This window comes from Podarcis muralis, chromosome 8 (assembly GCF_964188315.1).
Source record: "Podarcis muralis chromosome 8, rPodMur119.hap1.1, whole genome shotgun sequence".
Lineage (NCBI taxonomy): Eukaryota > Metazoa > Chordata > Lepidosauria > Squamata > Lacertidae > Podarcis > Podarcis muralis.
This window is the reverse complement of record NC_135662.1, coordinates 64,175,721-64,740,997: the sequence shown is the minus strand read 5'-3', so window position 1 is coordinate 64,740,997 and position 565,277 is coordinate 64,175,721. Positions and strand designations below refer to the sequence as shown.

General features: G+C 43.4%; 5 protein-coding genes and 2 long non-coding RNA genes across 17 annotated transcripts; 5 read left to right on the top strand and 2 right to left on the bottom strand.

The window, feature by feature from the left end:
• The first annotated feature begins 109,560 nt into the window (after positions 1-109,560).
• Positions 109,561-212,484, top strand: CDYL (chromodomain Y like). 3 transcript variants are annotated; one of them, XM_028737815.2, is made up of 8 exons: positions 109,561-110,243; positions 143,140-143,797; positions 187,634-187,678; positions 194,661-194,914; positions 196,562-196,734; positions 197,992-198,202; positions 206,775-206,918; positions 211,307-212,484. In XM_028737815.2, exons 1-8 carry the CDS (start codon positions 110,220-110,222, stop codon positions 211,463-211,465), a joined length of 1,668 nt encoding a protein of 555 aa, XP_028593648.1. In that variant the 5' UTR covers positions 109,561-110,219; the 3' UTR covers positions 211,466-212,484. The 3 variants fall into 3 exon arrangements, with proteins under 3 accessions (XP_028593648.1, XP_028593650.1, XP_028593649.1); XM_028737817.2 differs by lacking the exon at positions 187,634-187,678 and having other exon boundaries at positions 109,562-110,243; positions 143,140-143,791; XM_028737816.2 differs by lacking the exon at positions 187,634-187,678 and having other exon boundaries at positions 109,565-110,243.
• RPP40 (ribonuclease P/MRP subunit p40) lies at positions 203,096-238,534 on the bottom strand. 5 transcript variants are annotated; one of them, XR_013394020.1, is made up of 12 exons: positions 238,405-238,534; positions 235,094-235,238; positions 234,122-234,190; positions 233,406-233,501; positions 232,253-232,378; positions 230,872-231,070; positions 230,015-230,149; positions 229,312-229,533; positions 219,089-220,398; positions 213,547-213,651; positions 209,588-209,726; positions 203,096-206,451 (listed from the first exon to the last, which is right to left on the bottom strand). XR_013394020.1 is itself a non-coding variant. In XM_028737819.2 (8 exons), the coding sequence occupies exons 1-8, from the start codon at positions 238,528-238,530 to the stop codon at positions 229,338-229,340; spliced, it is 1,092 nt and encodes a 363-aa protein (XP_028593652.2). In that variant the 5' UTR covers positions 238,531-238,534; the 3' UTR covers positions 228,703-229,337. The 5 variants fall into 5 exon arrangements, 1 of the variants encoding a protein (XP_028593652.2); XR_013394019.1 differs by lacking the exon at positions 203,096-206,451 and having other exon boundaries at positions 208,587-209,726; positions 219,089-219,338; positions 220,323-220,398; XR_013394021.1 differs by lacking the exon at positions 203,096-206,451 and having other exon boundaries at positions 208,590-209,726; positions 219,089-219,196; positions 220,323-220,398.
• On the top strand, positions 238,494-253,532 carry LOC144328730 (uncharacterized). 2 transcript variants are annotated; one of them, XR_013394024.1, is made up of 4 exons: positions 238,494-238,626; positions 241,971-242,124; positions 243,023-243,110; positions 253,351-253,532. It is a non-coding gene; the product is annotated as an uncharacterized LOC144328730 (long non-coding RNA). The 2 variants fall into 2 exon arrangements; XR_013394023.1 differs by lacking the exon at positions 238,494-238,626 and having other exon boundaries at positions 241,719-242,124.
• Positions 246,756-248,948, top strand: PPP1R3G (protein phosphatase 1 regulatory subunit 3G). Its single transcript, XM_028737814.2, has one exon. It carries the CDS (start codon positions 247,094-247,096, stop codon positions 248,081-248,083), a length of 990 nt encoding a protein of 329 aa, XP_028593647.2. The 5' UTR covers positions 246,756-247,093; the 3' UTR covers positions 248,084-248,948.
• A 3,278-nt stretch (positions 253,533-256,810) lies between the features above and the next one.
• On the bottom strand, positions 256,811-313,462 carry LYRM4 (LYR motif containing 4). 2 transcript variants are annotated; one of them, XM_077933308.1, is made up of 4 exons: positions 313,329-313,462; positions 307,553-307,673; positions 301,514-301,635; positions 256,811-257,147 (listed from the first exon to the last, which is right to left on the bottom strand). In XM_077933308.1, exons 1-3 carry the CDS (start codon positions 313,412-313,414, stop codon positions 301,558-301,560), a joined length of 285 nt encoding a protein of 94 aa, XP_077789434.1. In that variant the 5' UTR covers positions 313,415-313,462; the 3' UTR covers positions 256,811-257,147; positions 301,514-301,557. The 2 variants fall into 2 exon arrangements, with proteins under 2 accessions (XP_077789434.1, XP_028593646.1); XM_028737813.2 differs by lacking the exon at positions 301,514-301,635.
• Positions 313,463-313,531: 69 nt separating this feature from the next.
• Positions 313,532-514,133, top strand: FARS2 (phenylalanyl-tRNA synthetase 2, mitochondrial). Of its 3 annotated transcripts, XM_077933305.1 has the most exons (9): positions 313,532-313,672; positions 319,085-319,136; positions 360,668-360,875; positions 361,500-362,123; positions 374,153-374,312; positions 378,635-378,766; positions 437,979-438,139; positions 453,856-454,007; positions 513,843-514,133. In XM_077933305.1, exons 3-9 carry the CDS (start codon positions 360,858-360,860, stop codon positions 513,979-513,981), a joined length of 1,386 nt encoding a protein of 461 aa, XP_077789431.1. In that variant the 5' UTR covers positions 313,532-313,672; positions 319,085-319,136; positions 360,668-360,857; the 3' UTR covers positions 513,982-514,133. The 3 variants fall into 3 exon arrangements, with proteins under 3 accessions (XP_077789431.1, XP_077789433.1, XP_077789432.1); XM_077933307.1 differs by lacking the exon at positions 361,500-362,123; XM_077933306.1 differs by lacking the exon at positions 319,085-319,136 and having other exon boundaries at positions 313,539-313,672.
• On the top strand, positions 455,573-462,518 carry LOC144328731 (uncharacterized). Its single transcript, XR_013394025.1, has 2 exons — positions 455,573-459,159; positions 461,869-462,518. It is a non-coding gene; the product is annotated as an uncharacterized LOC144328731 (long non-coding RNA).
• Positions 514,134-565,277: the final 51,144 nt, after the last annotated feature.

Sequence of the window (565,277 nt, the reverse complement as noted above, 5' to 3'; positions counted from 1 at the left end):
ATGATGATACACTTACACTTTTATTATATAGTAAGATAGTGCAGTTCCCATTCAACCGCCCCACTAAGAAAATGAGCAGGAAAAATAGGCCAAGACATGCTTAAGCTCCTCCAAATTAAGGGTCAAAAGTCTAGGTGAGTAAAAATGTTTCCTCTGGTTCCCAGAAACAGAAAATGCATGCATTGTTGGGGAGAGAGTTCAACTTGAAGAACTCAGCAAAAATTGCTAACCTTATTCATAGAAAAAATAAGGTACCTGGAGATGTATCCTTTTCGAGAAGGGATATGATTTTGTCGTTGTTTAGTCGTTTAGTTGTGTCCGACTCTTCATGACCCCATGGACCAGAGCACACCAGGCACTCCAGTCTTCCACTGCCTCCCGCAGTTTGGTCAAACTCATGTTGGTAGCTTCGAAGACACTATCCAACCATCTCGTCCTCTGTTGTCCCCTTATTCTTGTGCCCTCCATCTTTCCCAACATCAGGGTCTTTTCCAGGGAGTCTTCTCTTCTCATGAGGTGGCCAAAGTATTGGAGCCTCAGCTTCAGGATCTGTCCTTCCAGTGAGCACTCAGGGCTATCCTTAAGAATGGATAGGTTTGATCTTCTTGCAGTCCATGGGACTCTCAAGAGTCTCCTCCAGCACCATAATTCAAAAGCATCAATTCTTCGGTGATCAGCCTTCCTTATGGTCCAGCTCTCACTTCCATACATCACTACTGGGAAAACCATAGCTTTAACTATATGGACCTTTGTTGGCAAGGTGATGTCTCTGCTTACAGAGGCGTTTAAAAATAAAATGTGCATGGCGTAGAGAAAGTAGACAGGGGTACATTCTTCTCGCTCTTGTAATATTAGAACTCGGGGACATCCAATGTTGTGGAATGTTGAAATATTCAGGATAGACATAAACAAGTACTTTCCCACACAGCACATAGCTGAAGCATGGAACTCACACTCACAAGAGGTGGTTGACAGCTACCACCATGGGTGGTTTAAAAGGAGGATTAGACAAATTCATGGAAGAGAAGGCTATCAGTGGCTATAAGGTTCTACCAGCAAGCCCAGATGCAGTATGCCTCTGAATGCCAGTTGATGTGAATTACAGGTGGGCAGCTCAAAGTCACGCTCAGGTTTTGCTTCTGGGTTTCCTATAGTTACCTGGTGGTTCTTGCTAAGACTAGATGGACATTTGGCTTGATCCAGCAAGGTGCTACTTAGGCTCTTGTGAGATCCCTGGAGAGGAAAGACTCCTCTTCCTGGCTAGCAGCAGCACAGCTTGACTTTCCAGCTTTTTCCTGGCACAAAACACTGGCTGCTTTGCATGTGGAATATGGCAAGCACTGTCCATCACCTTAGTGTAGAAAAGAGCCCTGAAAACATCCTCCCCTCCCCTCTCTTTCCCTACCTACATGCCCACTCCAGTTTTGTAATTCACTGGTGACTTTCGGTAGAGTGCTCTGTTGTCAACTCTGTTGCTAAAGAGAAGTACGGACCTGAATGAAATGAAGTGCAGCTTTATAGCCGACAAAGATAACAGATGGCTCTTGAAATGGAGACAGACTGGAATGTGGCTTGTCTGTCTGGTTGGGAACTTCGGAACGGCCTTATTAGCTGCGCTGGTTCAAGCTGCTTCTTGCAGCTCACCTCCCAGAATGGCTGTTTTGGAATCTCTGGTTTCGATTTGGCTACCGTTATGCAGCCCAGTAGCATTTCTCCACGATGACAAAAACATTTGCAAACTGTTGCAAAGGGGCTATATCTAGCTCTGGAAATGACTGCTTTCGGAAGAATCATCCCGTTTGACAACAGATATACGGAGGACGTGACACGCTTTTGTGGGCCGTAACACTTTTTGCTGGCATTGTCTCTTGCAGACATCATTTACAAGCTGTTATGTACAACCTTAATTGCACCCAGACCCCAGGAGGCAATCCTCTCTCACATTCATTCTGTGCATTAGCTTGCAGAGCAGCGCAAGTCAGTAGCAAATAGTTATTAAATGAGGCTTGCACATGAATTGATCTTTGCAAATAGGCATCCCATTACAAAAGCAAATAATCAGAAGTCAAACAAAACTGAACCAGCCCCTTGTGGGAGCCCAGCGAGAGAGAAACTGCTGAGTGCTTGCCTGCTTTTTGTACACGGTACAAAAGTTTTGCAAAGACAAGTTCTGCGTTTAAATTGTTTCTCCTCCGGATGGGATCGCTCCCAACTGCTTTCTACAATTCAGACCCTCAATGTGAATTAGTTATCTCATGGTTTGGCAGAACAGCCTTTTGTCTCATTGCTTATTGTCTGAATTTCTCCGGCATTGTTCACTTTCCATATTAATTATTGTCATTCTGCCAAAAATCTATTTATTGTTTCAATGTTCTTCATAACTGCTCTGCCTGCCTAGACTTTCCTGATGCCATTGGCTGCTTCCAGTGATGTCACAGTAGCCAACATGGCGCCCTCCAGCTGTTTTGGACTACCATTCCCATCAGACTCAGCCAACACAGTCTGTGGTCAGGAATGATGGGGTTATAGTCCTAAATATTTAGAGAGAGCCATGTTGGCCACCCCGTAGTAGGTTTTTGCAAAAATGACCTCTCTAGTAATAACTGTTCGGTATTTTTTCAATGATTATTCTGTCTTTTTATGGTATTTTGCACTTGTAATGTTTGTTCTACACTGCCCTGATTTTTTTTTTTAATGAGAGGCAGTGTATAAACAGCTTTATAAATTAAACAATTGACTTAACTGCTCAGGCATCACTGTTGGTCTGAGCAGACTTGTTTTGACATCCAAGTGAGTGCTAAGAAGGACTGTGATGTCAGAGGCCCCTGTGACATCACAGATCATCCACTAGCTCTCAGACCAGGAAAGTTGTATTCAAAGGTTCGCAAACAACTTTTGCTAAATTAAATTGTCAGTGTTTGGTGGGCTTCTGACGGCCAGCCTATTGTTACAAATCAGTTCAGCGGTTTTGGATTCTTTCAACAGAGACAAATAAGACAGGCAACATTGCTGCTGACTGTATGTGATTAATAAGAGCTCCTTCCACAAGGTTGATTGTGTCAACTTAAACTGCATCATAAATAGATACTCCTGGGAAACATCCGTTTGAACAATCCATAACAACTTTGCCTGTCATTCTGGTTAACTCCATCAAAAACATACAAATTAGCCAGAATTTCCTGCACTGCGGAAGCATATTGAGTGCAGATGGAGTTTTCCATTAAACTTGATGGCTTTTTTCATTTAAAAAAAAGGAAAATACACTGTTATGTTCATACTTCTGAGGAAGGGAGCTTATGTTTGAAGCAGCTTGTTGATATTGATGTGATAGACAAGCCAGTCTTCATGTGTCATATTAATCACATAATTATAACGACGGAGGTCTGTTTTGTTTGCAATAACTGGAATAAAGATTTAGGGGGGGACTGATTTGAAGATGATTTAAATGTCTTTTTATTTATTAAGAATGTCCAACCTTGTATGTAATCTCTTAATTATGACTTGGCCTTGGTTTAATTATGGATTCAATTAAAAAAAACCCACCTTGATATAACAAATATATATATACAAAAAAGATTTGACTGCGGGATTTGAAAGAAAAACTAAGATAATTCCAAATGCTGCATTAAAAAGTGCACGTGCTACTAAAAGTTATCAACATGCATTAATATTTGTTCATAAAGTTAATCAGCATGTAAAGAGGAACGAAGGAGACACTCTAAGAAGAACAGGAGGAGAACTGCCTTCTATTGAGCTCATTCACAGGGCCTTCTTAAGCATATGCGGTGCCGGGGTGCAAAGATCCACCAGGCGCCCCTGGGTTGCCCACAGTTGTCAACATTTTTTGTGGGGGGACCCCAAAGTTGTTGGCTCTTTTTAAGGAAATAGTTGTTTACCTTTAGAACAGTTGTGGGACACATGGACTCACAGCGCCAAACAAAAGGGATGCCAGGGCCCCACGCACAGGGGCGTACAAAGGGGTGTGTGGGTTCCATGCTGGTGGGGGGGGGGGACAAAATGTCGGACAGCATGCACAGTTGCCGTGCTGTCCGCCCGCTGCTCCCCCCCCCCCCCGTGTGGCAATTAACTGTTTCGGCTGCACGGGCAGCACCCAGAGCGCCGTACAATGTTGTGGGCACTGTGTGACGCATTCTGTTGTGTGCGCCAAGCTGTGAGTGCCTTTGCTGGCTTTTCCACTGTTGGCGCACGCTCCCAGCGCTGTCCAACGTGGGATGCCAGTGCAGAACGATGGGGAATGCAAGCGGCATCAGAGGCAACATCTCCGGACAGGATCCGTGTGCTCCTATTCGTTGGGTTTTGTTGCTGCCTTCGGTGCTGTCAGTGCACGGCGGATCCCACCACAATGTTACACGGTGCGCTGGGCGCGGTGCCAAAACAGCTAGCTGCCATGCATCAGGGGCAAGAGCCAATAGCCGAGCAGAGCCGAGCTGAGCCTGTTGGAGCGCCACGGGCTCTTCTGCTGCTGTGGCTCGGCGTGAGTTTGGGGGTGAGCGTTGGAGTCCAGGGAAGAGTTGCCTGCAGCAGAAGAACCGGCAGAGCTCCGATGGGCTCTGCTCTGCTCGACTGTCGGCGGCTCTTCCCCAGACTCCAACACTCGGCCCCGGACTCTCAGCCTGGTGTCCCTGAGAGCCTGGAGCCCTGGTGCCATGCACCCCTAGTGCCAACGGTCAAGACGGCCCTGCTCCTGTATAGGATATAGCCTTGTCAATCCCAGCAGGTATGCCTTGATTTACCGTATTTTTCGCCCTATAGGACACACCGGCCCATAGGACGCACCTAATTTTTTTGGGTGGGGGGAATAAAGGGGAAAAAATTATTTTCCCCCCAGGCGCGGGGCTGGGACGGGGGAAGCCCGAGCTTCCCCCGACCCCAGCGCCCAGAACATGCAGCTCTCCGCAAGCCGTGGGAGCCCAGCGCTGGGCTCCCACGGCTGAAGTTAAGCCTGGGTGCGCTGCCCCTCCCCGCTGTCCCCCCAGCTTGCGGGGCTGGCAGGGAGCCAGCCTCCAAAGGACGTTGGGAGACAGCGGGATGGCGGCGTTCCGCCTCCCCGCTGTCCCCCGAGCTTGTGGGGCTGGCGGTGGGGCTCTCCTGAAGCCTGGAGAGCGAGAGGGGTTGGTGCGAAAGCCTGCATTCGCCCCATAGGACGGACACACATTTCCCCTTCATTTTTGGAGGGGGAAAAGTGTGTCCTATAGGACGAAAAATACGGTAATTCCCCGCCCCCAAAAAAATGCTTTTGCAGTTCATCAGAACTATCCAGCAATATCAAGTTATAGGAAAACTGGTGCTATTAACAGTAACCCTAGTTGGTTAATTGATTTGGTTAATTGATTTGATTCCCCGCCCCCAAGAGTTAAATGAGAATCAGGTGAGGGTCATATGCCTTGTCAATCCCAGCAGGTATATAACAGGAAGACCTGGCATGCCCAGGCTGATGGCCTGCCCAGGCTGCAATGGCGCAAAAACGTGGTAACAAAGCACGGATCCACATGGATTCTCAGGATTTTTGCATTGGGCTACCCCAAACTCACCGTCAAATCACATATCATGTCTGTGGCCACAGCATGAACCACAAAAATCATACATCCACTGTTTCATTCAGAATAATTTTTTTGTTGTCTTCCTCCTCTAAAAACTAGGTGCGTCTTATGGTCAGGTGCGTGAAAAATATGACATGTTAATGTTAGTTATCTATTTTGCTTTTGTTAGATTTTCTATGGCACAGGACAGCTGTCTACCATCTCCATCTGGTATGCCGGCTGAGACCCTACCTTTCCACAAACTGTCTCACCAGAGTGGTACATGCTCTGGTTATCTCCCACTTAGGCTACTGCAATGTGCTTTGCGTGGGACTACCTTTGAAGGTGACCCGGAAACTACAACTAATCCAGAATGTGACAGCTAGACTGTTGACTGGGAGTGGCTGCCTGAACCATATAACACCAGTGCTAAAGGATCTTTACTGGTTCCCAGTACATTTCCAAGCACAATTCAAAGTGTTGGTACTGATCTTTAAATCCCTAAATGGCCTCAGCCCACTAAACCTAAAGGAGCATCTCCACCCCCATCATTCAGCCCGGACACTGAGGTCCTCCTCCAAGAGTCTTCTGGTGGTTCCCTCACTGCAAGAAGTAAAGTTACGGGGAATCAGGCAGAGGGCCTTCTCAGTAGTGGTGCTCTCCCTATGAAATGCCCTCCCATCAGATCTCAAGGAGATAAAGAACTATACTACTTTTAGAAGACATCTGTAGGCAGCCCTGTATCAGGAAGTTTTTAATGTTTTATGTTTTATTATGTTTTTATATTTTGTTGGATGCCGCCCAGAGTGGCTGGGGAAACCCAGGCAGATGGGCAGAGTATTATTATTATTATTATTATTATTATTATTATTATTTGCATAACAACCATTTTTTAATAATGGATGGTGTTCTACTAAATCAAATCAAATACCTTTATTGGCATCACAGTAAAAGTCAATGGGATAATTAAAAGGACAAGGGTGAAGCTGTCGAAGGTCATAAGGTCACACTGTGATCGTGTGCACTTATATATTCTGCTTCATCCTCTCTGTTCCCTGAAGGTTTGTTAAGTATCCTTCCGGGTAAAATTGTGGCTAAAAAGAAAGCTACTGGAGCTGTGATATCTTTGTCCTGGTCTGCCGGGAGAAACCTCATTTGGCTTCTTCTTGGAGTTATAAGCCAAAGGTCCAACCTTTTGCTCAGCATCAATTGGCAAGGACTGCTTTGTAAAGAGCAGTCTAAGAGAATGTGGTCCATTGAATCAGGAACCCCTTGGTTGCAGGCACACAAACGGGCTTGATATGGAGTATGTGTGAATTTGCTTTTGGTCACTGCATAAGGGAAAGCATTTAATCTCGCGAGCGTAAAGGCTCTTCGATGGGAGGGGAGTAGTAGATCCTTTAGATATTTGGCACAGGTTCCATAGGGTGTTGTGATACCTAAGGCCTCCGGAGAACAAGATCTCGGAGTATGAGGTCACAAGTGCTGTGTTTTGTGGTCGTAGAGCCGCTGCTTGATTATTTGGAATATGTAACTTTTGTCACATGCTTCAAGGCTCTTGAGAGCAATGGTTCTACTAAGTCCTACTCAGAGTAGACCCAACCAACGTTTGTCATATCCATTAACATCAGTGGGTCTTCTCTAACCAGGAATAAAAAGGTAAAGGGACCCCTGACCATTAGGTCCAGTTGTGACTGACTCTGGGGTTGTGGCGCTCATCTCGCTTTATTGGCTGAGGGAGCCAGCGTACAGCTTCCGGGTCATGTGGCCAGCATGACTAAGCCACTTCTGGTGAACCAGAGCAGTGCACGGAAACACCGTTTACCTTCCTGCCGGAGCGGTACCTATTTCTCTACTTGCACTTTGACGTGCTTTCAAACTGCTAGGTTGGCAGAGCAGGGACCGAGCAACGGGAGCTCACCCTGTCGCGGGGATTCGAACTGCCGGCTTTCTGATCGGCAAGTCCTAAGCTCTGTGGTTTAACCCACAGCGCCACCCGGGTCCCTTCTAACCAGGAATACCAGTCAGTATAATATTATATTTACCTATTTTGTAGATAATCTTCCTAAATTTTTGTTAAAGTCTTAGATTACAAATCCAGTATTTGTAACATTCCACCTGAGGGTCTTTAGGATTTTACCTCCCATCCTTAGTTGAACAAACATAGGATACCCACTCAGCCCATGCATAATTTGAGTATAGGACTGCTCTATCCATCCCCCTAATTTCTGGATAAGGTTTATCTGCTTCATTAATTATCAACAGATCTTGCACCAAGAGAGAATGGAGCTATATTTTGATGAATACAAAGAAGCTTTCTCCATCCTCCATTTATCTTGATAATCTTCATTGCTGTGTAAACATTAATGCACATTATCATGATTCATGGAGAGGCAACTTTCAGCTAAATGCTGGCGCCAAAGCATTCCACCTATTGTTAGAGACTTCATTAGCAGTAGACAAATGCAAATGCTAACTGCCGAAGATCCTAATATAAAAATACAAATACTACAGGGTCAATTGTTTCTTGGTTGCCGAATGTCTGTGTATCTGAGGAGAGGGGAGCATAATAGTGAGGATTACATCCAACCACTATGATCCATATTTGGGGGAGCGCCATAGCTCAGTGGGGACACGGGTGGCGCTGTGGGTTAAACCACAGAGCCTAGGACTTGCTGATCAGAAGGTCGGTGGTTCAAATCCCCGCGACGGGGTGAGCTCCCGTTGCTCGGTCCCCGCTCCTGCCAACCTAGCAGTTCGAAAGCACGGCAAAAGTGCAAGTAGATAAATAGGTACCACTCCGACGGGAAGGTAAACGGCGTTTCCGTGCACTGCTCTGGTTCACCAGAAGCGGCTTAGTCATGCTGGCCACATGACCCGGAAGCTGTATGCCGGCTCCCTCCGCCAATAAAGCGAGATGAGCACCGCAACCCCAGAGTCGGTCATGACTGGACCTAACGGTCAGGGGTCCCTTTACCTTTACATAGCTCAGTGATGGATCATCAGATTTCAGACCCTCCAAGTGTCCCTATTTTCCAGGGACAGTCCCAGACTTACAGAAGCCGTCCAGGTTTCTGATTTGATCCCAGAATGTCCTGCTTTTCCTTAGGATGTCCCTATTTTCTCTGGAGAAATGTTGGAGGGTATGGAATTATTTGACTCCCGAGCTGTCTGCAAGCAATCCTGTATAGGGAATTTTTAAAAAAATGTTTTATTGTGTTTTTATATATACTGGAAGCTGCCCAGAGTGACTGGCGCAACCCAGCAAGATGTGTGGGGTATAAATAGTAAAATTATCATTACTGAATGGGACGTACCTATTTTCACTGGAGAAATGTTGGAGGGTATGTGATTTGCATGCAAAAGGTCTTAGGTTCAATCCCCAGCATCCCCAGGTTGGGCTGGGAATTGGCCAAAACCCCGGAGAGCCACTTCCTGTCAGTCCATACAATTCTGACCAAGTTAGAACAATCTAACTCAGTTTAAGTCAGATTCTTATCTTCCTACGAAAGTTTTCCTGAACTTCTGCCCTGTATATGCAAGGTTTTTCAATCCTTGGAAAAACCAGATTGGGGGAGCGGGGGGAAGAGAGAACATTTAAAATGGGTAAAGTCTTGGGCAACAATGCGACGGGAGTCCACATTTTGTTCCAGTGTGAACAAGTCCTAGACTGAAAGGTTTATTACAGAAGTGAAATAGCAATAAGCTCCCTCTGTTGGCAAAAGTCCACTCTGCCTAATTCTCTCCCTGGTGAAGATAAAATTCTAGAATATTCACACAATGAATATTTGTCAATTAAGCAAATGTGTTCTACAAATGTGAAATAAATATTAGTGATTTCAACAAGTTTCAGTTTATTTATTTAATTCAGATTCAGATGGTTTTAGATTCAGGTGGGTAGCCGTGTTGGTCTGACACAGTCGAAATACAGTGGTTCCTTGGGTTAAGAACTTAATTTGTTCTGGAGGTCTGTTCTTAACCTGAAACTGTTGTTAACCTGAGGTACCACTTTAGCTAATGGGGCCTCCTGCTGCCACCGTGCCGCCACCGCACGATTTCTGTTCTCATCCTGAAGCAAAGTTCTTAACCCGAGGTACTATTTCTGGGTTAGCGGCGTCTGTAACCTGAAATGTCTGTAACCTGAAGCGTCTGTAACCCGAGGTACCATTGTATATAAAAAAAAGTCCAGTAGCACCTTAGTGCTTGGTGTGCATGGGATCTGAAGAAGTGTGCATGCACACAAAAGCTTATACCCAGAACAAACTTAGTTGGTCTCTAAGGTGCTAGCTACTAGACTATTTATTTATTTATTTATTTGAATTTATGGTTTATCTTTCATAGTATCTTTGTATAAGGGGAGTTATATAACAGCAAGAACTGGGATGCCATCTTCCCAGATGCCATCTTCCTGGTTTTTTCTTGCGAGAGAACGGCAGCCATTTTGTTGTTGTTGTTATAATCTTTTTCATTGGGGTTTTGATAATTTGATACATATTTAACACAACCACATCAAACATTAAAACACAAGGTTCTTTTGAACCTTCGGACCTCCTTCCCTCCCTCCATGGGTTCCATGTTTAAGATTAAAGAACCATTTTGGCTGCCATGATCTTGCGTTATTTCGCAGCGCAATTTCCCCCTGAAAAAGTGCTTTTTCAGGCACGATGCCAAAACATGTGTGTTTTGGGGCACCAGGCAAGATAGTGGCCCTGAAAAATCGCTTTCTCCAGGGTGGGAGTGGGGGAGAGAATCGTGGCACAAAAGCGCGCAAGATCATAGCACCCAAAATGACCACCGTTCTCTTGCAAGAAATAATTGGATGTCCCGGTTTTTCTGGGACACTTCTGGGGTATGCAAGGGCATTGTGAGGAATTTTAAATGGTAGGTTGTAGCTGCTGTTATCAAGAAATCCTGCTGCAGGACCCCCTAGCAAGGCACATTCAGAGAAACCTAGGGACCACCTACATCAACTTTGCTGTTCTGATCAAAACTGAGATTGTTTCTTTAAAGTGAAAAGAAGTTTGGGAGATGTGACCACAGCATTTAGTTTTTACATCTCAGTATATTCTTTAAAAGGCTGCGGCTTCAGATAAAAGCACAGTTGAAATAGTGACAGTACAGATTTCTCACGGGATTCAGTGACAAAATGAGCATCTCTAAAAATTAATGGAACAAACTAAGCAAAATGACAGTTACTAAAGCCTGTACTGAGGTTAATTTAAACCATGCCGTGAGACCACAGAAGTTAATTTTTAGATTAATGGGAAGCTCAATGGCTGAATTCATTTTAAGAGTTAAGGATTTTCCTAGGCACCTCCATTGCCCCCAGAGTGTGGTGGATGTGTAGAAAACAGTGAAGACTTACAGTTAAATAGATCGGCTGTTGAGTTAGACAATTAGAGGAAGGAAAGAGCAGTTGATAGACTATAAGTGCTCAATGCAAGCTTGAAGGCATTTGAAAAAAACTTTTCATCACAGCTTTATCCCAGTGGAGTCACAGAGAAGAAATTCTCTAATTTCCCTCACAATGTGTGAATTTGCCTTTGGTCACTGCAAACGGGAAAGCATTTAATCTCGCAAGCATAAAGGCTCTTCGATGGGAGGGGAGTAGTAGATCCTTTAGATATTTGGCACAGGTTCCATAGGGTGTTGTGATACCTATGGGCGGATATCCGCGGGGCGGGTTCCCTTATAATATCGCAAATCAGTCACTGCTGGCTTTGTTAATTTGGCCCCTTTTAGGTCTGACAAGCAAATGACATGAGCTTCTCTTGAATTTCAAAACTAGGGTTACCGCTGATGAAAATTGTAATCTACCCTGTTGTCACCCACTTTGCAGGAAAATACATAGCCACAGAAGAGCGGAGGGTGTCTTATTTATGTATATTTACATCCTGACTCATCTCAAAGGGAACCAGGCAGAGGGCCTTCTCAGTAGTGGCACCCGCCCTGTGGAACACCCTCCCATCAGAAGTGAAGGAAATAAACAACAATCTGACTTTTAGAACACATCTGAAAGCAACCCTGTTTAGGGAAGTTTTTAATGTTTGTTGGGAGCTACCCAGAGTGGCTTGGGAAACCCAGCCAGATGGGCGGGGTATAAATAATGTATTATTATTATTATTATTATTATTATTATTATTATTATTACCAAAGGCTCAAGGTGGGAAATAAAGGAAAAATGTGTGAATCAGAACAAGATGCCCTATCCATGCCACCTGAAAGCCCAGGCCCAATGGTAGGTCTTACTCAGGGCTTCCGAACAGTACTTGGAATTTGGCAAGTCTGCAGGGGGTTAAAATCTTGTTATTTGGTTGTGTGCATGCACGACACTTGACAATAATTTCTCTCCTAATGCGGTTATTGACTGATCCTTATGAATGGATGGTACTATTGAGAAGATGGCAACAGTCGGTGGCAGAGGAAGGTGGCTGTGGTCTGCCCTGGGTGCCATCACTGAGGGGTGTGTGAGAGACAAAATGAGTTGTTGTTTTAAAAAAAAGGGCTCACGAAACTTTTTAGGAGTGACGTGGTGGCTTAGGCGCCAGCAGGTTCCGCGCTGCCTGAAACAGAAGCGTGGGACTTGCGTCTGCCTACTGCCTCTCCCTCAGCCGCCCTACAGCTGAGGGGGAGGTGGCGGAGAGGCTCCAAGCGTCCAAGAGACTCGCCCCGCCCCCATGGGCAGCTCCCCCCTCCCCTACGGGCGGATCGTCCAGCCCCCAGCTGCAGGACACGCCCCTGCCCCAGGCACCTGAGCAGCTAGCTATGCCACTGGCTACGGTGGATCTTAAAATCACAGTGGCACACCTTTGAGAAGTAATCATAAGAGAACATTTTGTCTCCTCTTGGCTTGGTAAACTGAATGCGCCAATGGCTGCTATGAGGTCTATAGGCCCCATTGTGGTGTAGTGCTTAGGGGTTGTGACTACAACTGGGGAGGCACAGGTTCAAACCCCTACTGAGCCCCTGGGGCTTTTCCTTGGGCACTTTGGTGCATGTTTGCCCACGCATGAGAGCCATAGCTGTCAATTTACAGATTTGAAAATAAGGGACCAGCAGCCTCGAAAATAAGGGATCAGCAGCCAAAATAAGGGAGTTTTTGGGAACAGGTATGTTCAACCTCTGAACCCCTCCAAGCCAAAGGTAGAAAGCCCAGCCAGCAGCCAAACAAAGCCTCAAGCGGTGGTTCCCACAACGCAGCAACCCGGCAAAGGGGATGCAGCAAGGAAAACCACACCATCACCTCTCCGCTGGGAAGCGCTGAGCAAAGGCAAGTCCCCAGGCAACACAGCCGATTTGATTGGCACAAGGCATGCAAGCTCCACCCCCCAGTCGTTCTTAGACTCCTTATTGGGTGAGCAACGCAGCCAAGCAACACAGTTGGAGCCTTCCTCCTCCCTGGCCGGCAGGGAGGGAGGTACAGGAGCTGCTTCCTTTGAAACCTGGGAAATTTAAGGGACATCATCAATAAGGGACAGCAGCGGGACGCGGGGCTGGGATAAGGGACTTTCCCGCCAAATAAGGGACGGTTGACAGCTATGATGAGAGCACTCAATTGAATTCTATGATCTCATTCACACTAGAGGGTGCTGCTTAATGAGATATATTTGCACGGTGTGTTGTTGTCTCCTGCCCTCAATTAGCGCATCCTCGGCCTCCCAGAGTTCGGAAAACCTAAGGTCCACTGTGGGCATGTGCTTGGGTATTTGTTTAACTCTGCACGCAGCCATTTAAAAAAATAAAGAGATAGGTGTGTGGCTGCTGCTGCTGCTGCTGCTGTTGTTAAAAATATATATAACAAAACATCAAATATAAATGCTAATATCGGTTATCGTAAAAAATTACAAACATAAGAACAATGACCCATACAAAAGATATAGATGGAAATCAATTTTTAAAATGTCAACTCAAAAGTAGTTGACTCTTTTTTAGGAGAATGTCAATTTTTGTCCCAGGACTGAGATACATTTTTTTCTGATACACCAGACTTGCAAAAAGAAAAAAAGAAAAAGCAGTTTTTTTAAAAAAATAGCTGATCTCCACAGCTGCTGTTTACCTGCAAATCCACATGTATGAATTTTCAGCTTCTGTATACAGAGAGAGAGAGAGAGAGAGAGAGAGAGAGAGAGAGAGAGAGAGCTGGATCACGCCTAGTGCTTTTTTGGAAGCAGCCCTAATCAATATGGTCTGTTTGTAATGATATCTTTAAATTTACCATCCTTTTGTGTGCGGTTTATCTACAACTGATGTAAGCTCAATTGATGCCAAGCACACTGAGATATTTATGTTCCCTAACACTTGTAAATTGACTCATTCATCAGATGTCTGGCTAACATTCAAATCCCACTCCATTCGTCATGTTCTACTGTGGCACAGCCGAGAAAGAATACTCAAAACACCACCAGTGTGTCCATTTATTTGGATATCCAATTATTTAAAAAGCAATATCATACAGAGCCTCTTATTTGTCACAGCTAGATAAGCTGAAGCTTTGTTTCTCATCCCAGAGGTTCAACGGAGTGTGGCCCTGTGTCAGAGGAGAGGGAGGGAGACAAAAACCAAATACTTGGTGTTATGTATTCAGTGGCTTGTGTTTGCCTGATCTTGAGTCTGGACTAAGGATTCTGAGCCCCTGTGTTCTGATTCAATATGTGATATCCAATCACAGAACATTTCAGGATTTGGGCCTCTGCCATTGGCCCTTAAACTCTGAGTTATGATTTGCAGCTTGGAAGTTTAGACAGCCAATCATGTTAGAAGTGGGAGTGGCCCAGGCTTTCAGGAATGTATATAAGCAGTTCCTTTGCCCCTGTTTCCCAGTTCTGTTAGTTCAATAAAGGTTCTTGCTGTTATTACTGTGTCTTGCCTCATGGGAATCCACCTACGCTTCATTTGGGACTAGTTTTCCCTCCCGCTCAAATTGGCCATTCACTAATCTGAAGTCGCTTTGCTCACACCAACTTGCAGGAGTGGTTTGGTGAGATATTTTTTTGATGTAGTAGTGATAGGCAAAAAAGAAGGAGGTGAGATATCTCACCAAGGAATACATTCCTTGAAATAATCAAGACCTAGAATTTCTCCAGATGAGATCATTTCTTCTCTATGAAAACCCAATATATATATGTAGGCAAGAGAGTAAGATGTGGAGGAACTCGAATTTCCTCAAGCCAGCGATCAGCAACAAAGCTAATTGGGCTATATTGTGTTTCTTGACCCACTTGCTGCTCTTTCGGTCCGCTCTACTTTGCAGGGTTGTTGTGAGACTATAGTGAGATAACTACAGTGGTACCTCGGGTTAAGTACTTAATTTGTTCTGGAGGTCCGTTCTTAACCTGAAACTGTTCTTAACTTGAAGCACCACTTTAGCTAATGGGGCCTCCTGCTGCCGCCGCGCTGCCAGAACACGATTTCTGTTCTCATCCTGAAGCAAAGTTCTTAACCTGAAGCACTATTTCTGGGTTAGCGGAGTCTGTAACCTGAAGCGTATGTAACCCGAGGTACCACTGTATAAGACTTGCGGTTGTTTTGTTTTTTTAAAAAAAATTCCCTATGTTTTTAGCTGTGCCTGTTTTATGTGTAAGCAACCTTGAGTCTCTGTCAGGGAAAAAGACAAGGTATGTATAAATATAAGTATAGAAGGAGGAGGAGGAGGAGAGAAGGAGAAGAAGGAGAAGGAGAAGGAGAAGGAGTCAGGGTTCAGCAGTGTGGCATCCTTAGACACCAGTACTCAGTTTCTCACCATATATGCCACTACCCTGAGCACCTCTGGTGGAAAGGTGGGATAGAAATCTAACAAGCAAATGAATAAAAAATACAAACTCTTCTTCTTGTTGTTGTCGATCCATTTATTCTGTATTTATTATACATTTGTGCACATACATGGGAATTATCTGTGCTATTTTCTAGACAAAGAGGTGCCAGAACTCACCATGAATATCTCCCTTGTTCTCTTGTAACGGCACTGGCGCCCACCTGAGAGGTGCCGGAACTGAGTCCCTGTGAGTTCTAGCTGAAAAAAATCTTTGGGAATTACCCTATTTTATCTTCAAAACAACCCTCTGATTTAAGCATAGGCTGAAAAAATGGCAACTGATCTAGGATCTGCAAGGTTTCAAGAAGAAGGCCTCTCCTGCAGTGTAAGTCCATCACTTCATCCACACATCAACACTGTCTCTGCAGAGCAATGTCTCTCGCACAGTGAGAATCTGATGAGAAAACCACAGTGACTGAAAGTTGGAAGCGGCTTTAAATAGTTCTTTGCAACAGGCCAGATCACAAGCAGAATCCCTTCCAAGCTCCATGACAGTCAGTGCCTTTAAATAATTATTAGTGGCAAAACCCACCTATCCAAGCAATATTGGGGGAGGGGGGCTCTGAACAGGAACTGGTGCTTACATACCAAAATAAATGGTCAGCACAGAGTGGGCTTAGGGGTCACTGTTCAAGGGCAGAACAGGAGAGGCTGGATTTCATCCCTGCTGCACCACACCAAACAGATGATTGGCACTGTCATAAAGCTAATCGTAGTGGCCATCTGGCAGGGAATGCGCGCACCCGGCACAGATGACTGCGCATGGAACCCCATGTGATAGCCATTAGACATGATCCAGCTGCATCAGAGCAGCAGGCAGAAGCAGTAAGTCCTGATTTGCGGCCATATTATTACGGCTATATGTATTATTTATTTAATTTTCTTCCTTTTAAGAACATTACAGCCTGATGTGTCTATGTGCTTGGGAAAGCCTCAAATTTAGTTTTTGAGATTGTTTGATAGCAAGGTGCACTGATTGCTGTAAAACCTAAACAAGTTGAGCTGCATCTCCATCATTTTTCGAATGGCCTGGCCAATGCATGTGAGTGATTATCAAGAGGAGGAGCTTCCATTATTGCCGCCTTTTGTTTTCTTGCTGGGAATCTACACTGATGTCATTCTAAAATGTCACAGGGCACACTTGTTAATTAAAAATGTTTTTTAACCTTGGCTTTTTTCATCAAATGTAAGTAATCCCCGGCCATACCATTTCCCAAAATGATGTTTCTTTCTCTGCTGCTGGTTGCTGGTTGCTCTGCTCCGCCCTCTGGTGTCAAATTTTAATTCTTCCTCCCTCCCTCCTTCCCGTTGGAGGGTGGGTCAGAGTTTGAATGCAGTATAAAAAGGTAAAACACTACATCACATATGAGCATCATAAAATGATTCAAAATTATGTGGTAAAAAGACAAGGTAATAATGCATTGGGACGTGGGTGGTGCTGTGGGTTAAACCACAGAGCCTAGGGCTTGAAGATCAGAAGGTCGGCGGTTCGAATCCCGTGACGGGGTGAGCTCCCGTTGCTCGGTCCCAGCTCCTGCCAACCTAGCAGTTTGAAAGCACGTCAAAGTGCAAGTAGATAAATAGGTACTGCTCCGGTGGGAAGGTAAACAGCGTTTCCGTGCGCTGCTCTGGTTCGCCAGAAGTGGCTTAGTCATGCTGGCCACATGACCCGGAAGCTGTATGCCGGCTCCCTAGGCCAATAAAGCGAAATGAGCGCCGCAACCCCAGTGTCGGCCACGACTGGACCTAATGGTCAGGGGTCCCTTTACCTTTGCTTAATAATGCATTATGAACATAAAAAATAGGATGTCATGTGTTCATCTACATTATCAAAACCATTCATTAACCCTTCATTAATGTAAAAAAACATGAGTGTAGATCTGCCCTTGGCTACATTGGTTGAGTGAAACACTTCTGAGAGTCTTCACAGGGAGGTTCAAAAAACTGTCTCAAGCAAGATTATGCAGGCAATATGCAAACAGAGCTGCCTAGCTATGGACAAAGAATTTCCCTAAACCTTGATGTACACAGATAGTGGAGGGCAATTCTAAACACAAATAATAATACCTTGAACAATATGTAATTGTGTTTGTGCAACAGTGTAGATTAAAGAAACATTCTGGTAAGAACTCAGCAAAGCCAAGGCAATATGCATGTAATTTAAAAAAAAATAATCTTTATTAAAGATTTCTTAGTTTACAAAAATTCATGCATTGCCCCTTTCTTCAAGGTGTGTTTTCTACAGATCAGTTTCATTTGTTGTGAGTCATTAGTGTTGCATGCAGTATCAAGTTGGGAAGAAAAGAGGGGGAAAGAGGGTCAGGGTGGGGTGGCAATGCTTCTATTCTTCAGCTTAGTGTATGTGTGGGGTATTGTGTCTATGCGTGCAATTTTTGTCCATGAAAAAAGTTTTTATAAACCAATTCCTTCCAAGCAATTGAGTTCTAGAGCAGCGTCAACTCATAAAGCTGAATTGCTTGCTCATTAGTGCTTAACAAATCAATAGCAGGGCTGGGCCCCAGAACCTGTTTTCATCGCAATGGAAGGTTCAGCCTTGACAATATATGAGTAATCATGAGCTGGATCCAGAATAAGCTAGTTGAACTTAACTCTCATTAAAGACAATAGGGTAAGCTAGTCCCTAACTGAAATCCCATTGTTTTCAATGGAAACAAACTCCAACTGAGATACAATAGATTCAACCTAATGTGTGTCCAGTCTGTGTGTGCGCATCTGAGATTAAGATCTAGGGCCAATAAAACAGAGAATATCATTCACAGTCAGGACCCAGCTGCAACTCTTGTCATGTTAGAAATTAGGCACTTATCGCAATTCCATGATGATGCTGATGAATTTATATACCACTTGCTTGTACCTAAAACCTCAAAGCGTTTTACAAAAAAGATAAAACAATACAATTATCACTAAAAAGATTACCACCATAATTTAAAACATACACATTGTCAACACACATATTATATAATGTAAAGGAATGAAAGGGATGCATTGGGAATAATGGGATGTCTGCCCATTGAGTTGGTTCATAAACTCCTTTTTCAAACATTACAAGTAAGCATAAAACGAGGAAGTGCAATTCGCTTGAACTTCCTATTTTAGCATTTGCCGGAATATCCAGGCAACTGAAGCATGTCATGTCGACCTATATTTTAGAAGCGTCTCCATGTTAACCACCAGGCAAAATGGGCTCGAGGTCAGGAAGGCTTATGTCACAGCTAATGAGTCAGTTTCCAAGGTGCTACAAGACTCTTGGCTGTTCCACCCAAAAACCACAATGTCTACCCCAAACGGTCTGGACTATTTAATTTTGTAATGTGAAAAAATGATATACAGTGGTACCTCAGGTTAAGAACTTAATTCGTTCTGGAGGTCCGTTCTTAACCTGAAACTGTTCTTAATTTGCAGTACCACTTTAGCTAATGGGGCCTCCCGCTGCCGCCGCGCCATTTCTGTTCTCATCCTGAAGCAAAGTTCTTAACAGGGCTGGATCTATGTTTGATGAGGCCTAAGCTACTGAAGGTAATGGGGCCCTTTATATGTCCAGCTGTCCTTTGTCAACAACGAATTGTTGCTGTTTTTTGTGTTGAATATATGCTATATGGTAATTTATGGACCTACAGTGGTGCCTCGCAAGACGAAATTAATTCGTTCCGCGAGTTTTGTCGTCTTGCGATTTTTTTCATCTTGCGAAGCACAGTGTCGGGAAAGTTTTGGAAAAGCTTCAAAAACCACCAAAGTCTTTAAAAACCTCAAAAAAGACTACCACACCGCGTTCTATGAGTTGCTCCTCGAAGTCAAGTCGCAACTGTATTAACGGTGTTAAGAAAAAGGAAACAAACTTGCAAGACGTTTCCGTCTTGCGAAGCAAACTCATAGGGAAAATCGTCTTGCGAAGCAACTCAAAAAACCAAAAACCCTTTCGTCTTGCAAGTTTTTTGTCTTGTGAGGCATTCGTCTTGCGAGGTACCACTGTAATAGGTATCTAAAGCCATTTGCACATGTTGCCATGCAACTAGTCCATGCAGAATGTAGGCACCCTATATATAGAAATGAGCAAACCGGTGATATTTTAGGGAGCAGGCTAGTGGGCGGGGCCCATTACTTATAGGAGCCTACGAAACACTGTTGCTGTATGTAGGTTTTATTTTGTTATCTTCCATTTTGGAAATGTACATCCAGGTTTTTCCCCCTTAAAAATTTTGGGGGGCCCCAAGAGAGTGGTGCCCTAAGCTATGGCTTGTTTAGCTTATACATAAATCTGGCACTGACTAGTAATAACTGACCCCTGTCAAAAACCCTTTAGAGTCACCGCTACACAATACTGAGCTACACCAGAGGTGGGGAATCATTTTCATTTCAAGGGCTGTAGTCGCGAATGGAGAAGTCACATGTCAGTCGGTGATGGGCAGGGACAAAGGGAAAAGTGAGGGGGTCCAGTGGAGCAATGGGTGCAACTCTTACCTTTGTACACTACAGTACAGAGGGCCAAACAGAGATCTGGAGGGGCCACATTCAGCCTGTGCCACACTCTCCAACATCTTGAATCCCAAAACTGGTACACTCATCTTCCTCCCTGTTCTCCTGTGCAAGGCATGTGACCCACAGTGGGTCTTGCTTCCGTGTGTAGGCTTGGATAGTAGCACTAGTGGATCACTTTGAGTGATTGGTGAATCAACCCCAATATTCGAAAACAGAGACCCTTGTGTACTTATTATATCACAGATGAGTGCCTGGCGGCAGACACAGAGTCTTACACATTGCTTAAGGCTTTCCTCTGCCTTCTATCTGTCACAATCATTTATTCTACAGCAGCTTCTGAAGCATATATATATATATATTCATCATATAGCCTGAGACTAAGCAGCCTTGGGGGGCCATAGAGGGCATTGGGAGAGGAGGTTTAACTCTTTCTCTCCCTGCCACAGTAATTAAAGTCCAAAATGTAATTTTATTCCCATTCATTGAAGATAGATGGTTTCAGAAACCTCATTTGCTGCTCGTTAGATAAAAGCACATTCCCGTATGTAATGATAAAATATTAATTTCCTAGTCCATTACCTAGCTGATCTTATAATTCCTACTTCGTTATTGAGAAAATCTTTCAAATCCAAGAGAATTTCATAGCATAGCCAACCACTCAACATCATCACGACTGATGGTGAAATATCTTCTCTTTTATTTTCCCTAAAGAAGCTCAAGAGCACAGGAATTAGGTCCTCAGCTGCTGATATTTCGAAACACTATGAGTTTGTATTGAATTGTACTAATTGTTTGATGAATTTTGTTTTATACTTTACTTATATGCTATTTCCTGGTGGCTGCTCCCAGACTTTGGAACTCCCTCCCTAAAGAAGTTAGACTGGCTCCCTCCTTGTTGTTCTTTTGCCAGCAGGTGAAAACTTTATTGTTCCAACTTTATTGTTCCAACTTTTGGAAACTGACAGCTTTTAATGAAATGATTGGTGCCATGTTGTTTTTGTTGTAATTATCTCTATGGTTATAAATAGTTTTAATTATATAAATGTTTAATTGTTTTGGTTTTTTTATTGTTTCCCTCACCCCTATGTTTTTAGCTATGTTTAATTGTTTTCCCCACTCCTATGTTCTTATTTTTATCTGAGTCCCTGTCAGGGAAAAAGGTGGGGTATAAATAAATATAATAAGAATAAGAACTGTGTTTTTTATTGTTATAATGATTGCAGTGCTTGCTAATGTTTAATGCTATGGTTATTGTGAGCCGCTATGAGCTTGACATTTGTTGTTTAAAAAGAGGGATACAAATATTAAATCCAATCAAAATTTTAAAAAGCACAGTATTATCAGTGACCTTTTTTTGAAAAAGCATTTTTGGTATTTTCTGGAAGCAACAATGAAAATCCTATGAGGTATTCTAAATATGAAAGAGCCATACTGGCTGTGGTGTTTTCTCTTGGGCGACTTGCAAACCCTACCCGCAATGCCAAGTTAGTAAGTAGAAATGATTCCCTGTCCCTCTGGCTTCTTGCCCCACAGAAAAGCAAATTTTCTCCTCAGGCCTTCTGAAGCAAAGGTGCTGCATTTTACTTCCATTCAATTCATTGATGTGTACCTAAACAACGACATTCACATGGTTAATGCAGCAGGCCTCCCTTTTCCAGAGCGCCTGTAACAGCTGCATTGCTGAAGAGGGCAAGAATGTCAACCAGCTATACAGGTTTTCTGCCTTTGGGCGGCTTGCTAACAGCTGACTCATGCCAGCTCCTGATAGAATGACATCAGTTGGTGCTTGTTTCATGAAAGGAGGGTGCAGTGACCACATGGAACCATTTCCAGAGATTAAAGAGCCACAGCCGAGCCGAGTGACAACTCTGTTGACAATCTAATCAGAGAAGAGAAGGGCTGGGCAGCATCTTTCAGCTTGTATTACCTCGTCCCTTACACAGGGGTGGTTCATACACGGATAACTTGCACATTTTATTTATTTTCTTTAGCCAAATGTATATACTGCTTACCGATAATAACAGGTCTGTATTCAAAGTAGCACAAAGGAGATTGTTCCATGGCGCAGGCAAATTTCTGCATGTCTGTCAGAACACAGTCCCCGATCCAACATGCTGTTCTGATTCTCCCAATCCTAAAGAGCAAATTTGAGGAGGAGGGAGGAGAGTCCCATTGCACTAGCGGGAATTGCTGTGTTTGCTTCCACTAGTGCAACGATTTAGTTGGCTGCGGCCCAATGTCTCTCAAATGGCGAATGTGAATGATCTGTCACAAATAAAATTTTCTAGCCCCTCAGAAGTTGTTGGGCTCAGGGCTGGTGCAAGACATTTTGGTACCTGAGGGAAATTATAAAATGGTGCCCCCTCCCCACTTGGGAAGAAGGGGGTGGCTGAAGATCAACGTCAGAAACAAGGGGGAGAGTAAATATCTGCACCACAATCTGCTTCCGCTGTGGATCCTGCCACCTGAGATGGTCAGCTCACTTTGCCTCATGGATGGGCCGACACTGGCTGGGCTCTCAAGTTTCATCAGGCCCAGTCAGTGGTCAGGAAGAAGGTGGACAGATGCAAAAGAGGACACGATCCCTGCACCTTCAGCAGTTATGTAGAAGAAGGAATTTTAACAGGTGCAGCTTGCATGATAGGATCACCTTGGACAGTTCTACAGAACCATCTGAAGTACCATAGCCCTGTCTGCTTTTGCATCCCTAGTCAGGAATGACAGGAGTCTGACAACATCTTGAGAGCCACAAGTTCCTCACCCAGTCCCAAGGTGTCCACCTTTTTTTCTGGCCCTACTTTTGTGCTTTTAAACACACAGGCCTAAGGTCAGAAAAAGCAGGAACAGCTACATAAATTCCATAGTACATAAACCACCCTGCTTATCAGTGGTGTTTACTGGGGTAGCAAACATGGTGCCCATCAGATGTTATTGGAAGTCAACTCCCATCTGCTCCAGCCAGCAAGGGCAATGGCCAGGCATGACTGGAGTTGCAGTCCAACACTGCTGGCGTTTACAGTTCATTAATGGCTGTGAAACATCAAATGCTGAATAATCTAGTGATAAAGTGATTTATGTGCACGCATACCATTAACCATTCTTCTGTTCAGCTACTTCATTTCTTAGTCTAACATTTCTAGCAAGGTTGCCAAATTACTGGGGGGAGGGGGAGTGACCTGGCTTGCAAATGGGCTTTCAAACAGCATCATGCTGCGCTCTGAAGCAATTCCCAGCAAGATTGAAGTCTCCACTCATCAGCTGATCAGTGGAGCCTTCCATCTTTCTCCCTGCAGGGGTCAGAGCAATATTGGGTTGCCTGCACCTGTTACCAGCAGGAGAACTGGCACACACAACTGGTCAGCAGGGGTTAAATCATGCTGCTTTGCTTGCACAGAGCCTCCCCTTGTGGAGAACCCCACCCATCAACTGACATCACACACCCATTGAAGTGAGGTCAGCTGGTTGTCGGATGGGTGCAGTTCGTGGAAAATATCCTTGGGGACCACATCAGACCCCTTGGTGGCCAATTCTTTTTTTCTTCTTCTTTGGCGATCACTCGTAGCCAAGTAAGATAGTCTTCCATAAACACAGTTTTAACCATGAGTCTGTAAGTGACTGTGGAGGCCAATTCTGGATTCACACGTCCTTCCACAGTGGGGACATTGGTTTCCAGGCGGGAGCTGATCATGGTGTGGATTTGCCAAGCATGCCTTTCTCTTAGCACGTTTCTCCCTTGTGTCCTGAGTTCAAGTGTCTTCAAAGCCCATGACATCTTTGGTAAAGGCTGTTCTCCAATTCAAGTGCTCGCAGGCAAGTGTTTCCCAATTGTTGGTGTTTATACTACATTTTCTTTAAAAATTGCCTTAAGACGGTCTTTAAACTTCTTTTGTTGACCACCAGCATTACGCTTTCCATTTTTAAGTTCGAAATAGAGTAGTTGTTTTGGAAGACGATAATCAGGCATCCGCACTACATGACCAGTCCAACGAGGTTGATGTTGAAGAATCATTGCCTCAACGCTGGTGATCTATTCTTCTTCCAGTACACTGGTATTAGTTCGCCTGTCTCCTCAAGTGATGTGTAAAAATTTTCAGAGACAGCGTCGGTGGAATCTTTCGAGGAGTTGGAGATGGCGTTTATAAATAGCCCATGTTTCACAAGCATACAGTAAGGTTGGTAGTACAATATTGGTGGGCCAACATTGACCTACAGGCTGAAGGCTCCCCACACATTTGCAGCTAGCCATTATTATTTTTCCAAGTTTTATATACTGCATGTTTATATATCTTAAATATATAATAAATTATGGCTGCCTGTGAATTACTGCAGATCATGGTGATGCAAACGGAACCCGTACATGTATGTACCTTGAATCATGGAAACTCCCTCCAACCCACCGCCCCACATGGTGAATACCAGTCTCCTCCACAGTTGCTCTGCTCCTACACAAATCCATTCAAATCTGAAGCAGCAGCTGACAGGCAGAACAAGGAGTAGCCAGAAGGCTGTTAACAAGGACTTCTGGTCTGTCGAGTTTAAAGTGTCCTTCCCTGTACAGCTCAAGGCTAGACATCAAGAAAGCGAACAGAGTGTTCAGAGCTCTGGCCAGAAGACGAAGAAGAATGGCAGTAGCAGAGTCAGCTAGAAGAAGTTGCTAGACTTCGCTTCCTCTAAATCTGCCCTTCTCAGGCATGGTGGAAACCAGATTCTGAAGCCATGGTTTCTGCAGGGGAGCAGTCTGAAATATGTCTGCTCAGTATGTGTGTATATAAAGGGTTGCAAGCTTTAAACTCTCTATTCAAATGTGGTCCTGAAATGTGTTTAATGACACAGTGGAATCTTTTGCGCTTTTATGTCACTTCCCATTATGCAGTGATTTCAATAATTTTGTATTATGACCTAAGGTCGTATAAAATGCAATAAATATGTAACAACCACTGCTGCTATTTATTTAAGCAAGTCTCTTTGTCGCTCTTCTGGATTATAGATAGCAAAAGTCAAAGCAGCACACTAAAACAACATTATAAACTAGGCAATCAGTATTTGTGCAATTTTTAAAAAACTCATTGAATACAAAACAAAGGCAGCAGATAGTACAGCCAACAACTGGTTTTTACTTTTTGAAATTGCCGTATTACTGTTGTGTACATACTATACAATAGCAGTGGGAATTATGTCGGCAGATACTGCGGAAGAAGACACACATGTTTTCATCCTTTGAAGCTGTGCTGGATGAACCTACAAGCATTTTCAACTTTAGTGACTGTGGTATTTCTATTAGTAACCCAGGAAGCTGGATATTTAAAGGAGCACTTTCTCCCACATAGACCTGCATGTGTGTTAAGATCTATGGAGGAGGCCCTCCTATTGGTGCTACAGTGATCTAATGCTCATGAAGTGGCAGCCCATGGGAGGGTCATCTGAGGATGTGGCATCCATAGCTGTCAAGTGTCCCTTATTTGAAGGGACAGTCCCTTATTCCAGCGCCATGTCCCGCTGCTGTCCCTTATTGATAGATGTCCCTTAAATGTCCCTTAAATTATGTCCCTTAAATTTCAAAGGAAGCAGCTCCTCTCCCTCCCTCCCTGCCGGCCAGGGAGGAGGGAGGCTCCAACTGTGCTGCTTGGCTGTGTTGCTCACCCAATAAGAATTCTAAGAACGACTGGGGGTGGAGCTTGCATGCCTTGTGTGTGGCTAGTTAATGCAAGCTGAGGAGGTTTTTGAATGCTGGACTCCATTTTGTTGCACGTGCTGCTGCAAACTTTGCAGTGCAAAGCCAGGCCGGGGAGCCATCTTAAGTTGAGGCTGCATAGGCCTTGTGGTGCATGTGATTCAGATTCTATTCAGTTGAACCTCTGGTTACAAGGTTGGTTGGACAGTGTTCTTGAAGCTACCCAGCATGAGTTTGACCAGACTGCAGGAGGACAGGAAGACTGGAGTGCCTGGAACAGATGAGGCCGCAGGTCCCTTATTTTGGCTGCTGGTCCCTTATTTTCAAGGCTGCTGGTCCCTTATTTTCAAATCTGTAAGTTGACAGCTATGGTGGCATCCCACCTACGGAAGCTTCTTTCTGCTGTATCAACAGAAGTATGGTGTCTAGCTCAAGGGAAGGAATAGTACCACTCTATTCTGCCTTAGACCACACTTGGAATACTGTGTCCAATTCTGGGCACCACAATTTAAGATGGATATTGACAAGCTGGGACGTCTGCAGAGGAGGGCAACCAAGATGATCAAGGGTCTGGAAACTAAGCCTTATGAGGAGCGTTTGAAGGAGCTGGGTATGTTTAGCCTGCAAAAGAGGAGACTGAGAGGAGATAGGATAGCCATCTTCAAATATCTATCTTAAGGGCTGTCACATGGAGGAAGGAGCATGCTTGTTTTCTCCTGCTCTGGAGGGTAGGACTCAAACCAATGGCTTCAAGCTGCAAGAAAGGAGTTTCTGACTAAACATTCGAAAAAACTTTCTGACGGTAAGAGCTCTCCTTCCTTGGAGGTTTTTTAACAGAGGTTGGATGGCCATCTGTCACGGATGCTTTTGCTGAGATTCCTCCATTGCCGGGGGTTGGACTAGATGACCCTTGGGGTCCCTTCCAATGATTCTAAGACCCCTTGTTTGCTCAGGCGCTCACTGAGCATCAACGCTGGAGCGTGTTGTGATTTACTGGTTTACTAGGTGTTGATATCGGCAAAAATATATTTTATTTTAGGTGTTACACTTTAAAATTATTATGTCTCCCTCACCATCGCTGGATTGTCTGTATAACATTTAAGAGCAGGTAACAAATATTTGTTTAAAGTAAAATTAAATGCTGTCTGTATTTAGATATAAAACTAGTCATCATTTATAGCATGCTATGAGTTGCTTTTGGTGGTTTTGGGGGGTGCAGTTATGATCTGGCAGAAAAACAGAGAAAATTGCACCCGCCTCCTGTGTTCTGAATGAGAGGAGTTTCCTGCAGAAGCACCTTATGAGTAAGATTCCCGAGAATGATCCCATTGTTTCCAACTGCATCTGTGGTGGGAATCAGAAGAACAGCCAGACATGTCACTCTGCACCTTCTTATGCTGTTTTAGACCTCACATATTTAATTACGGAGAAGATTCCTTTGCAGGTATATAAGCTTCTGAATGCATTTCAGCCTAAAGCTTTCTTTAAGCAGGGTAATGACTCCCTATTGAGAGACATTCTCATGCAACTGCTGGTTCTCCTTGGAAAGAAAATGGAAGTTCAGACTGCTGATTGCACAAGAGGAAACTGAATCCTGGCACTGGCTCCTTGTACTGGTATCACAATCATCTTGCTTGTTGGCTTGCTTGCTTGCTCAACAACTGAACCAAGATGCCAGTTTTCTGAAGCATTACTTGCCTCTTCAGTGAAGATGCACAGCTCCCATCTCGTATCCCAAGTTCCTTCTTGAAATTATGGTTTTCCTTTCTTCAGAAACACATGCAAACTTCCAAACTTCTTCCCCATAGTAGATAAACAAAACTTAAAAAAACCAAACCCTAATGCTACTGTGTTGTTGTTTAGTTGTTTAGTCGTGTCCAACTCTTCGTGACTCTTCGTGACCCCATGGACCAGAGCACCCCAGGCACTTCTGTCTTCCACTGCCTCCCGCAGTTTAGTCAAACTCATGCTGGTAGCTTCGAGAACACTATCCAACCATCTCGTCCTCTGTCGTCCCCTTCTCCTTGTGCCCTCCATCTTTCCCAACATCAGGGTCTTTTCCAGGGAGTCTTCTCTTCTTATGAGGTGGCCAAAGTATTGGAGCCTCAGCTTCAGGATCTGTCCTTCCAGTGAGCACTCAGGGCTGATTTCCTTCAGAATGGATAGGTTTGATCTTCTTGCAGTCCATGGGACTCTCAAGAGTCTCCTCCAGCACCATAATTCAAAAGCATCAATTCTTCGGCGATCAGCCTTCTTTATGGTCCAGCTCTCACTTCCGTACAATGTTATTGTACCTCAGACAAAATGTATTCCTTGGATTCTTGCAGCAAACCTCTCTGAATTGCTATCCTGTGTTCCTGCACTAATAATTTCTGGTCCTACTCCTCCCCCATTTAAATTTTCATCAGTGTTATAATCTTCACCGCAGCAGGGAGATATGTTCCAAACTTTACACTCCTCAGTTTCCTCCCACAACCAGTTTTAAAACAGTTCAGCCATTATATTTTTGTTATTTTTGTTTTCAGCACCAATGGTCTAGTTCCACCCTGGTTTGAGTGAAGCCCATCCCTTTTGTGCTCAATGGAGTTAAAAAGGTAAAGGGACCCCTGACCATTAGGTCCAGTCATGGCCGACTCTGGGGTTGCGGCGCTCATCTCGCTTTATTGGCCGAGGGAGCCGGCATACAGCTTCCGGATCATGTGGCCAGCATGACTAAGCCGCTTCTGGCGAACCAGAGCAGCGCACGGAAACGCCGTTTACCTTCCCGCCGGAGCGGTACCTATTTATTTACTTGCACTTTGATGTGCTTTCGAACTGCTAGGTTGGCAGGAGCAGCGACCGAGCAACGGAAGCTCACCCCGTCGCAGGGATTCGAACCGTCGACCTTCTGATTGGCAAGTCCTAGGCTCTGTGGTTTAACCCACAGCGCCACCTGCGCTGGAGTTATTGCATAGCAAATGAATGGAATGTCAGCTGGCCCAAGTTAAACTGAAGGCCTTGCTTTATATTTCTGACAGCCAATACTGTAGTTTATTGGTTATTATTGTTAATTTCTTTTTAAAGTGCCTTCAGGTGTAGTATTTTTTACCTTCAAACGTCTTATTTTCGAGTCTCTCATGATATCTTAATGTGATGATTTCCTGACCTTCCCTTTTAAAAAAAGAAAAGAGCATATTTTATTTACCCTTTTCCAGTCTTCTGAGACCTTGCTTGTCCTCCCTGTCTTCTAAATGATAAATATATTGGTGGTTCTGAGATTTCCTTTACCAGTCCCCATAGCACCCCAGGGGGCACTCCATCAGAGCCTGCTGACTTAACTTCAGCCACATGTAGATAGATGTACCAAGCATTTTCTGAAGTGCTCTTTCAATATTCTCACCTGCATCTCTCTTCCTGACTCATGTGAATTTTGCTGATCTGGTAGCAGTTCTCTTTGGGGGGGAGGTGAAAGGAGGAGCGACATAAGCCTTAAACCACACAAATCTGCCTGTGGTTGCATCTTTCATTAACTATTTGCCTTCCTTAAATGTTCTTACTTAATCCTATAAATTGCTTCTGTTCCTTTTTGTCTTCCGGATTTGCTACAACAAACCTCGGGCTTCAAATACCTTCTTAATAATCTCTCATTTCCATTTGTATCTACATTTCCCATCTTTAATATCAGGCTCACTGAATAGCCTTGTGTAGCCACTTTTTAAGAGTGCTTTTAAGCTAAACAATTAGAAAAAACAAATGGAAAATAAATTGTAACCCTTGTAAATATTTCTCCCTCACATGGGTGCAATCACATGTAGACACTGAAGTCCCAAATAGGGTTCCCATGATCTTAAATAGTAAGATCAGGAAGATGTTGTGACATTTACTTAGAGGCAACAAACCCATTCACACAAAGTTCAGCTTTCACATTATTAATGCAATCCCTGAAGAGAGCAAGTGCTTAAAAGCATCTCAGTGTGACACCACCCCCTCCGTATGTTCTAGAATACTTTGGCATGGGAACCCAACTACAAAATGTATTTTAAATTGGGGGTGTCCCACAGAGCAGCATCTTCTGTAAGCAAGCGAGAAACAATAATATTGCACAAAATTTATTTTTCCTCGTTTTCCATAATGTCTGAAATGACGGACTAGATTGAACATCTCAAGCATAGCTGGGTGTACCAGATCTTCCAAGTGTCCCTCTTTTCCAGGGTCAGTCCCCGATTTACAGAAGCCATCCTGGTTTCTGATTTGATTTTGGAATGTCCCGCTTTTCCTTAGGACATCCCTGTTTTCATCAGAGAAATGTTGGAGGGTATGAAGTTACGTGACCCCTGAGCCAAGGAGATAAGTACCGGTAACAATACAACCTTTAGAATACCCCTGCAGGCAGCCCTGTATAGTGAAGGTTTTTTTTAATGTTTATATAGAAGGAGAAGGAGAAGAAGGAGAAGAACTATTGTTGTTGATTGAATAAGACATCCCTATTTCCATCAGAGAAATGTTGGAGGGTATGGTATACTTGTGGTGCAGACAGCTCACACATCTTTCCATGGTACAGATGAATGAGCCCTCCCTCATTTCAGACATTACTGGAGATACCCAAAAACAGAACAGGCGAGGCAATCACACTTAATATTTACGGAAACAACTTTAGATGCAACCAGTTCCACAAATAATAAGCCTAAACACTTTGTGTGGTCTGCTTCTGAGATTCTCTAGCAATGTCTGGAATTGGGGCTCACTAATCTCCTCATGAAGAGCTCTTGAAAAACCAATCCAGCTGTCATGAGGAAAATCACCACATTCCAATAATCGCAACTCTTTCCTGTCTGGCTGAACTGCAGGTGTGAAATATTGGCAAGCATTACATTCTTCTGGAAATGTACTACTGTAAGAAAATGATGTAAGAGCACAACAGTCAACAATATGTTCTTGGGCATACACTATGGGCTAGGCAAAGTCTAGGTTCCCTTCATTAATTCTTTGACTGGTAATTTTGTGCTTGTGGAAGATTTCACATCTGTCTTTATAGTACATGATAAACGTTCTGGAGTACCTTTCTTGTTAAAGTCTCCCTTATGCTTCAGAACATCATCAATGAGTAGCGAAAGATTAAGATTAATGGGGAGATTGGCACTCTCAAGATTCAGATTCACATTCAGGCCTTTTTATTTCTAATTCTCTGCTATGTTAGACCATTTTTCTTTCTGTCCCTTTGCTTTAATGCCCCATTACTAATGTGGGCATAATAATTCTTTCCCGTTCCTTTTATTCTGGCTGCTAGTGAACATATAAAGCTGTTGCAAAGGAGGTAAAAATGGTATAGGACCCCTGGACGGTTAAGTCCAGTCAAAGGCAGCTATGGGGTTGTGGTACTCATCTTGCTTTCAGGCCTAGGGAGCCGGCGTTTGTCCACAGACAGCTTTTCAGGTCAAGTGGCCAGCAGGACTAAACTGCTACTGGTGCAACAGAACACAAATTGATCCCTAACTGACTGGAGGGATCAGATTTCATATTTGACTTCCTTTAGTAATGTTTCCTTGTGAAATGTTAAAGATTTTATTTTCCCGCTAATTTATTTATTTTTTTGCTGTGTTAAATGTGCATTCTGTAGTTTAGCTCCTCTCCAATGTTTATTCTGAAATCTTTAAGATAATCTTTAAGTTTTCTGTTAAAATAAAATACTTTTTTACTTTCTTCAATAATGTTTTATTCTGTATTGTTTTATTTGGTATGTTGGTGTGAGATTTTTCTGATATTTTTTTTCTTTGCGTGTTCAGACCCACCCAGAGACCTCCCCACTAAATAAACACACATTTGACTCAAATTTTAGTTTTGGTTTTTGGCAGAATTTAGGCCACAACTTTATTGATTACAGAAAGTGAGTGGTTGCATAGGCTCTGGTTCGACTAGCTCCCTGCACCCTTGCAGGAAGCGCTGACCCAGAGCTCTGTCATAGGTCAGCCAAGGGTGAATACCTAAGGTAGGTGGAAAGCCCCGGAACAGACTATGTCCACTCCCCAGATGCTCCCCTGGGATGTGCGCCTCGCCCCTATGGGCGGTGCACCCCCCCAGGACGCGTGCCGGCCCCCCACCTGCTCTCCGCCCCCCAGTGCTGGAGCATGAAGCTCCACCACTGCCCTTCACATAGGGATGACAAAATCGTTCTCCCATCCCTATCACCTGAACCAGTGCCTATCCGCAACCTTACAAGTTGTGGCGATTTGCTACGCGGCAGGCGAAACCCAAATGGCAACAGCCAATCAGCCAAGTGGGGAAAATTCCTGCTGTGCCCCTGTCCCAACGACAGATGACACATGACGGCATAGCAAGGTCAATTGCAAAATGCCCTAAATATAGGGAGAGGTGGGTGGGTGTTCTGATGCACAAGCCAAAAGAGGAAGCTCTGGGTCATGTGCATAGGTATATATAGGTCCCTTGGTCCGTTTAGACAGCTCCCCATCGGCCAGATTAAACCCAGCAACAAGGGACCTATCATTCAGGTGTTGTGGCTGTCCAATATACCCACCCACAACCAGGAGGTCAGTCTCCAGGTCTCACTGCAACACGTGCCCTCTTTTAGGGAGGACACGCTTTAAAACATAAAGCATTATAGAATAATAATAATAATAATAATAATAATAATAATAATAATAATAGTGCAACAAACCTGTGGACTATGGCATGTTAAGGGTTCTGAGAACTGTGAGGGGCAAGCTATAGTTCTTTGAAGGAAGCCATGGCTGTGAACGTGGTGTAATGTCCCTTTAAATGTCTATTGTGGATGTGATCATTCTGCATTTCTTTCTGCCACAGACTCTCCCAGCTCACTAAGCCCTGTTGCCTCTTCAGCTTCTGACACCTTCTCTTCCCAGTCTCTTCCCTCTGACTACTCATTGATGTCCCATCACCACTCCCTGGGCTCTGAGCCTTCTTCTCTTAGTTCCTTCCCCATCTGGTTCTTTCCACTGTTCCTCTGTGTTCGGCCAGTTCATGACAGCACATTTGATCTTTCTTTCTTTGCACTTTAAACATATAATGCCTCCATATATTTCAGTTGCTTCCTCTTGTTTTGTGTGAAGTTTAAACAGCTACTTTTACCCCTTTAGGCTGCAGTCCTATCACCCTCTTGCCTGCAAGTGATCCCCATGGAGCTCTGTGGGACTTGCTTCTCTGAGTAGACCTAGGATTGCATTGGCAAATCAAGGTATTGCCCTTTCTTCTAGATCTCCATTGTTTTCTTTCTGTTCTCCTCCTCGACCTCTCCATTCATCAAATACCAATCTCCCTATTAATCCTCTATTCCCTTGTAGCTATTTCTCATCTCTGTGCCTTCGCTCTCTCTCTCTCTCAAGTGTGGAACTCTTCCTGTCTGATTATTTGGCTGGCCTCCCATTTATCTCACTTTAGGAAATTATTAAAAACTCACATTTTCTCTCTTGCATTTCCCTCTTGATGTTCTATTTCCTTTTAATTTTAATTCCCAGGTTATTATCTTTCCTTTTTTACTCTCTGTCTGAGCTTTCAGACTTTTCTTCTTTCCCTCTCCCTCCAAGCTTTCAGACAGTCTTCTTGCCGTTCCCCTCCAATTCTTTTCTCCTATTGAAGGCCCATCTAGACTTGCCCAACAAAATCCACATTTTACGTAATTGATTTGTCCCCTGACAGTCCATACCTGAGCAGCTTGTAACTGGATGTGATTTTTAACCTGCAGTGTCTTTGTAAGTAATAACATTAGTAATATTAGTATCCTAAAAGGGGGACCTGCAGCAAAATATTGGAGTGCTTCCATTTAGGATTCCAGGAGCACTTTCAGACTGCTGTTTCTATTTAGGCAAAATTCAGTCACATAACAGAAAGCTCAGGCTGCACAGTTACAATGGATTGGGAGCTGTTCTACAATAAACCTGCTTCCCCAAAAGATTGGATTTTTTTGTGATAAGGAAAATGATGAGAAAATGCACTGGCAAGTGTGGGATGACACTTGCTTTGATTCAGCATCAACTGACTTCCCTGCAAACAAATCAAAACAAATTTTCCTTAAATAGCCAGCTTCATCTAATCTCCCTGCAAGCTGGGTGAATGTTCATAAAGCAGGTTGAATGGAAGCATCCCAGAACAGTTTGTGCAACTTCCTCTCTCCAGTTTTCCATTTTTGGCCAACAGTTGTTCACCGGTCTGTACCCAGTGGGCATGCTTAAGAAGAAGAAGAAGAGTTTGGATTTGATATCCTGCTTTATCACTACCCTAAGGAGTCTCAAAGCGGCTAACATTCTCCTTTCCCTTCCTCCCCCACAACAAACACTCTGTGAGGTGAGTGCGGCTGAGAGACTTCAAAGAAGTGTGACTAGCCCAAGGTCACCCAGCAGCTGCATGTGGAGGAGCGGGGAATCGAACCCAGTTCACCAGATTACGAGTCTACCGCTCTTAACCACTACACCACACTGGCTCTCTGTTGTAAGCCAGTAAACCTTGGGCTTCCCCCAAGGCTGCAGCTATATCTGTCTTGTGCATGCACGGTGCTGTTTTGGCTACATAAGGACTGCCACTTGGGTAAACTGAGATCACTATTAGTACAGACGATCATTGCAGAAAGGGTGCAAGTATATCTATTTATATATTGCATTTATTCACTGGCTTTCTGTCAAGGCAGTTTACAGTTCTCATTGACTTCTGAAATAAGAGGACAAAATGATGATACTTTTATAGAAGAATGGATGCCATTGGTGGACTACCTATGGAATTATCATTCTTATATGAAATCATGCGTAGGATTTGAGAAGAATGTAGAAAATGGATTTGGGGGGCTTAGAAAATAAATATGGATGTGTTTTAATGAAGCTATTAAGGGAGAATTTTAAAAAATCAAGGAAGGAGGCACAGGAAGCCAAGAAGAAAATATGTAACAAAAACCTTGATCTATATGATTGGAGATGTGTAAAAATTTGGAAGATTTAATAAAAAAAATTATTTTAAAAAAGTTCTAATTGACAATATCGACAGGGTTGAATCCCTCTGTCCATCTGCCAGCATAGATCACCCAGCAGAATGCCCTTATAGCTTTTGGTTTCATTTCCCCTTAGCTACTGGGTTCCTGGGCCAAACATTTGAACTGCCAGTGAACTCATAAACTCATTTTTTCCAGACCAGCTTGTTTAGAACAGCCTCCTGGTCAGAATAACAGCTTCTAAAATAGAAACCAACCAAGCATTTTGGAACAACTGAACAGTACACAATATGGCTGAACAGTTACATTCCTCCACAGGGCCACATCAGCATGTTTTTGTGTTTTCGAACGATCAGATCCTTTTCCTTTTGAGGTAGTGAGTGACACACTGGTCAGTGAAAATGTAACCCAATGACAAAGAGAAATTTCGGAACTTTGAGTTTGCCTTTGTGCTCAATTTTCTGGGTCATTGGTTTCAGTGGAAGGTTCTGCTCCTACTGTCCTACTGTTTGGCCACCATTAAGGTCATTCTTCCTCCACTTCTCCACACACAGGCAGGCTAATAGTTTAGACAAGCTAAATGGGACATTGGCGAATAATGTGCAAATTCCAGAACAGACATGCATTGCTCTAAAACTTGGTGATAATTTCAGATTTGGATATGTTGTTACAATAATGTATTTCTGTATGTTTGGTTAGAAACAACAACAGCCATTGGCTACGTTGATGGATGTACATATTAATCCTTCTGTTTATTCTTCTTTGTAAGCTGCTCCAGGTACTTATTGTAGAAGAACAGGTTATAAATACTAAACACTAAATAACAACGACAACACTTAGACTGTGTGCACACCATACCTTTGACCAACTTAAGTCTTATTTACTTCAATGGGAAGTTGGTATGGATACAACCCACAGATACAGGGATGCAGTGTCATGAAAGCAGGGACTCAATGGAATGGAACCAATCCGGATCTTTAAAAATGCCTGCTTCCAACCATATCACCTTTATTTCAGGTGCAAGTGATGTGTCCTATGGAGATGGTAGTTAGCCCTGAGAAGCAGGCAGCAGGCAGTAGGATTAAAATTGCAAGTGCACATAATTTTCTTATAAGTTTAAGTTGTTTCATCATTGTGATTTTATTGGGAACTAATTTGAGGGGCAAACTCTGTCCAAAGAACAAGAGGTACCACATGAGAGGCTCATGATTTCTGCCCAAACATCCCCCCCCCCCCCGCAAGCTAAAGGAGGAAAAAATGTTCTTTTCTGAACCCTGTGCAATTTAGGCCTCAAACACCAGCTCCAAATTGATTCTCATATATTATCTTTGTGAATGTGAACGCATGATGCTACAATCTTCCACAAACACATCTGTAATAGGGGAGCATCTTCACTACCAACAGCCACAAAATGCGTAATTTGTGGAGGTTGTTGGTTATATTCCAAACCACAGCTGGTGTTCATTTCCCCTTTATTTGTGTGGTGCAGTTTTCTGGAGTTGTTAATCCCTGTGTGGAAAAACAACAACCCTGAATGAGAAACATCTTAAATGCAGATAGCATTGATTTTTGTTTTCTTTTAATTTGCGTTCTGGATTCTAAGCACCATTAGCTCATACTGCAATCATGTCTCTGCAAGCATGATCGCTAGAAACTGATTTATTTATTTTAAAATAAAAGCTGAGAGCATTGGAATAATAAGGATCTTTTCATACTTGACACCATGATGTGTTGACAAATGCCCATGTTTCTGTATAAGTAGCAAAACAGGCACAGGTATGCCTTATCAGTTGTGATGGTGTGTATGTTTCCCCCCACATGAAATCCGTGTAGGGAATTTCAGGAGGTTAGGCATAGCTCTAAAAAGTGCCCCAAACCCACATCAATGTGCTTTGGAATGGGTTTGCTAAATGATTTTCGTTTCAGGGAATTCTAGGCTGTGTACAGGCTAATCCTCCTGTAGCAGAAAAGGGTATTTCTTCCTCAGTCTGGAATCGTTCATGGTTGTCCTCAACATGCTTCTTTCAATCTAGATCAATTCTATATCCTATTGTCCACAAGAGAAGGTGTAATTATTTGATACACATTTTAAAACTCTCCCCTTGGTTAGGTTATCAACACCTTTTTCTCCTTGCACATTCATAAATGAAGAACCAGAATAGGCCCCCGAAACGGACTTTTGACATGCCTGGTATACTGGAATAACACAACTGTTGGAAATATGCTGTGCAGATATTTTCCTGCTCTGATCACCATCTTCCTCTTGGCCATCTCACCAGTGTACACAATAGTACCATGAATGAATCATATTTTTATTTTTGTTTTGGAACTGGGTAATCAAGAATTCTGTGCAACGAGTCTTTCAATAAAGAGATATGCCCCCTCCCAGTGGACCAGAATGAAGAAGGAAGTGGTGTTTGTGATCATAGTATACTCACACCAACAACATCTTTGGGAGAGTTGTGGCTACACGTTCAGAACCCATTGCTGGGGTTGCCTATATCTTTTTTGAAATGGACACAATGAAGGGTAATGCAGAATCAATTTGCAATGAGCTTTTGTTTTCAGGAAGGAATCAGTTTCTCATGAAGCACCTTTCAGGGCCAAAAATATATATGTGACAGATGTAGATTGTGTGTGGACTATGTAGAAAATACGTAGCCCCCATTGTTTCTAGAATATATATTTTTGTGTGTGTAAGCAGCCTTCATCTGCACCTTCCAGGCTCATGTGTGGATTGGAACATAATTATCCCTCAAATTTTACACTTCTCCAAATCTTGCAATACAGTACTTGTGGTTCGAGGACCCGTACCCCATGCAGTGGAATGAAACACAAGGACACGTGATATAAGGTTAATGGGCAAGAAAAGGCCACAACTTTATTGATTACAGCAAGTGAAAAGGTATTGGCTTAGGCATTGGATTATGTCAGCTGACTCCACGCCCTCAGAGAGGGGTGAGTCAGAAACAAGGTGGGTTTATTCACCAGTAGGTGGAGCCTGTTGATGCTAATCCAACTATAGGCCAGTGTTTCCCAACTGGTGTTCCGCGGCACACTAGTGTGCCGCGAGACGTTGCCTGGTGTGCCGTGGGAGGGAGGTGGGCGAGTCGGGCGGCGAGAGGCGGGGCGGCGGCGGCGAGGATCCGCGTCGAGCCGGGGGCGGCTCCGCGGTGGTGGTGCCGAGGTTTCTCTCTCCATTCTCCCCTCACACACACACACAGGAAATAACACAGGATCAGCTGACAGGACCCGGCCAATGGGGCGGCGGCGGGGCAGCGCGCGCAAAAGGGAGGAGCGCGAGACAGCGGACGAGGAGGAGGCCGGCATGTCCGGGCAGCAGCAGCAACAACAGCAGCAGCAACTCCCGGCGACGGCTCCTCAAGCCCCGGGCAACCCTACTCCCTCACCGGCCTCGGCCGCCCTCCTGCTCCACCCGCCGCCGCCTCCCCCGCCGCCGCCGGCCACCTCTGCCCCGCCGCCGCCCCTCCTCCACCCGCTATCGCCGCCACCACCACAACAGCCGCCGCCGCCTCAGCTGGGCCCATGCCTGCCGGGAGCGGCGGCGGCAGCAGCAGCAGCAGCGCCCTGGCGCCCTTCCCTCCCGGCGTGACGCTGCGCGCTGACGTCACGGGGTGCCTCAAGATTTTTTTCATCAAACAAGTGTGCCTTTGCCCAAAAAAGGTTGGGAAACACTGCTATAGGCTCTCCCCTGATGTCACCGAGGGTCGTGCCATGGCCTCCCGCCAAGCAGGCATCGGACAGAATACACAACCGCCAGATTCCTTTAACGGAATACCCAAAAATTGAAGGCATAGGCAATGGCCACACCTAGCCCTTCGACACCACAACACATTATTCCAATGCCTAACCTACCCACCAATACCACGAAAGTTGTGACGATTGCTACGAGGTAGGCGGAAAAACCAAAAAGCCTAATGCCAAATGGAAAAATTCCTACCAGGCCCCCCGAACAACCAGGGCGACCAACCTAAGGTCCATAGCAAGGCCAAAAGAAAACTGGAACCCTGCTCTAAGGGAGTGGAGGGTGGGTGACTCGCGACGGGACAACGAAAAGTGAGGGCTGGAGGCTGGCGCCGCAGCAATTTAGGCTGCTGTACACGCCCCCCCTTGAAGGCACCTGGTTGGGTGCCTGGCCGAGGGCGTGGGCGCCAGCCAGGTGAGTGGGAGGCAGGAGGCAAAAGCCCCCTGCTTGAGGCGGAGTTCGGCTCCCGGCCACAACCACTCCCCTCTCTTGCAGGGAGGAGAGTCTTTAGCAAAAAAAAAAGAGTTAAACTGTGTATATTTTGGGTAAAAATTGTTTGAAAATGCATACATTGAGACAAAATAAGAATTTAACCCTATATTTAAATATGTATTTTATCACAAAATCCATATTTAAACACTTTGTTTAAAAAATGCAGATTTTGGGGAAATCAGATGCAACAGTCTTATGAATGAACACATGCAAAATGGACATTGACCAGAAACAGACCGATCCATTCATGCTTACTTTGGAGTTTATCAAAAGCTGCCTGTATGTAATATGCACAACATGCAATATGTATGTATTTATGCCTGTATGTAATATGCACACCACCCCCAATCTCCACAGCAGTGCGAGATTCCGGAGAGTTCCAGGCATGATTTACTCCAGGTCTGTGTTTCCTTTTGGACAATGCGGCACAGCGGAGACTGTGGTGTCTTTATTATATATGGCTTATTTACACATATATGGAACATGAGCCTATGATGGAGGGGCTCACAGCATTACACTCCCATTTCTGTAACCTTGGATTCCAGCTGTCAGCTCACATGGTGTTCTGGCCACAGCTTGCTGTGTTTAACAGACTGGCCTCTTTTTCCTAGGTCATATCACCACCCCTGCAATCCTAAAACAACTTCACTTCCTTTGTCCCAGCTAATGACCCCTCCTTAGAGGATCATTGCCAGGCTGGATCCTGGCTTGCATTTTAACATGCCAAATCCAGTGTTTGGCACCAAGGAATTAGAAGGGGAGACCAGGAACTCCACAAACTCATAACCAGGGCTTTATTTCAGCCAGAACTTGCCAGAACTCAGTTCTGGCCTCTCTCGGGTGACTAACATTACCATTCTAAGAGAACAAGGGAGGTGTTCATGGTGAGTTCCAGCACCTCTTTTTCTAGAAAGCATTGCTCATAACAACATCTTCACCTTGATGTTTAAAGTTTGTCATACCAGGCAGGGAAGTGTCAGTTTAAAGGTAAGCAAGTTTTAGTATTAAATCTTGCGTATATGGATAATATAAAGGGCCTGTTGGAATCATAAGAAAATGTCATCATTTGTCATCACCCTAGAATAGATCTTTTCCAACTGAACAGGAAAATTTGCTCATCCATAAATAGCTCGCTGAGTACAACACGACAGGAAGCCACATCTCCATTGTTTTTCATGCTCAAAATTGTATAGCTTGATAGTCCTAAAAAAAAAACCCCAACCACCTCATATTTCTTGGTGATCTCAGCTTTCTCGAAATCAACATTTTAATATTAGTTTTCCCCAACGTAGTTAATTAAACATTATTGCATCTTCCCAGCCTCCCTACCGAAACCTAAATCTTTTTTAACAAGGTGAGGAAAAGTATCAAGAAAAAGATTTCTCTTCCATTGCAACTGTGGAGCAAGCTTTGGAGCTAGGGGTGGGTGAACCAAACTTCTCCCTCATGGGGTCCTCTCAGTGCTGATGGGCCATTTAGTAAGAGGTTTGGAAAGCTAATATAGTGATGGCTGTTGACAAATAAAACCAATGGAGTTTCCAGAGATGAGGGAGGACCAGCCTTCTCTTGGTAAGACGTTACAAAGCTTTTGTAGTTTTAAAAGATTGATAGTAGCAGAAGGTCCAGAAATGAATGGGAGGCCAGTAACAACAACAACGTGACAAAACATCAAACATTAAAAACTTCCTTAACAGGGTTGCCTTCAGATGTCTTTTAAAAGTCAGATACAGTGGTGCCTCTGGTTTGCGGACGGGATCCGTTCCAGAGGTCCGGCCAGATCCCAAGGTTTTTGCAACCGGAGAGACCACTTCTGCGCGCACACACAAACACACAGCAAAAACCCAGAAATATACTTCCGGGTTTGCCGCTTACGTATCCCGAAGTTTATGTAACCAGAGGGATACGTAAGCGGAGGTACGGCTGTAGTTGTTTATTTCCTTGACATCTGATGGCAGGGCGTTCCACAGGGCGGGTACCACTACCAAGAAGGTCCTCTGCCTGGTTCCCTGTAGCTTCACTTCTCGCAGTGAGGGAACTGCCAGAAAGCCCTCGGAGGTGGACCTCAGTGTCTGGGTTGGATGATGGGGATGGAGATGACAAAGCCCTGGACCACACAGACCAGTCCTTCCCAAGTAACATCTTGTTACCCTATTCCAGACCATTTTCAAAGGCAGCCTGGCATCTAACACATTGTAGTGATCAAAAGGAAAAAGTACCAGAACATGGATCACTGTAGCAAGGCAATCTCTATTCAGACAGAGATTGGGGAATCAGCCTAAACCATCCAAGTACCTTCTCCACATCTTCAGGGCTCAATGTCTGAAAATCATCCAGTATAACTAGACCAGTTAATACTTGTTTTGTGCCAGTCATACCAGCCGGGAAGTCTCCCAGAGCCTTCCAGAATTCTTCAGAATTCATTAGCCTCTAGTGGCAGACCATTTCAATAGGCTGGTTGTGTAAATGGCTGCTGAAAGTCTAAATCTCCATAGGAAGTGATCCAACCAGAACAAGACATAGATGTTCAGTCTCCCACTTTCAGATCACCATGGTTCTGCCCAGTTGGGCTGATGACATGTTAGGATAGCTCCATGGTTATCAGAGAAGCCCCGAGGCCCTGAGTTGCCCCAGGTTCATTGGCCATGGCATGAGTTCTGCAATCCCTCAGAACAATCATCCACAGCACCAAATCAGAGACCATCTACACCACCTCAGATAGATGCTCTACCGTCACAGACTCTCCAATCTGTCACAGTTGTTGTTGTTGTTTAGTCGTTTAGTCATGTCCGACTCTTCATGACCCCATGGACCAGAGCACGCCAGGCACTCCTGTCTTCCACTGCCTCCCGCAGTTTGGTCAAACTCATGCTGGTAGCTTCGAGAACACTGTCCAACCATCTCGTCCTCTGTCATCCCCTTCTCCTTGTGTCCTCAATCTTTCCCAACATCAGGGTCTTTTCCAGGGAGTCTTCTCTTCTCATGAGGTGGCCAAAGTATTGGAGCCTCAGCTTCACAATCTGTCCTTCCAAGTGAGCACTCAGGGCTGATTTCCTTAAGAATGGATAGGTTTGATCTTCTTGCAGTCCATGGGACTCTCAAGAGTCTCTTCCAGCACCATAATTCAAAAGCATCAATTCTTCGGCAATCAGCCTTCTTTATGGTCCAGCTCTCACTTCCATACATCACTACTGGGAAAACCATAGCTTTAACTATACGGGCCTTTGTTGGCAAGGTGATGTCTCTGCTTTTTAAGATGCTGTCTAGGTTTGTCATTGCTTTTCTCCCAAGAAGCAGGCGTCCTTTAATTTCGTGACTAATACTCAAAACTGGCACTCAAATGGACAAGAAGCCTAAGGAGGGAGAATTCCTGAATACCACATTGAACCTCATTCCCTGATCCTTGAATTTATGTTGGTGTTGTGTTAAGTACCTGGCAGAGCATTGATGGAAGAGGCTAACTCCTCCCAGGTCTCCACCCAGGTCTTGGTAAAGCAGACCAGTTCAACTCCCTCGTCTATTGTCAAAGCATGGATGATCTGAGATTTAAGTTTATAATTTTCTTCAGAATTTTGGACTGAAACTATGCACCGAAATCGGCTAACTAAAAGATAGGAGGCTGTGAAAATGGAATGATAATGAAAACAGCCTGGGACCCAAGGGCATGGCATTTGCTACATAGCAAGTGCTCTTATTACATAAATATATTACATAAACACATGTATAATACATGAGTGTTGCCTGACTTTGAGAGTGAATGATGTCACCTCGAAGAATGATGAGGATCTCAGGTATTCCACAAAGCAGAGCAAGTGTGGCTTTCCGATGTTAACATTACATTACTGTTGGCATGATTTAGTCTGCTCTCAAGGCCATTAAATTAAGCAAAGCTGCTGTGGAAAGTGAAAGATGTCAGGCCATTTGAATCGCGACGGAATTTTGAGGAACGTTGGTGTCGGGGCAGCAGAAGAGGAAAAATGAGAAGGGGGGGAATCCATTCAGAGAAGGCAACTATTAGCAGCTCCCTTTTTAAAAGGGACATTTTAAATATTTGTGCAGTGCTATGCATGTTACTGGACATGCAAAACATGACTTGCTGTGCTGCGATTTTAAGAAATAAAACCCAGATGAAATATGGGCAGTTTTCCACATGTCAAAACATACCGTTCGGATAAAGACAGAAACCCTTCTCATCAAGGCTGGTGAACCCATCGAATCAGGCTATCACAGAGCAAGCTGGGGATAATGAATGAAGATAAATAGCTTCGTCTGCCAAAGGAGATTGCCTCCTCAAAGACAGTGAGGCCAAGCACTGTAGCAAAACAGACCTCACAGGTTTCTAGGACTCATTCTCACAAGGAAATTGACCCTTCTCAGACTTCTTACTGCCTTGGGAAGTGGGGAGCATGAAACGTAGTATTTTAAGGAATTTGGACTGTGGAAACAATGGCGTTTGTCATATTTTTGCGCACTCCCCTCTGCTGGCGAGATGTCATGGGGGAAGCAAAAAAGCAATATTGAACAACAATAACATTATTACCTACTTAGCCCACTCCCCCAAAGCACAGAGAGTGTTAAAAGAATATACAAGCATCTTCAAGGTGTTCCTAAGAAGACGCGGGTGGCGCTGTGGGTTAAACCACAGAGCCTAGGGCTTGCCGATCAAGGTCGGCGGTTCGAATCCCCGCGACGGGGTGAGCTCCCGTTGCTCGGTCCCTGCTCCTGCCAACCTAGCAGTTCGAAAGCACGTCAAAGTGCAAGTAGATAAATAGGTACCGCTCCAGCGGGAAGGTAAACGGTGTTTCCATGCACTGCTCTGGTTCGCCAGAAGTGGCTTAGTCATGCTGGCCACATGACCTGGAAGCTGTATGCCAGCTCCCTCGGCCAATAAAACGAGATGAGCGCCACAACCCCAGAGTCGGCCACGATTGGACCTAATGGTCAGGGGTCCCTTTACCTTTTAAGAAGACAAGAACTAATAAAAATAAACCTAAGCTATATCTTGAGCAGTGGTGATGTGGCTCAAGCAATGGGGAACAGGATCTGAGGCAATGTGAGGCAGGTCCCATAGGCAGGATGCCTGAGCATAACTGTCAACTTTTCCCTTTTCTTGCGAGGAATCCTATTCGGAATAAGGGAATTTCCCTTTAAAAAAGGGAAACGTTGACAGCTATGTGCCTGAGATAATTATTGTATCCCAAGCTAGGGAAAGAGATATGAATTGGAAGCCTCTCTTATTGGGTTCCTATAAGACAGAAATAATTAAAACTAAAACATTCTCATTTGCCGGCAGAGTGGAGAGAGAGAGAGAGAGAGAGAGAGAGAGAGAGAGAGAGAGAGAGAGAGAAACAAGAAACATGTCCATTCAGTCTTCAAGCAATGGTGTCTTTAGTTTAAGGAACAGGTAGGTAGCCATGTTGGTCTGCCGTAGTTGAAACAAAATTAAAAAAAAATCCTTCCAGTAGCACCTTAGAGACCAACTAAGTTTGTTATTGGTATAAGCTTTCGTGTGCATGCACACTTCTTCAGATACTTCTTCAGGTATCTGAAGAAGTGTGCATGCACATGAAAGTTCATACCAATAACAAACTTAGTTGGTCTCTAAGGTGCTACTGGAAGGAATTTTTGTTTGTTTGTTTAGCTTAAGGAAGTTTGTGAAAGGGCAGGCAGTTTGCGCAGGTCATCATGACAACCACCTGTTATGCATGAGAAATATACTTTTCTCCTAGGTGTGTTATTAAGGGGAACGCACCATGTGTTGTTCATTTCTGCTAAAAGCCCCATGTCAGCACACCATTCTCTCTCCACAAAATATGCAGTCGTACTCTCCACTAGTGGGATGTATTTGCAGACATGAAATTGTTGGTCTGGCGCCAGACGATGAATGTTGCCAAGGAAATACATACTGTATTTTCAGGGGTATCTGCCTGTTAAGTGAGATTTGCGCTGCCCACTCATCACAAAACACCAGAGAAGCCAACACAGGATGCAAAATGAAGTCTCCAGACACAGGAGGAAGGATTATACTTGAGAAAGGAAATGTGTGTGTGTGTGTGTGTGTGTGTGTGTGTGTGTATAAAACCATGTCACTCAGTTGAGAGCTGTGGAGGTTAAGAGGACAAGCTATAAGGCAGGAAGTCTCTGGTTAAAATATTGCCTCAGCTGTGGAATTGTTAGATGGTGTCTCCCTCCTTCCCTCTCTCTCTCTCTCTCTCTCTCTCTATCTGACTAAACCCTTCTCCTCACCGTATGCAATATGCAATGCTATAGTAGGACTGAGATAATGTATGTGATCCATTTTCCCCTTTCCTTATTTTTAGAAGCTCAGATCCACTCACCCCCACATAATAACCCTATTAGTAGGTTGGTCTGAGAGACAGTAAACAGTTTCATGACTGACTTGGACTCGGGTCTCATCTTGAACAATCTGAATGATGATGTGGGTGAGGATGGCAGAAAATGGGTGTTATTTTATTTTCAGGCACCGAAGGAGAAAATGAGTGGACGTCAGCAGTGGCTTGAAATATTATTAAGTAAGGGTAATGCGTGTCTAAGGTATTATAACAAAGCAAAAGCAATGGGTTAGGTCCAAGTAGATCCTACTCAGAGTAGACCCCTTGGAATTAACAGAACCAAGTCAGCCATGTCCTTTATATGATAATGATTGAATGTCCCTAAACTGAAATAATAAAAGTGGTCAAAAAGAATGTGGAGTGTGGAATTCTTATTAAAGTGTTAGGAAGACAATGTCAAAACCTGCTGCTTCTTGAAGATTCCACATCAATCTCTTCTTTATCTCTCCAAACAGAGAAAATGCAAGGTGGTGTGATTTCATTTCATTTTGTTTTCCAGCTTTCTGCATTTGTATTTGTGAGGGAGGGAAGTGGTGCCCTTCTAACCTCAGAAAGTACAGAAAGGAGAAACAGATGCTGAAATAAATAAATATAAGAGAAGAGCTACATTTTGTCCAGCTTAGACACTGCCACCCATTTGTGAGGCAGTACAGTGGTACCTCGGGTTAAGTACTTAATTCATTCCGGAGGTCCATACTTAACCTGAAACTGTTCTTAACCTGAAGTACGACTTTAGCTAATGGGGCCTCCCGCTGCTGCTGCACCGCTGGAGCACGATTTCTGTTCTCATCCTGAAACAAAGTTCTTTTAGCGGAGTCTGTAACCTGAAGCGTATGTAACCTGAAGCGTATGTAACCTGAGGTACCACTGTACTGCTATTAACACATGCCTTAGCTACATCAAGATTGGATTGCTGCAGTGTGTTCTGCACATGCTATTTTGAAGAGTCTTGGGAACCTGTAGTTGGTCCAGAATTGGACACACATTTGTAAGAACCTATGACATCTGTCCTCCAGCGCTTGTCTTGATTGCTAATTGGCTTTTGTACACAATTCAAAGTGTTGGTAACTAGCTTTAAAGCCCTGCATGATTTTGGTCCAGTAAACAAGAGGGAAACTGTAACAACCTTCCCAGAAGTAGAGGCACTTCTCTGAGTGCCATCTAGGGTAGAAATATAGCTGATAGCAACAAGAGTTAGAAGGGACTTTTCAATGGATGCAACATTGGGTTGCTTCAGACAACCTAGTTATTGAGCCATCATTCCACTTTGCTTGCACAAAGCTTACACGAAGGTTAGATTATGACTGGTCTTCACTGAATATTTGTTCTGATTTGCTTACAGGGAGGTTATACAATGATGAGCATTCATCCCATTTTGTTTGCAGGGTGTTTATACATCTTTCCATTCATCTTTTGTTCAGCCCACACTTGTCAATGAATTTCCCCTTCACTTTCCAAACTGCAAAAAGTCTTTTTCAAAGTGGATTTCTTATGCTAGAGCAACAGAGCGTTTTAATCCACTTTTAATTGCGCAGACCTAAACTTATTGGTAGGCACTTGAATCACTCCCAGAAAATATCTGACAGTCTGGAGGCGTCCATTGTGGAAGCCTTTTGCTGTTTGACAAAGACTTTTTTATTTTGACAGACGTGCCTGTTAAGCACAAACAGCTCAATCCTAACTATATCTATTTAGAAGTTAGTCCTATTAAATGGGGCTTACAGCCGGATAAATGAGTTAGGATTGCATCTTAATGTTTTATTGAAAGGCTGTGTTGCCCCTTTTTTTAATGTATTATTTTACAATGATGCTGCCTTTCAAGTGTCGCAACCTGTCCTGAGTTGTGCTCAGGCACAAGAAGAGCAGGAAGGACAATTCTATGTAAGCAAATAAATACATACCTTTTTGTTTCCTCGCTCAAGTTGCTATCAGATAACAACAACAACAATTTAGTATTTATATCCCACCCATCTGGCTGGGTTTCCCCAGCCACTCTGGGCAGCTCACAACAGAATTAATGATAATGATGATGATGATGATAATGTGATAAAACATCAGACATTAAAAACTTCCCTAAACAGGGCTGTCTTCAGATGTCTTCTAAAAGTCAGATAATTGTTTTTTTCCTTGACATCTGATGGGAGGGCATTCCACAGGGTGGGCGCCACTACCAAGAAGGCCCTCTGCCTGGTTCTGCTTCCGTCATAGGGAAGAAGAGTTTGGATTTGATATCCTGCTTTATCACTACCCGAAGGAGTCTCAAAGCGGCTAACATTCTCCTTTCCCTTCCTCCCCCACAACAAACTCTCTGTGAGGTGAGTGGGGCTGAGAGACTTCAGAGAAGTGTGACTAGCCCAAGGTCACCCAGCAGCTGCATGTGGAGGAGCGGGGAAGTGAACCCGGTTCACCAGATTATGAGACTACCGCTCTTAACCACTACACCACACTAGGGAAGCGAAGCAAGACAGGAAACAAGGCAGAGCTCCATGGCAAGTCGTTCCTTCAGCGCGAAGACTTTTGGCTGCACAGCAGAACTTCCCTTTCCTCTCTCTGTGCACCTCACCACGCACCCGTTAAATCTGTTCTGGGTTTTCCCTTCAACCCTCTAGAGCAGATTTTGGAAGGGGGGGGGCACAGGTAGAGGAGAGAAAGTGAAAGTTCTATTGCACAATTCCTGAGCAAACAGAACTATTTCACCGGATACCATCCCTAACAAAAGTGGTTTTAGGGTGGCAGGCCCAGTGGGGTTGCACTGGGTGCCTCACCGCAAGGGGTTGCAAAAACAATGCTGTAGAATGGAATGAGAGAGGTTGGTGGCACCAAATTTAGTGTCGCACAAGGCGCTGCTGAATTTGATAGCCCAAATTCCAACACTGCCCTTAGGGCTTATGAATTTGACAGGTATAGGCCTCAGGTTCTGTTTCCCTTTCTCCCTCCACCCCTTCAAAAAAAAAAAGGTGTCAAAGAAGATGGGATACACCTGTGGTGGTATTCTTAAAGGTAATGTAGTGTAATGGATCCAGTGTTGGCTGCCAAACCGGGAACACAGGGAACTTCATCCTGGATGAGCCAAGGTGCTCATTTGCTGACCCTACCTCTTGTGGTCCCTTCTGTCATTTTTGGCCACAATTCATAGGAAGGGATTGAATGATAGACTCATCCCATGGCATCTGACATGAGTCTGCTTCAGCAGGGATGGGGAAGCTGTGATCCTCCCAATGTTACTGAACTGCAACTCCCATCATCCCTGACTGGGCGCTGGGAGTGCACAAACATCTGGAAAGCCACAACCCCATCCCCATCCCTGCACTGCAGCAACTCTCATGCCACAAAGGCAACACCAAAAGGAGCCTGCAGGCATCTTGTGAGAGAAAAAGGCTTGTCCATTGTTGAGCGTTCTTTAGCTGTTAATCCACCTTTTCCCCATTCTGATTAGACCAGAGTTGAGTTTGTATATGAGGAGCGATTTGGGCCTTTTCCTTTCATAGCAATAGGCGTTCCCTTTTGTCTTTGTCCCTGCTTTTTAATTTGTTGATTCTGTTGTGTCAAGTAAGCGCAATCAGGGCATGCACACAGATAGTTGTTCATGAACCTAAAATCATCATCATCATGCCCCCAAAGTCAGGCAAAATGTTGAGGGTAAGTTCACATGAACTACATCAATTAAGGGGGAATGTAAATAGCTGCAGACGTACAGTAAATTCCCATACAGACAAATCCTAAAAGAAGAGAGGTGTGCAGAGACCAGAGGAAGAAAAGTGAATGCCATATAAGGGGGTCATTGGAGCACCCCACCTTGGTTCCCATAGGTTCAGGTCAGGGGTCACAAGCAAGAGACTTCAGCCAGGAGATAGAAGCAAAACAGCGGCCAGTAGGCCTGATCTTTATTGTTGCAACGAGACTTCCTACTACCACAACACCAAGATGAAGCAGCCAGAAGCCCCAAACAATGGTTACATCAGTATTTTTAAAGTCTCCCCAAATTTCCCACAATACATCTCAAGATGCATCATCAAATCATCATAGATAGGTCACAGAAAAGGTGTGGTCTCAATATAGTCTTTCACACTTACTTCCAATGACTCCCTTATACAATGAAGAGGTGCCTTCTTTGTCATCTTTTGAGCCTCCTGGGAAACTCACCAAACCTGTTGTAGCCCGGAACTGGGTGTATACGCTGTGGATGACTGGATGCTGCTGGAAGTGAGTAGCCTGAGAAGGATCCAGCAACCTTGGTGCCTGCTCAGAAAAGTAGAGTGAAAGACTAGAGTGATGTCAACAAGTTTCAGGAAACCTCTTCATTTGTGGGGTGTAGTTCTTTCTTTCTTTCTTTCTTTCTTTCTTTCTTTCTTTCTTTCTTTCTTTCTTTCTTTCATCTTTGCCCCTCACTTTCCCTCCTTTTTTCTGCATCACTTTATTTCTTTGTAATTGTTGCCCCCCCCAATAAAATATTTTTTTTTAAATAATAATAATTGTGGGGTGTTCTATGAGTTGTTTGGGGCTTAAGCGAGACCCAGGAAGCTGAGAGCTGTTGAATGGGGGAGGTGTGTCAGTGGGAGAAGGAATTGAAACCAGGATATTGTTTATTAATAATTTGTCTTAGTGTATTTTTGTAGCATTGGTTGTAATTGTTTTAGTTTTCTGTACACCACTTAGAGATAGTTTTATATATTAAGCAGTATAAAAACAGTTTAAATTAATCAATCAATCAAACAAACAAACCCCATGTATATTACCTTGAGATTCTCAGAGGGGTATGATACAAATAACTAAAATGTGAATATAATGTCCTTTACCAATAGCTCTTCTGTATGAGACTTCATACAAGTAGCTGCATCTGTGGCCAGAACACTTGCTTGTCTCACTCCAGTTTAGAGCTCTTCCCCCAGTTTCAATGTGTGCATCTGGAGGGGCGCAGAGTGAAATAAGAGAAATCAGTTTTCAAACGAGCATTTTGTGGCACCGAAATCATAGAAAGATCCCTTCCCCACCCTCCCCAAACTCCTCAACCTTAGCAAATATACATGATCTAACAGAGATACTTCTAGGCAGTCGGGGAATCTCAAAATAGCTTGAGGAGATCAATCACACTGGAGTCATAATTTAGCTGTAAAAGAAAATCACATTGCACATGCGGTACCAGGCAAGCTGCTTTGGAAAGACAACATGAGATTAGAGATGCCTGCTCCCAAGGAGAAGCTGCCAGCCGATGGATTGTCATTTTAATTTATGGCTGCAATAGCGCAGGCAGCCGGCATGGATTCTATATGATTCAATAACATTCGATTATTTCTGGGAGCTGAACAGCAAACTGCCACCAGTGGTCCCAGTGCTAAGTGCCTCTAAATATGGCAATCATTCCTTTTCTTCTTGAAAGAAATGATGATTTCAAATGTCATCTCTTTAGGCGGTACTTAACAATATCCCTGTCACTGTGCAGTCACAGTAAACCACAGTTATTAATTTGGGATTATATGACATTTGAAAGCAGATAATATTGAAGCTCGGATATAAAACGGGCTCCCTTATGCATTCGTGGGAACTGATCTCCTATTTTTATCAATTGCTTCATGTTTAAGTTAGATCGGGGGGACGGGGGACGACTTTCTCTCTATTCCTACACATAATTCCTCTCAGGACCTTCACACAACAATTGGAAAACTGTGTATAAAACTTATTTCCAAAATAAAATAGAGCTTTGTACCTCGGCCAGGTACCTCTCTTTCTTCAGAGAGAGCTATTTAATTACCCATTTAAAAATGGTGAGTTTGTTTCAGAAGTCAAGGCAAGTTTTACTTTTCCTGCCTTGTTGGGAAAGGCAAGTCACTCTAGGCAATCGCTCAGATTAGTTCAGACTGAGCAAAGGAAGGCCTAATCCAGTCATGCTGTCCACTAACCCCCCCGCCCCCACAGAGAACCAGTGGACCCCATTTGCCCCTTAGATGGAACATCTGATGCTGCTTTTCTGAGCCTGATATTATTATTATTATTATTATTAATAATAATAATAATAATAATAATAATAATAATAATAATAATAATATGAGGTGATGTTCAATTGGGTATTGTACATATGTGGTGGGTTGTTTGTTAATGAAATACCTGTTCTAAATTACTACATCCAGAATTGCATGTTGACGACAACCAGGAGTGAAATATATTGCGTGAAGGCACTGTGGAATATTTGAGGGCTCCACATCCTTTATCCCTCTCATATGAGGCAGCTAAGGAATAGAAAAGGGAGAACCATAGAACCATAGAGTCATCTAGCCCAACCCTCTGCAAATGCAGGGATCTTTTGCCCAATGCGGGGCTCAAACCCAGAACCCTAGATAAAGAGTTTCATGCTGTACCGACTGAGCTATCCCAGCAGTTTGAGTACAGTGTTGATGGGAGGGACAATGTACACTTACGTACACTTACGTCTCACAGTGTACCCCCATATCCCATTTACCCTGATGTGCCCCAGTTCCCCTACTGAGGGGCTGGGAGGGGTACACGCCCAAGGCCTAAGCCAAGGTCTTCCTACATTCGGAAGTTTAATAAAGTTGTGGCCTAATTTTTATTCCATAACACGTTGTCAGAGTCTTTATTCCTTTCTTATGACCCCTGGGGGCTGGGGGTGTCACCGCCTGGTCACGCAATGTCAGTGTATGGATTCTCAGTGGTGGGGATATGGGGGGAGGACGAACGGACCTACTACTGAGACAAACTGGGATCTGTACCTGCTGTTACTGATGGCTTATGATGGTCTGTTGAGGAAATACAAAGGTGGTGTTTGTCAATTTATTTTCTTTTTTAATATAGTGCCGTTTGCCTCAGGATACAGATTATAAGATTGGGTGTCTGCACTATATTACAGCTCCAAATGTACCTGTGAGGGCAACATGACAAAGATACCCCTTGCTCTCTTCTAAATTCCATATTAATTAATTGGAGATGGCATCACTCTCTCAAGGACGTATCTTGACTGCAATAGGAGCACTGGAAATGAGCGAACGAGTGAGAATACGAACATATGATAGACCGTTCCACCTATGGCCCTCTTCCCATCAATGAGATTCTGTTACCCTTTTTGCCCTTGAAGATTGCTATGGTCGTGATTCAGTTGTTTATTTTGGCTACACCCTGGGTGCATTTTCAGAGACTATGCTAAGAATAAAATGAGTCTATCAGCTATTAATCTGAGAGAAGGCACAAGGGTGAGTTGCGAAGCTTCCATCAGGCACTAACAGAGAGAGCCAGGCTGATGAAAATACAGCAAAGATCAAGAGTTAGTATCACGAGGGATAACAGGATTTTGGCCAGACAAATATAATGCATGATCTTAATAAATTACAGAAAAGTAGCCGTGTTAGTTGGGGATGGGAATAGAGCATCTTAAAGGCTACAGCACATTCAGTTCAGATATCTGTCTCTTGCAGAAGTCATGACTAACAAATTGACTAACCAATTTATTCAAGCATAAGCTCTCACAGGCAAGAGCCTATTTGATCTGATGAAATGGTTTTAACAGATGCAGACTCTGGGCATTGTTTCCTCACCCACTTTTGACCAAATACCTCTCCCATTTTCTGAGAGAACATGGGAATACAGGAACACTGCAATTTGCCTAATACGCAATCAGGCCAATGGTCCATTGACTGGCACCAGCTATGCAGAATTTCAGAAGGGGGTCTCCTCCAGCCCTACCTGAAGATGCTGAGGATTGGACCTTGGACCTTCTGCATACAATGTATGTGCTCTACCCACTGAGCCACAGTCCTTTCCTTGTAGGGACCGCAAGCTTAACATGAGTCAACCTGAGAGCGATGCAGCAGCAAAAAAATGCTAATGCTGTTTTCGGCTGCAGCAACAGAAAAGTGTCCAGATCAATGGAAGACAATAACACAATGAAATTCAAAACAGTAACAATTTATTGCATGTTTATTCAAAATCCATTAAAAACTATTTAGTTTAAGTAATGCAAGAAAATCAGTCAGCTTGATCCAGTGACACCAGAGAGAGCCATTTTCAAATAACTCAAGGGCTATCCCATGGAAGATGCAGCAAGCTTTCTTTCTCCTGCTCTGGACGGTAGGACTTGAACCAATGGCTTCAGGATACAACAAAGGAGATTCCGACTAAATATTGTTCAACAGAAGAATGGACTCCCCTGGAAGGTGATGGACTCTCCTTCCTTGCAGGTTTTAAAGCAGAGATTAGATGACCATCTGTCATGGATTCTTCCTTCCTTCCTTCCTTCGAGTTCTGCCCAATCTCAGTCCATATTTCATGGCTGGTTAAATCATCTGCCCCCTCCTGATTCTCGACGCCTCTTCTTCTGCCAGTCTTTGGCCAATTGGGAAGTCCAAATAGAGCCAGCAATTCCTTCAGGGAGGAAAATCATAAGTCTTCAATGATGAAGTCATCTGGATAGGAGAGAATGAAAAAGAGAGTCCTCTCCGCTTTTTGTAGCTGGAGTCAGTCTGGGTGCTGCCCTCCCAGGCCAGGTGGGAAAGGCCTGCCAGGCAGAGAGCAGGTCCTGCAGGACCCCCAGCAGAAAGACCTGGGGGGTGTCATGGGCAAACAAGGGTCAAGGGATTTCGCTGTCCCCAAGGTGTGGGGCTTACCTTCTTTCAGATTTTGCAGGAAGCAGGCCAGCTCTGGCCGAATTACTGTGTCCTGCAGAGGAAAGAAAAATCTGGGTCAGATAACACTACGAACCCCACCAAGGATGGGTACAAGAGAGCACAGAAGCAGCCCCATGCCAGGGGCCTCCCTATGGCTTGGGCCCAATCGCTTGCCCCAGAGGCATAGGCGCCGACTCCATGGGGCCTGAGGGGGCCCGAGCCCCCTCAAAAAAATTTTTGGGGGGGCTCTGCCCCCCCCCCAATAATTTAAGAAAATTATTGGGCGCGCGCAGCGGAAACGTCCTCCGCCGGTGACGTCACCCGGGCCTTGCGGAAAAGGCGCTGCGGGAGTCGCCGCCGCCGCGACAGGGCCGCTGCAGAAGGGTGAGTGGCGAGGGCGGGGCGGGGCCGCGCGCTCCTTTCCTCGGCTGCCCTCGTCGCGCGCCTTGGCTCCCGCGGCCGGCGAGGGGAGCCCGGGCCGCGCGTGGCTGCTGCTTCCGCCGCCGCCCCTCCTGGGGGCGCCGCCTCCCCGGGCGGGAACGCTGCAGGTGCGCGAGGGAGGAGGGCAGCCCCCGGGGGCTGGGAGAGCCAGGCTGCCGTGGCCGAGAGGGCTGCTCTGCCGGGCGCCGCTGACATTGGAACTTAGAAAACTTCCCGGGGCAGGACCCCGGTATGGGCCCCCCCAATATTTTTTATAAGTCGGTGCCCCTGCCCAGAGGACCTCCCTGGGCCCTGCAGCCTCCTGGGAAGAGGTGGAAGGACAACACCAGGAAAGGGGGCAGGAAAAGCCTCTGGCCTCATCATGGCACCCAGGGACACACACCGCATATTCTGCATTAAAAGTCACGGGGGGGGGGTGCTCTTGAGGGGATGGAAGTAACCAAAGAAATGAATACAAGAAGGCAAGATACTTACTCTGAGGTGGGGGAATCTTTGTGAAATGGCCAGCAGCAGAGAAATACTGCTGGCCGCTAATTTCCTTTCCACCTCACTGCCCCAAAGGGCGTAATATCGGCGGTCCTGCGGGAGGAAAGAGTGTCTCAGCGTCAGGAGCCAGTCTGGGCCAAAGTGGCCCTCTGCTGCCCCCATCACAGAGTCCCTGGCACTCCCGAACCATGAGGGTTGCCAGTTTTGGTCTTGGGCCAAATTGGGGGCCAAACGGGACAGGGGACTCCGTGTCCCAGAAATGGGACAGTCTGTTGGGTAAAGGACCGGGGGTGGTGTTTGCCCTCCTAGGTGGGTCATAAGGAAAGGGTTAAATGAGTGTGAAGTGATTGGCCAATGGGCACCCAAGGGGAGGAGTTAGAGTTGGAGTTGTGTGGAAGTCAGTTGGGAGTTGGAGAAGGAAGAGGGAGGATAAGTCTGTGGGTTGGTCGAGTTGTGTTGTGAGAGAGTGAGAGAAACTGATAGGAGGAGTCAGATAGACAGTTGGGATAACCAGTTAGCAGTTATTAGGAAAGGTAGAAGCCAGTATAGAAACTAAGATTAAGAAACTGACAAGAAAAATTATCTGAAACCATAAACTTGTTAAGGCTTATAAAATAAACTTGCTTATTTGATTTAATGTTAACAACTGTCTGGACTCTGTGTGTACCCGAGAGAAACGGGTTGGTGGCAGCGGGAAAGTGATCATAGTGGTGGCACAGGGATCAATAGACTGTCAAACGTCCGGGGACCCTGTGTGATCACCGCAGGGGGCAACCCTAAAACCACTCCTGATGCCATCAGGACACTTACAGTGAGCAGCTGGAGGTAAGTGCCAGCATTGGGGGCTTCCAGAAGGAGACCTGCCTCCTCAGTTCCCGCAGGAAAAGAGAGAAGAGAGGTTGAGTGTTGGGTTAAATCTTGCAAGGGTGTGAGAAGAAAGAGCTGTGCAAAGGGAAGTCAAAGCAGAGGACATGCCTCTTTGTCCTCCTCCTTTTCTGCACCCCCAAGAACAGCCTCCATTGTCCTATGCAGGATAGCACTGACCATATCGTAGCTGAAATATCTCCCATGAAGCTGGAGAGAGAAAGTGAAGGGGTTAGACGCTGCCTCCTCCCTTGCCCCCTTCTCCCTCCTGCCTGCTCTTGCCCACCCGAAGCTCCCCCTGGAGTTCTGTCCCCCATCTACCCCAAAGACCCCACTCACCTCAGCTGGAGGAGGGCCTCCAAGGCCAGGGCCAGGCTCAGGGGGTGATCCCTGAAGCACTCCAAGTGGGCAAAGATGTGTTGGAAGAGAGCAGAGGAGGAAAGTCAGCTCCTTCTGGGGGTCTCCGGCAGATGGCTCCAACCCTAAACGCCAGGCTTGTCTTCTTAGGACAGCCCTGTCCTTCCTGGAGAGGGAGGAGACCCCTAGGAGGGTCCTCCAAGCATCAAGGTGTCCCAGAAGAGGAGCAGAACATGAGGAAGGTGGTGGAGTCTTCCTTGGAGCCAGAGAGACCCCCAGGAAGGGGGAGAAGACCAATGTCGTAGGGCGGCTGGAGAAATGCAAAATGGAGCCAGGCAGAGGTGTAGTAGTTGGAGGGCTGGACTAGGAGGACATGGGAGAGCAGGGTTTGAATCCCCACAGCCATGAAGCTCCCTGGTGGACATTGGGCCAGCCTTGCTTCCTTTGCAGGGCTGCTGTGAAGATAACAATTGGTGGCAGGGAGAACCATGAAGGCCACCTTGAGCTCCTGGGAGGAAAGTGGGCTAGGAATGTCCTAGTAAATGTAAACAATGAGAGTAAATGAGTAAATGAGAGAGTAAATGTAAACAATGAGAAAAGGGGAAGGCGGGGAAAGAGTATGGAGGAACTGAGCTCTCTGGAGAAGACTGGCTGGGTCAATTTCGAGAGAGCCAAGGCTGTGCAGGGGACCCCAGGACTCACACCCCGCCCCCCAGGAGGCCAAAAGAAAGCAAAGGAATGCTACTTACGGTCTGCACATTTTGTTCATGAAAAATTCCCACCCTCCTCTCTAAACTAGCTAACTAGCTAAAATGCCCACCCAAGCCTAACTCGGACCCCAACCCCAGCCCTGAGCCTAAACCTAATCCCCGCCCTAACCCTACACTTACCCCTAACTACTCTATGCACAAAATATATACAAAATGTGCACAAATGTGCACAAAAGAAAAATGTAAAATAAAAAAATGTGAAAATAAAGAACAAAAAATAAAATAAAAGTGTTAAAATAAAAAGTGAAATGATAAATAAAATAAAAATAAATAAACTCAAATGAATCAAATAAAAGTAATAAAGCAAATAACAATAACAATAACAATCAAATGAACACCTCTCCTTATCGTCTCCAACCACCACCAACTCCTCTCTCTACTACTCCACTCGCCTCACTACTAACCCACAAAGGCCGCCTGCAAGTTGGTGGCTTTTAAGGGAGAAGCAAGAGATGTCACAAAGGCGGGCAGGTCCTTGTCACCGTGGCAACCCCCCACCTGGCCCTGGCCCCTCCTGAGAGGTGATGCTCCCCTGTCAGAACTTGGAGGCACCTGCTGTTCCGCCTGCAGTTGAGCTGTATCTTCTCTCGGCAGATTCACGCCGGCATTTCACATCCTTCTTCCTGCTGCCCCATTTCCAAAGGGAGACCATCCCCACATCCTTCAAGGCAGGCTAGGGATCTCCATAGCACAGGATTGGACCATCTGCTTTGCATGCAGGTCTTTTGTCCTGGGAGGCATCTCCAGGTAAGGGGGCTGGGAATGTCCCCCCCATCCAAAACCCTGGAGAGCTGCTGCCAGTCAGTGCAGGCTAGTTGAAGAAGGATATTGAGCAGCAGGAAGGTGACCAGAGGAGGGTGACCAGGATGATGAAGAGTCTGGAAACCAAGCCTGATGAGGAATGGTTGAGGCAGTTGGAAACCAAGTCTGATGAGGAATAGTTGAGGCAGCTAGGTATGTTTAGCCTGGAGAAGAGGAGACTGAGAGGAGAGAGGAGAGCATAGCTGTCAACTTTTCCCTTTTCTTGCGAGGAATCCTATTTGGAATAAGGGAATTTCCCTTTAAAAAAGGGAAACGTTGACAGCTATGGAGGAGAGCCATCTTCTAATATCTGAAGGCTACAAGAGGGAGCAAGCTTCTTTTCTGCTGCTCCAGAGGGGAGAGCAGGAGAGGAGATTTAGACTAAACATTAGGAAGAACTTTCTGATGGTAAGACTCTCTGGGACAGTGGTAGACTCTCCTTCCTTGGAGGCTTTTAAGCAGAGGTTGGGTGCCAATCTGCGAGGGATTCAGCTGCAATTTGGGGAGCGCATAGGGCCTACTTTACAGGGTTGCTGTAACCACACAGAGCTTCTGAGAATCTGAAAGTGCCTGGCAAATATTGGGCCTTCCATTTCATTGTGGGGAACAGCTAAAGTGCATCAGGAAGTGTCCCTCAACTTCCATTTCTTCTCTCTCCTGCAGCCAAAGGAGCCGGGCTGGATTACCAAATAGGCAGAGTAGGCACTGGCCTATGGACCCCATATTTTTTAGGGGTCTCACGACAATGGATCAAAATAATATTGATTTGATCTTGAAAGAAAACGACAATCAAGCTTTCTTGGTTCAATGTTATTCCAGCGTGCTCATGAGGTCTGCCCCCCACCCAGATTTTGACTGCCAAGGGGCCTCCGCAGGGTTTAATCCAGCACTGCCCCATGAACAGCCCAGTATACCTGAAGGAGCATCTCCACCCCCATCGTTCAGCTCCACCCCCACCCACTGAGGTCCAGCTCCGACAAGTGATCAGCTTGTTGCTGACTCATCTGAGTCTTACAATTAAAGATTCCTTCCTGGTAAAATCCTTTCTAATCCCTCTTTTAAAAAAAATAAACACAAGAATCTGATTAATGTTAATATAAAAGTAGTTTACTCACAGATTCATTCAGGTTCACCGACATATCCCTGAAGGCAGGCTTAGGTTGCATAACAACTAGAACTATTCCATAAAGAAGTTAGTTCCAAGTGACTGCAGCTAAGCAGTCACTTCTCCAAACACACAGCAACATACAAAATGGAGAACACACACTGATCAGAACATGGAGGCCATGTGCTCCTCCATGCTAGTACAGTGGTGCCTCGCAAGACGAAATTAATTCGTTCCGCGATTTTTTTCGTCTTGCGGTTTTTTTCGTCTTGCGAAGCACGGTTTCGGGAAAGTTTTGGAAAAGCTTCAAAAATCACCAAATCTTCAAAAACCTCAAAAAAGGCTACCACACCGCGTTCTATGAGTTGCTCCTCGAAGTCAAGTTGCAACTGTATTAACGGTGTTAAGAAAAAGGAAACAAACTTGCAAGACGTTTCCGTCTTGCGAAGCAAGCCCATAGCAGTGGCGTAGCGTGGGTTGTCAGCACCCGGGGCAAGGCAAGTATTTTGCGCCCCCTAACCCGTGGATTTGCGCCCCCTAACCTGTGGATTTGCGCCCCCTAACCCTAACCCCCAGATGTTGCGCCCGGTGCGGCCGGCCCCCCCTGCACCCTCCACGCTACACCACTGGCCCATAGGGAAAATCGTCTTGCGAAGCAACTCAAAAAACCAAAAACCCTTTCGTCTTGCGAGTTTTTTGTCTTGCGAGGCATTCGTCTTGCGAGGTACCACTGTACAACAGACCACACCCTCTTCAAGTCACATGTAGTGGAAGTCTGTCCCAACTCAGGAGTAAAGAGGAAGTCTTCTCCTGAGTGGTACAAAACATCCCCTAACATGTCCGCTGTAGGAATGTTGTACTTGACTGCAGTTTTATATCCCACAAAATGTACATTTCCTTATTTTGCCTCATCCTGGTATATTATAGGTTGCTTCCATATAGGTGTTTATTGTGGGATTGGCACTGCTCTCGCATACACCCCCATGACAGCATCAAAATGCTAGGCTATGTTTCCTTCCTTTTATATTCAGAGTCACAGTTTTCACAGAAAATCAGGTAAGTTAAAAAACAACAACAACCTGCTGCCAATGCCCCATTTGCAATTTCTGAATGGCCAGTTTGCAATATTAAGCCCCCAGCTGGAAGCACCCATAGAGATTTCAGTTGCCACACAAATGCGGTGGGGATAGGGCAGGATGCAATAATATTGTGCATTTCAAATGTTTTTACATAGCACTAGCAAAGGTGCAAGATCCTGCTGGTGGGTAAATATGTATTGGAAGGTATATGCTTGAGGGTTTCCTATGGGCATCTAGCTGGCCACTGTAAGAACAGGATTCTGTTCTAGATGGGATTCAGAAGGGGTCTTCTCAATGGCGCAGCTAGCTGCTTGGGTGCCAGGTGCGGCGCACACGTCCTTCAGCTGGGGGCAGAGCAAGCCGCCCATGGGGGCAGGGGGTGCTGCATGGAGCCTCTCTGCTGCACGCACACACCCAGCTGTAGGGCGGCTGAGGGAGAGGCGGAGGGCAGGTGCAAGTCCCCCACTGCCATTTCAGGCAGCCCAGAGCCTGCAGGTGCCCAATCCACCAGGAGAGAGGTGTGACTCGGGCATGCTGCAGGCCCTGTGGTAAGTGCCGTCCCCCGCAGTGTGGCACCCAGTGCCAGCCGCGTTTCGTTATGTTTGTTGACTGAACAAAAAAGTTCAGTGGTCCCTTTTTAAAAAACAAACAACCTCCTATTTTTGTCATTTTGTCAGCCCCCTCAGTGATGACACCTGAGGCAGCCCGCACCTTCTGCACCCCCTTCCTCTGCCACTGGCTCTTCTTGTTTTCTAGGTAAACTCTTAAGGCTACAGCTCATTCAATTCAATTTCATTCTGGCCACACGCTCCACACATTTTAAGGACATGATCCCATGCACACACCACCAAATCCTGGGAACAGTACCATCGTTTGTTAAGGATGCTGGGAGGTTTAGCTATGTGAGAGGTAAATGACAGTTCTCGGCATTTTTGGCAGGTGAGGGGGCAGTCATGTATGGTGCGACCTGTCTCAGTTTGCAGAAGCCACACCTTGCATTTACTGCACCACGAAACAGAGAGGCTGCAGCAGTGGTTCAGCTGGTAGGAAACAAACACAACCGACAAGTTTTATGGTTTCACTATGTCAGCTACTGCTGTACCAATGTCTTCTTTCTGGGTTACGCTATTACAGCATGTTGGGTAAATGAGGGCTGTTAAGCCAGTATATAGTGTTCCCTAATTTAGGGGAGGAAAAGCACCCTGGGCTATGCTAGAGAGCATGTGATGATGGAACACTCACCCCACAGTCCTGATAAAAATTACTACCCAAAGCTGCTATTCCCTCTTGAAAGCTGCCATTGGTGTTTCCCTACCCCACCCCCCAAATGCCACAGTCCTGATCCCTTGGCAGCTATTTAGCAAGGGGGGGGGAGCACACAATTGCTAATTATCTGCTTAGCATAACGTGTTGGTTTGGCTCAAAGAGATCCCAGTGCTTAGTCAGCAAGGACTCTTCAAAATTTGATCCTACAAACGTTACAGGGCTAGACATAAAAAATACTCCCAAAAGGAGGGTTCAAAACAACAACAACAACAACAACAACAACAACAACAACAACACCCTAGCAGACTGTAAAGAAGACGATCCAAGAAGGGCAAGGGAGAACTGAGAAAAAGAAGTCTAAGACAACAATTCCACAGACTGATTTGGGTGTGTGCACAAGGCTTCTTTCTCTTAGTATGTTTTTCTTTGATCCGGAGTAGCCAGTCAAACAACACCCAAGGCGAGTCTAGCAGGAACAAGGTGGAGTCATGTTTGCAGCTGGGCTCTTCCAGGCAAAGCAAAACCCTATATTGATACAATCCAGTCCAGTTTTTCCTAGTGCTAAGACTCAGAGTTGGCACCTGAATGCCAGCCAGACATCCTGACAATTCTTGTTTCAAGTGGTGGCTGAATAGACTCACCATCAGTATTTCCCAGTTATCCACATTTTTACAAGCTCTTTTCACACAGCGGAAAAAGGAGGTGTATGAAGTGCAACATAAAAAGAAGAGAAGCCCCAAGAAACAAGGCATATTTTAGTAAAGTGAATGCAAATCTACTTCATAAGATATACTATTGCTTTTCCATATATATTAAAGAACTGGGAGCTGCCACCCCTGCTTGCTCTTCTCACCAACCCACCAGCTCCACCCCACATCTTGGCCATCCTCTCCTTCTCCACATCTCTCCCTAAACCCCTACCCTCTTCCCTCACAGCTCACCCAAACACCTCTTCCTTCAGGAGCGGGTGCATGAGAGAGCAATTTGCCTATGATATGCTTCCCCCATCTTCCTTGTGATGCTACTCCAGTGATATTTAACAGAGGAGGGCACATCAGAGAGCAGTTTGCCCAACTGTTCTCCAAAGCACTTTCCATCCTTTAAATGGCACTCTTTCCTCAGCAGTTCACCTGGGATGCTTCCTTGCTCACCTGTCGGCTGTTCTATCACCACACTGTTTTTAGCATGAACGACAGTGTGATGCTTACAAAAATAGAGTATAGAGAGACAAATCACGATGGGAGAGGCTGAATATCCAAGTGGCTTCTTGTGAGACAGGGGAGGTGAATCCCCGAGTATGTACACATACAGCCGTAAAATGCATTCACTGCCTTTCTCAGATGCATTCCCCCCTCTCCAGTGTACACACCGAATATATTGTCTCCATATCGTTCGTTTAGCATTCTTTGAGTGTCTTGAAAGTGCCTTTTAGTAGAACAGTTATAAGCCGTTCTGTATTTTACCATGCATGTTTAAGCACCTCTTGGCCTTGTGTGGAAACTGAAAGTGCCTTCTCTGGGGAACCCCTTCTTGGGAAGGGTCTTGTGATGTTGTTGGGTTATACATGTGTAGCCACTGCCCGCCCCCTTGGAGATTCACTTGACAGATGCTGGAGCTATTTGGTGTTCCAGACTACCTTGAAGATAACTACACGTATATCAGTATACTGATACTCCAAGCATCGCCTGAGCTCTGCGAGTACAGCTCCCAACTGAAGTGCAGAGTGTTTGAAGACCGGGACATTCGCAGGGAAACCAAAATGCTTGTTTACAAAGCTATTGCACTACCAACCTTACTGTATGCTTGTGAAACATGGACCACTTATAAACGCCATCTCCAACTCCTTGAAAGATTCCATCACTTGGGAAGACAGGCAAACTTTTTTACACATCACTTGGGGAGACAGGCGAACTAATGCCAGTGTGCTGGAAGAAGCAAAGGTCACTAGTGTCGAAGCAATGATTCTTCAACATCAACTTCATTGGACCGGTCATGTTGTTTAGATGCCTGATTATTGTTTTCCAAAGCAACTACCGGTACTCTATTCTCAACTTAAAAATGGAAAGTGTAATGCTGGTGGTCAACAAAAGAGGTTTAAAGACTCTCTCAAGGCAAATCTAAAAAAATGTAATATAAGCACCAACAACTGGGAAACACTGGCCTGCAAGTGCTCCAACTGGAGAACAGCCTTTACCAAATGTGTCATGGGCTTTGAAGATGCTCATCTTCAAAGTGCAAGGGTGCAAGGGAGGAACATGCTAAGAGGAAGGCACACTTGGCAAATCCATACTGTGATCAACTCCCACCTGGAAACCAATGTCCCCACTGTGGAAGGGTGTGTGGATCCAGAATTGGCCTCCACAGTCACTTACGGACTCACTGTTAAAACTGTGTTCGTGGAAGACACTCGGCTACGAGTGATCGCCAAAGAAGAAGTCTTCAGTCTTTGGAGAGTCACATAGGTTTCACTAATGTTTTGCTCTCTAAAAGGATGGGCAAAAACAGCTCTTTAAAAAGGACAGGTAGAATCTCTTTCTCTTCTCTACATGAACACAATCAGAAAGGGGCCAGTTTCCACCACAGTATTTATTATTATTATTATTATTATTATTATTATTATTATTATTATTATTATTATTATTATTAAAGTTATGCTTCCAGCTTATCAAATCCCAGAAGCTTGGATCAACTTACTGCTTTAATCACTATAAACCTTTTCCACCAAGAACCATATTATCTGACTGCTTATGGTGGCAGTTTGACAGATTTGAGCTGCCCCCACCATCTCCTTTGCCCTTAACAAAACATAGTTGATGTTGCCCTTTAAGAAATCACAATGACTCCAGTAGAATTAATTGGTATAACAGGGAGCAGATAGATCAGAAGCCTAAAGTGCCCCCCTTTCCTCATTCAATAAACCAAAATTTGCGATATTCCCCGCCTGTCTGGTGTCAGGGCAGGGAAACTCTTGAGCATAACACACCATGAATGCCTTGCAATAAAACAGGCACCACAGTCATTAGCCATGCACCGCACCAGAACAGGGAGCCTCTGAGCATACTCAGAGTGCCCTGCCCAAAGAAAAAGATACGTAACCATGAAGTTGCCCACGTGGTAGAAGGGAAGGAAGCCTATGCATTTACAAAGAGGTTCATTCAGTGTTAGTTATACTCAGGGTAAAGCAATAGAAAGAAATAGATATGACTAACTTGAGTATTAATTTCAGTGAGTATCTTGTGGGCAGATGTTAGCTGAGGACAATCCAGAGTGTCTTGACTCCCACCCTACTCCCACCCCTGGGAAAAAATGTAGTAATGAAATTGCCTGCATGGTACAAGGGAAGGCAGCCTCAGGGCCTACACTGAATTAAATATAACTAACACTGTGTAGCCTCTGCTGCCAGGCTTCTGGTATCTCAATAAACTCACAGGGTTTTATCTTTAAAGGGGGTGTGGTGGGCATTAAGAACGGGGAGCAAATAAATAAATTAATGTGCCCTATCCACAGAGGACAAGCCCTCTGCATGTACTGATGGCAATGATTTAACAGCTATTCATGCAGGTACGGACACTTACAAAGCAACATTTACAAAAGCACTTTTATAAAACCCAAAACCACAGCACTTCAAAAGCTGAAGTGTGTACAGAGCCTTTGTCAATTCTGTGAGATGACTCAGATGCTTTGATATTATCCAACAAAAATATGCTTATGAACTGGCTGAGTTGAGAGGAACTGTTTTGTGATGGGCCCTATTTGAAGGGCAGGTTCCTGATGATGTTCTTCTCCTTGCCCTTTAAGGTTTTCAGAAAAACCACCTGCTTTCACATGATCTTCGTGGAACATAGGAAGCTGTCTTACACCAAGCTAGACCATTGGTCCATCAAACTCAGTTGTCTACCCTATTTCGCAATGGATCTCCAGGGTTTTAGACAGGATCACATTCCCAACTTTACCTTAAAATGGTAAGGATTGAACGATTGAACCTGAGACCTTTTGAATACAAAGCAGATACTCAACCACTGAGTTAAGGCCCTTCCCAATCCTGGTTGCCCATTGAGATCTTCAGAGAGGGTCTTCTCCAGGCCCTACTGAATTGTGGCTGGTGAGTCTGCTAATCAGGGCCTTTTCATTTGTGGCTCCCAGATTCTAGAAGTACCCGTTCCCACTTGAGAGGCCCATCTACCACCAACCCTTCTGAACCTTTTGGAGAATGCTGAAGACCATTTTGTATCATGGAGGCTTTAATGTCAGCTAATCTGCTCCCTCCGGTCAGCAGGTTTTTGTTTGACTCTGTGGTTTATTGTATTTTTTGCTGGTATCATTGCTGCTCAGATGGCTAATTACATTCATCGGTTTTGTTATAATTTAATGGAATTGTCAATCATTAATTTTAATATAAACAAATACAGTCCGAATCTGAGTTCGCTTTACTCTGCAGTAGAAAGTACTTCAAAATCAATGCCTTGAATAATCTGGGTCCTCTGGGATCCACTGAATTCTTGGATAAGATTTAAAGTTCTTGATCAGGGTCATAACCATGCCTATCAAGTGATACAAGAAACAGGGATGTCCTAATTTTTGCAAAGAGACTTCCGTTTCCCTAATTCTGAGGTACGTGGGCAAGAGAGGCTGGGTTTTGCCCTCTCAGAGGTCTATATCTGAAAATAGAGGTGACAGAATAGAATTGAAAAAAGGAAGACAGGTATATGATGTTTTTCATATTGATGGAAACTTGTCTTAGGGTGACAGTGCTGATATTCAGATTTGTTTTTGAGCCACTTTTTATTGGTAGATCTAGCTGCCATCACATAATTAAATCAGGAGATAGCACTCAGTTCAAGAATACGTTTAAAATACACTCTGTATTCAAACACCAATTAAAACGTATGGTGAGGTGTAGACAGCGTCTAGAAATCTATGCAAAGCAAATGTCTCAGAAAGAGGATTTCATAGCTTTGAACCTGAAATGAAATAGTCACAGGTTTAAAAATATATGGAAAACCTAAGCTCTGTCCAACAAACAAATATGTCTAGTAGTTGGGGGCTGCACATCCCCAGTCAGATACTTGTGGTAGACCCAATCAGCTGTTCCGTGTGGAAGGGAAGAGATAAAAAAACACCCCCAACCCCCGCTTGCTCCTCAACCTAAACAGATAGGTGATCATCATTGTTACTGCGAGCATACAACTGGGGCTAGATGCGCTTAGCCCTAGCTCAGGTGTGGACTTGCTCATTTAACACTAATTTGTACATGCATTCTCCTTATAAACTGCATCTGTATCCATATGCTCCTAGTCAGATTGGGGCAACGATGACTGTGTAAACTATTATTATATCAAGTTACATCATAACGGTGTTGCGCTGTGAAATCACATATACACACTGGCCCTCAAAACAACTAGTCTTTGCCAGTTCTGCTTCACATGTACGTTCCAACAGGGAACTTGCTTTATAAATATTACCGGTAATTCATCATCAACCAAGAATTCACTTGTGCTAAGAAAGCCTCTGACAAATGGGAAAGGTTCAGAGGAGATGAGCAAATATGTCAGGATTAAGACTGCAAAATAGAAGAAGAGAAACAAGAGGATGTACATTTGCTTTGGGGGGGGGGGGGAGAACAGAAATATACTCACTACCAATTTCTCTAGTTCAAGGAGGCTTTATGCTGGAGCTCTAAGGGAGATGTTGCTTCAGCAGTGAAGCAGCTCAGAGTGGTATCTTATACAGGAGCTGCTGGCTCGAACTTTTCCTGGCTTCCGGCCAGGCTCTGATCTGGGCTTACATAAACTCCCCACTTCTCCCCCCTCACTTCACATGCGCTGAGCATTTCACAGATGATCTTACTAGCCATCTTCTCTGCTACTATGACCCTAGAGGTGATGGGGTGCGGTCTAAAAGCTGGCCAGGGACTCAGGCAACTGGTGTACAGATCTCTGGTCCTGAACGTGGGCAACCATCTGGTGTGGCCCTGGACCAGAACGTCTAGGTCTGACAGCTCCTCAGAGTCGAAGGAGGAGGAACATGGAGATCTGGCTGCTGTGGGGCTCCACTCCCCTTGCTCCTCCTTCAAGGATACCCCCCCCCCTGCCCCTGGTTTCAGCTCTGGGCAAGCTAAACCCTGGTGGTTGCTGAACACTACTGCTGTAAAGTAGATGAAGATTTTTCTTTACCATTTAAGTCACTGATCTGCAGTATCTGAACAAGCCTCATTAGCTGGACCGGGGAAATGAGTGGGGCAAGGTGTCGGCGTTGGCAGCAGTGCCGGATTTACATATAAGCAAAACAAGCTATAGCTTAGGGCCCCACTCTCTTGGGGGCCCCAATAAAAATTAAAGGAAAAAACCACTGGATGTACATTTCCAAAATATTTGTTGTTCAGTTGTGTCCGACTCTTCGTGACCCTTTGGACCAGAGCACGCCAGGCACTCCTGTCTTCCACTGCCTCCCGCAGTTTGGTCAAACTCATGCTGGTAGCTTCGAGAACACTGTCCAACCATCTCGTCCTCTGTCGTCCCCTTCTCCTTGTGCCCTCCATCTTTCCCAACATCAGGGTCTTTTCCAGGGAGTCTTCTCTTCTCATGAGGTGGCCAAAGTTTTGGAGCCTCAGCTTCAGGATCTGTCCTTCCAGTGAGCACTCAGGGCTGATTTCCTTCAGAATGGATCCAAAATATAAGATAAAAAACAAATAAAATAAAACCTACATACAACAACAGTGTTTTGTGTTGTGTAGGCTCCTGTGATGTAAGTAATGGGCCCCCAATCATTTTAAGTTAGAGCTTAATAATTATTTCACTATTAATATACCGTATTTTTTGCACCATAACACTCACTTTTTTCCTCCTAGAAAGTAAGGGGAAATGTCTGTGTGTGTTATGGAGGGAATGCTTATGGATGGCGGGGGGATCTGCTGCAGTCGTGAGCAGAGGATCCATGGTTCCCCTTCCTTCCCTCCTCCATGGCTCGCTTTGAAACAGCAAAGCGGGAGAGGAGCCGCTTACATAGGTGTAAGCGGCTCCTGTCTGGTTGGCTGCTTTAAACCATGCTCTCTGTCCCTCTCTCCTCCCCACTCAGCTCGCTAAATAGCAGCAAAGCTTTTCAGCTCTCTAAGCCGGGGAGGAGAGAGAGAAGCAGAGCCTGCTTGTTTTAAAGGAGCAAAGCGGGAGAGGAAAGGAGCCTTCTCTCCTTATACCCCTCTTCTGCATTATTAGCAGCATCCTTCTCCACACACCCCTCTCGTGCTCCTTGTCCCTTGAGTGCTTTTCCTTCCCTCCCCACTTAAAACGTGGTTACAAAGCACGGATCCACATGGATCCTCAGGATTTTTGCATTGGGCTACCCCAAACTCACCGTCAGATCACATGTCTGTGGCCACAGCATGAACCACAAAAATCATACATCCACTGTTTCGTTTAGAATATTTTTTTTCTTGTTTTCCTCCTCTAAAAACTACGTGCGTGTTATGGTCAGGTGCGTGTTATAGAGCGAAAAATACGGGTACTTCTTCTTAATTGTATTTCACTATTAATATGCTTCTTAATAGTATTTCTGTTCAACAATTAATTTGATAAAACACATATTTTGTTATGTGCAAATGGCTTTAGATGCCTATTAGGTCCATAAATTACCATATAGCATATATTCAACACACTGGGTCCCATTACCTTCAGTAGCTTAGGGTCTCCCTGGTTGGCAAGGAGATCTGGGGAGCTCTGAGTTGATGGTCTTCCACCAGGAATATGCCACTGTCTTCCACTCACCCAACTCCCCTAAGCTGCCACCTGCTTTTCTCTAAGTTCGGTCTCATCCTTACCTTCCCTCATTTGCAATGCGGGAATAAAAATGTTTTGATGAAATTTTCAATAACTTTTTTAAAAAAAATTAAAAATGCTGAATCGGTCATGGGAGAAATTTCTGTGATAATGCGTTTGAAAGTGCTTTGAACTCTCTAAAGTGTGGTATAAATGCTGAGCAATGAATTGCAGTATTTAAACAAATAAAAAAGTTAAGTGATTTGTTACCAGTTTGTTAGGAGAAAATGAACCTCCCATTGCCATGGATACACTGTTCTATTTATGGGCCTCATGTGAGCCCAATAGGTGAGAGAATTTGACAGCCAGAAGCTGGGAAGATTTAAATCTCAGCTTTCCTCTAGCTAGTTTGAAAATAAATAATCATTCACTTAATTTTTTGGAAGACGTTTCTCTGTTTTTTTTACCACCTTCATTGCTGTCAGGTGTAATGCGAAATATTGCTTATCCCTATTTTAGCTCTAAATGGTTTAGACCAGGATTTGTTAAGGACCGCCTCCTCACATTTGATCATCCTACTCTTTGTCATCAGCCAGGCAGAGCCATGTGCGTGTTAATAGCCTGTGGAAAGCAGAACCTGAATGAAAACTGAGTTTAAACCCTCAGTGCCAACCTTGGGGAACTCATCCATTAGAAGACCTTTCCATTAATTTCTACTCCCTGCTTCCTAGTCCTTAACCAGTTACTGATCTGTATTCCAGCCTCTCCTCTTATTCATGACTGCTAAATGTACCCAGAAGTCTTTGGTGAGGTAGAAAAACATTTTATAGATTCACAAAGTTGACTATATCCAGTGCTTCAAAAGCTTTCTTCTGCCTGAACATCACAGTGACCGATGCCAACAGACATCGGCACACTTAGGGATCCGCAGAGTCTTCGCAGCTTGCATAACAGACCTCAGCAACTTAGCATTTTGGCTAATCTACTTTATTTACATATAAACACGGAGCACTGCAACGTGGCTCCCTCTCTCTCTCTAGCATCAGACAGCAAAGAGAAAAAACAAAGGACAATAGTCCCACTTCACGGAACACAGTAACACAAACATCCAGTCTCCGTCACTTCCCACTCTGTGGAGTCAAAACATGCACCGTCATGTGAAAGACAACAATTCCATGACTGCAATCATGGAGCAGGAATTCTAACAGGCTCGTCTTAGGGACAAGCTACATATTTTGTTAGAAGATCAGCAATTTCACATTGGAGTTCTTTAATAACTCCCAGGTGTGTGCCATCCGGATGTGGTGATTTGTCAGTTTTTCTCAGTAAGGCCTAGAACTTCCTATCTTTTCACCACTGTTTGCCACAGTTCCTCAGACTCCCTTTCTTGAGAAACTGAGTCCAGGCAGAGGGTATCTACCCTACATCTTTTCCTGAAATGCCAATAATGTATTCAGCTTCTTTGCAATCTGCAATCTCCTTTTCCTCCTTCAGCACACTTTTGACTCCTTTGTTATCCAAGGTCCAACCACATCCCTACCTGATCTCCTGTCTCTAATGTATTTAAAGATTTTTGGTGGTGGTGGTTTTTATGTTTTTAGTGATGTGCTCATTGTTTTTTGTTTTGTTTTTTTCTTGGTTCATTTTGCATTCCTTATTGTCTGCTTGCATTTCTTTTGCCAAAGTTTGTTCTCCTCCTTTGGACATGACTTCCATTTTCTGAAGAAATCCTTCTTTCCTCTTATAGCTTCCTTCTCTGCTCATTAATCACAGTGGCATCCTCTTGGCCCCGATAGTACCTTTCTTGATCTGCGGTTATACATTCTGTTATTGTGGTTTTGAACAACCCCCAAGCATTCTGGAGAGATCTGACCCTCTTCACTTTCTCTTTCCACCACCATTTGAGGGGAGCTTCATTTTTTTGAAGTCAAATGCGACTGACTTAGGTTTTTCTTGGCGATTATCTACCTACGCGTAAGTTAATTTTGACAACAATATGGTCACTGTTCCCAATCAGTTCTACAACACTTACATCTTCCACTTACATCCTTGTTGCCACTCAATATTAAGTCCTCTCTGATTAGTTCCATGGCCAGCTGTTCTAAGGCATGGCCATTTAAAACACCTGGAAATTTTTACCTCATTTTTGTGACTGGAACAAACATCTAATATATGTGATTGTACAGGCATGGCCATAGCTCTGTATCATCCGAATCTTTCTTTGCATGGCCCGCATCAACAACTGGCATCCTTGGGCAACTGCCAAGGCCCCAGCAGGGCCCAACACTGATGCCTGGTTCCTGAAGTGTAGGTGGGTTGCCATGAGGCAAGACACAGTGATAACAGCAAGAACCTTTATTGAGCTACATAACTGGGAAACAGGGGCAAAGCAACTGCTTATATACATTTGTGAAAGCCTGAGCTGCTCCCACTCCCAATGTGATTGGCTATCTAAACTCCCAAGCTGCAAATTACAACTCAAGAGTTCAAGGGCCAATGGCAGAGGCCCAAATCCTGAAATGTTCTGTGATTGGACATCATGTATCGAATCAGAACACAGGAGCTCAGAATCCTTAGTCCAGACTCAAGCTCAGGCAAACACAGCTGATTTGAGTTGATTTCGGTTTCAGACATAGGCTGAGTAAGTGACCACTGGTAAATTCCACTCTGGTTTATGTCAGAATTCTCTGACATCCTTAGCTTTGGGGCACTGTGAGAGATTAAAATGGTGCCTTAACCCAGACGCCCACTGCTAAACACTTTGCCCAGCTTCCCCACCCCCGCCCCATCCTGCTCAAACCTAGAGTCAGCCTTGATACTCTGTCCCCTCCTTTCCTAGCTCTTTGTACATTCGACATTGCACTTTAAGGTAAGGGTAAAGGACCCCTGGACGGTTAAGTCCAGTCAAAGGCGACTATGGGGTTGCGGCTCTCATCTCACTTTCAGGCCGAGGGAGCCGACGTTTGTCCACAGACAGCTTTGCAGTCATGGGGCCAGCATGACTAAAGTGCTTCTGGCGTTTGGGTCACCGTGATGAGTGTCAGAGCACACGGAAATGCCGTTTACCTTCCCGCCACAGCGGTACCTATTTATCTACTTGCGCTGGCATGCTTTCGAACTGCTAGGTGGTCAGGAGCTGGGACAGAGCAATGGGAGCTCACCCCATCGCAGGGATTCGAACCACCGACCTTCTGATTAGCAAGCCCAAAAGGCTCAGTGGTTTAGACCACAGCGCCACCTGCGTCCTATTTAACCTGCAGTGGTGACACAGAAGAGAAAACCAGAGGATGCTCATTATCTCAGATTCATTAATCCAGCATAAAAGGGTGCCATTTCCCCCAATGTTCTCTTTCTCATTGCTTCCCCAACATACAGCAGCAAAGCAGTTGAATCTTAGGAATGCCCTGGTACCTTACTGATGTCAGATGATTGCAAATCCATGCCTCACTCCCACTGGGAGCTACCAAGATAACTCTGCCCCACAAAATTGTACCTTGGAAAGCATGGAAGCCTCATTGGTCCTGTGGGAAGACACAAGGACATCATTGCGAATCAGAGATAAAATCGGGAAAGAACAAATTGGGGTGGGGGTGGGGGGGGAGAGACAACCAGCAGCATTAAAAATAACAACTGAAAAATTGTGCAAAAGAATGATAAATAAGCCAAAGCAGCCACAAAATCAATACGGAAAGCAAATCATTTCGAGTGTGTTGAACAGAAATAAATAAAAGGTGGCTTGCTATCAGCCTTCAATTATATTATTAAAAGGCAGGGTAATGATTGGTGCATTAGCCAGAAGATGTCACTTATCATCTCTTTCTTATATCCCATTATTCACACAATGTACTGAACAAAGTCACTGGGGAAAAGCTTCTCTGTCTTTCGGGGAGAGGGATTTGCTTTACCCTGATTAAGCTCCTCTCCTGCTCATTTGTGGCTTGAAGGCTTGATTATAATATTTCTTCATATGGGTTTGTGAAACCCCGTTGGAAGAGAAAGCTCTGAAATTAGTTGAAGTTGCTCAAGTCTAGCTTAATGATCAGGAGTCCTAAGGATGGAGATTAGCAAGAGCCTTGAAGCTGCCCCTCCATAGCTGCCATGATACCAGTCCCCTGCTCATGGTCTTCCCCCACTATAGTGAAATGTTTTCCCATTTAAATTATTTATAAGCTTGCTTCTATCCACATGTTAGCATATGCAAAGGTTAAGCAAATGTGTGCTCTTCTTGTTGTTATTCATCGTATGATGATGATGATGATGATGATGTTATTGTTGTTTGAGCTGTGTTTACTCTGTCTGGGCAATGTGTAAGTGGCCACCCTAATTTCAGGACTGTTTCACCATTTCCTGGTGAAAAGGCAAAGCCATGGTCCTACCAGTCCTCTGAAGGTAACATCACTCTAAGGCTGTTTCCTCTTACTAGCCAGCTGCAAAAAAACTAAGAATCTATGATGGTTTTCTCTGCCTTTGGTCAGAATAGAAGAGCTCTAGCCCTGTGGAAGGAAAGTTAAAAGGTAAAGGTAAAGGGACCCCTGATCATTAGGTCCATTCGCAGACGACTCTGGGGTTGCAGCACTCATCTCGCTTTATTGGCCGAGGGAGCTGGCGTACAGCTTCCGGGTCATGTGGCCAGCATGACTAAGCCACTTTGGGTGAACTAGAGCAGCGCACGGAAACGCCGTTTACCTTCCCACCGGAGCAGTACCTATTGATCTACTTGCACTTTGATGTGCTTTCGAACTGCTAGGTTGGCAGGAATAGGGACCGAGCAACGGGAGCTCACCCCGTGGCGGGGATTCGAACCGCCGACCTTCCGATCGGCAAGTCCTAGGCTCTGTGGTTTAGACCACAGCACCACCCACGTTCAAATCTCCACTCAGCCATGAAGCTCACTGGATGACCCTGGACCAATAACTGTCTCTCAGCCTAGAAATTAGAGGGTAAAGTGCGAGATTGGTTACACTATGCTCAGATTAAGGAGGTTTCAATATGGATAAAAAGATAGGATTCCAGGTGGAAAAATCGAAACTAGAAACAGAATTGTTAGAACCTAAGACTAAGGTACTTTCAAGAATGTATAATTTGCTGTTGAAATGGAACACACAAGATGAAACAGTTAAATCAGCTATGATAAAATGGGCACAGGACATTGGATATAATATCATGTTTGCTGACTGGGAAAGGTTATGGACCACCAGTGTGAAGTTTACGGCATGTAATGCTTTGAAAGAAAATATTATGAAAATGATATACAGGTGGTACATGACCCCAGTCAAGCTTGCAAAAATATATCACTTGCATGATAATAAATGTTGGAAATGTAAGGAGACTGAAGGAACGTTTTTTCACCTTTGGTGGACCTGCCCGAGAGTGAAGGCCTTCTGGGAAGTGATTTACAATGAGTTAAAAAAGGTATTTAAGTATACCTTCCCTAAGAAACCAGAGGCCTTCCTTTTGGGTATTGTCGACCAGAAGGTGTTAAAAAAAGACAGAACTTTTTTTATGTATGCAACAACAGCAGCAAGAATACTTATTGCAAAATATTGGAAGACACAAGATTTGCCCACACTGGAAGAATGGCAAACGCAACTGATAGACTACATGGAGCTGGCCGAGATGACTGGCAGAATTCGAGACCTGGGAAAAGAGGAGGTGGAAGAGGACTGGAAGAAGTTTAAAGACTACGGTATTTACAAAAATTATATAAATTGTATGAATGTTAAGAAGGTGCATGAAAGGAAAGATTATGGCATCAGCAGCCTAGATGAGATATGTATGAGAATAAGTTGAAATACAAAGATGAGATTTGAAGTAAAGTTATGCCTAAATTAAGCAGTTAAATATTTGATGGAAACATTTAAAACTAGAGGCATAACACATCAGAATTAGAACATAAGATCTGAAAAAAGGTAATAAATTGCTGAACATAACTTTTATATGGAGAATGCAGGAAAGGGAAATGTGAGGAAGTCCAGATGGTTATGGAAAGTATGTATGAAAAACTGTGATCTTTCCTTTTTTCTTTTTATATATAGTTGTTAGTTATGTCTTTTGTGTTTGATATATGTTTGGCTATTTTCTTTTCTCAAAAAAAATCCAAAAAAAAAATTTTTTTTTTTTAAAAAACTGTCTCTCAGCCTAACCTACATCACAACGTTGTTGGGAAGATGAAATGGGGAGGACCATGTACACCATCCTTGGAGCTCCTTGGAGGAAAAGGTGGTATATAAATTTAATAAATAAATGAAATAAGCCATTTGCCCTGTGCCACCACAGATACCCACAGCAGTAAAGATCCACAGCTGTGCAGAGCAATTGCCCAGCTGCATATGAAAGGCGGAGGCTTCGTATTAAATTGGTTGCAATGTCCTAACAGTCCTTCTGAGACCTTACAGGGCCATTGCCTGCCAGAGTATATAACATTGAGCTAACTGGACTCGAGGCAGGAAATGCTTAAAATGGCCATTGTTTTGCATGCACTACCTTTCTATTTAGTCCATTGGGTAATTGATGTTGCTGCCTTTCAGACTGGGCAACATCTGAGGGAGTCTTTTCTCTCTACCCAACCTGACTGGGAGAGAAGAGCGGTTGTTGTTGTTGTTGTTGTTGTTGTTGTTGTTGTTGTTGTTTGTTGTTGTTGTTGTTGTTGTTGTTGTTGTTGCACTGCAGTAAAATTAAATCACCAATTTATGAGACACGAAGCTTGCATTGTTTTTGCGGGTGTATTCTGTGACATGTCATTCATGCAATGATAGTGCATTAGTGGTGGATCTACAGTGGACCATCTGCACATCATTCTGCTTTATCAATTGTTCTGGAATGCTCCCCCAATGATACTGCATTACCACTGTCTGGAAGGGCAATCTGCCACTATAGCACAACAAAAGCGTTATGGAAAGCTACAGAATTTCAGCAGGAAGTTGCAGGACAAGCACCGATTGGGAATGAAGCAATATGACTGCCTTGAAATACTTGGAATTGCAAAATGTATTGAAAGCGGAATCATGCATAACTTTCCCGATTCCATTATGAGCACAAATAGTCGTGAATGCACAATAAAAGAAGACATCTGGTAGGGCCCAAAGTGATTTTTGAGCACATGCAGTTTGGCTTTTCCAAGCCAACAAACGGGTTTGTTTGTGGGCAGAAAGGTCTAAGTTAGAGCCAGATGCCTTGTGTAATCCAAAAAAGTAGGCCTGTTGTCACCTATGACCGAAGGATGATTGGGCAAAGTCATCTTTGCAAATGCCTGAATATTTGCTCATTCAGTTGGTAGCTCCTAAAGCGGCTACCACTGTTATGTATTCAGTAGTCTATGTTTGCCTAAGCTTGAGTCTGGACTAAGGATTCTGAGCCCGTGTGTTCTGATTCAATATGTGATATCCAGTCGCAGAACATTTCAGGATTTGGGCCTCTGCAATTGACCCTTAAACTCTGAGTTATGATTCGCAGCTTGGAAGTTTAGACAGCCAATCACGTTGGGAGTGGGAGTGGCCAAGGCCTTCAGGAATGTATATAAGCAATTGCTTTGCCCCTGTTGTCCAGTTCTGTTGGTTCAATAAAGGTTCTTGCTGCTATCGCTGTTTCTTGCCTCATGGGAACCCACCTACAATTCAACCACCATCTTGGTTTCCTCCAGATGATTTGGACGACAACTCCCATCAGCCTCAGTCAGCTTGGCTGATGAGAGTAGTAGCTCATAGCGCCACACTGGTACTTTCAATCAGTAGGTAGTGCGGTTCCACATTTTTCATTCTGGGCTTAGGTTCTGTTCCTTGGCTTCTTGTTCTGTCTGGGAAAGTTGTTGAAAAGTTCAAATCTGTGCTGGAGGCCTCTGTTGTTAGGAATGAACCTGCAGGTCATAAATAAAACTAGCATTACAGCAGAATGTGTAAAGTTTAACATTTTGTCATATCTCTCATATTATATGCCTACACAGTGAAATATGCGGTGGAAATCCCCACTGGAGTACAGTGGTACCTCGGGTTACATACGCTTCAGGTTACATACACTTCAGGTTACAGACTCCGCTAACCCAGAAATATTACCTCAGGTTAAGAACTTTGCTTCAGGATGGGAACAGAAATCATGCAGCGGCGGTGCCACGGCAGCAGGAGGCCCCATTAGCTAAAGCGGTGCTTCAGGTTAAGAACAGTTTCAGGTTAAGAACAGGCCTCCAGAACAAATTAAGTTCTTACCCCGAGGTACCACTGTAATTGCTTTGGAGAGGAAGGGAAGACTGTACTTCCCTTTATGCTCAAAGCAGACACCAGGGGGACACTGGAGGTTTAAGATGAAGTCTTGCCAAGATGTGGCCTGACAAATTTGTGGCCTGCTGGTTTATAGATCAGTTACTCCATGTAGCACGATTTGGCCATGATGGCACTGGAAGAACTTTCCAAGCAAGCCTTGAAGGACTTGCCAGCCATTGCCAGAGAAGGAGGCTAACTATTTGCTAAAGAGTGGGAGGCAGAGGATGAGATCCAAGTGGGTTTTGCCAAGAAGTAGTGGAAAGACTGGGAACAGAATTAGACATTGCAAGAGCTGCCACATATCTTGCTCGTTCTGTCTCCCTCATAACACCTAGGGATGAATGGAGAACATGACATCATTGTGTTGTCAGATTCCCTTCCTCTGCATGTGGCAGCCAATGAACGGGAGTAGAGGCGAGGCAAGTTGTAGTGTGAGGATCTCACATCATGTATTTGTTAGCAAAGTCACCTAAATATTGCGGACTCCAGAGAGAAAAGTCCTTGTAACACTTTACTGAGCAAAAAAATGGTATTGTTTGCGTGAAAAGCTGCAGAGGGTTGTTTTTAAATAAATAAATAAATAAATAAATAAATAAATAAATAAATAAATAAATAAATAAATAAATTCAGGCCTTGTACACAGTAGGGAGACTTGCAACTAACTAATACAGAGGAAAACTCAGAGCTACACAGCAAATCAGCTCACCTTTCCTGATCTCCCTAGCAATGGATTCTTACAACAAGATTTAGCTGAGGAGCAAACATCTAGACATTATGCCACTGTATTCTATTTCCAGATAGTCACTGTCAGGTACAGCAGGCTTGAACAAATGGTTGACCCTCTTTTCTGCCTCTTTTATACACTCAGAATAATTTTTCATAGATTGGTCAATCAATCAAGAGAGGTCTAGGTAAGAAACACGTCAGATAGGTGGGAAGAATTTTACACCTGTACTTTATTAAGCAATCCGTACCCTTCAAACGGGTTGAAGTTAAAATTGGCCACTTTCTTAGCCTGTTCCCATATCCCTGCTTGTGAAAATGGCAGACCCTGCCAAACATGTTTCCGCCCAGTTGCCATCTTCATGACATTGACAAATTAAACAATGCTTGTTTTAATCTTAGGCACGAATAGGCTGGTACAATGGAACACTGTGTTCAACACATGCCGTCACTATGGAAATAGTGGGTAGAGATTCTAGAAGCTGTTTTTGAATTGGGGAGGGGGGGATGATACATTGCGTTCAGGAGCACTTTTATCTGAGTATAAAACTATAGGCTTCACTATAGCGTTACCTGAACAGTGCAATGCCACTTAATTTGGCCACTTAAAAATAAATCTGTCCAGGAAGTAAAAAAATGCTTAATTGAAAGTTTAGACCATACCCTTTGGGGACGTGATATATAATGAAATTAAGAAAAAATTAAAAGTGACTTTTCCCAAGAGGCCATAATCCCTCCTGCTGGGGATACTAGACGGTATTTACCGTATTTTTTGCTCTATAAGACTCACTTTTTCCCTCCTAAAAAGTAAGGGGAAATGTGTGTGCGTCTTATGGAGCGAATGCAGGCTGCACAGCTATCACAGAAGCCAGAACAGCAAGAGGGATTGCTGCTTTCACTGTGCAGCGATCCCTCTTGCTGTTCTGGCTTCTGAGATTCAGAATTATTTTTTTTCTTGTTCTCCTGCTCCAAAAACTAGGTGCGTCTTGTGGTCTGGTGCGTCTTATAGAGCGAAAAATACGGTATGTATGTGACTACAGCAGCAAAGATTCTCTATGCTCAGAAATGGAAGGAGGGGAGAACACCCTCAAAGGAAGACTGGTTGATGAAAATCTCGGAATATGCAGAGATGGCAAAATTGACAAGCACTGCTAAAAGGTATGTACAAATTTAGAATCTTTTAAAGAAGACTGGAAACCATTTCTAGTCTACATTAAAGTTATTTCTTATATGCGAAGACCACAGCTGGGTTTTGAAGTGAAAGAAAACAGCAGAATATATTAAGAAACACGTTGGAGAGGATGAAATTAGATAAAACAGAAACTTAAAACACAATTGTATGTAATTTGGGTTATAAACATAGATGTTGGCTGAGTGGGAAGTCACTAGTTTTGTCGATTTGGAATATAATTCCAATGTAACAAATGCAATTGTCTATATGGAAAAAAGAATAAAATATTATTAATAAAAAGAAAAAAAGAAAGTTTAGGCCATACAGGTGGAGGGAACTGTCATATCATGGCAAATAAGCATAACATTTTCTATGATAAATGTCACCGATTTTAGAAATTGTTAGGCTAACTTTTATGCATACAACAGCCTAAGAAAAACTTCCTACCATTGTTTCTGATACTGTTTATCAGAACCCTTTACTTGCAGGTGGCTGAAGCTACACTTTTAGGAGGACAAACTTTTTACCTGTAAACCAGGTGTACAGCCCAGTTAAGGTGAAGTATTTGGATTGAAGCTGACTCATACCTGAGTGTTAAACCATTGCTCAGAAGCTAATCCCATTTCTTTGCCTGCCCTTTCAGGGAAATGTCCTTAGGAATGCTGCCTGCTGCCAATACATTCACCAGCCTTTCTCCCCTCTTGTTGATACTGGTTTCTAGAGATTGTGGTGCCTGCTGCTAAAAAAGTTACTGCTAACATGCCTTGAGTTAAGAAACCTAGCATGATCTTTTCAAGCCTATAGGATGTAGGCTTACAAATTTGGGATAGCAATTCGAATTTTCTTTTAAAGAATCAAATAAAATGTTTCCTATATTTGTTTTGTTTTGGGGGTTTTTAAGCATTCTTCTATAGGACCCAGCCCTGTAACAATTTTATCAGTGCCCACACTCAAATATCTCATCTTTGGCCCTGTTTCTTGTATCACTGTTAATATACAAAAGTCCAATCCAAAAATGTGCAAGTGAAGAGGGCTGAGCGGTGATTAAATCCAAACTTTCCCATCTCTAAACAGTTGATTATGGAGGCTGCAGCTTTCTTCTACTGGGGATTAGGTACACAATATACACACACTAATGTATAGACTAATAGCAAACTCTTTTGCCCAGTGTAGATCCTTCTGCAGTCATCCATGCACAAGAGAAAGGTATCACCAGGCTCAGGGAAACACCAACTTTTGCAGAAGTATAAACAATTAAGGGGCCTAAATATGCTCAATGGGCACATGACGCTGATTGTCTGTAGGGAGGGGAGGCAGGCAGACAGCAAACCAGGATACGGTCCATGTGGAATAGAGTATCCTGGAAAAAGGCATAGCTGGTCGGCGGAATCCTGAACTGGAGATCTCCACATTTTATTACAGGTCCCACTTCTAAAATATGGGTTGCAACAACCGCTTTTTAGTTCTTCATTTGTACAGGTTGCATTATCCGCCACCAACAGTACTAATTCTTCATGAGCATTTCACAGTGTGCTAAACTCAAATAATTTATGACTCAACTCTAAGCATGCTTAATTAGAAGCAAGTCCCATTGACTCTGCTGGAACTTCCTTCAAAATTAATGTGCGTGCGGATAGATAGGTTTCTAATCTGATATGTCAACACAGTTATATTAATCATCCAGACCTGCAACCTCCACACACACACACACACACACACACACACACACACACACACACACAAATAAAAATGAAATGAAATTTGACAAGGTTCTTATTTCCATAAAATCAATCCTTACCTTGCAGCCTTTCGTATTACGGCTAAAATGAATATGCACACTGAATGTCAAAGGATGCCAAATCAGAGCACAAACCAAGAGGAAGTTCACTGGAAGGCTGTTCAAGTGTTTGCGGACAAATGAGCAGCTAAGGTAGGAGGGGCAAAGCAGGAGCAGCTCTATATGTCTAATGAGTGACATGTTGCGCCAACCAACCAGAGCCAGCTTAAAGTCAGCAGGGCTAAGTGGGATCCTGTTGGCTTCCTGAGCCACTGCGGTATTATTTATTACATTTATTAGCTGCTCTTTTTTTGCCACAGCAACTCAAAGCAACTTACAATATTTTAAGCAAGCAAACAAACATGGTACAGCATATGGTGTGCCGAGGGTTTGAAAGCAGGGGTGCCAACTTGAATAAAATATTGTGGGGCCCCAGGTAAGCCCTGCCCCGCATAATTAATCACATGACACAGTGCGCACACACAAACACACTTCTTGTTGTTGTTTAGTGGTTTAGTTGCGTCTGACTCTTTGTGACCCCATGGACCAGAGCACGCCAGGCACTCCTGTCTTCCACTGCCTCCCGCAGTTTGGTCAGACTCATACTGGTAGCTTCGAGAACACTATCCAACCATCTCGTCCTCTGTCGTCCCCTTCTCCTTGTGCCCTCCATCTTTCCCAACATCAGGGTCTTTTCCAGGGAGTCTTCTCTTCTCATGAGGTGGCCAAAGTATTGGAGCCTCAGCTTCAGGATCTGTCCTTCCAGTGAGCACTCAGGGCTGATTTCCTTAAGAATGGATAGGTTTGATCTTCTTGCAGCCCATGGGACTCTCAAGAGTCTCCTCCAGCACCATAATTCAAAAGCATCAATTCTTCGGCGATCAGCCTTCTTTATGGTCCAGCTCTCACTTCCATACATCACTACTGGGAAAACCATAGCTTTAACTATACGGACATTTGTTAGCAAGCATCTTAAAAAGCACACACACACACACTATTTGTATGGGAATACCCATCAATTTTTCTTTTTGGGGGCTAAAGGCTACACAGCCCCTGGAGTTGGCTCCTATGCTTGAAGGAGGTAGACTGAAACTGTTGCTCCTCCTATGACTTATTAGGTGGGATTTATATTGGGTGTTTCAGCCCTCCACCAGTTCAGTTCTGTGTAGACTGGCCTCTGAGCTAGTCCTATTTATCCTATGTTTGATAAAGCAATTGTTCTGATGTTCTCTGGGAGTCTGGTGTGGTGCATGATTAACCGAAAAGTCAGAGACCCTCCAAGTGTCCCTATTTTCCAGCAACAGTCCCAGGTTTACAGAAGCCGTCCTGGTTTCTGATTTGATCCTCAAATGTCCTGCTTTTCCTTAGGACATCCCTGTTTTGATCAGAGAAATATTGGAGGGTATGGAGTTATCTGACCCCTGAGCCATCTGAAGGCAGCCCTGCATATGGAACTTTCATAATGTTTAATTGCATTTTTATATCTGTTGGAAGCCACCCAGAGTGGCTGGGGCAACGCAGTCAGATGAGTGGGGTAGAAACAGTAGTCTTCTTCTTTGGCGATCACTCGTAGCTGAGTAAGATTGTCTTCCATAAACACGGTTTTAACAATGAGTCTGTAAGTGACTGTGGAGGCCTATTCTGGATCCACACGTCCTTCCACAGTGGGGACATTAGTTTCCGCGTGGGAGTTGATCACGGTGTGGATTTGCCAAGCGTGCCTTCCTCTTAGCACTTTTCTCCCTTGCATCCTGAGTTCAAGTGTCTTCAAAGTCCATGACACCTTTGGTCAAGGCTGTTCTCCAATTGGAGCGCTCACAGGCCAGTGTTTCCCAATTGTTGGTGTTCATACTACTTTTTTTTTTATTTCTCTTGAGACAGTCTTTAAAACTCTTTTGTTGACCACCAGCATTACGCTTTCCATTTTTAAGTTTGGAATAGAGTAGTTGCTTTGGAAGACGATAAGCAGGCATCTGCACAACATGGCCAGTCCAACGAAGTTGATGTTGAAGAATCATTGCTTCAACAGCAGAAGCAGCAAGGAACCACTTAAGAATATTGCATGGTGTCCGAGTTGGGTCTTCACCTACAATCCAGCAGAGTGGTTATGGCACAAATAAGAGTCTCCAGGAAAGCTTCAAGGCAATGTAGCCAGAAGCTGTAGAAAGTGGAAGCAGGGTTTCAAAGTACCACCCTTTGGCCATCTGCCATGATGGCACTGTAGCTCCTTCTCTAACTTGATCCCATGGTGGTGCAGATAACGGAGCCCCAGAATCATACTGCTAAAGCCCCTCGACTGAGAACCCTGTGGCCTATCGAACTGGTGGGACCGTTCAACTGATGGGTCAGGACCTGCTACTGGGTCACAGCCTGATTAGCAGCACCACTACCATGCATGGTTAAACAAAATAAGAAAACAGGTCCTCTGGTCCATGTGTTGGTTAAAGATGGGTGTCAGGTCTGAAAATGTTGAAGATTACTAGCTTATACCAAGGAACTTGTGCAGAAGACTTTCCCTGTGGTTTGTGCCCTCAGATTTAAATACATATAAACATAATTAATTACTTTGATTTTCATTTGAAAAGCATTGTACATAATGGCTCTGCTTTAACGGCATCTTAATTGGCTACTGTGGTAGTTTTTTTGCATTCTTCTGACTAGCATTGCTATCTTACTAATTAGCCGATAATTGCACCATCCCATTTGGATCTTAATATTGGCATATAAGTTTCCCTATCTCTCCACTGGAACTTCTCCAGATTTTAGGATTTTAGCTCAATTAGCCAGTTTCCTTTAAAGCCATCTGATGTTAAGTTATTGCAGCCTGCAAATTTCATGTTTATTCATAGTTAAATATAGATATTTTAGAGGAACCGCTGCATCATATAATGGTATTAGATTATATTAGTGAATCATTCAGTTTCTTCGCAATTACAGGATGGAAGTAAGTAATAGTTATTAATGGTTCCAGTGTTTTTGAAACCCCACTAGATCTTTGTCCTTTGCCCCTCTAACCACAGATTTTTCACTGCCATATTTAGCTTCCTTTGTCTCTCTGCCTCCACCCCTCCTTTCTCCACCACATCTCATAATTTATGCAAATTCCCATCAGTTTATATAGCTATGGCACAAACAAAAAATGATTTTATTAGCTGATTTATTTAACTCCTATAATACTTTATTACTTTCCCCTTCCCGTCTGTTTCAAGTCTATTGCTGCATTTTTATTTGAAAATAAACCGAGAATGGTTTCAGAATATGAAAATAATTCTTTTTGCGTCCCTACCATCCACTGCCTGTACCAGTATTGTAAAATGTTTCTTATAATACCAGTTTAGTGTCATTGCACTGATGTAGCTGTTAATGCATCCAAACCGAACTGCTAGCATGATGGTTCAATAAATAAGATCTAGCCATTAGGTATGTAATTACACAATAATTTATTGGATGGTCTGTGTGTGTGTGTGTGTGTGTGTGTGTGTGTGTGTGTGTGAGAGAGAGAGAGAGAGAGAGAGAGAGAGAGAGAGAGAGAGAGAAATATCCATCGTTAAGCATACCCAAAGTAGGCCTATCGAAATCAATGAACTTCAGTAAATTAAACCCTTTGATTTGAATAAGTCTATTCCAAGTATGACTTTGCTGGATATTGTCCACATTATTTTTACTTGTTCTTTCATCTTAAATTCTGGATTTCTCCTTTAAACAGGAAATCGGAGCACGCCATTTTTTTATTATTAGGTTATCTGAAAAGTGATCAAAACCAATCCAAAATTTTTGGTTTGACCGCAAAAAGATATACACGTCATTGGTGTGTTGTGGGAAGTTTAACTGTGGTTAATCCTGTTTCCCCATGGTCTCTGTTTTGAAAAGCAGGATAAAATGGGGTCAGTGGTGGAGAGAGACTCGTATCATGCAGACACCTTTAGCCATATTTGTTCCAAGAAACGATGGACAAGGGACCCGCAATGCCAAAGCATATGTGGACAGCAGCAGCAGCTGGATGGATACAAGTTCTACTGTCTTCAAATCCAACATGTGGTTACACCAGCATCCCCCAACTTGGTTCCTTTGAGATGTTTTGAGCTGTAATTCGCATTGTTCATGACCGTTGACCTGCTGGGTGGGGATGATGGGAGTTGGACTCCAAACATCTGGGAAGCATCAGGTTGGGAAAGGCAGTGTTATACATTTACCTAGCAAGAGCTAGTGATAAAATTGAGCCAAGAACGTGCTTGTAGAATACAAGCATCGCTGAGACTTGAGTTTTGGTTTTTCCCTGGTTTCCTCTTTATCATATCCATGCTAAGGAACCAAAAGGTTAACATTTGGAGTCACCTTCATTATAGCATTTTAGACACTTGCTAGAAACTCCCCCCCCCCCCAACAAACACATCCAGATACAGTGGTACCTCAGGTTAAGTACTTAATTCGTTCCGGAGGTCCATACTTAACCTGAAACTGTTCTTAACCTGAAGCACCACTTTAGCTAATGGGGCCTCCTGCTGCCGCTGCACCGCCGGAGCACGATTCCAGTTCTCATCCTGAAGCAAAGTTCTTAACCTGAGGTACTATTTCTGGGTTATCGGAGTCTGTAACCTGAAGCGTATGTAACCTGAAGCGTATGTAACCTGAAGCGTATGTAACCCGAGGTACCACTGTATATAATTTAGTTTTCGTTTTTAAATGTTGGCTTTATCTGCACATTATTGATAATTACTTTATACAGTGGTACCTTGGGTTAAGTACTTAATTCGTTCTGGAGGTCTGTTCTTAACCTGAAACTGTTCTTAACCTGAAGCACCACTTTAGCTAATGGGGTCTCCTGCTGCGGCTGTGCCGCCGCAGCGCGATTACTTTTCTCATCCTGAAGCAAAGTTCTTAACCTGAAGCACTATTTCTGGGTTAGCAGAGTCTGTAACCTGAAGCGTATGTAACCTGAAGCGTATGTAACCTGAGGTACCACTGTACTGTTTTATGTACACCACTTAAAGGTGCTTTTAAAATTAAGAGGTTTGTAATTAATAAGGTGGCTTAATATACATTTCCCAAAAATCTGGCATGCTTCTACTGTCTTTTATAGGCATCACTCAAACACAATAGTACCAAAAAAGACAGTGCTACTCAGACAGATCCAGATTCATCCTTCTGAGTACTTAGATTTTAGTTCCCTTGATACCTTGATTGTGCTGGCCATTCAAATACATTATGTACTGTTGCAATGAGTTATAGCTAAAAATCAGTTTTCTTTTTCTTTCTTTCTTTTCTTTCTTTTCTTGAAAAATTATTGTAACACCAACAATCTCCTAGCAGAACTAGAATGATTCTTGTAAAATAAAAAGTATAGATAACAACTCCTTTTCTTGATCAGAACAAAGAAAATAAATGGTAATTTGAAACTGTGTGTAAAACAACCATAGGAACAACAATACAATGAGTCTAATCGGAAGTCAAATTTATTTATTCCCCCCTATTTTTTCCTTATTTTTATTCTTTCTCTCTTTTCCTCTCGTTTTTTTTCTTTTCTCTCTTACTTTTTCTTTCTTCTTTGTTATGTAAAACAGATAAGTTTAAAAAAATATATGGAATGTCGATCCAGTCGTTGTGATGTTTTGTAATGCTATGTATTATTAAGGATGGTAGAATGTAGTGAATAGTGAATTGTTGTGTTAGTTATTGTTATTGTTTAAATAAAGGCCTTTTAAAAATAAAACAAAAAATAAAACTCAGTTTTCATTTAGGAACCTAATTAAGAATACAAGCTTTTTCAGTATATAAGAAGAATGCAATATTCTTCTTGTGGGAACAATGTACCGTAAGTTTGGATGCACTGGTGCTGAAAACTGAGGCTACCCCAAACAACTGAATCACAGCATCAAAGTGAATCACAGCATCACAGCATCACCAGTCAGCCCTGACTGAATGGCGGCACGCCATTTCCAGAATATGACACATTGCCTCCTTATCATGTTAAAGGGAAGAAGCTAATGTGACCTCATCCAGCTGCACCTACACCTTTCTGGGCTATGTGATGGGTTTTGCACAAATTTCAGGCCAGTCTTGCCACTGTGGTTGATCCTGTTCATCACATCCTACAGCATGTTTGCACCATGTGTTAGAAAAGAAGCTCTTGTCTTCAAGAGGAATGGATAATAAATTATATAGGATGGTTTTATCTTTCTGGCTTACTTCATTTATCAGTATTCTATCAGGTTTGAAAGGGCTTAACACAAACAAAGACAGTATTACATTATACATATCTGAGCTGCTTATTCTTGTGTTTTCAGAGAGGATGTGACTAATTTCTCCCAGTAAAGTTAGCCTTGGTGTTTTTATAGTGTCCATTATTTCTTCTATGTTTTCTTGTAGATAACAACAACAACAGCTGTGTTCCAATATCCTTCGTGCTTTCTTGTTTTGAGAGATGTAACACCTATTCTTTTTTAAAGAGATTTTTATTGATACAGCAAGAAAAAAGAAAAAAACACAAATACCAAATTACACACAGGAATAACCACAGACACATAATTTTCTCAGCAAACAATAAAACATATATTGGTCTTAACACTAAAGACCCAACCTCCCGTCTATTCCATATTTCGATTTCATATTACTTATTGCCAATACACACTTTTATCATAATTAAACTTTTTCTTAATATTTCTAATTTCTTATATCTACCTTGCAACTATTACTGAAGTTCCTCGAATGCTGCAACAGAATCTAAACAACTATATTTATTTTTCAGATATTCTTTGAAAACCTCCAATTTTGAAACAAATTCCTGTTTTGATTTATTCTTTATTTTTTCGATGTAACACCTATTCTGAACAGCAACTGTGGTGGTGGTGTTGATGATGTGTGTTTGACTTGGATGTGGGGAACTTTGATGTAAAGCCTATACTATGATGCTCTCTGTAAAGTTTTGAGATGAGTCTCTTTCAGCCTTGCCACCCCAACAGAACTGTTGTGAGGATAAAATGCTTCTCAGATCTCATTGGAGGCTGGTAGTAGAAGGACCTGCTGAACTGGTCAAACAGTTTTCTTGTCAAGAGGATGGCCAGTTAAGTACCCACATCTTCATATCTGAAGGGCTGGCTATGTTGCCATAGCAACAACCAAGCTGTAGCTCCCAGGGCCCACAAGGTCTGTTCCAGAGGGCTTCCTCAACCCTTCAGAATAGATCTGCAGGGGATGTTTGGGGCTGCAGGAGAGAGGGGAAACTGGCAAGAACAAAATAGCTCAGTGGGGATACGAACTTTGGTTTCCCCCAGTTCTAGTCCAGCATTCTAACCAGTAGAACATAATTTTAAGTCAGGGATGGGGAATCAGAGGACCACATTACCTTTTAGGCAACTTTATGTGGGCCACACACCAGTGATGGGGAGGGCCAGAGAAAAAAGACGAGTGAAGCACTAAATACAAAGTTTACCTTTGTACAACACCTTTTTGTTGTGATCCACTTAGAGCTTTTGGGGCGGTGGGTGTGCTAAAAATCCAAGCAAAGAAGCAATAAATGAATTGTAATCTAGCTATTTCAATGCACCATTTAGGGGATATCTTCTAATTCCTTGGAGCCTCTTGTATGAAGAGCATCTAATTATTCTGACCTGGATTACTATAGTTGCCTGCAATCCACAAACCAGTCAGGCTGGAGCACTTTACTGAAACTACTTTACATGCTAATGCTATGTGTGTTTTCTGGCTCCTAGGCCTTCCATGACAGAGCAGCGTCAGTATAATGCCAATATAATGCCATGTTTTGTTTTGTGTTGTGTTGGCACCGTTGTTGGAAAACCACACTCCCAGTTTGGATATGTGCAGATTCAGCACATATGGACATACCTGTTCATTGAAAAGCAGAGGTACATTCAGACTCTTGGTTTGTACTTTCTCAGAAATATTCTCTAAGGCATGACAACTATCTGAAATATTATTTCACCCAGCTTTTCTTGCAACTACTCACAAAGGCACCTACACACAACTAGACAACCCTGCTTTCTCCTCATACAAAAAACAAAATAAAAATTCCTCTCACCATCTCATTCCCACACAACCATATTAATATATAAGCACTCCTTCTCAGGGAGGTTACTCAAATCCACAATTCACAGAATTTCAGACATGTAATTAGATAATTTTCTCTTCAGCACTGGTACATATGTACTACACAGTCTCCACTGCTTGTAGGTCTCTCCTCAGGAAAGAAACAAGACATAAATGTTAAGGAAGCTTTTTTTTCTACTAAAAAGCACAATTTAAAAATAAAACTTATTTGGTGGAATGGCATTTGTTCAAGTTGTAGCATGGGTGTGAGATTAAATTTAATGAACCTGTGTCATAAAGATAAAAAGGTAAAGGACCCCTAGATGGTTAAGTCCAGTCAAAGGCAACTATGGGGTTGCAGCTCTCATCTCGCTTTCAGGCTGAGGGAGCTGGCGTTTGTCCACAGACAGCTTTCTGGGTCATGTGGCCAGCATGACTAAACCGCTTCTGGCACAATGGAACACTGTGACGGAAACCAGAGCGCACGGAAACACTATTTACCTTCCCGCCACAGCCTTACCTATTTATCTACTTGCACTAGTGTGCTTTCGAACAGCTAGGTTGGCAGGAACTGGGACAGAGCAACAGGAGCTCACCCTGTCGCGGGGATTCGAACCGCCAACCTTCTGATCAGCAAGCCCAAGAGGCTCAGTGGTTTACACCAAACCGCCACCCACTCCTCTACCTGTGTCATATCACCAGAGACGTTTATGTACTTGAGCTGCTGTTCTGTCTGCTTGACATTGCCAGTGTGGTATACAGGCTGGAGCAGAGCTTTCCAAAATGTGTGTCGCGACACGTCAGTGTGTCGGTTGCAGTGTATAAGTGTGTTGCACGAACGCTTCCCGTGCTCCTTCTGGGGCTGGAAAGGGGTTAGTCTAACCTCCAGTTTGTAATGAAAAGTGAGTTACTGTGTTGCGAAATGATGCATGTCCAAAAAGTGTGTCACCAACATGAAAAGTCTGGAAAGCTCTGGGCTTGAGAGTTGGACTAAGACTGGGGAGACTCATGTTCAGATTTCCACTCTGCCATAAAGCTCAGCACCACATGGTTGTTGTAAGGATAAAAAAAGAGGGAACCTTGTTTTCCTTCTTAAGATCCCTGGAGGGATGGTGGAATACAAATGTAAGAAATAAATAGAAGCTTTTGTTTTGTTCTCATAAGTAACATGTGAGGCTGGAGACTGCCGGTAACTTTTTCAGAGTTGAAGGTGGTTTGAAAGAGGGGTTGATACTTGTGGTGTGTACTCTCATCCAACTTCTGCTTCTGGTAAACATGCTTTTGTCTTATTTCCCAAACCTACAAAATCTATTGAAACTAGAGATGACAGTGAGTTGTTGGGAAGTGGAACCACTCTCAAACTGCTTGCAGTTTCTTAAAAAATATACAGTGGTACCTCGGGTTAAGTACTTAATTCGTTCCAGAGGTCCGTACTTAACCTGAAACTGTTCTTAACCTGAAGCACCACTTTAGCTTATGGGGCCTCCTGCTGCTGCCGTGCCGCCGGAGCACGATTTCTGTTCTCATCCTGAAGCAAAGTTCTTAACCTGAAGCACTCTTTCTGGGTTAGCAGAGTCTGTAACCTGAAGTGTATGTAACCTGAAGCGTATGTAACCCGAGGTACCACTGTATTCTCCACAGCCTGGGATTCCAGAGCGATCCTATGCACACTTTCCTGGAAGTAAGTCTCAATGACACAATGTGACTTTACTGCTGTGTACACACGGAGGGTTGAGTCGCCAGTCCTGTTACACTTACACATTAAAATATTGAGGTAAGAAAAACAAGGAAGTTACTCAAAAAGTCTTACGAAATTGGTAAGGCACGCATTAGATTGTATGGGAAATGTATGCAAAGCTATTCTGCATATTATACAAATTAATTTTAAACTTATTTTAGATTCCTTGATCCTGTAATCCTAGGTAGCTTGATAGCAGGCTCTGATCTGAGATAATATTTCAAGCACGGTGCTATTTAAGAAAAGGCTAAGGAAGACTGTTCTCTCATGAAGCCGAGTAGCAATAATGGACTACAAGTGCTTTTGTGCAAGTACAGAGAACACAGAAAACATTTAAGAAGAGAGTGAGTGATGAAGATAATGAGTAATGACGATTACAAATAGATTGAATTGTTATTTAGTTAGCATGGGAAATTAGGAGGCAAGACGCTTAACACTGAAGTGCAGGACCAGCACTCAGACCAGGAATCATAGAATCGTGGAGTTGGAAGGGACCATGAGGGTCATCTAGTCCAACCCCCTGTTATCTTTTGCCCAATGTGGGGCTCAAACCCATGACCCCGATTGTTATGTACTGAAGTTCTCACCCTGGGCCAGCAGGAGGATACTGTAGATAGTTATGCAAATGAAGGATCGAAAGTGACGTTCAGTGATTGGATAGTTTGTATGCAAATGAAGGACTGAAAGTGACATTCAGTGATTGGATAGTTTTAGAAAGTTGCAACACTTACGCTGTTCTGGAGCTCTATATAAGCAGGCTGACTGAGCTCCTCAGTTCAGTTCTGTTCCAGCTTACAAATAAAGAGCTGCTTTGGAAGAATCGCTGTGTCGTCTGATATATTCGCCCACAACTTAACACCGATATTAAGAGTTTCATGCTCTACCACTATTTCTGTCCATGCAGCTGTGTCTGGAGGCTGGCTATAGCCTACCTTTTAATTTTTCACACTGCCTTGATCAAGCGTCACTCTTGGACATTGCGGGAAATTGAAAGCTGGCTAAACACCAACGTAATATAATAATTACATTATTATTACTTTATACCACGGCATTGCTTTCAACGCAAGCTCCATTAATTTCAACGCAAAGGAAATATAATGCAAACTGGGGCGGGCGGGAGGAGAGAGACATCAATTTCATATTGTTTGCGGATTAAAAACAACAACAGCATATGCTGGTTGTATTTTCTGGATTGATTTCTGTTCTGCGTAGGGAAAGAATGACTGAGCCCCAGCAATTTCTGCTCCTGTTTCCAGGTTCTAGTGTTTTGTGAAAAGAACGTCTTCCTGTCCACTTTCTCTATACCATGCATAACTTTAGATATCTATATCACATTCCTGCCGTTCTTTCCTTTTCTTCCAAACTAACAAGTGCCAAATGTTACGGCCTTTCCCCACAAAGGAATAATAGATTGTTGACCTCTTAAAAGTGGGGGGGGGGGCAGTCATGTTTCAATTGGCAGTCCATTAGGATTATTCTTTTACCATTGTACAGTGGTACCCCGGGTTAAGTACTTAATTCGTTCTGGAGGTCCGTTCTTAACCTGAAACTGTTCTTAACCTGAAGCACCACTTTAGCTAATGGGGCCTCCCACTGCCACCGCGCCGCCGGAGCACAATTTCTGTTCTCATCCTGAAGCAAAGTACTTAACCCAAGGTACTATTTCTGGGTTAGTAAAGTCTGTAACCTGAAGCGTATGTAACCCGAGGTACCACTGTACCTTGGAAATCAAATGGAATATGTTCCGGAAGTCCATTCGACTTTCAAAATGTTCAAAAACCAAAGCGAAGCTTCTGATTGGCTGCAGGAAGCTTCTGCAGCCAATCAGAAGCTGCAGAAGCCCAGTCGGACATTCAGGTTCCAAAAGAACTTTCACAAACCAGAACTATCACTTTGCGGTTTGCGGCATTCAGGAGCCAAAACATACGAGTTCCAGGGCGTTTGGGGTCCAAGGTACGACTGTATTTATTTTTCGTTAAAATAAAAGCACCAGCATTCTGAGTTCCTGAAGGTGTGTCTAATTCTCTTCCAACATGCAGACTGGTTGGACACAGAGGAATGGTAGGAGGAACCAAATGGTAGGGGAACCCTCAAGGTTAGAAGACTCAGAGCCAGGGATTGGTGATGGGATGAAGATGAGTGGTCAGAATGAGAAGGAGAAAAAAGAACGGAGGAGGTCTCAGAAGCTGAAGAAGCAACAGGGCTTAGTGAGTGGAGGGAGTCTGTGACAGAAGCTGAAGCAGGAGAGGAGGGAGGTACAGTGGTACCTCAGGTTAAGTACTTAATTCGTTCTGGAGGTCCGTTCTTAACCTGAAACTGTTCTTAACCTGAAGCACCACTTTAGCTGATGGGGCCTCCTGCTGCTGCTGCGCCGCTGGAGCACGATTTCTGTTCTTATCCTGAATCAAAGTTCTTAACCCGAGGTACTATTTCTGGGTTAGCGGAGTCTGTAACCTGAAGCGTATGTAACCCAAGGTACCACTGTAAAGATGAATCCGGCTGCTGAAAAGGCATGGGTGTCTCTCCCTCCTGCTGCAACGAGCTCCCCTCTCCCAGGTCTCCCAGAACCAGGAGAGGCATGAAGAGGGTGGAGAAGAAGTTAGCTTCATGTAGATGCCGTCTCAGATGGCTTGGGGGTAACCCTGGAGAGGAGGGGACTTAGGCAGTTGTGGGGAGGCAGGGACCTTCAGTCCCAGCAACTGTTTCATCGGGGCAAAACCTACCAGAGACGAGTTGCTGTGCTCATTAGGCCTGACACTCCTGTCCAGATCCTATCCTTGCTGATAAAGAGTTACCTCCAACTAACTTGGTGTGATTAACTGCTGGCTTGCTTCTGTCACACAATATTTCTGGATTTGGGGATCCAGCTAAAGAGTGATTAAATGTTTTATGTAACAGTTGCATTATTTGTTGGCACTTTTGTTGTTGTTGTTTAGTCGTTTAGTCGTGTCCGACTCTTCGTGACCCCATGGACCAGAGCACACCAGGCACTCCAGTCTTCCACTGCCTCCCGCAGTTTGGTCAGACTCATGTTTGTAGCTTCGAGAACACTGTCGAACCATCTCGTCCTCTGTCGTCCCCTTCTCCTTGTGCCCTCCATCTTTCCCAACATCAGGTCTTTTCCAGGGAGTCTTCTCTTCTCATGAGGTGGCCAAAGTATTGGAGCCTCAGCTTCAGGATCTGTCCTTCCAGTGAGCACTCAGGGCTGATTTCCTTAAGAATGGAGAGGTTTGATCTTCTTGCAGTCCATGGGACTCTCAAGAGTCTCCTCCAGCACCATAATTCAAAAGCATCAATTCTTCGGCGATCAGCCTTCTTTATGGTCCAGCTCTCACTTCCATACATCACTACTGGGAAAACCATGGCTTTAACTATTCGGACCTTTGTTGGCAAGGTGATGTCTCTGCTTTTTAAGATGCTGTCAAGGTTTGCCATTGCCTTTCTCCCAAGGAGCAGGCGTCTTTTAATTCCATGACTGCTGTCACCATCTGCAGTGATCATGGAGCCCAAGAAAGTAAAATCTCTCACTACCTCCATTTCTTCCCCTTCTATTTGCCAGGAGGTGATGGGCCCAGTGGCCATGATCTTCGTTTTTTTGATATTGACCATATTTTGCGCTCTCCTCTTTCACCCTCATTAAAAGGTTCTTTAATTCCTCCTCACTTTCTGCCATCAAGGTTGTGTCATCTGCATATCTGAGGTTGTTTGTTGGCACTTACAAAAAGATAATTGCAGTTAGTTAACTGCCTCCACCCAACCAAACCCAAGACTCCGAGGTTAAAGTACCAATAGTCAGCAAAGAAAGAGAATCAGGAATTCAGTCCAGCAAAATAAAACTCTAAATAAATGCCCGGGCTTCGTAGTTGGTTATAGCCAGACGTCATTTTGTATTTATTTGCTGCCAACCTGTGCATTATTCCATTCCACCATGGACAACATAAAGAGTAAGGGCAGAGCCAAAGGCGCAGCTGGATAATAAAGTACAAAGGTCTCAATCCTGCAACCACTTAACAGCTAATTCACCATAACTGAGCTGAATAATTCATTAAAGCTAATGGTGTGTATGCCATGAGTAATGATACAATTAAAAGGTATAGCAGAGGCCCAGACAACAGCAATTGCAGAAGTTGTACCTGCAATTTTATATATACAGATTGCTCAGAGGCTGCTATTTATTAACATTCAGTGGAAAGGTTATGATGGAGGATCATGGGTAGCTTGAACCCTGACAAGTATTGGTCAGGCCTGGGTGAAGTTTGTGAAGGGAGAAATAAAGTGCTGGCAAGCTGTGCATTCCTCTGGAGGCCTCCCAAAGCCCAGTGATAAAAATAGACATGAAAGGGGGACAAAAAGTCAAGAGAAATACCTGGGGAGAGGCAGTGCTCATGAGTAGAAGCTTGACTACCCAGAATTCTAGATTTGAAATACTCTTCTTAGTTTTCCTAAAACAAAGGAGTGGAAGTGTTATGTAGAATGCTAGCTGGGTTTTCATTTTTCTGCCACGAGTGATGAATCAAAGATATGTGAGGTTGCAAGAGTAGGCCTGCCATACATCCTCCAATTTGTCCTCCAAGAATAGCATCCGGTGGATTTTCTGGAAATCAATCGGCCAAAATTTCCAGGAAAACCCGACATGGGTTGCCATACGCCTGGAAGTGTAAGGGGTTTTTTTTTGGTGAATTTCCTTAAAAATACCTGAACAACTTTTTTTTCTCTTTAGATTTAGCAAAAAGAAAAGAAAAGAAAAAAGAGCCCAATAAATGTTGTGTCCGGATTTTCACTTTATGAAATATGGCAACCCTAGCAATGTGCATCTTTTGAGGGTAGGTTCCTAGTCTGAATGGGTATGGACATGTTTACCTGTGAGTTTCACAGTGTCCCTAGGGCTCTGGATTACTAGTTAATGGGTGTGCCCTGGTGATTTGGTTGCATTAGGAACAAAGCACAGATTAAGGCATATGCTCATTCCAGAGGTTCCAGGCCTGCTCCTATGATACATGTTAATGGAGTTCAGCCATGATACGTCTGCTGTTTTCTTGCCCTGAATGACTAAGCCTCAGCTGACTGTACCTTTCCTAGGCCAAGGTGCTTAGGTCAATACTTAAAATGGAGTGTATTGTCTTGGTAACAATGTGGTCCCCTTCTCTTAAAACAAGCATGTTTTACTAAAAGCAATGTCCTTACTCCCATTGGAGAAATGTTGGAGGGTATAGAGTTATGTGACCCCCGAGCCAAGGAGATAAGTAACTATACAACCCTTAGAAGACATCTGAAGGCATAGGGAAGTTTTTAAATGTTTAATATTTTATTATGTTTCCATGTAAGTTGCAAGCTGTCCAGAGTGGCTAGGGCAACCCAGTCAGATGGGCGAGGTACAAATAATAAAATCATTATCATCATGGAATAGGACATCCCTATTTTCATCAGAGAAATGTTGGAGGGTCTGAAGGTATGCACCACCATCTAGTTTCTGGTAAGGAGTCTGCTGCAATAAACTTTCTATAGTTCCTTGCAAATGATATTCATTGCAAATGATCGTTGCAAATGATAATTGCAGCAACATGTTTGAATCAATAACTGTATGAAAACATTTATTTCTCTCTCGTGCATCTTGTCCCTTCTGTATTTGAGAGCTAGGCAAGGACACAGCCCAACCTAGGTGATTAGATTAGCATGGGAGTGGAAGAAACCATAAAGAAGGGATAGGTTCCTGAATGACCCAGAAGTTCTTGTTAAAAGAAGAAACACTTAAGTGATAAGTTTCATCAAGGGTTCCTGGTATTTAATGGTGAGTTTTCTCAATTGCAAAAGATAAAGGTGAGTGGGAGACTTCTTTGGCTCTGCAAGAGTTGTGTGGGAGAATAGTACCGTACTTCTCTCCATTGCAGCTGTCTTAGGAGTGCTAAAACTCCAGATGTGGCTGCTAGCCCCTTTGTTGTCCATGAGGAGAGACTATGGGCTCACCAAACTTCCACTTGACCTTCTACTTTCCCATGGGAAAACCCACTGATTACTGCCCAGTCAGAGCAAACGTCAGTGGGGTTTGCTCCGGATTAACGTCTGCTCCAATTTAGCACTACAGAGTGGGTTTTCTGGGGGTAAGCTGGGGTGTGGGTGTGTGGCAAAGGCAAAAGTACTCAGACCCATATCTAGAAAGAATGAGACAAGCGGAAGTGTGAATGCTCACAGAAACTGACGTTTTGCTCCACTAGGATATCTTGAAAAAGTATCCTGGTATCTATGTAAGTCATTGCTGTGCGTGAAGAGAGACTTTCTAAAAAAAGATCTGCTTAATAAGTGTACATCTTTCATGGACAGCTTTAATTGCTGTCCATGAGGAGAGAATGAGATGCTCCCGGAAGTTATCATTTTGCTCCTCCAGAATATCCTGATTGGGATCCTATTATTTACGTAGCAGGGAGTTTGTTTTTCTGTCTTGTATTTCTAGTGTGAAAGGCTTACCATGGACTGACGAACCATTGTGTGTTCAACACTGTTAGGTAACAAAAGAACATTTGTGCACTTTCTGAGGCTCCAGTACCCACGGAGTGCTTGATGTTTGTTTTCACCATAAAAATGATATAATACTCAGGACCAGGAGACAGGGAATCCAAATTGTGGCATTTTACAAAGCAATGTTTTCAGGTTCCCAGTTGTTCTCTGTGCTCCATCATCAAGCCTCCAAAATAATTGTGACCTGGTATAGCCATGAATATCTGCAGTGCTTTGAAATGCCATAAAACTTGCAGCAAAGTGGGGGAGTAAGTAACCATCTGTTTCAGAAATTACCTGTATGGTTTGATTTCAATTTTAAGACATAGAATTGTAGAATTGTAGCGTTGGAAGTTTCCTAATCATCACAGATGAGCAGAACAAATGGCATCATTTGAAATGTTTTGGGAATGATACATTTCTGGCTACGTGGCTATTCTGCCCCTTGCCCCCGGCCGATATATTTTACAGCTAGGAATCTTCTTGTTGCCTTGCCATAATACCAGTGATGATGGTGGAACAACATCATGCTTCTCTAAATTAATGTAGCATTACCTGAAAGCAATGAAGCAGCTGAGTATGGCTGATTGAACACCCTCTCTGAGTTTATCATGGGAGAAAGTGCTTTTGAATGGCACAAAAATATTACCAGATTAAATACCCAGTTCACCATGAAGGTAATGAATAGAAAGACTGGTTAGGCAGGATTGCATCTTAGGTTTTTTCATGATTTATTCTTTAAATGGGGAAAATGGAGACTTAGAAAAAAGAGACACTTAGTCAGATGTTGACAAGCTTGACACAGGGATTACAAATCTAAGCACATCTCAGCTGCAAGTTTCCTGCATAAGGGTAAGCCCAGTGTGAATGGGACCATTAGCTATAAGGCACAAATGTCTGCTAGATGGGACTATGTTAAAATATATAAGATTTGTACATGATCTAGACATACAACAATCCAACTCAATAGTGTAATGTTGGGAAATGTCGATCACTGATGCCGAAATTCAACATCGCCTGAGCTCTGCGAGTGCAGCTTTCTCCCGAATGAAGTGCAGAGTGTTTGAGGGCCAGGACATTCGCAGGGAAACCAAAATGCTTGTTTACAAAGCTATGGTACTACTGACCTTACTGTATGCTTGTGAACGTGGACCACTTATAAACGCCATCTCCAACTCCTCGAAAGATTCCATCAACGGTGTTTCCGAAAAATTTTACACCTCACCTGGGAAGACAGGCAAACTAATGCCAGTGTACTGGAAGAAGCAAAGATGACCAGTGTCAAAGCAACAATTCCTCAAAATCAACTTCGTTGGACTGGTCATATTGTGTAGATTGTCTTCCAAAGCAACTACTCTATTCCCAACTTTAAAATAGTAAGTGTAATGCTGGTGGTCAACAAAAGAGTTTCAAAGACTCTCTCAAGGCAAATCTAAAAAAATGTAGTATAAACACCAACAACTGGGAAACACTGGCCTCCGAGTCCTCCAATTGGAGAACAGCCTTTACCTAAGGTGTCATGGGCTTTGAAGACGCTCGAACTCAGGATGAAAGGGAGAACGTGCTAAGAGGAAGGCACATTTGGCAAACCCTCACCATGATCAACTCCCTCCTGGAAACCTATGTCCCCACTGTGGAGGGAGGTGTGGATCCGGAATTGGCCTCCACAGTCACTTATGGACTCACTGTTAAGACTGTGTTCATGGAAGATAATCTTACTCACCTACGAGTGATTGCCAAAGAAGAAGAAAGAAGAAGAGACATACAACAGATTGTAGGGGCATATGAGATGGAAGCGGCCTGAAGCAGAAGAATACCAGACCAGGTGTGGAATTACCTATATCAATGTTACTTTACATTTTGGGACGGGGGGAGAGGGGCCTTGCAAGTAGAAAACTATTTCATTCATTCATACCCCCCCCCCTTTCTCCAAGGAGCTCAAGATGGCCTACATGGTTCTCCCCCACTTCATTAAATCCCCACAACAACCCTGTGATGTAGGTTAGACTGAGAGGCAGTGACTGACTGGCTCAAATTCATCCAGTGAGCTTCATTGCTGAGTGGGGATTTAAGTCCTGGTCTTCCACGTCCAAGTCTAACCACTCTGACCACTATCCTCAAACTAGGGCTTCTTCTTGTTGTTGTTGTTGTTTAGTGGTTTAGTTGCGTCTGACTCTTCGTGACCCCATGGACCAGAGCACGCCAGGCACTCCAGTCTTCCACTGCCTCTCACAGTTTGGTCAAACTCATGTTGGTAGCTTCGAGAACACTGTCCAACCATCTCGTCCTCTGTCGTCCCCTTCTCCTTGTGCCCTCAATCTTTCCCAACATCAGGGTCTTTTCTAGGGAGTCTTCTCTTCTCATGAAGTGGCCAAAGTATTGGAGCCTCAGCTTCACGATCTGTCCTTCCAGTGAGCACTCAGGGCTGATTTCCTTAAGAAGGGATAGGTTTGATCTTCTTGCAGTCCATGGGACTCTCAAGAGTCTCCTCCAGCCCCATAATTCAAAAGCATCAATTCTTCGGCGATCAGCCTTCTTTATGGTCCAGCTCTCACTTCCATACATCACTACTGGGAAAACCATATACGGAGCTTTGTTGGCAAGGTGATTCTCTGCTTTTTAAGATGCTGTCTAGGTTTGTCATTGCTTTTCTCCCAAGAAGCAGGCGTCTTTCTAATTCATGTGCTATGGTTGTTATTGTTATTTTTTAAAAGTACAGTAAGGGTTTTGTTGGAGGCAGCATTCAAAGGTAGACTCCTGCAACTGCATCTGAAGTAGGTCAGTCCATTGGACCACACATAGCTTATATCACCTCAACCTACTTCTTCTGCGTACCAGAGGGAGTTTAATCTCCTGATCTCCACTGCCGTATCTAAGCCAGCTTAGTCAGTTCCTTAGCTCTGAGGACATACCAATCAGGAAGCATGACAAGATCTTTCTTGCTTCTCCCAAACAAGATCTGAATAGCAATAGCAAAATCTTGGCTGCACACAGATGTAACTAGGTGTACTGAACACCCAGTGACTACAAAAAAGATACCTATCCTCAATTGCATACGTGTTTACAGTTGCAGTGGCCAGATGATGTTAAGTAAGATTGGGTGCCGAGTTTTAATGACTGAGGAGCTGTTTAATTATAATTAGAAGTAAATATAGGGTTGCTGATTCATCCTTGGCAAAACTTGATTCATTGGTAGTATTCATGCAGAGTGTTTTGTTTTATGTTACAAGATAGATTTTTAAAATAATAATAATAATAGGGATAGCTTTTCTAAAAATAGGGTTAAGAACTATGATTAAGGTTATTTCCTATGTCTAATGGAGCATCAGTAGATTTCATATTTTCATAGGATACTGCAATAGTTAAGGACTGGGTTTTCAAAGGAATCACATTCGTATTTTTTTAGCTATATTTCTATATTACTGTTATAAGATAAATTATAATGGATAATTTATTATGAGGTGCTTGTGTACATGTACAAATTAAAGGTATTATATGTGGCTCTGGGTTGTGTCTAGCTACGTCCTACTTTAAGCCGTTGTTGTTTAGTCGTTTAGTTGTGTCCAACTCTTCGTGACCCCATGGACCAGAGCACGCCAGGCACTCCTGTCTTCCACTGCCTCCCCATCCAAATAAATGAACATGAGTCAGTCATGATTAACAAGTTGATTAATTTCAATAGGTCTGCTCTGAGTATTACCTGGTTCAGTCAGCTGCTTGTATTTTTTCCTTCACTTGAGAAAGGAGTTGAGGGTTTACTCAATCGAGTAAACATGTTTACTCAATAAGCTCAATGGGGCTTACTCTGTAGTAAGTGTGCTTAGGGCTACACTGTCAGACTGCTTTTGTTAAAAAACAAAAGCACTAACACATAGGTAGGCAAACTAAGGCCCGGGGGCCAGATCCGACCCAGTTGCCTTCTGGATCCGGCCCGCAGATGGTCCGGGAATTGCCGCGTGGATCGGCATGGGGATTCTGATTGTTTGGGCTGCGCCATTCCCCACCCCCTCACACATACCATGGCGGCGCCTCCTCCCTCCCTCCTCCTGGCTTCTCCTCGCCCTGCCTAGAGAAGGAAGGGGGCTCTGCTGAGCTGAGCGCCCTTTTAAGCAGCCCCTCTTCAGAGCCAGCCTTTTCACGCTGCTCATCGTCCCACCACCACCAGCTCACAAGGCACAGGAGCTGAGCACCATTTAAAGCACAGCAGCCCCTCTCCAGAGCCAGCCCTTTCGCGCTGCTCATCACCCCTGCCACTCGCAAATCACAGGTAAGCAGCCACCGGGGAGAAGGGAGGGGAGAGTCGTGGGGGATTTCCCACCCAAAATATAGTCCAGCTCCCCACAAGGTCTGAGAGACAGTGGACCGGCCCCCTGTGGAAAAAGTTTGCTGACCCCTGCACTAACACATAACCATTGGGGGAAGAATCTTGCTCCATTGTCAAGAGTGGTTTGGCCTTAAATATGACATACCCAACACTTGAAGAAACTGTTCACTTCTGATGTGCAGTAAAATATGTCTAGAATTTATGGTTCTATCACTCAACCACTGGTCCACCTGATACTTGGACATTTCATATCAGCAACTTCAAAATCAATCAGCCTGCCAGAGAAACGCTTCTTGTCTCATGTAATGTTGTATTATTTCCCTCCTCCCAAATGCTTGTTGAAGGCTTGGCAGCTTTGCTTGAAGTTCCGTGCTGTGTTACCCAGAAAACTATTCCACAGCAGATAATGTTGGATGAATAGGTCAAATGGGTCTTGACATTTTCTTACAGGCATCTTAACATCTCTGGTATTATCCTACTGTTATTTTTATTTTCTCTGTGATCTCTGTACAGAAAGACTTTTACCGTATTGTACTGTACTGTATTGTATTATAACAAATTCTATACCACTCTTCATCCGAGCATCACGTGGCGGTTTACAAAATAAAAACAAAAAAATGCAAAGAGGTTTGCAAAACACACACACACACACACACAAAAAAAAACTACCAGCAAAACTACAAAAATATATATTTGTGCAGCAGGGAAGCCATTTAGCATGGAAAAATTTGATAAAATATTTCCTGGTTTTCCAAACACCCTTTGCTTTGCAATACGTTTAATTCCACCAGTTGGTTAGAAGATTGGGATTGGGGTGTGCAGCATCAGCTACGAATAATATTCACACAATGCATGGTACATAAAGGTAACGGTAAAGGGACCCCTGGCCGTTAAGTCCAGTCGCGAATGACTCTGGGGTTGAGGCGCTCATCTCGCTTTACAGGCCGAGGGAGCCGGCGTTTGTCCGCTCCGCAGACAGTATTTCCGGGTCATGTGGCCAGCATGACTAAGCCGCTTCTGGTGCAACAGAACACCAAAACCTGAGCAGCGCACGGAAACGCCATTTACCTTCCCGCTGGAGCGGTACCTATTAATCTACTTGCACTTTTGGCATGCTTTCGAACTGCTAGGTTGGCAGGAGCAGGGACCGAGCACAGGGGCTCACCCCGTCATGGGGATTTGAACCGCCGACCTTCTGATTGGCAAGCCCAAGGCTCAGTGGTTTAGACCACAGAGCCACCCGCGTCCCGGACATATGTGGTACAGTGGTACCTCTGGATGCGAATGGGATCCATTCCGGAACCCCGTTCGCATCCTGAAGCGGATGCAACCTGCGTCCGTGCGTCTGTGCGGGTCGCAATTTGCCACTTCCGCGCATGCACTTGACATCATTTTGAGCATCTGCACATGCGTGAGTGTCAAAACCCAGAAGTAACACACTCCGTTACTTCCGGGTCGCCACAGAGCGCAACCTGAAAATGCTTAACCTGAAGCGACTTCAACCTGAGGTATGACTGTACATTTGTGGTACATATCACGACACCATTGAGAAGTAGGAAAACAGTAGAGCCAGCAGGAAGGGTGGAGTGAGGTTGCAGCCCCACTATTCTCACATTAGGAAATCTAGAGCCCTGGTAGACTTGCAGCTAGTCTGGTGCCTGTGCATGCTTATTCAAACTTAAACCAAGTGCAGTGAAACTTGTTCCTTAGTATGCACAGGAGACCAGTATTAGCACCCGAAAAATAATAGGAATGTCAACCCATTAAATAATTTTAATTGGTTAAGATTAACCTTTTAACCAATTAATGCATTGAACTCTCTCTCTCTCTCTAGATAGATAGATAGATAGATAGATAGATAGATAGATAGATAGATAGACAGACAGAGATATAACACTAAAACGTTCAACACGGGTAACTTCTTAACATCTTAACATTCTGCCTGCCCCTCAGAACAGGGCTGGGCCTTGGCAGCCGCAGCTTCTCCTCTTCCTCACCTGTAGCAGCTACAAGCTGCCCAAGGGAAGAGGCTGGCAGTGGCGGCCATGGAAAGGCCATGAAGAGGCAACAGGATTATCCCTTGCAGCCGCCATCTTGGGGGAAGCACTGGCTCATCCTCCTCAATGAGCTCAGCGACAACACTGGTGGTGGAAATAGGGACATTCTGGGATCAAATCAGAAGCCAGGATGGCTTTCAGAATTCCGCAACTGTCTCTGGAAAATCGGGACACTTGGAGGGCATGAAATTAACAATTTGAGTTACAACAAATTAATAGTATTTAAAAACAATTTTTAAAAATTTCTAGAAGGGGCCATTTCAAGCCTTCCTAAATGTGATGCCCTTTTTTTCTGCTATGACTACTGAGATCCTAAAGCATGGGTAGGCAAACTAAGGCCCGGGGGCCAGATCCAGCCCAATCGCCTTCTAAATCCAGCTCGTGGACAGCCAGGAATCAGTGTGTTTTTACATGAGTAGAATGTGTGCTTTTATTTAAAATGCATCTCTGAGTTATTGGTGGGGCATAGGAATTCGTTCATTATTATTTTTTTCAAAATATAGTCCGGCCCCCCACAAGGTCTGAGGAACAGTGGACCGGCCCCCTGCTGAAAAAGTTTGCTGACCCCTGTCCTAAAGGTTTTGATACAGATTCTCCCATCTTCTGACTAGATTCTACATGGCCGTGTGCTATTTCTGTTGCTGCAGATTCTAGATACTGACATGGATAACATGACTTGTACAGCACCGAGTCAATGTCTTTATAGATAAACTGCTAAGCACAGCAGTGGCATTCAACAAGTACTGTAATGCATTTTTCCCCTGAATAAACTGATTTAGCTTCCAGCTGTTTAGTAGTTATTATTTGTTTGATAGATACGGAGCCATCAATGTAAATTCAGAGTAAGAACAAAAGCCTTGGTGAATAAGTTGTATCAAAAGCTTCACGTAAATGGTGGGCTTGCAGCATTTATTGATTAATTGACTTGATAATTTATTTTTTAAAATTGCCTTGATTAAAAAAAAAAAGGCTCTGGTTAATCAGGCAAGTCACTGAACCAACCTGCATTAATGAGGAGATTTGCTCTTTTCTTTGTGGCTAGCAGTTTGGCTGGCCTGCTCAGTAGTGGCAGACCAAACATGTTTTAGTGCCTCATTTGCTAAATAAATAAATGAATAAATGAATAACAGCTATTTTGGAATGTTTCCAGCTTAACCTACCGCATGAGAACCAGGTACCCAACAATCAACACTGAAAGTGAAAAATCTGTTCCAAAACAATCCTCACATAATCAGGCTTTAAACACAGATTGTGAAAAGCCAATATGTCCTATTAAAAAGCAGGAAATAAACTAGCAGGCTGGTATTATGGATAGTTACTAACTTGAAGCCTGTCAACACTATAGGCAATCTAAAATAGAAGAAAGTATTTCTGCCTGTGGCAATCTAGTCAGATATATATTAAGTAGAAGAAAAAAACAGAAAATATAGGTCTGAATTGATTATCGGACTCAAAACAGAAAACAAAAGATATGTTTCAGTGTCATTGGACAAATAAGCCGACCCATTATCTTGGCATAAGACTAACCTCAGAAACATAAGACTTATTTAAGAATAATGATGAGATTTTGTTTAAGGACTGCTTCTCCCTTCTATTAGAATGGCAGGAGTTCCCTTTATCTTTCTCGGGTAGAATTGCTACAGTAAAAATGATTGTATTATCAAATATTAACTTTTTATTTCAGCATCTATCGATCAAAATAACTTTCTCATTATTAAATAAATGGCAACAATTGATATTAAAATTTATTTGGCAAAAAAGGAGAAACTAAAGGCTAAGATTTTGTATGATGGGGGGTGGAAAGGAAAAATAGGAAGACTTCGTGTCCCAAACTTAAGCCTACTTTACATTTCTAATGTGATTAACTCGATAATGGATTGGACTATAAATCAGTATGAAGGCATATCAAAATTTGAACAAAATCTGATTAATCTTGCTACACAATTTATTATAGCGAGAACACAAAATTAGATCTCTTTTCCTCAAAGTCAAGTTTTTATTATCTGATTTAATGAATATTTGGGATCGCTTTAAAAGATTACTCAGTCCAAACCCCTCACCTTTAGAGTCAATCATAGGAGCAATCATAAAAGGAGCAAGAAACAGGTTTAAAATGTGGAAATCAAGCAACTTGTTCAGGATTCAGGAACCAGAAAAAGAGGGATGTATGATTTCATACTCAGAAATTAGAAGACAAATGCAGGAAAGTAATATTTGTAGTCTGAATATTTTCAAATCTGCACTAAGGTGCAATAATTTGTTAGAAGGCACAATAATAGGAGAGAAACACCTGAGTTTAAGAAGTGAGTGATAACAAAAGAAAAACACCAGATAATTGCAAAAATATACCATTTATTACCAAGATATTACACAGAGCAGGAACAAGTTAAGGATTACATGGTGAGATGCCTTCTGAATACATGTATTGGAGAAAATATATCTATGAATGTATGGGGGAAATTATGGTTGACAGAACGTAAGTTCTCCTTAAACTCAGAAATCAGAGAAGACATATGAAACTATGAAAAGGTGGTATATCACACCTGTAAAAATAAATAAGGTCAACAAGGGCTATCCTGACTTATGTTGGAAATACAAAAAAGAGAAACATTTCTTTCATATGTGGTGGAAATGCCCTTTGGCAAAAAAAGGGGGGAACAAATTTAGTCCCATTTGCAAAGAGCTTTGGGTTGTGAATTCCCAATATACCTGGCGGTATTTGTATTAAATTATTTAGAGGGTTCAGTAAGGTAAGAACATGCAGAATTAACTTCATATTTGCTGACAGCTGCAAGAGTTGTATATGCGGGAAAGCAGAGAACCACCATAGTGCCATTTGTCAAAGAACAGTATTATAAAATATGGGAATAGACATCAATGGCAAAACCAATGTATTAAATTAGATTTAAGGAGCAAAACTATAGATAATGGGTTGTTATTTTTTTATTGGTAGAGTAGGTAAGTCGATCATACAAGATATGGGGCAATTCCAGGTATACCATTGATTGATTGATTGATCTTTATTACGGCCATTGGCCCGTTACACGACAGTTTCCCATACCACATGGATTAACAACTTTCTGAAGCAATGTTGTTGGAATTGTGTTGCTCCTTTGTTATACTGCATCCTTTATTTTTATTCCCTGATTTGTATCTTATCGTGTGTTATTCAACAAGATGGATATTTGAAAACTTTAATAATAAAAAAGCTTGATATAAAATACAAGTCATGAACACAAAAGTAGAACTATTATGAAACAAATGGAGTATATGGAAGAGGATTTATGAGAAAACATAAAGACTTAAAAGCTGATGCTGTTAGTCTGACAGGTGTCATTCTAGTCAATCATGGTCACCTTGGGAGTAACTATTCCCTGAAAAGATAGCAACTTTAAGTTCTGCAGTGTAGCTCTAAGGAGATGGCAAGAATGCTGGGATATATAGTGAAGAATTGGAGGAGGTAGCGGAAGATTGGAAGGTATCTGTCAACCTTATGGTTTTAATTCCTGAGTGGCATGAAAGGCATTCTAGCCAAGTATTTTGCCGCTAAGTATTAATAAAGCATTTCTGAAGGCTAAGTTGACAAGCAACTTAGTAAGTATCACAAGATTCCTGATTGCTTCCAACAGAAATTCTCCTCACAGTAAAATGGAAAAACCTGGTCTGGGCGACAACAAACTGCAACAAGACATTATCACAAGGTGGCATTTGTACAACGCTAGATATTCTAAAAGTGAAATACATTGTTGAACAAATTTTGTGAAATCATACTTTCTTCATAGGAGTGGAGCAAGATGGAGAACGTGCTTGGAGTACGGCAGCCTTGTCTTGAAGTGTCAAGAGCTGCTTGAAGGTAAAAAATATGTTCTTCCGTGTTGTGGTTTCTATGTACTGTAGCTCATTTATCAAACAGCATGAAAAGTTCTAACCGTCATCCAGGATATATTAGCAGTGCTGATGGATGACTTGAGAGAAGATGAGCTTGGGAGATCTTTAAAAATATGAAGAAGCAACTGGTCTTGACCCAAGTATTAAGATACTGCGATGCTTCTAGAGGGCTTGTGGTTGCATCTCATGAACAACACAGATGCTCCAATGCAAGAGGCCAAGTTAGTCAATCAGACTGTTTTCCAGCAAAAAAAGAGAACTGTTTTTCTAGAACTGCAATTTCTGATCCAGAAGCAGACTACGAAGCTGCTGAAACTTCTACATTTTCCACACCTGATGCAGCAAATATTGCATTTGCATTGCTAAGTGAAATTCAAGAGTGTGCCATAGCAGGTCAGTAACTTTGCTGACCTCCTCGTCTGGTAGCAGACAAATTCACTGCTTGCAAGTATGGTGAGAAAAAGAAAATGTAATCAAACTATTTTAATGGCTTGAGAGAACATTCAGTGCAGCAGGAATCACTGTCAATAAGCTTTGCCCATCTATGAACTTGGACAATGTAAACAAACTACTTTGTTTGAAATCCTGGCTGCAGAAATGACAATTAGGTGTTGTAATCCTGTGCTATATTTTGTATTGCTTAATGTCCTAACGCTCAGCAAACCTAAATAACACCATTTTCTGCCTGTTTTATTTTCTGGTAAATATGCCAAGAGGTTAAAAAAAGTATTTTATTTCTTATAATCTTTATTTTGTTATGTGCAAATGTATGTGATGTATGTAAACTGAAATTCTATTCATTGAATTAATTTGGAGTTCAGCCCTAGCCTAAGCATCTCTTGATGTTGCTCTCTTTGCATATCTGGCTTTGTATCTGTCTATGTTTTTCCTTAATTGAGTGGAAGACAGGCTTTTAGTCAATCATTTTTAAGGCAATATTTAATCAATTTTTCTTCAGGAGGTGAAGAAATTTGCCAAGAAACCATTTATGAATTCTCCCACTGTTGTATGCAATTCCTCATATTCAAATGCTCCAGAAGTCTCCGCAAGCAGCCACAATAATGGTAAGCATAACCACAGACTTTTGAAGCTGTTGTAATATAATGTTTATATAAAATACTGAAGGTACTAAAAATGAGGCTGGAAACATGAAACTGTTACTGGAAATTAGGACAGAACTGGAAGATGCATATATGACAGCAAAACTGATATTGTTAATGGATAAAAAAAATGTATATAATAAATGAGAAGAGGCTTACAGTGTAGTCCTAACCATGTCTATTCATAATTAAGTCCTATTGAATTCAATGTGATGTACTTACTAGTAAGTGAGGTTAGGATTGCAGTCTCAGTGTGTTGATGGATGAGATATGAATGGAAAAATTTAAGAGATAAAACAAGATGGATAAGTACATCTGAACAGGTAAAAACCAAGGTGATGGGTGCAATAGATGGAGTGAATGGACAATGGAAGAGATTGAGATACTAATCAATAATAGTAGCTGAAAGCAATGTAGGTAAAATTGAGCAGAAATCTTAAAGAGAAATAAAATGAAAGCGATGAGTAGTAGATACACGTAAAGAGGACTGATTAAACAGAATGGTTAGAAAATGGATATGCAATAATTGGAAAGAATGGTGAGTTTGTAAGAAGAGAATGTAGAAATGCTGGTCTGATGAACAGATGGGAGATAATGGGATACATATAGAGGGTGGGTGAGAAAATGAGTTGGTAGTTTGTAGGTGGATGGGAATGGCAGTCTGAATGGACAAAAATATTTTATGAATGTAGAGCCTATGGATGGGTGGGGATGTTGGGAGATGAAGTGAGACAAATGTAGATGAGATGAGAAGGTGGAAAAGGCAATGGGCTAATGGTGCGATGATGTGGGCGGACCATGAAGTTGCATGGAAGTAAAACGTAAAAGGGACAGGCAAATGAGTAGATGGAAAGGATGATCATGTTAGGTGGCTAAACCAGATCACCACTGGAAGGGAAGGAGTCTGAAAGGACAGAAATAGATGAGAGGGGATGAAGGGTTGGCTAAGCAAAGATGGGAAGTCTGAAGGGAGACAGAACAGATGGAGGTGAAGCTGATGAATGGGTGGACCTGAAGGCTACATGGGCAAAGTGTGCTGGGGTTGAGCAGAGGAAGTGGTGAGGTGCTGGGTGCCTGCTTCCTTGAGGCTGGGGGCTTGAAGGGCAGCCTTGCCGTCCCCCCAACCCATCTCAGCACAGTCTGAGTGGTGGTGGCCTTTTTTAATGGGGAGGGGAGAGGTGGGGACCCCCAACCTCCTCAAAAAGTTGGGTCCAGCCCTCCCTCCATGGTTGCTCCCAGCACCAGCAGCGACGGAGCCCACGGCACACCAGCGCCCCCAACCCCAGACCACCCCCCACTTCCCGCTGCTGCTCCTCCTCCTCCTCCAATCCCCTCCCCTCCCGTCGCTCCTCCCCCTTCCTCCCGGCGGCCATTGGCCCAATCCCCGCCGCCCCCTCGCGCCGCCGCTCAGCTGAGGAGACAATGGGCGATCAAAGGAGGGGAGGGGGAGGAGGAGGAAGAAGAGGATGGCGCTAGGCGAGGCTGGAGCCCGGGCGTGTGGCACTCTCTCTGCGCTCGATTAGAGAGCCTAGTGGGAGGCTCGGCCAGGCGAGGCAGCCGACGGAGGGACGCCCGAGCGGCGGCGGCAGCAGCGGGTGAGGGGAGTCGCCGCTGCTGCAGCTGCCTCCTCCTCGCGCGCGCGGCGGCGGCGCCCCCCCGCCCCCTACACCCTCGTCGCCTTCTTCTTCTCCCGCGCCTCGCGAGCAAAGTGTGCGAGAGTGAGTGCGAGTGCGAGTGAGCGAGAGCCCCGTTGCGCAGCTTGCTCTGCGCACAGGCACCACCACCAGCGGAGGAGGAGGAGGAGGAGGGCGGCAGAGGCACCACCAACCACCACCAGCAGCACCACACGGGCATTGGGGGAGAGTGAGTGTGTGGGGTGGGGGGAGAGGAGCCAGACACGCGCACACTCACTCACACACACACACACAGAGAGAGAGAGAGAGGAGGAGGAAGAAGAAGAAGAAGAGGAGGGGAAAGGAGGAGAGAGGCCACGGCAGACACTCAACTGAGACAAAAGTATCTCCAAACCAGCACCCAACTCCACCTTGGGAGGCGGGCGCCTCAGCATGGCTTCCGAGGAACTCTACGAGGTAACACAGACCCCTTGTGCTTCCTTCCCCCCCCCCTAACTCCACAAGCCCCCCACCCTACCCCACCCCGTGGCCCCCGCCTTCCTCACTATCGCCCCCCCCTATTTTAAGTGCTAACGCTTAAAAAAAACACCACCCCAACACCCTTGCATTTCTTTCCTCTCTCTTTTTTCCTTGGCGGGGCCCTGTAGGCGCCCGCCCGCGTTCTCTCTCGCGCGCGCTCCCGCCGGCCCGCGTGCGCGTGTTTCCAAATTGCGAGCTTTTCGCCTCCCTGCCCTCCTCCTCCTCCTCCTCCTCCCCCAGTTTCGCTAGAGAAGAGGACGGAAATATGACTGAAAGGAGGAGACGGCAAAGTGTTTGCCATTGGCTTGCGCTTTCTCTTCTTCTACTCTCTTCTCGCCCGCCTTTCTCCACCTCTCCCCACCCCACCGCCCGGCCCCACAACCCCTCTCCCAACTCCACAACCGCCCCCTTGCCCTCTCCGGTCTCGCCACTCGGACTCCACGAGGGAGGGGGGAGGGGAAGGGTGGGTGGGTTCCGGACGGTGGGTTGCAAGAGCTGACAGCCACGACTTGCTCAGAAGCTCCTTGTGCACCCAAAGTGAGGTGGTTGTGTGCCCTCCCCCACCCCGTAGTGTGCAAAAATGCGTGCAAAAGCCATGCCACCTCTAGGGCGGGCACGAGGAAGGGTTTCTTTCTTTTCTGGGGTCGTCTTTTGAAACTGCATTGACATCTTAGCCTTGCAGCAAGCCAGCTGAGTTGATGCACAGCATGAAACATTCAAGAACGATATGCCTCCACGTTGTTGTTTTTTTGCAGGAAGGCAAGTTTTTCTTTTAGAAAAAAGAATATGGTGGGGGGTAGGTTCAGAGCTGGTGCTAAAGAGACGTCATCCTTTTTGCACTACTATGTGATCCTGTGGTTTAGATTGGAGTCTTTGGCTTTGCCAGCGAAGGGGGCAACTGCTTTAACTTTGAATTTCAAGTTTTCACATCTCTAATGTATGTGGATGCACACTGGAAATCCTCTTCGATGCAACTTCCTGGTTTTGATATTTACGAAGTGCTGTATTAGGGCTCTGCAACAATAATTATTTTGGAACCATTCGAACCCATTTGATAAATATCAGTTCACTGAAGAGACAATAGTTCTCTTGTCCTTTAGGTAAATACATATTTAGAATGTGTGTTGGTATTTTTAGATTGCTACTGTTTATCTGAATCTGCATTTTTTAGGGAGAACTGAAATATACTGGGGGGGAAAGTTATGAAACTTGGGTCTGCAATCCTAAACAGTAGTAGGGAGCAAGCCCTGCTGAACACATTGGAACTTTCTTCTGAGTAAACATGAATAGGATTGCGCAACTAATGCCTTGCCAGTGTACTAGAAGGAACTTCTTGTGAATGAGGGATAGATCCTATTCAGTCAATAGAAAAATAGCTTTACACATGTTTGTTTTGAGTGAGTTCGATGAATAAAGTTTCTGAACCACTAAACCAATAATAGGAAGGTTTGGTATCTCATAGTTAATGGTTGTGAAGATTTCACCCGTCTTCAGAGTTGAAGCCAAACTAAGCCTTGGATGAAATGTGGGAGAAAGAAAAAAAACTTTATGACGGAGTTCACTAAATTAGCCTTACTCAAACCTTTAATTGAATGCTGTGGTGATCAAGGCAGATGACTTCATGGAGTGGTTGCTTCTGGATCATCCAGCAGTTAATATGGACCTCAACCATTAAGGTGGTAATCATTGTATCATTCAGTCATGCTTATTAGCTATGGAAACTGATGTCTCTTAGTCGCACTAACTAAATGAGTTGGAAAGGTGATTAGGACATTAAGGCATAAAAATATACCAGATGCTGGATGCAAATACCATTTGGGACCTATCCAGTGCCTGGAATACTTCATTAAATGAAGTACGTTGGCCAGTCCCATGAGCAAGGTTGTTGATATGGAAACATTCTTTTCAAATATTTTGCCTTATTTTTTAGAGCACCATAGATCATGCATTGTGATTCTTTTTACAAGTAGACTCACTCTTGAAATATATGAACACAAATACATTGTTTAAAAATGCCAGAGTTGCTTGATGATTGTTGTCCTTCATGCCAAGTTTCAGGTAGAAGACAGCTGAGTCTGGCTATGCCTGTGAAGGGGTGAACAGATTATCCCATTTAAGTGGGATAGATGTCTTGGTCAGATACAGCTGTGATGCCGTCTGGTCCTGTATTGAATTCTGCAGTGATTTGTTGGGAATTGCTAATGTACGGTGCTAAATGAAAGGGGCAGGCCATGGTCTCTTTTTGGGGCATTGGGGTGTTTATCCTTCAGAGTTGGAATGCAGTGGCATTGCGTTTGGTCTAAATGATGAACATGATGTAAAGATTTACAACTGTCTTTGCCATTATATTTTTTGGAACTACAAACAAAAAAACTATCAAAGGGATATAAATTTTGATTACTGGATGTTTTAGAAATAAAAGAAACTCCTAGGAAATTCTATCTTTCCCATGAAATACTTTTCGGTTTATGGTTGAAAAATATGGAGTGTTGAGTTTTATAATTATATACATATATTTATAATATAGTTTTATAATTTTTATTTAGTGCTAAAGATAATATTCGAGAGAGTTCTCTGCAACTCAAAGAAAAGCAACTTGACAGACCAACATTTTGTTTTTTTTCTGGAAAATAACTTGGAGAAGCAACAGGTCAAATGTACTATTCTGACTGGATATAGTTCTCTTGGATTCATCTAATAGTTCAAAGCAGGATACAGAAGACCAGCTGAAGCGGATCAAAGTTTAGGAGTCTTGTACATCACAGTCATTTATCTAAAAGCATTCCTGAAGTTATAAGTCAAGCATTCATTCAAGGAGTTGGATAAAGTCATTGAATGTGACTTTCTTTCATCTTTTCACCTGAATTTATACACATGGAATTTTGCTCTTTATTAATGGCATCACAGTATTCTCATATTAGGATATTCTATGCACATTTTTTACTTGAAACTTAAGCAAAATCTATAGGTTGTTTGACTCTGAATTAAATATCTACCACTTATCTCTAGAAGCTTGAGGAACAGACAACTTGCTTTGCTAACTTACCCAACACATGACCGAAGCAACACTTCTTTTGAGGATTATTTCTCTTACTTGGATTTTGGAATTAATAATTTCACCAAATTATCTCAGATGGTGAATCTTAAACATCTTTTTTATGAAGATAATGGGATTTTAAGTGCAATGAACAGGTTTGTTTTTGGTTTGTTTGTTTTTTAGGATGGGTGCTCTATACACAATCGTCTTAATATGTTTGTACTGTATCAGTTTCAAAATATCAAAATTTTGGCCCTCCATTAAGTAGGCATGATCCAGAACTGTATGCTGTTGATTTGACAATACTCATAGTTTAAACAAAAATAAATCAAAATATTAATCCCATTAATTATGTTGAGGCTTTTTCAGATTGGTGACAGGGTAGTTGTTTGTGTTCTGCTTTTTGCATGTGTTGCAGTGGGGAAGAAAATGAGGACAACAGCAAATGAATAATACTCAAAGCCCATATGTACCCATATGAAATTGCCTGATTATTGTGATTTTCAGAGGCCCTTCTTTGGCTACCCATCTTTGAGATGAGATGGGTGGTAACTGGGGATAGGGCCTTCTTGGTGGTGGCACTGTTGATCTGGAATGTCCTCCCCAGATATGTTTGTCTACTTTTGTCTTCCCCTCTGGTTTTATTAGATGTGCAGTGGACAATTTGATTGCTTTAGCAGCTCTATTTTAAGTTCCTTTTGCTGTTTTCTATTCTGAAAGTGTGTACTATACTTGTAACTTTGGTAAGTTTATTATGATTGGTTTTCTCTTTGTATTTGGATGTTGCATTGCAAATTTTCTTGAAAGATTAAAACATGGGGGGGGGGGGAAACACCTTAAATAAAAAATAGGCTACTAATTGCCTGAACAACAAGCTAGCTAACTGGACAATCTGTAGTTGCTCTAATAAGTAACATCAATGACTGATGTTTCTTTATTCCTGACCTATACTGTCTTCTAGATTTGGGGCAGTTTGCATTCTGAAATGGTGTATACTAGATAACACACTATGTGTGTTAAAACATGTGCTTCAAATACTGGCCATCAAATGACAGCCCAAGTAAATAGTTTCAGCAGTTCCAAATTATGTTCAGATTTTGGTGATTGTCTAGGAAATGGGTAAACCAGACAGGCAGGCATGGCTAATTCTTCTCATTGTGTCCTTGCTGTTCAGATTTGACACATGTATGGAATAATTAGGATAATATCAACTGAACTGAGAATTATAATGGGAAGTAGGGTCTCAAGTACATAGGAAACAGGGAACTTCCAAATAGTATTGAGTTACTAGCAGTACGATGCTCAACTAAAATTTTATTTCAGCCTAGCTAGCTATATACAACATACAACATTGAAACAAACCAAACTGGACAAAAGCTGAGCTTTGTACATGTTGAAGATTCTTGAGGCTTCAAAGCTCCCTGTAGTATGGAAGACGGTGAACTAGAATGACTATGAAAATGGCTTTAAATGTGAATACGGAGAAGAGAAAAGCTGGCAGGAGCTAAAGTGGGACAGAGAGAGCTATAATGTAGTGGTCAATTTGCAGAATTGGCATTTCTAAAATATGTAGTACATCTCCAGTGTTTTGGGATGTGTGGTAGGTTTGCAGTAGGGAGCTTCAGCCAGTAGCAACTCCCTGATATATGTCCATTGTGAGCCCTGGAGACTCCCAGCTCTCCTTTACGTTTTATGTATCCTAGCATCAAAAACGTCAAGAGTGTTAACTGACCCTTAAGCATGGAGAATTTAGAAAGATATGGTTCCTGAGATGAAATGATGTGAGGAATGAAATAGAAAACTTCCCTGGTTGATTCAGAGTCTTTGTGTTTCTCAAACATGGGTCCCCAGCTGTGGTTGGACTACAACTCCCATCATCCCTAGCTAACAGGACCAGTGGTCAAGGATGATGGGAGTTGTAGTGCAACCACAGCTGGGGACCCAGGTTTGAGAAACACTGGTTGAGACCAAAGTTCATTGGGTCTAGCATTCTGTTGCCACAAGTGGCCAGCTAGATGCTTTGTTGGTGTTTGTTGGTAATGGCCATTCCCACACTGTTGCTTAATCAGAGATACAAGGAGTTTGAACATGGAGGTCCTGCTTGGTTATCATGACTAACAAATGTTGATACAATTGCCTCTATGAATTTGTCTAGTTCTTTCTTAAAGTTACCTATACCTAACCTGTAAAGGCTACCCATTGATAATGAGTTCCAAGATAATAATCTGCTTGATTGTAGTATAGTATTTGGAATGGGTTGATGCTTTCTGAAGATGAATTTATTACACATATATTATTTCTGTAAGAAATTGCATGTATCCAGCATATTTACCAAATATAGTAGCAGTGAATATATGTTGGTTTCACCATGTGTATACATGCTTGGGGATCTCTGGCTGCTGATTGTGTGAACATGAATACATGTGGTTTCCAAGTCTTAATTGGAAATATTTATCATACTCTACAGAGTGATATAATTTAGCATGTTTATTTGTATTGAGTAAACAAAGCTGAAAGCTTTGAAACTGCAGAGCTTGCCTAATATTGTATTTGTACTTGGCTTCCATTCATTGTTACCGATGAACTTACGAAATGGAAAATTTTCTGTAGAAAAATAAAACACTAGAAAAATTTCCATGAAGAATGCCCACCTGTCATTCTTGGCCCTGAGAAGAGATTATAGCTCCTGATCAAGAGTTCTTTGAGTACAGAATTCAGAATACCGGTTGTTCCTTTTTTAAAAAAACAACAACTAAAGAGCTAAGTATCCTTGATGCAAACATGATGGGTTGGATCTGGGTTGCTGTATTTTGAAGAGCAAAAAAGAGGATGCTGTGATTTTAAATATCCCTACTACAGAGTGAGTCTTTTAAAAGAGGCCCCATGGAACATGTGTGCTCTGTATCCATGGGACCTCTTTTAAAGGACTCACCCTGTATATCTAGGCTATAGAAGCTGTGATATATTGCTGAGGGGCGCAGGAGAAGAGAAGAGGAAAGCAAGTCTTCAACCACCAGTTATGTCTGTGTCTCATCCAGAAAGCATAGCCAGAGACATTTTGGCAAATTTACAAAATACACCCAGGCAGAAATTTTAACCCTGACAAAGAGGACGTGTCCTGGATAAAGAGGACACATGGCAACCCTAATTAGACTTAAGTCATGTTTAGAGTCGAGCTGTTGAAATCAGTGATGCTTGGGTTGGCCATGACTAACTTGTCCAATTGACTTCATTATGTTTACTTGGATCCAACCCATTGCATAGATATAGTAATGGTAAGTAGAGTGAGCTGTTGGTGGAAGGGTTGAAGGAAGAACACATGTCCTAGTTCATGCTTCTGAATGAGGACAAAGTGAAATGTAATTGTGTGTTGTTTCTGTATATTATTATGTTTAAAATGCTTAAATGTTTCAGACGCTTTGCATATTGTCCCATTGAGATATTGTGAAGTAGCAATATTTGGGGAGATAAGATGTAAATAAAGTTAGTGGTTTTTTTGAGAACATCATATGAGACGTAGCTTTAAACTAATTCCTCAGTATTACGAAGAACTATCTACTTATAGTAAAAATGCACATGAAATATGCAATATTAGTCTTGGGTATAAATACATCCTTGCTTTAGTTGGTTATGATGTTGCTCGTATGCAGTTTTTTGATGCCTCGTTATATTTAGACAGAACTACTCATTTGATGCTATATGGAAACTACTGCTAAGAACACTGGGTCTTTGCGTATAGATGTTTACAGCCCTGTTTTCAAAGTCAAAACAGTGTTTAAAAGACTAGGTTGTAAAAGCTGAAGTGGGTAGGCATTGTCTTGCACTTGTGGAGTAGTTTGAGGATAAACCTTTTACTGAGGATTGTGCTTGAGCTATTTATTATATACTTATTTTCTCTTTAAGGAGTGAGCTTCTAGTTTTCTCTTTGTTCTCTTTTGTACGGACACATCACTGCACAGATAAGTGAGTTCTCATGGCCACAGTTCTCAATTCTGTTTACACTATTTTTGCTAGGTGCTATTTCTAACCAGTGGTGTAGAAAATTGTGAATTAGGATAATTTGTGTAAGAAAATGTTCCGTTTCCACCAGAAAATTTTCTAATTCCCTAGAAAGTGAAATAATTTAGCATGTTTATTTTGCTTGTATTTAGTAAACAAATCTTAAAAAAAAAAACCTTGCCTAATATTCATTTGCAGTTGGCATTCACTAATTGTTACTAATGAGCTTATGAAACAGAAAATTTTCCCTGGGGGGAAAAACACTTGAGAAAAATTTTACCCAACACCACTGCTCCTAATGCTTAAATGTGTGCAAAACAACATGAGGATATTCTGAAAACATTTAAAACTTGTTTGTATTTTTGATGTCTACTAGTGAAGTAGACACCAGTTAGTGCAGTGTGTGGTAAGAGTAACATGTAAAATTTCCCCACAGCATCACAAAATTGCTAGCATATTAGTACAGTACCTATAATCTACCTTAAAGGAGTGGTGATGTGTCCACTTCCTTAAGAGGACCTCCCTGGACCCAAAGATGTTAAATAACTATTGTACAGTGGCAAATATCCCCTCTTGGGAAAAGGTGTTTGAGAAGGTGATATGGTCTAGTTTGAGGCCTGGCCATGGCACTGAAACAATCTTGGTTGCCCTGGCTGAGGACATTTGTGTTTTTGATAGTGTTGGTATCTTTTTGGAGCATCTCAGGGAAGTTGGGGGCATGGTGCTTCAGTAGTTCCACAGACTTTTTCAGAAAGAAGTTGTAGGAGGCTGCTGTTTGCTACCATAGGAGCTATCCTGTGAGGTTCAATGGAGTTGCATCTTCTTCCTCATGCTGTTTCAGATCCATATGGCAGTCACTGGGAGCTGTCATCAGGGCATTTGGAGTGAGGTGCTAATTTGCAGATAATGCCCAGCTTTATCTCTCAATTCCACCTGAGTTGGGAGAGTCAGTTGAGGGGTTAGACCTGCGCTTGGAGGTGGTGATGTGCTGGATGTGGGCCAATAAATTAAAGCTGAATCCTGAAAAGACAGAGGGGTGTTATTTGTCTCAAGTTGGGAAGATGTCCTGTTGTGGAAGTGGTTGCACTCCTCTGGAGGATATTGTAGGTATTCCTGGATTCAGCACTGTGCCTGGACTCAGGTGGCCTCTGTAGACAACTGTTTCTTTCTTTCAGCTCCAGCTGGTTCACCCATTGGACGGAAATGACTTGTAGTAATAGTACTGGGTGTTGTGAACTAGTGCTTGGGATCAGTAATGGACCGAAAGGGACATACTCAGCCTTCAGTCCCTATCTTGGAACTGAGTTGAGAAGCTGACCTCATGGCTACCACATCTAGTCTATCTCTTGTACCTTCATGGTTCCCACCACTACCACTTTCTTTGAGAACTCTTTGTGAGGGAAGATACTGGTAACTTGAAAAACTGTCATAATTTTGTGCCATTTTGGTTGGTCCTTACAGAGGTATAGCCTCTATAACTGATTTTGGTTCCCCCTCCCCCCATGAATCAACATGGCAAGCTTTGTTTTTTCCAATCTAGACAAGACAGAGATTCCACAAGCATCCACTAATAGTTCCACGAGAACCATCAATGTGTTGGTATTCAACCTCTGCTGGATGGGATTGCACTTGTCATACAGCACGAGGTTCACAGCATGGGGGTGCTTTTTAAAATATGGTATTTATTTATTTTATTATCATTAATTAATTAAATATACAACCCCTCATCGGAGGATCACAGGGCGGTTGCAGTATAAAAATCATTTGGTTGTGGATAACTGGGTGCCATCAAGCAGCCCTAAGCACCTTTTATTAACTAGTTTGTGTGCTGAGGCTCTAACTTTTATTTTTATTTTTTAAGTGTTGTTCTGTCTCAACATAGTTATCTACACTTTGGTTATCTCAAAATTAAACTGCTCTTAATTAGTTATAATTGGGACTGCCTTTGTGATAACCATTTGGGAAGTTCATCTGATTCAAAATGCTGCAGTTGGATTATGTATGGTGGCAGTGTAGAATTTATCACACGCTGTCCATTATTACTGTTTGGTAATCGCTTTTGCCTGTAAAGTCTACTGATGTATCTTCAAGACTTTCTGCTCTTCCATATTGTTAAAATAAGAATAGCCACATCTTAAGATCTTCCATTAGAACTCCTGTATTAGTTTTGGCCCAACCTTGCCAGATGTGATTTCCCCAGGTACATCTGGCATGTGTCTGCGCAGCCGACCTTTAGGGATGTATCAAAAACACTCAGGCCTTTGGAGCTTTGGGATGCCCTTGGTTTTTTATCTTGGAGATGGAATATGTAGGATTATTAATTATTTGATAGACGCTCTGTTCTTTTGCTTTTAGGTTGCTTGCCTTTTTGCTATCTCATTGTTAATGAGACTGCAAGCTGTATTGGAAATGTGCAAGTAATCAAAGAAAGAAGGAAAGATGAACAATTGGGGTGTTTTCTTTTGGGTAGCTTAATATAGTGATGGGGAACCTTTAGCTTTCCATATGGTATATGGATTACAGCCACTGGCCATGCTGCCTATGCTGATAGAATTAGAGTCCAACATTGCTTGGGGAGTTCCAGATTCGCTTTTGCTGGTTTACCCATCCCGGAATCTTAGAAGTCTAGAAGGTAAAGGTACCCCGACTGTTAGATCCAGTCACGGATGACTCTGGGGTTGCGCGCTCATCTTGCTCTATAGGCCGAGGGAGCTGGTGTTTGTCCACAGACAGCTTCCATGTGGCCAGCATGACTAAGCCACTTCTGGTGAACCTGAGCAGCGCATGGAAACGCCATTTACCTTCCCGCCGGAGCGGTACCTATTTATCTACGTGCACTTTGATGTGCTTTTGAACTGCTAGGTGGGCAGGAATTGGGACCAAACAATGGGAGCTCACCATGTCACAGGGATTCAAACCGTGACCTTCTGATCGGCAAGCCCTAAGGCTCTGTGGTTTAGACCACAGTGCCACCCGCGTCCCTTTAAGAAGTCTAGAACTGTAGCACAATTCCCCTGTAGATGTTGAGGTTTAGGGAGTTCACAGATGTTGCCTCAGGCAGTATTACATTATTGCAACTTGTTGATTGCAAACAGGCCTCTGTCCTCACTTTAGATGACTGCAGAGTCTTAACTACATATAAGTCATCAATAATTATTAGTTATCTTGTTACAGTGTGGATGACCATAGTATACTTGGTACTTGGGATTGTAGCAGATTTCAGGCTGTGGTACACATTTGTAGTACATTATGATCACATCTAGCACATGATTAACTCAAGTGATAGCAACGCCTCACTGTTGAAATGGCACAAATTAATTGCATGCAAAGCAGAGAGCTTGAAAGCTCCTTTTGCACCATGTTTTCCTGGTGCGAAAAGCTCTCCATTGTGCTTACCAGGCTCTGTGATGCTTTTGTGAGATCTTGTGGCAACATAGATGGCCCTATGAAATCTCACAAGAGCATCCCAAAGCCTAGTGAGAAATGCAGAGAGAGTTTTAAACAGGCTTCCTCAACCTCGTCCCTCCAGATGTTTTTGGCTACAACTCCCATGATCCCTAGCTAGCAGGACCAGTGGTCAGGGATGATGGGAATTGTAGTCTCAAAACATCTGGAGGGCCGAGGTTGAGGAAGCCTGACTTAAGAACTCTCCACCTTGCTTGCAGCAGGGTAATAAGGATGATCATGTGGGAGCAGTTTGAGTATATGTGTTTTTGTATATATGCTCCTTCCATGGAATACAATCCACGCAGAAGATAACATCATACAGTATGTTAATATCATGTTTGCCCTAGAGATTTCCTTGCTTACAAGCATCCTCTCCTTCCTAGACAAGTTCATATAACAAAGGAGTTTAAAGTGGGAGCCCAATTGCTACAGTTTCTAGCTGCTGGACTGACTGAAGATATAAGCCCAGCAGTGAGTTCTGAGTCCGGGAAGACATTCCAACCATTGTGCACACAGGAATTGGCCCTTGTTTCATTTTCCAACTAAGATTTTCTGCAAACTTTGAGTCCCCCATGTATTGAAGTCCATATCATGTTTGTGGATAGTCTTATTCCGCTGCCCCACTGACAGCAGACTTGGTCACTTAATTCCTATACCCTACCCTCTTTCTCTCTGTGTGTATTATATTATATAGCACATATTGTGTGGCGAATGAAACATTTTGGGATGTTCCCCCAAAGAAGTATCTTCTTAGCTACAGCAATTCCATTTCGCCCTTTTTATTAAAATAAAAAATAACTTATGCTTGCCTGCATGGTTGGTACGCTCCTCATGTAATTTCATAGATCCTAAATGCAATCACAGAATTGTAGAGTTGGAAGAGACCAAGGAGGTCATCTAGTCTGACCCCCTGCAGTGCAGGAACCTTTTGCCCAATGTGGGGTTTGAGCCCATGAGCCTAGTTATGCAAAGGATCTCAGATGAAAGGTAGTACCTAATTGTGAGCGAGGTAATATTTTATACAGCAGTTCTGTGTGTGGCATGTACTGTTGTGTTTGGTTAAGAGAACACTCTGAAATTCCTAGGGAAACAAGCAGTGAAGAAGTGCTGGGGAATTATACGGAATTGCACCTCTCTGGTATGTGCCTCTTTATGTTTGGAAATGCGAGCCTTTCTTTCATGCTTTTTATACATTCGCAACAGCAGACGTGGTTTCATGTGATGAACACAACTGCTTCACAATGTGGTGAAGCGGCAGTACATTTGCATCAACTTAAACGCTGCTTCATCTCTGAAAGCTGACTACTCAAGCACACAACATAAAGTTTTGGATTTGTACATTTTCAAATTATGCTTTTAAGGCATCAACTGGGACCAAATTCATCTCTGGGAGGGGGGCAATATTTAATCTCAGGCACATTATTCTTTTCCCATGCTTGTTATCCAGTATTTTCTGTGTTGACTCTCTCTTCTCTCTTAAGTAGGGTGTTTGTTTATAAATAAGGCCAGATTTATGTAAGTAAAGTGAACACTGTACTTCCACATTTTGCAAGATTAGGTTAGAAATACTAGGTTCCCTAGCTAATATTAGGCTCAGACAGTTATGTTTCATTCACTTACCTTTTTTGAGAAGGTTTAAGAAATATTTTGGATGAATAAAATGTTGGCCATGGTAATAAAACAGGCTTCTTTTTCAGAAATCAAATTGCTTTGTGGAGACAGACTTTTTTGAGCAGCCCTCATATATATGATTAGCTCACAAATAATTTTTTCCAGTGTTCACCTTCCAGTACCAAATTGTTGGTACCAGTGAAAGTTGGATCAAGTTCTTCCTGCTCATTAGTAGAATTGTTTCATCTGTACAAACGGATTTGAAGTGGGGGCCTGTTCTCAATTACAGAAATGTTTGATTATGGTATATGAGCTAGGGTCACTGTTTGATATTGCATTGTGCTGTCTTGATGTCCAAAAACGTCTCTAGTTTTAAAATCTTAGTATATCCATTTCATAAAATAACATGGTAAGCAAATGTATTTTCTATAATTAATGTGTGGAACAAATGAACTTTAGAGCTCACTAACTCACATCAAGCACTTAAGCCATGCTGTGCAAGATTTTCTATTACATGGGTGTTGCCTTGTGTCACGAAGGTTAAAGTTAGACATACTAAACTGCCTTGCTATTTTAGAAACTGTCTTGCAAATATATAAAAGCAGCAATTCTAAGTACACTTACTAGGGAGAAAGTGCTGTTAAACTCAGCAGAACTTACCTCTGTGTAAATCTGCTTAGATTTAGGCTTTAAGAAAATAAATGTGTTTGTAGAAATGAAGCCACAATTGTTGTTTTTTTTTAAAAAAAAATCTGCAATGCTGGCTGGGGGGTGGGACGGGACAGGAATCCTGGACTGTTTGTTCTGCTATTTGCAGTGCAGGTGACTGAAGATTTTTGATCTTGGCCTCTTAAGCATTGATGTTAGTGCCGTGGCATTTGAAATATTTTTTCATCCTTGAAATTGGCCATGCAAATGAGAAGATGTAATTGCAATGTGGCATAAAATGATCTCCGTTGCACATTTACCAAATGTATGTGATGGAAGCTGAAGGTTGTATCCAGCTAAGTTCTGTTGAGAGTAGTATATCCATTGAAGTGAATGGACCTAAGTTATGTCCTTATTTTCGATGAGTCTAATTGTGTAGAATTAACACTGGTTGCAACCCTGAAAATTTGGACCAAATACTCTTATTTTTTTCAAGAAATCTGATTAAATAGTGCAAAAGTGGAAGTGAGGGGATTTATTATTTTTATTTTGCGCTTTATTAATCAAGAGCGAGTCTCTAATTTTACCTCTAGCTGAGCTTCTAAGCTTAGCTGTAGCTCAGTATTCACTATACAGGACAAGCAAAGCAATGCTAAGTATTAGCAGAGTGGGTAGCCAAAGTGTTTTCATGGTAGCCTTTGCCAAACCTGTTCTTATGAGAGGTGTGTTGTACTTGTAGCTGAGATAGGGCAAATTTCAGGTTTATAGAAATTTGCTTTTCTGTATTACCAATATAGCTAATGTCATACTATGTCATGTCTATGTCTGCCAAAGAGATCTCCTTGCTTAGAAGCCCCTGCTTCTTCATAGACAGGTATATGGCCAAACAACTTAACATGGGAGTCCGGTTATTGCAGTTTTATCCCCTTATAGGCTAACTGAATGTATACACTCACAGCCAAGTCTATGGTAGCATTTTGCTTCACCTAGTTTAAAGTAAACCCAGCTTAAATATTTTACTAGCCTTTCTTCCTTTGCCAATCTTGTTAAAGGTGACTCAGACCCTTGAAGTTGAGTTGATGTATTTGATGTATTGACTTAATGTTTGCATACACAAGATGTGATCCTTCCATTTACAGCAGCGTTGAGGAACTTCCAGCCCATGGGTCTGATTAGGCCTGCCAATTTGGCCTGCCATGCGGTTTTGGCCAGATGTGAGACTGGTATAGTTACCACCTACTGCCGGAAGCAGGATTTCCAGCCACTGCCAATCAGCTGATTGCTGGTGCTTGCAGGGCACTGTGCCCTTGACCCATGTGGTTTGACTGCATGGGAAAGGAAAATGGCTCACCTGCTTTCATTGTGATATCAGGTGACGGATAAGTGGACTGGCTATGGAATACGGATGGCGGCGACAAAGAGGGATGTGTTATGCTCTGTGGTCCCTGTCTGTACCTACATGGGAAAACCTTGTGTCATTAGTATTTTAATGATATTTCTATGCTTCGCTTAAAAATGGAGCATACTTAAAATGGGAGGAGTGAATAGGTGGAATGTTTGTTTGTTTAATAGTGGGCTCATCAGAACTCTAAAGTACTGTAGTCCTTTAACACCTCTCTTTCTGAATGTGTGTTTTAGCACTAGGCCTGATGAACAATTTGTGCTGATCTGTGAAAAAATTGTGTTCCCAATATTTGTAAGATTGGCTACAGCCTGAATGGGAGGGAAACAGTAGAAGAACTATGGTGGATTATAGTGCACCATGCTATCCCATTTAAGATTTAAAACTGTTCGTTTCTTTTCGCTATAAAAGATGTTGAAAGTACATGTTCTTCCCCAGTTTCAAAATTCCATTTAAAAAACATTCACGCTTGCATTTGGATAGGAAAGGGGATATGTTTTTCTTTTTCATGCTAATTGTGTAGGTTTGAGCTCTGCAAACATTGCATAACAATAGGGCAGGGCATGATCTTTAGTCACTCCTCTCCCTGCTCTGCTCAGGGCTTGGTGACGCTGCTGCCCTCCTCCTGATTCAAGTGCAGAAGGGATATGTATGTGTGGCTTTCTGGGAGAGAGAAGGGTGTCATCCTAATTATTACATTGCATTACATCTTTGTGTATTTAAAACTGGCAGTCATTATTTCTTCCCTTTATTGTGAGGTATGTTGGATGCTAAACATGCAGGTAGGTCTGAGCAGTGTTAGAAACTCAGATATATAAGCTAGGTGCCAAATGCCTCCTTAAACCAGGGAATACAGTCGCCAAAATGGAATGCCTAGTTGTCATTTTGGGGCCAGACTATAGCTAGGCAAAAATGAAATCTGCTGATCTCCTCATTGCCACAAAGCAAACACTTAATAGTGGAAATGTATTATTTCCATGTTTCTTGTAGCAGTTGCATGAGTTAGAAATTGGCTAGGAAGAATGTCTTTCTTAGCAATTAACTTGAGAATGTAACTTACTTCAAAGGTAAATATTTTGATCAGAATAACAATTCTTTCAATAGAAGATGAGCTGCTGTGTTTAAATAGCTGTTTTTTACCTCTTTATGTAGATTGAGAATTGAAGAGTAATTGTGTATGTATGTGCACTTTAGTTAAAAGACGTTTAATGTTTTATGATAGTCTTAAGTGTTGTTGTTTATCTCTGTCCTTCTCTGTGTAAAACTACATGTGTAGATAATACAGCTATTCCATTCTACTTAATTTCAGCACTCATTCAATGTAGCACATAGGCTGAAATATTATCAAGGCACCTTGTTAATATTTCTGCGTTTTGAGACAATTGCTTATATTCTTGGCTATCTCGTTCCCCATATGCAGTGTGCCAGTCCACACATTCAGAAGGAATACTTTATATTTTAATTTTATTCAGTTTTCCTTTTTTAATTTATTTAAGAGAATTATAGGCCAGCTTTAAGGCCAAGCTCTGTCAGGACAGCTTCTATCATAAAATATTAAAATGCAACATAAATTTGATTGTTATTATCAGACACCAATAAAACCAGCAGCAGCAAAAAAAGCAAACACCATTCTGCCCAGGAACTAAAAAGCAATATATAACTATGTCCACAGACCCATCCATGTGTGGTAAGATGGTAGTCAAGTAATAAATCAGAGCACCTGTCAAGGATAACCATTTCTTAGAAGATCTGTATGATTGTGACCTGTAAGAAAAAAGCTAGTAGTGAGTTCCAAAGCTGTGCAGCTGGTTTTGATAATATTTTCAGGTTAACAGAATTTAAGCAAGAGTTGTGCTTTAGTGATCTTGGATAATTGATCTTTCCCCATAGTTGATGCAGTCTCCCTGACAGTTCAGCTCTATATCTAGGATTGAAAGACCCTGCATAGCACATTTAATCCCACTTCAGAGGGTCTTTCAGAAGTGGCTTTTCAGAGGATGCATGGAGTTGCATTGGACTTTCCCGACTCCTATCCCAATGTGTGCTTGGTGTTCAAGCATTTGTACCATTCATTTATTTCAAAATGGCGCCTGGCAGATGGCAAAGATATCTGCCACCCCCACCATAGGAACCCTCATAGTGAGTTTCACAACAATAGCTCAAGAGGTGGCCAAAAGGATACCAAAAAAACCAAGCAAAAGTCATGCCAAAGCAACTTTTTGGGCTGCCATATTGATTCAGAATGGCACCCAGCGCCCAAACACCAGTGAAAATCACCAGGCCAACCTTTGGGAATCCTTGTGCCGAGTTTAGAAATAATATCTGAAAAGGCATTTGGTTTCACAGAAAACAGTCAGACAGACAAGACAGCCTACTTTCCAAAATATGTAATAGATAGAAAAAGTAGTCTGCATTCTGAAGGCATGGTAAGCCTTAAACCATGGCTTTCCATGTGCTAATACACAACACTGGAATGCTTCCAGTGTGCTCCTCTTTAGTTTGAGCAGCAAACCATGATCAGTTAGTTTTTCTCAAGAAATGTAAAAACCAGAAAAACATCCAAAGTGAACCCCAAAACAAAACAGAATGTGTCTCAAGATGCTGAAAAGATATGGATTTTATTTTCAAAGCAGCCCAATTTTGGCCAATTACTGTTTAAAGTCCTCCTTCAGGGGCTGTATAAACAAAGACGATGCATTGCATGAATCATATATACTCCACATTTAAAAACAAACTAAATTGGTTGTATACAAATTGCATATAAGCTTATCTCTACTTACCTAAATTGAAAAACAGCCTGCCGAGATCTCAGCAAGAAATATATCCCATTCATATTAACTGGAGACTGGAATTATTGTCTGAAGGCAACCAGTTATATATCTTCTACAGAGTAATAGGCAGGTGTTGTTAATACATGATAAAAAAAATCAAGGATAATGATTTATGGTAAGAAAGCATATAAAATAGTGCATAATGCATTTGATTATACCAGTTGAGATTGTTATTGGTGTCAATAATACCTTGCCACCTGTATCCTTGCAGTGAAGGATCACAATGAAAGTAAAAGGTAATCACTGGAATGTAGATAAAATCTGCCAGCAGTCAGCTATGCAGGTGACTTTAGTTTGCTAACTAGAATGAGGGAAAGCTATACTGAAAGAAGGCACCCACAGACAGCTAGGACAAGTAAAAATCAACAAGGAAACTGAGTGTGTGTGTATTGCTTCTAAAAAGCCACAGCCACACTTTGGGTTCAGTTGAAGGCAACTTTTAACAACTTTGCACATTTCTACAATATTTTATAATATTAAAACCAGGATGGCATCAACTGAAATCACTAACTTTACCTTTGTAAAGCTGATTTGGAGAAATGAAAATCTACATCTAAACTTGACAATGAATCTTCATCATCTCTGCTGCATGATAAACAGAAGAAAAATAATAAATAAACAACTCAGGATGGTTACATAGGTAAGAAGAGCTTTCAAGTACTTAATGCCTTGCTATCTGAGTTCCAGATGTTCATAAATGGCAATTTTAGAACAAATCTCAACAATAGATTGAGACGGGGGAAATAATAGGATAGGAAAACTGAAAACGGAGCTGAACAGCAATGAAGACAATGGGGTGGACAGGTTGTAAGTTACTGGTACTTGAACTTGTTTCCCATTGACTTCAGTGGAACTTCACTTATTCATTACTAACTTGTACCATTGGTTTCAATGAGACTTACGTTCAACCAACTTAATCTGGATTTAACCCATTGAAGTGGAATCCCAACTATATGCATAGTAAAATGTCCATGGAAAACCAGGAAACTATGGTTTCAAAACAAAATGTGAAGAATCAGAAATCTTTGCTGAATAGCCAAAACAAACAAACATAAAGCAAAACATGGAATATTTTGTGCTGAACTAATTTTTGCAGGAGGGGAATTTGAGGAACTGGTACAGACAGTGGTGACGAGAAATGAAGTTTGAGGCCTAATAGGCAAAGACAAAAGTAAAAACCTGACAAATTGCCAAGTCCAGATGGCATCCACCCAAGAGTTGTCAAAGAACTCAAATGGGAAATTGCTGATCTTCTAACAAAAGATGCAACTTGTTCCTCAGATCAGTCTCCAGTGTAAAAGTGACCAATGTAACACTTTTTTTAAAAAAAGGAGGGGATCTGGGGGGATCTTGGAAATTATAGGCTGCTTAGCTTAACATCACTTCTGGGAAGACTGGTGGAAATTTTTTTGTTAAGGATAAAATAATCATATAGAAGAACAAACCCTGCTGAAACAGAACTAGCCCCCCAAATGCTTCCTTTTTCTATTGATGGCCGTGCTTTTCTGGTGGTAAAGGCTGTGGTGGTCTAATTTTAATATGAAACTAACTTAATTGTCAGTGGTTCGAGTTTTCTTACCTTTAGTCATAAAGAAATGTGGAGATAAACCTTACTTCTTGTTGACTGCCATCTTTACAGCTGCAAGGAAGTGTATTTATCTGTTGGAACTGATTTCCAAATCACAGCTGGAACTCAGCATAGTGCTAGGAGGTTGTTCTGCCAGTGCAAGTGTTCTGGGGGTTCTTCTGACCCTGCAGAGTGGATTTGGGGGAAACGCTGTGGGAGGAGGGTGTGTGGGAAAGTCCTATCGCGCCAGTGTGAATCCTTGCACTGCCTTCTTGCTAGTGGAATGGGGTAGTTGAATCCAACACCCTTATTGAAAACTATTGCATAGCATAGCAGCTCACACAACCAGCAGAAGCAAGCACTCAGAGCCTCTGATCTCACAATAACCTCAGTGTTCTCATGCTCCAGCAACCAGTTGGACAGAGAAGTTGGGGTGGGAAACAGGATGCTCATAAATAGCTTGTTAGGAGATATGGAGTACATGAGGTAATTTGTTTGCATTTGAAAGGTTTTGGAGCTCATGTTGACATGACACCAGCCTTGTGGAAGCTATAGGAAAGCATTTACTCATGTAGGCACTCCACGCAGCTGGCATAACATTTGAAAGCTCATTTGCCAGCCTGTACGCATACAGCATTTCCTACCACCTGTCTATGATATGTGAGGCAGCTGTGCTAGTGTGCAGATATTGCATCCATATGAACCAGCGTGGTTTGTTAGCCCACGCTGCACAGCACCCATGTGCATTTTCAGTGGCCTGTATGTGCTATTACATTTCAATAAGCTCTCGTGTTGAGTTCGCAGAGGGTAATGAGTAGAATGTTAAGGTGAACTCTTTATCTTGAAGAAAGCTCTTTATAGTTGCAAATAAATTAGACTTTAAAATGAAGAATTCAGCTAAGCTATACAAAAAATCTTTTGTGAAGCTTCCTTTTGTTGAATTGCAAGTGTTAATTGTATCAATGGAACAGATTCTAATCATTTTAGTGAAATGCTAACCTGTTATCTGCAGGGTGTAAACTTTCAGAACATCAATTTAACGGCCCATTAAAAAAAAATGCTAGCCATTCAGCCTGTAAGCTTCACAAGACCATATATGAATGAAGAGCCTTGTATACTGTACTACTAGTATAACATTTAGTTAAACTAAGTGACTGCTATAAAACTGGGAGGGGTTTCTAAAAAATAATAATGCTGCATTTGTTAATAATTCTATCCTAATTGCCTTTACCTCTACTCTCCAGAGACAATTGTTAACATAACCCTTTGTCTATATGTACATCCAAGAGAGACTTGAATTTGCAGTTTCCCATATAGGAATCAATGCGCCAGAATAGGGACAGTGAGCTGAGGTGTAGGAGACAATGAGTCAACTACGCAATTTTTTCTCCCCAGAGAATGACATAGTTCATAAGTTTATTTTTTTAGCCACTTGTAGCAATAGTATTAATAAATTAATACCGAACATCCATCCATAATATAAGCTGGCATCCATAATGTAAGAGAGAGAAGATACCAGAGACACCCAACAAACTTAAATCTATCTTGATTTCAGGTTAAATCTCTGAACCACCAAAACAACTTACAGCAGTTTTATCTACTTGCACTTTGACGTGCTTTCGAACTGCTAGGTTGGCAGGAGCTGGGACCGAGCAACGAGAGCTCATCTCGTCGCAGGGATTCAAACTGCCGACCTTCCTATTGGCAAGCCCTAGGCTCAGTGGTTTAGACCACAGTGCCACCCGCGTCCCTGAGTCTTGGAAAGTTAGGCAAGCAAATACGAAACCGAATCTGAAGGGAGAACATGTTACCATCATGCGGGTGGGAGGGGGCGTGAGTGTTTTTCTCTGAAATAGTCACTGTAGCTAGAGCTTCCATCTTCTCTACTGATGTGTGTGGTCTCAGCATTAAGTTCTCTTCAAACATCCATACAAAAGGCTATAATTGGGGGGGGGGAGCTGATTGCAATGTCCTTGGGTTCTCCCAAAGCCCCCCACGTAGAACAGGGGGATAGTGTAGTTAGTTTTTTCTTCTATATGTAGAAGTTCAGTTTCAAAGGGAAGGCGTTTCAGATGTAAAAAGGAAGTCAAAGGGCTTGACGGTGATAGGGTTTGGTTCACCCCACATTTGTGGGTGTTACGTGTAAACGTGTGGGGTCCAAATGGGAGTTGGGTGCACCGTTTGGGTGTAGAGTACAAACCTTGATGAGTGACATAACGCTTACTGTATTGTTCCTACATGGAAATTTGCAGTGTTTCCTGACAAAGTGCCTTTCACTACTTAGGGTCCTTTACAGGTGTTCTTGTGAGACTTCATCACCTTACAATGGTACTTTAGAAGTGCCACAACAGCTACCTTGCCCAAAGGGTTTTACTTTCTCGATTTAGGCTGCTAGTGGTCTTGATGGAAACTCTGCAGGTTGATAGATACCTTTACGAAGCGACATCCAAACAATATAGAGACTTTTCCAAGCTGAGTATCTGTGAGGACCCCACACATAATCAGTGGTGGCAGAACTGGTCCTTGGGGAATACAGTCTTATAAAAGGTTTTAAAATTTTACATCTTAGCTGAGATCTGTCCATATCACCTGTATCTATTGTCTATTATTTTGGCAAATGTTTGATGTATTTTGACGATTACGTTTAATAAATTCTTCATCTGCCACTCTGTTGCTTCATCAGTGAGAGAGACAGTATTTAACACTTTATGCTAATTGAATAGTGCTCATTAATATAGCCACGGCAGCTTTGCTTCATGTGCCAAATTACAATTCAGACAAGAATGTGTTTTTAGGAGGTGATATAACTTGGAGACTGTGGCCTGCAGTGATGGACAGTGCTTTTAAAATTCCATTTCATTGGGACATTGCTTCTTCTGCTGTAGCAGTCACCTACCTCCATGTTAGCAAAATAGGAATTCATGGGTTATCAGGTGTGCCCCTAGGGCCTAGTAAAATGTACTTTGTCCCAGGAAAAGGAACATACAATGGAATGAAAGAATCCAATAGATTTTCTGGCATTTTCTCTTCATAAACTCAAATTTACGAGTTTCCCCATGGGTTATTATGGTTTCTTTAGTAATTCATGAAAGAACTCTCTGCAGTTCTTTAAATATTAAGGGTATCCCTGTTTCTTATTTAGCCATAATGAAGCGGTGGTGATTTTGTGTCAAACGCGTTTGGTATGAGTGCCGTTATGTTTGAGATCGCAAGCTTGAAGTGTGAGTATCTAAAAGAAAAGAAAATTGTTCAGGGCGATGTAGAATACAGCTCCATACCATTGGAATCGATGTGCTTTCTTTTTCCTTCTCCCTATGTGACAGACATTTTTATAACTAAGTCTGCAGTTCTATTTTGCTTGAAGGAAGACTGTGGAAGCTGCTCTGCTGCATCCAAATTGCCGCTGGTTTCTTCCAGCCAGGGGAAGAGGTCCAGGGTGGGTTTCTCAAACTTGTCTTTTCCATTTTCCATCAACAACACCACCCCCTCCCCACCACCGCAATTGGGAAGGAAATTAACTTTGCAAGTTCTAGAACTGGTGTAGTTTTGAGCCTGCACTGTGGGCATGTCGGGGACTTGAGGACTAAGGTTGCCTCAGAAACCCCCTCAGAATGCTTTGTTTCAGGCCTTGCTACCTACCAGTGCGACAACCCCAGTGGTATATGTTCTCTGAGGGAGTTTTCCACTCACATACTGGGTGGTTTGTACTGGGAGTGTAAGTGCTGGCCCACAAGCACAGCTCCTCTCTGCTGGTGGAATGCAACTTCAAGCCACTTCCAGTGGTCCCTCAGCTGGCCTTTGGCCTCTTTGGGGTTTTTCTGTACATGAATTTGGAATATTATTGATGGGAAGGGTTGGGGTTAATCATGAATAATAATAATAATAATTTATTATTTATACCCTGCCCATCTGGCTGAGTTTCCCCATCCACTCTGGGCGGCTCCCAATCAAGTGTTAAAAACAGTACAGCATTAAATATTAAAAACTTCCCTGAACAGGGCTGCCTTCAGATGTCTTTTAAAGATAGGATAGCTGCTTATTTCATTCACATCTGAAGGGAGGGTGTTCCACAGGGTTGAACACCACTACTGAGAATGCCCTCTGTCTGGATCTGTGTCCGGGCTGAACAATGGGGGTGGAGACGCTCCTTCAGGTATATAGGACTGAGGCCGTTTATGATGATTAAGATAACAGTGCTAATAAAGTAACTGCTAGAAACTGAGGCTAAATTACTTGCCTAAATAATCCTTACAATCATTCTAATTTTAGCTTGAAATTAGCTTTTAACGATAAACATGATCTGCTGTGTTCATCTTTTTATTTAAATCTGTATTTAATGGAGATGCAGGAGGGAAATACTGAGATAAAAAAATAAGGTTTTCTGCTGGCTCCCTTAGTTTCAGGGAAAGGCTACTGTTATTGACTTTTCCGTTTCATCTACCAGCATTCTATGGCCTGAGAAAACATAAACATAATTTTATTATATAAAAGTAGAAATGTGGGGAGACATCAGAAAGTTTGGTTTGGTGATCTAAGGTATTAAAAGTTTGAGAAACATTTGGCTAATAGCAGTCTTTTCTTAACTGGGTGCACTCTAGATTTTAGGACTGTCATCCCATAATACCTGACAATTGAGCATGCTAATGGGCTGATGAGAATTGTAGTCTAAAACATTTGGAGGGCACCAGATTGGGGAAGGCTGGTCTAAGATGCATAATTCTTGTATTGTGCCTTGAAAGCTTTTCTAAATATATAAATAAAATAAGTTGTATGAATAGCAGTGCCTGAGTAAATCCAAATGACAGTAACCCAACCCAAGGAAAGTTATCTGGGCATAAAGTAGTGCAATATGAATTATCATATCTTTCTTGATATACCTCCCAATGACTTTTCAAAACTTCCAAATAGTGTTAATACTTTGATTCATAATGCAACAAAAAATGTTCACCACATTAGTACACATAACAGTGCAGAGCTCATGCTTAGTATTTGAGATGCTAAAGTGCTCCCTAAGTAGTGTTTTGACACAAATATACTTGGGTCACAGAACAGTTAATTGATTTTCAAATTATTTTAACATTATTTCAAAAGAGGCGTGGAAATTCAGGCTCAAAAACAGAAGTGTAAGCAATTTAGGGTTCAAATTGTTTTATAACTCTTGCTTACCCCATTCCTTTGTTACCAGATGTGCAAATGTTGCTACGCAATTCTCGCTCTGAAACAGAGGGCAATTCATGAGAAATTACTCACTTGTTAAATTATTCTTTAGACTAAGGGCTGTGTCCAGCACTGCTGTTCCTCCAGCACAGTACACTTCTGCTTGTCCATTTGACCTTTCCTTTCCTATCCTCTCCCTCCAGAGCAGATTTTGAGGGAGAGAAGAGGGGAAAGTCCAGTTTTGCAAATGGAACTCAATGCACAAGCACTGGCTACAATCCTCTAGAGTAGTGTTTCCCAAACTCCAGCTGTTGTCTCCAGCTGTTGTTGGACTACAACTCCCATTAACCCTAGCTAGCAGGACCAGTGGTCAGGGATGATGGGAGTTGTAGTTGAACAACAGCTGGAGACCCAAGTTTGGGAAACACTGCTCTAGAGCTAAAATTAAGCTCATGATTTTGAATCTTAATATTCCATTTAAAGAGATGTGCCTTATACATATGTAGCTGTCTGCAAGGGCGTATTTGCATAAGGTAGAGGCTTCGATTTTATGTGTGCTCATGCTTGGTGCCTACAATTCCCCCAGTGCTGCGCTATCCTTGGGGGTTTATGAAAAAATTCTCTTTGATAGCATTCACACAGTGAAAGGCCACACATAAGGAAGACCACAGGCTGCAAGTTGGCTTCCCAGAGCCCACATTGACATTTGACATGGTCAGGTACCTGGTGAAGTAAGTGGGTTGGCAGGGAATCTTCTCTGCCCAGAAATGTAATGTTAATGCATGTGCTTGATAGTTCACAAACATATACATACACATTCAGCCAACATGTTCACACTGGTATGCGCAACGCAAGGAGCTGTCAGAGTTAGGCGAGAGAAACCATGGCAAATAAAAGTGCAGACCTTTGGAGCACATATATTAGAAACACAAATATTTACCTGTTTCATATAGGAGGAAGAATGGGGACTTCTATCTTGGGGACTAGCGAGAGACCTGGGAGCTTGACACATGGACCCCATACCAAGGGTAGAGAAGTCACTTTTTAACAAGCTACTGTTGCGGGTTTTGCTTCCTCTTCAGAAACAAGCTGTGGACTGATTCTGTTCCCATGTAGACAAAGGCAATGGTGGGAACTGAAAATAGGCAAGCCTTTTTTAGTTCAAAGCAGAACAAGTTGTTGGGTACTTGAATTGTCCAATAGTGAGTGAAAGGAGTGGCAGTGTGAGTCTGTACATTCCCTTAGGTTTTTAGCTAGGCTGAAAATATCAAAGAAGCTAGGGAGTGCCAGGGGGAAGAAGATTGGAAAGAGTGCCAAGCTGAAAAGCATGACCAGAATTACACTTTGATGCCTATGCTAATATGCAACATCCCCTTCCACTGGGAGATGGGTTAGGCTGACCTACTGTAACCCAGAGGGAGTGCTAAGAGAGTAGTAACCCAGTAGCTAATAGAGAGATGATAGCCCTCACAATTCAAGGGAGCCTAGGGGGTACGCGGATGGACGACCACACACATCCTGGAGCCAGAAGTGAGCATGCCTTTTATGTTGCAGCCAAAATTACTTCCCTAAGTTTTCGATCTCGAAATGATTTCTAATGTTCCCTTAGTTTGTTAGAATTTACAAATTGGCACATTAGATCAGGTGACTCGTGCATCTGTAATAAATTGGCCATTACTGGATTCTTCAACCTCAGTCACTAAGATAAGTGTGAGAGTGTTACTTGTTCTACAGTTATATGTCCAAACTTTATAAGAGCCCTGATCTTAAAAAGTACACTGGGGTGCATAGAATATTATGGTGGCATTACTAGACTGCATGAATGTTTTCCTATTGTTTTATATGAAGCATCTTGGCTTTCATTTTGTACCGTCATTTCTAAAAGCTGATCCTGAGTCCCAACCTTGGGGTTGGTCCCTGATTTGCTCCGTAGTTGCATAGCAACCACAGCTGCTCTCTCCAGCTGCAAGGTTGCAAGTAAGGCTGGGGCATTCTTGGTTGCTGTATGGCTGTGGTCTCCACTGACCGTAGCTCAGCAGTGCAAGGCCAAACCAGCAATTTCCCCTTCCTTTCCTTGGAGTAAGGCAGGGGAGCAGATAATTTCCCCTTACCTTGCACAAAAGCGAGGTCACCTTTGTGTATTTGCAGTTTGACCCTTTTTTAAATGCATGGAGACAGTAATTGGGAAAGTATTCACCTGTGTGGTTGCTCTCCTGATCTCTTCCCCCAGCTCACAAGCAGGAGAAGGAAGAACTATGCTTTCAGTTGATGCACCCTTATAAATATGCCAAATCATTGTGATAATACATTGAGGCCCAACTCTGTGTCCTCCTGCAGTCTTGAGAAGTGGTGGGTGATCATGAAGGACAGGTTTCTTCTTGGTAGTTAAGACAAAAGTAATGCCCTTCCTAGGGACGCGGGTGGCGCTGTGGGTTAAACCACAGAGCCTAGGACTTGCCGATCAGAAGGTCGGTGGTTCAAATTCCCGCTACGGGGTGAGCTCCTGTTGCTCGGTCCCTGCTCCTGCCAACCTAGCAGTTCGAAAGCATGTCAAAGTGCAAGTAGATAAATAGGTACTGTTCTGGCAGGAAGGTAAACGGTGTTTCCGTGCGCTCCTCTGGTTCGCCAGAAGCGGCTTAGGCATGCTGGCCACATGACCCGGAAGCTGTACGCCGGCTCCCTCAGCCAATAAAGCAAGATGAGCGCTGCAACCCCAGAGTCGGTCACGGCTGGACCTAATGGTCAGGGGTCCCTTTACCTTTAATGCCCTTCCTAAAGGATTTAATCTGACCTCATACTTGCTTTCAGCAGATTGCTGCATTATCTGTTTGTAATTTCAAATTGTAGCTCTAATATACTTTTTATTGTGCTTTAACTGTTGTTAAATTCTATTATAATGTATCTGCTTTGAATACAAATGTTTTTAGAAAGATGTGGTTTAAATGTAATAAATATATAAATGACTGCTACTAAACTGAAATGTAGAGAAATTGGTTTGTAGCTTTTATTCAACCTAGATTTCTAAGGATGTGTATGCATATACTGAATTTTGCTGATTGGATTGGGAGCAGTTGTAAGGGGTTGAACTGGTTTCAAGAATTAATGCAGTTTCCCAGATGTATATGCAGAAGAACTAAGTCTTAAGACATTGTGTTCGTGTACAGGAGCTAAATATAGAGAAGTCCTTGATGGGAGGGACTCATTTGAAACTGGAGCTTGGAGTCCCTTGAGTACTTTTTCAAAATTATACACTGTATGGTAAAGTAAAAGTTTTATCTGCGACTTCTCTTGTCAAGTTCCCTTCATACTTATCAACAAAATTTCAGAAATAAAAAATGTTGATAAGTGTAGCCTTAAAATACAATACTGGAGTTTAGATATTCAATTTCTTGTTTGAAACCTCAACTGGAAATCAGGTGAATACCTAAACCTGGATGGAAGACCCTTTTCCCGTTTTGTTTTTAGCTTAAAAAATTAGTTCAAAGCATTTCCACAAACAGTTCTCACATAAAAAGGCTCTTGTCTTGCAGTGAGGCTTTTAGTATAAATAACTGTGTAGAAATGAGACTGCTTCAGAAATGGCTAACCACTTAAAATGAAAAACTAAGTATAATAATAGAGGCTTGTATGAAGTACATTTTGAAGCACAGGAATTACAATTTTATACTACCACATCTGAAAAAGAGATAAATTTCACACACACACACACACACACACACTTCCCTATTTATTTATTTATTTGCTTGACTTTACCAAATTGGTTGTTCAATATATTTTGTGTGCACGTTAGATTTTGATGGCCTTATACATTTTACCTATGAGCCAATACTGTAAGGAAACCTTTTGAATGCTGAAAAGTGTCACAAAGCAGGCAAAACATTTTTTTCTTTGTAAGCTCAGCTTTACAGTTAATAACTTGTCTGGTAGCCATTAGGACCAGAAATTCCATACAGGTGAGTGAGCAGGCTGGTGGAGAAGAGGTGAGTCTTGGCTACCTGCCTATGTGACTAGTTTTGAAATGTGGTGTGCCGGTGACGAGAAAGGGCTTTCCCTCCTTCATGGCCATCACTGAATCACAGGTACAGTGGTACCTCGGTTTAAGAACAGTCCGGTTTAAGAACAATTTGGTTTACAAGCTCCGCAAAACTGGAAATAGTGTCTTGGCTTGAGAACTTTACCTCGGCCTTAGAATGGAATCCGAATGGTGGAAGGGCACCGGCAGCAGGAGACCTCATTAGGGAAAGCATGCCTCGGTTTAAGAACGGTTTTGGTTTAAGAATGAACTTCCGGAACAGATTAAGTTCGTAAACCAAGGTACCACTGTACTTGCCTATTAGCAGCCAATATATTTTTTCAGGTTCTTCAAACAAACTGGTAAGAAGTTAATACTTTAGATGCAACCATGAAGAATTTCAGCACTAGTAACTGTTAAATGGGACTTGCCAGTAGAAAAGGCTATGGGTTCATGTAATGCAACTGTAGAAAGGCCTTCTTAACATATTAGCATTTACCTATATCTTAAGTAGGTGCAGTATATTTTGTATTTGTGCTTTGCTCTTCCTTTGCTCTTGTTAATTGCGCAACATACAGATGCAACACTACCTTTATCTGTGCAAAAAAGTATGTTCACTACACTGCACATATATATCAGTATCCTATTACCTAAGAGGTTACAACTGCTTCAATTTGTGTATTCTTATTCTTATTATTGTAGGACGCGGGTGGCGCTGTGGGTAAAAGCCTCAGCACCTAGGGCTTGCCGATCGAAAGGTCGGCGGTTCGAATCCCCACGGCGGGGTGCGCTCCCATTGTTCGGTCCCAGCGCCTGCCAACCTAGCAGTTCGAAAGCACCCCCGGGTGCAAGTAGATAAATAGGGACCGCTTACAAGCGGGAAGGTAAACGGCGTTTCCGTGTGTGGCTCTGGCTCGCCAGAGCAGCGATGTCACGCTGGCCACGTGACCCGGAAGTGTCTCCGGACAGCGCTGGCCCCCGGCCTCTTGAGTGAGATGGGCGCACAACCCTAGAGTCTGTCAAGACTGGCCCGTACGGGTAGGGGTACCTTTATTCTTATTATTATGTATTTCCTTCACTCTTCTCACATCTTGTAAATCCCACACTTTGGATATTCTCTGCATGTTAACCTATCTTTCACGATGCTCAGATGCTGAATTTCCTGATAGGCTGTACCAATGTATTTATTTCATTCTCTCTGACCAAAATGGATTCCCTTGGAAATGTGTGGGTTGTGAGGCTATTCTTTATAAACAGAGTGTAAAATATATACATTTTTGTTTTGTTCTTGGGGTTAAGATGTTCTATTCTACAACTTGAGATTGAGATGTTCTTAGAAATTTCTGCTGTAATTTAAAAAAACAAACCTGGGAGAACTTCCTTCCTGTTTGGATAAGATTTGTTTTTTTTTTATGTTTGATTCTTTTGTATAGGAAATATATGGTGGGTGTCTATGGAAGAAAAATGAGCAGTTGGCTGGTTGCAGTGTCTCATGAGTCATACAAAGGGATGACTTGCTTATACAAGTACAAATTGACATCTGGATTGCAACAGATTAGAGATTTTATAGCCCAATTTTGAAGAAGAAAAGTACTTTTGCTGTTTCTGTTGGGAGTCAGAAACCATTGAAGATCATCTTCTGATCTAGTAGTGCATTCTGATCTACTTTGGCTCGTGCCCAAACAAGAGGTCTTTTCTTCCCACTGCCAGCCTTCAGAAGGCTGTTCTGAAGGCTGGCGGTGGGAAGAAAAGCCCTTCTTCCCACCTCCCGCCCCGCAAGCTCCGGGGACAGGAGGGCTTTGCTGCCGACCGCCAGCATTTTAAAAGCCCCTGCTGTCCCGGGGCGATTTTAAAATGCTGGTGGGCGGGAGCGAAGTCTCCGCTGCCCCGAGGAGATTTTAAAATGCTGGGGGTCGGCAGCGAACGCTTCGCTCCCGCCCGCCAGCATTTTAAGATCGCCCGGGGCAGCGGAGAAGTCTCCGCTGTCCCGGGAAGGCAGGCGGGGGGAGCAAAGACTTTTGCCCCCGCCTGCCTTCAGAAGAGGTCCAGGACCTCGTTCCGATGCCCGGCGGCGGGGTGCGAGGTTCCCGCCCCACCGCCCGGCATCGGGGCATCGTTCCGATGCCGGGCGGCGGGGGGAGAGGTTCCCGCCCCACCGCCCGGCATCGGGGCATCGTTCCGATGCCGGGCGGCGGGGTGCGAGGTTCCCGCCCCCCCGCCCCGCTTTGGAGCAGCGTTCCGAAGCGGGGCGGCTGGGGCAGGTGTTCCCGCTCCCCCGCCCCGCTTCGGAGCACCGGGAGAAGCGATCTCCCTGCAGCCCCTTGCTTCAAAAGAGGTCCGGGGGCAGCGGGGAAGAAGCGCTGCGCTTCCCGCTGCCCCCGGACCTCTTTTGAAGCAAGGGGCTGCGGGGAGATCGCTTCTCCCCGCAAACCCTTGCTTCAAAAGAGGTCCGGGGGCAGCGCGAAGCGCTTCCCGCTGTCCCCGGACCTCTTTTGAAGCAAGGGGCGGTGGGGAGAAGCGATCTCGGGCGCCGCGGCGCGCAGGCGCACTGCTCGCTCCTCTTTCCGCGCAGGCGCCTTCTCTCGCTCTTTCGCCTCCTTTTCTTTCTCTCTCGATGGTCCGCCTACAAAGGAGCGAGGGAGGCGCCCGCCATGTTTGGATTTGCATCCAGCAGGAGATGCCGCCGCCGCGCCGCCTCTCCCGCCTCCCTCCCACGGCACACCAGGCAAGGTCTCACGGCACACTTGTGTGCCGCGGAACACCGGTTGGGAAACACTGCAGTAGACCCATTGGAATTATGAACATACCTAAATTAGGTTCATTAATTTCAATGGGTCTACTATGAGTAGAACGTAGTGGATACAATCCTTTACTCCTTTCGCCTCCATCTTTGGAAAATTGAGAGATATATGTTTGCTGTTTTGAATCCATTTAGAATTAACTGCTGCATTGTAATTTTTAGTTTTTGGAATCCAAAGCATATGCTGAGTAAACTAATGTCCCCTCTGTCTTTGTTTTCTTTCAGTATTCTATTATAGTATCCATTATGTTAGATCTCTCTCTCTTGACAATGCATTCTGGTTTTATTAAGATACACACAAATACATATTGTGAAAATATCTGTGCACATCCATTTCCATACAATATCTAAATTCTCCCCAGAGGCATATATATTTATACACAGACATGCGCAGATCTAGCCATTGCCCAAAATGAAACTTAGATTAGATGACACTCTCTCAACATGTTTTTATCTGGTGGAAATGATTTTGTTGCTGTGTTCTTTTGCAATGCAGAGTGACTATAGAAATAGGACTTTGGTCTTGAACGTTGCGAGAAATCTGTTTTGTTGAAGATGCTTTGGAAAACACATATGCTTGTTCCTTTATGGATGGGCTAATAGTACTTGTTCTTTGTGGTAATCCATTGGGAACATCTCTCGTAAGAGCTCCATTTCAGTGGGAATTGATTCAGGGCATGGTCCTGAAGATGAAGGACTACAGGGTGGGGAACCTGTGGCAACTCCATAACCCCAGGGGAAAGTGGTTGAGAGCCACCACATACTGCTGGTGAATTGAAACACCCCTTCTTTCTGCCATCCATATGCACCTGCTGATTCACAAACATTCCCCTGCACACAACCTGCAGGGCAGGGAGACATTTCTATGATTAAACAATCAATCAATCAATCAATCAATCAATCAATCAACACTTGATTATGGTAGTAGACCAGCATAAGGAGGGAGGGGTACAATAATTTAAAATCATTTAAAACCATTGTTTAATACAAACTGTGGCTTAGCATTGTTATTTTAGTTATTCATCAGACTTGTACACCACCCCTTCATCTGAGGACTACAGGGCGGTTTGCAATATAAAAACACAAAAATACATAACACGGTAACAAACAAAAACAATAACCCGTGCCACACTTTAAAAGTATTGTTATATAGTATGATGTTTGAACCAGGCCATCATACATTATATTCAAAGAATGCTCAGTGTGGTTTAAGACAAACGTAATTTATTGTAACATGCAAAGGAAGCCACTGTGTGTGAGGGAGAGAGAACATATTTGGCATTTGAATAATAAGTCAGTATAAACTTTTATTTTTTGCTACTAACTTCAATTTAAAATGGTTTGTATGATATAAGCCGTCATGTCTTTAGCCATAGGGTTTTCAAGTTAAAAATGAGAAATATTTTGTTTCCTGTAATACGTTGACACAATACTTAGAGTTAAATGCTATGGGGTTGCAGTCAGTGGAGGCTTTGCTCTGATAAAAAGCGTTTCTGCTCAATAAGATGAGGCAGCTAACTTTTGGAAGTCCTTTCGATCTACTGCAGTCCCCGGAAGCAGTTTTTGAGGCAGTGGAAGGGATTGTAGTTTGTAAAGGAAGAAGGATGTGTTAGCTTTCTCCTAGCACAATTCCACCCTATACATCCCTATATAAATTTTACCTCCTTTATCTTACAGAAGAAAGAGTCAGTGTATGGAGGGGGAGAGGAATGATGAAAGAATGTAAAGAACCCATATGAAGCCTTGAATTTCTCATTGTAATCTCATTTTCCCCTTTTTTTTTTTAACAGATTAGATAATGGGGATGTGACTTGGCCAAGGGTTTTCCAAAGCATGTTGTTGCCAAGGATAAAAGCTCTTGTCTTCTGCTAGTTGTTCTTTCCATCAAAAACCATGAGCTACCTCATTAAATGTCATGAATCATGGTTACTTTGTGTGACAGAGCAGTGTTCAATGGGTACAGTAATTTTCATTGTGTGACTGAAGCTCACGGAGCATAGCGGTGCACATGATAACAGATTAAACATGTGGCCATGGTACAATTTTTCTTTTACTCATCACCATGACAACAAGTTGTTCACTTTCAGTACATACAAAATAATTGGAGGATGTTTAAGTTTCAGGTTCTTTGATCTCATAGAGTAACAAGCAGAGGTATAGTTAATTGCCAGCATTTAAAGGGCACGATTCTACTGCATATGCAAACTAACAGCTGTTTTATTGAGTATATTACTGCAAGTAGTTCATCGTGTATTTCACATGTACATTTTTAAGCTTTCACAAGCAAGTCTTCATCGCCATCTGTAATCTTTCTTCCAACAGGTAGAGAAAATTGTTGATAAAAGGAAAAACAAGAAGGGGAAAACGGAATATTTAGTGCGGTGGAAAGGCTACGAGAGTGAAGATGACACGTGGGAGCCCGAACAGCACCTTGTGAATTGTGAGGAATATATACATGAATTCAACAGACATCACAACGAAAAGCAAAAAGAAAGCACATTAACAAGGACAAATAGGACATCTCCAAATAATGCAAGAAAGCAAATTTCTAGATCTACTAATAGTTCTTTTTCAAAGACCCCAAAGTCCTTAGTTATTGGAAAGGACCATGAATCGAAAAACAATCAGTTGTTTGCAGCGCAGAAGTTTCGGAAAAACAACACTCCTCTTTCCAGTAGAAAAAACATGGACCTTGCAAAGTCAGGTATCAAAATTCTTGTGCCCAAAAGTCCTATCAAGAGTCGGACAGCAGTGGATGGCTTTCAGAGTGAAAGCCCGGATAAGCTGGACCGCATTGAACAAGATCAGGAGGATTCTGTAGCACCGGAAGTGGCAGCAGAGAAACCCGTTGGAGCTTTATTAGGACCTGGAGAAGAACGGGCTAGGATGGGGAGCAGACCAAGAATACACCCATTAGTGCCACAATTACCTGTGCCAGTAACAGCCACCATTGCATCTGCATTAACAATTAATGGTAAAGGTAAGTGTGCATGCATATTTTGGCAACCTTGTACCTTAGCAAAAAGTTGTTCGGCTCGTTGCTTGCAGTAGTGTGCTTTTGTTTTGGCGTAACAGCTGTGCTACACACAAGGGGTGCATTGACATGTCAAGGTAAGCCGTGGCTTAATGGTTTACTGTGAGCAAGCAGGTGGTTCCTGCTTAGCTCCTCCCTGCTAGCCACAAACCATGATCCTTGGTTTAGCATTACATTTGAACTAGGAGTTGTGGTATGTCCATTCAAACCATAATTGGCATGCCAAGAACAAACCTTGGCTTCAGATCGTGATTGTTTGAAGACACGTTTACAGCAAGCCATTAACTCACAACTTACTGTGGCATGTGAATGAATGCACTCACTGTCTCAGTTGCTTTTTTCATTGATGAAAACTGCCAAAAACACTTAAGAGTTGGATTCAATTAAATAGTTGCGCTAGTGGAAATCAGTGCAATGAGTTCACTTATTCAAACGGGGCTTTGCCCTCCTCTCAACTCCCTGTGTCCTGGGTACCCCTAGCCAAGGAAGGCATACATCTAATAGTTAATTCTTTGACAAAAGCACGCCCTTACAGCAACTCCCATGGTGCTCTGGGTATGCCCATACACATCCTTCTAGCCTCTATGCGGATATCCCCAGATCTGTACCTTGTGGTGCAGTTGCGGTGGCAACAGGACCACACACCCCACCAGCTTATGTACCCTCATGAGACTTCTCCTACATGGAAGCCATTGCTTCCAGGTCCCATCCCATCTGGATCTAGGAGACGGGGTGTGTGGATTTGACTGGCCCATCCCTCGCCTGAATAGCTTTTTTCTCCAACATGTCCTGCGCACCCATCTTCATCTCTGACGCCTCTGGCCATTCTTCCTCCCCCCTGCCCCGGCTGTTGCCTCATGGCTGGCTCTAAACCCCATAAATCACTGGTCTCTTCTGGGTCAATCCCCTGGTATTCTGCCACTGCTACACATTTGTCAGAGCCCTGCCAGTTCCTGTTATCCTGTGTGTCCCATTACCCGCCCCAATCAACTTGGGGGGTTGGGATAACCCCCAGAACAGTGAACAGGGGGAGGGAAGTTTGTTCTGTTTTGACAAGCAGAAATTCTTGCACTGAGGAAACTATTTTATTAGTGTCCTGTTGAATTCCACCACCTTAAATATTTGCCAGTTTGAGTTTCCTGAGATAGTTGCAACTGGCATTTTCAGTAAGTTATATTTGTTGTCTTGTCATTAGGTTTACCATTCACTAACATTACACTATTGCTTTCTGTTGGCTTACGTATCTTGAAACTTGGCCAAACTAAGCAATGTTTCATTGATGTTAGGAATTAGTCATACAGCTCACGGACAATTTGATAGGAAACAAGTCATATTCTCACTTTTCATTTTCAGATTTATGCATTTGTTCTTTGAATCATTCCTTGAAATAATCCCACGGAAATTTTTAAAGTTTTAATAGCTCTTCAGCTGCCAATGCCTTTGTGAGTTTCATTTTATGCCATGCTGAGCTGATGATGGCTAGATGTATGGTATTAATTATTTCCCTGTTTTCCTTTATTCTGTAGTGGTTCTTAATGCATGTTTTTAGTTCTAAGATCATTGAGCAAGGATCTGTTTGCTTTTCTTTCTTTTTTAAAAATACATGGTGTTTTATGTGAAGACATTGAGTAGAAGTGGCTTGCCTGGTAGGGCAGAACCCCAATACTACCAATCTGGCAGGAATGGTCGCTACCACTTACGGATTTGAGGGGGAAGGGAACAAAGTGGCAAGGTGTTTAGTGCAGTATGGCCAGACCAGTAGGAACACCAGATTGACTTTTCTGGTGCACCCACACCATAATGACCTCCCCACATGTAGATGGGAAAGGCTTGCACTGCTCTTGAGCATTACCACCATGTGAACATTTGAGCTGAGGCTAAGGTTGCTATCCTGAATACATTTAATAGGGAGTAAGCCCTATTGAACCCAGTAAGGCTTCCTTCTGAGTAAACATGGGTAGTATCGTGCTTTGCCTTCTCAACTAGTAAATCACTTTGCAGAAAATAAAAGTTTTACCCTTTCAGAAGGGAATTCCATGTTGTGGTTAGTATTTTGCTATGTCTTTCATACCGTTTATACACAAGAAAGGTAAGATGATACATTTTTGTTCAACTGGTGCAACGACTTCACCTTGAGTGATGAACAGGGCAATTCTAGGCATGTTTAAATGCTGCTGTGTTCACTGGGATTACTCTTGGGTGGGGGTTCATACAATTTCACCCAAGTTTCAGATTTGTAGCCGCTACCCTGTGTGCACTTACTTACGAGTAAGCCCCACCAAACTCAGTTGGACATAATTTTGCATAGGATTGAACTTCATCTTTGTCACTGAGTTACTGGAACCTATTACAGCTGCAGCAAGGTTCTAATGTAGTATTAGAAAACATTTTGTTGCCTTAATAACAATATGTATTTGTTCTTAAGGTGAATCTTTGTTTCGTTTAATTATTTATTAAATTCTCAGTCTTAAACTATATTTTTAGACCTAGAAGAATTAAACTGGCCCAAAGTCTCTTGCTGGATTTTTCCCTGTAGAATATTCAGTCAAGGCTTGATGCCACAGATAAGAATTCCGCTTCGATATCCTAGAAAAAGATAAAACAATTTATCAGGATTTGCTATTAAATAGAATTCATTTCTGTTGGAAATTATGCAGAGTTGAACTAGGACGCTCTCTGGTTTAATTCTCCCAAGTTTTAAGTTTATAGGAGACCAAGATTATGAAGTAACAATTCCAGAACCATTATCATTTCCCAGAGACAGTAATTAAATTACAGTCCTAAAGGCAATTGTTGAAATCCTGCCTTTTTTATTCAGATAGGTGACAGGCAGCTAAGTAATTGACTAATCACTTAGGGAGGCGATGTTGATGATAATACTTAGCATTTATATAGTATTTTCAGGTAATCTCAATGCTTTCTTTATATATATCTTTCCTCCTGTTCTAACCACTTGACACCCCCCTAGGGTTTTCTCTCTGATTTTCAATATTGTTGTGGGTCTTCTTGACGTTCCCCTTCTTAGGGTTCCTCTCCCACAACAGATCTTTTTGTACTTGTGTATGGGGTTAACCCAAATCTGCAGTGATCTTTCTCCTGTGTGCCAGTGGTGCATTATGGTCTACATAAGAATGAGCACGAAAAGACTGGAAATGATATTGGTATTTGGTTGTTTACTTAATGCTTGCTTATTTATTTATTTATCATTTTCCTCCAAGGAGCTTGAGCCAACATACATTTATATCATCACAGCAACACCGTAAGATGATTTAGACTGAGAAATAATGGCTGGACCAACATCACCCGTTGAGCTTTGTAGCATTTGATTAATACTTTCGAGTGTTCAAAGCAGTGAACATGTACTGTGTGGCGCGAAAGGGCTGGTTCCAGAGAGGGGCTGCTTAAAATGGCGCTCAGCCAGCTCAACCCAACCCCCTTCCTCCTCTAGGCAGGGCGGGGAGAAGCCAGAAGGAGGGAGGAGGCGCCACTGTGGTGAGGGAGAGGGGGAGAATGGAATGGTGCCGGGGGTGGGAATGGTACAGCCCGAATGAACAGAATCCCCACGCCGATCCACGGACAGTCCTGAAAACAATTGGGCCTGATCCGGCCCGCGGGCCTTAGTTTGCCGACCCCTGGTATAAGGTGTGAGGAGTATTCTCATATTACAGGTGGAATATTGAGGCTGAGAGGATTAGAGAGCTTCTAAATACCTATAGACAATCATTGCTTAGAGTTGCTTGTGTGCTTCCATTAGAATTCTATCTGCTCAGTATTTTAGTTCCTAAAGCCTTCAGAGATAAAGCAATAGCCATAACTGGCTTGTTGATGTAGATATACTGTATTTCCTTAACTGTGGTTTGGCTTCTTGTCTGAATTGAGTCATGATGGCTCTCTTAAGGTTACCTAGTGACTTCATGAGGAAATGCTGGAAACTAGACATTTTCTGGCGCTCTGTTCACATTCTTAGCTGCTACGTTATACCGCTTTTAAAAACCTGAAACCAAATTCGGTTATTTTAATCCTGCCTTTATATAAACAGGCACGTGTTGCTAATTTACTTTATAAACCACTAGGAGCTTACAACTTACACACATTCTGTGGAATTGTTCTCATCTGCGAGACTTTCATGATATACTCTCTTGAAAAAATGATACTTTCTGTGCACTACTAGTATTTACAAAAGATCAAATTATTCTTTTAAAAAAATAAGCATGTACCATTGGCTATTTGATATCTTAGGTTGATTACTTTCTGCACCACATTTTTTTTATTTCCAGTTTTTAGGGTTTTGTTTTGCTTAATGACACTTTTGTAATCATTGGTATATTTTAAAATATTTGTGAATTTTTTATGTTGCTTCTTTCCAGCCTTAGCCAAGATTTTTCTAGTTTAATGAAGTTTCCCCTCTCACAAGAATGCTGAGAGAAGGGGAGTGGGGGATGGACAACAGTGGAATCTTTTGTTGGAGTCATTTATGCACAAGAGACCTCTCTTGCAAGCTAAAATAGTAAAAATCTCTGCACAAGTGGTTCATGAGATGATAGGTCTAATGCCCAAATGAACATTGCCTGAAGGTCTAGGAAGCCAGGTTTTTGGGGCTTTTTAGCAGCTTTATAGCTTCTACTTGTCCTTCCTATTAATAACTCGTTTTTTTAAAGGAGAGTGATAGCAGTGTTTGATTCACAGGATCCCCCTGCTCCTAATACTGCTTTGCAGTGTGATAAGTGAAGTAAGAATGTTTCGCTTCTCAATCTGGTACAAATAGCAGCATAGGTGAGATTCTGCTTCTCCATAACACAGAGACTAGAACCCTAAAATTGCCAATGAAACATAATTTTACAACTCCCCCTTAAAAAAAACAAAAACCTATTCCTGATTTCTGCTAATGGAAAGGAATTCCATCTCTGTTACGGAATTCTCTCTATTATGTACCATTTTCTGCTTCAGCTCCGCTTGAGCTCCGTCTTACAACTTTCCTGATGTGTTCAATTTATACTTCCCCCATTCAAGAGCACGAATTGTTGCATCTAATATGGTTACCTGTAGATGGCTCATTAGCCAGGGCCATCACATTATTAAAATACAAGTAAAGAAAACATTCGTATATAAAAATAGTCAGATAGCTAAAATAAAGTAAGTAGTGCATTTAGCTAGGGTGAACAGAAAACGAAAATGGGTAGACTAGACACGGTTTTCCAAGTAGTGATGTATGGAAGTGAGAGCTGGACCATAAAGAAGGCTGATTGCCGAAGAATTGGTGCTTTTGAATTATGGTGCTGGAGGAGACTCTTGAGAGTCTCATGGACTGCAGGAAGATCAAACCTATCTGTTTTGAAGGAAATCAGCCCTGAGTTCTCACTGGAAGGACAGATCCTGAAGCTGAGGCTCCAATACTTTGGCCACCTCATGAGAAGAAAAGACTCCCTGGAAAAGACCCTGATGTTGGGAAAGATTGAAGGCTCAAGGGGAGGGGGACGACAGAGGACGAGATGGTTGGACAGTGTTCTTGAAGCTACCAGCATTAGTTTGACCAAACTGCAGGAGGCAGTGGAAGACAGGAGTGCCTGGTGTGCTCTGGTCCATGGGGTCACAAAGAGTTGGACACTACTAAACAACAAGAAGACACTTGTTTGGGGAGGTGAATGGAACTCTGTTGCACCATATGGTAAAGTAGCATGCATAACACGAGTCAACTGATTTTCTTTTATGCTAAAACTGGTTGTGCATGCATGCGCCTGTTTCTTGCATGTGTTTGCAGACATAAGTAGAGCTACTGATATGATAGAACAGAACAGGAGAAAGCTTGTTTTCTTTCAGTACTTCTGCCAATGAGAGCCATTGTTTTCCAGGAAAGAGAGCAGAACATACAGTAGAGACGTCACTTATTTTTAGAAGGAATTAAATTAATATACATTATATACAGGCCACTAGACTGGGTGGAGGACCTGTCAGCTTCTCTCCCTTTCTTAACTTCCATGTTGTTACCTATGCCAAGGTGATCTTTCGGTTTAGCTTGGTATAAGGAAGCTTACAGTTTCGTCATTTCCATGTCTTCATGCAATGGGTTACTCTGAATTGATCTGTGGCGCTGTTGAAAATAGAAGAGGATTTGCATAGTGCGTACCAGTTATTCAGAGCATGAGGATAACAGCCAAACAGGTAAACATAAAGCTTTAAAATTGCCCCCTAGGTAGAGGTTGGTAAGGGAACTTTTTCTAGCTATGGAATCATAGAGTTTGAAGGAGCCCTGAGGGTGATCTTCTACTACCTCCTGCAGTTCAGGAATCCTGCCCACAGCTGTTCCTGAGTGGGCTCGAACCACCAACCTTCTGATTAACAGTCTTATGCACTGACCCATTATGCCACAGGAGGGCATCTGCTTTCTAAATGGATGAGGAAAATAAGAACGTATGCAAATACATTTTTACACATAGATGACTTGGTTCTTTAGTTACAGAAAAACTGTTAAATTCCATCCTGGCAGGCAATTGTCCTTTGTTATGTTTGGGCAGCTATTCACAGATGTATTTTACCCAGGAAAAGACTGGGTGTGGGCCTCTCTTCAACATGGGCAACATGAATAATGTTACAGGCTGTAAGGAGGAAGTAACCAGAATGGAATACGTAAAAAGTTTCATTTTTTGTGGAGGTGTGTTGATGACAGGAAGCTTTATTATCATTGTAAAAAGGTTTTTAAAAACCAAAAGAGGTGATGGGATTTTAATACATTTAGACAAATCTGGTATTCAACAGTTGGTTTTGTTAAAACTAAGAATGGGGATCACACGACAAAATTAGAAGAAATTGGGCAAGACTCCCTACTTTTCAGGAAATTTGAATAGGCAAGATACAACTGCGCTACAAGTATTTGCAAAGGTTCAAAATAGTCTTTTAAAAAAGTTTTTTTACAGCACCTACCTTCCGAAACAATTTTATAGTAGCTGTTAAGAGGAGAAGAGGATTGCAGGCATTACACCCGTCATTTGCAACCTTATAGTAGTTATTCACCCTTCACCAGAAGTTCCTAGGCATGTTTCAGCAACATAAATACAAGACTAAAAACAGTTTAAAACAATATAGGCCAGTATAACTTTTCAATATTGACTATTAAATTCTAGTATCATTTTGGCTTTGAAATTGAAAAGTTTTAAGTAAAAATCAGTTGTATTAATCTTGATCAAACTGGATTTATTCAGGGACAAATAAGACAGTTTAGTACATTTTTTGTTATTCTGGGAGAACAGAGAAATATATTGCTTAGGTGGAGAAATTATATATATTGGCTACTTTAGTATATATTGGCTGCTTTTTATTGTTTCTAAATATAGTTGCTATTTTTGTCTGATGAAAGTCCTTTTTGAGATTTAACAATCTAAATCAATGTTGAAAAAATCTACCCATTTCTATGAGTCCACTGAGAGTAAGACTTAGTTGGGTATCATACATAGGAGAAAATATAGAAATCGAAATTAAAGTCACTCAAAGGCCTGGAAGATATATATATATATGTGTGTATATATATGTGTGTGTGTGTGTGTGTGTGTGTGTGTGTGTGTGTGTGTGTGTATATATATGTGTGTGTGTATATATATATATATAGACACACACACACACACACACACACACACGTATATATATATATCAGCTGTTCTTCTAAAAAGGGCCAAGGGTACATATCTGATGGTACATATCCTTTGGGAGCAAATCTGTAAAACACAGAGCTACTGCTAAAGATGCAGGGTTTGTAGATGTTGCTTCTGTTGTTGACGAGACTCATAATAAGACATAATTACTCGATCACATTTATTGTAGAGGTTCATTTGGGCGAAGACAATCCCTAATCTGGACACAAGCCATTTAGTGTTTTAAAAGTCAAAAGCTGCATTTTAAATTTATTATGGAAATAGGTGTTCTCTGCATACAGCTCTAGACCAGTGTTTCCCAACCTTGGGCCTCCAGCTGTTTTTGAACTACAATTCCCATCATCCCTGACCACTGGTCTTGCTAGCTAGGGATGATGGGAGTTGTAGTCCAAAAACAGCTGGAGGACCAAGGTTGGGAAACACTGCTCTAGACAACAAACTAATTTGACACATTCTGGAGCTGCTGAAGTTTCCATTGTCTTCAAGAGCAGAACCTTATTATCCAGAAAAGGGCGTAGCTGGCATGCATGCTAGCTGAAATTAGTTAAAGGCATTCCTGGCCACAGCTATCACTGAAAATCCAGGAGCACAGCCAGATCCAGGAGGATACGAAAACTGAAAACCTTAGGACCCCACCTAAAATGGATAAATCCAGAATTTCCTGGGTTGCTCAGTTTCTCAGGAAGCACAATAAGATGAAATTTTATTTAGGTGGCATTTTAGTTTGTTCACCCTCGTTCAGCCCATTACTGTAGTAGCTATTTGCTCTTTGATTTGGTGTGAAGCTGGACTTTAGAAGCTGGATGGGTGGGAATAGGGAGGCATGAATTCTAGGGACAGGAGCCTGAAGGAATTCCATCTGGCAGCGAAGGGTTGAGCAATGATCAAATTACTTGGTGACCTGCTGTTGCCTGTTGTTTCACCTGTGAAGCTGCCACCATGCAAGAATATATTTTGCTGTCCTGCCCATGGGGACTGTAATGTGTGAAGCAAGCGTAAGATAAGAGACTTGAAGTGGCTGCCTGCAAGTTGGTTGTCCCAACCAGCCATCTGTGTTCCAGCTGTCTGCTGCACAATTATTTATCTGTGGCTTCTATTGTACTTGTATTTTCTTCCTACTGGTGAATATCCACACAAGGATTGCCAACTCCAGATGTTCAGCAGTCAGCTAATTTGATTTTAAAACATAGTTGTTTTTTCGGCTTCTGTCTTAAGGACATAATGATCCTCGCGAAGACATTGTTAATCATTTACCCTTCTCCATGTGGCCATTACACTTCCTTAAATTAATTACTATTGGTTTTATGAGTTCAAAATCAGAGCTATAGGGAACAGTTAATTTGTTGAGCTTCTCAGTATACCATGAGATCTTGTATGCCAGATTCTTCTTTAGTGCGCAAATCTCAGCGGAGAAAAGTAAATGTATAGCAGAGCTGTCTGATGTATGTGTTAATGACATGGGGAGAAGAGCGACCAGGGACATGGCAGAATCGGCAGATGAAACATTACTTATGATATTTAAACCTTAAGTAGGCTATGAGGAGGAACCCCAGAAGGATATTTTAGCACTGAAAAAATTGGCAGCAGAATGGCAGATAAAACTCAACATTAACTGCAAACTGTTGCTTATGGAGACTAAATCTCAAATATTTACTCATGCTTTGGTTCCGTGTGGTGACAGGTGCTGGTGCTGTTTTCACTTACATTTGTAGCCCCAAAATGAAGAAGGGATTTTATTCCCTAATCATCTTTCTACTGGTTTAAGTAGTGTGTTGCTGCTCATTTGATTACATTCTTATATGTCAGAATTGTTATCTCATTTTAATATTGAAGGGCCCTTGGCACAAAAGTGGGATACAAATAGTTTGATAAAGAAAATACAGAAACAGCCGGCTTGCAGCCAAAAAACCCCAACATTTTGTTCTTTCATAATTAATATTCAAGTGAATTTTTATTGCTAAAGTTGTAGGGCAGCTAGCAAACTTGTTCAGAACCATTTTGGGTATAAGAAAAGACCACTGTGTCATAGACATAGATCAGGATGGGAAGATTCCTATAGTTGACCATGGGGAGGTTGGAAGTTCATCTGAACTATGATCTTTTGATAAGAAGAGCAAAATTATAACCTTGCTTAATCCTGCAAGAAATGCAAACTAAATTGTATAGAGGACCAATAGAGGTACACTTTACCCTCAAATCAGTAGTTTATGATCAGTTTATGATACAGTTTTATCTGTGTAAGATTATCTCAGAGTTTTTGTCTAACAATAGTATTCTAAAACTGCTCTAAGGTTAACAAGCGCCAAGTAAAATGTAGCTTACTTGTATATCGTGCTCAAGGACAAGTCACTGATCAATAGTGGAATGGCCAGCCTCTGGAAACCAGATTGTTCTTCCACAAATGCATTACTTCCCAAGGTCTATTCCTATAGCTTGATTATTTGTAAAATGTATGCAAAAAAATAAAATAAATCTGTTGCTCAGACAAAGTAGTTGAAGGGCAAATTCCTTTCACTTTCACCCCCACAAGATGGGTACCATTATACTGACATTCCACACAGAAGGAATGCAGCTTGTTAACATTCAGTAAAATGTTGCATTAAACAAGGAAATCGGCTTCTTTAAAAATTGTAAGAACTGTTAACGATGACTAGGGTTTCTCCAAATAAAGACAATTCACCAAAATTTTAACCTTGGAACACTAGGGTCAGCCTACAGCTGTAAAACTAAGTGGTCTTAGGCAGTGGTCTTGGGCATCTACTAAGTAGTCCTAGGCCTTTGCTACTGGTTTACTGCATGTTTTCCTTGATCTTGGTTTAGTGATGCCTGCAATTATAGCAAGAAATGCTTGGCTATGCTTCTAGGCTAATACCAGATTGCTGTAGAGATAAAGGGCCCTTGTAAGCAAATGATGCCATAATGGGGAAAATTCAAAAGGTGAATTGCTGTGGCTCCATGATTGGAGGAGCCTCCCCTCCCCCTCCTTGAGAGGACAATTAGGGCAATGGGAGAGGTGAAATACCTCAGAAAATATAGGAGGAGGGGAAGATAAATTGGAATGTATGGGTATGGGAGGGGTTGGGACGGGGGTAAGGGATTAAATGGGATGCTTAATGGGCTAGATAAGTGTTATAAGACACGAGACCAGAAATTAAGAACTACATTCAACTCATGGATAATGAAATAAGGATTTCAACCTTCAACTTTAAAGGGCTGGGGTCAATTATGAAAAGGAGGAAGATAGAAACATTACTGAATAAAGATAAAGCAGATGTAATATTTATACAGGAAACACATCAGATGAAAGGGGGGGTTAATGAAATCAAACTGAGAGGTATAAATAATTATGAGAAAGCATATGGTACTTCACAATCAAGAGGGGTAGCAACTATAATTTCAAAGAGATGTGGGTTTAGTATACTAAAGATGAAGAAAGATCCTGAGAGAAGATGCATTAAAATCCAAGGAACAATGGCAGGGGAAGAAAACACTATGTTAATATTTGTGCTCCTATTGAAAATCAGATGGTTTTTTTTTGATAAAGTGTTTAAGGAAATGGAGGACATTCAAAAGGGCTACAAGATTATGGCAGGAGATTTCAGTATGGTATTAGATAAACGATTGGATACCAGTAAATTCCCCACTAACTATGGTGGTTGTGATGATAGAATATTTCCTAGTAAATTTTAAAAAGGAAATTGAAAAAGAAGAAAATACTTAAAATAAATAATGGGTGGAAAAAATGAGAAGCAAAGAACAAATAAGAGAAGCTCTAACAGGAAGTAAAATAACTTGTTTAACTGTATACAACTGAAGTAAGGGACAAAGAAGTGGTTAAGGAAAACAAGAAATGCAAAGAATATACAAAATTTGAAAAAAATGTTTATAAAAAGGGAAAATAAGAAAACATAGTTATAAAAAGGGGAAACCAGTGAAATTTATAAAATATTAGTAGAAATGGAGGATCAACAAGATCAGTTAAGAGGTGTGGGAAAAGGGACAAAAGGGCAGATAAATAGTCAAAGATGGAGGGAAATTTGGGAGAAACGCACTCTGAAAATGTCTATAAGGATAAAAGAAAATTACTACAAGTTAGTATAGAGATGGTACTTAACACCAATAAGATTAAAACAAATAAACAATGAATATTCAGTGTTATGTTGGGGGTAATGCCAGGAAACCGGGACTTATGTTCACATGTGGTGGGAGTGTAGATATGTACAAACTTTTTGGTAAAGGGTGTTTAAGGGGATAACAGAAATCATAGGGTTAAAGTTGACTGAAAGTCCAGAGGTAGAATTATTATCAATTTATGACGGAGTGGAAGGTTCGGAGGCTATGAAGGACTTGCTCACAAATTTATTGACAGCTGCACAAGTTGTTATAGCTAGGAAGTGGAAGGGGCAAGGTGAATGTAACATGGAAGAATGGTATAAAGAGATGTGGGATACAGCTGTTAATGGTAAATTAACATGTGCCATTAAGATAAGATGGGGAATATGCAGGAGAAATGATTTTGAGGAGATATGGAAGATATTTGTAGAATTTGCACTGTTAGAATGGAAAGGGGACAAGCCATCACAAGAGGTGTTGAAATTTTGGGAGTTTGGATAGTTATAATTATAATGGAATGGTCTCGAGGGTGGGGTGCACATTTTTATTCTTATTTATAATTATTACTTTGTTTTAAATAAAAAAATAAAAAGATGAATTGCTGCCTACTAGGGCTGGGCAATATCTGGTTTTAAACAATGTGATATACCATGATGTCTGAAATAAGGAGGGAACTATGTAGAGGCTTCACGGTTTTTCCTGCATTGTGATTTTTGCCAGCGCCTGCTTTTGTGATTCGCTGCCCCCTGCATGAGGCAGGGAGAGCTTAGCCGGCAGAGTACCAGGGGCTGCAGGAATCAAGAGAAACATTGGCTGGCTTTATGGTTTTCCCCACATTGTGATTTTTGCATAGCATGCACACATCATGATTCACCATATATTGCGAGGTCAAAAATTATGAAAGCGTGGCAGGTGACCAGCTGGCCAGTTTGTTGACAATGTTTCATCTATTGGTTGTACCGATACGCTAACCCTGTACCAAACCACCTTGTGGTTGTGCTTAAATCTAAACTCGAACTGTAAAAGTTCTTAAACTATAACTCGCAGAGCACTGGTCGATCAAGCCCAGTGTTGCATTTTATTATTCCTTTTTAACCAGCTAGCTTGAGAGTGGTAATTGCCCAGTAGTAAACAGCATAGTGGCACAGAGGCACTTACCTGACCTCCCAGCAAGTGAGTTTTTGCTGTGTACAGAGAGGAGGCGAGGTCAGCATAGTGCAACTGCTCCAATGGAGCCGATTCAGCACTCCTGCCAATGTTGTTGCACTGCGCTGGCCTTCCCACCAACTCACCCCTCTCTGTCTCAGAGAGCCACCTGCCAGGAGGTCAGGTAATTGTCTCTTCCCCACTATGCTTCCTGCTACTGTCACTGCCATACTGTTAATAGTAAATTGTTACTATAAGAACTTCAAAAATGATCCGGTGATGCCTTGAATCAAGAGGATAGGCTGCTGATGCCTTGAATCAAGTGGATAACGCTAGGAAAAGATACCTACTGAGTTAAAGGAAACACAGTTGTAATTTTGTAGTGCCTTAAGAACAAGATGTAAGTAAAGTCACCTCTTTTATCAAAAACATCTGTGTGCCATTAAGTAATTCACAAATTGATTTGAAAAGATTTTCCATGGGCTGGATATCTACAAAGTTAACTTACTCATTCTTAGTTGCAAAATAAAAATAAAACCTGTTCCTCACTGACTTGTCATAACTTCTATTTACTCTGCACAGGTATTAATGTCATTGGCTTTGCATACTTACTCTCAAATAGTTCTGTGGCAGAGTTCAATAGTGCTGGAATACAGGTATGAGAAATAATAATAAAATAGAAGCATCAGTTGCTCTTAATTAGCAGTAAGATGCACGTATGACAGACCTCAGTAGCATCTTTGTCCTGCTATGTGGACATACGATATCATACTCTTTAACTGTTCCACAAATTCCTTTCTTAGAATGTGTGAATTCCAGCGAGCTATGCTTTGAGATAAAATCATAAGTCTTCTCCAGAAACCAACAGGTTAGGTCAGGCATAGGCAACCTTCAGCCATCCAGATGTTTTGGACTACAATTCCCATCACCCCTGACCACCTGTCCTGTTAGCTAGGGATCATGGGAGCTGTAGGCCAAAACATCTGGAGGGCTGAAGGTTGCCTTTGCCTGGGTTAGGTAAATGCAGAGTCGACTGTTAACTTGCATAGCAGATGCTCTTCTTCCTTGTTCAAGCCAATGCAAAGCGCTTGTCAAATAATTGTTTACCCTTGAAGTTGTAATGTTCCATATGTGCAAACTTAGAAGATAAAGAGGAGGTGCCTTGGATGTGTCTTTCCTCCTATCTTGACAGGAGATGAAGTTGGAGCTAGCCAGATAACTTTGGAATATAGTAGTCCTTTCCTCTCTTAATAACCTCTTTTCTAATCTCTATGCTTAACCTGACTTGACCATGGAATGGGTTCCATAATAGTAGATATTTCTTGTCATAGCTTGATTTACTTGGTATGCTTCTTTATACTGAAATAACCAATATAGTCAAAGTAGAAAGGGAAATCTGTGTGTCCACTGTGTAGTTGCTTGACCTTAGTGAAACTAAAAAATATATATGCTGTGTTCACCTTTAATCTTGAGTAGGATGAAGAGGTATTATTTTTTAATTCATTCATTCAATCAATCTATATCCCACCCTTCCTCCCAAAGGAACCTAGGGAGGCAAACACATTAATAAAAATGCCATTAAAGCATTCTAAAAAAAAACATGCAATAACATTCTCACATTGTCTTAACTCTCTTGTCCTGTTCTAAAGTTCAAAATAAGGTCAGTGAAAGGGTAGGGAGGGAATTGTGGCAGTAGTGCAACTCCTGATTTGCACACTGTCAGGGAACTGCCATCGGAAGGACAGGAGGTGCAAAGGCTCCCTCAGGTTGAAAGAGACGGAGCAGCTGAAGAGGGAACCAGTAGGGGGCGAGCAGGAACTTCCAGGGAAAGTGAGTCGGAGGGGTGGCTCAGAGACGTTTCCAGCGAAAACAGTGGAGAGGTCTCAGGACCTCCTATAGGGACACCCACGCCTCGCCGGAAACTGTCACGCAGAGAGTCCAGAAGACGTGTTTCCGTGAAAGAGCTTTTATGTTGGAAACGTTTCCGAAAGCAACCACTTTCGGATTCTACTAGCGATTGACGCAGCCATGCCGGAGGGGCTCCGTCACAGGCAGAGGTTTGAAAACCTGATCAAACTCTGAGGGACTTGCATTTTACGCACAAGCAGCTCATCATCCCACCACAGCAATCCGAAAGTCCCTGAAAGCCAGCTTGTGCAAGCAGCGGCATCATGAGCGACCCAGCCGGAACCGGAGGAGCAGGAGCAGCTGGAGGAGGTCCAAGCCTGGAAGAAAGGTACAGGGCGTTGGAGATCCAGCTGGCCATGCAAACGGCGAGGCTTGAGGAGAGGAGGGCTCAGGATGCAGAAAAGGGAAAGGAGAAAACCACCTCGATAGCCAGAAAGGTGCCAGGATTGGTGCAGAAATTCGGGGGAGATCCCAGAAACTATCATGCCTTTAGAACTGAGATGCAATACGCTCTCAACCTGCAGTATGATGACTTCCCCGACGAGGAATCGCGAGTGGCTTTTGTAATTGGCCATCTCGAAGGGGGGGCGAAGGATTGGGTTCGACCCCTGATGGCAGTGAATAATGAGATACTAAAGGACACGAGGAAGTTTTTTCGTGCCATGGACCTGATGTTTTCCAGTGACATTGAGCAGGGGGTGGTACGAAGGCAGTTAATGGCTTGCAAACAGGGGAGCCGATCTGTCCGTGAGTACTGGACTGAGTTTACTATGCTGATTCATAAATTGGGGTGGGACCTATCGGCGGAACCCATCCAAATGCTTTTTGAAGAGGGGCTTTCTTCGGCCGTTAAAGATGAACTTTCCCGGGGGCCAAGGGCGGAGTCTATGGATCAGCTGACCAAATCCGCGCTGGCCATAGGAGCGCGCCAGGAAGCGAGAGCTTTGGAAAGGCGGGAAGGGAAAGGAGAACGTTGGAGGGAACTGCGCATTCCGGACATTCCAGAGCCACCTTTCCCGCCGGCAGAGCCGATGGAAGTTGGAACAGCGCGGGCGCGCGCAGTTTCAAATCCCAGTGAAGAGCGGAAGAAGGAGGGAAAGAGCGCCAAGAAATGTTATCTCTGCCAACAGCCAGGGCACTTTGCCAGAGTCTGCCCACAAAGAAAGGAATGGCAAGGGATGGCAGGAGCTGTGGGGGAAAGGGAGGAGGAAAACAAGGAGCAAGTAAAAGCCAACGCCTGGCTGCCACCGTCGGGGCACAGCAGCCAGGCCAAAGAGCAGTGAAAGTGCCCACGCCAGAACCACCCAGACCTGCTTTAGTGATAGAAGTGTCACTAGAGCTGCCAAATGGACACCCCCTACAGGTCAAGGCGCTTTTGGATTCAGGCAGCTCCTGTAATTTTATGAGTAAGGAGTTTGCAGCTGAGCACCAGATACAGACCATCCCTTTAAGTAATCCCTTGCAGGTGACCACGATTGATGGCAGAGAGCTGTTGGGAGGAGAAGTTAGCCAACAGACTGTCCCGATGATAATGAGGGTGGCAAGGCACACCGAACGGATAGCGTTTAATGTGGCCACCTTGGGAGGAGCTCCCATCATTTTGGGGATGAGCTGGCTGGCGCTACACGATCCGCTAGTGGGCTGGCATCAGAGGGTGGTCTCCTTTGGGTCAGCGCATTGCCTAGAACACTGCAAGCAGGGGAAGGTTCAGGGCGGAGACAGAGTCACCCTAGCCGGGATGGAAGTAATGGGCAGAGGGAAGGTGCCCCCGCAATACGCAGATCTGAGCAACGTATTCAGCGAAAGGGAAGCAGACAAGCTGCCGCCGCATAGACCCTTTGACTGTCAAATCAACCTACTCCCTGGGGCCCAACTCCCAGTGGGCAAGCTGTACGCCATGTCCGACAGGGAGATGCAGGAGCTGAGGGAGTTCATTGACAAAAACCTGAAGCGAGGTTTCATCAGAGAGTCCCGAGCGGTGGGGGGCAGCCCAGTGTTTTTTGTGGACAAAAAAAACACAGATAAGCCGAGACTTGTGTGTGACTTCAGGGCCTTGAATGCAGTGTCGGAACCCCTGGCTTTCCCTATGCCCCGAATTGATGACATTTTGACCAGGGTAAGGAAGGGAAAGATTTTTACAAAGCTGGACCTGCGGGGGGCGTACAATCTGATACGCATAAGGAAGGGAGATGAATGGAAGACCACCATGTTCACCCCTTTGGGAGCCTTTGAATACCTCGTTATGCCCTTCGGTCTACAAGGAGGCTCCGCGTGCTTTCAAGCGTTTATTAACCACGTTCTGGGGCCTTTGCTCTACAAGAACTGTGTGGCCTTTTTAGACGACGTGTTGGTGTATTCGGAGGATGAGGAGCAGCATGTGAGGGACGTTCGAGAAGTGTTGGGCAGGCTGCAAGCCAACCAGCTGTGGGTGAAACTGGAGAAGTGCCAGTTTCATACCAAGGAGGTGGAATTCCTGGGGTACCGCTTGTCAGACAAGGGATTGGCCATGGATCCAGGCAAGGTCCAAGCGGTACTGGAATGGAAGACACCGAAGACCAAGAAGGATGTGCAAAGATTCTTGGGGTTTGGGAACTTTTATCGGAAGTTCATCAAGAACTTTGCCCACTTGACGGCGCCCATCACCGACTGCCTCAGCAGCAAGAAGAAATTTGTTTGGACGGCGGAGGCGGAGCGAGCATTTGAAGAACTGAAAAGGGCTTTCGCCTCGGAAGAACAACTTCTGCATGTGGATTTACGAAAACCCATGAGAGTGGAAACCGATGCGTCCGACCGGGCGGTAGGGGCGGTACTTCTTCAACCGGGGAGGAGTATGTCAGAGTGGAGACCGTGTGCCTTCTTCTCGCGGAAGCTGAATAAATCCGAGAGGAACTACACGGTGTATGACAGGGAACTACTTGCCATTCACGAAGCGTTCCGGAGGTGGAGACATTTATTAATTGGGGCACAACACAAGGTGCAAGTGTGCACCGACCACAAGAATTTAGAGTATTGGAGAACAGCTCGAGTGCTCAACCAACGACAAGTGAGATGGGCACAGGAATTCTCTAAATTCAACTTTGAAATTTGTTATGTGCCAGGTCCAGAAAACGTCAGGGCGGACGCTCTCTCACGCAAACCAGAGTATTGGGAGGGGGAGGGGGCGATTGAAGAGAGACATGTCATCCCTGAGGACCGCTGGGTGTGTGGGGCGGCGCTGGTGGGGCAACGAGAACTGGTAGAGGAAACGGAAAATGATGAATATGCCCAGGATAAGCTCAGAGGACTCAGGGGGGAGGGCGAGAGCCCCGAAGGTTTTGAGGAAAGAAATGGGGCATTGTATTACAAAGGGGCACTGTATATACCCGAAGGTGAATTGAGGGGGAGAGTACTCAAGCAGTTGCACGATAGCCCCACGGCGGGACATTTTGGGCAACACAAGACCATGTGGTTGGTTACCAGGGAATTCTGGTGGCCCAAGGTGAGGGAAGATGTAAGGGAGTATGTAAGAGGGTGTGACCAATGTCAGCGAGCCAAAGGGGAAAGACGGGCGCCGGCAGGGTTATTAGAACCATTACCCACACCAGAACGGCCTTGGGAAGCGGTATCAATAGATTTTATGACGGATCTGCTGAAGTCCAAGGGGAAAACAGCCATCATGGTAGTAGTAGACCTGTTAACAAAGATGTGCCACTTTGTAGCATGCTCACATGCAGTCACAGCGGAAGAAACAGCGAAGTTGTTTGTAGAACACATCTTTAGGTTGCACGGGGCTCCCTTGAGGGTGATCTCAGACCGCGGCAAACAATTTACTTCCAGGTTCTGGAGGAAGCTCATGAGCTTGCTGCACGTGGAAGTCAATTTTTCAACGGCCCGGCACCCTGAAACCAACGGGCAGGCGGAAAGAGCAAATGGCATTCTTCAACAATATCTGAGGTGTTATGTCAATGACAGAGAGAACGATTGGGTCGAAAAGTTGGCGCTGGCAGAATTTGCCTACAATAATGCGGAGAATGTGTCCACAGGGATGAGCCCCTTTTTGGCTAATTACGGGTGTCACCCCAGGGCATTTCCAGGGGAGGGAGGGGAGAGATGGAGCGTTCCAGCGGCCGAACATTTTGTAGAAGAGATGGAAGCGATCCATCATCAGCTCCAGCTCAACTTAGAAAGGGCCAAGGCACAATATAAGAAGCAGGCAGACAAGAACAGAAGGGAAGGTGAAACCATAAGGGTGGGGGATCAAGTGTGGCTGTCAACCCAAGGGTTGCCGTTCAAAGGGGGTTGTAAGAAATTGAGGCCCAGAAGATTGGGACCCTTTGAGGTCATTCAGCAGGTCAACCCGGTGGCTTTCAAACTCCGGTTACCCAACCACATGAAATTGCACCCAGTGTTCCACAGGTCGTTACTGTCACCATACAGGGGGGGACGTGAAGGGGAGCACGTCAGGGGACCAGCCTTGGAAGAGAGGGAACGCAGCAACCATGTAGCGGAAATCCTCGATTCCAGGTGGAAGGGAAATCAGGTAGAGTATTTGGTGGCGTGGGAAGGGGAACCGGAGTCAGAAAACACCTGGGTGACTGCAGGGGAGGTCAATGACGAGGTTTTAACAGAAACGTTCCACCAAAGATTCCCTAGGAAACCACAGCCGGTAGAAAGGTTTAGGAGGGAGTACTTCGGCACCACCGACGAGGAACAGGAAATGGAAGGATTCACGGAGTCGGAGTTGGAAGAGGGAATAGACTCCGAAGACGAGGAGTATCGAGAGACGAGGGACAGTAGCAGGTGGAGGGAAGTGTTCGAAACTTCGGACGATGAGGAAGGTTCTTTCAGGGGTTTTACTTCCTCCCAGCCCGGAGGGGAGGAGACGGGAGGGGGTGAAGGGGGCCCTGGAGGGGAGGTGGATGTCAGGGAACTGCCATCGGAAGGACAGGAGGTGCAAAGGCTCCCTCAGGTTGAAAGAGACGGAGCAGCTGAAGAGGGAACCAGTAGGGGGCGAGCAGGAACTTCCAGGGAAAGTGAGTCGGAGGGGTGGCTCAGAGACGTTTCCAGCGAAAACAGTGGAGAGGTCTCAGGACCTCCTATAGGGACACCCACGCCTCGCCGGAAACTGTCACGCAGAGAGTCCAGAAGACGTGTTTCCGTGAAAGAGCTTTTATGTTGGAAACGTTTCCGAAAGCAACCACTTTCGGATTCTACTAGCGATTGACGCAGCCATGCCGGAGGGGCTCCGTCACAGGCAGAGGTTTGAAAACCTGATCAAACTCTGAGGGACTTGCATTTTACGCACAAGCAGCTCATCATCCCACCACACACACATTCTTTGAACATGATATGTACACATGCAGTGCTCTGTGACTGGGAATCCTGCCACATACACACCCCAAAAATCCTTTCAGTGATACTGGTTTTGATGAATGGCCAGGTCTTCTATACTGCTGGTACAGAAAGGGTGTTTCTGCTGTGGGCAAATGTTTGAAGGCAACTTCACAAGAGGTCAGCATTTTAAGTCTGATTTACCATTGATCATTCCCATCAAAGGAATATTTATCACCTACAGATTTATCACCAATGTCAGAGTCATGAAATCCACTGATTGGAAAGTTTGATTCTTCCTGATTTCCATCTTCAGTGATAAAGCGTTGCCTATCAAAAAACAAAGCTAGGAAAATAAATGTTTTTAGTGTCAGAGATGGTCTCCCACCTTGGGATATACATATAATGTCAATTTTAAACAATTTCATATCTCAACACAATATACTTGGAAACCACCAAAGCTTTGTTGATGATGGTGCTGTTTTTTTTTGTTTAAGCTACAGCGGTCAGGAGGGGAAGGTTGTAAAGAAGCTGTAAGACTAGTTGAGAGGATATTTCCGTTGAGAATATTTCCCACCAAACCCAAGGGCATCCTATATATTTACCCTTGTCCCACTTATTTCTGCTGCTGATTTGTTCAAGGGGCCTGTGCTAAATAGTGTTGACTTTCCTATGGTTGCTTAGTAGGAGTGTGAACCTCAATAAACAGGCAGTTCCAGGGGCAATGCAGAGGATTTCACTGTGATTCCTAGGCCTGGTAGCCGAACCACTGAAGGATGGGAGGCTTATCAGAATTCAGCATCTAGTTAACCAGAGAACAACTGCAGCTCAGTCAATTGTGTAATAACTAACAATCATATGCAAAGCTTCCCTAGCAACTGATCTGTTTGGGACTCTCGTGGAGCTTGGATAAGCTTAAATGAATGTATCTGTGTAATCCCTCTTAAAACAAAATGGGCACACTTCTCCATGCTACTGAATGGAAAACCCATGTTACAAAAGACACTTGTAATAATCACATCTATCACTGTCAAGCCATAATAGATAGAAATTCAACTCTCCTGACTCTATATGATTTCTTTCCAGTGGAGAAATATAAATGCCAGCTGAGCAAACATGATGGGAATTTTTAGCACTCTAAGGCCTTTTTATTTCCTTCGCACGTCTAGAAATGATCTTATGATGATCATGGCATGGTATTGTAAGCTCCTGGAGATCTGCATTGGCACAATATTGATCTCTCTGAAGCATATTTTACTTTTTTGATCAACTGCCCTCACAGAAGCTGTACTATTTGTTAGCATTCAAGTATATGAGAAAGTAATAAAGGTAGGTTGGGACGAAATGGTGGGGAAACTCATTTTAGGTTTAGGAATATGTTTTGTATCAATGCAGCAGAAATCATGAACTGCACCAGCTGCAGTTACTAGGTTAACTAAATAATTTGCTAGCCAAGAAGAATAAAGCCTACTTTGAAAGGGGCGTGTACACTGATAAATACATTTGAAATGAGCTTTTAACTTGTTGGTATGGAACTTGGCTTAGTGTAATACAATTAGAGAATTGTAGAGGTGGGAGAGACCCTACGGGTCATCTAGCAGGAATATGTAGCTGTCCCATATTGGGATCGAACCTGCAACCTTGGTGTTATCAGCACTACCGATAACAAAACTGAAGATATTCTGCCCTGGACACAGTTCATTCTCGAGCAGCAGAGAGGCATGCATGAATTAATTGCTGCCACCCACAGTGCAGTGAAAACATAGTGCTGATCTTCTATTAAATTTACCTCTGGTTATAGCCACAGCTAGTTTCATTCTGCAACAGTAAGTATATAATGAGAATACGGCAAAGAATACAGATTTTGCCTTCCATCACATTTCACTTGCTTACGTTCAAAAGAATTTTCAAATTCAGGGGGTTGGTCTAGATAACACTTGCGGGTCCCTTCAGACTCTATGAGGAAATAAAGTGGCTAACATGGAAAAGAAAGCAGGGAGGGAGGTTCTGAGCTCATCAGGAAACTTAAGTGCAGATTTTCAAACATTTCCCTGAAAATACATACAAGCATAGCTACATTTCTCAGTAGCAAGTCGTGCTTAAACACCAAACCATATTGACAAAGATGAAAACTAAATTTCAGATAATACATATTTTTAAGTTTGCTTCTTTGTTTAAATACATATGATAGCTATTTGCTTTGCTTTGCTTATGACCAGAAGCATGTTATCCATTGTATATGTTTGTCAACTGGAAGTTGCATAAGGCAAAACTTAATTTCGCTATGTATTTTAAAGAGGTTTCTATAACCACTAAGAGTGGAAATTGTATGAAAATTCTGTTTGGCGTGCATGGCACATTTTTTGTGTGGCTACTATAACCGGGGGTGGGGAATGTGGTGATATAACTTATTTTGTTAGCCGTATAATAATCAGTTGTAAAGATCGGCTAGGAACTTTGGTGGTTACTTTTCTCTTTGGACTAATATCAAATTGCAAATCCTTTTTGGAATCAGAGCTCCTGTGTCCTTAGCTGCTCTCCTTCCTGTACTTCGCTCCTGTTGGGATGCAGAAGTTCAGAGTTTTGTGCAGATTCTTATATTGGCTTGTGGCAACTGTGGGCCTGTTCTCCTGCAAAGTTTCTGCATGGGCTGTTTACGTTTATACAGGGGTGGAAGGAATGTAAGCATCCCATGCTTGAACTTGGTGTGCATTAGATAGCTGCAGCAGGCATAGCTTTCTCTTTACCAAACCAGTGCTAATTAGGGTGACTGTTTTAAAGGAGGCTGCGAAGACTTTGCTTCAGAGCCTGTTTTGAATGGCAACTCATCTCTCACCCACTAGAACAAAGTACACTTCCCTTGCCACTGGTGGTTTTCGGTAGACTTCAGGTTAAAAGGTGGAGGTCCCAGATAAGTGTGACACCTGGAGGAACCTCTGCCTTTCTGTAAACTAACAAATGCTAGCCTCAAGTTCCATCGAGGAAAAAGGTGGGGTATAAATAAATATATACTAATAATATTCTGATTTAGAAAGTAAGTAAACATAGAACGTAAAAAATAAATAAATGCATGCCTGCATTTTTATTTTTTACAAGGTTAGTTTAATCTTTTATAAGAACAAGTGTATTTTATTTTTAAAAAATGTTCTCCTGCCCTTATAAAGGACACAAGCTCAGCTCCCTTTATTTATTTATTTATTTATTTATTTATTTATTTATTTATTTATTTATTTATTTATTTATTTATTTATTTATTTATTTATTGGTTGCTTTGGCAAATACCAAATGTTGCTTTCTGTATCGGATTCCTTAAAAAGAAAAAAGTGTTTGTTAGGTATTCAGATACAAGTATGCAAACAACCAAAAGGAGGAAACAGTCCTTGCCTCCTCACCCCACCCCACATTCAGTAAGCTCTACAAATAAAAGTATTTTCCAGCAAGGATTCCTTGAACTTCACTGCTCAACTAGAAATAGCCATAGCCAAAATCTTACCAGTCGGTGGTAGAATATCCATGAGACCTTTTTCCTGGAGAAAACATGTTCCCCAACCGCTACCCAGTTTGGTTTCGGTCAACTGTATGCCTATCCTGTCATCTAACATTAATCCTCAGCCTTGCTAATATGAGGGCTGCCAGATTATCTGTTTCATCTACTCTCTGTCCTGTAAGAGATCTGATCAGTGCTAGATTAAGTCACGTCTGGCTTTTATGTTATATCAAGTCCCACCTAATAATGCATGCAAATGGTTGTGGGGGCCAACCCTGACCATTGGTGCACACAGCAGCCATGCCTCTCACTATCCAATGTTTTTGACCAGTGTGTGCACACAGAGCTCTCCCACACGAACAACCCTGTAAACCCCCCCCCCCCAAATATTCTTTCAATGTGTATTGATCTGAATCCTGTTGTTACACACTCCCCACTTCCCTGGGCGTTGAGAAAATCTAGATTCAGAACTTAGCAAGGTTTGACTTCCTTTTGGGGTTCCTCCATCTGATCCTCAAAAGTGTGATTTTTTGTAATAATTGTGTTTAGTTACAAAGAGAGTATAGTTGGAAGCAAAGAGGCTAGCACTCCTAGCATGAAGTAAACTCATTGCCCCACATCAGATTCCCAGAGGGGAGGTACTTGCACACCCTTAGGTGCCTTCTGCTGAAATTCTACCACTCCTTCTTTGCACCGCTTCCTAAAATAAAAGCTGTAGCTGCTGTTCACACACTGACCTCAGAGCAGCCCCACAGCTCTGCTACGTTTCCAGAGCCTCTCCCCTTGTGAAAATATCAGCGGCCCATCCTGAAAAAATCAGCCTTGATAAAGATATATTTCCCGAGGGCCGTGGGCCATCTATCAGGCAATTTGCGTGACAGAAGGCATGGCTAAGCCAGCATTCATAACAATATTTTCAAAGGGAGAAGCCATAGCTCTTGTGTAACTACTTGGGTCTCCTAAACCCTTAGTTTGCAAAGAGGTTTCTGAATTTCCAACCTAAGACTGTCATGTATTGCAGATGGGCTTCCCTCTTGATCTTTATTCACCCTTTTTTCTTTTTAATTTTCAACCTGAGAGAGAGTACTGTGAGATTCAAAGACTGGTTTATTATTGTGTGGCATTCCTATTAAAATATGGGTGCTGCTGCTTGGGGTCCCGTCCCCCCAAGGAAATGACACAGCTGCCTATTTGTCTCTTGTTTGTAAATGGAATGAAAATTTCATGAAACATAGTTTCCATCAAGTATTTAAGAAAGATTGAGAACAACATAGGAATTTTATTTGGTAAATAGCAGAATGCGCAAGGGCATGTAGCAAAACATTTCTTAGGAAATACAAGGAAATGTTTTCAAAATAGATGATGACTCCTGAGCAAGTCATAAAAATCAGTACCAAGTTTGGGGATCAAGGACTTCCAGAGAACAGAGCAAAATCTGCTACTGGTCTTTCTGTATCTAACATCACAGAAGGAAGAGTTTCGGTTTTCATTGAATATAATTTTCACTTGAAAGGGTTCTTGTTTTCTTGCCACTTCGTGTAGTATGTTCACCCTGGGTAAAAAATGTTTGTGAAGTGTAGAAGCCAGTTGGGTATTTCTAGGAAAGCCCCAACCATGTCCTTTTTATTGCACATTCATGATTATTTGTGCCTGCAAATGTTTTGGGGCGGTCATACCTCTTCATTTCCTGCTGAAATCCTGTAACTTCGTTCCACTTTTGGGGTGTGGGCTGTCTTCTTGGCAGCAATAATGTGGTAGCCTTGGAGAAGCATCTCAGGACAACTAATAAAGCAAAATAAACCCACCACTAATGCACTGCTGTGTCAAGTACATCTGCAATAAAACACCAGTCTGGGGAAGCCCGGAATCAGTTTGAAAGAGATCCAAGTATGCAAGTGAGAGAAGAGATTTTGTTCCCGATGTGTTTTCTGGTTTTATAACTCTTCTACAAATGGACATTGAGCTTGTTTGGAGGTTCTAGCAGGGCAGGGCAGGGCAGCTATTGTATACCCTTGACCGAAGAATGGTACACTCCTTCTATCTGGGATGGTCATCCTCTTCCACTGAGCTCGCAGCTTTGGGAAGGACGCATATGGAGCGGTGAGGGAGGAAGGGGACACCCGCCTAGCCAGCCAGAATCAGCCAAATCAACCCTGGCGATCAATGGGGTGACAGATGTCGCAGCCAGATTGCCCTCACATCCAGCCGTTATTCTAAAAGGTAAAGGACCACTAACAGTTAAGTCCAGTCACAAACGACTCTGGGGTTGCGGCACTCATGTCGCTTTACTGGCCAATGGAGTCAATGTTGGTCAACAGACAGTTTTTCCAGGTCATGTGGCCAACATGACTAAGTTGCTTCTGGTGAAATCAGAGCAGTGCACAGAAACGCCATTTACCTTCCTGCCGGAGTGGTACCTATTTATCTACATGCACTTTGATATGCTTTTGAACTGCTAGGTTGGCAGGAGGTGGGACAGAGCAACGGGAGCTCACCCCATGGCGGGGATTCAAATCGACAAGCTCAGTGGTTTAGACCACAGCGCCACCCGCGTCCCCAATCTTCTAGGGAGTTTTTAATTGAGAGGTGCTAGGACCCTGCCTGGAAATCAAGTGTTGGGAGCCATTGAGAAATGGCAACTGGTTGGGATTAGGACTCAAGAAGTAGAAGTAAAAACTTGGAGTTAGAGATTTCCAACTCCAAGGTGCACGTGGTGGGAAGAAAGGATAGTTGCATCCTGCAACCCATGTGCCAGGAACTGGTTGTTTAGATTTTTCACAACCTTGACTCTGCAATAAGCCCTCTGTAGTGGTGTGTTTGAGCACATTCTCAACTGTGTATTGTGCCTTTTCCGTTCATTTGTTTTTAATGAATTGGCTGCCTCTCTTATCTTCTGGCAACTCTGATTCTCAGCTTGTTGCCCTTTGGACCCTGAGCAATATATTTTGCATCTTCTGGAGGTGAGGGGAAAGGATGGGGGAAGGAACAGTGGGAGGTGTTTATCCTTACAGAGGCATGATAATGAAACAGAAAGCCACACTGGCAGAAGAGCTCTAAATTAGTTTGTTTGGGGCCAGTGCCATAAATCCAGTGCTTTCTCTTTATTCTATACTAATTGCAGAGAACCTAGAAGGACAGAAAGTGAAAGAACTAAGGCTTTGTGCCTCCTGGGTTTGCTGTATGTGCCATGGCTAGCTACTGCTCAAGACAGACCTTGTGGAACACTGGTTGTGGGCAGTGTTTTATGTGAAACACAGCAAAATTCCTCACCCAGTTGTTACAGAGGGAACCCACTTCCTGCTTTTCAGGATGAGGAGTTAACTGTCTTTCAATTGTTTAGGGAGGTGGGGTTGCAATTAAAGGAATGTTAAGTGTGACGAGAACTTTTATATTCCTTGTTTGCTGTGTTCAATATTTCAAGCTCTTGTTTCATGGCACCGTCATTTGAAGGTACCCACCTCCTGTTCGACAGCATGTGGCCATTGGGGCTTGTGTGCTGGATTATTTCCTTCAACTTGGGTATTTTTTAAAAGGAATTTTCAACTAGGTCTTGTGTATACATCTGCACATGGTCCCAGCTGTAATTGTAAGCACTTGGAGACCTTCAGCTTTAATTTGCTCAGGACTGCAATATCTGCTTCTGCTTCTCACCTCTCTTAGTCGTCTTAAGCAGGGCTTTTTTCAGCTGGAACTGAGTTCTGGCACCTCTTTGATGAGTTCTGGCACCTCTGTAGCATTGTGGCACAGTGGCATGTTACTCTGGGCTGCGGTCAGCACAAAGTTTTGTGTTGCATGGCAGAGGCGGCATGGTGATTAGTGTGGCGCGGCAGTGTGTGGCGGTGTAAGAAGAGAAGCTTTTTTTAGGGGGCAATTTGCCCTTCAAAAAGCTCAACATGTATCGGCTGGGTGCTCCCCCCTTTAAAAAGGTCATAACTTGTTTTTTCTTGTTGTTATTTTTTATTGGGTTTTATAAGCAAGAATAATGTTATACAAACAAGTATGCCAAGTTTTCTCATGTCATTTGTATATCACAAAAATAACATAATAAATGTGGGGAAATATCTGCAACATATGTTTTGTTATTAGTGGTCAATGTACAGGTTCTTGGTTCATGAATTGGTTTAAACAATTAAGAAGAAAACAACAAGTCTATTCTGTTAAGAAAGGGGAATGAGAATTCAGAGCTGTCAAAAGTAGATTATGCCTTAAAACTGGAAAAAAACATTGTAATATAAAAGATTAGAAATTACTTGAAAGAAACAAATAGGCCTAGGATTAAACTAAGTTATAATTAAATAAATGGGATTTAGAATATTAAGAAATGTGAATAAGATGGACTATAATTGGAAATTGTTTTAGTTCAGTAATGATATTGGAAAGCTGTTACTTTAAACTACAAGGAAACTCAGAAGGGAGGGATTTGAGGAAGTCAACCAAGATGTTTAAAAGGTTGGATTTGTAAAGAATTAAGTTTGTTGTTATTGTTTATCTGTTTCTTGTTCCTTTTCTTTCTTTCATTCATTGATGTATTTTTCTTTTTTCTTTTTTTCTTTTTCTGTTTTTGTGTGTTATTCTGCTTTGCGGTTTTTGTTATTATTGTGGAAAATCTAATTATTATTTTTTTAAAAAACACCCTGAAAAAACCAACAATAATCCTGAGATGGTTGTTCTGAAACGACCATGCAACAATCAAACTGTGGCAGAGTGGGGGAATAAGCCACAGTTGGGTATTCTGGAACAGACAGGTAACATTAAAAGCTGTTATCTGAGAAGCATCGTTTTTATATATTATTTAAAAATTATCTTTCGGCATGAAGTGTCCAAGCAAGTCAAAAATGCATTGATGCGGATTAATAGTATGTAACTTTCTGCTGCAGATTTTCCAGTCCCTAAAGGTTTAGAGATTCTTGCACCTGAGAAGGGAGCTATCCCACCTTTTAGGCAGCGCGAGTGCATTTCTTGAGCTTTGTGCACCCTTGGAAGGATCAGGAGAATTGTGCAGTATGCAAAGTATGAAGGACACAGATAGAAATGGGAGGAAGGAAGGAAGAAAAGGCACATAAAATAATGAGGTGGGGATGGCAAAGAGGAAAGTTCAGTCCAACAGGCAAGATAAGGAAGTAATGTGGAAAGGGAGAGAGAAGCAAAGGAAAAGCAAGGAAGTGTGCCAGTTGGCATCCCGTGACTGCGTATTAAATATCTGAACTGGAGAAGCAAAATAGATGGAAGTGGCAGCAGATTTCAGCTAACATCGTTTTAGGCTTTCTGGATTTTTAATTTTTTTTTTTTTTTTTTGTTATTTTGAATTGTATTATTCTGTCTTGCATGCTTTTTACTCTTCAAAATTAGAGCCTTGCAATCTTTAAGCAAAACAATGTTAATCCTTAAATCAAACAATAAAAGAGGGGGAGGTCAGGAAAACATATTATTACAAAGCAGACACAGAGCAGCTCCTTGCCTCCTTATTCTTACTTTCACGCAGTCTGCAAATTCTCTTCATTCCCTAGTTAGTTAGGAAAGGAACATAAATAATTACCCTATATTAAGGATTGCAGTTTCCCCCCAGCTGAGAATTGTACTGACGTTAGCTCAAGGATTTTGGCAATATAATATTCATAAGAGTTATTTTGTTTATTTAAATTTCTTTCCTGGCCCTTCCTAAGAACTCACGGCAGGTGTCAAAAAGTTTCAGGGGAGTGTGTGCGTGAGAAATGAACCGTCAATTAAAATTATTCCAGTTCTTGGCCCAGTTGTTAGAATTTAACACAAACAGGGAAGTGTTCTAGTGCTTCCAGAAGATATTTATCTAGAGTTATTTGGAGTTTGATTCTTCAGAACTCACACAATCCTGAGGCATCCACTGAGAACATTTCAATATGGATTTGAATATAGTAGAGCCAACAAGTTTCCTGTTGGTTGACTTTAAAAATCACCACAAAACAAAATATAACATCTTGAGGATGCTATCTCTTATCTGTGTAAAGGCCACACTGTTGGTGGCTTTATTGGCCAAAACCAAGGTTTTGTTGAATTGTGCTCGGAAATTACTGGGAAGCCAGTGCAGATATTATACTACCAATGTTTCAGGCTTTAAATCTTACTTTCTAGTGGATATTCTGCATCTGGTGGAGCATCCTGAGACTAGCCAGTGGCCATCGGCCATTTAAGTGGTTTTTAAATGAAAAAAAGTGTTATAATCTGAGGAGAATTCCAGCAAGTTTTGTTCTGAATTTTATTTTATTTTCCATTCTCCTAGCCCCATCTTTCCTTCGTTCCTTCTAGCCTTTTCCTTCCCCACAGAGCAGAATGGCTTTTTCTCTTTTGATCTCAGGTCAGCTGCAACTAGATGGGAGTTACCTAGCAGCGCTGTCTGTTTAATGGCCCCCATCCTTGCTGCGCCTCTGCCAGGAACTGCTGCTTCGAGGAGCTGGCATAGGCAATCTAGAAATCCATCTTTTGTCGCTTCTCTGAAGACTCAGAAGTCGCAAGCGGCAGAAAGGCTCTCTACAGCTGCTTGCCCCTCTTGTGGAAGTCACTTCCCATTTTAGAATAGCATTTGAAAGGTGTTTCTTGTCATGTCTTTTTTCAGTAGTTGCTGAAGTTTAAAGTGCAGAAAAGATTCGAGATTATCGTCTTCTTTTTTCGAGAAAGCCCTTTTCACCCGCAACATCCCAAGTTGTGTTTTTATATATCCCTTTTTAGTACTGCCTCCATCTGCAATGGACAAATTGGCTTCATTAGGGCTTAGTGTACAAGGTGGTTTTTGTGTCCAGAACTGCCAAGTAGGACTGAGAGTTTAAGTGGGTTGGTTTTATTCATGGGGGAGGGGCACACACATTTGTGCAACTAAAAAAGTTTCAGTTAATTGGGCATTACACACACACACACACACACACACACACACACACACACTTTTAATAGAAATACATATTAAACCCCAAAGTGCAAGCCCCATCTTAAAAGAGGCAGTAAACTTTTTCTCCCGCGTGGGAGGAAATGCCTCTTCTATGACAATAGCTGAAATATCATGTGTGGGCATAATCGACAAACAAACAAAAAGTTATTCTTGCTTCGAGATTATTGTTTTTACCCATATAAAATATATGCAGATTTAATCCGCATGTTTGTGACTAAAGCTGCAACCCCAATCACGTCTCCTTACAAGTGATTCCTTGCGGTTGTTCATACCTATCTCAGGAGAAATCATGGGAGTTGTAAGACAGAGGCTTTTTCTTGCACTGATAAACTGACCATAAAACTCATCAGATTTTTCTGATGGCAAAGGCCAGAACTGTTTAAACTTCAACAAAAGTGGGAGGATCTGGGAACTAAAACTTCATCCTATGCAGGATATTGTGATGGATATTCATTATTTCTGTATTTGATGTGTTAATTGAAATGTTTATGCAAGGGGTTACTAATTCATTTCAGCAGGGGTTTGCAGCCCTCACTTGAGGTACCATTCTTGTGATCAGAAACCTCCCACAGCTGCTGTTTGCACTGTGAGGTGGTAAAATACCTTATAATACCTTTTTCCATCAACACATTTAATTGAAGGTCTCCTGGGATTTCTACTTTATACACTGAAACCCTTTAGAATTTTAGCTTCTCCCTTTTTTTTTTAAACATGGAATTCATTTCAGTCCCTGCTCCACAACTAATATAGTGAGCCGAGATTCAAATTATTATTGAGAGATGATGAGAACGTCACAAACTAAATGGCTTTGTATTGATTTTCTAATCAGCTATGTTTAAGATTAAGAATGTGTCCTAGTTTGCGCCTTTATCTTGGTTCCCAAACTGGACTTTTTGACTTCAAAGTCTTTTTCTCAAAATATGCTTCCAAGAATGTGTTGATTACACTTTCAGTAATGGCTTTTATTGTAGTATTTCTTTTTACCTTCATAGCAGCAATATAGTTTCCAGAAAACCTGCTGAATATCAGTTGGTCTTGCAACTTCTACAACTTTTTTCCATTTGCCATAAAACCCCTTAGATTGCAGTATGGATTTGAGAATATTGTTCTGACTTCTTATATACAAAGCAATTGTGATGGGTATCTTTCCAGTATCCTCCACGGAGAAATGAAACAAAACTGATTTAATTAGTCTGTGTCAGTTCTCTCCTCCTTGAGCCTTTGTTTGGTTTTATTCCTTGGCAAGCAATTTCGTCCGATAATCTTGAAAATGTTCATGTTAGTCGTATTAGGTCTTTAGTGTATTGATCCATAGGTTGGAACTAGATATGACAATTAACATGGTGCCGAATCTGAAAATGATAACCATGTGTCATGTTCTCCCTCTTCCCTCTGTAACATGTATTTATGGAAGCGAATAACTTTGTGTCATGCGCATTTTCTTTGATAGCCAGTAATGTGAAGCAGGGGTTGGAAACTGGGAAATAGATGACGGAATGTCATTACAGTAGAGGAGTATTCAACATGGTTCTCTGCAGATAATGTTGGGCTACAACTCCCATCATCTGGGACCATTGACTATGCTGGCTGGGCCTATTAGGAGTTGAAGTCTAACAACATCTGCAGAGCACCATATTGGCTACCCCATGGCCTACTTGTTATTTATTTATTCTCATTATCTCTATGTAGGGGACGCGGGTGGCGCTGTGGGTAAAACCTCAGCGCCTAGGGCTTGCCAATCGCATGGTCGGCAGTTTGAATCCCTGCGGCGGGGTGAGCTCCCACCGTTCGGTCCCAGCTCCTGCCCACCTAGCAGTTCAAAAGCACCCCTAAGTGCAAGTAGATAAATAGGTACCACTTTATAGCGGGAAGGTAAACGGCGTTTCCATGTGCTGCGCTGGTGCAGGCTCACCAGAGCAGCTTCGTCACGCTGGCCACGTGACCCGGAAGTGTCTCCGGACAGCGCTGGCCCCCGGCCTCTTAAGTGAGATGGGCACACAACCCTAGAGTCGGACACGACTGGCCCGTACGGGCAGGGGTACCTTTACCTTTTATTATCTCTATAGAAATAGGTATAATTGTGTGGAATACGTTTCAACACGTATTTCAGACAACATGGGAAATCTATATGATGCTGTACTTACCTAGCCATTCAAGATTACTTCCTCTTCCACTGCATCAAATAAATTTGATTGAATTATGCTAATGCTGTTCCACTTGCATAATTCTGCTCACAGTGAGCATGCATAATAAGGTTTCCTGGGCTCTGGAATTGAGGGTTTTGATGAGTAAATCAAGAGATCTTCTTTACAGAGTATGTATGAAGTCCAGCAAGGCAAAAACTGGGTGTGTTGTTACGTTTTTTGGGGGGTGGGGGACTCCCTTAACCCTAGAAATTAATAAATGGTAAGATTTTGATTATTGAAGGGAAGATTGCAGGCCAGTTGGAAAATACAGGCTAAGCTTCCTTTCCAAGCATGAGCTTCACCTGGGATAGAGGTGTTAACATGACAAAAGGTGTTGATGGCCCATCTAAGAGGAATATTGGGCCTAGGCAGACAGAGGCTGCCAAGGTGATGGGGTGTGTATATGAGGTGACAGAAAAGAATGTCTTTAGCAAGGTGTGCTGGGAAGAAGAAGGAGAAGCAGAAGATTTTGGGCAGGTTGGCTGAAGGCAGGCTGGGAGAGATGCCTTGGACTCCAGTGCTGCACTGTTGTGGGGAAAAAGCCCCTCTTGAGATGACCATGCTGTAAGATCTGGGTTCCCTACATCCAAACTCGGGTGTAAATATATGAATAAACAATATCTGTAGACAAATTGACTGCTGGCTATTGTTAAAGAAGATTTAACAGGGTAGGTTAGAGGTCAGAAAATATGCTTTTCAGAATGTTGAGACACAGAATGGGGCAATGCCAGAAATGAAAGTTATAGTTATGGAATAGTAAAGTTACAGAATACATTTTTCAATTACTGCTTTTTAAACATTGTAATGAAAATGTATTCTTCCCTCTAGAATAAAGTTTTCCGTGCACATGTCCTTCTCAAGGTTCCTTGTAAAAATCTGCTTCAACAGTAAGTTAAAGCAAATATACCGTATTTTTCTCTCTATTACACGCAGATTTTTTCTCCTAAAAAGGAAGGGGAAATGTCTGTGCGTGTTATGGAGCGAATGTGGGGGGGGGGTCCCTGGAGCCGATTAGGGGAGCGCAGGAACAAAAATCAGCAAAAATCAATCCTGCGTTGTGTCCGAGAGGGAAACCTGAAAAGAGGAAGTGGTTGACTTCCGGCGGCGCGCGTCTCCGGTGCGAGAAGGGATTCGGCCAGGAGCGCGAACCCAGTCCGGTAAATAGGGGGAAAAGGGGGTGCTAGAGGGCGTGAGCACCCCAGAAACACGTCCGGAGGGTGTTCGGAGGTACAGGGAGCCAGCGGAGACCGGACGCGGCTCATCCCGCTGTCAGGTAACCTTTGTAAGGCGAGGAGAACAGCGGCGAAGAGCAGCAGGTCCTAGGCAGCCATTTCCTCCCCCCTAACAACGGACAGCCCAAATCTCGCCGGAGATTAGCGCTCCGCTTCCAAGAATAAGAACCCCGGGAACGGACTATATGTGGAGCTCTAATAATTCTGGAACAAAAACAAAACCCCGGGAGAGAAAAAGTGAAGTTTCAGGGGTTCAGTCGTTACCAGGGGTCGGCAGACTCGCAGAGAAACTGCAGAGTAGAGACAACTGTACTGAGTCACCATTAGCGATAACTTCGTTTCCCTGAAAGTATTTACACAAAAACCATCTGACCCCCTCGAAAAAAGGGGTACTTAAACAGGGAACAGAAGACGAAGTATTAAATCAGAACCATCTACTAAAACGAAGGGGACGCAGGCTAACGCTACTCTTACCGCGATACGCCCAGCGGAAAGCGGAAGAGAAGCGTCGGCGGCGCCATTTCTGAGAACAGAACGCACGAGAGAGCAAACTGTAACTCGGTAATACGGACTAACCTGGTCTGGAGTCCTTGTGGTGGTGTTCCGGTCTGTCCCCTGATACTGCGGTGGAGAGCTGGGTATATTTGCATCTTCCATTGCCTGTGGTTCGCCCAGCGATTGGGAAGTAACTTTTGCTGTGCGTTGCCGGTCTTTTCGGTCTTTTTGGTTTATTTTCCGTGAAGAGCCTGCCTCCAAAACCAAGCAGAGACAGAGAGAGCCATCTAGTGGGCAGTGCGGTAACGGCGCCTGGAAATCTCTATTTCGATCTTACTTTCTCCTCTATTTTGATCTTATTTTCTCCTCTCTATCCTACACCCTAGCAGTCTTGCAGCCCATTCCCCGGCCCCCCTCTCCCCCCTCCTCCCCCCCTCGCTCCTCTCCCCTATGGTCTCCCCTAGGTAAAACGGAGTGGGGTCTTTGATGGTGAGACCCGTTATTTACCATTTGCCAAACCAACTCCCCTAATACAACTTCCACAGGTCCCACTGTGTTGATTGAAAGTACACCTCTTATTGCGGACATAAGAACTCCTAAATCATTGAACTCTGAGACTTCAGGACCTTCTCTGATAACCCCAAGGAGCAACACGGAGAAAAGGAACAAACCGACCTTTGTTTAATTTAAAGACTGTTAAAAACTGTCAAAACTGAGGGCCGGGCCAAGTAGGGCAAATTGGAATCCGCCTTACAGTGTGATAAGTATACTATCTGTTGTCCTTAGTATTGGATAAAATTAAGAATGTCAAACACTGGGAAAAGACCCGAAGGGGGAACACCAGTGGAAAGAAAGGGATCAAAGCAGGAAGGGGATTTCAGAGCAGAGATCTTAAGAATGTTTGCAGAGATAAAAGAAAGTGAGAAAAATGTAGAACGTAAGTTAGAACAAGTAGAACATAGAATCGGGGAAGTAGATAAGAAGCTAGATGAAACAGTCAATGAATTGAAGAGCCAAATGAAAGAGGTATTTAGGAGGACACAGACAGTAGAGGAAGGCTTGAAAAAGACAAAAGTAGAATTGAAAGACGTAAGACGTGAGGAAGAAAGAATTAAAGCTGAAATACTGGACTTGAATAAAAGCCAAGAAGAAATGAAAGATTGGATTGCACTGAACGAACTAAGACAGAGGGAGGCTAACCTTAGGATGAGAGGCATACCTGAAGTCCAGGGAGAAAATATAAAAGAGAAATTAACAACAGAATTAGCCATCTGGTTAGAGATACCAATAGAAGAGGTAGGAAAGGCAGTGCAATCGGCTTTCAGACTAAAAGCTAAGCCTCCAAGGAACAAAAAATTCATAGGAGATTGCCTGATAATATTTAAAGACAGGGAAATAAGAAACAGGATTCTCCATAAAAATAGAGAGAAAAGGTTCAATATTGGAGGAAACAACATAATAATTTTTAAAGATATTCCAGTCAGGCTTTTAAAACGCAGGGACTCCTACAGAGAATTGGTACAGATACTCAAAAGAAACAACATCGAGTTCAAATGGGAGTTCCCTGAAGGTGTCTCCTTTACATATAGGAGCAAGAGACAAAAAGTGACAACTCCAGGGGAAACAGACAAATTCCTAAGGAAATATAAAGAATTAAAACCGGAAAAAGAAAAGGGCAAAGGTGAAGGAGTAGGACCAGAGGGAGATCCGGAGGGAGAGTCGGGGAGTTCGGGGGGGGAGGGGCAGGGGAGGAAGTGTAAAAGGAATTAACAGTAGATTTTTTCCTTTCCTCTAATTAAATCACAATGGTGTTAAAGGTATATAGCTGGAATGTTAATGGGATGAACGAAAAGGGAAAGAGGAACCAAACTGAGCATATCCTGAAGAACGAAAATTTGGATGTCATTTGTCTCCAAGAGACACACATAGCGAGGAAGCATAAAAGAATTCTGACTAATCAAAGACTGGGGAATGAGTTCATATCCTCAGACCGGAGTAAAAAGAGGGGGGTGGTTATCTATATAAACAAACAAATTGAAGCGAAACATCTATTCAAAGACGAAGAAGGTAGGATAGTAGCAGTACAAATAAATTGGCAGGGAGAAAAGATAACAATAGTGGGAATATACGCACCCAATGATAATAAGTCAGAGTTCTATAGGAGGTTGGAAGAAAAGCTACTTGACTATGCTGACCAGAAAATTATACTTTTGGGAGATATGAATGGAGTGGTGACGTTGGAATTGGATAGATTGAGGGATACAAAAGGTAAAGAAGGGAAGCTACCTAGAACCTTCTTCTCCCTGGTACAAAACTGTAATTTATTAGACATTTGGAGATACAAACACCCCCTGGAAAAGCAATATACTTTCCACTCAGAACCAAATGATTCATCATCAAGATTAGATCAGATGTGGATATCGAAAGAATTAGCCCTAAGATCTGTACGGGTGGAGATCCAGGTGAGAACAATCTCAGATCATAACCCAATAAAAATGGAACTGAAAGGGCAGGAAAGTAGATTAAATAGATGGAAATTGAAGGATTACCTACTAGATGACCAGGAGGTAGTAGGAAAGGCTCAAAACAGATTAAAAGAGTATTTTGAAGATAACTTAGGTAATAATACAAAATTAAAGGTGGTGTGGGATGCAGGTAAGGCGGTGATGCGGGGATTTTTTATTCAACAGAGTGCAATTAAGAATAAAAAAGGGGGAAAGGGAAAAAAGAAATTATACAACAATTAGCAGAGAATGAACAGAAACTAATTAAAAACCCAAAAAATAAGAAAATAAAAGAGAACATAAAAGTTTTACAATCCCAATACACAATGTTGATAAACAGAGAGATAGAATGGAAAATCAAAAGACTAAGACAGAGGAATTTCGAACACGCCAATAAAACGGGGAAGTTATTAGCTTGGCAACTGAAAAAAAGAAAGGAACAGAACACGATAAATAGGATAGTGGTGGAAGGAGAGGAGATAAACAAACCCAAGGAAATAAGGAGAGCTTTTTTGGATTTCTATGGAGAACTTTTTAAAAACACAGGAAAGAATAAGATGAGGAAAATAGAGAGATATTTGACATCTAAGAATATCAATAAGATCCCCACAGCAGAGAAAGAGAAATTAAACGCCCCTATTGAGATGGAGGAAATCAAAGCAATAATAACAGACCTAAAAAATGGGAAAGCCCCAGGCCCAGATGGGTTCACCAGCAGATATTATAAAGAAATGGCACCGGTCCTCTTGAATCCACTACAAGAAGTAATGAATAATATTCTTAAGGAAAGAGAAATACCGGAGACATGGAAGGAGGCATTGATCACACTAATCCCAAAGCAAGATTCAGATTTAGAGCAAATTAAAAATTACAGACCTATTTCCCTACTAAATATTGATTATAAGATCTTTGCGGGAGTCCTGGCAAGAAGATTAAAAGATATTCTAATAAAAAATATTCATAGAGACCAAGCCGGCTTCTTGCCGGGTAGGCAAATGAAGGACAATATAAGAAATATTATAAATATTATAGAATACTTATCAGAAAGGTGTGATAAACAAGGGTTACTGTTATTCGTGGACGCTGAGAAAGCGTTCGATAACGTAAATTGGGAATTCCTGCTGAGGCAATTGGAAACACTGGAAGTAGGCACTGAATTTTATAATGGGATAAAAGCAATTTACACGGAACAAAGAGCAAGACTGATGATAAATAATGTGGAGACGAAAGAAATAACAGTAACTAAAGGAACAAGACAGGGATGCCCACTGTCCCCACTGCTATTTATAATGATATTAGAGGTATTATTAAATTCCATCAGAGACAACAAAGAAATTAAAGGAATCAGGATTGGCCAACATGAACATAAAACCAAAGCCTTTGCAGACGACTTGGTCGTAACAATGGAAGAACCACTGGACTCAATAAAAGAGGTACTCAGAGAATTTGATCAATTTGGGGAAGTAGCGGGCTTTAAATTAAACAAAAGGAAAACCAAAATAATAGCTAAGAATATGCAAGCAGATAAAATCGAGGAACTACAAAGAGAAACAGGAATAGAAGTGACAAAGAAGGTGAAATACTTAGGGGTTTGGATAACACCAAAAAATATAGATCTTTTTAAAAATAACTATGAAACAGTATGGAAGGGGGTTAAGAGGGACATGGAGACGTGGGGTCGGCTTAAATTGTCATTCTGGGGTAGAATAGCCACAATCAAAATGTCGGTACTTCCAAGAACCCTATTTCTTTTTCAAAATATTCCGATTATCAAAGGTACAAAGATATTTAAAGCCTGGCATAGAGAGATTTCTAGATATATCTGGCAGGGAAGGAAGCCGAGAGTAAAATTCAAATTATTAACGGATACGAAAGAAAGAGGAGGCTTCGCCCTACCAGACTTGAAGATATACTACGAGGCATCTTGTTTATGCTGGGTCAAAACATGGATAAACTTGGAAGACAGGGAAGTGTTAGACCTAGAGGGCCACGACAACCGATTCGGGTGGCATGCCTACTTGTGGCATGGGCGGAAGAAAGGACACAAGGGATTTGGGAATCACATATTTAGAGGCCCTCTGATGGAGGTATGGGAAAGATACAAGGAGGTGCTAGAACCTAGAACACCCCAATGGCTGTCGCCACTAGAGGTTATGTCAGTTAAAAAGACCAACATGAGAGCCAATTGGGCAACCTACGAGCAACTGTTAATGAAGGAGGAGGGAAAGTGGAAAATGAGGCCGTTCGATCAGGTTAAATCCCAAGTATATGACTGGCTGCACTACCACCAGATAAATGATATGTTCAGGAAAGATGTCAAAGACAAAGGATATGCTGACAAAAAGTCCAGATTCCAAACAGAGATTTTGGAGAACAATATAAAAATCTTATCTAAAATGTATAAGCAATTATTAGATTGGAACTTAGCCGATGAGGAGGTCAAGGCGGTAATGACACACTGGGCGAGGGATTTTGGTCGTAATATTTATTTTGAAGAGTGGGAAAAACTCTGGAAGCAACATCTAAAATTCACTGCCTGTGTGTCACTCAAAGAGAACTTAATGAAAATGTTTTATCGCTGGTATCTGACCCCGGTAAAACTAGCTAGAATGTACGGATCCTGCAACAAATGTTGGAAATGTAAGGAAAGGGAGGGGACCTTCTACCATATGTGGTGGGAATGCCAAAAGATCAAAGATTTTTGGGAGAGTATATACAACGAAATGAAGAAAATGCTAAGATATACCTTTGTCAAAAGACCTGAGGCGTTCTTGCTAGGTCTGGTAGGAAGGGAGATAAAGAAGAAAGACCACAAATTGTTCCAATATGCAATAACGGCAGCAAGGGTCCTAATAGCAAAAAATTGGAAACAAGAGAGTTTGCCGACAATAGAGGAATGGAGATCCAAATTACTAGACTATGTGGAGATGGACAGGTTGACAGGAAAAATTAGATATATAAAAGATCAGAGGTTTATTAAAGATTGGGAAAGTTTTACGAAATATCTGGAAAGCTTAACAGATGATCAGATAACACTAGTGGGTTTTAAAGGTGCTCTGTAAGAAGTAAAGGGTAATGCCAAAGGAAAGCAGATGAAGGAGAATGACTTGCGGCATTACAGATAAAGAAATGCGAATTTATTATAATGTTTGTATGGACGATTCGTGGAACGGCAGAAGGAAGTCTTTTGTGTAATAAGAAGAGTATTGACACTATTTACTTTTGTATTATGATTTTGCTAACCAATAAAAATTATGCATGAAAAAAAAAATGAAAAGAGGAAGTGGTTGCTTTCCTGCATTCTGCCTCAGGGTCTTACTGCCCACCCTCCTCTGTTTCGTTGCTGTGTTTGCTCAAACGGAACAAAGAGCAGGCAAATCCCCTCCCCTCCAGGCAAGCAGAGGGGAAAGCAGAGGTCTTTCCTTCTAATTCCTCTCCGTGCTCCTCGCAGGCAGCCAGAAAACATGCAGGAGGAGAGAGAAAGCTGGCTTCGGTTTGTGGAAACTTTTGCCTTTCTTTCTTCCCTCCCGTAAAATCCCTCTCCTGCTTTCTTAGGCAGCTGCTTCTCTGCACACCGCTCTCTTGTCCCTTCTGTGTTTTTCCTTCACTCCCCACTTAAAATGTAGTTACAAAGCATGGATCCACATGGATCCTCAGGATCTTTGCATTGGGCCACCCCAAATTCACCATCAGATCACATAGCAGCCTGCCCCCCAAAAATCACACACCCACTGTTGCCTGGGGCTGCAATGGTGCAAAAATGTGGTTAAAAAGCATGGATCCACATGGATCCTCAGGATCTTTGCATTGGGCCACCCCAAATTCACCATCAGATCACATAGCAGCCTGCCCCCCAAAAATCACACACCCACTGTTGCCTGGGGCTGCAATGGTGCAAAAACGTGGTTAAAAAGCATGGATCCACATGGATCCTCAGGATCTTTGCATTGGGCCACCCCAAATTCACCATCAGATCACATAGCAGCCTGCCCCCCCAAAATCACACACCCACTGTTGCCTGGGGCTGCAACGGTGCAAAAACGTGGTTAAAAAGCATGGATCCACATGGATCCTCAGGATCTTTGCATTGGGCCACCCCAAATTCACCATCAGATCACATAACAGCCTGCCCCCCAAAAATCACACACCCACTGTTGCCTGGGGCTGCAATGGTGCAAAAATGTGGTTAAAAAGCATGGATCCACATGGATCCTCAGGATCTTTGCATTGAGCTACCCCAAATTCACCATCAGATCACATGTCTGTGGCCACAGCATGAAGCACAAAAATGATACATCCACTGTTTCATTCAGAATTTTTTTCCTTGTTTTCCTCCTCTAAAAACGATGTGCGTGTTATGGTCAGGTGCGTGTTATAGAGCGAAAAATACGGTATATTAGAAGTGATCGCAGGTGGAGGTTTAAACAAGCAGCCAGCAGGTTTCATATTTTTTTCAGAAACCGTCCCTTTAATTAAGCAAGTTGGCGAATATGAGAGTTAATATAAGAAAATTGACTGGGTATGCGATACCCCAAATTGAACTGGGTGGTGTTACTTAGGGCCAAAACACCATTGATGCTCAACTGAGTATAGTTTCTACCCATTCTTCCCCCTTTTATTAAATGCAAACGTGGAAGATGAACACTGAGGAGGGGCTTCTTCCCTTTCCAACAGCTTTTCTGTTTGAAAATTGCTTCTCCCTTCCTCCGCTCTCCATACCCAAGTGCTTTTATCTTGCAGGGGTACCTATATCTTTTCCCTCACAGCAGGGAAAAACAGCTGGGGGTTGATGATAGTTGAAAATATACAAGAGGGGGGAGGATCCTGTGTAGGATTTGTGCACAGATTAACAGCTTCCTTTGCAAGAGGTTAGTAAATCAGTGCTCACTCCTGCTCCATTTGTCTTCTTCAGTTACTGTCGCTGCAGAAGTGGTATTTCGAGGCTCCTTTGTGATACATTTCTGTCTAAATGCACGTGAGATTGTTATAATACTTTTCGTTCCGTGTTGTATTTCTCTGTATTATGCTAGTAAATAGCAACTGTCTTTCTAGGATCTAGACAATCCTTTATTCTTTAGTTGTGAAAGGAACAAAAGAGGAGAAAGCAAAATAGTGGCCTTGTCTGTCTTTCCACCCAAAGTTTTAGCTTGTAATAAAGCATCCTCAAGCCTCACCTCAGCAGTGTGCTATTAAGCATTCTTTTGCTGAAAGTGGCATCAGTGAGACCAAGCTGTTTATCATTATGCATAATACCCTGAGAAAAGAGAATGTACAATTTGCTGCTAAGATCTCTTTGTCTCAAACTTCAGCCCTTTTGCTACAATCCTGTGCTCCCTTTTTTGGGTGTAAGCTGCATTGAACTCAGCTGGACTTGCAGCTGAATAAAGTGCAGAGGCAGATTTTAGCCATGGCTAAATTGGGGGGGGGGATCTGTAGAAGAGTTTGTGGCTGCTCAGTTTTGAACCATTAAAAAAATAATAATGATTCAGCCCAAGTTTTCAGAAAACACACCCTAAGAGTGAGGCATAAAAAAAACATGCTGGGGTGTGTATTTTGATAATCCTTGTCTCTCACTCACCATTCTTGGGTCAAAGAGCATGAATATCTTCCTGACTTAACTTGAAATGTGTTATCGTGTTTTTATATGGAAGATATAAGATTGCAATACTTTTTGTCTCGATCAATGGGTTTTGTTGCGGTTTGTTCTTTTTACAGTAATAGCAGTCCTCAAGGGCAATTAAAGGCATGAACTAGTCAAACCCAGGCATATGTGGAGGTGTCTCATATGCCGCAATAAGGTGCTGTTATTTCCTCTGCCTCAACAGCAGTGTGCGTGCACAGGTGTACATACATGCAGGCAGTGCATGGTGGCACCATTGCAGGGAGAGAGGGGGTCCACCTGCATCTTCATATTCCTACCCAGTCTGCCCTCATTCCCGCTGGAATTTACGGTGACAGAGCTGTTTGAGGCTCAGATAAGAACTACTTCACACATTATGACTTTGTAAGACAGCTGGAGCTTCCCATTTTATACATGCATTCATCACGGGGGCTGGTGAACATAGTCTTTCCTCTAGGGCATCGTTCGAAATTCACCAGGAGCATTTTGCACCTGACTATCAATCACTTGCAATCAGTGCTTTTTTTCTTTTTAAATAATGTTTGGGCTACTCTCATTTTCCTACCGATATTGAAGTACTGCCCCTCAATGAGGCCAAACTTAGATTCACGAAATGTTTAGGGGGTATGCGTACCCCCCCCCCCCAGGAAAAAGCACTGTTTGCAACTAAGTGGAGGTGCCCAGGCGCCAGGATATCACCTGACATCTCCACCATCTGGAGGTGCATGCCTCAGGATCCTTGGATCTTGGCTGTTGTCTCATGCTAGCAACACACCCTGTAGAATTCCATTCACATTTTATGTGTGCAATCAGAAAAAAAAAATGGGAACCAAAAAGTCGTATTGGGAAAAAAGACTTTCGAGCCAAATGACCCCCCAAAAGGCATTCCGTTTTGGTGACACTAACCCTGGTTTAAGGAGGCATTTGGTGTCTAGCTTATATATCGTGAGTTTCTAACACTGCTTTAGGGAAATGATACCCATATAGGAGAACAGTGATTGGTGTGTGATGGTCAATGTATTGGGGGAGCTCATTTGCTACAGCATTCCAGTTTTTATCCTGTTCTGCAAAATGATACTCCATTTCTTCCTCATGTTTTTGTGCCTTAATTCCCCCTCCTCTTAATAGCACTGGAAATATTGTTTTTTTTAAAGCATCTGTAGCAATGTATATTTCAGAGGATTTGCTTTGCATTTCTAATACCCTTCTTTATCTGTTTTAGCATCTCCCTGTATTCTTCCCAGTGTTCTTTACTTCCTATTTTCTTGTAAGTATAGCGTATTCTTTCCCCCCCTCCCCTTGTTTCCTATTGACCTGTTTAAACACTTGGAGTTGTTTTGAACCTGCTCCTGACTTTTTGAAGAAAATATTTTAATTGCCATGTAAATCTAGCCTGGCATATATCTTTTTTTCTGACAGGCATTACCAGTGTTTGTTTGAGATTGTTATGTGTAATATGTTTTTCACATCCACAGTTATCACAAATCGTACAGTGCTCCTCCAGTAGTAATTAAAATTGATTTCCACATGACATTGTAGCTGCTCTAGTGTATTGTTCTGTTCCTAATTTATTTATTCTGTTTTTGTTCAGTAGTTGAAATCTCCTGTATACAGGTGGGTCCATGACATGTATCAGGAAGCACATTATTTCCTCTTTTTATTTGTCTGTTTCACCTAACTCATTCATAACATCTGCATCATACATACCACACCTAAAATCCATTTCAGTTAAAAGTGGACTGAGACATGTATATAATACCAATATGTGTGCATTACTTAATCCCTTCATTTTACTACTGAAGTTAAGAGTATCCAGTCATCTTAGCTTCTTGACTTCAGTACTGATTTTTAAAAAATTCATTCATCAGGAGCCTCAAAACATCTGGAGGGCTGAGGTTGAGGCTTCCTCAACCTCAGCCCTCCAGATGTCTTGACACTGCAATTCCCATCATCCTTGACCACTGGTCCTGCTAGCTAGAGTTGTAGGCCAACAACATCTGGAGGGCCGAGGTTGAGGAAGCCTGCTCTATTGTTACAAATGCATAGGTGCCATCTTCTAGTTTTATGCTGTTGTAGACTCTAGCCTGTGAATAGTTTATGTTCCCATGCAAGGCTGATGTGACAGTTCAGGTTTTTCCCTAAACACCTGGCTATAAGGGATAGTAGATAGTCCAGATAGTATATCTAAATATATTTTCAGGTGCATATGTGGTTATAAAATAATGACATGATAACATTTTTCCACTTAGTGCTCAAATAATTTGCCATCAGGGTGTTAAAAAAAAGTATTGTGGGAGTTCAAGAGCCTATTCAAACACAGTGGTATCTCCTTTGCATCTTTAACGTGTTGAGTGTGGCAGAATCAACTATGAACAGCAGCTCCTTAAAACCTGACATTGTGGTGAAAGGATGACACATTTCCCCTGTTAAACCATTTACTATACCACGTCAGTTACACTTCATTCCTGCAGTTGGGAACCATTCATGGAAATTTCCCGGTGTGCATTAGTGCAGGAAAGTCTACTTGAAAATCTTGATTTTTTTCCCCCAAGGGATGTCTGGTGTCTTTTTAAAAGGTGTCTGGGCCATTTTTCAAACTTAATATTTAGATGCTTAAACCATAATCCACCTCTCTCTGCTCCTTTCAGGAAGATGCTACTAAAAAAATGGGTCTTTAGAGCGGACACATGACCCTGAAAAACTATAGGAACTTCCTTCACATATGCAAGAAGTACCTGTGATTTTTTTCAGGGACATGTTTCCTTTCTTAAGACCCAAGTGTTCATTCATATTTCTGAAACAGTAGTAAATGCCAAAAGTTTTCATTGACGGATGCATATATCCTAAGCAACCCGCTCCTGCACTCAGAGAGTGGTTGTAGATTATGGAACATGCAGCCATCATGCAATTCACCTAAAAGCTGTTCAGGTCTTGCCAAATCTGCCTCCAGGCAAATTACCAAGCTCCAGTTTGACACGTAGCAGCTCATTCAAGACAAGTAGCTGAGTGGCAAATATTTGTTCACCTACATACCTACCTACTCACTGGTGGAACTTACCTTAGCTGCAAGAGAAAGTTGTCATAATATAGCATCATGCTTCTAGGGCTGGATCCAGTGATGTCCTTGAATATGTGGGAAATGCCCTTTGTCTATAAAAGGGTGCTCTATACATTTTGCTAGTGTTGTACCAGATAAGTGAAACTATATCCAAATGTGTTGTTCTGCTTCCACAGACTCTAGCAGTAGCAGAATCATGATTCGTTATTTCTTTATACAATTTATTTACCACGTAACTGCAACAGTCTTTAAGCTGTGCACAAAAAATAAAATAAAGTATAAAAATTTGTTTAAAACTGTAAAATCAGACTTCTAGGCCCTCCTTTAGGCTCGTTTATTTGCAGAACGGCACTATTTTCCTTCTGCTTGTGGTTTTCTGGGTCACTTTCTGCCCTTAAGTAGGGAACCCTAAAAACAAGCACATTTATGCTAGCAAGTTGGAAAACAGAACACTACTATGGTGGTTGCTTGTCTAGGCCGCCTGTTGTTGTAGGAGGGGAAGTTTTTTTTGAGAATGATAGAAGAGGGCAAGCAGACCAGGTAGTAGGCTAATCACTGACTGATGGTGATATGGCTGTCATACTGAAATAGATTGTGTGCAAGCTACATTCCTTGTTTGTGCCTTGTGGCCATGTTCTGACATAATGCTAATCCATGGTTTTGTACTATAAGAACAAACAGCCTCCTTCCACGTTTGCATGTTTCCCACCACACAAACACACATACACAGCAGGGTGGAGGCGTTCAAAAGAATTTGCTTTTAGTTAATCACAATTCATTGTTTTGTGCAAACCAGTAGCTGTGATTAATACTTACTGTGGCTAGTTTAAACAAGCCAGCTTCATAAATCACAGATTGAAGCTGGCTTGTTTTGAAACTAACCATAGTTAGTATTAAACCACAATTCCTAGTTCAGATGAAACGGCAAAAGCATCCAAACTATTCCAGCTTTCCGGTGAATTTAGTTGAGGAAGAGGTTAGTTCACATGGTGTCATTTTCCAAGCAGCAAAACCACTTTGGACTGATAGACACACAAGTCTATTAGTCCTGTTACAAGAAACCTTTTCTGTTGTCCAAAAACACAGGAAAAATATTGACACTGGGGCAGATTTCTCAGAGCTGCTAGAATGAATTGGCTCTTTGGCAGAGCCATGAGTGAACAACCTAACTACATTGCTTATAACTTACATGCATATATTTAGGGGCAGGGAACGGTTTGAGTGTGTGTTTGTGTGTGTGTGTGTTATATAATGTCAGGTTCTTGATCTAACATATTTTAATCCAAGGCTTCACTTACCCAAACCCCAAATGGACCAATTGGATTGCAGCAATTTTGTTTCTATCCTACCTGATTAATTTTTACAGCTTTGATCTCTCTGTTGCACAGTAGCAACACCTGAATGGTATTTTTTAAAAATACCTGTTTAATGTGGATTAACACCTTCATCTTCTTAAATATTTGTTGAAAACATTGTAGTGAGCGGATGAAGTCTTATTTTTTAGGCATTTGTACAAACTATACAATGCAGGTTTTCTTGCACCTCTTCCTGAGTATCTTCCTGTAGGAGAAAAGGGTAGCAACTGTTGGTCAACTACTACTCTTGGGATGGAGTTTGTTTTTATTTCTCAAACGGAATTATGAATGAAGGGGGGGGGGGACTTAACAGGAATTCCCACTATTAATGTTTTCAGATAGGATTTGCAAACAGTAGAAGAAATACGGAAAATTTGACATGGCATTTGTACCAGGCCCGTGCAAACATGCACACTCGCAGAGAGGAGATTCCTGGTCTTTTTTTTTTTACTCCTGTACTGCCCTGAGCTAAGCCAAAGTTTGGTTTAGTCAGTGTATTATCTTAATCCAAGTTCGTGGTTAGGCTCGCTCTTCACTGGCTGTGAGCTTTAGCAGAAATGGCACAATTTATAGTCCTCTTCAGACGTTACAAGCTAGACAATCATAAACAAATTCTCTATTAGCTGCTTCCCACCCCCATCCCATCATTATCGTCACCTTCAAACTCATGGAACACAAACTTCTGCACTTGGGAGCCTGTTACATCCATGGAGGCTCCCAGAATATTTGCTAACTTCGTTTTTCCCAGATTCTAAGTACTCACAGTTATGAAACACTTCTGCTACATAGATTTGCCTTTTGTGAATTGGATGTCAAGTAGGATGGTGACGGGATGGAATTAGCACACACATCCCAACTGCTTCCCAACCCTCCCAAAAGAGTGTTTTAGGTTAGCCTTATTTGTAACGGCTGAATAAGTATTTTACCAAAACGGGAATCATAGAGAAAATGGATAAATGGCTTTAATGTCCTTGAAGGAACACATGAGCTCAAGTGCGAATGATTAGGCTAAGAGCATTCAATGTTAATAAAATGTAGTGTAAAATGGAGGGAAATGATAAATGCAAATTAGAAACTGCCGAATTATAAAATATTGCATATATTATGTTATAGTTTCAGAATTACATTCTGGCGAAGCTGTGGGATGTTTGACACACACATCTTGTTGAAGAATTTTAGAAATACAATTAAACATAATGTATACACTTGCAATATTATTGGACAAACAAGTATTAACGTTTCCCCTCAAAAGATAATAGGTGTGAGCATAAAAAAAAGTATATTAGATTTTAACAGACTAATCCTAATCATGTTTTATTTGCTTAAGCAAATCTTACTGGAGTCATTGGGACTTGCTTCCTAGTGGATATGCTTCAGTTTGCAGCCTTAGATGCAAGAAAGTGAGTTAAAACGCTTTTCTCATCTGGAAGATTTTCATGATCTGTCATTAGATCATGGCAAGTATCTTTTCTGGCATCCATAAGCAGTTGGCTAAGGCATAAGTAGTTCTTTGCTTGAAATTATTGTTGTGGCAAAGAAAAAAAGCCTTCCATGACATCTAGTATCTTTTCTTACTTTGTGAAATTAAAAGCAGCAACTTTACTTCACTGCTAACTAGCACTGAAGAAAAATATGAGGACTCTTTTCTGCCTGCTGTACATAAGCAACCAAACACTTTTTGGACCCCCATCTATAAAGCAATTAACATTCGCAGATGAGTTTGTTTCTCTGTAATACCACCTTGGCACTCTCTTACCTATTTAAATAGTTCCAGACAAATGTAATAAAGCTGGAACCAGCTAAGTATAGGCATTGCTGCCTTATTGGTCCCAGATAATGAAGAATGCAAAGTAGGTGAGGTAAAAACCTTTATTAAACCAATTCCTCATAATGCAAAGGTACAAGATATTCTGGCATAGAATAGCTCTGCAGCAATTGAAACCTTCGTGTAATTTCAGATTTTATGTCCACCCCACCCTCTTAACTGCAATAAGGGTTTCTTGTCTTCCTGTGTTGAGGTTCCTGTAGAATTAGGATGTTTGAATGTTGCAGCATAAGTAGTGATCATTTACTTTTAGATAGCTGTAATGGAATTCATAGCATTGTTGGAACATGCGCAGCTCCATTCGGTAAGGATCTAAAGGCACAGTGAATGTAAAAGAGTCAAGTGATGCGATAAAATCTGGTTGTCTGATATAGTACTACTGTACTATACTGTCTACCCTTGTGCACCTCAAAATTAGCTAGGGCATTCTGTTACTCCCAGTAAAAATGTGCTATAATAATGTTTCGCTTTGTAATAATTATTTAGTAAAATAGTAGTAGATAAATTTTGTTCACCGCATCTGCTGCCTTTCTGGTAAAAAATAAAAGTACAAACTTGCTATGCACAGCAGTATAATCAGTAGAGTTGTCCTCTCTGCTTTATTGTAGCATAGTACCCCATGTAGTACTAGATAGGGGCTCACAGCAGTTCTTCTTCAGTTGTGCTGTGAACCTGCTCTCACAGCCAGTCTGACAAATGAGGACCCCAGCCTGCTAGTCTTGCCCACCCCCGCCCCCAGCCCCACTTGGACTTGTTAGTGTCTCTGCCTCCAACTGGAAAATGTTGACCCAGGTGCCCTGCAGCCGAGTGTCCAGACAGGAGAGGTTGTGTTACTTCTGTTACAGGCATTTGACTACAGAGTGCTTGGTTAACTGTTAAGAGGCAGGGGAAGAGGCAACACTAACAGGCTTCAACCAGTTTTCGTTTTGCTGCCTTTCTGCTCAGCTTCTGATTACAGTAGTACCTCAGGTTACAAACTTCGCTAACCCAGAAGTAGTTGCTCCTTGTTGCAAACTTTGCCCCAGGATGAGAACGGAAATTTTGCGGTGGCAGCGGGAAGCCCCATTAGCGAAAGCGCACCTCAGGTTAAGAACGGTTTCGAGTTAAGAAAGGACCTCTGGAACGAATTAAGTTTGTAACCCGAGGTACCACTGTAGCTGTGAAGGTGAGCTCATAGCGTGACTGAAGAATGTACTTTGAGACTCCCTTTTATTCTGTGTCCGGTCCAAAAACGCTATCCGAATTAAGGATAAGTATGCCGTATCCAGAAGCCAGGAAGCTGTTACATGGGAAAGCCGAGTTATTGTTTCAGGAAATTAAGTTGAGAAGAAACTTATTTCAAACAAGCACAAAAAATGAAATTATTCATTGAAAAAATATCATCTAACACAAAACCTATTAGGGTACATTGGACCTCATGATGTTAACAGAATGGAAAGCAAAACAACAAAATATTGGACTCTTACAGTAAATAATAGGAGGGGTCCATGTATCTCAGTAGTCTCACTGAGCCACGAAATATGAAAGGGTGAAAAGCTGCAAGGTAGCTTTCCATCTCAAGTGCATTTCAGTTGCACATGAATGAAAATTTCATTTAAATTTAGCTTGTTGTTTGGAGGCATGCAATGGAGAACAATACATGGTTATCTAGTAACAGGGTTATAGACATGAATGTGCTAAATGTGTTACACATCTGCTTCTTTTTCATACTTCATTGTAAATAAAACTAGAACAATGATGATTTGTCTTTTGATATCTAATCCCTCCCTTCCCCTCATGGGTTCAACATTATATACATATTTTCCCTACCATGTACTCCTAAGCAATCTCCTGCAGTTGTATTTCAGACACTGTTGCCTTTCCAGGTTTTCGTTATGGCATCCAAATTTCTGCTTTCGCTGTGGTTGCTTTAGGATTTTGCCATTTGCATATTTTCCATGGGTAAGCCATTTAGGTAAGCTAAACTAACAATGCCGATGTCAAACCATACCTCTGTTGAAACTTTTCACAGGTACATCTACCTTTATAGAAGCATTGTCCACAAACGGTACCAACATACAAGCATCAGTAACGGGAGTGACAGCCAGCAAACGAAGATTTATCGATGAAAGGAGGGACCAGCCTTTTGATAAAAGGCTACGCTTCAGTGTGAGGCAAACGGAGAGTGCTTACCGGTACAGAGACATTGTTGTCAGAAAACAGGATGGCTTCACACACATTTTGTTATCAACGAAATCATCAGAGAACAATTCATTGAATCCAGAGGTTAGAGTCATTTGTTGTTGTTTTTTATAAAAAGCACTCCGTTTCAAAGATAATGTACAGTGACTTGTAAGCAAAACGGACAGATCTCTCTCCACCACCCAGTTTGGAATCTAAATCTAAAGGTTGGATTTAGCGGAAGTGTGAGAGAGTGAGAGACCAGTGTAGCAAGGGATGAATGTGAATAAATGCAGTAATGCAAATATTTGGCAGTATCAATATGCTACTGTGGTTCAACAGCTCCTTCTTAAGTTATAGATGCAAATAAAGATTATGACTTTCAAATAACACAACTCACCTGGGAGTAAGCCCCATTTAATTCAGTATGACTCACTCTGAGTAGACATGTTTAGGGTTTTCCTGTTAGAAAATGATATGTAACTTCTTTAAGAAATGAAAAGGGATGGTGGTATGAAACTGAACTGGGCAACTGACTCTGTAATTGTTGAGAAGGATACAGAGTGGTCCAGTCACCGGAGTCCACAGTAGCTCTGGTAGCACAAAAAGGTTAAGTTTGGATACAGTTGGGAAATGACAATAAATTAGATGAAAGTTTTTGTGGAGGAAGTTGATGTAGATGAAAGTTTTTGTGTTTTTACATGAGTAGAATGTGTGCTTTTATTTAAAATGCATCTCTGGGTTATTTGTGGGGCATAGTAATTCATTCATTTTTATTTTTCAAAATATAGTCTGGCCCCCCACAAGGTCTGGCCCCCTGGTGAAAAAGTTTGCTGGCCTCTGAGCTAGAACAAGTCTGGGCAAAGCCTTGGGCTCCTGCACTCTGTCGTCGTCCTCCCTTCCTCTCACGTAGCAAGGATGAAGATTTTGCCAGTGTTTAGTTTCACTTTGGCAGAAGCTCGACACATCCTTGCATATATGAACCAGAGATTGTGTGCTACCACGAACAGTGGCCAGATCCAACACAAGCCAAATTCAAACCATGGGTTGCGAAGCTGGCTCATTTAATTAAAATGATCTGTGATAAGCCTTGTTCTCTGGTTCGTGTGCAAGAATCAAAGATCTGCTGGGAGTGAAATGCAAGCAATGGCAAAATACGCCAGATGAGGAAATGCAGTGTGTGTGTGAACTCAAGGCTGATTCTGGTTTGTGCACATAATAGCACTGTAGTATGGTTTAGCATTGCATACTTTTGTAGCCAAAGTAGAGCAATACTCTGTTTCAGTATTGCCAACTACTGTGTTAATTTTCAAAATGAAAAATTAATACAGTTAAACATTAGCCTTAATGGAGTAGAATTAATGTAACACAGGTGCCAGCTGGAACTTTAAATTATATTGTGATTCTGTTTTTGGGTCTTGCCATTTTTTGTTTTGAATTTTTACCTATTTTTAAGCTACTATGTTTGCTGAGACTTGCAATTTCTGGCTCTGATCTTAAGATAGTCAATGTTATTCTTAAAAAAATAAATAAACCCTGGTTTGTATTTGTAGTGTGTTACATTGTTGTTGTCTCCTTTAATAATGTGGAAAGGAGAACTTTGTAATGAACTTTGTCCTAAATTTAGATTTTGCTGAACTGGTTGCATATGCCACCTGCTGTTCAGATCACAGAAATGCTATGTGAATGCAAACTCTTAAGTTGCAATATTCTGCATCCTGTTTTCATACGTTTAATGTGTCTTACTTGCAGGTAATGAAAGAAGTCCAAAGTGCACTGAACACAGCAGCCGCTGATGACAGCAAGCTTGTCCTCCTCAGTGCCGTTGGCAGTGTTTTCTGCTGTGGCCTTGACTTCATTTATTTTATTCGACGCTTAACAGATGATAGAAAAAGGGAAAGTACTAAGATGGCAGATGCTATTAGGTTTGTGAAACTGTTTTTCCCATTGTGCATATCTGATTATGAGCTTAAAACATGCCACATATTTAAATGCTAGAGTGTGATATCAAAGGTACTGTACCTTCTCACAACTGGTGTTTCCCCCCATTCCCAGTAGCCATCAAACTCATAATAAATCAGACTGTCTATATGAACACATCATAAGGATGTTTACTTTCGATTTGTATATCTTCAAAGCGGTATTGTATGTTCAGAAGGATCGTGTTAGAATGATAGAACTCCCAGCTTTCCTTTAAAATCTCTTCCCAACCTTATTATTATAGGAAGCAATATTCCCAGTAGACAAGTTATATGTGTTGAATGTTTGGAAACTTCAAGTTGCATTGAAACATGTCTGGCTGCACCACCTGCTCCCATACATTCATTATTTCTCTAAATAATTTTTGAGTGGTTATTTTTCATCTTCCATGGTCCACATAAATAGCACCAAACCATGATTTGTTGCTGTGAAAACATGGTCATGTGCTCTCCCTGCCTTTCCTCTTTACTTCTCTCAGGGTTCAAACCATTTCTTGGGTTTTTTGGGGGGGCGGGTTCATATGAAAAGCCATAGTTAGTTAACAAAACAGGGTATCAAGCCAGTATTCTTCATAACTAAAACTCAGAATATTCTATAAGCCCACAATTTACACACATTTTTTTATCAATTTATTTATTAGATTAATATACCGCCCTTCATCATAAGATCTCATTGTGGTTCACAGAATTTAATTTGTGCACATTCACTTTTATGAACACAGCAATTAAAAAAAATTAAAAAGGGGGCAGAGAAAACACATATTCTCTGCATGTCTTCATTTAATCTTATTTGAAAAATTCTTCATTGTTTTCTATCCTGACTTTTTCTAAAGTAAACCCGCAACTTAGGCAGGTGTTACGTTCCGCGGATCATGCCTAAAGCCCAAATGGCATATATAATCAAAACCCATTGGATTCAGTGGTAGGAGGAATTGCCAATGTCATTTTTATCAGAGCCTTCCCCTAATGACAATTAATTGCTTAATTCCTAGTTGGGAATTTGTACTGAAGGACAATTGGCTTATTCCAAGTGTTGAATCTTCTAAAAGAAAATGCCTTCTAATTTAGATTATTGGCTATAATCTGGACACTGTATCTTCTTCACCTGATCCTTTCAATCACCTTCCACTTTTGCCCTACCTAGGTTAATAATTGACTGCTATCACAGCTAGGTATTCTAATTTGATATTTATTTCATTTCAGGAATTTTGTAAATACTTTCATTCAGTTTAAGAAGCCCATCATCGTAGCTGTAAATGGCCCGGCCATTGGACTTGGAGCATCTATATTACCTCTGTGTGATGTGGTTTGGGCTAATGAGAAGGCTTGGTTTCAGACTCCGTATACGACGTTTGGGCAAAGCCCTGATGGATGTTCATCCCTTACATTCCCAAGAATAATGGGCCTGGCATCTGTAAGTAATCTGTAAAAGAAGTATGTACTGTATTTAATAATATTTCTAGCTTTGGTGCTCCCATTTGCGTCTTGCATATCCAACATGACCTAAGCGTAACTCTAGTCTCACAATGACATGGCTTGCATGCAACAGTTAAGCTAATGCTTCGTGCAAACTGAGAAAGAAGATTGTGGCTGCTTTGGTCCTCCTCTCCTGCGGTGCTGTGAGATTAGCCATGATTTGGCACAACATGACACCTGAACCCAGGCTCACAGTTTGTCTCACTCCAGACAAACTGCGATGTGTAGCTAAGTTTGCTCTTGGTTTACGGCTTGTGGTTTGGAGGAGCAAAACTGCAAGCTTGGGTTCACACACACAGTCATCCTGCAAGTCTCACTGCTGGAAGTCTGGAAGAGGGACAAAGCAACCACAATCTTTTCTCCAGGAGTTCACATGCATATTTGCACTACGCCATGGTTTAGCTTAGCATTATGTGAGAACTGAGCCACAGTTTATTAAGCAGAGCACTAAAAAGGAAAAGTTTCACTGTCTTGCCTTATATATATTCCTCGAAATTAGTACACTTGAGCCAGTGCTCCTAAGGTCATTGTGTCTGCATTGAGGCTGTGTGCAATAAAACTACATTCCTTCTTTAAAAACAAAACAAAAAAAATGCAGCATTTCAGCTGCTCCAATGATAGGAAACCATTTTCTACAGTTCTGATATGTAAAACTTGAGTGCTTTCAGTTTGTTTTAGAATTTTGGCAGTGACTAACAATCTTTCAGTGTGCAAATATCTCTGGCTCTTGATCATTCATTGTCTGTTTGCTAACAGTGGCTGCAGTCCAGCATGCATTTTAGTGTGCTTAAATAGCATTGGTCCCAGCAGGACTTAAATTTTTGTGCCTGTTCTCCAGATTACTCCAGAATACAGCTCTCAAGTTTATAAAACTATAGCGTCCAGTCCAGGTGAAAATAAAAGTGGTTTTATTGGTGTTACATTTCTGAATCGCTTGCTGTTCTACATATTTTAATGATGCGTAAGGTAATATTTATAGGCAAACACATGCTCTTGACAGTATGCATGTCTTCACACCACATTTATACCTTTCAGGCATGCATTGTGCAGTGTGAGAGTGACATTTCATTCACATCTATAATTTTGTATCACAAGAAATGAACCCAATACTGAATTAACTATTAACCAGATAACTTTTCTTAGTAAACAATAGCTTTATGTTGTTTTCCTCCTATGTAAGTTTGAAAGTGGCCTAAAAATGGCAATTCCTTCCTTCCTTGTATTGTTTTTACTCGGCTATGGTACTTCTATTTCTGCCAAAGATACAATCCTCACTGAGTAATACTTAAATTGTAATTATAATTCCTTTGCTAAATGTTGGTATGCTTTTAAAGCATGTTAAGAAGAGTATCAAACATTCAAGAGAAAGGCAGTAACTCTTTCCTGGTGTTGGCAAGTTGCCTTTAAAGGAATGTAGTATGCCATCTGCTAAATAAAAGGATTTTTAATATATATATTTTTAAAATCTTACAAAAGATTAAATACATATAATTTACTTTTAAATAAACTTAAGAGTTTAGAAGACAAAGACAAATTTACCATAAAATTATCTGTAATATTGTTGACCACAGATCATTTTTGTACAAATCATATTATTATATGGAGGCATAATGCCCACTTTGAATTTCAGATTTCTGTCTGGGACTAGTTCTTGGACCACATGCTCCCACTTTGTCTCCTCCACCTGCTAGCTACCATATTTCAATCCCCTTCTGTCTAAACTATGGGTTTGTGTTATATCTGAAAAAGCATTAGTGGCTAAATGTCAGTTTGCTAATCAGGAGCAAACCAAGATGAAACAGTTTTTCAAGATTCTGGTTTGTAATGCCAGCATGCAAAGGAAAAAGGTCCTATGGGGTGTTGCACACATCATGGCCATAATATTAAGCTATCACCAAATCCTATTCAGTATTAGGCTATCACCAAATTTAAGAGACATTCCTGTTAGACAGGCATAGGCAAACTCGGCCCTCCAGATGTTTTGGGACTACAACTCCCATCATCCCTAGCTAACAGCACCAGTGGTCAGGGATGATGGGAGTTGTAGTCCCAAAACATCTGGAGGACCGAGTTTACCTATGCCTGCTATTAGCATTGTGGAAATGTCAATTATGTCCCACTGCATCTATTCAATCAATCAATCATTGTTTTCCATCTCTTCTTCTTCTGGACAACTTTTTCAGACTCATGACACACTTGTCACCCCCTTCTGGCAGCATGTGACCTGTAGAATCGTAGAATTGGAAGGGACCATGAGGGTCATCTAGTCCAATCCCCTGCAATGCAGGAATTTTTGCCCATCGTGGGGCTTTGAACCCACAATAAGAGTCTCATGCTTTACCGACTGAGTTATCCCATGGCAGGGTGCAGTAACCTAGGCTTTTGTTGGGTTTATGAATATAGAAGCATAGACCCACTTTTATTTGTTTTACTATATAGATCCATCTTTCACTCTCCTCCCCCTTCTCTCTCTCTCTCCTCTTCTCTTCTCTTAAGGTGATGGCTTATTTCTTTCTTTTTAAGACAACTAACTGGGGATGTTGCTATTGAAAACCGAGTTTGGGGTCCTGACCTACTAGTTGAAGGCCTGTGCCTTAGTTTATGGGCGTTCCTTTAACTCTTTGGCCTTACCTTTAGCTGGAAGGACCATTGCACCTTTGAAAGGGAAACATGGCCCTGTAAAATCCTCTAAAGATAAAAAAAAAGGTTTGTTCTTTGAAGTGTTAATAAAATTGAATAGGTGACTAAGTTGTTGTGTTTTGTAATAAAACTGGTTCAGTGATCCCAGGCTTCCATTTCAAAATAGCCTTTCAATTGTAGTGTATTTAACCAGAAACATCTTGGCCTGTAAGTATCTATCAGTAATGTCCTGGCAAATGAAACAGAATTAGGTAGAACTTGAGCACCATTAAGCAAATAGCAGCCAGGTGCCAGTTAGAAGTAACTTGCACCTTGTCCAAGCTTTTAAATCTTTCCACATTTAAAGCTGCTTGAAGGGAAATTATTTGCATGAAATGTTTCCTATTGAGTCAAACATATATATTCTGAGGTGCAGTACTTCCACCATATACCTGCCCAGGAGAAACATTCAGTACTCTGTAATTTAGCAGAGCAGCCTGGAGGAATACCCATATTACATAATTCAGACTTAACTAGGTCAGACCCAAAGGTTCCAATTCTCTAAAGGAGTCATTCCAGCGGAAGAGAGCCTTTGGATCCAACCCACTGCAATTAATGTTAAGTCTGGATACGTTCCTTAATGGTTCCGTTTCTGCAAGTGATGCTGAGATTGACTCTTCTGGACTAGACAAATAGCAGAAAAGCTTCTTATGCTAAATTCTCTGTCCTTTTGATTAACAGCCTTGAAAGTAATGGGTTATTTTCTTACTACTACAGTCATTGGCTATATTTATAGCAAACAGTAATGGGAAGAGTGGATACCCCTGACCCATGTACATGTACAATAGAAAACTTTCAGAGTAGAAGCCATCGGCCCTCAGATTAAAATAAGTGATCTAGTTTCTATGTCATAAAGAGATGCGAGATCAAAACTAAATATAATTAACAAAGGCTTCAGAAATGTAAAAAATTCTCATACTAATTAATCAAACGTTTTTTATCTATTTAGCTGTGTTGATTTTCTTTGTCTGAAATGTAATTTATGTATGTTAGCTTGTTTGTGAATAACTTAATTTGGTCAGGATGAATGTATACTTTCATTAAGGAGTATGTATCAGGATGGAAGTAAATGATGTACACATCCTGCAAATACAATACATGCAGCGTTCAAAATTTGCCAGGTGCATTTTGTACCTGGTCGTCGGCCACTTGCAACCAAGTGGATACACCCAGGTGCCAGGATGGCACCTGACGTCTCTACTATCTGGAGGTGCATGCCTGGGGATCCTTGGATCCTTATGGTTTTCACATACTAACAACACATCCTATTGAATTCTCTCTCTGATATTTTATCTGCACAATCAGAATGAATTTCAGGAACTAAAAGTTATATTTAAAAATATGACTTTTGAGGCGTCTGGCCCCAAAACGGCAACTAGGCATTCCGTTTTGGCAACTGTAACCCTGGTTTAAGGAGACATTTGGTGCCTAGCTTATATTAATCACAGCCTGGAGTCTTGGTAGTTGTGCCTCCCCCCCCAAGCTTTCATAGACCTTAACTTCCACTGTCAGAGAGAGTTTAAACTGTTATTGATACTCTCCTTGTCTAGAGATTCAGATGTATATATAATTTACAAAATTCTACAAGTTTTTGAATCACTTTAGCTAGATCACTTCCCCCTGAGCGTTATATATCTATGAAATTTAATGAATTAGTTATAGATCATTTTAGTAATGAATTGGACATGAGGGAATGCCTTCAAGATATTAATGTGGGATATCTTTATTAGGCAGCCCTTGTTTAAAAGTCCTTGGAGAATGAACACAGGATCTTGAAAAACTTACTAAATTGGAGAAAATGTATAAGCAACACCATAGATGCTATGCAGTAGAATTAGTATTCAGGAAGAAACTTGCCTACTCAGGCTCTAACAAGACGGAATAGACTCTGGATTATCTGATTCATTGTGAATGGAAAAGTGGAGCAAATTGTTCGTTGGAATATGGATATTGTCAAGTACAATATGGTCTGCATTTGTAGACAAATGGTCTTCATTTGTTGACATTACTTTATTGCTTATCCAAACATGCTTGTAATTTTATCGAGGAATGATCAGATTCGCCCAGTTGGTACCATTTCCATTATTAGATAAAGATAATAAAGCTTTGTGTATTATTTCTGCAATAAACAAAAATATATTCAGTCTTTGCATACATCAATCAATCAGTCATTTTATTTGTATGCCACCTTTCCAAAGTTTAAACCATGCTCAAGGCAGTGTACAACTTATGGAAAATTATGTAACTCCAAACATAACAAAAGTAGTCATAAACAGTAGATAAAACATCAAAAAGTACACAACCAAATTGAACAATATAAGAGGCAACATAAAGACACAAAAAATTAACAGCAACGACCCCCCCCCCCAAACAATACCCGAGCCAAGGATTCTGTTAGCAGCCTCAGCTTTTGTAGCTGGAGTCAGTCAGGGCCCCACCTTCCCAGGCCAGGTGGGAAAAGTCTAGCAAGGGAGGGAACAAGTCTTCCAATACTCAGAGCCAAGATGCATGCTTGTAAAGGGCAAAATAATCCATTGGCTGTGCATTGCTTCTCACTGATAGACCTACAGTGCAGTATTCACAGATATTTCAGACTTGCTTGAGGTAGGAATAGGCGATAACAAAAATGCCAATGTAATCGTTTCTCCCCTCCCCAGGATAGACAGAAATAATGATTAAGCAGCACTGAAATATTTGTCATGGGATTTGGCTTCCCAGGAAGCCATTACATGGCAGATCTGTGATCAGATTTCCCCTTTGTCAAAAAGGAACAGTATCATTTGTAATGATAAATGACATTTAATTGGTCTTGAATACCATTGTAAACACATGTGGCTGAACTGTTCATTTTTGTTAAAGTAACGTTTGCTTAAATTTAGTCTTCCTCTCTGCAAGCTCCTGCTGATAAAACTCTCATAGGTTTAGAAATGCATTTAATTACACAGGGTAAAATTGATGACATTTGAATAGAGCTTCTGTCTAATCAGTTGGCATCTTTAAAAGTTGACAGCTCAGTTTTTGCTCATATTTTCTCATGCACTGAAATGCTTATATCTGCATTCTGGCATGTTCAGATAACATAATAATAGGAAAACCTCTGATATCTAATCACAGCTTCTTGTTTGAAGCCTGGTGTTTTCATACACCTTTCCCCCTGCCTTTTTACATTTTCTTTCTTGAGATGTATAGGAATTGTCAAAGCTGCTGCTTCTTCCCCCCCCCCCCCTTTTTTTTTTTAAAAAAAGGAATTTCCAAACCTCCTGTGATTTTACAGCTGTAATCACATTTCCATAGATGCTCATGCAGAACGTTCTTTGGGCGTGTAAATACCTCCTTTGGGTAGTAATGGTCCTGTCAAGATTTGGATGTTAGTGACATCAGTGGAACTATTGCAGTTTAGCAAGCTTGTAAACTGAGCTGAATGGCATATGTAAATAGTAGCACTGATTTGATTTTGTGATAATGCTGGTGACATTTTGGGTGTCCTTTGTTGTGAGAAGTCCTTTGTGTGGCTACCTTGTTACAGTCTCCGTATTAATTATTCAAAGTTCTTCAACCCTCTAAAAAGTTTTAAAAAATGCTTTGATTTCAGGAAGTTGCAACAATGCTAGTTGAGTTTTGGACTCTTGGGTGAGGGTCTTCATCATGCTTTGAGTGTATGAATGTGTACATGCATATGGTATTTTGCATGACTTGTTTATATGATTCACAGCTTCCCCTTTCAACTTGTATAACACACTTTAAAAAGAAAAAAAGCTTTACATTTCCTGGCGTGGGGGATCTTTAACACATTAAAAACTTATATATAAAAATCTTTTTTATGGTATATTTGATAGTGACTGTACAGTTGGATATTAGATTACACATTTTGGTGAGACTATGGCTACAAATCAAAGGTTTGTGGGCTTTCTTGTGCAACACTAGCACTTTTCACCCCACAGCCATAAGAGAGGATTTTATATTCTTGAGCCTTAGCTTGCACATTTGTAAACTTGGGGACACCCATTTGCATGTCTGTGAGTCATTTTGTGATATGGCTCAAAGCCACTCCATTATTTAACCAAGTATTAGTCATGCTAAATATGTTCAGTCTGTCGGCTCTTTTCATGCATCATGTATAGTTCACAAATTAATTTGAATTCACTATCCATATTTCAGTTTTCACAATATCTGAAATTTTTATCACTGTTTAAATCCATTCAAGCCATTATTTTAAAGTCTGAAAAGCTAGTGTGTCCAAATTAAAATACATCTATAATATTTGCATGGTAACTTGTATAACAATTGGCATCCCCAGTATTTTGTATAAGAAGTAGCAGCTCAGTTGCATTGGAACCAGTGTTGCCACCCCTTCCCTTTAAAAAAGGAACAGTACCAGTTTGGCGGTACAGAGCCCTCTGTCCTGTTTGGCCCACAATTTGTCCCATTTTTGAAGTCATAAAAATTGGCATTTGTGTGCTCACCCAAACTTGCTTGTGTTGCGTGCAACCAAACTTGGCTTCCACTGAAAAAACAGTATGCCATAATCTGATGCACAAATAAGTTTGATACTCAAATGTATGTAAGTGGGTGTTTGGCTGAAACTTAAATGGGCAGCAGACTGTGATAGCACTGGATCATTTAAGCCAAAGTCCTGCTAGATGAAATGATTTCAAGTGGAAATTGTTCTCAGTTTTACCTGTACAAACTAGACTGCTTTCCAGATTAAACAAGAACAACAGAAATCAAAGTGCCTATTTTTACAAACTTTTGTTTCAAAGTTTGTGATCTGCCTGTAATAATTGCTTTGTCTCAGTCTAAAAAAAGAAGAGATGCTCTCATTGAATGGAGCGAGCTCTGTTTCAGGAACAAGTTAGGTATTTATTTATTTATTTATTTGGATGATTTATGCACTACTTGTCCCCATAGTCTCTTATTATAAATGGATATGTCACAATGCAGTATGTGTTTACTTACTTACTTTGGCACCAACAATTTTACCTACAAGATCCATTGATGTGAGGAATTTGGGTGTGCAATTCTCATCGGCATCCAAAATGAAAATATACCGAATTTTCATAATTAAAGATGAATAATACTGTCTAGATTCAAGCCAATTAAAAAATGTGAAACTCATTGCATTTGCAGGATCTTTCAAGTATGTAATATATTAACAGGATAAAAAAAAGTTTTTAAGAGCATTATTTATTTATTAAGCAAATTTTTGGCATCATCATTTAGTATCTGCTGCTTATGCAGAGTTTCTGTTTATCCCACCATGCCATTTGCTTTCATGCTTGTCTAGTGCTACAGGCTTTAATTGGCTGGTCAATCAACTAAGCCAGTCTGAATCAGTGAAGGTTGTAATTAAGGGCATACTTGCTTGTTTTGCTCATTTATTCAACAACGATAAGGACAGCGAAAGAAAATATATTTTAAAAAATACCTTTCTAAGAATGTTTGGGATTTTTCTTTCTTTCTTTAATGGTTGTTTCCCAATTCCTTCATTATCTGATGCAAAGATCTATACTGAGATTTTAGCAGAGTGCACATTTTAAAAGCAATTCAGTTGAGAGACCTAAATTGTATGCCATGCCAAACCCTTAGCACTGTAACTGTCACTTCTAGACAGGGCCTTGCACGCTAGCACTAAATATTTATTAGTGGTAGATTTAGTCTTTGATTTTGTTTCAGTCCATGGAAAAGGAAAAACAAAACAAGAAGAAATAGTCCAGGCCAGTAAATTGTCCCAACCTGTAGAGGCATTTCTAGAAACAGCAAGGTTTGTATTCAAAATGTTTTGATAACCTCGTCATATTTCATGTTACAAAAAACATTGCTATTTTCCTCAGGCAAATGAAATGTTATTCAGTGGAAGGAAACTGACTGCACAAGAAGCATGTGCCAAGGGACTGGTGTCGCAAGTTTTTTGGCCAGGAACATTCACACAAGAAGTCATGGTTCGAATTAAGGAACTTGTCACATGTAATTCAGTTGTAAGTTTCTTTTACCTTATTTCACTTAAGGCTGAATAAGTGATTTGTAGTTGTTATAGTGGCTAAGGAACACTTCGCATAGTGAATTTTCTCAGTGTTTGAGCAGGGCTGAGCCCTCCCGAGCCCTGAATACGCCCCAAAACATGGGGAAGCCAATTGGGTTGTGTGATGATGATGATGATGATGATGATGATAATAATAATAATAATAATAATAATAATAATAATAATAATAATAATAATAATAATAATATAAATAACAAACTTTTACAGTGGTGCCTCGCAAGACGAAATTAATTCGTTCCGCAAGTTTTTTCTTCTTGCGAGTTTTTCGTCTTGCGAAGCACGGTTTCCCATAGGAATGCATTGAAAATCAATTAATGCGTTCCTATGGAGACCGCCTTCAGACCAGGTCCAGGGACAGTCTGTCCCCAGACCTCTTCTGAAGGCTGGCGGGGGGAGAAGGACTTTTCTCCCCACCGCCAGCCTTCAGAACAGCCTTCTGAAGGCTGGCGGTGGGAAGAAAAGCCCTTCTCCCGCCGCCAGCCTTCAGAAGAGTTCCCGCAGGGCTGCCTAGGCTGCGGATAGCAGCCTGCTGCCCGGTGCGAGGCAGACACCTGCAGCTTGGGGAGCACTGCAGGAGTTCCCCGCAGGGCTCTCCAAGCTGCGGATAGCAGCCTGCTGCCCCGCACGAGGGGCGCTCTTAAGCAGAGCGCCCCTCGCGCGGGGCAGACATTCACAGCTTGGGGAGCCCTGCAGGACTTCCCCGCAGGGCTCTCCAAGCTGCGGATAGCAGCTTGCTGCCCCGCACGAGGGGCGCTCTTTAGCAGAGCGCCCCTCGCGCGGGGCAGACATTCACAGCTTGGGGAGCCCTGCAGGACTTCCCCGCAGGGCTCTCCAAGCTGCGGATAGCAGCCTGCTGCCCCTCGCGTGGGGCAGACATTCGCAGCTTGGGGAACCCTGCAGGACTTCCCCGCAGGGCTCTCCAAGCTGCGGATAGCAGCCTGCTGCCCCTCGCGTGGGGCAGACATTCACAGCTTGGGGAGCCCTGCAGGACTTCCCCGCAGGGCTCTGCAAGCTGCGGATAGGGGTAGCAGGCTGCTACCCGCAAGCTGCGGATAGAGGCAGCAGGCTGCTATCTGCAGCTTGGAGAGCCCTGCGGGGAAGTCCTGCAGGGCTCCCCAAGCTGCAAATGTCTGCCCCGCGCGAGGGGCGCTCTGCTTAAGAGTGCCCCTTGCACGGGGCAGCATGCTGCTATCCGCAGCCTAGGCAGCCCTCCGGGAACTCTTCTGAAGGCTGGCGGGGGAGAAGGGCTTTTCTTCCCACCGCCAGCCTTCAGAACAGCCTTCTGAATGTTGGCGGTAGGGAGGAAAACCTTCCTCCCACCGCAAGTCTTCAAAACAGGTCCGGGAACAGAGGAGAAGCGCTGCGCGCCTTCCCCTCTGTTCCCGGACCTGTCCTGAAGGCTTGCGGTGGGAGGAGGGCTTTCCTCCCCACCGCCAACATTCAGAAGGCTGTTCTGAATGTTGGCGGTGGGGAGGAAAAACCCTCCTCCCACCGCAAGCCCCGGGAACAGAGGAGAAGCGCTGCGCGCCTTCTCCTCTGTTCCCGGACGTCCCACCACAAGCCTTCAGGACAGGTCTGGGAACAGAGGAGAAGGTGTGCTGCGCTTCCCCGCTGTCCCAGGAGATTTCCCTATGGGCTTTCGTCCTGCGAAGCAAGCCCATAGGGAAATTCGTCTTGCGAAGCCTCTAAAAATCGGAAAACCCTTTCGTCTTGCTGGTTTTTCGTTTAGCGAGGCATTCGTCTTGCGGGGTACCACTGTATTTATATCCCGCCCTCCCCAGCCAAAGTTAGGCTCAAGGCAGCTAACATCAGATATATAACATTGGTATAAAATCAAACAATTAAATTAAATTTAAAAATATGCAGGTAGAAGCAATTTCCGTAATTATGCCAGCATTTTCCCCAGTGGCCATGAATGCAAGAATAGCTGTTGTATCTGCATAAAGTCTTGATCATACTTTAGTTACATGAAATATATGCCCAACTACATCATGGGAAAGCTTGTTTGGAGGGTCAAGTGAGTGTGAACTGATCCCATGGATATTTAACTATCCTAATATCCACCTGAAAGCTGTCCACACTTGTAATACAGGTTTTAAATAAGCTCTTTCACATGTTGTGGGAATTTTTATATAAATCTGGAAAGTGAACCTCGGCAGCTTTATAAAGTTAGTCTTACATTTTAGAGTAAGAATCACAGTTGTACTGAGGTAGCTAGCCAAAAATATCTTGTTCTAAACTGTAGATAGAAAGAGCTCCTTTTAACTGCTTTGATATTTGAACAGAGTGTCCATAGTGGTGTTCTGTTTCTGTTTATATTTGCTTGGATAAGACAGACCAAAAATAACCAACCCCCCACCACCCTACCATCACATCAAAGAAATATTTAGGGTTAAATCTACAGAGTTCCATCCTGCATAAGTCCTACTTACATAATAAAAAATAGTATTCAATGCAACCCTCTTGGCTACGCTATGCATAGGTTGAGCTTCTTATTAATGAACCAGAGTCAGAGATGCAACAAACATTATTTGGTTTTTTTCTGCGTTACATAATCATTACTGAAAATACTATTTTTCTGTCATAATTCTTAAACTCACACACCTGGGTTCCAGCACAGTTAAGGCATTTGGGGAGCAATTGTATGCACAGGAAGCCTGCATAAAGCAAGCTGGTGTAAGTTGTCAGCATAGAGTTACACCAGATCCAAATCCTGTTCAGCAGTGAGGCAGCTGCTGCTGTTCTGCGGAAGGAAAACAAGCCAAGTTGCTAGGTCACAATAATAATAATAATAATAATAATAATAATAATAATAATAATAATAATAATAGATAATTATTTATTATTTATTAATTATTTATACCCTGCCCATCTGGCTGGGTTTCCCCAGCCACTCTGGGTGGCTTCCAACAAAATATTAAAATACAATAGTCCATCAAACTTTAAAAACTTCCCTAAACAGAGCTGCCTTCAGATGTCTGAAGCCTACTTCTTAACCCTCTGGTTGCACTCCTTTTGAAGGGGCTTGCATTCAGCTTAGCTAGCTGGGCCAGGATAAGCAAGCTATGCCGGCTTATCTTCAGCTCAGCTGGCGTAGAGGACCTTACCACCAGCTTTGAGGTGTTTCCCTTCATCCATCTGACAGGTGCTCATGACTTGCTCATTTCTACACTCCATGTGGCAGACAAAGAGAGCAATGGCCTATTTAACTTGGAGGAAAAATTACATCTTTCTAGTTACCAAATATTATGATTGTGCGTAATGTCCCTGATTGTGCAGTGAACTGTAAACACATTTAGTTGAGCCTGCTCACAGTTCCCCTTCAGACCCTCCTGATCAGGTTGGGAAAGCTGAGGTGGAGGAGGCTGGGCTGTCCTTGGATAAAGGTAAAGGGACCCCTGACCATTAGGTCCAGTTGTGGCGGACTCTGGGGTTGCGGAGCTCATCTCACTTTATTTGGCCGAGGGAGCCGGCATACAGCTTCCAGGTCATGTGGCGAACCAGAGCAGCGCACGGAAACGCCGTTTACCTTCCCGCCGGAGCAGTACCTATTTATCTACTTGCACTTTGACATGCTTTCAAACTGCTAGGTTGGCAGGAGCAGGGACCAAGCAACAGGAGCTCACCCTGTCGCGGGGATTCGAATCACCAACCTTCTGATCGGCAAGTCCTAGGCTGAGTGGTTTAACCCACAGCGCCACCCGCGTCCCTGGATAAAGCTTAGGGACTCCTCAAGTCCCTCTCTGTCCATGTTAGCCAGCCATTTCCCAACATTCCATCCCACTCAAGCATGGCCGAGAAACAGAAAGCAGATCAGGTAAATGCAGAGAGGGGTTAACCCCCACTCGAAGACGGTGCATGCCTTGATTCCCTTCCCCCATGGAAACAAATGGTAGCCATTCACTTAACACAGGAGTGGGTAAAATTCAGTTCTCCCGTCCCTCAGTGATCTGTCTCCTCCCTGAGTGTGGCTATGTATTGTGTTTGGCGGGGTGCCTCTGTTCACAGTGCCTGTTATCTGCTCTCTTTCTCTTATAATTTAATTATTTATATAAGTATTGATATATTGGATGGTGGCCTCCATCAATATATACAGTGAAAACGTACAGCAGCCAAAATGATCATTAAAATTGTCATTTGCAACAGAATAGCTGCCATTGAGCTTCACCCTTCCTCTCAAATATTGCAAAGGGGGCAGTGTCCTCCACCCACGACATGAAGGCACCTGCCCTAACCAATGAGTGTGCAATGCTATGCCTAACCACGGCATATTTCCTGTTTCGTATAACCACATACTTATTGTATCTTCTTCATTTTATGTAGGTACTTGAAGAATCCAAAGGTTTAGTTCGTAGTATTATGAAGGTGGACTTGGAACAAGCAAATGACAAGGAGTGTGAAGTTCTAAAGAAAATTTGGGGTTCTGCTCAAGGAATGGACTCAATGTTGAAATATTTGCAGAGGAAGATTGATGAATTTTGAAGAGATGCTCATTGACACTGGAATTGTATTTACTTTGGGACATCTGGGTTTTATGGATGCTCTAAACGAATTTAAAAGTCCAACACTCAGAAAAGAGTGGGACTAAAGCTTGAGGAGAACTTCTTTTTATTGTCAAGGTTTTTTTAAAAAAAATTAAAGAAGTACTGTATGTTAAGCATTGAACAAATTTCCTTTCTCCATATATAGATTATAAATATATATATTATATTTCTTTATATACACAAACTAAAAAAAAAACTATAATGGAGTGCACTACCAAACTTTTGTCTTCTACTTTATCATTGGCTAGTACTGTATCGGAAGAAAAAGGTGGATAAAATGAGGTGTTGCATTATTTTGTATGTGGCAGGAAGGTCCTGAAGCAATGAGATATTTTTTCACTAGAGTACAGAATTGAAACGGGTATTGGCCAGCCCTTACTTTCACTGCCCAAAAAGAGTTAGTTGAGAAGAAGGCATTGCCTTGAATTCTGAGGAAGGTTCTAAATACCTCAAGTAATGATGCATTCAGAAAAAAACAAAATTATTTTTTAAAAGAAAACCCTGTAATTAAATGGTCTATTTTCTCTGTCTCTTCTCCCTGCCCCCCCCTAATCCCCACCTCCTTAAAAAAATGAGTGTGCTCAGGATTTATGCTATAAAAAACACTCAGCCCTTCTTGTTTGGGGGAGGATGCCCAATTCCTACCCAGAGAGCATAAAGAAGCCAGTCTGTCGTTGAAAAAGAAGCTTCATTTGCAGTATTAGTGAATCACTGAAATACCATATATACTATGGATAGCTTAGTCTTAGCGGGTTTTATTATTTTAACTACATAATTGCTTCTGTTGCTGGGTGAGAAAACAACTCTATATAAGTTTTTGTTGTTGTTTTTTGGTTCTTTGGTTTGCTCTTTTTGTTCTTCTGTTTGAATTACACCAAAAAATGTATTTTATTTTATTTAATAAGTTAAAATTTCTTTTGGCACACTATTAAATATTCCCTTTCTTTACAAAAAAAACCAAACAAACCTTACCTTATATTAGATGTTTAATATCTTTTGTTTTTAGTTTGAATTATACACTATGGCCCTGATCCAGAGATCTTTCCACGAAGCAGCAGCAGGCTGCATGCGTTCTGCAGTGGATGAGGATCTCCACTGCCAGACGATCAGCACTGTCAGCTGATTTCATGTCAGAGTGGGTTCTTGGAATCGGCTCCTCTGCCTTCAAGTTAGAAGAATCATCCATCTGTTTGGCAGTGCATACTTGATACAAGAGTACCACACTGCAACACCCAGATGCTGGATGCAATTTTCTCTTCCCTGCCCCCGCCCCCCCCCCCACAGTGCCCTTTTGTGCTCATGGGACTGCATCCAGAAAGGCACTATGCCCATGAAAGCTTGTTTTCCATGTGCAGATTGCCATTATTGGATCAGCATGCATAAAATATGCAGTATTGATGCACAAGAGTGACCTTTGTAAACAATACCTATTTTGCATTCCTTTCAGGGGTGTGTGATGATTCCTGACTCCAGATATCTATACTTGGGTATCTGTTTGCAATCTTACTGAATGTATGAAGAATGGGGGCGGGTGGGTGGGGGGAAGGAATCAAACATTATTTTTGTACAGTTTGGAACTTTATACTTGGAGCCTGACCACCTCATCCTAGTGGAGAGTTGTACAGTGTGTAAATCTGCTTTTACCTTGGATTGGTACAGTATTTTTGCATCTGTGGGACCTACTTTTTTGTTGTTCTAGTAGTTTGAACTATATATAAACTGTACAATCTGTAAAGTTTTTATAGAATAAATATTCAGCTGTGAACTGGTTAAAATAAAACTAATATTTCTTAACACCTCTTAAAATTGCTGCAGTGTGTAGCTCTCTTTCTCCTCCCTGCCTTCACTCCCCCAGGAAATACTTCATTCCAGCTTTACAAATCCTTTTAAAATTGCAGTTTTCCTGTAAACACTGCTAGTTATCCTGAGACTGTTCTACTTAATTTCCTCATTTGCAGACATAGCAAATTAAAACAGTTATAGAAAAGGTCAGGAGGTTAACACTTCAATCTGGTATACCTCTTAGATGATTCAGTGTAGATATAACAGGATTAGCTCTTTCCATCGGTGTCAAGTAGAAAGTTCAGTCTCAGCTACAAACTTCACTTGCATTGACTCTTAGGCCTTAGGCAAAAATAAAAGTACAGAAAAACACACATGATGATATTCTTCCAAATGACTGTTATCTTCACATACCAGAAGCAATTACGGAACTTTTTCTACATTTTAGAATCTAGGCCAATTTTTGGTTTTCCACCCAACCATCTCATTGTACCATATATATTTTTTATGAGTTTTAAGTTTCTATTCCTAGTTATTTTTAAAAAAGGAAGAGAGTCTTTTTGATGGTGTGAACCAGTATGATAAACCTTCAGTGTTGTTGTGTTTTTTAACTTTATTTTACCCAACAGTGAGTTGTACAGACTTCCAGTTTGTCTCAGTAAACTCTGCTAGGCTAGTGTTCCATTTAAAAAAATAAAAATCAGTTCCTCTTCTAAAAAGCGTATTCTGTAATCTGGGGACCAACCTGAAAGCAGCCATGTTAAGTATGTGGAGATTTTACTACATCGGCTTGTATCTCCCTGCTGCACATGAGAATAGACAGATCTGAAGAAAAACATGCAGAGTATTTTGGATAGTTATCCCTCGGGCCTTCTACTCACACCCTACCACACAAATCCATTTGCCTGTCCATAGGGCCTACCTGGCTGATTTGGATAATGAGCACCCCTGCCCATCATGTTCAGAATATTTTTTTAACGTTTAACGTTTTAACGTTTAACGTTTATTAACTGGGTGGCTCACAAATAATTAAAATGTACAATAATAAAAGCAATTAGAAAAGGTGTTTTTCTATTTTAAAAAAATCAGGATCAGGCCATAAGATGCAAGTTATTTGGGAGCTGCACCTAGCACAAAGAGGTGAATGGAACAGGAAGGTTGTTCCATAATGTGCTAGTACCAAAAAGGTGGCTCTCCACCTCACTTCATTTAGTGGGGGGAACTAAGAGCTGGGTCTCTAAAGATGATCTTAAGGTTCAAGTGAATGCATATAGGTAAAAGTGTCCTTTTAGGTACCCAAGCAATTCAGGTTTTTAAGGTTTAAAGCCAGCCCTTTAAATTGGGCCTTGAAACAGACTTGCAGCCAATACAGCTGACAAAGTACAGGTCTTTTAGGAGTGGGACCATCTAGAAGTTCAACCATTGCTCAATAATTTGAAACACTGAAATAGTTCAAATTAAACGAAAATAAACTTACCAATACATAACCTTGTATAGACAAAAACATATAGTGATTCCTGCCTCTAAGGAGCATGCCATCTAATTCTGGAAGAAAGACAGTGCCACAGCCTAAAGGGTCCTGTTCCTTGTCACCATCTGCCTTACTTTGGAATGCAGTTGCACCCAGTAGAAGGCTTTTGATGAGTTTTTGCTATTAATAACAATTTATGAATCACCTACATACATTTCAAGGTGATTTATTGACACACCATAACCCCCCCCCCCCAGCTAAAATCATTTTAAAGACTGCACAAAAACAACTGAAGATAGGGGTTAATTTTGTATTGTTCTTAAACCTAAGACAGAGGCTTTTTTATCCAGATGGAAATGCTCGTCAAAACAAAAACGTATTCAGTTATTTCTGGAAGGTACAGATTCTGGGTGCCTTTCATGTCTCTGCCACAATGCCATTCCACAGAACAGGGGAAGACATACTGAAAGCCATGCTCCAAGTTACTGTAGAGCAGACTTCTTGTATTTCTGGAATATTTTTTTGAGAAAATCCTGCAAATCATACTGAACTATATGTTCTCAATACACAGGCTGGTAAATGTGAGGAAAGGCATTCTTTCAGGAACTCAGGATTGCTGAGATGTTGGGGAAGTTTAAGCTTAATAATTTCGATTTTTCTTGCACCTGCTGACTGGCTAATATTCATTTTCTTCCCCTCCCTGTCCTCCCTGCATTTGTTGCTTTGTTTAGTTTCTTGGTGGGATTTGTTATCCTTTCATACTCTAGAGGCAATGACCCAAAGGACAGGAATGGAGCAGCTCTTTCTCCCATCTGCTGCTTCCAGAGTTCTCAGTCAGGGTCTCAAAGGGGATCTCTGAGATGTTACCTCTCTCAACAGTAAGAGATCATACCAAGAATCCCAACGTTCATTACTCCATGCACGTATTTTGCAACCTCTCATAGGCTCTCAGCCCACAGTTGTGTGGTAGACAATAAAGAATGATTGTCAGACTCTAATGACAAAATTTTAACAGCATTTTTTTTTTAGGGTGTTGCACATTCTGCTTTGTAGAAAGCAATGATGCAAGCAGAATGTGACATCACTGAATTACAGCGTGTTGCTCATTCAGAGATACTCTGTTAAACACTTGATCAGTAGTTTTATTCTTGTTATGAATAGCTTCATAGATGGCTGCAGCCATGGCCTCTGGATTACATCATTAAGCATTGGTTTCAATTATGAATCACTGAGTCACCCTGTTCTCCAGTCTCTAGTTGCATCCAGGAAGCAAAATTGTGCAACTCTACCAATGAGTCTGAAATTATCTCATGGACTGTCCATGGTTATAAGCAAGATGCATTCATCTGGGAACGTCTTGTGGTTGGACATTAAACATACCAATTATTTTAAAAGAATAATTAAGGTTAAGTTGGAACTTGAATCAAGTAGGAAGGTCTTGAAACCTGTTTCAAAAAACTACCTTGAAATGACACTTCAGATAAATGCATTTAACATTATTGTTGCCAATAGGAAGGGAAGAGGTTCCACAATCATAGGAACAGGTGCCTGGCTTGCTGTTCTGCCCACAAACACTTGGTTGAAACTAGCACTACCCAAGCCATATGGGAAACTCTGGCACACAGATTGTATATTAATATATTTTGCATTTTATGTATAAAGTTTCTATTCCACCCTTCCTCCCAAGGGAGCCCTTTCTGGTACTGACCCTGCAAATAGGAGCAGAGCCACAGTAAAATGGTGCCTCCAACTCCCCATCCCCAAGTCATTCCACAGGGACACCATGGTCAGTGGTGTCTAAAGTCACTGGGAGATCAAGGAACACCAACAAGGCTGCACTTCCTCTGAACTTGATGACGCAGCAATCCTCTCAAGAACTCCTATAGGCTTGAAAACACTGGCAGCATACTGCAAGGAGAGCAAACTAGAACTAAATTATCAGAAAATCAAGATCATGTGCTTTGCCAAAAGGCCCAAACCTTGCTCATGCCATAAGATTGCTCAGTGGCCATAAGACTGAGCAGCTCACCTGATGCAAATATTCGGGTATAACCCTTCACTCCTCGGAAAGTAGAAATGCCTACAAGGTTTATGTTGTAGGGAATGCCCAGAGAAGCGCAAATGCAATGCTCAGGTACCTCAGGACTAAAGGCGGACAATATATACCTGCAGCCCTCAAACTGTTTGAGGCCAAATCCATTGTGCAGCTTGTATATGGTGCCCAATTAGGTCCCCTTGCCAATTGTGCGCCATTAGTACTGGTACAATCTAAATTCTTAAGATCAGCCCTACAAGTGCCTAAACACATATCCAAATCTACCACACGTCTCGAAACTGGATTTGTAAGAATCGAGGCTAGAGGATGGTTCACCACACTAAATTACTGGCTAAGACTATCCTTTTTCCCATGTGGCCTTGCTCCCTTAACTTTTAAGGTCAATTTCCAAACGACATGGAAACGTGCAATGATAAACATAATAACAACTCTAGGCTTCACCCCGCAGATCCTATTCGACATGGGGTATGAACAAGCCAAAAAAAGCATCAAACGGCACGTGGAAGATACCAAACGCCAAGCAGATCTAGCCAGGTCCCCAAAAATTTTAATCAGTGAAACCAGAAGATACCTCACCTCCCAGATGCCATATACAGTGGTACCTCGAGGTAAGAACTTAATTCATTCTGGAGGTCCGTTCTTAACCTGAAACTGTTCTTAACCTGAGGTACCACTTTAGCTAATGGGGCCTCCTGCTGTCGCCACGCGATTTCTGTTCTCCTGAAGCAAAGTTCTTAACCCAAGGTACTATTTCTGGGTTAGTGGAGTCTGTAACCTGAAGCTTCTGTAACCCAAGGTACCACTGTATAACCAAACTTGAAATTCCAAAACAGCGAAGAGCTTTCACTCTGGCCTGTTGCCAGGCCCTCCCTTCAGCCATCCAGGAGGGCTGCTTTAGGAAGACACCATATGGGGAGAGGAAATGCCCGTGTGGCTCTGGGCAACTGGAAACAACCGAACATGTCTTTTTTCTCTGCCAATAATATACAGATATACGAGCTAGGTTCATCTTGCCTGTATTACATAAATTCCCAGGTCACACAGAACAACTTTATACCTCCCTGCTACTTCCAAGATGAAAACCCATGTTACATACTCAGTTGCTAGATTCTGCACTGCCCCGATGGATATTCATCCAAAGGATGGTTTGTGCCACAAACTAGGCCCAAAATGCAAGACCTGTGCTCCTTCACACTCCCTCCCTTATAGTCACTTTTAACTGTTTGTCTCTGTTTCTATGTTTTTACGTATGTATAATATAATCACCTTTTAATTACTAGTTTTTATTCCTTACCTGTTTTAAGTCTTGTGTGTTTTAAGTCGTATGTTTTATCTTATGCTAACCTGCCAACCTAGCAGTTCGAAAGCATGTCAAAGTGCAAGTAGATAAATAGGTACCGCTCCAGCGGGAAGATAAACGGCATTTCTGTGCGCTGCTCTGGTTCGCCAGAAGTGGCTTAGTCATGCTGGCCACATGACCCGGAAGCTGTACGCCGGCTCCCTTGGCCAATAAAGCAAGATGAGCGCCGCAACCCCAGATTTGGCCACGACTGGACCTAATGGTCAGGGGTCCCTTTACCTTTAACCTGTGACCAAAATAAAGTTTGATACCGATACTGACACTCTGTATCTTTCCTGATAAAGGTAATCAGTCAAGCTGAGCAAGGGTACTAAAACCAGGTCTGAAACCAGACTAAAATGGGTCTCAAATATCTGCTTCCTCCAGGCACAACTGCAGCTGACCAACTACCACCCTATTTATCCCATTTTTCAAACCATTATTTTCTTCCAAAGCAACTTGCTTCAATAAAGCAGAGGCAGGCACTGCCATCAGGCTTTCAAATATACTCAAGGGAAAGGAAGCAGGGTGAACAGGTAGAGAAGGAAGATCAATTCTTCAGTGCAAGTACAAAGTGGTGAGCTATAAATGAGCATTTGGGACTAGATGCTCTTCCCTTGCACCTGTTCTTGTCTGAATAGCAGGCAGGGACTCTTGTTCCTTTGGCCAAATGATAGGGCCTGAGTGCCCTTTCCCCTTGCAGGCACAGGGCAACTGGCAGATTAATGTAATATGCTAATTGGTCAAATTATTTTGTAACTTTTTGTGTCTTTCACCCACTCATGCAAAAGTGAACAACAAAAAATCACCACGTACTATATTTTCCCTCAATCTAAAGTGTAACACACACTGTATAGTACTGGTGTCATTTCTAGCTAACAGACCAAAGTGAGCAAGTTGGTTTATTTCTCACCTTGTAAATGTTTTGATTCCACTGGTCACCAGAGATTCTGGAATGAAGCCTGGCAGATTTGTTTAGGGCACACTTCTAGGTTTCACATTTGAATGTCAGATTGATTCCCTTGCCCATTTTCAAAGGAGAAAGGAAAATGTGAATTAATGAAATATGACCTCTCACTTGAAAACTGACATAGCAGAATGTCTCAAATGCTCTTTAAGATCTTGCTGTATGATTTGCTTTATGCAGCATTAGAGTTACAGCCCTGCAAAGATTACACACATGCCTTAGACTGACCTAATAAAGATACCTTTGGCCTGAGCTAATAATTTACAATGCCTATGGTTTTCACCGAGTGATGTATGAGCTATCTGCAAATGAGTTTGTATGAGCTTCATAGACACTTGTGTCTAAGACCACATATGACATTCGGCAATAAACAAGTTAATTTGAACTAAACCTTAATCCTGAACATGCAACATTGCTGCAAATCTGAATAAGGGCACTTTCACAATCAAAAGGGGTTAATTCAAAGCTATTTATGTTCTAGCTGTGAACTGGGACACAACAATAAGCCATTTGATTCTTTCTTTTTACAAAGAAGCCAAGAGTGTGGTTCATATTTTACCTTTTGAAGAGGTGTGACTTCTTCTCTTAGGAGCCCTCCATGGGCAAATGCAAGTACTCTGCTCTAAAAGCTCTGGTACTCATAGCAATGGGGGTAGCTTCTATTCACTCAAGGGTCATGATACATTATATGTAGAATGGAGATCCAACCAGCTTTAAAAACATCCAGACATAACATAGCTTGCTATTTTCTATGGACACAATCCTCCAAATACTGATGTTGCACAACCTCCATTTAAATGAACAGAGCTGCAGTAAAACTTGGAAGATTTACAGATCTTAATCCCCACCCAAAGTAGAATTTATAAGATTTTACTTAGTCTTTGTTCCACCGATTAAGGAGTAGAGGGACTGAATGATGTTGAATAAAGGAATGATACATGGCTCCCCCCTCTATCCTCACGCTGTTTTGAAGGGGAATGCTTCTGTTTTGTAATCTGCTGTATGTGCTACAACCACCATTTTTTTTGCTGGGGGTGGGGAGGGAAGACAGAAGAGAAATCAAGGCTCTAGTTGATATCCCCCCACCCCAGTCATCATGGATCACTAAAAGACAACCTGTCTTTGCACAACTAAAGTGATGACCAAGTACAGGTGAAGTGTTGCCACGGAAACAAAATACCTGGGGCTCCATGTAGAAGGGTGCATGTCTTTCTTCCCTCCTGCCGTGGCTGGAGATGTAATCAATGTTTCTGTGTCTGAAAGAGAACAAAAAAGATTGCCATTCTTGAAACTATGTCTGAAAGAGAAAGCTATGGCCCTAGAAACCTAGTGGGTGAGCAAGACGTGTTGGAAAGTTAATGAGGTGAAGCTGCTTTCATGTTCTGGCTATGTATACATGCAAACAAAGCTTGTATCACAGAAATGTGGACTGTGACCATGGGCATCTATGGGGCACGAGGGGTGTGTGGCAAGGGCTAACTTTTGGTGTTTTAATTTGCAGGGGAAATTCCTGGAGATGCCCATGCCAATGACCTCCATTCCAAGGAAGTGTAGTAACTCAAGGAAATTACTCAATTCAGCTGACTGGGCATCCAGTTGCCTCGCATATGTAACTCCCCAATTATATATGTAATATGCTGCCATGTGTTAACTTTGTGTGCTCTTCTGAATTAGCAGTTCTGATAATTTGCTCAGGAAATAATGAGAGAGGTTCCCTGGGCACAGAGCACTCATGGATCAGGGTGAATCAGTCTTTTGTTGTAGATACAGGGAGAAGAGTGAAATACATTGGGTGAAGGGCACGTGAGGATGTTTTTAAAATTTGGCTGTGCTCCTAAGCACATTTTACTCGGAAATAACATTAGTTGCTATTAAGTGTGTTTAAGAATACAGTGGTACCTCGGTTTACGAACTTAATCCGTTCCAGAAGTCCATTCTTAAACTAAAACCGTTCTTAAACCGAGGCAGCTTTCCCTAATAAGGCCTCCTGCCGCCGGTGCCCTTCCACCATTTGGATTCTGTTCTTAGACCGAGGTAAAGTTCTCAAACCAAGACACTATTTCCAGTTTTGCGGAGTTTGTAAACCAAATTGCTCTTAAACCAGACTGTTCTTAAACCAAGGTACCACTGTACACTGCCATTACAATACTATCTAAAACGCTATCATCAACAGGACAACATATGCTCCTCCTGATATCTTATTGACACAGAGGAAGACCTTCAGACCTCTGACAATAAAATAGAGGGCTTCTTGAAGGAACAGAAAATTAAGAACTGTTTCTGTATTTCCCGGGATAGCAGTAATTGCCGGTTCTAAGGCTTGTCTGGCTAGAAGCCCATGAGAACCAAAATCACTGCATCAACTCAACTGACAAGCAAGTTACAATATTTCACTTTGGGAGTTAGAAAGTGTTTTGAAGAAATCAACAGTCCATGGTCACTTTTGGAAACAGACATTTCACCAAGGGCTTCAGACTATTTTTCTCAAAAATAATTCAGTTTCGTTTCTTCGGGTTTTTACATGATGACAATTTCAGGAAATATATTTTAATTGCTGCAGTAGAATTAAGTTGCTTAAAGGGACCACAAGAAAAGCCTTCCTGCATCAGACCAAGCCATTCTGTTTCGTACCACAATGTCCTGAATGATGTTTAACTACATAGCTTGAGCATCCCCAATGTGGACTGCATATTTTTATAAGATAAAATATTGTGATCTAGCAGCCCCATACCTGCTATTGTTTGGGAATTCTAAGAACCCACTCCCCACCCCCCAAAAAATAAAAAAAATCAGTGGAGTTTTGAAATCAGTAGGGAAATCAGTGGTTTTGAAAGGTCTAGTTTGCCATATTGATTCAAAATGGTGTCCAACTGTATCCAAACAGAAGAAAGCCCACTCCTTGATCTCAGGAACCATCATGCAAAATTTGGTTAATGCACAGAGAGGAGGCAAACAACTTTCCAAAATATATAGTGAATTAAAATAACCAAAGAATTAAAACACCTCATATGAAAGGTCTTGTGTTCTTTCAGAAGATGCAAGACCCTAGCAAGCCATTGAGTTGTGGCAACTGATAATGTATTTATTTTAAGAGCTAAAATTGCCTGAAGACACACACTGTTCTTAGAATATCATGATGGCACTTAATGGCAACAATAAATTCTGGGCTGTGTGCAAGGTTGGCTTTAAAGCATGTCAAAAAACAGCAGTTCCCATTCTTTCTCTCTCTCTCCCTCCGCCCCCCCCCCCCGGGATCTCTAGTAAATCAGTGCCAACTTGTTGGTGTAATATGTACTCATCAGATCACCCTAGGGAAGGAGGTATCAATTCTATCAACAGTCTTCTAGATCAGCCCCATGAAGGTACATTACAAAGTAGATTCAGAAGAGTCATACAGTAGCAATTTAATGCCTTGGTGAATGCTAAGCCCAACTTTGTCACCCCTTTGCAGTTGCTAGAAAATTCGGGGTGGGGGGTGGACAGAAGGATTGATAAAGTTTGACAATATGTATGTCAGGAAGCTACAAATGACTGCTTCAGTGCACAACACAACGAAAATATCTTTTCAATTGGCTATTGTCACCTGATTTGAATTTACCTACAGCAGCCAGGACTTAAGCTTATGAAGATATGAAAAAGTGTTGCAGGATCCTAAACCAAGCAACTAAAACATATCTGTATTCATCATAATACCCAGTTACTCCCTAACACATCTCTACTGTCGCCTATACAAGGCTTGATCCTGGTGTAGCTTAACTTTGTTGTTTCCAATTGGACCCAAATGATGATGTCCATTATCACTGGCTGTATTAATCAAGCCCAGATGAATATCACAAAGTCCCTCTGCATCTGAATGAGAATTCTCATGAACTCTCCAAACAATGCTGCAAATTCTCTATTGCTAAATTGGAACAATAGTATACTAAGCATTATGTTACTAACTTGGCACAGTGCATTGGTTCATGCATTATTTCTCTAAAACACATTTTTTAAAGGTTTATGGTTGTTTCAGCAAAAATTGTTAGGTACATTTATTCTACATAAGAACAATGCACTGGAAAAATCTGGATGGCCTTTCCAGTTCAAAATGAAACAAATATGAACTTAAACTATTGGATTCTTCTGCTTTGGAGAATTGTAAATTCAACTTTCTACTTGGGAAAAAATGCATAGATATATGCAATTCATCTCCAAACTACCTGTACACAGTTGAGTGAGCTCCAGCCAACTCCATTTCATATCAAAGCCTATATTTTGACAGTGCTTCCATTTTTTATTTCAGAAGCTTCTTCCTTCGTTTAATTTAGTACTCACTATTCACTTCTGTTGACTCTTATTGCTTGTAGAAAGCCTTTTTGGCTCTTTTTTAATAGACCAAAATTGGGTTTCATCACCTGAAAATATTGTCTTATGTTGCTGGCAGTTAGTAGAAAAGGATCAATAGATGGAAAACTGCAAAAGAAAGAGTGTTGGATTTTGCCACCACAGCAGCCCAGGAGGGGGTGGAGAGGGGGAAGGAAGGAGAGAGAAGCCTTTGGCCAGAGTGTGTTACAAACCATTCCAGAAAAGCTAATTACAACAGCAGGTGCCAGATTCAGTGCACAGTTGGCACTGTGTTCAGAAGACATAAAGCAGTGTTTCAGACCATGATGAGGCTTTCAGAAGTATGATGTTATGTATCTAATCCATAATTTAAATCCCCCAAAATGCTTTCAGATCCACATGCCTTGAGCCTTTTTCAATTTAAGCCTCCCTTAGATTAAGCACTCAGTATCTCTTCTGTTTATTTACATGGTCGCTCACAGATCTGCTATAGATTCTATAAGGTTGTCTTACGGCTATTTTAAAACATAAATTGGTTGAGCTCACTAATTAAGGCTACTGCCACTATTAAGAGGTTTGAGCAATTTAAGCTAGCATCAGTTTTTCTTAAGTGAATGGTTTAATTTTCTAATGGCAATCCAAAAGAACGGCTAAGTGGACTTATATTGAGAAGTATACATCTTCTCAGTAAAAGCTGAGCTGCTTTAAAATGTTTACAGTAATCCTATTCTGTGTATTTCTTTTTGTCCTTTAGTTCTACCTCTCCTGTTTAAATAAAACTTTTTTAAAATGTGCAGTGGAATGATTTGGATTAAATCTCCATAAATATGAAGAAAAGGTGTAAACATTTACTTTGCTGGCATCTTTCTTAGTTTGGGGGGGGGGGATTTAATATTTTTTTATGGATGTGTGGTGTGTGTTTTCCCCCTCAAGAGAGACAGCAAACAGCTGTGAAGATTAAAATGGAGCAAATTCCAATCTTGTAGAGCTCCACTGCCTTCTGTGGAGCTCTGCCAGAAATGTGTTCAGCTCCACCTGTCTATGCTGTCTTCCTTCCTGAATATTTTTAGTGTGACTTATTTTGTATCACCACCCAGAAAAAAAGGCAAAAATAATTATGCAGCAATTCAAATGTGACATTGGGCACATAAAATAAATGAAACATGATCCATGCAGGGATACGCATAGACAGCATCACATCTGAAACAAATTGCTAGCATATAAATATGTAAGCATTAGCAAATCACGGATCTATGGTGTGGGGGTATGTCATGGTCATGTGTTAACACTGTACACTTAGGCAACCGGTTTTAAACATGATGATGTCATCCATGGTTTCTTGCATAGAGTACTGCAATGCAATTTATGTGGGGCTGTCTCGGAAGATGGTTCAAAACTTCAGATGGTGTAAAATTTGACAGCCAGGTTGCTCACTGGGGCAAGACGTGTTGCATCAATAACACTGATCCTGGCCCGACAACACTAGCTGCCAATGAGTTTCCAAGCCTAATTCAAAGTGCTGGTGCTGACCTATAAAGCCTTACATGGCTCAGGACCTAAATACCTTAAGGACCACCTCTCCCCATTCAAACTGAGCCGGACCCTGCGCTTGTCATCCAAGGCTCTTCTCTGCATTCCCGCTCCAAGAGGTTCAGAGGGTGACAACACTAGAACAGGCCTTTTCTGTGGTGGCACCGGAATGCTCTTCCCAGAAAGGCTCTCTTGGAGCCAATATTACATGTCTTTAGGCACCAGGGGAAAGCATTCCTCTTTACCTAGGCTTTTAGCCATCAAACTACCTATGGTTTTTTAAGTTTGTGTGGAGTGGCTGTTAATGATAATTTTTTTCTGTGACTGTTTTATTGTCTTGTATGATTACACTCGCCTGCCAACCTAGCCGTTCGAAAGCACCCCCGGGTGCAAGTAGATAAATAGGGACCGCTTACCAGCGGGAAGGTAAATGGCGTTCCGTGTGCTGCGCTGGCTCGCCAGATGCAGCTTGTCACGCTGGCCACGTGACCCGGAAGTGTCTGCGGACAGCGCTGGCTCCCGGCCTATAGAGTGAGATGAGCGCACAACCCTAGAGTCTGGCAAGACTGGCCTGTACGGGCAGGGGTACCTTTACCTTTATAATTACACTATGTAAATTATGAATGAATGAAACTTTATTTGCATCAGCCATCGGCCATAGCAACAAAAAATATTGCGATATATGTAAATTATGCTTTTAATATGGTATTCTGCCCTGGGATCTTCAGATAAAGGGCAGTATATAAATTAAATTAATAATAGTGAAAATTGAATTAATTATATATTTTTGTGTCTATTGTAACATTTCAACTGGACCTGATAGGCATACTTTTCTCTCATCAGTCACTATCTATTCTATATAATCCTGCTGTACAGGTAGGCAGAGACTAGAGAGATACACAAATGCTTTTTTTCTCATCAGATTGCTCCACGACAGTTCCAGGAATACCAAACGTCTAAGAACAGAACTGGAACTGCATTCATGGAAAGTCTGCACACCCTATCCTACCACAGCAAATGGGAAGGGTGTGTGTAAGAACGCCACCTCTTAAAGAAGTGCCTGTAATTGCATGTGTATATGGGCTTGTTCTGTAGTGTCAGCTTGGTGTAAACATGTAGTAAATCTTGGTGGGATAGAATACAGGCTGCATGTCCATGTCATGGACTCCACAGTACCCCATTTGATGCTCTATATCGGAATATTAATTTGAAAATTGCAAGCTTTTGTGAAAGCTGACTGGAATAAGAATTGGTTCCTAAATGCACTTTCTTGTTAGGACCACTTCACAAAAGACCATATCCTACACTGCTGTCATTTAAACTGACAGTACATTTTACCAAGAACACATTCTCACGTAGCTTTTTCACCACATGCGTCCTAGGAAAAAATCTGATGCATGAAGTGGCCCTAAATTCTAACTCAATCAATATGCCGTTAGAGAATATATAGTAATTAAGGCATTATAATCTAAAGGGGTAAATGAAAATTAATAACTGATTGTATCAGATGATAAATATTCTTTTTTAAAAAATGTTGTAAAGTGCATGCAAACAGTACTGGAGAGCGCAGAATGCTACAATTTGCTTCCTGCTTCCCAGGAGCACTGTGTTCAGCAGAACGCTTGCTATTGTTAAGATGGCCAGCTGTAGCTGGAGGCACTAGGAGTAAACAACTGTTTTTATTCTAAAATAAGAGCTCAGGTTATTTTATAAGACATTATTCCTACTCTAGGTGGAAGCTAGAGAACACCTCTGAATCCCTATTGCAATAATATTTAAGCCACCTAAGCACAGCCTTCTAAGTCACCACTCTTGATATTTAGCTGGGAGACGGAAAAGTATGGTTGTTTATCTGCTACCGATTACAGCTGAACTGATATGGTGACAAACTGTCTAGATTTGGAGTAGATAGGGCAGAGGACCATGCATATCCATAACGTAAGAATATGAGATTTTAAAATAAATAAAACTCTGGAGTTTTGGGGTTGTTGTTTTTTAATATGACCAAAAAAGTTGCTATAAGAAATTAATAGCATATTTTCATACATTTGTGAATAGCAAAACAAGCATGTTGGGTGCATGTAGTAAAAGGCCAGTTCACAGATATCTGTATGTGGAAGCAAATCTTCAGCAGATATATCCCACCTCTTCCCATTCATTGCATCTTTTCATGTTAACTCCATCTGCATTTGCACACAGACACTGTTCTCAATGCTCTTGCTAAGAAATAAAGGAGTGGACAAATGGCACAAGTGGGACTATCGCCTCTTCATCCAATAATGAACATGGGAAGAGGTTCTGATTCAAACTGAAGATTTTATATGTGACATGAGAGGCTGCATGCACCTGAATCTTATTGCTATATAATGTTACATGCTCAGCCTAGCTCAAAGCTGAAGCTCAGACTGTCTGAAAGGTCAATATTGCAAATAAAAAAATACTCTGGTTAATAATGTTTAAAACAAACAAAATAATGTCAAGCAAGGATTTCCAAAACATGCTCTGCCAAAAATAATAATACGAGTATTTACAGAGCAACGATACTCCTAGGGTTGCCTGTATATAGCATCATGAGCCCCCCCCCCCCGCAACTTTTTTTAACAATGCCAAGAGATGTTGTAATAATTTCTGGTCCTAATATTTTGCTTCTGTAATCTGTTGCAAAATGCAGAGTAAAATTATTTTTTGCTGAAATCATGTCTAACAAATTGGATAAGGTCACAATCTCCCTGGTCTCGATTTCCATTCTTGAAAGGTTTTCATTAAGTATATTACACCCACCACTTTCCACAACTGAGCTCACTTCCTTCCTGTCTGGCTTTGAACTTTACTGACAAGCAAGGACCAAGATCTCAGCACAGCAATTAGAGAAAAGGCTGTCTTTAAGGCAACTGCAGTTGCTTTGATCTTAACAGGCTCAACTTATTATGCTACAGTGAGTTTATCTACTATAGTTTGTTGCATTTGTCCTATTTATTTTACTTTATATGGTTGAAGTAATTTGCAAGTTGTCATGTCGAAGGTAAATCGCTTTCCAACTATTCAGTCTGCATGTTCTCTACCCAGTTCAGTATTTGCTTCTGAGTATGCTGTGAAATGCCATGGAAGTTGCCAGATTCTGACCTGTTGAGTCAAAGCTCAAGAACAGCAATGCATTATTCTGGGAGAACCCAACTCTACTGGTGCAGCATGCCACTGTTCGGAAGTTAATGTCTAGAATATCATGTTTTAAATGTATTTAACATTTTATGATCACCTTGTAAGAGCTACGATATAAAAGGAACCTGTAATTATTAAATTAAAGGACTCTAGTTCTGCTTCCTAACAGACAAGATGGCGCAAGATTGAATAGGGACTTGAGGCACCTGAAAATCTTGCCGTCCTGAAATTATTATAACAAGAGGCACTGGGAATAGGTCACAATTTGGTAAACCTAGAAAGTAAGAATCAGTTTTACCTTTCTACTCACAGGAGCTTACCGTCAGAGTGTCAGATGCCACCGTACAAGATCTTGTCCTAGCAACCATTTCCATTATAGTAGTAATGCTGTTTACCAGATCTCCACCCAACTATCACAGTTGCTGGTAAACTCCCAATTCTTCATCCAGTAAGTTCAGCTGTGTTTTATTGCAGTCATTTCATTGGATCACGGGAAATTATAAAAATGGTTCCCATGATACAAGCAGCAGACACGTTGCAAAGTAGCCTCCCATTATATAAATGTCATTTTATTCTTAGTAATTTCCAATGGTATTGTGTTGTAATTAGAATTCACACACACAGATTCACACACACAGAGCCCAATAAAAAAGACAGCACAGCTGTGCAGCACAAGGGGCTAGGAAAAGGAATTGATATGGGTGTCTCTGATAAGGCAAGGGTTCTAGTTGTACCGATATGCTGGCTCTAAAAACTGGTACAATCCTTCCTACTAGCTGCCACCTTGGTAAGAGCAAAGTCTAGTAATTGTTGCTTCTGCAACTTCTTACGTAAATTCAAAACATTTTTCTCCAAAAGGTAGAATAAATGTTTTTATTTACATATCATTATTTTTATACCAGGATTTTAAACCAACTTCAAACCAACATGTTCCACAACATCTTTTATGGCTGCAAATTTAAAGCTCAAACGTTAACTATATTTTTTTAACCCTTACAAACACACACACACTTAAATATACAACTAATTTTAAAAAGAAAATAATTAAGATGAAAATCATTTCACCTTTGTGTTTGATTTCAAGCCAGATAACCTACCCTTTTAAAGGGTACATTTTTTTATAATTTTACAAAAATGTCTATTTAATAATACAACACCTTTGAATGCCTTCAGTAGTCATTATTTAAGGACAATCATCATATGCTCCAACTGCCATTTGAAGCCAGTAGTCCAAGCTCCTAAAAATTACGAAGTTGTATAAATTCTCCCCGCCTTTTAGGAAACCATGTTCACTTTCTTTCCAGGAAACAGGGCTGTCAGCAAAGCCATGAACAATGAGAGATATCCAGTGAGCCAACTTTGGTTCTTCAAAATAGGAACTGTTGTGGGGAGGAAAAGAGAAGCAAAACTATAAATTATATTAAGCTTTGCAATAGAAGTTAGATCATAGCTGTTCAAGCAAACAGCTTGGTCCTATGGATATATACAGAGAAATAAGTCTTATTGATAAAGAGTATGTACATAAGATTGTTCAAATAAACACACAAGGAGGGATTCACTTAACCAGCACCATCAGTAGAAACCTTGCACAAGGACTTCTGCTTATGTAACAGGGCTTCCCCCTGCACCCCCCTCCCTGAAATTGGCTGTGAATCAAATGATTGGAAAAACACTGAAACAAATATAATACTCTGTTCAGTTTTGCATGAACACACATGCAGTGCAACCCAATGCATGTATATTCAGAAATCAGTTCAGTGGTATTTATGCTGTTGTAAGTGTGTTTAGGGCTCAATTTGATCAACTCCAGGTGTAGTTATAGCATGCTAAATAGGACAGATTGTATAGCTAACTGCTTACCATATTTGTTCAAACAAATGAATTATCTTCTCTGGAAGTATAAAGCCGGTTATTGTACACAACAAAGCTTGTTCTACTGTTGTGCTCGGTTGAGGACATGAATATGTTGATAAGAAACTAGAAGATGTATTTTCTCTGCAAAAAAGAAGATATGCAAGACTCTTTTAATATTTTAACATTCCAACTGCTAAATAATTGTTCTGCTTGTGCACCATACAGCTAAATCACCAAGAGCTGAATAATTTCCCCTTTCACTGGACAAAATCCATTTAGTAAATTCTCCTGTACAATTCCCATTGTGTCAGTAGATTGTGCCCTTTGAGATCTGTGGACAACAGCGATGTTCAGCAGAAAATTTCAGCTTACTTCTTAATAACCCAGATATGATAATAACTATCCAAATGACATTATGTACTACAGTGTCTAAACAACTTTAATTTATAAAAATATTTATATACCACCAAATCACTTAAAATATCAAGGCAGTGTACAACAATTTATACAAGCATAATAAAACACAAAAGACAATAATAACAATAGAAAATAATCATTAAAATGGCTGGGAAGTTTAAGCAGGGGCTTGGCTCTGTCGGCAGAAAAAGGACTTCAACAGATGCCTGAAAGTGGATGTCTTGTGTTGTGGATACTCCTCCTTTTGCTTGGCTGCTCCTTTCATTTTGAAAATATGATGGGTTTTGCCATTTTATAGTGATGTTTTTCCTACTATTTTTAATACTCGTGTGTGTGTGTGTGTGTGTGTGTGTGTGTGTGTGTATAATTTGATGTTAAGCCAATTGGGTTTCTTTTGAAGAAAAATAGTTGGATATATATACTTACAACAAGCAACAGATACTTACAAGTCAGTGTGAGTGAAAATGGCACCTAGCCATTCAAATAATTCCTGAGCACTGCATGCTGTTTCTGGCTCTCCTTCCAATTTATTGCTCTCCAGAACTGGACACTGCACATTTCTTAATGTGCTGAATGTTATTTTTGGCTGAAGGGCCTGTATTTGGTTTTTGGAAAAGTATGACATCAAACTTGATTCTTCTGATCCTTGAATGCAAACAACACACCCCAAAAGTTAAAAAAAAGAAACAGACTTTAAAAGGAACATTCCCCCCCCCCCCACACACACACTATTCAAACTCTTTTATGATTGTATGCAATTTGGAAAGATAGATTTAGTGAAATACAGTGTCAAAATTAAATCTACTGTTTATCTATGCCATGCCAGAGCCTAAGATTTCCAACCTCCTCCTCTCAATCCCACAAGTTGTCACATTCCTTTTAGGATAAAACGCACACTTTCAGATCCATTTAGCACTTAGGAGAGCAAACAGACTGTGCCACTTTGCTGGAATTTGCGTGATCAACATTATTAGAGGTTTAAACTGAAAAATGAAATTATTGGGAAAATGCAAGAATACAGGAAGTGCACAAATTAGGAAGTGCACAAGGTCATAATTCTAATACACTCCTTATCCCATCCACACAATCTTTAAGGATTATTTGTATAATAATGCTTATTATTATTATCTTGTACATTTTATATATATATATATATATATATATTTGCTTTCGTAGATTTTCACGGGTACAGGAATGCAGGTTTTGGTGTCCTCGGGTGTCTTCCCGTGTAAAAGTTGGGGTGTCTAGGCGACGTTTCGACGAGGTCTCACTCGTCATCTTCAGTAACAAGAAGCCGAAAACACCAGCCTGAAGATGACGAGTGAGACCTCGTCGAAACGTCGCCTAGACACCCCAACTTTTACACGGGAAGACACCCGAGGACACCAAAACCTGCATATATATATATATATATATATATATATATATATATATATATGTGTGTGTGTGTGTGTGTGTGTGTGTACTCCCTCATTTACTGATTTCTCAAAAACCAAAAAAACAATTGTTTTTGGTGTCTAATATGTACTATCATCTCCCACAAATTTAGTTCTACTTTTGATGCCTAAGCATTCCAGCCTATTACATAAAAGAAACCCCATTTCTTAGAAAAGACATGCACTTCCCAAACTAAGGTCTGCAGTCTTGCCAAACAAGGGGCTCTCATGACAGACAGATTACCCTTCCTATATTACATTTACATGCACCTTAAATGTGTATAGACACCTATAGGTCACATGTAAAAACACCTGAATCAGCCTTCAGAATAGAATGGTATTTATAATGTATGTCTTCCGCCATTCCCTTTTATGGTTAACGTGCTGTTACCTGTTTGGTGCCAAGCCATCAAGAAATCAAACTCTAGTGGCATTTTTTCCTTCAAGGCCCAGATCACTCTGTTGTATTTCTTACTATCAGGACTGAAGGTTGAATCAGTCAAGTCAACAGTAATAACTATTAAAAGAAGAAAGCATAAATTTTGATGTGAACATAGTATCAGTAGATCTTATGCTACCTGGATAACTAAGTAGGTACTCTTTCTAAAAAGAAGCTAAACATTGCGATAAAAAACATTAATGACTATACACCAGGAATTCATTATTTACAGTATTTATAGACCACCTTTCAACAGAAAACAAAAAAGATTCCATAAGAAAACATTCAGAATCTTCACTAATCCCCAAATGCCTGATGGAATGAAGGGATTTTCACCTGACTACAAAATGAGACCAGGAGACATGCAAACTTCCTCAGGAAGAGCATTCCACAGGAGCCACACACAAAAAGTCCTGCTCCTAGGAGAGAATAACATTACCTCCCTAGAGGAAGGGTTCTACAACAAGGCCTCACTAGCACATTTTGAGACTCTGAGGAGTTTGAATAGGAGCATGTGCCCTGTGATATATATTGATCTCAGATTGTACATGCCATTAAAGCACTGTGAAACAAGCTGGTAATGAATACTGACATCAACTCATCTCTAGTTCCACACGTTTATTGACCCAAGATGGGCATAAGTATCCTAGTCTGTATCAAAAGGCAGACTGAGCCATAGAATCATAGAACTGTAGAGTTGGAAGGGACCCCGAGGGTCATCTAGTCCAACACTCTGCAATGCAGCACACTCAATACGTGGTCTTCCATCCAACTTGAAACCCTACCGGATCCTGCTTAGCTTTGCAAATGAGCTAGCAATTTTATTGCTGCATCACTAGGAGGGCTGTCCAATGAGTTGAGTATTATGATATAAATAGGGATGCACATTGAAGTAGGCACATGCATCTGCACAAGTTACATGTGTTGAGAACTACTTATTTAAGTATTTCCCTTGCTTGATCAGGAAAATTGATCTGTAGGGGGCAAATCTGTTTATTCAAGCAGAATCCAATTCAAATTCCAAACCTCAAAAGCTGAGGGTGTGATGTCCTATATTCATAAGAAAGCCAAGAACTGAGGTGTTATCTAATAAATAGGTACTTACTGTATCTCATCGGCTTTTTACCAGAATACAGAGAAGGACGACCTTGCAGTCCAAGCTCTTCATAAGTATCCTTGTCTACTGATATAATTAATTTGCCTATAAACAAAAATAATTGCAAGTAACCATATTTTCTAACTTCTTAATACATACTACAAAGTAAAAACACAAACACAAAATGAACTAATAACGCTGAATTAAAATTGTGAACAGTTATTACCAGAAGATAACAGGGATTAACTACATTGATTCTCATTTTCTGCTCTATTTTGGAAAGCAGCTTGTTACGTATACACATTCTGTGGAGTGGTTCATACACTTACCTGGCTAAGGATTGCCTATGTGTACTGGCATACAATATGATGTGAAGGCTGTAGACATAGGTCTATATGCTTTGAGGCCTGAGTCTTACAACCCTTAATACTCAAAAAGAAAATAAAAGGCAACGCGAATCAAGACTAGGCCTGGAATACCTTAGTTGCACATTTTCTTATATGTGTGTTGAGAAGTACAAACATGCACACTAGATTTTCTACCTAAAAACATGATCTTTGGGCCAGGTGAGTATATGAAATACATCCCCCTCTCTCTTCTGTCGGCACACACACACATGCAGCTTCTATAGACCACTAACTAGTCTAACTGAACTGAAGGATACTTTTTAGTACTATAAAATTTGAGAAACGCTAAATCTATTTGTTTTCAGCATTATATCATACCTGTTGGTAGCAGAGCAGCTGTATTGTCTTGGTCAATCCTTGTTTTATACGTAAGAGCATAACATGAACCTAAAACACAGAAAGACTTCAGAGTTTAATTGTTTCTTTTTAAAAAGTTGTTATAATAAAAACAAACAAACAAAAACTAATATCATGTTCTTCAAAGAAACTGCAATAGTTAAACTAATCTGGGAATGCCACTTCTACTTGTTGTGATGTTACTTCTAGTAAAAATGTAAAGGTAAAGGGACATGGGTGGCGCTGTGGTCTAAACCACTGAGCCTCTTGGGCTTGCTGAATGGAAGGTCAGCAGTTTGAATCTGTGTGATGGGGTTGCTCGATCCCGTTGCTCTATCCCAGCTTCTGCAAACCTAGCAATTCGAAAGCACACCAGTGCAAGTAGATAGATCCTGCTGTGGCAGGAAGGTGAAGGGTGTTTCCGTGCACTCTGGCACTCGTCACCATGTCCCACTGCACCAGAAGCAGTTTAGTCATGCTGGCCACATGACCTGGAAAGCTGTCTGTTGGCCTGAAAGTGAGATGAGCGCCACACCCCATATTCACCTTTGATCAGACTTAACTGTCCAGGAGTCCTTTACCTTTTATCTTTACTTCTATTAACATCACAAGAAAATACTGCAATCAAGGACTACAGCACCTAGCTTTCAACATCTACTGCAGCAAAAAACCAAACAAACAAACAACTCCTGCAGCCAGAAGACAAGGCACCAGTGCACTCAAAACCCTCAGAACCATTATATTGGACACAATATTAGAGCCAAATTAATCCGAGGCTGTTACAACTGAATGAAATGCCAAAAAGCAAAAACAAACAATAACACCCAATTTTTCTAAGGTGCTTCTCTTCAAAAATCCTTCAGGAGCCAAAGATTTTCCTTAAATTAATTACATTCCACCTTTACGAAACAGAATTTCAGTCATGCTTGCTTATTTATTTCAATGGTTTCTTACCTTTCTTCACAAATGTGTTAATAAATTCCTGCGTAACTAACTCATGAAGTGACAAATTCTTCACCAAGTAGTACTGCCCAACATCTGCAACTGTATTTTTTAGTGCTTCTGGAACTGCTCCACAGTCAGGGATAAAAAAAGACACCTATTCAGAGAACATTTGGGATATAAATGAGGTAATATGATCATTAATAAACAGACTGCAAAATACCTTTTATACAGCTCCACAGATAAACACTAATACAATGCTGGCTGTTTTATATTAAATAATACCTCAAACAAAGTAGTGTTTTTAACCTATTATGAACAGTTAGTATCCAAATACTTGTGCATTTGTAACCAATTCTTCTACCAAGAAAGTCAAGATGACAAGGATTTATCCTGCTTTATTCTCCCAGCATTCCTGTGTTAGGTATGCTGTCTGTAGGCTTGTTCAGGCTTAACACAGTTACAAACTACCTCTACACATTTGCAAATGTTTGCAACAAAGTTTCTGGGACTGATGGAAGTCTGGAGTTCTCCAACATCTGTAGGGCCACAAGTATCCCCTCCTCCCAACGGAAAGCATGCAAGAGGAAAACTAGCTCTACAAGCAATATGGACTGGATACAAAAGGCCACATGTGATATGTCCACGTTACATGCCTAAATAATTGTTGTTGTTGTTGACATCCATCTGTCTCAAGAGACAATGGAGTGTGCCTCTGGGGGCGAAGCTAAACTGCTGGAGAAACACAGTGCCTGTTGGTTGCAGAGCCTGGTAACTTGTAACTGCTGCCTCCTCTGTTGTTTTCACTGTGTTACCAGCACTGAAGTGACCACTCTGGGGTGCAAACTTGGACAATGGGTATGGAAGTCCTAGGCTGCCCAAACTACATAATCCTGCTCCCCAGCCTGCTGATATTGTCCAAAGAAATGGAAAGCAATACATTTAGCACCAGCTTGGCTGCAGGAGTTGTCAGAAGGAGGCATACAAGATGCCATCCATCTATCTAAGGGACTCCACTCCTGAAAATATCCTGCAAGGCAGTGAGTACTAAATACATTATACTGTTGGTATTAAGCTTTAATTTAATCCATACTTTCCCTTTTCCCTTCATTGTCTCATAAGCCCTTTAGTGTTGTGCCTGTTAGACAGTTAAACCATTCTGTCAGGGAATATTTTATTCTTTGCACAACCCTCAGTAGAATTTTAAACTTGAAACCAGCAAAAAATTAAATAATACAGTAGCTTTGGAGTGATGTGCCAAGATACTTTTAGGTTTTAAAACTAAGGGCCAAGTTAGATATGATGTGATAGGCCGATTTGTTTAAACGTGGGTCAACCCCACTCATGTCTGATTTTTAGAACAAAAGGCTTATGTAAGGGTGGTGAGTGAAGCTATCTTTAAACTCATAGCCATGCAGCTGTGTGTCACATCTAGTTTGGCCCATATTCTGTTTTAAGTATGTGCTTACTGAAGCCATGATTTTGGATTGTGTTAGTGAATAGAATTGACACTGGTGGCTTTTAATCTGTTTTATGTTTTGTTCTTTTTAATTTCATTGGATGGCTGTGTTGGTGCTCTTCTTTAGTATAACATGCTGGTTGATTTTTAATTTTATATGTACCGTAAGTTGGTTAGAGACTGAATAAATAATACAGTCTTGAATGGGTTGAGTTTTTAAAATGCTGTTCTCATGAGATAGAAACGTTAAATAAATACCACATTCTTAAAGATAATGTCTGAAACTATTAATGTATTGCAGCAAAAGCAATACAGTCTTGCAAGTACCTTAAATAACTAACATATATATTGTGGCATAAGCACTTGTGGAGAATGGTACATTTCACCAAAGGCATAAAACACTATATTCAGTTGGCAGAGGTGTGTGTCCATGGGCACATATTTTGCAGCCAACTGGCATCATTTGATATTACAAAAACAAAAACCTCAGGCCAAATGTCAGTGATGTGGTGGAGCAAGAATGATGTATTGCTACTTACACAGCAGCAGAAACAATGTCATATCTAGAGAAGCTGTTAGTCAATCCTGTCTACATACCAGATACATATACATCTCAAAATCTACTAAATTAGCTGAGCAGAGGAACAGGTAAGTTACAGTTAAGGGGCAACACGGGGCGAAACTAGCCTTTATTTCACTCAGGTCAAAGACCCAGTTTGGCACACCCCCCCCCACATTTATGCACACACACAGGCTGGGTGCCTCAATGATGCCCCTGGGAAGCTTTACCTGGGGCAAAAAATGCAGGCCCCCCCCCCCGCATCTATGGCACTGGGTAATATGCTGTTTTATTTTGAAAATAATTGTTGTGACCGGGGGTGGGGGGTGGGTTTGAGCAGGAACTTGGGGAAACTGAATTCCCTTACCTTTTAAAAATTAAATATTTTTTATATTTGTCTGGGGGGAGGGGCTGGAACAGATATACGACTCAATGCCTGAGCCAAATATAGATTGCCTACACCCTGTAATCAATAAAGCTGTGGCTATTAATAATCCAGATCATTGTCTGCCTGTGTTTATTAATCACATCTTACGTTTAGCCACTTCTGTGGCGGTGGGAGCCCACAAAAAAACAAACTTTGTGGTGAATTCCCTCACCTTTTTCTCCAGAAAGAAAGAAAAGGAAAAAAATTAGGTAGGACCAATCAGAAAGCCACAAAATAGTAATTTTAAGAACTATGATTGGGAAAACCGTTAAAAGGACATGCAATGAAATTCAACCAAGGGGAAGCGAGGAAGTCACTTAATAATGTTAATAAGTGTAATTTTTAATAAGGTTATGATTTATGTTTGTTTGTTTTATGTGTTTGTTTGTTTGTAATGTTGTGAAAATCAATAAAAAACATTTTGAAAAAAGAAAGCCACAGAATAGTAAGCAAGGAACACTCTCCCCCCTTTATCAGGATGGATAAATCAATAGAGGGGGGAACTGCTTTGGTATTGAAGCCTTAATAGCTACATGGCCAAAATTTAAAACAAAACCCTGCCCTATATAGCCTTAGAAGGAGCAGGACACTAGGAGTTGCCACGCATTTCAATAATCCGCCCCTTTTATCACTACCACATGGCCATGAAACTCAGCAAGCACCGCCTAGGGGTTTCAATTTTACATAAAGGCTTTTAAGAAACGGCCATTCGCCACACCAGTAATCGCAGATACACCCGTGGAAGTCAGTGAGGCGGTGCAATCCTGAACCACCTCATCCTTCGGAAGCCACCAGCGAAGTTCGCACAGACTTGAGGCGCTCAGCTTTCTCCTCAGGGGGAACCGCTACCCGCACTCTCACCCCCCCCCCCCACTCACCTGGCAGTTGAAGGCGTGATCCCGCACGCGGGTCGCGTGGCGGGACCGCTCGTGCCGCACGTGGCTCCCCTCGCACACCAGCACGTGACGGGGCCCCTCGCGGAGCCACCTCAGCGGGGCGAACATGCCGCGCCGCGTTCCCTTTCCGAGCGGCCGCGCGCGCGCCGTGGAAGCTGGAACCGGCCAATAAAAGGAAGGCGGGGCATAAGACGTCACTCGTTCGTAAGGGAGGCGGTCTGTGGGTTGGGAACAAGGGGCGGAGGGGAGGAGGTACGCGCATGCGCGCTCGCCGTTAGGGAAGCGCTAGCGCCGTCGCTTTACAAAGGTTGCCTGCGCTTGCTTTGGGGTTGAGGGGCGGTTGAGAGAGGGGAGCGGCTGGGTGCTGAGGAAAGAATTAAAAGCCCTGCAGAGTGAATCATGGGACTCGTGAAAACACAAATTAATCAATTAATCAAAAATAGAATAGAATAGAATATAAAGAGTTCAGTGTGACTGTAGTTGACTCAGGGGAAGTCGCAGAGCGAAAAGAACACAACTGAAAATGAAACTTTTTCCCTCTAATGACCTCATAGTGATGATATAACTTTTCAAGGCATTTATTTGCACTTCGTCCTATGCACAATAAGGCTCAGTGTGTCTTGAGCTGAACAGAGTTACATTTGAATAAAAGGCTGAAAATTACAAGAGTGCGCTCATTAGTTTGTGGTGAAAAGGCCATTGAAAAGCACTTAGAATCTGGAAAGCTGACCATAAGGGAATTTTTCAGAGCTAATAAGAGTGCCCACATCTCTGAAACTTTTAGCTGGCTTGCATTGAAAGTTCATTATATGGCCAGTTTGTTGGAAGGGGTTACTGGTTTTGTTTTATTCTCTTATCCGCATGTATTTTGTGTTCTCATGTTGTATTTTTATGTTCTGAACCACCCTGTGATCTTCAGGTGAAGGGTGGCATATAAATTTAATTAATGATGATGATGAAACATAATAACAAAATAGTACACCATACCAATATTCTGTTGGGTTTCCCAATACACAGGTCAGTATTGCAACTACAAAAAGGCAGGTTTTCAGCTGGTCCCTTAGCTGGTTGATGCATTGATGGTAGCAGCCTTTCCTTTCTGGAGGCGGTTGCCAGGCAACAGCTCCTTCCCAGGTCCACGGAGGAAAGGGAGCAGGGATGAGCGGGTGGAACTTATCCAGCCCATGTTAGAACTTCAGCACGCAGCAGCTTTATAATATCCCTGCACGTGTTGATCTGGTGCCTATGGTTGCATTTCAAATTATTTCCATCCACCTACCTCATGTGCATCATGCCTAGGTGTGTGTATATCTTGGGCCTCTTATAACACAGATGGAAACACGGCTATTTCTGTTCAAATGTGACTTGGGGACCTTTCTTACTATACGTCTTCATCACTCCCTTCCCCTGTAAATTGTTGTCCAGCCTATTGAGACTTAGGTCACCTTAGGTCATATCTGTGGTATGATAAGGTCAAAGCACATAAAGCATTTAAAAACCATATTGTCAGGAAAGCACTGTTTAATGTCTGGACAAGATATAAGGATTTGCTCGAAAATAAAACCCCAAGGTGGTTGTCACTGATGGAAGCGAAGGCTCAGAAAAAACTCAATATGGAGGCCAAATGGCCGAAATATTGGGAAATTTTGGAACAAGTGGGATACAAACTGAAATTGCAGAGTTATGAGAAACTAAAAAACAAAGTGCAAGATTGGCTTCATTATTATCAAATAATGGAGGCATACAATTCGGATAAAAAAATTGGATTCCAGGTGGAAAAATCAAAATTGGAAACAGAACTGTTAGATCCCAAAACTAAGACTTTGTCAAGGATGTATAACTTGCTGCTGAAATGGAATACACAGGATGAAACGGTGAAATCTGCCATGATTAAGTGGGCTCAATATGTTGGACATAATATTATGATGGCTGACTGGGAACAGTTATGGACCACAGGTATGAAGTTTACGGCATGTAATGCCTTAAGAGAGAATATTATGAAAATGATATACAGGTGGTACATGACCCCAGTCAAGCTTGCAAAAATCTATCATCAGCCCGATAATAAGTGTTGGAAATGTAAAGAAATTGAAGGTACATTCTTTCAGCTTTGGTGGACGTGCCCAAGGATTAAGGCTTTCTGGGAGATGATATATAATGAAATGAAAAAGGTATTTAAATATACCTTCTTGAAGAAACCAGAGGCCTTTCTCCTGGGAATCGTGGGCCAATTGGTGCCAAAGAAGGATAGAACTTTCTTTATGTATGCCACGACAGCAGCAAGAATACTTATTGCAAAGTATTGAAGACACAAGATCTACCCACCCTGGAAGAATGGCAGATGAAGGTGATGGACTACATGGAACTGGCAGAAATGACTGGCAGAATCTGAGACCAGGGGGAAGAGTCAGTGGAAGAAGATTGGAAGAAATTTAAAGACTACCTACAGAAATATTGTAAAATTAATGAATGTTAGAATGATGTTGGATGGAAAGTTACGTGGTTCTTAGCTATAACGCTATAAGGAATATGAAAAAATGGATTATTAACAGGCAAAAATTTAATGTTACAATATTTTAAGATTAAAGACTAGGATAAACAAAGAGGGAAAGGATTTGCTGAACTAACAAATTGAACGGGAATACAAAAAGGGAGGTGAGAGGAGGTCCGGGAAACAAGCAAATGAAAGATAAGTGATGGAAAGATGGAATTGTTTTTTAACGATTTTTATTTTGTATTTTTCTTTTTTCTTTTTTCATTTTGTAAAATTCTAATAAATATCTTTTTCTTTTTCTTTTTTTAAAAAGAGACTTAGGTCACCTGCACAAGAAATGCACCACTCTGTTCCGTACATCACCTAGCATATTGTTTTACATGCACGTTAGACCAAAAGTAGTCTTGGCTAGCCGACCTAACTGGAAGAGTCCGTGACCAGAAGGAGGAGGAGTATCAGGAAGAGTGGGTTAAATTTAACGATTACTTAGTTAAATATGTTAAATTAACTGAAAACAGCTTGCAGATACTTACCGTAATTGGCTTAGGATTTTATTTATGTTAAGTGATGAATTAATATGTTTAATTTCATAATGTGAAGATCTAAGGATGTTAATGTTTAAGTTAAATTTTATAAGAACTGTGATTTGGAAAACCGCTAAAAGGATATGCAATGAAATTCAACCAAAGGGAAGCGAGGAAGTCACTTAACAATGTTAATAATTTTCAATAAGGCTATGATTTATGTTTGTTTGTCTTATGTGTTTGTTTGTTTGTTTGTTTGGTTGGTTGGTTGGTTATAATGTTGTGAAAACCAATACAAAAATTTGGGGTGGGGGGAAAGTAGTCTTGGCAATATGCAATTGCTGGATTCTGTTCAGTCATGAGTTTGCTAAGGGGAGAGAATGATACTGAGGAAAGACGGCCAACGGGCATAGGGCAACTGTCGAAACTGGATACAAGTTAAAACCCTATTCGTTAACCACTTTGGATCACATAAGCCTAACATGGGGCTGTTGGAGTAAAATAAGATTCTGCCACTCTGATCATTTTAGAAGACGCTGAAGGACAAGAACGTGACAAATCGATGATTTGCCAGCCTTCCAGTATTTACTCAGCTTTTTCTTCTGAAGTTACATCTCCAATCAATGTCTCTTTTACACGTGACTAAGACATGTTCTCTCAGGAGAGAAAAGCAAAGTGTTCCAGGTAATTGCATCTTAACAGCAGAAGAACATTATACTTAATGTTTGTGGATACTGGTTGAGGCAGGAGTTACCAAGTAACTGTTGCACATATTTTCATATGTGACAACAAAAGGGAATAATATTTTTCATGGAACATCTCAACAAAGGTTATAGGAAATATAAGGTAAAAATAAATAAGCTGTAACTATTGGCATTTATATAACACTTTGTGGGAGCAATTCTGTGCACAAGAATCTGGTGTAAAGCAAGCTGGTGTAAATTAAGCTAGCATAAAGTTACACCAGATCCAAATGCTATTCAGCAGTAGAGCTGCTGTTCTGCCTAAGCCTGGCAAAGGGAAAACAAGCCTTTAAAAATGTTGTGTGTTGGGTTGCTAGGTCACATGACCAAGCTGAGTGGGGAATCAGTCAGCTGAGCCAGAGATCTACTGCAGCCTAAGCTCCTCCTCCTGGTGGATCTTGCTTTAGGATTGTCCTCTATGCGTATGAAATGTGTTAGGATTTTTGTCTCATTTAGTCCCACAACAACCATGTGAAGTACCGGTAGTTTATGTTGGCTGTGAGATAGTTTGATAATTAGCCAAAAGGCACTCACTGAACTTTATAACAAAAGCTGCAACAGGAAATCCTGATTTGGATTGTATCCATGGTATAGCAGTATATTAGTAATAATAATGCCATGGTGTATGTATGTGTAAGCCTTTCCCCTGTGCTGTGGCCCCTGTCCAAATCAATATTGTCTGTTTCCTCCTCTGTGACTAACATCAGTTACAGTGGCCAATGTAGACTGGAGCCTCATCATAAGGGAAGGCTATTGCCTAAAATGATGATTTTCAAAGGATTCTATTTACTTACTAACATTGTTATATATGCCAAGTACTTCCTCTGTGTATTTTTCAGCCACGGGCACATTCTTACGGCTTTCTTACTGCTTGAATACTAAGAAGTATATCAGATTGCAGCACAGAGCAGAAAACTGAATTAAAGGGTAATGTAATTTTAATTTTCATGCATTCTGACTAATCTGTTGCAATTAAGGGCATAATTAAAATCTAATTATATAAAATTTATTCCTATACTTTAAATGCTTTATTTTCACTGTACCATTTTGGAGTGCCATATTAGTATTCCAAGCATTTGTGCTTCTAATTCTTTTCATACAATTACTTCGGTAAAATGAAACCTATGTGTTACATTCAAACAGTTGTTCATATAAAAGCCTGAAGTACATGGTGTAGTCTAGCAGCCATATTTTCCAGAAGTAATGAAGGTACATATATCTAAGTAATGACTCTTAATTTCAGGGTTGTGGGTTCAAGCCCCATGAAGGACAAAAGATTCCTACATTGCAGAGGGTTGGACTTGATTATCCTTTTCTTCCCTCCCAACTCTTCAATTCTATGATTCTATACTAGGAATTTCTATGATCTCTTTTAGTTTTAGCAATGCTAGAGCCTTAGAAACTCCAAGACCATTTACTAGTGTCATAAAAAGGTAAAGGTAAGGGGACCCTTGACCATTAGGTCCAGTCTGACTGACTCTGGGGTTGTGGCGCTCATCTCACTTTATTGGCCGAGGGAGCCGGCGTACAGCTTCCGGGTCATGTGGCCAGCATGACTAAGCCGCTTCTGGCGAACCAGAGCAGCGCACGGAAATGCCGTTTACCTTCCCGCCGTTTACCTACTTATCTACTTGCACTTTGACGTGCTTTTGAACTGCTAGTTGGCAGGAGCAGGGACCGAGCAACGGGAGCTCACCCCGTTGTGGGGATTCGAACCGCCGACCTTCTGATCGGCAAGTCCCGCGTTTGCTGTAATTTAGCAATGTCAATGCAGGCAGTGGGATCTGCCCTATATCTTCTGCTGTGAAGACAGATGCAAATCATTCATTTAGATTCTCTGCAATCTCTTTATCATCTTTTAGCACAGCTTTCACTCTCTTGCCATCCCATGGCAAGCAAAGTACCAGCCTCCAGCTGCTCCAGCCTCTTCATTTCCTTGGCATTTTTTAAAGGAACTGTAAGGGTGGGGGCAGTTGAAAGGGCACACACTAGGCAGCTGCCAAACTGGTTTCAGGGGCATATCTAACATGTAGGCTTTGTCTGATGTATGCTCATGGCTTCATATCTCTCAACTGCTACATATAGCAGTTATTTTCTATTGCTATTTTATTCCCCTCTGACCACCTATAATTAATTTCATTTGCTTTGTGTTAGCCCTCTCTTCTCAAAGCCGTGTTCTCATTTATTGATTTTGCGGGCCTATTATCTTTATAAAGAAAGACTACACAATGTAAAAGTGACAACATTAAGATTAGGGTGGTGGTTTTTTTTAATACCTACCTATGTATCTTGAACATGCAGTGGGTTATCAAGATAGAAGTGTAATTGTACATTTTTTTTCTTTGCCAACCATCCTTCCAAATTAGCTGACTTAAAAGTAAACTATATGCTGTAATTTGCTGGGAAGGAAATGAAATGGGTAGTCTGACTTTTCTTCCATTTAGTTTTGATTAAGCATGGCAATGTAGTCCCAGGTGATTGAAAAATAATTATCCAATTTCTGGCTGTACGCTCAGAGCAATACTCAGGTTTTCAGTGTTCATACTGGCAATTTAGTTGCCAAAGGATTTTGCCGTTTATGATTTAATTAAAGATCTCTAAGCTGTACTCTGTTCTCATTTATATTGGTACAAAACATCTGGGCAGTGGAAGTTCTCAGTGCATAAAGCGGCATCAGTAAAAGTGAACTAGAGCAAAAATTCAGAGAACTTAAAGCAGTATGTTTTGAATTATGGGGGCTGCATGATCTTGCACTGCAGCAAAGATGGCCTCCACTGTGCCGCTGCTTGTACCCGTGCAAGCTAGCTAGTACTTTGACAGCTCACCAGCCTAAGTCTGGGCTATAAAACAATTTGCATTCATGTTGCTACTCTTAACAGCAACAGTTAACAGACAGGTAAAGGCACTGAGCAGTTCTCAGGATGCTGATGACTTTTTTGAAGTATGGCATCCATTTCTAACTTTCTCAAATGAAAACAATATGGTCTGGCATCCACCACATACACATGGCTGGCTATTGAACAATGCACTCCATTGTTGAAACCATCTTGTCCTACTTGAGTGTGTGCAATTTGTTACTGTGTTGGAGGGATTTAATTTTGTAGCATGTATTTACTGAAACATCTTTAAAACTAACACCCCCCTACAGATTGGTGGATTGGGCTGGTCTCAAGTAACATACTCTGGAGTTCACTTCTGAACCAAATTCCATTTTGGAGGATGAGTAGTAGCCTATCACAGGATGTATCTGTGTGTAGTAAATGCTTTTTAAAGATTCTAGTTGCATGTGTTTTTTTAAGGAAAGGACTTCTTCACCTTTATTAGTTGTTCAAAGGAGGCAATTTCCCGCAGGTGTAGCATGTCCTCTATTTTGTCTGGCTTCTTGACACAAAATTCACATAAAGCCAAAGCACTGTGAGGCACACTTCCCTGGAGTAAGCCAGCTGCAAACTTAATAGAGTAAATGTGCATGCAATAATGCCTAGATAGACCTCAGATGGCTGTGATTTTGATTTAAGTTCTTTTTTCCCCTGCTCCAATATTGTTTGCAAATAATATGGAAATGCTAAACCTGTGCTATATTTCAGTTTAGTTTCACTATACCCCATTATTAGTTTCAAACACCAATGTGTGCCTATGATTACAGCCCTGATTCTAGATAACAGCATGAGGCTTAGTTTGGCATGTGGTTTAATTTGCGCCAGGGTTTAGCTCAGTGCTGTTTTTCAGAGACAAACTTTGGCCCGCATATGTGAAGTAAAAATACAGTGAGTCTGAGGATAACACACACTTCCACACTTCCTAACAGAGACTCAGAGTGGTAGAGTTGGAAGGGGCCATACAGTGCAACCTCCCGCAATGCAGGAATCTGAGTTAAAGTATATGGTCACCATTGAGGAACAATTCATTCAAGCATGTCTAGCCATATTAGGGCATGAACTCCAGCGATAGAATATCATTTACAAACTGGGTGGCCATGAAGACAATCTACAAATCCTGTGACTCTGAAAGATGCCCATCATTTAATCGCAATCGCATGCAGATCAACAAGCAGCCAAGTTGAGCTTCTCTGCTTGACCAGCTGCACCAAAAGGAAGGCAGGGGGGAGAAAACTTTATGGGCCTGAGATAATGACTTTTAGATACATTTGAGCTCAGCCCGTCTTCAACTCTATACAGTACTTAAGTTAGGATTGTAGTGGGACCGTTTCTAAGGCACTGACTGAAATAGTTGCAGCTTTCCCCTAGGCATTATCCATCGAAGTTGCCAAAAGCAGGAGAGGAAGGAAAAAGGGGGAGCTGCCTCAGGAACAGCTTCCTGTGGCGAAGAGAGGGCTGCCTCTGACATTTCTTTTCCTCCCTGCGCCAGGGAGCAGCCCAAACTGAGTCTTACTACTGCTCGGCAACGCCACTTTCAAGGAGGGGGGACTCCTGGTGGGCGTGGCGAGGCCAAGCCTCCTGCAGGCGAAAAGCTGCATCTAGGGCTCGTTCAAGCCCGGATTCGAAGGGGTGCTTCCCCCTTTTACTTCTCCCCCCCCCCCCACACGACATACACACCCCGAGGAAAGGGTTAGGCACGCGTCCCCGCCCGGGACTGCGAGAGAAACAGCTACGTGCTTTGTAGCCTGTGGCGAATGTCTTTCCTGACTGGTTCCTGTGGGAGGTCCCGCCCCGCCCCACACTTCCCGGGGGTGTGGAGGGAGCGCAGGAGGCAGGGAAAAGGGGGCGCGCCCCCTTCGCCCAGCGCGCCACGGGCTTTCGCGAGCAGCCTCGCAACTGCGACAAAACGACCCTGCTTGGAAAGCGGACCGGAGCCCCCGACGGCCGCCGCTCGGATGGAAACTTAAGCAGGGAGGGCGGAAGCCCCGGACTCGGCCGAGAGCGAGCGAGGCGACGCGTCGGCGTCATGCTATGGAGAGCAGGGGTCCCGCGGTGCTGGGCTTGCTAGCTTCCTTCGGCGAGCGCCCGCCGGCTGAGGAGGTCGCCTCGGCTGCGCCATGGCGAGCGCCGGGCAGCGCGGAGGCGGGAGGCGGCGGCGGCGCCGTCGAGCGGGACTGCGCGGGGGAGAAGAAGGAGCTTCCCGAGGAGGCGCTTCTGGAGTTGCGCCGCCGCCGCGGGCGCTCGCTCTCCCTGCCCGCCAGCCCGACGCTGGCGGCCGCGCGGCTCTTCCCGCGGGGCCGCCTCGAGGGGGACAGTGACGGCGACCAGGACGAGGACGGAGGGGGGGCGTCGGCGTCGGGGGGCGGCAGCGGCAACTGCTGCACCAAGTGCAAGAAGCGGGTGCAGTTCGCCGACTCGCTGGGCTTGTGCCTGGCCAGCGTGAAGCACTTCAGCGCCGCCGAGGAGCCGCAGGTGCCGCCCGCCGTCCTGTCCCGCCTGCAGAGCTTCCCCATGCGCCAGAAGGACTTCGAGGAGTTCAGCGCCGCCCTGGCGGGCCTGGGCGCTTGCGCCGCGCCGGCCTTGCGCCCGCTGCACTTGCCTCAGGCGCTCCAGTTGGCGCCGCCCGACGGGCCCGGGCGGCTGCAGGGCCAGCGCGTGTGCCTGGAGGAGGCGACGGGCACGGCTCTGGCCGGGGCCCCCACAGACGTGCGCGGCGTGGTGAGGGTGCTCAGCTGCCCGGGCCCCAAAGAAGTGACGGTGCGCTACACGTTCAACGAGTGGCTCTCCTTCTTGGACACCCCCGCGGCGCCGCTGCCCCCGCCGCCCGCGGAGCCCCCGGAGCCCTGCAGCCCCGTCGAGCGCTACCAGTTCTCCCTGTGCCTCCCGCCCGGTCTGCAAGAGGGCACGGCCGTGCATTTCGCCATCTGCTACCGCAGCCAGCAGGGCGAGTACTGGGATAACAACGGCGGGGCCAATTACACCCTTAGCAGCCCGGAAAAATCCGCGCCTCCCTTTTATTGACACCGACCAGGCGCCCGTCAGCTTGCCTTCCTCGGTTGCCAGAGAACCTCGGAGCAAGGAGCCAGCTGTGCTTTGCCTCGCACCGCGTGCTTTACAGCCTTCCGAGCCCCGCGACCTCCAGGAACTGCCATCACCTTGCCTTTGTGCCTTCCACCCCAATCCTTTGGAAAGCGGATCGGGTTGGCCAACCGTGCCTTTGCACTTACCTTAGCCTCGCTGCAGCCAGCCTAGTTCAAGTTGGAGCAAAGGAGAAGCCTTGTAGGGCATCAAGTGAGAAGGAAATGTGGAAATCAGGGCCTGACAACGGGAGAGAGAAGGACAAAGCAGCAACCTGAACGTTACCTGCTTTCTGCTCCAGGCAAACACTGATATGACCTGGTGTCTATAACTGGGGGAGTGACTGATGCTGTGAAACATCCCTTTTTGTGGGGGGAAGTATGCCCCTCTGGAGCTAGAGAGTGGAGTTTGCTGTTCTGGAAGCTTGCAAGAGGTGTGGTGGGGGGGGGGGACCATTTCTGACCTGTGCCTTCCGTTATTCTTGTACAGGAAATGACCTGTGAAAGCCAAGAAGGATGCAATTGAATTACAGAAGTCTCTCTGAGAACCAAGCAAACAGAGCTGTTCAAAATACACATGCACGGCTGAGTACTTCCCTGTTACAACTTGAATACCAAGCCTTTTTTTTACACTAATAAACTAGAGGCACTTTTTCTTCCACCAAAGGGATAATGTGCTCTTATTTCTGTAACACAGATGGGGAAGGACCTTTTGGCAGAAATCATAACAGATATTGGCCAAGGGCTTGATGAAGAGGAGGAGTTGTTGTTTTTTGGTCTGTTTTTGAAAAAGGGAACTTTTGTGGCTACTAGTTTGTTGTTTTTGTTTGCACTGGTGATTTTAGTCTTGGTTCCAGTCACATAGCATGTTAAGAAATTATCACTTAAAGCATATCATCACATGTGGGCTTTCAAGGTCTAAGAAGGTGTGAAATGTCTGTCTACTAGAAAACCCACACTGGGATGTAATAGCCCTTTAGGAAAGGTGTTTAGAGTTCTGTGACCAAATGGAAATGAACTTGCTGTAGCTGTGTAGAAGAGGGAATTTCGGCAGGTTTGGGTTTTCCTGCTGAAATTCATCCTTCTCCACAACTATTGGAAGTTCTGGAGCCCCGCCTTCCTTTGCATCCAATCCCGCTTATGTTTGCTCCCTGCTTCTGGCTGGATTGTAGCTGCTGCCAACACACAGAATTAAGCTTTTTTGCAAACTGTGGACACACACTTCAGGGTTTTGCAAAAGTTGATGCATGCATGTGGTAGCAGCAGCTGCATGTATCTAGCTGGTAGTGAGGAAGGCAAGCAGGATTAAATAATAATAATCCTTAGCTGGACTACTGCATAGCTGTTGTGTGGATCATCATCCTTGGTGTGTGCCGATTGACTACTAGATGCTTTAAAATGTAAACCCATTCAGTATTCCTGAAGCTTCTCTTGAGATGACATACCTGTGGCAAAACAAAAAAAATTCCTTCCAGTAGCACCTTAAAGACCAACTAAGTTAGTTCTTGGTATGAGCTTTTGTGTGCATGCACACTTCTTCAGATACACTGAAACAGAAGTTGCCAGATCCTTCTATATAGTGAGAAGGTGGGGAGGGGTATTACTCAGAAGGGTGGTGGGAATGGGTGATTGGCAGATAGCTGTGATGAGCCTGTTGACAACTCTTAACGACTGCAGTAGGTCTTACAGGAAAAAGCAAGGGGTGAGAAGGTGAAAAATGGCTTTGTCATGTATAATGAGATAAGAATCCAATGTCTTTGTTCAGGCCAGGTCTCTCCATGGTTTTAAGTTTGGTAATGAGTTGCAATTCAGCAGCTTCTCTTTCCAGTCTATATTCAGAATTCAGAAGCTGCTGCTCATCACAGCTATCTGCCAATCACCCATTCCCACCACCCTTCTGAGTAATACCCCTCCCCACCTTCTCACTATATAGAAGGATCTGGCAACTTCTGTTTCAGTGTATCTGAAGAAGTGTGCATGCACACGAAAGCTCATACCAAGAACTAACTTAGTTGGTCTTTAAGGTGCTACTGGAAGGAATTTTTTTTGTTTTGACTATGGCAGACCAACACGGCTACCCATCTGTAACTATACCTGTGGCAGTAGCTGCTGAGAGAGCAAGCAACTTTCTTGTGTGATCCACTTCCTCTGGATGTCCCATCTCTGTAACTTGGTTGAGTCCTTTGAAGGGATTCTTACTTTGAAACTTAATGCACTTTTACAACCCTAAATGGTTAAAAAAAACAACAACCCCACAAAAGCTAGCTGCAGCCTTGCTGCAACTCAGGCTGTGAAGTGTTTAGTAGGAGCAATCATTCTGGTAAATTAGCTGCTAAAACAGGAACAACTTGATGACCACTTAATTGGTGTCTTTGGGACTACTATTAAATAAAGTGGCCGCTGAATAGCACCTTTAGAAGCCTGTCTAGCAGTCAAATTGTATTAAGGTCTCCTCTCCAGTCATGATAAAATGGTCTAATGACCCAAAGTGACAATTAATTGAATTGCCTTTCAAGGGCAAACTCATTTCTTAGCATGCTCTTTCTTACAGTATTCACTTTCTAAAACTTGGAATGGTAGGCTCTTTCCTGCCTGGGATTTGGGGAAAATATTGCTGGCACCACTTCCGATTTTTGTACTTTTCTTCACCCTTCATAAGGGTGTCAACCTTAGCATTCTTTTCTCAAGTAAGGTGACTCAGTAGGTCAGTAGTATGAAACATCTGCCATGTTGAGGGATCCTGTATGGGTTTGTATGAATGCAATAGACTGGCATACCCTCCAAGGTGAAGGGAGATGTGAGCAGGGGTAAGCTTTGCAGAGCCATGTTTGGGTTTATATATGCCTCACTTTGTCCAGTTGTAGCACTGTGCAACCACAACTTATATAATGAAGCATCACCTTAAAGGTTGCTTTAGGAATGTATCTCTAGGAGATTAAGGGGCACTTAGCATTGTAATGAACGTGGGGTTCGTGGTGTGCACACATCAGTCTAAAAGTCTCGCCCAGGCATGGTTCCCAAGCGCCACACATGCAGCGTGTTTTCAGAAGCTTGTCCCTATTTACGTTATATTTCCACGACACTGCTCTTCCCTGTTGTGTATGTGGCAGTTGAGAATTCCTTAGCTCAGTGGTACGCAATTGGTGGCCTGTGGACCCCAAGAGGTCCACTTAACCCACCCAGGGTGTGGTTTGTGGCACCATTCACATAACAAAACCTATTGCAGAGGTATCAAAATTTTCAAAAGTAAGGGGTCCATGGCTTGGCTTTTGAAAAACAGGCGGTCCACAGTACTTAGTTGATTCAGAACCATTGCCATAACTGCTTCTTGGTGCACTAGCTATGCAGAACATAATCCTTCTGCGCTTAATATAACATTACAAAATAATAATTTGGATTCTTGTTTGGAAATTTTATGATGTGTTTATAAAGTGTTAAATGGCTGCTCTTCCCCCTTCATTTTTTAAACAGAGAAGCTGACTGTGACTCCTACTGTAACCTTGGACTCTGCAGTTGATAACTGTTGGGGACAAAAGTTAAAATGTAGTTGAAGCCTTGTTGCAGGGCAGTGGGACAGAAGTGTAGGGTGTCTCTGTGTACATGCCAAGAGCAACACTGCCTTTCAGTGTACTTCGAAAAATACTGTTTTCCTTCAGCTAGAGTAGCAGTTTTCTCAGCATTTTGGAAGAACTTGTTCTGGTCACTTTTTGGAAAAAAAAATACTATATTGCAGATGCAGAAAAACCCTGCGGGGTTTCTATTTTTCTTTTAAAACTAGTTTCCAAAATGTATTAAATTAAACGTAGCAATGAATAAGGAAGCACGAGTGCACAAATTCTCCTGAACACCACACGTTCCTTTTCCTTGGATAAAAAACTGATGCCATGCCAAAGAGCCCGCAGTGAGTCATAATGCGGTCAGCATAAACTTTGACGCTCCTACCACCTTAAGTGGTAAAGATGCTAGGTTGTGGGGGATGGGGGGAAATATATATTTCCCCATGGGATAATTTTTTTGTATACCTGAGAGCCAGTGGAAGACATAGGTGAGTGTTTTGGTTAGGACATGTGATACCTTTTTGGAAAAAACCCCACAGGGCTTGAATAAGCACTTTTAGAAATGTAAAATTAGGTAGCCTTTGACTTCTTGCCAGCTCAGGTGACTTAGGGTGCCTCTTCCTCTGCCCCCCCCCCCCCAGGTTTATTTCCATAAACTATTGGTGGAGGGGAGAGAAACTACCGGTAGTTCTTGCCTGAGATATTCAGAGGGAATGAACAGAGCTGTTAGCTGATATGTCAGAACTGCATACTGTCTTGAACAAGATCATTCTCAGCAAGCAAGGAGCAAATCTCTAGCATGCTATTCTGGCAAAAACTGGTAAGAACTGGTTTTGCACATTGTGGAGTTCCTCCTGTATTTGCTGTGAATAATCTTGTTGGAACAGCGTTCAGAGGAGACCGAGAGCCCGGAGATATCTGGAATTGTGCACAGTATTCTAAATATGGATTGCATTCTGCGTGTAAATGATCACCCTCTCCTTCCAGAGGAATGTCAAATATGCTTCTGTTTTTAGTGCCTTTAGAGGAATATGGGGAAGGGTGAGTTGGGTGGGTGAGTTTTTTTGTTTCTGTTAGACATGTTGGAGGAATTCTCTCGTTTGCTTTAATAAGCAAGAATTGTAAACCTTGATGAATAAAAATGCCTTTTCCTGTGAGTTAATGAGGTTGCTTGTCTGCTACATACGACTACATCAATTTTTGTCTTCAGTGTAATCTTTCTTGTGTGTATATCTATCCCATAACTGCTGTACAAACATAACCAGATTGTAGAGGAGGAGAGGAGATTTTCAACACCACAACCCTTTGTTCAATAAAGGCTTATTGGGTTGGCAGCCTTAGATGTTTCTTTTAAATGGGACTCAAATTAAGCAAAGGTTTTGCTTGCTTTCATTTGCTTTTACCCAAGATGGTTGGTTCTTATTTTCTTAAGTTAGGACTTCGGTGTTAACGGATGTTGAGACATAGAATGAAATAATGTGACCAATAAACTTCTGCCCCTTCTCTATGCCTGAGTTTGCCAAATTTCCCAAACATACTGTCTAGTTCCTAAAAGTACATCTCAAGCTCTTTGACTCTTCTGAAATTTGGAGATTTTAAAGAAGTTAACTCTTAAATGTTTAGACTCATTTAATGTTTTCCTCTTTTTTGGCAGGTACAGTTCCAGGTGTCTGCATTTTGAGTGCTAGCAGAGCTTACTCTCAACTTTGCTAGTGCGTACCAGGTCTGGAAACAATAAGAGGTTCTGCAGCCATCTGGATTAAAATAAGAAAGAAAAGGAAAATGTGTATTAAGCCAAAACAAATATTGTATATTAAAACTGGGTTCTAAAAGATACTGCAGCTGGTTAAAATTTTATTTGAAGTAAGAGGCACCATATAAGTATCTTGTCTTGCAGATGTCCTGAAGCTAAAAGTGCCTTCAGGGAAGTGCCTTCATTTATCAAAAACAAAAGAAAATTCAAAACTATAGAGACATGCCAGGCGTTTACCCAGAAACTATTAATGCTGTATTGACATTTTCTGTCATGGTATCATGTCTAAGTAGAGGTTAAGCTGAAAATGGTGATAGCAGTAGGCATGAAGAGGCAAGTGAAAAGCATTATAAATTAGCTTTAGTGTTCACCTTTAGATGCAGGGTTGCTTCTATTTTAAACAACTAGATTGTTTATTTTACAATGCTTAAGGTTGAGTGCAATTTGCCCATCAATTGTAATCTGATCTTGGCCATGTGTATGAAAGTGACAGGCAAAACTGCTGAATATAGTTAAGACTGTGTAAATCGACTTAGGGCTTTTTATGCGTTTCTGGTGTGGCTTTTTGTGCCGCTCGCCATTATCACAATGTCAGCAGCATATGGTAAGAAGGAAGAGAAAATGGATGCTAAACATCTTAGTTTGGGGTGGAACTTGGGATCTTCTGGCTTATATAGAATCTCCATCTGCCCAAGTAAGCACGTAGGAATGATGTTCAATTGAGTGAAACCATTGATTGCACTACTCGTACAAGCAAACTATTGGTGGTTGCATTTGGATATCAGCCTTCAGGGCCGTCTTGCCCATAGGTGCTAGGGGTGCGGGGCATCCGGGTGCTGGCCTCTCAGGGGTGCCAGGCCGAGAATCGAGTCCGAGAAAGAGCCCGCCCATCGGTCAGAGCGCTGTGGTGGGCGCTTCTGCTGTGGGTGGCTCTGTGCCACATGTTCGGGGGCCAGCAAGGTGCTGAGGCGGCCGGCTCCGCCCTCCTGCGTGCCTGGGACTGGGCAACCGGGGGGGGGGGGGCACCAGGCAGCACCCCGGCACCGCATATGCTTAAGACAGTCCTGCAGCCTTCAATGAAGGCTTCTAGGATACCATTAACTTGCAGAACATCACTTTCTTCAGGTAAATCCATTCTGTCTGATGAACGGTAGATGCTCACAATAATATAGAGAGCTGGTTTTGTCACTCTTCCCTAAGCTCCCCTACGTGTGCCTGCCTGGAAACTGCAATTACGCTTGTCTGGAGGGGGTTCTGCGATACCTGCTTTGTAGAGGAGTCATGTAACTTGTATGGTGGAACTGCTTAGGTGCAATAGTTAAGAAGCCTTTGTTTACTGTAATTCCTTTAGAAGCATGGCTAATTCTGTGTCATGAGATCTGTCCGGCTGAATGCTGGTAGCCACGCTGTAGGAACACAAGCCTCTGTAATTAGTATAGGTCTGTATGATATGAGATGAAACCTACTGAATGCAGCTTGGTGGCCATGAATGCACGCCAAGTGCAGTACACACCCAGGTTTACTTAGCCCTGGGTTTTGTGCCAAGCACGGTTGGTGGATCAGAAATTCTTTGGAACATTCCCATAAATCTAGCAATTGTGGACATGGCCTATGAGGTTTAACCTGCTTCCTTAAAGGCTCTCCATGCCTTTTTTTGATTGGACTCTCAAGTGCATGGGAGCAATCTGGTGTCTACAGATGTAGCAGATGGTTAATCATGTTTGCTAGTAAAAAGCCTGGATGTTTTTGTAAGTTTCAGAAAATTGTTGTGTTCTTTTGACCTTTGAATTAGCAAATAGCCTAATTTTGGTGCCTGACATTTCAGCAGAGATTCGGACTCGATAAGGAGGCTGATAGGATCAGCAATATGTTCGAAGCAACTCCTTCCCTTCTCCCATCCCCTCGCCACTACCTTTGTACAGTGCTTATCAATTGATGAACAAACTGGAACATTTCTTGTTGCTGTAAACAGGGGGCTGGGGGCGGGGAATCTCTTCCTTATATGTCTATAAAGAAACCAAATTTCTGGCGTCAACTAGTATGATGATCCAAGAGCTTGGGGAAGGAGGGGGAAGCATTGATTAAAAACAATGCACTTGAATGCTTCACTGAAGAATAAGGGCTGAATGCGGTGCTACAGTCAAACTTGCTTCTAGTGGTTGTTTCATAATCTTGTGCAGCTTCTAGATCCCCAGCTGAAGTGAGAGCGCTACTTATAATGCATAACACACATAATATATTTTCACAAGGTCCAATGGTGTCCGATATATATATATTTAAGACTATGGTCACGGAGTTCACAAGGTGACAACCAAATGGTTATTCTCACCATGCTTGTAACCTTCTCAGAAGCACTGGCTTAACTATTGGGAGGCATACTGTTAAGGCTAGATGTACCTTTAGGTTCGATTTTTTTAAAACACTAGGTAATATGTGGGCTGTATCCCATTGGCCAGGCCTCTGCCTCATCACTGTTTTCATGCTGGTGTCACTATTTTCTTTTGGCACTGTACATGTTCAGTTTTGTATGAGAATGCCACACAGCTGCCGTGGCAGGGATTGTGTGCATAGGACCCACCTGTCAATTAATCTGGCATCACCCTGATGTCGAGAGAAGTGTTTTCTTTTATGTGTGTGGTTTGCAATCAAACAGAACAAAGGCGTAGGAATTTGCAAGTATCAGTGATCAGCTGACTAGTGGTGCCTACAAACTACACTTTTGGCAGGTAGCTGTATGTTTACCTGCCCAATTGTTGACCTGGTGCAGCTTGGGAGGGGGAGCCTTGTGGGCCAAACTGCCCTTGCCACTGCTGTGATATGGCACACCAAGTGAATACCTGTATATTTGTAGCCTCTGGAAAACACAGCACTCCATTGCTCAGGTGCCGGAAAGCAATCCTTTTAAGTTGTAAATTTCATAGCTCGTCAGATAACATGTTTTAAGTAGATTAAGCCCCCATGAAATTTTGAAATGCTTAAGCAGTGTTCAACAAAACTATGGTTCCCTATACTTAGGGAAATTCGGTTTGTCCTGGAGTGGAAGCTAAAGTTCAAACTGCCTGCAGTGCATGAACTTAGTAAAAATTGATCTAGGACTGCAGTCTTAGAACAGGAGTAGGGAACCTTTGGCATTCTAGATGTTGCTGAAGGACAGCTGCCCTCAGCTCTGGCAAGCATGGCCAATGGCCTGAGATTTGGGGAGTTGTAGTTCAGCAACACGAGGAGGGTCTCAAGTTCCTACACCTGGTTTTGAGAGTGTCACAAATTCTACACTGAATTCCCCAAGTTGCAATAAATATTCATTTACCAGTTTCTGAGCTAGGTGAAAGACATTAACTTGAGTAGCAGAAGCAAGCAAACCTCAGTTTATGGAATTTTATTGGCAAGAAAACTTGATATAAGCAAATAGTGACACTCAGACATGGCAACACATTGTTATCATCTTACTGGCATATTGAAAGCACACTATGAAAAATTCTGAACAGCTTATGTTAAGACTTAGTGAACAAGGTGGAGAAACAAGACAGCTCAAATATACATAGAGAATACAATATGTTCAAGTAAAAATCTGTGCGTGTTCCAGAATACTGAGGCTAATCCGCCACTGCTACAGGCAAAGATGAGTTCATCCACTATCAGACGTTCTGTGGGCATTCGATAATTAACTTCTCCGTTGAATAAAGTTGACCAATGGTGACCTAAAAATAAAATAAAACAAGCGTTGTAACTTTTCCCACACAGTTTTTCTTACAAGAAGGGAATGATGGAAGCACAAAGTATAAGCACAAGATGATCATCTGTGTTGTGTTTAGTCTAAAACAGCCTAGCAAAAGCACAAATCATACTTAATGTTTACTGATGTGGAAGCTGCTTCCCTGTTGTGTTTTGGCATCACAACTCGGTAAAATAGGTTAGGCAGAAAAAGGGAGACTTCCTTGTATATATACTTCATCGTTGAGGGGCTTTTCTAGTAACAACACTCGTCACTATCACACCAGCTCAGCAGCAGCAGAGCAATTAATGTTGTGCATGTTTTACACATTAAGATGCAAACAGAGCCCCTGTTCACATGTTCAAAAGAATACAGGAGAGTTTAAACCGAAGATGGGGTGCTGTGCCTTCTGGCTCGTCTTCTCCATCCCCAACCATCCTGCATTGAGCAGAAATGTAGGAATGACGTGAATTTAGTGCATCCTGCCTTGTGCTTAGAACCCTGAAAATGCAAGGATTCTGCTAAACTTGTAAGCTCCCTTCATACCTTCCTGCTCATAGCTTAGCTCCCATGCTCAGGTCACACAGGTCAACGCTTCCCCTCCAGTTCAAAGCCCTTGCGCAAAATTTCGAATATCTAAATATGGCTGCAGAACTCCCCCCCCCCCCCCAAATAACACATTCAGGCAATCTTTGGTGTTAAAACACAAGGGGTGGGGTGGGCACGGTGCTAGCTTCGCCCCTTTGTCACATATCTATTACTTGCTTGGAATTCGGGGATGAACTTGTTAGGGGAGCCACCTGTACTGCTGGAGGTTCCGTGTGCTTTTGAACCCTGGAAAACTTGGGTTCTAAGAAATGCAGGGAGCCTTCATCTACAGGAGTCTCTTTCCTCCTTCAGGAGTTTAATCCTCCAACTTGCTGAGGTCAATGAGGATGGGGAGGGACAAGGACACAGAGTTGGCTCGCTCATCCCCACTGCTCATCCCTCCCTTGATGTCTCAGCGCTGAAGAAGAATGCCTGAAGAAGGCTACTAACAAATCAACCAAGAGCTAGTTTTCAAAGTCTAGTGGCTTTTATGAGGCATCTTTTCAACGGGGATGTCTCCTTGGGAATCCTATTTTTGCAGAGTGACTGACCTGGCCCAAGATGAACAATAGAACGATTGGGTTTTGGACTGGGCTATTCATCACGAGGGAAGAGTTACGGCCCATTGTTAAGGCAAGACTGGTTTTCTCTGCAAGGAAGCATTCTGCTCCTTTAGTCCCCAGAAATGTCAACAGCAGCCTATGAATTACACCAGCAGGCAAAAAAATAATGTTTGTTGCTAACATGCCTATACAGAAGTCATTTAGCTTCATAACGAGAAATTGATTGTCAAATCCTAGATACTTGTATTTAAATTGAATGCAGCATCTGTCAAACAATACCATAATAGCTAGTAATTATTTCTGCAGCGAAATTATTACACTCCACTAATGCACTGTATTTTTTAAAATAAATGTGACAAAGATTTGGATCTTTAAAAACACAGTAATTATTCAGAATGAGAGATCAAGGCCTGCAGCTCAGTGCTGATTCTTAAAGAAAAAGCACCTCCACTTGAATTATATTGTGAGTTCTTTAGCATCTATTTGTGCTTCTGCTGCATCCTTATCAAAGTCTCTCTTTTTTAGTCTCATGGCAGCAAGTGCCTCATACCATTTCAAATACAGCCATACCTTGGTTCTGAAACACCTTGCGAGCCTAACGTTTCGGCTCCCGAATGCCGCAAACCCAGAAGAGACTGTTCCGGTTTGTGAACGTTCTTTGGAACCCAAACATCTGACATGGCTTCCGATTGGCTGCAGGAGCTTCCTGCAGCCAATTGGAAGCTCCACCTTGTTTTCTGAACGTTTTGGAAGTGGAACAGACTTCCAGAACGGATTCCGTTTGACTTCTGAGGTACGACTGTACTGTTTAGCTGCATTGTTTAATTGTTCTCTTCACAAGGAGAATCAAAACTTCTCCTGTGCTGCATTTTCCCGCGGTTCCTTGCCACTTTCTCAATGACTTTAGTGCAGTGCTATTACTTAAAACAACTGCTATAGTTGTTCTTCTGACTGCAGTCGTCTGTATTGCTGAGAGGAGCAGTGGGACGAGGGTATTGAGACCTGAGGCCAGGGTACAAATCCCACCCCCCGCCATAAAGCTCATTGGGTGACCTTGGGCCGGCCAGTGTCTCTCAACCCAACCTACATCAGAATTGTGGGGGATTAATTGGGGAGGGAGAGAGCCATGTAGATCACCTGGAACTCCTTGGAGAAAAAAGTGGGATATAAATGCAAAAATAAACTTCACAAATCTCAAGCTATCTTAAAAAGGGGGGGGGGGTCAGAATTCTGAGTGCATATTTATCGTGAAGTGGCTGGATACTGAGAAGTGGTGGGAGGCACCAGCTGAACACCCAATGGAAAAAGGCTCAGAGCCCAGGGTTTGGTGGTGGGATGACAATGAGTGGTCAGAGGGAGAAGACTGGGAGGGGGAGAGGTCAGAAGTCAAAGCGGTAACAGGGTTTAGCGAGCAGGAAGAGTCTGTGGCAGAGAGCAGTCCAGAACCAGAGGCAGAAGAGGAGGCTGGAGAGGAGGTGGGCTAAGAGGCAGAGATGAGTCAGGCTGGTGAAGAAGCCAAGGGGTCTCCTCCTCCTCCTGCTGTGACCAGCTCCTCCCAACACAAAGAGGGTGGAGCAAAGAGAGGCAAGACAAAGGAGCCTCAGGTTCCTGTGGAAGGAGCCGGGGAAGGAGGAGTTTTAGAGCAGTGTTTCCCAACCTTTTTTGGGCAAAGGCACACTTGTTTCATGAAAAAAATCTCGAGGCACACCACCATGCCAGATGGGGAAAAGTCACTTTTTACTTATGTAAAAAAAAATAAAAAAATAGTAACAGCATAGAAGGTAATGGTTATCTCTTTGATGTCTGATGGGAGGGCATTCCACAGGGCGGGCGCCACTACCGAGAAGGCCCTCTGCCTGGTTCCCTGTAACCTCACTTTTCACAGTGAGGGAATTGCCAGAAGGCCCTTGGCACTGGATCTCAGTGTCTGGGCTGAACGATGGTGGCGGAGACGCTACTTCAGGTATACTGAACCGAAACCGCTTAGGGCTTTAAAGGTCAGCACCAACACTTTGAATTGTGCTCGGAAAGGTACTGGGAGCCAATGTAGGTCTTTCAAGACTGTCGTTACGTGGTCTCGGCGGCAGGTAGCAGCGCTCACAGCTTACGGACTGCACCGTGTAACAGGTGTCTGGCCCAGCAGCCTAAGGCGGACAAGCCACTGAAACAGGCATTCAGAATCCATTCATTTCATAAAACCTGCAGGGCTCAATCTCTGTGTTTGTGTATGTGTGTGTTTCTGTTTTGCCCAAGGGTCTGGGGGTGGGAGAGAGCTCTTTAGCATGATGCTTTTAAAACAATTAAATTATCAACAAACAAACCTGATGATACGAATAGCAACGTCAGGTGCTACGGGGGGGGGGGGGGGAGAAGGGGGCCTACTCAGAAGTAAATACTGCGTCCAGGCGCAATTAGCGCTGATTTAAGGTGCACCAAGACTGCCTAAAAACCTCACCAAAGATATGCAACAAAGCGCTTCGTTGCAGAGGGGAGAGTTTGTGCACCGTGGAGGCTGGAGGGCTTCTATTCTACATGCGGGGGTTGGGGGGGCGAGGAAAATGTGCTCCGTGGTGGGGCGGGGAAGGCAAAGTTGCAAAAGCGCCCTGCTCCTTCTTCCGCGGAGGGAAACGCTCCTGCGGAGGCGAGAGGCAGCGAGGAGGCGACGAGGTGAGGCTTTTGTGAGGTAGGGAGAGGAAAGACGGGGGAGGGAACCCAAGGAGGATTTGCACGAGAGGGAATGAAGGGGAAACGCGCCTCCCACGTGGAGCACTTTTCCCCGGGAAATGCACGGGGTGGGGTCGTGGCTGATCCGTGCTGCGCGCTCGCGTCGTGCGGCCCAAAGTGCTGCAGGATCGCCAATGCAAGACCCCCTTTTAAAACCTCCCCCTCCCCCAGCTCTGGAAAAAAAGGGGGAAGGGGATGCCGTCGGCGTCGGGGTGCGGAGGCTGCCCGTGCCCGGCCAGGCGCCGGTGGCGGTGTCAGCGCTGCTGCAGTGGCTGCTCCTCCTGCGAGCAGTGAGTGGAGCGCAGCCGCAGCGGCGGCGGGGGGCGCGCGCACTAGGGCGCAAGGCTGGCGGTGGCGGCGGGGAGCCCGGCGGAGGAAGGAACTTGTCCCTTCCCTCTGGACTCGCGCCCCCCGCAGATGTTGCGCCCGGTGCGACTGCCACCCCTGGCACCCCCCACGCTACGCCACTACTCCCACGGCACACTAGGCAACGTCCGGCGGCACACTAATGTGCCGCGGAACACCGGTTGGGAAACACTGTTTTAGAGAGTGGTGGGGACCTTCATTCCTCGCAACTGCCTCATTGGGGCAAGACCTGCTGGGATGAGTTGCTGTGTTCACTAGGCGTGGCCTCCTGAGCTGACCTTGCTTCCTTGAATAAAGAGTTAACTTCACTGACACCATGTGATTTATTACTGACCTGCTCCTGACATTATTCCTCTAAGTAGACTATGCCACTTTAGACTGCAGATAGTGCGGTATGAGAAAATGCTATCTTCCATGTACTTGACTTGTGAGGTTTCTTTTTTAAAAAGAGAGAAAACAGGCACACCACAGGTGATTATTCTAGCCACATCCTCTCTTAGGAGAGAGGGCTAGGGGAAGGATATGAAAGCCTGGTGGGCCAGAGGCTCTCCGCCACTGTTTCAAAGCACAAATAAAGCAAAACCAGCAGGGAACTTTCCCCACTGAGCAGCAGCAAAACACACAACTGCAGCCTGTTGTGCAGTGCATTACATTACCACATTCTGTGCATGTGGGAAGACCCTCACGCACAGAAGCGGAGCAAAAAGTAAGGCTCTCATAAACTGAGCTGACTGCTCACGAAAACACGGGCAAACACCTGAATCTGCTTCTCATCTAATATTTGCAGAGCATGATCTTTTGAACATAGCAATTAAGGCCAGCTGCATGTACATCTGCACTGGCAAGCCTCTAGAGGACCCAGAAAAAGTGGGGGCATTCACTACCTGTGCTTGTTAACCATTTTCTTTGTTTATGCTGGGGTTTTTGTGCGGCTAGCCAAAAACAGGAATGCTGGATTGCCCAACGTAGGCAAGGGAACACTACATTCTCTCCCAAGTGTACTGCCAGAATGGAGAGCCAATAGATCAGATGTTCAGGTAACTGTTGAATTTGTAAGAATAATAAACCAAATAAAACCCAGCTCAGCTGATCAGCTGTGTATTCAGCCAGGGAAGGGTATGACCAAATGTAATCATTCCTTTTGCTGACAGCTGTGGAGAGAGGATTTTCATCCAATGTCAGCCCAGCACCTTTTACCATTTACTTTACTACTAAGATTTCCAATGTAAACGTAGCAGAAAGCACTCTCAGTTCTCTCAATGGCATAAGTGATCATGCACATGGTGCGCCCAATTCATTTATTCAGCCTCATTCTGTTATTCAGAATAGTTTGTAATTTGTTGTCTTAAGATCTATGCAAGGTGCATACAAAAACACATTTCCCCCCAATGGGATGATGACTATGGAACTGTACATTCACACGCAATTCTTTTAGTAAATAAAAATGGTGAATAATAGTAAGCGAGCAAGTTTTGCACAAAAGATGGCTTTACACAGTTAACAGAATCAGATGGTAAAAGAGTTTTATACAGATGGACTGTAGAATTAGGAGCTATAGGTGGTGGATGGATGAATGATACCCAATATCCAAACAGGACAGAGTGTGTGGCCGGGGGGGGGGGGGAGGGGGAGGGAAGTCCTCCCTGCAAACAGAAAGCTAGCGTGTCAGATCTGCTTTCTCCATTGTCTGCTAGTTTTTGTCTCCTTGCATACAAACTGTGCCTGTATTTTAAGGTCTTTGGAGGGCACCTTTCCCACAGTTCAAGCAACGTCTGAAGTGTGACTGGCAGGGTCATTTGAGTGGCTTTGCTTGAGCTCTGGTACTCCCTTCCTAGGAGGGCCTATTTAGCCCCACTCTCTGATGGTCTTCTGGCAACAGATGGAGACCTTTTTATTTAGACAATTACATGGAACTGAACTCTTTTTGGTTTTGTTTTTTAACTTGTTTGCCCTATATACTGATTTGGATTTGTGTTGCATTCAATGCAGTTACCTGCCTTGAGCATGGAGACATGGAAAGGCAGGATATAAATTTAAACAATAAATATACAGTACAAGCATAGGGGAGCAATTTGCCCATTGCAACCTAACAGAACACGGTCCAGGAAAAGCTTTTACCACTGGATTCTGATGAGAGTTTAAATCGGCCCTAAGTGGCCTGCTTCCTTTAAAAGAGAAGAGTGATGGATTGCAGTTCCAGTTTTGGCAGGTCTCTTGTCTTTGTGTTCACAGCACTTTACTAATGGGGGGCGGGAATCCCCGCAGGCCTTTTGGACCCCAACTCTTGTAGGTGTTGTTGGCAAGGAGAATGGCAAATGCTAATTTCTGCTTGCCTAGCAAGAGGATGTTTTTTTGTATTTTTACAAGGGTTCCAACTTTACTTTTCCTGGCAGGACGTCTCTTCCGTCTCAGCGTTTCCATAGAAACAAATGGAAAAACCAAAAATGGGGGGAAAGTCTTCAAGATCATAGCCGCTGGAGAGCTGACTGCTGCTTCTCTAGGATCAGAGTGCTTAATGTATTTAGTTGCCCGAGTCCATCCCTCCTATATTTTTCGGTGTCAATTTTATGAACTCCCCTCCTCCATGCCGATTGAAATGAAAACACGATGAAAAGTTGTTCCAACATTTAACACTGGCAGAAGCTGGGACTTGGCAGATCCAAGCACAGCAACTGCTGAATTTCTGGTTTACTGATTTTGGCCTAATTAGAGCGAGCCAAACTTGATGCCTTTATCCTCCCTAAACTCCCTCTCCAGAATTCCTCTATCATCCTAATACCCCTCTCCAAAATCCTGCAAATTTTGTTATTTGCAAAATGAGGCTGTCGCTTCTAACTAATAACCCAAAACATTTATGCAGGCTTATGCAAACATGATTTGTGAGCATAATGGGATGCATAGCTAATTTTATTCCAAGAGAAGGGAGGTCCAAAATAATTCTGAAGTATAATCTGGACCATCTGATTGAATGAGCAGTTGTAAAAACAACAACAACCCCAGTTTCAGATTTGTTTTTATAAAATGTCCACGGGCATATAATGATACAGAAATGAGTTTGTTGCAGGTTTGTGCTTTGATTGCTATAGAGAACCAGGCAGTGCATGGTGGACCCTGAGCTTTGTTTGGATTGATGCCGTTTTAAAAAGTACAGAACTTCTCTTTGGCAACCATTCAAAGTCAGTCAATGGCTTTGTTTCTGTGCTACTCTTTTATTGGTTTTCACTCCCTTTGTCGCATTTCCTTGCAAGTTAATTGATGGCTTCTCTAGGGCCAGTTTTTGAATATTTGGGGTGTTTCTGGTTTCTCAATTACAATGTTAACAGCCATGGCGAAACGGAATCAGAGAGGAGGTGGCTCAAGGAACCAGCTGAGGTCCCTGATAAGGCTTGTCAAACTCCTGGATGGAATGTTTCAACCACTAATTCAATCAAGTGCCTTCAGGGTCTGAAGGTGGCGGTGTGGAACCAATCTGCAGTTGTGTAATGTTAGAAATATGGGCCTACAATTGTTGATACAGATCATTTATTCCTGTAGTGCTGTTTTGTGGCCCTTTGACCCAAATTAAGATATTCTACTGCCTGAAGTGGAGCCCAAATGCTCCCCCTGCCCTATCACTAGGGCTCACTCTGCAGCATTCAAACACTAAATTTCTGGCTTCATCTATTTGATCTCTCACTCCCAGCATGCTGAAACAGATCACCCTACCCTGTTGCCTCATAGAGTTGGCTCTGAAATATTTAGGCTGATTCACATATATATTGCTTATCAGTTGATGACTGCAACCTGGTTAAACATAGAATCATAGAATTCTGGAGTTGGAAGGGTCCCTGAGGATCATCTAGTTGAACCCTCTGCAATGCAGGAATATGCAGCTCTCCCATACTGGGATCGAACCTGCAATCTTGGCGTTATCAGCACCACGCTCCAACCAACTGAACTATCCAGTGCAGCACCACAGAGAGGAATAACGCAACAAAACAGTGCCACCTGTTACTACCTCAAACAAAACATTTGGCTCACACGTTCAGCCAACCCCTCATCAATTTCTATGCTATATTGCTGCATGGTTATCTGCAGAGATGTGCACAGTTACACTTCTTACCCACAGCATTTCTGTTTAACCTCAAATGGCAGCCATGTAAAAGCTATTCAGAAACCAGAAACCACCTGCATTCTCATCAGCTTATGACACCAGTCTTAAAATAAGCTAATGCTGTGTTTCATTGCAGTTCTTTTGCCACACAACTGTCTCTTCAATTTTTCAAATGACCTAATTTTACTTATGTTCTGATGTAGAAAAGACATTATGTTTTGGCAAGCTGGAATTAATTTTTTTTATGTTATTAAGGTAATTTGCACTCAAGGAAAGTCTTCCTAAGCCACACAAATAGTGTCTCCTCTAAGGAAAAATTGACTAGGAGGAAGCATGAAAGTAGGTGCTCTAAGTGGAAGTGATGGAGGTACGAACAGTTCCTGCCCATCAAAACGTAAAACCCCCCAGGGTGGAACAATTGCGTCCAAAATGGGCAGCGTGCATTGCAATTGCAAATTTGCTTTCACCCTTGTCACACCTTAAGTGCCCCAGTCTAGTTTAAGGGTCATTTTCAGGCAAAGACTTTGCTTCCAAATGGTTATTTTACGGGTTTACACCCAATGAGACCACAGAAAGTGAACAATAAATGCAAAAATAAAATAAAATAAAATTTAATTGTAAAGTGGGAAACCTAGCATATTTCAAGGTAGAACGAAATGTTTAGTTTGAAAGAAGCTTCTGTTTAATACTCAACGCTCGGCGTTGGAGAGCTTGTTTCAGCTCAAAATGCATAGGATTTTCTGCTTTTATGAATACTTTCCAAACTGTGCACCTATTCTCATTTTCTTCTGGTTCTGATGGAATGGGCGCTACCCTGTCACTGTGCTGCTGCTAGCAGTGGAGTAAGCAACCCACATGGCTCAAACCACCTTGAAACAAATCAGATGCTCAAAACGGACATTGGAAGTCTCCAGTTTGCAGGGAGAAACTGCCCACCACCCACCTGCCAGATGCACACACCAAATGCTTACAAGCAGCTGGCCTCCCCGGCGCTTCAATCCAAGCTGCTAAGTTTGCTATCAAATGCCTCTTCGAGGGAGAGGAAAACATGCTGTTGCTCTCAGAGTCTGTTTGCTCAATGGTGTTGCAAAGAGCAGTCAAAGGCTTGGGAGCATTGACCTCGAGAGCCCATGAACATCAGGTTCTTTTTCTGTACAGTCAGTCTTTGTCCTCCTCTCGCATTGCCAATTGCAGAGCAGGTTGCAGCTGAGGTTTCAGGGGGGCTCTCCACTTGTCCTTGGCAACTCAACTGACCCCAACAAACAGAACTGACAAATACAGCCGCTTCAGAATTTATTCTGCATTTCACGCCACGCCAGAGGTAAAAGGCTGGGTCATCCATTATCTAAAGTTGCACACGTTGTGGTCAAAATCATAAAGTAAGTGAGAAAGACTTGTGGAAACCATAGTTTCAATTTTTTGGTAATTAAATACAGATAGTTATTTGTCCTTATGGACGCAAAGGCGAAGCTAATCAACATGATAGAAAGATGTGTTGAAGCAAGAGATGACAAACCTGCCCATTGGCCATTCTGGCGGGGGATGATGGGAGATGGAGTCAAACAACATCTCAAGGGCCACAGCATCCCCATCCCTTTTCTAATGACTTAGGAACAAGTTTCTCTAATCTCATGGTTTCGAATGACATTTCATGAGTGTTGCAAAGCTTATCCCATGGTTGATCTGCCAATGGACCTGGCGATTTAAGAAAAGCAAGAATTGCAACTCCACCCCGCCAAAAACCCTCCACAACAAACTCCAATGAAGAGTTAGCAAATGACTTGCACATCACCTTCAGCAGAAGGAAGAGCAGGTTCTACTTGGATGTGAGTTGGTACCTCAGGTCCCAGGATTACTGGGTTGAAATTATCCTGCCCTTCTTGCCATCACTGAACTGGATGAAGACTCATGCCTGTTACAGTGAGACTTGGAGACTGCCAGAAAGCTGTGAGAAGTTTTACTAATTTCTGAGTGTCTCTGAGAAGGCTTTTCTTGTGGGCTTTTCTTGACCCTGTCCTCACTATGTTAGAAAATTCACTTGCCAGTGGCAAGCGAATGAGTGCTTTTGAGGACCGTTGGGTTTGAGCCATCGTGACTCTCAACAACGCCTTCTGGGGAGGTGGCAGCTGCAGGATCTGAATGCAATTGCAAGAAAATGATCCCTCTGCTCACTGGCACAGCATTTCCCACCAACTAGGTTCCAAGAAAATCTGTCCACTCCCCCCCCATCCCAGGTCAAATCTGAGAATCTCAAGTTTTAGCTGTTTAAAGGCAGGGAGAGTCAGCGTCAAAACCCAGCAAGAGGCCCAGCGGGTGGACACTGGCTTCTTTCCAAAGGTCAAGCTGTAGGGATCACTGCTCTGGGAGGATCTGCACAGATGGCAGTAAGCGGCGACAGCAACTCTGCCTGTTGTCCCCTTAGGAAACGAAGGACGACTACTAACATGGAACAACAACAGCTCCACATGATGACATAAAAAAGATCCCAAAGACAGTGAAAGTAAACAGGAACGTAATTCAGTGTAATAGCTGCCGTCTGCCTTTACCTCACCCCCCCCCCCCAATGAGGTCAAACTGTTGAGTAACTGGCTTCATATATGCTCACGTCATCAGATATCTGTATTTTTTGGGCGGGGGGGGGGGCGCGGCTAAGGAAGCTCTTCAGTCACTTAGCCTCTGGCAGAAATGCTCTTTAGAGGTCCCAGCCTCTGATTTCAGCTTGATGAATCCACAGATCCACTTTGAAGACCCGAGTTTATAACATCTTCCTTGCAGCTTACATTGGTGATTATGGTTCCTGACATCACTTTTAAAGCATAGCTGAAATGCGAGATTGCTAAGGCGAACTTTTGAGCGTTTGGGGCCTTTGGATTACTCAGATGAAGCAACCATTAGTCTACAGGATCACACAGTCCTAGCTGATGTGTTGCTATCAAAAGGAATACATACACAAACATAAAAATAGCTTGGCACATTCCCCAAGCAACAGGAAGTAAGAGTAAGGGAAAGAGCTGTCCACAGATGCTTCTTTAGTTTATATCCCAGTCTTAAACATTTTCATTGGGAAGGAAATGCAACTGAGTTCAATGAGACTTGCTTGGGGATGAATTTCATTTGTACCACTGGGGTTTATCAAGTAAACATGCATAGGACTGGGCGATAAAGAAGTGTTTGGAAGTTAGGATTGCCAACATTTTTTCTGGAGTTGCTCCTCTGTTTTGAACAAAAGTATGCTCTGCCTTGTTTTTTTTTTGTTTTTGTTTGTTTGTTTAGTCGTGTCCGACTCTTCGTAACCCCATGGACCAGAGCACGCCAGGCACCTCTGTCCTCCACTACCTCCCGCAGTTTGGTCAAACTCATGCTGGTAACCTCGAAAACACTATCCAACCATCTCGTCCTCTGTCGTCCCCTTCTCCTTGTGCCCTCCATCTTTCCCAGCATCAGTGTCTTCTCCAGGGAGTCTTCTCTTCTCATGAGGTGGCCAAAGTACTGGAGCCTCAGCTTCACAATCTGTCCTTCCAGTGAGCACTCAGGGCTGATTTCCTTAAGAATGGATGCGTTTGATCTTCTTGCAGTCCATGGGACTCTCAAAAGTCTTCTCCAGCACCATAATTCAAAAGCATCAATTCTTCGGCGATCAGCCTTCTTTATGGTCCAGCTCTCACTTCCATACATCACCACTGGGAAAACCATGGCTTTAACTATACAGACCTTTGTTGGCAAGGTGACGTCTCTACTTCTGCCTTGTTAGCAGGTGATAATGCCTATGCTCATACTACAAAAATTAATAATAATTGTGGATCAAGCTGATGTTAAAACACAGAGCAGCAGGCCAGGGCTTTGGGGTCAGCTGGCAACTCCTACTTGGAAGGAAGTCCTGCTTGCATTCAGCTGAATTCATTTCCATGGATATGGTGGGAGGTGTTTTTATTTTATTTTAAGGAATATGTTTAGGAATTTGCCAGCTCTTCCCCAGCAAATACAATTTCTTCACATTTTACTTTGTTTTCTGTATTATTGCTTTAAGATGAATGAATAACCCAGGCTTCTTCTTCAAAAAAAACCCCCACACCACATATTTATTCTCCATTTCACCACAAGTTATTTATGGATGCAATCCTTAAACTTAGCATTGGCTGCCTGTAAGCAAATGCATGAACAGGCGAGAAAAATGTGTTCAGAATTTGCCCTGATTCTTTTCAGAAGAGAAGCTTACTTTCATAAGTTGCAGTTTCGTTGTCGGAGAGAGCTGGGTTATTAAAAAAGCTGTTTCCACTGTTTTTCCAGACAGTGTATCGTGCGAGTAAATAGAAATGTCTGGACCTTCTGTGACCATTAACTTTTTATCTCGCTGACATTCGAAAGGTCGTGTGTATCCTGCAACCCCTTCCCTCTCATCGCCTCAGTTAAGAGCTGTGAATTCGGTGCTACATATACAAGTTCATATCAGCACCTCAGATCGGAAGTGGCTTCTCCACTCATGCACGGGAGTCATTTCTGCCAACTCGCTGAATCATATCCCAGAATCTATTATCCTTGAAGTCTGCATGAGTTCAGAGTTGACCAAGTTATTACAAGTCAACATACAGTGGTGCCTCGCAAGACGAAATTAATTCGTTCCGCAAGTCTCTTCGTCTTGCGGTTTTTTCGTCTTGCGATGCACGGTTTCCCATAGGAATGCATTGAAAATCAATTAATGCGTTCCTAGGGAAACCGCCTTCAGACCAGGTCCGGGGACAGTCTGTCCCCCGACCTCTTCTGAAGGCTGGGGGGGGGGGGACAAGGGCTTTTCTTCCCACCGCCAGCCTTCAGAACAGCCTTCTGAAGAACAGCCTTCTTCCCACCTCCCGCCCCGCAAGCTCCGGGGACAGGAGGGCTTTGCTGCCGACCGCCAGCATTTTAAAAGCCCCTGCTGTCCCGGGGCGATTTTAAAATGCTGGCGGGCGGGAGCGAAGTCTCCGCTGCCCCGAGGAGATTTTAAAATGCTGGGGGTCGGCAGCGAACGATTCGCTCCCGCCCGCCAGCATTTTAAGATCGCCCGGGGCAGCGGAGAAGTCTTCCCGCCCCCCCCGCCCCGCTTCGGAGCAGCGTTCCGAAGCCGGGCGGTGGGGGCAGGTGTTCCCCTTTTGAACCAAGGGGCGGCAACGCGGAGAAGCGATCTTCTCCCCTCCGCCCCTTGCTTCAAAAGAGGGGACAGAGGGGAAGGCACGCGCGCCTTCCCCTCTGTCCCCAGAGATTGTGGGGCAGGCAACGGGGAGAAGCAATCTTCTCCCCGCTGCCCCTTGCTTTAAAACAGGTCCGGGGACAGAGGGGAAGGCGCGCGGCGTTTCCCCTCTGTCCCCGACTGTCTCCTTAGGAACGCACTGATTGATTTTCAATGCATTCCTATGGGAAACCGTGCTTCGCAAGACGAAAAACTCGCAAGACGACAAAACTTGCGGAACGAATTAATTTCGTCTTGCGAGGCACCACTGTATTTTGAAATCTTTAAGGTAATATTTTAGTTTCCTGTTATTTATATTGCTCTGAATGTATACTAAATGTTTTGTTCTGGATTGTTTTATCTGATGCTTCAATATAGGTTGTAAACCGCTTTGAGATTATAAAGAAGTATAATAATAATAATAATAATAATAATAATAATAATAGGTAGTTATGTACTAATTTTTGATGTGTGTACATATACGTAAATGGTGGATCAATGCTACACTTCCTTGGGTATGTGGCTATAGGGGCTATCATGATGAGCTCCTGCCCTGAAAAATCGACCGTAACACTACTTTTCTATGGTAAGTTCCTGGATATTTGGAGCTTTTCTGTACCATAAAGGGAATGGCAGAACAATCTGCATTAGGACACCAGCCTTGTCCACAGCACAGATAACAAACTGATCCTGAACTGAAGTAACTTCATGCTTCATGGTTTCATTTGTTGTTAGGGTATGTTGAAAAATGAGGGGTGCTAAAAACTTGTAAAATGACTTGGGAATTCAAAAGATACTTTTGGTTAAATTAATAAAATTTAGTTTTGCTTGGCAAGTAAAATGTGTGTAGAAATCATTAAAAATGATCGCCAAGTACTTGCAGTTATATTATATATTAAATACTATTTCTTATTGTTATTTGGCATTACTGGACATTTTCAGAAGGTAGAAGTAAAAATCTTTTTCCAAGATCAGTTTATGTGCTTTTTAATCAAACATAGATTTACCAAATGATGTCTAATCCCAAAAATAATAACAGATTTTTAATTCCTCACCCAAAAACACATTTTTAAGCTTCCCTGAAGAAATGTGCAAAAGTTGTTTCCCTAAAATGACACGCCCTAATATGTTGTGTACATGGGATCCCCATCAGGTGTGTTTATCTGTTACATCTGATGAATATAGAATCTATGTACATAAACAGCTGAACTATACGCTTGTCCAGTAATTCACATGTAATGTTCAACGAGTGTACAGTCTGTGTATACAACAGCTGAGCTGTACAGATCAACACGTGTATACACTTTCAAACAAAAATTTATGCAAGTAAGGAGATAGCTTGTAACTGCGGTCAGTGTAATGCATAAAAAGGTAAAGGTAAAGGGACCCCTGACCATTAGGTCCAGTCGTGAACAACTCTGGGGTTGCGGCGCTCATCTCGCTTTATTGGCCGAGGGAGCCGGCGTTTGTCCGCAGACAGTTTCTGAGTCATGTGGCCAGCATGACTAAGCCGCTTCTGGTGAACCAGAGCAGCGCACGGAAACGCCGTTTACCTTCCCGCCGGAGCAGTACCTATTTATCTACTTGCACTTTGACGTGCTTTCAAACTGCTACGTTGGCAGGAGCAGGGACAGAACAATGGGAGCTCACCCTGTCACGGGGATTCGAACCGCCAACCTTCTGATTGGCAAGTCCTAGGCTCTGTGGTTTAACCCACAGCGCCACCCGCGTCCCAGTGTAATGCATGAACAACCCTAATTTTCCCTTCCTTATTCCTGTGGAACGCTTCCTGAGTCCATGCGTTTATAATCAATTCAAATAATTTTCATGAAGTCCAGATTTTTAAACTGGACCGTTAAATAATTCAGAAATAGGCTTCCATCTTTATGAACACCTTTTAATTTTGAGCGAATCTGTGTCTAACTTAAAAAAAGAAAAAGAAATATGTGTTAGCCGACAGATGGCAGTGTTGCACTGTCACAGCAATTGCAAATATCCTTCTTAGCATGAGAAAGCCTTTTAACAGATCTATTTCTCTGGCTACTGTTCATTATGGTACATATGCAGAAAGAACAAACAACACATCTAGTGAATATACACTTGTCACCCCAAGGCAATTCTGCTCTGGCTCCCAATTAACCCTCCATACAGGCTGCCTATTTAAAAAGATGGAGTTCGTTGGATAAATCACAAGTTGCAATTTCAATCAAGCTTGTAGCAACTACAAGAAAACTGACTGGTGTCTATGGTAGTTTTTGAAAAGCAATAACCACGTATTGTGCAGAAGACCCTTGATGTATTGACTCCCCAGGTGGGCAAGTGATATGCCTGCACTTCAGATAGTGTCAAACTTTTAAGATTTGCTTTGTAATTTCAGAATGTTGGCCACCTCTTTTAAAAATAACAACACAACAAGTGTTAAGCCTTCAAGACTCCTATGTTCACAGGAGCACTTGTTTAATCCAGCACACAATAAAAGATTGAATAAAGATAGACGTGAGTCTCTCTTTGCCCCATCCTGTCTCCAGAACATCCCTTTTTGAGGGCTTAAACTGGTGTAAGTTCTGCTGGGTGAGCCCTGGCAAAGCTGGGGAGATTGACTTGCACTGGTGTAGTCCAAGCTGAGCCCTGGCTCAATTGAGAAAGCCCCAAAACTGCCAAATCCAAACTTGCATCCTGGTGGATCATGGGTTTGGACTGTGCTGTTAAGCTGGTGCTCAGATTATCTGTGGAATATGGTAAAACCTGATTACCTAAATTTCTCTTTACTTGTGCAGTGTAGAACCTGCCTCTGAACTCAAACCAACGTATCAAGACCAGTCATCACCTAACCAAAAAGCCAACTGCATGACGCATTCTCCATTGACACCATCTACCATTTGTTTGAAAACATTTTTGTCCTTTCATGTGTTTCCGCTAGGCACAGGCAACTTGACTGCCTCACTTCCAGAAACTATTTTATAAATCTGAAAGCATTCCATTCTGTTACAAGTCCAGGGAGATGATTTCGACCCTGGTTCACTGTGTGAATTTATTTATTTTTGTGTGCTTATATGCAGTCATAGTGAATGCATCACTGTATCAGAAAAAGTGCCACCTTCAAAGTTAAGGCACCTGTCAATTTGGACCATCACCCACAAAATTCTTACTGGCAGTTCTATAAAGCTGACCATTTGGTTTTAATGAGCATCACAACAAGGCTCATTTTCCAGTTCCAAGAATATCTAAAAACATTGGAGGGCAAGCAGGTGGAAGAGGTACCTGTATCCAGCAATTATTTTTTAAAAGGGGAAAAAAACCTCAGAACCACATTTTTGAATGTGTAGGATCCAAAAGCATCATATTAAAGTCTATCAGCAAAGAGGAATAGGAAGTGCAATTAGAATGGCAGCCCACTCTAATCCCTTGATGCAAAAGGTGATACAGCAATGCCTAAAGTGATGTAATAAAAAAAAAATATTGACCAGTAGCACCTTATAGACCAACTAAGTTTGTTCTGGTATAAGCTTTCATGTGCATGCACACTTCTTCAGATACTGCATGCACACGAAAGCTTACACCAGAACAAACTTAGTTGGTTTATAAGGTGCTACTGGACAATTTTTTATTTATTTTCTTTTTATTTCAGACCAACATGGCTACCGACCTGAATCTAAAGTGGTGTAGTTTGTAAAATCAAGAGCAGATAGCTTGGTGCTAAGCATGAGGAATGTCACCTCCTTGCCACAGCCCTTGCCATCTACAAAGATCCCATCACATTTTATCAAAACGAGGCAACATTTTTATTTTTATTGAACATCCAAATACTGTCGCTCTTTGGAAAATTGAAAAGGAAGACAGCTAAAGATTGCATAGGGTGCTTCTCTAAATGAGAGGGCAACGCCTGCTTGGTACAATATTGGGAATTCTCATGATCTGAAGGGACATGAGGTGACCATTTAGTTCCCACTGAAATCCATGGGATATTCCCACTGATTTTCAATGGGAACTATGTGGTCGCCTTCTGTTGATGCAGCTCGGAATAGCATTAGCTAGAAGATGATTTAAATACTTGGAGCCGACAACTTTGCTTTATAAGCAGAACTGTGATAGGACTGAAAGCGTGACCCAGAGGTCACAGATTCTACACACAAAGAAAATGGAGCTCAGTGGCACCAATATTATCTTTGTGGTCCATTTCAAAGAACCCTTATATTTCAGATCATGTTCAGATGCTACACGCCTGCTGGGATTCCCCTGTGCTTTTGAACACTTAGAGCATTGTTCCATTGTTTTAACAAAGCGATATACTAGAACCAGATGTTCAGCGCGTTCTGCATAGGGTGACCCAAGGGCATATACTTCTTACTTGCCCCCAGGCAAGAACAGCTCCCAGTGTCTGCCTGGCTCTTTTTGTGAAGGTCAAGGGTCAAACGACGAAGTGCAGGACTTCCATGGCTAGAATTCTTGACCTCATTTTCAGTTACAAAAAGCAGACATGCAGGGAGAGCTGGGTTTGGAGCAGGGCAGGGGTTTGTATATAGCTCTCTGCTCCAGCACCCTCTAAATAACCTCTGAAGACGGTTCGGAAACTTCAGCGAGTGCAGAATTCAGCAGCCAGGTTGCTCACCAGAGCAAGATGGTTTGAGCATATTACACCGACCCTGGTCCGAATGCACTGGCTACCTTTATGGTTTTGACCCATAAAGCCTAAAATGGCTTAGGACCACAATGCCTCAAGGATTGCCTCTTTCCATATGAACCTACCCGGACCCTGAGATCATCTTCTGAGGCCCTCCTTCGTGTTTCTTCTCCTCGAGAGGCCCGGAGGGTGGCAACACGAGAACGGCACTTCTCTGCAGTGGCTCCCCTTCTGTAGAATGCTCTCCCTAGGGAAGTTTGCCTGGCGCCTTCATTATACACCTTTAAGCGCCAGGCAAAAATGTTCCTTTTTTAACCAGGCCTTTGGTTAATCTGATTGACATCCTATGCCCTTTTAAAATGTGGCTCTTTTTTTGGGGGGGGGGGAGGTGTTATTGGGCTATTGTGAACCGCCCTGAGACCTCTGAGTGTAGGGCGGTATATAAATTCAACAAACAAACAAACAAACAAACAAACAAACAAACAAACAAACTAAACCTCCCAAAGCTGCTAATAGCAGTGGAAGGAAGACCTACATTGGATATGGATTGGAGCTGTGTTACAGGGGCAAAAGATGACCCATCTTCCTCTGTAGTGCAGCCCCAGTTCAAATCAGCCTCCTCTATTTTTTTTTTTTTTGCATGCATGATTTTTATTGGTTTATACAAAAAACAAAATACAGATCAAAATGCAGATACAAATTTCAAATCAGCCTCCTCTAACATGACTATTTTGTGTGACTGAAACAGATATAGATAGCTTGTATTACTAGGTATTAGTGGAGTGGGGAGGGGGTTGGGGAGAAGATGTACGCTGATGGGCAGCTACAATGACCCCCTTTGAACTTTCACAGGTGTCATTTAACTGACATCATTATGCAGGACAGATGTGTGGTCCTGCCCACCTGTCAATGTTGGCGCATAGAAGGTAGAGGACTTGGCTGGCTGGATCCAGTTCCCCCACTGTTGATGCAAGGCTGCTGTATTCAATGGCAGGTATCTGTCTTAGCATCTAAATTTGGCCTATTATTCCACTTCTATTCAGCACATCAAAAGCTATAAATACGGAAACACTTCACACTCCTATTTTTTCCTTCGTATATTTGCCAGTTGTCTTATATGACGTTTGGGGGAAGCCTTTTTAGAAAAGAGGATTTGTGAACTATAAGTGTGGGCAAGAATTCATCCTGAGAGGAAGTAAATGAGAACCATTTTTGGGAAAAAGGAAGATATAAGGAGTAGATGGCATATTATGACATTAAAATTTGTAAATTAGCTGATATGCGGACTCAAAATGTTGGATATCAGTATTATTGCCTTTCCTTCAATGTATCATTCTTCCGGCATCATGAATGCTCTGATCATCAGTTTTAAAGAGCTATTTTCTACTTCTGCAATATCAGGGGCTCTTAAAATTCCTACCCCCAAGGTCCACTTGAGAGAGCTGAATTTAACAGAGCGCAAGGCCCACGAGTCACAAAATGGCAGCAGGTAGAGACTTGGACAGGCACCAAATAGCAGCTGTAGGGACATGCTCAAAAGGAGGAAGAAATATGTATTTTCATAATTGTAACAGATGAAACCCTATAGAGGCTTTATAATGATTTTATGCTTGGTTGTGGTGTATCGCCTAATCTCCCAAAAGCTAACTAGATGAAATATTGATTTCAATCCAAGCAAACCTGTAAGCCCCAGGAAACATGAAGCAGTGGGGGAAAGGTTTTATAGTGCTGTAATCAAAACAAAAAACAAAACATTATTCCTGTATGTTGGGCTTGAATGATGGAAGTCCACGTTCAACTCCCCACTTAGCTATAAAGCCAGGTGGATGGCCATGGTCATGTAATTATCTCTAGTCTATCCTTCCTCACAGAAATGTACAGGTGGGATATAAATATAGCATACATACATATAGCTGAGGCAAAAACACTTACAGTGTGAATTTAATAATCATGAGCCAAGAAGGCAACTGCAGGAGACATGCAAAATACCTGCTTGATTGTGCTATGGGCCTCTTCTTGAGTAAAGGGCCTTCTACTTCCGCCCCTGCCCCCTCCAGGCAGGCCTCCTGTGTGCTCCTAAATCTGTTCTGGAGGTTCCCCAACTCTCCTGAGAAGATTTTCTGGGTGGGTTGGTGGCTTCCATAGGAGAAGAGGAAGGGAAGCCCTGTCGTTCAAGTGGAATTCCACTTGAACAATATTGGATGTCATCCTGGGTGATGAGTGGCTTAGCTCTTAGCTAGCAATCCTTGGCACGCGATGACTTTGGTGGTCTCAGCGAAGTATACATATGCACACTCTTCACCTCTTCCTCAAGTCTGCCTTATTTTATTTGTTAAAGGGTTTTTAAAAATCCTTGTTGTTGTTTAGTCGCTTAGTCGTGTCCAACTCTTCGTGACCCCATGGACCAGAGAACGCCAGGCACTCCTGTCTTCCACTGCCTCCCGCAGTTTGGTCAAACTCATACTGGTAGCTGCGAGAAAACTCATGCTGGTAGCCTTATTTTATTTGTTAAAGTTTTTTTTTAATCCTACCTTATTCTAAACCTGACAGATGGAATTCACAACACAGTGAAATTTGGCCTATTAATTTCTCGTGGCCAGCAAGGTCTTTTGATCCTAATGCAAAATGAAACCAAATCCATTTGATCTATTAACCATGGTTGAGGTTGTTGAGGGAAAGACAGGGAGACTTTACATTAAAGGGTGAGATGTAGAGAGGCAGATACAGAGGTGAACAAGCATTACACTGATTTTGGGAGCATTACATTGAATTTTATGTTAGGGTAGCAGATGACACTGTTAAATGAACACTACACAGATTTTTAACCAGAGAGTTATTGGGTGGCATATTTGGCAAAAAACAAACAAACCCAAACATAATCTGTATCAGACCTCAATAGGACTTGCTATAAAAAGCAAAGTGCTTCTCTCACTTTCGTTTCTTTTCCCACCTCCAAATTAATGACAGAGGTATATCAATTTTAAAGGAAGGTCACACTTAATGTGTTTTTAAAAAGGCAAATAGATGGTTTTCATCAGAGCTTTCCAAACAGTCTCATTAGTATGCCAACCCCTTAAAGGACAAGCAAGGAAGCTCTTTTTATTACTGCGATTAACCTGTACGAGATGGGAATTAAAAGTATCCCCATAAGAAACATTCGTAGTTAATTCAAGTATTATAAAGAATAAGAAAGCACAGAGGATTTTCTTTTAAAATAAAAATGTATCTAATTTAAAATGCAGACTTCATTAAAGAGCTCATTTACATAAATGGCCTATCAAGGATAAATGTCACCAAACACTTGAAAGGAACTTTAATACACCAAAATAAAAGCTCAGTGAGTTATGCGGGCCATGGTGGCAGTATTATGGTCAACCCAGGAAGCTCCTTATCTTCCAGGGTCACCAGCTGCTTCAGCCAGTGTCTGCCAATGCCAACCAATGCCCTGCCAATGGCAAAACTGATGCCCGTAGACTCCAATACAGTGGTACCTCGGGTCTCTAACAATTCATTCCGGAGGTCTGTTATTAACCTGAAACTGTTCTCAACCTGAGGCACGCTTTCGCTAATGGGGCCTCCTGCTGCTGCTGCGCCACGAGCATGCGATTTCCGTTCTCACCCTGGGGCAAAGTTCCAGGTTAGCGGAGTTTGTAATCCGAAGTGTTTGTAACCCGAGGTACCACTGTACATCAGTTGATGCATAGTGGAAGACTACAGCTGCAACAATCAGCTGCTTAGATTGTTCTGTTTAAAAAGGTGCCCCTACTTAAATTAGGCAGCAGGTTTAAAAATAAACGTTTTAAAAAATGAAATGAAATACTAGCACTTTGGAAAAATGCAGTTAGGCTAGTGCAACCTCCAAAGACTTGGAAATGCCTCTTCTAAATCGGCATCTGCTGTAACACAAGTGTGAAGTACAAAATATGCTCTTTTTCTTCAGACATAAATGTTTTCGATATGCACATTTATGCATATTTAATGTATCAAGAATAAATTAAAATACAGATGATCAATCAGCTAAGGTTTCTTTATTTGGGTGACAGTGCGAAGTTATGGATCTATGAAAGTGTATGGAGTTGCTGCAGCCGAGAATGATTATTGCTTCTACTGACTGGCAGCATCTCTCCTGGGTCTCAGGCAAAGGGATGTTCTACCAGTGCAACTTAATACGCTTTCATTGGAGATGTCAGGATTGGACCATGGGCCTTATGCATGGAAGGCACAGGCTGTGGGAGCAATTCAAAGCACCCTCCATGGGATGGGGGGGGGGGGTCACAGAGAAGACCTCTCAGTGGCATTTAAATGAGGGCAGTCACATCTACAACACACCTTAGTCAGCAGATGATCTTAAAATGGCATTGATCGTTCGCTACAACAGAATCTACGGTTTGGTTTCAGCCATGAACCATTTCATGATGTCATGATTACACTGCATTGCACAGCAGGAGAACAAACCAGTCATTTAATACAGGCAGAAAGACAAGGGTATGTGTTTTTCCTCTCTCAGGAAACAGTCAGTGGCTTACTTGGAAGGACACTGATGCGAACTAGCATGAGTGCTATGTTTTTCATTTTACTTTGAATTTTAAGAGTGAAAGCAGATGTTTACAAAGAGGGTTGCAGTTTCAAATGCTAATCAGATTTCCCCCCTGTGGGAACAAAAAAGATGTCCACATTTAACAGTTAATTACCTTGAGATCAGGGATGCAGGTGGCGCTGTGGGTTAAACCACAGAGCCTAGGACTTGCCAATCAGAAGGTTGGTGGTTCTAATCCCCGCGACAGGGTGAGTTCCCGTTGCTCAGTCCCTGCTCCTGCTAACCTAGCAGTTCGAAAGCATGTCAAAGTGCAAGTAGATAAATAGGTACCGCTCTGGCGGGAAGGTAAACGGCGTTTCCGTGCACTGCTCTGGTTCGCCAGAAGCGGCTTAGTCATGCTGGCCACATGACCCGGAAGCTGTACGTCGGCTCCCTTGGCCAGTAAAGCAAGATGAGCGCTGCAACCCCAGAGTCGGTCACGACTGGACCTAATAGTCAGGGGTCCCTTTACCTTGAGATAAGATGTTGCATCTCTTGCTGCTTAAGAGTTTAAAGACAACTTGCAAATTCTTAAGAAGAGACAAGTTTACAACCCTTTTCAAATTCCAAGTTTGAGAAGGAGCACATCAGGTAATCAATTGAAAATCTTATGAATGAATCATCACAATGAATGTAATGTGCTAGCACAACATTATTAAATTATTTCAAAGCAGTCTGAAGGAACCATTCTCAGACAGTGTCCTTGTTAATACCCTCTTAGCAGTAGAGACTTTAAATCAGGAACAGGAAACCTGTGGCTTTTCAGATGGTGTCAGACATCAACTCCCACCAGACCAATCCAGCATCGCTAATGATCAGGGATGAGACCATTGTAGTTCAGCAACATCTGGTGGGCTAGAGGCTCCCCATTCCTGCTTTCAATTGACTAGGGCTCAAGAAGAACATCTGTGCCAGGGGTCAGCAACCTTTTTCAGCTGTGGGCCAGTCCACTGTCCCTTAGACAATGTGGTGGGCTGGACTATATTTTGAAGAAAACAGTGAACGAATTCCTATGCCCCACAAATAACCCAGAGATGCATTTTAAACAAAAGCACACATTCTACTCATGTAAAAACACCAGGCAGGTCCCACAAATAACCCAGAGATGAACTTTAAATAAAAGGACACATTCTACTCATGTAAAAACATGCTGATTTGTCCGCGGGCCGGATTGAGAAGGCAATTGGGCCGCATCCGGCCCATGGGCCTTAGGTTGCCTACCCCTGATCTGTGCAGAATCAGAAGTAGGAAAAGAGGGGCAGGCAGACTGGTGTCCAGCACAGGTGAAGACCTGGAGAGGACAGGCTCACAAGAAACAGCTCACAGAAAGCAACATAATCAAGAAGGTTCCAAAATGCATGTCCTGTTCTTGTTCCGTGGAGGACCCCATGGGGCAAGTTAGCAAGCAGAGGTCCTAGTGAGCACCTTTCTCTGAGAAGGATGTAACAAAACCTGAGGCCTTTTGAGTCTTGCCTCCAGTCCAGCTCTCCTACATTCTGTGTCTCTTTAGAGCAGCATAGTCTCTTTAATGGCCAGTCCTCCTGCCTAAAGACTGACAATTCTCCTGCACTCCGGGCCGGATTTAGAAAGCGACTAGGCCAGATCCGGGCCCCGGGCCTTAGTTTGCCTACCCATGTCTTAAGCACCTTGTTTCTGGGGGAGGGGGAAATGTTCGATTTTTCACCTTTCACGTTTTTAAGAGAGATATTTTTAGTCCTTATGAATGCAGTGCCCTGAAAGTTATGTTTTCTCTTGTGCCTTGTGCAGAAGCCATAGCGGCACATAGGCACCAGAGGTCTCTACTGTATGCCACTCTTGAAACTGACACCTGAATGGAGGTTCTGGTAACTGAAAGGAAGAGCCAGAGTGAAGGGTTATGTTTCATGCAAGGAGCAGGGGGACAAAGGTCACTTGGATGAAAGGATGAAGTGTGAAAAACCGGCTTCGAATGGACAGTGGCTGGGAGAAGGGGCAGGAAGAGATCAATGAGGGGCTGAATTAGTTGGTGCAGAAAGCAACTGGTCTCTTCATATAAGAGGAACAGTCTGTGAAGAGTCTGGAAGAGGCTAACACTTGTTGTTGTTATTATTTATTTGCAGAATTTATACCCTGCCCTGAAGCTCTCATATTGACTGACAGAAATCAGGTCTAAGATGGCCCCTGTCCTCAAGCTTTTTTAACAGCCCTGGAATTTTTAAAAAAGGAATATCCCTCCTGCCCCCACTCCAATGTCATCGCTGTTTTCAAAGCAGCTAAAGAGATTGTGATTTATGTGCATGTAAGGAGTTTCCTGCAGAGGTGGGCAGCTCCTGACTCCCAGTTCTTCCCTTGATGGCAGAATCCCCAGAGGAGGAGGGAGCTTGATGGAGTCGCCCTTCTCCTTTACCAATGCCAACGGGGGTGGGTTCTGGCTCTCTTGTCCATGCCAAAAGCATTCTTCTTCCCTTCCCCACCAGTTCAGTTCCACAGGTGACAACATCCAGGCCAGGGGGACAGGGCAGCTGCTGCCACAGGGCAGGAGAGCAACGAGGGGGAAGAAAGTCAAATTTCTCCTATTTGTTCCTGTTGCCCCCTTACCGGAAGCAGCAGTGACAGGGAGCATGGTGGGACTGGGCGAGCTTCTGAGGGAAGGGGGATTTGGGCAAGCCATTGGGAGCTGTATTTGGGGTGAACCCTGAGGGGATGGCTGTGAGGAGAGCTATGGGGGAGGTGTCCACATGTAACTGCAGGAGTTTGCAACGGGGTGGGGTTGAAGAGCAGTGGGAGCAAGGACGGTAAGGGACCCCTGACCGTTAGGTCCAGTCGCAGACGACTCTGGGGTTGCGGCGCTCATCTCGCTTTATTGGCCGAGGGAGCCGGCGTACAGCTTCCGGGTCATGTGGCCAGCATGACTAAGCCGCTTCTGGTGAACCAGAGCAGTGCACAGAAACGCCATTTACCTTCCCGCCGGAGCGGTACCTATTTATCTACTTGCACTTGATGTGCTTTCGAACTGCTAGGTTGGCAGGAGCAGGGACCGAGCAATGGGAGCTCACCCCATCGCGGGGATTCAAACCGCTGACCTTCTGATCATCAAGTCCTAGGCTCTGTGGTTTAACCCACAGCGCCACCCGTGTCCTCAAGGACGGTAGCTCCCCGTAAAACAAACCAGCACTGAGCATTAGCGGCTGATGGAACCTAAATAACAAGGCAAAGGAGGCCTGAAGTTAAAAGCAAAGCTTTTCCGGCCTGTTCCCTCCGGTTTCCACTTGCTGTGTTGTCATGGCTACTCTGTGTAGGTCCACTTTTACATGTGCAGCCGGAAGGCTGGGAGCCAATTCAGCACTGCGTGAGCGGACAAGACAGCAGCACACAGGCGGACAAGACAACCGTGCAGGAGGGAACCAGACAAATGGCGCCCCATCCACGCCATGCACTACTGACATGTGCCCTGCCTAGAGGCTTCAACGCTATGGTGGGACATACAGTTTCAAAAGTTAAATAATAAAGAAATAGCAGCGTCGCATTCATGTTCTGGGAGTGTGGGATCGCACTACGCTGAAGCCATTGTCTTGTTCCCAGCTACCGGCCCAGGTCCGTTCTGCAGGCGATGCAGAAGCAGCCCCAGGCAAACACAGTTTCTCGCGAATTCATCAAGCGCTGCATAGTTCCTTGCATGGCTGACTCAAGCTAGCTGGACTCGGGGAAGCAAGCAATTGGATTTGATATGGTTTAGCACAAGCAAGTCATCGTGCTGCGACTTCCGAAGGCAGGGCCACGCTGTGGCTGACAAGAGCTTTCCTTCTTTTATGAAGAGAGAACAGAGAGTCTCCCGTGTTATTAAATATTTATGGATCCCATCTGAAAGCATAAAGCAAAGGTCACATGGTGCTAATTACATCATCATGGGCTCTAGTGCAGCGAGAATGTACAGAAATGTTTAATCATTTTTACAAAGTGACCTTATTAGATTTTCCAAGGCAGACACGGCAGGCTTAAAACATTTTTCTCCCACTGATTTTCTGTTCCGGCGACTGCAGGCTTACCTTCCGATCTGACCCCTAAATTTACAAAAGGCAACAAGTCGGAGTAAGTTGGACCATTTTGTTCGTAAACTGAAACGTATCACTTATGTGCTTGTTTTGGCCACCGAACACAACTGCTTCAAACTGATACAAGGAAAAAAGGGGGAACACATAGTGTGAGCTCCATCATCGCAGAAGTAGGGGTCTACCTGCACACAGGATGACTTTTTCCGTTCTGCCACACTCCGCAAATCTGCTCTGCCAGAAGCCTCATTGCTGTTGTGCAAGCAGGCAGGCACCACTAGACATTGCCTCTTAAATGTTTCTGGTCCTAAACCAGTTATACACCCAGCATGTGCTTAAAAGTAAGGGCTGATTCATACATGTATGCTCATCACCTCTTAAAAGCCAATGGATGGTTTTCAAGGATGAATGAGAGCCCAGTGTGTTGCAGGACTTAAGAGAGGATCAGGCTAGGATCCAAGCGAGTCATGAAGCTTACAGAGTAACCGTGGGCCAATCACTCTTTTTCAGCCCAACCTGACTCACAGGGTCACTGAGATGATAACATGGGGAAGGGGGAGAGGGAGGAAAGAGAACCATGAACATCACCTTGGGCCCTCGAAGGAAACATTAAAAATAAAAATAAAATAAATTATAGATAAAATATCACAGAACTTCGACATCGTCTCAAAAAGCTGTGCATCATCAAGCACTAAAGTTATGAGAGACGTACAGGCAAAGTGTGAACTTGACCTTACGCACAACTGAACAAGGCACCAAACAATAATTTTTTTGCAGTGCCATCCAAATAACCTAGCGATGAAAATAAAGGCAGAGATGATTATTTAAACTAGCAACACGTCCCACGTTCCCAGTTCATCTTTGCACATTTGCGAGTGTATACACAAGGAACGTACATATATAATCAGGATTCTATTTTCAAATGTAAGTCTCCCCATGCTCCTGTTTGTGTAGCCAAAACTGAACCACCGACACAGAAGAGAAAAATACCAGTGGGTTCAGCATAACCCTGAAGTACACAACAAAACGAAGAATCTGCCAAAAACCCAGCCGCCACCACCACCAAACCTATGTGGGGAAGGGATTCCTAATACAAACACATAATAACTCAGCAGTCAGAAATGTGGAGAGTCTGAGAGGAGAAGAGGGCAAAGCCTGAAAACTGGGTTGGAGGGATCAGCCTTTGAAATTCGCCAAGCGCCAGAAACATTTTGTACCTAGCTCTCGGCCACTTGTGACTATGTGAAGATGTCCAGTCACCAGGATTGTGCCTGAAGTCTCACCATCTGGAGATGCATACCTGAGGATCCTTGGATCTTGCCTGCTTCCACACACTAACAACACATCCTATAGAATTCTATCCGCTATATTTTATCTGCACAACCAGAATGAATTTCAGGAACCAAAAAGTTGTACTGAAAAATAGGACTTTCAAGCCACCTGCCCTCCAAATAGCAACTAGACATTCTGTTTTGGCGACTGTAACCCTGGTTTAAGGAGGCATTTGGCACCTAGCTTATATATCTGAGTTTCTAACACTGGGAAGGAGTAAGAGAATGGCGTGGCGGAAACAGGAAGCCAGAGAAACATAGATACATGTAAGAGCAGGAAGAGCCAATTCATTGTCTGTATAGATTTATACATATGTTAAATCTAATCTTATTGAAGCCAATAGCAAAACTTTACCTGATCTAGCATGAATCTATTTTGCCACCACCTAGTCCTTTATTACAAGCATAAAACCAAGGCAGATCAGTCTTGTCCAGTTTAGCCTTTCGACTACTGTTACGTCAACTCATATGATTCCTTTGTATGAAAAGAACTTCTCCTGTCACCCGAAGGATGAAACAATAAAACAATAAAAAAATTAACATGTAGAAAAATAAAATTATGTGGAATTGTTTAAGCACTTTGTTTTCTCATAGCTGTCTGGCATTTGAATGGAGAGGAATGGAGAGGAATGCAAATGAAAATGCAAAACAAACCAGATTATATTCAAAATGTATGTATGTATGTATGTATGTATGTATGTAAAAGTGAAGGTAGTGAACTGTAGGTGAATCAATAAGAATGCTGTTCTTCAGAAGAACTAGTAATCAATAAGTGACCCTGACAAGGCTCTGCAAGAATTTAGTTGCCATTTGAAAGGACTAAGGTGACGGCTGGGCTGATGGACGGCTTCTCATTAGGTGACTGAATCACGCAGAACTATAGAGTCAGCCTTTTAAATTCTGCTGGTTAAGAAGATGAGCAGCCTTTGCATTTTATTACAGCAGTATCTTGGAAACCATTTTCAGAACCACATCACAGATTAATGAATGATTATTAGTTTATTTCAGCTCCATAAATTCAACATGAAATTACAGTTTTGCAACTAACGGGAGGTAGACGGCACTGCTAACAATCTACATACACTGATTTGTATTTTTAATTTTATTTGCAAGAAATTGCGCAACATGAAACACATTTTTAAAAATTTAATTGTCCATTTGGAACTTTTTTTTTTAAGTGTTCTGTTTGCAGAAGTGACATAAAATTCTTAAGCTCCTGTTGCATTTTGATGCACTTTGATGCGATGACAAACAATTTTTTGCTTCTGTTTTCACTAGTTGCAGTTGAGTTATTTATGATAATTTCAAACCTGGGTTTTATGAAGTTGGCTTGTTTCAATAATCCATGGTTCCGCTTATTAGGGTTCAGACACTGCCCTGGGATTTTCTGATAAAGGGTGGTATATAAATTGAATTAATACGGTGCAAGAATCCCTTTGCCACAGCCATGAAAAGCCACATGTGTAAGCGCATCAGAAGTCTGTTTAGCATTACAACGATGGGCTGAGATGATAGCATTTCTTACTCTTTATACTGTATACAACAAAACTGAAAATAAAAGGGTAAGCTGTTACTTGCATCTTCTTTATAGCTGATAAATACATTTCACAGAAAAATGTGTTTTTTAGTGGCCTCATTAAAAAACACAACAGGAAACACCCCCCCCAAAAAAAAATATCATCACGGTTTTAAATATAGTGAAGAAGCAGTTAAAGAGATCGTTATTTATGCACATGTAATGAGTTTTGTGCAGACATGTAACAAAACATTCTTGGCTGCCATTTTCAGCCATCTGGGCTGCCTCTTTCCTTCAGCAGGAGCCTGCCAAACCCATTATTAAATTTCCCTGAGCTTTATGTCATTACACGTCTGCTAATACAAAAATACCAATCAAACATATACCATTGGTGTTACAGACAATGATTCCTGGGTTTAGGTTGGCTGGGATCCAACTCTGTGGGTATTATGTATTCAGCATTACATACTTGTATGTCAAGTTTTATATCGCTTAACATAATAAAAATCTCTAAGCGGTTTACATAAAATGATAAAAATACAATACCCACAGTCAATGCAATTTCCTAGAGGCTGGAGAAAAATGAGATCAAAACAAAACACATTTGTACGTCACAAGTAAAACTGAGCAGTGTACAATAATAATAATTAAAATCTGGGAATCGGAGTCCAGGAAAGCTTAGGTAAACATATACTGCATGTTTTAAAGCAATGTTTAAAGGTCATTACTGTCTCTGCCTCACAAACCACCTGAGGAAGGGCACTATCCCCGAGAAGGCTTGCTTTGGTGTTGTCACCAAGTGATAACTGACTTGGTCTTCTCAGAAGATCATGAAAATCTGCTTGGTCTGTACCGGGGTTGGTGGTCTACCAAGTATCCTGTTTCCTAGTTGTTTAGAGCTTTAAATGTCACCAACAAAATCCTGATCTTGGTTTAGTAGATAATAAGCAACTGGTGCAGATTTTTCAACACAGGTGTAATATGTATAAAACTTGGTGTTCCGCTAAGCATCCTAGCAGCTGCATTTTGCACTAGCTACACCTTCCAAACCGGGCACAAGGGTAGCACCATATACAAGGCATTACAGTAGACCTGGGCGATGTATCGCTACATCGCCCAGGACCAGTATGAGGGCCAGACCATAATGGCTGCTTCACCTGGCGGTGTATCATGACTCAAGAGTAAAACCGCTGCTGCTCCCGAGTCCCTCTGCCATCAGCGCCCAGCGTGCTGAGGGAGAAACAAGCTGTAGCCGGGAGCTGGTGGCAGAGGGACTCAGGAGTGGCTGCGATTTCAACCGTGATACACCACTGGGTGAAACCACCACCATGTTCTGGTCCTCATACCACTGAGAGAGGAACAAGCTGAGTCGGCCGGGCTTGCTCCTCCCTCGGCTTCTCCTTTAAGCTTCTCCATTGAGGGGCGTGTGGCTGCCCGCCCCTCAGCAGAGAAGTGCTGGGTGGAAGGAGCAAGCTGTATTGAAACTGCCTCAGCTTCAAGCTGAGGTGGCTTCATCCCAGCGTCTTGCAGTGCCAAAAATGAGGCAACCTATTCCTCCCTTTCAACATTGCGATGTATTGCCAGATTGCGATGATTGGCTGGTGATGCATCACGATGTTGAAAACCTAACATCGCCCAGCCCTACATTACAGTCGTCTAATCATGAGGTTACCAATGTATGTCTACTGTGGCATGGCTATCCCTGACCCTTGGCCATGCTGGCTACGTCTGATGGGAGGTGGAGTCCAACACCAGGTTAGGCAAGTCTTACACAGACCATGTCCCCAACTTCCACTCACTTTGTAATTCAATCACCAGTCCTTGTTTGCGGTGACAAAAGGGGCTCTTTAGTTTCCTATGGAGCTGAAAATCTAATGGGGTATTGGGGGAGGGATGAAAAGGTGAAGTGTTGCTTGCTGTGTTCACACACACATGCACACACACCAAGTCTTAAAAGCATTTTCATTAAATTTAAGAGACAGCAGGATGCCCAATATACTTGCTGCCTGTTTTCTAACACAGACACTGCCAGTGGAACAGCACTTATTAGGAGTTTGTGTTGGAAAATAAATGGTAAAGGCACACTTTGCAGTACAATTTTACGTGGACTTGCAATAGAGGTAGCACAATTTACCGTATTTTTCCCTCTATAACACGCAGATTTTTTCTCCTAAAAAGGAAGGGGAAATGTCTGTGCGTGTTATAGAGCGAATGTGTGGTCCCTGGAGCCGAAAAATCAGGCAAAAATCAAATCGCGCTTCACGGAGAAGGGAAACCTGAAAAGAGGAAGTGGCTGCTTTCCTGCATTGTGCCTCAGGGTCTTACTGCCCACCCTCCTCTGTTTCGTTGCTGTGTTTGCTGAAACGGAACAAAGAGCAGGGAAGGCCCCTCCCCTCCAGGCAAGCAGAGGGGAAAGCAGAGTGTGTTCCTTCTAATTCCTCTCTGTGCTCCGGTGCTGCTGGGGGAGAGGGAGAGAGGGGGAGGGAGAGAGGGGGGGAGGGAGAGAGAGAGGGGGGGGAGGGAGAGAGGGGGGGAGGGAGGGAGGGAGGGAGAGAGAGAGAGAGAGAGAGATGGCTGGCTTGGGTGGGGGGAAACTTTTGCCTTTCTTTCCTCCCTCCCGTTAAATCCCTCTCCTGCATTCTTAGCCAGCTGCTTCTCTGCACACCCCTCTCATGTCCCTTCTTTGTTTTTCCTTCGCTCCCCACTTAAAATGTGGTTACAAAGCATAGATCCACATGGATCCTCAGGATCTTTGCATTGGGTCACCCCAAATTCACCATCAGATCATATAGCATGTCCATGGCTACAGCCTGCACCAAAAAAATCACGCACCCACTGTTGCCTGGGGCTGCAATGGTGTAAAAATGTGGTTACAAACCATGGATCCACATGGATCCTCAGGATCTTTGCATTGGGTCACCCCAAATTCACCATCAAATCACATAGCATGTCCATGGCTACAGCCCGCACCAAAAAAATCACGCACCCACTGTTGCCTGGGGCTGCAATGGTGCAAAAACGTGGTTACAAAGCATGGATCCACAGGAATTCTCAGGATTTTTGCATTGGGTCACCCCAAATTCACCATCAGATCACATGTCTGTGGCCACAGCATGAAGCACAAAAATGATACATCCACTGTTTCATTCAGAATGTTTTTTCCCTTGTTTTCCTCCTCTAAAAACGATGTGCGTGTTATGGTCAGGTGCGTGTTATAGAGCGAAAAATACGGTAACTTTCTTTTTGAAATTGAAAACACACCATATTTGACTACAGTCAACATTAAAAACACGACAGCTTCATGTTTCTGTGTAAAACAGTAGAGTCCACTGTCTTCCGAGTGTATGGGGCATGGCAATGTGGGTTTCATTAAGTTGGAACACAAATCTTGGGGAAAATGCTCCACTTTGATGGAACATGACAGTCTATTTTGGGTGGAATTTGGTTGCATGCAACCTGAAGGTTGATTTCGCAGAGGCACTGGAGTTCCATGCCCTCAGCTGCTGCCAAGTATCCTGGAGCTGGGTAATGTTATCCACCCACAACGACTGCGTTCGGATGTAACACTAAGTCACAAAGTATGATTTGTTTAAGCATACTGTGCATGAGCTGTGCGTTCAAAGTGCTTCCATCTCCTCCCTTAGTTGAGTGAGATAACGCACCAAGGAGTGCGGCTTAACATTATCAGTGTTATGTTTCCTGAACGGACTCTAGCTGCAGGTCATGGTTTGTTTGGAGATAAATGAACCACAACCACTGGTTCAGACATAGCACTAGGCCAGATATAACACTAGGTAGTTTGTTTCCCTGCGCAGCTATGGGAGGAGCTACATGGGAGATCTTCAGCTGTGTGCACCAATATGGAACTCATGCACAGTGTGGATAAGCAAGTCCTACTTCGTGGCTTGATATTTATTACATCCAAATGGGGCCAAAGTAGTACTTAAAACTGAATGTTAGGCTAAACCAGGGCAAATTTCTGATGCAGGGGAACCCATGAAGATACATAATGGGGGGGGGGGAGCCTTAATGAGATTAACACAGTAATATTTCAACTTGCAATGGGGGCTGTTTGAGGGCTCCTTCTGACAATAACTTAGTGGTATGGGATCTGCCACAGCAGGCATCCTTTAAACCACATTCCAGTAATGCTGGAAGCCACAGATCCAACATGGGTGAAGCCCATGGGCTGGGCCAATAGCTGACTGTTGGACACCATGCATTCTGTGCAGAAATTAATTCCTAACAACTTCATTTTAAAAAACCCAGAACACTTCAGGTAGAAGGGCTGGGGAAGACCTTTGTGTTAGATCTTATAGAGCCGCTGCCAGTTGGATTAGACAATACTGGACTAGAAAAGAGGTGGGTCCCGCAGTCTCACCCAACATGGACTTTGACATCCCCTCAGCATCACTTTGATCAAGGACCATGCAACACAGAAGGAAAAGCAAGCTGCCAGTGGAGAAACAAGAGGGCTCCAGACCTCCCATAGCAGCTCACTTCTCTTCCCTTGTATGCTAGGAAAGAGATTCTCCCCTCCCCCAAAAATGGAGCTAAGTATGAGAATGGAGGAAAGTGTGTAAACTGGTGGATGTAAGGAATGTATGAGAGTGTGGGTGGTAGAAGATGGGTGACAGTGACATGTAGATGTGTGAGAGAGTGGAGAGGAGTGAAAAAGGGGCATTCCTTTTTGTATGTGCTTGAGGCTATGTTGCTCTTTCCTAAGTTGGTGGATGACGTGAGAGAGATCAAGAGCATAGATGGAAGAATGATGGTTAATGGGTGAATGCAGGGCAGAAAGAAGGCATGCCCTACCCACTTCCGGCTTTGGCTACAACCATCATAGGTATGTGGTCCCTGAGCCCAAAAAGGCTTCCCACACCTAAACGAATTGGGCCAAAAGAACTGATAATCTGACTTGGTAAAAGATAGCTTCATATGCATATTAACGTGCAGCACCTTCCCAAGCCAGCGCAGCCCCAGCTCCTGGATGGAGCAATTATCAGCCAATACCAGTGTTGGCTCCTCATCTGTGACCTTCAGCATCCACTGTTAAAGTGGTCTAAGAGAGTCACACATTGCTGCAGCCCCAATACCACTAAGGTTCTGTCAAATGGGTATTCAAGTCATTGGAATTCTCAGCCTTAGCTCCAGTCAAATAACTGTTTCAGCAGTAAGCAAAATGTAAAACATCACTGGTGCTCTGTGTTTCTTCTGAGTTATGACTCTGGTGACCTGCTTTATAGGGCTGACATTCATATTTATGTCTCGGTAGGGCTCATACACAAATCATAGATATTTTTACAGAGATGTTAGTGAGCCATTTCCGTTTAAGGTTTTAGGTTATCAGAGACGTTTAACTCCCAATGACCCTTTCGGTGGTTTCCTCCCAGGATGATTTAGCTCTGCAATACTAAGCTAGTATGGGTGGTTTTTGGTGTAGTCCCTCGTTTGGACTGCACCAACCATAGCTGCCAGTCAGCAACTTGGAGCAGAAGCAATCACTGCCAGGATTGGCGGAATGGGGTGTCAAGCGTGCTGAAGAAACTCCTATGCCACTCAAAAACAAATGTCTGGAAGTACCCTCAGAAGTACCCAATGGAAGTCGGATGCACCAAGGAAAGGAGGAGGAGAGGATACAGGTCCAACTGTTGGAAACCAATCTCCGTCTGGATAGGCAGTTTCCTATGCAAGGGCAAGAAGGTTCCTGTAACAGCATGGATGGAGAAAGGTATGTGGGTGGGCGGAAGATTAGCATGAGGAAATTTTGGCCTAGCCGTACACACTTGCCCCACACTTGGCAGGTGTACAGCAGGTAAAGACGCAGGTAGGCCAAAGAGGGTTTGCAGGTATCACCAACCAGCTCATCGGTAGCACTTGCAAAGCCCCATGAATAGCAGTTTGCATGCACTGGCAACCACTTGATATTGAAAGTCATTTTGCATTAGATTTTAAATATTCTAATCTGGCTGGAAGCCACCGAGAAAAAGGTGTGGTAAAAACCGAACTCAGTAATATACATTTAAATCACATCTCCAGCAACCTTTGAATATGCTTGTTCTACATAAAGGAGAGATTTAGTGTATCCCCTTCTCTGCACACATCTTCCACTCTGCTTTGAACAGATATATTTAGTTGAACTAATAGATGGCATTTGTTTAACATATTATCACTTTCCAACTTCCTTCACACCCTACACGGAGCTGCAGAAATCACCATGCAGTGTAGTCAAGTGATAAATTACAGTTTAATCATTCAGGCCTATTAATCTCAGCAAGACCATGAACTGGGTCAAGATAGTCCTGATATCAAGTGCTGGAATCGTTAGTCACTGATAAGTTATTAGCAACACCCACGTAGTTGGGCCATTAAATCTGCTTGCGGATTGTCAAGCGATGGGCTCCATTTCAAGTTATTTAGTAGTCACTCAAGTGTAAGGAAGGGAGGAGGGAGAGGAAGGTCTAGAATTAAATTGTGAGGTTACTTAGGGATATGAGAGAAGCTACTGAAGAGACAGAGTTTCTGCTTGTACTTAGAGCCCCATTATTGATTTCAGTTTAGCCTTGCAATCACACCAGTCCATCAACCCTTTAATGCAGCGGTGTGAAAAATGCTTCAGAGAGAGCAAGTGTCACTGGAATATGTGTGTTTGTGTGTGTGTGCACACACACACGAGTTAGTCTGTGAGAAGGCAGCAGGTTAGGCAAAACAGGTGCACAACCTTAAACAGGGATAAAGCTTTCTGGCTGCGTTAGCTGGAAATGCTCTTGATGGATTCTAGGACAACTGCCTTCGTTTAAAACAGGTAACTGCTTTTTGAAGTAATAGAAACAAGCTTTGTTAAATGCTTAGTGTGCTTCAACACACACTATTTCTCTTAAACACACCCCACAAGAAGACCACATTGATCTGGTTCTGACATAGTGATCTTAATAATAATAATAATAATAATAATAATAATAATAATAATAATTTATTTATACCATGCCCATCTGGCTGGGCTTCCCCAGCCACTCTGGGCAGCTTCCAACAAAATATTAAAATACAGTAATGCATCAAACATTAAAAGCTTCCCTAAACAGGGCTGCCTTCAGATGTCTTCTAAAAGTCTGGTAGTTGTTGTTCTCTTTGACATAAACTATTATTTATTAGACAGAAAATGAGTGTTGTGCCCACAGCTCCCTTGTGCACTGTAATGGAACACTTCCAGGGCTTATTAAACCACAGTCGCTATTACATACAAACTGGGAAACTGTGGTCTGATCTCTCCTCAATAAACCACATCCAGTTTCCTAGTTCTGATGTGGTTTAGTGAAGCACCAAAGACAGGAGTACAGAGGGAGGAGAAGCAAAGATGGTATGAAAGGCTTGTTCTTGGTCTAACAAACTATGGTTTATCAGAGTGAGTTCATTATGTCTAAGGTGCGCCTTTGGGTCCTAAAAGACAACTTTGCACAGGACAGTGAAACATAGGGAATTGAACTGTGCTTCTTATTGCCATGTGTATGGCCTATAAAAGAAGATCTTACAGGGATAAGATGCACAGGCTGTTTGCTGAAGAACATTCATATATTTCACTGGAAACGCATTAAGATAAGAATCTGTAGCCAAGTGGGCATTGCCTCTTCCCCAGCGCCATGATTTTAGGGTAGGGATGGAAGAAGGAAATACGTGGGAGTTTTTATTTGAACCGCAAGGTATGTGGAAAGGGCTAAATATCGATACATCGCCCTACTTATAATCTTTAAAATTCAAACTTTATATGCATTTTAAAGCAAAAAGTAAATGTGTTGTGTTCATATATCAGCATACCAGGCATGGGGAGCCTCTGGCCCTCCAGATTATAACTACCACCATCCCTGACACTCAGCTCATGCTTCCACAGTAGTGATCAGAGGAGGAATGACTGCTGGGAGCAGTGCGCAGAGAAATGCCACAGTGCACCTGTAGTAGGAAAACCAGAAATCTTTATTATAACACATGCACTTCCCATATCGGTCTCTACAACCACAGCAGGCTCTGTAACTCTCCAACATCTTGACTGTCCAAAAGCACACTCTCCCATTGTCTCCTGAGACAAACTGATGCCAACAACACCCCTGACCGTTGCCATACTAGCTGAGGCTGATGAGAGTCCAACAACATCTGAACTGCCCCAAAATATAATTTATTACTTGAAATATTGTTATACATACAGCAGGTTCACAGAAATACGTTTGGCACTTGATGACTCAGCCATCAAGTGAGACTTGCATGTATATGCAGCTGAGTCATTACTGATTAAAAAAAAAACCAACCACTAGAAGCAAACACTTATATGATCTCACCTTACACCTCAAATGCAAGGTTGTTTGGCAGGGGCGCTTCATTTTGCCAAGCTATTGTTGAGTCAAGCAACATACAGGCATGTGTAAACCATTCTATGGTTTTCAACCAGTGCAGTATTCGCACTGGTGCCGATTCTCTTCAAAAGTGTATCAATGCACCTAAAATCTATCCATTTTTATGGGCCTTTGAGTACCACTAAGGTGGTATCACCCATTAGTCATGATTCAAAATAAACTTTTTACAAGTTAAAAAGAGCTTTAAAAAACCCACCTGAGTAATAATAAGCATAACCACAGTAAAAAAAATGTATGTGATAAGAGGTCTCAAAGTCAAATTGAATTTGGAACCATAGAAGACAGCCTAATATTCAGAGAGAGGAAAGCAGAACTTCAGTCATTCCACTATTATTATTTCTAGTGGTGCTTTCTGTTTCCTGTAGAAAGAGTGCATGGAAGCGCCACTGTCAAAAAACATGTACACGTTTTAAATGGGATAAAAGAGGCAGGGGGGAATGTGGTATTAAGGGCAGCAAGATTTTCAACATCAGGAGGACTGATGAGGCAAGGGCTGGCGAAAGAACGAAGGAAGCAAGGGTTGGAATAAGGAAGGGTGGCTGTGGAGAGAAATAAAAGCACAGCGGCTGCCAATTCTGTGCACTGGTATTACCAGCCTGCTGAGAGCAATTACAATAGCACAGACAGCTTGCTTTATTGCAACCTTATTGAATTAACTTTGAGGGGCAGGAGGAAGAGGGAAATAACCCGAGTGATTCAGCAGGGAATTTATTAGAAAATTTTAATGCCAACTTAAATTTGATCCTAAGGCCTCAATATTAAAGGTCATCTCCATTACTGTACTACTGGAAACCCTCTGCTCCCACGTTCCTCCCTTGCCTTCCCCTTGTTTTCCTTTATATAAAAAAGCCCCGCACACAATAAAATAGGTCAGAGCTCTTGCTTAAAGCTCCTTGGCATTTTTATCCGAGAGCAGCAAATATCTCCATCTTCGTCTGAAGACATTATAGACGGCCTTATCGCCTATAAGCTTCTAAATAGCTTCTTAAACAAAACAATCACAAACAAAATAGCAACATGCGCTACAAACAAATGGTTATTTCAAATAGTAAACAAAGCTTAGGAGAGCCACACAAAAAGTTAGGGAAAATTAACTAGACCATTACAGTGGTGCCTCGCAAGACGAAATTAATCCGTTCCGCGAGTCTCTTCGTCTTGCGGTTTTTTCGTCTTGCGAAGCACGGCTATTAGTGGCTTAGCGGCTATTAGCGGCTTAGCGGCTATTAATGGCTTAGCGGCTTTAAGAAAAAGGAAACAAACTCGCAAGAACTCGCAAGACGTTTCGTCTTACGAAGCAAGCCCATAGGGAAATTCGTCTTGCGGAACGACTCAAAAAACGGAAAACCCTTTCGTCTAGCGAGTTTTTCGTCTTGCGAGGCATTCGTCTTGCGGGGCACCACTGTACATACATTCTGTATTTCAGTAAGGAAACACCAGGGAAAGGGAATGAAAGTTATGGGATGTTTTAGTAGGATAAAAAGTGGAAGAAGAAACTCCCCCTTCCTAATGTGTGACAGGTGAGTAATCTTTATTTGTGCAGTGCCATCAATATGCACTATGCTTTATTCGTTTAAACATTTACAGAGTTTTCCAAGCAAAAAAAGAGAGGCCCCCAACCTCCAAACTATTATGATCAGCACCCCCTTTCTAAAAACCTATTATCTGGTCTTGCCAACCCTGTACATGTCACCTGCTCCACTGATGAATGTACAAATATCACTGCAAACAGTGTTAGAAACTGGGATGGGAAAGTTAGGAGCCAAATGGCTCCTGGGACCTGGGTTGTGGGCGCCAAAACAGAATGTCTGGTTGCCACGAGGGGGGGGGGCAGGGGTTTGCTAACACTTTCTATTTATTATTATGATAAGCATGAGCTAATAGGCAATTCACTTAAGAGACCCATTGTTAATATCACATTTTTAGCAGAAATTGTTGAAATCTGTTTAATTTGGTGTTTACAATAAAAATATTGGTACCATACTTTAGTTTTCAAAACATGCTACTCTTTATTGTTAAACTCCTTAACATATATACTTCAAGGCTTGAGTAATCCTTGAGCCAGGTACAAAAAAGGCACTCAATACTTTTTGAGGTGCTCGCAAATGGAGAATCTTTAGGTGCAAAATACGCCTGGTGCCCTGCTAATTTCGAACCCTGATTGCAAGCGAGACTGTGTACACACAGCCTGTGGCTGCATTCAAGCATCTGTTGACTGGGGTAGTAAGAAACATCTTATATTAGAAAGGAAATATAATAGGCATTTTTAAAATAAAGAAATGCAATTAATGCTGGATGGAGGGTGGAGTATGGCTCCCACTTTTAAAACTTCTAAACCATTATCTACCCACTGAAAAAGAAATGCAGTTGTGCCACAATTTACTTGCTAACATTGCAAGATCTTTTGAGGTGGTGCAGGGGCAGAAGTTTCCAGTTCAAAGAGATGGAGGCACAGCGCTCAGCATTCCTATTTAAAGGATCTTAATTTCAGTAGAAGGTAGTCCATCTCTTAGCAGCCTGATTTTTGTGTGTGTGTGTTTGTCACTAGTGAATACTTATTGATGGCTATTACTCTCTTTCTGCTTCTGTTGGTATTCCTCTGGGATGCTAAATCAATTTTGTGCTTTTAAAAATTGACATCAATAATGTGTTTACATTTGCCAATACTTCTTAATTGTCAAGCTATAACGGTGGAACTCCAATAATAAATCTTGTCAACAGATAACTTCAGATGCTAGAATTTTAAGTGTTTCCTCTTCTGAGCAATTTGATAGGTTGAGAATTGCTCCTGAGTGAACCACAGGGTAAAAAGAAGGAGAGACAGGGTGGAGGAGTAATTCTTGGTTGCATAAAATACAGAAGCAAGCCTAGGGCAGACATAACACTCCAGGTCTCCTAATCGTTTCCAACCTTCATCTGTGCTCTGGGTTAAGGTCCCTGTGCTTTCTATTTTCATTGGAAGGAAAGGCCTCATTCACATCGAATGGAAATTTCCAAATCAAGGGTTCCAAATCAGGACCACACTGGAAGGAAAGGGTGAAAAGTTCTCCAAAACACCATCAGGGTCTTGATTTAGTTTTGGCCCCCTGTGCCTGCTGGTTACTTAAAAACACACACAAAAAACCACCCTCATTCACAAACTGAATTTACAATTCCTGTCTAGTGAGTCCAGGTATGAACCCAAATATATAGGTTAATGTCACCTGCAAGGTCACATCTCTAGCAAGTCTGTAGCAAACAAGCTCAAGGATAGGGGAGGGGTATACCTCTCCTCGAGAGGAAATGAGTTAAGGTGCCTGGGCTGAGAGGGTAAAACAAGAACCCGCTTGAAATTCCAGGAAAGGGACTTGTGACAGGTAAGCAAAGGAAGAATAAGATGGGTCTGTATGCTGTTCATTGGACAAGCACCAATTTTGCAGGAAGGTTATCCTGATGCAAGTCCAGGAAGGAGCAGGGACCAACCATGAACAAGCAAAGCAGAGAAGGGAGAAAAGCTGATAAACTAAGCAACAAGCTCAAGATATTAACTGGGATAAGGTGGCTGAGTGGTTCCAGGGGTTGAAGAGTCCCAGTTTAGAGGCAGAAAAGTTCAGGCTTGAATCTGCTCTGTGTCACTTGTCTCGAAACTCACATGTCCATACCCAAAGCTTAATTATTCCCACTGAAAATACTTTATCACAAAACGTATGGTAGAGAATTCAAGTCAGAATCCCTATTTCGATCCCATATCCTAGTAAAGGTGTAATATTTAAGCAAATGTTGATCTTTAAGCCTTTCTTAGAAACCGATGTCTGCCAGAGCTCTGAATTGTTTGAGATTACCCCATTCATTTGTTTTGGAAATTTTTCTATTCCTTGTCTCCTGCACTAGAGATAGGTCACGATACTTTCCAAGTCGTTTTCAAGAGCACATTAGTCAATCTGAAATGTTACAAAGGCATAGATGAGAACAGTTAGATCTTTGTTGTCTAACAACAGGTGCAAGCACTCCTGGTCATAGCCATTGGCACTATAGTCCTGGATCCAGTAGAATCTCTGGACAACAAATCTCTTCCTAAGAGTCCATGCCAATCCCATCAACCACATATAAAGATGACCTCTCTCCATCAATAATAGCTGCATCTTGTTGGGATTCAGTTTCAACTGGTTCAGCCTCTACCGCTTAATACAGTCTTTCAGACACTGACTTAACACTAAGGCATCAGTTCCTAGCTACTTACTGAAATAAATATATAACTGGATGTCATCAGCATAGTGATATCCCCCAAAAGTCTAGATTTAAGAACATTCAGTTACAATTCAAGCAGATTTTAGCCATCAGGTTGGCATCTGTCAGTCATAATGGAACTGAAAAGGTGTGCATGCATAATGAATATTAGAGACCCAGGTGTATTTCCAATCAAACGGCACTTGTGCAAAGCTTTAAGTTTTAAAGAGAGTTAAGTAGGCAATATTGTTCTGAATGACCCAGTTACTGCCAAGTCTGCTTGGGAATTATACTTAATTAATTATACGTTCAGGTGAACGAGTAAAACAAAGTAAGAATAAAAAGCGTAAGGTGAAAGTAACTGCAATCCTTGTAGTCTTGCCGTGATGCAAAAAGGAAGTGTCCATGTATTGTACATGAAGAATTCTACACTCCTTTAAAACACCTATGATCAAACATCAAAGTGAAAAGCAAGTAGAACTTACTGTGCTGGGTGGTGATGCTAAAATTATTTGTGCTAAACACACAGACATTTCATTGTCTACGTACTGCCTCTATTTCAATGTTGTAGTGTTTTACTGACATTATGGGCTGCATTCAACTACGCCCTACTAAGTTAGTCTTGTCTATTCACTTCAACGAGTTTATCCTTAGACTAGCGTCAATTACCGCCCTATGAATTTAATCTATAATTTTAATGTTGCAGCCTGCCCTGTATATTGTGATTGCAACAGAAGGGTGATATGGAATTACTGAAAAAGAATAAAGGTTACAAGGAAAAACAATACAGAGAAACTCACTAAATGAGTGGATTAGTTTGCCTTAAAAAAACCCCACACACATCTGTTTCCCTAGCGGGGAAGCCAAAAGAAAGCGAACACCCTCATTAGCACCTTCAAGAATACCTGTACAAAATTATTCACAATACTGGGTAAATAAGGGTGGTAAGCACACCTCTTGAATGTGAAGGCTAGGCTTCCTCGCCTGCTATGCTGGGTTGTTGGGCATGCCTTTCCTAATTGCCATTATATAATAAAGCAGTGTTACATAACCTTGTAATTTGGATGCAAGAACAGAGGAACTCTGCCAGCCAGCACGGTTATGCTCAAATCGTAAAAGCAGATGCTTTTCCAACTAGAAGAGTTTGGAAAAATAATTTTCTGCAGCACAGACTGCTTAGGACCACATTTTCAAAACGGAAGTGTATAGCTAAATTATGGATTTTTGCTGTCACAAATATAGTTGTGGCTGCCCACCTCTAAAAGGGGCTTAGGCAAATCTGTGGTGTCTAAAGACTGTCAATGGCTATTGCCCATAATGGGCACATTCTACGTCTCCTGTTGCTTCTGAATACCAGTTGCAAGGAAAAGTGCTGTTGTGCTCGTGTTCTTCACATAGGCAGTTGGTGGTCTGTGAAAACAGGATCCTGGATTAGATGGGCCTTTGGTCTGATCCAGAATGTCCTTTTGATGTTCTTTCATTCTTGAGAATGAAGTGGACTTTCAAGCAAGCTTGTCTCCAGCACGTTTCAGTAGATATTTGACTGGGCCAGGAGGAACAGAACCATGGAAGGGATGTAGTAGACCACCCGGTTTAACCCACTGCTCAAGATTCAGTGTCTTATTAGTTTATCCCTTGCCATTCACCTGCTTTACATGGGTGGTCTCTGGTCCTGCAACTTGCTTTGTTAACAGACACAGCTGATAAACACTTAAGTGTTCCTCTGGTGGCTGCAAATTTGGCAGATATTATATTTTTTAATCTCAGAATATTTGAAGGATGGTTATAGTCTAACACATGAGAAGCCAATGTGCAGTGCTGGTGACACAAGCAAAACAGGCAGGGAGGGGGTTGTGCCATTCCTGCACAGGAGTAAGATGACCTGTGTGTGTCTGCCTACAACAAAAAGTCAGGCCGGCACCTCTTATGCTTTTGCTTGCTTCCAAGCTCAGTAGGTGAGAGCCAAAACCACGGCAAGGTACAGGGGGATGAATATGCACTCTAGCACATTGGTCTTCAACTGGTGTGTCAGGACCCACTAGAAAGTTACAGCCCAGTCCAAGCTGGCCTGCAACAGCAGCACTACCACCATGCAAATATATGGCTTTTAAAAAGATAAAGGTAAAGGGACCCCTGACCGTTAAGTCCAGTTGCGAACAACTCTGGAGTTGCGGCGCTCATCTCACTTTACTGGCAGAGGGAACCGGTGTTTGTCCTCAGACAGCTTCCAGGTCATGTGGCCAGCATGACTAAGCCGCTTCTGGTGATACAGAGCAACGCACGGAAATGCCAATTACTTTCCCGCTGGAGCGGTACCTATTTATCTACTTGCACTTTGATGTGCTTTCGAACTGCTAGGTTGGCAGGAGCAGGGACCGAACGGGAGCTCACCACCGTCGTGGGGATTCGAACCGCTGACCTTCTGATCAGCAAGCCCTAGGCTCTGTGGTTTAGACCACAGTGCCACCTGCATCCCAGCTTTTAGAGATACAGGCATTCAAATTCATGTTTGGGTTAAAGGTCTAAAAAGGTTTAAGACTACTGCTTTAGAGCACACTTGAGGTTTCACTGCCACACAATGAGCCATCAAGTCCTGTCAGAAGAAAGTGCTTACATCTTTTGTTTAAGTGCCATACTTCTCACAAGGAGAATACACGCACTGCTCTTACAACATTATATTATATGGCCTCATTCATACACACTGGAAAATCAAGTCTGGAAGATGCACAAAAGCTATCATTACTGATTCTCTAACCAGCTAGAACTTAAAAGCAATGCAAACTTTGTTCCAAGATCTGAAGGCTGGCGGGGGGGGGGGGGGGGAGAAGAAGCTTGCTTCTCCCCATCGCCAGCCCCATAAGCTCGGGGGATAGCAGGGAGGCGGAGCGGCGTCACCCCGCTATTCCCCAATCTGATCTGGAGGCTGGCGGGGGGGGGGGGGAGAAGCAAGCTTGCTTCTCCCCATCGCCAGCCCCATAAGCTTGGGGGACAGCGGGGCAAGCCGCTGCCCCACGGAGGCTAGAGAGGCTGTCCCTGAAGGCAGAAGAGGGAGACGGAGCGCTCCGTCTCCCTCTTCTAGCTTGGGGATGGCTGCGCAAACCTGGGGGGGAAATAATTCCCCCCCTTGATTCCCCCCCCCCAAAAGCTAGGTGCGTCTTATGGGCCGGTGCGTCCTATAGGGCGAAAAATACGGTAGATGTCTGCTAGAAGTTAAGAAAGTCGCTTGTTGGTCTGCAGAAGAATCTTTTGCCTAAAGCACAGTTCTCTCAAGTTTGGATTACTTGGAATGGAACAGAAAAGCTGCAATGTGCCTCAGAGCTCTTGTTTTTCTGAAGGGCACTTCAAAAGAAATATGTCGCTTTGAAAACTTCAGATAGGTGCTGTATACTTCAAATTGCCTGGGAAATCCAAAATAATACCTTTTTAAATGGCCAGTTAGACAACTAATTCTTGAGAGATTAAACCTAAGAGCTTGGCGTCTCAAAAGTGCTGCTCTTTGGTTCTCAGCTATGGATTCACCAAACTTCCTTCAAACAATGCATTGCCAGATTTTTCCATCAAAAGTTCTAACTCTATGCTTACATTCTGCACTATTGAAGACTATCCCAATCTTGATTTCAAATGAGAAGCGAACAAAGTCAAAATCTTGGTTGACAGTAACAAAGTCAAAATTTTGGTTGTAGCAGTTAGGCAGAAGAAGAGGAGTTTGGATCTGATATCCTGCTTTATCACTACCCAAAGGAATCTCAAAGCGGCTAACATTATCCTTTCCCTTCCTCCCCCACAACAAACACTCTGTGAGGTGAGTGGGGCTGAGAGACTTCAAAGAAGTGTGACTAGCCCCAGGTCACCCAGCAGCTGCATGTGGAGGAGCGGGGAATCGAACCTGGTTCACCAGATTATGAGTCTGCCGCTGTTAACCACTACACCACACTGGCATGTCAGATTAAGACCTGGGAGACCAGCGTTCGAATCCACACACTGCTAAGTTTGCTGGGTGATCCTGGATAAAGTGGAGGGAGGATCATATTTATCACCTGGAACCTTAGGTGTGATGCAAACGTAATAAGAACTAAAAATACACTGGCCACATTTTTAACCATAAAAAGCCCAACCACTCACATCTGCACGAGCACCAGGTGTATTTTGTACCTGGGTATCGGCCACTTGCAACCAAGTGAAGATGCCCAGGCGCCAGGACAGCGTCTGACATCTCCACCAGATGGAGGCGCATCTTGGCTCTTTTTACACACTAGCAACACATCCTGTAGAATTCCACCCATTATATTTTATCTGCACAATCAGAATGAATTTCAGGAACCAAAAACTTGTATTGGAAAATGCGAGTGTCAAGCTGTCTGGCCCCCAAATGACAACTAGGCATTCCGTTTTGAAGACTGCAACCCTGGTTTAAGGAGCCTTTTTGGTGCTTAGCTTATATATCTGAGTTTCTAACACTGGGCTGGGGATGGGAGTCACATGCCTGTGATGTACAGGGTCAGAGGCAAAATGAAATGTCAATTTTACTTTTGTAGGGTAGGTTTGCTTCTACACCCACACCCACCTCTCTATCTCTACCCAGGGAAGCTAGGAGCATTATCAGAATTCAATGAAGAAGAGGAGGAGGAGGAGGAGTTTAGATCTGATATCCCACTTTATCACTACCCTAAGGAGTCTCAAAGCAGCTAACAATCTCCTTTCCCTTCCTCCCCCACAACAAACACTCAGTGAGGTGAGCGAGGCTGAGAGACTTCAGAGAAGTGTGACTAGCCCAAGGTCGCCCAGCAGCTGCATGTGGAGGAGCAGGGAAGCGAACCTGGTTCACCAGATTACGAGTCCACCACTCTTAACCACTACACCACACTGGCTCTCCACTCCACTCAGGCAAAGCTGCCTAAGGAGGCTGTAAAGCATGGGTGGCAAGATGTGTGGTGCAGAAGGGTGTGTGAGCTAGCGAGAGTCTAGCCGGAGAGACCTGGGGAACTACATCTGGCCCCTGCCTGAGGTTCCCCATACCAGCATGAAGACTGTTGCCACATTGATGGTTCATGTAGCTCAGTAGTACTACATTCTCTCTGGCAGCAGCTCTTCAAGATCTCAGGCTGAGGTCTGGGATCTTGTTGCCCAGGATCCTTTCTAACTAGAGACTGCTCAACTTGTCCTGGAATCTTATGAATGCAAGACATGTGCTATAGCCTTTCACATGAATACTATGGATTTACCATTTGGGCCTAAATAAAACTTTAACTATGCTCTTGGGGAGAAACAGGCAGGAAACACCATTTTTAGGCTGTAACCCTGTGTACCCTTATCTCAGAGTAAGCCCCACTGAAGACAGTGGGACTGACTCCCGAGTAAACGTGCATAAACGTGCACAGGATTGGAATGTCAGTTACTTTTCTATAGAATATCTGCTCTGCTTTCATAGACATTTTCAAATAAAAACCAATAACCTGGAAAATATAAAAAAAAGACACCAGTAGACAAAAAGGCACTTTTATGCTTTTTAGTTATAGAAAGCTCCTCTTGTAAAATTCAGTCAAATCCCATGAATGTCATGGAACAAAATGACTATAATCCGTCACGTTTCCACAATCCCCTCCGGGCTGATTCAACTAGTTATTTATGAACCTGAGATGCCAATGGTCACTTTGATGACTAAACCATAAATTAGCATGTAAAGAGAATATAAATTTGATTTCACAGAAGCAACAAATTGCAAGGCAGCGAGGATATTATTTAATTTCTATCGACATGTCACGGGGAAAAAAAGTCAGCAAAAGGAGATGTGCTACATCTTAATAAACCTGCAAACTGCATAATACATCTAATATTTGATTTGCTCCACTGCCTTGGTTATAAAACTCTGCACATAATACGGGTCTTAGGTTTAAGATTTCAAAAAGCCCTAGTTCATGACAACACTTGTTCACTATTTGAATTATTTCTTTATAACACACATAAAAAATAAACATGACACTTGAAAAATAATGAGAATATTCTTATAATTGTTCCTCTGGAATATATAATTGCATGTAGAAAATAGAACAGTATCAATATAGGTTTAGACATGGTGAAAAAATCTATATTTATCCTTATTAACAAGTGTGCTTAGAGACAGTGAGAGCATTTTGCTTGCTTATTAGAAAATAAGTAAATGATGGTTATATAAAAACAGTTGTATAAGGTGATTTTTTATACCATCTAGACACTACTTCAAACATTTCTGACTCCATAAACTACTGTCACATTCAGGAATCATAGAACTGCAGAACAGGAAGGGACCCTGGGGATCATCTAGTCCAGGCTTCCTCAACCTCAGCCCTCCAGCTGTTTTTGGCCTACAACTCCCATGATCCCTAGCTAGCATGACCAGTGGTCAGGGATGATGGGAATTGTAACCTCAAAACATCTGGAGGGCCAAGGTTGAGGAAGCCTGATAATGCAGGAATATGTAGCTCTCCCATATGGGGATCAAACCTGTAACCCTGGTGTTATCAGCACCAATGTAGGCTGCAAAACAAGATACACTTACTACAGAGAACACAGTCCCGTTGAAAACAGTGGGACTTGCATGTATGTGTATTACATTTCCCCTGATATGAAATCCACCACAGCCAGACTGTGGTGGGGGAAATGTGGTTTCCTTGCAACAGAAAGATCTAAGGAAGATGCACAACAAATGAGTAATGTGTGCATCAATTGTGTTAAAAACATACTGTGTACACAGCCTCTTGCTAAAAGCGAACTGTTTCTCTGTATGTGTATCTAAACACATTAAGGCTTCAGTCTATAAATACTGATTTGGAAAATCCTGAATCAGTTGAGGCTGTACAATTCCATCTTTTGACTGACGTCCGATTGGATGTGGCCTCTCAGATGTTTCTGAACTTCAGCTCCCGCCATTCCCAGCCAGCATGGCTAATCATCAGGGAATATGGGAGTTGTCATCTTCCAACATGTGAAGGACTAGAAGTTAGCCACCCCTCTACTAAAGAAAAATAAAGATGCCACTGCTGGAATACGTGAAATTATTACAGAAGCAATGATGCTTTCTCCAGTGACCAGTGGGAAAACTGCTGAGTGGGAGACTGCAGGTCAGGTGGAGGAACCCAGGCTACCTCTAGTTAAAGAATCCAAGGTAGCAGAGCTGGGAGAAGCCTCCATCTAAGGAGTTCAAGGTGGCCAGAAGATGGTACCCAGTGGCATGCTGCCTTTGACACTGGAAGCAGAAATACCCTGGGGTGTAGCTTAGGCTGACATATGGTGACTGTCTCATGGGGCAGGTCACTCAGTGAGATGTATGACAGAGTGTGAAGATTTAAATCCAGGTCTCTTGGGTCCAAGTCGGACACCCTAAAGACTACACCACACTGCTTCTCACCTGGAGTAGACATTACTGGGCTTGGCTGTTGGTTTGATTTGGTATAAAGCACCTTCAGATAATCATTTCTTCAAAGGCATCAACGAAAGAAAAAACACCGCCTTGCATATGTACACACCGAGGAAGTCTAAAACAGGATATATTGCTCACCACGGCGAGACAGTTGGCGCATTATAACACCAATCCTGGCCTGACTGCACTGGGTGCCAATTAGTTTCTGGTCCCAATTCAAAGTGCTGATTTTAACATATAACACCCTAAATGGTTCAGGATTGCAAAACCTGGAATGCCCTGCCCCATATGAGCCAACCCAGACCCTGTGATCATCATCTGAAGCTCCTTCTTCGTGTGCACTCTCCACAAGAGGTCTGGAGGGTGGCAACACAACAGTGGGCTTTTTCTGTGGTGGCTCCCCATTTGTGGAATGATGCTCTCCTCAGGAAGACTCATTATATATGTTTAGGTCCCATGCAGAAACTCTCCTCTATAACCAGGCCTTTAACTATCTGTGGCCTCTTCAAAGTGCATGGGATGTTTTTAATGTATTTTCCCCTTCTTTTGGTTTTAATGTATCTATGTGGGGTTTTTGCTTTGTTTTGTTGGTTGGTTGTAAGCTGCCTTGGGCAAGATAAAGCAACTAACAAAATAAATAAATAAATAAAACTAATTATAATAATTTTCACCAACTGTTAATACATTCAGCAGAGCTGTGTAACAGTCCGGAATTACACATTTGGAAGGAGACAGCAACATTTTTGCAATTTAATTAAACTGGTAAGAAAAACATGCTTACCTGTCGGTGTATGATTTCCAGACTAGCTTTTGCTTTGTTCATTAGTGTTTCTATTTCTTCTGAATCCTTTATGTTTTTGTTTTCTCTGAAAGCATCCCTTATTCTTCTGATGGCATATGTCCTAAGCAAATGTTAGAGATGAAAAATGCGTGTCCACATGATTGTGAAAGACAAGTTGTAAAACAACTATTACAATGCAGAGGACCAAGAGTTTGAGGAATATAGAAATATGCTGAGTACTAACAATCATGCATTTATACAGTGCTTCGGAAGGACGCAGGTGGCGCTGTGGTCTAAACCACTGAGCTTCTTAGGCTTGCTGATTGGAAGGTCATCGGTTCGAATCCCTGAGATGGGGTAAGCTCCCATTGCTCTGTCCCAGCTCCTGCCAACCTAGCAGTTCGAAAGCATGCCAGTGCAAATAGATAAATAGGTACTGCTGCAGCAGGAAGGTAAACGGTGTTTCCGTGCACTCTGGCACTCCTCACGGTCCTCCGTGCACCAGAAGCGGTTTAGTCATGCTAGCCACATGACCCGGAAAAACTGTCTGCGGACAAACGCCAGCTCCCTCGGCCTGAAAGCGAGATTAAAGCCACAACCCCACAGTTGCCTTTGACTGGACTTAACCGTCCAGGGGTCCTTTACCTTTTACTGTGCTTCATATTTATTATTGTGCTTCATATATATTTAACACTTCAGAATGTTCAGAGCACATTGACCAGGTCTGAATGCAATGCTAATCCAAACCATGGATTAGCGCAACACTTTGGTTCCCAGAGATCACAGCCACTTTGTTCCTCTGGTTCTGCTTCTGTTGTGAGCAAAGCCACAGTTTAGTTTAGCATGTTACCCCAGACAAAGCATGAGCTGTAACCAAGGCCAGCTACTTAACTTGGGATTTTAAAAGGAATAATAAAATCAAACTTATTACATGGATTGTAACTTTATCATTCCCTTATAAAATCTTTTATTATCCAAAAAAAGAAAAGAAAAGAAGATGCACAAAACAAATCTGCAATGCTCAAGATGCTTGTCTGAGAACATAGTAGACTGCAGTCAAAGTTTGTGTTTTTATATCGTAAACTGCCCCATGATCCTCAGGTGAAGCATAGTAGAACAAACAACAAACAACAACAACAACAACAACAACAACAACACATATAAGGGATTTTGAGGCTAAGTCCCAGCCCTATGTGCTAGAAGTAAAAGATTTATAAGATAAGGTTGAGACCACATCCTGTCCTGGGTCATCATCCTGTCCACCATGGACAGTGTCTGCACATTGGGGCCACACTCTGAAGCACAAGTCATAAGCACTGAGCCAAGAGTTCTATCCAAGTTCTGGGTAGTGATGCAGGAGGTGCAGCCCACTGCCTTTGCGAACGCATATGGCGGAGTAAGGGAGCAGGCCTCCATGGAGCATTTGGAAATCTTTGGGGTTCAGATGTTGCACTCACAATGAACTGGATGGCGTCCCTGGTGATTAAGTGCAGCTTCAATGAACTGTTTTCTAATCTCAGTCCTAGTGGCATTTTATCTCTGCTAGAAGCCCTCACGCACATCTCTCGACTCTAGCCTCGTAGTCTTTGTTTTCAATTTGCACTTCAGCTGTTTTAACTTCCATTTTGGAATCTACTTTGTCTGCCGCCCGCTGCACCCAGGCACGAAAACCAATGGAGAAAAACAAAAAGCAATTCAAAACCTGAAGGGAGCACAATATCCGCCACAAGAGAGTAGTTAAGTGTTTTCATTAAGTTTCACAAACTCCAGCATAGAAGAGGCCCCAAGATTACTCTGTAGTTACAATGGCAGTGACAACGTTATTCAAACATTTGATTGAAAGAACAAGTTGCAGGAAAGCAAGTTGCGGCAGTACATCAAATACTTCTGATTTCCAGATCAAACCTAAGTGAATGAATTAAGCTGGTAAAATGCTTCTCTAAAAATAATGTGCCAGAAGGCTCATTGCAAGGAACATCACACTGGCTCCTACGAACAAAAATTAACAAGCATGTTGAAATCCCAAGCCATTCAATAACAATGCCAATTCCATTACAGCCGTGAAGATGCCTTGCATTTAACCAACACATTGGTCTACATAGCTCAGTGTATTGTCTTACACTGGCTGGCAGCAGCTTTCCAGGATTTCAAGCAGGAGTCCTTCCCAGCCATACTCAGAGATGCTGAGGATTGATCCTGGGACCTTTTGCATGCAAGGTAAAGGGACCCCTGACCATTAGGTCCAGTCACAGACGACTCTGGGGTTGCGGCGCTCATCTCGCTTTACTGGCTGAGGGAGCCGGCATACAGCTTCCGGGTCATGTGGCCAGCATGACTAAGCCGCTTGTGGCGAACCAGAGCAGCACACGGAAATGCCATTTACCTTCCCGCTGGAGTGGTACCTATTTATCTACTTGCACTTCGTGCTTTCGAACTGCTATGTTGACAGGAGCAGGGACCGAACAACGGGAGCTCACCCCGTCGCGGGGATTCGAACCGCTGACCTTTTGATCAGGAAGCCCTAGGCTTTGTGGTTTAGCAGATGCTTAACTACAGAGCCATGGCTACCCCCCACTAAAAATAATGGGAGCTACCAAGGAACATGGTGTTCATTTATTTCCATGTCGTGGACCTTCCCTTATCATGTAAGCAGGCCTAAAACCACTCTTCATGCATCTCCAGGTGGATTTTCATGGGGCTATGCTACTAAAAGCTAACACAGCATGTTGGCAGACCTTGCACTCGAAATAGATGCCATTATGCAGAAAGTTCCAGTGCATTAAAGAAGCCTTGGGAAGAAAACCCCCCATGTTCATTGTTGTTCTGGGTTTATGCTCTTCAGGCAAGAGCCACTGGCTGTGTAAACCCCATATGTTTAAAGCACATTTCTACCAAAACGAATCTCAGGAACTGTAGCTCTGTGAGGGGTGAACTACAGTTCCCAGGATTCTTGGGGTATATACAGTGGTACCTCAGGTTACATACGCTTCAGGTTACATATGCTTCAGGTTACAGACTCCGCTAACGCAGAAATAGTACCTCGGGTTAAGAACTTTGCTTCAGGATGAGAACAGAAATCGTGCTCCGGCGGCGCAGCGGCAACAGGAGGCCCCATTAGCTAAAGTGATGCTTCAGGTTAAGAACAGTTTCAGGTTAAGAACGGACCTCCAGAACGAATTAAGTTCTTAACCCGAGGTACCACTGTACGGTACTTAAAATATATGATGTGTATGCAACCAGGGTCTCCTGCCTGAAGAAAAGAAACCCAGAAGATCAATAAACGGGCGGCTTTCTGTCCCAAGATTTATTTAATGTATCCACTGAGTTTGGTTGGCAGAAGACAGGAGGCTCAGGCTACAATTGTGTATCCACTTACCTGGGAGTAAACCCTACTGAACTCCACTGGACTTCCTTCTGAGAAGACATGGTTAGGATTGTGCTGTTACTTTTGAGTAGTCTACTCTAGCTTTGTCAAAGTACTAGTGAATAAAAATGGCATATCCTCCTCCTACTTTAGTTGTGATTGTCCAACATTGCATGAGGCTGAACGAAATGACCCTTGGGTCCCTCTACAATTCTGGGTGATGTTACATTTAACTCATCATATGAGGGTTCTAAAATGGGTTGCAGAACAAGCCATTTTGATTTATGGGTACTGTAAATAGGTTTTATAAATAAATACTTGCACACTGCAGACGCTCCCATTGACACATGCTTCTACAGTATGTGCTGAGGATACCTTATCAATTTGCAGCTCTTATTCTAAAAATCTCCCTTTGAGGAATCTCTTATTACCATGTCTGCAAAAGTGAACTGAACCCTCTGTTTATTTTATTCCAACTTTAACAATGTGCTCCATAAAGCCATTGTTCTTTGTGGTTTGTCTTGTTTGCATGTTGTTTTTTGAAAACTCAAACATATCTTTAAAGAATCAATGCTCTCTTGCAATGTATGAACAGTTCAGACCCAAAGGTTGTAACGGTATGCATCCTTCCTTGACAATTTCTCATAGACCTGTATATACATAAGATAAGAGCATAAAAAGAGCCTGCTCTATCAGGCCCATGACTCTCACTGTGGCCAACCAAATGCCTTTGAGCTCAAAAGCAAACTTCCTACTTGCAATTTGCAGCAACTGGCATTGAGGGGCAGTCTGCCTCTGTTTGGATTGGGCTGTACCAACAATTTGATGGAAAAATCCATTGCAACCAGGGTCGAGCTGTCCTGAGAGTGGGGGTGAATGCCACACCTTAAAGTTTAAACTGTTCCTTTCTAATACATATGAAGGTTAGACATGCATTACCAGGCAACTAATTATGTGATTTTCCATGCCAGAGGAGCTCTCACTCATTGATTTTTTTATCCTGCCTTTCAAGGGCTGGGGTCAAGGTACACTTATGCAGCCCAACAAGCAATCCTATACTCAAGGAACTGGTGTAAAGTCACAGCAGATCCAAACCCACTCAGTAGCAGGGCTGCTGCTGGCTGCACTTACCTAAGCCTAACAGAGATAAAACAAACATTTAAAATACTGTTTGAGTTATATCACCCTTTGGGCTGGTGTAAGTGGAGTTGCCAGGTCACCTGACCTAGTGAATAGGCCTTTAGCTTCCACCCTTTCTGGTCCCTGCCATGTCATTACCCTTTTCATGGCTTAAACTAAGTTAAGATCTGCTGGTATCCGTAGCTGAGTGGAGGATGTGTTCTGGAGTTTCCTGGCTCAGCTGGAGACCTGCTGGATTCTAACCTGCTCAGCCCAGGGGATCTTGCTATAGAATTGCTCCCTAAGGCTGCACTTCAGTATGACATAATGGTTAGAGTGTTGGGAGGCAAGGGTTCAAATCCCAGCTCAGCCATGAATCCCACTGGGTAGCCTTGGGCCGGTCACCATCTCTCGGCCTAACCTACTTCACAGGGTTGTTGTGAAGATAAAATGGGGAGGAGAACCATGTGCACGCCCTTGAGCTCCTTTGGATAAAATTTGGCATGTAAATGTAATTAATAACAATAGCAACAACAGATTTACTAGGAAGTCCCAAATAACACAGGAACACTTCAGGAAAGAACATTAAGGTTTCCTTCTGAAATGCTAACTTTTGTATACGTACAAAGGTGTGTTGCTACAGTATTTCTTTTAAGTTTCTGTAAGAATCCCAATACTGTACACCAAACAGGAATTAATATCTTTCAGCTCTTGATCAAAGATACACAGTATATAAATGCAACAAACAATAACAATAGCAACAGATTTACTAGTAAGTCCCAAATAACACAAAAACATAGGTACACACGGCAGGAAGGAAGTACTGCAGTAAGGTTTTTTTTTGCAAAATGCTAACTTTGGTATACAAAGGCGTGTGGTTGTTTTTAAACTTCCCCTTAAGAACCCCAACATACTAAACAAGAATTAATATATTTTAGCTGCTTGTGAAAGATAAGGGTTCCTCCCCCTCTTTTTTGGGGGGGGGGCAGGGGAATCTCCAAATACGTGCGCAACAAAATATAGCACAAAAAAACCAAATAGCCCCCCGCCACCCTCCCAATCAAGTTTAGACGCCATCCGGACCCCAACCCAATTCGTTTCCAGCCTCGAGTTCAGTGGGGCTTCCTCCCAGGTCAATAGGGACATGTCAGCTTGCAGCCCCCCATTGGCTTGGAGAATAAAGGCTGCAGAACCTACTACGCACTTTTTATTTTCAGAGAGGGGGAAACCCCACCGCGCTCGAGGGAAAAGGGCCGCGAGGGGCCTTCAAGCCCAAGGCGGAGGAAGCCTTACCTGTATCCGTAGGCGCTGAAGCTCTGGCTCTCCCTCAGCAAAGCCCGGTAGAGCCGCAGCACCTGAGCCCGCCTGGACGCTGCCATGTTGAAAACACGCCGGGCCTGCCGAAGGCCCCTGCCTCTGAGGCGGCCTCCGCCGGGGCCTGACTCCGGAAGCGGCGGGGAAGCCGGCGCCGAGCTCCGCAGCGCGGTTCGCGCGGGAAGTGGAGCCAGCCGGGCTCTCCGAACGAAAGAGCCGCGCTCTCGGGGCCGAAGGCTCGGCTCGGGAAAAGGCCGCGGACGCGTCAGGCGCGGCCCGGGCAGCTTCGGCGACCGCCTGGAGAGGCTGCCGAGGAGAGGAAGGTGAGTCCCAGGGGCGGGCGGCGGAAGGAGGCGCGGGGCCGTCTCTTGCGGCGGGGACTCAGCCGCAGCCTGGGGCGGGAATAATGGTGCTCTCCCCTGGATCGTCGCCGCCGTCCCGTCCCCTGTTTTAAACCCGCAGGCCTGACTCTGCCCAGCAAATACCTTCCCGAGTCCAAAGCAACTCGAAAAGGAAACCAGTTGCTTAGTTGCTAGCTTCCTTTTTTTGCATATAATTTTTATTAAGTTTTCTCTTTTACAATTTGTACAATGACAATAAAGGTATTATTATTATTAATTTAAGATACTCATTTTTACATCCTTAAGATATCAGTGACTCCCCTTCTTCTCTTTCCATGGTTCCTTTTGCATGTATCATAAATCCTTGCATATCTCACTAAAAAAACTATATATACCATTCAGTATTCCATTATTGCATCCATCAAAACTTTCTCATACTGTGGAATTTATCTTAATGCTGCCAGCGTTTTCAGCCGCACACAAATTATTCCCCATATATTTAATAAGTGTTTTCCATTTGCTGGTCCTGACATGCCACCTCGCTTTCTCCAGCAATTGTCCCCTGCCCCTGGCCCATTGGTGTTTGCTCTTGTCCCTAGACTGGGGTGGTAAGACCCCACCATAGTGCAACATAGTGCAAACCGGTTGGAAACTCTTCAGTTAATTTTACACAGGGACAGTTCGCAACAGAAAAAAAACGCAAGTACAGTGGTACCTTGGTTTAAGAACAGCTTAGTTCGGGAGGGAATGAGCTCGGGAGGGAATCAGCTCCGCAGGATTGGGTCTTGCCAGTGGCGTAGCGTGGGTTGTCAGCACCCGGGGCAAGGCAAGTAATTTGCGCCCCCTAACTCGTGGATTTGCGCCCCCTAACCCATGGATTTGCGCCCCCTAACCTGTGGATTTGCCCTAACCCCAGATGTTGCGCCCGGTGCGGCCGGCCCCCCCTGCACCCCCCACGCTACGCCACTGGGTCTTGCCGCTGCGGCGATGCGGGGACCCTCAAAAATCACAGGCGGTGAAGCTTGTGAACCTGGTGACTCGGCGGGCACCATTTGCGCCCCCCTGACCTGCGAAGGAGCCTTTTTAAAGGCTTCTGAACGGGGGACGGGGTGAGTGGCGCGGTGCTGAGAGTCGACTGCTTCTCCTGCGGAGTGAAGCCGCGCTGCCATGGTCGGAGAGCGCTGACTTCTTCTTGTGAGCAATTGGACTTTAAAGTAACAACCCGTGAGTAGTACGGAAATTGGAACTGTAAAGCAAATTTTTCTTTTAAATTAGGCACGATCGGGGAAGGCGCAAACAGGAAGTCCGTCTCCCCGTCTTGTAAATAATCTAAAGCAAGGACCTGCTAACTAAGGTCGAGAGAACCCCTTCTTTTCTACTTGGTAAAAGATATTAATTTCACGATTTGGCAGTATAAGAAATCTTACTGGAGGATAAAGAGCTAATCTTGGGAGCTGAAGTGCCACCCCCCCGGACCCGGGAGAGAGCCTGTTGATGAGGTATTGAAGAGTTTGACAGCTGTCAAATTAGCTGTCAAGACGGAAAAAGAGAACTTTGTTTCGGTTGCCTCTGCTGGTTATATTTGTTACAATTTGGTTACAATTTGTTGAAAACAAGGAAGAACTGATATAAACTAACTTGATTTTTGGATTTGAACTGGAAGGAATATTAAGTAACCAAAATCCCTCTAGAGGGGGTTTTGGGACATTACAAGAATGGCTGGAGGAGGGAAAATTCAAGCTGAACTGGACAGAGTTTTTGTTCTCTTGGGAAAGTTACAAGGCCAAATTGATGTTTTGGCTACAAATGTTACAACTCTGGACTTAACAGTAAACAACATCACTGAATTTGATAAGGATTTGAATCAGGAAGTCCATGCAACTGGACAAAAAGAGAAACTTGAGAGCTTTGAGAGTGTGGAGAAGGAGATATATGTTGTTCCTGAAGAAAAGGAAGGAGGAGCTGTAATTTTGCAGAAGACAAAGGAGAGCCAGAGGCCTGACATGATGGCAACAAAAGAAAATAAGAACTTGATGTTGAAAATCTGGTCTGAATTGGAGATTGAAGAATGGAGAGATCTCCTCATGTGGAGATCTGAAGACCCAAGGATCACAAATTTGCTTAAGGTGGAAGTTGGAGCTTTGGGAACATTTGGACTTGAAAGGAGTAAGAAACAAGATTCGGGCTCCACTTTTAAGTATGGAGGTCTGGCTGGAAGAAACATGGATCCCGTCGGGCCAGAGCTTCTCCGAGATCTGGTGTTTAATATTAAGGACTATCAAAAAAACCGGCAGAGAGGAATTGAGAGAGAATTAAGAGCCTCGGACGTGTGATCTCCAGGCTGATAGTAGACTAAGACTGATGGACATTTGTTGGGGACTGAAACCGGGAAAGGGGGGGGGTGGAGTTTGGGAATCCAAAGGGTACATAATTACAATCTGTTTTGTTTTTACTTTGTTTTGTTATTTGTATGAAAATTGGGGAATTCGTGGAAGGGAATTTGGGTCGACTTTAGAAAAATGTTTTAAGAATGAGTACTGATGTATAAGTATTGATGTTTAAGTCTGGATAAGGCAAAATTGGTTTTTTAAAATGAACTAAATAGAAATAGGTCAAAAATTAGGCATAAGGACTTGCTGAACTAACAATTTGAATTGGAATATAAGAAGGGGAGGTGTGGGGAAGTCAAGGAAAGATGTTATAGAAAAATAAGGATTGTGAACTCTATGTGTTTTTAAACTTTTTTGTTTTTGATTCTTTTTTAATTTATTAAATTTGAAAATTTCAATAAATATCTTTAAAATAATAATAATAAAGAACGCTTTGTTTAAGAACGGACTTCCAGAACGGATTAAGTTCGTAAATCAAGGTACCACTATATCCATGTAGGATCTGTTCTTGCGCTCTCTAGTTTAGTAGAAGGGCCCCAGGTTAGTAAATACACAGTTTGTATGGGCATGTGCTCTTTCACAAGTTGCTTTGAAACACACACAGGTTTGATGATGACTCATCTCTGCATGTATTCATTGTAGCTATTAAGAGTCCTACCATATAACTGGTTTTTATGTTTGTTTTTTGCATTACCTGCTTACCTTCCCCACAACTGAGTCCCATCTGTCATGAAACTGACAAACTGATTCTCACCAGTTGCTCCCATTTCACTAAGTGAGAACTCCTTGCAACTAAAAAACTGCATAGCGCTGGGCAGATCGTATGCGTGTACACTTGGGAATAAGCCCCATTGAACCCAGCATAGCATCGGACTTTGCAAGCACAGGAAAATGCGACATGTACACTAGCTCAGAGATTCCCCACTTGTCGTTTGGCAAGCCCCATACTTGCTGTGTCTAGTTTCCAACTTTTGTCCTATGGGGTGTAGTGCAGTTTTTACCATATTCTCTAATGCTTTCTGAAAACTCAAGAGGCTAGTTGAGCTTTGCTGCCTTCCACCTGGCAATGTAAAATTTCTAGAAATTTTGAAGTTATGGGCAAGGGAGCAACACTCACCTTTTCTATTTCCTTTTCTTTTATTGGAAAAAGTAAGCAAAGCAAATGTTGGAAATAATAGAAGCGTATGCAAAACTCCTTTATATACAAAAATTACTAGTTTAAGAACATGAAGTTAATTGCATTCAACATTTAATTTATAAAGAGAACCCTAAGGGAAAAGGGCTTATCTCTGCAAACTATAATATCCAAGTGCAAGCTGTGATGGTTTCTTTGGAGGAATTAAAAATCTGCTGAGAACAAGACTGCTGAGAATCAATAGAAGATACTTATGGGAGGGAATTGGTGTAAAACACATTTTAGATCACTGTTTCCCAAACATGAGTCAGCTGTATTTGGACTACAACTCCCATCATCCCTAGCTAGCAGGACCAGTGGTCAGGGATGATGGGATTATGTCCAAAAACAGCTGGAGACTCAAGTTTGGGAAACACTGTTTTAGATCAACCTTGGCCAGAATTTGGGAAACTGCCTTGAAAGTTCTAAATCTGTTTTATATGCATCCTTTATTGTTTAGTAAAATAGCCAAGTCAAATAACCCACTCTTTGTGAAATTGTGATAGAATTGCCCGTTAGTGCAGCAATTTAGGGGCAAAGCCTTTCTCAAGGTAGGAGCAATTACAGGTCAATCTGTAACCCCCCAATCCAAAAATCACCCTGTCTTTGATCTGGAAGCTCAAAACCTATCTCAAAAAGATCTGATCATTATTTGGAGACAGCAGCTGAGCTTACTATAGCAAGATATTTGAGATCTCTAAAGACTGATTTGATGGAAGTTTGGACTCGGCAACTTTGGGTATTAGCAGCTATGGAAAAATTAATGAATGCAAGTCATGCAAGACGAAAAGGAAAACAATCTGATAACATTTATGCAGTTTGCTTTCAATTTATTGTTTACTGGATGGATATTCAGCTCACATTGGGATTTATGGAAGGACGCTTTTATTTAATGCTGTTGTTGTTGCAGTACTGCTCTTATTTCTTTATTTCAAAGAGTGTCTCTCTCTTCCTTGTTTCTTTATACACTTTTTTGTATCTCATTTGTTCAAACATTAATTGTAAGTTGATTAATTGCAAATATCCTATGATGAAGTTGGAGGCCGAAGTGCCTCTTCCAGAAATAAACAAATACAGTGGTACCTTGGGTTACATATGCTTCAGGTAACATACGCTTCAGGTTACAGACTCCACTAACCCAGAAATAGTACCTCGGGTTAATAACTTCAGGATGAGAACAGAAATCGTGCTCCAGCGGCGCGACAGCAGCAGGAGGCCCCATTAGCTAAAGTGGTGCTTCAGGTTAAGAACAGTTTCTGGTTAAGAACGGACCTCTGGAACAAATTAAGTACTTAACCCAAGGTACCACTGTAATTCATCTTAAAGGTAAAGGTAAAGGGACCCCTGACCATTAAGTCCAGTACCGGACGACTCTGGGGTTGCGGCGCTCATCTCGATTTACTTGCCGAGGGAGCCGGCGTTTGTCCGCAGACAGGTCATGTGGCCAGCATGACTAAGCCACTTCTGGTGAACCAGAGCAGCGCATGGAAATGCCTTAGTTTTTGCCAATTGGGAGACCAGGAATAAAATGAAAAGTTCAGGCTAGAACCACTACTAGTGTCGCAGCAAATAATTTAGGTTTGGAAATACAGTAATGGCCTGGGCCCAAAAAACTGGTCTCTGCAGCTTGCTCTGCACACCCAGTGTGAAGAAACCAAACAGAGTTTCTTAGAGCAGTCGCCAGCCCTTCCTTCACAGCAAACCTCTTTTCAGACTGAAGGCATTTAAAAAAGCAGCTTGTGATAGGTTCTGTGAACTATGAGTGTCCTCATTATAATGTGTTTTCCTGTTGTTGTTTCTCTCTCTGTCTGCCCTTTCCCTTTTTTACAGCTATCGTTTCAGCTGCTTATTACAGACTGATAAACTGCTGGGGCTCTTATAGGTAAGCCTAGAAACCATGCTTCTATTAATATGCTTTTTTTGGGTGGTGACAGTGGTGGCTTGGGAACATCTTATTTGGCACCTTAAGAAGAGCTCTGCTGGATCAGGCCACAAAGACCCATCTAGCCCAGCATCCTGTTCCCACAGAGGCCAACCAGATGTTCATTGGAAGTCCAAAAGCAGGACGTGAGGGCAATAGCATTCTCCCCATGTGTGATTCCCAGCAACTGGCATTCAGAGGCATAATACCTCCAACCAGGGAGGTAAAACATATCCATCATGTTTAGAAGCCATTGATAGCCTTGCCATAGAATCATATAGTTGTAGAGTTTGGAAGGGACCTCAAGGTCATCCAGTGCAACCCGCTGCAATGCAGGAATCTCAGCATTCAGTCTCCCATCCAATTTGAAACCATACCAGACCCTGTTTAGCTTTGCAAAATGCTAGCAGTTTTATTGTTGCACCCATGAATTTGTCTAATCCTCTTTTAAATCCATCCAAGTTGGTGGTTGTCACTGTCTTGTTTTCTACTGCTCCAGAGGCTAGGACCTGAACCAATTGATCTAAGTTACAAGAAAGGAGATTCTGACTAAACATTGGGAAGAACTTTCTGACAGTCAGAGCTGTTCGACAGTGGAACAGGCTCCCTTGAGAGGTTGTGGACTCTCCTTCTTTAGAGGGTTTTTTGTTTTTTTTAAAAAAATTATTTAGTTTTTAAAGTTTTACAGTCAATTATCAACAACCAACATAAAACAAGATTCCAAAGACTCTCCTGAACTTCCCTCCTCCCGTTTGTGGGTCTTTTTGTTAACCATTTCCTCCTGCATCTTTTATAATAATCCAAATCTTTTACATCTCCATTATATCCAAAATCCGACATTAAACTACAAGTGTCATTCCAATCCTACTAATGATTTTATCTGTTTACAATGGTTTTTAAGATAAATTATAAATTTCCCCCATTCCTTACCTTATTAAAATTTTGGTCTTCCTGATTTCTGATTCTTCTGGTCATTTTTGCCATTTTGGCATAATCCATCAACTTAATCTGCCATTCTTCTCTGTCTTCTTTCCATTTCTGGGTCATTAACATCCGAGCAGCTGTGGTCGCATTTATAAATATAGTGGTACCTCGGGATGCGAACGGGATCCGTTCCGGAGCCCTGTTCTCATCTTGAACAGAACATAAGACGCGACTGCGCATCTACATGTGCGCGGGCCGTGTTTTGCCACTTCCGTGCATGCATGTGACGTCATTTTGACTGTCTGCGCATGCGTGAGCGGTGAAACCCAGAAGTAATGCGCTCCGTTACTTCTGGGTCACCACGGAACGCAACCCGAAAATACTTATCCTGAAGCGTATTTATCCCGAGGTATGACTGTAGTCTTTTCTGCTCCATTGGGGTTTCAGCACCTAGAATTCCTAAAAGAAGGAGGTTTTGAAGCAGAGGTTGGATGGGCATCTGTCATGGATGCTTTAGCTGAGATTCCTGCATTGCAGGGGGTTGGACTTGATGACCCTTGGGGTCCCTTCCAATTCTATAATTCTATGATCATGCTTGCTGGGGTTGATCGGAATTGTATTTCACCAGTGGCCAGTGGGCTACTAGACCAGCTTTAGGGGCTTTAAACCATGTACATGTATGTTGGTATGAGTTGTGGTTCTGAACTGTTGTACCTGACTGTTGTAAAGCATGGGTCAGTTTCTACTGAGGACTGGTCGTGACCATGCATACTTCAAGTTACTCAGTGCAGTTATGGAGAATGGGAAAGAGCTTTTAGGTCCTTGAGCCTCTGGACTTCTGGTGACTCCAAGGGAAGAGTTAGCAGGACAGGAACCCAGTTTGGTCTTTTCCTTGCCTTCTATGTGAATTCAGGATAAATGAGCAATTTGAAGAGGATATAAAAACATTGCCATCTGGCATACTTAATAATAGTCTAAAGCTGTAGTAGCAGACTAATGAATTTGAACATAGTACCTGCAGAGATCATGGAACTGTGTGGATGGAGCAGCTGTTTCATTCTCTAGGGCATATTTGTAATATTGTCATACATTGCTTAAATTATTTTTTGCTATATGTCCTTTCAGTTTTATGACATAGCACTGTGCTTTTGGGGAGAGGGAGTGATAGCATGTGTTTCTCTGATATTCAGTTACTTGCAGTGATAGTTTTCATGCGTGCTTGAATAATCATCAACTTTCATGGCATTGTCGTTTATCTCCATTTAGTTATGCCTTTTTTTCAGCTTTTAAAAACAGAACAGAAAGTGTCAGCTTGTAGAAATATGTATGAAGATCAAAAGTAAACCCAGCATTCCAAGACAACAATGCCCAGTTACACCACAAAGAACTCATAACCCACCTACTTTCAGCAGCCAGAAACACCATAACCAGACACTGGAGAGACCTGTCAGGAGTAAGCATGGACCAATGGTACCAAATAGTATGGGAAACAGCCCTACTAGAAAAATTAACCAATAAAACTGAAACTGACACGGGGACAAACAGAAGAAGACACCTTCACCCCGGTATGGCTCCCCTTTATCACATACACAGCCCAACAGGACAATGACAATAATGTTAGAGAGGATAGGAGAGAACAGTAGGGCCAGGAACTACTCTGTATGAAGCAATCTTAACAAAGTACAGTTGTACCTTGAAGGCCAAATGCCTTGGCTCCCAAACAAATTAGCTCCCGAATGATCAAAACCCGGAAGTGAGTGTTCCGGTTTTCAAACAATTTTCGGAAGCTGAACGTCTGGCGCGGCTTCCACGGCTTTCGGTTGGCTGTAGGATGCTCCTGCAGCCAATCAGAAGCTGCGCTTTGATTTTTGAACGGTTCTGAGAATCGAACGGATTTCCCAGAACACATTCTGTTCAAAAACCAAGGTACCACTGTACACTTTTTCTATTAAGCTGGGAGTTGCTGAAACAAAGCTCACCTTTTGTTGCTTGTGTTTTTTTCCTAATGGGCATCATACTTTGCTAGCTATGTTAGACAATGTTCCTCAGGACTGGTCCAGAGTTCTTTGTAAAAATAACGTAGGTCAGTCTTATATACAGTGGTACCTCGGGTTACATACGCTTCAGGTTACATACACTTTAGGTTACAGACTCCACATACCCAGAAATAGTACCTCGGGTTAAGAACTTTGCTTCTGGATGAGAACAGGAATCTCACAGCGGCGGTGCAGAGGCAGCGGGAGGCCCCATTAGCTAAAGTGGTGTTTCAGGTTAAGAACAGTTTCAGGTTAAGAACGGACCTCCGGAACGAATTAAGTACGTAACCAGAGGTACCGCTGTATTACAATAAAAATACAAACAAATGCCACAACTACATAGGAGGCATATGTGTGTATAACTCTTAAGACACAATAGGAGAAGACAGCATGAAATTATGCATTTACAAATCCGACTATGGGAGATCAACAAACAATTCTTCACCCCATTCCTCCTCCCCCCCCCGAAAGCTTTTTGAAAAATATGTTTCCTAAAAGGTGTGAAACACACCTCATTGGGGAGGGAATTCCATGGGCACAAGACCACCAGGGTACACTGCTGGAAGCTTCTTGTAAGGAGTGTGGACCCAGTCACCATCAACATGGGAGGTGGGCAGTTGGGGTTGTGAAGTGCTAATTTGTCAGTTGCAACTTCCAGCCTTCTTGTTTTGTATTTTCATTCTTCGCATCAATACAGTGGTACCTCTGGTTACGTACTTAATTTGTTCCGGAGGTCCGTTCTTAACCTGAAACTGTTCTTAACCTGAAGCACCACTTTAGCTAATGGGGCCTCCCACTGCTGCCACGCTGCCAGAGCACAATTTCTGTTCTAATCCTGAAGCAAAGTTCTTAACCTGAGGTACTATTTCTGGGTTAGCGGAGTCTGTAACCTGAAGCGTATGTAACCTGAAGCGTATGTAACCCGAGGTACCACTGTAAGTTGTTGACCAAGTAGCTACATTTGATAATGCAAAATGGGTTTCTATTAAAAAAATGTGTCGGGCTGTGTTTTAAAACAAAACCTAACCAAGGGTTGAATAGCTTGAAGGAATAAAAGAAGTGGAAATGTGTATGTGTGTGAATTGGATATAAAATTTTAGAAGACATATTAATCTGGAATGTTATATCTAACATTGAGATGTCAAAATCAGATGAGTTCTCTGCAAAATAAAAAATGACTGAAACGAGCAATCTCTGTTAGTCAATAAATCATCCCTTCATAATAACAAAAAGAAGTATTTCAGTTTCCCCCTCATTAATTTCTCTGTAGGTGGTGGTTTGACATGACTGCATTGGAAGCAAGTTGAATGTAATAGAACTGAACACAAACAAGGCCTTAGTTCGGTCTGAATTTCTCACAGATCTGTGGTAATTCTGCCCCATAGCCTTGTCACGAGGCTTCAGTTTTCCACTTTCGCAAGGATCACTTCCAATTTTGTTCTTGAAAGGCACTGTTATGCTCACTCACCTTTATCTTATGGTATGTGCAAACGATAATACTGTTTTCCTAGATAAAAGTGGCTCTGTTGGGCGGATTTTCAGAAGTAGCTTCTTCAGTATAGGTTGGGCTAAAGGACCCTAAATATAAAGCTATTTTATTGCATGCCATATTGTTACCAGGGCACTTTAGTTCAAAGCTCTTATTGGAAAGGCTTAAATGTTCCTTGGTTCAGAATTTGCTTTGGATTGCGAACGGACATTTGTAGAAATGAGAGAACTTCAGCTCTGCAGGTTTGTACCTAAGAATATAAGAAGAATATTGAACTCAATGAGGCTTACTGCTGAGTAGACACATGCAGGTTAGCAGTGTTCGGAGAGTGTCTGATTGTTGTTGTTGGCACCCGTCTCTCTCTCAGGAGAGACAATGGAGTGCACCTCGTGGGGTGAAGTCAGACTACTGGAGAATCACAGCACCTGCTGCGGCTGTAGAGACCGGTAACTCATAACTGCTGCCTCCCGCATTGTTTTTGCTTTGTTAGCTGCACCAAAGTGACCTCCCTGAAGTGAAAGCCTGGGCAGTGTGTGTGGAGCTCCTGGGCTCCCCAGACGACAAGACCTCCCCTTGGCCTGGTTGATGTGGTCCCAAGGAAAGGAGAGCAATACGTTTGGCACCAGCTTGGGTGCAGGGGTTCCCGGAAGGAGGTGTACAAGGAGCCATCCAACCGTCTTAGGGTCTCCACTCTGACTTTGTGTAGGGTTTACTCCTTACTCTTTTCTTCTCCTGAAGATGTCCTGCAAGGCAGCAAGTAAATGTCTGATTGTATAACAGTGGTAAATCCGAGGAGAAGCCGGCTTTTTCATTGCTTGGATGGAAGACTCTTGGGAGCCCCTTGGCGCTTTCTGAAGGCAAAGTAGAATATAGTATGATAACACACACAGAGAAATACTCTGGAGGGGAGAGTACAGTGGTACCTTGGGTTACATACGCTTCAGGTTACATACGCTTCAGGTTACACACTCCGCTAACCCAGAAATAGTGCTTCAGGTTAAGAACTTTGCTTCAGGATAAGAACAGAAATCGGGCTCCGGCGGCGTGGCAGCAGCAGGAGGCCCCATTAGCTAAAGTGGTGCTTCAGGTTAAGAACAGTTTCAGGTTAAGAACGGACCTCCGGAACAAATTAAGTGCTTAACCCGAGGTACCACTGTATAGGTTAGAGAATTCTCTTTAATAGCCATTGTGGTTCCTGTCCAGATATTGCTGCTGGGCTCAAGGTTCGAAATTAGCAAGGCGCCGGGCACATTTTGCACCTAAAGAATTATCCATTTGCGAGCACCTCAAAAAGTCTGGGTGCCATTTTTTGCGCCTGGTTGGCACTCAAGGATTACTGAAATGTATGTGCTTTGAAGCCTTGAAGTATATGTTAAGGATAGACAATATGTTAAGGAGTCGAGTGTTTTGAAAACTGAACTATGGTACCAATAGTTTTATTGTAAACACCAAATTAAACATGTATTAACAATTTCTGCTTAAAATGTGGTATTAACAATGTGTCACATATGTGAATTGCGTATTAGTTCATGCTTATCAAAATAATAAATAAAAAGTGTTGCTGACGCACCCACCCCCCGTGGCGACCAGACATTCTGTTTTGACACCCACAACCCATCCCATTTCCTAACACTGGCTGGGCTACAATTCCCATCATCATTGGCCTTTGGCCATGGTGTCTGGGACTGATGGATGTTGTAGTCTATTGCATCTAGAGAACTGTAGTGACCATTCCAGAGCCTGTATGCTTCAACCACGTATTGCTGGGAATATGTAAACACTGGGAAGTGTTTTTAAAACAGCACCAAAGGGACTAGGCCTTTCTGATTTGCAACTGGTTGCACAAATACGTTCTCTCTGGGGAAATAGGTCTTGCAGGTGTCCCAGTAGCAGTGCTACTGGTGGAATGAAGGTCCTGTGCTTGCGGTGTCTCCATCTTTGGTCTTCCACACCATTCCATGCAAAAGTGCTCATTAGCTTATAGCAGGATCATGGGAGACAGGTGTTTATTTTATTTATTTATTTATTTTATTTATACCGCCCTTTATTTGTGCCTTTACTATTGATTTGTTACAAAACAATTAATTACAAAGCAATAACATCCCCACCAACAAACACATTTAAAAGTCTCTAGAATATTAATCAGCCAGAGGCCTGGTTGAAGAAGAACCTTTCCACCTGCCGCCTAAAAGTCTTTAAGGACGGCGCCAGATGAACCTCCCTGGGGAGAGCATTCCACAAATGAGGAGCCCCTGCAGAAAAGGCCTGTTCTCGGGTTGCCACCCTCCAGACCTCAATGGAGAAGTCACTCAAAGAAGGGCCTCAGATGATGAACACAGAGTTTGGGATGGTTTATATGGGGAGAGGCAGCCCTTGCAATATTGCGGTCCTGAGCTGTTTAAAGCTTTATAAGTCAAAACCGCACTTTGAATTGGGTCTGGAAGCTAGTTGGCAGCCAGTGCAGTTGGGCCAGGGTGGGTGTAATATTCTCAAACCGCCTTGCCCCAGTGAGCAGAGTGGCCTCTGAATGTAATACTGTGGTACCTCTGGTTGCAAATGAGATCCGTTCTGGAGGCCCATTCACAACATGAAAAGAGCGCAACCTGCAGCGGCGCGTCTGCACACGCGCGATTCGCCGCTTCTGCGCATGTGCGCGACGTCATTTTTGCACTTCTGCACATGCGTGAGCGACGAAAACCAGAAGTAACCCTTTCCAGTACTTCTGGGTCGCCGTGGGATGTAACCTGAAAGAACGTAACATGAAGCGGATGTAACATGAGGTTTGACTGTAGTGTAAAGGTCCTTTTCTCAGCTCATAGTGTGAACTAAGGAGTAGGGCTTTTGTTTGGTGGTGCTCTGACTTTGGAATTCTCCCTCCAGGCTGGTGCCAACATAAGCCTTTTCTGCACCAAGTTAAAGCTTGCTCTCTTTTCTATCTTGACATTTTTAAAGAGTTACGGTACATTTGTCTTTGGTTGCTTATTGGTGTTGATCCATTTTTAAATTGCTTTGTGGTTAATTTTGTTGTTTGTACTGTTGTTGTCATGTACTACCCTGGCTACTGTTTGAGTACAGGACAATTTAGATTTAAAAATAAATAAAACACCTATTTCGAAGATCGGGCATTCTCCTCCTGTGGGTGTTCGCTTCTGCAGAATCCTCTTAAGGTATGCTGTCTTAAGGTAATAAATAACTGCGCTGCTTGGGTAAGCAGTCACTGACCTTTTCAGCCCACTTTTACAAATTTGCAGAACAACAAGTGAGTCTTGTTTCACTTGCTTTCCTTTTATCAGCTGTGAAGCAACTTTCCACTTGTACAACTTTGTCTTCCATAGCAACTAGTGGGACCTAATGGCATGTCCAATTCTCTGCATCATGACTACTAACTCTATGAAATACGTTCATGCCAGAGAACCGGCTTCTGTGCATAGCAGGAAGAAGTAAAAATGAAGAATAATAAGGGAAGATCTAGCACTTGGCCTGCAGTACTTTTTGTTTTCCACAGAGGGGAGCTGCTAGAAGTAAAAATGTATAAAAAGTTGTAAGGTACTGTCTATATGAACAAGAATAACTACCCACTGCCGTGAGAAAAAAGTATACATTTCTTCCCGAACCCTGCATTCCACTACGCCATAGTTAGCAAGCTATAGCTCAGTGATAGCCAATGTGTTAACCTCCCAGGGTCTGTTGGTCTCCAACTTGCATCAGCCTCAGCCAGCATGCCTAATGGTTAGGGCTGGTCGGAGTTATATTTCACAATCTCTGGAGGATACCACGTTGGTTACCCCTGCTATAACTTATGTATGGAATTAGATTGCATGAGTACCTCCCTAGGGTTTCCTTAAGCAAAAGTGTCTGCCTCTATAAAAACAAGGATTTGGTACTCTTTAGATGAATTAATTTAAATGGGTGACCTAGACTTCCAGTAATGACCCTCAGGCTTATGGCAATCAGTGGAACCAGAATCTCTGTAAAATACTGTTTTTAACCATCACTTTTCTTGTTCCCAAGACGGCATTATGCCTAGAATTTTAGCACTCATTTTTGATGGAGGGCACAGAAGACCTAAACATTTTGAGAATCCAACTCAGAGGAAAAGGAATAAGGTGATTCTTTCCTCCACCTCCCCTTCTGTTTTCTAGGCGAGAGTATTTTCAACCAAGCATGCTCAAAATTCGGTTTTCAAACCTTGCGAAGGATTTGGTGGGGAGACAAATAAAAAACTCACTGCCAAACTCTTGAATAGGAGAAACAAAGCTTGAAATAGAGCAACTCTGCCGTCCTATTGTTTTAGAAATCTTGGTTTTCTTTCCAGTTGGTTTTCTGCTTTGTGAAACAGCTGCTTTCTTTTTCATTTAAAACAAAACAAAACACAGCTCTTCATCCAAAGGGGAAAACTGTGGTTTGTTTAAACTCTAGCTAGTGGACAAACCAGGATCAGAAAACACAATTGCCTAACAAGAGTTTACACAAGACACTGTTCCCTGAATTGACATAATGCAGAACCATTTGTTTTAAACAGTTTGCTTAAAGGGACCCGTGACCATTAGGTCCGCTCATGACCGACTCTGGGGTTGCGGCGCTCATCTCGCTTTATTGGCCGAGGGAGCCGGTGTACAGCTTCTGGGTCATGTGGCCAGCATGACTAAGCCGCTTCTGGCAAACCAGAGCAGCGCACAGAAATGCCGTTTACCTTCCCGCCGGAGCGGTACCTATTTATCTACTTGCATTTTGACGTGCTTTCGAACTGCTAGGTTGGCAGGAGCAAGGATCGAGCAATGGGAGCTCACCCCGTTGCAGGGATTCAAACCGCCGACCTTCTGATCGGCAAGTCCTAGGCTCTGTGGTTTAACCCACAGTGCCACCCACATCCCTGTACACAGACTTAGTCTGCGGGAAAATCACAAGGACCTACTGGCTAGTGCCAGTGATGTCTCTGGTGGCCATTCGTATGCTGCTTTCCTCCCACTCTTGTGTAGTTTTTGAAACCTTTAATTTTTTTTTAAATTGCATTTTTTCATCATTTTTACTGCCTGCCTGATAGAGACTGAGTACTCCCCACTGTACTTGGTGAGAGTACACTGCAACATGCTGAGAGTGTTCATTGAGCCTTGTTAGATTAAAAAGAAAACCCTGCCACACTGTTGAGCAGGACTCCTCCCCAGCCTGTTTCATGTGCTCAACCCTGTCCAAAGCGCGAAAGCACGTACGCTGTGTGTGTGTGTTAAAGGAAGAAAGAACAGCAGACAGGTGATCCCTTTGCAGCCTGTCTTCTTCTTCCCTGCGTCAAGGCTTCCCACTCCTGCATCCATCAGTGGAGATGCAGCAAATTGTATTACTAGCCCACATGGGGCCGGTACTGCTTTAGTACTAAGAGATATGTGAGAATTTCCTTCCCATCTGGAAAGGCCCAGTGCGGTTTTCTCTTTTTCTTCTCTTCCCTCTCTCGCTGCTTCTTCCGCTCGCTGCATTCATTTGATCTTGGCTATTTTATTCTTGCTTTCCATTTCAGAACCCATTATAAAGAAGCTTCGGAGCCTGGGTTAGGAATTTGATTCTGAAGTATGCCAAAGACTGCGGTTCCCTTAATGTTTATAAAAGAAAAAGAAACAAAATAATAATAATCATAACCCCCCTTTTCATGTTTTTGTCTTAATACCTTAAAAGGAACCCAAAGTGTATTGTCTCTGCCTTGTATGAACTCTTGAAGTGTAAAGGAATTGCCTGAGCTTCATTTTTTGAAAGAGATTTTATTTCCCCCCGAGATAATTTAAGGTGACATCTTTGCCCAGTTTGTTATAGCCTGCTGCACAAGTTGTTTGTTCTAATCCCTCAGCCTATCATAAATCTCCCAAGGCAGTGTGAATGGCCAGCAAATCTTGAGATGCCTTGTTTAAAGAGATATACCAGGCTACAGGTATCTGGACCCCCACTGACAAATTCCAGTGTTGAATCTCCACCCCCTCCAAATGTATTGGGATGCTCACCATCTGGTGGAACGTTGTCATGTTGTGAGTTTCTCTGTCCTCAAAAGTAGCTGCCTTTTTTTGCTAAGTGGGATAGTGGTAGCATCCCCAAGTTGATGCTGTCTGATATAGCACCATCAATGGGAAATGGAATGGGAAATCCTGCTCTCTGTGGCTATAGGAATGTATAACTTTGGCCACAGTGCCACCCACATCCCGTTGCTCTGTCCCAGCTCCTGCCAACCTAGCCATTCAAAAGCATGCCAGTGCAAATAGATAAATAGGTTCCACTGCAACAGGAAGGTAAACGGCGTTGCCATGTGCTCTGGCTTCTGTCACAGTGTTCCGTTACGCCAGAAGTGGTTTAGTCATGCTGGCCACATGACCTGGAAAGCTGTCTGTGGACAAATGTCGGCTCCCTTGGCCTAAAAAGCGAGATGAGCGCTGCACCCCATAGTTGCCTTTGGCTGGACTTAACCGTTCAGGGGTCCTTTACCTTTACCTTTACCATAGAGGATCTCCTCAGGGTCCTATCTTCACAGTTATGGATCTTCTCAGTTTTGTGCCCCCTCAGCTTGACACCCTTTGAGGGGGGCACCCACACCACCCTAAATCCTGCACTTACAGCTCTAAGCACTCTTAACAAATGACAGCTCCCAGAATATTTTGGGGGAAGCTGTGACTCTTTAAAGTGGTATCATAGCGCTTCAAATGTGTGGTATGAATGCGGTCTGTGACTGCCGCAGTCTTTCCTGCCCTGTTAAGCTATCAGCTGTGTTTTACCTGCAGGAGAGAGGAACTTTCCAGAGAACCTGTGCTTCCTGCGGTTTCAGACATTTGTGAAAACAATGTTGGATAACAAGTATATAAGGAGCAAGAGTGATTTGGCCCTGCATCCTTCAACTCTGCCCTAGGTTGGCCTATCAGCTTCTGGGATTTGGAACTACTTAGTAAAAATGTGTAGGCCAGAAGCCTACTTTGCCAGGAGGCCATAAGCTTCATGCTCCCCTCCACCATTTGCAATGTTTAGTGACACTAGAAATCATTTCAGATGGAACAGGCAGAATGCAAAGGCTTGTTTGTGCTCATACTGTGTTTATTTTGGAAGGTAATGTCTGCTTCAGAAGTAACATATGTTCTATGCTATATGGCAGTTGCCATGACAACTTTTTTTTTTTTAAAGGCAGCAGGGAGAATAGCCAGATAGAGTTTTCATAATAAATGGCTGACATATGATTTCAGTAATATATACATGGGAGCGTATGGAAGGAATTAAATTTTTGTGTAACTCCTGATTTTGGGGGCAATTTCTCCCCCACCCCTCACCCCTGAGAAGCAGATATGCTTACATGGAAAAGTTACCCATTTAGACTTTATAGACTAGCAATTGTATAACTGGCTCAAATAATGGCAGGCTTTAAAATCACTGTAGCTTAGCGACAGAGCTCCTGCCTTGCATATAGAAGGCTCCAAGTTCGTCTCCAGGTACAGTGGTACCTCGGGTTACATACGCTTCAGGTTACATATGCTTCAGGTTAACTCTGCTAACCCAGAAATAGTGCTTCAGGTTAAGAACTTTGCTTCAGGATGAGAACAGAAATCGTGCTCCAGCGGCGTGGCAGCAGCAGGAGGCCCCATTAGCTAAAGTGGTTCTTCAGGTTAAGAACAGTTTCAGGTTAAGTACGGACCTCCGGAAAGAATTAAGTACTTAACCTGAGGTACCACTGTATAGCCTGGGAATGTCTTCTGCGAGCTGCTGCCAGTGCGAGTAGGCAGTGCTGACTTTGGCAGTCTGACTCAGCAGAAGGCAGCCTCCTATGTTCCTGTGAAAATGTGGAGAAGATTTAAGAGTAATATTAAAGCAGACTGTATTGTCCAAGAACTTGTGCCACAATCAAATGACTGCCCTTTTTTAACGTGCCTCGGGAACCTTGCTTTTTCCTAGACCTTTTCCCAAGTGCTGCAGTGCACTAAGAGCTGGCAATATAATGTTTTTGGATTTCTGGCAGCTGGTGCTGTGTGAAGAGGTGGTTGTGTCCAGGACTGCAACACACACACTGCAGTTTTAGTAACCTGCACTGATGGTTTTATTCAGTGTTCGAAATTAGCCAGGCGCCAGATGCATTTTGCACCTGGCTATCGGCCACTTGCGACCAAGTGAAGATGCCTGGGCACCAGGATGGCACCTGACGTCTCCTCCATCTGGAGGTGCATCCCTGGGGATCCCTGGATCTTGACTGTTTTCACGCACTAGCAACACACCCTGTCGAAATCTATCTGTTAATCTGCACAATCAGAATGAATTTCAGGAACCAAGATGCTTTTTATGTGCAGCCTGAGTAGGGAAAGACATTATAGTTAATTGTTGTAGCTAATCTTTACTTACCCCACCACACTGCCCTGCTCACAGTTGTGAAGATTATCCCTACGTTATGAATGGTCTGTGTCGCCATTGAGAAAAAGAGGTCAGAACAGGCTAGTATATATGTGGACTGTCCCTGGATCAAGTGACTTTTCTTCTTTAAGTTCTCAAAGTTCTTAACCTAGCTCAAAGTTGTCATCTGAACTAGCCAGATGTTTAGCTGATAATCAATCACAGTCAGTCAGTCATTAAAAAAAGAAGACTAGAGCCATCTTGCCCCAAAGTGGCAACTAGACATTCTATTTTGGCGACTGCAACCATATTGCGCCTGGCTTATATATCTGGGTTTCTAACACTGGTTTTCCTGTCTATCTGGAATACAGTGGAACCTTGGTTCTTGAACAGCTTAGTTGACGAACAAATCGGCTCCTGAATGCTCAAAACCCAGAAGTAAGTGTTCTGGTTTCCGAATGTTTTTTGGAAGCCGAATGTCTGATGCAGCAGTTGTCGGCTGTTGTTTCCGGGGCACCTGTGCCAATCAGAATCCGTGCCTTGGTTTTCGAATGTTTTGGAAGTCGAACCGACTTCCGGAACGGATTATGTTCGAGAACCAGGGTACTGCTGTATTGCCTTTTTAGTTATATACATCCTAGAGATTATGCAGACACAGACAGGTTATGAAAGTGACACATAGCACACTGAAGGTGTGCTAGCGCATAAGAGACAGGATCCTTGCGGTAAGGTGATGTATGAGGGCAGAGTGCTCACAGTATTACATGGGTGGATACTTTGCTTGTTTCTGTACTTCTTTGTACACATTTGCAACTGAAAGAACTTTGCTTACATTTGTTGTTTGTAACGCTTCATGAAAATAATTTTTTTAATTGTTTAAAAAAGAAGGGTGAGCTGATGAAAAAGAAAAGACTGCATCTCAGTAGGTGTTCTTCTACATTGGAGAACCAAAGCCTCCTGGCAGATGAAAGTCAAAGCATTTTAAGGGTAGAAAATATACTCTGAAGATCCTTTGCCAGTCACAGTGGTGAATACAGTGCTTAATGAACCATTGAAATGACTACCATAAAGTGGTTTCTTGCAGCTTGGGGCTGTTCCCATGTTCACCCAACTGAAGATCTCTACTCCATCCTGCAAAGAGCATTTTTGGCTCGGAGTGGGCGAGAACTTGTTCTTACACCAAATTTAACAATGGAGATATTGGTCCTGTTAACTAGGGCACATTAAAAAAGCAACAACCCAGCAGATCTGGAGTGCTTGCTGGATTTATTGCTATAATCACCCTTGTGTGGAGATATCTTTGGCATATAATGGGAGACTGCCGTGGCCTATTCAGTAGGTGTCTCGGTTAATCTCATTATATTCCTTAGGGAATGGTATTTCATTATTTCTTACTGTTTAAAATGTAATACCTTTCTTAGTACTTGAGATCTGCAGCTGTCAAGCCATTCCTGTCCATCTCAGAGGGTCACCGTTGGCGGGTAATGAAGGTCTTGTCACCGAATAACAGTAACAGAACTGTTAAGATATCTGGCCTCTTATTGGTGGACTGCAAATGTCTTTTGACAGCCAGGAGGCAAGTGGTGCTGAACCAATGCTAGCCCTATATCTTTGGCATGGGCTGGGCACCCTTTCAGTTTTGATCCTCCAGGAAACCAAATTAAATCTGTGTTTCTTTCTCTCTTCATATTGTATATTCCTTTTGAGAAACTTGTGTCCCATTGATGGTCTCTGTTGCTATTTACAATGACTTTTGTTAGCAGTATCTGCTACTGCGGTGGGAGTGCATTTCCCCGGCTTTCCATGTTTGTTTTAACCATGGTTGAGTTAGTACCAGTGCTAACCATGGTTTAGTGGTGTCCAGGTTCCAAATCCACTAACAATTAAAGTATAAAAGTCTGGGTTTTAAGGGAACTGGGTTAGTGCACATGTAGCTGTAAAACCATGGTTACTGCTGACAAGGAGAGGGAGGCTCCCTCTTGGCCTTGCTGATGGAAAGGAAAGCAATATGTTTGGCACCAACTTGACTGCAGGAGTTGTTGGAAGGGGGAATACAAGGCTCTACTCCAGATTTGTGTAGGGTTTACTCCTTCTCCTTTTCTTCTCCCGAAGATAGCTCCCAAGGCAGCAGAGATTTCAGATCAGAGTTTTCCTTCTCCTAGATGGGCTATCTTCCCAGCTTGATGATCCCTATCTGCCCCTCACTTTCCTGTACAGCGCATGCAGAAACTGCCTTCTTGGCCGTTAGACCCACCATTGATTTTGTTTGCTCAATCCACTGGAGCCTGTCTTTGCATGTAGGGGAAGCCCCTAACTCACCAAGAGTTTGTGACCCATCGGCTACCCTCATCTGGTTCAGTCAACCTGTCAAAGCCATTCCCAGGGTGTGGCTGTTGTCACATGCCGACAGCTTCTCGGAGCCGTGGGTGAGAGCTGAGTGCACGGTGGAGACCAAAGGTGGACAATGGCGGGTCCCCCACCAGAGGTACAACCCCACTCTTAAAACCCCATACACCCCGTTTTGTTAAGGGCCTTGTATAATAATAGAATAACCTTGAATTATGTGCTGGCAATAGTTAGTCCCCCATCAGTGGTCTAAATGTTGCTGTCGCTTTGCTGCTTTCTCTAATTATTGCAGCTGATGTTCATGCGCTGTTCCAATTGTGTAGAATGACCGCCCTTAAAAATAACGACACTGTTTTGTAGCCCAGCTTGACCCATGCCGATGTTCTAAACAAACAGATCTGCCGAGAGGGAGGAGCGCAGAGGGAATTTTCATCTTTCATACCTTCACAATGAGGTATGGTTATGAGAATAAGCAGATGGGGAGGACACGTTTTTTGGCATTCACCAGTAAGCCTACAACACCTCCAGGTGGCACTATGAAAATGGCATTGCTGTGGCATTGCTCCCGTTTTTATTTTATTTTATTCCACTAAGACTACTGTGTCACCTGTCTCCGTACTCGTTTAGAGCCATCTGCTGGCTTTATTTGCTGCCTCCCTCCCTCATAGTGCTGGCACAATAAGACTTGGTCATTGGCCGGAATATTAAAAACAATGATCATTTTGGCTTTCGGATGGCCAGTGCCAAAAAAATATCTAAAAGTCAGAAACTTTGTTGATGCATTAGGATGTGGATCTGAGGAATCATTTGAGCTGTGCACAGCTGCTGCCGTCTTGTTCGTAGGAAAGTACCTTGTTTGTGGGAGAACTGCCATGTCACATTGTTCCTACTTAAGGAGCTGACAGTGTACACAGATGGCTTGTGTATGCTGCTCCTGGAGGGGTGGGTGGGTGTACGTACACACAAACTCTCTCTCACACACAGCACTAAAACAAATACATACTGTAATACCCCAATAATAAACTCTAGTTCACAGCTTTATTAGTATATACACAAGCTTTTTTTGGGTTCCACAATCAAAACATTTAAATTGCGCAGTGCCTGTGTACTACTTACATTAGGGACGCAGGTGGCGCTGTGGTCTAAACCACTGAGCCTCTTGGGCTTGCCAATCAGAAGGTCAGCGGTTCGAATCCATGCAGCGGGGTGAGCTCCTGTTGCTCTGTCCCAGCTCCTTCCAACCTAGCAGTTTGAAAGCATGCCAGTGCAAGTAGATAAATAGGTACCACTGCGGCGGGAAGGGAAACAACGTTTCCGTGCGCCCTGGTTTCCATCATGGTGTTCTGTTGCGCCAGAAGCAGTTTAGTCATGCTGGCCACTTGACCCGGAAAGCTGTCTGAGGACAAACACTGGCTCCCTTGGCCTGAAAGCAACATGAGCACCACAACCCCATAGTCACCTTTGACCGGACTTAACCGTCCAGGGGGCCTTTACCTTTTACCTTTACAGTGGTACCTTGGGTTACAAACCCTTCGGGTTACAAACTCTGCTAACCCAGAAGTAGTTGCTCTGGGCTGCAAACTTGGCACAGGATGAGAACGGAAATCGTGCGGTGGCAGCGGGAGGCCCCATTAGCGAAAGCACGCCTCAGGTTAAGAACAGTTTCGGGTTAAGAACGGACCTCCGAAATGAATTAAGTTCATAACCCGAGGTACCACTGGACTACCTACACTGATGAGAACTCTTGTGCCAACATGAGCAGTACTGTGTTTCCAAGGATTGGTTGAAAAACAGTTTTCAACATTAACACGATTTGTGTACCTGTTGAATGAGAGCACCATACCTGTTAATGTGCTCCCTTGGACAAAGAAATGGGAACTTATACTTAGTCAAGTCCTGAATTTTCATATAGTAAGTGAATGCTGCTGCCCCTACAAAGCATGTACATCAGTGCATGATAGTCTGTGGTACATAAGCAGGGAAAGTTGACCTCAAAGGAAGTGTATAAAGACTAAAGGTGGAATCAGAATTACAACACCGGGTAAAAAATCTGCTTAGGGAAATCTGCAAGTGGTATACACTACCGTAGATCACTGGAATCTCTTTCCAACAGTGTCTTCAACTCAGAGTTGAGGTAATGCTAGTAACCCACCCTATTAAGTGAGTGAGAATTTTTCGTAGATTGTGCTTCACATGTAATAATTATTTTATTGCATTTTAATACACATGCATTTTTCTTCATTTTCCAGTTTACGTCCAATATAAGGCATCCATTTTTTCTTTGTTATCATTACATGGGCAAAGTAAGCATCCTATCTGTAGAATGGTGGCATCTTGGGCAGTTTAAACTTGGAATTTGTGCAACAAGAGGTGCAGATCGAAAGTATTCTTAACGTAAAAAGCAACAGTGTGAATTTTTGTGTGTGTGTGTGTTTGTTGGCATTGCTGATGATGCAGTTAAGATGAAAGATTCCGGGCACACAGTCTTGTTGTCTGCTTCATCCCTTTTCAAAGCCATCTCTTGGTTTCATGCGGACATGTAGCCTTTTCATTCTGAAGATGTACTTCCAAAATCACATTTCAGGTGTCTGGAATGCATACTGACAGTTTGCCTTTTGAGGAAGCTAATGAATAGACTTTCTGTGGATTTTAGGTTTGTAGGGGTGCGGGAGACCAGCACTAAAACAAATTAAGCAAATATAAAAATACAAAACGAGGATCCATGTCATCACAACAAATTTGAGATATTGAGGAGCACACCTGGGAAGTCATGATTAACATACAGTCTCTGATAAAATACCTGAAGGAGCGTCTCCACCTCTATCGTTCTGCCCGGACACTGACGTCCAGCGCCGAGGGCCTTCTTGCGGTTCCCTCGCTACGAGAAGCCAAGTTACAGGGAACCAGGCAGAGGGCCTTCTCGGTAGTGGCGCCCGCCCTGTGGAACGCCCTCCCACCAGATGTCAAAGAGAAAAATAACTACCAAACTTTTAGAAGACATCTGAAGGCAGCCCTGTTTAGGGAAGCTTTTAATGTTTAATAGGTTATTGTATTTTAGTGTTCTGTTGGAAGCCGCCCAGAGTGGCTGGGGAAACCCAGCCAGATGGGCGGGGTATAAATAATAAATTATTATTATTATTATTATTATTATTATTATTATTATTATTATTATTATTATTAAAAATATGTTTTGGTTGCCTACAGCTAAAGGTGAGCAGAGATAGATGTGGGCAGACCTTTCTCAGAAGGCCATTCCATAACCTTGGCCCCACATCAGAAAAGTCCTGTCCCTGTCTTTTGCTCTAATGGTGGAGGGACATCAGCACCTGCTCAGGTTCATATGGAAGGAGGTGGGCTTTTCTTGGGAAAAAAAGGTTCTGATCCTGAACCATTTAAGGTTTTAGAGCAGGGGTGAGGAACTTGTAGACCTTTAGATGTTGGACTACAACTCCCATAATTCTTGACCAGTAGCAATGCTGGCTGGGGCTGCTGGGCAAGCCAATAATATAGAGATTTGTGGGTTGCTCATTCAATGCCAGCACTTTGAATTGAGTCCAGAAACAGATTGTTAATCGGTATTACATTATTGTCAGCGGTTGCCAATCAAGTAGCTTTACTCTGTACCTATATGCAGATGTAACTGTGGATTTGAATTTTCAAGGCCATATCAGACTTCTCTTGGGAAGGAAGCAGTCAAAGCTGGTAAAAGCCACTCCTTAACTCAAGACCACTATATAGCTGGCAGAAAATGTGCTGGACCCAGAAACATCTCCAAGCTGTGAACCTGATTTTTCTAAGTCATAGGGCAACTCCATTCAAACAAGCTATGCACCTGCTTCCAGGTTGCCAGATCATTCCTTGCCTTTGTATCCTTGGTGTATAACCCACAGTGGAAGAGGGAGACTCTGTTGATTCCTCATTAGTCATTGTCAGGGAACTGCCATCGGAAGGACAGGAGGTGCAGAGGCTCAATGAGGTTGAAAGAGGTGTTGCAGCTGAAGAGGGAACCAGTAGGGGGCGAGCAGTAACTCCAAGGGAAAGTGAGTCGGAGGGATGGCTCAGAGACGGTTCCAGCGAAAACAGTGGAGAGGTCTCAGGACCTCCTATAGGGACACCCACTCCTCGCCGGAAACTGTCACGCAGGGAGGCCAGGAGACGTGTTTCCGTTAAGGAGCTTTTATGTTGGAAGCGTTTCCGAAAACAACCACTTTCGGATTCTGCCAGCGATTGACGCAGCCATGCAGGAGGGGCTCCGTCACAGGCAGAGGTTTGAAAACCTGGTCAAACTCTGAGGGATCTGGATTTTACACACAAGCAGCTTATCATCCCATCACAGCAATCCGAAAGTCTTCGAAAGCCAGCTTGTGCAGGCAAAGGCATCATGAGTGAACCAGCCGGAACCGGAGGAGCAGGAGCAGCTGGAGGAGGTCTAAGCCTGGAAGAAAGGTACAGGGCGTTGGAGCTCCAGCTTGCCATGCAAACGGCGAGGCTTGAGGAGAGGAGGGCTCAGGATGCAGAAAAGGGAAAGGAGAAAACCACCTCGCTCGCCAGAAAGGTACTGGGGTTGGTGCAGAAATTTGGGGGGGACCCCAGAAGTTATCATGCCTTTAGAACTGAAATGCAGTACGCTCTCAACCTGCAGTATGATGACTTCCCTGACGAGGAGTCGCGAGTGGCTTTTGTTATTGGCCATCTCGAATCGGGGGCGAAGGACTGGGTTAGACCCTTGATGGCAGTGAATAATGAGATCCTAAAGGACACAAGGAAGTTTTTTCGTGCCATGGATCTGATGTTTTCCAGCGACATTGAGCAGGGAGTGGTACGAAGACAGTTAATGGCTTGCAAACAGGGGAGCCGATCTGTTCGAGAGTACTGGACTGAATTTACTATGTTGATTCATAAATTGGGGTGGGACCTATCGGCGGAACCCATTCAAATGCTTTTCGAAGAGGGGCTTTCTTCGGCCGTGAAAGATGAACTGTCCCGGGGGCCCAGGGCGGAGTCTATGGATCAGCTGACCAAATCCGCGCTGGCCATAGGAGCGCGCCAGGAAGCGAGGGCTTTGGAAAGGCGGGAAGGGAAAGGAGAACGTTGGAGGGAGCTTCGCATTCCAGACATTCCAGAGCCACCTTTCCCGCCGGCAGAGCCGATGGAAGTTGGAACAGCGCGGGCGCGCGCAGTTTCAAATCCCAGTGATGGGCGGAAGAAGGAGGGAAAGAGCGCCAAGAAATGTTATCTCTGCCAACAGCCAGGGCACTTTGCCAGAGTCTGCCCACAGAGAAAGGAGTGGCAAGGGATGGCAGGGGCTGTTGGGGGAAAAGAGGAGGAGAGCAAGGAGCAAGTAAAAGCCAACGCCTGGCTGCCACCGTCGGGGCACAGCAGCCAGGCCAAAGAGCAGTGAAAGTGCCCACGCCAGAACCACCCAGACCCGCTTTAGTGATAGAGGTGTCTCTAGAGTTGCCAAATGGGCACCCGCTACAGATCAAGGCGCTTTTGGATTCAGGCAGCTCCTGTAATTTTATGAGTAAGGAGTTTGCAGCTGAGCATCAGATACAGACTATCCCTTTAAGTAACCCCTTGCAGGTGACCACGATTGATGGCAGAGAACTGCTGGGAGGAGAAGTTAGCCAACAGACTGTCCCGATGATAATGAGGGTGGCAAGGCACACTGAACAGATAGCGTTTAATGTGGCCACCTTGGGAGGAGCTCCCATCATTTTGGGGATGAGCTGGCTGGCACTACACGATCCACTAGTGGGTTGGCATCAGAGGGTGGTCTCCTTTGGGTCAGCACATTGCCTAGAACACTGCAAGCAGGGGAAGGTTCCGGGAGGAGCCAGAGTCGCCCTAGCCGGAATGGAAGTAATGGATAAAGGGAAGGTGCCCCCGCAATACGCAGATCTCAGCGACGTGTTCAGCGAGAAGGAAGCTGACCAACTACCCCCGCATAGACCCTTTGACTGTCAAATCAATTTACTCCCTGGGGCACAGCTTCCTGTAGGCAAGTTGTACGCCATGTCAGACAGAGAAATGCAGGAGCTAAGGGAGTTCATTGACAAGAACCTGAAGAGAGGTTTCATCAGAGAGTCCAGAGCGGTGGGAGGTAGCCCAGTGTTTTTTGTGGATAAAAAAAACACGGATAAGCCGAGACTGGTGTGTGACTTCAGGGGGTTAAACGCAGTGTCAGAACCTTTGGCCTTTCCAATGCCCAGGATTGATGACATTTTGACCAGGGTACGGAAGGGAAAGATTTTTACAAAGCTGGACCTAAGGGGGGCGTACAATCTGATACGTATAAGGAAAGGGGATGAATGGAAAACCACCATGTTCACCCCTTTAGGGGCATTTGAATATTTAGTTATGCCATTTGGATTACAAGCAGGGTCGGCGTGCTTCCAAGCTTTTATGAACCACGTACTGGGGCCTTTGCTGTACAAGAATTGTGTGGCCTTCCTAGATGACGTGTTGGTGTACTCTGAGAATGAGGAGCAGCATGTAAGAGACGTCAGAGAAGTGTTGAGCAGGCTGCAGGCCAACCGGCTGTGGGTGAAGCTGGAGAAGTGTCAGTTTCATACCAAGGAGGTGGAGTTTCTGGGGTACCGCCTGTCCGACAAGGGATTGGCCATGGACCCCGGCAAGGTCCAGGCAGTACTGGAATGGAAAACACCCAAAACAAAGAAGGATGTGCAGAGGTTCCTAGGGTTTGGGAACTTTTATCGTAAGTTCATTCGAAACTTTGCCCACCTGACGGCGCCCATTACGGACTGTCTCAGCAGTAAAAAGAAATTCGTTTGGACTGAGGAGGCGGAGCGAGCCTTTGAGGAACTGAAAAGGGCCTTCGCCTCGGAGGAGCAACTTCTGCATGTGGACTTACAAAAAAAGATGAGGGTCGAAACAGACGCATCAGACCGAGCCATAGGGGCGGTGCTTCTTCTGCAGCCAGGGAAGGAGGAGTCAGAGTGGAGACCGTGTGCCTTTTTTTCGCGGAAACTGAACAAATCCGAGAGGAATTACACGGTGTATGACCGAGAACTTCTGGCTATTCATGAGGCCTTCCGGAAATGGAGGCACCTGCTAATTGGCGCACAACATAAGGTGCAAGTGTGCACTGACCACAAGAATCTAGAGTATTGGAGAACGGCACGAGTGCTCAACCAACGGCAGTTGAGATGGGCTCAGGAGTTCTCCAAATTTAACTTTGAGATTTGTTACGTGCCAGGCCCAGAGAACGTTAGGGCGGACGCTCTCTCACGGAAACCTGAATATTTGGAGGGGGAGGGAGCACCCGAAGAAAGACATGTCATTCCAGAGGACCGCTGGGTGTGTGGGGCGGCATTGGTGGGGCAAAGAGAACTGGTAGAGGGAACGGAGAATGATGAATACGCCCAGGACAAACTCAGGGGTCTCAGGAGGGAGGGAGACAAACCCGGAGGTTTTGAGGAGAAAAACGGGGCGTTGTATTACAAGGGAGCGTTATATATACCTGAAGGAGATTTGAGAGAGAAGGTACTCAAGCAGCTGCACGATAGCCCCACAGCAGGGCATTTTGGGCAACACAAAACCATGTGGCTGGTTACCAGGGAATTTTGGTGGCCCAAGGTCAGGGAAGATGTGCGGGAGTATGTGAGAGGGTGTGACCAATGCCAGCGAGCCAAAGGGGAGAGGCGGGCGCCGGCAGGGTTATTAGAACCGCTACCCACACCTGAAAGACCATGGGAAGCAGTGGCAATAGATTTTATGACTGATCTGCCAAAGTCCAGAGGGAAAACAGCCATCATGGTTGTGGTAGACCTGTTAACCAAAATGGCCCACTTTATAGCCTGCTCACATGCTGTCACAGCGGAAGAAACAGCGAAGTTGTTTGTAGAACACATCTTTAGGTTGCACGGGGCTCCATTGAGGGTGGTCTCAGACTGCGGCAAACAATTTACTTCCAGGTTCTGGAGAAAGCTCATGAGCTTGCTGCACGTGGAAGTCAATTTTTCCACTGCCCGGCACCCTGAAACCAACGGGCAGGCGGAGAGAGCAAATGGCATACTCCAACAATATCTGAGGTGTTATGTCAATGACAGAGAGAATGACTGGGCCGAAAAGTTGGCGCTGGCAGAGTTTGCCTACAATAATGCAGAGAATGTGTCCACAGGGATGAGCCCCTTTTTGGCTAATTACGGGTGTCATCCCAGGGCATTCCCAGGGGATGGAGGGGAGAGATGGAGCGTCCCAGCGGCTGAACATTTTGTAGAAGAGATGGAAGCGATCCATCATCAGCTCCAGCTCAACTTAGAAAGGGCCAAGGCACAATATAAGGAGCAGGCAGACAAGAACAGAAGGGAAGGTGAGGCCATAAGGGTGGGGGATCAGGTGTGGCTGTCCACCCAAGGGTTGCCGTTCAAAGGGGGGTGTAAGAAGTTGAGACCCAGAAGATTGGGACCCTTTGAGGTCATTCAGCAGGTCAACCCAGTGGCTTTCAAACTCCGGTTACCCAACCACATGAAATTGCACCCAGTGTTCCACAGGTCGTTACTGTCACCATACAGGGGGGGACGTGAAGGGGAGCACACCAGGGGACCAGCCTTGGAAGAGAGGGAACGCAGCAACCATGTAGCGGAAATCCTCGATTCCAGGTGGAAGGGAAATCAGGTAGAGTATTTGGTGGCGTGGGAAGGGGAACCGGAGTCAGAAAACACCTGGGTGACTGCAGGGGAGGTCAATGACGAGGTTTTAACAGAAACGTTCCACCAAAGATTCCCGAGAAAACCACAGCCGGTAGAAAGGTTTAGGAGGGAATACTTCGGCACCACCGACGAGGAAGAGGAAATGGAGGGATTCGCGGAGTCGGATTTGGAAGAGGGAATGGACTCTGATGACGAGGAATACCAAGAGACGAGGAACAGCAGCAAGTGGAGGGAAGTGTTCGAAACTACGGACGATGAGGAAGGTTCTTTCAGGGGTTTTACCTCCTCCCAGCCAGAAGGGGAGGGGACGGGAGGGGGTGAAGGGGGCCCTGGAGGGGAGGTGGATGTCAGGGAACTGCCATCGGAAGGACAGGAGGTGCAGAGGCTCAATGAGGTTGAAAGAGGTGTTGCAGCTGAAGAGGGAACCAGTAGGGGGCGAGCAGTAACTCCAAGGGAAAGTGAGTCGGAGGGATGGCTCAGAGACGGTTCCAGCGAAAACAGTGGAGAGGTCTCAGGACCTCCTATAGGGACACCCACTCCTCGCCGGAAACTGTCACGCAGGGAGGCCAGGAGACGTGTTTCCGTTAAGGAGCTTTTATGTTGGAAGCGTTTCCGAAAACAACCACTTTCGGATTCTGCCAGCGATTGACGCAGCCATGCAGGAGGGGCTCCGTCACAGGCAGAGGTTTGAAAACCTGGTCAAACTCTGAGGGATCTGGATTTTACACACAAGCAGCTTATCATCCCATCACAGTCATGTTTCATTGTGACACTTCGTTGTTGTTTTTAACTCTGCCCTTCATCCAGGAAGACTCCAAGAGTGGCTTCTATAATATCAACAAAAACAGCATCCAACTTACAATCTAAACGGGACGACACAAAAGGAAAAGCGGGTGGGGAGGGATGGAGCAAACAAGGAAACTCCAGTTCTTAGAACTGCAGAGCTCTTACACTGACTAACTTTAATGGAAACAGGTAAGGAAGAGGAAGAGCAAAATGGAGTAGAACCAGGGGAGCAGGGCCTGATCCCCACCTCTCCCTCCCTGTGTTGCAGCTTGATGGAATGAATGCGAGATGTGTTCCAGTGCATTTAGCAGAGGAAGGCTTGAAATAATTTACAGGTAAAAGTGGGGGCTGCTTTCACCTAGATAATTTGCTGTGAATAAAAAAAAATACAGTGGTGCCCCGCAAGACGAATGCCTCGCAAGACGGAAAACCCGCTAGACGAAAGGGTTTTCCGTTTTGGAGGTGCTTCGCAAAACGAATTTCCTATGGGCTTGCTTCACAAGACGAAAATGTCTTGCGAGTTCCTGCAGGGTTTTTTTCCTCCCCCCCCCTTTTCCTAAGCCGCTTATCAGCTGATCCGCTAAGCCGCTTAACAGCTGATCGCTAAGCCGCTTATCAGCTGATCCGCTAAGCCGCTTAACAGCTGATCCGCTAAGCCGCTTATCAGCTGATCCGCTAAGCCGCTAAGCAGCTGATCCGCTAAGCCGCTAATGGGCTTGCTTCGCAAGACGAAAAAACCGCAAGACGAAGAGACTCGCGGAACGGATTCTTTTCGTCTTGCGAGGCACCACTGTACATACTGGGAAAATGCAGCCCAAACAAAGTGTTGGAACAGTATATGTGCTGTAGTTTCTTTTGTGGAAGGCATTGCAGAAACAAATCTATTTCCCTATGTTCCTGTCCCCCTTCTTCCTCCCCCTTTAATTTCTCACTTGCCTGTATTGTCTGCTGACACCCTCTAGATGGTGTTGGGGGACCCTACTGTGATGAGTGTTCCTTTCAGCGTGAGTCAGGGTTTACATTCCACCTAGCATGTATTTGTGACAACGTGTTGGCATGTATAGTAGGTGGTGTTTGAGTTTGTATAGATTTAAACACATAAATGAGGGCGCCGATAACAAGTCATGCAGAAAATGCACACCGTCGTTTTCAAGAGCCATTATTTGTGTCCTTATTACTGTACTGATTGATTACCTGTCTGGGGGCTGAAAAGAGAAAAAATAGTATCCTATATCTCATATGGCAAATCTTTTTGGATCACAATACTTTTGCTCAACCATGCAGTGCTATGCATATCTACTCAGAAGTAAGTTCAGAGGGACTTGCTCCCATGTATGTGTGGGATCGTAGCCTCAGACTTTTGTGTGCTGTAGGTGTGCTTGGCAAGGAGCTGTAATATTTTGGTTAAACTTAGAGTTTCTGCAAATGCAAATTTTAGTCTCACAGTCTTAAGCAGATGTTAGTTATTATAGCTGATAACTTTTCAAAGGCTGACCCTGGCATTGTGAATGAACTGCCACCCCTGTAGAGCTATGAATCTTAAAGCCACTGAAATGAGAAACTTAATAAATGTTCTTCTGTTGAGGGAACTCAGGTTTTGAGGGGGTTGGGGTGCCTGATTTAGGCTTTATACAACAGGTTTTCGCCAAGACGCAAATTCTTGGCAGGGGGCATTGCTTTTTTTGTTACTATGGTATGTAACACACACACACACACACACACACACACACACACACACAGTGGTACCTCAGGTTACATACGCTTCAGGTTACATACACTTCAGGTTGCATACGCTTCAGGTTACTGACTCCGCTAACCCAGAAATAGTACCTCAGGTTAAGAACTTTGCTTCAGGATGAGAACAGAAATTGTGCTCCGACAGCATGGCAGCAGCAGGAGGCCCCATTAGCTAAAGTGGTGCTTCAGGTTAAGAACAGTTTCAGGTTAAGAACGGACCTCCGGAACGAATTAAGTACTTAACCCGAGGTACCACGTATGTGTGTGTGTATTTGCCCTGTGATCCTTGGATGAAGGGCAGTATATTAATTGAAATTAATATTTTATTGTAATAAAAATTGGGTGATTGTAGGTCCTAGGAAGGCTGAGAGAATTGCTGTGGGAATGCAGTTCTCTGAGCTTTCCTTTAAGTCTCTAATACTGAACATATGGCTTAGGGAGGAGCAATATGACACAGTAACAGTGATCCACATAGGGACAAAATTCAACAGTCCCTGGCTGCGGTAATGCACTGCCCATGGTACATCCAAAAGTTTTTCTATGGAAGCCTAACAGCACAATCCTCCCTGTGTCTACTCGGAAGCAGGTTCTGCTGAATTCAGTCAGGATGCCCCTCAGGTCAGTGGAATTAGGACTGCAGCCTAAATGATCTGTTCGCAGCCAACAATATCCTCAGCTTCGGAAGGCGTGTGTTATGCGTGGGATGTGCAATTGAGAAAAGAGAATTAAGATTTCAACAGCCCAATAAGTTTTAGTTAAGGTTTTGTCCCCTTCCGCTGCTGTTTCATATTCTCTGCCACAGTTTGACATTTTTCAGCCAAGCGAAAACATTCAGCCGCATCCATGGAACATTAACTTAACTCTCATTCTGGGACTATCTCTTGATAGCTTATGTAGGAAATAAAATCTTCCCCTAATGCTTCTCATACAGTTTTTAACCTACTCGCTACATCTTTTGGATCCAGGGAGAGAATAAAGCATTTTAAATGAGAGTGATGCAACATTGGCTATGTAACTGGGCTGCTGTACAGTGCTAATTTTAATAAATTCCAGCTCTTAAGATACACAGGGTCAGCTGCAATTTAGCTGCTAATATGTAGGTCTGAAGACATCAATTGATGAATTCGTTAAATTCAAATTGAATATGTTGATTCTAACCAAATTTTAATCAGAGTTGACTCCTGCGAAAGCACTTCGGATTTTATGGCGTTGATATAAACAACAACCATTTTTTCATTTGGACACTTTTGGGTGATCCTACTGCTGGGTTCAATTTGAGCTAGGTTGAGACTCAGTCATGGAATGTGTGGCTTAATAACAAAGAGCAGAGTGCCTTTGAGCATGCAGGGTAGTAAAGCCTATTGGCTGTGGGCCAATAGGAACTGGGTTCAGCTCCTTCCTTAGCAGTGAAGCTCACTGAATTTGGCCAGTCAGCCACACTCAATCTAATTCATCTTGCAGGATTGCTTTGAGAGTAAAATAGGGTTATCCCATATCAGTTATCCTGAATTATTTGAAAAAGAAGGGTGGAATGCAAAGGCGTTTTAATAACAATCATGTCCAGAGGGCCTGTATGCTTAACTAGTTTGTAGAACATAGCTTAGTTTAGGAGCAAGATCCAAGTGATTGTGAGTCTTCTTCCCAAACATTGTTGGAAAAAATGTCTCTGGCTTTATATTAATTTGCTCATCTCACCGATAGCCTAAATATGTCCTCAGCATTGCAATAACTGATTATTATTTTTTAATATTAGCCTATAGTTGGTTAAAAATATATTGAAGAGGGCTTTGCAGGTTCCACCAATGAACTCTGCAGGTGCCAGCCCTGTCTCAGAGTACAGTACTAGATGTGCTTTTTCAATTGTGGAAAAGTCATATCTGCCCTGTGTGCTCCTCTCTTATATGTGCTTTGTTTGAAAATGTGTGGAAAATTGCAGTAGCAGAGAAGGTCACCCACCAAATGAAATGAATATGAGGCATAGTCAAACCAGGTAATTTTTTATATAATTTGGCATCGCATTAGTACATATATAAACTGTTCTATAATAGAATATCCTCCAAAAGCAGTTGCGTTGTGTTCCACTTTGGTGTCTCTGTTATTGTCCTTAACCTAACATCTCTGCCTGTGATCTCCCCATATAGAGAATGGAAGAGTAAAATATGATTGACTTAGATACCATTAATGCTAAGATGAGCAATTACTGTATCTATGTAAGCTACCCAAGGGCTTTAAATTCTCTTTATTGAGTTCTTTTGCTTTTTCGCATTGAGAAAAGTGGTGCGGATATGCACCAGAAAGTGCAGGATAACACTTGCTTTGATGTACCACCATCTAACCTCACTGGTAATAAATCAAAATGCATCTTCATTAGACAGGCCATCTCAAAGTGCCTGGAATTGTGGTTCAGTGGGGAGGGGGCAGCAGCAGCAGCAGCTGGGAGAAGGTTTAAATACGCATCTTCCTGTGCGACTGTTTCTGTTCTGCAAGCTGCTCCCTTCCAAAATTTGGAATTGTAGGGTTTGGAAAGACAACTTGGCTGTGTCGCTCTGGCTCCTGGCTTCCATTTCCTCCCATTTGTACTGATCCTGCTGTGTTTGCCTTGAGGACTGAGCAGTTATTGATCAAATATTATGCCTTCCTGCACCAAAGCTTGAATAAACTTATGCACTAAAGCATCTTCTACAATGAAACCATTACCTTCTGTACAGCTGACTCGGCACTGGCTTTGCTGCAGCCCTGAAATAGGAGAGGTACCGATGTAAGATCCTGGACTGAATTTTGCCAGGGTATTAATTTAGGTAGAAACTATGCAAGACGTAATAGCTATTCACCTCAAACCTGACAAAACTTGGCAAGGTTAGATTTCTCTCCAAAGTCACTTGAATATCAAGGTGACACTGCAGCAAAGAATCCCAAAGCTCCTTAAAGACTAAGAAATGAATTGGGGCGTAAGATTTCATAGATTTGTGCCCACTTTTATCAGATGCATAAACCCATAGACAGAACCTTGTAGTGTTTATGTTCAGGTGTTTATGTTCAGGTGGTTTGCTATTTGAGCTCCTAAATGTGTCTGTTGTTGTTATTATTATATCTCACCTTATTAAATTTCTATATCACCCTTCATCCAAGGACCGCAGGATGGTTTACAATAAAAAAACACAACATCTGGAGGAAAGCAGGTTGGCAAAGTCTGGTCTTCAGCATATGCAGGAATTATAATTCTTGAAGGCTATAGATAGTCTTACATAAAGATCTTCATGCTACGCATTTTAAGTGAGTAAAGCCTTGTCTTAAAAAGCATTTCACTCATTCCAAAAGAAAAAAAAAACCAGATCTATATCTCAAGAGCATTTTTCAGCGTTTTGCCATTTTTTTGTGGTTGGGTTTTCCAAGTTTTCATGTCTCTATATCGGACAAACAATAACTCAGCAGTAGCCAACAATTGTCCGTATAGTAAAAGCTATGGTTTTCCCAGTAGTGATGTATGGAAGTGAGAGCTGGACCATAAAGAAGGCTGATCGCCGAAGAACTGATGCTTTTGAATTATGGTGCTGGAGGAGACTCTTGAGAGGCCCATGGACTGCAAGAAGATCAAACCTATCCATTCTTAAGGAAATCAGCCCTGAGTGCTCACTGGAAGGACAGATCATGAAGCTGAGGCTCCAGTACTTTGGCCACCTCATGAGAAGAGAAGACTCCCTGGAGAAGACACTGATGCTGGGAAAGATGGAGGGCACAAGGAGAAGGGGATGACAGAGGACGAGATGGTTGGATAGTGTCTTCGAAGCTACCAGCATGAGTTTGACCAAACTGCGGGAGGCAGTGGAAGACAGAAGTGCCTGGCGTTCTCTGGTCCATGTGGTCATGAAGAGTCGGACAAGACTAAACAACTAAACAGCAACAACAACAAGCCATTTAAGACACAGTTCTGTGGTACCTGGGAGAGCATCTCAGATGCTGTAGGATTTTGTAGCTCTCTCATCTTCATGTGCAGAGCAGGAGGTCCACCCAGTGTGTCTACCTCACTACAGCTGCGGAAACATCAATGACAGCTCTTTCTCCTCTGTCAGTGGTCTGATGGTGACAACAAAAAGGAGTCATGCACGTATCTTATCAGGAGAGGTTTTAGTCTCTTGGGAGAGCCCCACCCATTCCCCTGACACATACATCCTGGATTCGGTGGAGGGGTGGGGAGTACACCAGCCATCGGGCTGGCCTACTTACTTTCCTTCCCATTGGTCCCAACAGAAAAAAACCTAATCTGGTTGGTAAAAGCCAGTGTGGCGTCATGGTTAGAGTGTTGGACTATGACCCAGGAAACCATGGTTTGAATCCCCACTCATTCATGAAGCTTATTGTTTATCTCTCTCCCCTTCATACCTGATTTTTCTGATCCTGTTTTTATCCAATCCAATTAATATGTGTTTAGCATTTGGAACAGGAAAAAAACTGCAACCCCGCACCCCATAACTCTCCAGTAGGCTTGAGAGTAGTGGTTAGATTTTATATAATAGCTTAATCAGTTTTATTTATTGTTTTATCCTTTCCATGCCATAATTGAGAGAGGACTGCTGAAACTGTGAATGGGAAACAGATTGGCCTTGAATTTTATTAGCTCTTCTCCATTTGATGTCAGGCGATCACTGACATGCAGGTCTTTTTGGTCCTGAAAGAAGGCAGAAAGGTGGGGTGTGTGTGTGCTCATATGCACTCTGCCGATGCATGTGGGGGGCCGGGAATGGAACCCCTGCACGAAATGGCTCCAGCTTGTACATGACTTCTTCCCTCAAAGATCTTGGGAACTGTAGTTCAGGGTGCTGGGAGTTGCAGCTCTGTGAGGGGTAAACTACATTTCCTAGGATTCTTTGAGGGTCAGCCATGAGTTGTACTTGTACTTGAAGGAGATGGTATGGATGTGTAGAATTCTGCATATTATATGGGTACTGCTGTAAGCAGAGAGGGACCAGCCTTTCTCAACCTGTGGGTCCCCAGATGTTGTTGAACTACAACTCCCATCACCCCTAGCTAGCAAGGCCAGAGCTCAGGGATGATGGGAGTTGTAGTCCAACAACATCTGGAGACCCACAGGTTGAGAACTGCTGGATTAAGCCAATATCTCCTTCCGCTTTAGGAGTACTGTGGCATAGGGAATAACACACCCCTGCCTATCTTGCAGTCCCTGCTTCAAGACCCTTGGTGCTTCTTACATGGCAAATCAGGGAGGTGGCTAAAAAGAAGGCAGGGAGAATCTAGTTAAGGGTGATCTACTCTGTTATGTACTGAAGTTCTCACCCTGGGCCAGCAGGGGGATACTGTAGATAGTTTTCACTCAGGTCCACATAGGCAAATAAGGAATTGAAAGTGACGTTCAGTGATTGGCTAGTTACAGAAAGTTGTTACTGTTGCATTGTAGTGGAGCTCTATATAAGCAGGCTGGCTGAACCCTTCAGTTCTGTTCTGCTCTGGCCTGTGAATAAACAAGAGCTGTTTGAAGAATTGCTGTGATATGTTCACCCACAACTTAACATACTCCTGAAGAGTTTTGCAGGTGAATCACCAGGGTAGTTCTCCAGTATCCTCCTTGCCTTTGCAGACTACCACAAATCTAAAAGTTGTGTCATGGTGCGCAGAATTACTTCTGCTGATCAGATTGCGTCAGATCATACTTTGTTGAAATTCACTTGTACACTATAGAGAGGATTCTGCTGCCCACCCACCCTGTATTTTTTGGGGGTGGTGGTGGTGTCAGTTGAAGAGCATCTCAAAGCTCTACCATCTCCCTGCTCTCCTATTTGCTAGCTAAAAGATGCAGAATTGCACAAAGGAGCTTCTGCAGCTCCCCTAGCTCAGAAATAGAGGATGATAGCTCCGGTATCACGTAGCACTACAGACATTCTGGACAGTGTCGATGCTCATGGACATCTGGAGCCAGGCTGCCATAATTTGGATGGCCTCCCAGACTTTGTCTGCAGTGCCAGGGGTCACTTTGGCCTTTTTTGGGCAGCTCACAGTCAGGAAGGTGGAAATGCACTCCAAAGTCACCTGCTGGGCAGATTTTCTGTGCTGTGTAACTGATAAAGATACAGCACAATTTTTTAATTTTTTTTTTAAATCCTGAAGATCCAGCTAAACAAATGCCGATGGCGAGCCCCATTTTGCAAATCCAATGGCTGAGATTTACTCCCATGCAAAGGATAAAAAAGAAGCGTTGTACATCAGTTTGCAAGGTTATTCTCACAAAACAGCTTGCAATAGCAATAGTGATAAAGCAGTCATGCAATTTACCTGTTGAGCTCTACAAATAACACAGCAGCATTCGCAGGCTGTCAACATAGCTACTTTCAGAAGAACATTAGGGCCTGGACTGACTATATTCATATACAGACACCTTCTGGCTTAAATAACACATTCCAAACTTCTCAGCTTAGTATCACATCAGCGACCCTATGACCCATCCGTTAGCCTTCCTGTGATTCATTGGTGATGATACACCTCCATTTTTAAATCAGTGATGTGCTTCAGATCTTGGTACCACTAGCCTACCTGATGTGAAAGTTAGGAATTATATGTGCGTTTATCTTCAAGAAGCCCACTTTCTGTCATTTCTGAACCTCTGTGTGTGCGTGTGGCATTCAGATTATACATAGCAGGTGATATTTAATGTTAGTCATGCTCAGAGTTGCTTTCAGTGGTTTACTGTGAGTGTGTCTTAATGGGATATCACTCAGCATTTGCAATCACACAAAAATAGTGAGTCCATACATAAAGTAAAGGTAAAGGGACCCCTGACCATTAGGTCCAGTCGTGACCGACTCTGGGGTTGCGGCGCTCATCTTGCTTTATTGGCTGAGGGAGCCGGCGTACAGCTTCCGGGTCATGTGGCCAGCATGACTAAGCTGCTTCTGGTGAACCAGAGCAGCGCACGGAAATGCCGTTTACCTTCCCGCTGGAGTGATACCTATTTATGTACTTGCACTTTGACATTCTTTCAAACTGCTAGGTTGGCAGGAGCAGGGACCGAGCAACGGGAGCTCACCCCGTCGTGGGGATTCGAACAGCCGACCTACTGATCGGCAAGTCCTAGGCTCTGTGGTTTAACCCACAGTGCCACCCGCGTCCCTGAGTCCATATATAATTTGAGTTAAATGTTTGTACATTCGAACAGTCCCACTGCAGCAGGTATAAAATGAAACACATTGGGCATTTGGGATCTCCAACTGAAGTTCTCTATTTGTCTACGGAGCTTCCTTTCCCATCACCCACCCTTCCTTCCTTCCTTCCTTCCTTCCTTCCTCCCTTCCTCCCTTCCTTCCTTCCTTTCTTCCTTCCCCAAAGAAGCAGCACCTTCAATCAGTTACTCATCACACATATGCATTGCAGTGTGCAGAAATGTGAATTGGGTTCAACTGTTAATTGTTTTAAACAATCTATTTATTATATTACAGGGCTGTTGGGAGGCATCATTAAATAGCAGCTGTACAGAACTTTGAGAAGCCCAGTAGGAAAAAAAGTGCTAAGTAAGCAGAAAGGGGCTATTAATAATCAAAGACCCATGCATAATACAGCGGTCTAAGTACTACTTTCTGTATTTGTTAATATTCATTATATGAGCGAGTTTATGCACGATTGGTGAGGATCATTCAAAACGGAAGGAAGGTGTTAATTTCAAACAGACCGTAGCTGCAACTGCTCTCCCTTGGCAATGTATGCTAAATCTAAAGATTCAGAAATGCCCCCGTTTTTTGAAACGCGGTATGTGGAGTGTATCTCATTCAGAAACACTGCTACTTCCGCATTTGCAAATTTGCTTTGTCAGTAATTCAGTTTCTCAGTGCAGGGCCATTAGAATGTCTATATACTTAAGTGATGCCTATTGCTAGACAAAAGCAGGCACACCTGTGCATTATACATAAATCTTACTATTTTTAAAAGAACATTCAACTGTTTTTAAAGGTCCGCATTTCTGCCCATCATATAACAGTTCTCTTAAGTGTTTTGCGGGCTTTTAATTATTAAACGTAGTCTGGCATGGCAGATCACATTTCAAGTCATGTTCATTGATGCGCACGCAAAATCGATTGCAAAGACATTGCACCTAGTCTGAATCTGTCGAAAACCCCTTTTTTGATATGGGTCAAATCGAGGCCCAAATAACAACGGTTAATATTGGTGTGAACAAGAGTTTATTGTAAAATGCATGGATTTGTTTTTGTACAAATCCCCCACCCCTTTTAAATTTCCCTGCCAGCTCTTTCTTTCTAAAGGTAGAGGAGTTCAGGAGCCCATTTCAGAAAGCCCCTGGATTATCATGTCTGGCTTTCTTGTGTCTTAAGTTGCTGGCTGGTTTGTACAACGGCCAGGCTTCCTTGCATAATTTCCTTGACAAATGGCTTGCTTATTAATATTTCAGCCCTTCTCTTGCCAACTGGTAGAAGCAGTGTGCCTCTAGGCTGCAAAATACAGTTCCTTCTTCCGAAGCACTCTAACCTTTTCTTTTAAACGCTTTGTAAGAACCCGTGACAGATAAATGGTGCAGTTCGAACTCGAGATGACTCCTTTTTCTCTTCTTTTTTTCTTTTGCACAACTGAATGTACGTTTGCTAAGTACAGCCGGAAGGTACTGTGTGGCTGAAACAAGAGCAGGTGCACCAGCAGCTCTGCACACACCTTGCATGGCGCCTGCCCCTCCTGACCTGAAAGCTGTCAATTTAATTCGATTGCGAAGCCAAAATCCGTTTGGAAACTTGCACGTCCTCTCCCCTTTCTGGATTGGTTGTGGAAATGTACATAACGTTAACTGACACGGCTTGCAGTTTTCCCAGTATAAACACCCATTTTGTGCTGGGGTTGAGCAAACAGCAACCACAAACCCACAAGAGCTGCCTGATTGGATCAGAACCAAGAGAAGTCAACGAGATGCTCCTGGAAATTCACATGCAGGTGTCTTGTTTCCCCAAGGCAGGGAGGCAGGTACCCTTTTCTAGCTGTCCATCAGGACCTGATCTGAGCAAGGGTTTCCCCCTCATCCCAAATAGCCTCATGTGCAGTTAGTTGGGCACTTTGGCAGCACCAACGTTCTTGCCTGGCTCCCCACCTCCTCTGCACTGGGGAAGGTGATGGATGGGGAGTTGTCTGAGACAAAGGCAACTGGCATGGGGACCTCCAGTCCTGGGCCAAGGATATCCAAAGCTGATGGGTCCTCAGGGTCATTATCGGTATGGAGGTCTGCTGGAAGGTCCCCTTGCTCCACGGTTGAGGAGACCTCAGGTTGCAGCCCTGGGCAGGGCTGAAACATGACCGCAGAATGCAGTGTTGGGGACCATCTCCTGCTGACTGCTCCTGGTATCTGGTACACACAGGTGTATTGCCTCTGAACATGGAGGTTTCATGAAAACAAAGAACAATATTAGTATCTAGAAATTTTACACAGTAAAGGTAAAGGACCCCTGACGGTTAAGTCCAGTCGCGAACGACTCTGGGGTTGTGGCACTCATCTCGCTTTACTGGCTGAGGGAGCTGGCGTTTGTCCACACACAATTTCCAGGTCATGTGGCCAGCAGGACTAAGCCGCTTCTGGCAAAACCAGAGCAGCACACGGAAACACCGTTTACCTTCCCTCTGGAGTGGTACCTATTTATCTACTTGCACTTTGATGTGCTTTCGAACTGCTAGGTTGGCAGGAGCAGGGACCAAGCAACGGGAGCTCACTGCGTTGCGGGGATTCGAACCGTCGACCTTCCAATCAGCAAGCCCAAGGCTCAGTGGTTTAGACCACAGCGCCACCCGCGTCCCTAACCATCTAGAGTATGATGGTTATCATTATAGCATAATCTTCTTATTTGTAAGATGCTTTCCTGATCTTTCTGAATAATAATTCAGTGAGGTAAGCCATTATTGCTCCTGCTTCATAGACAAGGAACTAAAGCTGAGAAACAGCAGTCTTCCTAAGGGGACTCAGCAAATCTGTGTCTATTGCAGGGGGTTGGACTTGATGACCTCATGGTCCCTTCCAACTCTACAATTCTATGATTTCTATGAATATTGCTGCTTTCTATTCTCTCTCGCTCTCTCTCACTTGCACACACACAAAAATACATATTATTTATTGTGTATTTAAAAAGCTTTACTTAGAAAGATGTGATGGCTCATTATCTTATTAAGGAAAATGGCTCCCAGTTTTCTTGTTTCATATTAAAATTTCCACAGTGTTGCCAGTGATGCTGTCATGATTAATATACTGCTTGTTGGAAGGCAGGCAACTAGTCAGCCTGCAACATTCTGAGACGCCGTTAGAAATTGCAAAATACACATAACTTGTGTATGCTTTGCAAACTTGTGACTGTAGAAATGCTTACAGAACTATTGGTACTGAGTACATAGACCCCTCCCCCAACTCCTCCCCCCCTCCCCTTCCCTCCTCATTCTTCACAACCACATTATCCTACTTTGTGCCCAGGGATATTAAGCGAATACATCATTTTGGCATATCTGGGGAGATTTGCAGATTTTTTTCGCAAACAGAAGAGGCTCCGCGGAACTGCAGCCTAAGTTGTGTGTGTAATGCAAAGGACTACAGTGGTGCCTCGCAAGACAAAAAACTCGCAAGACAAAAGGGTTTTTTGTTTTTTGAGTTGCTTCGCAAGATGATTTTCCCTATGGGCTTGCTTCGCAAGATGGAAACGTCTTGCAAGTTTGTTTCCTTTTTCTTAACACCATTAATACAGTTGCGACTTGACTTCGAGGAGCAACTCATAGCACGCGGTGTGGTAGCCTTTTTTGAGGTTTTTGAAGACTTTGGTGATTTTTGAAGCTTTTCCAAAACTTTTTTTCGCAAGACGAAAAAAATCGCAAGGCGAAAAAACTCGTGGAACGAATTAATTTTGTCTTGCAAGGCACCACTGTACTTAGATTAAAATAATGTGTTGCATTTTCCAGTACATGTGAAAATGTGGGCAGTTGTAAAATACTGTATCTCTGTTTCACACACACAGTTTATATCAAAGTGTTTCTTTTGCCTATCTCCAAACGCTGATCTGGAAAGTTGTTTTAAATAATTATTTTTGTTCAGTTTTGATAATAACAGTGCAAACAAACAAACAAAGAAACAAATATAATCCCTTGTAACAAATTTGGTGCCACAGCAGGAAATTTGCAAAAAAAGTCATGTTATTCTTGTACAGTAAAGAAAATGATTATTAACACTTTTAGCTTTGCTTTGTTCTCTTAAACTTGCAAATACCCTCTCCACAAAGCAGTATGTAAAAAGGCTCCAACCAGATTAGCATAGGTCAAGAAAGAACGCAAAACACTTTCAGATTTGCCTGTTTTGGCATTTTTCTTTTGCACTTCATAGGGATATGCCAAACATTCAGAAAGAGCCATGCCCCAATTTTTATCTAACCAGCCATTCAGAGTAAAATTGGATGTTATCCAATGGTAGCCACTTCTGGCCAAGCAGTAAAGAGAGGTACTATTGCAGGGTTAACCAGTTTAAGGGTGCGAGAGCTGTGTCGAGGGGTGTATTTGCCCAGTGATGATCAAAGCTTTTGCAAAGGCAACCTCTCAGAAAGGTTTGACTAATTTGCAGCCCCCAGCATAAATGATAAAGACCACCTTTTCCACCACAGCCTCACCAGTGTTCCACTGAGATAGCCAAATTTATTCTGTGTAATTGAAGTGGCGGCCAATGCCATTTATGAATCGCTTTGAATGCAGCCTCTTGAATACGAGCTGAAATGAACTTGTATGGTGGATTCTGCCACATTGCATCCCAAGCATCAGCAGGGATTCCCATCCTAAAGCTAACTCCCATACCGTTTTAGCACTCATGGGAGTGCCAACCATCTCTACAGTAAGCGCATTATAAACAATAGAGACCATCGCTTTCATATTAGAGCCAGACTGAATACATGATTATTCATACCACTCTTAATGCTCGTCTGACATATGCCTCGCTTCTGTGTAGAGTGCTGGATCTGCAATACTTGAAGCCAAGATGGGTGAAAGGCTCTCAAGATGTGTGTGATCTATTGCAGTCTTAAAGGGTTACCATCCTTAAATAAATCTGTCAGCCTAGAGTGGCCTGAATCTTCCCAACCTGGGAAGTAAAGGAATTTATCAACCTGCTTGATTTCCTTATATTCCAGATTTGGAACTCACAGTGACTCTAAAGGTGGCAGTCTTTTTGGCCTATTCAGTCCAACCTTCCATAGAAAAGGGATTTTAGAAAAGGGATTTTCTATGGTCTGAAGCTCTGTTATGTTCAATTTATGGAACGGCATGTTGGCCTGATGGATTAGAGTGGCTGGGGAAACCCAGTCAGATGGGTGGGGTATAAATAAACAACAACAATTATAGTAAATTTCTGCTTGCAGCCATGGAACTGAAAGACCCCTTATATAACAACTGTTTTAAATGACAAGCTGATAGGTCAACAAAGGAGGATAACTAAGACCTCGTTTCATCTTATGCCTAAACATAGTTTTCTTAATAAGTCTGTTCCATTTGTCCAAATTAGCAAAACTGTCCCAAAATCTCAGCTACCTCTTGAACCACCCATCAGGACCATGTCAATTTCACTGGAAAGTTTTAATAAATTGAAGGAGTCCAGCTATTCTGCATCATTTTTTATAAAACAGTCTATGAATGCAGTGCTGACTACAAATTCCTAGATGCAAAATGTACTTATTCTTTTGATTCTAAATATTTCGCTTTGGTTCCTGGCTCTGGTTGGTAGATCTTGGAATCTTATTAAAAAACAAAGTAGATTCAACAAGTCTGTTATCTGCCCCCCCCCCCCCCAATATTTTGTGGGTCCTGATTGTAAAACTTGCTCTGCACTTTGTCTTGGTTTGTCGAGGGTCATGCCAATTATTTAGATAACTTGACTGTTCCCAAATGCCAGCTGGTGGCTTTTTTCTAGGACTAGATGACTCCTTGCAGGGGTGGGGGTATTCCTTATAATAAAGATCTGTCCTGTGGGGATGAATGGATAGGGAAAAATGGTTTTTTAAATGTATATTTTATAGAGATGAACAAAATTGATTATTCACTCCTACTTTATCAAAATACCCAGGAGAGACTTTTGAGTGGTATTTGGCCTTTTTTTTATTGATTGAGACAAACAACACAGTAAAGGAAATTAACTGTCACATTTCTGTTTTCTCCTGCAAAGATTCATAAAAGGATTTTGCCAGTTCAGGTGTGGTTTGGCTTTCCCCCACTGTTTCTATATATGTATTTTATTTGAATTTCTGTCAGAAACACAGCGTTCTTGGTATTCTGCCTTGTTTTTAACCTTTCTGTGACTGTATAATAAATTTTGATTGATTGATAGTTTTGTATTCTGCACAGCTTCTGCTCCCAAGTGTACCAGTTTACTTGAGCACCTCAATTTTTGCTTACAATAGCTAGCCCATGCTCCTTTGGCGTCGTTCAGAGGATTGGGGCAGTCCTGGAAAACTGAAGAACCGTATTTACGTGACTCTAATGAACCATCAAATCTAATGCGTACCTCAATTTTCAAAACATTAAAACCAGAAAAGTATTTGCTGGCGAATGTAAATGCGCCATCAAATCTAATGCACACTCTAATTTTCACGACATAATTTGGCCAAAAAGGTGCACATTACATTTTAGTAAATAAGGTAGATAATTCGAATTAGCCTCTTCTTCCCAGAAATAACTAATGGTAATAGTTAATGCACATTAGCACCTTTCTTAGAGCCACCATTAAAAAAAAGTTCTGATGTCTCTGGGCTGCGCATAGCCTGTGAATTGTATGTTACCTTTTCCTAATTTATGTCCCATTTTAACCAGAGATGATTTAAGCAAAGTATATCATCAACTATAGCATTTACAACCTTATGCTCAGACAAGTTTGCATGCTGGGGGAAAAAAAAGTTCCTAGTTGAGTTGCTAAACAGCTTGGTAAATGCCCAATCTTGGTCATTTTACCATATGTCTATTACCGGTATTTTGTTTTTAGCATATGTTACACTGGTAGAACTTCTCTTGCGCAACAGAAGTTTGTCAGATCACTAAAAGAAGGCAGCCTTACTTTCCTCATATGTTCCACAGCATTTCAGGGTTGTTAGGGATTTTCTGTCCATTAAGTATTTTTTGGACAGAAGGGAGAAATGAACGGCTTTAAGGGATTTGGGCCCAACCTGTCAGTTTACAAAAAATTGTATATTTAATAGTCCATCTGGAGCCCATCAGCAATGATTTCCAAGAAAGAGTGCTAATGAAACATAGGAATTTGGGAGACGCTTACCATTTATAGTAGTAGTTATAGTTAAAAAGAATCTTGGTGCAAAACCCAGAGAATCCATCTGACTTGGACCAGGAGGTTGTGGGTGCCCAGTGATGCATCTAGGGCTCTCTCTAGACATTTTGCTGCCTGGGGTAAAGGACACTGTGATGCTGACTAGACTTGCAGGTGAATCTCCTTTGAACACCAGTGATGGAATAGCCTCCTCCATTGCACCTAAGACAGACACCCAGATTACTGGGGGCAGGACAGGATATATGGCAGCAGAGGGAAATGGCTGGCAGGGGTAGGAAGTCAGGAGGAACAGCCAGGAGCTACTGCTCCAATCCGTTCGCCTTCTGAGGCGATGGCCTCACACTGCCTAACATTAGCAGTGGCCCTAGATGCTTCCCCCTTGACACCTGGCCTATCTAATCCTGCAAATTTGCCATATTTGAGGCCTGATTCACTTATAATCCTCTTCATGAGGGAATATGTGGAGCCGGATAGTCTTCTGTTGCCGCCATTTGTAATCTTCTAGCAACTAGTTGTAGCATTTGCCTTCTCCTGCACGGGCAGGTGAGTTCCTGGAATGTTTCTTACCCACCATCTGGTCAGCAGAAGAGGGCAAGAGGTTGAGTGAGGCAGACTTCAGATTAGCTCCCTGGCTCTCAGTCCGAGTTTTGTGTAGGGTGGGTAGACAAGGTGTGAGCTTGTGGCTTTTTGTTCATTATACAGTTTGGTGAAGTAGGCAGTAGAGAGTACAAATGGGATGACTCAGTTTTTACTGCAGCTTTGCATCCCAATCAGCCATTATGGGAAAGCTTTGTGAAGAAATTACAAATGTTTTTGATCATGGTCTTTGTTACTCAACATTCACGTTATTTACCTCTTTCTCCTTCCCATAGTAATTGGCTGGCAATCTCCTGCAGAGAGACAGAAGAATCCACATAAATTATCCTTGAATCGTTTCTCGTGTATGAGAATTATTGGCCGCATTTTCAAAGACTGTATCTGGAATACAATCAGTCAACGTCTATTGGGCATATCTTGTTTATCAACACTATTTGAGAGGCACGCATCTTCTGATGTTCCAAAATGGTGCTGTTTGTCCAGGTAGGTGATTTGCTTTGGCTTGCTTTAATGGGAAGTTAAAATGAACATATTTCTTGGTCCATTTAGAACAGTGCTATTTAACATATCTGGTAGCCTCTGCTCCCCAAAGTCCTGGGAGGACTCTTTCCCAACCCACTTGCCTAACAACAACAACAACAGGGTTCCCCCCACTCTGTCTCTGGACCACTGCTAGTTTTTGCTGCACTCCCAAAGCATTAATAATTTTCTTACGTTATAGAACTGTGATGGAATAATTTCATCAGCTTTTCTTTGTGACTGAGTAGACTAAAACTCATATACAGTCATACCTCATGTTACGTTTTCTTCTGGTTGAGCGTTTTCAGGTTGCATCCCGTGACAACCTGGAAGTACCGGAACGGGTTACTTCTGGGTTTCACCCCTCGCGCATGCGCAGATGCGCAAAATGATGTCATGTGTGTGTGCAGAAATGGCGAAACGCAACCGCGCGTGCGCAGACGCGGGTTGCATTCTTTTCAGGTTGCGAATAGGCCTCTGGAATGGATCCCATTCGCAACCAGAGGTACCACTGTATTTCATATCAAAGGTTGCGTGTGTACTGCAATCAGAAATCATTATTTGCATTTGGTTTTCTACTTCCTCCAGCATATAAAGAACCCTGCAATGGCTGCATCCATGCAAATACTCGGCTGTGGCAGAATGGTTCCATCATGGGGACTTCTGGGAAGAAGACCTTCCAGTTTCAGTCCTGCATGGTGCCGGCGAATATCTTCAGGTTTCGCTGCCAGCACCTCCGGAACAGACGCGGTGGAAGTTCTTGGCAAATCTTATCTCCCAGATGACTACACCAACGTCACAAAGAAGATTCTTTCCAAGGTGGGGGAAAACCTGCACAACCAAAGGCATCACCCTTTGTGGCTGATGAAAGAGCGTGTGAAAGACCACTTCTACAAGCAATATATTGGGCGCTTTGGGACGCCACTCTTCTCTGTGTATGATGATATGCCTCCGGTGGTCACCGTTGAGCAGAATTTTGACAGGCTGCTCATTCCAAAAGACCACCCTAGCAGGAAGAAAGGGGATAACTACTACCTGAATCGTACCCACATCCTAAGAGCCCACACATCTGCCCACCAGTGGGACTTGATGCACTCTGGACTCGATGCCTTTCTGGTTGTGGGAGATGTTTACCGTCGAGATCAGATCGATAGCACCCACTATCCAGTCTTCCACCAGCTGGAAGGTGTCCGGCTCTTCTCCGACCACGAGGTAAGAAAGGGTCTAGTCAACATGGTGCCCTCCCTGATGTTGTTGGGTTCTGGTTCACATCGACCCCACCCAGCCCAGTGAATGATTAGGAATGATGGGAGTTGTTGTTTGACAACAATGTTAGCTGTTCCCATCATGGCACCTTCAACAGGTTCAGGAGAATTGATAGTATTTGTTTACAGTGGTGCCTCGGGTTAAGAACTTAATTCATTCCAGAGGTCCGTTCTTAACCTGAAACTGTTCTTAACCTGAGGTAGCACTTTAGCTAATGCGGCCTCCCGCTGCCGCCGCTGCACAATTTCTGTTCTCATCCCGAAGCAAAGTTCTTAACCTGAGGTACTATTTCTGGGTTAGCGGAGTCTGTAACCTGAAGCGTCTGTAACCTGAAGCATCTGTAACCTGAAGTACCACTGTATTTCATTTCAACTGTCCCCTTCCTCCCAAAGGAGTCCAGGATAGGAAACATTAAAAATGTTGAAACAATAATATATTGGTCAATCACAGGACAGACACCTGCAGAAGCAGTTCCCCATTGTTTTAGGGGCTAACATGATACCAACCTTATCGGGTTACAGGAGGAATTCATGATGATCACCCAGCTCTGCTAAGCTACATGGAGACTTGTACCTTTTTTTACAATGGTGCTGTGTCTTAGCTCATTTAAGGCCTTGTCAGCATTTCTTCTTCTCACACAGAAAAGCATTTCTGCTCTCAAGACGGGTATTCAGTCCTGCCTCCATCATGAGCCAGTCTCTTGACCAGAGTTTTCTTCAATTCCACCCTGCAGCTTCTGGGCTAATCACATTCATTGCATGGACAGAGGTCCCCCCCCCCCACCCCCAGTTGAGCTCATTAACTCCTGTTACAACAGAATGGCAACAAACCATATCTTTGTTTATCACTGGAAAGCAAAAATGTTTGGGTTTGTGCGGCTCAGAATATTAGTCATTCTCATTTTTAAAAGAGCATATGTCGCCTAAAAAATGTCTGTCTCATTGCCAGGAGGAAAGTTATAAGTGCTCTAGGTAACATAAATTGCAAAATAGAATAAAGTATGTCTTTCTTGCTGGTTTATGGGATCTCTGCACCATATAACATAAATCTTTATATTTTTAACCACTCTAGAACAGTGTCAGTAGGATTTCAAATCTGAAGTGTAGTCTCAAAAATTGTAGGCATATACCTTGTGTTAACTCCCTCAAAATATTATATAGGAGGGCCTTTCGGTGAAAAATTATAGTGACACGTTTAATGGCTAAAAACATGGACATTATGTGGAAATATATGTTAGCTTAATCCTGTGGTATGTTAGTCCTCTGTTTTGAAGGGTTGTGAGTCCTCTGTTTGAAGGTGTCCTTTATTTGAGGACTGTCCAGTCCAAGATAAAGTAAAGGTAAAGGGACCCCTGACCATTAGGTCCAGTCGTGACCAACTCTGGGGTTGCGGCGCTCATCTCGCTTTATTGGCCGAGGGAGCCGGCGTACAGCTTCCAGGTCATGTGGCCAGCATGACTAAGCCGCTTCTGGCGAACCAGAGCAGCACACGGAAATGCCGTTTACCTTCCCGCCGGAGCGGTACCTATTTCTCTACTTGCACTTTGACAAGCTTTTGAACTGCTAGGTTGGCAGGAGCAGGGACCGAGCAACGGGAGCTCACCCCGTCACAGGGATTTGAACCGCCGACCTTCTGATCGGCAAGTCCTAGGCTCTGTAGTTTAACCCACAGCGCCACCTACGTCCCCCAGTCCAAGATAGTAAACCATAAAAGTTTAAAGATAATGAACCATAAAATGGGGAGGCAGCAGCCTGAAAGTTGACCATCAGCTGAACAGAGGCACAATGTCTTCCTCACTAGGGTAAGATGTATTGTATTCCTGCTTAAATTACAACAATCCTTTCTAAGTTTGTGCCTGTACATATAAATGACCATATGCAAACTGGTACTCTTGTTTGTCCTTATTTGGGTAGATATTTTTTTGGCAATGCCTAACAGGCCCCCTTCGAATTGGCTTTCATTTCATAGTGGCTGATTTTTAAAAGTCTCCACCATGCATAATCATTACTTGTGTGTATAAGGAAGGCAATCCCTTAGCATTTGATATCAATCTTTATAATGCCCTAGAAAGGAACAGAAGGAAGGTGTGAATACAACATTATTATTATTTATTGAGTACAGTTTTCATCCTTTTCTGTTCTCAGTGGATTGGATTCCATTATACGAGGGCACAAATGTTTGGACTCTTCTCAAAGTGGGTGGGTGTGGATCAGATGCACTAGAGCTATTATGGGATTGGAGCAATATACCTCATTTCCCTAGGACTTCTCACAACACCCTCTGCCATGTGGATTCCACCCCCCTCACATTGTGAAGTTTGCAACCATTAAACTTGTTTTTACAGGAAGCCAATAATCAGAAGGTCTCCAAGCGCATGTCACGCTTGATCGAATTATTCTAAACAAATGCTCGGATTCAGAGAACCACAGAACTTAGTTTCATGGGACTGGGATGCGGGGAGCAGCATAACCACTTGCCCCATGGCAGAACGTCTTTTTATTGTGTGTGTGTGTGTGTGCGCAAATGGAGGCTACTTTCAAAACTGAGTTGGAATGGTGGAATAAAAAATCTTGCTCAGGGTACAACCAAGCCACCTGCTGGCTTAAAGCAAGTTTTTGGATCTTGGTGCTGCAATCAGAGCTGAGTAAGCGCTCCTGAGTAATGCAAAGAGTATAGTGGTTCCTCTGGTTGTGAACAGGATCCGTTCCCGAGGCCCGTTCGCAACATGAACAGAACGCAACCTGCATCTGCGCGTGCGCAAGTCACGATTTGCCTTTTCTGCGCATGACGTCATTTTGCGCGTCTGCGCATGCGCGAGCGACGAAACCCGGAAGTAACCCTTTCCGGTACTTCCAGGTCGCCGTGGGATGCAACCTGAAAACGCTCAACCTGAAGCAAACGTAACATGAGGTATGACTGTCTTCCTATTTCTCCACACTCTGGGCATGTTAGTTTCTTTGCCATTTTTATACCATCAACTTTAAAAGTATAGATTAGAGACACATTTCACCTCTATATTAATTAAACTGCGAGTAAATTCTAGATGAGAGAGAACTTTCTTGGCACAGAAGAGAGTGGGAAGTGGTTGGATATTCAGTTGGGTTGGCTGCAGTGATGAACTGCTGAGCCTTGCATAGAAAACGGTTGTGTTCTTCAGCACGGCTTATGTTGTGGTTAGCTTCTTGCAGGAAAACGAAGCTTTTCTTTTCTTTTTTTCTTTTTCTTTTTTTACAGACCAGAACATACATTTTTTATTTAATTTTTTTGCTTTTGGCTCGATTCAGCACACCAGTATTAAATGGGCACCACAGGACTGCACTATCCTCATAGTTTATATCGAGAAAGTGTCCGCAGCGTCTGTCATTTTGTTTTGTTACAGAATGTAATAGGGAGATGATTTTTCTCGAGAGAGTGACTGAGATGTTATTGCTGAATGCTAACGTCTGATGTATTCTGCGGCAGTTTTGCTAAGCACTCAGTCAGGCAAATATGTTTATGGGAGGGTTGCATGGAGCTTTCTTTGCATAACATTATGTTGCTTTCTTTCATGAGCTGAGAAGTAAATGTAGAGATATTTAACTTGCAACAAACAAATAAAATATGCAGAAAACATCTTTTTAAACACACGTATGTGTGTTCTTGAAATATGTCCCTGAAGTGCATCTGTTAGTTTTCCGGCTGTTCCTACCCTGAAGGCTTTATACATAGGGAGATGTTCCACTTGGGAATATATGAAGGGACCATAAGACCAAACTGCACCAGCACAAAGACTGTTTGCCGAACTTCTGAGCATTTGCTCTTGTGCTTCAAACACCTTGGGTGGCAGGTGGGGCTGTGGTCTAAACCACTGAGCCTCCTGGGCTTGCTGATCAGAAGGTCGGCGGTTCGAATCCCCACGATGGGGGTTAGCTCCTATTGCTCTGTCCCAGCTCCTGCCAACCTAGCAGTTCGAAAGAACAACAGTGCAAGTAGATAAATAGGTACCACTGTGGCAGGAAGGTAAATGGTGTTTCCATGCGCTCTGGTTTCTGTCGCGGTGTTCCATTGTGCCAGAAGCGGTTTAGTCCTGCTGGCCACATGACCTGGAAAGCTGTCTGTGGACAAACGCCGGCTCCCTCGCCTGAAAGCAAGTTGGGCGCCGCAACCCCATAGTCACCTTTGACTGGACTTAACCGTCCAGGGGTCCTTTACTTTGACCTTTACCTCTAACACCTGTCCCTTGAGAAGGAGGACAGTTGCTTTTTATGCTCTGTAGGTTGTGCCTTCTATACACAGGAAGGATATTGCAAAGCCCTGTACAATTTGTTCCTCCCCCAGCTTCCAATATGCTTCCTCCCCCAGCACTTCTGGTTTAACACTAAAATATGATAATGTTCTTTTCTCTGATCTTGTGTAACCTCTGTTTTACTTTATTTGTGCAAGTGATGCTTCTGCAAAGGAGTGATGAAGAGTTCAAAAATGTGGGAGTATGTTAGTGGAAAGGAATGAAATATACTGCATTAGCCTTGCATCTTTTCCTTTCCCAGTGGATCTGCAATAAGTTGGACAGCTTTTTGTGTGAAATATCTCAGCACCTCAAACTGGGCGACTCTGAAATGGTTCAGAGTTGTTTTTCCACCGTGAAAGGAGCTAGGGTCTTCCCTCATCCCCAGCCAGGCTGGGCTTAAGGACACAGTGACTCTGAATTTCTGCAGTGACATTTCCTTTCTGATTTTTTGAGATGGTGCACTCCCAGGAATGTGCAAAGTGCCCATCTGAATATTGCATATTCGGCAAAAATAAGTCTGCTTCTGGACATGTACATTTTTGTCCCTGACTGTATGTCTTTCTGTTTTGACAGTTGACAAGCAAAACAGTATTTGGGGCAGGAGATTCGAGTTTTGACTGGTTACCACCCCCACCAGTAGCTGATGGGGTGGTGGGGCATGGGGTTCACTTGACCTGCAGTCATTGCATCATTGCTGCTTACTGGGAGAGGCAAGGTCAGCACAGTGCAGACACACTGGCAGAGCCAATGTGGCATTCCTGCTGGTGGGTTTGCACTGCATTGACCTCACTGCTACGTCTCCTCTCCCCATTTAACTTCCAGTGAGCAGCAGCAATGACAGTCAGGTGAGCACTGCCTTAAGACGCCATCTGCTACTGATCCCTTGCAATAACTTCAGCCTGCAAGTTATATGTGCCATACTGAATTTCTAGTGAATGTTTTGTTTTTCCTTTTTGCAAAAGGCACTTCAGCAGCAGCAGCAGGAACTGAAGTCACATGTAGAAGTGTAGGGGAGTACATTTGGAGGGTACACAGTTCCCTGCCTGCCTGACATAGACCTTCCAACTCTGCCAGAAGAGTTTGTATGTAAAAAGTCATCTCACCTTTTTTTTTTTAAGGTGTGCCGCTTTTAAATTTAACATGGTGTTCTCTCCGCCAGAGGGAGCTAATGCAAATTGAAAGTTTCTATTTCAGCAGTGAGATTCAATTAGCAAAAGTGAAAACATGCATATTGTGGACAGCTTGAGGCATATGTTTCAGATGATGCCAACCTTTGTGTAATCTTCTGGGAAGCTCGTCTGAGGGGATGTGGGAGAGCCCTTCTGATAATTCAGCTTCCTGTTGCTGGCTGCGTTCAGCATCTGATTATTTAGAGGAAGATGCAGAGTTGCCATCTCAGAAGTGCACACTGGTGTTTACATAATAAAGATGCTTAAGATGAACAAAGTGAAACACGTATTTGCTGATTGACATGTTGCTGTTTCTTTCCATTGCTGTAACATGGGAAGAGGCGTAACTCGGTCTATATCCAGAAACTACCAAAGCTAAGTATACACTGAAGGGAAGCAAGGAGGAAATGCGTTCCCTTTAAGGTTAGGAAGAGATGCAAAAAGATGGAGGTGAAGTGGGCAACAGACTACTGGAATCTGGCATTTCCTTACCCATCCTCAGATACAGGCCTGGTTTATTCATCACAGTGCACCATGGTTTCAAATAAACCATAGTTTACTGTGGACTAGTAGCATGTTGCTCAGGCATGTCAGTTTCACAACTCCCCCTTCCAAGAAGGGAAGCAAACCACAGAGTGGCTGACTTAGCACAACTTGCAAACCAAGAAAACTACAAGCAGTAAGCCCAGGAGCAAACTTTCGTTTCCATTCATGGTTTATGTGGAAAGGAACAAACCAGAAGTGCTGGTTTGCAAATCATGCTTTCCATGGTTTGTTCCTCTCCTCTGGAAGGGGAGGCGTGAAGTTGCACTTAGCATGTATCGTGGTTTATTTCAGGATATGACTTCTTGTGACATGAGAATGGGGACCAGAAACTGCCAAAGCAACAAACATGCATTCTACTATGTTCAGCTAGAAAGTTGTTGATGTTGGAGTAGCTAAATGCTTTCCTACCTGAGATAGGTTTGCCCCCTTTTGGGGTGCCAGGGCATGTGTGTCTTTCATAGCTGTTCAAGAAGCATGGTTTCAGCAAGTGAAGCTGTTCTTAGCGCATGGGCTCTCTTCAGATATCACGGCCCAATCAATAGTGAGCAGGTTTTGGGTTTGTGGGCTCCTTTCAGCTCCTCCCCTCCTCTTGGTCCCATTCCCACATCCACTGTTTGTGATCCTTATAACTTGCCATGATGTCTGATCGTGTCAAATTTGGGTTACTGTAAATTCTAACTTGTGGTTTCTAGTTAAACTGCTTTCAGGGTCTGGTTTGGAGGTAAAATGATGGTTTGCCGCATCTCAGTTGGGATGTAAAGACGATTATTGTGATTCTCAGCATGATGTAATTTCTACTTGTCACCTGTCTATTAAGTGCTTTTGAGTCCTGCCAGAAAAAATGGTTCACAGTTCTCTAAGGGCCAATCTTCTTCTTCTTCTTGTTGACTGGCTAAATTATTCTGGTTTGTCTGTCTATCTGCTTTCATTCTGCTCTTGAGTAAAGGCTTTTCTCCATCTCTGCCACCTTCCACATTTTTCCCACCAGCATTTCAGCCTTAGAATCATGCCTGAGTGGAGGCCACCAGCGCTTATACTTTGAGGCTCAGCGTAAACAGCAGACAGAAAAATATAAGTGGGGCCCCCTTTAATTTCCTAGGAGTATCATTTCTTTAAGCTCCACACAAGAAAATTGTCAGTATGGCTTGATAACTGAAAATTCAATATGCATTTCTTTGAAGAAGTGTGGATGATAGTTGATTGTGTGACAAATGTTTCTGTATATCAGTGAAATAAATGTAGGGAAGTATGAAATTAATACCCATCAGTGTGTTAATCATAGATTAATAACATTTTTAATTTGTATATCCTGCTCCCCTTTTGAAAACCAGCTTCATTATGTAGCTTCACTATCTAAATATGTTGGCTGGATTCATACAATATAAACAAGCTCAGCTTTTTCCACCTGGTAGCTTGTGGACCGAAGGGCCCAATGATTACACCAAGAGGTGATGTGACGTGCTGTCTAAAATAATTTGTGTTGTTTTCTTCCCAAACTAAAACTCCCGACTGTAAGCAGCCCAGGGTACTCCATTATTAACGCATCGACTTTAGTATCCACTCATTGACTGACAGTGCAGGGGCCAGGGTGTGATCTTACAAGTTTTATTGTGTCAGGGAGTGATTGTGATGGCAGGAAGTGTTCTTGTTGATGCACAAGTTCCACATTAGTGTCATTATTAATCCATCAGTTTAGAGGCTGCAGTGCATTTGCAAAAGAAAAAGAAAAAAGGGTTGGTCCAGACTAAGTGGATTTAGAGTATGGATTCTCCTCCTTTAGAGGAAGTTTGGCACAACTGCATACACGAGGCATTTAATCATTGGGGAGGGGGGAACCCTAGAAAATGGCAAAACTTTCTAACCGACTATTAGAACTTGGTGGGGAATTTGAAGCCAGGGGCCAATTGCAGTCCACACAGCTTCTCCTCCAGGCTATATCTCCCTCATCGGCCTTCATTTACATCCTCCTTTTTGCCTGGAAGAAACATCTCCTTGAACTATGATCATGCCTGTTGCTTGCCTGGTTGGAGAATAAACAGCAGCGTGTGTGTGCGTGCAGAATCTAGTCTGTGTGTGAAGGTTGCCCCGGCCACTCTGGGCGGCTTCCAACATATATAAACACATAACAAAACATTAAACATTAGAAAACTTCCCTATACAGTGGTACCTCGGGTTAAGTATTTAATTCGTTCCAGAGGTCTGTTCTTAACCTGAAACTGATCCTCACCTGAAGCACCAATTTAGCTAATGGGGCCTCCGCGATTTCTGTTCTCATCCTGAAGCAAAGTTCTTAACCCGAGGTAATACAGTGGTGCCTCGCAAGACGAAAAGAATCTGTTCCGCGATTCTCTTCGTCTTGCGGTTTTTTCGTCTTGCGAAGCAACCCCATTAGCGGCTAAGAGGATTAGCGCTATTAGTGATTTAGCGGCTATTAAAGCATTAGCGGCTAAGCTGCTAAAAGGCTATTAGTGGCTTAGCACCTTTGAAAAAGGGGGGGGGGAGCAAAAAAAAAAAGGCGAGACTCGCAAGACGTTTTCGTCTTGCGAAGCAAGCCCATAGGGAAATTCGTCTTGCGAAGCGCATCGCAAATGGAAAACCCTTTCGTCTAGCGGGTTTTCCATCTTGCGAGGCATTCGTCTTGCGGGGCACCACTGTATTTCTGGGTTAGCGGAGTCTGTAACCTGAAGCGTATGTAACCTGAAGTGTATGTAACCCGAGGTACCACTGTACAGTCCTGCCTTCAGATGTTCAGACAAAGGTTGTATACTTATCTCCTTGACATCTGATGGGAGGGCGTTCCACAGAGTGGGCGCCACTACCAAGAAGGCCCTCTGCCTGGTTCCCTGTAACTTCACTTCTTACAATGAGGGAACTGCTAGAAGGCCCTCAGAACTGAACCTCAGTGTCTGGGTTGAACGATGGGGGTGGAGACGCTCCTTCAAGTATACAGGGCCGAGGCTATTTAGGGTTTTAAAGGTCAGCACCAACACTTTGAATTGTGCTCAGAAACGTACTGCATTGACATGTATTGTTATATTTCTGTTTAAATTATAGCACTATGCAAACATTACGCACACCTGTGTCCTCTTTTTTGTGTGGCAGTGCATAACATTGCATAACACTCCCCTGAGCAGGACCAGCCCACTCATGAGGCAGGGTGAAGCCACTGCCCCACATGCACCCTGCCCCACATGCACCCTGCCTGGCCCACAGACTCTGCTGCCACAAGAGAAGTGGCGCCAGCATTGGCGCTGATATCCAGCAATATCTTGCCAGAATCTTTCAAGATCTTGGCGAGATCTCGCCGGAAATCAGCACTGGCCGGAGGCGATGGGCTGGGCAGCAGGGCAAGGTGGCACTTCCCACTTCATCTCAAGCATCAAAACGGAATTCACTGCCTCTGCCCCTGGGATTGTGGGAGAAGAGCTACAGTTGTGGGTCAGCTGTTTGTCAGGGAATCTTATTTGCTGTTGATCTTCTCCTTGATAAGTGTCCCACAACTTAGCTTGGAAAGCTCCCAGATCATAGAAAAGGATAGGAAGTAGCGTCACACTCTGATAACATGCAGGATTCTGTAAGGCTTCAGAAAATGGCAAGGATTCGGTGGTGTGTGTGTGTGTGTGTGTGTGTCATATCAATCTCAGAAGAGACATGTCCAGGCTTGCTGTAGCAGGATGAAAGGCAGTTGGGTTTGTATCTCAGGAGTTTTGATTTAGCAGGGAGAGAAGCTAATTGGATAGGTCTTTGAAGTCCCCTGATCAGGAAACAGCAGTTAGGATCAGCAGGTAGCACTGTGTCATCTTGGCCCCCTTTTCAACGGAATCCGCTAGGTTAATTCAGGCAAAAATGTATTAGTGAGTTATGCTAATGCAGAGTAACTACTGCTACTCCCTGGTCCTGAATGGGTTAACTGTGCCCCTGAAGGACCAGGTGCGCAGCCTGGGAGCCGTTTTGGAATCACAGCTGTCCATGGAAGCGCAGGTCAATTCTGTGTTCAGGGCAGCTGTCTACCAGCTCCATCTGGTACGCAGGCTGAGACCCTACCTACCCACAGACAGTCTCGCCAGAATGGTGCATGCTCTGGTTATCTCCTGCTTGGACTACTGCAATGTGCTCTAGGTGGGGCTACCTTTGAAGATGACCCGGAAACTACAGCTAATCCAGAATGTGGCAGCTAGACTGGTGACCGGGGGAGTGGTCGCTGAGACCATATAACACAGGTCTTGAAAGACCTACATTGGCTCCCAGTACGTTTCCGAGCACAATTCAAAGTGTTGGTGCTGACCTTTAAAGCCTTAAACGGCCTCAGCCCAGTATACCTGAAGGAGCATTTCCACCCCCATCGTTCTGTCCGGACACTGAGGTCCAGCTCTGAGGGCCTTCTGGCGGTTCCCTCACTGCGAGAAGTGAGGTTACAGGGAACCAGACAGAGAGCCTTCTCCGTGGTGGTGCCTGCCCTGTGGAACGCCCTCCCACCAGATGTCAAGGAAATAAACAACTACCTGACTTTTAGAAGACACCTGAAGGCAGTCCTGTTTAGGGAAGTTTTTAATGTTTGATGTTTTATCACTATTATTATTATTCTTATTATTCTTATTATTATTAATGATATTCTGTTGGGAGCCACCCAGAGTGGCTGAGGAAACCCAGCCAGATTGGAGGGGTATAAATAATAAATTATTATTACAGTGGTACCTCGGGTTACATATGCTTCAGGTTACATACGCTTCAGGTTACACACTCCGCTAACCCAGATAGTGCTTCAGGTTAAGAACTTTGCTTCAGGATAAGAACAGAAATCGGCCTCCGGCGGCACGGCAGCAGCAGGAGGCCCCATGAGCTAAAGTGGTGCTTCAGGTTAAGAACAGTTTCAGGTTAAGAACGGACCTCCAGAACGAATTAAGTACTTAACCTGAGGTACCACTGTATTATTATTATTATTATTATTATTATTATTATTATTATTATTATTATTATTAATCTTCATCATAATAATTATTATATTACTGATGCTCTTACACTCTGCCCCCACAGCATAATTTCTCTTCAGGGGAAGCCTTATATTAATGTATTCTGACTCCTTACGAAATATCCTAAGCTCCCAACCCACAAAAAAATATCCCCAGACTTTGGTACTGACATTGTCCCTTCTAGCAATTCTTGGCAACCATGTTTTTCTTCAATGGTGATGTAAGGAAACCCAAGCCATTCTCTGTTCTTTTAAGGGCTAGATTGAAAGAAGAAACTGCTGCCTGAATGGGACCACAGGGGCACATATAGTGACTGCATTTTTTAAAGCAAAGGCATTGGGGGGGGGGGGAGAGGTTTGAGGTAAATTACTGAGCTTGGGTTTGGAATACCTTGGTTCAAATCACTGCTCAACTCTGTAGCTCCTGATTGCCCCAGGGCACATATTTATCTCTCCCACTTTCTCTGAAGCCTACCTTGCAGGTAGGTTGTGAGGATTAATGCATTTTTATAGCAGTATTGTACACTATCAGGAGCATTCATTATAAGCACACACTGGTTGTTTTCAGGATTTTCTCTGCATCTTTGAAGGCAGGACTAGGGAACTCCAGATGTTGTTGGGCTACAACTCCCTTCAACCCCAGCCAGCATGCTTGATTGTCAAGTATGATGGGTGTTGTAGTCTAGAAACAACTGGAGGGCCACAGGTTCTCCACCCCTGCAGTCAGAGGTTGAGGGACAGTTGCTAAGAGTGTGAACTGGGAAGCCTTCAATTCGAACAACACTTGTCTTGGAATGAACTTGCTGGACTTGAGTGGGAATGAACTCACTGCGGAATGAAAGTCTGTGAAATGCAACAGCAATTCATATTTAAAGTCTCTAAAGCGAAAATGCTCGACCTTAACTTCACAGGTCAGTTTGTAAAGATAACCCATATAAAATATGCAAAGTGCTTTGAATATTCAGAAAGGGCTGTACCGACGCTGAGATTGTTTTCATTCTTTCCTTTTTCTTTTTTGGAACAGCTATTCAGCAATGTGGGTGGTGGAGAAAGCTTCTGCTTGTTTGAACAAGGCCACCGCACACCTCACAAGCAAGAGACACACACCATGGAAGCAGCAAGGCTCATGGAACACAGCTTGAAAATGGCATTGACAAAACTTGTGGCTCATCTCTTTGGTGATGGTAGGTGTCTCATGCGCTGGTCCTATGATCCTGCTAACGTGATCCCGACATACTTACAATGCTGTACAGTGGTACCTCGGGTTAAGTACTTAATTCGTTCCTGAGGTCCGTTCTTAGCCTGAAACTGTTCTTAACCTGAAGCACCACTTTAGCTAATGGGGCCTCCTGCTGCCGCCGCACCGCCAGAGCACAATTTCTGTTCTCATCCTGAAGCAAAGTTCTTAACCTAAAGCACTATTTCTGGGTTAGCGGAGTCTGTAACCTGAAGCGTATGTAACCTGAAGCATATGTAACCCGAGGTACCACTGTATGCTTCCTTCAGCCAACAGCAGTTGAAATGGTTTAATGCAGCAACGAAGGCATCAGTGCTGACAGCATCCCCGGAAACACCAACTGCTCCCCAATCTCAGTGTTGCTCACTAGTGATGCCCATTTTATCCATCCCTGGAAAACAATTGAAGCATTGTGACAACGAGCTCATTGGCTTGTATCCAATGTTAGTCAGGCTCAGAGTAGACCCACTGATATTAATGGGCATGACTAACTAGGGTCCACTAATTGTACTGTATCTCCTAACCCATTTTGATGATATCACAGCACCCGGACGATACCTTTTGCCACAAACAATCCATGCTCTCAAGAATTGCACTCTTTAGCTTCCAACACCCCTTCCTCCTCCTCCTCTTCTTCTCCCTTCTCCCTTCTCCCTTCTCCCTTCTTCTCTGTTTGACCATTCATTGTTGTCCCACCACCACTCCCTGGGTTCTGAGTCTTCTTCCCTTCATGGCTCCCTAGCTAGTTTCTCCCACCATTCCTTTGCGTCCAACCAGTCCATGACAATATCAGGGGCAGAACATTTCCAGCATCTCTTATGTAGGGCCAGGATAGATTCCTGTCTGAAAATCTGGAGAGCCTTTGTCCATCAGCGTAGACTGACTGGCCAGCCTCAGCCGGGATGGCCAGTCCTCAGGGATGACAGGAATTGTTACCATAGAATACTGGACTAGGCAAATTTTGCTCTGAGACCCAGCAAAAATCTTGTATTCATTGCTGACATAAATATCTATCAGGGAAACACAGTTAGTGTTAGAATTCATGCAATATGTTGGCACGCTTGGAAGCTGTTAAAGAGAGTTATTTTTAGCAGAAAATCTAGCAAAGAATGTTGTAATTAAAACTCCTACACAAATAATAAGGGGTCTAACAGTCCTTTTTTACTGTCAATAATTTTCCTGTTTGGGGTTTGTATGAATACTTGACATTTTTGCTTTATACAATCAACCCATGTCACCTCTCTGTTTTGAAACTCACTTTGTACATGAACCTGGATAAAATGTATTGGGTGTTTTGTGTGCAAGCTGATGACAACATTACACTGAAGGTAAACAGGGCAATAAGCAATCTTTCCAATGGCCTGCAAAACAGGGACTTTTAAACAGTGGCCTCATATTTGTGGGGTGCAATCCCATGTGCGATAAGACAAGCCTCTACTGTATGATGTTCAAATGGCCTCTGAAGATTCATCTTACCATTGCTGGTTTTATAGATTGGTTTTAATTGGACTGCATAATTGCGGACTGTTTTTATTATGCTTTATAATTCTGGGCTGGTTATGTGTGAGCTTTTTACGGGAGTTTTCCCTTGCTGTATCTGGAGAAGCCGAGGGGGAGGGTGGGGGTTTAAATCTGGAACCTTCGGCATGCAAAGCATGTTCTCCACCTCTGATCTATGGCCCTTCAAAGCTCTTCCCATGCCCCCACTTTTTCAGTAATCTTGGCAGCCAGTAAGGCCGGTGTTATCCAGCTGAGTCCAAAATAATAGGGACTTGCCTAAGGCTGCCTCCCTTGTAAATACAATGCTGGATAATGGATTGCCATTCATCCATACTTCTTTTAATATGTATAGAAATGTAATTGATCTTCAGCAACATGGCAAAGCAATGTATACTGCAAAGCGTTTGTGGCTTTCTCTCGGATTTGTTCTCCCTACGAATTGGATGTGTTGTGTCACGGTCATAATGTTTGTTTATTTTAAAAAAACCAAACTTGCGTACCACGATTTCATTAGGAAAAAACCAAGGCAATGCTGTTTACAACACACACACACACACACACACACACACACACAGAGAGAGAGAGAGAGAGAGAGAGAGAGAGAGATTAACATCTTATAAAATTTAAACTTACAGATCACCTGCTAACTGCTACAAAAAATATTTTTTTTCTTAATTGTCTGCATATGCCTGGCTACACAGTTGGAGCTAGGATTGAGGAGACTCATTTCCAATTTCCCCACTTATTGGATGATCTTGGGACAGTCACTATCTGTCAGCCTAACCTACCTCACAGGGTTGTTGTGAAGATGAAATCAAGGTATGCTGCCTTGAATGTCTAAAAGGAAAGGAGAGGTACAAATATAACAAATAAACAAATCATCGAAGAACATCTCGTACAGCACTAGACGAGGAGCCACTCGAGCAAAAAACAATAACAACCCTCTTGCTAAGCCTTTGGAGTCACATTGACCCTTTAATTATTACCATGCACCTTTACCTGTTGTTCCTATAAATCAAGGCTGGGATAACCTGTGGCCTTCCAAGTGTTCCTGGACTTCAACTCCCATCATCCCTGACCATGGGATATGTTGCATAGGAGCCAACTCCCAGGCGTCGTGCAGGCTTTGGCCCCCACCAAAGTTAATGGGCATTCCCATTCAAATGGTGTGTGTGTGTGTGTGTGTGTGTGTACTGCGTCATGTGACCGATTATGGGGCGGGGCTTACCTGGGCCCCGACAATATTTTATTCAAATTGGCACCCCTGCTGTGTTGGTTGGGGGCTGATGGGAACTGGAGTTTCACACAGATCTGCAAGTGCTGTAAACATACTGCATACAGCAAATATTTGTTTTGCTCTTAAGCTGCTTTGGACTTCCCTTGGGAAGCAGAAGCGGGGTACAGTGGTACCTCAGGTTACAGATGCTTCAGGTTACAGACGCTTCAGGTTACAGACTCCGCTAACCCAGAAATAGTACCTCGGGTTAAGAACTTTGCTTCAGGATGAGAACAGAAATTGTGCAGCGGCGGCAGCGGAGGCCCCATTAGCTAAAGTGGTACCTCAGGTTAAGAACAGTTTCAGGTTAAGAACGGACCTCCGGAACGAATTAAGTTCTTAACCCGAGGTACCACTGTATAAGGAATAAGCGAGAAAAATATTCCACTGAGGCAGGTTCCTGTGTGCAAAGCTGCACCCCCGCTTCTGCCACATTTCACCACTGGCCCGGTGCCTGCTGCTTGTTGCTCTCTTCTTGCCATCCTGCTTTTCCAGAGCTGTCTGAAAGTGGCGAGGTTTGGTTCACCTGTGGCACAAAGCAAGAGTCTTACAACTCAATTGTAAGTTGCACTTCAGGGGGTTGGACTAGATTACCCTTGGGGTCTCTTCCAATTCTATGATTCTGTGATTCCTCCCCCCAAAACCATTTCCTTTATCCAGCCTCTTTGGTGTGTGTCAGTTTCCCCTCACCATTTGGTTAATGGCGCTTTGTTGTGTATATATATATATATATATATATATATATATATATATATATATATATATGAAATATATCTGTACAGTACTTGATTAAATAGTTTTTAATTCATTATGCAACTCTATAAAATAGTCGCAGCGGAGCCACAAATCAGAGGAGAAGAACTTTGTCTTTAAAAGGGTGCGATAGTGCAAAAGAACACATGCCACCCTATGGAGATTTGATTTGCTAAAAGAGGTCTTTAAGGTAACAGCTTTAAAAAAGAATAAGGATATGTTTCAGTTAGTAGAACAATCTCAGGGTTGTGGGTTTGAGCTCCACATTGGGCAAAAGATTCCTGCATTGCAGGGGTTGAGCTAGATGACCCTGGTGGTCCCTTTCCAACTCGATGATTCCATGATTCTTTATCTCTGGGGAGCTGTTAGTCATTTCAGGTTACTGAGCCCAACAGAATTACCTGCTTTGCAGGAAAATCTTGGGCTCATTTTCCAGCCATGCCAGGTGGTTGCTGCAGTTTGACAAGTGATTGATTTGGTTTTAAAGGGTGCCTGAGTTGCCCAAAGTGTTTTTCCTATTAGAAAAGGCATGAGCGCTCCCCCCTCCCCCACAACGACTCTTCACAATATCCAAGCTTTATTGCCTTGCACTCACAAAAAGTGCTGCAAATTAGTTGGCTTTCTATTTGTTTTCTTTGGCTTGCAGTAATTGATGTTGCTAACTGAAGGGCGAGTTTTGCTAAGGGTGGGGGAAGCAAGCATCTTAATCACCCCCCCCTTTTTTTGCTTCTATGGCACAGATCTGGAGATTAGATGGGTGGACTGCTACTTCCCATTTACTCACCCTTCCTTTGAAATGGAGATCAACTTCCAAGGAGAGTGGATGGAAGTCTTGGGCTGCGGAGTCATGGAGCAGCAGCTAGTGAACTCAGGTATGGAAAACGCCTTGGTTTCATCGACATCTCTATTAGCACAGGCTTCCAGCGCAATCAGTCTCACGTTCCAGCACGTTGCCTCTGCTCGGAGCACATGCTCGCCGTACACCCACAGATCTGCATCAGCAGCAGTGCCTGCTAGCAGCTCGGAGACAGAGAGCAGACACAGCGAGGTTACTGCATTAATTGGTAAACCAGAAACTCACACCTCAATCCCAATTATGCACAGTGGAGTGGGAGGGAGCTTGTTTTGTTTTTGGAGGCGGAATCATGCACAGATTGTATTGTCTCCAAAGAAGTGTGAATATCCTTGGGTGCAACACAGGGTTGCTCAGCTTTGGGAAGGCTGTCGAATCTCTGCAGATGGTGTCAGGACTCAGTTTGAGCAAGGACTCCTTACCAAAAAGGCCAGTTTTTAATGTAAGAGGCTGGACCACATAATTATTTCATCATCATCAATCTTTATTACGGTCCAGAGACCCAACAAATCGTTACAAAGCAATACACAATACACAATTCATACAGCCTATGTGGCCTTCATGGATCTGAAATCAGCGTTTGACTCCATCCCCAGATCCCAGCTATGGTCCAAATTAAATCTGATTTTGCAGGACAAATGACTCCTCTTTCTTATAAAAGCCCTTTCTTATAAAAGCCCTGTGCAATGGAACCAAACTGCAGGTCCGATGCGGTCGGCAGGGACAGTTATCAAACAGCATCGAGATGACTAGGGGGGTGAGACAGGGATGCATTTTGGCCCCCACATTGTTTTGTCTATTCTTAAATGACCTAGAAGAGAGCTTAATGGACCCAAATGGACACCTTCCATTGGACCTCTACTGGTCTGTCACCCCCCCCCCAACTGTATTACCTGGGTTATGAAGGCGCCCTAAAGACGTTAAAACAAAGATTATGGGATAATGCACACAGTGACTTGCGATCTCGATCACACACAGTCTGTAGTCCGCTGGCAGTAGGAGTACAATATGGGCATGTCTTTAAGTTAACATCTTACATTAAAAACCTGACAGTACCAAGCTATCGAAGGCTTTTCACCAAAGCCAGACTAAACGTCTTTCCTTCTGCAGTGTTGGATGGCAGGTTGAGAGGAGTTCCCTACCAGGGCAGACTTTGCTCGTGTGCTCAAGACATCGATTCCATAAAACATAATTATTTACCTTTACCCCAAGAAGGCTTCCAGAGGAGCTTGCAGTTGTCATCAGGCTTACAGTTTAAAAGATGACAAAGAAAAAGAGATCGGGAGAGAGGCAGGGAAAAGCAAGGTCAAGCGCACTTCTTAAAGATGCACCATTTGGGATAGAAGCAGTTCAAATAGCCTGACGGTTTAGCTGCCACTTGGTGTATACCAGAAGGTGTATCTCCACCCCCATCGTTCAGCCTGGACACTGAGATCCAGCACTGAGGACCTTCTGGCGGTTCCCTCACTACGAGAAGTTAAGTTACAGGGAGCCAGGCAGAGACTTGCCCCTAAAATTTTGCAATCACCCTGGTAGCACCCCCCCCATGCTGCACCACTGATCAGGGCACATACCACTCTACTCCGTATTTTCAAGGTTTCAGGAAATCCTAAAGCATCCTTAAGTTGTCACTGTTTGGCCAGCTAACAGCTTGTTTAATGTGTCGGTTAAAAAAAATGACAAGGCACTGAAAAAGTTGCCAATAAAGGTCTTTATATTAACACACACGCACAAAACATTATGACAGATTGGAGTTGAGCATTGGAATCTTATTAGCGGTGCTTCTTCCTTTTTTAAGTAATGAAATGCTTGCTTGCCTTGGGAGTGTGCCTGTTCAAGCAACGGTTGCCTTGTTCCCTATACATAAGCAATAAGAGGAATGTGGTAGGAACATTGAGGGTAAATCAAAAGGCACAGTCCCGGTCCCCAGCGAGTTTGAAACATCAGAGCATCGTCACATGTAATTTATGATGAAAAGAGTTTGTTCCTTGGAGGGAAACCTGAGGACATTTCAGGTTTCAGTGAAGTCTCCAAACCTTTTGAGGTTTCCGGTTTTGAACGTTTAGTTGTGAGTGAAGAATTTCGTCGCACTGTTTCATGTCTTATAGATTCTTTGTCGGACCTCTTATGCTTTGTGTTCCGAAAGAGAATGCCGCACAGAAGAGTATTTTACTGAGAAACCTTTCTTTGATTTGTTGAGAAACCTTTCCTTGATTTCACTTACATTTGAATAGAAGTATGCACTGAACCACTGAAAAGTCAGAGAAAGGGAAGGGCAAAAGCTTTAGCAGGTGCCGCTCTCTTCCGCCTCTGATTTTCTTTCTCTTTGGGCTTCTTGGTTAAAGATTCTGCAACCCTTGTGTCTCAATTCCTAGAGTGTGATTCAGTTTCCTCTCTATCCTATGCTTGAAAGTGAACTTTTCAACACTTGGCTCAGGCCTATAGTGAAATTTGGAACTGCAGAAAGTAAAATCTGTTCCTTGGCCTGCTTTCACACACAACAACCTTAGCATGATGAATGCAGAATATACCCGGCCATGAGAAGTAAGCAACTGGACACCCCAATGTAGCAGCGTAAGCCTAGTTTTAAGTTTACAGTGGTACCTTGGGTTAAGAACTTAATTCATTCCGGAGGTTCGTTCTTAACCTGAAACTGTTCTTAACCTGAAGCCTTCCGCTGCTGCTGCGCCACCAGAGCATGATTTCTGTTCTCATCCTGAAGCAAAGTTCTTAACCCGAGGTACTATTTCTGGGTACGCTTCTGTAACCTGAAGCGTATGTAACCTGAAGCATCTGTAACCCGAGGTACCACTGTACTCAAAAATAAGCTCAACTGTTTTCAGTGGTGCTTACTCCCAGGCTGTGCTCTAAACCACTGAGCCTCTTAGGCTTGCCAATCAGAAGGTCGGCGGTTTGAATCCCCGCAATGGGGTGAGCTTCCATTCTTCTGTCCCAGCTTCTGCCAGCCTAGCAGTTCGAAAGTACACTTGTGGAGGGAAGGTAAACAGTGTTTCCGTGCGCTCTGGTTTCTGTCACGGTGTTCCGTTGCGCCAGAAGCGGTTGAGTCATGCTGGTAGAAGAATCAGGAATTATCCTTTCAGTTGTTCTGTACTTTATAGAGGCTCCAAGGGCATCGGGAGCAGAGATTGACCGTGGGGATGAACCCTCAGCTTAGGAGGAAGGGTGTCCATCGCCATTTTGAATGAATTTGTGGGTTGTTCGTGAATAAGTGAAGCATGAAAGGGATTTCACTTTTTCTTCTCATAACAGTTTCAGAGGTTGGTTATTTGTAACATCAATGTGTTGTGGCACCAGACTATATACAGTGGTAACTTGGGTTACAGACGCTTCAGGTTACAGACTCCGCTAACCCAGAAATAGTACCTCAGGTTAAGAACTTTGCTTCAGGATGAGAACAGAAATCGCACAGCGGCGGCGCAGCGGGAGGCCCCATTAGCTAAAGTGATACCTCAGGTTAAGAACAGTTTCAGGTTAAGAACGGACCTCCAGAACGAATTAAGTTTTTAACCCGAGGTACCACTGTATGTATGGGACGCGGGTGGCGCTATGGGTAAAAGCCTCAGCGCCTAGGGCTTGCCGATCGAAAGGTCGGCGGTTCGAATCCCCGCGGCGGGGTGCGCTCCCGTTGCTCGGTCCCAGCGCCTGCCAACCTAGCAGTTCGAAAGCACCCCCAGGTGCAAGTAGATAAATAGGGACCGCTTACTGGTGGGAAGGTAAACGGCGTTTCTGTGTGCTGCGCTGGCTCACCAGATGCAGCTTTGTCACGCTGGCCACGTGACCCGGAAGTGTCTCTGGACAGCGCTGGCCCCCGGCCTCTTAAGTGAGATGGGCGCACAACCCTAGAGTCTGTCAAGACTGGCCTGTACGGGCAGGGGTACCTTTACCTTTACCTACCACTGTATGTAACTTTTCATTTAAAGCAAAACAAAGAAAATTGCCCTGTCCTCTTCCTTTTCTTCAAGGAGACATGTTAAAACTGTTGATAGTATGAGCATGGAGAGTTGGGTGAACCTGGTGATAAATTTTTTTAGAAAACATTGGCATGCGAAAAACGAATGGAAACGAGAGAAAAACATGTTGAAGAAGGTAAATGTAGGGGATTCTGTGATGGGACATACCTTTCAGACTGCAAGCTGTTTTTTGGCAATATGGAACATTCACAAGCCCAGAGATGTGTGTCATACTTTGAATACTGCTAGCACTTATTACAGGCTGTCTATAGCCTATGGCATGGCTCATGTTGTCTACTAATGGTAATAAAATGACCCTCAGGATGGCTTGAATTGCACACCCTTGTGTTAAGCAATTTTCAGTCTGACACGTGAAAAACCGTCCATCACGCAGTGTAAGTAATTAACCAGTAGCTAATGGAAAAGGCATGCTAATGTTACCTTGTAGGCATAATTTTACTTGTTTAATTTATGAATCCGTTCCAAATAAAATTTTGGAGAAGCAGTCTTTTGAAGCATATATCAAGCTGTGGACTGTGTTTTAGAGAAAAGAGCTTCTAATGCTTTGTGTCTTGCAGCTTATATCTTCTTTGCAGAAAATGTCTTATGAGTTGCACAGATGTCATGCAACAGGTGAGGCAGGTAGCCTGGTCCATCTTCCCAATAGCAACGTCTCTGTGTTTGGAAAATGCAATTACTCAATACTACTGTAGGGATTTTGAAACAAGACATTGCATTGCTGTCGATGAGATTAACCATGTGTGTTGGGCCTGGCTTTGGTGAATTTGGAAGAGTCCATGAAGCTGAGTTAGCAGGCAGTCTTGAATGTGGGATAAACCATTCTGGTGATGGCATTTGCAAAAAACAGCTCAGGTTGACTGGGCTGGAGAGGTCAGTAAACAAATAGTTGTGTGTATCACCTATGTGACTTTGACTTGATCTTCAGCAGAGTCCTAAAAGGGAGTGTCAGAACTATACTGCTTATCACTTGAATGTAAGGGTGGACAGAAAAGGAAGTCACCTCTTTCTTGTTCAGTAGCACAAAACAAAACGGGGTGGCAGCTGGTATTTGTTCTCTTTTATTTGAACAAAATCTCTCTGAAGTAGTAAATTCTGGTTATCACCACATGGGGACTCCCGCATAAGAAATATTCACTGTGAGCCACTGTGAAGGACAAATAGTGTCAAGGGCACTTGAACGTGTCAAAAAGTAAAATGCGAACCAATTCTTAAAGTTGTTCATAGATTTATAGTACATTTTTAAGACTTGCCTGTCAGGCTGTCTGTATGGAAATGTGATGTGTGAATCAGCTCTTAATTTCTTTCTAAAATGACTGTGACAAAAGCAGAAGGGAAAAACTTAGTTTGATAAATTAACACCTGTGCCACAAAAACCTGTCATTTTGTTGATCATTTCTTAGATTTCTGGCTGAACAATGAGTTGTTTTTCAAGGCAAAAACAAAACTGTGAGGGAAAGTTTTTGGGCAGTGAGCCAGGTGTAGTGATATTTCTCATATTAAGTTTCTTATTTCAATCTATTGCCTACCCAAGGGCTGAAAGAGAATGTCACGTGGGTTCGCCTCAGAAGAAGTGCATCATGGGTGTACAAAAGAGAGAGGGGTGTAGAATGCCCTCTTTAGGGCACCAACACCTGACACCAACACTGCGTGTTGGCATATACACTATGCCCACATATGTTAGATAGTGATATTTTCAGCTGGTTGTATGCTTTTACTTCTCAAGTGCATTGCACTGCTGGCTTGCTGTATAAGATGTTTGCAACTTTAAATATTTTTGTATACTAACCTTAAATCCAGGTTTGGATGAAGGGTTGTTTTAGATGGTTTATACATTTTAAAAATAAATATCAAGGCCTGTTCTGCTAGTCAAAGAAAGCTCCTGCTAGCACAACAGGGACCCCACCCTCCGCTCCTGCCATGTTCCCTCTGAGCTTTTTCCAAATCAGGTATGGAGAAGTGGGAGAACCCCCAGAAGAGTGGGCAGGGGAGGACAGGGAGAGATTGTTCCACCAGGCAAGCAGAACCAGGCAAGACAGAACCGCCTCCTTAGCATTGTGTTGAATTCCACCCTAAAAACGTAGATGCATAAGACTCCAATCCTAACGCCACTTAGCTGGGAGTAAGCCCCAATGGAATTCAGCGGGACAAAGTGAGTGAGTAGATAGGATTTCCTCAATAGGATTTTTCTCTTTTGCCTTTGAAGAGCTCCGTAGCTCCACAACTGGCATAGTTAGGCGCTGTGGCCCACCTGCCCTTCTGTCGGTCACGTTGCTGCTGCTTCTTGGGGGCCGGAGGTAGAGGGGGAGCAAGGAGAGATGGCAGTGAGAGCCAGTGTGGTGTAGTGGTTAAGAGCGGTAGACTCGTAATCTGGGGAACCGGGTTCACGTCTCTGCTCCTCCACATGCAGCTGCTGGGTGACCTTGGGCTCTGAAGTCTCTCAGCCCCACTCACCTCACAGAGTGTTTGTTGTGGGGGAGGAAGGGAAAGGAGAATGTTTGCCACTTTGAGACTCCTTAGGGTAGTGATAAAGCGGGATATCAAATCCAAACTCTTCTTCTTCTTCAGTGAGAGTGGCGCATTGCAGACTCAGTGTCACGAATGCCGGATTGGTTCTGCTGGTGCATTTGCACCGTGCCAGCTTCGTCGCCACTTTGTCGCTCCCCCTCTGCTTTCTGGTAAGCAGTAGCGATGTGACCGACGAAGAGATCAGGTGAGCAGCAGCAGCATCCTACCATGTCATCCACTCCTGGGTATTTCCTGTGCCTTGCATACAGGAGGTCTCTGATGCAATCTCAGATATATTCAGTGAAAGGATCTTGGGCAATGGGGCTGGGAAATGCCTCTGCCTGAGATGTTAAGAAAACGGCTGTCTGTCAGAGAAAAATGGGACCAGTACAGAAAAAGACAGCTTCATATGTTTCTGTATGTTCCTGCTTGCTCCCTCATCCCAGTTCCTCCTCCTCCTCTGGTTCTCTTTCTTCCAACCAGACCAAAACCCTTTATCTTGCCTTTAAACTTGTACTTAGATATTGAATGGTTAGGCTGCCCCATTTTCTTTTTTCCTTTTCTTTTCACTAGCCAGCCTCTTAACCTTGCCCAATTATCCTCCACTCACCTCCATCACTCCTCTTCACTTAAGGCAGTGGTTAAGCTGGTGGCAGTGGAAGCTGTGAATGTTTGTGCTCTCCCACTATCTGTTGCTCATAGCTACACCCACGTACAGTGTGTTAAAAACATATGCATCATTTGTTTTCTCCTCCTTGTAATTTGTCTTTATGCCTATATTTAATTTGCTGCTGATATTTTTTTTGAGCTCGCATTTTGTCTTAAGAGAAGCCTGTAATGTTTTGGAAATGTTGACTCCTCTGATTTTATCGTTTCTGACACATCCATTATGTATGCTGCAGTTTGGTATTCTTCGGCAGAATCAATATAGCCTTGCTCACAATCTGTGTGTGTTTGCATAGGAGGAACAAATATTGTCTTGTTGTATGATAATCCCATTACATCTTTTTCTAAGAAGCGAGTTATTTGTTTGAAAGGAAGGCTGGATTTCTGAAAGTTGTGGTTCTCTAATGGCACTTGAACTTCTGCTGGGATTCCGTGTGGTACACAGCTTTGCTTCTGCTTGCATAGCGAGCAGACAAGTTGGCAGGTTAGCATAAGACAGGGCTTCTGAATGCAAAAGTACAGGTCTTTGATGCAGATAAAACTCAGAAGTGGATTAAGGAAAACTTGCATGCACGGTGATATAAAGTGAGCAGGGATCATATCTGTTTAACTATTGTCTCTCAGAAATTAAGAACTGGGGAAAGATTTATAGGGTATCTATGTGCAAGGATACCCATGGTTTATGGAAAAACCAGTTTTGCAAACTACACTGCCAGTTACTAAATGAAGAAAAAACTATCTAAAGAAATACCATCCAGGCATCCATACAATTAAGTGGCTATAAGCCCTTTTTGGTATCTGGTAACTTAGATGAAATTACTGCAATCTACCCTGAGCCCATGGAGCTTGGGTGGCGCTGTGGTCTAATCCACTGAGCCTCTTGGGCTTGCTGATCAGAAGGTCAGCGGTTTGAATCCCCGCAATGGGGTGAGCTCCCATTGCTCTGTCCCAGCTCCTGCCAACCTAGCAGTTTGGAAGCACATCAAAGTGCAAGTAGATAAATAGGTACCACTCCAGCGGGAAGGTAAACAATGTTTCCTTGTGCTGCTCTGGTTTTGGTGTTTTGTTGCACCAGAAGCGGCTTAGTCATGCTGGCCACATGACCCGGAAAAACTGCCTGCGGACAAACGCCGGCTCCCTCGGCCTGTAAAGCGAGATGAGCGCCGCAACCCCAGAGTCATCTGCGACTGGACTTAACTGTCAGGGGTCCTTTACCTTTACATGAAGCAAAGAGGGTATAGAGCACATTCCTAAATTTTGGGTTATTAGTCTGTGGTTAGGTTCCAAGATGGAGGGAAGCATAGCTCAGTGACAAAATAGCACAGGTGGGAAGAGAGGTAAGCAAAGGAATTGTCACACATATATACAAGTAACACCCAGTAGATTCTCACGATGCTAAAGGAACCGTGTTCTATATAGCTCTCACAACAAGTAATGAAAATCTACAGGAGGCGTCACATTTTCACAAGGTGGCTGACATCCATGCGCCAAAAAGGAAAATGTGAAGACTGTGTGCAGTAAATGGGAAATAATTTATTGCATTAGGAAGATACAAGGTTGAATCCAGACTAAGTTGCACTTAGTTCCCAGTGAAAAGTAAATAACAAGAACCAAGTCTGGAACCAGCATATTGTATAGAAAAGCCCTTGGCAAGGATTTTGCAATTCTCGAGAGGCCTGGAGTTGGACTGAGAAATGCAGAAGTTGCTCACTTTGTTGGGTGGGAAGTCATCTTAGATTCTGAACAAAGGTGCCACACTGCAGCATGGAACTGAGACCAAAGCACGTTGCTCAATAAAGATTCTAGAAGTGTGGCTGATCATTATTTTTCAATAGGAGATGGTGTGTACTTAGTAAGCCAGGTGTACGTGTGTTTGGGTTGTGGGAAGGGATTGATATTGCTGAAGTACTAGAGAAGAGTATTGGGACAGAGGGATATTGATTGGAAGATTGGTTTGTGTCAATTTGGTAAACCTCACCTGCCCTTTGCTTAGTGCTCTCATTTGTTAAAGGTAAAGGTAAAGGGACCCCTGACCATTAGGTCCAGTCGTGACCAACTCTGGGGTTGCGGCGCTCCTATGGGTGGCGCTGTGGGTTAAACCACAGAGCCTAGGACTTGCTGATCAGAAGGTCGGCGGTTCGAATCCCTGTGACGGGGTGAGCTCCCGTTGCTCGATCCCTGCTCCTGCCAACCTAGCAGTTCAAAAGCATGTCAAAGTGCAAGTAGATAAGTAGATACCGCTCTGGAGGGAAGGTAAATGGTGTTTCCGTGTGCTGCTCTGGTTCGCCAGAAGCAGCTTAGTCCTGCTGGCCACATGACCCGGAAGCTCTCATTTGTTAGACAGATACAATTAGGAGCTCCGTTAGAAAAGGTTGCGTAGTCCATGTCAGGAACAAACCATACCTGGGAACCTGACAAATTGTTGTCACTTAGGATATTCTATATTTATTGTGTTTCTAGCCAAATTTTCATCCAGGGTGTTGTACCCCTAGAGGTCCCCCCACCCCACAACTACCTTGTGAAGCAACTTAGGCTGAGAGACTGTGACTGGCCCAAGGTCACCCTGTGACCTATATGGCTGAATGGGGATTTGAACGTTTGTCTCCCAGGTCCTAGTCCAACACACTGACCACTATTCCACACTGGGTAGACAGTCCTGGGTCAACGGATCAATAACATGACTTGTTACAAGGCTGCTTTCTGTATTCCTAATCATTTAAAAACATTTCTCAGCACCAAATGTAAGAAAGAAGCTGGAATAGTTCCACATGCCTGACTTTTTCAGGGACTGAAGGGCCCTCGTCCAACAGTGAAAGATGGAGCCCAAATATTTATTACTAGTATTCAGCCCATTTCAAATGAACAAGTCAATAAAAAGTGTCAGCTGCTCCAGATGCTTAAAAGTATTTTTTCCACCTAAATAGCACCAATGAATTATTAACCAATTTTAAAGTGATGTCTCATTTTTCATGAGCACTTCAGACACAATTAGGTTATGCAATATGATGATTATATAAGAAGCACCAATAAGTACTAGGGGTCTGCATTACAATGAAGTTACAGGGAGCCTTTATACTGAATAGTGTAGGCAACATAAGAGCTGCTGCTATATAATGCTTTTTTAAAAAAAGAGATAGAATTAATGCTATTTTAGTAGGTTCATAGAAATGTTCTAATCTTCCAAGGATTATTTTTTTTTAATGCTTGTCTGAATAGACCAAAAGCCTTGACATTCTGAGTTTCCCCCCTCCTTTTTCTTTCTGGAAATAAATGTTAAGTGTCTTTCTTAGTCTAGCGGGTGAAGAAGCTGTTCCCAGGCTGATTGGCACAATTTTGTTTTACCTCTTCTGCAGCATCCGCTGGCAGCCTAAGGTGAGCCTGACCTTTTGATGGCTCACCTCCCTCTCTTGCAATGCACATCTTTTGCATGGCAAGAGCTGTATCTTAAGAGCAGAAGAAAACTCCTGCGTCCTTCCTAGGCCCTTGGTATGGTCATTGCCCTTAGACTTATGATCTCATAGGAGCAAGAAAGGATCAGATATGCAACTAATTGGAGCTCCTAATCAAAGCAGGATTTTTATGTAGTGAAGCGCCCTCTCTTCTCCCCACCCAAAAGAATCTAGGGCAAAGAGTGAGCTGAATAAGGAATAAAGGCAAATATAAAAGGGGCACTCATAGTGGAATCCTGGGTTTCTCCTGGAGCTGAAATGAGAGATGTCCATACAAGTGCATCAAATGCTGGTGTCCACACTTTCCTCATTCTTAAATTGGGGCACCCACCTTAAAAAAAAGTTACCTGTATATTTGTGTTATGTTTATTATCATTTAAAAAAAGAAAAAGAATAAGTACAAAACTAACTTGGGATCCAGGTTGAACTAAGAGTTCTTGGTGACCTTTTGGGAACTGATAAGTGCTGTCCATAGTCAGCTTCTGTTGTAATTTTTTTTAAAAAGCACCTTTTATTTTGCCTTCAAAGCTCAATCCTGGAGATGAACAAGCATATATTGAACTGAGTGCAGCGAGATGTTTCCAGAAGAGCCCCACTGCTCTAAAAAAAACGTTTTGTCTGTCTTCATCGTATGACGTTCACATGCCTAAAATGACCCCCCAAAAGCTAGGGCCAGTCAGAATTTTGAAAGGGCTGTGTGTGCTTAAACTAGCAATCTAAGCAAGATTGCAAGGTGTCTGAGCATGAACTGTCCAGACAGAAAACGTACGTTTGGGAAGACCTGAGTAAATCCATTTGTACCTGTTTGCTTGCCTATTCCTGGTTCCCTGTCTTATGGCCGGTAATCTTAGATCAACACAGAAAGTTGCAAGGTGTAGTTTGAATTTGTCTCAATAGCAGAGCGAGAGCGATTTAGCAACAGCCAGGTGCAGTGTTCCACTTCAGAATGCAGATGTCTGTTTCATATTGGAATGCAGTATTAGAAACTCAGGTATTTAAGCTAGGCGCCAAATGGCTCCTTAAACCAAGATTGCAGTCACCAGAATGGAATGCCTAGTTGTCATTTTGGAGAAGACAACTCTAAAGTCTTATTTTTCGAATGATGGACTGACTGTGATTGAGTCTCAGTTGAACATCTGGCTAGTTCAGATGGCAACCTTGAGCTAGGTTCAGAGCTTTGAGAACTTAAAGAAGAAAAGTCACTTGATCCTGGGACAGTCCACATATATATTGGCCTATTCCAACCTCTTTTTCTTAATGGTGACTGCTCCTGCTCAGGATGCACACACAAAAAAGCATTTTGGTTCCAGAAATTCATTCCGAGTGTGCAGATAAATTATAACTGATAGATATCTACAGGATGGGGTGTTAGTGTGTGGAAGCTGTCCAGATCCAATGATCCCCAGATGGTGGAGTTGTCAGGCACCATCCTGGTGCCCAGGCATCTTCACTTGGTCGCAAGTGGTCCAAGCCCAGGTGCAAAACACGCCTGGCTAATTTCAAACACCATTGGAATGCCACCACCTGTAACATCTAAAGGAAGACGAAAGACATCTCACTGTTATGTCTATGATAGGTCAGAACGCTCCCTGATATGCTAGCTTTTCAAGGACCAAGGATTTTTGATACAGGGAACATTCAGGTGGTGTGACAGCACTTCTCAGCACCCTGAAATTTAATGGTACGCTTCCAAAGAACTCTAGTACAGACTGGAACACACAACATACGGAGCATTTCCTCCCATATGTATTGCTTCCACTTCCCTTCCTTGTTGAATTTTGATCAGCTAGAGAGATCACAATGTTTCGTCTGCCACACCCAACACCAAAACAAGAGCTTTTTTTGTGTGTGTACCAGTCCTGAGCGGTAATATACAAAATGTGCAAAATTTCAATTTGTGCTTAAAATGATTGTGAACAACGAATCATGGTGAAATTCAAGGGACGAGGTGTGCGTGAGATGCAGCAGGCTGCTAATGTGGTGGTTTTGTGTACAGAGTATGTGTAATCGTAGGGCGAAAAGCCTTCCTGACTCCAAGTATCCTAACTGCAATGGCAATAAGATAAAAAATTATCTTTTTCCTCCGTTTGTGCCAAAGAGAATTTCTCTCGCTATTATAATCAAAGGCTTTTAAAAACAAACAAACCTCACATTAACTTGTTTTCCAGAACATGTTTTGAGTTCAGGCAAGTACTGAGGATTTGGAGATTGCGGGGCGGGAGAAGTGTCTGAGTCAGAGTGTGACTGACTGTGGCACATAAAACGTTTAGCTAATGAATTATTCCAAAAGAACAAGTAGATGGAAGGGAAATCCTTCCTGTGACTCATAGTAGTGCAGACTATATTAGCCACTTTTGTTCTGCACTGTCAGTGACTGGAATTCCTAATGCATCATTGACAATAAGTTCTTGCTTATGGAGTTGGTGAAGCACCTGAGTGCAGCACTTATCCGATTCAGTCTTATACATCTTAGCAAGCCTATTTTACAGAAAAAAAGGCTCTTACAAGTAGGAGTAGCACAAAACCCACATGTAAGTGGTCATATCAGACAATATTTCATATTCAGAGTTCTTGCTGGATGGTTCCCATGCTGAAAAGCCACGTTAAACTGCAGTTTCTTGTGGAATGTTATGCAGCTAAAACCTTTGGATGAAGTGGTGTGACTAATTACATGTGGGTGGAATACTAAGTATTATTTTGAAGTACTTGCTATATAATAATTTTGCTAAGTTTAGGTTAGGCTAAAGTTGTTGTTTTTTTGGGTCAGATTGTCAGCTTAAGAGCTCCCAAAGTGTCACATGCGAGATTTAAAAAGAAATAAAACAATAAAATCACCATTATCGAAATTCAAAAAGCAATACAACAATACTTTACAAAACAGCAAAGTGATAAATATCAAGGGATCATCAGTGCGTGGATAGCTCAGCTGGTTAGAGCATGGTGCTGATAATGCCAAGGTTGCAGGTTCAATCCTTGTATGGGACAGCTGCATATTCCTGCATTGCGGGGGGTTGGCCTAGATGATCCTCAGGGCCCCTTCCACCTCTACAGTTCTATGATTCTGTGATCACATCCTCAATTGCCATAACTCAATGGGAAAACATGGTATTTAGCATCTGCCTGAGTACAGGGGAGGGAACCCAAAAAACTGATGAGGAAGGGAATGCTAGGAATTCCAGAGACTGTTGCATGCATGCTATACAGTTAAAGTAATAATTCTGGTAACTATAGTTTATCCCTTAAAAGGTAAAGGGACCCCTGACCATTAGGTCCAGTCGTGGCCGACTCTGGGGTTGTGGCACACTTCTCGCTTTACTGGCCAACGGAGCCGGCGTGCAGCTTCCGGGTCATGTGGCCAGCATGACTAAGCCGCTTCTGGCAAACCAGAGCAGCTCACGGAAACGCTGTTTACCTTCCCGCCGGAGTGGTACCTATTTATCTACTTGCACTTTGACGTGCTTTCGAACTGCTAGGTTGGCAGGAACAGGGACCGAGCAACGGGAGCTCACCCCGTCGCGGGGATTCGAACCACGACCTTCTGATCTGCAAGTCCTAGGCTCTGTGGTTTAACCCACAGCGCCACCCGCGTCCCTTACAGAGCTACAATTCCCAGCACCTTAACTACAGTTCTCAGGATTCTTTGATGTGGGAGAAAGTGCTGTAAATGTATGGTATTACTGGGGAGAAAGCCCTATTTCATGTATTCATCAGCCTAATTTTGGATAAAAGCCAGCTGTGTAGTAGAGCCCTTTTTGAAGCTCTTAATGGGCTCTCGGTCTCATATGAGTGCAAGCAGTCATTCACATGGTTGCAGATAGTCATGGACCCAATGGCTGTTAAGCAATTTAAAAGTCACAAATAGCACTTCGGCTTGGGTTTGGCAATCTGGCAGCTGCATTCTGAACAAAAGTTATCAGTTGTGGTTTCTGAATTTCTGGATTTTCTTTGGAAGGCAACTCCACAAACGTCATAGAGTGCATTACAATATTTTATCATTGACATGAGTGAAAGCACATGTGACAGTAATCAGATTTATCTTCTCCAGGGAGGGCCACGGCTGGCTCACTAGCCAAATCTTTGCAGAAGCAGCTCTGGCTATAGATGTCACCTGGACATCTGGAGCAAGCTTGCAAATTTATGCCAAAGCACAACTTGGGAGGGGAGTTTGCATGTATAATATAATACATATATAGAGAGAGAGCGCAGATACACGTATCTGCTGGAACTACACAAGGTATCATATGCTTATACAAATAACAGCTAATGGAGATTAGCTTGAACACAGTGGGCTGGGGGCTGTGTATTTATGGCACACTGCTTTTACATCAGTACCCACAGAGACTGTCACTTTGTTGTTGTTTAGTTGTTTAGTCGTGTCCGACTTTTTCTGACCCCACGGACCAGAGCACGCCAGGCACTCCTGTCTTCCACTGCCTCCCACAGTTTGGTCAGACTCATGTTTGTAGCTTCAAGAACACTGTCCAACCATCTCGTCCTCTGTCGTCCCCTTCTTCTTGTGCCCTCAATCTTTCCCAACACCAGGGTCTTTTCCAGGGAGTCTTCTCTTCTCATGAGGTGAAGACTCATGAGCTTCAGGATCTGTCCTTCCAGTGAGCACTCAGGGCTGATTTCCTTAAGAATGGATAGGTTTGATCTTCTTGCAGTCCATGGGACTCTCAAGAGTCTCCTCCAGCACCATAATTCAAAAGCATCAATTCTTCGGCAATCAGCCTTCTTTATGGTCCAGCTCTCACTTTCATACATCACTACTGGGAAAACCATGGCTTTAACTATATGGACCTTGTCACTTAGGAACATTATAAATGGCAATTTTGGTGTGTGGAACAAGGGCTAATGATGGACAAGGCAGGGGAACTAAAATAAATAAATTAGTTAACTAATCCAGAATGAAGACCATCCTTCTTTCAGCATGGCCACTTCAGATTAGAATTCCCAATCCTATGCAGTTCCACTTAGAAGCAGAAATGAGAAAATCTACACTTGCTGAAATTTCCTCTTCCACACAACTACCAAAGGTAAATGTGGTGATACCATTGTTGTGATCCACCTGAGATCAGGGTGCTATCTACTTGTGTAACCCAGTCTAACAGCTGAAGACCAGTACCTTCGAATGCATCCAAAACTTCCCTTTGGCTGTACATTGGAGGGCAAGATTGGCTGCGGCGTGCAATCGTTGTTCACTGTTGACTCACTATTACCCCCGATAAGCTTCTAATGAAACCTACAGCTCCCTGGAAGAATCACTGTCATATGCTGAAAATCACTGATATATATTACTTCAAATTTTGCCCTCCATCCTGCTCTTTAAGATCAATCTCTTCTTGAATCCAGACTCTTTCTATTCTCCTCCCCATTTAAGCATTATCGGATTTAGGATTCCTCATCAAACAATGCTTTGAATGGCTTGTATAGTCTTTGCTTAGCTGTGCATATGCTTAGCTGAGCTGCTATGTGCTCCTTAGCTGCGTACAATTTTTATCCCATCTAAAAATGTTCTTGCACCAACTGTGACTGCAGTGCTTAAGGAAAAAAAAAAAAAGGCAGATAGTTTTATCACTGCTGCAATCCCTTTGCACCCAAATATTCAGAGGGTGCTTGCCAAGGATCAGCCACCGGTTTATAGCTACGCTTATTGTGAAGGGGATATCAAAATGCAAAGCAAGGCTGCTCCCTTTACCCACTGCTCTGACATAAACTATAGCAAGGAGATACACATCTATAAACAAAACACCCACCCCATGCTGGTAGATCAAAAGTCAGTAGCTAGCTGTGAGTTGCTAAGAATTTTTGTGATATTTCATAAGTTTTAGAAGGCATTCCTCTCTCATAGATTAGTGTTTGGACATGTAATCCGCACAATATAATTCACGAGCAGGGAAACTGGCCCTTCAGATGTTGTTGGACTCCAACTCCCATCAGCCCAGGTTGGCATGGTCAGGATTGATGGGAGTTGTAGTCCAGGAACATAGGGAAGACCACAGGTACCCTATCCCAGTGCTAATTCAGCCATAAGATGGCAGCACCCTGCTACATCCAGAAATGAACCAAGGGACAATGTATATCTTGGTGTCTTCATTCATTCATTTATTTATTAAAAACCAACCAACCAGTTTTATTGAGTTTTCAATTTTACATTTCAAAATAAACTTTTTTACATACTTTTAAATATCCAGCGACTTCCCTTCTCCTCCTTCCATGGTTCATTTTACATGTCTTCCATTCCTGCATATTTTACTCCAACCATTTAAGTCAGTTCTCCATTTCACATCATTTCAACATTAATCACACTGTTGAATTTATCTTAATGCTGCCAGCGTTTTCAGCTGTGTACAATTATTTTTCATATATTCAATAAATATTTTCTACTCCTCTTTAAATAAATGTTCTTCTCATTCTCTTGTTCTGTGTACTAAACCTGCACGTTCTGCATATTCCACAACGTCTTCATTTATTTCTGACTAGGAGAAAGGGAGAATATTCTAAAATACTCCCCTCACCAGTTATCCCCCCCCCCCTTTTATCACAGGCCCTTACATTATGGTGACAAACTTAATATATTTGTAAAACAGAATAAAGAATAATTTTCACTTTTGTTATAGCCTTTCCTATTAAGCCTATAACTTCTAGCATAATCTATAAATATCCAAAGTGGTGATTTAGGTGCAGTGTTGCAAATTCACTGTGCTTTCTGTCATTTGACACAGAAATGAGAGGTGTCAGACTTGTCATAGCTGATCTTTCCATTTCCTCAGAGAGCCTGTCAGAGCAAGCCAGAAGAGGAATGGCCCTTCTCCCCACCCCACTTTTGACTCACGCGAAGGATTAGAAATTTCATGAACCTCTAACAAAACTCTTAGCAGTGTTTTTGAAATAGGAGCAGACTTCTCTCAAGGAAGTGGAGAGCGGGCCATAGTTTTTAACCCTTTATTGCCATTGTATCACTTCTACATATATAATAAGGCACTAAATGTCATCAAGCTGTAGTTTACGTGGCCACAGACAGGCGGTGCTGCAAACTACAGCATGCCAGCATGTCCAAGGATTATGGTGCTGTAGTCCACAGCTTCTGAAGGGGACCACATTGGTTATCCCCTTTGATTTCTACTCCTTTAGTTTAGGAATAATTCTTGCTTGGTTCTTTATGCTTAAAAAGATAGCCCTATTCAGATTTTCTTCAGTTGTAAAAATGGGGGAACATTAATCTTGACCCCCTCCACCCCTGACTGTGCAGGAAGGGCTAAAGGGGTATTGTGAGCTCATTCGGCTGAATGCAGTTGCAGTTCTTCCTGCAACCAGGTATCCTGATAGTGGGAAGGACTGTAACCATGTTTAGCTTGATATTCCCCTGTGGATCTTCTTGCTTAATGTTGAGTGTGGCCCTGCATTCCACAGATACAACTGAACACCTGAATAGGTTTCATGTCTTCATGTGGTTCCCCCTGCCCTCCGTTTCATGTCCTGCCCTCCTCCCATTCCTGGTATGCACAGACAGGTTTGCACAATTGCCTTTTTTGTAGATCAAGAAACTGATCACAATGACCCAGCGTGTTTATCACCATTCACAGCTACGTGTGCATGCCCTTTAATTGGAAAAAAAAATCACTGCATATAACAGTTACTTAAAATGCAGCATGGGAGACAACACACCTAGCTTGTAAACTTATCTCCATAGAAGATGGAAGGGCCCCCAAAGTCATCTAATCCAATGCAGGAATCCTGCCCACAGCTTTCCCTGTTTAGGCTCAAACCACCAACCTTCTGGTCAACAGCCAGAAGCACTGACCCATTGCGCCGCAGGAAACATCTACAATGGAAATGTTGAAGAGTCCAAATCTCTCCCCGCCCCTGGTTGTGTCCTGTATAAGCGCCTTGAAGTGGACAGCAGTCCATTCCTTTGATTAAAAAGCAAACAAACAGAATTCCCAGAAGTACACTTGGAAAGGTTCATATTCGCCCACTAAACAAATAAGGTGTTTCCCCCTTAGGAGTGCATACGAACCAGCAGAGGGTGCCATATGCCTCAAGTATCACAGACTGGCCTGCGTGCCAATGAATAAATTAATTTACAACGAGGAGTCACAGGGGTGACTGGAACCCAGGTCTCCCAGCTCCCCAGGCAATCGTCCTGACAGCTGAGGTAAAGGAGCAATCTGTTCAGTTCTCTCTCTCTCTCTCTCTCTCTCTCTCTCTCTCTCTCTCCCTCTCTCTCTCTCTCTCTCTCTCTCTCTCTGTGTGTGTACGTACACCTCACCTAACTCTGCAGCAAGATCAACTTTTAATAAGCCATGCCCTTGTTGCAGGAGTGCTCCTTGCTGCATTTTGCTCTCCTTCCTTCCGAGTTGCAGAGAACGCTGTAAGCGTTTTGATTTTATAAAGGGCAATCTCAAAGAAAAAGGGTGGAGTCCCCCCCCCCTTAAAAAACAAACACACACACGCCTGCACACGCAGTGTAATCCCGTTCGTTGGTATTAGAAGGTGATTAGAATGAGACTTCAGTCAGCTGGAGGACTCCCCGAGGCAAGGTCTCGTCCCACCCGTGCATATAGCATGCCCCGTCTGACACGGGGAGGCTGGAGAATTGAGCAGAGGGGAAGCTGCAGTATGGCGCAGCAGATGAGCACCAGCGGTTGCCATGGAGATCTCTAGTACAGCCGAAGCTCAAAGAAAGGGCACTTGCCGAAACGCAGGAGCTCCGCGGCAAATGAACGAGGAACCAGCTGAATACAGAGCAGGCCCTCAGCTAGGCTGTCCCAGATGGAGTTTTAATTCCCTTCTTGCCTCAGCTTGGCCGCCACCTCATCTTGCCTCTGAAATGCTGAGAATAAACAAAAACGGGCCCTCCCTCTCTGGGAGAGGGCCCTCCTTTTCTGAAAGAAACGGGCGCATGCTTATAAGATATTAATGGCAGCATAATGGCCTCGGTGGGGAAGGGTCTGGTGGCCTTCGCGAAGGCGTGTGCTCATCTTGCCAGTGGGGTTTTAGTGGGTGCCATGGGATTTGTCAGCAGCATATGCGCTCCTGTTAATGATTGAAAAATTACCACAACAATTAGTCATGGATCGCTGAAGGCAAGGCCCCCAAACTCCGCGGACATTGTGATTAAACCCATGTATGTGACAATTAACTCTCCTGAAGGTTTATCCACCACAGAGGGCCGTTTGGGCAAAGGGGAGGGGACCCAGAAGTGACAGGCAGAAATAATTCAGCAGAATGGATCCGATACAGCTGGCAATATCCATTTTAATCTGACACGGAATTAATCACACTTAGATTAATCCTGTTCTTATTGCGCCATTGCTGTTTGTGTCCTTATTTATAACCACCAGCACCGCCCCATACTATCAATGCCACCGAGACGTGACTGATTCAATTCCTGCCCGTTCCATGTTTTTTAAATTTAGAAAGCAAACCCCTCCGTTACGCCATGTTTTTAGGTGGGCTAGGGAGCAATTATCTCATAAAACCTGAGCAGACACCAGATGTAGCACATCTTGAATCCCCCGAGGTATCACAGTTGAATAACCTACAGCAAATATTTTTGTCCAATCTGCTGCCCCTAGCATAGAGAGAGAGAGAAATAGCCATCCATTTTGTCTATCCACATAAATGTGTGTGGCTGCAGTTGTAGTAACATGTGCAACATGAAGTCACAATGCGTATATGTAAAGCACAGCTAAAGCTACGATAGAATGCCTGTCCTAAGACAATATATATTGATAGATAAAATCCATATTTGGCAACATATATAGTGTAATATCCATATTTGGTTGTTGGTTCATACGTAGCGATGAATAGGCATATATGCCCCACGTAATTGTATTTATAACAATTGATTGACACGTTCAGGAAAACAAAAAAGCGCAATGCTGTACAAAACTTAAAAGTTTGTTTTCCTAAATCACAGTTAAGCATTAAGTCTGATTGACTAAGCCACGCTAACTTGTGACTGATAGGTAAAACCAGGTTCTAAATGTTTTTGCAAACCTTGGTTCATGTTAACCAGGGTTAAGCACTATACAGTGGTACCTCGGTTTACAAACTTAATCCATTTGCAAACAGGGCTGTTCTTAAACCGAGGTACCATTGTATCTGCACTGAGTTCTACAAACTCCTTCCTTGCAAGCTGACAAGGGCTTAGTTTTGCAAGCTAAACTATTAATTTAACTATATGCCTGGGATTTTAACGAGGGTGGCAATACAATAAGGCCTTTTCTGCAGCGGCTCCCCATCTGTGGAGTGCTCTCCCCAGGGAGGTTTCCCTGGCGCCTACGTTATACACCTTTAGGTGCTAAGCAAAAACATTGCTCTTTAGCCAGGCCTTTGGTTGATTGACATCCCATGTCCTTGTAAAAAATGTTGGGGGGGGGTATTGGGTTTTTTGCTGTTTTTATTTTGATTATGTATTTTGTGGTTTTATATTCTGATTTTATCCTGTGAACCGCCCTGAGACCTGCAGGTATAGGGCAGTATACAAATTTAATAACACAACAACAACTCTTGCACAGAACTGGATACAGGGATGTAGAGACACTGAACTGATCTGGCAACTGTTCTCATGCACAGAACTCCCAACTGTGTTCCATTTGTTTAGTTGAGATTTGTTCCATCAAGGATCACTTTTGACTCTGTCATTCAGCGCAGTCAGTTCAAAGGCATATTTAAGTCTTTTGCCAGCTCCAGACATAGCATGGCCAATTAGCCACTGAAGGATCTGGCAATAATAGCCCTTCAAGCAGTGTCAAGAACTAGTCATGCCTAAATGTTTTGAAGGGCAGTCAGTTTTAACAATGAGAAATGAGGTACATGCTTTCTTTAATTTTTAGCCTTCTCTCTTTCTCCCCCCACACCCTTCCTCTGCCTGCAGTTCAATTCTTGAAAGAGGAACAGCTTAACAAGGAAGGGGAAAGGAATTTACCTGAGTCGTGCCTTCTCATACTTTTATCATAGGCATAGGGCTCTGTGAAATGTCCAAATGAATGCATGAAAGAAAAATATTTCCGCTCACAAGTAGGGCAGAATTTCTTCAAAGTATTTCACTTTTCAAAATGAACTTTTTAGCTGTGTGTTTTTTTCAGTGGATTGGGGTGGGGGAGAGGGACCAACAGCACTGGAAAAGGGGCAAAAATATTAATTACCCCCCCTTCCTTCTTCATTTTTGTATGGAGGTTGATTCCATGTGCTGTGTCTCTCTGTCTTTTTGAGGCATGACTGTTGGTGGTTGTCAGCAATATGAAGCAAAACTCTACAGACATTTCATACCTTTATTCTAAATATATTGGATAAAATGAAAGCAGTGAAATGAAGAATGTTTAAACAACAGAGGAGATGAGGAAAATATACTTGTGCCAAACCAGACAACTATGAGCGCCATTCCAAAGAGCAATTGGTCTAAAATGATAAAAATTGCTCTCAGCTCTGATGTGCTCTCATTTGGCTCTAGAGCAGTGTTTCCCAACCTTGGGCCTCCAGCTGTTTTTGAACTACAATTCCCATCATCCCTGACCACTGGTCTTGCTAGCTAGGGATGATGGGAGTTGTAGTCCAAAAACAGCTGGAGGCCCAAGGTTGGGAAACACTGCTCTAGTGAAAAGAGTATTTATACTCTAGTTGGGCGTCACCATTTCCCCCACAACATGTGATATAAGTGAATTCCCACTTTATTGTTGGGTAGGAAATTGCCCTTGCCCCTGCCCCAGTACAGTGGTACCTCGGGTTAAGAACTTAATTTGTTCTGGAGGTCCGTTCTTTACCTGAAACTGTTCTTAACCTGAAGCACCACTTTAGCTAATGGGGCCTCCTGCTGCTGCTGTGCCGCCGGAGCACGATTTCTGTTCTCATCCTGAAGCAAAGTTCTTAACCCCAGGTAATATTTCTGGGTTAGCGGAGTCTGTAACCTGAAGCGTATGTAACCTGAAGTGTATGTAACCTGCGGTACCACTGTATGCAAATCGAACCATTAACAAGCATGAGGACATTCATATTCAATGTTTGAAAGGGTGTGAGAAGGAGAAGAGAGTGTAGACATATGGCTCGTCCACACTTGCCTTGAAAGCATAGGTCCAAGTGGTTTCCCATTGTTCCAGGGAAAACCCACTCGGAGCAAACCTCAATACATGGAAAACCCAATGGATGTCTGCTGCAATTCAACACTAAAGAGCAGGTTTTCCTGGGAGAAAGTGGCACTGTACATCTCTTAACTTCATCATTAGTTGTAGAAGATGAACCATGCAAGTGTTGTGGTCTCCAAAAATGGATATTTTAGCTATGGCAGTAACTCCTCCCAGAGCAGCAACATTTCTGGAGTGTCAGCTGCGCTGTGTATATACGGTTCACTTTTTAAGTAGCAATTAAACATCTTCGTTCTATACTGGATTGCCATTTATGGTATTTATTCTGAGGGCAACCATTCTATGGCCATTTCCATACTTTTGTAAAAAAAGAGATTTGACTAGACTACCTTAACTCTAATGATATTCCAGTGTATGCCATTAGGCCAGTGATTTCCTGCTGTTACAGAGGCATCGCTTCTGCAATGCAAAATAGTTCTTTATCCCTGGATCCCCAATTGACAAGAAAAAGGTGACTTCCCAGAGCACTCTTTTAATCTTGTTTCCTTTGTGAAGATGCAAATTTTCCATTACAGTGCCATCTGTATAGTGCATAAATGTATGTACTGCTTGACCTATGCTAAAAGCCATAGATTGTAATGATTTTGTTTGGATGGTAGTGCATGAAGATCCTAGAACTATGTCAATCGGCAGAAAAAGGAGTGGGTTTTTCTGTTTGGCATAGCCGTGTCATGAGAAAAGAACATGGCAACACCCTATTTAATAACCACCTTGGGAGCTGGTACGTTTGGAGAATAACCTAACTGGTAAGTTGCATTTCATTTCTTTTGAAAAGATAAACATCAAATTCCCAGGTATTATTTTATGTCTGAGGACAAAATTCAAAGTGTGGGGTGAAACGTAAAATACTTGAATTTGGATGATTGATTTATTATACAGGGCTGCATCATTGTGGTTTTGGACTAGGACTTTTTCTTGTGCTAGATGAGACACTTGGTTTTTGGTGATTGTTCCTACCCACTACAGCTGTCCAAGCAACCGAAAAACTGTTCTTGAGAGTTGGGGAACCCTCTGGAACAGTATAAGGGTATGGCGTGGGGGTGGCTGTCATAAGTAGGGTGTGGCGATAAAAATTGGCTGCCCAGTTTTGCATAAGCTTTCTGTTAGTGCAAAGTGCGAAGATCAGTCGGTTTCCAATCCATACCAGTTTCATTCTGTCCCATTTTCCCATTAACCTCACTCCCGGTGTGTAAATGGCCAGTTATGTACAAACCTCTTTATGTGGTTTGAAATCTGGGGTCCCCAGCCTTTTCCTGCCCAGGGACACCTTCTGAAATCTGAGAACTGTCTTGGGCACCCATGTAAAATGACTGCCAAGGGGTAGGTGGCTGACTAGTTACACAAAACAAAAAATATTATCTTTCCCCTAAAAGCAAGCAACCCCACCGAAAATGCAGTCGTTAGCCAGGCAACACAACACACACACCAAGCAAAATGTTCTCCCAGGCACTTGCTACTATCTCTGTCCCCAAGCTTCCCAAGCAGATAAGTAGGAGTATTAGAGGGAGGCTGGAAGGCAAAGCAGTAGCCCGCAGTCACCTCACACCCCTTTCTAAAAGAATGCCTCTATGTTCACTTGAGGCTCAGAGATATTCTGGTCCATCTTCAAGAAAAGAAGGTAAGAAGGAGACTGGAGACTTGCATTTCTTTTTCTAGCTGGCCAAGTTGTTGCCCACTGGAGGAGCCGCGGTGGAAGGGGGAGAGATGGAAAGAAACTAAAAAAGTGTGATTTTATTTAGTTATTGGGAGAGGCAAGATGGATGACAAGGGGGCACCATAGTGCTCATGGGGCACTGTATTGGGGACCCCAGACATAATGGAAAGCTTTGAATGTCTTTTGCTTCCAAAGCACTTAGGCGAAGCTGCTTCTTTTTTAGAAACAGGACTTATTTAATTTGATGCAGAAATCCATGTGGTGCCAGATTATCACTTCTATCAAAAACAATATACTTAATTGCTAACAGAATTTCTAATGGCGGAAACAAAAACACACCAACAGTATAAATCTGAACTATACAAAATGAAGCAAAAGATTTGAGCAGAGATACTTCTTGGACTGTTCTCTCTGAATTTCTTACCCAGAGACATCTTCTTTTCCTCCATTTTCTGCGGCTGGCATAGAAGTCCAGTGGAGTCTCAAGGCAAGCTGATCCTCACTGTAATCCTTACCTGGCACCAAGTTGTCTGCAATGACAGGGCACTTAAGCCCCGTAGGAAGTTTCTGGTTCCCCTAAGAAAGTTTCACTCATCCGATCTTGCTGGGTGGCAAAGAGCCCAGTGTGCCTATAGACCAAGAAATGGTCATCTCAGATCAGTTCTCCTGCAAGCCTGCATCACAGGAAGGGGGCTCTGGGTGAGAGGCTGGGGGATGTAGTGAGTAGAGTGGGTCAGTAAAGATTGATTGGGAGGTATTTTGGATGGTCAAGATGCAGAAGCAGGAGGTGAAATGACTGGCGATGGAACACCCCATGGACTCGTGTGGGGCAGAGCAAAGTACAATCATATAATTGTACAGGACACCATGAAAAAGAAGGAAAAGTTCAACCTTTTCTATGTAGTCTTAGGCATTTTGCTTTTTGTTCCCCATTCCCCGTGCAGATGGTCTTATGAGAAGCTAATATGTCAAGAGAATCTGAATATGACGTAGTGTAGTCTGGATATGATACAACAGACTTTGGGATGCCTTTTCTGGTCCCTTGGATGTGGCCTATAAAGGTCAGGAAATCACTCTCTTTCCATTTTACTGGACCATCAAGAGCTGCCATAATCAGGGACGGGATGCTTGCTTGGTGTGGAGATGGGTCTGGTAACATCCCTCCCAAAATAACTTGGTGGGTGGCTTTTGCTTTATAGGGTTGAGAAGATACTTCCTCTCTTGTCAAATGTTCTAGGTCTTGTGAGTTGCCATCTCTTGCTTTTTTTGTCTTGGGTTCAACAGCTGAAGCCTCATGACCCATACAAACAAAGGGAGATATTGAAGAGGAGAGAATTTTTGGGAAGTCAGTGTAGACCATACAAAAGCAGGAATGACTAGAACTTGTTAGCGCGGCATTAATTTGAAAGTTGATCTGATGCTTGGCAAAAAAGAGGAAGCCAGAGGAGAGGTTTTAGGAAACTACAGAGTTCCCAGTCATATAGAACAGTGTTCCCCAACCTTGGGCCTCCAGCTGTTTTTGGACTACAACTCCCATCATCCCTCGCTAGCAAGACCAGTGGTCAAGGATGATGGGAATTGTAGTCCAAAAACAGCTGGAGGCCCAAGGTTGGGGAACACTGATATAGAAGAGCAACTGAGCTGTCAAGCCAGCAAAGGGTCAGACCCAGCAATTATATACCAGGTCCGTTAATAATGTACAAGGCTAAACTACAACATAAAAGTCCTATGAATTTCCTATGAAAATAAAATGTAGGTGGCGGAGTATAAATTTCCTAATTCCATTTCAAGTATGTGGACTTCAAAATAATAACCTTGAGTGGTAATACTTGTTCTTGCAATTGCTGTTTGTATCTTATCCGTTTGCATACATCTGTCTGTTATGTATTTCTGATGCTTGCCATGTTTTTGCTGTGAAGCAGACCAGCCATCAAGGATTTGCTTGAAGTGACTACTAACCCCTGCAGGTGGGCATTTTTAAAGCAATTAATCATTGCATCCAGAATTGACTGGAATTCACCTCGCTTTAATTGCTTGTTTAATCACATCCTGTATAGCTGAATTGATTATATTTGCTATCCAGCTTATTGAAAGCAGCTTGGCATTTTCATCAGAAATCTTACTTCTTAGTAAATCAAGGCGTGTTGAACAATGTCAACCCATTATTGGGGTTGTGGCTCATCGGTGCGTTGAGATGCAAAATGGGCCACAGTCAGGACTGAAGTCAACATTGTGTGCTGCCTAGGAGCAGACAAAATGCCTTTTAATGATCTTCCATTTGGCAGTTTGCGTGCCCACTTTTTTCACAACCAGGATGTTCTACCTGCCTTACAATGCCCCCAGGGAAATCCAAAGCCTGTGTCTGTGCTTGGATATACCACTTGGTAGCAACCCCCTGCTGCCAGGCTTATCTGCTAATAACCGGGGGAGAGAAAGAATTAATGCCACGAGTGAGAGGAAAGTGCTGAAACAGTGCAAAGTGTTAAGCAGTAGTCACCTATTTATTATGAGAGTTTCTGCTGCCTGCGGTGTTGTCAGAAGGGAATAAAAGAAGCAGGACATATTGCAGACTGTTAATTGGGTTCATAGCTGCATGTTGTAATCACTAGCAGAGGCTTAATTTTTTTTCCTTTACCAGCTTAAAAAAAGAGAGAGAGAGGTGCCAAGAGGTGATTGTTTAACCATTTGTGGCAAACAGATTGCACTGCGAGTCGTATATAAAAGCATTGATTTAGAAAGCATTCATCTAGACATGGGACCTTCACAGGCATAGAAAACTCAGACAAAAAGCTCCAGGCATGGAAAGCCATTAGTTAGCATACGGCGAGCGTACATGCCAGTACCACAGCTCATGAGGAGAACTTTCCGGCAGGCCCTTTTGTGTGTGGTAAATACTAGTGAGAAAATAACATTCTCTGTGAATTCATTTTGGTTTGTGTGGTGGAGGGATTGAAAGGCAGGCAAAATACACACCGTTGTCGAAACCGTTTGCTTCACTTTGCGAAACCATTAACTAGTTTTAACTAAGTGTGTGGGTATAGTTAGTGAGAGCTTGGAAGGAATTACTGCGGTGGTGGAGAAACTGTATTCCTTCAGGTGTTGGACAGCAACTCCCTTCAGATCCAGCCGGCATGGAAAGCGGTCAGGAATGATGGGGAGATGTAGTTCAGCAACATCTTGAAGGTGGAAGGTTTTGTCTATACCGGCAATCTGTGGGTTTGTGTATGCCTCGCACATCAGGATTGCAAACCAAGACCAAACTGGTTTCCGTGTACGTATGAACCATCCCAATAAATTCACGGTAGAATTGGGGTTGAAATATGGCATTCCCCAAAAGGGAGCAGACTCCATTTCATAAGGCATGTGGCTTTTTTTCCTATCAGGATTGTATGTTCTGGATTGCAGTGTTGGAATAGATCTGGCCCTGCCAGGAGTGAAGGGTGTGACAGTGGAACATCGTTAAAGGACAGGAAATTGTCGTTATTTGATTTAGAATTACATTATTGTGCCATGGGGGTTGTTGTGGTTGCCCACATGGATTTTGCATCTTGGGCACCAAAATATGTTGGCCTGACATTGTCCCAAGTGTCACATGGTTCTACTCAACCAGTGCTAGCAGATCAGATTTCTATTCCACTCTGCTTAGCTTTCCTTGCAGAATTGTTGATTCTTACTTGAAGTGGAAACATATAACGTGGGGGGGACGGGACCATATTGAGATGACAAAAGTTTGGCTGAGCTAACTGGCATTTTCACACTCTCATCAATGTATTGTATGCCCTAGTGCTGGAAGCGCTTGCAATAAGCAATCTCTTTCTGCCTGTCTTTGAAAAGCTATTCATCATTTTATCCCTACAAATAAATTTAAGAATGAGCTGAATGAACTTGGCCTGGGATCAAGGGATGTGCATGTGCTATCTCCCCCCCCCCCCCGCTGCCCATTGTCAGTTAATTGCTTGAGCCAATGATTGTCATGTATGAATGCCCTTGAAGACGTAGTAGCTAAGAAAATGACTCATTGTATGTATCTGTTTATATATGCACACACACAGGCATATGTTTATAATGTTTACACACACATAATCACTGTAGCTGTTTGGAGCACAAGAAATGCATTATCAATGGATTCAAAACCGATATCAACAATACAACATAATGTACTTTTCCGTGTGTAACACTAGGTTGTGCTTTTTTATTAAAAAAATTATGTTCAAAATTGTGAGTCGTCTTATACACGGATACAGTCTCCCCCCATTTTCTCCATTTGGAGTCCCTCAAAATAGGGGGCGTCTTATACATGGGGGCGTGTTATGCACAGAAAAATGTGGTAATTTAGGCTAATGCAGGCTAAAGAATATAACTTAAGTGTAAAAAGATATTGGTCGCATTTTAAGCTTTTGGCAGCTGTGTAGTCTTGAAAAGGCCAAGAACCTGTCCCTTGATCTGTCCTCTGACATGCTAATAATTAAAATAATATGGTATGATGATGGCATTCACTAATAACCCTGATTATTGGTGCTTTGTTGGCTGCAGATTTCGCAATAGAGGACTTCTTCTTCCTCTTAACCTCTCTTCATTTGAGCCTCTCAAAGAGTTCCTACCAGCCTCCTGAGGAGACACATGCTTCATGACCCCAGCTGTGAAGTGCATGCCTGGCTTGTTAATTCTAGAGTATAGAACATTATATACGCTGACCTCTTAGTGGAATACATCTTATTACAAGTGGTAAGAACTATGAATTCTTTAGTGGGTTCCTATGCAAAACAGATCTGTTAATCCCGGATAGATTCTTACAGGTCTCATGTTCCTTAACATAATAATCAGCTAGGTGCTTTGGTGCTGGTTGTCCAGTGATAAATCATTGAGTTATCAGTTACAAATATTTGTTCAGCTTGCGGGAGAAGAAAGAAAAGGTCAGAACACAATGGGAGATATTCTACTCAGTGAATTTCAGAGTAAATTACTTTTTTACTTTTGTTTGTGAAGGGGTTATAGTCAAAGCTATATTGATTAACTACTTCCCATGTGCTCTTAGTTGCTAAGCAACAAAACTCCTCTGTATCTTGCATGGGGTGCAATATAACAATGATGTTAGGGAGCCAGAATTATATTATCACCATCCTCTTTGTCTAGGTAATTCCCAACTGCTTCTGGGTAGGCATATAGGCACAGATGATCAGGCATGCGCTGGTGCTAGCTGGCAATAAGTTAGGCCAAGTCTTATGACAAAACGATAATACTTTCTGTTATTCCAGTCTAAATCTCTTGCATCAGCTTAAGTAGTGCCATCAAAGTAGGACTTCAGACCCTCCAAGTGTCTCTATTTTCTAGGGACAGTCCCGGATTTACAGAAGCCACCCCAGTTTCCATTTTACTCCTGGAATGTCCTACTTTTCCTCAGATAAAACCAGGAGAAATGTTGGAGGGTATACAACCCCCAAGTGAATGAAACTATACAACCTTTAGAAGACATTGACAGGCAGCCCTGTATAGGAAAGTTTTTTTATGTTTAATGATGTTTTTATATACCGTATTTTTTGCTCTATAAGACTCACTTTTCCCCTCCTAAAAAGTAAGGGGAAATGTGTGTGCGTCTTATGGAGCGAATGCAGGATGCACAGCTATCCCAGAAGCCAGAACACCAAGAGGGATTGCTGCTTTCACTGCGCAGCGATCCCTCTCGCTGTTCTGGCTTCTGAGATTCAGATTTTTTTTTTCTTGTTTTCCTCCTCCAAAAACTAGATGCGTCTTGTGGTCTGGTGCATCTTATAGAGCAAAAAATACGGTATGTTGGAAGCCGCCCAGAGCGGCTAGGGCAACCCAGTCAGATGAGAGAGGTATAAATAATAAAATTATTGTTGTTGTTATTATGAATTAGGATGTCCCTATTTTCATCAGAGAAGTGTTGGAGGGTATGGGACTTTTGGGCAGGAATCCAGGACCTCTCTCAGCAGAATGAACAAAAAGGCTCTCAAATGCAGCAGAGCTCACTTAACTATATTTTGAAGTAAGTGAAGCAATGTACATTCCCAGCTAAGGAGCGCTCCTATAGGGCAACTTAAAGTAAGCGAAGCATACACATTATCACCTGAAAGAGTGTGCTTGTTAGACCATTAAGTCCATTTCCTCACTGCACCACAGATTCCTATCACTTCTGCTTACATTTGGTAGTTAAAACATGGTCTTGAATTCCACGGGCTCCTTTCAGAATAACTTTAAAGGTGCTGTTGAAGTACAGTAATTGAAATGGATGGTCTTGCATTCAAGATAACAAGGTCGCGAAGAACCGTGCAACAGGTTTCATGCGCCCAAGGGACTTTGGACCTGTGTTTCTCAAACAGCAGCATCTTGTGATGCTCGCCGAGCTGCTTTTGAAACTGAGGATAGTTTCAAGAACTAATATTGATGTGGCATAGAAGTCTGTTTTTCAGAGATGGAAAATAGAACATATCATGTTCCCACAAGTTTACTCAGGTCGGTATAAAGGTTTGAGCAGTAGAAAACGCCTGCCTCTATTCCTATTCACGAAGCTGTTATATCTGTGCATGCTCTCTCTTCTGCTCATGTGTGAAACTGCCTCAAATGTTCACACTTATCTGAAGTAGGAATGTGGCTTAAGTTTCCTAGTCAGACTGAACATGGTGGGAGAATGATCCAAGAAGTCCTCAATGGCAGAACAGGCAGATGATAACAAGCGGTAAGTTACAACAGCTGTGAAGGCGGATGAAGGCTGCAGCAGATAGGAATCTACCAGCTTGTCGTGACTACTTCATGCCATCAGAACAGAGCCCTACTGCGAAGACTGTGCGTTGGTCAGCATGTACTGATCTACACACATAAAACAAATTCACACACAGGAGTCTTCCAAAAACCCAACCCAAACATGTTTATGGAAGACAATCTTACTCGGCTACGAGTGATCGCCAAAGAAGAAGAAGGTGGGAGAAAAAAATGCCCCGAGCAGCAACATATGTCAAGTAACTTGTCAACATGTGAATGCGGCTTTGAAAGCTAATAGTGAGAGTGGAGTTAGCGACAATGTGAGGATACCTTAAGTGTCAATGATATACGGCAGTTACTGCTGATGTACAGATTCCTGACACAAGGGCAGAAAAAGAACCTCTGCCTTGAAAATGAACTCTGAAAACAAAGCAATTACACATGCTACTATGTACGTTTAAAGCAACAACATTCTCATGGATTTCTGCTGCGGTGAGAATATGTAGTGGAAGAATCTTGGCTACCTTTGGGGCAGGGCATATAGGACTTCCGTGTTAAGAAATCTAACTAAACCAACCAAGGCAAGGAGTTTCAAAAGAGAAATAACCAACCTCACATTGACAGCCCAGCATGTCCAAAGGCAATCTCTGTTGGAATTTGTGCGTTGCCGAGGGCTTTGCCTTAGGCTCTTGGATGTCCCTAGTTATCCTATATCACCAGGATGGAGTCCCTTGTCGTGTTCTATATTTTTAAATGTTTATTTGGTAAGACAAGTCAAAGGGAGAGGTCAGGGAAAGGAAAACTTAAAAAGATACTTCACTTGAAGAGATCTTGAATTAAAACTCCGCCAGGTGTGTGGTGATTTAATGTATTATATGGATTCCAGAAGCAATTGAATACATTTTTTTTGTTTTGTTCTAGCAGGCCTTCCCAGTTGGATAAATGGGTCTTTACTAGAGCTGGGTGATATCTGGTTTTCAACATCACAATATATCACCACCTAAACACCACAATATATCAATATATCAATAGATGTCTGAAATAAGTATGGAACTATGTAGAGGTGAACAGTAGGGCTGGGCGATATCTGGTTTCCAACATCGTGATATATCTCCACCTAAGCATTGCAAATATATATATATCACAATGTCTGAAATCAGGACATTGGAGCTATGTAGAGGCATTAGCTGGCTGTGTGGTTTTCCCCACATTGTGATTTTTGCATATCACACACACACACAGAGAGACAGAGAGATTCATGATACATTGCCAGGTCAAAAATTATGAAACTGATGCCACGATAGGAACTGTGATTTTGATCAGAGCAGAGGTACTGCTCTGAGCAGGGTGGGCTCGGAGGGAGCAGGGTGTGTGTTTAAGCCTTTCCCCTTGTGCTATTTCCTTAAACCTACGTCCCTTTCCTCCCTCTTGACAGAAAGTCTACTTTCTGTGCAGTGGAAATGCCCAACAAATGTGCCTGCCCAGATAGCAGCTTTAGGGTGGCAATTAAAATTGGGGAATGGTGCAGGAGGAAAGAGTTAAACCCCCTCCACTTGCCACCATTCTGCTCTAAATCAGGGTTTTCCATGGCAGCATAAATGGAAAGAGGAGTCGAAACCGGAAAAACAAAATCAAACCATTCACAAATATCTTGCATCATCTCTATTTCAACCCATAGCTGCTTCAAAAAAATGAAATGCCTCAGACACGTGATGTACAAAGCAGCTTCATACAGTGGTACCTCAGGTTAAGTACTTAATTCGTTCCAGAGGTCCGTTCTTAACTTGAAACTGTTCTTAACCTGAAGCACCACTTTAGCTAATGGGGCCTCCCGCTGCTACCGTGCCGCTGGAGCACAATTTCTGTTTTCAACCTGAAGCAAAGTTCTTAACCTGAAGCACTATCTCTGGGTTAGCAGAGTCTGTAAACTAAAGCGTATGTAACCTGAAGCGTATGTAACCCGAGGTACCACTGTATTTGTTTCTGGCTGCTTACTACACAGTTCAAACAATTTTCAACCACATGATTGCAGCTTCCCGTAAAAGAGATTTTGAAATCGCCTGGAAGCAGCTTCATACGCATAATGCCATTCCTGTGTCGAACAGTCCTCAGGCACTTCTGTTTTCAAGGGGCTGCCACCTGTGCTGTGCAGAATCAGGCCAAACAAAACTTGTGTTGAAACTGCATCCCCAAACGTTAACATCAATCATTCAATACCACCCATGGGAGGCTTTAATACTTCTGAACATTATTTGACCTTGCTTGCTTGTAAGCCCATAATAACTAAAATCATAGGGTGTTTTCACACACATAAAAATGTATGTGGTTTTTAGGTGTACACATATGAAAATGTTAAGTACAGTCATACCTCGGGTTACAGCCGCTTCAGGTTGCGTTTTTTTGGGTTGTGGACCGCCGTAACCTGGAAGTACCGGAACTGATTACTTCTGGGTTTCGGCGGTCACGCATGTGCAGAAGCACTAAATCGCGCTTTGCGCATGTGCAGAAGCGCCGAATTGCAACCCATGCATGCTCAGACGCGGGTTGCAAACATTGCGGGTTGCGAACGTGCATCCCACACGGATCACGTTCGCAACCCGAGCGTCCACTGTATAAACCTTTTGACAAATGAGTGCTTGAAAACATGTATATCATACACAGCGGTACCTCTACTTATACACACCTCTCGTTACATATCCTTCAGGATACACACGCGGCAAACCCGGAAGTATTTTTCCGGGTTTCGGCGCATGCACAGAAGCACTCTACCACACCACGCGCATGCGCAGAACAGGCACCTCCAGTTGCGAAAACCTCGGGATCCGACCAGAGCTCTGGAACGGATCCCATCCGCAACTGGTGGTACCACTGTACTTGGCCTACTGAGTGTATGCTTGGTGGTAAACCATTGTAGTGAGGTTAGGAGAGCTGGTGGGGGGGGGGGAAATCACACCTGGCAACCAATGCACCCCTTTGGTTTCAGATAGTACATGGGACACAGGTGGCGCTGTGGTCTAAACCACTGAGTCTCTTGGGCTTGCCGATCAGAAGGTTGCCGATTCCAATCCCTGTGACAGGGTGAGCTCCCGTTGCTCAGTCCCAGCTCCTGCCAACCTAGCAGTTCAAAAGCATGCCAGCGCAAGTAGATAAATAGGCACCGCTGCGGCAGGAAGGTAAACAGTATTTCCGTGCACTCTGGTTTCCGTCACAGTGTTCTGTTGTGCCAGAAGCGGTTAAGTCATGCTGGCCACATGATCCAGAAAGCTGTCTGCGGACAAACGCCAGCTCCCTCAGTCTGAAGTGAGATGAGCACCACAACCCCATAGTCGCCTTTGACTGGGCTTAACCATCCAGGGGTCCTAAACCTTTTACCTAGTACATGGGTAGACGAGTCTAAAAAGCCTGGGACACAAATTTTCACAGCTCTCTAAATGGGCTCATTTGGTGGCTCGTTTACCAGAAGTAATGTATTTAGTGTTAACTCTGTGGAAGTGTATACTCGATTCTGACCACAATATACATTGCTGTGTTTGTCAAGAGAGAAAGGACCTTTTGGTACTGTGCTTAGCTTTGCAGCAGGTTGAACTAAGACACACTATTCAGCAGCTCCAAAACTCAACAGAAACAAAAAACAGAAAACCCACCTATGCTTGGTTGTATAAGCCAAGTCAAAACTTGTGGACCTTCTATTGTGTTATGAAAAAAGATGGGTTGCTAGGTAACTTAAACCACTTCTGGGGAGATATATATAATTAGATAATTTTTTCCAACTCCTGCAAGTCATGCTTTCTAGCTTCTCAATAAAGGGATGGGTTGTTAAGCATTTTCTAGATAAGTTTTTGCTGCAACTTGGAGTTTGATTCTAAAGTATGCAAGGCTGAAATATATTTCAAAGTTTCCTGCAATGGTTTGTAAGGTAACGCTCTGTCCAGCTTGACCCCCTAGCAACTGGCAACCCATTTGACTATCCAAGTTAGCAGATCATTGTAAATCATTTCATACGAAGGAGCAAGTTCATCGTCTCGGGTGCTTCTGGATCAATCTCTCTCATTAGAGGCCCAGGTGACCTGCTGAGACCAGGAGTGTTGCTTCTGGACTCGGATAGTCTGACCAATGTTGTCCATGCGCTAGTAACATCCAAACTGGATTACTGCAGTGGTCTCTATGGTATGCTTCCTTTGAGGTTGACCCCAGAAGCTGCAGGTAGGGCACAGTTTGGTGGTTCACCTGCTCATCGTATATCTCTATCACATTACACAGCTGTTGAAAGAATTGAAAACCACATTGCGGGGTTTTTGGGGTTTTTCAGTCAGGCAGTGTATAAAATTTATGAAACAAATAAACAAAAACCTATATGATGCTCTTCACCTTTAATCCTGTAGCCTTGTATAGGTATATTTCTACATAATACAACAGTCAGTAGCTCCTGTGAGAGGGCAAAGAGGAGTGGGGAGAGGGGGCAGCCCTGCTTGGTGCTCATTCGTAGCCTTATGGGATGCATGGGTGCCAACTCCCAGAGGTCCTGGGGGCCCAAGCAACCACAACATCTCCCACAAAGGGCACCCACAGCCCCGGGCACCCACAGTGGTGGGACCAAGTTGGCACTCCTGATGGGTTGAGAGTCATATGAGTTGGTGTGATATATGTCATACTTTTTCTGGCAATGTGAAAATGGTTTGATCCTGCAGGGGCCCATCTTATGCTTCTTCCTGTGTCTAGGCAAGAGGTTCCCTTTCTCCAGGTCCCATAGTTCTGTGATCTGGAGGTCTCTGGTACGTTTTCGGATTGCCTTGAATATTCCTTTCAGTAGTAGTTGACAACTTTGTTATATATTTAGCATTCCAGATATGCTAAATGCTTTTCAAAGAGAAATGTGGGGCAACCCCTGCCCTTGAGCAGCTTAAAATAAAGATTTCAGGGAAGTTCAGTTCCCCACCCCCCGCCTCCGTCAATTATTCATATATAAACCCACTGGGTGTCATTAATGCTGTAGGTGCCTCTGTTTGTCCCTATCCTTCCTGCTTTCTAACTAAGGCTGTGTTCATATTTGAAGCTGAGCGTGCAGCGAATGCTTTGTCCTCTACATCTTTCAGCTGCACATTCACACCAGCACCAATTGATCGATGCTGGTCAGTGCCTCAGTCATTAATGTCTCTGATGCCCTTGCTGGCTTGCAAAGAGCTTTCGCCACAGTGCCTCCATTGTGGCAACATCCCAGGTGGTGGGTGATGCTTTGAGAGGGCAAGAAAGAGGGTTTCCACCCAGTTGTGGCTTAGCTCAGATTCTATCCCCTAGCCCAGGATGAATTCAGATCTGTTTCCATTCCGTGCACCCATGGAGTCATTGTATAGCTGTTAAAAGATCTGTTGAATTTGGCACATCTTGAAACGTGTGGGCCCAGTACACAGAAAACAGTACTGGGCAGCTCTAGAGTTTACTGCCTTGCTTTGCACACAAATGATGAATCCCATGCTGAGATGTATGCATGGTTTCATAGCACTGCAGCCAATGAGTTGTATGTTTGAATGCTCCCTCTCCTGGCAGAAAATGCCAAGAAAACTTGCATGACATGAGAGAGACTTGAACAGACTAGACCATTTCTCATTGTGATCTAAATTTTCTGTGTTTAGGGAATTTAATTAGGGGTAACATCCCCCACCTGTAGTCTGAATATGTGAAGTATGGCAACCCTACTTTCCCAAATGTGTGTCTCCAGCTGTTTTAGACTATAATTCCCATCATCCCTAGCTAGCAAGGGATGATGGGAATTGTAGTCTAAAAGCAGCCAAAGACCCAAGTTTGAAAAACACCGATGTAATAAATCTGCTATGCAGACACTGAGTATACAACTGTCGTCACATGGAGTGATTTAAGACCATCCTTCTTCAGAGTGAACATAAGGTATACTATAGTGCAGATTTTGAATCTCCTTGGTACAGAATTTGTTATTGGCATGGTCGGGGGGGGGGGGGGGAAGAGAAAACCAGATATAAAAACACACATGTTCTGAAGGCTTGCTAACAAAGTTAAATTAACAATAAGAGCAGGCCTGTATGCAAGATTAACAAACCACCTTGCTAGTTTTAAGAATGACAGGAATGATGGCTGTTGCAAATAACAGCTGCGCTTTGAGGGCACTGCTGGACAGGGTGGGGTGAAGGCGGAAGATGGAAACGAGGGAGGGGATAAAAACCCAAGTGGAAGGTGTCTTTGCCATTATATGATCTCAGACTGTAGGCAGAACATTTTTTTTATGTGGTGCTGGCATGGAAGATCCCAGTGTATGTCAGATTAACCACATCATTAATTTTTGCAGATATTGTCACTGTAGTGTGGTGACCCCACAGCCACTGTGCAGTTACCTTTTCACCCAGGTAACACCTAAATTGGACTTAAGCCACAAACCACAGAGGTAGTTTAATTAAAAAGCTTAAAAGATCGCTGCAAGGGGTGGAGCAGGAAGCACACATCAAGTGATTCTCCAGAAATCGGTTGGGCTAATGAAAAGCAAGGATTACATTTCCTCCTTCATTTTGAGGAATATTCCACATTTCGAAAAGTCAAATTTGTTTCCCAGGTGGTGAGACGCTGACCGGGCTGAGATGATATGAATAGCCTAGACTTTATTTTAAGCAAAATGACAAGGTTATCTGTAACAACGAAACCTAATACAAAATGCTTCTTGCAATGAAGAGGATTTTGAGAGGCACAGTCAGGGACATTAATCACTCTCCACCCCTTTCTCCAAAACTGATTTTTTGTCATCCGTTAGTGGTATGTACTGCTTTCTACTTTATTCTGGAAGAATAAATGTGAATTCCTCAAATGTTCCCAAGGAGCCCAATTCTGGCTTATTTATTTCACTGTTTTCCTTGGGTTTGTAGGTGATGGCTATAAAAGCCGATGGCATGTTGTGAAGGACTTGTCTGCAGAGTCTCATAGATCTGGGGACTGTTTTAATTCCCCCCCCTTCTACTCAGAACCAAATAAAGCTAACCGCTTGCAGAGAGTGAGCTGTTGTATTTATGTTGAGATCCTGCTTACTTCAAGCTTTGTGGACCCAAATTGTTTTACGGAGCTTTGTCAGCTCGTACCATTGGGAATTCACATACAGAAATCTTGATGTTTTTTGGAACAGCCCTTTATCAGTCTGAGAAACATCCAGCCTTTGCTAAAAAAAGAATGAAAAAAGAAGTGTTTTTAGAAGAAGCATAAAAGTCCTGCAGTTTTCACTTTAGGCTGTTCTCACCCAAATAGCTCTTGATGGAAGGCAGGAGTGCCAGCTTTGGCCCGTGAATGTGGGTGCCTGGGTGCCCTGCAGCGTGCATGGCCTGAAATTTGTGGGTGCCCAACCCTTTCATGGGACGTGGGTGGCGCTGTGGGTTAAACCACAGAGCCTAGGACTTGCCGATCAGAAGGGCGGCAGTTCGAATCCCCACGACAGGGTGAGCTCCCGTTGCTCGGTCCCTGCTCCTGCCAACCCAGCAGTTCGAAAGCACATCAAAATGCAAGTAGATAAATAGGTACCACTCCGGCGGGAAGGTAAACGGCATTTCTGTGCGCTGCTCTGGTTCGCCAGAAGCGGCTTAGTCATGCTGGCCACATGACATGGAAGCTATACGCCGGCTCCCTCGGCCAGTAAAGCGAGATGAGCGCCGCAACCCCAGAGTCGGCCACGACTGGACCTAATGGTCAGGGGTCCCTTTACCTTTAACCCTTTCATGGGGAATTTTGTGGGTGCTCAAGCACCCAGCGCCCCAGGAATTGGCACCTATGATGGAAGGCATCTTTGGGAGAGATTGTGTCTGCAAAGGAAGCAGCTCCTCCATTCTTTGATGTCTAGGTAGGGCAGGTTTTGAGAGGAAGCAACTGAAACTTATTGCAGCTGCTGTGGAGGCTCTACTGCATTGAGAACTTGTGGTAGAAATTTAATAAATTAATCACTTTAGAAACTTCCCCTTGGATTCTATCAAAATCTAAGCCCTTTTCTTGGGAGGTGTCCATAGGTAGAATGGTTGTCCCAGTCCCTTGACATCCAGATGTTCAGCTGCTCCTATGCTGGAGACATCCATGCTACGGCTGTACAATATCTGATTTTCAACATTGCAATATACCAATATACAGTGGTACCTTGGTTCTCAAACAGCTTGGCTCCCGAACTAATTGGCTCCCGAATGCCGCAAACCCAGAAGTGTTTCGGTTTGCGAACGTTTTTTTGGAAGCTGAACATCTGACGCGGCTTCCAATTGAGCCAATCGGAAGCCATCCCTTGGTTTTTGAACCATTCTGGGAGTCGAACGGACCCCCGGAACGGATTACGTTCAACATCCAAGGTACCACTGTATCACAATGTCTGAAATAAGGATGGAGCTATGTAGAGGCATTTGCTGGCTTCACAGTTTTCCCCACATTGTGATTTTTGCATAGCACACAGACACATCATGTTTCTTGATACATTGCCAGGTCAAAAATTATGAAACCAATAGCACAGTATGGACTTCAAACCGGGTTTTGGACAATATATTGATATATCGTCCAGCCCTAATCCATGCTAAACTCATGGATGTTGAGGGGATGGGACATGAGCTCAAAGTTATGTGATGCCTCTCTATTTCCCAGATGTGTAGAATGGATGAAAAGGACACTAGTGGGAGAAAGAAACAGAACCCAGATAAACATGTCTTAATTCTCAGGGGGTCTCACTGAGTTCTGTGGAACTGTAATCTGCAACAGTTGAGACGGGCTAAAAACAACACAGGTAGGTTTTTTTTAAATATATAAATGCAGTTATGGCATTCTCAGTGCTCTTTGATATTGCAGGGCACCACAGAGGGGAACCCCCCCCCCAACAATTATTTTTACTGAATGGGAAAGTGGTCCTCTTCTGTCCTGCTTACCTAACACTGTCCATTGAGATACTTTCATAGGGATTGCTGTGAAGAGCTTTGCAGAGTAAAATAACAGAGTTTGGCTTTGGAACTCAAAAGATGATGTCAAATGATGGAGGGATATGCTAATTTATAGATTTACCTTTTTCTATGTTGCTTATAGCCAACAAAGCCCAAAACAAAGCATGCAGCAAACAGCAATGCCTCATAAATTATTTCAATCAATTTTACTCTAAAAGAATAAAGACGGCTATTGTAATTTAGTTTTACTCATCAAAATCCTGACAAAGTGTGTTCCTGTGAATCCGAACTGGACATGGTTGACATTCACCATTTGATTTTGATGGTGGCCTGACAGCGCTGCAAGTAATTGTTGGCATTCGGTGGCTGATTAACGTGAATGATGTCTTGTTTTTGAAAGGCTTTGATTTTGATGGAGCATCTTGGAAATATCCAGTTAAACCAGCTTTCTGCTGAGTACCGATCTGAAAGGTAATGATAACTCTGAACTAGAAATAAATGACGTGTGTTTGTTAGAAGGTCTCAGCCTTTTGAGACTGTAGGTTTCAAGGGCAATAGCATTATACTGATGCCTAGGGGAAGTGGTGTCAAGACTTCTGTTGAGATTTTCTGCACACCGTGATTGGATTGTGTGTGCATGCATGTATACAACCATGGAAGGCAGGAGCGCCCTTCTTTGGCAACGGACCGAGAGGCTTGCAAGGCAATCGTCCTCCAACAAGGTTTCAGTGCCATTTTCAAACTCATAAAATATTTACACTGTACAGAAATGAAGGAGACAGACGGCATACATTACCATTTATTACCGTATTTTCTTGAATCTAATGCTCACCTTTTTTGGCCAACCAAATTACGCTGCGAAAATTAAGGTCTGCATTCGGTTCGATGGCACGCGTACATTCGCCAGCAAATACTTTTTTTTTGGTTTCAAGGTTCTGAAAATTGAGGTGCGCATTCAATTCGATGGCGCATTAGACTCGAGTACTGTAAATATGGTAATTGCTGCACAGGAATGTTTAGAGGGCTTCAGGGAAGACGAGGCACCCGTTTGGAGGGGCTTGGCACTTGCATTGAAGCGATGAGGGGCGCTCGACGGAAGCTGACTTCCTTAAATAAGCAAGGCAGTCAAAGGGCAGTTGGATGCTGGCAAAGGCTCGCGATGGAAAGGGCAGAATCGGGATCTAGATTTCTCTGTTTTGCCAGTGCCTTCTTGCATTATATAGAACAGGCTTTGTTCCGGTTTTAATTTTGAAAATTTCTGTGCTTCCCTTTGACGCAAGCACCTTCAGTAAAACCACCACTGCGCTCACAGACCAGAGGTCATAGCATCTTCTTAGCACGCAGGAGGTCCCAGATGCCTGCAGCTTTAAATAATAACAATAATAATAATAATAATAATTTTATCTATACCCCACCCTCCCCAGCCAAGACTGGGCTCAGGGTGGCTAACAACCAATAATAAAAACAAGTTGATTAAAATGCAATTTAAAAAACAAGATTAAAATACAACATTAAAACATTAGGATGCAGCCTCTTCACAGGAAGAGAAAGGAAAAAGAAAGAGGGGGAGGGAATCAAACTGATTCTAAGCCAAAGGCCAGGTGGAACAACTCTGTCTTACAGGCCCTGCGGAAAGAAATCAGATCCTGCAGGGCCCTGGTCTCATGAGGCAGAGCGTTCCACCAGGCCAGAGCCAGTGTTGAGAAGGCCCTGGCTCTAGTTGAGGCTAATCTAACTTCCTTAGGGCCCGGGACCTCTAGGGTGTTGCTGTTTATGGACCTTAAGGTCCTCCGTGGGGCATACCAGGAGAGGCGGTCCCGTAGGTACGAGGGTCCTAGGCCGTGAAGGGCTTTAAAGGTCAAAACCAGCACCTTAAATCTGACCCTGTACTCCACCGGGAGCCAGTGCAGCTGGAAAAGCACTGGGTGAATATGCTCCCATGGCAGAGACCCCGTGAGGAGCCTCGCTGCAGCATTCTGCACCAGCTGGAGTTTCTGGGACAGCTTCAAGGGCAGCCCCGCGTAGAGCGAATTACAGTAGTCAAGCCTGGAGGTGACCGTCGCATGGATCACTGTTAGGGCTGGGAGAGGTGCTCAGCTGAGATTCATGCATTGCAGGGGGTTGGATTAGACGACTTGGGGGTTCCTTCCAACGCTATAATTTTAGGATCCTGTGACACACTGGAGGCCTGCTGCCATTCAGTGTAGAAAGGTGATTCCCAAACTTTTTCCCATGGACCACTTGGAAATGGCAGGAGGTCTTAGCAGACCACTTAATGATTTTTTTCTCCCTGTTGCAGCAATTGTAATGTGCAGTACTAGATGCTGCATGGTTTTTAATTGTATTTGGCATCCAGCCAAGTGAGGGGAGGAAAAGGCCCACCTGTTTGTCTCTGTGACAACATGGCTCACTCTTTAAGCCATTTATTATGTTTATTAAATTTCTTTCCATCCCTTCATCCAAAGATCACAGGGCTGTTTACAATAAGTCATGCAAAATATAGTGCTTCCAGGCCTTGCTATAGCCCAGGCTTCCTTAACCTCGGCCCTCCAGATGTTTTGAGACTACAGTTCCCATCATCCCTGACCACTGGTCCTGCTAGCTAAGGATCATGGGAGATGTAGGCCAAAAACATCTGGAGGACTGAGGTTGAGGAAGCCTGCTAGAGCCATTAACCTTTCAAAGAAAGGTTAACAGTTCAGCAGTTCCGTCTACTGCATCCCCACCCACCCCAATCCTATAACAGCACCATTGACCTTCATTGCAAGAATAGATATACTGTATAAAAAAGCCCACCCAAAAACTTTAACGCCAGAATTTCTAACAAGAGTTAAGCTCTCTTTTAAAGTAAAGGTAAAGGTAAAGGGACCCCTGACCATTAGGTCCAGTCGTGACCGACTCTGGGGCTGCGGCGCTCATCTCGCTTTACTGGCCGAGAGAGCAGGCATACAGCTTCCGGGTCATGTGGCCAGCATGACTAAGCCGCTTCTGGCGAACCAGAGCAGCACACAGAAACGCCGTTTACCTTCCCACCGGAGTGGTACCTATTTATCTACTTGCACTTTGGGGCATGCTTTCGAACTACTAGGTTGGCAGGAGCAGGGACCGAGCAACAACCACCGACCTTCTGATCAGCAAGTCCTAGGCTCTGTGGTTTAACCCACAGCGCCACCCGCGTCCCTCTCTTTTAAAAGGATCCCCCAAATTCAAAACACTTAAATGCACAGCTTTTAGTGTATCCTCCTCTTTAGATCCTATCAGTGAGTTTCCTCTTTTGTCCTTGATTTTTTAATCCTGTCCCTATTCCCTCCCTCCCCTTTCCCCCCAGACACAAACACACAGAATAACTCGAACCATCTTCTGTGGTGGAACAATACTTGTCAGATATTTCCAGACAGGACGATTTTGGTTTTTTTACCTTTCGCCTTCTGGTCTCCAAAAATGCCCTTGTGTGAATGAGGGATCCTGTAACAGACAGAAAGTCAGGAGTAATTTGTCCTTTTCCATAACCTCCACCCCCACTTCTCTCTTTGCCTTTTGAAGTGCAATGCAATCTGGTATGTACAAAGCTAAATCCTGAAATACTTGCAGCAGTCTTTTGCTCAATTTGTTAGGCTTCGCTACCTTTAAGTACCAGCCTGCGTAAGTGCAGTATAAGCCCTTTTCTCACCATTAAAACTCTTTTAATGATAGAAGGTTGATTCATGAGCCTTTCTTCCAAAAGATACTCTGTACTAAGTAGCTACTTGACTGCTTGCAGCTGCAAATAGGGATCCTGCCGAGAGGCCTCCCCTGCACACTGCCTTGTAACTAATGCCTATGTTACGCAGGTCAAAGAGCAGCAAAACCCACAACCGTTAGTGTATGAAGTAAAACGCTAGAAGAGAAAGTTGAATTGAAAATGCAACCCTGAAGGAGCAGGTTTGCAGCATTTTGCCTGTCTGGCTATTTCCTTTGTTTCAGCATTGACCTAGTTTATTAACGTTAATTTTATTAGTGCATGTGCTTCGTTTCTGTGATTATTAAATGCTTTTGGGGCTTCATAATTCTATTTTATCAGTGCCTTTTCACATAGTGCAAGCCCAAAGTACAGTAGCCTAAAAGCATTTGATATTCTAGCCTGATAAATCTTGCACAGTTGAACCAAATTAATATATATTTGCAATGCTGTGTGTAAGTAATTTGCTTATAGGAGAAAGCCTTATTTTACCAAGTAAGGTGCAGCAATGGATCTGGCTCTCTAGGTTTTCTCTGGTACCAAACCTGGCAGCATTTTATTTTAGTTCTACCTAGGAAAAGAGAGGTTAGACAGATGGGCAGGGGGAGTCAGTGTTGTGCTCTCTAGATGCTGTTGGACTTCAGCTCCCATCATCCCTGACCATTTCCTGTGCTGACTGGGGCTGAAGTGAGCAAGTCCAACAATAGCTGGAGGATCACAGGGGCTACTCCCAGGCTCAAGTTAATCCACAAGCTTCCGCTTATGGCTTGCTTTTGTAGAAAGGGCTGGCGTGTTGCAACCCCTCCTCTCCAGGGTGTTTCCCCAAGCAATCGGAGACTGCGCCTGCATGCAGCCAACCTTTCCTCTGCCCTTTTCATTACGCTACTGGTTCTGGGAGACCAGGGGGGAGGGGAGCTTGTTGTGGCAGGAGGGAGAGACACCTGTGACTCTTTACTAGCCTTACTCATCTCTGCCTCTTGGCCTCTCTCATCCCACTCACCTGTTTCGGCTTCTGCCTCTGATTCTTTCTGCCACACTCTCCCAGCTCACTAAGCCCTGTTACCCATTCAGCTTCCGACACCTCCTCTTTCTTGTTTTTCCTCTCTTCTCCCTCTGACCACTCATCATTGTCCCACCACTACTCCTCGGGTTCTGAGCCTTCTTCCTTTGGTGGTTCCCTAGCTGGCTCCTCCCACCGTTCTATCAGAGATGGAACATATCCGGCATCTCCACACAGGGCCCGGAAATCATTTTATTATAGCGAATGTAATAAGTTGTGCATGCTTGGTTGTGTGGGTGGAACACATAACAATTTTTCCACTTTGAAAATGTGTCCATGGGACCCCAGAATTTGTGACTTCTGGGCTAGATGGTCCATATATGGTGAAGGGCTCTGTACAGCGGTACCTTGGGTTACATACGCTTCAGGTTACAGACTCCACTAACCCAGAAATAGTACCTCAGGTTAAGAAGTTTGCTTCAGGATGAGAACAGAAATTGCACGGCGGCGCAGCAGCAGGAGGAGGCCCCATTAGCTAAAGTGGTGCTTCAGATTAAGAACAGTTTCAGGTTAAGAACGGACCTCCGGAACGAATTAAGTACGTAACCAGAGGTACTACTGTATAAGACAGTTTAATCGTTTCTGTGTGGACAGCTACCAAAGAGGTTTGAGCTTCTTTCTAACCCCTCTCTGTGAAAGGGTTTCATAGACCAAGAGGCGGAGTGCCTCCTCATAGCTTTGAGGGAAAGGAAGTCTCTTAATTAGTCCATCTTCATTGAGATTCCCATATTCTTTCTCATGCTGAGAAACCAGCCTGCAAGGCAGCAGATAAAATGAGCTCCATACCTTTCTTGTTGCAGGAGGGTCACAGGTGTTAACTTTCCTTTCCAAAACGATCAGAGGTTCAAACGTCTACCCCAAAGGACAAAACACCCACCTCTAAAAGCTTGGCGTTGACTGACTGAAAATCCATATTTCTTTACATCTCTTTAATAGCCAAATAAATTTGCATGCTTGTTTGGTCAGCTTGGCATACAATTAGTACATGGCTTAATCAATTGCCTAATTACTGTTGTTGACACCTAATGATAATCCATATTCAGTGCTGGTGCAAAGCTTAAACATTTTGCATTGTATGTAGTGTTTTCTAACCTTGTTCTCTAAACAGAAGCCAGCTTGTTTCAGTCATCCTTAAGAAAATTGGTCCTCATCCGACTAGCTGCCAGTTTATGGTTGGAATTATTCCAGCTTTAGCTACATTCTGACAGGCAACTTCTCTGCCGCAGTAGTTAATGTTGAGTTTGCCAGGCCTAGTGGTGAACTTAGAGGCTTCTAAGCACAGCAACTTGATGCACGCAGCTAGGGAAAAGGAAGACTTTATGCTTCTGGATGAAGTCTTTGCATCTGTCATTTTCAAACTGTGTTCCAAGGAGGCCTGAGGTTCCTCGATGAGCAGATAAATGTGGAGATGGCAAACTTCATTTTAAACACAACTTCTCATCACCTGTGATCTTTCCATGCAATGTGTGTCCTAATAAATGTTTTCATGTTATGCAGGGTTATAGGAGAAGACCAGGAAGCAGCACATTTTGGCTGGTCCTAAAGGTAAAGGTAAAGGACCCCTGACAGTCAAGTCCAGTCGTGAACGACTCTGGGGTTGCAGCGCTCATCTCACTTTACTGGCTGAGGGAGCCGACGTTTGTCCGCAGTTTTTCCAGGTCATGTGGCCAGCATGACTAAGCCGCTTCTGGCAAATCCAGAGCAGCGCACGAAAACACCGTTTACCTTCCTGCTGGAGCGGTACCTATTTATCTACTTGCACTTTGGCGTGCTTTCGGACTGCTAGGTTGGCAGGAGCAGGGACCGAGCAACTGTACTCACCCCATGGCGGGGATTCAAACCGCCAACCTTCTGATCGGCAAGCCCTAGGCTCTGTGGTTTAGACCACAGCGTTGGTCCTACTGGCCATCAAAAATGTGTTACTGACAGAGCCCCACCCTCATCACAAGAGGACAGGTCTTGTCCCTGACCTCATGCTATGTCTTTGAAAGGCAGCACAAAGTCAGGGGAAATTTCCTGCTCTGTCTCGCTCTAAGCTTGGAACTGAAATAGAGGTCAGGAAACCAGCCTTCTTCCAACTATTCAGAAGGGCAGGCAGGGGAGAGAGGTTTTCTCTCTTTGTTTTTAAATGATTTTTATTGGTTTTCATATAATCACATTACGTAACATCGTATCCTCTTATTTTATCTCTTTGGCTCAACTGAGCCTAACGACTTCCTCCCGTTTACAAAATTAGACTTCACATCTTTACATTTCACTTTGTTTCCTATCCTTGTTATATCATTCCCTAAAATATTAAATTACTCCACCTGAATAGGTAGCAATTTCATCTTACAAATCTTCAGATAACCCTGCTAATGATGTTAATTGCTTACAGTTGTCTTTCAAATATAATATAAATTTATTCCAGCCCTTTTGGAATGCTTGGTCTCGCTGGTTCTGGATTCTTCCCGTCAGTTTCGCCAGTTCTGCAAAGTCTCTCTTTTTGTGTCCATCTGACCAGTGTCCCAAGCTTGCAGAACACCAGCCAAAGGGGCACAGGAAGTTGACTTGGCTCTGCCTTTCCCTACAAGCACTGCAAGCTCAGAATGGGAAGGGCTTTCTCTGTCTCTGCCTGGTGGATAGGTGCCTCTGTGTCTCTTCCAGCTATGAGATGGAGACAGAGGATGGCTATAGCTTTGTGACTGTGCCCATCAAGAGCCATAACAAGCCACAGGGCTCAGTGAACTTTCGAGCTGGTGAGGGGGTGAGGTTAATCCTCCTCTCCACATTACCTTGGAGGAGACCTCTGGCTTATCTTGCTCACTACAGCCTGGCTCCCTTCTTGCCATCCTGAGCGGATTGAGCAACACTATGCAATTTCTGGTGAGGCTCGGTAGGTCCCAGAATTCTCTTCTGGGAAGGAAGGTTCTGGGGCAAATTCACAGGGATTCCTCAGCAGATGAATCAGTATGGAAGGGGTCAGTTGGAAGCAGGAAGTTTGCAAACCACTTCCTTTGATAAAGGAGTGTCATGCGTAGTTGTTCTCTTGTCTGGGGAGATGCTTGGTATGACTTGAAAACTCTAGTGCAATTTTGTCTCTTCAATAGGGCCAAGAAGCTAATGACTTTGGAAATGACGCAGTGTGCTAACTGAAAGAAGGCAGTTTGACCTGACTGTATGGGAAAACCCTAAGCAGGAGGGGGGAAAGTTGTTTTCAAAAAAAAGGGACGCATGTGTAAAGGATATCTAGGACTAGCTTCTTGGAACAAACTTTGTACAAGTGAGCACAGAGATGTTTTAGAGCAGGCATCCCTAGACTCGGCCCTCCAGATGTTTTGGGACTACAACTCCCATCATCCCTAGCTAACAGGACCAGTGGTCAGAGATGATGGGAATTGTAGTCCCGAAACACCTGGCAGGCTGATTTTGGGGGTGCCTGTTTTAGAGGAACTAAAGTGTTGGAAGTGCAACTCCTCTCCCCAATTAAAACCCACGGTCTCTGTGGAATTGTCTCAGATAAAACATGCATTGAACATAGAACACAGGTTGCCTTATTCCAAGTCACCCCATTGGTCCATCAACCTCATTGTTGTCTACACTGATTGGGAGTGGCTCCCCAGTGTTTCAAATTGGGAGATTCATAGCGGGGATTGAACCTAGAAAGCTATGGCCCATCCTGAAATCATTCTCTCTCAGCCTCAAGCACCTCACAAGACTGTAGTGAGTTACCTAGAAGAAGGAATATATACAAATGTTGTGAATAACGGTTTGACATTTGAGGTGCTAGAACTCTCTAACATTCCGATATGAAACGCATCCGAGTAGAAACTTTTGCACTTGGTAATGGATCGCGAACTTCCAAGTGTGACCCTAAGAACAATGAGCATAAAGAACAATGTGCTTTTTGATTCGTAACGCAGTGCTTCATTGTAGTATAATTGCATTTTTTCAATTAAAAGCTTATTACTCTGCCATCATGGTAAAATAGGATATTAACACTGAAAGTGAATGTCACAGGTGCCATTGGAAGTTCTTTCAATCCCTCTTAATAGCTTTTCAAAACTCTGGCTTAATGTTTCGCAGTGGGTAAGTGTGTAGTTTCAGAAATTATATTTTCTATGAGTTTTGCTGAAACTGCCTTAGAAACCCTTTTATGATTTTCTAAAGTTATTTTGAGGCCCGACTGCTTTACTCCTCTACATGCAAAACTTTTCACACATCAACAATCCTGAAATTTTTGTATATAGCCCTCCTTGTCTTATTCTCTGGCAAAGCATCATTTCCCATGTGCTGGCCATTTTAAAATGGCGGCTGGCTTCAACTACAACTGGTGGTAGCGAAAAGTCAAGTTTTCCAGTCATGAGGGAAGCATTAGAACCTGGGGATCTGCCTTACACTGCCTAGCAGTGGCTCTGTGGGGTTTCAGGCAGAAATCCCTCTTGGCACTACCTGCAGGATATTTGGGCTGAATCTGTGACCTTCTGCATATGGTAGGACACATGGGCACCCTATTAACGCCCACCCCCTGTTTGCCTTATTTACTCAGCTGTAACACGGACACATTTTTATTGCTTCCCTCAACCCACCCCTGGATTTCTTTTTGATTTTGCAAACTACTTGCAATACTATCTGGTGTTTCAGGGCTTCAGTTTAGATAGCTGGACAGCAGCTTCCTGCAGTGCCTGGGGTTCTTTTCAGTCCAGTCACTGTCTATTTGCCAGTGGTGAACACCCTTCTCCGGAGCTGTTCATGAACTGATGCATAGAATCAGTGCACAGAATCGGAATTGTGGAGTTGGAAGGGACCACGAGGATCAGTATACCTGAAGGAGCGTCTCCACCCCCATCGTTCAGCCCGGACACAGAGGTCCAGCGCCGAGGGCCTTCTGGGGGTTCCCTCACAGAAAGAAGCAAAGCTACTGGGAACCAGGCAGATAAACAACTACCTGACATTTGGAAGACATCTGAAGGCAGCCCTGTTCAGGGAAGTTTTTAATGTGTGACATTTTAATGTATTTTTAATCTTTGTTGGAAGCCGCCCAGAGTGGCTGGGGTACAAATGGACGGGGTACAAATAACAACTTCTTCTTCTTCTTCTTCTTCTTCTTCTTCTTCTTCTTCTTCTTCTTCTTCTTCTTCTCATCATCATCATCTGGTCCAACCCCTTGCAATGCAGGAATCTTTCACTCAAAGTGGGGTTCGAACCCACGACCCTGAGATCATAAGTCTAACGCTCTGCTGACTGAGCTGTAGGGGGCTTGGCAAATTAATAGGGTCTTCCTTCACTTTCCAAGGTGCTGTGCTGAACTTAAAAAGCTGCTCCCGTCATAGTTCCCTATAAAGACCGAGGAAAGAGGAAGTGGCAAAAGAGAGGTGCTCCACCTCTCTCCAAAGTCGTGCTCAAAATGAAGCAAGACTCATTCCCCTCCCAGTCATCTGGCATATGGAGATGATGCAGGCAGGTGGGGTAGGGGTTCATGCAACCAGATAATGGTTATCTAATAATGCACCAAACCAACATGTGTGCACCCCTTCCCAGTGCCACACAGGCCAAGCCCCATTTAGCTCGTAGGATATGGCAGTGTCAACATCTAGGTTGCTCTAGTTGTTGTCCAAAAGCCGCTGACTTTTGGCTCTTTGAGGTTCTGCAGTGTTTTTACTCTCAGCTCTTGATGTGAAAGGAAGCTGTTTCAGTCACCTTGAGGCATTGCTATGCATGCAAGAAGATATCTGTTTTCATTTCAAGCAACTGAACATCTCTATCTCTCCCACTCCTCGCGCTCTCTCTCTTTCTCTCTCTCTCACACATAAATTCTTGTTCTTTGAAGATCAAATAATCAGTTTAAAGGCTAAATGGGTGGACCTGAAGCAGCAGCAGCCCTACCTACACCCACTGATAGATTACTTTTTTAGTTTTCAGTACTAACAGTAGCTATATTAACCAGATGTAGCTGCACAAAATCTATGTGTGTGCATGCCCTACCAGTATATTGGGGAAGAAGATGAACATTCTTGCTTGCCAGCTGAAGCAGTTTAGGAGCCAGGTCTTTCCATATGTACACATAGAAATATGTGCAGTCTACAGCCCTGAATATGCAAGGTTTAAAATGATGTGGAGAACCTTCACGAGTTAGGGGAGACTCCCTGCTTTGGAAGAACATCCTCCATCTGCTTGTGGAGGATTGGTAAAGAATCAGAGAATTCTAGTGTTGGAAGGGACCACAAGGATCATCTAGTCCAACTCCCTGCGATGCAAGAATCTTTTGCCCAATATGGGGCTCAAACCCATAACCCTAAGATTAAGAGTCTCATGCTATACCGATGAAGCTATGTTAGATGTCAGGGAAGGAATACTTCCAGCATGCCCTTGGTCTCCCTCATTTGATTCTCATTGGACGAGTGAACTCCTGAACAGGGCTTTCCCCACAAAATTATCTAAATAATTATCTTTATCTTTGTTATTATTATTATTATTATTTATATCCCGCCCTCCCCAGCTGAAGCCGGGCTCAGAGCGGCTAACAACAGTAAAATGGTAAAACATTCTAAAATCATTTCATTATAAAATTACAGTGGTGCCTCACAAGATGAAATTAATTCGTTCCGTGAGTTTTGTCATCTTGCGATTTTTTTCGTCTTGCGAAGCACGGTGTCGGGAAAGTTTTGGAAAAGCTTCAAAAATCACCAAAGTCTTTAAAAACCTCAAAAAAGGCTACCACACCGCGTTCTATGAGTTGCTCCTCGAAGTCAAGTCGCAACTGTATTAACGGTGTTAAGAAAAAGGAAACAAACTTGCAAGACATTTCCGTCTTGCGAAGCAAACCCATAGGGAAAATCGTCTTGCGAAGCAGCTCAAAAAACCCTTTCGTCTAGCGAGTTTTTTGTCTTGCGAGGCATTTGTCTTGCGAGGTACCACTGTAATTCCAATCAAATTAATGGCAACCATTTGGGCTAGAAGTTCTGTGAGGATTGCAGTTCTGTGAGATAAAGATGTAGCATCTCATTGACTTCATGTTTTGACCTTTGGGGAAAATGCATTCCACATGGGCTATGTAGCATGCCAGGTGGGTGGGTGGCTGGGTGAGTGGGGGAAAGACCACCCTCCCTTCTTTACAACTGCCTGCTGTGGTTTGCTGGCTCCCAAATGCCAGACTGGTAAGTCAGATTGAAGGAAGGATGGCAGGTATTTGGCAGGTCAGGGTAGGGGAGAGGTTTAGGAGCTCACAGGAATAGGGTAGGTTTAAGAACAGTCCTGTTTACGAACGATTCGGTTTATGAACTCTGCAAAACAGGAAGTAGTGTCCCGGTTTGCGAACTTTACCTTGGTCTAAGAACGGAATCCGAACAGTGGAAGGGCACCGGTGGCAGGAGGCCTCATTAGGGAAAGTGCACCTCAGTTTAAGAACCATTTCTGTTTAAGAACGGACTTCCGGAACGGATTAAGTTCGTAAACCGAGGTACCACTGTACTATGTTCCAGTTTGGGAGGAAATGGCCCAGTTTGCTTCTGAGTTTGAGCTGGGAGCTTGCCCATGACTGGGCTAAATAATCTCCTGGTCTGATCCTGCAAGGCAGTCCTTACGCCCAAGTTGTGTAAGCTCAAGGTAGAGCACATGGCTGACTTGGACAAAAGATATAGTGTCTGAACTGGTGTTTAGTTACTGCAGTTCTAGAATGTAACTTAACGTAACACAAAGCAAATGGGGGGAGTCATACTCTATGGTGACTTTGTGTGACAGCGGCGGACATTTAATTGCATTTTCTCTCATTTATCTGGCTGTCTTTCATCTGGAGAACAATTTCTGATCCAAGGTGAAAGAGAACATGATGGTTTGAGCACACCTCTAGGGCTAACTCGAATGAGAGCTGGCTTGGTCTCCAGGGACACAAGCCACAAATTTCATTTTGCTCCCTTGTGTAACCTTCACCTCAACTGTTTCCTAAATGAACATGAAAATAGATGAGGCTGGATCAGGAATGCTTGAGACACAAAGGAATGATAGAGCAGTCCACCAGCTAAATATACTATGGACAGCCTAAGGGTATCTTCAAACGTGAAACTTAAATAAGTTTGTGTTTTAATCAGTCTGTAATGTAAAGGTGAAACCTACATTGGTTAAAAGCTACTTTTCATTCCCCCCCCCCCCCAATTCCAAATTTTCTCTGCTGTTTACAACATTCATGTTGTGGCATTAACACACACAAAAGAGACTTAGATGCATTTCTTGGTGTTAAATGTGAAAATATTATGAGAACCGTACGGATGCCCTGTTTGTCCTACTTGACCACTGCTGATATTCTTACCTTCTCCTGCTTTGACTAATCCTTTTCACAACTCTTTCCTACTATCAGTTATTTCAGGAAATTGTTTTATCAATTATTTGCCCCATCTAGCTTGAGGTGGGGAACCTGTGGCCTTGAAGATGTTGTAGGGCTAAAACTCACACCCCTAATTATTAGCCATGCTGTCCGGGACTGATGGAAGTTGGAGCCCAACATCATCTGAAGGACCACGGGCTTCCCACTCAAGGCTTCTAGCTTAGTGTTTCCCAAACTTGGGTCTCCAGCTGTTTCTGGACTACAACTCCCATCATCCCTAGCTAGCAAGACCAGTGGTCAGGGATGATGGGAGTTGTAGTCCAAAAACAGCTGGAGGCCCAAGTTTGGGAAACACTGGTCTAGCTAGAACTATCTACTCACTGGCAACATCTCTCCAGGGTCTGAGGCAGTGTGGTCTGCCCTAGTCCTGTTTTGAGATGCTGGGGACTCAACTATTGTGTTCAAAGCTTGTGCTTCCCCAGTGAGCTACAGCTCATCCCTCAACGATCCCCAGGTCAAGTTATTTCCTGCTGATCGCCAAAGAATTGATGCTTTTGAATTATGGTGCAGTCCCATGGACTGCAAGAAGGTCAAACCTATCCATTCTGAAGGAAATCAGCCCTGGGTGCTCACTGGAAGGACAGATCCTGAAGCTGAGGCTCTAATACTTTGGCTACCTCATGAGAAGAGAAGACTCCCTGGAAAAGACCCTGATGTGGGGAAAGATTGAGGACACAAGGAGAAGGGGACGACAGAGGACGAGATGGTTGGACAGTGTTCTCGAAGCTACTAACATGAGTTTGACCAAACTGCGGGAGGCAGTGGAAGACAGGAGTGCCTGGCGTGCTTTGGTCCATGGGGTCATGAACAGTCAGACATGACTAAACAACAACAACAACATGTGGAAGAACTATGTGCCATGGCATCATCCTGTTCTGTTCTCCTGTGTCTTTTCAATGCCTTTGACTAGCAGGATTTCCCCCAAGCTATTTTTTTGCTGCATTGTCATAAAAGCACATTTATATAACACTCCCAGCCCCCATAATAAAAGGTAAAGGTAAAGGTACCCTTGCCCGTACGGGCCAGTCTTGACAGACTCTGGGGTTGTGCGCCCATCTCACTCAAGAGGCCGGGGGCCAGCGCTGTCCGGAGACACTTCCGGGTCACGTGGCCAGCGTGACAAGCTGCATCTGGTGAGCCAGCGCAGCACACGGAAACGCCGTTTACCTTCCCACCAGTAAGCGGTCCCTATTTATCTACTTGCACCTGGGGGTGCTTTCGAACTGCTAGGTTGGCAGGCGCTGGGACCGAGCAACGGGAGCGCACCCCGCCGCGGGGATTTGAACCGCCGACCTTTCGATCGGCAAGCCCTAGGCGCTGAGGCTTTTACCCACAGCGCCACCTGCGTCCCTTACAGCCCCCATAATACATCCCTCCAAATGATTTGGATTGCTATGCACAAACAATGCCGTAACCCTTCATGGTTAATCTGGTACCATCAATGACTTGAGGTTTATGAAAAGAAAGGTGCTCTGGTTGGTTGACCAGGTCAAAGTTCTACATAGTTTTAGTAACAGCCTAATACCAATGAAAGGTATTTTGCTTTTAGGGGGCACAAATTTTTTTTAAGTGAGTCTAGGTTGTTATTCAGGTAGTGAATACTGCCTGATGAACTATGTTGAAAGGTCAAAAGTAAAGACATGTCAGGGAAGAAGGGAAGAATGATAAATTGTTGGCAGCACTCTGATCTCCATTTGGAACATGGCCAGTAGGCTAAATATTATATTTAAAGAGGTCAACTTTTATTCTTATGTCTTCTGATGAATGCCTTTGAATTTTCAGTATAAGATTATTATTTGTCAGAATACGTTGATTCTACAGTGGTGCCTCGCAAGACGAAATTAATTCGTTCCTCGAGGCTCTTCGTATAGCGGTTTTTTCATCTTGCGAAGCAAGCCCGTTGACAGTTTAGCGGATTAGCACTATTAGCGGTTTAGCGGCTTTTAGCAATCAGCTGTTAAGCGGCTTATCAGTGGATCAGCTGATAAGCGGCTTAGCGGCTTAGGAAAAGGGGGGGGGGGGAACCCGAAGGAACTCGCAAGACTTTTTCGTCTTGCAAAGCAAGCCCATAGGGAAATTCGTTTTGTGAAGCGCCTCCAAAACGGAAAACCCTTTCGTCTAGCGGGTTTTCCGTCTTGCGAGGCGTTCGTCTTGCGGGGCACCACTGTACCTGTATTTGCTACCTGGTTTCTTCTTAACAGTGGCGTCATTCTGCAGTCACAGAAAAGGTTGAAACAACAGGCCCATTCCAACACTCAGGCTGATGTGATGGTCATGTGCAGGGCAGAGTGAGTCCAGGCATTGGGGGAGGTGAATCATGGTCACTGTAACACAATATCACACAGGCACAAAATTGATCTGACTAATATCTGTGATCTTAACATCACTGTTTGTAGGTATGCTTCTGTTTTCAAATGCCTGGGTCCACATGAGTTCATTTGTGTGGTGGCAGCCAAGCAGACCCATGAGCTGAGGTTATTAAACATCAACTGTTTTCTAACAATAAATATATTTGCTTATTTTGAGGCCTACCTTGATGACTCAAGCTTGAAGCTCGTAACTATTCTTTGGGTGGTCACTGAGCACCAGATGAATTTGGCTGCTGTGTTTGAAGCAACCAACCTTGTAGTTCTTTAAGCAGATGCTGTTCAGCAAATGGAGAGCTATCGTATTTTAGCTCTACCCCCTACTGGACCAGACGTGTCCATCCAGATAAAAAGGAAGGATTTACTGCTATTGGTCAGTCACAGGTGCTTTTACAGACTGTTACAAGTTTTTTTGTGATTCATAACTCTCCGTTGAACACTCTTCTTCTGTCTTCCCTCTAACTGAGTCTAGCTAAGGCCTTGGAATATTTGACTAATTTACTCTTAACAAGCTTCATTAAGCATATCAGCGCCTCTTGCCGCACGCTATAAGGTTGCATCTAGAAACCAGCTACCTCCAGCAGTCAGAGTCCTTTTGCAGGCTAGACAGCCAGCAAGGCAAGCATCAGCTGTGCCCATCACCAAGCTGACTGCTGCTAGTCTAATTGTACTACAGGGATCAATGAGTGAGACAGATTGGGAAGCACACAAAACCAACAATGGCTGGGAAGATGCTTATCTGAAACCTTGGAGAGCTGCTGCCAATCACTGTAGACCAGAGTAGGCAACTTGGCTCCCTCTTGGTGTTCTGGACTGTCGTTCTCATCATTCCTGGCCATTGGCCATGCTGACAGGTGCCGATGAGAGTTGTAGTCTGGAGCATGGGGGAGGGGGCAACCAGAATGCTTTCCTCTGGTATTGACTGTCGGTATTCATCCTGATGGAACGCAGGTGGCGCTGTGGGTTAAACCACAGAGCCTAGGGCTTGCCGATCAGAAGGTCAGATGTTCGAATCCCTGCAACGGGGTGAGCTCCCATTGCTCGGTCCCTGCTCCTGCCAACCTAGCAGTTCAAAAGCATGTCAAAGTGCAAGTAGATAAGTAGATACCGCTCTGGCGGGAAGGTAAACGCCGTTTCCGTGCGCTACTCTGGTTTGCCAGAAGCGGCTTAGTCATGCTGGCCACATGACCCGGAAGCTGTACGCTGGCTCCCTCGGCCAATAAAGCGAGATGAGCGCCGCAACTCCAGAGTCAGTCATGACTGGACCTAATGGTCAGGGGTCCCTTTATCTTTACCTTTATTCATCCTGATGGATTTCTTATAGTCTTTTACAAAGCCTAGTAGTAGTGAAGACAAGTTGTATACAGGGAAATATGGAAGACAGTGTATTTATGATTGTCACCCCATCTCTGAAATGCATGGATTAAATTCTTCGTTATTCTCTCTCCCCGCCCCCCTTTTAAAAAGAAAGGTCTCTGGAATTTTTGACAATAGCGAAACAGCATTCCAGTAATTTAAAATGTTGGTATTTCACACCATTTCACTTATTAACAAATGTGATTGATGCTCAAAGTGGGCTTGTAGTGATGAGTGGAGATCGAATGTCAACACATACCGTTGTGCTTTTCTTTTGAGATTTGCTGACAAGCCTCATACTAGATAGGAAAGGAGCAATTAAGAGCTGCCTGCCAAGTTTGTTTTTGCTTGGCTTTTTTTTTTTTTTTTTTTTGGTCTTTCAATTATATTTTGGATAATGATAGACGAGATGCAACTTGATGATAAGGGTGAGTCTTAAAAGGCACAGTGGTCCCTTTAGCGTTTCACATAATTTCTAGTAGGAAATAAGATTGCATTAATTGCCATTACACTGTAATTATAGAATTATGGGAGTCTGGCATTTCATTTGTCATCCATTTCTTTAAACGGCGGTGATGATACTTATCTCTGTAGTTAATCTAGGTGCACAACAGCACTGCCAACAATGATAATTATTTGCAAAGTTGCTTTTTTTGCTTGAGTTATCTGGAGCTACTTGCTTACCAACCTGGTAGTAGTAATAGTGCTAATCTAGAAGTGTTTTCCATTGTCTGGATTTTGTGGGTTGATCCATGCGGGCTGATCCATGTGGACAACCTTTCTTCACAGCCACGCAGCACACAGAGAATATCAGCTGTTTTAAGGAACAAGCAATGGAACAGATGTCCCAAAAAGAAAAAGGCATCTGACCACATGTGTGGGGAAAGCAGCCTGATTGCCAAAGCAAGCAATTGGCAATATTGAAAGAATGGCTAGCCAAAACTCAAATAGGCCGTCATTTCCTCCAGATATTTCCCAGGTGGGCCTGGGGGGGGGGGAACGGAACTGGAATTCCACCTGTTATGTTTCCCTCCTACCTAGAGCAGAGTGACTTGCAGTGCGTTGGTCAACCAAGAGAAACGGGGTCCTCTGCTTTTCAAATTTGCCAGGCAGGATTTCAAGCAGTCTTTTATCTGCATCCACTAATTGGCTAATGTGGCGTTTGCCCACTCATTATGGAGATGTTGTACTGGGGGGAGAGAGAAAGGGTTGATAGGCTGACCAATAAGAAAGCTCAGGGGCGGAGCCTAACTGTGTTTAAGGCACAACATGGGTTTTGGCAGTTATTTCGGTTGGTTTCTTGTGGGTGGGAGGCATAGGAGTCAGAGACAGAGGGGAGACAGAGAGGGTGAATTGGATTACAAGTGTTTCAAAGTATTTAGAACTTGTTTGCGTTCACAATAAACTGGAATCTTTGTTAATGCGTTACAACCTGACTGGGTCTGAATATATTACCGGAGAAATCTGGTTAGTGACAGTGGAAGAGATAAGCCGTGGTGCAGGGTCAATAGTCCTGGAATGACCAGAGGCTCTGTGCGAACGCTACAGCTGCCACTTTGGAAACAACGTGTTCAGTGGAAGGTTGCTTTGTGATCTGGAAATGTCACCCATATTCTGAAAGGCTTCCAACCTTGACCTTCAACCTGTACCTGTACCTTGCTTTGGGATTTTGTTTGTGGTTTTGACTGGTTCTTTCCATATGGAGAACAATAGGTGCACTAACTGCACTATGTTTGGTCCATTAGTTTCCTCTGCAGATTTTGCGCTCTTCATTGCGAGGTACTGGAGCTGGTGGAAGTTATAGTTTAGCAACATCCATAGCGCTCCATGTTAGCTACTCCTGATCTATACAGTGGTACCTCTGGTTGCAAACGAGATCTGTTCCAGAGGCCTGTTCACAACCTGAGAAGAACACAACCCACATGTGCAGGTCACAATTCACCACTTCTGCACATGTGCATGACATCATTTTGCGCATCTGCGCATGCGCAAGCGGTGAAACCCAGAAGTAATCCTTTCCGGTACTTCTGGGTCGCCGCGGGACGCAACCTGAAAATGCTCAACCTGAAGCAAACGTAACATGAGATATGACTGTATTTCCTTTTTTGGGGATGAGGCATAAAATTAGCAGGCATGGCTGATTCTTTAAAAAGTTCCCTCATATGAACTATTTTTGGTGGGGTTTTTCTAATGAAACACAGCTTTTCATTTATGTATTTAATATGCATTTATTTAATAGATTTTTATCCCACCTTTTAGAATACCAATCTTACTATTGCCTTTATTCTCCCGTTAATTCCTTGTGTGCTTTTCTTTGTGTAATTGCAGCTGGCGCAGAGAACAAAATCGGCTGGGCGTTTGGCCTGGGGTTGGAGAGGCTGGCCATGATCCTGTACGGGATCCCTGACATCCGACTTTTCTGGAGCAAAGACGAGCGTTTCCTGAAACAGTTCCACGTGCCTCACATTAACCAAAGAATACAATTCCAGGTAAGATTGAAACGTTGGAATGATGTTTAAGGAAAGTGAGAGCTTGCAGAGAACAATGCCTGGAAGTTCTGCTTCCCTTTGTTTACAGCAGCGTTGTGATGCTCCCATCCATTTCAATGACCACTCTCCCCCCCCCCCCCTCCGCAAGGAGCTCAAGGTGGCATACATAGTTCCCCTTCTCCTCATTTAGTCCTCACAACAACCCTGTGAGGTTAGGCTAAGAGGAGAGACAGTGACTGGCCCAAGGTCACCCAGTGAGCTTCCTGGCTGAGTGGGGATTTGAACCCTGGTCTCCCAGGTCCTAGTCCAACACTCTAACCACCACACTACACCATAGCTGTCAACTTTTCCCTTTTCCAATTCGGAATAAGGGAATTTCCCTTAAAAAAGGAAAAACGTTGACAGCTATGCACCACACTGGCTCTCTATGTAGGCATCTGCATGAAGGAAGAGGCAAGTTGCTCATTCTTAATGCAAAGGCAGCTTATATCCTGTTTCTTGAAGCAAACTTCATTTGCTGAATATTTTTAAGGTTAACTTTTGAATCAGTAGCATTTGCAAGCAGTCTGTATGTGCAAATTCATCTCAGCTTTCTGTAGGTGGTGGTGCTTTTTAAACAAACAAACCACACACACACACACACACACACACACACACGTCTTTAATTTTATTGATTTCACCTAATCAATATTAACTGAAAAGGGCACAGAGGTTTCACCGCCACATGCTGTGTGCACTGATTTCCAAAAATGGTTAGGCTACCAAGACGTCTCAGGCTTGTTGATTTGCATAAGACATGTGGGAAAGAGCTTGCGATTCCAAAAGGAATCTGCCCGTCTAGTTCTGCTTGAACAGCTTAGAGAAGAATTTGCAAGTGGGAGGCCTGGGAGAGAAGCTGGAAGAGTAAACAAATCTGGACAAATACAAGTATCACAGATTTATGTGATGATGCTCCAGCACCCGGTTTTTGTGGAAAGTCTTGGGAGTTCCACAGCATGGTGCAATATGTTTCCTAATCGCAACGTTGGGAGTTGCTTGGCTGACATGGCTGGAGCCAGCACACGGCAAAGGTGGGCAACTGCCCAAAGCTCATGGATATGTGCAGAACTCACTGAGCCAAGCCCCAGATCCAGTGTGATTCCCAGTTCATCCTTCCTGGGGGCGGAGGATTAATAATGGCAGAATGGCACAGGCTTGGGGGTGGGGTGCCTTGCCTGGACCAGGGATAACAACCAACTGCAGTCTTTTGCTCCAAAGGCTGGAGCACATCTGAAACTAGGCTCACAATACATCATCGCCACATGCTAAGAGCTGGGAAGGAAGAGAAGGGTGAACCACCAAAGATATGCAAAATCATCTGAGAGTGGCCCTGAAGCTAATCCCCAGATGGCAAGAGCATGTTATCTGCACTCATGAGGTCCAAAGGGGTAGGATGGAACATAGCAATGCTTCGACACAACGCTATTTCAGATGGAAAGGAACTGCAGTGAAATAATAATCCCTTCGAGGTTCAAAACTAGTGCAATATTGAAGGGGGACCAGGTGGCAAGACAGCATCCGAATGAGTAGATAGCATCCTTTCCTCCGATCTGAGACACCACTTCTGCAGCCTTGCCACCACCATCACTGCCCCTGATCAGAGATAGTCGACATTTCTGTTCAGCCCAGGTGTGCTGTAATGCAGGGATGAGGAACCTCTGGTCCCACAGACCATTCTTGGCCCACCATGAGGTTGAACTTGGCCTGTGAGGCCACGTTCCCCAAACCACACCAACCTGCCCATTGGCTGACGTCACTGGGGAATGTCAGCTTGAGCAGGGCAGGGCTTCCTCCTGCTGCATGCTGTTTTGCTAGCTCACTGGCGAAGTAGACCTCTGCAGCAAGCAGGATGAATCCCTCTGCTCATCAGCTGCACAGCAGAGTGTCCAGCCCTCCTCGGTTCTGCTTTGCTAGTTTGTTCCCTATGAGAAACGTTGGCAAAGAAGACCTTTCACCCTACCCATGTGGACCCACTATGATGGGTGGATCACCCACCTGTCAATCACTAGACACCATCATGACATCAGATGATTTATAAGTGGGTGGGGCTGGCCATCTGTCAGAGTTGGCCCATGAGGTGGTGGGAAGACGAAGATCCACCGATGCTAGAAAATGTTGCAATTCCACTCAAAAGCATTTCTCTCTCTAATACATACGCGGGATCAAGGAATCATTCGTGAAGTTCCTTGCATTGGGTGGGCTGTGGGCTGCATGCTTTCACTGTGATGTTGTCATGTCCCAACGCAGGAGAATTAGAGGTGCCACGACAAATTTAAAGATTGGGATGTCGCTGTGTCCATGTTGTACAATGCAATGATACATGAGGCCACCGAGAAATCAAAACCTTGTTTGGGTATATTCGGAACCCCCAAAATACGCCAAATTGGTGGGGGTGAGGAATTGCTTCCTCATCTGTACTGTTCATTTCAGGACAAACAACTGTGTGTGTACAAACTAGCCATTTCAGCTCATTCAACATCAATATGAAGTTGGGATAGACCTGATGATGCTTTTTACTAGCTCTTTTCCTCTGTGTAATTTACGTTTGCGATCTGAGTTTATGATTAGCATTTTTCCACGATTAAAAAAAAAAGTAAGTAGCTGCCATGGGTTCCGCATTCTTTGAAATTTTTCATCTTTATAGGGTAATGATGCCTAAATAGTTATTCATTCATTATGTTTACTTTTTAATAGCACATCTATTAAAAGCAGCCATGCAGCCATTAGTAAGCAAATTGAACTTGGATGCCTAAAATAATGAGGTTCAGCCTGTGATTTGATTTATTGGCTCATTAGCTTGATTGTAATTGAGGATATGTATGAAGTGCGTATATCTGGGTTTGCATATACTTGTGAGAGTATCTAGGTATGTACCAAAGAATCCCGAGCCTTATACATTGAAAGTAAGATATATTATTGTAGAACTGAATTATTTGGCTGCAATTTCTGTCCGTAGGATTCAACTCGGTGAAAATGTATTCCGTATGTGTGCCACTTGGTTCTATAAAGTCGTGAGAACTCTACAGGCAACCTAAAGTACATTTAAGCACACATTCCAAACTGGGGGTAAAAGACAGTCAGCACCAGTCATATTTATACGGTGGCATCCAATTGACCTCTGCCATGGGTTTCTGTGAGTGAACTTAGTTTTGTAAATGCGCCTCGTATACTGTCTGATTGTGACTCAGGACTAAATCCATGAAGTTAAATGCACATTCTTTCTTCACGGGCCTGTTGTCTTGTGGAAAAGGTGGTTGGGGGAAACTTTGAAAACTGCTTTGGCATGGAATGGTGATTTGTGGTATGGACATGCATCAAATCGTTCAAAAGATTGGTTTTCTATTCCAAGATCACTGAAAAGTCAAGTTGTAGACAGTATAGAATAGCCTTGTGGTCGAACACTCCTTGATATAGCTGCTGTAAGCAATTTTTATTTTATTGGCTGGTATTAAAGGATTAAATGATAAACCACTTTTGGTTCTCCTTATGTGTAACAGAGTACAAACAAGTCGCTGACTCTGCCCTTTTACCCACAGTTTGATGCTTATTGCAACAAATTGTGTACAATAAGATATGGCTGTTCAAGATTGTTGTTTCAATATATATGGCTTTCTATGGCTATAAAGAATCATTTTTTAAAAAATTCATTTAGCCTCTTTTATCCCTCAAATCATTTCATTTAATTTGATAATGATTTGGGAACAAGCAACTCTGAGCCCACTGAATAGAGTGGAATTAAATCCACCAAGTAAATATGAGAAAATGATACATATGAATTTGCTAGCTGCAAAACTTCCTCCTAGATTCCTGTGGAGTCCTTCTCTCACAGATGCAACTCCAAACAAGCTTCCTGGATAACAAACTGTGACATGTCATTACTATAGAGTATATGGCCAAGGAACCATTTGAAAGAGGCATTTCATGAGTAGCTAACACTGGCTGTACTTGCATGTCATGGTAAATCACAGTTAGTGGTTTACTGTGAATGTTTAGATAGCTTTGTCTTCACTCCTCACATGAATAGGAACTATGAACCATGGTCCCTGGCTTAGCAGTATATCCAAACTGAAGGCTGTGGTTTGTTTCACACTCCTAACAAAACATGATTTGAAGCCAAGGTTTGTTCTTGGCTTACCAAATGTGGTTTCTTTGACTGAAACAAATTATAGTCCTTGGTTTGGACATAGTGCTAAGCCAGATATTGTAGTTTGTTGCTGATGCTTAGGGGCAGGCGCAGGGGAGTGAAGCAAGAGCATTCTCTCAAGTCTCAGTATACCATGGTTTATCATGACCTGGGCATGTCAGATGTCAAAACCACTCCTTTGTCAGTATTACACTATTGGCAGATATTACAGCAGTGTTTCTAGTTGTTTGCTTTGAAGCAATAATTCATTATTAGCACATTACAGTTATTTTTAAATGCCCTTCAGAAGCATTTTTTAAAGATTCAGGAGCAATTTGAAATGCTGTTTAGCAAGCGTTTGAAAATAAAAAACAGCGCTGAAATTGAAAGGCTTAACAAACAATCAAAATCACAATGCAGCAGTCCAGCAAACATCCAGATCGTGACTCAGAGTCCAGTTCTGTTCAGAGTTAGGTGTTGACTCCAGGAAAATCCCATAACACAAAGATTCCAGGCCTCGTAAGAATTCCATTACTATTCTTTCTGGGAAAATAAAACCCCTAGATGTGCTTTAATATCATGTAAGATTAGCAGACGTCCCAACTGTTCCTAAGAAATACACGACTTAATAATGATTGACCAGATGCTATCAGGAATGAAAAGCCTGCCTTTAAAAATGCAGCCATAATCTAAATGAATCCTACGTTTGCAAGAGGGAATTGAAGCAATGCAATAAGCATCGTGCGAGCGCAAACAGGGCCATTTGCTGCCCTGCAACCTCAGCTGCTCTCCATTACGCAAGTTGTCATCCTCCATGGGCTGTGGACTCTATGCACAGAGGGTAGAAATGAAGCATAGTAAGGGAAGGAAAAGGGACGCGGTTGGCGCTGTGGGTTAAACCACAGAGCCTAGGGCTTGCCGATCAGAAGGTCGGCGGTTCAAATCCCTGTGACGGGGTGAGCTCCCGTTGCTCGGTCCCTGCTCCTGCCAACCTAGCAGTTCGAAAGCACATCAAAGTGCAAGTAGATAAATAGGTACTGCTCCGGCGGGAAGGTAAACGGTGTTTCCATGAGCTCTGGTTTCCATCACAGTGTCCTGTTGTGCCAGAAGCGGTTTAGTCTTGCTGGCCACATGACCCAGAAAGCTGTCTGTGGACAAACGCCGGCTCCCTCGGCCTGAAAGCGAGATGAGAGCTGCAACCCCAGAGTCGGCCACGACTGGACCTAATGGTCAGGGGTCCCTTTACCTTTACCTTTAAGGGAAGCAAGCGAGACCCTGGACTGGCAGCACACCTTAGCCAAGAATAAAGGCGGCACCTAAGTTTCCTGGGTACCATTAAGCATCACATGCAGATAAACATCGTAGAAGCAGTTCCTCCTTCTTAGTAGAGGTCCAGTGCCCTATGATGGGTCAGGGCCAACTGCAGCCAGTTGCAGCAGCCCCATCAGGACCTCCCCTTCTGATTATAGGGGAGTTACTTCATTCTAAGGACTTGGTTGAGTCAATATTAAGCCTAGGTGTCAGTCACCCAAAAGTTCTAAAGAAATTGCACCAGATTGCATCATCCCTTCTATCCTAGATGAACTTCGTTAGGTTGTGTCCCTTGGAATAGCTAGCGTTACGAGATCAAAGGAAAATATCCATTTCTGATGATTTCTCTGCATCCGTATCTTTGCGCAACTCCCCCCCCCCCAATATCTTGGGTAGAAGCTGCCATCACAGATTCCCAAGTATGTTTATAACTGAAGCAGGAAGTTTATGCTTTAACTTTTAAGGTACACTGTGCTGTCCTGCTCTGGCCAGGCACATATTTAAAGGTGTCTTGCTGAACATAAATCTACTTTATGTAACTCTGATTGTACCAAGTTTCATTTCACAGTTTACTTGTTTCTCTCCATTGTGTTTTATAAGACCATTGTGGTTGCTTCTCATAGCAGAACAGATGGTAGAGTACAGGAAAAGCCCAAATTTTGTAAGTAGCTAAAAACCCATCTTGTATTCCTACATTTTAAATAAAAGGGTTCTTCATTTCTTTGCCCAGATGTACCAGCCAATGGACACACGTTGAAAGCTGTTTGTATCTTATGTGACCAAGACCTTCATTTATTTCTGAGAAACCCCAATATACTCTCACATAAATCATTTATTACCATCTGTTATTAATTATTAGCTTTCCCATTGCCCCCATTGACCATATGCTATTTCCTGACTTCTTTTAGTCAATGCTAAGTCCAGCTACATTACAGGCTAGAAATCAGTGATCCCCCCACAATTTTACTGCCACAATTTTTATATTTTTTGGGTGTTAGCTTCTGCAATAAGGCAGGATATAAACCTTGGTTTTAATATTAAAAAATATATATGTCATGATCACATCTCTAAGGTGTTTTTTATTCCTTTTCCTTTTGAGAATGTGTGCTAGGGTTTTCCATGTTTTAGTGGAGAAATAACCCAGGTCTGAAATTCCAGGAAGAAAGAGTGCATATGATTAGGAAATGCAGAAAGCTTGTTATCAGAGCAGCAGGAGACAAAAGAAAAATCAAGTGTATCAAAGTTCAGGTCCAATTCACATAGAGACAATATATTAGTGCTGTGTCAATGTTCTCTAAATTTGATATGTGCTTTGAAAGGAGCACAATTGATGCAGACTGACAGATACTGAAAAATACTCAACATGCCAAATGTTCACACGGCTGTGCTGCCCCTTTCGTTCCCTTGGCTGTTGCTTCATCGTGGTGTTGTTTTCCTTCTACTCTCCCTGCCCATTACCCCATTTGCCCTCACTGCCCTTCAATTTGTATGGAATTTTTTTTTTTACCCAAAAAGCAGAGTCTGTACATTCTAATAGAATGTCGATCCATTTGGTTTCAAGTGATAATCTTACCTCTGGATTCAAAATAAATATACACACATTCAATTCGAGTGGCATAATTCTGTGGCATGGGTAATACTTTAATTCTTTATTCTCAAAGACAAAACCAAATCCAACTGCGGTTAAGTCCTAATGCTTCCTTAAGTAGTACCTAAGGAAAGCAGGCCCGTTTCAAAAAGTAAATGTTCCACAGTGCAGAATGCACTCTAAATTTTTATCCACTCAAGAGTTTTGCCTCTGAGACTTCTTTCAGCAAACAGCTCATAAATGAATACATATAAAAAATCCTTGACTACATAAAGCGTAGTCTTTATTATTATTCCGAAAGGTAACGTATAATGGTTGCATTGAATGCTTAAGTAATCCATAGAGCAATTTCTGTTGCTGAGATATATTTGCATATATAAAGGCCCTTCTAGATTAGCATCTCCATAAAAGCTCCCAACATTCTGTCACGCTTCACAGTGACCAAGAAAAATGGCACCTAGGATTGTGCAGATAACATTAATACTTAAGGACTGGTGTCAATGGGTCAGGTACCAGGTACTCCAGTTGTGTCTTCAGATACGCCACTGTGGTTTCTCCCACTTAAGTGAATCACTTTTAACAGTTTTGGACAACATTTGCAAGGAGGGGAGGGCAAAACCTCCCTCCCTGTTCCAAACACAACCCGCACTCACTTATAAGGAATGGGGAGAGGAGAAATGTATTTCTGGGTACACAGCACACATAAATACACTACCCTCCCTCACAAAAAGAAGAAGAAAAATTCCCTCAGTATGCGAGATCACCCTCTGCGTATATTGCTTTTAACATCAGGCAGTTTTCTAGTTGCATTTTTCCTTTTTCTTTTTAAAAGTCAGTCTTAAGTACATGTTTTCTCATAAGTGAGCTCCATTAAGTCCAGTGTCCTCCCGTCCTGACCCTGGTAAATGTAAATAAATCCTGATAATGGATTTATTGAAGGAATATTTTGAGTACTTTACCCACCACAGTAGTAGGCTAAGGTGATGCACTAGATAGTTTTGTTTTGCTTCTAGATCACAAGCCAGAACTGACTTAAGCCCTGAGTCCAACCAGGATTCTTTTGTTGGTTCCCTTCCTTAGCTGACTGGTTAAAATCTGCCACCAGATGTACCGGTACTTGGAATTCAGAAGGGAAGTGTGCAAATGGCAGTTAAAACTCCCATTCAACTTTGCTATTGGATGCAAAAAAAGACCAAAAAAACTCAACTCCAAATGTGATACACTTTTAATTCATTTGTTTGTTAAGCTTTGGAAATGCAAGCAGTTAGAAGAAGAAGAAGAAGAAGAAGAAGAGTTTGGATTTGATATCCCGCCTTTCACTCCCTTTAAGGAGTCTCAAAGCAGCTAACATTCTCCTTTCCCTTCCTCCCCCACAACAAACACTCTGTGAGGTGAGTGAGGCTGAGAGACTTCAAGGAAGTATGACTGGCCCAAGGTCACCCAGCAGCTGCAAGTGGAGGAGCGGAGACGCGAACCCGGTTCCCCAGATTAGCAGACTACCGCTCTTAACCACTACACCACACTGGCTCTCATAATTATTTATGTTATTATATATAGTTATTATTTGAGGGTGTGTGAAGTCCAGTGTAATGAAGCCTAGGTCTATGGTCAGTACAAATTTACAGCCTTACCCATATTGTAGATGCTTGCTTTTTTATTAAATGATGCTGGTGCAGTTTCCAAATGCAACCCCTGACCCTCAGCCATTCTGTGAGGCCTGCCAAGCCCTGGGGAGCTCTGCTCATCTGTCCATACTGCCTAGCTCATGGGTAGGCAAACTAAGGCCCGGGGGCCGGATCCAGCACAATCACCTTCTCAATCCGGCCTGCAGACGGTCCGGGAATCTGTGTGTTTTTACATGAGTAGAGTATGTCCTTTTATTTAAAATGCACCTCTGGGTTATTTGTGAGGCCTGCCTGGTGTTTTTACATGAGTGGAACGTGTGCTTTTATTTAAAATGCATCTCTGAGTCATTTGTGGGGCATAGGAATTCGTTCATATATTTTTTTCAAAATATAGTCCAGCCCCCCACAAGGTCTGATTGTCAGTGGACTGGCCCCCTGCTGAAAAAGTTTGCTGACCCCTGGACTAGCTGATCTATCATGAGCTGGGTGGCATGGGGACAGCAATTGATTGCAGATGGGAAGAGCAAGTGGGAGAGAGGCTTCAACAACCCCACTCTGTGCTCCCAGTTCAACCTAGTTCACTGTCTCCATGCTGTCATACAACTAACGTGGTTGACTTCTACCAGGTTGCATCACCTTGCTGTAAGATCATATGAGGCCACCGTGTGGCAAAGGGCACACATATTCTAGGAAACCAAAGGGATGTGGATATTATGGGAATCCCAATTAGCAAGTCACAGCCATCACTTCTGAGCTTAGGCCAGTTGCTGAACAGAGCATTTGAAACCTTTCGGAATGACCTCTTAGGGAGCATAATTTGATGATGCCAAATACAGTGGTGCCCTGCAAGACGAATGCCTCGCAAGACGGAAAACCCGCTAGACGAAAGGGTTTTCTGTTTTGGAGGTGCTTCGTAAAACAAATTTCCTATGGGCTTGCTTCGCAAGACGAAAATGTCTTGCGAGTTCCTGCAGGTTTTTCCCCCCCTTCCCCCCCCTCTTTTTCCCAAGCCGCTAAGCCGCTTATCAGCTGATCCGCTAAACCGCTAAGCCGCTTAACAGCTGACCGCTAAGCCGCTTATCAACTGATCTGCTAAGCCGCTTAACAGCTGAGCCGCTAAGCCGCTTATCAGCTGATCCGCTAAGCCGCTTATCAGCTGTTCCGCTAAGCCGCTAATAGCGCTAAGCCGCTAATGGGCTTGCTTCGCAAGACGAAAAAACCGCAAGACGAAGAGACTCGCGGAACGGATTCTTTTCGTCTTGCGAGGCACCACTGTACTGGCTTAAAGAAGGCTGGGCGTATCTTACCCACCAACCCCGAAGGCTAATTTTCACTATAGCTCAATGTCCAGTGCAGTGAAGAAGCATCTGGTGATGGTGGTGGTGAAATCTGCTAAACCACATTTAGAAGTTGCCTTGGTGACTTCTCAAACTATTACTGCAGCTCCGTCACTGGCCCAGAGAAGATTTTACAGGTGCCCTGTGCATTCCTGAGTTCATTTTGTTTATTTCCTCCATAATTTTTGCTTATTAAGATGTATGCAGGATCACGAGTCACGTTTTCCTAGATTGCGAGGCCTTAGCAAGCAGGAGAGGAAATCTGTTTAGCTATATATGACTAGTGGGACTTTTCTGCTCAAATTGAATGATGACAGAGATTTGCCTTTGTTTTACACTGTGCTGTAAATTTTAAACAGCAATATTTGTGCTGGCAATTGCTCAGGAGGTGTGTATTTTGCATCTGGCATGAATTTTGATGTCCTAATAGTTTCCTCCTAGGAAGCTATTTAATTAGAAAAAGGTAGAAATTGGTGCAATAAAAGCACAAAGGAGTGCCTTAACCCTAGGAGAACGCTGGGGACACGAGTTGAATTAACAGATCAGTCTTAGCTGCTGGGACGCGGGTGGCACTGTGGGTAAAACCTCAGCACCTAGGACTTGCCGATCGCATGGTCGGCGGTTCGAATCCCCGCAGCGGGGTGAGCTCCCGTCGTTCGGTCCCAGCTCCTGCCCACCTAGCAGTTTGAAAGCACCCTTAAGTGCAAGTAGATAAATAGGTACCGCTTTATAGCGGGAAGGTAAACGGCGTTCCGTGTGCTGCTCTGGTGCCGGTTCGCCAGAGCAGCTTCGTCACGCTGGCCACGTGACCTGGAAGTGTCTGCGGACAGTGCTGGCTCCCGGCCTCTAGATTGAGATGAGCGCACAACCCTAGAGTCTGTCAAGACTGGCTCGTACGGGCAGGGGTACCTTTACCTTTACTTAGCTGCTATGTTATATGCAGAAGTGGTTTTCCTGGGTTTGGTACGTTGTAGGAAGATTGCCCCAACTGCAAAAGAGAGAACAAACATGTGTCACCTTTGCACACACTTTGTGTCACAGTGGTACAGTGGTACCACGGGTTACATATGCTTCAGGTTACATACGCTTCAGGTTACAGACTCCGCTAACCCAGAAATAGCGCTTCACGTTAGGAACTTTGCTTCAGGATAAGAACAGAAATTGTGTTCTGGCGGAGCGGCGGCAGCAGGAGGCCCCATTAGCTAAAGTAGTGCTTCAGGTTAAGAACAGTTTGAGGTTAAGAACGGACCTCCAGAACGAATTAAGTACTTAACCCGTGGTACCACTGTAATGGTAAAGGACCACTGGATGGTTAAGTCCAGTCAAAGGCGACTATGGGGTTGCGGTGCTCATCTCACTTTCTGGCCGACGGAGCCGGCGTTTGTCCACAGACAGCTTTCCAGGTCATGTGGCCAGCATGACTAAACCACTTCTGGTGCAACAGGACACCGTGACGGAAACCAGAGCGCACGGAAACGCCGTTTACCTTCCTGCCACAGCTGTGCCTATTTATCTACTTGCACTGGCATGCTTTTGAACTGCTAGGTTGGCAGGGGCTGGGACAGAGCAATGGGAGCTCACCCTGTCGTGGAGATTCGAACCACCGACCTTCTGATTGGCAAGCCCAAGAGGCTCAGTGGTTTAGACCACAGCGCCACCCCCCGTCCCTGTTCAGGGCTATACCCAGGCATGGTAACGGGGGGGGGGTGGGATCAGAAGAGATTGGGATTTACAGCAAGCAAGGTTCTGATGCCGGTTCTAGGATAAATTCCAGATGACAGTGTTAAAAAGCAAGCAGTGTATTTGAAGAGCATTTGTTGTGATTATTTCTTATTAATTAATTAATTAATTAATTAATTATACACTACAGCAGTGTCATCAGCTCAGGTCAAACAGCCACTCTTCTCTCTCTCTCTCTCTCTCTCTCTCTCTCTCTCTCTCTCTCTCTCTCTCATAAAGGATTTGAGACTTTTATATACCCATCTAAGTGTTCATTCCAGCAACAGCAGACCACTTCATAAGCATCTTCCTTTTTCTCTCATGGGTGGGGAAGCAGTTAATCGCACACTCCCACGCTGGTGCTACAAATTCAACTTCCCCAACTGAATTTCTCTTACCCACTCCGCCCTCTCCTGCAAAAAACCAAACACACCAAGAGACCCGATAGCAACACTGAAATAATCCTTGAAGCAACAGGTCCAGTTGACCATTCTTGGTTGGCTTTTTAGGTTCTTTCTCCCACCCTGTCCTTGCCCACCACTTCCTGTTTGGAATTATATTTTATTAGCTTTTAAAGTTTTGCTTTGCTTTAATTGTATTAAGGTTGTTTTTTTCGTCCAATTAATTTTCATTGGTTTCCCATTTTTTAAAACAAATTAACAGCAAATTAATTAAAATTTAACACAGTTTTTAAAACTGACTTTCCAATATGCTTCTTTTCCCTGACTCCTTTGCTGCTTACAGTAAATTAATTGTATTACGTTTTTAACATGTTGTGAGCCGCCTTTAGGGCCACATAGGAATGAGGGAGGGAGCAAGAGGTGGGCTTAAAAATGATTTTATAAATAACTCATCGAGGAAATTAAAACTGTGTGTGTACACACGTGGTTCATAAATCTCATATATGTAAACGTGAAATACATACCTTGGGGCATACAATTGTGTACAGTAGAATAAATATTTTTATTTTTGCAATAAAAATACTACCTCGATCATGCCAGTGCTTTATTGCATTGATAATATAAATCAACCAGTTCACATGAGCTTTGTGGCCATACATTATCTGTAGAAACTCTTTAACATGCAACAGTGGCATTGGTGTTAACGGGAGAAGCATCTTTCATGGACACTGGCATTTCATCAAGAGCACCGGTGTGATGGCTTTATCGAGAGTTGAATTTTGAAATTGCTATACAGGCGATGAATTTGTTTGACAAGTTTATTCATGTAACAAGTTGGATAATCATTTGTGATTCACAATTGGGATCGCTGTGGGGCTGTTAATTTAAAACTCTCACAGTATTCCTTATCAGATATTCATTAAAGTGTTTGCGTCATGTGCAGCCAGATCTGTATTAATCACTGTGCCGTAAATTTGCCCTTCTTACAGGTTTATTGCTTTATCAGGTATTCACTTAGGATTTCACTATTCTGTCATAAAGCATTTTCCAGGCGTAAAATACAATTTTCTTATTGAGATAATATATTGTATTAATCAGGACAGCACATCAGCTGCTGTGGGCGGGAAAAAAAAAGTAAGGAAATCTGTATACTCTTGATGCGCCTGAGGATAATTTGGCAGTGCATTTTAAGGGCAAAACTTCAGGTTGCACCAGCAGCCATGTCTTAATGTAATTTCTCATTTGGGCTGAAACATTTGCAGAAAATGTTTGCCAGTTTTGCCAGGGTAGTGATTGCTTCTAAATGGAAATCTCAAATCTTGCCCTCAAAAGAGGAGTAGATTTGCAAATCAAATGAATATTTAGAACTGGCAAAGCTAACCTCAATCATAAGATATCAGTCAAATAAAATTTCTAAAAAGGAATGGAAATGTTTCGAAGATTATATGTTAAATTATTGTTCTAAGAAAGATATGCTAATATGCCTAGAGTAAAAATATAAAGTATATCTATGAACTGGAAAAGAGAAGAGATAAAAGAAATTTAAAGGATGATACATTTGGAGAATGCAGAGATAAAGGTGGAAATAGAGATTCAAAGAAGTCGAATTGTAGCGGAGGGAAGCTGTGGGTGGTGGGGGAGAGTATTATATGATGTAATATTAGTTTTCAATGTTTTTGGATTGTTTTCAATCTTTTTTATTTATTATTTTTTTTGGTATTATTTAAACAAAAAATAAATAAACATGCAAAACCTGGGGGGGGGGGGGGGGAAGAAAAAAATGTTTGCCAGTTTTAGCCTTCGTGTATCTGCTGGATTTTCCCCGCCTTGCTGGAGAGTAAAACAGTTTAAAAAACCAGGACGACAGGGTCTTGCATGGAAAAAATGGAGGGTGGGGAAGGTTCAGCACTCAACAGATTCTCTGTGTAAAATGAATTATGAGGGGAACATGGTGACTAAGAATTCAGTGTTTCAGAGCTATTATGCTGCTTAACTTCTGTGTTCCAAACCAAACACCATAGGTCAAACTTGATTAAATGTACAAGGTATAGGGCTAGATCTATGGTTTAAGAATGCATGGAGAATAGCACTTGCAGAGAAAATAACCCATTATGTAGCAGTATCAAAAGGAGGAAAGAAACAAATGCTTTCTATGCCAGTTGATGCCAATTTGTTACATATGTTAATGTGTCCAAAATGGACACATTAACATGTATTGGCTGATGTTGGCTGCATCAGTGTGGACCTTGACTTCCTAATTGCTTTCCCTTTGTCAAAGCTATGCTCATGTGTGTCCTTTCTCCTTTGGGTGCCAAAGACTCTGGTGATATAACATATAAGATCCCTGTTGAAGCAACTACAAAAATATATAGTAAGCAAACGTAAGTGAAGATAAAAAAAACCAGAATCTGAATCTGAATACTTACTAAGCTTCTAGCAAGAGTAGAGGGGGCATGTTCACATTTTTTTCTTTGTATGAAAGTTACCATGTTTATTTACTTATATCATTGCAAAATCAGTAAAAATTGTTTGGCAAAACCCCTTCTGTATTTTTACTCTTAAGCCTGGAGGAAAGTTGTTTTGTTGTCTTAGCTCCCTTTATTTGTTTTTATTGTTTTACAGTTGCTTGTTGTATAGTTGTTTGCTTTATGTTTTGTACCCTGTCTTTGTATCTATAGATGTAGGGAGGGTTATAGGTATTTTTAAATGACTAAATAAATGGGGGGGGGGGCGGTCCTGGCATGAAGAGAAAAGAGTCATGGGAGAGAGCTATGTGCACAGCCTGAGTTTTGCTTTCTGGTTTCACCGAAGCATTTCCTTTCCTGCTGTCAAAGAGAGAAGCCCCTGTGCCATCTAAATGCAAGCTAGTCTCTTCAGCAGCAGATGGCCTCTCTAGTAAAATCAAGAGGCAAAGCTCTTTTTTTGGCCGAAGGGTGTGATTCTACGCCATTTCCAGTAATGACACTGAGAGCTCACATGTGCACTTGCAAAAGAGTTCACACAAGAGAGTGCCTCTGTGTGTAGATATATTCTGTTTTTCGGAAAAGTTGTGTGAATGACTGATCTGCCCATTAAATTTTCATGTCTAGAGGTTCATCTGTTTTTAATGCCGCCGGTGAACTCTGCATAATTTTCAGTGAGGTGATATACATTCTCTTCAGAGAGTGCCCGTAGATTTCCATTTCGGCACCTATCACACAAAGACCTTAAAATGCATATTAAACTTAAGAGTCATTGAAACACACATTCGCACCCATGGCTGCCTGCCATGACCATAGCAAATATTTATGGAGGACTTTCTCTCAAACTGTACGTAAGGACACATGAGCTGACTTGAGTTGTGGCAGAGCTGGGTGAAAAAGTACCTGTGAGTAAAGAGCTATTTTTTCTGTTTTTGTAGAAAATGCTCTGTAATTGTACTGGTCTGCTCATGTCCTTATATACTGTTTGAGAAATTGTCCTCCATACAATTACCATAGAATGTGAAATCAATTAACGGTATTACACCATTGGAAAACTCACTTCAGTGCTGTTTCATAACTGCAATATTACCTTTTTGTTGTTGCTTTTTAGCCTCTCAGCAAATATCCTCCTGTGATCAACGATATCTCTTTCTGGCTGCCCTCTGAAAAATACTCCGAAAATGACTTCTATGATTTAGTTCGAACCATTGGAGGAGATGTGGTGGAAAAAGTTCACCTCATAGATGAATATACACATCCAAAGTAAGTTGGACATATCCCCCCCCCTCCCCAGTTTGATGTTTATGATGAAAAGCGCTTGTAAAAACTTACAGATCTGCCAAAAGCATATAGTGTTCAAATGTGATAAGACTGGGCCGAAGTTTAGGTGCAAATTTTGTAAATTTAGTGAAGTGTTGTTGTTTTTTTAAGTAGTTGGTATTTGCATGGCTGGATCAAGCAGAAAGGGGAAAAATAAGGAACAGCAAGCTAAAGGAAATTAATATTCGCTTGAGAAGTCATTGGGATTAGCATTGGTTGAGCAGGAAATGTATTGGTATTAATGGACTTGAGTTAAGATATTCAAGTAACAAGGACAGGAAAAAAGGAAAATAAGATGCAGGAGAATAGGTTCGGGGCAGAGAGGCAATGAGAAAACGCCCAAGGACTAGGAAGAAATTGTGAGGTTTCCATGAAGGAATATCTGGAGTTTGGCATAACAGAACCTTCTATGAAACGTTATAATGAAAGTCGACCCTGTTTATGTAAACTGTGGGTCTGAAGGCCAACAGAGAGTGTATGTCTGTCAAATGGGGCTGATTTAAATTGCTTTCCACAGTGACTTTTTTCCATGTGGCAGGCTTTTCTGCGTACAGTGGTACCTCGGATTACAGACACTTCAGGTTACAGACGCTTCAGGTTACAGACTCCGCTAACCCAGATAGTACCTCGGGTTAAGAACTTTGCTTCAGGATGAGAACAGAAATCATTCCGCGGTGGCAGCGGGAGGCCCCATTAGCTAAAGTGGTTCCTCAGGTTAATAACAGTTTCAGGTTAAGAACGGACCTCCGGAACGAATTAAATTCTTAACCCGAGGTACCACTGTATGTTGAAATTAGTCTTCTCCAGTGAAACGCAAAAAATAAGTCCATAATAGGATGGAGAAAACCACCTCATTCACGGTTGTGAGGCAATTCAGGCAAGTGAATGACTTGGCTCACACGCCACCATTGCAAAGTGGTATAAAATAAATACAGTGGTACCTCTAGTTACAAACTTAATTCGTTCCGGAGGTCCGTTCTTAACCTGAAACTGGTCTTAACTAGAGGCGTGCTTTCGCTAATGGGGTTTCTTGGTGCCGCTGTGCCGCCGGCACATGATTTCCATTCTCATCCTGGGGCAAAGTTCTCAACTCGAGGTAACTCTTCTAGGTTAGCGGAGTTTGTAACCTGAGGCATTTGTAACTCGAGGTACCACAGTATGTCCATGCCTCCCTTTATCCCTCTTACAACAACCTTGTGAAGTTGCTAATAATAATAATAATAATAATAATAATAATAATAATAATAATAATAATTTATTTATACCCCACCCATCTGACTGGGTCTCCCCAGCCACCCTGGGTGGCCTCCAACCAGATATCAAAAACTATACAGCGTCAGACATTAAAAACTTCCCTAAACAGGGCTGCCTTCAGGTGTCTTTTAAAAGTAGAATAGTTGTTTATTGCTTTGACATCTGCTGGGAGGGTGTTCCACAGGGCAGGTGCCACTATCGAAAAGGCCCTCTGCCTGGTTCCCTGTAACCTTACTTCTCGCAATGAGGGAACCGCCAGAAGGTCCTAGATCTCCGTGTCCGGGCTGGATGATGAGGGTGGAGATGCTCCTTCAGGTATACAGGGCCGAAGCTGTTTAGGGTTTAAAGGTCAGCACCAACACTTTGAATTGTGCTCGGAAACGTACTGGGAGCCAATGATGATCTTTCAGGACCGGTGTTATGTGGTCTCGGCGGCCACTCGGCGGCTTAGGATGAGAGAGAATGAATTGCGTAATGCCATTTTGTGGGTTACATGGCTGATCTGTGCTTTTAACCTCAGAGGTGAACTACAGTGCTAGTTTGCAATGAAACTGTATTTTTTATTCAAAAATAAATAAAGAGCAGCTTGGGGAGGGGGGCATTTATGAGTGGAGGAACAGGAACTGAAGTGTTACGGGTGTGAGAAACTTAGGTTGTGGAGAGGGGAAATGACTGATGGGGGAAAGTCTCAGGCAGCTCTTTCCTCTTGTTTCCACCCCAAGCGAGCTGCTTTTCATTTTAAAAAACAAACAAAATATCGGAGCTTTGTTATGCATCTCAGTATGTGATGTGTTGTTTGCCTCTTGAACTTCCAGATTTATTCATGTGAATGCACTAGCTCAAAGATACTTGGCTCTAAGTTAGATATAAAAATTATCACATGAAATAAAAGGTGACATGGTATCACAACTTCACCTCAAGCCCTCCCTTCAAGCAGTGTCGGAAGGGATTTCTGGGGTCATGTAGTCAAACTCTTGCTGATGTAGGCAATCCAATACACTAACATTCCTGATAGGTTGACCATCTGGCCTCTAACAAAGGAGAGTGTGTCACCTTCTTAGAGACATATTCCAGTCTCTTTTTGTTACACACAATAAAGCAGAATATCTTTATGTTTGAGATTTCCTTTATCTAGCACAGGAAACTGGGCCTTGCATTGCGAGGCCTGACAGGAGGAATACTTCTTTTTGCATGGTTAGGTAAAGAGAGATACGTACAGAAGGAGCTAGGAAGAAATACATAAAACTCTAATCCAGAAATGAACTGTGCTGTCAGTGGTACGTAGGAAGTAAATTTTTAATCAGAACAACTAAAAATACCTTGGAAAAGGCATCAGGGGAGACAGTAAGCAACAAAATTGATTTTGCTGCTTTTCTGCTGCATCGCTGTTGTCTTTTTTTTAAAAAAGAGAAAAGGCACGGGGAGTGAAATCTCTTTCTGGGTTTGAGTGATATGCTTGTTTACTTTCTTGAAGCAGAGTTGCTCATTTGTAACTGTCTAAAGCAAATATTTATACTGTGGAAAGGAAAGCTAATAGCACTTGTTATTTAGTTAGATATGTTAGCATTTTAAAATCCTTGGGTATGCTACGAGTCTTGGGATATAATGATCTTAGTCTCATCCTTGAATTCACGTATTTTGAGAGGAGGGGTGGGAAATGTTGGCTAATATTGTCTTCTAAATGCAATCCCATCCATTCATAGCTTTATTATTTTTATGTCTTCTAAGAGCTGTTTTATATGAGATCCTCTCATTTTATTACTCCTAGATGAGGCGGTTTCTCCTACCCAAATTTCTCTCACATTGCAGTGCTTAATTTTCTTTTTTAAAGATCATGGCTACGAATAGTGTGGTTTTGGGAGGTGGGTGGTTTTGGGTGGTTTATTAAAAAAACCACATGTCTTGCTTGAATTTTACCTTGCAAAATATGCAAGACCATGAAGAAGCATTGCTACTAGAATTACACAAATGAAAACCTAATCAGTTTCACCTTCAGCACCTTGTTGTTCCTTCTCTCTAAGCACACAGCAATTTTCAAAGGGTATTACGTTTAACTGCTGACCTAGCAAAGTCATGGGAAATAGCTTCACACACAAAACACCAGCAAAAGAGCAGGGAAGCCTTGACACCAGCCATCAGAGGATAGAGATTTTCTATTAATGAGCTGTATCCTTTCATACACAAGATCATTCTCGTCTTTGCTCAAATAAAAGCATATCTTATTGGCCAAGCTTGGAGCGAAGGGGAAGCCTTTGGTTTTACACAACTGATGTTTTGTGTTTGCTTGTAGTGCAATATCTCCCTTAAACTTTACGGTGCAGCAATGAAACTTGCAACTTGCAGGAAATATTCCTGTGTTTCATGTACAAATATGGGCCAGGCCCAGCCACTTATTTCCAAGCAGTGTAAGAAATTGGATTATTTCCCTTGAAAACTAAAGAAAATAAAAGTTGGTATGTACATTTAGGGCATAATTCCTTTGTTTCAAGTTCAAATGAAACAGGCAGTTCGTCCAGTTTTGAAGTGGGCAGGAGAGTATACTAGTGTACATTGTAGACAATGATATAGAACTCCTTTGATGCCCTGGAATGTTGATTAATATCTTGGGATGCTGTTTAATAGCCTAGCTTCTCAGGGAATGGAGCTCAACTCAGGAGCTTGTTGCATTTTATGTGTGGATTTAAATATCCACTTGACAAAGGAAAAACCCCTTACACAGGCCTGAGGGTAGTATGATCAAGAGAGGGTGGGTCAGGGGTGGAAAGCTGTGAAAAGAGATCCAGGAAACTGAGTAGCTAAGACAAAGGAAGCCCATTATTATTACTATTATCATTACTATATTTCTTAAGGCAAAGGTAGCTCATCATCATCAGTAGTAGTAATTTATCAATGATTAACACTTGCTGCTACTATTATTATTTCAATTTCTTACCTTCACCATAAGGTCCCAGACTGGGTTGCAATAATTTAAAAATACAACATTAAATTCAGTTTAAAATGAATTTTTTTGAGATGCAAAAACTAGGAAGCATCCATAATGAACCCACAAACAAAGGAGATGATGTCCTAAGTTGCTGAAAAAAATGTGGATATTTTTCTTTTCTTCAGCCTTAGAATTTGCCCGGTGCATTTTGTTCTGTTGTTCTTAAAGGCCTTCCTGAGGGGTCGGAATGAAAAGCAGCCTAGACATCTCTATTAATAGTACCGCTTGTTCACATTAACTTGTAACTGACATCAGTATATACAGTATTAAAAGGCATCAGTATTCAGGAAGTTGAGGGAAAGACGGGCTAATGAGAGAAAAAATGTGGGAAAACATCACAGGGGACTAAGGACAAGAAGAGCTCTGACTGACTGACTGGAGAAGTGGGAGAAGGGACAGACAAGACCTGTAACAGGCACTAATGCAGCAAACATGGAGTTTTGTTGTCTTATTCTGAAATGAAACTTCTTGAGCCAGGTGATCTACTAGTGTTTTTGTTCCGCTTAATCATTTACCTGAGGTTTTATGGTGTCAGGGGGCAAGGAGGTTGGCTGCTGCTGCACTTTTTCTTCTGCCTCGTGACGATTAGACGGTGTCTTGTAAAACTCGGGATGAGGATGAGGTCATCCTTTCCTACTTCCGTCTCCACTCCCTCACTTCTGTGAGACTCTGTTCTCACGCTCTCCTTGTGAGGTGCTTATGGGCATCCGGTTGGCCTCTGCGAGAATAGGATGTTCAATTGAAAGAGTCTTCGGCCTCATCCAGCAGGGCTTTTCTTAACATTCTCATGATGCACAGCACCGATAATCACAAATGAGTGATTCTGAGGGGATGGGAGCTCAAGCGATCTCTTTCCAGGTAAAAGCGATGCTCTGTGCTTGGCGCTTGATAGGAGAAGGTCCAAATGTGCCTGTAATGAAGGATAGTGTTCGAAGAGGCGTATGACGGGTGACAGCTGTGCTTTGCCCGTTTTATTCAAGCATCCGCAGGAGTCAGCTGTTTAGTGTATGATTTGTTAAATACCCTAATTCCCATGGTGATCCCTGCAGCCAAGGATACATGTCCTGCAATTACCTTTAGGGGAAGAAAGAACAGATGAACGTGAATGTTGTCGCTGGCACTCACGCAGCACAAGGGAGAGCTATATCCTTTCATCAAAAAGCTGTCCCTGATGGACAATGTGTGTGTCTTTTTCCCCAGCTGGTCTTTCTGGACTAAGGAGACTGTTGCCTGCTTTAGTAGTACACATCACGACCCAGCATACTAGCATGCAACCGGCCAAAATGAGCTTTAAGGAGGGGATCATGAGATCCCCAAACTTGTGCTTGCCTTGTAAGGTTAATGTTCATCTAGGGGTGGCGAGCATTTGCAAAGGGAAACCATCGCCCAGGAGGGAATATTTAACATTTCCTCTGCCTAGTTCTTTCCCACATCCCCTTTCCCCAACTGTTGTTTCCCCAGCTAAAGCTCAGAGACCAGAAATAAACCAGGGGTAGTGGTGGAAGGGCGGAGTTTGCAGAAGATAACTGGTGGGTAAGGGTAAAAGTAAAGGGACCCCTGACCATTAGGTCCAGTCGTGGCCGACTCTGGGGTTGCGGTGCTCATCTCTCTTTATTGGCCGAGGGAGCCAATAAAGTTTCCAGGTCATGTGGCCAGCATGACTAAGCCGCTTCTGGCGAACCAGAGCAGTGCACGGAAACACCGTTTACCTTCCCGCCGGAGCAGTACCTATTTATCTACTTGCACTTTGACGTGTTTTTGAACTGTTAGGTTGGCAGGAGCAGGGACTGAGCAACAGGAGCTCACCCCGTCGCGGGGATTCGAACCACCGACCTTCTGATCGGCAAGTCCTACGTTCTGTGGTTTAACCCACAGCGCCACCATGTCCGTAGAGGAATGCTTAAGCAACTTCTTCCCTTCTGGCATTTTTTTCTCTGAGAGTGCCCCACTGCCCCCAAACTGCCATTGCCTGAGCAATGGGGGCTTTGGGGATCTGTATTTGCTGCAATAATGTGTACTTTTGCCCTCATAAAATGTAAGCTGAGATTACAGGGGGGCAGGCTGTGGAAATGAATGAGCTTCAGAAAGTTTGAGGGTGGTAAAGCCGGTTGTGACTTGGAGCTTGAATCTGAGCAAAGGCCACCCAGTTATTCCTATAAATCCAGCCCTAAATCTCCACCATAAACATATAATAACTGGCCTGATGTTACATTTGCAGTTAGATGTACTTTCGAGGTCAGCCCCTGTTCATGAGTAATGGATGCCCCCTGGTTGGAAAATTTTAATCTGGAATGTTAAATCACCATCTTTAAAACAACAGGCAAAGGTAACAACGAAACCACTTGGCTAAGCACACATTGAGGTGATTGACTGTTATAGTTATTGTAATGATCAATTGGGTTAATATTCTGTTTTACTATTGCGGCGTATACAAAAATTCATATTTAGCTGATAGATTGTAACTACCCCTGAGAAACCCCTGAGGACTCACCAAGGAAAGAATCCTATTAAGCAACAGAATGTTCTTCCAGTACCTTAGACTCTTGATCATATAAACAGGAACTGGGGAATGCCTTTCTGCAGCACATTTCTAGATGGTTAGTCCCTGTAACCTGCATCTAGAATATTGGTGTTTTAGATAGTGGTAAAGCTTTTGATATTCAACAGACTATTGTATTTTAATATTTGTTGGAAGCCACCCAAAGTAGCTGGGGAAACCCAGCTGGATGGGCAGGCTATAAATAATAAATTGTTATGATTATATATTATTATTATTTAAAAACAACAACACCCACACAATTGATTCATTAATGTCACATCATAATTCCATGCATGTTGGAGAGGTGAATGTAACGTACAGTGGTGCCTCGCAAGACGAAAATAATCCCTTCCGCGAGTCTCTTCGTCTAGCGGTTTTTTCGTCTTGCGAAGCAACCCGATTAGCGCTATCAGCGGCTTAGTGGTTTAGCGGCTATTAAAGGCTTAGCGGCTTAGCGGCTAAAAGGCTATTAGCGGATTAGCAGCTTAGAAAAAGGGGGGGAAGCGAAAGCCCATAGGGAAAATCGTCTTGCGAAGCAACTGAAAAACGGAAAACCCTTTCGTCTAGCGGGTTTTTCGTCTTGCGAGGCATTCGTTTTGCGGGGCACCACTGTATCTTCTTACAGTGAGCAAGGCAATGTCCTGTAAAGCTTTACCTTTCAGAATCTTCCACACTTCTGGTTGGGTGCCACAATACCATCTGGGCATGCACTAAGAATTCAATAGCAATTCTCGAAAATATTTATCTGGATGTTGTGCCACGAAGAGACCACTCTCCGGGCATTCAGAGATCCATAATCACATCAGCAACTCAACTCAACTCATTAGGCTTCCACTGAAGAAGGCATCAGTGGTGTATCAGGTCTCTGTAAGAGTTTGGTTCTTTCTAAGATGCTGTAAATGCAGCCTGGTTCAGGTAAATGCTCTGTTGCTGGTATCTAGCCTATAATTCTTGAAAAGAACATCCTTTAATCACATAATGGATGAGTGACTGACACCAGCATTATTCGCCCACTTCTGTCTCCCCAGACACCATTCGGGATGTCTCCCTTTCTATGTTCAGGAAGAACTGTGGGTCTTCAAGTGGGTGCCTGTAAAATGAACTTATTGTTGATGAAGCATCTGAGCAGCCTCTTCAGAGAGACAGAAGATGTTGTAATAGAAAAGCTCTGTGCACTGCATGTTGGAGGAAGGAATGGAAGCAGAGAGGGAGAAGAATTACTGAGGTCTAAAATTTATAATGGGGCCAGAAGTACGTTTGTTCTCTCTCACAGTTACCACTGTGAGTTTCAGAACTCCTCTTTTAACAATAGCTGACTTTGGATCCTTTCAGAGAGTGCTGTTTAATGTCTATTTACAAAGTATTTCCCCTGCTTTAGTATTCCGCACACAGTGCTTCTAAACTCTCATACCCATGTAATTATCTGCTGCGATAGGGATAGGGATGGGGGATAAATTCATTTTTGTTTGCATGGTAATGAGAAACTATCTAGTGCATACTTTTAAAACCAATACACAAGCTGAAACACAGCTATCTGAAATTAGCATTTCTCTGAATTTTGCAGTTCAGTTGTCCAGCCAGAAAATGTGTACAAAAATGTGTATATTTGTTGAAAGCATGCTTGAAAATGCATACATTTGTGAAAACAACATAGAAGAATACAATATTTTAGAGGAAATTGCTTGCAAAACAGTGTATATTAGTCAAAACTGCATGCAAAAAATGTCTATATTAAGAGAAATTTGCATGATAATGCTGATGAATTTTCCTGAGGATTTATGTCATATATGCAGGCTGCTCTGGAAATGTGGAAAATTGAACTTAAGGCTGGTAAAATGAGAAACTGAGCGAAACTGAAATTGGCAGATTCATACATCCCTTAAGAAACTTATACCATAAGCAGCCTTTCTCAACCTTGGGTTTCCAGGTGTTTCTGGACTACAACTCCCATCATCCCTAGCTAGCGGGACCAGTGGTCAGGGATGATGGGAGTTTAGTCCAATAAAATATGGGGACGAAAGGCTGCCATAGGGTGTCCCTCACCAATCCAGTGCTCTCCAGAAGTTTTGGATAACTACTCCCATCAATTCCAGCCAGTACAACTGAGCTGGCTGCGGCTGGTGGAAGTTGTTGTCCAAAACATCCTGAGAGCACAAGGTTTGCAAAGCTTACCATAGGACATCAGAGTGTGGGGACAGGAAGAAGGGCAAGAGAAATGGCCACAGTTGTGGGAGCTTGGTCCCTCATGTCCCTTGTTTGATCACTTCTAACCAGACCATTGCCCGCTAAAAGCACTGAATAAATCACAACAGTAACACCAGGCATATTTCCTGAGCAGTGCTTTGGAAAATGCCACAGAAGATCTTGGACCATTTGAGCGTGTGGCTCAGCGAACCTTTTGCTCCGTGAAAAAAAATATGAAGTTATGTTCTTCACCTCTCTGAGCGCATTATGATTCTCAGTGAGCATATGCAATGAGAAAACAAGTGTCCCCGAGCGTAGCAAGGGAGCCTTCCTCTGCACCTGGCTTGGCGCTTTAGTGCTTAACAGGTAGTGCCTGGATGAAAAGGGCATTTATTATGATATATGATTTCATGTATAGGCATTCTCTTTCGTCTTCACAGATAGCACAGCAGGTGCTCAGCCTGAAAGGGTTGGGGCTGTTGTTAAGGAGCCTGAAGTGGCCCATCTCACTTCAGAATCTGCCGCCTGTCATTTAAGGCAGGGATGGGCAAACTTTTTCATCCCAAGGGCCACATTCCCCACTGCCGAGGTGCTGAGGTTGGGGAGCCAGGGGTGCAGCAAATCATCGCTTACAATCTTGCAATTACAGCTTGATATATATATTATGAAAATGGATACAGTTGTGAGTTTGAATATCCCTCCACTCTCCCAAGTTCCTTTTATGCTTTTTTTGAAATTAACTGTTTCACCTTTTTTCTGTGCCAAAAACAATCATCCTTAAAGACAGGTTAGTTTCAATGCAAATTGCATAGAGAGTGTAAATCAAATCTGCTCTGTCATCCTGTAATCCTTAATTGTTGTGAGGACACGGTGCCCCTTCAGATATGAGGTGTGTTTTCTTTCTCTTTTGAGCCAAGTGACTAATTTTCAGCCTTTTATTGTGTCCTGATAATCATTCCAAATGTCTGCTTGATCTAGTCAGAAGCAAATTTGGGGGAAGGGAAGAATGAGCAGGGAAGTGGAACGGCAAAAAAGACAGCTGCGATATTAGGAATGGTGTCTGTGCCTGTCTCTGTGTGGGGAAAAAGAGAGAAATATTGCAAAATCTAGTGTGTGGTTAGTTGTGGCCAATTGCCCCCATGCTTTTTCTCCTGTTGCAATCCTGTACAACTTGCGACCCACCAAGTCAAATGTAGCCCACTGCACAGTGGCCTACCAGGCCACTAAATTTATAGTTATGGGTACTTAACAAAAACAGCAAATTTATTGAGACCTCAGAAGGTGAGCTGGAAGGCTGCATTCAGCTTGGTGGGTTCTAAGTTATATAGGCCAGACCATTAACTAAAGAAGATAGAAGACTTCCTTAAGCAGAGCCGGACTATGAATTAATCAAGCTCAGTATGGAGTTCTTTGGCTTTGCAGGCCAGTTCCTTTTCTGAGCCTCTTTTAGCTCTAGAATGGCAATATCCTTTTAGAGGTGTTTGCAATGCTTGTGCCGTCATTTATGGGCAACCCAGTCAGATGGGCAGCATAATAATAATAATAATAATAATAATAATAATAATAATAATAATGCTATTTTTCTAGAAAAGGAGGTGCCAGAACTCATCATGAAGCCTCCCTGTTCTCTTATAATGGCAATGGTGTATACCTGAGTGGTGCCGGAACTGAGTTCCGGCTAGAAAACAAGCCCTGATTATAGTTACTGTTATTGAGACAAGATTGTTCATTGGCACAGTTTTGCTGAATCCCACCGGTTCCTTGCCACATTGGAATACAGTTGTACCTTGGGCTACAGACACTTTGAGTTACAGACGCTTCAGGTTACAAACTCCGCTAACCAGGAAGTGGTTGCTCCAGGTTAAGAACTTTGCCCCAGAATAAGAACGGAAATATCACATCTCACGCCAGCGGCGCAGCGGCAGCAGGAGGCCCCATTAGCGAAAGCGTGCCTCAGGTTAAGAACGGACCTCTGGAACGAATTAAGTTCTTAAACCGAGGTACCACTGTATTTTATTGCAGCAGGTGCATAGTAGAAGCTACACCTCATAAAACAGCTTGCATCACGGAGCAACCATGTAATGTTTCAAGCAACTCTCACATGGTATTTATGCATTTATTTGAATGGTTATGATCTGCATTTTCATAAAATTTATCAAGGCGGCTTACAACATAAAATACAATAAAACCAAGGTATGCACACACACATAGATAAAGCATCAGTATGGTAGTCATTATTGTTTGACATGGCCATTAGCACCTTCCTTAATGTTCAGATGGATACAGAAAAAATCATGTCCTTCTGTCCAACATGAGTGGATGAGTTGGCTTTTATAATAACAACAACAACAAAAAAACCAAAACCCTTGTTTATTATATGGTGTGGAGGTTTGCATTCACTTTAAGCACGTCATAAAGTATCTCAGAATGCCATTTGCCTTTACTACTGTGTTTCAGCCTGAGCTTTTTCAAGGTCCCTGTAAAGCAAATCTCTTTTATGGGAGGAAGCCTTGCTTGTCTTATAATTCAAGAGTTTTATCTTCACAAAACATTCCCTTGGGAATAGGCCTGCCTAATTTCTTTTAAACTTTTCAGATAATCTGATGGGACTTGACATGTGAGGGTGGGAAGCTGAACCTTCTCTCTAGCTTTTGAATGCTGCACTGCTTTCCGGTGGGCGGAGTTGATGTCAAACAAGAGACTTTTTTTAATACTGACAGTGCTAAGTGCCTAGTTCGTTTTATGTGTATTAATGACTGAAAACATCTCAGGAAGGTGATATTCCTCGTTCCCTGTTTTGAATACACACAATGAGGTTTAATAAAGAAAAAAAAAGCAGCAACAAATTGGCTACTATGTGTTAGGGATGGCAAACCTGTAGCCTTCCAGAGGTAGTAGCTGGGCTACAACATATGGAAGACCACAGGCTCATCACTGCTATGTGTGAAAATCGTTGATTTCTGAGAGCTACCCCATTGGACCAGTCTACACATTACAAACGCCACACAAAAGGCACAAGTCAGGAGGCTAAGCAAAGAACTTTGTTGTCCCTCTGCAACAGGAACATAACCACAATTGGCAACTCCTGACTCTAAGATGCAAATAAGTCTAGTGCCACCTAATGACGAAACTGTATAATGGCACTATCCACAGAGAAGTCACCTGGAACAACCGCCTCTTAGCTGCTAACAAAAATATATGGCAGAGGCATGGAGTCACCTGGCAGACTGTGCTAATATAGTACTACAGTGGTACCTCGGGTTAAGTACTTAATTCGTTCTGGAGGTCCATTCTTAACCTGAAGCTGTTCTTAACCTGAAGCACCACTTTAGCTAATGGGGCCTCCCTCTGCCACCGCCACGCAATTTCTGTTCTCATCCTGAAGCAAAGTTCTTAACCTGAGGTACTATTTCTGGGTTAGCAGAGTCTGTACGCTGAAGGGTATGTAACCTGAAGCGTATGTAACCCGAGGTACCACTGTACATTGAATTTCCTCATGGCGGCCATAATTTGAGGCCCAGTAGAAAATGAGAAGTGTGCCTAAACTTTGGGCTGGATTGCAGTTGGCAGTTCTGGGGGCTAAGAAATGTGCAGCTGAGCTTGCAGAAATGTCATGTCGCTCCCAGGATGTGACAACTTTTACGCACAGAAGCACCAGGTCAGAAGCAATTTTTCCCATGTTTGCATCCATGGAGCCATTCTCGGTGCTGCATTTTCCAGGGGCCAAATCAATCCTAAATTGCCCAGAAGAACAGGCACAAATGCCACAAAGAGGATATTCTTACCTTTGCCATAGTTTACTTTGCATATCACTATCTAATTAAGCTACTTTGGGTTATGTAGCCTTACAACACACACACACACACACACACACACACACACACACATTTTTTGGTTTTGTTATCTCTTCAAAAAATCCTCTTTCAAGCCCTCAAGCAAAAGGATCAATTGTTTTTGCTGAAATACATTCTGCCTTCTCTGGCATCCTCCCCCCCTCCCAAAAAACATTTATTCTACAGTGATATTGGCATGACACCGTACAGGGAAATAGAAAAATGTATCATATTCCTCTTTATAGAAATTCTAGTATGTGGAACTGATTGTTGTGTAAAATACATATGCACACAGAATCCTGTATTCTACATATGCACAAGTGCCTTTGCATATACACACATTATTTTAATTTTGCTGCATCTTAGGTAAGCAGCTTTTAAAACCAACCACAACTCGAAGCTAAACTTGTATGATGAACCCACAGTGCAATCATTCTCCCTTAAATCCATCCACTTCACTGTCTGCTCATATTTTTCAAATCTCAGCCCTCTCTCTGCAGATGCAGGGTGAAGGATTGGTGCTGTTGCTCTGCTTATCTAAGATCATTTCCTGCATTCCTTTCACTTCTCTCCCACTGTCACCATTTACTTAAACACTCAATTCATCCTTTATTGTGGTCATGATTTGACTTTTCACTAGCAACTTTGTTTGTGTGTGTGGCATGGGAAAATAGCTCTTTTTATTATTGTTGCTTTTGAAAAAAGATAGAGGGATTTGTGTGTGTGTGTGTGTGTGTGTGTGTGTGTGTTTGACCATGCACTAGAGAGACTGAGTGCACAATTTCCAAAGGTAAAAAGAAATAAATAAACTGATGGACAGTATTTTCAAACAGTGGGAGATTTAAAATAGCATGGATTTGTGTGCATGGGTTTATCTGTGCTAACAGCCTCACCCAACAGGTACCTGTGACACCTGATGCCATCACCTTCCCAAAATCAAATGATGTGCAGGCACAGTCATGGCTCTTAGTGGGCAAGAAGTCTTCCTTTTCAGCATTTGCTGTGAAGTGGCAGTAACTATCAGAGGACACAACAGGAAACAGAATTGTCCACTATTGCCACTTTCCAGATACTGTGGTTTTCCCAGAGGGACTCCATGGCTGTGACTAGCAAGCGGTGGAACTCCTGAAACTGGAATTGCAGAACAGCAGCATAGATGCCACTAACCAAAAGTCCCTCTAAAGAGGTATACCCACCTCCTCTCCTTTGTATCATTCCTCTATTTTGATTATTGGGCACCCATGCAATTCCAGGGAGGCTCTCTTGCCCTCTCTCAGGGAGTAATTGTTTGGAAACAGCTAAAAATCGTGAAGCGGCAAAGCCAAAACACGAGTGTTTCCATTTCGCTGATGCATATCACAATGTAATAAAACAATCTCTCCCGTCTGTAGCAGTGTGTTCAAATAATTTGCACATTGTTCAAGGACTGACATGTACTCTATATTCATTGCAAACTGATTAATCCACCACTGCATGACTAATATATTCTCGATAGAGACACAGAGTTTTTCTGATTCCGTTCATTCGGAGAAAGTGTCAGCTAAATATCACTTGGCATAACACGTTGTTAATACAATGCTGGTTTGCACAGATAACAGGATAGCAGTTTTATTTTGTTTTTGTGAGTTTTACAATCCAAGGTTGGAGCAGCGGATTCTATTTCAGATGCAACTCTTTGGAGTTGCCCAGGGAGGGGATAGTAAATCTTAAACAGTCGTGCTGGGTCCGGCAGCCTATACTGGGAGATCTTTATCCACCTTTCGCTTCCTGTTGTTGCTGCTCTCCTGCTTAGATCAACATGCAATTAGAAGTTGGAGCCACCTAAACACCCTGTCCCATCCTTGCCTCAGGGCTGTCGAATATCACTTTACTATGCACATTTCATAGGAAATAATCCTTGAAAAGTTGCTAAGTAATAGTGGTGTAAGATAGCAGTTTATTGGGCGTAGGTAAAGGTAAAGGGACCTCTGACCATTAGGTCCAGTTGTGGCCGACTCTGGGGTTGCGGCACTCATCTCACTTTACTGGCCGAGAGAGCTTCCGGGTCATGTGGCCAGCATGACTAAGCCGCTTCTGGCGAACCAGAGCAGCGCACGGAAACGCCGTTTACCTTCCCGTCAGAGCGGTACCTATTTATCTACTTGCACTTTGACGTGCTTTTGAACTGCTAGGTTGGCAGGAGCTGGGACCGAACAACGGGAGCTCACCACGTCACGGGGACTCGAACTGCCAACCTTCAGATTGGCAAGTCCTAGGCTCTGTGGTTTAACCCACAGCGCCACCCATGTTCCTTTTATTGGGCATACCTTGATGCATTTTCCACCACGGCACTTGCTGGGAATTGGCCCAAAAATTCTTAGATGAGGGCCACCCAAACATTGGAAATTACTGTATAGCATTTTTCACATTAAGAAATGGTAAGTATTATGACAATATATCTGGACGTGTCATGACTCTAAATAGTCTTGTGAGCCTGGATTAAACAGTCTCCTCAGTTTGGTGAGGCAAAGTTTATTGAGATCTGAGTAAGTCCTAGACTAGGGCTGGATCTAGACACATCAAAAAAGTGTTTCGGGAAAATGCATTGTAAACTTTGTTATGGGAAATCATGTTGGCGAAAGACGGGACTCCACAGCGCCATCTGGTGTCACAGCATTATAACTCATATAAAACACTTTTTCTTTACTAATGTAACTGAGTCCTGGATCTACACTGACCTGTTGTGACTTTATTAGAATGTTATTAGCTATATTGTTCTAAAACGTCACAGGACATACTGGTAAATTAAAAAGTGCTTCTTACCTTGTTCTCTCCATAAAAACACAGTTTCCCTATTGCTGGTTGCTCCGCATCGCCCTCTGGTGTCACATTTTAATAGGGCATTACAAACGTTAAAAGTAGGGTGTGATGTGTCCATCTGCATTCCTTAACCATTCCTTAACCCTTCCTTAACGTTATAAACCACGAGTGTAGATCAGCCTCTAGAGAACAAATTCTTTTTATACGAAGAACCCTGAGAGAGGCCCTGCTGGATCAGATGGTGTGTTCACTTAGTTCAGAATCCTGTTTCCAGCCACAGGCAGTCTCTAAGACCCCTTCATTATGAGAGAGGGAGGCAAAGATTTCTCTTTCTGTTCTCCATCTTTAACCATCTTAAAACCCGCCAACTGAAATCATGTTAGCTTTTTACATATAGAAATTCAAACCAACCCCTTGATTATTTTGGTTCCTTTTTTTGGTACCATTTCCAGAACTTTTGTACACCCACAGGAAATGTGTCATGCCCTGAAGAACACGCAGATGAAGTTCTGTAGGGCTCTATCCTGTTGAGTTTCGTGCTTTGCAGCAGACATCTGCATGGCTACAATAGAAGAAGAAGAAGAAGAAGAAGAAGAAGAAGAGTTTGGATTTGATATCCCGCTTTATCACTACCCGAAGGAGTCTCAAAGCGGCTAACATTCTCCTTTCCCTTCCTCCCCCACAACAAACACTCTGTGAGGTGAGTGGGGCTGAGAGACTTCAGAGAATAAGGAACAAGGACACAGTAATAGTGGCATATATCTTCCTTTGGGGCTATGTAGCTTGGATGGTTAAAAAAAATATGGGTTATCAACCCAATACAGTAGAAGTGTTAAGACTGTTCTTCTGGGTTTGTATTTGTGCCTTTGAAAACTCAATCAGAACAAATCTCATTCATGCTCCTTAGTGCTAGCGCCCAACCGTCACGTTGGCAGAAAATTAAGTATTGCTTGCAAATTGGTTCTGTGGTTGTGGGTGGGGTGGAGAGAGTGACAACTAGAAGCCTACTTGCAAGATGGTCTGAATATTTTATTTCCTCCTAGGAGATTGCTGAGTTAGGCCCAGCCCACCATCTACACTCATCTTAGAGCAACCCAATGATTCATGGTGAAAATATCATTTAGCTTTTATGTTGTGAGCCACAGATAAATGATTGCTTCTAAAGTGTGGCTGTTTAGTGAGATATTAATAGGGGAGATAATCCATTTACATTTTTACTGCGGAAGTTTTGCAGTGCTTTGGGGATTCATTTATCCTCCGCCTTTGCCGACTAGCCTGGGCTGAAACGGAGCTAAAGCAATTCACTTTGGAAAGCTACTTCAGTTTTCCGGAAAATGAATGGGTCTCAGGCCCAAACTGCGCGTTATAATGAATGTTACCAGTCCACAGCCCCCCCCCCTGCACCTCCCCACTACCATTTAGTTAATGAAGATATGTGGTTCAACAAAATCATGCGTGACATTTTGCTACCCAAGTGGCAGCCAGTGATGTCTCATGGGAGGGGGGCAACTCTGAACACAGTAGCATCATGTGTCTTCCCTATGTCAACATTACTGACAAGAGGCAAGAGACTCTGGCCTACAGAGCCCACCCATTTATGGTCAAATCTAACCTGTGACCCCAGGGTGTAGGACTATCTTATTGTAGTGTAGGTGGGTTCCCACGAGGCACAGTGACAACAGCAAGAACCTTTATTGAACTAACATAACTGGGCAGCAGGGGCCAAGCAACTGCTTATATACATTTCTGGAGGCCTGGGCCACTCCCACTCCCAATGTGATTGGCTGTCTAAACTTGAAAGCTGTGAATCATGACTCAGAGTTTAAGGGCCAATGGCAGAGGCTCAAGTCCTGAAATGTTCTGTGATTGGATATCAAGTATCGAATCAGAACACAGGGACTCAGGATCCTTAGTCCAGACTCAAACTCAGGCAAACACAGGCCACTGAATACATAACACCTGTGATGATGGACAAGTCTCCATTTCATTTTTCTTAAGTTTTAGGTTTCTTTCCTTCATTTTTCTAATGTGAATTTGAAAAGGGTTATAGCATCCATTCAGTATGGCTATGGCAGTGATGCCCACGTACACAGGATTTCCTCATTTGCTCCAACGTGAGAAGAGAACAAGGTGCACCAATGCCTTTGAGGAACCGTATGACAGATTAACATTTGTGTGACAGGTTTAAGCTTGGGCGCCATAACCCTCTGTTGACTATTAGGAAAGATATTCTAATGATAGGCAAGATTTGGCTAGTAGAAGAATCAGACTAGAGAAGTTGTGAAGAATCTCCTGTTGCTGCGTTATTTGAATCTGAGTCTAGATGAGCCCCTGGCAGGGATGGGTAGTGTAGGAGTCATTCCTTCTTAGTAGGAAATTAGCCTAGATGACCTGTGAAGCCCCTACAGTTCTCTGATAATGCAGGATATGTTTTTGAAATTAACTACTAGCTGCATTCATTTCAGGGTGTGTGTTTTTTTACTATGGATAGGAGTGAATAATAAGTTTTATAATGCAGGTCACATTGAAGCACAAAGCATTGCAGCAGTTTAGTCCTGAAAGAAAAATGATGCAGCCTCAGGAGTAATAAATAAAAGTAATCAGTACTTGCCTATCTTCCATCACTTAAATAGAAGGAAGAGAAAGCTTATATTGGAGCCTAGTGTATATGTAATGCTGCTAAACTTTACCATGCTTAAGAGGTTTGGTGTGGACCACAGGCTTATGTGCTCCCTTCCTCCTTCCCCCTTACTTGTTTTAATCATGGTTTATTGCACTACCTTTAACCATGGTTTATTGCACTAGTGCTGACCATCATTAACCGGAGCTATTTTTTCTAGAAGAGGTGCCACAAATAACCGTGGACGCCTCCCTTGTTCTCTTATAATGGCAATGGGCCCACCTGAAAGGTGCCAGAACTGAGTTCTGGCTGGGGGCGAAAAGCCCTGACACCAGTTAGGTTTCACATCTTAACCAGGTTTTGAAACAGGTTTGCCATCCCTGGTTCAGAGAGAACATGGTTAGATATTGACCTATTGGTTCTTAAAAATATATAAACCTTCAGTAGAGCCAACATCTCTTTCCTTGTTTAGAATGGGGCTGAAAATGCAAAAGCCTCCATCAAAATCTGTGGTAACTTCCCATAAACATACACGCAGAAGTAAAAAATTAATATATATTCTGGCCTTTTGGTTGCAAATGTAGCATGCTGTGAAAGCACACATTTTTTATGTGTATAAAGTTTAGCTTCTTTCTTTTGAACTTAAAAATTAGCAAAGAGAAGCATGTTCGTGTGTATAATATATCTGTGGGTTTTTTTCCTGGAGCACTGATTGCAGGGAAGTTACGATAACTTTCAGTGTACAAAGGCAAAAGACATGAAACAAAATTTAGATTAATCAGCTTTCAATTAGCCTTTGAAGTGCTTTTAAATCATCATTTTAATATACTCATTCTGAACTTGATTTACATTCATTTGCAGACTTCAAACATCAAGTCCCTGGCTAATTCCAGAGTAAATTCTAATGTTTGACAGAATGTCCCTGAAATGTACAATAGATCTGTGTGTTTTAATAATGTCCATAAGGAATCAAATCATTTCAAGCTCAAGCATTTGGGGGTAATATGTTTCAGCAATTAAATTAGCTTTAAAAACATTTTGCTGGACCTCCTTTAGACGTGAAGGTGGCTCGTACCTTGATTCACTTTCACCTACAGAAAGTTAATTTGTCACGACACACGTTGAGGGCTGTGTGTACACACGCACACGCACCCCGGAACGATCTCTTTGAGAAACACTTTTTAAATGTGAAAAGGGCAGGTAAGAGAGAGCATTATGGAGGTTCATAAAATCATACATGCTTTGAGAAAAGTGGAGGTTCCCCCCCTTCTATTCTTGTAATAGTAGTGCCTAATGGTCATCCGGCGATACCGATTGGCAAGAGATTCAGGATGGTCGCAAGTGAGTAATTTTTCACACAACAGTGTGCAGGGTTAGCTGCCGCAAGACACCGGACTGGATTGTTAAAAGAAAAGAAAGCATTAAAAGAGGACCAGACCAGACCCATAAAGCTCTCAGTGGCTATTCATCATGGTGTCTATATGCTATTTCCAGCTTCAGGAGTGCTTTGCCTCTCAGTGCTGGTTGCCAGAGAGTAAGAGGGAGAAAGAGCTCTTTCCTTCATGTCTTGCTTGTGGGTTTCCCAGAGACACTTGGTGGCCACTGTGGGGAAACCATGCTGGAAGAGATGGATTTTAGGTCTGACCCAGGAAGGCTGTTCTTAGGTTCTCACCTGCTGAGTTTGATTATACATAGAATTGTAGAGTTGGAGGGGACCCCAAGGGTCATCTAGTCCAACCCGCTGAGGTTCAGGTATCTCAACTAACAGATGCATCAATAACAGATGACCATCCAACCTCTGCTTAAAAACCTCCAAGGAAGCAGGGCCTACAACCTCCTGTGATCTTTGAATGAAGGGCAATATATAATTATAACATTATATTATATTATTATATTATATTATATTATATTATATTAATAATAATTTATGGAATTCAGTGGGTGTCAGGGAGTGGGCAGAGGAGGAATGGTGGAGACCTGACCTTTCCAGAGAAGAAGAAGACAGTTCAGAATTACAACAGGGGTTTGAGGGAGGTCACAGCTCAGAGGAAGATGAGGGGGGAAAGTTGAGAAATAATGGGAGAGGAGGAGGAGGAGGCAGAGCCGGAGCAGCTGGCTGACACATTATCACTAGATAGTGACACGTTATCACTATTCCAGACCCACCATCTCCCAGAACCCAACAAGCCTTAAAAGTAGGAGAGGAAAGTTCTCAGCGCCATTCATAGAAGAGATGATGAATGTGGAAGTGGGAGAGAAGGGGAGGGGAGATTTACTCGGGACAATGCCATTATTCCAAGAGACTGCATTCCCAAGCCTCTCTCTGTAAATATTAAATAAAAAAGCAGATGGCAAGGACTTTTCCTTGTCTTATCTGTTCCTGGCAACCTGCCGTGGGCATTGGTTGCCCTGCCGCCTGACAGTGGGTCCTTCTCCCAGGTGTGTGGGTATTTGGTGGCAGCTTGAATGGTCTCACTTTTCACAAATTCCTATTGCGAATATATTCTTCAAATACTTCACAGCCAGTTTGTTCTATATATGTGTTCTCTAAACATGTGAAAGCACAGAGATAAGTAAGGGGGTAAAACTTCCTACCAGGTTTGGGGTTTTTTTGAGGAGAAGCTGTCAACACCAGCTGGTTTATAATCACAATATAAAAGAAACCTAAGAAGAACATATGCCCACCAGGATATTTTTTTAAGACCATCACCTTGCCTAACCTTAATGCAACACTAGTTTGTGATAGTTTTCAGCGTATTCTGTGAAGTGCGTTTTAATAATAGTGTGTCAGGTTTTAATAGGGCTTTGTTTCTGCTGTCAAAGTACTGTTACGCCAGGTGCAGACTTTTGTGAAGTAAATACAGATAACTCTTTAGTAGTTTTTGAGGAGACTTGCTGGGGGGTGGGGGTAGAGAGAGAGTGCTATTCTGATCACGCCCACAGTGGTTCTAATTTATCCCTGCTCTAGAAAACATGTCGTTTTACTTCTCTGAGCACAGGGAGCAAAGATGAAGATATATAGCACATCGAAATACGTTGCCTTGGTGTACGCGCACGATATTTTACCTATCTACACGTGCGCACCCATACATATTGGGTAATACTATTTGCATTCTGCCGCTGGAAATAAATTCCCCTCCTTGCTGGATCCGGCCAAATAAACCACCCTGCCCACTGTTCTGTTTTCACATATCACTGGGAAGTTGATAACTTGGTTGGGAAGCAGTTTGATGGTGATGGTCATCTTCTCTCAATATCTACCCTGGCGTCATCTAAAGCCTAGATTAAAGCAACAGAGAATAAAATAATAGAATCATAGAATCATAATTGTAGAGTTGGAAGGGACTGCGAGGGTTATCTGGTCCAGCCCCTGGCAATGCAGGAATCTCAACTAAAGCAGCCATGACAAATGGCCACCCAACCCCTTATTAAAAAACCTCCAGTGAAGGTGAATCCATCACTTTCTGAAGGAGTGAATGTTGGAAAATGTTAGGATAGCATTTATGAAGCAAAGGCCCCCTGAAATAAAACCATTTTGACCTGAAACTTAGCAGGCACAATGTTGGTGTTTGGGGTATTTTACGCATTTGAAGTGGACTCCATTGGTACTTGTTCAGATTGTGTGATTTTTTCCCCTCTCCTCTCCTAAGCCCTGCCATCGCTTTCCTCATTAATGTTGACTGGTAATACTATTCCCTTAGTAACTACCTTTTTGCTGCTAGGGCTGGAATTGACTGTTCCTAACACACACAATTGATAGTGTAATTTTTTATTGGTGTGGATTTTTTTTCTTCCACAGAAGTCCAACCATACCAAAAGGGTGAAGACTCTGAAGTAAACATTTACCTCAGAGGACAACATTTAGGAGTATTTATGCATCTTAGAACTTAAAAGAGAGCCAATGTAGTTCAGTGCGTGGAGCCCTCAATTCAATTTCCTGCTTGGCCATAAAGCTGGCGGAGATTGGCTTTGGGGAAATTACTCTGTCTCTCTGAGTAACCTTGAGGCCAGAACTACACATTTAGATTCCACCTCATATCTTAAAACCTCAGCTGCCACTTCTCTTCTGCAAGGTGGCATTGGGTGGGAGAGAAGTGATTTGTGAAACACCCCCCCCCCCCAAAAAAAAGAATGTGCCAAGAATTTTGTGTTTTCACTAAATGCTGGACACTTCACTCAAGCCATTCTAGAGGAGCTGTGGGTCATGAATTTTATTGTATCTTACCAATTACAATGACATTTGCCTTTTATTCTCTTGCACACTGCTTTGAGATTTTTAGATGTTAAGCAATTGTTGTTGTTGCTTTGTCCTTCCTCTGCTCCTTGCTTTTGACTACAGCCTTGCCCCCCCCCCCCCGCCAATGCCTAAGCTAGGACTTCAACTCAGATATTTCATCACAAGGTGAAGGTCGATCATGTAGCTATCTTTTTATAAGATGAGATGAGATGAAATAAAAATATTGTGTCTCTTAAAGGTAAAGGGACCCCTGACCATTAGGTCCAGTCGTGACCGACTCTGGGGTTGCGGCGCTCATCTCGCTTTATTGGCCGAGGGAGCCAGTGTACAGCTTCCGGGTCATGTGGCCAGCATGACTAAGCCGCTTCTGGCGAACCAGAGCAGTGCACAGAAACGCCGTTTACCTTCCCACCAGAGTGATACCTATTTATCTACTTGCACTTTGACATGCTTTCGAACTGCTAGATTGGCAGGAGCAGGGACCGAGCAACCGGAACTCACCCCGTCGCAGGGATTCGAACCACCGACCTTCTGATCGGCAAGTCCTAGGCTCTGTGGTTTAGACTGTTCCTAATTTCTTGGAATAACATGGGTGAGAGAGCTGGTTCAGAAACTACACACCCTCCAAGTGTTCCTATTTTCCAGGGGCAGTCCCAGATTTACAGAAGCCGTCCCAGTTTCTGATTTGATCCTGGAATGTCCTGATTTTCCTTAGGACATTCCTATTTTCATCAGAGAAATGTTGGAGGGTATAAAGTTATGCAACCCCCAAGCCATCGGAAAGCAACATTGTATTGGGAAGTTTTTCTTTTAATGTTTAATGTTTTATTATGTTTTCATATATGTTGGAAGCTGGTCAGAGTGGCTAGGGCAACACAATCAAAAGGGGGGTAATAATAATAATAATAATAATAATAATAATAATAATAATAATAGTTGTTGTTGTTGAATAGGATGTCCCTATTTTCATCAGAGAAATGTTGGAGGATATGACATGACCGTGATCCATATGCAGTATGGATCAAGTCCTTTGTGTGTGAATTTCTCAGAATGGATGGAGTGATTTCTGCCATGGCAGCAACTTGAAAAAGTGCCATTGACCATCACAAAAACCTTCTTGGCTGCATGTGAGCTCCCTATGTAGAAGTGATGGTTCAGGACTCAAACGCAACCACAAACCGCTCCTCCAACAGCCGCCACACAAAGGCCGCTCTCTTATGAGAATGGTCCCTGTGTAAATCAGCAAAAGGGTCCCTGCGTCTAAGTGCTTCCCCTAACAGCTTTTTGCATATTTTTCTGCTCTTCCCATCCTTGTATCAATTATCATGCCAAATCTGTTTATATTGCAGTAAAACCTTGTAAAAACACAGTCCAAGACATCAAACGCTTCACAGCCCGGTTCTCTTTTTCTTTCTTTTCCTACCTCCTGCTGGTAGCTCACCATTTGAATTTATAATATATTCTTCTTTGGCATTATCAGAATGATTTTCACAGCAGCCTGGTCTGGTGTGCCAGAAAACAATGGAGCTATGTGGGCAGCAGAACCAGAACATTGGCAAAGCTGTGTGTAATACGGTTGAATTGACCTGGCCTGCATTTCTGGCTGATTCATCATAGGAACATACCTGACCCTCCTTTCATCCCCCCCCCCCCATTCGTTCAAGAATGGAAGACATCAAAAGTTTGGGGGAAATAGGACAAAAATCTGCTAAAAATGCTGCTGTGCGTGACTGCCAGAGATAGAGCCTTAGGACTCCAATGAGCCAGAAGGGTTTAACACAATATCATAAGGGGCATTCTGTGTCAGGGCAATTGATATGATTTGGTGCAGACGCACACTGCTATTTCTGCAATCGCAGTTGGGCCATTGGTGACATTGTCAAAACAGAGTTATGGTTGGATCCTGTGCCGTTTGCCCTGGTCCTCCAGCATTATTTTAAGCAAGTGGAGATAGGACTGTCATGAGGGAAAGGCAAGGAGCTTTGTAGCAGTGTGCTTTAATCCCGTTTTGCACGTTTCCAAGGTTTGGCCCTGAGACGAAGAACTCCAGTGCTGAGCTCTCCACACTTCAGCCTTGGCTGGAGGTCTGCATGCGAGGGCACTAGCTCAAAATGGTGTTCCCAACCCAACAAGAGGCAGATTCACCACAGTGGCTGTAACAATGAGACCTGTGCTTTCTTGGAAATAAGTTCATCTGAAATAAGTTGGCCTTTTTTCTAAGCCAATGTGCCCAGCGAAAGGGCAAAAGGCAGCAGTTTGACTGTTCACTGGGGCAGGATATGCTGCTGATGATAAGATTGTACCGACTGCCAATTAGCGACTAGGTTAGGTTCAGTGTGCTGGTTTTGGTGTATAAAAGCCCAATGCAGCAGGGGACCAGGATAGTGGTGTTAAATTCTCGAGAATAAACTTTGGGAGAATATTCTCGATTAATGAGAATATTAGAGAATTTTCATTTAAAATAGGAGAATATCAAATTAAAAAGTAAAACATATTTTATAGTTAAAGTTAAACCATTCTAAGGTGATGGCACCAGTAATTGTCATATTAAGGTTTGGTATAAGGAAACTCAGTCAAATCATATTTTATTCTTCCATTAGAACATGTACATGTTATAGGGCAAGTCAAAAAATACAATTGGCATGTTAAGGTTTGATACAAGTAAATTCAAAAATAGGCTGTCCTGTGCTTCTAATAGCTCTAACACTTAATAACTGTTTTGGTGACTAAAACACAGCTTGATAAACAAAACTATACGCATACATATAAAAAAGAAGCCATTAACATTAAATATATTATCATTATATGATAATATATTTCAGTATGTCAATCTCTGGTAAATGGCACCTTGTACCATTGAATGGCACTGAAAAAACCGGTTAAAGGTAAAGGTAAAGGTACCCCTGCCCGTACGGGCCAGTCTTGACAGACTCTAGGGTTGTGCGCCCATCTCACTCAAGAGGCCGGGGGCCAGCGCTGTCCGGAGACACTTTCCGGGTCACGTGGCCAGCGTGACAAGCTGCATCTGGCGAGCCAGCGCAGCACACGGAAACGCCGTTTACCTTCCCGCCAGTAAGCGGTCCCTATTTATCTACTTGCACCCGGGGGTGCTTTCGAACTGCTAGGTTGGCAGGCGCTGGGACCGAACGACGGGAGCGCGCCCCGCCGCGGGGATTCGAACCGCCGACCTTTCGATCGGCAAGCCCTAGGCGCTGAGGCTCTTACCCACAGCGCCAGCCGCGTCCTGAAAAAACCGGTTACTGGCACTAAATAAAAAATATAGGCCACCTCACATGCTGTTACACATAATTGTATAGGCCTAGGTGCTTTAAGTGTATAAAGCATTAAAGCTACTTTCCGTAAAAATAAATAAATAAATCACACTCTGTGGCCAAGGGTATAGAATTGCTAAGAATAATTTCACACCAAAATAGAAAAAAGGCTATTACATATAGTTGAAATACATATGAATTCAAATGTTCATCAAATTAAATGAATAGCATTTTTTTAAAAAGTTTTCTGTAGCTCACATTTCAGAACTGCCAATGGTGAATGACACAATGCCCAGTGATGTAACTGGATTAAAACAAAACAAAACATTATTCATTACTTACACTGGCAATATCACAGCTTGACTTATTATTTACTAGATTTTTTAAATGTGGGTTGTAAAACTGGTTCTTCCATTAGAATTTACAGTTTGTGGAAAATATTCTCCAGGAGAATTTTCTAGCAGAGAATTTTCTCCAGAGAATATTCTCACCTCACATACCTAGACCAGGATACCTGACATCACTGTGTTTTCCAGGTGAGGGCTTCCTAAAGATACCATCTCATCAGGAGGTCTGCGGTGCACAATAAAGGGATTGTGCCTTTAATGTTGTGGCTCCTACCCTTTGGAATTCCCTCCTGTTAAATATTAGAAAGGAGACGTCCCTGTTGCCTTTTCAGACCTTCCTCTTCCAACGAGTCTTTAGTTGAAATCTTTCCCGATCTGCATATAGGTTGGAACTGTTTTTAAGATATCGCATCACTTGTATTTATACCAGCCTGGTGGGATGTGCATTTAATTAATTAATTAGTTAGTTAGTTAGTAGTAATTAATTAATTAATTATAACTTCCACTGGGTTCACTGGGTTTTTAGCTTAGTTAGCAGTTCCATTTTGGTACCATGCCTAAAGCTGAGAAATATTTGTCATTGTTACGTGGTTTCATAAATAAACCATTATGTTATTTATTATAGAAGTATGCTATGCTGGTGCTCCTTTCTATACCGATGACATTCTGCCTGCGTGTTGTGGCACTTCCGCCATCCCACCCACCCCCATATGGCAGGGGTTATGGGGCCAAGTGGCCCTGGAAGCAAGAACTCTGGGATGGGGATTACATGGACTAAACACTTTTGCAGATTCCCTGCAGCAGGATCCCTTCCACTGTGAGCAAGAAGAGACCAGCTGCATGCCACCTAGCCAGCTGTTCCAAACACATATATGGAATTAAAAAGGGAGCCAGAACCAAAGAGGATTGTCACATAAACAAGATGTCTAGGTCTTGCTTTCTCCTTCTAGGAGGTATTCTAGTCATCATGGGAATGGAGGATCACAGGGAGATAAGAGGCCTGGAAGGATCAATGCTCCCGTAGGTTTTAGAAACTTAAAAAAGGTGCTGTACATCTCTTTCCCATGAGACCCTTCTCTGTAGGATGAGAAAGGAGGGGCCTCAGAGCAGCAGGGAGAGCCAGCTTTTATCTCTGCTTTCTCTGGTTGTTTTCGTCAACAGGGAAACAAACCCTGGTTGAGAGGATATATCATGGGTAGGCAAACTAAGGCCCGGGGGCCGGATCTGGCCCAATCGCTTTCTCAATCCGGCCCGCAGATGGTCCGGGAATCAGCGTGTTTTTACATTAGTAGAATGTGTCCTTTTATTTAAACTGCATCTCTGGGTTATTTGTGGGGCATAAGAATTCGTTCATATTTTTTTTCCAAAATATAGTCCAGCCCCCCACAAGGTCTGATTGTCAGTGGACTGGCCCCCTGCTGAAAAAGTTTGCTGACCTCTGGGATATATGATAGCCATCTCCAAACATCTAAAGTGCTATTACATGGAAGATGGAGCAAGCTTGTTCTGGAGGCCAAGACCCAAATGAATGGATTCAAGTTAAAAGAAAGGTGATTCTGACTAAATATCAGGAAGGGCTTTCTGACAGTAAAAGGTGTTTGATAGTGGAACAGCCTCCTTCTCCTTCCTTGGAGGTTTTTAAGCAGAGGTTGGATGGCCATCTGTCATGGATACTTAAGTTGAGGTTCCTTCATTTCAGGGGGCTGGACTAGATTACGCTTGGGGTGCTTTCCAACTCTACAATTCTATGATTCTCTTTTTTCTCAATAATGTCCCAGTATCTTTGACAGAGGCTTGAAATTTCTGGAATGTCTTATCAAGCCTGAGAGGCACTGCCATAAAGCAATAATAGCTTGTGTACAATGAAGATTTGATGGGAATGGGGTTTTGGCCAGGTGTGAATTGCCTGCACCTGTAGGATTTTAGGACCAGACAAGTATTTGGAATGCTCTCCAGAAAGACATTTTGGTGGTGTGGATTCTTTTGTTTTTGATTGATTGGGTCAGACTGGAAATTCTTGCCTCTGGAGAAACAGGCCCATCGGTCAGTAATGAAGGAAGTGTGCTGGAAAGGGGACAATTAGGATTGAGAATAAAATGTGGTTTAGCAGTAAGGAATTCAGAATGCCCTGCAGTTCCCATTGAAGCCATAGCAATTTCTTGGCTGAAAAAAGGAGCACATATAAAGGGAACTGCATGACTACAAATGAGGTCATAATCTGCCCTATCATAACCTTTATTGCTCATAATTATTCTTTAGAAGCGAACACAAATGACTTTCTATGCCCAGGGTTAATATTTAGGATTCACAGGGTGCAGTGGATTATTACTATTATTGTTGTTTTATTTTGACTTGCAAATGAAGAACATTTTATTTTAAACATCTGGTTCTGATAACAACACACCCACTGTGCCAGGTTTTTTAGACACTTTTCAGAGCAAATCAGCTCTCCTGCATTAGCCTGTCTGACTCAATAAATTGCTACTGACCTGTCTCTCACGGGCATTGTGAAATGCTTTGCTAATTAGTTAATGTTTGTGCAGTGCTCAACGCTGTAAAACACAGAGAAGTACTAAGCACAGCTTTATTACGCCCATCCCTTCTGACTATCCTAAAGATAGCTGTTGTTTCATTTCTGCAACGAGCTGCGGAGCAGATATCAAGCCAGTTGGCGGCTGAGGGCTGCGCATTTCACATCAGAAGAATGTCAAGCACTCCCACCCAGCCATCATTGTTCTCTTTTAGTTTTATGTCTGGACTTGTAAAGACACCTGACAGCACCCACCACTGTGTATAAAAGGTTAGCCCAGGAGAGGCTACTTAGGGTATTGCATCCTTCAAATAATCTTTCCTTACAGCGAGATTTCAATGTCATTGGGATACAGCACTTCAGGTTGTGCCATGTAAGGTACTAAAATAAGTGTGTCCTAAACTGTTTCTTCTCAGAATCCATGCAACATGACATAGCTCAAAGCCGTCAATGGCAGCAGATAGCTTTCCATGGGTAGGCAAACTAAGGCCCGGGGGCCAGATCCGGCCCAATCGCCTTCTAAATCCGGCCCGCGGACGGTCCAGGAATCAACCTGTTTTTACACGAGTAGAATGTGTCCTTTTATTTAAAATGCATCTCTGGGTTATTTGTGGGGCATAGGAATTTGTTCACCCCCCCCAAATATAGTCCAGCCCCTTCACAAGGTCTGAGGGCCAGTGGACTGGCCCCCTGCTGAAAAGGTTTGCTGACCCTTTTACCAGTCGGTTTGGATAACCAAAAAATAATCTGTGTGGCCTCAGTGCAGTCTCATGTATCAGAACTTGTGTGCCTGTGCAAACTGCAGCTCATAGCATATATATTTAGTTGGGAAACAGGTGGTTGCATCCACCGTTAGTTGCACTCAGAGTAGACCCATTGAAATTAACGGACATGGCCGACATAGGCACATTAACTTTAGTGGGTTTGCTTCGAAGGAAATCTGATATCACAGTGCATCAGATTGCAAGCAAAGATATGGCTTGCAAGGCATCCACAATCAGCTGATTGTCAGAGCTTCTGAATCCCAGTATGTAGCACTCCGCAAGATGCAATAAATCAGCTGAATGCCTTGCACTGGGATTCACAAGACCCCATGACCATTGGCCTTGTTCAGCAGTGCTTTTCAGAGTGTTACGGACTAGGCTGCAAGGCTATGCATAGCACTTTGCGGGCACCAACAATAAGGTGATTGATAGTGCCTGGAAAGTCCATTTTGGCTTAGCTAGCTTTCTCCCTGCTGCACATCTGACATCAGTTGCAAGGCAGGTGGGTGTGGCTTGGCTGAAATGCCCTTGTGGGCCAGATGGGGCTGCTTGTTGGGCTTCGTTAGGCCAGTGGCCTGAGGGTTCCCCAACCCTGGTTTATTTTATTATTATTTGTTAATAAAATCAACATTTTAATAACAACTTTCAAAACGTCTCAGTTTACCAGATGCTTGTTGGTTACACCAGTGCCTCCTCATTCATTGACAAGGACAGCTAGGAGCTAGGAACATTTTGAGCAGCTGGTTAGAATACTTTGCCCAGACATTATGTCTCTTTAAAGAAAAGGCTTATATTTAAAGAAAGAAATGTGAATTTGCAGGGAACGGACCTAGAATGTTTCTGAGCCTGGCTCCCACAAGCAAACCAATGACTACATTTTGATCACCATGCATAATTGTGTTTCTCCCCAGTAGGGATGCCACCCGCCTGACAAACGGATATTCCCAGCAAATAAACTGAACCAACCAACCAACCAACCAACCAAACAAACAAACATATAAGGGCATTGTAGCTCGTTCATCAGTGTATTAGATGATTTGCCATGCACCACATCTGTCTGAGAGGTGCACAGTATCCTGTTTGTTGTACTTTTCGAGCAGCGCTTCTATCATATTCCATAGCGATAAAGATAATAATAAAAAAATAAATGACACTTTTATAGCGTCTTTCAACCTGAAGGATCACAAAGAGCTTTGCACACTATAAAAATGGATATACAAACAATACAAGAGGATGGTTTTACCTGCCCCTTGGGCATAGCTGCTGCAGAGGTGGAACCCAGCAAAATGGACTACTGTAACACAGTAGTCGAGAAATAAGGAAATAAACAGAAGCCAGATAAAAACTGCATGGGAAGCGAAGCATGCAGAGGGGCTCCAAAACTCAGGGGTTTTGCCAGCATTTTTTAATCTTTAATGTTTGCTTTCTTCTTTCCTAGTAAGAGCTGTCTTTACTGGGTCACAGTATTACTTCTCGGCCTTTTGGCTAAGATCAAGTGTAGTATCCTTACTGGGTCAAGCAGTGACCTGCCTAGTTTATGAACAGCAAAATGCTCTAACTAGGAGAAGCTTAGAGATAAAATATGACAAAGCCATGTCTGACCTTCAGTGATCTGGCATACTGTCTTATGGTCACACATGTTTATCTTTCTTTCTTTTTACTCATCTATTCTTTTTAAACACCAGTTTAGCAGTGAATTCCACAATCTGAATATGTATGGCTTGTGTGAAGAAGGGCTTCTTTTTATTTTAAGTTGTTTCATCTGTCCTTGGAGTTTTGAGAAAGAATAAATTTCTATTAGCTTTTTCCATGGCTTTCATAATTTTATAAATCTCTGTTATCTCTCTCTCTCTCTCTCTCTCTCTCTCTCTCTCTCTCTCTCTCTTTTTATCTTTTTAAAAACTAACACATCTGAATTCCTCAACCTTTTTTTCATATGAAAGATGATAATCATCCATCACAATTCTAGTTGCCTTCTCCTGTATGTTCTCCAAACTCTGTGTCCTGTTTTTATTTAGAAATGTGTTAATCAAGTCAAAAGTCAAGAAAAAAATAATAGGAAGATCAAACTGGAATAATAATATAAAGCATTTACTAGTAAATCTGCAAATGCAGCTACCTCATTCTTCAACGTAGAATCCACATTATTTATAAACAAATTCTCCATTTGTTACTACCTTCTAATTTCTGGCCCCAATCCAGCTAAATTTAGCTGGAAGTAAGTCCCACAAAAAAAAAGGGGGGGGGGGGACTTGACTTTAGTTATGACTAACTTGTCACAAGTTAACCAAGCCTCATTAGCTCCTTCCCAAACCAGTATCACCTCTCCTCCTGGTTTGAGAAACCCACAGTGTCACTGGCTAATTCAGAAGGAGGTTTATAGATAATGATGGCTATTTCATTTGAGCCTGAGGCTGGAGGATTGGAGATTTTAGTCAAAGCTGAAGACCAGGTGACATCCACTGACAGCATCCTTGCTGGGCATGAAGTGGTATTACAAATTATGGACGATCAGAACCGAAATACCTAACACATAGAGATTTGCAGATCAGACCTGACTATTTATAACAATCCATTGGATGTACACTGGTACCTTGGTTTACAACCATGATCCGTTCCGGAGGTCAGTTTGTAAACCAAAACAGGTTGTAACCCAAGGCGCGCTTTCTCCAATGGGGCCTCCAAAAGAAATTTGTTCGTAATCCAAAAATATGGGTTGTAATCCAAAAAAAGGTTGCAAAAGGGGACACGCACTTTCGGGTTTGACGTGTTTGTAATCCAAAACGTATGCAAACCAAGGTACCACTGTATGTTAAATTACTGTAGTGAAATAATGGAGTGGACAATACTTTTGTAAAGGTTCTGCAACCTAGAAGACTGACACGGGATGTGGGGAAACTGGCCTGTCTTCGTACAACAGCACTGGCAATTTCCTGCTGAGATTAAGAAATTGTCTGCACTGAAGGTTCTGCGAAGATTTTGCATTTTTACCTGAATGATTCAGCTTAGCAGTCAGTTGGGTGGCCACATAAATGCTCTCCTGTGACCTTACCTTCCGCAAGTTCTCAGGAGTTGGCTCCTTAGACCTTTCCGAGCAAGCCACAGTCATGTGGGATTGCACCATGAAGAAGTGACTCACAATTGTGGTGGTGTATAAGAAGTGTGTGCTTCTCCTTTACTTTGTTTTCTGGACTATACATTTTCACACATACTTACTCATTTGCATTTATATTTACCATTATATTCTGCCTTTCAAGAGACAATTTTCCCAAGGTGGCTCCCATGTAGCATTGAATTCCATTTATAAACAAACAAATACATAATAAGAAAGCAATCCTAAGTCTTCCCAACCTGGTGCAGCTTTGAGGAACAGTAGGGCCACTGTTGCATGGGAAAGCCCTCCATAACCAGCAGCCAGGGCAGGAAGTGAGGGCCCAGTCTGTTGGCACAATGGGAACAATGGGTTAGGTTACACAGTGCTTTTAGAATCATGGAATCATAGAAATGTAGAGTTTGAAGGGACCACAAGAACCATCTAGTCCAGCCCCCTGCAATGCCGGAATCTTTTGCCCAACATGGGGCTCAAACCCACAACCCTGAGATTAAGAGCCTCATGCTCTACCAACTGAGCTATACCAAGGAGACATCCTCCACATCTGGATGTTCTGAGATAAGGGTGTCAGGTGCACCAGGTTACCATAACAACAGCAGCAAGGTCAGGTGTATGACTTGCTGAGTCGTTCATTCTCCCATTAGTTCAGGAAATAGGTTTATGTGTAGAGACGGGTTTAATAGCCTCTAGGGCATTGCTTTCATTATGTTCTTGTCCTGGCCTATGTGCTGTCAGGGTCTGACTGAATCCGTGAGAGTCAGGGGAAGAGGCTGTGGATTTTACACAGCTGGCATGGTGATCATGTTAGCGGATCTCTCTGTGCACATGTATATTTACTTCAAAGACCAGAAGAGCTGGAAATAAGGTGTAGTAGATAGTAGTGTTTAGCTTTGTTTTGTGAGTGGAGTCAATAAACACTTCATCACTTTGAACTGTGTGGGAGAGGAGTTTCTTCCCCTTAACAGAGGACTCTGGAAGAAGCTGGGAGCAGGAGATCTCTGAAGACTCTGCTCTTCTGATGCATCTCACTGGTTGAGAAATGGTGAACTAGGAGGGAGAGACAATTCTGATATCTTTAGGCTTCCATCACGTGGAGTGATGCCAAATGATACTTTTAAAATTGATTTGGAGAAGAAGAATCTGTTCTCAGGAGCGCAGCTGATATGAGACAAGACGTTTTGATCCCGAGCAGACTGGTGCAGGACATTACCTTCCTCTTAGTGGGACTATTGCCTGTTAGGATCTCACGCATCTCCAGCAGCACACTGCGTTCCTTTGAGGGAAGAGATATCCAGGGGAGAGAGGAAAGCTCCTAGCTGTGCAACAGGGAAATGCCAACCAGCAAAGCAAATGTATCTCTAGCGAGGTAGCTCCTAGCACACGTTCTGCAGTGGAGATCGATAGGGCAATTGCACGTTGCTCCTTCAAATAACAGCTGGAGTTTTGAAGAAGGGCACAACTTCAGAGACAGGAAAGGAAATAATTCAAGGAAACAAACACTACAAGCCTGCCAGAGGCCTTAGCAGCAACAGAAGAGGAGAATGAAAGTATCATATTTTTCGCCCTATAGGACGCACCATCCCATAAGGCGCACCTAGTTTTTTTTGGGGGGTGGGAGCGCTCCCGCTGCTTGCGGAGAGGTGCGCGAAGCCTGGACATGCTGAGCTGAGCACTCGCAGGCTTCAGCATGCAGGCAAGTCTCTGCAAGCAGTGGGAGCGCTCCCGCTGCTTGCGGAGAGGTCCGCGAAGCCTAGATGCGCTGAGCTGAGCGCGCGCAGGCTTCAGCATGCAGGCAACTCTCCGCAAGCAGCGGGAGCACTCCCGCTGCTTGCGGAGAGGTGCGCGAAGCCTGGACGCGCTGAGCTGAGCGCGCGCAGGCTTCAGCATGCAGGCAACTCTCCGCAAGCAGCGGGAGCCCAGTGCTGGGCTCCCGCTGCTTGCGGAGAGGTGTGCGAAGCCTGGAGAGCATGAGGGGACCCCTCTCGCTCTCCAGGCTTCAGCGAAAGCCTGCATTCGCCTCATAGGACGCACACACATTTCCCCTTCATTTTTGGAGGGGAAAAAGTGCGTCCTATAGGGCAAAAAATACGGTATTCTGCTTCGTAAGAATCCAGTAATTATACACTGGTATGGTATAAGAAGGCAGGGGTGGGTTTGGTAGGGAAACCTTTTCAGCCCAAGGTGTGCATTGCCTTGGGTTGTGGGAAGGCTACATATCAGAATTACTCCCTTCCCTGCCCAGCAGTACCCTCCTTGCTAGTTGTAGTCACCCATAACTTGGAGCAAGGATCCGGAGAGCACATGTTGTTTGTTGTTTAGTCGTTTAGTCATGTCCGACTCTTCATGACCCCATGGACCAGAGCATGCCAGGCACTCCTGTCTTCCACTGCCTCCCGCAGTTTGGTCAAACTCATGTTGGCAGTTTCGAGAACACTGTCCAACCATCTCGTCCTCTGTCGTCCCCTTCTCCTTGTGCCCTCCATCTTTCCCAACATCAGGGACTTTTCCAGGGAGTCTTCTCTTCTCATGTAGTCACCTGCAATTATCTAAGCGCCTTGTCCACATCCTCATGCCATACTAGTAGAAATTCCTCCCACAAAACAAGACTAGATGGTGCACTAGATACCTCCTGAGGTTTGTCTGCTGTAATAAGTAGAGTCCCAGTCCCAGCAGATGCAAGTGATTTTATCCTCAAAATGATTCACAAGTCACAGTGGGCCACCGCTAGATCTTCCCTCTCCTTTAGGCCAGAATGTGAAAGGCCTCAGGCTATCCAGAGAAAACTCAGAATTGCCTAGTGAGGATGCCATGAAAACAGCAAAATACGTCTGCTCCGCTTTCCCTGCCACCAAGAAGACTCAGTAGTGAGCACCACTAGAGTCCAGAGGCATTCGTTTGGAGTTTTCCTCCACTTGGGTTGCAGCCATTTCCCAGCTCATTTCATTGTACCCAGCTCTGGTGTGTACCAAGAAGCCGGGCAGGCTTTATCAAGCAGGAGAAGACAACTGTGTCAACAGCCTGGGCCATCCAGGCACAGATCAACCAGGGCTTCGGTAGAGGCACCAGTCATATCAGCTTGTAGCTTTAGCAGATACTTTTAGCAAGTACGTCATCTTAAAGCAGAGACGGAATATTTACTTGTCATGTTTTGCTCTGATGCAGCGTTGTTTCTTATTTTTTGAAATTTCACAACTGCGAGCTGATTAAATCACGCTTTAATTAGCATTATTCAGTTGTCTTTTATTGATTTTTATTTGCATTGTGCACGCCTGCAGAACGTTCCCGATGTTGCATTGCCATGTTGCTTTTTACGAGTTTGTGCTTTTGTGCATGTTAAAATTCTAAAGAGGAAAATTAGTCCTTAATGTGCCTCCTGTGTACGCCAGATTTGTTTGCAAACTCTATGCCAGTTTTTCATTTACAGTCACTGAGTTAGTTATTAAATTATGCGTGTGGGGGGAAAGAGAGAGAGGAAAATCAGAAAATACATTAACATTATCTCTGGGTAAACCTGAAAAATAATATATAGCCAGCATTACTGTGCAGCACAGCATGGATTTATTTCCTCGCCATCCCTATAGTTTGCCTGTGCATAATCCATATTCAGTAGGAATCCTATGCATATAGACATGTCCCTGCCGTTGCTGAATACCTGCACCAATCTTTGATTACAAAACATTTGAAGATTCCGTCTGTAGTACGAGGATAACTAAAATGAAAGATGAAGGTGCAGTATTTGAATTAAGAGTAAATTCACAGATCAGCAGGTGTAGAGAGAAGGAATTCAAATTCTGAAAAAGATGACAGTGTGAGATGAGGAGACTCAAGGACAGATGCTAAAAACTTTTTTTTAAGTGAACATGAAGAAACAGAAGCAAGCAGAACAAATACACTTTTAACAGGGCCCCAGGGAATGGTAAACATGGCAAGACATTAATAACACTATGATTTCCCCCCATCTATAGCATTGTGTCATAGAGATGTCAACATTTCATCTTTTAATGGACAGCCTAGTAGTACGAATGCAGATAGCAATAATCTGTTTTAGCCCCACAATTTGTATACTACCCTTCAATAAATAATCACCCAATAAAGGGTGATAACAACAGCACAATTGTAAAAAACAACAACAACCCACAATAGAACACAAGTAATAAATAAAACAGCAGGATAAAACAGTCAGATCAGGTGGTGAGAGCCTGGGAAAATAAAAAAGACATTGGTAGTGAAAAGTGCCTGGTAGTGAAAAGACATTAGCATAGGTGACAGGCAAGTTTCCCCAAAGAGTGGCTTCCATAAATGGGGTGCCATAGGCAAAGACATGCATCCTTCCAGCTATTACCAGCCTCACCTCAGCTAGTGGAAGCAGATGCCAGAGAAGCTTCTGGGAACATAACTTTAGTGCATGGGCAGCAGCATATGGGAGTACGGTAGATGTTCCTTCAATTACTTTGAAGCAAGATCCTGGGATTTACTTCTTTATGCTGAGGCAGAGATGGCCTATGGCCCACCCTATCCTGTTGGACCGCAACTCCCGTCAACCTGAATGTTGGCCATGCTACGTGAGACTGAGTCCAAAAGCAGACTGAGGACCATAGGTTCCCCATCCCAGGACTAAGATGAAAGTAGAATGGATGTCCAAAACTCAAAAAAGGAATATGAGCAAATAAATACATACACATGTGGGTTGTGTTTGGGAGTTTGGGGTGTGCTGTATGGGGATGCGGGTTGAATAGATGCAAATTAGAAACTGCCTTGCTTTACGTTGAAATCTTTTTTCCACCTGTTAATTAGCTTTCTGTGTGTTTTATGTCTGTGTAGGTTCTGAAGCATTGGAGCATTTCTTAGTAATGTCAATACACGAATGCCTTGGTTTCTGCTGACCAGTAGTGATGCAGAGGTACTTTGCAGGTGCACAGAGACCATTAGGCAAAAGACACATCCCATTTTAGCAGCCAGGGGTCTGCTTCAGTTTGGTGTAGTGGTTATGGTGTAGAGCCAGTTTGGTGTAGTGGTTAAGAGCGGCAGTCTCGTAATCTGGAGAACAGGGTTCGCGTCTCCGCTCCTCCACATGCAGCTGCTGGGTGACCTTGGGCCAGTTACACTTCTTTGAAGTCTCCCAGCCCCACTCACCTCACAGAGTGTTTGTTGTGGGGGAGGAAGGGAAAGGAGAATGTTAGCCGCTTTTGAGACTCCTGAAGGGGAGTGAAAGGTGGGATATCAAATCCAAACTCTTCTGTTCCAGACTTGTTAAGTCCTCAAACCCAGGGAAGCTGGCCCCTGGTCCAGGAGATGGATAGAGGAAAGATTACCATCCAAGGTTGACAGCAACACGAGACTCTTAATCTCAGGGTCATGGGTTTGAGCCCTACTCTGGGCAAAAGATTCCTGCATTGCAGGGGATTGGACCAGACCTTCGTGGTTCCTTCCAACTCTATGATTCCATGATTCTAAGTTGGGCAAGGCTGAGTTCCAGAGAAAGGCAAATCAGGATCCAGGGGGCCAGAGGCAGTAGGGGGAGTTTGAACCGGGCAGAACATCATGCTTGAGAAAAAGAAAGTTAGTGGCAGGATTGGAGTTGGCTTCTGCCCACTATATGACTTGAGATGGTTAATATTGGGGGAGATGCTCTTTTTGGTATTTGGATCCCAAACTACTACTACTACTACTACTAAATTACTTATGCTCATCAGACTGGGTCACTATAGCCACTCTGGGTGGTTTCAAACATAATAAAAACACAGCAAAACATCAAACATTAAAAACTTCCTGATACAGGGCTGCCTTCAGATGCCTTCAGAAAGTTCTGTATTTTTATTATCTGTTTGACATCTGGTGGGGGGGGGCATTCCACAGGGAGGGCACCACTACCCAGAAGGCCCTCTGCCTGGTTCCCTGTAACTTCACTTCTCTTGGGTCCAGCAACTCAGTGGTATCAATGCAGCACTTTTAGGACTGGAGACGTGTGGGACCATCAAGCTGCCCCACTCATTAACCTACCAGCCAAATTTAAAACCACGGTCGGTGTCATTTGGACAGGCACAGTTCAAATTACGCCACGGTTTTGAAAGTATCTCCCCCCCCCACCCTTTTTTAACGTAGCAGGATAAATCAAGGATTGTTTTGAATTACTCTCTTTCTGCTAGAAAACAAAATGGGTTATCTGTCAAGCAGACAAACAGCAGACATTAACCATCCCTCGAAAACATCTTTATGTAACTTCCAATATGCATTTCAAGAACTGCCATTTCCTTCTGAAAGAAGGGGAATCCCATTTTTAGTTCCACGTATACCAGACATAAAAAACACCATTTGCTATGTTTGTATTTCAATAACTTTAGGAGGGGGAAACAACTGCGTGATTTGTCGTGAGAACATTTTTGACTGATGACTAACACACAGACTTTAGAATCATAGGTGCTATTTGGAAAGCTTGTTTTTCGTCTCTGAGAACGACAGTGTTCATTCCTTCTGCAGATGCCTGTAGCACCATTTTTCTGAAACATAAGCTTAAACAAGCCTTTAATGGCAGGTGTATACTGTATTCAAAATGGGGGGGGGGGAGAATCAATCTTCCTACTTGTCCCACCCTCCAAAAAGAAAAAGCCAAACTTAGTTGATCTTCTGTAATTTATGACAGACAGAGGAGAAAATTTCCTGTGGGGTAAACAAAGGCAAATGACTGTTGTGTTAATGCAGAATAATAATATGAAATCCGGTAGGTCCCTGACATCCACATCATAGCTTTTCAATGCACTTATGTATAGTGATTGATTATCTAGCATTCTTTCCTTCTTAATCACTATTGATTCAAATAATTCTCCACTGTGGCTACATGCAGGAATTGGCACACATTTCTAGTAATGTCTCTGGTGTGCCGTGTGGTTTGCTGCTTGTGAAAGTTGCTTGGTCTAGGAGGCATACCTAGGTACTTATTAAAGTGGTGTTGCTAGGGTCTTAAAATGCTTGAGGGACAAGCCAATGACACAAGCTTGCCTCTGGGCAGATCATGGCCATGAGTGACTGAGCTTGGCAGCATGCCCTGCAAGCAAAGGGGTTTTAAAAAATGGATTTAAAAAGTGGGAGAAGAAAAAGGGTCAAGACATATAGGACCCATGACAAAAGTCCCAGAGCTCAGCCCCCTTGAGCCCCCCCCCCCCATAACACCATCCTTGTCTCATTTCCATGGTGCATTTTGAAGATATAACTCCTCAATTGCCTTGGTCAGACCACACCTGGAATACCGTGTCCAATTGTGGGCACCACAATTTAGGAAATACATGGACAAGCTGGAATATGTGCAGAGGAGGGCAACTAAGGCGATCAAGGGTCTGGAAACCAAGCCTCGTGACTTGAATAGACTCATGCCGCGTGTGCAATTGAAAACAACATTCTCCATTACAAGTACACAACTGCAACCAACACCACCTACATAGGATGACAGAGTTGGAAAAGATCATTTTAGCAGCTTAATATGCACAGAGATTGGATGGCAACATGATTATTAGTTACCCAACTATTTTTAAAAAAAACACAAAAAAACCACACATTGTACTTTGTAAAGGCTGAATGAGAACTTTGGAAGAGATCAGCTAGTTTGCAATGTAAAGGTTGCGATTTGCTACTAGGTATATGTGTGTTTCCTTTTGAAGTTACAATGGAATTTGACCTTTTAAGTTTCTCCCATTTGCAAGGAGCATTGCCTGGGCACATTAGTGCAAACTGTTATCTTTTTGGAAAAAGGCTTAAATTAGCAATTTCTTCTTGTCCATAGCGACGAGGAAATGAAGGTTTAATTATCCAGTAAGAACTTGCAAGCACTATTTGAATTCAAGGTGTTCACTGAAGATATTGGAGAATTTTTAAAAAAATATAATATCAAAGGAAATTTTTTTAATCCATTAGTTAGGTGATACTCTGACAGAATATAGTTATTTGATATGTGGAGTGTTTTGAACTCTTGTTAACTTGGTATGAGAGAGTGCTAACAACTTGGTCTATACATGGCTCCTCAACGTGTGAGGCAGACCTCCCTAAAGGTCTGTGTGAGAGAGCCAGTGTGGTGTAGTGGTTAAGGGCGGTGGACTCGTAATCTGGTGAACTGGGTTCGCGTCTCCGCTCCTCCACATGCAGCTGCTGGGTGACCTTGAGCTAGTCACACTTCTCTGAAGTCTCTCAGCCCCACTCACCTCACTGAGTGTTTGTTGTGGGGGAGGAAGGGAAAGGAGAATGTTAGCCGCCTTGAGACTCCTTCAGGTAGTGATAAAGTGGGATATCAAATCCAAACTCTTCTTCTTCTAAAGAGATGTGTTGTGGATGCTTTTTGGGGAAGGTAATTGCTCCTCCTTGCTACATTATAGGCCAGATTCTGTTAATTCCTTGGCTGGACATGGTATGAGTCTGCGCAACTTAGACCCATGGTTAGATGGTTTTATGCAGGGGAGATCTATTGCTGGCTAATAATGATGATGGTTTCCTAGGACCTCTGGATTCTGTCATGACCCCAGACTCTATCAGTAATCTGATGCTGCAAAGTCACTAGCTAGGGACTCAGGCTCTGAGCCTGATGCTGGTGACCAGGGAGCCACTAAATCAGATGCTGGTGGGCAAGAAAACCCTAAACCAGATCTCATAGAACCGGGACCCTCATGGACACCTTCCTCTGGCCCTGAGGAACTAATCTACCTTGCCTGTCCAATGGCACAGGAAGCACACAGGCCAAAGACCAGGGATTGTCAAAGAAATAACTGTCTTCAGCCCTTTAAGGGCTGCAGTTCACACAAGGGGACTGGCGCCTATGAGAAATAGGCTGGAGGAAGAGACTCAAAAGGCCTCAGTCCACCTCTAGCCTCTTTTTGGAGTGAGTGGCTCACTTGGAACTCTCCGTGGTGCTGCAACACCTAACCTGCCTTTGCTGCTCTTTACCCCAGGAAATCTCAGCAGATACTTCCGTAATAGGTCTATTTACAGGTGGAGATGAATCAGCGTACAGGGGGGAGGTTCACAGAGTATCTACATGGTGCTTGGAGAATAGCTTGCACCTAAATATTAGCAAGACAAAGGAGATGGTGCTGGATGTTCGGAGGAAGAGAGGGGAACTAGCCCCATTGTATATCAAGGGGGGTTGTGTGGAGAGAGTCTCTCCCTTTAAATTCCCTGGAGTTTACCTTAGTGAAGACCTCACTTGGAAAAACAATTAAACTCAGGTGGTTAGGAAGGCCCAACAGAGACCCAGGGTCTTGCAAAAGAACAATGTTAAACAACAATTGATGACCTCCTACTGGTCCACAATAGAAAGTGTCCTCTTATATTGTATCACAGTGTGATACGTTAGCTTGACAGCCACGGACAGAAAGTCTTTACAGAGGGTGGTGAACACAGCACATGATATCATGGGCTGTCCCCTGAGCCCGCTAGATGACATCGCAAAGGATCGTTGCCTTAGGAGAGTGAGAAAAATTCTCAGGGATGATTCACACCCCGGCCAGCACCTCTTTAATCTTCTACCATCAGGCAGGAGATATAGAAGTATAATCAGTGGTACCAACAGGCTAAAAAACAGTTTCTATCCATGGGTTGTTAGGCTGCTGAACGGAAAATAATATAGTGCAACTGACCTTCGGGGTTGGTGTGTTGTGCGACAAGCACACAGAATGCAATGAGACTGAATGTTTATTGAGGGGGGGGCTCGGTTAATTTCATTGTACACAGGTTGTACATTGACAATAAAGGTATTATTATTACAGTGGTACCTCGGGTTACATACGCTTCAGGTTACAGATTCTGCTAACCCAGAAATAGTGCTTCAGGTTAAGAACTTTGCTTCAGTCTGAGAATAGAAATCGTGTTCCGGCGGTGCGGTAGCAGCAGGAGGCCCCATTAGCTAAAGTGGTGCTTCAGGTTAAGAACAGTTTCAGATTAAGAACGGACCTCCAGAACGAATTAAGTACTTAACCCGAGATACCACTGTATATGTGTTCCTAAACCTCTTTGTGGTGAAATAAATCTGTGTATACTGAGGATATTTAGGTGAGAGGGATGAGACAAGCCTTCCCTCTTCCATACCAACCTCTTCTCCCTGTACAAATGCTTCCTGAGGCCACATGATGTAGAATAGGAGAGGGAAGACACCATGTAGAGACTTTTCATGCTGTTAATGAATGCATGGATTCACATCTGCAGTGGTCCAGCTTCATCCCGAATTATTGGAGCCAGTTTTATCACAGGTGCAATCAATGTGCAGGGGCAGGAGGAGATCCAATACCATATTGGCTCAAATATAAGCCACACCCGCAAATAAGCCCCTTGAAGGGGTGCGGGAGGGGAAAAAAATACCCAGGCTACTTCCTGGGGGGGCGAGCCACGCCGCTTTGCTGGTGGTCTTCCCCCCTTCCCTCTTCTTTCTGGCGGCTCGGGAGGTTTGGGAGCGGCGGGCAGGCTAGGCGCCGTTGAGCCACACTCCTGGGCTGCTTCTGGAGGTGGGGGGGAGCCGTAAAGTCACAAATATAAGCCGCACTTTAACTTTCCATGGTTGGATTTGGGGGGGGGAGGAAAGTGTGGCTTATATTCAGGCCAATACGGTATTTATAGTAACTGATTCAATAATCAGAATAACTGATTGACTAAGGTTGATAGTTATGGAATAGGACAGAAGGTCTCAGTATTTGGCCTCATGAGAAGGCATAGAAGTGCCATTTGCTACTGTAGAAGCAATGTGTGAATACACGCATGCATGCATGCACGATACATGCATAAATACATGTATTTATGTATACACATTATGTGCAAGCCAGTTGAGGGAAGATCTTTAGGTATTAGAAAATGTATCCATTTGTTCAGCAGTTGCTTTTTCTGTTTTTGTTGGTGGTTTCCCCCCCTAATGGTCCAGCTCCCGTTGCCAGAAAATAGTGCTGTGCTTAGCTACACAGCCTCCTCATCTGGCAAAGCAACGGCAGGTAAATCTCCAGAGCAACCCATCAGAACAGATGCCAGCAACCTTCAGGGGACTGCCTTCTCCCAAAAATAATGTCGGGGACTTTCCTGCCTCCCTGCACTCTCACAAGCAAATGTTTCTGGAGAAACACCTGACAAGCAAATCCCTCTTCTCCATTCCACGAAATGAAAATATGCTGCTTCACTGATCCTGGATTAGCAAATTCCTCTTTTAACCACGAGATCAGCCTTTTATTGCCTGCTGCTAAAATAAAAACAAGAATGTTTCCCCCCCCCCCCCTTCTGCACCTCGGTAATCTTTCCACTCAGCCTGGCATTCTTGACAAGCCCTGCAATGAATTTCTCGAAATAAAGATGCCTATAGCAGCTCCAGCTGTGTATTTTTGAAGTCATGCTTTAAATGACTGGTGCACAGCCTGTTCTATAAAACAGTTAAGCCAGGCTCCTTGGAATTAAGCCTGCCTAGTCCTGTTGAAGTCAGAATATCGTTAAAGATTTAATTTGGGGCATTTAATAAGTAAACCCATGGTAGTACCTAAAACCTCAAATAAAGGCGTGTACTTATTTATCTGAAGATCATTTAACTCTGTACAACAACTTGTTCCCTTCCCGTGCCACCTCACTCCCCCCACCCTGGCTCAAAATGAGCATCATGTCCAGTGACAGCACTGTAAATTCTGCTTTCCAGAGTGGAATTACTTATTTAGAACTGGACTCCAGTTAAGAGGGGCCAAAACTATCTGCAGCTCTCTAGGGAAGTCCTCCTTGCATTCACTTACAGAGAAGCAGAGACCATTTGTTTAGCACTTCTTAGTGGGAGGAAGGAACACACTGCTTCCATCTGTTGAAGCTAGGATATAGAACCATCGAATTGTAGAGTTGGAAGGGACCACAAGGGTCATCTAGTCCAACCCCCTGCAATGCAGGAATCTTTTGCCCAACATGGAGCTCAAACCCATTGCCCTGAGATTCGGAGTCTCATGCTGTACCAACTGAGCTTGCTGCAGTCGTGGAACCCTGCTTCCAGCAAGTTGTCCTGACTTTAAAAGAAACACAGAGAAGAGGCAGACAGGCTGCACAATAAGCAGTGCTTTTCCGCCCAAGAAAAAATAAGTTCCTAAACTCACCATGAAGTTGTTACAGTAAGTTGCTAGGCGACTCGGGGCAGCCTTAAACAGATGTCTAAGGGACATGAGAGATGCCTAAGGGACGTCAGAGCCTAGGACTTGCCTATCAGAAGGTCGGCAGTTCGAATCCTTGTGACAGGGTGAGCTCCCGTTGCTCGGTCCTTGCTCCTGCCAACTTAGCAGTTTGAAAGCACATCAAAGTGCAAGTAGATAAATAGGTACCGCTCCTGCGGGAAGGTAAACGGCGTTTCCATGCGCTGCTCTGGTTCACCAGAAGCAGCTTAGTTATTCCGGCTCCCTAGGCCAATAAAGCGAGATGAGCGCCGCAACCCCAGAGTTGGCCACGACTAGACCCAATGATCAGGGGTCCCTTTACCTTTACCTATTAGGCAACAGCTGCATTCACCACCTGCAAAGGTACTAAAATCTACGGCAAGCTGTCTCCCTAGCTGGTTTGGGGGGTCGCCCTTGGTTTTGATACTGGTCAAATAAATGCACCCATGCTTCTCTTAGATTCAGGCAAGTGGCTAGGGCAGCTCCGAAGGGCCCTTACATAAACACACGTCTGTGCAATGGTAGAGGCCTGTCTGGAAAGCTTAAAGCCCACTGCTGCTACATGGGAGATGGATTGAAGAAAAGGAAATATGAATTGGCCCTGCCCTGTAGCTTGAACAAATGTGTCTAGGAGGGAGTAGGAGCTAGGTGGAATCATAGATCTAAAAAAAGTGTAAACTCGCACATGCTAGCCAGCATCCCTTTTGACTTGAAATGTTCATTTTGGGCTTCTCAGATATGTGTAAAGGCAAGGAGTGGGCAGGGGGAGCACTGGCCCGCAATGGCGCCCACCCGAGAGGTGCAGAACTGCACTCCGGCTGAAAAAAAGCACTGCACATAAGCATATACTAGGCACTTTGCGCTAGGTTGACAAGTGCTTGGCCAAGACAGTGGCCAAGTGTCCTGGCTCCAAACAATGTCCAAATAGAGGAAATGTGTGGGAGCAGAAGGGAGGAATAACACGGATTTTCCATGGATCGGCAGGAAACTGTAGGTATAACTGTAGCGTATTGTCACTAAGCACCTCTTTCGCTGGGTGAAAGATTGTAATAGAGTTGCCAGACCAACTCAACCTTGGGATGTAAGCTGGGCCATTGCCTTGAAATGAATTATGCCGGTGGTGGTGGATTTCTAATTTAAGTTCTCTTTATATTAAGCTTGGAACTCATTTGCAGGCACAGTTTGAATGGGAAAGTGTCCTAAGAGGTGAAAGATCAGTGATTTATATCGAGTGTCTGATGTTCTGCTTCTCCAGCCGTTTTGTGGCTTGGTGGAAGTGTCAGAACAGATATGCCTTTTCAAAGAACCTTATTTGCAGTGCATCTACTCCATCCTCTCCCCATCAGCACTAAATTTTTAAGTCTCATAAGTCAAAATCTCAAGAATTATTTAATTAAATTGTAAATATAATGGGCATTCCATTGTCGCATGCTTTTTAATATAAATTCTTTTTATTTTGTTCTCAGAAATCTGTATATATCTGGTACGGTGTCCTTTAACTGCAATTGAAAAAAGGTCGCTGTTTCTCAGAACATAGATTTTTTTGTATTTGTATTATAATGATTCAACAAACTATTGAGTTTAGGGCAGATTTTCAAAACAGGCCATGCTTCAAGTGATTATGCATTCAAGAGTTACATGTTTTCTAAAAGGCAGTCATATACTCTGTCTAGAAAAGATGGATGAAGATTGTAGTAGGTTGTTTTTGAAAGTTTTTCTTTTTCCCATCCTGCTCTCTTCCACCTCCAGTCTTTTACTGGCCATTGACACGACATATTCTTACGACCCACTCTGTTGTGATTATAATTTGTTTTAAATTGTTCTCAGTGCTGTAATTTGTATTGCTGCAACCTACCCTATGATCTTCTGGTGAAAAATGGGTTGTTGTTATTGTTATTGTTATTGTTATTGTTGTTGTTGTTGTTAAGTTGGAGTGATTAAGAAGAATGTCCTTTGTGAAAGATTATTTAAAAAAACAGAAATAATTATTTTACACGTGGTTGCTGCTTTCAGCAGCTTTGAAAAAGTGTCACACGGAGATTGTCATTCACATAGAGTACCTCATGTATACTCTAATAACAATCCAGTGTCACTACTGTTGTAGCTAGAACACACACAGCACAGCACAGCACAACACAACACAAACACACAAGAGGTATCAGCAGACTGAGGGAACCCCAAGTTTGGCGGAAGTACAAATGATATTTATGGGGAGGAAGCCAAGGGCGAACCCTCCCAAAGCAGTTCACTGAAGACTAGCCATTCTCAGTGGGTGTGGATATTAAGTTCTAGAGGGTGTGGGTGGGTGATAATGGAAAACTGGGAGACTGGGAATCTTGCTGCAGGTCCTACTAGTTTCCTACTGTTTACACATGGGGAAATATAAGACTCTGCAAAGTTCTCATGTGGACTGCCACAAAGGTTTGATCGATTGAGCTTCCTAAGATGTTTTTCACGCTAAATTAAAATAAAATAAAATAATTTCACTTTGATTAACACTTGAACAGGTTTCACACTACAATTCTATGTAGGATAAAAGCATATGGAGAGGTGAATGGGATCCGGCCTTGCAGTTACTTCCTCTGTTATGATCTCCACCGTCCCACCTCCCCTTCCACATGGGAATGTTGTGTGTGGAATTGTTTTGTAAAAAGGGTTTATGGTGTCTGGGCCATTGATAGCCATTGACAGTTGAAGTCTTCAACTCAAGAGTTCCTGCAGTCAGGGTCAGGTGTTACTGCCAAAATGCAAGAGGTTCTTCTCTCTTGACCAGTCAAGAGTAGAAAGCCAAGGTGCTATCTGAATAGCACTCTATGAGCTGAGCACACACCTAGCTTTGGGTAGCTTAATAGTTCCTAGTTTAGATCCCAGCCACCACAACACATAGTGCATTCACAGATTATGTTTCCATTCAGTAGAAAAACCGTTGTTCACGTACATTGCAGGCGATCCAGATGTCTTCTGATCCAGCAATTCTCTTGAGGAGGGTTTCCATTTTTCCAAAATATCATTTGCAGTGTTTTGTCACTGGGCAGTGTGTGGGGGTTTTTTATTTTTTATTTAATTATCTGGAAAGAAGCCAGATGCTTTTATTACATTCACAGGTGGATCAGCTCTGGCCCATTCCTACTGTTTCCCCTAAGCTCCCAGAACGCACCTTTTCTCCAGTGAAGTATTTCATCAACAGTGTTAAAATCCCAGTTGTTGCTTTTTTAAAGTACAAGAATACTTTAACAGTGCAATCTCAGGTGCCAAGCCACATGTAAGAATCATAGAATTGTAGTTGGAAGAGACCCCGAGGGTCATCTAGTCCATCTTCCTGCAATGCAAGAATCTCAACACATGGTCCCCCATCCAATTTGAAACCATACCAGACCCCGCTTAGCTTTGCAAATGTGCTAGTAGTTTCACTGCTCCTGGTAGCCTTCTAGCTCATTAGTTTGTTTATTCCAAGGAAATGAACTGTAATATTTAAAAAATGTGGTGCTTCCCCCCAAAAAAACCATGTTTTGTAGTTTTCCAGTTTCTGTGTTCTCATTGGGGAACAATATATCTTTGTCAAAATACCAGCTTGTTCCCATAATCTCTGCAAGGCCCCTCTTAGATGCAAAACAGAGACATAGTCACGAGTAGTTCACACTGCCCTTTGTAAGCTTAGATTTCTTGTAAATGTCAGAGGAGCTGCAGTAGATGAAAGTTCATTCCTATATGTAATTGTAATTTCGTTTTTCTGAAAATCTTTGAAAGTAGGATTTGAAAGAGTCGAGAACATAGAGAGCCTCATTTAGCTGAGCCCCACAAAATACTTTTTGTGTACATGTGCCCATCTGTCTAGTACCTAGTATCTAGTCTAGCCTTTCTGAACCTGATGCCCTTCAGATGTTTTGGAGTTCATCTTCCATCAGTCCCAGCTAGCATGGCTAGTGGTCAGGGATGGTGGAGTCCAACACATCTGGAGGGCCCCAGGTTGAGGAAGGCTGATCTACTTTGTCTTAACTGGATAGCTCAGTTGGCTAGAGCATGGTGGTGATACCGCCAATGTTGCAGGTTCAATCACTGTATGGGACAGCTGCATATTCTTGCATCGCAGGAGGTTGAACTAGATGATCCTCAGGGTCCCTTCCACCTCTACAGTTCTATGATCCAGTTAAGTTTCCTTTTCTTCACAAGGATGGGTGCTGCCCATCCACATTTATTCTGGGCTTTGCAGAAAGGTGAGAGGTCAGGATGTCATAGTTTTTACTTAGAACTCAATTTGCAGAACTTTTGTTCCTCACAAAGAACTCTTGTGAACTAGAACTTTTGCATGTGCTTACCATGAGAAGTTGACCCAATCAAATACATAACTTTGCTTACATTGAGTGTCATTGGGTCCTTCCTTCCTTCCTTCCTTCCTTCCTTCCTTCCTTTCTTTCTTTCTTTCTTTCTTTCTTTCTTTCTTTCTTTCTTTCTTGGAGGAATGGGGCCTTAATCAAGGCCACTAGTCAGTTGAAAGCTGTTGAAACAGCTGGAATTCTGTTTTCTAGGGCGAAAGTTTCACCTTGTTTCCCCCCAAATCAAAGATGAAACTTGCAATCCATGAATATGAGCGTTGTTTGCGCTTTCTGCTAATGTCGGTATACTGAGGGCTGTCACATGTTAAGCTCTTGCTGCTGCATGGTATAAAAGCATTACAATTTTACATGGGTATATTCAGGTTATAAATAGTGGTGGTGACACATTTTGTGATTGTGGGGGTTCAGAATACAAATGCCCTCGGTTTGGGAGTTTATGACAACTGAGTGCAAACTCACTCTGAAGGTTGAAGTTAACTAGGTTTGTAGTCATTGTCAGCCTTTTCCTAGGGAGCCTTGACTGCTCCTGTTTTCCTGCCACTTTCCCAAGAGTAAGCTGGCTTGGAAGTGCGAAGAGGGCATTGACAGAGATGAGTGTCTCTTTGAACCGTTTAACATGGCAGGCAGAAACTTGTGCAGAATCTTAGCAGAAACTTTGGGGTGCCTTGGGCACTCAAGGAAAATCTTTGCTCAGGGGAAATGCATGAGTTCTCTCCTTCCATATGTCTCTGCTCATGCAATTATAGTGGTCACATGGGCTCTTAAAAGTTCAAAACAGCATTTAAAATCAAAAGTGTTGTGGGTTGGGTTTTTTTTTTTTTTATTCTACTGAATCTCTCTTCCTCCTTCTGTCACCTTCTGCTTTCCCCCTAATCTTTTGATAATTTAAAATTGCTTAGAATTTAACCCGTTTGAACAAGATTGTTCCGTTCACTCTGCTAATTATGGCTTCTCCCATGGGCAACATTAATTCCCTGCACAGAGGAGAATTCTTCAGCTCATTCAGAGATCAGTTGAGATGGGCTTCTGTAAATGCTACCTATGAAGTTGGGCTGGAAGTCACTCATTCATAAGCAGCCTGTAAATTGTGCTCAGGATTGCGGTCTTAGTGTCTGATCTGTGAGCTACAATACCAGCAAATGTGAGTGCAGGCTCCGGCAAGGACTACTGCAATGGTACACTGCAACCCTAGGACCTTCTGATACCTGCAGCTGTGTGTGTTGTCTGTTCCACACAATGTAGGAGTTCGGCCTTCTGGGTTGTGGAACTGACCCTCCCCTTGAATATTAGACATGTGCCATCTCTGATCCCTTTTGGACATCTACTGATGACTTTCCTCTTTCAACAAGCCTTTTGAAGATGTTTTATCACTTGTTGTTTGACACCCTGGGCTCCTTTGGGAGCAAGAGCAAGATAGAAATACAATAAACAAAAGCAGTGCTTTTTTCGAGGGCGGGGGGAGAGAAGGGTACACATACCCCTAAACATTTTGTGAATCTTTGTACTTTTGTCCATTTGTGGTATTTATTTTCCCTGATTTGAGGTATAAAATGGTGGTTTTCTTGAGTCAAAATGAGAGTGCCCCTAATCATTTGTTTTTAGAAAAAAGCACCTAATAAAGGAATAACTATGTGAGCAACAGTTAACAATAACCAGATACAGTGAAGCAATAATACGACACAGAAATAAGCCAGAGCAGTGAGTCTAACTAATGGGCCAGGCTAGAGGCTTCTCAAATGCCAATCTCCATAACTTTCCCTGCCTCCACGTTCATCCACCGTTCCACTCCTTGCAAGAATAAATTGGGTAAAGCGAAGTTCATGTATTGTGCAAAATGAAAAAGTGGATTGTTGCATGCTTTCCTTAAATTTGTTTGCAAACTTTGGAGAGCGTTCCATGTAGAATTTGGGTATTTTCTTCTTCTTCTTCAGATGTGGCTAAAATCGAAAACCCTACCATTCTGTCGAACTCCTCTTTGAGACTCCACAGTAACTTTCAGTTACAGAAAGGTGTGAGATGACATCACCACGATGCGTGTTTCCCCAACCCACTGCCACAGCGGGGAAATGTAGAAATGCACAACACGATGATGCTGTTTTGCATATTTCTATTACTACGTGTTAAAGGGGAGAGGAGGGAGAATGCGACACAGCTTTGCCATTTTTGGCCCTGTTCTTCTCCTCTAATTTCGCCTTAAGTGTTTCCTTATTTATCTCAGTTTTGTTAAAAGCACTGCATCTCATTGTCTATTTTTGTTGCAACCATGGTTACAGTGTTTGATCATGAGAGGAAAAGATATTTGCATTGTTTGCATGGGCCAATATTTGGCCTGTTTTCTCACACTGAACAGTTTTAAGGTGAACTCCCTGGATGTTAACCTAGTGAATGGATTTAAACATTAAAGGGAAATGTCTAGACACCTCCTGCCACTCTGATTTGGCCTTGCTTCCTTCCAATTTGTTTTAAATTCTTTTATAAATTCTCTTTTTAGTTTATTATTTGAATACATTTTTAATCTGACAGTAATCTTATTTTTAGTAATGCTTTTTGTAGCCTTTAGTATTAACATGTAATTGGGGGGGGGGAGTTCCTCCTGATTATTAATAACTTTCTGGTTTGATCTATTAGTAATAAGGACTGAAAAAGGTACCACACTTCTCTCTTTAAAAAAAAAAATTGCTCTATCCCCCATACAAAATCCAGCCCTCTCATTTTGCAAGGATGTAAATGAAAAGAAACTACTTATAGAAGGTTGTTGGTGTCCAGTGAATTATAAAGAATGCTTTAATTTTGTAGGGTTCTTGGGTGATTGCAGGTAGTTCTCCAGACTTTAAAAAAATGTGCCTTTGTAATCAAGGGAGCCAAAGACCTTATTGAAAATAACAAGGACTGACCTCTCAAACGTCTGCGAATTTATAGGGCCCTGACACCTGCCTAACTCTGCCTTGTTTAAAAAATGGATGGGTGCTCTTCAACTGTGGCACACATTATGAAATTCCCTCCTGAAGGAAGCATGCCAAGACTGCTCTGTTGGATTAAAAAAAATTCCAGTTCTTGCAAACCTTCTCCTTTCTTAAGTCTGTGAAACTCAAGGTCACCATTCTGTATTGGAAGCTATGGATCCCCCCCCCCCCCAATGCTGACATTCACTCTATTTACCAGGGGTGCCATCTATGCGGGGCCGTGGGGGTCCGAGCCCCCCAAACAAAATGTCCAATGAAGGGGCCGGGGGCCCCCAAAGTTCTGCAGTGTCCCAACTGCAGGGCGCCTGCACAACACGTTCACGCCCTGCAACGTCAAACATGCATGCCATGGGGCATGTGCACACAGCATTCTGATGTCGCGTGGCCTCAGGCCCCCTCAGTTGTGGGGGCAAGGCGGTGCTCCTGCTATTTACAGGAATAAACTGGTCTACTGGTTAATGGATTTTATGTGGGGCAAACCTTACTAGCATAGGTCCAAAGACCATTAACAGTCATAACTCAAAATCCCTGGGGTGGTTTCCAATATATCTTTCTTTGGGACTTCAGCTAAATTATAATTTGGTTAACTTGATAAGGAGTTGAGTTCATTTCTGGCGTAGTTTCAGAAATTATTATATGTGCGCATATGGATGGTGTGTTTTTGTCTCAGTGTCATGGATACCTTCTTCGTTCCGTGTCGGCTGAAGATCCCCAAATCTTTGGGTTCCTGTTTTCTTGGAAATGTTTCAGACAAAAAAGCCTCGGTGACCGAGGCCAGCAGATGGCTGCATTGTTGTGGCAGACTTTCTGAGAAATGGTCTGTGCAGCTAAGCACCTCTCCTCTAGAGCATACAGATGGTATTTCAGCAAAGTGACATTTTTGGCATAGTATAATCACCTGCTTCTGTCTATTCTTCCAGCACACAAGGCTGTAATAATACAATTAAGGCTGGAATCAAACCATAGTTTTTTTAAGAGAATTGGGAGCGGTTTGAGAGAGACATTCCACTTACTATGGTTTTCTACTATCCTGTTGCCTCTGACCAAACAAGCATTGCAAGTTTTTGAAATTATGATCCAAACCTACAAAACTGTTGCATGTAGTGCCCTGAAAGAAAATATTATGAAAATGATATACCGGTGGTACATGACCCCAGTCAAGCTAGCCAAGATATATCATCTGTCTGATAATAAATGTTGGAAATGTAAGGAGGCAGAAGGGACATTTTTTCATCTCTGGTGGACCTGCCCAAAAGTGAAGGCCTTCTGGGAAATGATTCACAATGAACTGAAAAAGGTATTTAGGTATACCTTCCCTAAGAAACCAGAGGCCTTCCTGCTGGGCATGGTGGACCAGAAAGTGTCAAAGAAAGATAGAACGTTGTTTATGTATGCTACCACAGCAGCAAGAATTCTCATTGCAAAGAACTGGAAGACACAAGATTTACCCACGTTGGAGGAATGGCAGACGCAGTTGATGGACTACATGGAACTAGCTGAAATGACCGGCAGAATCCGAGATTTGGATGAAGAATCAGTTGAGGGGGATTGGAAAAAATTCAAAGACTATCTGCAAAAATATTATAAGTTGTATGAATCTTAAGATAGTGCATGTTATTGAAAATGATATGCTTTAGCAAATATGATTAAGCAAATGGTAAAATAAGTTACAAATGAGAAAAGAAGACAAGTGAACCAAACATATTATGTTTATTTTAAAGGTTTCAAAAGTGAGATACAACATATCGAATGTGGAGACATAATAATTGAAAGTTGTAACAAGGTTTGAAATAAGGTAACAAATTGCTGATAATGTTATTACAAAGAACGCAGCTTTGGAAGGTGTGGGGAAGTCCAATGTTAAAAAAAAACCAAAAAAATGTTTCTTGCATTTGGTCTTTTCTGTATAATTTGAAATGTACAAAACTATGAAAAGAAACGCAATAAAAAATATTATAAAAAAAAAAACAAACCTACAAAACTGTTTTCCACGGCAAAAGTGGTATGAGTTTACTCCTCTTTTCTACGTTATCTTCAACTCACAGGACTGAAAATCTGTCTCCAGGCCTTGTTGTTGCTGCTGCTTCTAATTTTTTATTCTCATTTTACAGCTGTGTTACATAATCAAAATCATCAACAACAACATCGCAGCACCCCACTCTGGAGATATCTTCACCCTTGCAATAGCAATTCCCACACAATAATGGTCAACCTTTCTATAAATAGGAATATATATATGAAAATTGGTTATCATGAAGTCCGTATGCTAGTATAATCCCTAGGGACTGGTTTCCACTTTCAGATGTGGAATCAAGCTTCAATAGTCTCTAGCAAAAGAGTCCTTATGTTTTATTTTTCTTGGCTGTTGCAACTTGTATGTAAGCTTTTCAGTGAGGTCTATACGTCTTACTCTTCTATACTTAATCTTTAAAATACCCTTTTTAAGGTCCTGCCAGAAGTTGGAGATGACCATACTGGATCCTAAACCCCTTCAGCACAATCTCATGATTTAGCAACTAGGCACAGAACACTATTTTAAAGGCTTCCCCCCCCCCCTGCAAGGTTTAGACAGAGCAACAGCCCCCACTGCTGAACAGGGTTTGAATGGGGTGTAACTTTTCAGCAGCTTAAAGGAATGCCAGCTTGGCCTTGGGACCATGGGGCTGTGGTGCCATGCAGTGTGCATGGCCCTGGCACTGAAATTTGTGGGTGCCCAGTTCCTCCATGGGGAATTTTGTGGGTCTTCGGGCACCCATGGCCTCAGAGAGTTGTCACCTACCTTGCTTTATGTTAGGTTCTTGTGCTCTGTGCATCACTTGCTTAATATATCAAAGTCTGTTTCATTCAAGCCAAACATTGTTGGACTTGGCTATCCCATCAGCCACCTTAATCTCACTCAACAGTCCTCACAACATGTCAAAGCAGAGTTTTCTCTGTACATCTCCCACAAACTCTTTATTTCAGCCACTGTCCCCTTGCTAGGCCTGTTTCCTCCTCACCTGTCTACTCTTGGAAGGAGCACTGAGGTTACCATCCATCGGTGTGAAGGATGTCAGCTGTTCTAGCCTCATTTTAAGTCCAGGAGACTTTAAGCCCTGTGTGTGGCTGCCTAGCGGAGTCAAAGCATTAGAGGTCAAGTTGGAAGTTACCTTGTCATGACTGCGTGCTTGACAGTCGGACCACTTGCGAGCATTCCCAGGTATTCCTACGAAAAGCAACACAATCCAGCCACTAGCTAACTTCGCGGTTCCAGCATGCGAGAAGGAGAATTTCACATCAGGCATCAGGAGGAGCATAGTCCATTGGCACCTCCACTGTTTCCACTGTTATTCATAAGCCTTGGAAGCAGAGTAATATTTCAAGCTCCTGGGGCCAAATGCCACTCTCAGTCCAAAGGTATCCTAGACCAGTGGTTCTCAACCTGTGGGTCCCCAGATGTTGTTGGACTACGCCTCCCATCATCCCTGAGCTCTGGCCTTGCTAGCTAGAGGTGATGGGAGTTGTAGTTCAACAACATCTGGGGACCCACAGGTTGAGAAAGGCTGTCCTAGACTAACACCAGTGGACACACAGCCCAAAAACATTGGGGGTGTGGTCTTTCAAAAATGTCAAGAGCTTGCAAAAGGATGAAAACCTCAGTTTAAATCTCTTGCAGTCCAGACTTCCAATAGTGCTGGTCTGTGTGTCTACCATCTCAAGCTTCACTTGTTGGTACCCTGTTGCTGAAGGAACAGTTCCCTTGCTGCCCTGTACCTTCCCACTCCATTGCTACGTAATTCTTCCCCATTCTTTGTTGCTCTCTGCTTTTTCCTGTGCCTGGCTTTGGAGATCTAACTCAAAGCATTAGCCTCTCTGGCTTGAAGTACACACTTCATCCCATGCCATCTGGGTGCTGTATATAGTCCTACCCCCATACTTTTGCCCCTTTAAAAAAAGCAAGAGGAGTAGGTCTTAAGTCTACGCTGGTTCAAGCACATATATTGGTGGGGTGTGGGCTTAAATCATATTCCCATTGACAGTGTGAAGCCACACAAGCTTCAGCCATCTTGCCATTAGCTGGCTTGGAGCCAAGAGCAATAATGGTCAGCTTCGAAATTTATAGCATGGTTTAGAGTAATCATCTGCACTCTGTTAGATGTGGCGGTTTCGAGAGCATAACGCAGAGAGGAAATAGCCATTGTTTGTCAGCTCTAATCACTTTGCAATATTTTCCTCTAGCCTCTCTCGCATGGACGGAGAGCCCTATAAATGTTGCAGAACTAATTGAGTAACGGGTGTAGCAGTCTTCAGCATGTGAGCAGCGTGGTCCATGAGAGTCGATGTGGTATAAATGGTTAGATCATCGACATGACCAAGGAGACCAGAGTTCGAATCCCCACTCAGCCATGAAGCTCCCCAAGTGAGCTTGGACCAGTTAGTCAGTCACCATCTCTAAGCCTAGCCTGCCCCACAGGGTTGTTGTGGGGATTAAATGAGGAAGGGGAAAAAAAACACATTTGTGCCATCTTGAGCCCCTTAGAGTAAAAGGTTGGCTATAAACAAACAAACAAACAAACAAATGAGGTAATACTGAGGTAAATGAACTAGATAGATGATAGATAGATAGATAGATAGATGATAGATAGATAGATAGATAGATAGATAGATAGATAGATATAGATGATAGATAGATGATAGGTAGAAAATGCTGAGGTAAATGGACTGGCTAAATAAACAAATGAGGTAATACTGAGGTAAAATAAATAAATAAATAAATAAATAAATAAATAAATAGATGATAGATAGATAGATAGATAGATAGATAGATAGATGATAGATAGATGATAGATAGATAGATAGATAGGTAAAACCTGAGGTAAATGGAATGACTAATGGCCTGCATAAGGACCAAACTGGATTTGATGTTAAAGACACTCTTCGTCTCTCTTGTTTTCTCCTCTTCTTTTCAAATAGCAGGGGTGGGGGATAGGAAGCGGAATTGAGATTTCTTTCTTTCTTTTGTTTATTTAACTTATATACCACTGTTAGGGGAAGAGCTGGGATGCCTCCCAAAGTGCGTATTCACAAACTGTGCATGTACTAATACGCGTAAAATAGAATGTTAAAAGCCATTGAAAATGCGTAGACATAGACTTCATTCAAACCAATATTACAATAATATGGCATCAAAGATTCGTCATAGCAGTAATGACCATATCAACATCTAAAGCCCAGTTAGTAAATTAGCCCCTAAAGGCTGTTGTAAAAAAATGGGTCTTTAAGGACCATTTAAAAATGCTGTGCTTGCTGGATCTTACTCAGTATAGAATTCCAGGATTTTGGGGCCACTGCTGAGAAGACCCATTTTCTGCTTGCCCACCAACCCATTGAAATAGGGCAGACACGTCCAACACATCGATCACGGTCGATGGGTAGATCTGCAATGAATTCTGGTTGATCGCCACCCGCCTTCTGCTGGAGACATTGGAAGGGGTTGCTTTGACGTTGTGTGCGCCCACCCCTGCCCCGTCGGCACACGCCCTCCCTCCCTGCATCCACCCCTGCCATGTTGGGGGAAGCAGCCAGCGGCCGCCCACCCTCCACCCATCCCTGGGTGCCAGTTTTTATATTGCATTGTGGATCATAGTCAACTTCAAGTTGGACATGCCTGCAATAGGGTAAACTGTGACCACATGAGAAGAGTCACCCTTTCACTCTTGTCACATCCTTCCACAATACCCTTGTAAATGGCAGCTTTCTGGAGGGAGATTTTCAGCAGGAAAGCTTTGTGGGTAGGGTGATGAATTAAACCCCATTTACACAGGTCATGGTCCTGATCCAGATCACCCTCCCCTCCACACACACAACTGTTATTTTAAAATGCACACATATGAAAGACACAAGCATGTCTTTAATCTGGTTTAGCTCTCAGCCATGTCCAGCTGTAGACATTGCTGTCAACATATATGGAATGCTGATCATGCAATCATTCCTTCCACTATTACACAAATAATGTCTTTTGTTTCAGCCATTTTATTTGCTGAGAGGTGTTTTTATTTATGCTCCTTTTGGCACGAGAATCCATCAATATATATGCGCTATGTTTCTCCCCATCGTCCCTTGTGTGGCGCTCCAGTGTATTTACTGTGTTTCATTACCCGAAAGCCTCAGGCTGTGGCTGAGTATGTTGTGACGCTAAGATCAATTAAAGCTTAATGAAAGGAGAAAGAGGCTGTGTGATTGCAGGCCGGATGGAGTTGTCAGAAGGTGCAGTTTGGGTAAATAATGTCCTCCTTACTCAGTGTTAATCCTTAGCATTTGTTGACCTAGCAGAACTGCAGGCTCAAGAGTTTTTCTGGCTGGGTATTTCGGCTCTTGACAGTGTTGCAAACTGTGTTCTCTGCAGTAGTGGCTTTCAACGTTTCCAGGTAAAGGATCAACCGATTGGTACAGCCTTTAACCACCTAAGTGGCGCATAGCTCTTTCCTTTTTTTTTTTTTAAAGCTGCCTGTTTTTGTCCTCTAAGAGAAGTTGTGGGTAGCTGGGTTCACAGGAAAGTTGCCTCTGTTCTAGCTTGCCTGTGTATGTGCACTACAAGCCCACATGCTTGTCTGTTCCAACCCCAGGAAGTGCTTCTAAAGAAACCTGGCAGACAGGAAGTGCAGTCCGAAAGGGATTATTGTGGGATCACTACAATGTTCTGCATGTGGCAGTAGTGTTTGTTTGTTTGTTTGTTTGATACCTGCCCTTCGCCCTAAGGTCCCAGGGTGGGTAATAAATATCCCTTCCACCCCAAGAAACCCATACAGAAATTTAATACAGAACAACAATGCGTAATACGACTGTGTGGTACCAGTCTAAATACATTACCAAGCGCGTGCTTGTTGATTTTTTTAAAAAGTCAATCGACTTGTGTGATTGGACATTTATTGTAGGATTCAGGCAGGACAGCTGTCTTACAACAAACAGAAAAAAGAGCCTTGTAGCACAGTTAAGACAAACAGATTTATCGTGGCCTAAGCTTGCGTTCAGTGGCCTTTTGGCCCTACTGTTTACCTTCCCTAGTCCCCCTTCCCATTAGGTGTGTGTGTGTGTGTGTGTGTGCGCGCACACGCGCGCGCGTGCGGGCGGGGGGGGCCACGTACGCATGCACACACACACACACACACACACACACACACACACACACTGAGAATAAGACTCATACATCAAATGCAGGAGAGAGCCTTGTGGCCCCATAAAGTCTAACAGATTTATTGTGGCATAAGCTTTGTGGACCAGAGACCTCTTCATCACAAGCATGAAGGGTTATTTTTGATTTACCTGCCACCATCAATGTACATGGTGTTTTACAGAGTAAAATAATACTCACTCTCCTTGTACGAACCCTCTCTCCTTTGAATGTCTGTGTGTTTGGTTCCTTTGTGCCCTGGGGAATGTGGATTGGTTCACTTGCTTGAGGTAAATCATTGGTTTAATAATAATCATTGGGAATTTTACATATGCCTCTTTAGCTGCTAGGGTTTTCTTCACCTCCTCCCAAGGTGCAGTCGCAGTCTCCCCCCCCCCCCCAATGATTTTAAAATTGACTTCCCTCGGGCACCTCAGCAGAGGGGCACATAACCACTGGTACGAGGTTTCAAGATGGGAAAGAATGTTAAAAGTTGAAAAGCATGGTGGTTGTACCTTTGAGATACAAGTGGGGCTACAAAACAAATTTTGCTGGTTTCTCTTCCTTGTAAGTGAATTATGCATTATGCTCCATCCCTTGTATTGGCATATGTAATTAACAACAAGACAAGAAAAAGCAGGAAGTAACTGCGAGGGCGTGCTCTTTCTCTATATATTTTTTATTTGACGTATAACTCTCCAACATCTGGTTTTTGTTTCCTAGGACAAAAAGGACCAGCCATTGTTACGAGATCACTTACCGCCACTTGGAAAAGACCTTGACTCAGAAGGAAGTAAACTGCATCCATAAATCCATCGAGGAATCAGTTGTACAGAAATTAGGAGTAGAGGGAAGATTTTGAGCTTTGAATTCTCCAGTTTTCTTTTATCGCTGCCCTGCCCACACCCCCTTCTGTTTGAAAGCAGTTTCTATCATGTGGAAGCTTTTGGCAATGGTGGAATTTTCAGGTAATAAAAAGTGAACAACATAACAGTTCCTGAAAATATCAGTGAATCGCTTGTTGGGTAATTTGTACGTTGTTAATCAGTTCTCGTGTGTTATTAAACTCCAGAACGTGTGTGCTATTTCTGCATTGACAGGATGTTCCATGCACTTGCGATAGAACCTCAGGCCAACTATAGGTTGCTTGTGAATGTGACCCAACTGTACATTACAAGCTAGACTGCCAACAAAATGAAGGTCCTCCCTCCCTTTTTTGCAACGGAGAAAAAGATGCTTAATAGGCATGGTAAAGGTAAAGGGATCCCTGACCATTAGGTCCAGTCACACTCTGGGGTTGCGGCGCTCATCTCGCTTTATTGGCCGAGGGAGCTGGCATACAGCTTCCGGGTCATGTGGCCAGCATGACTGAGCTGCTTCTGGCGAATCAGAGCAGCGCACGGAAATGCCGTTTACCTTCCCGCAGGAGCGGTACCTATTTATCTACTTGCACTTGACGTGCTTTCGAAGTGCTAGGTTGGCAGGAGCAGGGACCGAGCAACAGGAGCTCACCCCGTCGCGGGGATTCGAACCGCCAACCTTCTGATCAGCAAGTCCTAGGCTCTGTGGTTTAACCCACAGTGCCACCCACGTCCCTAATGGACATGGTGCTGAGCCCTTTTTGCAGTTTTAACTCTTAAGGCTGCATTCCTATGCACTCCTTCCGGGAGTAAGCCCTATTGAACCCAGTGGATTTTACTTCATAGTAAACATGCATAAGATAAATTGGCGATGGAGGTAATTCCCTGCAAACTAATTAGGTTGCGGCCTGAGCCTTGCACAAAAAATGTTTTGTTTTTTTAAAAAAAAGTTGGACTGCACAGTGGTTTGCTAGGATACAAAACAAGCCCACGGCTTAATTTGGTTTATCTGGCTTTCTTTGTAAAGCTGCTGCGAAGGGAAGCAGTTGTGAATTACCTCAGCCACAAATTGCTTTGCGATTGCACCACTTCAGACTCCAGCGAATTCTACCGTAAACTAACATTCCCAGTACAGTAACATTAATCTGAAAAGAGCCAGGTACGGAGTACCACAATCAAGACTTCTTTTATCTCACTGGGTCATTTAGCGGCCGCTGAAAGACACAGCATTTGTTTTTGTGGGGTTTTTTTGCCTCAGGTCTTTCTTCGCTGTCTGGTGACTCTATCTCTCCTTGGTACTGGCACATTTGTCTGCCTCCTCCAGTGTTGTATTGAATATTACCAAATTGATTTTCTAACAAGAGAGCCATGGCAGACATTTTGGCCTGCTATGCCTGCAATATGAAGCCAGAGCACGGGTACTTCTCTTCGCTGGTAGATCACAGCAACATTGGGCAGCCTGTGCCCCCTAAACTATAAGTTCAGTGAAGAATACCAACGCCGTTGCCAGTTTTGAAGTAAGATTCCAACCGCCAGCCTAGTCAACTTCTTTAGATTGAAAATGGGCCAGGGGCTGGTCTTCTCCTGGCCTCACACAGCAAAAAAATATTGGGTTGGCCCATAAAGGGGCAAGGAACCTCAGGCCAGAGATCAAATGTGTCTCCCCTGGCCTCTTTATCCAGCTTTCAGTGCTCTTTATTATTTCATGCCACCTTCTCAGGCCACACCTTCTCTCCACAGGCTGCACCCCACACTGGCCTCAAATGCTTTCTTGTGGCTGAAATGTGTCATGTAACTGTGATAATGCCTCTTGCTTGCAACAGGTGAAGGCTGGAGAGGTGTGTGAGGATGAAGGGTTGCTGACTTTTGCATGGCTGAAAAGAAGCTTGCTATACAAGGTTAAGGTGCTGCCTTATTATTATTACTACTGCTACTACTACTATTACTAGTAGTACTAGTACTACTATTACTACTAGTACTAGTAGTAGTACTATTACTAGTACTATTGTTGTTTTATTACCCTGCCCTTCTGACTGGGTTGCCGCAGCCACTCTGGGCAGCTTCCAACATATATAAAAACATAATAAGACATTACACATTAAGAAGCTTCACTATACAGGGCTGCCTTCAGATGTCTTCTAAAGGTTAAATAGTTACTTACCTCCTTGACATCTGATGGGAGGGCGTTCCACAGGGTGGGTGCCACTACCACAAAAGTCCTCTTTCCCCAAATTTTGCCTCTGACCCCCTCACCTATTACTGGTACACGGCCCCCAGAAATCTGTCCTCTAGGGTGCGCAGTCATGGACTTGCGAAGGTTCCCAACACCCAACTCTCCATGACGGCCCCAGTCCCTGATCCATATGTTAAATGCCAAGTATTTACTGTGTGAATAAATACTGGCAGTGATGGACCACCGACTTGGATGGCTTTAGAAGAGGGTTGGACAGATTCATGGAGGGGAAGGCTCTCGATGGCTACTAGCCGTGATGGCTGTGATCAGTAATGTTTCTGAATACCAGTTGTTGGAAGCCACGAAAGGGTAGGTGCTCTTGTGCTCAGGTCCAGCTTGTGGGTTTCCCACAGGAACCTGGTTAGCCACAGTGAGAACAGGATACTGGACTAGATTGGGCCCCTGGCTTGATCCTGCAGGCTCTTCTTATGTACAGCGGGGGGGGGGGGGCAGCACATTGGCGGAGATGCTTTGAACACAGTCATGCTTCAGCCCTCTCCCCCTTCCCACCACCAGTCATCTCTGTTATGTGGAGGTGCAGTAAATGGACCATTGGCCTGCACTGGTGTTTTTCTCTTAATTTGCTGAAAGGGGGGGGGGGACGCAGAGAGAACGGGTGGCGAGACATGTTCCTCGCAGCCCACACTGAAAAAAGTAACCTCTGCCTCCCTCCGTAAGTGTAGCTAGACGTGATTTAAAGCTGCATCACGCGGCTTTGATAAATGATAAATAATTAGCTGGCTCGGCTGGAACATTTCATTCTTAATTATCGTGGTTATATATTATTAATAAAGGTGTTTACTTGTCATCATGCCAAGCCATTTGTCAGGGGACAGCAGAGAAAGGCAGAATAATTCAGAATTACAATTAGCGGCCCGACATCAAGGAACGCTGCTACTCTGAAAACACACGTGCTTATCTAATGAGGCAGGGCTGCAAGCTCTGGAGACTTGCACGGCGGTGACCACACCAGACAGAGTATGCGCCTTCCTTAGGATGCAGAGGAGCATGAGAAATCAGAAATGTGTGGAATTCTTGAGGGGTGAAATGACTCCTTTCTTTTATATTTGGAACTCTTTTGACTTCCCTCTGACATTTTGCGCTAAGAGATGCATCTGCAGCCCTGGCACTGCTTGCGGATAACAGGACTTACTAACTGCTTCCCCCATAGACTCACCCTTTCTGCGGAAAGAGTTTTTCAGCCTTTCTTCTGTTTGAGACGCAGACAGATGGGAGCAAAGCCCTTCCTCGTAATTTATAACCGTCATACGCCTCTAATCCTTTGCTCTCATTCTCCATGAACCTTCCAACAGGAGTTCAAAGAATTCTGGCCTGGCTTCCTTGATAAGAAGCATGGTCTTGGTAAAATCCCCTAGGTAGGCCTTTAAACTTTTTCCCTGAAAAAGTCTCCATTGCCTCACAGGGCACGCTAAACAAAGGTAATGCAGTTTCCGGGTGTGTGTGTGTTAAGGTTTTGATATTGATTCTGGAGAATCTAGTTGTTTTTTGAAAAATCCCTACATTCTCAGGACTATTGAGATTGGTTTCAAAACCGTCTCTAGAGTTCTGGCACAGATTTGTAGGCCTATTCAATTTTACTCCCCTACCCTGACTTACCACGAGCAGGATATATCACGCTAAGCACCTTATAGCATAAGACTTCATCCTCCTTGTTCTGCCGGTAGATCAGAGTTCTTCATCCTAAGCTTTATTATTGTGGCTTATCTTTCTCAAAGAAGGTCCGTGTAGGTCCTGATATTACTGTTCCTAATCCTCTCTTTAAGATGAGATGCCCAGGTCTGCAGGGAAGCACAGTGCGGAAACGCACAGAAGGTGAAAATCGCATAATGTCTGTGTGTATCTCAGGCGCAAAGAGACTCATGCACACAAAATCTTGTTGAAGGTGGCCTTCAGTGACCCAAGGTGTCAGACTTGGCAAGATCACTCTGACAGCTTGTGTGCCTTCAGTGATTCCCACACACACACACACACACACACACCTTCTTCTTTGGCGGTCACTTGTAGCCGAGTAAGATTGTCTTCCATAAACACGGTTTTAACAACGAGTCCATAAGTGACTGTGGAGGCCAATTCTGGATCCACACATCCTTCCATAGTGGGGACATTGGTTTCCGGGCGGAAGCTGATCACAGTGTGGATTTGCCAAGTGTGCCTTCCTCCTAGCACGTTTCTCCATTGCGTCCTGAGTTTGAGTGTCTTCAAAGCCCATGACACCTTTGCTAAAGGTTTTACCTTTTCCATATATATGTGAAAGCATTCACAAAGCCATTTCTTTGAGGCGGAAGAGCCACCACCAACAGCATGGAGCAATTTGTATTTGCAAAGTCACATGATAGCATGTTAAAGAGCTGGTGTGGTATAGTGCTGGGTGAGAGACTTTGGGAGCCCCCTGTACAAATAGGTAAAAGGTAAGGTAAAGGACCCCTGGACGGTTAAGTCCAGTCAAAGGCGACTATGGGGTTGCGGCTCTAATCTCGTTTTCAGGCCGAGGGAGCCGACGTTTGTCCACAGACAGTTTTCCAGGTCAAGTGGCCAGCATGACTAAACCGCTTCTGGTGCAACGGAACACCATGACGGAAACCAGAGCACATGGAAACGCTGTTTACCTTCCCGCCGCCGCAGTACATATTTATCTATTTGCACTGGTGTGCTTTTGAACTGCTAGGTTGGCAGGAGCTAGGACAGAGCAACGGGAGTTCACTCTGTCGCAGGGATTCAAACCGCCGACCTTCTGATCAGCAAGCCCAAGAGGCTCAGTGGTTTAGACCACAGCGCCACCAGCGTCCCATGTTCAAATACTCAGCCAATAACTCATCCTCAGGCAAGCCAACATCTCTCAGGCTGAATTCCACCACCAATACAATATGGGAGAAGTTATGGTGGCCTATAATACAGAGTATGTGCAAAGATGCTTGAATGTAGTTTTCCTGCTGTGTGGTAAGACCAAAGGTGAGGATGCTTTTGCAGGACCTCACAGTGCATTAACATTCTCCAACAGAGCCCCTTCCCCCCGCAACATGGCCATGTGAGTCAGCATTTAAAAGACTGAGCAGGGGAAAATAGCATAGGAATTAATTCTCCAATATGATCTGGTGAAAAGAACCTCACTTTATATAAGGTAGGAAATCAGGCTGGTGATTTCTCTGCTTTCTGCTGAGAAATGTTCAGCCTTGCAATGTCGCTTTGATGAAGGGAGAATTACCTGGCTTGCCAAAAGAGACTAAATACTTCATGATGTTTCCTGCTGTCCGAGGCTCAGGACTCCTGCGAACATTCCCTTTTGAAAAACAGGGCAATTTTGCCTGAAGAACCTCCTTTCTGAGCTCTGGTGCTTTCCCTTCCTAGCTTAAAAGTCTTCGTGACATCTGTTTTTAGAATACTTTGGGACACCCACTGGCAGTGGCAGGAAAGGTGCACACAGACACACACACATTTCTGGGAACAAAAGAGACAGTTTTATAAAAGAAACCCTTATAGCTAGAAATTCCTGAACACTGTACTTTAAAGTGTTTTCCAAAAGAGTAGGGGTTTTTTGTCAACAGGACAAAGGAGCCAGTTATATTTATGTACCCAGTGCATGTTTCCTACCCAACTATCATAAATGTACATAAATGTGTTTCTTATGTTTCTTGGTACAAAGATTATTCAAAAGTTTGCATCAGGGATTCGGGGGGGGGCATGCAAACCTATAGATGATGTTGAGCTACAACTGGCCAGGCTGGCTGAGGAGTTGATGATGGGAGTTGAGAGTCCAACCATATCTGGGGGGCCATACGTTCCCTATTCCCAATGTATACACTTTTGGAAACAAACAGAAAGCCTTGTGTACTCCAGAAGCAAATTGCATGGTGTCTACTTTTTAGAAGTGCAACAACAGGGATCATTCAGTTCATAACTTAAGGGTTAATTCTGCTAGTGTTAAAGTCAGTTAACCAAGAGGGGGGTGGTTGGAGGTGTTGCTTAGCAACCTGGTGGAGTGGCATGATCTTAGGTAGCATGGGCTCTGATTGGCTGTGTAGTTCTGAGGGAGCTTTCCTCTATATGTTTGGTTGAATGTCTCCGTGCTGTGTACACAAGGCTTGAACTCAGAAAGACAAAACTATCTTTGTTTATTTCTCCTCAAATTATACACTGCTTTGTTCAGTTTTCTCAATGAAGTGTTATCAGTGCTTTGACCTTCAGCTATGTTGTTTTTCTTTTAAATATATATTTTATTAAAGATTTCTTAGTTTGCAAAAATATGTGCGTTGTCTCTTTTTTCAAGCTGCGTTTTCTACAGATCAGTTTCATTTGTTGTGAGACATTAGTGTTACATACAGTGTTAGGTTAGGAAGAAAATGGGGGAGGGGGGAATGGTGAGTGGGGTGGGGTCGGGGTGTTATTTAAGTGATTTTGCTAACATTGCTGCTTGTTTGGACTGTACAGAGCCAATCCTAACCTGTAAAGTCATACTGAAGACAATTGACTCTTGTGTGCACAGATAATACAATCAGTGCCTGCGCAGCAAAATTTTCTGAGTCAAGGGAGTGGTTTAATTGTTAGAATTTCAGATCAGACCAGAACTAGGAAGACACAGGTTCAAATCCCCTCTCAGCCGTGAAGCTCACTGGGTCACTGTAGTCAATAACACTAATTTTCCACTTCAACCCATGCCTGATCTTAATATGGAATACTATAAAGATAATGGCTTTAAAGAAATTTACAGATAGGGCTATCAGTGGCTACTTGCCACAGTGGTTATGTTCTACCTCCACTGTTAGAGACAGTAGGACTCTGAATGTCAGTAACTGGGAATCACAAGGAAGAGGATTCTAGACTAGATGGGCCTATGACCTGATTGACTGGGAGGCTGATGCTGATGAAGACATCTTTCTGCAGGGCCTGCAAGATAGAGCTGTTCCACCAGGCCTTTGGGCAGGATGCAGTTTGACTTACTTTCCTTTGTATAAAACAAACCCAAAGGAGGCCCCCAACCAGCTCACAGGTCCTTATATGCTCTGTGGAAACAGTGGCGGAGCTTCAAGTTCCAGCGGGAGGCGGAGAGCAGGCGGGATTGTGGCTGGCATGCGTCCCCGAGGGCGTGGTATGCTTCCTGGGGGCGTGGCATGCTGCCTGCAGGGGCATGGTGCACTGCACGCAGGGGCGTGGCGTTCTTCCTGGGGGCGTGGCATGCATCCTGTGGACGTGGTGCCCAGGGCGGGGGGGGGGGCAGCCACAATGGCACCCCACCGGGTTCCTCCGCCAGTGAGTGGAAACAGTTGGTCCTGGCAAGTATTAAATCTCAAATAAAACCTGGTAATTGCCGCCTGCCCAGATTTTAACTTGTCTGAATTGATTTTAAGATGTATTTTAATTAATTGATGTCTCTTTTTATGCATATTGTGTTGTTTTTATGATGTTAGCCGCTCTGAGCCTGGCCTCAGTCAGGGAGGACAGGATACAATTTTTTTAAAAACTATTATTATTATTATTATTATTATCTTAGGAAAATAAAACACCAATCCTGAAATTACTGTGGAAATATGGGGTGGCTTTTGCCAGTAATGGCTGTACTTGATATTCTCCGGTGCTTTCCAATGTATGTCTCTGAAAGTACTTTCCAAACACTGGTTTCAGTAAAATTAACAGGAAGTGCTATGTGTTTCCCAAGGGACCAATTATAGCAGGGGGGAAATTACACAAAGCTGCAATTCTATCTGTGGGATAGCAGCTCTTACACCCGGTCAAGCTTGACTCAGTCAGCGAGGCTCCTGGCCCCTGGGCAATACATTCCCTCTTCTCCAAATAACTTTTTGGGGAGCTTGAAGCCTTGGAAGACAAGGCCTTTGGCTGATGGGAGCAGGTTAGTGCAGTCAGCACTTCTGGTCCCCCGGGTCTTACAATTCCTTTTCAAGAGAGTACGTACAAGTCATCCAACGGCAACATCCGTAACACAGGGCAGCATTCTCATTATGCGAGAGATTTGATGGTATTTTTGGAACAAAAATAATTTCAAGGCAGAGAATATTTCTGAGCTTATAATATATATATTTTGACAAATCTGTAATCTGCAAACATTGCAGCTGGACAAAAACCTTTTGACATAACGAGTATTGATAGAAAAAGAAGAAACTAGGGGGAGGGAGGTTTGCTGCCAAAAGTCACACAAACTGAAATTAAAATACAGTGGTACCTCGGGTTAAGTACTTAATTCGTTCCGGAGGTCCGTTCTTAACCTGAAACTGTTCTTAACCTGAAGCACCACTTTAGCTAATGGGGCCTCCTGCTGCCGCCACGCTGCTGGAACACAATTGCTGTTCTCATCCTGAAGCAAAGTTCTTAACCCGAGGTACTATTTTTGGGTTAGCAGAGTCTGTAACCTGAAGTGTATGTAACCTGAAGCGTATGTAACCCAAGGTACCACTGTACAGCAGTGCCATAACACTTTCATGAACGCACCACACATTCAGCCTGAACTTTGTTTTTAAAACCATTGCTGCCATGCTTACCTTAAGAAGCCTATATTCCCACTAGAATTTCATACTCATGTTTATTTTTAACACTTCCAGCTGAAGGAGATGCTTGGTAATACGTCACTGTGAAGATTGGGACTACAGAAGTTTTGGAGTGGGTGGCTTAGGAGATGGCATTCTCTGTGGTGGCCCCTTAGCTACGGAATTATCTTTTCCACAGTGGAGTATCTGGCATCCTTGTTGCATAGCTTCTGTTATATGGCAAAAATATACCTGTTTTCCCTAGCCCTTGACACCTGGTACACATATATTTTAGGACCGCCCTATTCTCCCGATTGCACATTAAACACGAATATAGAATTTTTATATTGTTGTAACCCGCGCTGGGTCCTTATGATGAAAGGTAAACAGAAACCTAAAAAGTTGTAGCAGTAATGTGTGTTGTTATTATCGAAGCAAGTCTGCTTTTCTTTTCCTCCTTTGATTTCAGGCAAAGCTAAACAAGCTGTAACAGATCATTTCCCCTCCGACGATGTGGAAGAACGGAAGCCTATTTAAAGAAATATTTAAGGAAATATTACCGTATGATGAATTCGCAGGCAGGATTTGAACTATGAGCAGCAGAAGGAATTAAGAGATTCTTGTATTATTGTTGTGGTATAAGAGAGAGAAGACAGGGTGCAGCAAGGGGGAGAAATGAAAAAACACCATGGAATATGGGATGGGAAGCCAACAAAAGAAAAGGGAAAAAAAATATTATGTATTGGAATGTATATGTAAAATTTTTAAAAATTTAATAAAATATAAGTGGGGGGAGGAAAACAGATCATTTCCCCTCAAAAACCTAGGACCCTTTCTTTTCTTTTTTAAAATAATTTTTATTAAATTTCCATTTAACAATCCAATCATGTCTCATTAATTAATCCAAATTATGCCAATAGATATCATAAAGTCCAGATATTTTGCCGAATTTTTAAAATTTTTGTTGGGGTACCCATGCTTCAAGCTCAGAAGGGTCCAATCCTCTCATATTTCTGCTGCTTTGATGTTCACAAGTCCCGTCTTCCAATCTTCTTGTTGTTATCATTTTTCTTCTTAATAACCTCTGAGTTATTTCCACAAGCGAGTTGAAGCAAACAAACCTTGGACCCTTTCAATTTTCCAGTAGTCATCAGCCAAGGAGGGAGGTTTCAAGGCCTTTATGACTGTTGTTCTGATCTCCACAGTTGTAGACGTCCACGCCAAATGAGGACAAAAGGGCTCGTTGGCAGCATATTTGCAGCTCTCTATCCGTCCACAGGTACATTTTCTGCAAGGGTGCCTACTACGCATGAACAAAACAAACATCAGGAAGCAAGTAATTGCTACCTGGGTGTTAGTATGCTTGGCCTTTCAGGAGATGTACTTGTCCAACTTGGGAGCTGCTAGGAGTCTTGAAACTACCAGAAGAGGTGAAATAAACATGCACAACAAATAGCATTTCCTGCTCCGATAGGTGTAGCTTTGTACATGATTGTGTGGAGAGTTTACTGGGGATCTAGTCACCCGACCTATTCTCTCATGCCGTAGGAAGAGATAGTCCGGCCCCGGCCTCCATTTTGAGAGGTCAGGGACTGAAGAGAGATTAAAATTGATGTTTCTCATCCTTCTCCCCTGCAATTCTCCGAGAACAAAGGAGACATGCCCACAGGAAAACAACTTCTACCTGCTTCTTTATTAACGGGAGGCCTGGTTTTAATACAGACAAAAACATCCGTGTGAGAGCAATCATTGCACAGCTAAGTACATTGGGAGAGTCAGATTTAAGGCGGTTTCAGTAAGGGATAAAAGCACCACACAACTTATGAAAGGTGTTTAAAATCTGTATACTGATGATGTCCTGTGGAGAGCAGAATTTGCAGTGAATTTATCTATGCTAACTTTGTACTGCTAAATAAAATATGTATAATAGAACTAGGATTTTGATCTTATGTATGCTTAGGATGAGAGTCAGCTTTAGTGAACAACATGTGTTTTACTTTGAATAAACATGATAGGCTCAAGGTGTGGTTTTGGTGTATGTATTGTGCCAGGTAAAACCACACATGCTGTGGAAATTATATTGTCATGAATTTTAGGAGTCAGCCTGCGTACCTTCTAAAACCTATGACTCTGTATCAGTGAGGCTAGAATGTATAAGAGGGAACCTGGTGGACCAACCAAACTATTATTATTATTATTATTATTATTATTATTATTATTACTCCTATTATTAATTAAAGTTCTGTACCACGCTTCATCTGAAGATCACAGATATAAAAATACAAAGATACATAGCATAATAGCAAACAGAAACAGTTTAAAAGGCCAGAAATGGCCAAAGCCCTGAGAGAAAAGAAATGTTTTTGCCTGGCACCTAAAGATATGTAACAAAGATGCCAGATGAGCCTTCCTAGGGAGAGCATTCCACAAGCGGGAGCCACAGCAGACCTCTTGTTAAGGTAATGGCTGTAGCTACACAGCTAAGTACCCAACATTTACATCTCAAAAGAGTGAGCTCCACTGCCATAGAAACAAATGGGTTGGCCTTTTCCCCACCCTGATCTCACCTGATTGCTAGGTAGAAGAACAGCCAAAGTTGTTGTATGAGAGAACTGGAGCTAGAGATCCGTTTTGCTTTGTGCTGAACCTAAAATAGATTTGGGGAATGTCTGGAAACGTAATGGAGACACAAGATCTGTTGGGGTGTTAATGCTGTGTGCCTCTCCATCCTATACTCAGGTTGTATATATGTGAAAATTAAACCATGTCCCAAAGACAACACAGTCTCTGCTGACATTCTGGAATCTCTTGATGCTTGGAGACTGGGGTGGTGGATGACAATACAATCACGTATTCTCCACATATATATATCACCTTAAAAAAGAAAAATTAAAAATGGAAATGTGAGTAATGCGTAACATTTGTCCCTTTTTAATTGGAACAAACAATATGTTTGTTTTTAAAGCAGAAAATGTGTGTTTTCAAATGAGAGAGGGTGCCCAGCTCTATTCTGTGTTTCTGTCAATGAATCCACTATTCCTAATTCATTACAGACTAGTTTTGGATGGCTATTGACTTCTTGACACTTTACAGCAAAGAGAATTAATAAAGCACTGAGTCAGGCTACCTCTCTGCTACTTCTAAGTGATATATAGGAGATTAAGACAAACTAAACTCTCTCCTATTCTCAGATAAGCTGCTATTAAAGTAATGAGAAGGGAGGGGAAGAAATAATCGCTTGGGAGAAACTGGGCAGACAGATCTTGGAGGAAGGACACCTTGGAGGAGGCACGGCTCGTGACAGTTGCCAAATTGCTAAAAGTAAGCTGTTCACAACATAATGAAAAGCAATGGCCTCTGAACTAGTCACATAGGTCAGTAGTGGAAAAGCAACGTTGCGCACCATCATACATAGCGTGGTCCTCTGTGGGTGGGTTTGGGATGCGTTGATTGGTTTAAGAAGATTAAACGATTGTTCAATTGGTTGACAGCAGATGAGAAACAGCACTCACCCATCTCCTTTGAAAAGTTCAGGACCTCTAATCTACAACTCAATGGTAGGCCACATGTTTTGTCTGCAAAAAAAAAAGTCCCACAGGACTGGGAAATACACATAAGAAAATAAGATCATAGAATAGAATCATAGAGTTGGAATAGACCACAAGGGCCATCGAGTCCAACCCCCTGCCAAGCAGGAAACACCATCAGAGCACTCCTGACATATGGTTGTCAAGCCTCTGCTTAAAGACCTCCAAAGAAGGAGACTCCACCACAATAGAACCTATTGGTCAGGCTAGTGTTTCATTTAGTTCAGCGTTGTTATGTACTGAGTTGAATAGGATCCAAAATGCAGCAGTCTGATTGGTCCTAGAACAATAGGATTCAGAATGCAGCAGTATGATTGGTCCTAGAACAATGCAGCAGTATGATTGGTCTGCAGGAGCCACCCAATCCAGCTCCAGGTGGAAGTGAATCCGCAACCTGATTGGCCTACAGGAGAACCCCGGAATTAGCCAATCACGTGTGGCCCATCATGTAAATAATGTATATCAAGCTCAGAGTGGCCAACCAGGTGTTGGGGGGGGGGCAGGACTTTTAAGCAGGCTCTGAACACAAGAGCACTCCTTTCTAAAACCCTGAAGTAGTTGAGTAAATCAGTGTAGACAGTGCCAGTTATGGTGGGTAGCACTGAACCAGATGGTCCTATCGTCCAATTTGGTACCTAGCAGTCTTCCTTCTGAATCTGGATTGAGGTCTCTAAAGCCCTGTGCCTATTCTCACTTCTGGTTTGTCAACAATGTTCTTTCCTCAGTCTTGTCTTTTCTCAAGAAGGTCTTTATGTAAACTTCTGGCTGGAGATGTGGCACATTGAGTCTGCAAAGTGTGTGCCTTTGTACTGAGTTCAGGCCCCACTCTTGGTCGAATCATGCCCATGGGTGCTTAAAAGACACACATATGCCATTCACACTTGTTTGCTGTGGCAGCCATTGGTCTGCCACATAAAAGTATGCACCACTCTCCATTTCCCCTGTGTGGCTCCAGTCCATTTTGTGTTTCAAGTGCTATTGTCATCACATATAAAATGCTGCCTTGCAGCTAACATTGACTCTTGCTGGGAATTAGTGAGGCAATCTGGGGATTAAGTACAGTACATCAAACTCTTGCAGCGGTGGCTTTTTAAAACAAAAAACTACCCAAAACCACCATAGCTGACACTCTTCAGTGCAAAAGGAGTTATTTGGGAAACTGGTACCTGAACTTCTGTTGGTTGCCGTGGCAACAGAATAGATTAGTGCCACGAAGAAAGAAGGAAGCAATATATTGTGGCTAAAGACAAATTCCTGTAGTGAGACTGTGGTCTGTGGAGATATTTCAAAAGTTGCTGGGATCCAGCGATTCTAAAATACACAGCAAGGATCACAAATTTCTTGGATTTAAATATTTTGCTCAATCTTAATCTGATTTAGAATAGGGAAGTTTTCTGGGTTCCTGCAGTCCAGGGAACCACACCAGCTCTGTGCGCCAGAGGAACTCTCCAGTGCTGCCCTCAATTTCTGCATCTCAAATACCATTTCATTTTTTTGCTTGGGAAGCAGTTGCTTTGTCTGTTGTCGTTTCATCAGTTTTGGTTGTTTCCATAAGGCATAAGCATAAATTGCATTAATAGTGTGATTTGAAAGCACATCAGTTTCCCCTTCTTGCTTTAATATAGAGGTGAGGTAGGGATTTGCATTGGGACCACAGTTATATATTCAGTGGTCTTGTGTTTGCCTGAGCTTGAGTCTGGACTAGGATTCTGAGCCCCTGTGTTCTGATTCAATACATGATATCCAATCACAGAACATTTCAGGATTTGGGCCTCTGCCATTGGCCCTTAAACTCTGAGTCATGATTCGCAGCTTGGGAGTTTAGACAGCCAATCATGTTGGGAGTGGGAGTGGCCCAGGCCTTCAGAAATGTATATAAGCAGTTGCTTTGCCCCTGTTGTCCAGTTCTGTTGGTTCAATAAAGGTTCTTACTGTTATCACTGTGTCTTGCCTCGTGGGAACCCACCTACACTTCACACAGCATGTGAGGAGCTGTGATCCTGACAGGAACCCCCACCCTTTCCCCTGAAATTAGTGGTATGAAGAAATTGCCACTGGGTCACGATTGCCACTGGGGACAAAAGGATTAAACCTTCCCTGCTTGTGTGCCACTGTCCTAATATAATTTTTTCCTCATGCACAAACCTTTGATTAAACTTTCTTTTTTAATGCTCTGATGTAACCACAAACTATTCTGTGCATGTAATTAGGCCTCCTTTCATTATGTAAGTGTTGAAGACTAGATAACTTGCTAGAGCTGCAGAAGTGGTTTTTAATTTCTCCAGTGTCAGCACTTAACCTGAGGTGGACGTGCAAGTTGGTTAATTCCAGTTAGGACAATGTTTTGCATTGTTTTGGTGCAGCCCCTGGGCATCAGCTTGGTGGGGGATTTAGCCGCCTAGTCCATTTCAGTCTGACGCCCCTGCCTTAAATGCAGGCCACTTTCACACATAGCAAATGACTGTTTTGTAATCTGTAGCAGTTACCAAGGAAACACCTCACCTTTAGCAGGTCAACTGCTTTAAACACATTTTCTCTTGGACTGCATGATAGAAATAGCTGAAATAGATTTCAGAACCCTTAGTTTGGTTGCAAAGAAAATTAGTGCTACGTGCAAGCCTTAGCTCATTTTTGTTTCAGGGCTATAATTTCCTTATAAATCCATCATGGGGGTGGCAGGGAGATTGTCATTGGACATTTTCCAAAGCCTCACTGTTTTCCCCCTTGTTGATCCTGAAGTATCCCTTCCAATGGTGGTTTTTCCCCTCTGTGTGTTTCATAAGGGCCCTGTTGAGAAAGCAGAGTGCATGGGATGAGTATTAGGATTGGGTAGGAAATGGTGGGCGGGGGGTGATGGAATGGGCCGATGTACTTAATATGCCACACAATGTCCCCACCACTTTCCTTTGAAAGATTTCAAAGCTGTATGTCATAGTAGCTTCTCAGATGCTCAAGAAATTAGAATTTCAGGGGCCTGTGAGAAGTGCCTCGTAGCCTAGCTTTGCACGTCAACTTTGGGGCTTACTCTTGGATTTGTGCCAGTCTTCTTTGTAGCCAAAGGTCACAAAAGGTTGATCCTGGGCTGGAGCAAGGGTTCCATTAACAACTGCAAGGAGGGTTATTACCACATTTAAATGGACAGAAGCTACGCAGCAGGCGGAGATACGCAAGGCAAAGCCTGCTTATCTAGTCAGGCACAGTGAATGTAAAAACCTGATCTTTTCATTTTTGGGGACGATATAGGCAGCTGCTTTATTCCAAGCCAGACCATTGGTCCATTGAGATCAGCCGTGTTTTGTGAAAGGGCGGTCTATACATATTTTTATAGAAATAAATAGACCAGTATTGTCTATTCCAGTGTTTCCCAAACTTGGGTCCCCAGCTGTTTTTGGACTACAACTCCCATCATCCTGAGGCATCAGGCATAAGCCTGCATTTTATTAATGTTTGATCAGGGCTTGTATATTAAAGAGGGCTTAGATTTTTAAAAGTTTCACGCCAGGCAAGAAGGCTAGCTGCTTAAGAAAACACTGACAGTGTTTTCTTCCTAGACAAGGGGCCCCTTGATTGATAGCAGAAAACAATTCTCAAAGTCGTAAAAGCTGAAATTACAGACTGAGAGCAGGACATTGACCTACATGTTACAGAAGATAACAAAGGCAGAGATAAACATAATTAGGAATGAGTAAAAATGATACCATGAGCCTCTCTTAAACCTTGAGCTGTATTTTCTAAGGCCAAGAGCAATGGAGAAGCATCTAGCTGGCAGAAAAAGAGCATTTCTGGGAAGTCTTTTTTTAAAGGCAGTTTCTTTCTTAAACTGAGAGAGTTAAGAGAGCAATAAATATTGGGAACAGCTAAAGAGGAGAGCAGATGGCTGAAGGGGGGGTAAACTGAAGGGGTTCCTTTTAAAAGCTGTTTTTTTACTGAGTTCCCTTTTCTACTTCTACTTTGAGAAGCTTTATTCTTTTAAAAGGTTACCTATGATAATGTATGAAATATATTAGCTTAAATATATTGGCTTAAATGTAACTATGCAAAGGATTTAGAAAGTAACAAATTTAGATGTTAGATTCTTATTTCATAGAGTCCTAGAGTTGGAATAGACCACAGGGGCCATTGAGCCCAGCCCCCTGTCAGACAAGAAGACGCCATCCAAGCAGCCATCCAAGCAGTCCTGATATATGGCTGTCAGACATTTGTTTAGAAACTCTCAAATGAAGGAGATCTTTCAATGTTGATGTGAAACTCAAGATCCTTGACATATGTTTAAGATAAAAATTTAAGATTAACCATTTGTTTTAGAAGGCAATAGGGCGAAGAGGGCAAGAGGTGAGCTGGTAATTAATATTCCTTGTTGAGACACATGTAAGATATATTACTACTTATTTGTCATTTATAGATGTAACAATATATAGCTCTTTGTGCTCCATATAAGGACAGGAGGATGTGGGTGTATCTTTTGTGATTGGATATAGCAGGCAGCCAATAGGAAATCCAACCAGGCTGATTGGACAGATGCAGCCAAGGAGGAGCAAAGGGGGCTGGATTAAGGGAATATAAGTGCTGGCCATAATGGCAGGAGGCCAGGCCAGAGCTTGGTAACCATATACCACTGTGCCTCTCATTTATTTGTCTGACAAATAAATAATTATTTTAATTTCTCTATTGCTGCGTTGAATATTTCATTCCAGCTAAGCGTTAACCACAAGCAGGGTGCTACATTTTATGGTGCTCCTGTGACTCGGATAAGTGGTCTGCTGGAACGCAGCCCCTTCGCTCTACTGAGCAGGGTACAAGAGAGAGGATCTCTAAACTGCCTACCCAGCGCGCATGGAAAAAATTTTTCCAGGGGAACGCAGCAGTCTCGTCTGTCTGATACCCTGCTCACTGGCAGCGACGGACCGGGGGGAAACGGAACCAACCAAGGGGTAAGTGCACAAAGGGATTTTTGGCCCTCCAATTAATTGGGAGGAAGAGAAGTCTTGATCAAACTTCTGCGTCTCAGTAAGTGGGAACTGAGTACGCTAGGTGGTTGGGTATATCAGATGGTGGTCTGGTGGGGGGAAAGGGAAGAATGGGAGGTAGAGTGTGGTGAAGTATCTTGCGCATTGTATGTGTGAGAAAGTACAGAGCAATCTGTAGCTGACCTGAGTGTGGAGTGGGTAGTACTTCGGTTCCCAGTGAGGCGACTCCATCTGGGCAAGGAAACCCACGAAGCGTGTGTGTGAGTGACTGAGTGGATACTTCACAGGGCCATACAATGGGAGTTGGGGGTTCAAAGGGGGGAAATACACCTCTTGAATGTATGTTAAATAATTTTAAGAAAGCCTTCTCAGGGGCATATGGAGTCAAAATGACGCCAGAGCGCTTGAGAACGTTATGTGAACTAGAATGGCCAAAACAAAATACTGGATGGCCATCTCAGGGAACCTTTGATATAAATTTAGTAAGCAAACTTTGGTCTAACATCACCAAAGAAACTGGAGGGTGCCCAGAACAATTTTCATATATAGATTCCTGGCTGAGCACATTAAATAAAAATCCTCCATGGATAAGGGAATGCAAAGTCCAACGATGCAAATTATTGGCTGTAAAAGCCGAAGCTAGGAAAGGAATCTTGCCAAATAAACTCAAACCCATTTTTGAGGGACCAGAGGAAGAGGTGCTTCCACCTCCACCCTATGCTCCACATCGAAGGGAGCATAATCCAAACCCTCCACCAGTTGTAACCCCAAGGCAAGAAAGTGGAACGAATAATGGGGGTAGAGACACAGAACTTGACTCCTTGATAGATTATGATAAATATCTTCAGGAGGCATTGGAGTCCTATAATGAAGCCCAAGCAGAAGTGGTTATTCCATCTGTGAGTCCCAGTAGAACTCCATCTACAGTCTCTTTTAGTGGAACAACTGATTGCCTACCCCAAACCCCTGTACATCCAAGTCCTAGAGAATTATTACAGAAGTTACAGGGAGATCTTAATCGGTCAGCAAGCAATACAGCCAGGCGTATTAAGCTGCTAAAAGAACGCCTTGGGACAAATACCATCCCCTATGATTTGAGGCCCCTAGAGCAAAGCGAAGAGAAAGATCACGTAGTAGCCCCTCTCAGAAGAGTATTTGATGCACTTGAGGAGCCTGTGCTGGTTAACGGGCAACTCGGACCAAGGCCACCTCGAACTTCGACTCTTCAGTACATTCCATTCACAACTACGGATCTGATGAATTGGAAAACACACACCCCATCTTTTGCAGAAAAACCTCAGGCTATGATGGACTTGGTGACTTCAATAGTAAATACTCATAGTCCTACTTGGACAGATTGTCGCCAGCTTCTGAATACTCTGTTCACCACTGAGGAAAGAAGAGACATAATTGAAAAGGCACAGATATATTTGCGTGAGCAGGCCAGAGTGGGAAATATTTTTAATATTGACCGTCATCTCCAAGACAACTTTCCCTTGGAAGATCCTAATTGGGATCCAAACAATGCAATTCACCTGGCCAGGCTTACCACCTATCGCCAGACACTTGTGCAAGGTATCCGCAGGGCATGCCAGAAGCCAACTAATATGTCTAAAGTCTCAGAAGTAGAACAGAAACCAAATGAGAGTCCAGGAGACTTTTTAGAGAGGCTGCAAGAAGCCTATCGTATATGGACTCCTTTTGACCCTGAAGCCCCTGAAAACAGCAGAATGATTACTGCTACATTTGTGGCCCAGTGCGCTTCTGACATTCGTAAGAAAATTCAGAAGTCAGAAGGATGGGAAGGGATGCTGATGAGCCAAATTATGGCCATTGCACGCCGAGTTTATCGGAATAGGGATGAGGCTGAGAAGCAAGAGAAGAAGAAGTGGCAGAAGGAAAAGATGGTAATGCTAGCCACAGCAGTGAAGCAAGACTACCGCCCCTTAAATGGAGGAAGAGGGCGGGGAAGGAATCCACCACTGGGAAGGAATCAATGTGCGAATTGCAAGAAGGAGGGTCATTGGAAGCGGGAGTGTCCTGAACCCCTGAGGTTGGAAGAAGTACGCCCAGGCCCAGGCCCAGGCCCAGGCTCCGGCCCAAGAAACCAGGGACGGGGACGGGGAATGATCCGAAATGGAAGATATCAGAGACCTGGACAAGGACAGAGTAGAGACAATTTCATTGGACTGGCAGAGGAGGATTTTACCCAAGACTAGGAACGACCGGACTCCATAAAGTTAGGCTTCCAGGAGCCCACGGTCACGATTCAATTAGGGAGCCATTTAATAGACTTTATGATTGATACTGGGGCTGAATACTCAGTACTCCCAGAACTATTGCAGAAAAAGGCATCCAAAAGTGTAGTCATTAAAAGTGCCACTGGTCAGTCAGCTAAGAGGTCTTTCCTCCAACCTTTGGAATGCCAGATTGGGGGACATCGTTTAACCCATCAGTTTTTGTATATACCTGAGTGTCCAATACCTCTCTTAGGTAGAGATATGCTGTCCAAACTGCAGGCCCAAATCACCTTCACTCCTCGAGGTCCAGAAATGAAACTGCCATCAAAGGCAGCAGGAATAATTACCCTTTCAGTACCTAAGGAACAATCATGGCGCCTAATGTCAGCCTTGCAAGTCCAACCCACATTGGATACAGAATTAAACAAGCTCCTCCGAACCCTACAGGTGCCACCAGGAGTATGGGCCGAAAATAGCCCACCAGGAATGGCCAAGAATATAGCTCCAATTGTAGTAACCTTAAAACCTATGGCTACCCCTGTATCTGTAAAGCAATATCCTTTACCCCGGCGAGCAGCAGAGGGCATCCAGAAACATTTGGACCGCCTATTAAAATATGGTCTGCTTAAGCCCTGCCAATCAGAATGGAACACACCCCTTTTGCCTGTTCGGAAACCTGGGACAGATGAATACAGGCCAGTGCAGGACTTGAGGCTCGTAAACCAGGCTATCGAGACCTTGCACCCAAATGTACCAAACCCATATACCCTGCTGAGTTTGATCCCACCAGAAGCAACATTTTTTACTGTATTGGACTTGAAAGATGCATTCTTCTGTTGCCGGCTGGCACCACAGAGCCAACCTATATTTGCCTTCCAGTGGGAAGACCCTTTGACAGGAACAAAAGGCCAGCTAACCTGGACAAGATTGCCCCAGGGATTCAAAAATTCCCCAACTTTGTTTGGCACTGCCTTGGCGAAGGATCTAACAAGTTACCCCTCAATACCTGGAGAAAAGGTGGTTCTGCAATATGTAGATGACCTTATACTAGCAGCAAAGGATTTTGATACCTGTAAAAAAGGGACAGAGGAACTGCTCCACTTGCTCTGGCAAGCTGGCTACCGAGTTTCCCAGAAAAAGGCACAGTTATGTTTAGAAAAGGTCAAATATTTGGGCTTTGACATCTCACACCAACAACGAGCATTGAGACCAGAGAGGAAAGAAGCTATTTGCCTTATCAAGGAACCTACCACAAGGAAACAACTTAGAGGATTCCTGGGAACAGCAGGGTTTTGTAGACTATGGATACCTGATTTCAGCAGTCTGGCCAAGCCCTTACATGAAAGCACTCGAGGTGCAGAGAAGGACCCATTCGTATGGGGACCTGAGCAGCAACAAGCCTTTTTAGTTATCAAACAACGACTTATGGAGGCCCCAGCCCTTGGACTGCCTAATTCGGAAAAACCCTTTCAGCTGTATGTACATGAACAGAATGGGATTGCAGCGGCAGTCCTGACCCAGAGATTAGGAAGTTGGAACCGTCCAGTAGCTTATTTGTCAAAACAATTGGACTCAGTAGCAAAAGGATGGCCTCCATGCCTAAGGGCAGTAGCGGCCACTGCAAGCCTTGTCAAAGAAGCTGATAAATTTACCTTCGGCCAGACGATGTATGTGAATGTACCTCATGCTGTTCTGACACTCATGGAATATAAGGGTAGTTATTGGCTAACGAACCCAAGGATGGCTAGGTACCAAGGCCTATTGTGTGAAAATCCCAGGATTCATCTACGAGTAGTGAATATGCTCAATCCAGCGACTTTGCTGCCCCTACCAGAGGTAGATGATGAGGAATCACATGATTGTCTCCAAGTAATGGATGAAGTTTATTCCAGTAGACCCGATCTGAAAGATGAACCATTGAAAAATCCAGATGTTGTATATTACACTGATGGTAGCAGTTACCTGCATGAAGGTGCCAGACGAGCAGGATATGCTGTGGTCACCAATGAGGAAGTTGTGGAAGCTGAAGCTTTGCCTGCCGGCACCTCAGCACAAAAAGCTGAACTTATAGGTTTAACTAGAGCTCTGCAATTGGCAGCCGGATGTAAGGCAAACATCTATACTGATTCTAAATATGCCTTCTTAACCCTGCATGCACATGGAGCTCTATGGAAAGAAAGAGGTCTAATAGGAGCCCACGGGAAGGCCTTGAAATATGGACCTGAAGTAGAAATCCTGTTAGAAGCAGTATGGGCTCCAGAACAGATTGCTGTAATGCATTGCAAAGGTCATGGACGAGGAAGGGATCCAATAACCAGAGGAAATCATGCGGCTGACAAAGCAGCCCGAGAGGCAGCCCAAAAGCCTGTGGGAGGATTTATAGCAGCCCTCATACCAGAGGTAGTTCCAGAAGAAGTTAAACCTCACTATACCCCAGAAGAGAGGAAGTGGGCTGAACAGGAAGGAGCAGTTGTGAAGGACGGTTGGATGATCCTGCCGGACAATAGGATTTATGTACCTCATCATCTAGCAGGCACAATTGTAAGAAATTATCATGAATCTACTCACCTTGGCGGTACTGCAACCAGAGAGAGTCTCAGTCGGAAGTTGTATATTATTAACCTATCACAATTAGCAACTTGCATTTCACAGAAATGTGTTCTTTGTGCTAAAAACAATCCCAGGCAGGGACCGGTACAACCTCCTGGAATCCAACATGTGGGATATGTCCCCATGGAAAGTCTAATTGTGGACTTCACAGAGCTGGTCCCTTCTAAGGGATTCAAGTATCTCCTTGTGTTTGTAGACACTCTTACCGGATGGGTTGAAGCCTTTCCCACCCGAACTGAAAAGGCACGAGAGGTAACTAAGAGACTCCTCACTGAATTGATCCCGAGGTTTGGATTACCTAGATGCATTGGAAGTGATAATGGGCCAGCGTTCATTGATCAAGTAGTACAAGAAGTATGTCGAGTCCTACAAGTGAAATGGAGACTGCATGCAGCCTATAGGCCTCAGAGTTCAGGGAAAACTGAAAGAATGAATCGGACTCTGAAAACCCAATTGGCAAAATTAACCCAGGAAACGGGATTGGGATGGGTAGATGTGTTACCCATAACACTGTTTCGTGTTCGGTGTGCACCCACAAAAAGACTTAAGTTGTCACCTTTTGAGCTCCTGTATGGGAGACCGCCCTCCTTTGTTCAGGATATTCCAGCTGATCTTAAACAAATAGGAGACTATGTGACACAGGGACAAGTGCAATCTCTCTCCCGTGTTTTTGTTTCTCTTAACAGGTGGGTCCTCGAGCGCACGCCGTGCAGCATTGCCGAGCCGATTCATCAGTTCCAGGCTGGCGATAGCGTATGGGTGAAAGAGTGGAAACGTGATCCACTCGCACCTAAGTGGCGTGGACCTTACACCGTCTTGCTCTCTACTCCAACAGCGGTGAAGGTAGCTGAGGTGACCCCCTGGATTCATCACTCTCGTTTGAAGAAGTCCGAAGGCAGTTGGACGTGCAAAGGTGACCCCTCTAATCCTTTAAAACTGACTCTCTCCAAAAACCCCTGTATCTAGCCCTACCGGGAACGGGCTAGGTCACGGGCAACATTAGACGACCGGCCTGCTGCAGCCACAACCTGGAAGCTGGCTGACCTGCGCACGCCTGAAGCTTGAGGAGCGTCTGAACCAGCGACTGTGAACGGGAAGATTCTCTTATACAATTAATTGACTGGCCCCCCCTTGTGGAACAATTATCAGAGATATTACTCATTGGGGATCCTCGGGATATATGTTTTGGTCTTGGTGGTTCCCCATTCCTGTCACTGGGGGAATTATATTGGGACTAATATTTATTTGCTATCACAATAAGGTACTCTTCTGTGGAAGGAATGCATATGCTAGACATCAACATGATTCTATTATTAATCCTGATCCCTTGGGAAGGGGAAGGGTCCTTGAATCTGACCAAATTGACTAAATATGGATTCCGCCATGACCACAATATGTGGGTAGGTTTAGCTGAAATGGTAGCCAATGTTGCAAATAGGACCAATTGCCTTGTTTGCTCTCTTGGGCCAGATGATTCAGAGGGAGGTATGCCCTTATTACCGATACCATTAGATGCCATTGGTATGGTAAGCGAAATGCCACACCAAACAGAATTACAGAATTTCCACGGATGGAACTCAACTAAACCATTACGAGTTATACCTGTACAAGGGGAATTCTGTGTACATAAATCATCAGATGCAGCTGATTCTATCATGATAGGCTCTTCTCATTGTCACTATACTTGGGATTATTTTAAGAATAGTCATACCTGGGCACACGGTACTACCTATCGAACTCGGAATACCTTGCCCTGTGCACCTCCTTTTATTCATGCATGGAAAGTGGTATGGAACATAACTGTGACAGAAAAAGGCAATCTAACATACTGCACTGTGAACTCTCTACCTCTTTTGATATTTCGCCTTCTGTACTCCACGTACCAAAAACCTCAGACCCGATGGTTGTGGTGGATATGTGGAGAATGGGCATACAAGAAACTCCCTTCCAAATGGAGTGGGACTTGTTTCCTGGGATGGGTATTACCACCAATGTGGATTATGCCTACTAATTTGGCCAAGCGTACACGAAGGAATGCTGATATTTCTCATATAGCAGGAGGAAGTACCCAAAGTTGGAGCGGTACTGATGATTGGCCACCAGAGCGCATTATAGCCTATTATGATCCTGCCTCCTGGAATCCTGGTGAGCTCATACAAGGGGCACGGGATCCTATATATAATCTAAACAGAATAATTCGATTGCAAGCGGTAGTGGAATTGGTAACCAATGCAACGGCCCAGAGTTTGAGACTTATTGCACAACAGTTGGATGAAAGTAGAGCCGCCATTTTGCAGCTGAAAATGGGAATGGATTATGTACTTGCCAAGCAGGGAGGCCTATGTGGAGTCTTGAACTTGACAGGGAATGCCTGTTGCTTTAACATTTCTGATAATGGTGAGGCAATCCGTGTGTTGGCTACAAAGATGGAGAATATAGCACATGTCCCAGTACAAACATGGGAAGGATGGGATATGGGATGGCTCACCAATTGGTTACCTAATGTCACAGGACTCAAAGGGATACTATTGTCTTGCTTGTTTTTCTTGACAGTAGTGGTAATGGTTTTATGTATGATGCCATGTATCATTTCATGTTTTAGAAGTACAATTAGCAAGATGGTTTCAAATGAAACTCTACCTCATATCATGGCCCTATACAGAGCTTTACCTCAGGAATATGATGAAGGTCAAGCTATCAAGGACACTTGGGACGAAGGTCCTTGAGCTTGAAAGGGGGGAATGAGGCATCAGGCATAAGCCTGCATTTTATTAATGTTTGATCAGGGCTTGTATATTAAAGAGGGCTTAGATTTTTAAAAGTTTCACGCCAGGCAAGAAGGCTAGCTGCTTAAGAAAACACTGACAGTGTTTTCTTCCTAGACAAGGGGCCCCTTGATTGATAGCAGAAAACAATTCTCAAAGTCGTAAAAGCTGAAATTACAGACTGAGAGCAGGACATTGACCTACATGTTACAGAAGATAACAAAGGCAGAGATAAACATAATTAGGAATGAGTAAAAATGATACCATGAGCCTCTCTTAAACCTTGAGCTGTATTTTCTAAGGCCAAGAGCAATGGAGAAGCATCTAGCTGGCAGAAAAAGAGCATTTCTGGGAAGTCTTTTTTTAAAGGCAGTTTCTTTCTTAAACTGAGAGAGTTAAGAGAGCAATAAATATTGGGAACAGCTAAAGAGGAGAGCAGATGGCTGAAGGGGGGGTAAACTGAAGGGGTTCCTTTTAAAAGCTGTTTTTTTACTGAGTTCCCTTTTCTACTTCTACTTTGAGAAGCTTTATTCTTTTAAAAGGTTACCTATGATAATGTATGAAATATATTAGCTTAAATATATTGGCTTAAATGTAACTATGCAAAGGATTTAGAAAGTAACAAATTTAGATGTTAGATTCTTATTTCATAGAGTCCTAGAGTTGGAATAGACCACAGGGGCCATTGAGCCCAGCCCCCTGTCAGACAAGAAGACGCCATCCAAGCAGCCATCCAAGCAGTCCTGATATATGGCTGTCAGACATTTGTTTAGAAACTCTCAAATGAAGGAGATCTTTCAATGTTGATGTGAAACTCAAGATCCTTGACATATGTTTAAGATAAAAATTTAAGATTAACCATTTGTTTTAGAAGGCAATAGGGCGAAGAGGGCAAGAGGTGAGCTGGTAATTAATATTCCTTGTTGAGACACATGTAAGATATATTACTACTTATTTGTCATTTATAGATGTAACAATATATAGCTCTTTGTGCTCCATATAAGGACAGGAGGATGTGGGTGTATCTTTTGTGATTGGATATAGCAGGCAGCCAATAGGAAATCCAACCAGGCTGATTGGACAGATGCAGCCAAGGAGGAGCAAAGGGGGCTGGATTAAGGGAATATAAGTGCTGGCCATAATGGCAGGAGGCCAGGCCAGAGCTTGGTAACCATATACCACTGTGCCTCTCATTTATTTGTCTGACAAATAAATAATTATTTTAATTTCTCTATTGCTGCGTTGAATATTTCATTCCAGCTAAGCGTTAACCACAAGCAGGGTGCTACAATCCCTAGCTAGCAAGGCCAGTGGTCAGGGATGATGGGAGTTGTAGGCCAAAAACAGCTGGAGGCCCAAGTTTGGGAAACACTGGTCTATACTGACCGGCAGCAGTTCTCTAAAGTTTCAGACGAGGGTCTCTCCCAGCCCTACCTGGTGGTCTTAAGGGCAGGCAAACTGGGCAACAGCCCATGGGCCCACACTTTAGGGCCTCCCAAAATCTTGTACAAAATCCTGCCTGCCTCCTTTATAGTCAGTCAGTCTCAGCTTGCCTTGTCTTTTGATGCTTTCCCCCACTTAAGCCAGGCCACACCAGCAGTACACAGGTGGAGGCGGCAGCCATTTTGTTTCCCTAAGACAGGAGAGGAGAAGAGATTCACAATTTTACAGGCATTGTTTCAAAGATCTCTAGCAGAGTGTAGAAAATATTCTTCCCCGGCCTATTCCCCTGGCTCTGACTAGAAAGTGAAAAAGTGGGAGGTGGCACTGGGAGGTAACTCCATTGCTGAACACATTTCAGTGGTACCTCGGGTTACAAACGCTTCAGGTTACAAACACTTCAGGTTACAGACTCTGCTAACCTGGAAGTAGTATCTCGGGTTAAGAACTTTACCTCAGGATGAGAACAGAAATTGCGAGCCAGTGGCACGGCGGCATTAGCTAAAGTGGTACCTCAGGTTAAGAACAGTTTCAGGTTAAGAACGGACCTCTGGAACGAATAAAGTACGTAACCAGAGGTATCTGCTTGCACCAGGGAAAAGGATGACGTCCTGCCCCCTGCCATGCAAAATTCCTTGCCCAGAGAAAACTTCAGGCTGTAATCCTATTGCTTGAGGGTGTATCCCCCTGAATATAGCAGGACTTACCTTGAGTAACCATAAAGAAGGCTGATTGCCGAAAAATTGATGCTTTTGAATTATGGTGCTGGAGGAGACTCTTGAGAGTCCCATGGACTGCAGGAAGATCAAACCTATCCATTCTTAAGGAAATCAGCCCTGAGTGCTCACTGGAAGGACAGATCCTGAAGCTGAGGCTCCAATACTTTGGCCACCTCATGAGAAGAGAAGACTCCCTGGAAAAGACCCTGATGTTGGGAAAGATGGAGGGCACAAGGAGAAGGGGACGGCAGAGGACGAGATGGTTGGACAGTGTTCTGGAAGCTACCAGCATGAGTTTGACCAAACTGCGGGAGGCAGTGGAAGACAGGAGTGCCTGGCGTGCTCTGGTCCATGGGGTCACGAAGAGTCGGACACGACTAAACAACTAAACAACAACAACAACAACCTTGAGTAAACATGCATCAGATTGCATCATTTTGCCTCTCTTCTGATTAACGTGCAGCAGCAGTGAGTTTTAGGGAACGATAGCATGTGGTAAGGGTTTCTCTCCTGCATTGGCTGCTTACTGTCATTGCAAACACAGTCGGAAAAGGAGATGCTGGATTGTTCCTCTCCATGACAGATGTCAGCAAAGGGTGCAGTTGAAGGACAAGTCTGAATTCGAATTTGATGTTAAATCTTTGAGGGGAGACATGGATTAGAGAAGAGTTGCTGACTGAAATCAAGAGGGTTTTCTAGGTTATATGATCAACCTCAAGAAAAAGCCTATCAAGAACTACAATGCATGTCTAGGAATTCACTTTGTTCCCACTGTACCTGTTGCTGTTGTGTCTGGTGAGTCTGGGCATTTTCAAGCTGACATTGAAAAGATATTTCCTGTGTTCTTCTGTGTTGCAAAAATGTCTAAGTAGGATTAACACTGATTACAGCTGAACAGAAAGTTGGGAGAGGTTTGGATTTAACTGAGGTGATTTAACTGAGGACTTTGCTTTCAAGAAGGCTCAGAAAAGTTCAATTCATTAAGTAGGTACTAGAGAATTGACTCTTATTAATGGTTATACCTTTATTTGTCAACGTTCTGACTGTCACCAATTCACCATATGTCCCTCCTAGTAGGATATCATACAATATATGATAAGCTTCTTCCTTTTTACATATAAGCACCATATATGGTGGTAGCCACCATTTTTTGTTTATGAATTTTACTCCTATATTGGGAGGGTCATATTTTCCACTTCAGTTGTAATTTTAAAAAGTGACCATAACAAATGTGTTATGATAAATTTATCCATATTTTCTTTGTAGCTTTCTGTATTGAATTACCATATGTGAAATTTTAGGCCTGACTTGCTTTCATAGCTTCAAAGGATTCCAAACAATGCTCTTGACCATTCTCGTTGGCATCCATCTGTCTCGGGAGGCAACCTCCACCTTTGGGGAGGAAGTCAAACTGTTGGAGAGTTACAGCGCCTGCTGTGGTTGTAGAGACTGATACAGGAGAGACATCTGGGGCAGATGAAAGCATCCAGTTGTGTTGATGCAAGTGTACCAGGGTGTTCCTTCGTTCTGTGCTCCCAGCGGTCATTCCTCCTCTAGTCATTGCTGTGGATACATGACCTGATCGATTGTCTATAGGTGTTGTGGTTGTCTGCAAGGGCTTCCAAAAACCCCAGGGCCACCACTGCCTGGAGATGCCAGGATTGAACCTGGAAGCCTTCTGTACCTGCTAGCTCCACCACTGAGCTGTGACCCTTCCCCATCTAATTCCTCATTTCTCTCTATGATGAAGCTGATAGAACTTTTGCCTATTACAAAGGTGGTATCCCTACCCTCAGGTGGCAGAATCCCTGGGGCAGCAGATCCTGATGTAGATCTTTGTTGTTTAGTCGTTTAGTCATGTCTGACTCTTCGTGACCCCCTGGACCAGAGCACGCCAGGCACTCCTGTCTTCCACTGCCTCCCGCAGTTTGGTCAAACTCATGCTGGTAGCTTTGAGAACACTGTCCAACCATCTCGTCCTCTGTCGTCCCCTTCTCCTTGTGCCCTCCATCTTTCCCAACATCAGGGTTGGTCTTTTCCAGGGAGTCTTCTCTTTTCATGAGGGGGCCAAAGTATTGGAGCCTCAGCTTCAGGATCTGTCCTTCCAGTGAGCACTCAGGGCTGATTTCCTTAAGAATGGAGAGGTTTGATCTTCTTGCAGTCCATGGGATTCTCAAGAGTCTCCTCCAGCACCATAATTCAAAAGCATCAATTCTTCGGGGATCAGCCTTCTTTATGGTCCAGCTCTCACTTCCATACATCACTCCTGGGAAAACCATAGCCTTAACTATACAGACCTTTGTTGGCAAGGTGATGTCTCTGCTTTTATTCCATCCTTATTCCTGATGTAGATCTTCACTCACCCCTTCTTCCTTGGTGTGTGTGTGGGGGGGGGGGAACGCCCTCCCACCAGATGTCAAAGAGAAAAATAGCTACCAAACTTTTAGAAGACATCTGAAGGCAGCCCCGTTTAGGGAAGCTTTTAATGTTTATAGGTTATTGTATTTTAGTGTCTTGTTGGAAGCCGCCCAGAGTGGCTGGGGAAACGCAGCCAGATGAGCGGGGTATAAATAATAAATTATTATTATTATTATTATTACTATTATTATTATTATTAGGTGTGTCTTGGCCCAGCCCTGCTTCTGGGCACATAACAATATCAGTGTCCCATTCAGTGCAACTGCTAATCTTAGACTGTTTATCTAATCTGCTATTATTTGAAGATGTGTCTAAGGTTGCAGGATAAAGATGCACCAGATTTGAACTTTCTGAATGCAACTTATGACACCTGCATAGCTAAGAGATGTGATTAGCACTTTTCCCGAAATCTGCCTGGGTTTACCTGTGCAAATCCCTCCTGGATGGGGTTTTTGAACCCAGGAAAAGCATGCATAGGTTCCCACCACTGTACCCGTCTAGCATCTGTTACAAGGCCAGTTGATTTATATATCACAGCCACTTCCCAAATTCTATGACACCAATTAGATGTGACTGGAGTTGCTTTCCCCCCTTTCTTTTAGCCTTAAGCTATATTCATTTTTGGCAAGGTTAGTGAACATATAATAATGTCGAAAGCCCCCAATCTGATTTAATTTAGTCATAGGTAATTCTATCCCCATTGAAACCAAAGTTGCAACTAACTTGAGGTTGATTAGGGCCAACGTCTCTGTTAGCAACAGTTGTCAGATTCTACCAGACATATGCAGAGGAATTAATCTAAGTTACATGCGATAAAGTGAAACCTCGTGCATTCTAGATCCATAAAATGAAACCTCATGTATCCATTCTAGATCCAATTATTTTGAATCCAATTATTTGTATTCTATGCTACTGTGCTTCTCTATATCCCACCCCCAGCTTCTCTCTCTGCCAGCACATTTCAAGGTTCCGTTATTTTGCTGTTAAATTTCTTTACATATTATTTTGTTTAGGCAAAGGTAAAGGGACCCCTGACCATTAGGTCCAGTCGTGGCTGACTCTGGGGTTGCGGCGCTCATCTCGCTTTATTGGCCAAGGGAGCCGGCGTACAGTTTCAAGGTCATGTGGCCAGCATGACTAAGCTGCTTCTGGCAAACCAGAGCAGCGCACAGAAACGCCGTTTACCTTCCCGCTGGAGCGGTACCTATTTATCTACTTGCACTTTGACGTGCTTTCGAACTGCTAGGTTGGCAGGAGCTGGGACCAAGCAACGGGAGCTCACCCTGTCGCAGGGATTCGAACCGCCGACCTTCTGATCGGCAAGTCCTAGGCTCTGTGGTTTAACCCACAGCGCCACCTGCGTCCCACCAGGAATAAATTTCCTCCTGTAAGTGCTGGCAGAATAGATGTGCAGTCTTCTGAGCAGAACATGGTTTATGGCATCAGTAACATTTAAGTTTTAATACTGGTTTATTTTATATATTTCAAGTTTTTTTTTAATTCTCCGTTTTTTAAAATATATATATATATTTGAAACTGCCATCACCGAGTCTTCGATGAAATTATTAGGATGTGAGAGCGGCTAGAAATCAATATCAAGATATGTGAGCAGCTGTTGAAGTAACTCTTGATCTTGTGTATTTGAGGGCAGTGCTGCAAAACTATGGGATGGCAATCTGTGTGCTGCCCAAATCTCTGTTTGTAGAAATTGGTATCTGGCACGGGATATTTGACCTTTCAAGGGTTATAGTCATTTGAATCCCCAAAATTAAAAGGTGTTACAAATGTGTGTGTGTTAGTGGATAGTGTCGTCATAAAGTTTAGTCACTAGGTAGCAGATTGCATCCAAATGTAGGCAAAGACCCACTCTTCTGTCACACCAAATTGGGCAACGAGGAGTCCAAACCAATGCAGTTTGGAATGGTTTGGGGTGGATCTACACACAGAGGGGAAAACACTATAAATAAGTCAGAAATTAAATTGTTACAGCAAAAGAAAAAAAATCATATAGAAATCATATGTAAAATCATATAGAAAAATTCTTTGTTCTCTGGCGCCATCTGAATTCAAAATGGCATCCAACAGTATCCAAACATAGGCCAAAACCCATTCTCTGAACTCAGGAACTGGTGGAGGCATTTGGGTGAGAACCTAAGAGGCTGAGAAGGGGGATGTGTCAGAAGGAAAATGAGCTGAAATTGATTGATTTATATATATTAACTTTGTATTAATGCAACATTTTTATATATAACTGTGCATTTTTGTAATATTTTGTTTAAGTAGTTTGTTGCTTCTTTTTTGTTCCCTGCTTAGAGATATTTTTAATATATTAAGCAGTATAGAAATTAAATAATCAATCAATAATCATATGCAGTAGAGAATGTTTTGGTCCTTCATCTGGATTCAAAATGACGCCTGGTATCCAAACAGACCTGAAAACAACATACCCTTCAACATGTACAGGCCAAAAACCACAATGGGCAACCTATGTGGGGGGGGGGGGCATACTCTTGCACAAGAGCACAGTGCCCAAAAAGACACATTTTGGGATGCCACACAAGATTGCAGCCCCAAGCAAGTGCTTTTTTCGGCGCAAGATTGCAGCACCCAAAATGGCTGTTGGGCTCTTGCATGAAAAAATGGGAGGTCCCAGTTTTCCTGGGACAGTTGAGGGATATGAAACAGCTCCCCCCTTCATCTCAGGAACTCTTGATGATATCTCAAGAGGCACCTGAATCTATAAAGAGCAGAGAGACGAGACAAACAACTTTCCAAAATATATAGAACACAACAGAATACAGTGGTACCTCAGGTTAAGTACTTGATTCGTTCCAGAGGTCTGTTCTTAACCTGAACTGTTCTTAACCTGAAGCACCACTTTAGCTAATGGGGCCTCCTGCTGCCGCCACGCCGCCAGAGCATGATTTCTTTTCTCATCCTGAAGCAAAGTTCTTAACCCGAGGTAATATTTCTGGGTTAGCGGAGTCTGTAACCTGAAGCATATGTAACCTGAAGCATATGTAACCCGAGGTACCCGAGGTAGAAATCAGTGAGGCTTAAGGATGCATAAACTGTGTCCAGCTGTGCTTTTTTTTCAGGTGCTGGGGCCCTACGGCCAGATCTTGCTACTGCCTGCTCTAGCATATACATTAAACTAATAATAATAATAATAATAATATAATAATAATAATAATAATAATTTATACCCTGCCCATCTGGCTGTGTTTCCCCAGCCACTCTTGGCGGCTGCCAACAGAATATTAAAAACACAATAAAACATCAAACATTAAAAACTTCCCTAAACAGGGCTGCGTATACAACAAGGATAGAGTTGTATAGCCCTAGCATTACAGTTTCTAACATCCAGCACAACCCTAAGCACAGCACCAGCCCTGATATGACCACGGCCACCCTTAATACACACCTGCAACTTAATAGCCCACGAGATATCCTTCCCCTGCCAAAAACCAACAGCAATGAAGACTGCTGATGCGCAGAAAGGGAAAGGAAGAGAGGAAAGTTGCTTCTGTCCTGACAGGGCTACATGAATCCTGCAAGGGGCGATTAGGCCGAACGTTAGCCGTGATGATGAAACACAGCAGCCGGTGGTCATGAAATATTTATGAATGGGAAAATGATACTGCATTCTGCAGTGCAGTGCGGGGCGGGGGGAGTGAAATTTCAAGACTACTGTAATAGCAAACCCCCTCCATTAATTACCAGGAGCAAGCCGTAATGCCGGTTACTATGGCAACGGTGTCCCCTATGTATTTTGCACTTTTCTTTTCTTTTTTTTAAGTTTAGCTGCTGCTCCCATTTCCTCTGGTGTGTTGCATTTTATTTTCTGCAAGGGAGCTTTTTGTTTTCGCTGCTGCAGTCCTGAGCCTGGCTGAAGAACGCCGTCAAAGCAGGGATAGGGCATTTGTAAATTCCGTTTAAGAAACACCGCCATTCCACATCGGATTCCCGGGCTTTTGAAACGCTTACCTTTAGTATTCTGCAATGGAGAAAGAAATGTTTGGCATATAGAGATTCTGATGCACACAGTTGGACGTGTGTGCATGTGTTTAAAAGAGGCAGATATTCAGATGATAAAATGTCAGTAATGTCAGAAATGTCATGTGTTCAGTAATCTAATAATGTGCAGTGCATTGATGTCTGTCACTGACTGGCGGTTAGTGGACCAGAGATGGTCACTTAAGAGGGAACATCTGGCCATTCAGTTGCCAAGCATCCAGAGAAAAACTGAGGTGTGAATCAGCATTCAGATGCAGTGTAGAATTTTGGACAAGCACCTAGGAGACAGGGGTTCAAAAGCCAATTCAACCACAGAGACCCTGGGCCCGTCACAATCTCTTAGCCTAACCATCCTCAGCCCACAGAGTTGTGAGGACAAAATGGGGGGGCAGGGGGTACCTTGAACCCTCGAGGAAAGACGAGATCTAAATGCAATCAATAAATCACAGGTGACAATAGGATCTATTGTCAGCAAGCTCTTTGGAGGGAATAGGCCATGGAGCCCAGGGCAGCCTCTCCAACATGTTAAAATGTTCCATCAGCAACAATGGTTGCTTACCAGTGGGGATCTGTTTCCAGTGCTTTCTGATTCATAAAACCTTCGGTATTTAACATCTGTTATATATTTGCAGCGCACATTCCCATCTCCTCTATGTTACCGTCACCAAAAGCCTTTTAAAATTAGGAAAACACATGGGTTTTATTTAAAGGAATGTATAACCCACAGACCTATACAACATCTTAAAAAGCAGAGACATCACCTTGCCAACAAAAGCCCGTATAGTTAAAGCTATGGTTTTCCCAGTAGTGATGTATGGAAGTGAGAGCTGGACCAGAAAGAAGGCTGATCGCCAAAGAATTGATGCTTTTGAATTATGGTGCTGGAGGAGACTCTTGAGAGTCCCATGGACTGGAAGAAGATCAAACCTATCCATTCAGAAGGAAATCAGCCCTGAGTGCTCACTGGAAGGACAGATCCTGAAGCTGAGACTCCAATACTTTGCCCCCCTCATGAGAAGAGAAGACTCTCTGGAAAAGACCCTGATGTTGGGAAAGATGGAGGGCACAAGGAGAAGGGGACAGCAGAGGACAAGATGGTTGGACAGTGTTCTCGAAGCTACCAGAATGAGTTTGACCAAACTGCGGGAGGCAGTGGAAGACAGGAGTGCCTGGCGTGCTCTGGTCCATGGGGTTACAAAGAGTCGGACACGACTAAACGACTAAACAACAACAACAACAACAAGGAAGTGGTTTCATTTGGATAATGTCAGCCGGGGTGTTCTGGCTTGCCCCATGATTGAGGAGGCTGGTCCCATGTGACATGCTCACCTCATGCACACACACCGTGCAACGTGGAGGAGAACCAGAAGGCCCCAGGGGTTGGTGGCTGGCCTCATAATGGGGGCATGGACTTAGGCAAGTGCCCAACAATGTGAGCTGTGCTGTCAACCTTGGTACCACTGGTTAAGAAGCACTGGTTTGGTTGTACCTCCCAGCTGAACCTAAAGGCTGCCTGAGTGAAGCAGAACATAATCATGAAAGCACTCTTCTCAGATCAGGTTGTACCTTGTAAGCATGTGGAGTGCATTTTGCTAAAATGAAGGTACATGTGGATTTTGGAGGAAAGCTGCAAAAGCAGCAGCCAGCGGGAACCTAGAGTCAACTTCATGAATCATTATAGAAAAACCCACCCCATTTCAGCACCATATTTTTCTTGTATATGCCTCACGGGGGGGGGGGGGGATCATTAAGTCCAGCCTTCCCTTTATTTATTCTGTTCTGGGGTTTGGCTAAAGGGCCCCCATTCATGACCTCGGTGGAGTAGAACAGATTGATCACTCTGCCCGCCAACAAAAACAATCTGTTTTTGATGGGCACCCATGCAAGCTTTGTACAAAATAAAGCTTCGAAAAGCTCTCCTTCCTCTGCATTTCTCTTTCTTACAAAATAAACCCTTTGCGAAGAGCTCACCTTTGCTCAGTTAATGTTGCCGCTGCACGAAGGTGCCGAACCCTTGACTGAAATCGCGTGTAGGTCTTCCCGGGGTCCTCGCTACAGTCGGGTAATCTGCAAATCGTAAAACAGGAATCCCGGCTGTCCTGCCATTCATAAAACCCTTGTCTTACTTGCCCTGCAGAAGCGCCTAGCTCTTGTTTTTACACGGCACCTTGAGAATGATGGCATCTTTGTGAGCCATAAACAACACGGCCGCATAATCCAGCATTCCGCGGTCTGATGAATGGGAACATTAACTCGGCAGTAAAGCAATGCCTCTTGTTTTCAGCGCAATGGTGGTTGCCTCAGAGGAGTGACACAGGGGTGAGCATTCCTTCCCCTTGACTTCTGTTTAGGGCTGGAGGCTTCCAATAAATATAGCTAAGCAAAGCTCATTTAACCTAAAGAAAACAAGAGTCTGCCCTGTGGCAATGGCTTGGAAGGAAAAGGTGAATATTTGCTGGGCTTTAAACATTTAAACGCTCCCATTTCATGCTTCCCTATGTGATTATAAACAGGGAAAATCTGAATGCTGCCCAGCCACTCACTGTACGTGCAACAGTGCAGCAATGCAGCAGCAAAAAAAGCTAATTCTATTCTAGGCTGCATCAACAGAAGTCTCCAGAACAAGGGAAGTAATAGAACCACTCTATTCTGCCTTGGTCAGACCGCACCTGGAACACTGTGTCCAGTTCTGAGTGCCACAATTTAAGAAGGATGATGAGAAGCTGGAGCGTGTGCAGAGAGGGCAACCAAGATGATCAAGGGTCTGGAAACCAAGCCTTATGAGGAATGGTTGAAGGAGCTGGGTATGTTTAGCTTGGAAAAGAGGAGCCTGAGAGGAGCTACGCTAGCCATCTTCAGATGTCTCAAGGGCTGTCACATGGAAGAGAGAACAGGCTTGTTTGCTCCTGCTCTAGAGGGCAGGATTCAAACCAATGGCTTCAAGTTACAAGAAAGGAGATTCTGACTAACAATTACAGAAAAACTTTCTGACAGTAAGAGCTGTTCAACAATGGAACGGTCTCCCTTGGGAGGTTGCGGGCTCTCCTTCCTTGGAGGTTTTTAATCAGAGGTTGGATGGCCATCTGTCATGGATGCTTTAGCTGAAATTCCTACATTGCAGGGGGTTGGACGAGATGACCCTTGTGATGAATGTGCAGGCAGAAATTCTACAGGTACAGCGTACAGTGGTGCCTCACAAGACGAAATTAATTCATTCTGCGAGTTTTTCGTCTTGTGAATTTTTCGTCTTGCGAAGCACGGTTTCAAAAGAAGTTTTGGAAGAAGCGGACCATTTGGATCCCTTCCAGTCGGGATTCAGGCCTCATCATGGGACTGAAACTGCCTTGGTCGCACTGGTTGATGATCTCCGGCGGGCTAGGGACAAAGGTGAGAGCTGTTTCCTAGTTCTGCTGGATCTCTCAGCGGTGTTTGATACCATCGACCATAGCATCCTTCTGGACCGTCTTGGGGGGCTGGGAGCTGGGGGCACTGTCATACAGTGGTTCCGCTCCTTCCTCCTGGGCCGTGTTCAGAAAGTGGTGGTGGGGGATGAGTGTTCAGACCCCTGGGCTCTCACTTGTGGGGTGCCTCAGGGTTCTGTCCTCTCCCCCATGCTTTTCAACATTTACATGCAGCCGCTGGGAGAGATCATCAGGAGGTTTGGGCTGGGTGTTCATCAGTATGCCGATGATACCCAGCTCTACCTCTCTTTTAAATCAGAACCAGTGAAGGCGGTGAAGGTCCTGCGTGAGTGTCTGGAGGCGGTTGGAGGATGGATGGCAGCTAACAGATTGAGGTTGAATCCTGACAAGACAGAAGTACTGTTTTTGGGGGACAGGAGGCGGGCAGGTGTGGAGGATTCCCTGGTCCTGAATGGGGTAACTGTGCCCCTGAAGGACCAGGTGCGCAGCCTGGGAGTCATTTTGGACTCACAGCTGTCCATGGAGGCACAGGTCAAATCTGTGTCCAGGGCAGCTGTTTACCAGTTCCATCTGGTACGTAGGCTGAGACCCTATCTGCCTGCGGACTGTCTCGCCAGAGTGGTGCATGCTCTGGTTATCTCCCGCTTGGACTACTGCAATGCACTCTACGTGGGGCTACCTTTGAAGGTGACTCGGAAACTACAACTAATCCAGAATGCGGCAGCTAGACTGGTGACTGGGGGCGGCCGCCGAGACCATATAACACCGGTCTTGAAAGACCTACATTGGCTCCCAGTACGTTTCCGAGCACAATTCAAAGTGTTGGTGCTGACCTTTAAAGCCCTAAACGGCGTCGGTCCAGTATACCTGAAGGAGCGTCTCCACCCCCATCATTCTGCCCGGACGCTGAGGTCCAGCGCCGAGGGCCTTCTGGCAGTTCCCTCATTGCGAGAAGCAAAGCTACAGGGAACCAGGCAGAGGGCCTTTTCGGTAGTGGCGCCCGCCCTGTGGAACGCCCTTCCAGCAGATGTCAAAGCGATAAACAACTACCTGACATTCAGAAGACATCTTAAGGCAGCCCTGTTCAGGGAAGTTTTTAACGTGTGATTTTATTGTATTTTTGGTTTTTATGGAAGCCGCCCAGAGTGGCTGGGGAGGCCCAGCCAGATGGGCGGGGTATAAATAATAAATTATTATTATTATTATTATTATTATTATTATTTTGGAAAAGCTTCAAAAATCACCAAAGTCTTCAAAAACCTCAAAAAAGGCTACCACACCGCGTGCAACTGCACCTCTTCAAGCAATGCACCCTGGGTATTAATGGTTTTAAGAAAAAGGAAACAAACTTGCAAGACGGTTTCGTCTTGCAAAGCAAGCCCATAGGGAAATTCGTCTTGCGAAGCAACTCAAAAAACCAAAAACCCTTTCGTCTTGCGAGTTTTTCGTCTTGCGAGGCATTCGTCTTGCGAGGTACCACTGTACTCAAACAATTGCTATGCACACACACAATAATTTATGCCTTCTAAATCCTGGTTGCACTTTTCTTTTCTCTTTCTTTTAATTACAATAAAATGAATACATCTGCACAGCACAGCACCCCAACCCTTAATTAACAGGGGGCGGGATTTCACTTCTATATTTCCCCCGTTGGTTATTTTCAGAACTACTCCATTCAGTTTGCTGCTGGGATTACCAGAGGAAATTGGGGAACAGAGAGTGCTTAATCAAGGGCTGAAATATCTGAATTCAGTAAGTGGCAAAGACAAATAAATAAATAAATAAATAAATAAATAAATAAATAAATCTTGGGAGGAAAAAAAATATGGATTTGGGGGAAGAGAATAAATATTTCCTTTGTACCTCTTCACATTTTATACTCATTTCCCCCAAACTTCAATCAGAATTCTTTCATAATAGATGTGCTACTCTGCCCCTCAATATACTTGCTGTAAGAAATGTTTTCACTTTGATTTCAGTTTTTAAAGCAATCCTTCCTTCTATCATTGGCTTTGTCAGGCTTGCCTGAAAATACCCCTCAAATATCTCAATCCTTAAATACAAATACAGACCCTACCTGCCCGCGGACTGTCTTGCCGGAGTGGTGCATGCTCTGGTTATCTCCCACTTGGACTACTGCAATGTGCTCTGTGTGGGGCTACCTTTGAAGGTGACCCGGAAACTGCAATTAATCCAGAATGCAGCAGCTAGACTGGTGACTGGGAGTGGCCACCGAGACCACATAACACCGGTCCTGAAAGACCTACATAGGCTCCCAATACATTTCTGAGCACAATTCAAAGTGTTGGTGTTGACCTTTAAAGCCCTCAACGGCCTCGGTCCAGTATATCTGAAGGAGCATCTCCACCCCCATCATTCTGCCTGGATGCTGAGGTCCAGCGCTGAGGGCCTTCTGGCACTTCCCTCACTGCGAGAAGCAAAGCTACAGGGAACCAGGCAGAGGACCTTTTCGGTATTGGCGCCCGCCTTGTGGAACGCCCTCCCATCAGATGTCAAAGAGATAAACAATTAGCTGACATTTAGAAGACATCTGAAAACAGCCCTGTTCCGGGAAGTTTTTAATGTGTGACATTTTAATGTATTTCTAATCTTTGTTGGAAGCCACCCAGAGTAGCTGGGGAAGCCCAGCCAGATGGGCGGGGTACAAATTAATAATAATAATAATAATAATAATAATAATAATAATAATAATAATAATAAAGAGTTTGGATTTGATATCCCGCTTTATCACTACCCGAAGGAGTCTCAAAGTGGCTAATATTCTCCTTTCCCTTCCTCCCCCACAACAAACACTCTGTGAGGTGAGTGGGGCTGAGAGACTTCAAAGAAGTGTGACTAGCCCAAGGTCACCCAGCAGCTGCATGTGGAGGAGCTGCTATTATTATTATTATTATTATTATTATTATTATTATTATTATTATTATATATTATTATTATTATTATATACATGCTGAGAGAGAAGTGTATTAACTGGCTTAAACTGTGGGGGCATTCCAGACAAATATTATGGCCTGCTCACTTGTATACGCTTCGTGGTTTGCTGTTCAAACACACAGTTGGGGTAGAGATTTGGGGGGAAATTGATTTGGTTCGCATTTAGATGTGAACCTACCTATCAAGGGTCTGGAAACCAAGCCTTATGAGGAACGGTTGGAGGAGATGTTTAGCTTGGAAAAGAGGAGACTGAGAGGAAGCAGGATAGCCATCTTCAAATATCTCAAGGGGTAGGGCATGCAGGAGGGAACAAGCTTGTCTTCTCGTTCTCTGGAGAGTAGGACTTGAACCAATGGCTTCAAGTTACAAGAAAGGAGATTCCGACTAAACATGCAGGAAAACTTCCTGGCAGTAAGAACTGTTTGACAGTGGAGTGGTCTCCCTCGGGAGATTGGAGGTTTTTAAAGAGGAGGTTGGGTGGCCATCTGTCATGGATGCTTTAGCTGTGATTCCTGCATTGCAGGGAGTTGGACAAGATGACCCTCAACACCCCTTCCAACTCTACAATTCTGTGATTCTATGATTCTACCTAATTTGCGCATTCCAAAACAACAACAAACCTTTCTTCTGCCATGTGGTTCCAAGAAGATCTCCAATCCAGGCATTGACCAGACCCAGAGCTACCTAGCCCTCAAATTCATACCCCGGGATTGATTTGAGAGGCAGTCTCCTTGACTGCACTAGGACTCAGTACTGAGTAAATATGCTTTGGATCATGTTGCACAGGCATAGAGAAAACTACGGTATTTGTGCAAGTTTTCACACTGGTCTCAAGAAGGTTACACAAAATCTGCAACCAGATGGCCAGAAGTGCAGCCCGGGTTTGCGTGCAGCCCAGTTGCAAAGTTTGATTTGTCGCCATGAGCAGAAACATGCGATGAGCTATCGGTATTGATTCTTTGTCTATACCAGGGAGAGGAAAAACCAGAGCTACAGTATTTGAGGTCACAGTAACTGTCAGAGAGGAAATAAATGCCAGCATAGTCTTCCCCTTAATTTGTCCTTGGTTTCTTTATACTTTGGCTTGTTCCCCATGACAATCCCACCTCTAACAGTTTGTGTGTGTGTGTGTGTGTGTGTGTGTGTGTAGACACATAAGGATATCCTCAATATAGCTGGAGGGTTTGTCAATTGGTAAATAAACTTTTAGATCGGGCGCTGTAGTGCTAAGAAACAGTTAATTTGAAGCAAACCGTTGGCAGTAAACGGTTGCAATTTTTTGTGCGCTTGCAAAAATTTGCCAGAGTGAATTACGAGACACCCCCCTCCCCCCAAATACCTGCAGCTTAGATCGCTAAGTGAGAGAGGCTACAAGTTGTCATCGAGATACTTAGGAGCAGCGTCCTTTATTCTCTTGTAATTCCTCTGGCAATAAACGTCCCATCATTCACGAACATTTACAATGCCCTTTGGTGTCATTCTTCAGAGCTCCACTACAGCTTCTTCGGGGCTGGCTCTGAGCAGCTTGAGGCAGCTCTTAGGAGGGACGGTTAGGCAAACTGATCTCCAGTTCAGTTGCTCCCTTAACTGCCATCAGTTAACAGGCTGAACATTTCAGGTTAAAGAAAAGTCACAGAGAACTTGTCCTCTTCGTTTTCAGGAGAGGAGTCATGGAAGTCGGGTGCGGCCATTTTACAAAAAGGCGTCTTGCTAGCTTATTAAAAACAGCTCTGGGCTAATCTTTAAAGTGCACCAGGTTGCAATACTACAAAGCTATGTATGTGCAACGAGAGAAATATGCAGCAGTGAGGGTGGCGTGGCAGCAATGACCTCCCATTGACAGTGGCACTGCATTTGCTGGGGCAGAGCAGGACAAGGTCAGGAGAACTACTGTCAACCTCTCTCAACCTCATTGCCACCCCACCCTATCCCATCCTGGAGAATGCAGGGCTGCCACCTCCAGGAGGGAGCTGCTGCCATCCCATACCCTTCCTGTGACCCTGCTGGAAACATGTGAACAGTCATTGGTGCCCTGGAAGACTCTGCGGTGACCACCCCCAGAGCTGACCTGGCAAGCAGACACTGAACTGAAATTCCAGCTGTCCAAGTTGCTCAGTAATAACTGGACCCTCCAGCTGCTTTATGATGCTGAAATTCATCTTCTCATGTGAAAGAAGCTTTCACATGACCTCACAGTTTCTGATCTTGGAATTTCTTCAGTGTGAAGCAAAACCATGAAGCAGATACTATGGGTGCCAAAGTTGCGGACAGCCATTTTTGGTTTCTCTTTCCTTTCCCATTTGAATCTCAGTTTGCCTTGTTTTCACAAAAATAACCTTTGCTGCCCCTTACTCTGGCTGATTAACAGACACCTGTAACAATTTTTCAAGGGTTGCCTGGATAACTGTTCTTATTTTGCATACATCTAAGCTTTAATTGAATTGTCACAAACGGTAGTTTTTACGGTTGTTTACACTGTCATTTGTTGGGATGTGGGTGGCGCTATGAGTTAAACCACAGAGCCTAGGACTTGCCAATCAGAAGGTCAGCGGTTCGAATCCCCGCGATGGGGTGAGCTCCTGTTGCTCGGTCCCTGCTCCTGCCAACCTAGCAGTTCGAAAGCACGTCAAAGTGCAAGTAGATAAATAGGTACCTGTCCAGCGGGAAGGTAAACGGCATTTCCGTGCGCTGCTCTGGTTTGCCAGAAGCGGCTTTGTCATGCTGCCCACATGACCCAGAAGCTGTACGCCGGCTCCCTTGGCCAGTAAAGCGAGATGAGCGCCGCAACCCCAGAGGTCCGGCCACAACCGGACCTAATGGTCAGGGGTCCCTTTACCTTTACCTATTTCACAAAAGACACACTTTTGAATGCATTTTATCCCCAGCTGTGTATTTTTATATGCCTTTTACCCCAAAATATACTTTATTGTACACACTTCTACATACAGTTTTGATACATTTTCTAATCTGAGAACCATATCATGAAATTTGGAGAACTGCAAGCCCTGATGGAGAATTGTGTTCCAATCTGAGCCTTAGTCCAGGAACTGGAAAACACATCAGCGGCCCAGCCAAAATCCTTCAGCATCACTCGGGGGGGGGGGGGGGGGCAGAATAGTTGAAAGGGGAAATGAAGCCCATTGCATCTGACAGGACAATGGAAGACCAACTTCATCCCTTCGTCTAATGAACAAAGGGGATGTTACATCTGCAATTTTGCTTTCAGGTTGGCTCCTCAACAGAAGCCGTATCCCCACAGCACCTCCTGTACATCATGTGATACTTCAGTGGGGGTAAAAAAGGGCTCTGAGTTTGGGGAAACGGCAGAAGAAGAACAATGAATTCTTTCCAGCCAATGGAACACTTTGCCCTGAAGAGTGTATTTCCATTTATTATAAGTGCCCAGTTATTAACTATTCATCATAATGTTTTACCAGAGGCACTCAAAGCACTTTCTTCAAAATCCCACAATGTCTTGGAGTCCCCAAAGCATTATCTCAGCTGATTAGTAGGAATGCTGCTTCCATATTCCTCAATGTACCATCTGAGAAATATAATTCTAATATACTTTCCCTGTGTTCTCTTGTTGATAGCACTCGTTTTCTTTTAGTGCCATTGATACACAAATGGAGCGTTTTCTTTCATTTTGTTTCATTTCCTTGCTGCCTCTTAACCCTGCCTTTCCTCCAAGAAGGTGAGGATATGGTACACATGAGTTTTCTCCATTCCCACCCATCACAACAGCCCTGTGAGGTAGGATGGACTGAGAGATAGCAACTGGCCCAAGGTCACCTGGTAAGCTTCATGGCTGAATGGGGATTTGAACCAGAGTCTCACAATATGCCCTGAGCACATGAGTGCCTAGGCTGCAGATACTGTACAAAGGAGCAGGAGGGGTGAAAGACCCAAGAATAAGTAGCTGTATGCTGTTGTGGAAAGAGAGACAAGTCCTAGGTACTGAGGCTTTAACCCACAGCGCCACCCGCGTCCCTTCTGGTGAAAATAAGGATGTCCTATTCAATAATAATAACAATAATAGTTGTTGTTTTTGTTATAACATTTTATTATTTATACCCCATCCATATTATTTATGCCCCAGACACTCTGGGCAGCTTCCAACCTATATAAAAACATAATAAAATATTATTATTAACTTCCCTATACAGGTCTGACTTCAAATGTCTTCTAAAGGTTGTATAGTTACTTATCTCCTTGGGTTGGAGGTAGGATAACAAAGCATCAAAGGGATGTTTCGTTGGGAGACAACCGATAAAGCCACAGTTTAGAGTTGAGAGGGGAGGAGTGATGTCACAGAGAAGGAAAGCCGCAAGCTGGAGGGGGAGAGCAATGTTAGAGTGCAATGTCTGATGCCTGTCTGAAACCAGGGCTGTTGCTATGGGAGAAGCAGGATCCTTTGGGGACGTTGATGCCAGGAACCCCTCAACAGAGGCTCGGATTGTGTATATGTGTAAATAAACCATATATCATAAAGACACCACCGTCTCTGCTGTGCCTCATTCCCAATAGGTAACACGAACCCTGGGTAAGCGCCCGGAACCCCTGGAATCGTACACTGCTCAGAGACTGGGCTGGCATGCAACAATATTTTATATTTCCTTCTTTATTTTGCACAGAAGACTGTCTGTAGGTGCTATGTCGGCATCCTGCTCAGTAGGAAGTGGTCGGGACTGTGATTTCTGGCACGCTGGCTCCTGTGAGTCAGGCCCTGGGGATCCTTAAAACGGAGAGGAGGGGGAGCGATCACTTTCTGTGGAGCTGACCCCTCTGTGAGATCGCCTCGGTTGTCACTTAACAACACCCAGTTGAAGGGTTGATTTATTTTCTTAGCCGCGGATGATGCATTGAGTAAAGGGCTGAAAATCTATTTTAATGTCACCGTACGGCTTCAGGTGGATGTAAGCTACGGCAGGAAGCCAGGCAATTAGAGTAGCCTCCCTTGCCCTGGTATTAGCAGAGGGGTTTTTTTTTGGAAGTTGTGATAGATGTAGGTCCCTCACCATTGATTTTTTTTTTTGTACCTGTCTGAGAATATTACGATAAAGTGTGGGGTTTAAAAAGTCAGTTGAGCTACTGCAGCCCCATGAAACATCAGTGATGTCATTATAAGTGAATGATCCGAATACTCTGACACACAGAGAATTAAAATTCATCACACTGGCTATTGTCATTGTACCAGTCCATCGCTCACTTAGATATGACCTCATGAAGGGTTGCCATCTTTTTAACCTGGCAAATTATGGATAGCCTGTTCACAGTGAATCACAGACACAGTATAATCACAAACACATAGCCGTGCTTTTATCTATTTGGCCATATTATCTTACGCAGCAGTAGCTGGGAAAGGCCAATCAAGCAGCACATTTCTAACATACTTACCTTCATTTTAGGGCTTGCCAATCAGAAGGTCGGCGGTTTGAATCCCCGCGACGGGGTGAGCTCCCGTTGCTCGGTCCCTGCTCTTGCCAACCTAGCAGTTCAAAAGCACATCAAAGTGCAAGTACATAAATAGGTACCGCTCCAGCGGGAAGGTAAACGGCGTTTCCATGCGCTGCTCTGGTTTCACCAGAAGCGGATTAGTCTTGCTGTCCACATGACCTGGAAGCTGTACGCCGACTCCCTTGGCCAGTAAAGCGAGATGTACTAGAGGCACCACTAACTTGACTTGGTTTGGAAATGCAGTGGTGCTTTTACAGAAAATAACTCTTTTCATAACACATTGTGAGGGGCAGGTAAAGGCAGGGCTTGGCCGAAAGAGCTTTTCCATGTACCACCAAGCAGCAGTGCCCAGAAAGCCCCTTCTGCAGTGCTTTATAAGTGCCCAACAATTAACTGGTTGTCAGATGCTTTGGTAGCAGCCTGGTAACAATTGGGGGTGTGGGTGGGGAGAAAATGCATGCAATTATTACAATGCAAAAAAAATGTATGTGGGAAATGGAAACACAAACGATAATTTCCTGTGTTTACATAAAGAAATAGGATTCCGTGGCTGCACAGTCTCAGTTAATGTAATGTATAAACCTACATATCTGCTGGTGTTATAATCCAGCTTCAAATGCATTGCAAGGGGAGAGATGCAATATCATGTTGCTGAAGGCCAGGGATGTTTCTTGCCACTGCAGACCATATCTCTGTCACTTACATGAAGTGGTTTGCACTTTGCATCCCTGGATGCTGTAAAAAGGGGGTCTACGGAGTTGCTCCCTCTCTCTGCCTGTGTGTGTGTGTGCGTTGCCAAAGTGCGGCAAATAAAATGGGTTTCTTGTTGGCCCTTTAATGAGAGGGGGGCCGTGAGTTGAAAGAAAAACATGTGGGTGTAGCGACAGCTGGGTAGCTAGGCAATGGGAACATTGCCTGCTTTTCAGGGTGCACGGCAAAGATCAATTTTCAAGTTGCGGTTTTAACATTTCACTCTCTGAACAGCTCACTCCCACTCGGAGGCCTCCTGCTGGCTCCCTCTTCGCATCCTCCTTACCTGGGGCAAGCCAAAAATGCTGTAGCTTTCCAGAGGAGATGAGGAACATTCCCTTCTGCTCCAGCGTGTGGCACTTAGATACATAGCTCTGGCACAATTTGAGGCAGGTAGCTGTGGGCTGTGTGTGGCCATATGGGAGGGTGGGGAGCAATTGGGTGTCTTCAGCCAAATGCAGCACCAAAGAGCCTCCTCTCCTAAACCATCTCTCGCTGTGCATTTTGTGGCTTGCAGGTTATGGTTCCTGGTGCTGAGACCCATGCTGGTAGCTTCTATAACTCTGTCCAACCATCTCGTCCTCTGTCATCCCCTTCTCCTTGTGCCCTCCATCTTTCCCAACATCAGGGTCTTTTCCAGGGAGTCTTCTCTTCCCATGAGGTGGCCAAAGTATTGGAGCCTCAGCTTCACGATCTGTCCTGGACCCCACTGGTGGTGGAAGGGTATTTAATATTTCCTACATATTTGGAGATGTGACTAGTGGAAGGGTCTTCTTGGCTATGGCACTCAGTTTATCGAATGCTCTCAGCTGAAATGTTTATGGAATGCTTACATTCTTTCTTTCAGTTCTTTCAACTCTGAGTGGACTCCCATGTCGGCAAAGTTTATCCACTTTTGTCAAAAGAAAGCTATAACCATTTTTTTATTTTCCAGTAGTGAACAGGGGGTAGGGACGGGGACATGACAATTAAACAGACCCTAACCCAAATTGGGCAGCCTATGAATCACCTATGAGGCAGGTTATTTCCTGAAGTGTGAATCAGGATCCAAACTTTTATTTCTACTTAGGGTAGGAGATAGTATTTTAATAACATTTTAACATAAATACTAAGCTACTTCCATATGGGTCTCTTTCTCTCCCCTACACAGTTGATCCTCTGTTGCAGACTTTAAACTTTTCAATCAACAATATTTATGCCTAGGACCTGTGCTAACACTATTTCAGTTCAGTCTTAATTTTTAAATTTAATGAAACTAAAATTTGCTGTCAGCTCAATATTTATAAAAGCCCTCTGAGAAAAGGTATACAGTGGTACTTCGGGTTACATACTGTCAGGGCCACCCGAGGTCCCAGCTCACAAGAGACCAACGCCCACTCCAGCTTATATTCAAAAGCTTTTATTTAAGAACATCATTGTCAGTTCACAGCCGGGGCGTGTGACCCCACGTCTGTAGGCTTAGACCGCTGAAGTCCCCTCTGAATCAGTCCCGCCTCTACACCAGTTTAAGAGGCTTGTGCTGGACCACCTTTTCCTGTCCTTCCTTTTCCGCAGGGTCTTCCTGCCCCCCTGGGTTCCCTCCCTCCGGGATTCCCCAGAAGCTGAGTCGGCTGACGCCTGCTCCCCCCTCCTTCGTGCTTTGGCACCAGGCTCCTCCTCCGGGCTCTCCTCACTTCCGCGCGCCTCCACATTTGAACTTGGCGCGCGTACGCTGCTTCTGACCTTCCTCTTGACAGTTACACTGCTCTCGGTACTACTCTCCGCCCCTTCCGGCAGGACGTCTTGCCCCAATCTCCTTCCCCCCTCTGCTTCCTGCTCTGCTCCGTCTGACACACTGGGAACTCCACCCCCTTCACTCCGTTCCGGCGGAGAAGCCGGCCCCGATCTCCAACTCCCACTGGGGGTTTCCCTGCTGCTGCCCTGCTCCTGGCTACTCCCCCCTGTGGCTCCCCTTGGCCTGACCAGGGGCGCCCCCTTTTGGGAATCCTCCGATTCACTGGAAAGACTCATGGAAATCCTCGAGTCATTGTCATCCTCCTCCTCGTCGCCCTGGGATCCTTCCCCCTCGCTCTCAGTCTCCTCCCTCATCTGCTCCTCTCTCCCTGAACCCCTGACATCCATCCCCCCCTCGAAGCCCCCCCTTCCCCCCTCCCGCCCGTCGGGCGCAGGTTGTGGGAGCTGCGTCTCTTCGGATGTAGATGCAGGATACAGTTCGTCTACTTCAATGTCCTCTGCTAGCAGTTCAGTGTATGTGTGCTCGAACTCGGGTTCGTCACCCAAAGTGTTCTCAGCTCCCTCTCCCATAGTTACGTCGTCTGGTGCTGTTGCCCAAGGCCCCGTCATCCACCTCTTGCGCCAGTCCTCCTCTGGTAGATCGTCCCACCAATAAGAGGGTTCCGTGTCCACCCCCGAGCACGATCCCCTGGGCGGGCTCGAGTCTGGCGTTCCCTCCTCGGCGGAAGAAAAGCCCCGGAAAGTGCTGGCTGAAAATGTGGGCGTAAAGAGCCAGTCATCAAAGTACTCGGCTGGCATGGGCCTATGTGGGAAAATGGCATGGAACTCGTCTTTGAGAAGAGGCTCATCCAAAGCGTAGTCCGGCACCCAACTGTTGGCGCTGGCTGGGGTACCCTCTCTGGCGAGAAAATATTCTACTCCCTCTTCCCCCCATCTCGAGTCCAAGATCTCTGTGACCTCGTTGAGTGGTTCGGCCCTAGGTGACCCCCCCTTCTTGGGTGACTCTCTGCGTGGGTCTGGTGCCGTCCCTGGCTCCTGAAATCTGTGCGGGGCCTTGTAAGGGGTGAGCACCGACCTATGAAAGACCGGGTGCATTCTGGAACCTTCGGGGAGGGCCAGTCGAAACGCTACGGGATTGATCTTGGCCTCAACTTGGTATGGCCCTAGCTGCCTGTGCCCTAGCTTCTTCTTAGCTAACGACTTGGCCGGCATCGCTTGGGCTGCTAACCATACCCAGTCCCCCACCTGGATGTCTTCTCCCGCCCTCCTGTGTCTGTCCGCCTGCACCTTATAGGCTTGTTTAGCTAGTTCCAAATGTCTCCGCAGCTCCTCGTGCACCTCTTGCAGTTCTGCTGCGAAACGGTCGGCCTCTTGCGGCACCCCCTCCCCCGTTACTACGAACCCCGGGAAGGTTCTGGGATGTCGCCCATTGTTCGCGAAGAACGGCGTCACCCCCGTCGACGCGTGCTTCGTGTTGTTGTAGGCAAACTCAGCCATCGGCAGGTAGTCCACCCAAGCTGCGGGTCGCTGATTGGCGTAACATCTCAGGTACTGCTGCATGATCGCGTTGACCCTCTCTGCTTGGCCGTTGGTCTGTGGATGTCTCGCCGACGCTAGGTTGATCTTGACGTGCAGGATACCTAGGAGCTTCTGCCAAAAACTGGAAACAAACTGGCGCCCCCTGTCGGACAGGATGGACCGTGGCAGCCCATGCACTCTGAACACGTGGTCGATGAAGAGTTTGGCGGTCTGTTCCGCTGTCGCCACCTTCGCGCAAGGAATGAAGTGCGCCATCTTGGTGAACATGTCCACAACCACCAGTACCGCCGTCTTGCCTCTGGAGCTGGGCAGATCAGTAACAAAGTCCAGCGCTACCCGCTCCCACGGTTGCTGTGGCGTCTCCAGCGGTTCCAGTAATCCCGCTGGCTTCTGGTGTACTGGCTTGGACCTCTGACAGGTGTCACACCTGGCGACGTAATCCGCGACCTCTCTTCGCATCTGGGGCCACCAAAAGTCCCTGGCCACCAGTTCCGTCGTCTTCTCCTTGCCGAAGTGGCCCGCGCTGGGGGCGTCGTGCAACTGCTGCAGAACCTTTGGGCGGAGCTCGTCCTCTGGCACGTAGAGGGCACCCTTGCGAGTTAACAGCCCGTCGCGCAGCTGGAACTCATTGTCTCTCGCTGTACCCCTGCGCAGCTCCTCCATCTTGGATTGTGCAAACCGATCAGTTTGCAACGCGCGTCGCACCGCGTCCAGGTCGACGGCGATGGCAGCGCACGCCCACGCCTGCGGTGCGAAAATGTGCTTGGCTGCTACTGTTGCCGCTTCCTCTAGATATTGCGGCTTCCTTGAGAGCGCATCGGCTATGACGTTGGAATCTCCCGGGATGTACTCTATTCGGAAGTCGAAATCCGCGAAGAATTCCGCCCAGCGCATGTGTCTCTGGCTCTGGAGCTTCGCCGTGCGCCAATACTCTAAGTTCTTGTGATCCGTGCGGACCTGCACGGTGTGTTTGGCTCCTATAAGGAAGTGCCGCCACGCTTTGAAAGCTGCGTGAATGGCCAACAGCTCCCTGTCCCAGATAGTGTAGTTTTGCTCCGCCTTGCTGAGTTTCCGGGAGTAGAAAGCACAGGGCCTCCAATTCCCCTGCGGATCTTCTTGCAGAAGGACGGCGCCAACCGCTCTGTCTGACGCGTCAGTTTCGACTCGCATGGGCCTGCCGGGATTCACGTGCAGCAGCTGCTCCTCGGAGGCGAAGAGGCTTTTAAGCTTTTGAAAAGAGCGCTCCGCCTGGTCCGTCCAAACGAACTTCTTCTTCTTGGAACTAAGAGTGTCCGTGATTGCTGCCGTCTCCTTCGCGAAACCTCTGATGAACTTGCGGTAAAAATTGGCGAAGCCGACGAATCTCTGGACCTCCTTCCGATTGCGCGGGCTCTTCCAGTCCAACACCGCTTGGACCTTGACGCTGTCCATGGCCAGCCCCTTGTCGGACAGCTTGTAGCCCAGGAAATCCACCTCCGTCACATCGAACTAGCACTTCTCCAACTTGGCATAGAGTTTGTGCTCCCGAAGTCTCTGCAGGACCTCCTTTACGTCTCTCTCGTGAGTCTCCGGCGATTCCGAGAAGATCAGGATGTCGTCGAGGAAACATACACACTTCCTGTAGAGGAGTCCCGCTAGCACGTGATGCATAAAGGCTTGGAAAACGTGAGATCCATTTTGGAGACCAAACGGCATAACTCTGTATTCATACGTGCCCAGAGGCGTGAACATGGCCGTCTTCCACTCATCGCCCTCCCGCATGCGTATGAGATTGTACGCTCCGCGCAGATCCAACTTGGTGAAAATCTTCCCCTTCCGCACGGTAGCTAGAAGGTCGTCAATCTTGGGCATGGGAAAGGCCTTGGGCTTAGTCATCGAGTTCACGGCCCGAAAGTCCATGATGAGTCTCTTCTGGGGCGTGTCCTTCTTCTTCACAAAAAACACAGGACTG

Excerpts from the sequence above, each read along its gene's own strand:
- LYRM4 (XM_077933308.1), bottom strand. The coding sequence starts at position 313,414 with ATGGCAGCGTCCAGGCGGGCTCAGGTGCTGCGGCTCTACCGGGCTTTG. Across the intron at positions 307,674-313,328 it reads TTCAGCGCCTACGGATACAG|GACATATGCCATCAGAAGAA; the intron begins GTAAGGCTTCCT and ends ACATTTGCTTAG. Across the intron at positions 301,636-307,552 it reads TGGAAATCATACACCGACAG|AAGCGGCTTAGTCATGCTGG; the intron begins GTAAGCATGTTT and ends CTGTATCACCAG.
- CDYL (XM_028737815.2), top strand. The coding sequence starts at position 110,220 with ATGGCTTCCGAGGAACTCTACGAG. Across the intron at positions 110,244-143,139 it reads CTTCCGAGGAACTCTACGAG|GTAGAGAAAATTGTTGATAA; the intron begins GTAACACAGACC and ends TTCTTCCAACAG. Across the intron at positions 194,915-196,561 it reads ACAATTCATTGAATCCAGAG|GTAATGAAAGAAGTCCAAAG; the intron begins GTTAGAGTCATT and ends TCTTACTTGCAG.
- PPP1R3G (XM_028737814.2), top strand. The coding sequence starts at position 247,094 with ATGGAGAGCAGGGGTCCCGCGGTGCTGGGCTTGCTAGCTTCCTTCGGC.
- RPP40 (XM_028737819.2), bottom strand. The coding sequence starts at position 238,530 with ATGTTCGCCCCGCTGAGGTGGCTCCGCGAGGGGCCCCGTCACGTGCTG. Across the intron at positions 235,239-238,404 it reads ATCACGCCTTCAACTGCCAG|GTGTCTTTTTTTATCCCTGA; the intron begins GTGAGTGGGGGG and ends TTCTCTGAATAG. Across the intron at positions 230,150-230,871 it reads ATTTTCACTCACACTGACTT|AGAAAATACATCTTCTAGTT; the intron begins GTAAGTATCTGT and ends TCTTTTTTGCAG.
- FARS2 (XM_077933305.1), top strand. Across the intron at positions 362,124-374,152 it reads GGCTCTTCTCCGACCACGAG|CTATTCAGCAATGTGGGTGG; the intron begins GTAAGAAAGGGT and ends TTTTTGGAACAG. Across the intron at positions 378,767-437,978 it reads GCAGCAGCTAGTGAACTCAG|CTGGCGCAGAGAACAAAATC; the intron begins GTATGGAAAACG and ends GTGTAATTGCAG.